Source organism: Passer domesticus, chromosome 1 (assembly GCF_036417665.1).
Source record: "Passer domesticus isolate bPasDom1 chromosome 1, bPasDom1.hap1, whole genome shotgun sequence".
NCBI classification, from domain to species: domain Eukaryota; kingdom Metazoa; phylum Chordata; class Aves; order Passeriformes; family Passeridae; genus Passer; species Passer domesticus.
In genome coordinates, this window is record NC_087474.1 from 26752286 (window position 1) to 27306451 (window position 554166).

The 554166-nt window shown below is 37.5% G+C and overlaps 2 protein-coding genes and 5 long non-coding RNA genes across 24 annotated transcripts; 5 read left to right on the forward strand and 2 right to left on the reverse strand.

The window, feature by feature from the left end:
• Positions 1–8840: 8840 nt before the first annotated feature.
• LOC135295301 (uncharacterized) lies at positions 8841–17795 on the reverse strand. The gene is made up of 3 exons (XR_010357351.1): positions 16701–17795; positions 13985–14075; positions 8841–12525 (listed from the first exon to the last, which is right to left on the reverse strand). It is a non-coding gene; the product is annotated as an uncharacterized LOC135295301 (long non-coding RNA).
• A 119-nt stretch (positions 17796–17914) lies between these two features.
• SCIN (scinderin) lies at positions 17915–63346 on the forward strand. Of its 9 annotated transcripts, none has more exons than XM_064411280.1 (17): positions 18153–18238; positions 20530–20573; positions 21790–21944; positions 23433–23594; positions 34939–35088; positions 50432–50524; positions 51694–51826; positions 53518–53606; positions 53807–54022; positions 55111–55232; positions 55416–55506; positions 57906–58076; positions 58567–58744; positions 59198–59319; positions 60704–60781; positions 62085–62145; positions 63104–63346. In XM_064411280.1, exons 3-17 carry the CDS (start codon positions 21843–21845, stop codon positions 63235–63237), a joined length of 1902 nt encoding a protein of 633 aa, XP_064267350.1. In that variant the 5' UTR covers positions 18153–18238; positions 20530–20573; positions 21790–21842; the 3' UTR covers positions 63238–63346. The 9 variants fall into 9 exon arrangements, with proteins under 9 accessions (XP_064267345.1, XP_064267349.1, XP_064267350.1 ...); XM_064411271.1 differs by lacking the exon at positions 18153–18238 and adding an exon at positions 20031–20185; XM_064411275.1 differs by lacking the exons at positions 18153–18238; positions 20530–20573 and adding an exon at positions 17915–18128.
• A 16894-nt stretch (positions 63347–80240) lies between these two features.
• Positions 80241–83100, forward strand: ARL4A (ADP ribosylation factor like GTPase 4A). The gene is made up of 2 exons (XM_064411295.1): positions 80241–80375; positions 80572–83100. The coding sequence occupies exon 2, from the start codon at positions 80638–80640 to the stop codon at positions 81238–81240; it is 603 nt and encodes a 200-aa protein (XP_064267365.1). The 5' UTR covers positions 80241–80375; positions 80572–80637; the 3' UTR covers positions 81241–83100.
• Positions 83101–91238: 8138 nt separating this feature from the next.
• On the forward strand, positions 91239–389416 carry LOC135295330 (uncharacterized). 10 transcript variants are annotated; one of them, XR_010357399.1, is made up of 10 exons: positions 91239–91507; positions 183234–183342; positions 255012–255138; positions 330764–330989; positions 336991–337110; positions 365764–365898; positions 374759–375133; positions 376238–376380; positions 386246–386426; positions 389224–389416. It is a non-coding gene; the product is annotated as an uncharacterized LOC135295330 (long non-coding RNA). The 10 variants fall into 10 exon arrangements; XR_010357427.1 differs by lacking the exon at positions 389224–389416 and adding an exon at positions 246109–246180 and having other exon boundaries at positions 386246–388283; XR_010357409.1 differs by lacking the exon at positions 389224–389416 and adding an exon at positions 350897–351130 and having other exon boundaries at positions 386246–388283.
• Positions 389417–400766: 11350 nt separating this feature from the next.
• Positions 400767–404644, forward strand: LOC135295388 (uncharacterized). Its single transcript, XR_010357463.1, has 4 exons — positions 400767–400887; positions 401816–402075; positions 402618–402721; positions 404587–404644. It is a non-coding gene; the product is annotated as an uncharacterized LOC135295388 (long non-coding RNA).
• A 16892-nt stretch (positions 404645–421536) lies between these two features.
• Positions 421537–425331, forward strand: LOC135295377 (uncharacterized). The gene is made up of 3 exons (XR_010357452.1): positions 421537–421666; positions 422089–422161; positions 424661–425331. It is a non-coding gene; the product is annotated as an uncharacterized LOC135295377 (long non-coding RNA).
• Positions 425332–500969: 75638 nt separating this feature from the next.
• On the reverse strand, positions 500970–515748 carry LOC135287334 (uncharacterized). Its single transcript, XR_010351058.1, has 3 exons — positions 515581–515748; positions 514032–514186; positions 500970–501034 (listed from the first exon to the last, which is right to left on the reverse strand). It is a non-coding gene; the product is annotated as an uncharacterized LOC135287334 (long non-coding RNA).
• Between the last annotated feature and the right edge of the window lie 38418 nt (positions 515749–554166).

Consider the following 554166-nt stretch of genomic DNA (forward strand, 5'->3'; position numbering starts at 1 on the left):
TTTATGCCTCAACATTTGTTATATATGATGTGCAAACTTTTTTAGGTGCTGTACTGACACAATAGGAAGCCCAGTCCTCGAGCGAGTCCTCGGGCGACTTCGTGTGACAAACAATGAGGGGAGAGAAACTTCCACGATCTGGCCTCAAGGGCCTCCCCCTTGGAGATGGGATAGATCACTGGCTTCCCAGGAGAAAGCGCCAGGTAAACTGGACTTTTATGAGGAGCCTTAATATATAAAAGCAGTTCCCAGCACCACACTCCTGGGGCTGCCATTTTCTGATTTTCTTGGACGAAGCAGGGGCTCGCCTGGAGCATCAGCTCTACCCCCTCCTCGCCTTTTTCTCCCTGCGGTGCTGCCTCTTCCCTGGCCGTGTGTCCTGTCCTGTGGGCACCGTTCCTATCCTGCTTCCCCGCTCCCCCGAGGTGGCTCGTCGCCGCCACAAGCCCGGCTCTTTCCCCGACGGGGCGGTGGCGGCCTGGGCCCAGCCGAACCGCCGCGGTGCTCCCGGCGCTGCCCGGAGCCAGCCCTCGGCCCCCGGCCCGTTTCGGCCAATGCCCCGGGCAGGCTGCTCGCCGCCGCTCGGGAATCGCGCCCAGCTGCCCACCGGAGCCCAGCAGGCTCATGGCTGCTCGCAGTGCACTCGATCCATCTGCCCGACCTGTGGGCGCCCCGAGGGGCAGCGGTAAACGCTGTCCTTGTCTTCTCCCTCCATCTCTCGTTTCCCTCTCTGCACCCTGTTCTATACCCCTCCAGTAGGAAGACATGTCTTTCTTTATCAGTAAGTTTCGTTCCACCTCATGTCATCCTATTCTACTTTATTGGTTTCACTCTGATTCTTTTTTCTTCTTTTTTTTTTTTTTTTTTTAATGGCATTTCATTTCTTCAATTTCTTCTCCTGTTTCTTCATTTCACTTGGTTTCCTGATTTTGAGATTTCAATGAGTATCATTTTGGCAAGTTTCAGTACTTGGAACTGGACCTGATGTCATCCCAGTCCATTTCCTCATGTTCATTCCATTTGCAAATTTGCTTTCCTTTTTTTTTTAAATGCATTTGATTTTATTGTATGTCCTTTCCACAAAGCTGTTACACTTTGTTCTGTGATTTCAAGATTTTATTTCCTTTGAAGAAATGAAGAGTTTCAATCTTGTGATTTCAATGAGGATTCATTTGGCAAGGTTTGTTCCATCTCACTGCACTCCATGTTATCCCAATCCATTTCAATGGATTATCCCAACTTCATTTCCAAATTTACTTTTCTTTTTTAATTGCATTTGATTTTATTGTATCTCCATTCCAGAGTGTTTGTTACACTTTGTTGTCTGATTTCAAGATTTTATTTTCTTTCATTTAATAAAAGGGAATGAAACCTTGCAGTTTTGATGGTATGAATTTGACAAATTTTGGTCCATTTCCCTGCACTTCAATGTGCAACTTCCCATTGCATTGTTTTTACTTTTTATCAAAAAAATTTTAATGGCATTTCATTTCTTCAATTTCTTTTGTCTCTTCACTTCACTTGGGTTCCTGATTTCAAGATTTCAGCAAATTTCAGTCCTTTTCACTCCACCTCATTTCATCCCACTCAATTTGGTTGTACTGATTCCTTTTCCATATTTTTTTCCCAATTGCATTTGATTTTATCATATGTCCTTTCCAGACTGTTTGTTTGATTTGCTGCACTTATTTCAAGATTTTATTTCCTTTCAAGAATGGAAATTCTCCACAGACAGAACCCTACCCCTAACCCTAAAGTGGCATCCTTCGTGGTGATGCCCAGGTGTGGTTAGGGCTGGTGTATTTTCACCTTAACTAAAAGCAACATGTAAAGTTTATTTTACAGCTAACTTCAATGGTCTTGGTTCTAGGCATGGTGGCTTTTCTGATGTTAAAATGCATTTTCCTTTCCAAATGCAGTGTGAAGTTAATTTATCACATTCTGTGGCAGGTTACACAGAGATCCTTCAATCTGAAGTTGAAACCACAGCATTTGACATAGCATAGGTGAGTCTTTCACAACGTTCACGTTTATTGTGTTAGAGAATTTAGGAACACTACTTCAACAGCAGGGAGCAGGAGTAAGAGCACAGCACCCTCAATCCTGTCTTAAGTGGCCTTAGGTGAACCTTGAAGACCAAAGTGTAGCTTTTCCCCTAAGTTGCAATATCAGAGTAATTCCACTTCCAAGTTGTAAATAACAGACTCATTTCACAGAAAATACACTAGTTCACTCATGCAAAGACACTTTGATTCAAGGACACCTGATACAAGCAGCATTACTAGCTGAAAACTGCTTGTTAATGTTGATTTTTCTGATAAGACTGCAATTTCAGCCTTGTGATGGGGGTTATTCCTAGGCAACTGATTCAAGTCCAATGTCTGCTGTACTCATTGTAGATACAATAGTCCATATCTGCATTCCTACTGTGGTGGATGGTCCAGAATGGGGTGCCTGCCCTCTAGTGTTTCTATAGCTTCACCTCCTGTAAGGACAGCTTCTTTGAAAATAATTAACTACACATAAAGTAAAGTACACACACATACATACCATGTGGCATAAAACACTACTTTCTTTGTAGACAAAGGCAAAGGCAAGACTTTGTTCACAGCAAGGCCATGGGCAGAATATTTTTTGCTTATAATGTTTGTTATATGTGTCTGAGTGCTCCTTTTTTGGATCCTAGCTGATTAACCATAAGCATAGCTTTTGAAATCCTATAATCCAGACAATTTTTCCTATAGCTTGTAAATACTGTTTGCTTAATATTTTCAGATCCTGAATTTGAACCACTGCACTCTGACAGGAGATTTCTTACATACAAGCCTTATGAAAACAAGGATCCACAGCTGCTACTGCCAAGTAGTCCCTGGCCACCTCAATCTGCTTCATTACTGGTTAGTGAAATTAAAAGACAACTTTTTGCTTTTCTCTGCATCAAAATATTTTGAAAAAAACAATAATAATAACAAAATAATAGTTACATTAATTTCAGAATATTTTGGATCACCCAGTCTTGAGAGGATATCTGGCATATCCTAAGGAAATGTCACTGTACTAGAGATCTAGACCATTCATTTAGTCGAGCTTTTCAAGAGTGTGATTCTTTTTCTAGCTCTTGATGAGAGCTTTGATGGAGTTGGAAAGATAGTCTGTATTAGAATATTTTCTTATTTCAGCCTTTAGCAGAAAATTACATAGTATTGCAAGTGGTAATTCATTTTTAGGAATCAAGATGTCCATATTAGACTCCTCAAAGACACTGACTATTTCAGAATAAGCAGATGCTGGATGGATGTTTTTATGGTTTATATATGGACATGAAACTCTTAAATGTAGAGATCTCCAAACCAGAATACCTTGGCTTATAAAACAGCTCCAGATTGCATCACTGAAGATTAACAAATAGAGAATTGAGGGGAAAATAACATATATTTATAAAACTGTAAATACCAGCATGGAGCAGAAACACACTTTGTCTGGTATATTAATGAGTATTTTACCTCTTTCCCTTAGGCCCCAATTTCTGAAATAGGAAGGAAATCAATATTATTATGTCTTTCTACTTAACAAATTCCCTCTAATTCCCCTCACTATTGCTAAAAATTACTTACCAACACATCTAAATCACTAATTATTTTCCCTAACCAGCCCCTCAGTTATCTGGAGATAAAAGAAAGGGCACAGTCCATCAAGCTCCTGGTAACTGAGTGCCATTATGAGTTTGCTTTGGAAACTGCCTGTCCTCTGCACCCAGGAGCTGGGGATCAGCAGACTGTGCCAAAATAAACCCACATACATTCCCTCTTCCTTCAATAGACACATCTGCTTTGCTCTTGACTCTGATTACTGGGAATGGACTGCTGAAAGCTCCACGCAGTCAAGTAGTTTCAATTCCTTTTCTAAGCAGTGTGTGTGGCTGTTGTGTGCAACAGCGGGAAGCACCTTTTAGTCATAGTCTGCATTGCTGAGGGCTTTGGAGGTGTATCCAGAGCCATGCTTGGACACAAATCTCTAGACTTAAACTGTGTGTAAGTTGCATAGTAAATGCACCCCAGGAAGTGATTTAGCGTAGAAAATTGCATATTGGATCATTTTGCCTTTTCCAAAGACAGTGAGCTGCATACCACTGTGGGTAGGCTAGGGACACTAGTAAGAATCCTTTATGTGAGGATCTTCTGGCCCGGTGTGCACTGTTGTGGAGGCTGGCATTTCTCTAGGATTTCACAGATGCAGCACTTGAAAATAAAAGTTGTTCAAGATATTGACAATTAAAACATGCATATTTTTTGTTCAAGAGAGCTTTCAATGCAATGAATCTTCAGACGTTGTTTGGAAATTTGTAGTTCCCCAAATTTCAGTTTCGAAAGGATAAAGTCACCAGTCTGCTTGTAAATTACTCATTTCCTGAATGCCACACAAACCCAGCCTAGTAAAAGGTGATTTCTCTGTGCATGGCAAATGAAAGGCTTGGGACAAATTAAAATTCAGAGGTTGTTAGGATCTGGAACTCATGTTGGAGCTTGGTAGACATAATCATAAGATAATAGTACTGTATCTGTACTAATCATGGATTAGGCTAAAGTTTTAGCTGGACCTCCCCACAGTGATAGGAGTGATGGTATAATCCAATGACACATGGAAGGCCTTCAAAGGAATGATTTTGACTTGGTTTCTTGACAGATGGAGAAAAGGCGGCACAGAGCAGGTAAATTAATTGCCTCAAAAGCTAGAGGGAAGAGTCAATTTCAGACAAACTCCTGCAAGTAAATTTGATCTCTTATAACACACATGAAGGCATTTCTAGTGCTCCTGAGGAAAAGAGGAATGAATGTGTCTTTAACCTCTGTGCGTGGCACCTCATCTTTAAAAATGTGGGTGTCTTCATTATGACCAACAAGATGGAGGTAGCCCCTTGCACTAGTCTGCCCACTAGACTAGCTCACATGGAAATGCCCACTATAGTGAGGCATGGAAATGTTATAGACACTCATTTCCTGGCTTAGGCAACTTCACTCTTTCACTTAGAAAAGTCAGGAAAAAAACACAGAGCTGAGACCCTGGGGTACAAAGATTGCTAGGGAAACAAAGATACCTACAGTAAATCTGTGCATGGATACTCTTTACTCCCAAATACAGAATAAGAAATACCCTAAGAATATGAACATAGATATGAACATAGAGTTTTTTGAAAATGCTGGCTTGTTTTGTTTATCTGCTTTGTTTATGCTAAATACCTTTGCCATCTATATATAAGTAAGATAAACCAAAATTATTCCTGTTAAGAACACTGTGGAGAAGTATAAAGTTTTCTTTCCTTGCAAGAAAGCAGCTTTAAGAGTATTACTGCTACTGGCAGGACAGATTCCTTGCTTCTGAATTCCCACAGGGGTGTGACACTCAGCTGTAGCTGTTGTGAAAGGCAGCTGCAGTGCTGTTATCCAGCTGTGCAGACCGAAGCCCCCGTTACACACCCAGGCTTACCAATACAGTAGTGCAGTGGCTGGATCTGAAAATGCTGATGATGCTGCTTTAGAATGTGGAGATTGAGAGGCTCTCCAGAGAGCAGTTCTGCTTGCACTGCAGTGTTGGCTTGGTGCATGGCAGCAGCATCCAACAGAGCCCAGCAGGAGAGCAGTGTCACTGGCATTCTGCTGTGTCTCTGCACCATTGCCCATTGCATCTTTTATACGTACATGTGGAAGAAGTGCAGCACCCGAGCAGAGCGCTCTGACAGCTCTTCATGTTGGCCTCAGATTAGCAGCAACTTGTGCCCCTGTTACACACTCAAACTCAGAGTCCAAAGGGGCCTGAGACTGCCCTGCAGAGATGTTTGCTATTCAGGATGATCTCCATCTCCTCTGACACACTTTGCAAAATTCTTAAACTTCAGAGGAAGCGGAGTGTGGTTTTTGTATAAAGGGCTGGCTAAAGTGATGTTCTCATGCCTCAGCAGTTAGAGATACAGGCAAAATCTCTTCATTCTTTTTACTTTTGCATGCTCATTGTGGGGGTGAAAATGCACTGTAAGTGCTGCTGATAGCTATATCAGACTTTGGGCACACAGCCAACTTCAGTGTGAACACCTCTTAGCCCAGTATATGAGTAATGCACAGTAGCCATTACCAAAAATGTCACTGATCTAAAATCTGCTCCGGTCAGTATTTTTCCATTACCTTCAGTGTACTTTGAAACAGGCTTAATGGAGGTGAATTATTTTGTTTTAGGCAGCACTATGAGATTGTTCCTTTAGAAACTGCTTTCTGAAAACCTCTATAGATCATATAGAAGCAGAGAGAATGTGGATACTTTCTGAAATCCTGAAAGGAAGAAGCAGATTTACAGGTTAACTGTAAATACTGTGATTTCATAAATGACCAGAAGGACCAAGTGTTACACAAAAGTATGTTCAGATCTGTCACCCACACATACTGATTCTATAAAGACAAAACAGAAGATTCTGTAAGTTAATACTAGTATTTTGCATATGTATAGAACTTATCCTATATATCTTTATTATAAAACAAACTTTTTAATAAAACAGATTTCAAGGTCTCTGCTCAGGACATCCTCTGCCATTCCCCATATACTTCAAATTCAATGTTATTTCTAAAACTGTTGTACTTTGGGCTAGATTTAGCCATGTCTGCTGTGATTTCTGGAACTCGTGAATGATTACCATCCAGGTTAAAATTAGTGTTTGAATTACACACAGGACTTTAAGAAAAGACTGTATGTGGCACTTAGGGCCATGGTCTATTTTCCAAGGTGGTGTTAGGTTGTAGGTTGGACTTGATGATCTCAAAGTTCTTTTCTGCCCTAGTTGATTCTGTGTTCCTGTGACTCCTAATTCTAATCTAAGATCTGTCAATACGTCTGTAACTTTGATTACATTCTTTGCCATGAATTTATGCCCAAGTTCAACTAAAATACACTTTTCTATATCCTTCCTCCATGACAAGCCCATGCGTTTGAAAATGTTAGCACATGCATCCAGAGTAATCAGGTGGTCATCAAATTTTAAGTACTGTTGAAAGTGATTATATCTTTGTCACACTGAGCCTTTGAAATACCAAATTTAATGCCTTTAATGTGGAACAAAATCATAAAAAGACATGAAATAATGGACTGAACAATATACTAAAAATCTTACATTTAAAGAATTATTTATTAAAATCTTTCTGAGACCTGATTTACAAAAGATAGTAAAGATAGCAGGTTGGTTTGTAATAAAATAAATCTTGTATTGACTGCAATTAAAACTAATGTACTGGAAAAAACTGAAAAAATAATTTTCTGCTAGATACTTCTCTGCTCCATTGAGTATTGCTTTAAGCAATTATACCTTATCATGTTGTGCTTATAGCAGTGGGGTAATTTTATTACCTTAATAACACAACTGCAGTTAGCTAACACTGCACTATTTAGTTCATATAAGGAAGAAAGATATTAATTTGTTTCAAATAAGGGTCTGTCTTTAATAAGGCACTGACTGCATCCCAAAAGACACATAGAGCCCTGTGCAATGCTAAATAAAGGAGTGAAGACAAATGAAAAATATTATGGAATTCCTCCTTTCACTTAGATGAGAATAATGCCCTCTTTTCATTTGACACCAACTGCTGTAACAGCTCAGGAAGTGCTGGGACTGTTCCGGGTGAATTTTGTGCACACCATTGTGAAGGTGCACCAACAAGCAGGGATGAGACTGGGAAAAGAAGAGGGAGCTGTAGAGTCATGAGGAGAGGGCTTTGGAAGAGGCAGTGGGAGGTGCATAGCTGCAAAGGCAGCTGTGGCTGCAGGCTGCCTGTACATGGTTCTTTTTATAAAGAGTCAGTTTAGTTTTAGTACCCTGGGGTTTCCTCAAGTTACAAACCAACAGACAGTGTGTGAAACACAGAAACTCTATTCTGTAACTGCTTAAAACATAAAGCTTTATAACATTGGAGTGCTACTTTTCCTCCACAGAGGCCTTTTCTTAGCTGAAAAAAAAAAATCAAGGAAGTCTCTGTCACGCAGGTTGTACTAAAATTATGCTTTGGAAAATAAACTTATCTGTAATAATGTGTTCTTCAACTGACTCTCCCTGTCATTTTTTACTTTGTAAAGAGAAACAGGTTATTTTCACTTGTTTCTTACTTGGTTATTTGGAGAAAATGGTTGTCAAGCAGTGATGGTTATTTCTTCAATGTTCACTTCAAAAGATGGATAGGAAAACAGCAATCGCCTGACAAGCCAGTGGAATGTCAAAACATGGGAGTCATAAAAAGCTGTGTTCCTGTGTGTTTTTCCTGAGAGTATAATTGTTCTTGTTGATGGTTATGTACTTTTGAAAGTAAATAACAAAATGTTACTAGTGAAAATAACTAAAAACAGAGAAAGTCAAAGGATAACAAAGGGACTTTTCTGTTCCCAACAGAGGAAATTTTCTGACCTTGTGGAAAAGGCAAGGAAGGAAGGGGGATATAATGGCCTGTACTGGAACAAATGTTAAAGTATGCACCTGTCCTTCTGATTACGTCCCTCTGATTATGCCTTTAAAAGCTGGCTGGCATGGCCTATGCAAAATGTGAACCTTAACATGCAGGAGCTCTGTAAGTGCGTCATGTTGGCTGCCTTGGATTGACCAAGTAAAATACTTCTCTCAAATCCAGGAAGGACAAAGCTTAAGTGCCTTCCATATCTGCAATTTCAAGCACACTGTCCATGCATAGTTTTCTGTTGCAATGTCATTGAACAAAAAAGTGCCCAAAGTGTATTAACTTATTTATTAACTTTATTGTGATGGGGTTTGGGGGGGATTTTGTTTGTTTTGGTTTCTTTTTTTCCTAGCATCACACAGTATATCACAGTTTCACAACATAGTAGGTCTTGTAAGACTGGGTATCACCCATTCTTCTGTGGTACTGTTTAGGATTTTATTTTTAGAAATAGAAATTTGAGAAATGTAGTCTCAGAAGTCATATAGGAAGGGGGAATGGTTGGGATACAGATAACATTTATGTTTGGCTTCTAGCAGGTCTAGTCAAGAAGGCTTGGAAGCATGGGACAGGAAAATGTCAGCGACCTCAGGGCATTGCACAGAGGGGGTGGGATGGGATTTAAATCAGCAGGATAAATTGAAGACCTAGGAAAAAGACCTAAACTACTGATCTGGAAGAAAAGCTAAAGGCTGCTTGGTATCTGTTCAACAGTTTTATTCTGGAAGTAGTGAATGCTGCAGATGTGTTTGGGAGCACAGGTGTATACAGTATTTGTTATAACCTGCCCCAGCAGGGGAAGATAAGCCAGGTACTTGGCAATAGATCCCTTGGGGTGTATTAGAGAGAAATGACACTGAATGACCAATATTTATAAATATATATATATTTGTAGGGTTTATTTTAGAAAAATTTGGTGGCAATGGAAAGCACTATGTAGACATTTTGAGTATTATAGATAATAATAAAAAAGCATAAAAATAACCCTTAAGAACATGTATAAGAAAAGAAAGAAAGGATAAGAGTAGAAAGATACATAGTTACCATCTGTGGATCCAGCAGCAAGACTTGGTTGCAATTTTGATGAGTGATGGTGGCAGTCCTGATCCATTGGGGATGGGAAAAGCCCACAAAACACAAAACTGAATGGGTTAACATACCCTCAGGTTTGGTGGGAATGCCCAGGTACCTCCTCTTGGGGTGAGGAGTTTTACACTGTATGATGTAACACTGTGGACCATGGGGCACTTTGGGGGTCTTGGATGATTTATTACCCTTTCTAAGACATTACAGGTGCCTTGGCCTCTTCCTTTAGCTGGCTCAAACCCCAGCTTGTAGCCCCCGTGGTGGAGCTGCACCCCCTCTGTCCGCGGGTGTTACTTTGCCCCAGGTCAGCAGAGCATTCTGTGGCTTTTGCAAATGGCCAATTGTTTTGAGTCATAACCATTAACATTCCAGTCTCTCACGTATTATTAACATGAAGGAAATAAGGGAATGACAAATATCAAAGACATTAGGTTTGAAGTCTCTTTTTAGTGAGAAAATTAAATTTAGTCTGGGAGTTCTGTGTAATGCTAGCTGGGATTGAGAGTGTGTAAATAAACTGCACATTTCACTGTTTCAAATCACTTATGCATTTTACCCTGTTTTATTTTATTTGGTATCTGTCTTTTGTCAGTGGACAATCAAATAGGAAGAGGAATCAGGAGAACAGGGGCTGAAAAGATAATGCACTGTGTCCCTGAGGACATGCCTTCTTTAGGATAATAGGCTCCTTAAAACAAGGCACTAAGAAAGTGTATTGATTCCTATAAGATTAACTTTTGCATTGGCACTAAGGCTGAGGGACATGTATGATTTACTAATCAGACTTCAGTTCATAGGAAATGTGTGTTCTTCAGACTTTCTCTCTTTTCCTGATGAGTGGCAAAAAAAGCCTAACAATATATTCCGCCATGCCTTTTCTTGTCACTTAGACTTACGAAAACAACTTCAAAATAAATGTTGTGTTGGTAAGTCAACACAATGTCAAGGCATCTCCATGCTTTCTTGGTATAGTGCTAATCAGAAAACAAAGAGGTTGGGTCCTTTTCCAGTAAGTATGTCTCAGACTCTTGAAACAGGAATTTGATTTAAAATAGATGTTTCTGTAGACGTCTTGAGCAATATCAAGGTCCCATCTTGAACATGGGCTACCATGAGATAATTAGTTTAGAAGCTGTCTTGAGAAGGATTGCAAATGTCATCAGCTTTTGGGGAAATTCGTATACTTTCAATACCTCAGAGAAAAGGAAGAAGTTAATTTTATAAACCTGGTGCCCCTGATGTGGAAACAGATGTTTGGATGCCTTTGTTCTTCAGAGAACTTTGCTTTCAGATCTGTTAGATTCAATGGGCTGATCCCCATAAATGTCGGTGATCTGAGAAACAACTCGTTTAATTGGGGAAGGCTGATCAGGGAAGCTTTCCTGCCCTGTTGAAACTGAAGCAGGGTTAGCTAATGAATAGTGCTGAGACTATTAGCTGTAAAATGCTGTGACAGGACTTTTGTTAGTGATTTTGGTGTTGTGTTGGCAACCTGGCTAATACATAAATGCTGACACACAGTAACAAAGTTCATAATTCTCAAATGTGTTATTCTTGGAGTGTTTAAAACCACTTTCATTAATGAAAGTATAACAGTACACTTGTGCTTAAAAAAATAAATGTGAGACATAACCACTTTCCTATATGAACTTGGTAAGAACTGGATGTTTTGAACAGTCCAGAAAATGTTTATTTTTTTCAAGCTGGTGTACTAAATCCAAGAAACCTTCAAGCAGACTTTTTTCACCAAGTCAGAAAAGAGAAATTCTTCCTCTTTTCCTCTTCTTTTCTGCTTCAGATATTCTAGTGACTTAGGTAAGTGCTCATGGTCAGTGAATTAAAAACTGATGCAAACTTTTAGAAGTTGTTTCAAATTTTATGTGAATGTTAATGAATGTTTAAAAAAAAATCGTTTCAATACATGGTTTCCAAATCCAGGACAAGTTTATGTGTGAGATTTGATGAAAATGAGGAGCTACTCTGTATTTAAAAATAGCCATACCACTGCAGTGAACTGTGTTATTCTGAAAAGTTTTAAAAACTCAAAAAAGCTTAAATAATCTTACAATCTCTAATGGAATAGAGAATCTGGCCTATTCCATAGATGTCTATCACTGAAATCAGCTACAATGAATGACCTTATTCCTTCTGTGAGAATTCAGAGGCACTGCTTGCTAAACAGGGGTAGAGGATGCACGTGCTGCACTCTGCCTTTCACACCCAGCACCTTTAAATGCATAAAGGCATTGACATAGTCTTCAAGACTATGCAAGAGAAAAAGCTATCTCAGAATAACTTTATTTCAAAACACACCTGCAACTAGAAACTTATAAAAATATATCCTTTCCTGAGGATCTTAGTTTAACATTGCACAATGCTTGTTTCTTTCTACATTAATTTCAGTAAACTTCTCAGACAAGTTAGTATCAAGGAAATAATGAGGAAAACACTATTCTACTATTTAAGAATGCAATGAAATACATTAAACTGAAATCTTCCCTCAGTTTAGATAACTACCATCAGTTTTGCTTATTACCACTTTTCTATAGATTTGATTGTTACCCCTTCCCTCTTTGTAAGTAGTCTTCTAGAAGAGCCACTGGTTTATACAGATGGAGAAGATTGTTTTCCCTGAGTTCTCTGCACTCTCCATACTGCCATATCCAATATTTCAGGCACTCCTATTTCAGGCAACAGATTTAAAGACCTCTTGTTGGAGAGTTTGACTTTAGTGGATGTTGCATATTTAATAAATGGGTCGAGAAGATGACTGTGCTCTCTTCAAATTGCTTTTGAATTCTTGTTTCTGAGTAAAACTCTCTTCCTCTTCTCTCTTCCTCAATTTTACTTAGATGCTTTTAACTTTAATTACTGCACTGATGGTAAATGAAAGTGTGCCTGCTTCCTTGTCCCTCTTTTCCAAGTGTTCAAAAATAACTTAAGCCATCCAAACCTGTAGCTGCAATATAGAAGTAAGAAGCTTCCATTATCACTTCTTAACATACAAAATATCATTAGGAAATCATAGTCAGACCAAGTTTACAGTATATTCAAATTGAAAATGGATAATCACACTCTTTGACATTTACAGAATATCAGTCTGTGCAGACAAATTCTGTAACTACCTTCTAGTAGCCCTTTTTAGACTATGTGTTTGAACTTTTGTAAATAATTAAATACATAAATATAGAAATCAGGGTCTGATTCCCATCTATCCTTTGCAATATTTTTCTCACAAAGCAGTGTGCACCTGAGTCCCAACAATACTGTGGAATTTATAAAAGCGTGTGAAAGAGGGTTTGTAGCAATAATCAAAGGTATCACCTGATATAAAATAGTCTTGTTTTAATTAGTCTTTGTGACTAATACCTTCTGGTCAGTGTTTCTGACTATTTCTCAAGAAAGAATGGCCTTTTCATTTTTCTAGTTAAATAAACATACACAGATTCACTAAAATTCAAACTTTTTGAAAAGGGCTGGTTATTTTTCCCATGAAAGTTGAGACCACTCTATTTAAACATAAGAGAGCAGACTTAAGGATCATTGGCATGGTCTTGGTGAAAGTTACTGAGCCACATAGAGAACAGCATGATTTACTCCTTTGGTAGCCCAAATGAGCACGTAATGTGGACATGATGATTAATCATTGATGGGAATCATGGCAACATTCCTCTATAGAGATAGTCAAAATAAGTAAAATTATGAGCCTGAGAATATATTTTTCTAAATCTTATCTAATCTCATGATCATCACATGAAATGTCATGTCACAGGAACATATAGGAGACCTTCTGTCTTTTGGAAGATAGGTGATTTTTGAAGGAGTGCTTCAATTCCCTCTCTCTGACTTCTTGAAATATAATATCTAATGCTATAATACTGTCTTGAGATGAACATAAGATCAGAATTTATTGGTTAAACATTTATGCTGCTCACTGAATATTTCAAGGGAAGAGCACAAGGAAAATTCAGGGAGCTGTAACATACTTCATAATTAACACTTCACTTCTCACTATCCCCATGACAAAAAAGTTTGCTTAGATTCTCTGACTGAAGCCAACACTCAGATCACTTTCTCTACATGCCCTACTTAGTCCCATCGCTGAAGGGTGAATTTGGAGGGTCAGAATTTCTCACCTGCTGGGCACATGGTGTCCTTGCCTGCTCAGGTGAGATGGGTGGGTGCCACTGAAGAGCCCCTCATGGCCTGTCCATGACAGGCCACTTCTTTAGTGACAGCACTCACTAAGCAGGAGCCAAGTGGTGCACACAGTGATCCTGCCCTCTCTATGCCTTAAACACCTGCTTCAAAGCTACACACTAAGGCCCTCTATTTGCTCTGGACTTGAAGGCTTAAAACTAGATTCCTGTCTTGAAGATAAAGGAGGACTTCATTCCTTTATGCCAGGTTTTTCATACCTCTCATCTGGCAGCCTCGTAACTCAAACTTTGCCAATAAGGAGGAAATTTAGGTTTCAGTCTTTCTTCAACATGTTCTCTCCAGGTGAAGCTGAGTTACCACACAGGATGGAAGGATGATGAGAGAATGGAGAGAATTAGCAAGTGGTAATGTAATTCTACAGCTTGTTTTGATAACATAGCATTTAAAGGTGTACAGTCAAATTCTCCTTCAGCTCTTATATTATCAGTAATCATTATTTTTTAGATGAATATTGGAATAAAAATTAAGCTCAGATTTTTGAACTGACTTACTGTATTAAGGGTAAATCTGAAATAACTATTGATTTGTAATTCAGAACCAGAACAGATGAGAAGAGAGGTTGACTTCTGTGACTGTTTGGACAAGAGTGTGCTTTTGACACATACTCCACGTACAGCAAACTTTGTCATGTGAAACTAGAGGCAAAACCAAACGTCTGTAATCCCCTTGTTTAGGTAGGGTTGTAGAGGTCAGCAGGGCATTTGCCAATTGTGGTGAAGAAGAAATAAGTTTTGTTGAAGGAAACACATGAAACATTTCAAAATATTCTCTCCACTTTCATTCCTTTTCATTCCTTCCATTGTTAGCTCCTGGAACTGTAAGTCAGGCTTTGTAGAAGGATTTAAACCTTAGACTTTATATAAACTGAAAGTTATTCCTGCTGGGAAAGATGCTGGGGCTTAACTTCCGGGAGCCCTTTTAGGTTCCTTGTGTATGTCCCCTAGAAAAACCACCTTGTGTTTTTTTGAACCTTTCCCCTGACTGGGATAAAAAGCAAAACTCAGGACATTGCATTCTGGTATTCTGGTGTATGCATACATGCTCTGCATATAGGCAGTATATGACAACAAGGGAAAAAGATCCCTTACTCCCTTACTTAGGAAATTAGTGAGCAAAATTAAATGGCAAAGTTTTTCATAAATCCTTAAATTCTCTGAGTCATACCAAAGGTTTAAATTCAATATATTTGAATCTGCTTTTTCAAGGACTAGATGAGAAGCACGGACATCTTCTAACACTCCTGTGAGATCTATCAGGACTTGGGAAAAAGACAGGCATTTAAAGATGGCCATACCTCAAACAGTGCAGTTGAGCAGGCAGAAAGCTGCATCTTTACCCCATAACTGTGTTCCTGGGCTGTGCCAGCAGCCAACTGCTGCATCCGGCCATCCCCCCGAGGAAAAAGTGTGACACAAAATTATTTCTCTTTGCTACTACAAAGGTAAAACAGTACAAGGCCTTTGCCATCCTTCTGAGAAAGCCATAGTTTATCAGCAAGATATGATCTTTAGTCAATTAGAAAAAAGTTCTTTGAAATCTTAAGGTAGCCTAAAATTCCATTATAGTGGAATTTTTTTCTAATGAGTGTAGTAATTACTGTTTGACCAAGGACTTCTGAGTCACAAAAACAATGTTATTTTTTGTCCTCTCCACTTCAATTACTATGTCAAAGGGCATGCAAAAGCACATAAAAAGTAATTATAAATATTCTTTCTGAATGTGCAACTTTTAAGAAACTCCAGAATTTCTCTAAAATTTCACTTTTGATTAACCATGTTAGAAAGTTCTTGATTACTTAAAAATTTATGAAAATCTATCATGTTAACAATGTTAGTTCTTACTTTTGCTACCAAAAAAGGATGGATCACAACAGGAGACAGTACAACTTTCATTAGAAGTGAGATTGCAAAAGCAAGATTTGCAAACAGTCAAAAATTAACACTGGAGAGTACAAACAAGTATCCTGGCACTTAGGATACGAACTTCAATCCAAGTTTTTCTTTGCCAGCAGCCAGTAAGTGATTACATAATCCTACTAAGACAAACTCAGGCATGAGAAAACTCTGCTGTCAGAACTAACATCCTTTCTGTCCTAATTGTGCCACAGACACTGAGACAAAGCAATTAAACTGTTCTTGTGTCTTTAACCTTTGTCCATTGATGTGTGATACTGGGAATGGTCAATGCTAAACAAACAGCATGCATCTCATGCCAGCAAGAGGCATTCTACTTAGAGCACTAGTAGATTTAAAATTTAAAGCTGTAATAAGGAGTAGATTTAAAATTTAAAGCTGTATTAAGGATATATAAATTTAACCAACCTATTCTGTACAATCTGTGCATGAACAATTTTATCTTGGCAAGACAAGTAGAACAGTAGAACAAGGAGACATGAAACTGTGTAACACAGGGCTGGTTTGAGCTCCTGTGTGGGCAAAACAGCACAATTGCAAAGCGAGTTCACCTGGACAACTTCAGAAGAAACAGTAAACCCATGCAATTATAGAGTATGTGGTAAGTTCTGCCCTCACTGACTGAAGCAAACTAATGCACAACAATGCAAAAAGGCATGCAATTAGAAAAAAACTGCTTAGTGTAATTAAGTGAGTAAAAGTGAACAGAAGAACAACTGGCATAAATGTGAGGACAAATTTGAGAAATGACTTTTGAATATTTCAAAACATTTCTGATACCATATTGAAACTAGAACTGCTGGAATTTTTGGCTGTGCTTCCTTCTTTTTTTTTTTTTTTTTTTTTCTTCACATGATGAACATCTTGAGAAAGGTATTTCATTTGGTAATTACACTGTTATCAAGCAGGCTTATTGCAGCCCTAGCAGAATGAGGGATAAAATGCTTGGCTGTGAACTTGTGAAGGTGAGCTTAGACAAAACAGAGCGCACAGACTTTACCTTTTTAAAGAGTGAGGATAAAGCTGAGGGTGCCTGTGCACCTCTGTCTGGCAAACTGATGACAGGGTGCCCACCAAAATGGGAGATGATAGTGGGTACACACAATGCAAGGTCCTCTTTCGCCTCAAAACAGTATGAAGAGAAGATGGGAAGACAGTTACACAAGTTTCTTAGTTGTGGTGTTCTTCTTTTAACTTTTTTCTTTTCCCCCAGCAAAGATGCTGTCCGACTGCTTTGCTGCATTTAGCACTGCCTCTCCCACTTGCTGAGGGAGCCTGATCTGCCTGTGGGTGGATACTTGCACTCTGCTTGTATTAACTTGATATAGCAAGCCAGTGGGGAAACTAGGAGCTGCGAAACTCATCCGGGTGGATAAGATGATGAAGCTAAACAAAACCCTTTCTGAAAAGTATATTTTGATGTACTGACAGCTTGCACTGCATCTGTTTGTATTGTACCCAGGCAGATCTGCCTATCAATATTAGACGGAAAACAGTGATTTGCTCTAATTTTCATATTGCAATGAAAACTGCAATTGCCATGTTGATGTATCAACGATTTATAAAGGAGACAGACAAGTAGGAAGTGGGTTTAAAACCTTTTGGGCTGCTGCACAGTTTTGGAAAAACACCAGCAAAACTCTTCAAATTTTCTGAGAAAGGGAAATTTATATAAATTCAGGGCTTCATCTGGAATCCGCCCCCCCACGCCCCGCCGGCCCCCGAAAGATTTCTATCAGTAGTGAACAAAAGAAATGAGATTACTGGATGAATGAGAGCCGTGCTCTGCCATTCCAGCCGGGGATGAAAAAGCGCTCTGCCGCAAGTGCAAGCTATGGAAACTCTGTATTCTGGTATGAGCAGTTCATACAAGGCAGATGCGATAATTACAGAAGCAAACAGCACAATGCTACAACATCCGCAGACACTGGATTAGCCCACTTGTACTTTTCTTTCTTGTCTTTTTTAGGGTTTTCTCCTATTATTTTAGAATAGAGAAACGTTTGCAGTGAGGATGGCTGATTTTCTTTCTACGGCGCTCGGCAACAGACGCCAAAGGGATTCCGGGTGAGTTTGTTTTACAGGGGTGTTAAAAACTAGTAACTTCAGGACAGCTGGGCCGGCCGCGGGCGGTGCTGGAAGGGGTGGGACAGGCGCGCCCGCCCGCGCCGCCCCGCCCGGCGCTATAAACGGGCGGTGCGGAGCCTCCGCCGCTTCTCCGCTCCCGCCATGGCTCCCGAGCGGTTCCCGCCGGCCTTCGCCGAGGCCGGGCAGCAGAGCGGGCTGCAGGTGTGGCGTGTCGAGCGGCTGGAGCTGGTGCCGGTGCCCCCGAGCCGCCACGGCGACTTCTTCGTTGGGGACGCGTACCTGGTGCTGCGCACGGAGCGCCGCGGGGACAACGTCGCCTACCGCCTGCACTACTGGCTCGGTAGGAGCGAGGGCAGCCCGCAGGGCACAGCCGGCTGCTGAAGGGCCCCCCGGGCTCCAGGGCATCCCGCCGGGGCAGGGCTTTCCCCGCCCTTCTCAGCGAGGCTGCGGGTGCGAGGCTTCTAAGAGGGGTGCTGGAGGTGGAGGCAGAAGTGGGGCTGCCACCGAGGATCGCGGTGGTGCCAAGCGTCAGCTCCTCCGATGCTGAGGGACTTAGTGGGGTGTGGCAGAAAGGTGAAAGCTGGCTCACTTTGTGGTGGTGGTTTGGGAAGGTACTGAAGTGTTAAAGGCAAATCTTGGCTGCACCCGACAGAGGTTCTGGAGTGAAATCCTGCTTTCACTCACATTAGTAGTTTTCTTGCCTTTATTTCTCCGTGGATTAGAGTGTCTTCTTGGCCATCTCCCGGCGATGTTGTTGCCCTGGTTAGTGTCTGGGTGTGCCTTTTCCAGCTAGATTAATTTTGCTTTGGTACAGAGATCACATGCAAAGACACCAGGTTTTCTTTAAAACCTCGTTATATCAGTCTGACAGCCTACTGGCATTGGAACTGGACTGATGTCTTCCACCTTGACTAGACCGCTTTCGGCTGAAGTTGTGTTTTACGTGACTCATCTCCTGGAGGTTTCATGTGACTTCCCCATCTAGTGACAGATCCTGCCACAGTGATTGCTGTTTAGCTGTCTAAAACTTACCACTTTTTTCTTGTTTCACCAGCAAGTTTGTGTTTGTAGGCAATCATCTCAATGAATGCACATAAAGATGGGTGTATTAATGTTAACGTGCTTGAGTTGCTGCAGTTCTCATTGTACTTTTGCATGCATTGAAAAATAATTGCAGATAAAGCTTGGATTGTTTCTGCATAAATGTTTGAGTGTTGAATTTTGCATGTCTTCGGAGTTTTCCAGCTGGCAAGCATGTTAGTGTCTGTGTCTGGTAAGAGTATAATCATAGATGGCAGTGTGAATGAATTTTTGGCAGAGACTTTTCTGTCTGCAGTGCTGCTAATTAGTAGCAGGGTTTGGCTTTGTAGACCTTTGTTAATGAAGCTGGAACTACTCATGTCTTAGTGAAGGTGTAGTAGACACATCACAGGGAGTGATGTAAGGGCTGTTTGCAGCTCTTGGGAAGGGAAGGTGGAACAGTGACTGACAGCTGAAGCAATTAAAACCTCATTGCTGGTGGCTAAAGAGCGTTAGCTGTACACGTTGATGCACGTGTTGTGCTGATGTGGTGCTGTCTAGGTAGTCTAAATGGCTTCAGGTGGTCTGGGCACCCACTGTTGTTGTGCAGCTGGTGAGGTGGCAGCAGGGAGGCTCAGTGCTGGCAAATCCCTTCCTGCTTGCCAGATATTTCAGTAGCAGGGTGGAATGATCTCGAACACTGCTGCACACTTAATACAACAGGAGACCAGGACTTCAAATAAGGTGTATTGGGAGGGCCAGTCACACTCAGGGCAAAAACTGTAGAATAATGTTGGTATTTTTAACTGATTCACACTGCTGTTATGTACACCAAATTTTTCCCTTGTAAGCAAAGACTTTATAATCTGTGGGGAGGACGATCACAATAGGGTGTTTCTGAAGACTTCCCAAAAGTGTTTCTGGACAGCTGCAGCAGTCACTATCACTCAGACTTCAGGATGTAAAGAAAGAATCCTTGTGATGGGGGAAACAGTACAGGTTTTGGTCTTAGGTACTTACGAGGGCCTTGTCATTTGGTGATGCACTCCTACTCCTGCTTGTCATCTGTGGTATGTTATTGTGGCAGCCACATATGGTGGCTGTAAGTGTGCACAGATTCTGACCCGCGAAAAAGACCCCCAACACCAAATTTTCCTGTTATATAGTGACAAAGGTCCTCCTAATGCCTTGCTTAGGCATGCCCAAGGGGTTAAAACAAGCTCTAGACCATGGGAGGATGGTCTGTGACCTCACTGTGCTGACAGTCTTCAGCTGTGACTGGCATCAGTGGGATAAAGTGACCCCACAGTTGTTCTGCCATGCTGAAGCTTCCTATGGGAAAGCCACTGTTTTACCAAGTAACTTACATGCACTGAGGTGCTGTGGAGGTTGCATAATTTCTGAGCAAGCTAACCTGGGTGTATCAACATTGTTGGCATGGCCAGGCAATCCATGTTGATCTGTTTTGCTGCAGCTGTATCCACTTTTAACATTGTTCAGACATCCTGACTCAGTTGTCTCTACTGGCACTTGAGGGATGCCTTAGTAGCTGTACTAATCCTAAGTGATCTGTGTGGACTTGAAACTGTCCTTAATGGAAACAGCATGCACTGTGCCAGTATGAAAATACTTGTGCAAATGAGATTGGCTATAGCCCACTTTGTATCTTTAATAAAATCATGCATGGTGGTTTTTAACTATTTTTTAACCCTTGTCCCCAGAGATGAAGTCATAAGATCTGTCCATGTGACCCAGGATCTGTTTGGTAAAAGCTTGCTCTTTTTTCTTTTTATGTTCTGGCTTATTTATAGCTGTTTGTGCCTTAGACTGTAAGGCAAATCTGGTTTTCATACAAGCTTGAGTAACTTATGCTTGGACTGATGCTCACTTGTTTTTTTTTAATGGGATTTTGCTGAGTATTTTATTGCATAACAGCTATGAGACCAAGTCTGATAGTAGTTCTTATCTCTGACTCTCTTCAAAAGCCATTTTCTTTAACCTTGACCTTGTAATGTAGTTGCAAGTAGTAATTTAGAAAGATCTAGTCTTAATGGATATGATTACCCCTATTTAGAAAAAGAGCAAAAACCACCCCTAAAACCTCCAAAACATTACCACTGCCATTTAAGGTGGTACCCACTTCTCAGAAAGCATCTTGGAACATAGCAAGTTCTGTCATGGAGTGATTGGGACCCAAATGGGAGGCCTCACCTTTCCTTTTTCTACTACAGTTACTGAGAAGCCTGTTTTTATAGACTTGATTCTATTTGTGCTTTTCTTGAAACAATTTAAACTGCTGAAAATGTTCATCCAAAATGTTTAGGCACCCATTAAAATCTTTGGTTTAGTATACAGCCTGTTTTCTTCATGTACAGGCACCAGCACACTAGGTCAAAAGGCTATTTTGCCGCAGATTTGGGAATAGGCTACTTTGTATAAGCTACAAAACAAAGTGTGACCTCATGAAGCAAATATCTGAGCCCCAAAGCTGCTTTTCTTTCTCCCAGCTGTACCAGGCATAATATCTTGCTTGCATTATAGTGTCAAGGGGACTGCTTTTGAATTATTCTGGCTTTATGGCGTGATGAGTTGTTCTTAGAATAAATATATGTTTTACCATGCAGACAGTCATTTCACATGACCTTTCTTTGAACTTCAGCTAAAAGTCCAAAAATCATTACAGCTGACACTTGCCATGCTAAACTCAGTTAAATTCTTTTGTTTGAAGATTCTAAGAGAAGATCTTCACTATTTTTAACTTCTTTTTTTCCTTATGAATGCAGTTCTACAAGTAGTCAAGAAATGGTCTGGAAGGTGATGTTATCTGGTGGTGAACCAGATTGTGATTCAGTGCTTTGTTTCCACATAAACATGAGTTATACAACCTGCTGAAGGCAGTGTCCCGTTGTTACAGAAATAATTTCTCCAACAGAATTCAAAATTATATTAATGGTTTTTTGACATATTTCCCCTTATTTCAGGGAAAGAATGCACCCAGGATGAAAGCACAGCTGCAGCTATCTTTGCTGTTCAAATGGATGACTATCTAGGAGGAAAGCCTGTGCAGAGTAGAGAAATTCAAGGATATGAGTCTACTGAGTTTGTGGGTTACTTCAAAGGAGGAATTAAATACAAGGTAAAGAATCCAAATATCAAAATACATTCTGAAATTGTATGTAACATTTTTCCCTACATAAAGATGTTTTGCTTTGTAAATTGAGGTTTTTAAAAATAGTTTATTAATGCTTTGTGGGTTTAGATCTGAACCACCCATCTTAAACTATAGGAGTCCAGTGTTTGTACAGAAAGCAGCAGCTTGTTTGCTGGTACCTCTTCTGATATGTGAAAACCTTTCCAATTTTTTTTCCCAAAAATAAAGCTGTCCTGAAATTTCATACTTGTGTGTCTAAGGGAGCTCACAGTAGGGACTCTGTGTCTGGGAGATGTTAAATCTCACAGAAAAAAATTCTGACCAAGTATTTTTGTTCAAATGCAGTTTGCTCAAGTGGTTAGAAATATTAATAGAATGGAAAATACCAAAGCTTCATAGAACTTCATTTGAATCTAAAAATGATGCTTTTGCAGTCTTACTGCAGTTTTTTTCTGAAGTAGATAAAACAATGTCCCAAATTTTTTTGAAAAATTTTAGCTTTTGGAAAGGTATAGTGTCAAGGTCATTGTGTCACTTCCAGAAGCTGAATATAGCTGAAAAATAACTTTTTTCCCCCCATCAACATCTTTAGTTTTTTTTAAGACTAAAGTAATATATCTCCTGAGAATATCTCCGTGGTAGAAGCTGGGGAGGCGTGGCTCATTCATCCTTTTCCCCCCATTATGAAGGTTTGTAGCTTCTCTCTCTCTACATAATCAAGCTTTTAACTCTGCGTAAGTAAGTTTGGCAGTGATGCACTGTAACTTTCACATTTTATTTTTTTTTTGTAATTTCAAGAGCCACTCTCTGTTCCAACATAAGGTCTGAATCTCCCAGAGGAGTGGAGAATGCTGCCTCACAGAGGCAGACATCCAAGCCAGTTTACAGGATTATGCTTATTTTTACATTCACAGATTGTAAATCAACAGTTTGCTCTCACTTCCCCTAGTTTGCTACTCCTTGCCAGGTTGACTCCTAAGTTGCAAATACTCCTTTCATAAAATTGCAGAGCTGCTGTGGAATTATCTCTCCATCTACATGTAACCAGGGACTAAACCCACCTGGACCTCTGAGATTCAAGTTTGAAAAACTTCAAAAGGAGCTGCATATTTCTCTGCTTTTCCTCAGTCCTTGACTGTTGTCCTAACAATGGGGTTCAGTATTATCTCATCCTCTGAAGAAGGTTGGAGAGTGCTGTAAATTCTGTGCTTTCACTTTTGCTGTTTATCTGAAAACCCTTTGAAGGATGGTGCCATCTGCTCCCTTGGCTAAAGATTCACACCTGAGAGTTCAGCAGCAGTGATGTCTGTCTGGTCTGTGGTCAGCACTCTTAAAAAGTACTTTGGCTTGCTTCTCACTACATAAACTAATTTTTTCCACAGCTCCTCAGCTGTAGAAAAAAAAAAAAAAGTAACTTTGCAGAAATTAAGCTGAAATAAAGCTGACTGTTTTGTTTTGTTTTGTTTTATTCAGGCAGGTGGTGTTGCCTCTGGATTTAATCATGTTGTTACTAATGATCTGAGTGCCCAGAGGCTGCTGCATATCAAGGGCAGGAGAGTTGTAAGAGCCACAGAAGTCCCCCTGGCTTGGACCAGCTTCAACAAAGGAGATTGTTTCATTATTGACCTCGGAAATGTAAGTATTTTCTAGAGCAAAACACTGAAAAGCAAGAGCTGCATCCCTTCCAAGGTTTGAGTCATCCCCTAAAATGCCAAACTGATTTTGTCACTCATATGAACCAACAGAAAGAATCTGCTTTAGCAAATTGGTTTTAGTGTCACACCACTTGAAAGGTTTCAACCTGTCCTAAATGTTTCCTGAAGTGTGCACAGATTCTGTCAAAAACCAGTTCTCTTTCCCAGAGAGGAAAGGAATTGGGGTTTTTCACTACTGGTGTTCGAACAGCTTAAACAGTTCATTCTAAGTCCAGTCTGACTTTGGTACTCTCTACCAGATGAATGGCATCAGTCCTAGTTCAGAGCAGAACACAGATTCAACCATTCTCTTCACAGCATTTCTTCATAGTCATCAAAGTTTGATAATTACAGTAGACCCTAAAGAAATAGCTGCAAAAGTGATTATAAAACTACTTGAATATTTCAAGAGATCACTTGAGAAACAATCCTGTGCTCAAGGCTTTCTGCTGAAAACAAGTACAGACATCACAGAAGAATATCAACACATATGAGAAGATAATTCTGCTTGTTTCAAATGGCTTAAAGTGTACTGCTGTCACCTCAGAATACATGCTAAGACTTTCTGAAACTAAGAGTAGCAGCTGGGATGTAGTCCGCACTAATTAGATTCTAATTACCAGTTTGAAATTATGCTCACATGTATAAAATGGAAAGCATGTGAAAGGAAACAGTTTATCTGCATTTAATCTTAACTGTAGTATTTCACAGGGAAGTGGTCAGCTGCTTCAAGATCTCAAAGTTCCCCTGACCTATTGAAAAATGGGTTCTTCTGAATTAATGGTATGCATTTTCTCTGAAATAAGAAAATTCATGGTTTCTTTTTCTCTGAAAGTATCCCCTAATGTGACAGTTGAAGATAATCAATATAGCTACTTGATACCAATCTATCTTTGATTTTTATTATGCTTCACAGCCTTCAGATGGAACACCAAATAGTGTTTTTGGAATATTATCATATTCCTCTTATGTCAGTGTGGTTTAGTCATGTGGAACAGCCTTGTGATCACTATCCAAAGTAATCTCTCACTTTGTAAAGAAGACCCAAGTCATCTATTCCCTCCCAGAGTGAGCCCATGGGAGATGGAAGATTTGGAACTAAGCATTGCTAGATAATGCTGCTTTTGCAGTAAGGCTGTAATGGGGCTTGAGTTTTCTGGAGTTAACCTCCCATGGACATGCTGTGGAACTGGGTGTACTCCATGAATTCAACTTGTTCTGACCCTTATTGTGCTGCAGTTACCCAGATGACCTTGAGTAATTACTCAGGCCACACTGCAGACATGTCAATGGTACTGATGAAATGCACTATGGATGTGTTGCAGTGTTACATGTATGGCTTGGGGCACATCCCTTTTGGTGAGAGGAGAGTGCTCTCACTGAGCAATTCAAATGTAATATGGCTTGAGTCTTCACCTGATACTGAATGTACATTGGGAGCCCTTTTTATATGTAACATCACTGGTTTCTGGTTCACTGTTTGACAAGACAGAGGTCAAGCAGCAATGCAACACTGTGCCTTTGCAGGGGGATTAGATGTGAGCAATACCTAGGTCCCTTTTTTTTGCCATTCTCTGGGAAATGTCAGTCAAGTTACATGTCTTAATACAGTTCTTGTCATGTCAGTTGTGAAAGAGGGATTTTTCTGGGTGTACTGACAAATTTAGGAAGACTGTTTTAGCATCTAGATATTCATAGTCACAGGATATTGCATAAACCAGACCATGCTTGTGGGAAACGAAAATGGGTGACATAGTTCAGGATGATGATATACAAGTCTAGTGAAGTACCTCTAAATAAAGGAATGTGATAGCAAATACAATGCCACAGGAGAAACCTTGCTCAAGTTTTATGAGAACTATATTTCAAGCTGAAATAATTGTACTTCAGATTGAAGTTTTCCATGATTAAAGGCCCATTGAAAATAGGGGAGGCTTTGTGAGTCTTTACAGGAGCTCTTAATTGAATTTAATGTTTCTTTGAAAAAAGGAAAGTATTTTTAATGAAGTAGATTTCTTTACTTAACAATTGAAATAAAATTAATCTTAAATAGGGTTGCTTTTGAGTCTTGGTATTTATTGCAGACCACTGCAGATTCATTGTGTAAGAATAATGGGCATTAATTGCATAAAATAGTGAGGTTATGGTCAGTGCTTTTAATGTCAGGTTATTGTAGTGTGTCAAATAAGATGAATTTCCTAGATTTACGTTCCCTAGTCTCTTAGCTAACCAGAAGGATAGTCTCTATGGCACTGAAAAATTGCTTGTGCTGTCCATTTCCTGTTATATTTTATCAAGCTGCTTATCTAATATAATAAAAAATCATTTCAGTTTTCCTGTTACTCTCAATTACTGCAGTATTTTAAACTCATGGTTTGAACAGATAAGGGAAAATTATGAAAGATAATAATGAATAGGAATAAAATCATTACCACTGGGATTTCCTTTACAGGAAGAAGCAAAAAGTGTGTGTGGGCATTTCAAGCTAGGTTCACATATTTACAGTTCAAGGTCTGATGTTTATTGCATACCTAGATCATAGAACAGTTTTGGTTGGAAGGGACCTTTAAAGGTCATCTAGATCAACTCCCCCTGCAATGAGCAGGGACATCTTCAACAAGCTGAGGTTGCTCTGAGCCCTCTTCAGCCTGACCTTGAATGAAGGTTATTCCATCTTGATCCAGCCTTCCAAGTTACTGGAGTCAAACCTTGGCCAGAAATAAGATCAAAAAATAGTGTTGTAACTGCCTGCCTCCTGCCAGTCTCCCTCTTTGTTAAAAGTGGTTGGGACTCATGGGGTCCTGTTCCATGTGCACAGCCCACACAGCGCCTTGGCTCATCTGTTACTAGACCACATTTACAGCACTTCAAATACCCTGCCAATGTCTCATCTTGCCTCCCTTGAACTCTCTTGGCTGGAAGAGAAAATAGCTGTAGAAGGCAGAGAAAACACTGTATGTGCTATGAGAGGAATGGTTATCTGTGGGAAATGTGTGAAGATCTTTCAGTCAAGCAGTCTTTAACACCATGAGCTGTGACTGTACTGATCTTACTTAGAGGGAGTGATCCAGGTGAGTGCTGGGATCCCAGACCCTGGTTTAAATTGGGGTGTCTTTTCTACATGGGATTTCCATGACACCTCTTTGGTGAACCTGGGAATCTCTCTGTAAAGGAGCCTTTGGGCAGGCAAGACAAGTGCAGGGCATTTGCTGAGAGGGCCTGGAGTGGAGCACACCTTCCTGTGTCAGGTGCTGCTTAGTGCAACTTGTCCAGGCATAGCTCTGCTCAAGGCCTCCCAGGAGCTGCTATTTTCTGCCACACAATCACAGAATATGCTAAGTTGGAAAGGACCTGCAAGGATCATAAACTCAAACTCTTAGTCCCACACAGGACAGCCCCAGGAGTCAAACTATATGCCTGAGAGCATTGTCCAAATTCCTCTTGAACTCTCTCAGGCTTGGTGCTGCTGCATCCATGTTCCCTGAGGAGCCCATTCCAATGCCCAACCACCATCTGGATGAAGAACCTTTTTCAAATATCCAACCTAAACTCCTCTGATACAACTCCCTCAGGTCCTGTCACTGGACCCCAGAGAGAAGAGATGAGTGTCTGCCCTGCCTCTTCCCCTCAGGAGGCTATTGTAGACTGCAGTCAGGTCTTCCCTCCATCTCCTCTTCTCCAGGCTGAACTGACCAAGTGACCTCAGCTGATCCTCACACAGCTTCTCCTCAAGGCCCTTCCAATCCTGTCCTCAGCTATTGCTGGTATCCCACCTGAGAGGTACCAGGATGGGTTTGACAGTTCTTGGTGGCCTCAGGCTGCCTGGCCTGGCTCTGTGCTGCCCTTCACCTGCGGCTGCCGCTCTCCCTGTTTCACCCCACCCCCCAGCCACCTCCCCTCACACACAGTCCTTTTTCTTCCTTCATCACCAAGACAATTCTCAAAACAGCAAGGAGCAGGCAGGCATGGAAAATGATCACAGAAGGCAAGGAGAAAAATAGATCACTGTGCCATTTAGTTAATAACACACATAGAGTTTCTGAGGCTATTTTTTTGTATTTATTTAAATGCATATGTAAACATACTGTATATATGTATATTTTTGATAAGATGTGCTAAAGGCTTTCATATCTTTTGTCAATTTTCCTGGTTTAAAGTGGGAAGGAAGCTTGTTAGTATTGTGAAATTAACATTGCGTATATTGATGTATGCTGGTTATTTATGAAACTGGAGTGTTGAGATGTGTCAGTAACTGGGGTGGTTATCAAACATGGAGCAGAAATAATGTAACAATAAAACAAAGCAACATTAATTGATCAGCTGATTTTTATTGAATGGTTCCCAACACAGTTTGGGAAGCTGTGCTGTATGAAAGCTGTCTGAAGTTGTATCCTTAGTGACCAGCAAAATATTATATTTGAAATAGAAGAGCCCACAGTATTCTTAGAAACAGCTTGTGCTATCTAGCAATCTATGTATGTATTTCTCAAGGGCTTCATGAATCCAAATGAAAATTATGAAGTTAGAGCTCATGAGACTGAACGGAGTTGTTGTCGTCATGTATCTGGTCAGTATGTTGCTAATAGAACACATGATAAGCATGTCAGAAGGAGACTTGCAACAAAGACACTAGAAGAAATACAGCAGGCAAAAAGGCTGGCTTTTTATGACAGCTACTTTTCATAACAACTGATAACTAGGTGTAGATTAAATTATGCTAACAAAAAAGAAAAGTAACTTCTGCTTTTTAAAGAGCAAGATAACAGATACTTGCTTTATGGTTATAACCACGGGGTATGATTCAGCATCACACTGCAACCTTAAGCACAGTTGTCTTGGTGGTTTCTGTAATCTTCTTCCCTCACTACTTCTTTTAGGTCACTTTGCTTCTCTTCCATTAGATAAAGCAGTTCACAACAGGCATATTAATTGCTTTAATAAGCAAAGTCACTGTTAAGGTATAAACAGGGCTGGGAGAACAGGTTCTTGTGTTTTGCCATTCATCACTGTACATTTTTAGTTGCTTTCCCTGACTCTAAAAACTGACTCATGCAGGTTTTCCATTCACGTTTCCTCCCACAACTAACCTCTTCTCTGGTTTCCCCCAGCTGAGAGTTAAACTATTGCTCATGCTGCAGCAGGGAGCTGCCAAACAAGTAGCTGAGCTTGAAGAACTAAAGTGATTAGGTTCTTTATTAACTTATTAATAGCATTAAAATATTGTTCTGTCTATAAAATGTGTATCTTGGTTAGTAAGCATCTTAATTTTTCTGTAATTTTGTGAACTAGTTAGCCAGCAGTGTAAATACCAGCATTCTAGAAATTGGTATAGTCTCAAAGTCATCAGATGGAGGAGAAAAAAAAAAAGTCCTTTTGCCCCCTGCTTCAGTTAAAGTATTCAGAGTATGGATTTTTATTCATACTCTATGGACTGGAAAGTTTCCCCTCACCACCACTTGTACACAGAAAAATCACTGCACCAGAGATCATTGTTTAAGCTTCAGGTGGACTGGACACACAGGTATCCACAAGGATTCAGTTAAGTTAGTTTTCTTCCTGATGTTGTAGGAAATCCAAATGTTTTGCTGCTTGAGCTGCTGTTGTTTAGAATTAAGATTATCCTGGTATTGACCCCTTAATCCACTGTGGTATAGCAAAAACTGTTCCTACTGCATACTAGCAAAACAGGTGTGAGAGGAAAAATGAATGTACCAAGTGCATGACTCTGCTATATCTGACTTATTTTTAGTCTGAAAAGTTGTTCCATTTGAGTCAAATGGGAGACACCAAAGACTGGTTATAAAGACACTATTGTAATTTTAATTTTTTTTTTAGCTCATGGTGGCCTCAGAGGTGTTCTGGCTGAATGAATTTGGAGGTTGTTTTGAATTATCAAAACTCCACAACTTTCAATGGTTCACTGTATTGCAGTTTCAACAAATTTAGATTTTATGGATATGTGAAATGAGAGGGTTTTTTTTTCCTTGCCTGTGTCAAGAATTCAACAGTCAAGAAAGGAAAAAAAGTAAATAATTTAAGGAGAAAAATGCATTCAGCAGCCTATATTAATCTGGTTTAATTGCTTTAGGGATGTCTGTTTTATTTCCAAAACCTTTGTGTTTGAAATACAAATACCAATGTAATGTTTTACAAATATTTAGAATTAAAGGCATTAGAAGTATTTCTGTTGTTTGCAGTTCATACTTTTTTCCCCAATTTATTTCTACTTTCTATTGGCATTTCTTCTTTGAACATATTAAGTTTAATTACAGAACTGGACTTTTAACAAGCTAAAAGGAGCTCATGCCTTATCAGAGCAGCTGTTCACTAATGACTGTGGAGAGTCTCAGCTGAGTGCCTGCCCATTATTTTGATAGTAGCATGATAAGATGTGTGTAAAGCTTTGCCAATATTCATGTGTGTTCTATCTGCCTCTAGCATTGCTGGGGTATTTTTTTTACTTCCTTCAGGAGGTGATTACTTGGGAGTGCTGGCTCTTTTGGGGTTTCCTACAGCACAGTTCTTCTCCTGCTGACCCACCTGTCCTGACAAGCCTCATCAGCCTTTCTTCTTATGTGGGTAAAGGTCGACAGGTTTAAAGTGTATCAGGGTTCCAAACAAAGAAGAGATGCATGCCAGCTTGTGATGCTTGGCTTAAGTTCTTTTCTTAATGAAAGTTTAAAGTTTATTTCAGTATTTTAAGGTTATTGAGACTTTAACATTTCACTGTCATTTTCTACTTAAATGAAGTTTCACCACAAATTATTTCTAATTAGAGTTTTGAAACCTATTTAATTTCTTTATTTTTTTTAATATCTCTTCATATAAGAGAATGCAAATCAGCAATTACAGTAGAGGCCTGGAAATTAGTAGATATTTCAACAGACATACAGGTTTGAAACACTTGCATATTTAGGGCATGTTTGACTAGAGAAAAACAACTTTATGGATTTAAGCTTCTTGGCTTTTCCTGTCATTGTCTTGGCCGAGATCCACAGAAATGACCACAAAAGATCCAGAAAAGAGAGTATATTTTCATGTGCCTCCAGACTAAGGAGGCTGCCAGTTTAATACAGAGGTGGCTATGTGTTGGAGGGGAAAAAAATTGGTTTTTATGTCACTTCTGAAATAAGTGATTTTTTTGTTTGTTTTTCCTTCTCTTGCTCTGCATGCCATTTGGGGCTAGAGCAGGAAACAGGAGGTGTTTCACAGTCCCCCTCCATACAGGGAAAAGTGCCAAGGTGCTCTTGCTCAGGGTTACACATGAGCCATGCATAGTCATCCTGACGCACAGCCTCTGTGTGGAAGCTAAATGTTGGGTCATTTTTAATGTGCTGTAGAAATCTCATGTGACTTGCACAAGGTTACTCTGCAGGCCAGAAGCTATTTGAAGTAAGAGCAGTGAATTCTGACTCTCTGTGGGTGGAAGACCAAACTGTTTCCCCAAAATGTGCAGTTGAGGGGAGAGCTCATTCTGACCACGGTGTGCATGGCACAGACCCAGCTTGCCTTCCCAGCCTCACTCAGGAGCTCTAGGGTGGTCACTGTTATTTGATATAACATTTTTCATTATAAGGTTATATTCATTACAATGCTGCTCATGATATTATATTTATTCAATATTACTCAATATATTATATTCATTAAAATGTTAGTTTCATTACAACATTATTCATGATAATGTTTTCTCGCCCTCAGCTGTTAATTGTATAACTATAACTATATAACTATATTGATTTCAATAATTAATACAGGGTATCTCTCTCAGAATTCTGTTTAAGAGGTTTTAAAAAGTAAATACGACTAGTGCAAACTTCTGAAAATAAACTGGGCTTGGCACAGGAATTACTGATGAATGAAGCCCTTTTAGTTTGAGGGGAGTGAACACTTGAAGTCTTGTTTTCATTTTAATGGAAACATCTTTTGTCAACTTGCCAATTCCAAATAAAGTTAGCAAAACAAACCTAAAAATAGTGAAGGTGTAGTACAGCTAGGAAATTCTGAAAGTAGTGAGTGAGCTAAAGCTAAGTATCTTATTTTGCCCCTAGCTGAGCACTTTATATATCTAAAAAATAAATACATGAATAACAAAATATGACCCAAAAGCTCAATGAGTTGTTGGATATGGTTAGATAACTAACTGACTGTATTTCAGATAAATCCAGATCTAAATATTAGCCTTCTCAAGAAGTAGCTTTAACTTCTAAAACTCTTCTTCTGGTTTTAAATTTTTGAAAAACTGAATCTGCCTAAAGGTTGAAAATGGGTAGGTTATATCAGGAAGGCAAACTTGTAGATATTAATCTTCTTTTCTGTGAGGCCTCAAAATTAGATACATTGAAAATGAGATTATTTGAGTTCAGAAGACTAAATTAATTAAATACAAGCTCCTGAAAGCTCCTAGCACTGAATGCTTGTGATATTTTAGTGATCATAGCAAATACATTACCATATAATATATTTTGGGACATTTTCATGGCCTGTGGCTGCTTATGTCCTTCTATTTGATTATATAGTACATTAAGTTTAGCTTTCAGGCTAAGAATAATAAAGAATAAGTGTGTCTGTTCTCTAGTGTTAAAAAGAAGCAGATTCTCATTTCTCTAGCTTTGAAAATGAGTATTTTTCCCATAACTGTGTAAAATGGAGCTTATAAATCTCCAGATCAAGAATGTTTTCAGACACTGCTTGTTGATTCAGGTGGTGGTTTATGTAGTAGAAGAAAACCTGGAACATTATTTTTAAGGAAAATAATGAAACATGCAAATTTAAAAATCTGAAATCCATTACTGTAGATTTCTAAAGGTCCTTCTCCTTCCCCAAGCTCATTTGAAGCCTAGAGCCTGTGGACTGTAGGAGAGTCATTTTAGTCACTTGCTGGCTGAAGGCAGACAGGGAGAATAAGCTGTGAATGTGGAGTAACTTGGGTGCAGTGGGGCCTTTAGGAGATGCTAAGAAAAGAAAATGTGAATTTATTGTCCAAGAAGTAAAGGTCTTTGTAATTTGCAGTGGCAGTTCAAGTCTCACAATATCCTTTGTGGTCAGTACAGCAAAAATACTGATTTTGTAGATGCAACTACTTGTTTGAGGTTCTATCACCAGTTACCAAAAAACCAAGAGAAGGTCAATCGGTACAATTGAAGCTGTGCTTCCAACCTTTCTGAATGAGCAATCTCCAGCAGTTGCCACACCAACACTGAGATAAGGCAATAGCTGCCTTGCCTCTTTCCCTGTTTCCTAAGGGAAATAAAGAATTCCCGTTTAGTGCTGCAGTATCTCTAGTGACTCCTGTTTTCTCACATAATTGCAAATCGGCTTGAATAGTTGGATGTAGGCCAAGATGAGAATGATGCTAAGGAGTCTGTGTAGTGGAAAGTCTCCATGAATTTGGTAGAAAAGAGCTGAAGCAGTGCCTGGCAATAACAAATATGTTAAAAATCTGCTCAGATTGGAACGCTTCACATTAAGTTCTTTAGAAAGATCTTTCCCTAAGTATGAACAGACATTTTGTTTTCCTGGGGAAATGTAGAAAGTCGGATTTAAGATAAGGTTCAGACCTGACACTAGCTATGTCTCCAGATTCTGGATACTTGGTAAACTGACAGTATTTAAACCAGAACTTAGAAGCAGTTTTTTAATTTAACCCTACAGTCAAGTTGCTAAAAGCAAGCTGAAAACCTCACAGCTTTCATTGCATAACGTCTGCGAGTTGAAAGGGATAGAGTTCTGTGACTCTGTGGTGTAATCCTTAAAACTTTGAAGAGATGCTTTTGAAGGGGGGGAAGGGAGGTTGGAAGAGAGCAGTGAGATCACTGAGATCTCACTGTGGGGGGTTTAATGTCCAAACTGGTGAAAAGTAACTGTTGGAAGTTACTAGCTCTGTTTTGTATGCAGATGCTATGAATGTTGTTTTCTAAATATTTGCATCTGCTAGTACAGAGAAGCTGTGCTTCATCCCTCACTTGTTGCAAACCACCCTTTCAAGTACTGTTAAAGACCAACAGTGGTCAGCAGAAATAACTTGATTTTTTTTTTTTTTTATGGAACAGATTTTCATCTTAAATCTGTTTTATACAGTTGTATATACAACATAAAACTAAGCCCAAGTAATTTATTCAGTAAGAGCTCTGATTAAAATTTGCATTGCAGATGAACACAAACCCGTTGAACCTTATTAAAACTGAAAAGGACTGTGTACCTTTATTGCTGTACTATTTGAACTATTTGACAGAATCATGTGAAGAATCAAATTACCTTCTTCCAGGAGAAGGTGGGGGAAGCAACCAGCCAAAATCAGTAATTTCCTTGGACTGGTTCCTTCCAGCCCAGCCTCTAGCATCCCTGCAGCTTATGTTATGCCTTTCATTAGTACTTTTCATCAAGACCAAAATCTAAATTCTTTATTCTGAAATGCTTCAAGTTCTGGATGAATAATGGGGATTGCCAAAACTCGGGGTTCTTGGTCTGTGTGGCTGAATCAGGTGACCTGTCTTAGGCTGGTTCTGGTGTCTCCCTTTCCTGAGAGGTGCCCTGGGAACATGCTGCTTTCTGCAAAAGGTCAGCAGATAAAAACTGGATTGGAAGTAACACATACAATCTGGATCTTCCTGGAGATTTTGAAATGAATTTGTTTCTTGACACAGGTGAGTATCAGCACTGCTGAAGTACCACAGAAGAGGAGCTGACATGTATAAAAATTGTAGTAGCAAATTTAGGAGTTCCTGGTTCTTTAATTAGCTAAAGCTCTATATTGGGATAAAACTCAGTCAAACCAAAATTCTGACTATTCTGAGCTCTAGTGATCTTCTAGTTAAGTGGAAGCTAAATTATATTATATAAATATCTTGCATATTACAGCATCACAGAATGAAATAAGTTGGAAAAAAACTCTGAGATCACTGAGTTCAGCCCTTGACTGAACACCACCTTGTCAACAAGACCACAGCACTAAATGCCCCATCCTGTCTTTTCTTAAACACCTCCAGGGGTGTGACTCCACCACCTCCCTGGGCAGCCCACTCCAATGTTTACTCACCTTTTCCAAGAAGAAATTTCTTCTAATATCCAACCTAAATCTCTCCTGGTGCAGTTCAAGACTAGGGCATAGATACTGCAAATATCTATGTGATTGAGCAACTCTCTTCTAGAAAGTACTTCTGAAAGATGTAGATTCACTAATGTTCTGGTGGTTTAGATCTAGTAGGATAATTATTAACGAAATTAATTGTATAATTTTGCTGTGTTGAATCCTATTGCTAAAGTGTGTGTCCTTTTCATTATTTCAGGAGATCTATCAGTGGTGTGGCTCATCATGCAACAAGTATGAGAGGCTGAAGGCTACACAGGTTGCTGTTGGCATTCGGGACAACGAACGAAACGGAAGGTCCAAGTTAATTACTGTGGAAGAAGGCAGTGAGCCAGACCGGCTCATAGAGGTATTGTGACGTGCAAACCTGTTGCTGACATAGCTGTAAATAAAAAGTTTTTGCACCTCAGGAGCTAAATCAGATTGGGCTGGTGCTAGGAGTGATGCTAGATAAAGGGTGTAGTAGGCCAGTTTATACCTTTTCCTTCCTTCCTTATCCAGGCAGTGTTAAGTTAATTGGGCAATACAGTCTGAGATAATTGATCATCTGAGAATACTTTTACAAGAACAAATGTTTGCTTTACCGAGTTAGCTGTACAGTGACTGAATTAACACCATGGCTCACACCAGAGCACACCATCAGCTCTGTGTGAGGAAGAAGCATCCATCTGGGACAGCACCAAACAAGGAAAGATACAGAATTACTGTGTGTAGAAAGTAAAAGAATGTGGCAAATTGCTTATTGATTTGACTGGGGGCCAAGCACGCTGCTTTGCATACTTCTGCTTCTATTTCAAGATCATAGGACCCTGGCCTCTAGTAACCTCAGTGAGCCCCTTCCTCATATGTTTAGAAAGTTTAACAATTTACTTAAAATCCCCAGATTTCAAATATCATAACTGAGCTGATCAAAGTAGAGTCAAAGAAAAATTCCCAATTTATGCATTTTTCAGATCTCGAAAAATTAACACTCATGTTGTTACAGGTGGCCCATTAATAAAAGCATTGGCACTTGGCATTTGTGTCCTAAATTAATCTTCTTCCATTCATTCTCTAAAGAGAAGGAAGAGGGAAGCAGGGCCACCAAGCCGTCATTCAATAAAATGGAATATGTACAGCTAGGATATTGTCTTGTACTCCATATTAGGTTCAGGAAGTAAAGCTAATGGTGCATGCAGGAGTGCAGTTATTCTTTGTGCTGCTTTCATTCAGTGTGGTCATATGCAGCATGACTGGTTACTGCCTGAGAGCAAAACAGGTGCTGAGCCACCAGCCCGTGGCCGTGCTGGCTGTGGGGACCCCTTTGGGTGGACTGTCCTTATCCTTGCAAAGACCTTTTCTGCTGTGGGTGTGAGTACAGATGTGGCTGTGTTCAGAAGTAGGGGAGGTGGCACACAGTGTACTGGTGATTTTTGAAGAGGGAAAAAGCCAAGCAAACAATCCTTTGACTGTTTCTTTACTTCCTTGTACAGACTTTCCACACTGGCTCTGATGTGGCACATATTTTACATGTATAACTCTTTTGAAAAGAGCACAGATTGACAAGTGGAGAGCAACCTCCTGCTCCTGATTTGAATCACAGCATGGGTTGCATCCTGTTGCAGCTGTGTCTGGATAGCACTGGGACCCTGCCCCTGGCCACGGCTGCTGCTGCCAAGCCCATCCTGGGGTTACCTCTGGAGGCTTTGAATAGAGCTTCTGGTACACTCATGAGTGACTTGGGAGCATTGATCAGAGCAGCTCCCTTTGCTCCTTTCGTGGTGCAGGTGCAGATAAGTTGGACTTCTGTGCTACCCCGGTGAGGACACGGGCCAGCTGCAAGCTGCCTCCCTGCCATCCCACTCCATAGGCTCAGAGGGGAAGGGATATGCTGCCCTTGCCCCTGCATCTCTTTGCCAGACTTCCATTTGTGTGCAACTGTTGTTTTGTAGCAACCTTGACACATGGTTAAGAGCAGGAAAACACCAAGATGGCATTTTGATCCTGAACTGCGTTGTTATTGTATCAGGGAATAAATTTTTTCTTCACTTGCACAGCAGTGTATGAAGAAGTTTCTGCTTTTCTTTTAGGATTCTGACTATGGAGGAAACAGAAATGGGTAGTTCAAGGCAATTAGATTAACTGCTTTTATTGCTGCCACTGTGATGAGCCCAGTTTGAGTGTGTCTGCAGTCAGGGTTTGTTTTCTCTTCTGCATTGTGCTAGCCTTGTTTTACAAGTGCTGGTTCCATAACACGGTCTGCAGCTCAGCTGTGGCTGTCCCAGTCCACTCTGAAATGTGCTGCTAAGAAGTCAGGAGGGTAGTTAACCTCACAAACATGTAAAATTTATTAATCCTTACTCCTGCTCGAATTGTTTCCAGTTCCTGGTACTCTTTGTTTGTATTTCTCCTTCCTTCCACAAAATTGTCTCTTAACTTGCTGTTATACTCTCCCAGGCTAACTCCTGTTGAGCTAACATTGTGTTTGTTTCTTCTCTCTACATCAGGAAGGGTGGATTTTTGGCATCTCCAGCTTTCTTAGAAAAAGCTTGATTTATTTTCTAGGGAAAAGAATTACATACTTTAAATATTCATTTTGTCATCCCGTACGCCACTCAGATCAGAAAGAGATTTCCTAAAATTATCTCCTCTGACAAATGTCAGGAATGATTCCCCTTCCTGTGAGCTAGAAATCTGCTTCCATATCAGTGGCCAAACTTGCTTGTGGAGTGCCAGTGGAAGCTTCAGGCAGGGGCTGGCATACCCACCATGAGTACCAGCAGAAAGAGCCAATACTGATTTAATTCCTGCTCCATTAGCACAGAACTGTGATTCCCTACAGAAAAGCAGGACTTCTGTGCCTGCATCCCACCACAAAGGCAAGACACAGGCTGGCTAAACTAACCCTGCCACACTTCTGTCCTGCTGCAGGATTAGCAGAGGCAGCAGTGCTGTGATGAGGAGGTGTTTCCCAGCCAGTCCACTGTCCTGCTGGGGGCTGTGGGTGAGGTGAACTTGTCTGATAAGGGCTGTTACTGCTCCCAGGTACCATTTTTAGCAGTGGGAACAGGCAGCAGTGCTTGAATTTGCCCATGGGAGAGAGCTGTCTGGAGCTGCTGTAGGACTGGATGAATTGCTGTGGCAGACCAGCAAGACACAACTCGCTTGCCCTGGGAAAGGAGCATTACTAGAAGCTGGGTATGTGAGCAGCTTTGACATCAGCAAGCCCTTTTTCATCTGCCACCACAGGCCACACAGTGACCATCCTGTGCTTGCACTCTGGAAACACAGTGTGATACTCACTCTGGAAAGCTCAGACTTGCAGCAGGTGTGCAGAAGTTCTCACAAGATGCTTCAGGGATCACTAGAACTCTGACTGTGAAGACAAAGCAGAAGCTTTCTGTGCATGCACATCAAAGATATTTATGTATCTGGCTTCATCTCCGTGTTTAGAAGGTGAAGCCAGATACATAATTCTGGCTTTAGGTGCCACATTTGGTGAGGTAAATTTAGGTGAGGTAGTGACTGCCAGGTTTAGAGAAGCAGTGTTGTATAGGGCTGCTACCTTGGAAAATTAAGAGAAACAGACCACCTTGGACAAATTGCTGCTGTTGCTGTGATTGGTCACCAGTGTAAACTGAACATTAAAAAAATCACCAGGTGTCAACTCTGTGCTGATTTTCACATGTCAACAGCTGAATAGTTATCCATTCTGCTGAATCTCACACTTGAATGTTGGAATTGTGTTACAGAAATTTTTTTACCTTCATGGCACCAATCCAAAATCAGATCTTAGCAATGCTTGACACAGTGTGGTAGCTGCTGCCTGTGCTATCACTGATATTTATCCTTCTCACAGCTTGCAGTGGTAAGCAGAGGTCTCACAGCACTACTTTTAGTTGCCCAAAAGATTGCTGAGGACTGAGAGCAGCTAAAGTAATTAGAAGCCATGCTCAGGACAGGCAATTTTCTGCTCTAATTTTGAAGAGATAACAAAATTGGAGAAGCTGTATTTTAAAAAGTTTCCCATAATGTTGTTATTTAATATTGTGGAGTAATGGCAAACTAGAAAAACAAGTAATCAGAAATTAGTGTATTTGTGAAGGTTTCTAGTCTGCCAGCAACCTGAACGTGCTTGTAGTAATACAGGAAGCATAGAAGCATTCAGTTCTGAGTCACTCAAGGAAAAGACACCAAATCCTCCATTTGTTGTGCAGCAATCCCTTGATCTGGCATCATAATTGTAGAGATGAAGTAGAGGGGAGGAGAAAGTCTTAGTGTATTTGTTTTCCTCTATTTGTGTAATTTGAAACATTAGACACCCTAAAATATGTTTATGTTGATAGTACTTTCTCTCTACATAGACTCACCTCCCTGTAGTACATTTCAAGTATGTTGAGCAGCTGTGTCAGTCTGCAGGGTATGAGAGCCAATGAAAAAGTAGGATAGACTGAGTTCTACCTAAACTAAATGTTAAGCCTGCATCTGCCCCCTCTACTTAATATGTCATGTTCAGTTAACACTTTTCAAGATGCTTCTGTTTTCTCTGAGCCTGTCTGATTCATAGAATTTATTGTTCCCTTACACAACTCCCTCAAAACTGCAACTCTTGATATTATATGATTGCTGTGGGTTTTACTGCTGAGACTTTTTGTTGTGGTTTTGTAAAGGTTTTTGATTTTCATGACTGAAAACAATGAAACCAGAGAAAAACAGCTGAAGTTCAAAACCACAAAAAAAATGAATCATCTTGTTAGTATGCATCTTTGGAATCACTCCTCTGCCTTCAAACATAAAGCTCTGCCACTTTTATTTACTCAGCATTTGCAGTAGTCATGTGCCTGTTATTGTCAGCTTTCTAGAGCCCTTACCAACAGGTGGGTGCAAACCTCTCTTAAAATAGTTGTGTAAAGATTCAGATGGTGTAAATACCGAGCAACAGGGAGACCTGTTCCTCCTTGCTGGCAAAGCAGCCTTTCTCCTCCCTGCTCTTTCTTCAAAGCCCCTAAGCAATGGTTAATCATGAGAATTGCTGAGTGCCATTGTATTCAGCGACGATTGTTTTTGCCTATGGTGTGAATAAATACTATGGGTGAATGGTCTGATCATATTACAGCCAGTCACACCTTCCTACCTTTGTAGCTGGAAAGGGACTGGCAGCACTGTGCAGTGCTAACTCAGCCCTGTGAACAGAATCCCAAGTGCACAGACAATAGAGAGATTGCATTGCAAATGCAAGTTACAGAGGCTCTAGACTCTAAAGACCCAAATAATGCAAACATGTTGAAAACATGAAGCTCCAGTAGTCCTTAAATTAATTGGATATATGTCTGCCCATATGGATAGAAGAGCAGGATCACTTCTTCCTTTCTTATTAAACTCAAGCCCTTAAAAATTATTTTTTACAAACCAAAGATAATTTCCAAGGACAGCATGGAGCACAGTGAGGTAGCTGGGGAAAATTGAGGCTTGCCTTGACAGGTTAAGTGGGTGTGAGAGTGCAAGGACATGTTGCTCTGAAGGAGCTGTGCAGGTTCCTGCAGTCCCTGGCCCTGTCACATGGATCCTTACGTAAGGCTGGAAGAGCAGCACGTGCCCCACTGGCGAGGGTACTGGTTTGGTACCTGCTTCTTTCCCAGAGCCAGCAAGAGCAGGATCTGTCATCACAGCTCTGAAAAGGCAAAAAACTGCTCTTGCTACTCTCAACATTTGTGTTCCTTCTTGTTCCCTTGCTTTTGGTGGTATTATGAGCTCAAGTCATGCTAAGGGCAGTTTTGTTTGTTTTGAATACAGAGGAGTGAAGGAACAGTGGAATGGGTGATGCGAGAGGAGGAAGAGGGGTAACTTTTTAGAATAATACTCTATTCTAAGTTTCTGTGTACTACAAATTCCCGGCATTTGTTAGGGATTAAACAATTGTTTAATCATGTAGCTTGTACGCAGTTTTACTCAAAGGCTACATGTTCATCAGCTCTGAACTGCATGTAACTGTCAGGCCCAGCCTGATCTGTTCACAACCAAAAAAATGTCCAAGATGAAAAGTAATGAAGTCCTATCTATGGCTTTGGAAATATGTAAAGCAAAGTAATGTCTTCTATTATCTAAATTGAGACAACTGGAGAAAAATAGACATTATTCCAAGGAATTTAGTGAAATAAATACTAGAAATGAATTTCAGTCCCAGGGTAGAGGCAGTATTGAACAGTCACGTACAAAGGAAAATTAATGCATTGAGAGAGGGATGAGAACAATGGAAGTTGTACCAGATCCCAGTGCAAAGACTTAGTAACCCAGGCACACAGAGCAGTCAACTACATTTTAATGAGAATACAAAGACTTAAGAAAGCTGATGCACAGAAAATAGCAGAACTACTAGCTGTAGTTTCTATTAGTAGTTGTATTGGCTACTCAAATGAACAGACAGCTTTCTCAGGCTGCTTTGAAACTATGGGTCAAATTTACCCCTCAAGAACACAAATATGCTGCTTCACTGGAGTGATTTTGGGTATAGGTAGGTGCCAGCAAGAATTTGGGTCCTGTCATTTTGATCAGTTTGTTGGATACAACTCAAAATAGTCCAGGAGAATAAACCTGCAGGGATAAAAATCTTACACATGACTGTGCACCTTTCATAGCAACACCTGTTCAGTCTGAGGAGTGGCAGTTCACCGATTCCAGTGTTTAATTAAGCTTTATGATGGCTGTGAAAATGGGTACAAAGTGCAAACGCCTTGCCCTTCAGAGTGCCAGTTTCAAACTGTCAAAACCAGGAGTTCTTTACAGTGTTGGAGCCTATCTCCTTCATTAAGGACAATCCCTTTTCTTGATGCAAATTTACATTTAAATGACTAAATTACACAAATCATACTCAGACAAAAACTTGCATGGCCTGGGTTCCAGTACATCTTAGCTGCTTGGCACTAGCTGAGCATTTGGCCCAGCGTTTTTCCCAGACCCGTGTAGAAGATCAAGAGGAGTTTGGCCAGAGAATGGCAGAAGCTGGTAAGGAGGAATCTTCCTAAAGGTTGGGGGTTTCCCATAATATTCTTCAAGCTGCAGTTTTCAGTCTTGGCTGCCTGAAGCCAGGTACTTAAATGACAGGGAACTGAATAGGAGCTGCAGGTGGCAAACACATCTGTAAGCCAGGCTTCTAATTAGGTCTCTAAATATGGATTTCAATGCCTGCATTAGAAATTTAATTTCAGAAAAGAAAATGTTCAGGTGTATCATACTGCATGGCATGAGCTAAATTCTTTATGAACAACTCTACTGGCAGGTGGTTGAAAACCTAATTTCTTATGCTGGGAAAGTTGCTTCTAAACTAGGTATTCTAGGGAATTTCTAAGATCTTAATGATTTTCTGGAAGTGCTTATGATCAAATGTGTCTCATTTGCATTCTTCTGGGTGAGAAAACTACTCATCTTTGTTATGTTTCCTTCTTTAGCAGATGTAGCACTCGCAGGGCTACCACATAAGTCAATTGTAATCTTATAATTACATGTTAGAATATGAATAGAGTTTGAAATGCTTTTTTTCCTTTCTGTGCTATACTACCAAGAAATCTATTGGTGAAAAAGTACTATAATTTTCACTTATTAAATGAGCATAATTAAGAGAAGGTCAAAGACAAGAGATGTCAGCACTTATCCCCACGTGGGATTGTTAGCTCTTATTTCAAGGTACTTTCTTGCAACAGGGGAATTTCATGGAGAAGACCTGAAAGGGTAGATTTTCTTTGCTGTATAAAAAGTTCTGAAATAGTTTCTTCCTGGAAATCTTGTATCTCCCTAACAGAAATGCACCTGGAAGGGGTTTTTTTTCCTGTTTTGTTTTTTTTCTGTAGGTTTGTCTTCTCCCAGCCCCATGGAGAGCAACTGGGTTCTGTGTGCAAGGTTACCTTTGAATTTTCCTTAGTGAAAGTTCTGTAGTGCAGGAAGAACTCAGGGAGGAAAAACTTTGTACATTGTTTTGTTGGTTTTTTTTTAAAAGAACTCCACATGTGCACAGATTGCTGCTCCCTGTCCAGACCATGTAAAACTAGAATAAGAGTCCTCTCATGTTTGGGCCAGAATGAAGCACAGCTGTATGGAAGAAAGCATCCCATGTGTTGGGGGATCAGTTCAGTATTTTCACCACCACAGTGTGTGATGCTGAAGAAATCTGTAAATATAATTATTGCAGGTACTTCAAAGCAGGCTGTTAGGGCCAGGTTTTCTGCGTACACAGCTGCCTGTGACTTTGTACTGTCTGGCTTTACCTTTAAAAATAAAAGGTAGGTAAATTAAAATGGATTTAAATACTGCAGTAATGAGTGCTGCAGCTTCTCACTCTGAAGAACTATAAATCATAGCTGAACATTTTGGCTCCTTTACACAGAATTTTAGGACATGTAGGAACTTAAATACATAAATCTCTTAGTGGAGGGCACCTAAACTAGCAGGAGGAAATTATTTTCAAAGAGCTAAGCAGGATATATCTCCTAGACAACCAGGTGAAAGGAACATTCTTCCTCCCTGTGGTAATAAATATTTAATTTATTTCAAGCATCAGCAGGAGTCATTAGAGAATATCTGTCAAAATACTCTCTGAATTGCTTTCTTAGAGTCCAATCTGTGCTCTGTCTTGGACCAAAGAGTTTGGTGTCCTACCAGAGAGGATCCCCTGGCATATCTGGTCTGTTTGCTGTATGGCACTGGAAATGCTGAGCTTGTGAATACAGCCAGCAGTGCACTCCAAAAATATTCCAATGCCCTGAGTAGCTTTTTCCACCTTCCCCGCTCATGGTCTAAGTGCTGAAACACCTTGCTGCAGCTCCTCTGTCACCCTGATGCTGCTGTGTGTCACAGCTGCCTGCTGCTCTTCCAGCTGCTGTGCATCCCCTGGGAACACTGATTTCCTAGCAGCCAATCGTGGGCTGCTGCCTCCAGCTCAAGCCTCATGGAGTGTTTGCCACACTCCTCTTTTCACTCCCATATCGGTGTGGTCCAGCCACAGCCTTGGGAGCAGCTGCAAAACTGGAGGCACTTAAAGAATGAAAAGCTGAGAGTGTTGTGGATTTTGTCAGATAAATATCCTTTATGGCTGAGGCTCCCTGTTGGCATTAGTTACTGATTTATTTCATTATTATCCAACACATAAGCATGCACTGTCACGTAGCACATAAGATATTTTATCCACAAGGCCTTCAAACAGAGATCTGCCAAGCTGCAAAGGCTTCAGTGTGTACCTCAATTTATGTTCCAATAAAGCAGAAAAAATGGGAAACTCAAGTACACGTGTGAGTGTCTGCAGGCTTTGGGTCCCGTATTTAATACTACTTCTGGTGTCAGAGGATGATGTCAACAAAGGAGTGAGATTAAAAACTTAGGTAGAAAGAATTAGTATAAATGCAAAAAGATGTGGAGGTGATTGTCTAGTTCATTTTTAATTATGCTGCAGGTAGGCAGGTGCTGAACAGCTCAATTCCCTGTGTTCTTTCAGCAGCAGTAATGATTAGAAAATGACTGCTGCATTTCATCGTTACTGCCTTTCACCCTCCTGGTTTCTTAGGCACAGGATCACTGTTCATCTTGGAGACATCCTAAAAGCCAGATATTTGAAGATAATGTAGGCTGGGGGTTTCCTCATTTCATGTACACCCAGTCTTCAAGTAAATAACTAGCTTAGATACTGCCAGCTGTGCAGTCCCAGCAGGACAGAAAGCAGCCTGTTTTACCTTGCAGCCAAACTATCAAAAAAAATAAAATTTGTACTGTCAAGACTGATCCAGACACCTTTTTGTGAACATGTTATCCACGGCCAGTTTCATAGAACAGACAATGTTAGAATATTCTTATCATGTGAGTAAAGGCTTTCTATTCAAATTATCCCAGACAGATATGCAAAGTTGCAAATATTTTATTAAAAGCTGCCAAAGCCTAATGCCCTATTTTTAAGCAGTTAATCACAGAGCTTTGAAAAAAATTATAATTTGCATTTGAAATTCCTGAGACAACAAAAACTGGCTAAAAATGTAGGCCATAATTTGTGCATCAAAAGTGCCATGAGCAGCTGATGTGTTTTGCTGTTTTATAGCAATCTGAAGTCCCACAGAACAGATTTAGACCTTAATGCCAGAAAGTCCTTTTGATAAATTACATGGTAAATGCCAGAAACTAACAGCATGCCAGAATTATATATTAACATAAACCATCCTTTTGCCCATTTCTCAGTGCATTATGGCTATTTCTATCTTATTTTCAATCTGTGTTCAGGAGGGTGGGAGGTTGCCTGCTCAAGGTGAGCATGTAATGAAATCTGTTGTTGCTGGAATTGCTAGTGAGCGGCTGTTTCAGGCAGAAACCCGGTGAGCAGTTCAGTGAAGGGATAAGTTTTTCCTGTTGGGAGTGTAATTTTTTGTGAGACAATGCATATTTGTTCAAATTGATGGAAAGAGTTCCAGGTTACAATAACCAGTAAAATAAGCCTGTTTGGTTATTCATTATCTGACAAATGTCAGAAGTCATTTTTGTCTGGTCCAGAATGTCCTCAGCAGTGGTTGTGCTCCATCAGAGGAACCAGTAACCCCAAACAATTAGAAGTTAAACTGTGGCTATTTACTGCAGCAGAGAGGCCCTAAAGCCACCTTTGCCTGAGGATCCTCTGTGCTGGTACCCAGGGTCAGCCAGGTGGTTACCAGCCTGCATCATGTTCATCCCTTCCTTTCTCTGATGGATTTTTTTCCTGCTTAATACATGTTTGAGAGAATACTTACTTCAGAGAGATGTTCCTTGTAATATTCTTCTCTGCTTTGAAGGTTAATAAAAATCTAAACCTTTATCTACCAATGAGCTCATACTGTGGCTGTTTTTCAGACCTGTAGTCCTGCACAGTGGCTTTATTCCCTGCCACAACCTACACGTGTACCTTGAATTTGTGGACCAGGATATACTTGCTTGTGTCAAAGCATACAGGAAAGTAAATTATGAGCTACTACCCTGACTCTTTTCCAAAAGAAGTAATAAAATGACATTTAGGCAGCTTTAAGCTGTGTAAATTTCCTGCTTTTCTTTCTACTTAGCTTATAAAGATGGTAGTTTGAGAGGTGGGAGTTTGAGTGGTTTTGAGATTTGATCTTCAGGATCACAGCCATGACAAACAGTTCAGTTTCAGACCCAGAAACCTAACCCAAAGTGTGTATATGAAGAAGAAAATCAAACACAATGCTAGTGTACACAAGTTAAACTGTATAAAACTGGTTTTCTTTCTTAATTGACCTTCACTTGACATGCTGTTCAGGTATTGTTTTCCTAGGTGGATTTTCAGCCTCACTGAACTCCTTAAACTTCTTGCTCCCATTAAATCAATATAAGCTATTTTATGATGCAGAGCTGGCTTCTCCAGTTATGAAGAAAATATTTGCCAAATTTCTTTTAATTGACTTCATTTTAAATTATTTACCTTGTCACATTCCTTCTGATGTAAAACTTCTTGTCTGTATTTCTTCTTTTTTTAAGGGTGGAGTTTCATTTCTGAGTAAAAGCATTGGCTCATATTGCACTTATCTGAGGGGGTGCAGATATTTACAGAGAAGAGCTTGTGCACATGCAAATATGAAGCAGGTTTTGCAGGCAGGATAAGCTACATTGCATTTACCACAAGTGAACTTGGGCAATTGTAGAGGAACTGATGTTCTCTTGGTTTGCATAATGGTAGTCTTGTAATGACCTAAGAGTGTCAACATAGAAGTCTAACAGAACTTAAAAACCCCAACATTTTAAGATTAATGCAGATTAACTTCCTGTTATATGCCTTCAGACAAGATCTAAAGGTATGGAGTTAATGAATACTTCTGCTAAAACAATGCTAAACCCAAAGAATGAAGACGGTGGGGCATGGATATGCTTTCAGGGCCCCTGATTACTCTTTCTATTGCTGTTACTGTAGTAATGAATAATGATAATATGATAAACATAATAATGATGATGATTTAAAAAGCGGTTTCAGGGCCTGTGTGTGCAGCTGTACATTTATGAGATCTAAGGTGGGAAGTTTGCCAGGGTGGTTGGGCATCTGGGGAGCAGTGTGGCTAGGTTGTCTTGTGTGTATCCAAGAGAGCATTGCTATTTCCAGGTGGATTTTTGGCTCTGAGTTCTTGGCATGTTTGTGAGTCAGGGTCTCGCACCTCAGAGCACGCAGGAGAGCCAGCCTGGGGCTGTCAGCACACTGTGTTGTTTGTGCATCAGAATTGTTTTGGAGGTTTTTTGTTTTTGGAGTTTTTTTCCCTTTACTGTAGATGCCTGATTAAGCAGAGCACTAGTGAGTACAAACTTCTGAGAGTTTTGTTAACAGAATTCTTTCACTCTCTTATTGGTTACTGAAAGTGAAGTGTCAGCATACGGTGTTGATTCAGAGGAGCAGGCTGTCTGTGCAGAAAGGATTATATGAGCATAGTCCTGTGTAAATCACTGCCATAGGATTTGTGTGAAACTGAGAGTATATGTATATGAGTATCAGAAGATCCAGTGTCCTTCAAATGGTCTGTTGGTATAAATCATTTCATTGGGGTACCTTACTGCAAAGCTTTGGGAGCCTGCGACTGCAGTCTCAGCTAGAGTGATCTGTTTTCTTTTTGATCTATCACATGGGAATTACCTGTAAAAAGGGAGGTGCCCCAGAGAGCTATAACTGAGCCAGCAGATGCTTATGGAATGATACAAGCCAATTTCAGCATAGCAGTTAGCTGTTGTTTCAATACTGTTGTAATCTTACTCATAAAACTATTAATTTTCATAACATGCAGACATACACATGTGGAGCCATAGCATGGGAGTCTGCCTTAGGAGAAGTAAAGACAACTTCTCTGGAAGGCATTTCTTTGGGAAAGAACATTATTTCAGCATTTTTTCATGCTTTGTGTTTAAGTATGGAGTTTTTCCTTCCATGATTTGTCTAATCCTCCAAGACAAGACAAACTGACAACAAATAAATGCATGTTGGAAGCTGCATAAACTGTTCCTAGCAATAGAGATGTGGACTGACTATATATATTTCATACAATACCACTTAATGTAGTGAGTATATATCTATATGTATGTATGCTACATGTCTTCACAGTTGGTGTCTTCACAGGCCTTAGGCCATTTAACCTTGTTACCATCTTCTGATTTTAATACCAACATGTGCAGGTACCACTAGTGATTCAGCTCAAGGCATTTTCTGACAGCTGTGTTGGCTGCACAGCCCTCCTCACAAGTCCTAGCTTTTCTTCCCTGGTGTGAGGAGAAGCACGTTGTGTCTTTCTTAATGCTGATCACCACAATGCCAGGATCTACAAGCAACTGTGGCTTAAAATGCAGGAGAAGGGGACACTCTCAAGGCCCTTCTCCATTTGTTTTTGTGCTCTTCTGAGCAAAAGAATCACAGAAATTAATAATTTGTATTTTCTGTTTGCCTGTGCTGAAGCACAGGGCTTGAGAAGCTAGGCAGAGAAGCTCTCTTTGGCCAGAGAAGCTGCTGTGCAAGCTGCTGTGCAATGAGTTGAGGGGTTTCCCTGGAACAAGAATGTCTCCTATCTCTAACTGCACCTGCACAAAGGGGGCTCTAACCCCTCTCCCCGTGTCAGTACCCATGAACTGAGATTTTCTACGACCAGCTTTGTGAGTTTGACAATAATTCTCTATCTACTTCAGAAAAACATTTCTGCATTTGGTTTTACGACAGCAACTGGTTAGGCCAGCAATCTAACCTGTGCTGGGCCCCAATTTAAAACCCAATTTTTAAATTATAGGGGCTGCTTACTTTAATTGCCACCAGAATGCAGCACCCAGACCTAGCTGTAAATAGAGAGGCTGCTTCTGTCAAGATGCTTTCACAAACACCAACAGGCACTATTTGCTTTGAAACATTCAGTATGACACTTGCATAGTTAAAAGAAAAAAAGGGATTTTGTATCAACATGCATGACTTACAAAGATGCTGCAAAATAATTGTGCTGCCACAGGTATTCTATAGGCACAGCAAGGGAAAACACTGACTTTAACTGTGTCAGAAGCCAACATTTTTGTGGGGTTTTTTGGGTCTTTTCTTAGTTTGTTTTGGAGGTTTTTTGTTTTTTGGGGTTTTGAGGTTTGTTTTTTTTCTTTTACTGTAAATGCCTAATTAAGCAGAGCACTAGTGAGTACAAACTTCTGAGAGTTTTGTTAACAGAATTCTTTTACTCTCTTATTGGTTACTGAAAGTCAAATGTTACAGAACCCTCAGACTTGTTCTGTGTTGTTCAGGTAAAGATGTATGCCTGTTATTTGGCATTTTGTGACCCTGGCATTACAAAGACAGGTAGGAAGGGAAACATTTTTAGAAACCTGGTGCCAGTAAAGTGCATATGCCCACTGTTGTAGCTGTTCACCAGGTGGCACTCTGTTGTGGACATGGAGCCCAGCTTGGCCTATAGAGCAGTAAATCTGCAGCCATGTAGTGTAAATTCAGGAAATGCTGACTGACAGCTACTGAAGAGCTATGGACAACATCTTTCTTAAACAGGACATTGCTTTCTTGTATTCAGCAAATCACAGATAAAATTTTCTAGCTTAAACTGCAACAATCACACTTGAAAAAGCTATTTTTTTAGTTTATTGTATTTTACTTTACTATTTTACTGACTTTACCAAGTAAGAAAACTCCACAGATGGCAGATTTCTATTAAATATTTATTCTATATTGTTTTTCTTTCCAAATTGTTTGCAGCTGTATGCTTTGTTCTGCTTCCCTGTTATCAAATATTTACAAGGCTTTTTCCTGTGACTCCACATTATATTGCACAGCATTTTATACAGCTAATGCACAAGTTCACAGGAAGGCTGGTACTGCCCTTGTACTTTGTGGTAATATTTAGTCTCTCAGACATATCAATTACTACCTTCACTCTGGGACATAATTTCATAGGAATTCATAGTATTCTGCATGTAACCTTTGGATCCGTCCACATATATGAGTCATTAGGGAAAGATCATCAAGAAAGGGTAACTAGGACTTAATAATGACTACCTGACTTAACATATTCTTGATGAACCTCTGTAAATTTCTTGTAGTGATAGTTGTTATAATATTGCCCGTGGTGTAAAACTATTACAGTAGTTTAAATTGATATTCTAGTAGTAGAGCAAGAAAATGTTTTTCTCACACCGTAAATTATTTTCAAGACCCTAGCTAAATTTTCCCCTTAAAATGGGATTAAGAATCTGTAATTTTGAAGATTAATGAACTCATCATATGATATTTTATATTGCTAATTGAATTACTCTATAATTTCAGCTAATATATTTCATTCTGTCAGTTTTAATTTTAGTATTGTTAAACATTTTAAGAGTAATGCCATTCCAAAAATTACAATATGTGCTTGACAACAGTTCAGAAGTTACTGGGAAGAAAAAATGAAGACAGGTAAACACACACATAGAATAGGATCACATACACCTTTCTATGTGTATTTTGTAGTGTATAGACAACCAGCAAATTGACCTGAGGAAAAGACATAATGTAGGTATAAAGTTACTGGAGATTTTAAAAAATTATCTGTATGTTTGTGTTAGTTATGAGTTTGGCTTTAGATTGTCTCATATATAAAGATGATGATCCCAATTATTCAGTTTCTGCGACAATACATTAATGTACAGATGTTTATGCTGCAGCACCTACTCTCTCTCTGCATTGACTTCGTAATTCTCTCATACAGGTTTTAGGGAACAAGCCAGAGCTTCCTGAGTGTGATGATGATGATGATGAGCTGGCTGATGTCACAAACAGGAGAAGTGCTAAACTATATATGGTAAGTTGTTTATTTATTTACTTATAATTAGGTATGCTCAACAGTAGTCATGCTTTTATTCATTCCTTCCTCATAGATAGAGTTCTGTCTTCATTTACAAAACTGCTCTTATTTTAGTTTATTTCCAGCCAATGAACAAGTTTCTCAAAGGATGTCAATCAAGACAGTCTGGGTAACTTGAGGGAAAAAAATGGATTACATTTCTGTATGCTCAGGAAACAAGTTGAGCGTGGCCTATGAACCACGCAGAAGGCCTGCATATATGATCAGGACCATTGAAGTAAAACATAACTAAAGAAGGGAAAGTGAATTTTGAATCCTAAAAACTCTCTGAAATTTCTGTGGATATCTGATAAATTAGTGTAAGTACACAGGTCCTACTAACAGAGCTCTGTAAGCTGGATTTAAATGTGTTGCAGTATAACAGTGAGTGTCAAAGGCAAGAAACAGGTCTATGTTGAGCCTTCAAAATAGGTATAATGATTGATTTTTATTTGTTGTGTACAGTGGTAATTTCCTCTTTGTACTTCCATAATATAAAATGCAAGATACAATTATGTGTTTAAAATTAATGTTTAATTATGAAAGGACTGATAGAAAAGTAATTACAATAGTAATAATCTATTTTCAGTAGTAATAACTGGTCTTTTCAGCTATACAGGAGTGATTTTTAAAAAGTTTTAAAGAACTACATGAACTTATAGTGGTGGTAGAGGTTACAAAGCAGATTCTGGAACAGGTCATACATTAGAGTTTCCAGTTAAAGAACAGCAGGTTATAAATGTAGGCAATTCACTTGTTAGTGTCAGTGTAGGACTATTTTATTGTGGTTCCAAATGCTGTTGTTCAGCATGTAGCTGTACCTTTGGCTTCAGTGTGAGTTGCGTGGCAGCAGGGACCATACTAGTGGAAGAGAAATGGATTTATTTTAAGAAGTTGTGAGACAAGGATCCAACAAACTCCCTAAAATTAACACTACGTCTCCCTCTATTGGATGTAAAATGAACTGAAACAAAAAATAATCATTGGCCTACTTCCCAGCAGTACACAAATTTCATATAGCCAGTTATATAGGAATGGCAGCTCATTTTTATATAATTTCAGAAGCAGAAATTAATTTGTCAGTAAAAGCCAGAGTTGATCTAAATTTGAAATTACTGTTTTCTTAGGTGTCGGATGCAAGTGGATCCATGAAGGTGTCCTTGGTAGCAGAGGAAAACCCCTTCTCTATGGCTATGCTTTTGTCTGAGGAGTGCTTCATTTTGGACAATGGTGCTGCCAGGAAGATCTTTGTGTGGAAAGGTAAGAGGTCACTTGTCCTGCACATGCAGAAGCTACGCAGAGATCCCTAAGGAGTTGACACAACACCCTTGGGAAACTAGCAAGAATTTAATACTGGCTGGACACTGTACCCTGCACACAGCTCTTCCCTGGTATGGGCTGTGGACAAGGATTGCTCACTTGTGCAAGGACCTCAAGACTGAGTCTTGTCTAAGGACCCTATTTTTGAGATATCTGTAAGCTTGGGTGATGAAATGCTTATCTAAATGGCAAGTGCAAAGCAAAAGCACAAATAATTCTATGAGTTCTGTATACTGTCATCAAATCCCTATCTCCTGGGACAAAGTCTGGACACTGAACATTCCATTTGGGTAGGTATCTCCACAGAGGTGTGAAATTGAAAGGTCCATGTCCAGGGCATAAATTAAAAGCGTGAGCTTGCAAATACTTTAGATATCTATTTTTTTCCTTGCAAATATTTCCCTGAGGTATCATCAGTTGGCAATTGCTTTGTCTGAATGTTTCCCTGGAGAATACTACTACTGTGGAATTAGGTCCTGACACCTTGTAGCTGGATTGCTGTAGTGCTGACCTTAAATACAGTGCCAGTGCTGAGTATCTCTTTTTTTTTTTTTTTTAGTTTTTCCTTTCTTTTTTTTTTATTTTTTCTTTTTGGTCTGAGGCAGCTTATTAGTTATTCTTTGGCATTTTTATTTTGTTTTACCACATGCAAGACCGAATAATTGCTTGATAGGTTTGTCAAGTCTCTTTAAGTCAGTCCAGGAAGCATTGTAAGCATTTTGTTTGAAAACATTAGGGGAACATTGTGCTCAGATGGCCTATGTCTGTCTATCCCCCTGATTTCCAGTTGTCATTCTATATGACAGCTCCTGAAGAACCAAGCCAACAGGGTCAGGCATAAAATAAATAAAATGTGATTTAGGTATCCTCACTTTGCTGCTGCTGGTAAAAATAATGCGTGGAAAACCCCCATTAGACTGTGAGTCTCACCTTTGCACGGGAGACTGCAGCTATGATCTCTGCTGGAAACCTTCAGGCCGCTAAGGTGAGAAGTGTGAATTACTTCGGAAATGGTCCCATTCAAAGTCGGATACAAATGAATACCTTATCAGAGCACTTGATTAGACTGTGAGGTGTTTGGAATGCAGTCACTGCAGCCTGCTGGGACACAGTTCCTGTGGACGTGTCAATCCCATAGTGTCAATCTAACGCTGAGCAAGGCTGAACAAGGAGCAGTGCATAGGGAAATGGATGAATTGCAAAGCCCAACCAGACAAAACAGGAAGTTTTTTTACTCTTTTGCACTGACTAAAAAAGTGGAGGCAGTTCAGCTTTATTGACCATATTGCAGCCTAGCAAAGGAAGAGTCAGAGAAAAGACCCAGTGAGCCAAGCCGGTGTTATTAACCAGGTTTTATTTTTGTGGAAACACTAAGTAAAACAAAATGCCCCTTTTTCTCTCTTTCTATTTTTTCCCTTTAAATTAACTGTTTCCGAACCTACCAAAGTAATGCTTTGGCCATTCAGCTTCAGGAGAATCTTCTTGCTCATGCTATGTCCAGCATTTGTATTTATTCAAGACTGAGGGAAGAGCAATGTCAAAGAGAACCTGGCTTGAGGACTACTTGTTTTTGAAGGTTCTGTGAGCTTATTGCCCTTTCCAATGTACTGTTATCCTTCTGTTTTAATCAGGCAAAAATGCTAACCCTCAAGAGAGAAGAGCTGCCATGAAGAATGCTGAACAATTCATACAGCAGATGAATTATCCTGCCAACACACAGGTGCGATCTATTTATGGAGGTGGTACCAGGAGAGTTTGAGCTCTGTTAAAAAACATTGTTTTTAAGTCAGTAGAAAAAATACTATTAAGGGCTTGTAAAACATAAGGGCAATATTTTACATATAATATAGAAAAGTTTCTGTTTGGGTAACTGTGTCAGTTCTGTTTTCCTTCTGTTTCACATGTCTTCCTTCATTTCAGATTCAAGTCCTTCCTGAAGGAGGTGAAACACCAATGTTCAAACAGTTTTTCAAAGACTGGAAGGATAAAGATCAAAGCGATGGCTTTGGCAAAGTCTATGTCACAGAGAGAGTGGCTAAAATTGAGCAGATTGAATTTGATGCTACCAAATTACATGAGTCTCCACAAATGGCTGCCCAGCATAACATGATAGATGATGGTTCAGGGAAAGTAGAGGTAATTTTCATGTTGTAATAAATTTTTTCTTATTTAACTAATGTATTCTTCTACTTGTAATGGGCTAAACTGCTGCTCTGTGTTTTAATTTTTACACTGTTGTTTAGATTAGCACTATATTAGTGGAAGTGTTACTTGTAGCATCCCAAAGATACTTTGAAGTGGGAGATGAATGTCAGCTGTATGATGGGTTGTGTTCACTGGTGCTTATGAAAGTCATCAAGAGAAATCAAACACCAGAAATATTACCCCTTTACACAATACCTTGTAAATATTAACTTTAAATAGATTCTTAGTCTAAAGAAAAAACTTCAAGCTCATATCATCTTGAAATCTGGAATGGGAAGACTTGCACTTGGAATCAGAAATCCATTCCATGTCTTTATGTAGGTATCCAATCTGGTTTCTAGAGGAACCTTTGTCCCTATTGTGTCTCTCAGGTAGCCTGGACTTGGAGAGAAAAAGAAGACTGCACAGTCTTTCTAGATCTTTCCATATCCCACTTCAGGACTGTCTTTGGACTACACAGGGCTGGCATGGCATTGCATCAACATGGCCTGTTGAATGCAAATTGCATGTTGGGCTTCTGGAAGAAAAAGAAGGGATGAATACCTACAGTTTCATCAGGGTATTTTCTAGGTTTCTGACCTCACACTTGGAACGGTTGAGCAGCCAATTGTTAGCTGAACTGGGCTGTAGTGAATGAAATAGCAAGAAATCTGCTTAACACCACATTATCTGACTGCAGTGTGCCTCTCCAAAATGATATGTTAGTTTAATGATGGATCATGATGTTGTGCCATGTCATATTGTCACCTTTAGGTGTTAAGAAAGTTCAGCATGGTGTTGTGATCATGTGTGAAAAAAGCATCAAGACAAAGAGAAATGTATTGCAGCCCCTTTTTGATGGTCCTCATTAATTCAGTGAGCGCAGAGTGTATTTGCCTACTTCATGAATAATCCTCCCTGTTTCTATTCAATAACACTTGGGAACAGAAAGGACACTCAAGGGATAAGATAGCAAAACACTTTGTGAAGAGTCTCAGGATGAAGTTCAGCAACCTCCAGTGATTTCCCTGTTTCCCCAGATCTGGCGTGTGGAAAGCAGTGGCCGAGTTCCTGTGGGACCTGAGACATACGGACAGTTCTATGGGGGTGACTGTTACATTATCCTCTACACTTACCCTAGAGGGAAGATCATCTACACATGGTATGTTTGGTTGCCTTTGCACAAACCTGCAGGGTGTGGATATTATTTTATGTTGACTTTATGTTCTTTTGAGTAGAACATATGTAAATATAAGATTGTTCACTGTGAGTTTGTCATACAGCACAAGCTCTGGGTTACTTTGAAGCTAAATTTAACCATTGTCTTTCTCCTTGTCTTCCTCAGGCAAGGAGCCCATGCTACAAAAGATGAACTGACTGCTTCTGCATTTCTGACTGTTCAGCTGGATCGGTCATTAAATGATCAGGCTGTGCAGGTTAGTCTCTTTTGGATAAAATCCAACAGAGCATGTGATACATGCAAATTTTCATGAGAATTGAAAGGAGGAGCTAGCATTTAAAGACTGGAAATGGCAATTTCTCAGGTCTGTATCAAGCCAAGCACCATGGGACCCTTTAAAGTTGCCAGAGATTGCCCATTTGAATTGTCCTTTCTGTATGCAGTTGTCCAAAAGAACATGGATATGCCAGAACCTAAAATTGCCTTTTTGTTTCCTTTGATTTCCACTGTTTTAAAATTAGGTTTCAGTCCTGCTAAGACTTACAAACCCTGTGCATAGCCAGTGGAGACTGAATGATAAGACTGTCCCAGGCCAACTCACTCCAAACAGGTCAATAGTGTGGCAGGTCAATAGCCATGTGGGAGCTCCCTTGTCTCCTTTTGATTGTGGAGGAAGTTGTGATATTTAGCCCAGACAAGACTCCTGACTTTTAGAGGGCCAAAACTGGGAGAACTGAAAGCCACATGAAAGACAGAAGAGGAAAGCCTGCTGGAATTGTGCAACAGGGTCTGGCTATTCCTTGCCTCGTATGAGAAACATACTTTTCTCATCCCATAGTGCTTATAGCTCCATGAAAGCAGGATACACATCCTCACATGCAGAAATGAGGTGTGCAAAGCAACTAAACTGGCAACTGGGTGTGAGTAGATAAGCTAGTCCTTAGCTTAATTGGGTGTGTTCTCCTTATATCACTATTGAGAAGGGGCAGGTAGGTGAAGACCTGAGAGTGAGCTGTAAGATGACAAGGGACAAGCAGAGATTTTCTGTGCAGCAGAAGATAATTCTGTGATTCGTATTTCTTAATTAAAAAGCAAAAGGCTTCCCCCACCCACCAAGATAGAGTTAATTCAGTCGGCAGCCCATACTTTTAGCCACTGATCAGTTATGATTTCTGATTGAAATTATACTAAGGAAGGATTAGAACATGTTTAGATAATTACTGCCTGAAATATTCCTAACAAGTGCTCTATATTTGGACTGTGTCCAGCCCAATGTGGTCCTGCCTCATACCTAAGGCTACTGTTAATCTTAAAGTAATAACAATATTACTACTATTGTTAACAATATTACTGTTGCAATCGGGGTGCTTAAAAAGTGTTTTTATTAAAGCTGAAGGAGTTCCATTTCACTGCAGTAGGCATGATACTTAAAAGTACTTTCATCCTGTAATGAGTTTAGGAATATATATCTGTACATATCCATATGTGTATATATATATGCACATATGTGTGCATTTTTATGCAAACAGATAGAATATATTACCTGTGCCTAACATGCCTATCAGCATTATTTGAAAGCTTTAAGTGTGCTGTTTTATGTGGTCACTAGATGGCACAACAGTACAAGTGACTATTAAAAGGTTGGGCTTGCAAGAATATGTTTCACTGTGCTGTTTGGGTCATTTGGGGTTTTTTGAGTTTATTTGGGGTTTCTTTTGGGACTCTTTTTGTGGTTTGGGGTTTTTATTTTCCCATTTGTAAAATCCTGCTGCACTTTGTCCCTTACAAGTGTATAATGTCCTAGGTTATCCTTAGACAACGGCAGCATCTATCTACCTGTGAAATAAGTAAAAGCACCTGCTTCTGCCCACCTGCAGCTACCCCTGGGCACCCCAGCTCTCAGCTGCCCCAGGCCTCACTGAGGTCTCTCCACTTCTCCTCTGCTGGCTACACAGCATGTCTCATTCCCTCTTCTCTCTTTCTTTCTGGGAATGAAAGGCAAGGACTTGCAGTCCTCTACCTTGGCCAATGGTACTGTTATAAAAGAAAATTAAATGATTGCATACAAATAACTTTTATCATACATTAACTTTAAAATAGTCATTCTTTGTAGTGCAATGTGGTTTCTTTAGATGGCAGTAGCATCTTTTACATCTGTAATGGAAGTTCATTTTCATCATCCATGTTATGCTCTGGATGAGAAATTCATGCTATTCTTTTTCTTCCTCTTGCAGATAAAATACATATAGAAATAATGAATAAAATGAACAACCATTCTATTCTGCTTAAATACAGGGCACTTAAACTTCCAAGACAGTTTTTCAGGAGAACTAAGTCATTCTATAAAACAGTATGAAATGACAGTTCTTTTGAAAATGAGTGATTTTTATAGCAGCCATTTTAATCAGCTAAATATTGTGTTGGAAGTTTGAATCTTGTCTTCGTGTCACCATGATTGACAAAAAAAAATCTCACAAATGCTCTAACTCTGTATGTCTGAAAGTATATTTTTAGATCTTTTCAACTTGCCGTTTTTTGTTTTTGCTAACACACTTAGCATTGTTGGCTAAGATCCCCATAGCTATTTGGCAAAGACCAAAAATAACCACTTGTGTCCTTTTGTTTATTTTATTGCATTTCCTTACGTATGTACAGATCCGAGTCAGTCAAGGCAAAGAGCCTGCACATTTACTGAGCTTGTTCAAAAACAAGCCACTTATAGTCTACAAGGATGGGACATGCAAGAAGGAAGGTCAGAAACCTGCTCCACCGACACGACTCTTCCAAATCCGCAGGAACCTGGCATCCATTACTAGGATTGCAGAGGTAAGGTCACCTGCTAAGTAAAGTAGCCATTCCCAGTGGGAAATGAGAGAGCTGCCGTGAGCTTCCCTGAGTAATCTTGTTGAGTAGTCATATCTGGTAGGAACACAGAACTCCAAATCCAACCCACTCTACTTGATGAACCCATCCAGTAAACCAAAGAGAATATGCTGTAGCTGGCTGGAATCAGTCTGCATCGTTCAGAGGAGCTGTAAGAATACACACAGTGAACAGTCAGCTGACAAAGAACAGACGAGAAGTCAGCAATTCCTATGAGATGGTCTTTCCTACTGCAAAGAGTCCTAAGTTTTGCCCTGCAAGTCAGCTCCCTGTCTAAAATCCTTCTCTAATTTGTATCAATATAAAACTAGGGAAGAACTGAAGACCAAAAGCATAGCAAATTAACATGTCTACACATTTTATATAAATATGCAAAATAGTAATTACATTATCTGAAGATTTGAAGAATAAAACAATTTCTTTTTTTATCTAGGTTGATGTTGATGCAGTGTCATTAAACTCTAATGATGTCTTTGTTCTGAAACTGCCAAACAACTCTGGCTACATGTGGGTAGGAAAAGGAGCAAGTAAAGAAGAGGAACAAGGAGCTCAGTACATTGCCAATGTTCTCAAATGCCAAACTGCTAAGATTAATGAAGGCCAGGAGCCAGGTTTGTATGAGGCCACATGGCTACTTATAGACAACTGAGAATACACAGCACTGCACAGAGACAGTTGGTTTAGATATCAGGAAAAAAAATCTTTACTGTGAGGGTGGTGAGGCACTGGAACAGGTTGCTCAGAGAAGTGGTGGATGCCTCATTCCTGGAAGTTTTTAAGGACAGTTTGGATAGAGCTCTGTGCAACCTGATGTACTGAAAGGTGTCCCTGCCCATGGCAGGGGCATTAGAACTAGATGATTTTTAAGGTCCCTTCCAACTCTATGATTCTTCCTAGGTATGCAATTGATATTGATATTTTGACAAACTGCAGGAAGTACTGTAAGAAAAGTCATTCATCTTTGAGACAGTAAAGAGATTGGGGATTTCTGAAACACTATCTAACAAGCTAAAACATCAAATGTTAAATCAGCTGGTGGATAAATTATGTATTATGTATTTTAGAGGAATTCTGGAAAGCACTTGGAGGTAAAAAAAAATACCAGACTTCATCACAACTCTTGACAAAGGCTGAAGATCATCCCCCTCGCCTGTATGGTTGTTCTAATAAGACAGGCAGATTTATTGTGAGTATATTATGGATACTTTCTGTTTAATTATATAGTTTCTGGTATATTTTGCCTTGGAAATCAGTGGTCATTAAATGAATTTGGGGATCTGGCTTAGTTAGCCAGAGTTTGATGTTTTAAGCTAACCAAATACGATGGATGAAAAGAATTACTACTGCAGAAGTTTGCATCCAGAACCTGCTACAGCCTGGAAATAGAGGCTTGCAGATGCAAAATTTGCCCAGTCAAAAGCAATTTAATTCTTGCAAGCATCACCAGATTGCTATCAGTTTGCTGAGAAAGAGCAGGTCAGTACCTTGCCCCTTACGTGTTTGACAGTGGTGGCGAGGAAAATAAACGCTGCTTGCCAAAAATCCCTAGCTGTCTGAAATTTTCCACAGAGATTTAAGATGTGTAATTATGCCTTTAAGGTAGGGAGGTAGGAAGACCTGCTTCCGTGGCAGAAATGCCCAGAGCTATGTACTGGGTATTAAGTCTGTGATTCAGGCTTAATTACTTACTGTATTCTGGAGGGCAATACTGTGTCACCAGTTGGCAAGGACACACTCATTTTTAGGTAAGGGACATAGCTGGCAGTCTCCTTAAGGCATAGCCCAGTCATTTGGAGAGGGATAAAACAAATAGGATCCTTTAATAAGGACTTCAAAATCTTATGAGAATAGAAAAGTGTATTCTTCTAACAAGCTTCTGAAATACTTCTGGGAAATACAGTAATAGGAACCAAACTCTTTGCAGTAGTCTCCTGGGAGCTATGGATTTACTTTTTTATTTTGAATTCCCTCCAAATTCTGTGAAATCTCCTCTTTCCTGTAGCCTTTCACTAGTAACTGAATCACCACCATTAGAGGTCCCAAAGAGGCAGGTGAGACTCAGTGGCTTAGTCAACTGTAATGTCCCATTGTCAAGTGACTGGGAAGCTTGGTTGGGTGTGTATTTCATCTCTGAGCTCACCCACTGCAAACCAAAGCAGTTTCTTTTCCTAATTCATGAATGTAAGCTATATGAATGTATCAGATTGGTTGGCTCAAGGTTCAAATTTCCCTGTCTCCTTCTTCTGGCAGACCTCAGTCCCAGCTCAACAATCATCAACAATTATAATGTAGATAGATCTTTGCCTCTCCTGAGGATATCTTACCAATTCTGAAAGTCCAAGAGCTGATTTTATAGGACATGCCATTATGTGATTTGTTTTGTTTGCCAGAAACACCTTTAATGCATTCATCAAATCAGTTTAGGGTTTGATCCTTTAGGAGCCAAAAGAAGCGTTCATCAACCTCTGTTCTTAACCTTATAAAAATGTGTTTGGTCTTTGCAAAATTGTATGCCTTGATGAATCATTAAAAACAAAAAAAACACCCTCAAAATGTGTTATCCTTTCTAGATTGAAGAGGTCCCAGGAGAATTCACTCAGGATGATTTGGCTGAAGATGATGTCATGTTGCTGGATGTTTGGGAGCAGGTGAGCTGTGTATCACTGCTTTTTGTGATAGCAAGGATAATTTATTCTTAATCACTTGGTTCATAAGTTGGGAGGAACAATTATCTTGACAGATGTTTTGTTTTCTTTAAATTATACCAAAAGGAGCTATACTTCTTGAGCTATATGATGTGCTGGTGTTCACACATACCATTGAATTGCCAAGCATGTGAGACCATGGCAGGCACTTCTTATTTAAACCAATGGAGGCTGCAAGAATATATGCCCCAGCAGTGTCCTGAAAAGGTTCTCAATAGTGTTTTCACTATTTCACTATTTCACTTAATCACAAAAATTTTTTAATTTTTTAAAAAATTATTTCATTAAATGTATTTAGAATCCACTAAATCCTTGTAGCAGGAGCCACCTACAAAAAGTCCTAGTAGAAAAAGGGACCAGCACTGGATAGACCCTTACAAAAATTTCTTCATACTAGAAAGTGAATGGAGAGTGACAGAAATAATCTCCATCATTACCCAGTTCACTGAAAACTGAAAATGTGGAGAGCTTTGAGAATGACAGGAAAACTCACTGCAGATTTAGAGAAGACATCTGTTTCTCACAGTATATTATCTCTACCCTTCCTCTCCTCTTGGAGGGAAAGAGAAGGCCCACACCTATTTGTCTTCTTCAGCCTAACCCTTAAGGAACAAAGGCTGAGTTTTTTGGAAATAAGAAGGAATGTCCATGGTTCATGTGAAAAGGAGTGATGGGGGTGGTGGGGAAGAGCTGGATGGAAAGTAGTTGGGACATAGCGACTCAGATAAGAAGTCTTGGGACATGTAGCTGGTTTCCAAGCAAATCCTGGAGAGAAAAAAAAAAGGGTGTGAGGGATTGCAGATCAAGCAAATCAAGGCTCTGGTTGCTGGGTTTTTCAGTTGGTTATCTAGCAGTCACCCAGGGTAGCACATGCCACAGGGCACAAATGTTGATGTGCACACAGAGCTCAAACCAAGGACAGTATTACTACCTGCATCCAAAGAGAAATTTCCTTGTAAAAGTGTAAAAGATACCTATGGAAAAGGTAATTAGAGATCCTTTAATCAGAATGAATAAAGGTCTAGCCTTCCAGTGTCATAGAGAGCAGTGAGATTTCAGAGGGCATAATTACACTTTCTCACAAGGGAGAAAAAACCATAAGTGTGGTTTGTGAGAGTTCTGTATCTCTGCAGTCTTTTCATAGCATATATTCTTTCTCCTAGAGGAATCAACTGTTTTGTACTTTACCAGCTGTACACAACATCCTTTTAATGCCAGGGGAGTTATGTCTTTCCTTTGTTTGCAGGTTTTCATCTGGATTGGGAAGGATGCTAATGAAACTGAGCGACAGGAATCCGTTAAATCGGGTAAATCAAATCAATTTGGCAGATTTCTGAGTGAAGTAGCATCAATATTACTTAACAAAGAGGAAAGTATGATGGAGAAGAAATCTAGTTATGTTTACAGTGTCTCAAAGTGTTGCTGAGCTTACTAGGATTTCATACAGAAGATGACTATTTTCACCTTTAAATGTGTTTTAAAACTCTGTAAGTTTATGAAAGATAAAATTAATCAAGATAGCATTATTGGGCTGCAGAGCTTTTTAAATAACATGTAGGAGAGCCGTGTGAAAAGTAAATGCACGAAAAGAGAAGGAATTAAAAAGGAGGTCCCTACTGACCTGCACCCTCAATAATGTATCTAGAGAAAAGTTTGCCAGCAAGTCCTTACAGTGCCACCCTTCACTCAGTTAAATTTGCAGGGGGAACTTCCAATTACAGAACAAACTGAACAAATCAAGACAATTTATGTGCATGTACCTCCTTGAAAAATCATGTGTCATCCCTGGTGTGACTTAATATAGCTGAGCTATTCTGACAAACTTCTAAAGTTCATGCTGAAAACCCTTGCATGTGTTTCCCTGGAGCAGCTGGGGTTACCTGGCTGTGCTTCCATATGTATTGATGTCATGTTGAGATGTCAAGGGAAACTACATTCACTGGCTTTTACATGGACAAATTGGGAACGAAGCTTGTGCATCCTCACATCACCAGCAAATGCTTTCTCCTGTTTAAGAGCCCAAACCCAGTTGTATGGCAACAAACTGCTCAGAAAAGCAATCCTTCTGTCTTAACTTAATGGAAAATTCCTTCACTGCTGGCTGGGAAAAATCAGCCTTTACCTGATCATCTCATTGCCTTTGAAATAATTAATTGAATACTGTATTATAGCAGCTCTGTGTTCTTTCACTGTGGCTTTTAATATATTTTTTATACCAAATGAATTAACTAATCATTCCATGTTTTGTTTCCTCTCTGTTTTCAGCCAAACGCTATATTGAAACAGATCCTTCTGGCAGAGATAAGGGAACCCCCATTGTAATTGTGAAGCAAGGGCATGAACCCCCCACATTCACAGGCTGGTTCCTGGCTTGGGACTCAAACAAATGGAAGAACTGATCTCTCCAAGGAGACTCCAGCTTCAAGCCAAAGAATGACCAGAGCCCAGCTACTTTCTAGTATTTTTAAGCATAAGCTTATGCAACAACATGATGCATCTGTTGTTACACTTTCCTGAGCTTTGATGTATTTCTGTGAAAAACCTAGGAATTCTTAGCACTGGAAAGGATAATTGATAATTGTAAACTGGCCAAATGGGGTGAGGGGGACTCTTCTAGTAGTAAACACAGAAAGTACTACTATTCTTTAGTCTTAAAAGAAAGAAATACATTTTCTTTAATCTACTGATTCCTTTAGAGAGAAACTGTGGGTCAGATTATTTTAATGTGCTAAAATGGACCAATTCCGTCTTCACTTAAAAATCCAAACTAATGCCACAGAAATTCCTTTAGATTAAGGTCAAGATAATAGTGTGCAGACTTTGGCCTGATAGAGGAGTAAAGCTATCCATTTCAAGGAAAGGACTGCACCTGATTTAGTTACTGGCCCACATATGACTACACTCATTGAAAATTTCAGATAATGTCTGATCCACAGTGGGAGCTGTAGCTCACAGGGGGCAAACAATGGATGGATATTTGGAGAAAGCTGTGCTTAACATGTTTGTTTACCCTGTTAATACTTATATGTGTGGAGCTTTACACTGAATACTGTCAGAATATGAAACTGACAGAGGTTTTTTTGAGGGACTGTCTAGCGTATTGTAATGCATTCCTTTAGATTTATCTCTGAACCAGCTCCAGCTCCACCAGGTCTTTTTAACTAAAGCTCTTAAACACGGTGTAGTGCACTAGTGCTTTGAAGTGGAAGCAGAAGTAACAGCTTTGAAAACACATACTCTGCCTTAACCAGATTGCTTTTAAGCCATACTTCACCTCAGCTGCCTTACTCAGCAGTGCTCAGTTCTTCTTCAGCATGCAGACTGTTACCTTGTCAGGTGCAGGATGCCTTTCTAATTTTATCTGCAGGTGTTAGACAAATATCAAGCATGTCAAAAGCAAGGAAACCCCTGGTTTCGGTAGCATTTCTGAGAATTTGCAATGTGAGTATGCACCATAGAATGTGGCCTTCTCTTTTCTCTCAGGCACACTTACTTGAGCTTTTTTTTATTCTGGTGAATTTAAAAGTACATTTTCAAAGTGGCTTTTATTTGTAACTTAGCCAGAAGAAAATCTATTTAAGGGCAGTGGGAAAACTTCTTCAGATCTTTAGCACTGCTTTGACATCTTTTCCAGTAATGCTTGTTTTAAACAATAGTTTGTACAGCTGTAAATCATACTTTACAGCTTTTTGTGGCCTTTTAATGACAGCATTTCAGCAGTTTTATTATTCTTCTAAGTTAGGTTGGAAAGTGAAATTTTAGACATTTTTGTATTTTTTTAACATGCTTGGGATTTTAAATCAGGGTAATGCAAAAGAGCGAATTTAGTCTGAGCTCATAATATCAATGACAAAAGAATCCGAAGCTAAGAGATTAATTATAGGAGTTAGCTTTAAACATTTGTTTAAATGTGTGCTAATATAGCTGGGCTGTATCTGAATGTGATTTCATTTAAAATAAAGTTACAAAAACCAGTATTCTATATGCCAAGCTGATTTTCCTCTCTCTGACATATTGTAGGGAAGTGCTTCCACTGGCATATAGCAAGATTTCCTGAAAATCTAAGTAGGGACTGCACTTCCTTTTAAATGGACAGTGCAGTCCACTTGTCCACAGTACTTGTTTTGACTTTGGTGCCATTTTACCCAATGGAAGCCTAACTCTTCTCACCAACTTGACAATTACAAACCTAAGTGAAAATTGAAGAACTGGGTGCTTATTAGGTTGTTATTTTCATCTTTAAGAAAAAACGCCATTGTTGTTAATCAAACTCTCTGGTTTTATAACTTTTTGCTTGCGAAAATAAGAGTTATTTCTGAGTACAGAAATAACTACTTAATAAAATAGGAGGAAATAGGTTTATGTTTGTTTTTAAAGGATACATCTTGCTTCTTATTTGTGAGAGTAGATAAGATGTCCTTCTCCTGCTGGAAGGAGCACAAAGACCTTTTCAATGCCTCAGCCACTGAGCACCCTGTAATTATCTGATTGTCTTCTTCAACACATACATATGATTCTTCTCATTTTTAAAAAATAACAGTTATGGTAGCTTCTGAACCAAGGATTAGACAAGATTTGTCCTTCTTGTACATAAACATCTTCTAGGACACTGAGGGCTCTGAACTGGCACAGTCTGCCAGCATATTCTCCAGCACTGTGAAAGCCTCTTTTCAGTTCCCTCACACAAGACAGAGGAGCTTTTGTGGTCTCCTGGCCTGGGCTTTTGAGTTTGTAATACATTGTTCTGGCATGTTGATTGCTGATGTTGAGAAGAGCATTGAGAGCTCATAAGGGAACAGTGTTCTCCACTGGGTTTTAAGCACAACAGCTGCTAGCAACATTGTTCTTGGGTTTGCTTGCCAGTGAGGAAGTTTATTTTTCATAATATATGTGCAGTAGACACAAAGATGTATTTCTTTCCCTCAAGAAGAAGAAGAGAATGAGGGAGGACAGACAGGATGGATTATGAGTGCTTGGAGATCTTAAAGATTAAAGCTGTTTTCAAGACACTATTTAAGCACCTAACTTTATGAATACATGTATCAAACCTATCTGCTTTACTTTCATAATAGAAAAAATTTTGCAGATCTCTATACAGTCAAGTTCAGTCAAGAATAAACTATGTCTTGCAGTATTATCACACAGTAATATGTTCACTCTACTTGCAATGGCAAAATTAAGACCCTGATTTAGGAGTTTCATTATGCTACTACCAAACAAAAAGCATTTATTTTCTATTGGTTGTAAACACAGCATCATTTTTCACCTTTATTTCATTGCAACAGAAAGGTGTTAGGAATCCTTAGAACTATCAGGACATTATAGTACTATGTAGTATTTATATTACATAAAATAGTATAATCTTAGAGTGTAACTACAGATGATGCACAGGACAGGAGTCAGCTTCTGGAATCATTGTTCTAAATACCCATTTTGACCATAGCACATAGTGCTATATAGAATTAGATCTGCTGTAAATTATTATGTTAAATGCAGCTAAATTCAATTGAATGGTTTGATTTCTTGCCAGTGCAGACTCACAAAGGCTTCAACTGGAGCAAGAAAATGCTGGTGATGGGAGTAGTAGACAGTAGGATTATGGTACTCTCTCACAGGAAAACTGAGGAATCCTACAGAAAATGTTTTGCTCACTAGATTGTAGCAGGAGATGCTCTCAGACATCTTTCAACATCTTCATAGGCTACAGGAACACTTCTTGTTATTAATCTTGTAATTTTCTTGTAATCTTCATTTTTACTGAATGTAAAAGAATTTAAAAGAAAAAAAATTAGCCCAAACAAGGCTATTCTTTTCTGTGGACTGAAATTCTTCTTCAGAGTTGACTTCTCTATAGGAAAGCTTCAGAAAAAACCTTCAAACTTTGCTTTAGGATACAACTGCTTCAGCAGCATTTCATGAAGTTCTGCCTTTATGGCTTAATTGAGCCAAATGCAAGTATATGCCAAATGCCAAAAAATTATTATCTAATAAAACCAGAACTAGATAATACTTTGCTGTGATGACTCTACAAATCCTTGCATTTTGTTTTTTAAAGACAATAATCTTGTCTTTAGATAAAGAAACAGTACAGTTTTCCCTTCTTACAGCTAGGAGTTCAGATGCTAAAATCAAAGGAGCTTCTGAAAACACAATCAGATCTTTAATCTACTACCTGTCATTAATGTCTAGTTACATCCTCTCTTGACTGGCCTAAAGTTACTTTGACCTTCTCTGCCTGTTAGCCCATTACCTTATGCTGAAACTCAATATACTACACTCACTTCAATTAAAGCTTCCAAGGCGCAAGGAGGAGAAGGCCTGACCAATGGGAACTGGGAGGCCCACCATGGCATAAAATTAACAGATTATTTTTTTAGCCCTTCTCCCTCTGCTTGTCATTTTCCTCTTGACATTAAAGCATATTTGCATTTTAGGAGAAAAAAAATGTTCCCACAGAAGAGAATATGTAACCTGATTTTGTTTTTAATAATAGCAGACAGAGTTATTCCAGGGGAACAAGCAGAAGGTGAAACAGTCTGTATCAGGCTTCTTCTTAAACACATCCACACTTCCACGCTGTGAGCATTCTCTCCTCAAAGGGTTGTTAAGGGTGTGCTGAGAATCACAACACTGTGCATTTTACCACCACATTTAATCAGCCAGCAGTGAAATTTGGGTCTCCATGCACATGAAATAAAAGCATCAAGTGAAAACATTGATTTTTATTGTTTGTCAGACTGCAGATCATTGCCTCAAAAATCAGCTGCATGGAGGCAAGCAGGGGAGACTGGAACAATCTGAACAGTATCCCACTGAAAGGCCTAGAGGCACACACAGCAACAATGCTTTGATTACTTTTAAAAAGCCTCTTAATGGTGCTAGAAGGGCACAGCTCTCCTTGCTGCTCTTCAACAGATATCACAGAGGTGACTCAGGGTGATTTCCCAGCATTTGGCAATACTAACATCAAGGCTGGATGCAATCAGGTGATTTTAGTATCACTTGCCCAACAGTTCACCATCCTTTGTGTTGTGTGATACCCTTGCTACAGAACAAGCAGCTACAGAAACAACTGTGATTACAAACAGATTGTTGATTGGAAGATTACAGGTTTCCCTCAAGGCTTAGATTTTCACAGAGGTGTTTCAGAAAGGTCACAGGTTTCCTGTAGTGGGTCTTGTAGCACATCAATCAGAGTCCTCATGCAACCAGCTGAGTGGGCTGCACATATCTCTAATGGCACCAAAGATGGCTGGCCTTCCCAACACTAACCAGCTACTCTCCTACTATACTTGGGTAAGAAGTGGCAGTGAATGTCCTACTACCAAGAGCAGGCAAGAAGCCCACTATGACAGTCCCCTACTCTCTTTCTGGATAGGCCCAGGCAGCCTTCTGCTGCCAGACTCTGTCCCATCCTAGCATCTGCAGATGCACTTCAGTATCCAAATAATCCCACGTGTGAATTCCCGAAGCTCAAAGTGATCTTTTTCTAAGATTGTATGAGAAAAGGTGATGAAGACTTGTCTGATATTCAAAGCAGCAAACAGGGATTCTGGTACCTGTATTTCGTGTTGTCTCTATGAAGTGAATCACTGAATTCACTGTCCTATTCTCTACCTATTAAATGAGGATTTCCTCAATCCTTTCCCTGTTTATTTAAGCTGCTCTGTCTCTTACCATGTGTTTGCACAATGTTTGACCTAGTCAAGTCACTTCTCAACACTGTCATCTTGTAGGCACTGCTCATAATCCAGACAGCTGCCTGGGTTATTGGTGCCAGGCTGCAGAGACTTGCTCAGAGCAGGATTAGACGAGGTGAGTGTGATGCCTCAGAGACCTGCTGAAGAATGGGTGCAGTTCCACCAGCTGTGGCATTGGGGCAGCAGAGGAAGGGCAGAGGCCAGCTCAACTGAGAAGTAAAACTTTTATGGTAAAACACAATATAAGCTAAAATAGATCGCTCAGCCTCGCCTGTTCAGCCTTGACACTCCATTAAAGCTGTAATTATGGGTGTATCTGCATCAGGTCCATAAAAATTCCTCTCTGGATTGGGAGCAACTGCTCTGGGCATTGTAAGTATGAAGTGAAGACAAGGCTCTGCTGTGTTTACAAAGAAATAGCAAAATCCTCAGGTGCTTCTTACTTCAACTTGGAGAATGAAAAGATTTGCTTTTAAAAGGGATGGCGTCATGTCTGATCTCCCATGTCCTGAAACTTTTCTGCTGCTATTGTTAAAGGCATGAGGCCTCTCTGCAGTACAGCTCATTTTGTTTCTAGCAAGTGGTGTTTTGCGGTTGACTTAAGGACTGTGAGTGTTGATAATGTACTGGATCTTTCTTTCATTATTACTGAATTATACTGAGTAAGAGACATCCACTGACATGGCTTCAGTCCAGAGACTGAGCATGAGGAGTCCTGTCCACAGTCAAGGGCGTGAACTGAGAGAAACAAAAAGTGCTCACTGACTACAGATGGACGGATGAAGATTACGACATTTCTTGTTCATTTTGAAGCTTTGGTTTTGCATTTAAATGTTGTCTCCATTCATCAACAATTGTGTGATGGCTGCTGCTATTGGTTTTACACAATTTTATCACTCTGGCCCAGTGAAAGCTTGGAGTTAGGGCCTCTGTGGTGATGATGGCTATTGTTTTATCTCAACTCTGACTTATCATGGGTCTGAAAAACACAGAAACACATATGTGCTTTATGTGCCAGACTGCTGTGCCTTCAATCAATCCTCAGCAAGGACTCAAAGATTAATGATTTGCAGGGAGTTCAGTGATGCTAACTGTATCTCCAGGTGTGCTGAGATGAAAGACTCTGCAGATATTGGTGTTCCTAAGCAGAAGGGCAGGGCTCTTTAAGTGACCCAGGCAGAATCTCTCAGATTTAGTAACAGGCTTTCACAGAATTACCTATGGCTTCAGAGGCCTTCCATCAGTAAACCAGGAGAAAGGGATACAACCATTTGTCCTCTTTAAATCTTTCTCATGCTTCCTTTGAAGATTCAGTTTGGGGTTGCATCTACTCATGTGCTGAATATATCATATATTTATCTGAATTACAAAATCTTCAAAGCATGAAGACTTCCTTAAATAGATTTTTTCTATTTACGATAATGTCCATGTTTATTTTTTCTTTACATAAGGAGGTATTACTTGATTTTTCTTTTCCAGCAGCAGAGAGGCCTTGAATAAAATAATTCAATTAGAAAAAAAAAAAAAATTATTATGTTCATAGTATCCCACTGCTGCTTCTGCTCCCTAGAAGTCCTGCTTGGACTCTTAATCTTCTATGATCAGTCTTGGTAGAGATGAAGAAGAAGGCTCCAAAGAGATGAAAACTGCAGAGCTTGCCCTTGCAGCACTTCAACTTCTGCCTCTCAGTATTGCCTCCATTCACTGGAGTTCAGTTAAAATCTCAGCTAAACAATCTGTTCCTCCACAGGTTTGTTTATTTGCCTTCCTTACTTTGTTTAAAGCCTGCTAAGTAGTGTGGTGGGGCCATGAGAGCCCGAGAACGGGAAACCTATATTCTGATAAAATGCTGTGATGTCAACAAAAGGCTTAAAAAAATATGCATTTAAAAATTAGTATTTTGGCAGGGTTTCATGCAAGTTTACAATTCTAGTGGCAGAAGCTGTGCCGGATTCTCTGAAAAGCTTCTCTTGTTCAATATTATGGAATTGGAATGTAAGATGTGGTTTGAATCGTATTCCCTGGGAGAGGAAAGCAGAAACGATTTTGCAGGGACTGGCTTTATAAGGTTTTCAAAGTGAGTTGACTGTTGTTTCCCTCCAAGAACTGGAACCTAGGATGTGAAAGAAAGCTTTCTGCCTTAACACCCCCGGGTTTAGCTTTCAAATCAATTTTCAAATGACTTCGCTTTTAACATTCAACAAGCAGTAGGCCTAATCTTGCATTCACTGAAGTAATTTTGAGATTTACTGTTAACTTAAAAAGAAGACATGGTGAGCTGATAAGATTTTAAAAATCTAGACTACAGCTGAACAAGGAGATGAATTTACTCCTCCCCACCCACACAGTGTTTGTCTTCCCTGAAACCATTCTTTCATCGTCCTCTCTTTGGTTTGTTTCTTCTTCCCTTTTTCATCTAATCATAAATACAAACCTGGGAGCTCCCTAGGATAAGGGTTGGTTTTCCTTTTGCTATAGTACATTGTAATAGGCTTAGATTTCACATTGAAACTTTTAAGTATTGTAACTGAGAAAAGTTTGGGGGTTTTTTTTTGGTTTTTTTTTGTTGTTTTTTTTTTTTTTTTAATTTGGCTTAAGCTTTAGAAACTGCAACAAATACTCAGTACTTAAGTATAAGGTGCCCATCATTTCTCATTGGAAGAGACTGAAACCTTCATGCTACAATTCAGGGCTAGCTGGTGAAACTATCCATGGCCCTGGGGGGAAAGAGCTCCTTTGGAGGCACTGAAACTGCAGTTCTTATCACTGGCAGCCAAACAACTCTGTTTGGGCTTGAGAAAAATCCAATCTAGAATGCTTAGCTCTCATTCATGTTCGGCTGACTGAAGTTTATTTTTCATACCAGAAATCAAAGCAAAGGAGTATTTGCTGTTTCCATCCTTGCCTGGAAAGCTGATTTTAACACTCTCTTGCTTCAAAACAAAATTTAATATATTGGTCAAAATCCAAACATGCACAGGAACTGGATGCAGTTGCCACACAGCTGGCAAAGCTGTAGGACCTGCTGTATCAGGGTTTGCATGTACGCTTGGGAGTGCTGCTGTGTTGGAATAGGGGCAAACACAGGTAAGTGTTAGCTCAAAACTCCTAGTGCCTGGGAAGTCTCCAAATGAAAAGCCACTCAGAACTCTGACCTTCTTTGCAAGCAAAGAATTGGGTCATATAGAATTCTGAGTGCAAAATTATGTTTTATTTTGCTGGGCCATATTAAGTATTTCACTGTGCACTTCAGATGCCTGTTGACTAAAAAGACAGGTTAAAGATCCAGCCAGTGACACAGTTTTTGAAAACTCACAAATGCCTCACAACTACAGAGCTAAAATGAAGTGCCTGGGATAGACTTCTGGTAGGAAGGGAAGCACGCACAGTAGAGAATGAGACCAGTGGACTGCACAGATGCTCAGCAGGCTTTACCAAGTCTTCTGTGATTTAAAAAAGACCAAGTTAATTTATCTGTTAAAGTATGTATTTGTTGTTTCTCTTCAGGAACATTGTTAATCAAATCATTACCTCATTAAAGATATTACAACCTACATTTGAGCTCAGTTATCTGACTAAAATTAATAATAAATAGTTTCTTTCTTTAAAAAATAAAAATAAACGCCTCCCCTCTATCTAGGGAGCCAGCAGGTCTCTCTTTTCACTCATACAAGAAAGATGCTTTCAGAAAGCCAGAGAGTAGTTATATTCTATGCTATTTGTTCTGTATGTGACCAGGAGTTATAAGCAGCACTCATAAGCTCCTATTATTAGGAGCATTGATAAATTACCAAACGGTGGTTGGAGAACATCAAACAGATTGTTTGTGGTCTATTTCATTGTCTCAGTGGACACTTCTCTTAGCTGTTGCTTCTGAGCACCAGGCTCAAGGAGCTGTGACATTATCACTGTACTACCTACATTATTATACACTAAAGCAGATACTTTCAATTTTTCACAACCCTCCTGGGAGCTTAGGCATATCTCCCATAAAATTTTATTTCCATACAATGCAATCTCTGTGAAATCTGTTTCTATTGCTGCTGTGCCTTTTTAGGAGAGATGAGCAACTGAATTTCCTCTTCAAGGTGTGCACTTAACTTGATTTACACAAAGTTATTACAGATCAACAGCCTGCTCGTTCTCACAGTGCACCCTGTATATTGGATGGGCATCACCTCTCAGCTGTTGCCAAAGACAGTGGGAACACATGCAAGAGGAGGCTGTGCACACCACACAGGCACAGGCTCCCTGCTCCCCCCAGCCACAGGAACAGGCCAGTCCCTGCTAATCAGTGCAGCTTCAGTGCTTTGTCTTTTGTGACTGTCTTTGAAATGCTCTCATGGCAGGTTTCAGTGCACAATATTTGTCATTTAAGCATTTCATTAACTATATGCTAACTCTGACTGTGAACTGAGTGCTGTGTGCTTCTTCCTGTCCTGGTACTTCCTTTTGGATATATGCAGCACCTGAAGAACAAAGCATAGCTTTTGAATAAGTAACTGTTGCAAGCACATGGATTGTTAGGAAAGAACTGCCTTAAATGAATGTTTCATCCCATAAACACTTAGTCAGAAGCTTCAGTCAGAACTTGTAACTTTTTTTTCACTACAGTAAATCAGAGATACATATTTATCAAAGAAAACACTTCTTTGTTCTGATGTCCAAGGTCTGTTTTTTCCTATCTATTACAATTCTAGCAAGTGCCAGCAGCTTTATACATGTTAAATAGTTATACAATATTTATCGTTATTTAGAGAAAATATTTAACAGCAGTTTTTTCTTTCCTTCATTGTAACTCTGTGCTAGCAATATTTCTAACAGCAGTAGTTATGCTACCAACATTTCCATTATTATTCCGGAGCTGGGAAAATAACTTCACATATTAAATCCGTCTATACAGAGGCAAAATAAAATATGGTGCTCTTATATTTGTAATTGTAGTACTTTTAATCTGCTTGCAAACTGCTCCCATCATATTAAAGCATTAGATTTAAAAACTCTGCAACCCTTTTCAAAGTAAGCAATGTGAGAAGATTGCAGCTGATACTGAAATCTCAGCTTGATAGAATTTTAAACTGTTTAGAATTATTCTGGCATAGAAAAAAAAAAACCCCCAAACACCCCCCCCCCAAAAAAAAAAAACCCAACCAAAAAAACCCCCCCCCCAAAAAAAAAAACAACCAAAAAAAACCCCAAAACCAACCAAACAAACCAAAAACCAAACCAAAGGAAAAAACCAAAACCAATCCTAAAGTGCCCATAGCTTTTCTGGGGGAAAAACATTGGGGAATAAAAAAGATATTGGAAGCCATTCTCTTAACTGGCAAGATTTTCAATGTAGCATTGAGTTGGCACTACATTCTCAGCAGAAGAGTGTGATGACTCAAGTCACTAGTTCCAGAGGGGGAAAAACACTATAAAAGCAAAAGTGCTGTCACAAACTGGGGTAGGAGGTGGGGAACCAGTTGCTGAGGTGAATGTAAGTCTTTGATCAGTATACAACCATTGAAGAAAACATGCAAGCCAAGGCTTGCTCATGTGTAGTATCACACATTGAACACTGGAATTGCTCATGATGAAGCCTTACCTCATGTAATGAAGGATTAAAGTAGGAGGTATTCTGTGCATTTATTAAATAAATATATTTGCTGGATGTTTTTTAGCACCAGCTTCTTAGTGAAGTGGGGGTGGAAACCAGGGATTCCTATTAAAAAAAAAAAAAAGTTTTTTCATATTCTTTAAACTGCCCCATAACAAGTCTTATGTCCAGGTTTGGATTTTGGGACTATAAACTTTGTATCATGTGAAGAAGGGATCTTGTTAAACCCTTATTAATTAATCACACTCTGCTATTAAATGAGCACTCAGTGTAGCTGACAGTTTTGTCATTCAAGTCCTTAACACAAAGATGCTGTTGGGGACAACCCTTCTGCTGTCCCACCCTATCACAGAAGGTGCATTTCTCCTCCAGCCACACGGACACAAAGTGGTCAGGCTGTTCCCTGTGTTCCACAAACATGGAGTCACCACCATTACAGCCATCCCATCACAGGATGAAACAACCAAAATTCACGGAGCTTGGAAGGAGGAGGTTAAACCTTCAGTTACCCTGAGCCAACACTTGCTCAGTGTGACTAAGAACATTTATGAGCTAGTACAGCTTACTTTCAGCTAACACACCTGAATAGAATTGAAGATGCAACAAACTCTGACTGTCAGTATCAGAAGAAGCTTTTTGTTTTTTAGCCTCCTATGTGGCATTATGTTTATTTATGAAAATGAAAGTAGCAAAATATAGATGTTAGACTTCATGTGAAGGTATGTATGAAATGACAGCAAGTTTAATTAACTGGTCTAACACAGCGACTCCATCTCCTACTGCTCTAAGCTTATTTATTGTGAGGAAAGAAATTAGATTTTCTACCACCAACTACTTTTTAATAATCAAAGCAAAGTAGTTCTTTCAGCATGTAAGTTATCATAAAAGAATTCAGCAGACGTAGGAAAGATGATAAAAGGCTTTGTGCAAAATATTTTGTACATCAATTTAAGAGATGGTCTTAAGAGCAAAAACTCATGTGTTGCAATTTGTCAGCTATTTCATTCTTACTGCTCATATTCAAGGGGGTTCTCAAAATTCATGGTGAAACTGCTGTAATATTTTATGTACCATGTAACAACTCCAAGCAATAATTTCAGACTGTGCAACAATTCAAAGCAGTACTTTTTTACCTCTGAGATCTAGAGTACAGTTGAAGAGAAGTAACTTCAATTTCTGAATGTACAACTGAGCTACAGTTGGTTGCTGTAATAATAAACATTATTGCTATTACACAAACACTAATACATATTACCCCAGCCTAGGTCTGCCATGCCATTGTACTGAAATGCACCTGATTTTCTCTTTCATACACATTGAGACATCTGTCTGATTTCCACACAGAGCAGCAATAACTGGTGGTGTGAGGTTGCTAACACATCTCTCTCATGAAGATGGGGGGTTGGGATCCCACTGCTGTAGGCCCATAGCTGTAGTTGACAGTGCCCAGTCTTTGCAATAATTCCATTCTTCTTAGGACTTCATTCATTTGTGTCTGACAACTAATTCAGCCCTGTGATGCAGCTGGCTCCTTCCTATCCCTTCTTCAGCATTTGCTCATATCTGCTTCTGTCTTTTACTGTTCTTTAGTTCTGGTCTGCATCTGCAGACCCTGAATATCCCTGCATATCCCTCTGCATCTGCAGTACATGGCATCAGGATCGTTGGTCTGATGTTTCATTTTTCATTTGATTTGAATCAAATTTGCTACACACAATATGTGGTGCTATTGAAAAATAACTCTAAGGTGATTAGCTATTGAACTATTATAGGATAACAAATGCCATTAGGCTGTTCTTCAGAATGAAAATATTTAATGGAAACAAAAGGAATATTGTGCATATCTGGCCATGGAAATTCAAGCCCACTATCTTTGCTTTGGAAGGAATTTCTCATCTGCTGCATCACTAGATGTGGTTGTGTAACAATAGTCATACCTACCTGAGTGGAATTTAACTTTAAAATGACCAGCACTAATGAAATCTCTGATTTAATGTCCTGCTACAGTAAACCTCTCATGAACTGCTAGATTTAATTTCCATGAATTGCTATTTCCATATGAAAGACGATTTTTTGTGAAGAATACACGCAACCTTGCAAGTAGATGTTTGATGATTCTTTACATTTTTATTATCTGGGCACTGTGAAACAGCTCCTGCAGGGAAGGAGGTGAGATGTATTAAAAGGTAACCTAAGTCTCTGCTGGGTAATAATATTAAAATTTCCAAGAATCTTATCTTCCCACTGTAAGCCAATTCTTTCTTGGCAACACTTCAACCAATTTCATGGTCCATATCCCTAATAGGGACTATCTAAGTTTCTCAGAAGCAGGTAATAATTGCAGCATTGGAAGCCTGGCCCCCTCAAACCTGCCCTGAACCAAAATTATCCCCAGGCCATTAAGGAATTAAAAAAACCAAACCAAACCAAACAAACACTATTTTATCATAGTAAAGAAGCTGCATGTTATGCAGGTACTGCTTCTTTTTCTTGAAACACAATGATTTGTCCCTGGCCCTGCCCTCTTTTATGTGGAAAATATCTATAGCACATATGAAAGAAACCTATGTAGAAAATAATATATTACTGTTTACACTGATACACTGTGTAAACAGGAAAGGGGAGAAGATTTTTACCCACAGAAGCTGAAGTTGCAGTTGTTTTCATGAGCTAAGGAATGCTGAGCCAGAAAGAACTCAGATCTGTAGAGATTAGATTGGAAATGAGAAAAGTATTAGTATCAGTATGTCAAATTACCCCAACACAGAAATTAGGCACTTCCTTATTTTGCATTAAAAATTCTTGCAGCTTGAGCCTTTCACCATTGTTTCCTCTTACATGGATCTTGCAGTTACTTTCAGCTGTCATGTAAGAACAGCCCACTCCCCCCATTTAGCTACATACTTGAAAAGTGGGAAAGGTGCTCTTTCTGTACACCTCCTTCATGCAAGACTTCTACAGGATAATCAGAGCCTTGCTTTACCCTTACCTTCAATTATCAGAGGTTGAATGTGTCAACTCTTCTACACTCCCACTAATTTAGATACCATTACTCCATAACACCTGCCCAGTCTGCTCGTTTGACTTCCAAAGCAGCATGAAGTGTATGGGAGGAGCTGATCCACTTGGATTGTTATTTAATAGCTGTTTTGCAGAAGTGCCTACAGGCATTAATTAAGATCAAGGTGCAAGGAAGACTTACAGTGAAAAATAGTCTCAGCCCCAGAGAGATCATAATTCACTTCATAGCAAGTTACAACAGGTAAATGTGATAAATTAACTGTAGGGAGTGTCCAAGCATTTTCTGGAGAGCACAGTATTTCCATGTATATATTTACAAATACAGGTATGCTCATGTTGTTGAAGATATTAATTTCTGTCTAATCTTAAAATTACCTCCCTGATGTCACAAATCACAGGAATCTCTTTTTACAAGATTTATGAGGTTCCTTCTCCACCTACTGTGTTGGATACCCTACACCTCAGAAAAACACACCAGTTCTTTATCCCTCTCTTTCCAATAAAATATTATGTATTGACTGCTTTTCAGCAGAACAAGAGATAAAAACAGGACTTATACATCTTATATTTAAAAATCTAAATACCTTCCATGAGGGTAGGAGCTAGCCAATATCCATCCTCATGGAATTAATTGTAAAATGCACTATTAGGAAGCTGTGTTAAAGTTTGAATAGATCTTGGTAACAATCAGGCATGAAGGTTTAGGAGATTGTAATATTTAATAGGCTTATTTTTCCATTAAAAATAGGGGATAGTTAATTTTGTAGGTGGAGATAAAGGTCAATTTGATTTATTTCAGCTTGTCAAGCTTTATGAATAAATCTATTATGTGCAGTAATATTCCTTAACAAGCTATTTCTAGCTGGTTTCCTCCCAATTTTGAATTACTGAAGACCATCCATTAAATAATTAAGGCCCACTTTTCCTGTCACTATAGATGCTTTCCTATTGCATTGTATGCTATGAAGTTCTTTATTTTGTGCAAAAGTACTGTAAAATACTGCCAAATCAGAAACCTTACCAGCTGGCCTTAGGGGTAGTAACTTACCCCTCCTTTCCATAGATGTAAAATCACCTTCCTATACAAACAGGCCACTTCCTCCAAAAAGAATCAGCTGCAAGATCAGGATGTAAATAATGAACAAAGATAAAAGCAGTGAAATATTCATCTCAGATGTAAGCAAACTAGAATTTTGCTATTTTTAGTACGACTAGAATGGGTATCTTAACACTTTAATAACATGAAACTGCCTACAGCACACGATGGACTTTTTGTATTGCTATTATATGTTCCTTTACTATTGAATTACTTCTCTTTTACATAAAATTATCTGTGATTTAAAATATGGACTGCAATGCTTTCAAAGGGAAAAAAAGAAGTATAATTGTCTGAACATTCTTGTAAATTAATCCTTTTCAGCAGCCACATCAAGAAATAATATAGTCCTCTAGACAAAAAGGCAAGACTAATACTGAAAATGACAGTTCTCTTTTACCGAAGCCCAGCTGGTCAAAGATTTGGGTGGTTGCCCAGAGAAGCTGTGGATACCCCATCCCTGGAAGTGCTCAAGGCCAGGTTGGATGGAGCTCTGAGCCACCTGGTCAAATGAAATGTGTCCCTGCCCGCAGCAGTGGGGCTGTAACGAGATGATCTTCAAAGCCCCTTCCCGCCCAAACCACTCTATGATTCTGTGATTGTGACACTGAGGACAGAAAAACATACACTTGGACCGATAGACTAGAGTGGCACAACAGCTTTAGCTAACAGTTATGCTTTTATTGTAAAGATTGATTTATTAAATTTTTATCAAAGGACTATAGGTGAAGACTTTTGTAGCTTGCTCTGCTCTGATCCTCCTGTGAGCTGTTTTACACTGCCGGGTACATGCCACACAGGCAGCAGTAACCATGGGCATTGCCACAGCTGGGCAAAATGCAGGGCAAAGCTCCTCATGAACAGAGCAGTGGGAAGGAACAGACCCACGGCAGGGCAGCAGGAAGAGCTGAGGCAAATACTGCTCCTCCAGGCCTCCTCAACACCTGTATGCTCTGGACACAGTAAATGTAGCCAATGCGTTATCAGACACTCGGAATTAGTTCTGGGAAACATTGCACTGCTCAAATCAGCCTGAGTTATGAAAATGCAGGATTACTTCACATATCTCTGTGCTGTGGGAAACCTTTCTTGCAACCTAGCCAGGCACCATTGCGTGTTTCCCTCAGCCCCGACCGCTGCTGCCATCCCTGCGCGCCAGGCGTCCATCAGAACCGCGACACACATTGCGTTATTCGCGGCCCCTCCCGGTCAGTTTCCCCGGTGTCGCGGGGAGAGCTCAAAGGCAGATACAGCACGTACGATGGGAGCACAGAGCCAGGTCGGCGCACTTTTATTTACGAAGCACGGCCGAGCCCGCCCGTGCCGAGGGCTCTCCGGGGCCCTCAGCGCAGCGCCCCAGGTGCGCGAGGCACCGCCCGGCGCCGGCAGGGGGCGCGCCAGAGTGACAGTTCCCACACCCAATGGGCGTGAGGGGGCGGGGCACCGCAGAGCCAGCCCAATGAGCGCGCGCTCTCCAGAGAAGGGGCGGGGCGCCGGGCCGCCGGAGGGGCGCTGCCGCCCGCCGCGGGGCGGAGGGGCTGCCGTAGGCGGAGGGCGCGGCCGCGCCGGCCTGCCCCGAGCTGCCTGAGGCAGCGGCTCCGCCCCCCGAGGGGGGAGGAGAAGGAGCGGGGGCCGTTCAAGGCAGGGCGTGGGCGGGGAGCGGCCCCTTCCTCCGGCCGCGCTCGGCCCCAAGCGGTCGGCTGCGGACGGTGCGATACTCGGGTTCTCCGGGAGCGGCCGGCGCCGCCGGCCAATGGGCGAGGCGGAGCGCGGCTCTTTCCCCGCCCCCCGCGCGCGGCGAGGCCAATGGGAGAGCGCGGGGAGGGGCGCGCGGGGCTAGGCGCGCGCTGGGAGGCGCCCCACCGCCAGATGCAGGGAGAGGCGCGCGGGCGGCGGCGCTAGCGGCGGGAGCGGAACGGAGCGGGAGCAGCAGCAGCAGCAGCGACTGCGGGAGCCGGAGCCATAGCCGTAGCGGCAGCAGCGACTGCGGGAGCAGCAGCGGGAGCCATAGCAGTAGCAGAAGCGACTGCGGGAGCAGCAGCGGGAGCCGCAGCAGCAGCGGGCGCGTGGACATGGGGTCGCGGGCAGCCCGCCCCTCCCCGCGCTGAGGCAGCAGCGGTAGGCTCGGGGCGCGGCGAGGGGCGGCGGGGGCGCAGGTGCCGGGCGAGCCGCAGTGCCGGGAGCGGCCGCAGCCGCCGGGCGGGGCGCGGGACGTGTGGCGTTCCGCGTCGCGCTGCCCGCGGCCGCCCCCGCAGTCGGGGCGGCGGCGCCGGGGCCGCGGAGCGGGCCGTAACGCCGCTCGTGTCGTTGGCAGGATCCGAGCGCCGCCGCGGGAGCCGCCTCTGCTCGTGGCAGCCTGCTGTCACCTTCCCTTCTGGCAATGGGGAATGGACTCTCGGACCAGACGCCGATCCTCTCCAGCCTGCCGTCCTTCCAGAGCTTTCACATCGTCATCCTGGGGCTGGACTGCGCCGGGAAGACGACGGTGCTCTACAGACTGCAGTTCAATGAGTTCGTCAACACTGTCCCCACTAAAGGATTTAATACGGAGAAAATCAAAGTGACTCTGGGCAACTCGAAGACGGTCACTTTCCACTTCTGGGATGTGGGCGGCCAGGAGAAGCTGAGGCCGCTGTGGAAGTCGTACACAAGGTGCACCGATGGCATCGTGTTTGTGGTGGACTCCGTCGACGTTGAGAGGATGGAGGAGGCCAAAACAGAACTTCATAAGATTACTAGGATATCTGAGAATCAAGGAGTGCCTGTCCTTATCATTGCTAACAAGCAGGACCTGAGGAACTCTCTCTCCCTTTCTGAAATAGAGAAAATGTTAGCGATGAGTGAGCTGAGTTCTTCAACACCGTGGCATTTGCAGCCTACCTGTGCAATCATTGGAGATGGACTTAAAGAGGGACTGGAGAAACTACATGATATGATAATTAAGCGAAGGAAAATGTTGAGGCAGCAGAAAAAGAAGAGATGAGTTCTTTTTTGACCTTTCTATTTTAGAGTAGTTACATGGTCAAAATTTGACGTAAGACAGCTTCCAAAGCCAGGCCTGCCTGTTTGGATGCCGTTAAGCTTAGTTACATTGAACAATCAGTTGCACAACCTTGCTGTGTGCAGGGAGGCTGTGCAGTTGGGGAATTTTATTTTTTTTTAACTAGTCTCTTCTGATTTTTTTTGGCTCTGTATTATTTCAGAAGCCCTAATAGATGATGTAATGCTATCAGGAAATGGATGGGTGGGTATATGTGACATGGATGTCTAAATAGCCAAATAAAACGAGGGTTTTCTGCTTAGTGTTGTACTCATATGTTTGAGGGTGCCCTCTGCAAGCAATTTGCATTGAAGGTGTTCTGTGTTTTTAAACTTCTAATGCTCGTAAGTGGAGTGCTTAGGTGAACATTATACAGCTTTAAAAACATGTATGAAGCTAGTAACCCATAATTTTGTTGAGGCTGTTTTTTTACCTTGTTTGAGGTTTTTTATGAAAGCTTGGCTACATGTGTAGGTTTTTTTAATTTGGCACTTTTTGAAATCGAATCACATTCAGTTCAAACACTTGAAATTTTAAGTGCTGTGGATTCTTCAACTGGTAAAAGAAAGACTTTGACAAGTAAAAACTGTAAACAACACGATGGAGCATGAAAAAGTGGTTTCTCAACATATAGCATGTTCTTTGGTATATAAGGTTTTTATTTTTTAGAAGTAGCCATTCAGCATTATACAGTGCTAATCAGGTTTAAACTGTTACTCAAAGTTAGTAATTTATTTCTGAATGGTGAGTTTTATGTCCTCCTAGTATCAAAAGCCAATGAATTGCAGTAAAGGAGCTATAAAGAACAACTGTGGCTGCTGTGGTTCTAACCAGTGCAGCATTCTTTGCCCTATTGGTGACTTTCCTGGCAATAGAACATACATATAATGAGGTAAAGATGGAGTTAAAATTAGCAGAGCACATCTTGTATCTCCCCAAAATACCCCATTTTATTAAAGCAGTATTGCTATGTCACTTTCAACGTATGCTTTTTTTGTTGTGACTCTTACAGTATTTTGTGGTTAGGAATGTAATAATGCTTTGTACACTCAAACATTAGACACTACCAGGGGCGGGGCGGGGGGGGGGAGGGAAAGGGGGAAGAAGATTTTCAAGATGGGCCTGTGTTCTGCTTTAATTATGCTTTAAGCTGTTCTTGTTTACAGAGTGTGCAAACAGTGTTAACTGGGCAGGATAGTGCTTGACAGAAAAGGGAGGGTAGTTTTTCTTACTGGTACAGAGCTTCAAGTGACTCTTTAGATACTTGGTTAGCAATCAAAAGGGCTAAAGCAGAGCCTGGATTTTTAAGACTAACTTTAGTGGTGCTGTAGAAATTCATCAGAATGTTAGATTACCTTTAAACTTTTGTTGGAAATACCAGACTTAAAAAAAAAAAAAGTAGAAACTAGCAAAATGAATTTCCTCCTCTCAACCAGCAAAGTAACACATTTTTTTTACCTGCTGCCATGTATCAGGAGGATGACAGCTACAAACCGAATGTCAGTCGATGTAATTTAGGTATGTTGAAAAAAAAAAATCAAGCTTTTTAACCAGCAGCTGTTCGACCAGGAGATAACCAAAAATGCACTTTAGTGTCTTTGATAACTGAAAGTGACAGCTGTTTGTTTTTTTTATGACATCTTGGTCCTTTTTGAATAAACTGAAGTAGCTTCCAGTGGAGCTTTTGTATGTTGGTTATATATGTACCTGCACTGGTGACATTGTAAGTCACTTACTCAAGTAATGTCTATATTTATAGAAATGTGGATGACTTCTTAAACCTCAATAAACAATTGAAAACAAGCCTGCAGAGACAAGGTGTCTGACTTCTTGTGCTGCAGTGGTAGGTACATTCTTACCAACCTCTGTGCACACAGTTCTGCTGTTACTCAAATCAGTATTTCTGTTGAAAAACCAAAGTCTTAAAATGTGGCGGGGCTTATAAATGTCACAGTGTTAGAAACTGGAGGTATCTCATTGAAAACTTTGCATCAATGGAAGAAATACCTGCTGCCATGACTCTTTTCCAAAGTGATGGCTCTTGCATAATTTGCAACATTTTGTATATAGCTGAGTGTATTTTGTGTTACATGCAACACTTAATAGGCAATGTTGGGCATATATCACATGTACTCTCAGGTGGCACTTGATTTAATGTCTTCAGCCTTGTGTATCTGAAGCTGTCTGAGGGATTCATCTGCAGTTAAGCCTTGAGTGAATTTTCTTCTTGGATGTTACAGCAACGAGTAGAATGTGTTGATATGGTAAGCTTCTAATTAGTTTCAGTACCCAAGCATAGACAAGAAAAGCTTTGTTTAGCCTGCAAATGAAAATGGCAAAGTTTGAAACAGAATACCCAAATACCAGAATACTCTCTCAAAACTCTGATATTTTCATTTTTGTTTATGTAACTGATGGCACATCAAAATGTAGGTTACTCAATCCTGAGGAAGAAGATATATTAGTGATGCTGAGTCCTATGAATTTGGTGTATAACTGATATAATCTGACTAATACTTTCCTTCCTATTGGATGTACTCCTAGGCTAAGGAAGGTGAGATTGCAGGCTGGCTGTTTGTACACAAACTGATACCAAATACTAATTGCTCCATTTTCAGTACTCATTAGGCTTCTATTGGGAATAGTTGAAAAGGCACACTGCTTGAAAAAAAAAACAAAACTGTGTTTTGTTTTGCATATTAAACATGCTAGTGTTTTATCTGGTGGCAGTCTCCCTCAACTTTTCTATGCATAAAAACAGCAGAATGATTTTAATTACAAAGACTTGACAGGTCTGTACTCTAGCACTCTGGAGGGAAAAGTGAGAGAAGGTGGAGAGTACTGTTTCTAAAATGTCATGGTTCTTACTGCGTTAATACTGACTTGGAAGTAGAAGACTCTAGGGGATGATTTTTAAATTCAAGCTATGTCTTTATTAGAACTGTTTCACTGGAATTTTACAGTGACAGCCCCGAGAGTACAGTATACAAATGTAGCTTTACCTTTGAAACTGTTTTGTATTACTATGACAGTCTTCCAACTATGAACAAAACAACGATTGCAGGAGAGCATTCAGGATCTGAGCTGATTGAGTTCCTGCTGGCACGGTCCTGCCAGGCGTGGATCACGTTTTTCCATATAATGAATTGTCAGTTCTGGCCTAAATACTGGTATGTAAGAAAATCTTCAGAGTAGCTGAATCAGCAGATGTCATTTTGTTACAATGCTGGAGTTACAAATCCTAAATCGAAAATACTTTTTGCTCAAACGTCTACACATGAACTCTGTGTTCTTCTAGATTTCAGGTGACTATCTTAACCTGCTTCTCTAAGGAGGTAAGGAATTGCGTCTGAATTGGTGCTATTGAGCAAACTATAAGGTCTTGTCACCTTATCACTTGTTTTAGCTTAGGAAGTTTGCATAGCATTGCCTTAGCTATTTACACACAATCACAGTTAACCAGCCTTCAGGATCTGGTTTCTGTTTTCTAGCTGCATAGCTGTGTATTAGCATCAGACTGTTTCAACTAGGAAAAATACTGCAGGATGATGAGGTTCAGGTTCTCAGATCACTTTTAAGTTGTATTGTACTGAATGTGCATTTATATTTGGAAAAAAAAGTTAAACATTTTGGTTTTCAGATTTTCATGTTTTAGTGAGACATGATTGATCCTTTGTGTGGCAAGCAATACCCACAGCCAGCCCATGCTTCCCAGCCTGGCTTGGGTGCTTCTGTAGCCTTTGACACAGCACTCTGGGCCCGCAGGAGTTCATTACCCAGGACTTTGTGGTCACAGAGCAGCAAGGGGCTGGGAGCAGTCAGGTCGGGGCTAGCTAAGCCCTTCTGGACCTCAGCAGGTCTGAGTGAAGCAGTTTTGTCTCCTTGGGGGGATGTTATCTGTATCTTGGATCGTTTGTTTACTAACAGCAGAGTGTTAATTAGTGTCTGACTGAAACTTGTTGAGAGGTGAGTGCCATTCTTGACATGGAGGAAGGATTTAGATGCTACAAATTGATGCTACAAAGGACTTGGTAAGGCAGAGTGTGTAAAACATAGTCGACCTGCATCCACCATATATAGGGCACTAGTCCTAACATGCAGTTGTGAGTCAGCTGTCAGATTGCAGTGCATGAAGGGTGGCAAATGTGTGCTCATAATGCTGCCTAACTTCTGAGAGAGAAATCTAGGCATGAATCAGTGCTTTTAGGATCAGTGTTTTCACTTTACTGGTAGGTGACTCATCTTTTGAGAGGGTCACAGTTTACAGCCTGCTCTGATAGATTTGTGTCCCCAAGCCAAAACAACCCTTGTTGCTGCTGGGAGGGATGTGTAGGGTGCTGTTTGTTTAGTCTGAGGGTTGAGGAGAGCTTTTTTTTTTTTTTTTTTTTTAATCCTGACTGACATAGGTATGTGAAGGCCTGCCCCTCATGCTGCTCTGCAGGCTGTGATTATTTTTAGGAGCAGTATGAGACTACAGAGCTGTGTGAATAAACTGAAGGGAAATACACAGCCTGGCTTCACAGCAGGCTGGTGCTGGGGCTTGTCATGTGGGCTCCCACAGCCATCCTGTCTGTCTGAGAACAAAATAAAGGGCCAATACATAGCTGGTGCCTTGCCCTTCTTTAAACCATTAGTCAGTCTTCCTAAACCATCTGCAAAGAAGAAAAATTGCAGTTTTGTAGCTAGCTGACCACAGGCACATGAAGGGCTTAGGTTTCCTCCCTGCCAGTGTCCTGTTCCGTGGTGCTGGCTGGGAGCGAGCCCAGGGCCTCTGGTTGAGTGGGTGATGCTGCCTGCCTGCTCCCCATGGGACTGAGTAGTCACACACTGATTTTACTCAAAAGGCAAACCCAAAATCTAAGGCAAGAAAGTAGGCAGGGAGGCTAGACAGTATTTCCAGGCTAAATACCTGCTTGCAAAAAGCTCAGGAAAGTAAGAGAGAATAATCCCTGAGCTTTGAAGATTATGGTTTCTTAGTTCCAGCTATATTTACACAGCTGCTCCACTAGAATTAAGAGCTAAAGATGACAGAATAGTTAGAAAGAAGAAGGTCAAGTACAGTTGTTGGCTGTGGGGTGTGTGGAGGGAGAGAGGATTTGAAACTTGTGTTTTCCTAGCTTTTCAAGACACATTGAGCCCTAGGGAAATAGATATGATTTTAGACTGCTTAATTGGTTCAAAACCTTTATTATTTTATACACTGTAGCTTTCCTATTGCTGAAATGAAACAATACCTCATTTAAGAAAGTCACCTAATCACTGCATTAATCTCAATTGACAAAAGAGAAAGTTAGCAGGGCTATTGAGCCTTGTTAAATGTGCTGAGGGCTCCTGGCTGGCTCACAAGCTGCTGTATTTCAAGGTTCTTTCTAAAAATACCAGAATGGTAGAATTTAGGTCAGACAAAGTAAAGGTGTAAAGCCTGATACCTCAGACCCTACACGTAGTCCAGAGGTACCACCAACCCTGTGACCAGTTCTCTTACCAGTTTATGAATGATAATTTAGGATGATTTCCTTTGGAGTGTAGCATTTTCATCCCTTTCCTGTTTCAGTGTCATTTGCCTTATAAGCTTTAACAGGTTTTTTTGATATTAGAACATCAATGAATTGGGTGTCAAAAGCATGAGTTTGTGAATGGAGAGGATCAGGAAAGAGTGTTCACCTGTGCTTTAGTGTCTTGGTTAGGTAAAACCAGTCTTTTTGTAAAGTAGGCTTAATGGGATGAAGATGACCTTAAAGAGGGAAATTTTCTAAAAATATCCTCTTGTTTCTAACATGACCTGAACTATGCTGATCTTAGCATTATTGTATGCAGTTGAAGCATGGGCTGCTGTTCTCTTGACACCAGTTGCATGATGACCTCTAAGATGCCTTCAACAGTTTGCAGACACTAGGTGTAAAATCTCCACAGTATTTCTGAATATGTATGTCTATGATGTATGTTTTCAGTTGTCTTGAGGTGTTTCTGTGGGTCGGTTTAGTTTCTAATAGAACCTTGGTTCTTTGGGAAGCATATCCATATCTCTGCAAGCACAGTTTATGCCTATTTGGTTCCTGTTATACAGTTTATATGCAGTAAAATGGCAATCTATGGATTATTAGTAGTACTGTTTCCCTTGAACTCCAGCCAATGAATTTCTATTTAAATCATATATATATATATTCCATTGTTCTTGATTATGCTGTATAAGAGCTGAATTTTGCTAACCTTAGAAGTACTAGCCTCCCTGATTTTAATTAGCTTAGAAAATTGACTTGTACATTTAAAGTCACTGTAATTTAGCTGTAATCAGTCATGTTACACAGGAGACAAATGGGATTCATGGACTGCGCCCACACTGATGCTTTCTGACAGCTCTCCTATTGCCACATCAATACACATCCCTCAGTGCTTGCTATGGTAGCACTGGTACCAGCAAACTGTGTTTCTACATGGTTCAGCAATTGTGTTTCTGCCACTCTGTCATAGAACTGGCTCGTATACAGAGTTTGCTTATGTCCTGCTATTGCTGTAATCATGAGAGGAGGCAGAAAAAATTCTGTACAAAGACTCAGGTGTGCATTGCAACTTTAAAACAAATACATCAAAGAATACTGGAAGTTTAAGACTGATGATTAGTACATCCAGCCCAGCCACTATTTGTTGGTAATTTTATCTCTGAAGTTTCTTCATCTATGTGTAAAACAAGAATCTCACAGTTGCTCTTACATTTAAATTAATGCTTAAAACTGCTGTGAGATATTAGGATATTTAGAAATACAGTAAAAAGGAAAGTAATAAACTGTGACACTAATTCAGATTTTTCAATTGACTTGCAACATATTTGTGTTCAATAGTTATGCATCAGGAAATCATACTGTTTCAAAAGTAATGCATTTTAGAGTTTAAAAATACAAGTTTAACATACTGTATTATCAATGACTGCCTGCACTTCAGCTTCACAGAAAACAAAAATATTACCATAGTTGAAAATAATAACATACTTCATATACATCAATGAATAAATATTCATAAACTGTATCAGTTTGTGATTACCTGATTTTAATTTCAGTTTGACCATCGCTATTAAGCAAAAGTGATCAAAATTATTTGGTTCTATGTCTAAATTAAATTGGGATGAACATATGGTCTTCCAAATCAGGCATATGAGTGTTTTCAAGTAACAGTGATTTGCAAGGATCTTGAGTTAAAATAACATATTGTTTTAAAATAAGCTTTTATTTGGAATAATTACCAAAATGAGTGGCAATGCCTTTGAAAAAGTAGCTTTATTTTATGTAGTGCACTGAGAGAAGTATGATAGTGTGATTTCAGACCTCAGGGTTCAGAGGGTCTCCTCTCAGCCTTTCTTGGCTGTAATGAATCAGTCTGCACAGGATGTGGCTGCTAACAGATGATAATGCAAAGTGAAGGGCTGGGCCATGAAAAGCCCCAGGGTGGCTCAGCGTGGTGCTGAGTTCTCACGAAGAGCTGATTGCTTTCCAAAAATAAGAACAGGAACTAGGGCAGATAATCCATGTAAAATGCACTTTCCACCCTTACCCCTTCACAACAATTTATTATTTTCAGTATCACAGAGCTTTACATGTTGATTGCATACATAATCCATCCAGTCACCCACATCTACCTACACACACTTCTGCTGTATTCTTGCAAACCCTGTTTGTGAGAATTTCTCTGGGATCCTGTTTTGTGGGTGTAACTTGAGAATATATAAATATATTCACGTTTTCCCATCCTGTAAACCCAAATGTGACTGCAAACATGACAGCAGAAATATGATTCTTGGAAATAATTTCCTGTGTTTTAAATCTTTCATTTTATTAGGCTAAGGTAATCTGGACTGTTCACATTGCATGGGAACTGTGCTCTTGGTGGTGGCATTACCACTGTTCAGAGTTCAGGTGGTGTCAGCACTTTTTTTATAAATACAAATCCTTATTTCAGAAGCTTAATAAGCCTCGAAATTTCATACGTGTCTGAAACTTGGCACAGAGTATTCATTTTGCCTTTTACCACATTAAATAAAACAATAATATATATATTAGAGGGGAATGTAAATAAACAAAAAAGAAGTTTGTGTTTTGCTGCTTCTTCTATCTCAAAGTTAATTTTGTTTATGAAATGAAATAGTTTGAACTTGCAGCTCCAAATGGAAACCTTTGAAATTTTTTTTCTTAAGTCACAATAGTAAGCATTTGCAAATCAGGCCTACACACATCATAGAAACTTGCAGAGCTCACTCACAGCGCGTCAAATTCTCTCATCAGTGTCAGTAGAGCTATTTCTGTGCAGTAACAGTTGTAAAACTGAACATGTACAGAGAAGAGAAAGATGAACAAGCTTTTCCTTTGTTTTTTTAATTAATAATTTCAAGTCCTCTCCTTAACAAAGTACATTTTCTTAACAGTGGTGATGTTGAAGTAAATCAAATGCAGGTTTTTCTCCACCTTGTAGAAAAAAAAAACCCATGCTTGTAAAATTTCCAGGCTGTTTTCTAAACAATAATAATAAAAAAATTGGAGCAGGTTCTAGTCTCAATAGAAGTATTGAATCTTTTGATGTTTGCTCACTCCTTCTAGATAACCCTGAAATTATCCTGAGGGTTACTAAGGCCACAGCTTGCCTCGGTATAGTATCTTGCATAGATGTCTATTTTTTCTTAAAGGCAGAACTAGTACAGAGATCCTGTATTAATGATAGCTTTAGTCTGACCTAAATCACTTCTGGCTCTTTCCTTATGGATTCACTTAAGCCTCTGCACAGGGGGTGAAGGATCTGACTGTTTGAATCTGCAATACTTCATTCTTCCTTTGCATCCATTTCATCTGCACATACATGCCTGCACAAAGCACTCTTCCTCACCAAGGAGCATTGATCTGCTCAGAAGACTAGACATACTCTTCAGTCTTTCTTTGCCCAGCCAATTTTATATACAAAACCTCTAGAGTTGAAAAAAAATCTTTTTTTTTCTCCTTCCATTCAAATCCCACTTTCAGTGGGATGGCCATAATTACCTACTTTGTGTTGGAAAATCCTTACTCACTTCAAGCACTTAAGGTCAATTTTAGAGTATTCTTCCACTCAACCTGACTTCTTTCTCTTATTTACCTGTGGGAAGCTTAGCACATCTATAATATCTTTGCAGAAGAAATGCTGTGTGTTTTAAGTATAACACAGGCACAGCAATCAGAATTCAACATACTTAATAGTAGAGCTATGAAAATGAAGCATTCTTTTCCAATTTAGGCATCTCTAGGTCTTTTTACAATTAATGGAAAGAAACATATTTATCTAGGGTGTGATTCTTATTAGTTTAGGAGCACCAAGGGAGGTCAAATAAATCACCCTGTGCTGTAGCGTGTTTTTCTCTCTGCTCTAGAGAAAGCATAAACTGATTAACTCAAATATAGACACCTGCCTTTTACACCAACTGTCTATATTTATATCTGAAATGATAGCCCCAAATCTGTGCCAGCTCCTCTGCTGGGAAATGCAGGTGTCTGCCATTTGAAATCTGTGTCAATCTGTGGCAGCTGAGAGCCCCATGCAGTGCTTTGCCTTAGCAAACCCACGCCGGTGCTTCTAGGTGTTGGTCAATGGCAGCACTCTTGGTAGAAGGAAAAGACAAGAACCAGGATATTAAATAACATCTATTTTACAAAGTGCAGTGAAACGTTTTATTTACCATGAACACTACATTTCACAGTCCAGATATTCTTGTTAGAGAGATTGTAAACCAAATTACTTCCTCTTACAGTGTCTCAGTAAAGCTACTTATACATGCAAAGGTTGATTTTCCATCAAATTCAGTGGGTGGGAGATAAGGCTGTATAATTGTGCAGCAAAACTGTTGTCTAGAAAATCATCTAGAAAAACTTTTAAGTATTAAACTTTCTTTTTTCTTTTTTTTTTTTAAATGCAAGTAGATTCCCACCTACTCATTGATACTGTAATCGAGTCTAGCAGCACCTCCACCTGCTTCTGCACGTGTTGGGAGTTGGAATTGCTCTGGTGTGACCACACAAAGGCTACTGGCAATCAGCATGAAATCATTAAAAGGTGAGAGGGAGCTGCTGAAAGTTGGTTTGTTAGCTGGTCTTTAGGGCTGATCCGAGCATAGAAACAGTGTGTGAGTGGAGAGCTCCATAAGCAGAGGACATTATAACCTGCTGTGGTCCCTCCAGGTTTCCTTCTGTCTAATAAGGTACGAGCAACTGAAAACCTTTCTGATGAGAAACCCCTAACTTTGGAGGGGGTATGAAAAGGGGCTTCTTTGTCCCAGTGTTGTGAAAGTTTTATATTTTCTAATGTATCCACAATGGTCAAACTTCTTGTTGCCTAAAAGGTTCAAAATCCACTACAGTTAATACTTTGAAGTTACATATAACTCATTTCTTTAGGAAACTCAACTGAAATGCTGGAAGCTGGGGTAGAGGGAGAAGGTTACCTTGAAAGTAGAGATTTTAGAGTATGGTATTTTGAGCTTTGGGTTTTAGCAAATGACTAAATGGAACATATTGTGTATTCCTGCAGGCTTGGGGAAAGCGTGAGACTTTGTTTTGTTGAAGTGATTGCTTGATCTTAAAAGAAAGGCGTTGTGCAGGCTTATGGGGATTTCTACATCCCCTAAATCATCCTATCATCATGTGAAAGCACAGTGAGGGTGTACCTCCTGGGGGCTTATCTCTGATGTGAGACCAGGTGCTACGACATCCTATCAGTTATCTTGAGTGAGAAAATAACTGTACATAGTCTCCAAAGCAGATATTATCTCCTTCCCTAAACATCCTGTTCGCTCTGTGTATTGTGTGGATTAAACTGGGTTGTGAAGACATCGAAACTGGAACTGAGACTCCTGCTGGAAACCTGCATTGTTCCTGTTAGCTCTCTCTCTCTCTTCCACTGCAGATGTGCTTAGAAAACCTTTATCTATTGCTTCTCAGGCCTGGGGCAGTGAATTAATAATGCATAGCAAATTCAGCACTAGTAAGTGGTTGCGCCGGCATTCAAAGAGTTTTCAGTTCTGAAGAAGCAGAGAGTGGTGCAGGGGTTACACCTCTGCAGAGAACTAGAGGACCACAAAACTGCACTTGGATGTTTTGGGTAGAGTGGTTAGGAGTTTTTTTGTTCTTAAGATTGGAACCCAGCAAGCATTTGTCTCATTTCTAATATGGACATTTTTGGGACGTTGTTTTTTTGGGTTTTTTTAGCATGTTTTAATTGTTACAAAATGAAAAGTAGAGATGTGGGAGCAAAGGCTTAAGCCAGTCCAAAAAATACAGTCTGCAAAAAGATGTGACAATGTTTGGGAGCTATTGTTAAAACAAAACAAAGATAACCTTCCACCTCCTACCCCTAAAATAAAATAAAAAAACCCAAACAACACAAAAAAACCCAAAAAAACCCCACCCCAAAACAAATAAAAACCAAAAAAAGAAAAACCACACCAAAAAACGCCCGAAAAACCCTTCTGCTAACAAGTTATTCTAAGCTGTGTTTGGTAATAGTAATATTTTGTAGAGTGAAGGGTGTGGGTTTTGCTGGGGCATTTTTGGTGAGGGTTTTTTTTTTTTTTTGGTTTGTGGGTTTGGTTTTTTTTGTGTGTGTGGTTGTTTTTTTGGTAGGGGTTTGTCTGTTAGTTGTTTAAAGTGAACTACAGTTGTACTCTTTGAAGCCGTTTAGTTCAGCAGTAAAGCTCCATGGATGCAGTCTGGAACAGGGCTGGTGGTGAGGTTGGTGGCAAGCACAGGAGAGCTGCTTTTTTCCAGCATGCTCAGCTGATAGAGGTGTTAGGTTACTTTTGTTGCAAAGCCAGAGCTTGTTGCTGGCAGCCAGAAACCCTCCTTTTAACAAACTCTGGCATGGCTTCAGTTCTGTGAGTCTGCCTTAACCAGCTCCATGGTGGGACTCCCCCAAACAGAGAGTTCTGAACAATTAAAAGCTCTTTCAGTGCCAGCAGCGGGTCACCTGTGAGTGAGGACACAATTTTGTAATCCCCCTTTCTTCTCAGACTTCTGTCCCCTGCAGTGATGGAGTTGTACTCTAATGCATTTCCATCCACGCACTGGACTGTGACTCTGGAAAGCTCAATTTAAATCCTTATGAAGATCAAATAATCCCATATCCAAGCAGAATTTTCTCCCACTTTCTTGCCTTTTAAAGCTCAAAGAGAACACTGTGAGTATTGCAGTGACCTTGCTAACTCTTCCATAAGGAATGGAAAACCAGGGTAGGATCTCTTAAGAAATAATTTGATGGGGAGTTTAGTAATTAATTTGTTGTTATTGTGTTTAAAAGAGCCTTTTGCTGCACTTCTTTGGTCAGCTGTCAGGGTATCTAGAGCTTGGAACTGTCAGGGTGGGTATCTCTGGCCTGCAGAGCAATGCTCCCCTCTGACTGAGCACCAGAGGCTTCATCTGACCAGTGACCTCCAAAATGTGCCATGCTGCTCACAGTCTCACAGATTTGGATATTATGACTGGATCCTGGGGAAAGGGATTAGAGCCATCCTGGTATGAACTATTGCTAGGGTGGTATCTCTGCTGGTGATTTGAGCTCGTTATGACTTTTCTGGGCACCGTGGTGCTCTCTTTCTGTTTGTGCTGGTTTGGTGAAATGGTCTATTTTTTGCTGAAGTTAATATGGAAAAAAGCAGTGACTATTCTTTGTTATTCCTTTTTGTATACTCTCACTGGTGACTCTTTGGCTGGTAGGTGTTTGGACAGGCTTTGGTTACAAACAGATGTATGCTTTCCTCCAGGGAAAATGGGGATAGCAGGGATTCTCAAGAAGTCCCTCTGGGTGGTGGGGCTGGCGGTGCTGCCCTTTCCCGGGGTATATCCCAGGTGACACCAGGCTGTCCTGCCTTTCCCCAGCACGGCCCAGGTCTCCTGGCAGTGCTGTGCATGCCTGGAGCGCAGCCCTGCAGCGCTGCCACGTGCGGCCGCAGCCCGTGCAGGAAGCCCTGAGCTCCAGAGTCCTCTGCTGCCGTGGAACAGCCACGCCTCGGGAGCGCTGGGAGAGCCCAGCCCGTGGACTCTGAGTCTGAGGTGTTCCAGGTGCTACAAGGAGCTGGGATGAGGTGTTTGGTGTGAATCTTCTGCCCAGCTCCTCGGTAGGCAGGGCTGAGACCAGATCCATGTGGACCTTACTCTGTTGTATGGGGCGTATTTGCAAATGGCAATAAATTATTCTCAGTTTGGAAGGTGTTCAGATAGAGATATCTGGCAGGGGCAAGCCAGCCTTCCCTTCCTCTTCCTTCCCCCTTTGCCCTTCTGATAATCGATGGGGAGCAAAGAGCTTCCTTTGGAAACGCCGCGCTTAGCCTTGCCCTGCACAGTGGGTCCTATTGCAGCTTCTGGCTGAAATATTTACAGATCTTATCTGCAAGCTCGGCATTCTGTGTAAGAGCAGGAGATGGATCTGTTCTTACTCACTGCTTATCCGAGGCATGTGGAGAGGTCCGGTCTGGGCAGTGTGTACTTGACACCTTTTCCTAGTGCTTCAGCACATCACAGAGCCATTTCTGTGGTTTGTTGTGTGTGCGTGGTTTTTTGTGGCAAGCTACTTCAGTGTCTCTCCTTACAAACTGTCTGTGGCTTCCAAGTATTAAGAGTCTCTAAATTTCTTCCCTGTGATAAAGTGAAAGGGATATAATCCAATGGAGTGCTGCTTCTCCCAGGGAATATTGTCTGGATAAAGGCCTTCCTGTAACCAAAGTTTGCTGTCTTTTAAGGGTGTTATTTCCAGTATTAGCATTTCCTTATCAGTGGCTTTAATGTTCTTTAAAAGTAACTTCAGAGGTTTATTCCATTTTTAAATTATGGTGTATTTATTTCTTAAACTCAGTATTAAGGCTAGATTTTATTTTGTAAATGGAATCTCTGACTTGTGAATATGCATAGGATGAAGCAGAGGAGTTTAAAAGTTTTTCAGAAATGTAAACAACTAGATTCTTTGGCTCTTTAGTATGAAGCATTCAATAAAAATGTTGATTTGCATGCTGTAGCTCCGCTGGCACAGTTACCTGCGCAGCTGTGTTGTGGCCCTCACAGTGAGCTGATCTGGCTTCAGTGAAATTCCTGGGTTATCTTCCAGTTTCTCAATTCAGACTGCAGCTGGCTAGACTCCATGCCAGCACAACTGGAGGGAGGGAGTCATGTGGAGAAGATAGGGCTGAAAAGTGGGAGTACCTTAATCTACTGCTGTTGCTGCTGAAGAATTCTGGGTCATGAAGTCAGGGCCTTGATGTTGGCAAAGCAGTAACAATGTGCACAAAACATAATTCTATGAAATGGTACTTTGTTTGTAAGAGCTGAAAAAAAATGTTACCCACTTGAAAGCCTTCCTAGACAGGTATGGTTGGTCTCACTGGCTGTCATCACGGAAGTAATGAGCTGGAATTGTTTTAAGCAGAAGTAAGACGTGAACCTTAGTTCTTAACAGTGTCTGCTTTAATCTAAAAAAGTTTTTTATTAATATTGTTTTGATATTTTTTTCTGTTATATCACCGTACAGTGTACTGGTGGCATTGTTTTCAGTCTCAAAACAAAGATCCTAAGTTTCAGAAAACTGCAAATGTACAATAGCTATACTTATTTATGGTGATTTTCTCTCTGATTCATTGATCAGATTATGAGCTTGTTTCTGCAAAACAGGAGGAATTTTATAGGCTAATATGTTATAAGCCACTTTTCAGCTTCTAAATAATTGTCTGGAAAGCAAAAAGGGTAAAATCAGAGGTTGAAAGTTCTTATTTTAAAATTTCTGAGGTACCAGGAAGTTTGTGAGGCCAATTACCATATGTGATGACTGTCAAATAGTTGGAAAATATTTTTTGTGGTACTTAAAGAATGTTTTGGGTTTTAGTGGGGAGGTTTAATTGTGCGGTTTTGTTCATTTTTTGGGTTTGTTTTTTTGGGGATTTTTTTTCTCTAACCTTCAAGAACAGAAGGATTGAGAACCTGATCCTCTTCTGAAGGCTGGCAAGTGAAGCCTGGAGACATTGTGGTGGTTCAGGACAAGGAACTGTCTGTCCTGAGGGCCATTCTGTGGTACCACAGCCTGACTGTTTCTTGACGTGCATAGAGAAGACAGACCTTGATCTTAATTGTACCTATGCTTGTTTCTTTCCCTCTTCTTGTTCTCCCACCAACTCTGTTAGCATAACATTTCTAAGGTATCATATTTTTTCCTTTCTTAACTAATTGCTAGGTACCTTATCTTAAAGCTTTTTGTCTTCATTTATTGTATGGTTGTTCAACATACACAATACCTGACTTCAGTATTAAGTAATATTGCAGCGTAAATTCTGATGTGAAATTAATTTTCTTCAAGTTTCACATTCAGTTTCTGAAGTGATGTTTGTAGAATCTAGTAGATATTGTCTACTGACAGCCTCAACTCAGTTCTTGGCTTGAGAATTTTAGACGTGTATGAAACCTTATGGTAATAACGAAGCAAAATGTCATTTTTATTTCCAGTTTCCTTAAGTTTTTGAATTTAATGTTTGAAGTGAGGCATTATTTGTTTGTCTCAGATGGTGTTTATTTTCCTTTCAGATGGAGGTGAGCTGTAGCTTCTTTTTAGAATGATATAAATAACTCTTTAAAAGATGCAGTAATAACAGTGTTGGCTACTGTTCCTCTGCCAAATTCTTTGATTAGTAATTAGATTACCTAGTAATCCAGGAGAGGAGGGTAAAATTGATCTCCCCTGGTACCAGAGCTTTGCTATTCTCTTCCTTTCCCAGCTGGAGGGGCATCCCATGAGGCCAGAGGCAGCAGGGGCTGCTCCTGGGGCTGGAAAAGAGCCTGGTACTGCAAGGCTGCTGCATCTGGGCAGGTCAAACAGCTGTCTGTGAGGTGCCACCTCCAGGTGGTTTGGGTGCTCTCACTCCAGCATGAGGAGGTGCTCTGGCAGACAGCATCTGTCTGTCCTGCTGGTCACATCTGACCCATGGGAACTGGTGACTCACTGTTGAGGCCTCTCTATCTCTGGTGACTCTGTAAACTGGAGCTTACGCAGGGGAGCTCCCTCTTTTGCGGTAAACCATCGGCTCACTTCCTGTGCGTGGATTTATTAGGGTTTCAAGATGTGTGGGTGTGTACTTAAGGAAGTTTCAGCTTCTTCATTCCCTTCTAAATTAACAGCTTGTTGTTACAGCACTAGGAGCTGGGGCTGTCCCCATTGGATGCTGTATGTTCCTTAGCCTCCCCTGGCTGGGGGAATTGTCTGCCACCCACAGCATCCCTCTATCCCCTGCCCAGTCAGCTTGGGGCTCACCCACTTGCCTTCTGTGGTGCTGCCTGTATCAGGCCAGACACCTGGGCTAATATAGTGTCTTATAGGGCTGATACAGAAAACCAGTAGTAATGTATTCATTGTTTTGTAAATACAAACAATCACAACTCATATTTGGTCCCTCATAGACTTTCACCCATTCTTGCCTTTTCTAAATTCATTTAGACAAAAAACAAGGTGATGTTCTGCTGTATTATCTAAAGTGATAACCGTCTGATCTGAGGAATGTGATTTGCCTTTAAATCTGGCTGACTTCATTGTGATTTCTGTGTGTTTGGATAGCAGAATGACAAAAGATCTTGAAATTTCTGAAAACAAGCCTGCTGAGATATATTATAATAAAAAAAGGAACTGGTATGATTCTTCTTACCTTAATTGTGTATTTTGTGATGTACAGGTAAATAGCTGTTATGTTCTGCTTAGTCTGTTTTGTGTGAGGTAATAGTATTTTCTATCACACTTCAGAAATCAGGAATTTATCCTCAATGGAATTGACTAATAGATGCCATAATCCTGTTATATGAGTAGCATGTCTTAAGCACTTGAACAGGAGGCTTGACTATTTTTATCTATAAACCATCTCTATTAAGAATTGAACTTATGGCAGTACAACACCATCTATTAATTATTTGGTATAAATAGATGTTCAGATATACTTTGTAAGGCATGATCATTTCTTATGTTCAGCCTCCTGAAGCAGAATTTATTAATGGCAAACCATATATATGTATATTACACATGGCATTTCCAGGGACATTCTAGTTGTCAACAATTAAATTCAGGTTTATTATGATTAGCTACCCTTGGTGCCTAGTCAGAACACTTCTGGGCATTAAAAAGATGCAGTGCCTGCTTTAAGGTTTACAACCTACTGGGCTAGACTTGAAATTAGTAGGAGGGCATTGAGGCAAAACAGGGATAGCTGGAGGAAAGAACAAAGGCTGTGCTTGCGTGGTTGTGTGGCTTACGTCACTTTGTTAAGCAAACAGGGTGGTTCTGCTAAGCCCTCTGACTTTGTAGTTGTGAGGATACGTGCCTCTTGTACCATGCCAAACCATCCCACTGATAGAGGAGTTAAACTGCTCTCCATCTACCTGTCATCTTGCCAAAAACAATGCGTAGATCGTGATGTGGGGATAAGATCAAATGTAAGGGATCCGTAGTGCCTTTGGGAATATCTCCCTCACTCCTTCTCGTGGGAGACTTGCCTGCTTGCTGTCCCCAGCTGCAGTCTTATCTTTGCACTATTCCTATTTCATACACCTGTTCCTTTTGTAATCTTTTCTGCAGCAATCATTCTCTGATGGGGGTAATGGGTATTAAAAAGGAAGATCCAACAAGGATGTAGTTATATCTCTTACATGCTGGACTTTGTGCTTCCGTCTTTGAAATTTCAGCTGGCAAAGCATTGATGCAGAATGACACTTTGGCGTTGTTTTTACGTGTGCTGGTGTTATAGATGTGATCACAACAGACAAAAATGCTTGTGCTGGTATAATTTTGCTGGGGAGGTAAGAGAAGTTAAAGCATTATACCACAATAAAAAAACCTTTACTCATAACATGAAGTTGCAGATAAGGAAGGATCTTCCAGTTTTACTAGTCTGTCTTGGATATGTCTGTGATCTTAGTGGGTCTTTCTCATCCTACTTAATCTGAATCTGATCATATAAACTAATGGGGATAATCAGTTTGAAAAGATTAATTTCAAAGGGAAGATTGTCACTTATGCTTGAAACTAGATCTTTATCTGGAAGTCTCTTTCCTTCCAAGGCTTGTGAAGGCATATGGGGCCAGTGCTGGTGCATTTGTTAGCACTGCTATAGCCACTTGCACGTATGGAGAAGCCTTTGCCAGAGCCTAAAAAGTCATCTCTTTCCTTCCAACATCTTTAGACTATCGTCTACCATGGTGACTATGAAGATTTGTTCTCTTCATGTGTTACTGTCTGGATGTCACTGCTCTGCCTCCACCACATGCCTTCCTGGCTGTGTACAGTGGACTTGGGGCTTGCCTGCTATTGTTATCCCCCTCTGGATTGTGTTTGGGGTGACTCTGGCACACCTGGGAGGAAATGCTGGCCGCTTTGCCCCCATACAGTATGCTTTCTGGCACATGCCAGGGTACAGCAGAGGCCAAGTCCTTTCATCAGTATCACAGGATTAGGTCAGGCAGTTATAATAGCCCAGGTCTGCTCTACACAGGCCAAGCACTGCATGTTTTAAAGGCAAGTGGAGCCTGTAAGGAGCCTGAACAAAACTAAATAATGAAGCTGGATTTGTAGGAAAATTGTGGGTTTTGCACTCTTCCTTGGTCAGTGTACTTGAAATAGTTAATTCTGGTTAGTTTGCTCCAGACAGACAGGCAATAGTATATAGCCTTTGTTGCTGAAATCAAATTGAATTCTGAGGAAATCTGTCTTTTCTTTATATCTGAAAGTGCAGTAGGCTCTGGACTCCTTGTATCAGGAGCCTTGGATCCTATTTGCTCTGTCTGATGCAAATGACTATGAATGCTGTCCAGCACTGTGTGCAGGGGCAGATCTAGGTTGGGGAAATGATTCTGGAGTAGCTTAGCTCGCTAAACCTGGCAGCTGAATTATGTTAATCAGCATTCCTTGCTTAATGAAAACCAAAATGACTTATTGAAATATCAGTCACACTTCTTGATGCCACCTCAGCTGATGTGACCACTTTTTGGATGTGATCCGAGATCTCTGCTTCAGCACTTGCCTGACAGTCATCCATCTCTTATTTTTCCTTTAGCTGTGAGGAGGTGCAAGTATGTATGACTGTTACTACAGTAACACTGTGATTGAATGTTCTAGTAGGAATGTGTTTATCTTAAAACCTATATTTATCTTTTTGTGAACAGTCTCAATTTAGCTAAGACCGTTTCAAAGTGAAAGTTTAAATTTATTGCACTGGAAGATGCTTTCTTGTGACAAACTTAGAAATATATTATGAACAAATTGTGTGTGCAGAGCGGGTGTTGTCTAAAAATTGTTCTTTTTAAAAGTGAGCTAGATGCCTGAAATAGCTACCTACAGCAAGCAATAAAAATTGTTTAACTGATTTTCCCAACCAGAGCAATATGATAACAGATGGAACTAAACTGAAGAAGCCAAAACTGAACTTCTGGGGCCAATTTAATGTAAGTGGCCAAAAATATGTATTTTGCTCACTTGCACATGCTTGCACCAAGCCTTGAATTAGAAATGGAGACAAGGAGAAAAACAGTGAGCAGAAAAGGTTGGGAGCCTTTCCATCACTTTCAGCAAATGTTGACTCAGATTCTTATTCTATGCCCTCTTAGCAAAAAGACTCTCTTGTGTAATCTAAGGAGAACCACATCCTATCTCCTTCCTTCCATCTGTATTAAGTCTGTGGGCCTGCTACAGCATGAGCAGAAATAAGCAATGCACTGAAGCCTGTGGGCTATCTCCTTGTTAAGTAAATACTGCCTATCACAGATGGAGCTTTAGGCTATTAACCAAACTTGTTGAGTACTGGGAATAATAATGAGCAACCATGGTTGGCACTGATGGAGACAGGACTCTCAGGCTCATGATGGCTAGGATTACTTTTCTTTGGGAGGCGTTTTTGACTGAAATCTCTTGTCCTGAGTTGGCCATTGACTCTATTTGGTTTCACATTTGGAGCCAGACTGTTTGCCTTTTTTGAGAGAGAAGTTCAGGTGCAGAGTGTGGGAATATGATTTTATTGCAATTCATATAATCACTGGTGTCTTTGTTCTTAGAATTGAGACAGCAAGTATATTAGAACTTGAAACAGGACCAGTGCTGTCCCAGTTAGTTGATGTAACTGGTCGAATTTGTATGAACATTGTACTTAAGACCTACCTAGGGACCTGCACATCATTATGCAAAGGGCTATGCAAGCACACACCAAAACATCAATACCCAGCCTTGTAATTTCAATAAGATGACTAGGAATTAGAGGAATACGGGATGATAGAAAATGGGAAGAAGAGAGCAGTGAGCAGATGCTGGTGTGATATAGGGACTCGTGTAAGACACCCATCCTTCAGAAGTGGGATGGAACTACACCATACTGGTAATGAAACAAAGTGTGGGAGCTACTCTACCTTCTGAGGTTTCCTACTGCTGACATCTAAATGAGACCCTCCTAATGGGAATAAAGTGATTTGAATATTATATTGGTTTTTTGGAGTTGTTTTGTTGGGGTTTTTTGCCACAAAATTAAAATGCCTTAGACAGCAATGCTGAAGCCTCTTTACTCTTAGATTTTGTCTTGGAGACTGAAGTGGGTAAGGCGGTTCCAGAGGATGTACAGGAAGAAAATGGGAGATTTTACTCCCTTCTGTTGATGTTCACTTCCATGCTAATGCTTTTGACTCAGGAAAGAAGTGTTAGTAGTCTGTGAGAATTCATGCAGGTGTAGTGTTTGCAGTCCCTCCCCTGGGAAATGATTTATCAGCAGCCTAAAGCAATAACTAAAACAGCCACCTGCCTTATGCCATTGCAGTTGGCAGTAATGTTATTGTGTGAAGGTTGCCATATGTGTAGAGAGGCCATGGTCTCTTTCTGCCCTGATCAGGCAAGACTGTGCTGAAAGCAGAAAGTCTCTTCCATGCTACTCGAAACTTCAAGTTAATGATTTGTTTGACTGACTGGCTTGCCTGTAAGTGCATTGTCAGGTGATCTTATTGGAATGACAGCCAGGAGAGCTCTTTCGTCTCTACTATGACTGTTTGTTTAGGCGTGTAGGTATTTCCTGCAAAGAGCAGGAGCAACTAGAGCCTGGCTGTGCAATCATCTGTAGTGCAGGAAAGCTAAAAGTTCAAGCTGTTCTGCAGTTTGCATAGTTTACTCTTTTGAACTTGGCAGTATAATCTCTTCTGCATGTTTGTGGATTCTGCTTAAAATCTCCAACACACTGGAGTTTATCTCAAAAAGTAAATCAGAAGTAGGGAGAACAGAGTGCCTCTGAAAGTCTTACTTCAAGTTGTTTCTTCCCTTCTTTAGGTGAAAGAAACTTCATATGAGGTTGTATCATCATCTTCATATGAGGGGTATCTTCATCTTTGGACAAAAAAAGCCAGGATCTTGGCATTCATGATCCTGGAATCAAACTCTTGCAGGATGCATGGTCCAGATCCCAAAAGCACAGACAGTCTGAAGTTGGGTACAGCTGCTCAGAGCCATGCCCAGTCAAGCTGTGAATATCTCTAAAATACAAAACCAATAAAACACCAGAAGTTCCACCTTAACATGAGAAAGACCTACTTTACATTGAGGATGGCAGAGAACTGGAAAAGGCTGCCCAGCAAAGTTAAGAGTCTCCTCTTCTGGAGATATTCATAACTCACCTGGATGTGTTCCCTTGCTCTAGATGACCCTACCTTGGCAGGGGGTTTGGACAAAATGATCTCCAGAGATCCTTTCTAATCCCAACTATTCTGTAATCTCAAAGGATTGAGATAATACAAAGGGCAGCCTGGGCTAGTGTTTGGTCATCTTTGCTTTGATCCCTCCCCATGAGACTCAAGGGCTTCTGATGTCTGACTCTTTCAGCCCAATTAATGGTCCTGCAGTTCTCTACTTTCCTTATATGCCAGCCATTCATCCCAGTCTGACCTGGCTGGTGTAGATACTGAGGGAGACTGTTGGGAAAGCTTTGGGAGAGCCAAGCTAAAGGATATCTATTGCTCCTTGTTCAAAGTCACCTTTTTCCTCATAGAAAGAGATCATATCAGTTAAGCACTATTTCCTTTTGGTAACTCCCTGTTGCCAGTTCTCCATGATCTTCTCATTTTTTTCTGTGCTTAGAAATGGCTTTGAAGACTTGCTTCACATCTTTCCAGGGACTGTGATTAAATCTGTGATTTCCCAATATAATCCTTCTTGAAGAGGAAACCTTTTGTATTTCTAAAGTAATTGGGCCCTCCTGAAATTGCCATGGCCTTTAAAGGCAATTGGGAATGGCATCTCAGTGGTGCTGGCCAGCAATCTCACTGGCCTCAATTGTGACATGAGCCCATTGGACTAGGCAGATATTCAGGCTGCTCTCCCAGGCACTTGCATTGGGCAGAGGAACCAGAAAGGCCAGAGATCAAGCCTCACCAGTAAAGGCCTTTTCTGCTTCTGTTAACACCAAGTTCCCCAGCCCACTGAGCAACAGAACCACGTTGTCTATAAAATTGTTTGCTATGACTCTCTACCATGAGAAGACCTTGTTGTTTCCTCTTACACTTCATTAATTTTGGCTCTGAGGCAGCTTCAGCTTCTCTAGGACCCTCCCTGTACACTGGCATTGTTCATGTTTCCTCCAACCTTCTGCTTTTGGTATGCTTTTGTGGCATCTCACTGACTCATTCACGGATGAGTTTAGTTTTTTTCAAAGCTAACAAACTAAAATACCTGCTTGGGACTTTGTTTCAGTAAAAGAAATATTTTTAAGATTAAAACTCAGAAATAGTACCCTGACAGCATATATGAATACCCAGGGCTGAGATAACTTGCAGTGCTTGAGACGGAAGTATTGTGTGGGATTTGCGGGTATGTAAAGGGACTGCTAAAGGTAGTCTTATTTTTGATGAGAACTTATGAATATTCACTTGCTTTCTTTTCAGTGTGAGTAGCTATTTCCTATTTTCCTATTGCAGCCTGTTGTGCATTGAATTGTTGGGGGTGGATTCTACACCCACTCTTCAGGTATTGCCAACTCTTACAAGCATTCTGATTAAAGGAATTGCCAGGCTACATTATCTGAATTCTTTTGGCCTTATTCGTGCTAGCCTGGAGGAGGAGGGAAGAAAAAGCCCAATTTTAAGGGCTTCAAAAGCCACGGCACAGGGCAGGATGAAGGCTGGGTGTTACAGCCCAGCTCCCCATGACTGGTTACAAGTCCGGGAAGCAATGACTGCACTGCTGGTGATTCTCTCAGCACTCAGGAGGAGGGGTTTAGCCTGTGCACTCCTTAACCCACGAACTTGGTTTTGGTCTCTGAACAGCCTGCTGAAACACTTCTGGCTGCAGAATCTCCTGCGAGTAGAGCATGAAAGAAAAAAATAAAATTTCTCTGAGCTAGAATGAATATCAAACTCAGTTGTGTGTTACTTGACAGATAGCTCTGTTGGAGATGAATGGCTGAATGAGAGCTTGGAGCTGTAATGAGGCTTTTAGTGCTTGAGCATGTTTCATTGCACTGAGTTTAGCTTTATTTAGCCTGGGAAAACAGAAAACACTGTGACGTCCATTTTATAAATCTATTACTAAAACTGACTTTTTTACAGCTTCTGCTGCCTTCAAGGCTGCTAGAAATCCCCAGGATGAAGCCAGAAAGAACATAATCTGTTGAACTGTGGTGCTGAAGCAGATTTGCAAACATCAATAGTGAATAAAATATTCTGCTTAAAAACATAAATCTCTACAATCGTTGAAATAGCTGACTATGATAAAAAGGCAATGAATTTTTCATGAAGTACAGCAATAGCACCAGATGGCTACTGGGCTTGTGGGAGAATCTTTCCATTTCACATTAATTCTGAAAAACAGTGAACTAAAAACAGCATGCAGTAATGAACTGGTCACACACAATGTTAGTTTGGAGCTAAAATAAGTGGAGGGAGTCAGATTTGTTTTAAACTGGCTTATTGTCCTGGACTGGTACTTGAGATTTGGTTTCATGAGTTCTTGTCTACACAGGTCTCCCTGCAGTGTGTAGGTGGGTGGTGTTTGGTTGAAATTGCTTTATGCTCACACAGTTGTCTTCTGTCCTTTTTTAAATCTTGTCAAATCCTTCTATAATTAACCTGCTTTCAAAGAGATGTTACTTCAACGCGGAATGGATGAAACCACTGAAAAAGTTCACGTGGCCTTTACCCATATCATATGAGCTTTGGTGGTAGTGTCTGCAGTGTCGGGCTTTGTTATTTGAAAGTCATGTTAGTTTCGTGTTGTACTTTCCAATGCTGAAGCAACATTTTTACTAAACATTGGTGTGTGCCTGTTACTTACATTTATGGCAGTTTCTAGCCAGGAGTGTATTATGACCAGCATCTGCTGCCCTTAGTCATGCCTGCTGACCTGCTTTGTCATCTCTAGTAGGAAAACAAACTAGAAGTCTTTCAGTAAGAGTACAAATTGCTGTTGATGTAATGCTTAGTGAAGGAGTAATTTGGGGCTCAATACTGTGAGCCATCAAAACCAAAGAAAAAATGCTTGATTAAGGATTGCTTAAACAGAAAATTTATTGTCCAGAGCTTTTTATTTTCCTTCTTTTCAATTTCTTTTTTCTTCAAACCTAGGTCATATTCTACACCTCCATTTGGAAATCTAAATTAAATTTAGCCACCAACTGTGACTTTTGATTATTCTTTTTCCTATCTTTTTATTTTCAATGTGGCATCTCAGCCAGTTTAACAAAAGCTAAAGATGGTTTTTATCTATTGTACTCCTGACCACTGTACTTCTGAGTTGTGGGAAATGGATTTGAATATGTGGTGGCATATGTACAAGCAATGACTGCCTTAAGCTGTTCCAGAGTAAGATTTAATGAACACTAATCTTTATAAAGTTTGTTGGTTTTTGGGTTTTTTTTTTTTTTTTGGTGTTTTTTTTTTTTTTTTTTTTTTTTTTTTTTTTTTGTTATGTGACTTTATTTTATTGATTTTTGTCAAGTGCCCTTCAAGTTTACACCCCCAGTAGGAGAGCCTTTTTATGGAGAATTTATCTGCATGTACTTTGCCCTCACCAACCTGCCAACACATGGGTGTGCCCAGTCTTGGAAGTGAAGCTCAGAGTTCTTGTTCAGCTATGTGGTGGCTCATGTCCACATGGTGCAGTACAAGTCATGTTAGCTCTGGGGAGAAACTGTGTAGCTGCATTTACCTGATGCTACTCCTCAACTAATGTGCCGTGGCTTCCTGCAAAGTTAACCAGTGAGGTTGGCTGACACAGCTTTCTAACCAGGGGTACTCTAAATAATCAGGATATTTAATGTATATTTCAATCAGGATATTTAATGTACATTTCAAAAGCTACACACACTGATGAGTGAGTACACACATACCAAGGCAAGGTATATCTTATGTTCGTGTGTATAAAATGGATTAAGAGCATTGAGTCTAAATGTTGAGTTGTATCATTGCTTTAGATTAGCCCCCAAATGATGTTAGTCAGAGGTACACAGTACTGTGCTTGTGTAGCAGATTAGCATGGGTGGCTTGGCTGGTAGAAGTGAGGAGGGGAGAGAGGGTACCTGATATCCAAGTCTGGATCCACAGTGTGTGCCTGGGATTGGGTTGGGAAGCATGAGGCTTGCACAGCCCCTCTGGGGCAGGCAAGGCAGTGCACCAGAGAGCAGGTGCTGTGTCCCAACAGCAGCAGTTTAGGGGCAAATTCCTGAACTGTGTTTCATTATGGGCTGTTTCTGGCAACAGATTTCTGGTTTGGCTGGTGGTGTTTTTCTTGCCTTCTCTAGAGTATTGTACTGCAGTATTATATAATCATTTTTACAGGCCTTAGGCATGCTGCATGCTGCAGAGCTGGCCAGTTTGGATCTCTGGGGAGAGAGAGAGAGCTTGTCAAAGCTGGGACTATGGCAAGAAGTGCTGGAGCTGCAGGGAGAGTACTGTGTGTCCCTTTCCTTTCAGGAAGCCTGCATAGTTTACATGGTGAAGTTGCTGTTATCTGAGCTGCAACTCCTTGTTTCTGAGTTCATGAGTCTTACCTAAAAGCAACTGACCTGTAACTCCTGGGTTTTCTTTTGTTTAATTTAAACCACCTCGGATATGACCCTGAAACAAAATGAAACAGGAAGATTTAGGAGCAGCAGACTTGACAAAGCCTATTTAAAAAAAAAAAAAAAATAAAAAAGGAGGGCGGGCGGTGGAGGGAGGAGAACTGAAACTGTGCCAGGCATTTATGGAGGGGTGAATGGACTAGAACAAGAGTGGTTTGAAGTAGAGGAAGCTGGGCATTATGCAGAAGCAGACTTACAAACAGGTAACGTTACTACAGTGTAAATATGTGCAATGTGCTATCCAACCCAGCTCTGCAAGATTCTTGTATGAACACAAGGTTCAGAGCATTACCATTCAGTGGTGTGCACCAAGGAAATAAAAGAAGCACCCTGCCAGTGTTAGTCACTGAGGCAATATCTACGTGTGTATGTTGACGATTGCATACACAAGCTCTATTTCAGATGTGTTTAAGTCTGTGTTGTAACTCTCTTGAAATGTACTCTGAAGATTTTATTGTCGTATTTAACCGTGTAAAATTAGTAACAATGCAATTGTTCACTGCCAAAGCCATTCCACCTTAAACAAAACAAACCATTATCTTTCTCTGTCTACATTCTCTGGGTATAAACACAGGACTGCTTTCGCTGGCCGGAGAACAGCTCTGCCTATTTATAGCATTGCAAAAATCTTTACAGATTCTTGTTACCTATTAACAGGCCGTTCTTTTTTGATATGGGATAAAATAAAGTGTCACAATGATCTCAAGTGGACAGATAGGGAAAGGCTAGAGAATCCTGAGAGATGCAGCATTTCTTGTCCTTGGTGCTTTTTGGCAGTTGCTCCCAAATCACACTGCTGATCTACAAGATACTCATGAACAATTCTCTTGTCTTGTGAAAATACTCTCTGAAAAGCTTCATGGTTCAGAGAAGAGGAAGATAAACACCTCTAGGGCTCTCACTGCTCCCTGGTATCTTGTTTTACTGATGAATGCTGATTAGCCGGACCTGAGAAGTGGTGTTCTCAGTAAAACAAATGCAGGCAGCAGGAAATGTGTGGTTATGCTGTTCTCATTTAATGTTTCCGTATTGTTTTGGATTTATTTTCTTATTTTCAAAGTCATGTCTCTGTGTCTGCTTGCATAACATATGTAAAAAATACTGCACTTTAGTGTAAAGAAAACATAGCTGAATATCTGAAAACGTGTCCAAAAGTGAAATGAGACTTTCTGAAACAGCATGGGCGAACTTCACATTTCAACTTCATATTCCTGACCTCTGGCATCTGTTTAAAGCATACCGAAGGAATGAACTCGTGGTGTTGGTGGCTCAGAGGTAATTTTCAAATAATGGTGTGTATACCTGCGTATGCAAATACACACGCGTGTGTCTGGGGGATGTGCGGTGTCACTGCAGCCCCTCCCCTGCAGCTGCTCAGGGCCCGGGGCAGGGCGGCTCCCGCTGCTGGCTGGGTTTCTATTGCCCTGCCGAGTGTGCGGCTCCTTTCGCTCCTCCTGAATTGTGCAAGACGAGCGTCAGCATGAGGTCAAAGAAAGAGTCAAGTGCATTGATGCTATATAATGTTTTTTTCTTCCAAGTGTTGGTTTTTTTTTTTTTTCCTTCCTCCTCCCTGACCTTGTCTATTTTTTTTTTTTTTTTTTCATGCTGGCAGTGCCCCTTTCCTCCTCTGCTCTGGCAGCACGGAGCAGGGCAAGCGTGGCCTTGGCGGGGTTTGGAATGGCAGCGCGTTTCCTTTCCCACCGCGCCGCGCTGAGTCAGAGCGGCCGCACGGCCGGGCCGGGGCCGCGCCCGCTGCCGGATAAACAGAGCCCGGTCTGCTCACGGCCTCTGTGCCGCGGCCAGTCCGCGGCTTGCCTTCAAAGCTGCTCCATTGTCGCTCTTCCTTTGATGTGCAAAGCGCGAGTGCCTGTTTCTGCTGCGAAGAGCTCGGGAGATAACAATGCTATCGGAGCTTGAGATGAATATCCATGTGATGCTGTTAATATTCAGATAGCACCGGCCTTCAAGAGATAATGGAAGACTTTCGGACTTTCAGCCAAGCTCTTCTGCTTGTAACAAGTAGCCTGGACTTGCGTACTGAGAAAAAGGGATATATATGAAATCTCTGACCTTGATTTAGTGTGGTCCTTAAGACAACCAGAACCAACCCAAACTCAGCTGCATCTAGGCTTCTGTATGTAATTAGGCAGGTAATGAGAGGAAGTTCCACATCAAACAGATGCATATCACTGCCCACAGCTAAGCAAAGCATGCTCAGGGCTGGTTCCTTGCTCCTCTACATGAGCAGGGAACCTGAGGGAAAACGTGGTGGGCTAGAAAAGCCACGGAAGTGTAAACAGCAATACTGTTGATTTTCTTACAGGGAGGAGGTTATTGTCAAGCTTTTTTCATCAGTAGAATTAGGGTGAGGTGTGTGGGCACAATGTCAGATGGGAGTAGGACCAGTGCATTAAAATTTTAGGATAAACTACCTGGCCTTCTGCTCTTTGGGTGAATGCAGCCCTTGAGAAGGGCATCTTTTAGGTCAGTGGAAAGATCAGAGGATATATTCAGAGCTTGCTCTTCATGCAAAGAAAATGAAGCTCCAGCACAGTCTGCTGTCTTTGCAAACCACCCATGACTCTGGTGGCAATCTTCAGACAGGGCATTTTTGGTTTTGATTTTTTTTTTTTTTTTACCTAGCTAAGCTTCCTTGTTGTCTATTAATATTACTTTTCCATTCTGTGTAAAATTTGAGAGATGAGCAAACATATTTTTCTAGATGTTGAATAGGTACATTGCCTAGATTATTTCTGCAACTGCAGAGCTAACTGAAGCAACAAGCATATCCAAGCTCTGTATTAGATGATCTAGTACTGGTGCCTTTGTTGTTCTCTTGTCCTTTGGTTCACAGAGCAAGGGCGTGAACTGGGAACCTGAAGTACCCTTTGCTGTGCAGACATCAGGTAGTGCTGGGACACTTCAGTCTCTGAAACACCTAATATAAAACATATCATTGTGTTGTGTGTGCAGAATACTTTGGTTAGAATTCGGAAAGTAAGGCATTAGGATTGTGCAGTCTCTAACAGCCATTATCATTAATAATGTATTAAAAAGCAGGTTTATAGCCCTGAGGCTATTATCTCAATGCATAATCAGAAATGTCAAGGTGACTCAGGATGATGTGATGGACCATGGCATCTCTGAACTGCTCTGAAACGTGTAGTTCCAAATAGCACACGTGGCAAAATGCACAAGGTGCTCAGACAAAAAGGCTTTGTTGCCCTCAGAATCACAAACACTCTTCTCCTTGGCAGGGATACGTAGCAGCAGTGATCTGTTTTGTCTTTGCCTTCCGAAAATGTGGGCTTTTTTTATGGTCTGTACCTAGTTTGGGATATGAAAGATTCTGTCAGCAAATAATAATCTAATTCCCCCCTTTATTGGGATAGAATTACTTTTTGCACATGTTCATAGTGGGGGAAGTTAAGTATGGCTCAAAAATATTTGGGCCAACAGGGACCTATTTTCCACATTGTTGCAGTCTAGCTGAAAGTTGATACAATTAACAATGTCTGTCTGTGTCAGGTTTTGGCTGTGTCACCAAACCTCTCTCAGATAACATTATTCTTTTGAGGACAGCAGCCTCTTTTCACACAGTGAGTTAACCAGCATGGAGTTCTTGTTTGTAAATTGCATTAGAGCAGCTTTGAGCTCTTTCCTGATGTCAGTGCAAATCATGGTTGAGCACTGATACCAAAATCTCACATCCATTTTTTGAGCAGTGGTGGTGTTGGTGTTTTTGTGTTTTTTTTTTTTTTTTTAATTGGATATTTTGGTGACACAATTCAGTGTAACAAAAAACCAACCAAACAAACAAAAAAAAAAAAACCAAAAAAAAAATTGATGATGTGAAGCGATTTGTAGGAGAAATTAATTGGAATTATCCAGACTACAACAGAATGTTATCTAAAAAGGATAGTTCATGTAAGTGTCTTAATTTTGAGTATATAGTTGCAAATTCTTAGGAAATAGCATTCCTACTAGGGACCAGGTGCTTGCACTACTCCTCCCACCCTGTGACCTGATGCTTTCATTTTATTTTTATACAGAGACTTTTAACAATAGCCTTTTATTATGTTTGGTGGACTTTTTTTTCTTTATAATGGGCTCAGCTTCCTGAGGAGCAGAACATCTACCTCCCTTGATAATTACCCAGGAGTTTCTCTCAGAAAGCTCTAGAAAGCTTTTTTTTCTTACAGCATGTTGTTTATTCAATAAATTTGATCTGCCTTTTGCATTCTAAGTGGGGCAGTCCATTTGAGCACCCGTTGACTTTCTAAATCGAAATGGCCTTGCTGGTATAACAGTGCAGGTGCATATTTGTTGAGTCTGGAACAAAACTGAGAAGGACCCTTGCCACTTCCAAATTTTTATGCTAGAGGACTAACACCTAAGCTGTTCTTGGGCTCTGGTGTGGCTGAGGTTGTGCAATGGGAAATTTGTCTTTACCCATTACGTGTTACAGCACAAAGTGACTTTGGGTACTGTTAATGTGAGTCACAGCTCTGTGCTGAACATCTGGCTTTTACTGAGTTAGTAGTCAAGCTCTCATTAATTTCTAATTTCTACAGAGTCAGGCTTGTGAATCTCTTTTTCCCTTCCTCCTCCATCATCTGACACAAAGGCACATATGAGCACATACCTGCCTATACTTTCTGGTTTAAAGCCAGGTGACCAAGGTAGCTGAGGTAGGGCCATGCCTGAGGCTACGAAGTCATGGTGAAAGGCTTTCTCTGCTAGGCTGGGTTTGGTGCTGTCCTAACATGCTCATGCAGATGCTTCTTCTCCAGCATGGCACATGAACTGAAAAAACTCTCATTCACTTGGCAGAAGCCTGCAGTATGCAATGCAAACAGATCCCTGTCTGCCATCCAAGTGAGTTGTACACCAAGTCTGCATTCCTCACTTCTTCTCAGTTCTTCTCTATAAAATGATAGTAATTCTTTTGTCTTTTTTAAGATAGTTTGGATGAAAGGTGTTTAATTGATGTAAAATGTAGCTGTTAGGGATGTACCTCATAATTTCCAGCTACTCATGCTGCTGACATACAACCCAATTCTTTTCCTCTCAGGGATTACTCCCTGAGAGTAAGTGAGGAAGAATGAGTTTTGACTGCTCTTCAAGCAGTCATATCCCAAGTTCATGATACTGCTGCTGTTTTACCACCCTAATGAATGGCCTTGATTTTACTAATACTTTTCCTAAACCTGACAAGAAAAGTAACTTTTGCTTCTGACAGTTGATTCTGAATATGTTTGATTGACTACCAGTACAACTGAGCCTTTGTCTTTAGTTAGGAGGTTTTTTTAGCAAGGAGCAGAGCTGCTTGTATCTGAAACAATCAGGTTTCTTTTTCTGCTGGCTTTGTCTCATTGAGGTTTTGCTCACTGGGTGTGGGGATAGCAACTTGGTCTAGGGGCCATTGATCCATCAGTAATGTCTCACTGTAACCAAATTGTCTCGGATGTTCCTTTTGAAAGTGCCATTGTCTTCTTTTCTGGCCAGGAAAGTTTGCTGCAAGTGCAATAAGTAAAATCCTATCAAACAGTGTGTTTAGAGCAGTTCTAAGTGTCTATAAGGTTTAATTAGCTGGTTTAGTCCACAGCACAGATAGCTCTAGGACTTATTTCCCATGCATTCCTTTCTCAAAAAGGCATGGATGGTAAAGTCACGGGAGTGGTAAGGAGATGTTACTTCTTCCGAAAAAAACCCCAAATCAACACCACTACCACCCCCTCACAAAAAAAAAAAAAAAAAAAAAAGCAAGCCCAAACAAAAGAACTTCATATATAGCTCTTTCTAGCTCTTTTTTATTTTCTCTCATGGGCCTGTTCTGCCCTTGTGAGAGACCTGTTTGGATTGCAAAGCAGCAGTTTGCTCTTGGCAGGTCCTACAAGAGCTTGATGAGAGAGAAGAATCATTATCTAGTATCTGCCAGCAGCTCTGGGAAGAAAGAAATAGAATTTGGGTCTCCCTGAAGGTGTCTGAATTAAGAGAAATGGAGCCTTCAGGTGCTTATTATGTATAATCATATAACCAAGGGTTAATTAGGAAAGCCCCTGTGGTATTTCAGATGTTTGAGGGATCTCCTAAGGCTGAAAAAAACAGGATTTGGGATGGAGACCGAAGACTTAAGAGGTAGTCCCGTGGGACTTTTGCAATCCCATGTGACTCTCACTTTCACTGGCTCAGCTTGCTCTTTTCTAAGCTGTGACGCAGGTGTTAAAGCAAGAATAGGGAAGTATTAATGCCTGATAAGCAGCATTTTGCAAAGTCGCTAAGTAATTGAATTTGAAGCAGATTACCCTATTCACAGTCTGAGTACTAGCACAAATACAGCCTTGTATAAACAGTCACGGTATTAACTAATTTAGTACGTGTTTGTCAGAGGGTGTGTATTGTTTTCTCACCAATGCCAAACTGCAAGCTAGCTCTAGAAGCATAGGATGTATTAAAAAAAACAGCTGGGGCTATGGGAATCAGCGAGGTAAAACCTTTAGGTACCAACCATTCACCACGAGGAGTCCATATGTACTGTAGTGTATCCTCTGCATCTGGTACCCATCAGGTTTGGAGCATTGACTTGATAAACCTAGAAATCCTGATTACATCCTTGAAAGCAGCTGTGTAAGAAAAGAATAGTCTGTATAAAAGCAAATAGTCCCTTTTGTAGGAATATACTTCAGACAGCTGTGGAGCTCCTACAGAAATAAGGCTCTGTTGCAGCTTTTTTTTTTTGCCTCATCAGATAATCTTGACAGAAAATCCTCAATTCATTTGTCTAATGATATAAGATAATTCAAACACCATAAGGCACTCCAGTGATTTCTGCTTTGTCTCTAGCACCTCTAGGAGGGTGCAGGTCTCATGTGTTTAAATACACAACCTTAGGCCTTGGACATGCCAACAAAAACATAAAGCCTAAGGGAATTAATTTCCTCTTTTAGTCCAGTACTGTAAAAAACTGTGGAATAAAAATTTTTCAATTTCCTAAAATACAAGTCTATCTAGCGTCTTATCTGCTTGAGCAGCTGAAAAGTCTCTTCACAAATGGGCTGTGAAGGTGGAAAATGCTTTGTTTGGTTGTTTTCTCAATGCCAGATACTTTTCAGCATCTCCATCTAAGAGTTTCTAACTGTCTAGGATGTGATATTAGGCTTTGTGGGGCTTTATTTTTTTAATAACTTTGATCTCATAATTTGTTTCCTAAGTTTTAATCAGTAACGAGTTAGTCCTGTGTCACTCAATTCTCAGTTGAGATCTGTGTGTTAATACAAATCACCATCAAGCTGCAGCACGTATTCCCTTGCAGAAGTGCATTATGCAAGACTGCAGCAGTAAGCTGTGCTCAGGAAAGCCTGTCTGAGAGCACGTAGCTGGAAGCACGGGGCCACAGACCACGGGGCTGCACAGACCATAGCAGGGCTCCAGCATCACAGCAAATCTAGGCAGATGTTCTTTAGCAACGGGTTTGATGTGTGGTGTTTATGACAAGTAAACTCGTTTAAACTCGTGTTCAAAATCAGTTGAACTTAGGTCCTACAATTAAACACTCCCTCACTGTACTCTGCTTAGTCTCCTTACTGTCTTCACAGTAGGAACTATTTCTAAAATTATTGATGTGAGCCGGTGATTTTCCCTGACTTTAACAGAGGTTGGACTGGTTATCTACTCTTATTTTATGCTGAGATTTTTAAAACAATTTTAACCTGACAGAGTCTGTGCAGTATCTTCAGAACTACACCAATTACAAACAACAAAGGATCTTACTGTTATCTCTTAATGTTGAATAAAATAAAAAACCACACAACTTGCAATGATAGCAAGATGTGTCCCTGGAAGGTGTAGGCCCAGAAATTATGTAATTCTCTCTGTTTTGGCTCTTTGGTCAAAAATATACCCTGCTTTTGAACCCAGCCCTGCTAGCTATTATTCAGGGAAGTTGTAAAGACAGATACTCAAACCTGTCACTGCTGGGGGGAGATGCGGAGCGTGAAGGTAGGGAGGAAAGACTGTGAGTTCAAGCTTGACAAAGTCTTGTGTCTTTGAAAGCTGAAAATGTAAAGATTTACTCTGTGGATTAGCAGCTGTCATTTTTTCATTAAAACCAGTATTAAGAGACAGCTAATTGCATTCAATGCAGCACTCAATTTTCTATGAGCAGGATTTAGTTTGAGCAGGGTGGCTCCTAGTCAGTGTAGCTCTGCTGTTCTGCAGCTGTTATGATGTTTACTAGGTTAGTTATCCTCACAAGGATGAAGCTGCAGCTAATTATACTGTTACAAATTGAACATTAGCTTCTTGTAGACTGAACTAATCCTTATCATACTATTCTATACTTTGAGTGAGCCAAGCAACAACAAGAGTGTGCTATCCATCTTTGATTTTTTTTCATCATTCCAGTAAGTGGATAAGAAGGATAGGTCAAACTTGGTATTTGTCTATTGTCATAGTGTACTCTTCAATAGCACTGGGTTGTAGGTGTTCAGTGATGCTCTGGCTAAATAAGAGGTTAGAGTATTGCAAAAGAAATTTTCTATAGAGGTATGGATAACATAAAAGTGACCTCAATTTTGTCGGAGTGAAGAGTAAAGGCAAGGATAGAACCCAAGAAATTGTTGGCTCTATCCCCACGAAGTGGGCAGTGGGTGTTTCTGAGGGAAGGGATCCGTGCTTCCCTTCCAAAGACTGCGCTGTACAGCCCAGTGCCACAGCCTGGGGATGGCAGTCAGGCGGAGCATTCCAGATGCAGGCTCTTGCCATAAAGCCTTTTTGTTTTGTTAATGGCTTGCAGGCAGGGAGGGGGCTTCAGGCTTCTACACCGGTGCACAAGTACCCCATCGTGTCTATTGCCCTGGGGCAGCACTTCTCTCTCTGGGAGAGGTACCTTCAGAAGCTGTTTAATGCTGCTGAATAACGATCAGGTATTTTCTTCTTTCTTCCTATTTTCTTTTTTTCTTCTGAAATGACCTCCTCTGTGGCCTTCAGCCTTTCCACCCCACACACAATCTGTTATTTTCTGTGTTTGTAACTTTTTCCAAGGTCTCTTTCTGGTTTCGGTGAGGACTTATTAGGATATATCTTTTTGTTTCTCTCCTACGTATTTTTGAGATGGACAGTAGCCAATGTCAGATACCACTGGGAAAATATAAAGACTCTTCTAATAATTCTTGTAGCTCTAGAAGGAAAAAAAAAAGCTTTAATGCAAACCTCTGCTCATGAGTTCATTTTTCACTTTCCCCTGTTGCCCTATTTGCTTTCCTAAGGGCACTGCTTCCCACCTAAGGCAGGTGTGAGGCAGATGTTCCTTATGACTGAAGATGCTCTATTTGGGGCAAGCGTGTGTCAGCCAAAGTCCCCACCTGCTTTCAGAGTGTGTTCTTCAGTGTCAAATTCAAAGGATGGCTTGAAGGTCAGAGGGGATTTTGTGGCTCTTTGGTTTTGGTTACATGTCAGCATCCTTGTTATTGTTACCAGAAAAGTCAAATTGAGGGAAGTACAGGTAGCTGAATTCTTGACAGATGATATAGTTTGAATGTGTTTATATACGTGTAGAGTGAGGCAGTTTCATGAGAAGTGCAAAATGAGTCTATGAGGCAAGATAGACTTAGTTGTTAATATTGGATTAATTAGCACTTGGTTGTTAATATTGGGCTGGTGCTGGTTCTTTCCCTCATAGTGGTTAGTATGGAGCTATTTGTATGTTGTAGGTCAGTATGGAGTGATCATTCAGGGATCTTTCAGTTCCTGCTGAGCAGTGCCTACACTGAGCCAAAGCTGCTCCTGCTTCCCATCCCAGCACTGAGCAGCTGAGGGTGCACAAGGATTTGGGAGGGGGCATGGCCAGGACAGCTGACCCCAAATGACCACAGGAGTATCCCACACCGTATGGCATCATGCTTGGCAATAAAACTGGGGGGAAGGAAGGTCGATTGGGGAGCTGCTGCCGGGGGACCGGCTGGGTATTGGTGTGTTGGTACTGAGTGATTGTTTTAATTTGCATCTCTTTTAATTCTTGGGCTTTATTTGTCTCTTTGTTGTTTTCATTTTATTATAATTAGTTGTTTTTATTTAATTTCAGTTATTAATCTGTTCTTATGCAAACCCATGAGTTTTCTCACTTTTATCCTTCTAGTTCTCTTTCCTCCATCCCACTGAAGGTATTGAATGACCAGCTGTGGGGTGCTTAGTTGCCAGCTGTGGTTAAACCACGGCATAGCTATACCTGATATTTTTCTTTTATACTGGAAACCTTTTATTTAACCGCTCTAGATTTTCCTAGAGTTTGGCTTTTCTTTCCTTTTATTTTTCTTTTTTTTTCCCTTTTTTTCTTTTTTTGATTTCTTCCCTTTCTAGTTTTTTTTTGTGGCATGGAGACTGTTCCCTTTTTTTTTTTCCCATGAGTGTAAATGACAGTGCTTGCACACTCTGAAAGATCAAATTTAGGGGATATTTTGATGAGCAAAATGAACAAACACACCAATTCAGTGGGCATATAAAATTGTATTGTAGCAAATTTTTTAGCCTCCATTCTAAGTCTGTGTCAAATGGATTGTAACACAGAAACATATCAATTTCCAAACTCTGTTTTTTTTTATTTTGTAGGATCTTGGCATGCATTATCTCACATATGCAAAGATGCTACCAGGTGTCTGAATATATATTACATTTTGGTTAATTTTCTATGGAAAGCCAAGCTCTCTAAAGAGAATTTATTATTAGAGCAGAATGGAATTAGAAACTGAAACATAGCAGTGCTACATCGAGGACAAATTTACACCAAGGGCAGCTCCAAAATGATTTGCATAGCTTCAGCTGTTTTCTGCTACCTGGAAACCTCAGGAGGCTGAATATATTCTTACATACTTACAATTTATAAGGGCTATAGGTATCTCTAATTCACAGTTTTCTCTTCATAGAACTATGTTTTCTGTTCCTGAGTCTGGCCTCCTGCTATATTTGTGTAGATAAGTAAGGGGTTTTTTTTCTGCAATATCTTCGGGCGTGCCTGAAAAATGTTTTCTTTTGATAAAGAATTCATGGTTGTTTTTTTTTTTTTTTCAGAGCCATAGAAACATGTTTTTAATTTAATACTGGTACGAAGCTGGTTTATTTTTTAAAAAGTTACCAAAAAAACCTCTTTTTTCTTTCGTAGCACCTGAAGATGGTGATTTGCTAATTCACCCGAGTAGGACCATAAGGTCAGGATGACAGTACTGCAAGTTTGGAGGCCAGTGTGCTCCCTTTGAGAGGCCACTGCTGATAGTGCCACTCCAGCAGGGTTTTGCTGAAAGCCTTTCCCTGTATTCCAGCCAAGCATGGTGCTGGTGGAATTGAGGTTGTCAGAAGTGCTGGTGTGACTGAAGAGCTCTGTGTACAGCACTTTTGGACAGTGCAGTTGTGTGAACTTGCTGATGGAGCTCCAGGAGCTCGTGCCCTTCCTGCCCTGTGCTGGAGCTGCCTGATGGCACACTACCCCTTCTAGCCATCCCTGCTGGCAGGAGAGAGCTCACTTGCATAATCCTCCTGTCCCTTTCTTACACAGGGAAACAGAAGAGGGGAGGAATACACAGATGAAAATCCTGGAAGGAGCACCTGAGCAGGGCTGTGTTGCAGCACTGGGATTCAGCTTCTGTGTCTCATCTCTCTCCCCTGGCCCTTAAAACTGCTCCAGTTGGTGGTCTGGCCCCACACAACAGTAATCATTGACGTGAGAGTCCTTTTGTCACTGGTTTTGATCTGCTTCTGGCTGCACAGAGCCAGGCTGCAAGTCTCAAAGTATGAGGCTCCTTCTTTGGGATAGTTTCTGAGCAACTTTCCAGGGAAAGATCATTTATTCTCTAAGATATTTTCTCTGGCTTATAGAAAAGGCCTTGGTCTGCTGCTGCTGCTTTCCTAAGAACGATTTGAAAACCTTTGGTATTTGAAAGCTGAGCTGTTATGATCAGACAGATAAATCACATGGCTAGCTGGGCAGGAGTGTTCAGTGTTAGATAATACTCCAAAAAAACACTTCACTTCCTTTCACTGTCCCTTTCAGCAGGGCTGTTCATGTAGTCTGGGACTTCATTTTTGGATAAGGTAACTATAGGAAGTCCTATACATATTGGGATTACTGCATCAAAATTTGCCTTTTTTAAATGATCTTCAGTGTTTGCTTTTAATTTACTCAATGTCCACATTGGCAAACTTACTCTGCCAACTATTTATAAAATATACATGCAAACAAACAAACCCCTGAGGCTTAAGTTTTTGCAGACTTCATTGAAGTGTGTTTACTTTTTATTTGCCTTTTATTGGTTTATTCCCTTTTATTAAGGTGCTGAGGCAGTAGCTTGGAGCATTTTTATTTTATTTTCCCCCCTGTTTTCTGCTCTGCATCTCAGAAATGCAGGAAAGAATATATAGGAACTGTGGCAGAAGACATAATTGTTCTTTTCCTTGTGACCAGAAAAACTGAGTTATGAATTTCATGGAAGTGTGTAGTCTGAGCTGCACTGTGCTTTCCCCCATTCCAAACATTGATATGGGATCCATGGACTCTGTACCTGGCCGGACTCTCCAGAGTGCTACTGGGAGATACTTGAATAAGAATTAATGCATCAACACCTCAGGCACTTTGTTTCATGAGAAAAATATAAAGACAGGTGTAATGAGAAGACAATTGCAAACAAATAACCTCACTTCTTAGTCTTGAAGCTTGAATATTTCTGTATGCATTAGCAAAATAAATTACAAAGCAAATGTGCTCAGGCACTGCATCTGGAGGGACTTAATTTTGCAGCTAATTTTTTACTTGTTTTCATGTCAGTTGACCTGTCAGAAGATCTACTTATCTCCTGTATGAAGCATTGTCGTTCTTGCTAGATGCTGTTCTCTGCTAACAGGAATAATTTTTCCTAAGTCAAAGAATAAGATCCTGTAAAGCCAGTGAACGAACAGCCTAGCACAAGGCAAATACCATCTACCCAGCAAACAAATGTGCCTTTTCAATTGTGTGTGATTGGCTTAGGTTAAACTTTTCCCTGGTGGTTCATGAGCAGAACATTTCAGCATTGAAGATGAAGGGACAGGACCATTTAAAGGACAGGGTCCTAAGGAAAACCAGCTCTTGTGTGCTGGGCAGGAAGCAGATGCTTGTCCTGCTGAGTCATTGGCTGTTTGGATTTTGTCCTTAAAGCTTCAACTTCCCGAGTCAGGGAACGTGTAATTAGCACAACGTTTGTCTTTTGTCTTGTAATTGCACTGTTGGAAACCCAAGAGGGTTGCACCGTTTCAGTGAACCTCCCTAACCGGAATGATGCAGTAAAACTGAAATACACTGTCACAGGGTTGGTGGTTTATTTATTTTTTTTTTTCCCTCACTACAGGGAGGGAGCTGGGGCTTAAAGGAAAGTATAGTATGTTCCTGAACTTGCTGCAGAATTACCAGAGATGGCATGCTGGGGGTAAACAGCCCTGCACAAAGTGCAGCAGGGTGTGCTGGGTGGCCTCCTGCTCAGCCTCATGGCAGCACTCTGCTGCAACTGATGCAGAAGCCCACAGCTTGTACCCCATATTGGAAATGCAACCGAGCTTCATTTCTGAAATGGGGTTTAAGTCTTGTCCTTGGCTCTGTTAAAGCATTTTCTTTTAAATGAGCAGGAGCAACAGTGTGGCCATATTAGCTTGTTCAGGCATCTGGGTCACTGCTAGGAGTGTCAAGCATGAGGGAACATGAAGCTTAAGTCTCCCAGAAGACCTACATGTGAAATTGAGTTTAGTGTGCATAGCAAAACTCTTCAACTCATCCTGTGTGAAACTGATGATTAATTCAAAACGTAGTATCTGGCAGCAGTTCAGACTTAGCAGTTCATCCAACTGTTATTCTGTTTTCTGTTTTGGGGTGTTTTTAATGCTTTTTTGTTTGATTTTTTTGGCCTTTATTTGTATTTATTTCTGGCACAGTAAAGGAACGTGAATTCTTTCTTTTGTTTTTGCTATGAAGCCTTGCAAGCCTCTTTGCCCAAAGCGGGTTTGCTGATTTCAAGTGAAGCAGCATAATTTAAGCGATAATCTCTTATTTTCTTCCAGAGAGGTGTAGATGTAAATAAATTAGTCCTGAATTCCTGTTGGCAACCCTCTCTTCAAGTTCAGGCATGCTCCTGGCACTCATGCCTGCATGCCAAAGAGTTCTTGGCTAATACCTGTCAACAGAAACCCTCATTCCATGCAGGCATCATGAGTTACCAGTTCCTAGACTTGCTCAGATGGAAAGGATAGTCTTTCACCTCTTTTCCCTATTAATTACAGGGCCAGGTATTGAATTATCCAGAGCCCTGTTAGGAGAGGTAGCCGCTCCCCTAGGAATGGAATGCTGTTTGCCCATCATTCTGAAAGCATCCATTGCCACCTTAGGCTTATGGTTAAAAATAAAAACCTTATACATCCGGTGTGTTGACAACAGATATATGCTAGAGACAGGTGTGCAGAAACAAAGCAGTTCTTTCCTATTTCCAAAGGATAAGTGTTAATACCTCTCCCTCTGTATTTCACTGACCTGCAAAATTTTTGAGGATACTCATTAGAAACCAATGCTAAAACTTGCCTATATTGAAGGGGACTTGCAGTTAAGGTGTTGCATGTCCCACTTCACATGGGACCTGGATGATTTGAGAGTGTACTTGACATCCTTCATTCCCCTGCTATAAATTTCTTGATCAATTAATTATTCATGACATTTGTTTTAGCATTCTTTCTATCAGGTCATTGTCCTCTCCACTTTTTAAGGCCAGGACAGATTGATGGCATTTGGATCAGAGTAGAGTTGTTCCTGTCAGAGTAATGGCTTCCCTGATGTTTACTGAACTGAAAACAAACCACAGAGTGGATCTTCTGCCTAGCAGGGCCATGTTTACAGTAGGGTAGATGCCTAGTTGGGCACACAAGATGTTTTACCACACAAACCTATAAAACAAATGTTTTAGTATTGTGGTGAGTTTAGATGATTTGACTGAAATATGAAAAATCTCCAATGTTACTAAATTTCTGAAACCACAAAGACTGGAAGGTAGGAATCTTTGGAAGTAGGTGGATTTTTTTATATGTTTGGTTTTCTTTCTCATTGCAGAGAAGATTCTAAAAAATATTAATTACTCCAGAACTTTATAAATTACTAGAAACCAAGAAAAACTAGTTAAATCATAAAACTTTACCTCTGTAATAAATTTAAAGCTCATATTTAATATAGAGATGTGGGTTGCTGTGATTTTTGTATTGAACGTGTTTGGTATGCTTTGTGCCAGTGGTAGGAAAGATATGTGATTGAAATGAAGATGTAGGAGGACATGGAAGGCGGGAGAAGGAAGGACTTTTTGGAAGGCTGACTCCTAACACAGGATAAGGAGCTGGCACAGAGCTGAAACTCCAAAAGAAATGCACACAGCTGTGAGTGACAGGGCAGGAGGTCAGTGCAAAGGGAAAACAGCAGGAAAAGGCATGAAATCAACAGGTAACACTTGTTATTCAGGAAAGTTCTGGGAAGTCTGCCTGCAGCCACCATGCAAAAAGGGAAAGCAAATGTGATTGGTGACCCTGATTTATGCAGCAAGGAATGTGCAAGTTTTGCTGAATAATTTCAGGCATGTTACATCTGAAGTCCTGTTGGAAGAATAACTTGAAAGGACTGGTTTGTATGAGACAGAAAATGAATTTTGAAAATGAAGAAGTGATTTGGAATGCTATGCACATACAAAGAGGTCTGCAGGATACTGCTCTACACAGGCCAAAGGGTCTGTGTAACTTCAAAGTATATAAAAGAGACAGAAGAGGAATTACTTAGATTCCTTTTTATGCTTACAAATAATGAGCTTAGAATAGAGCTGTTTATCTTCACTGTGGGCCTGAACACTTCCCTCCCAAATACAGTTAGTCAAGATAATATAAACTATTTCTGTTGCTCCTTCCTTGCTGCTTGCAGGACAAACAGTATTATTGTTTTTTAATAAACTGTAGGTTTGTGATTAGCTTCATGAAAGAAAGCTAAAACTACTTAATTTTTTGTGTGGATGGTCCTTCTTCCACTAAGCTTTCATATCTGTGTCAGAGAAGCTGCTCCAGTCCCTGGCCAGCTGCAGTTTCTGTTGGGCCAATGCTAGTGTACAATAGAGCAAAACTGAAATTTACTGATTCTTTTTTCATTATTTGTTTTGCTGAACTTGCTAAAGAGACACACCTTATTTAAGACAAACTACTTGAGGGTTTCACAAGGTTTCTCCACAAAGTTTGCAAAAAGCAGCTGAAATTTATAGTCCGAGTGTGCACTGAAGCTCTTTGTTGATTAATGAGGAGGAGCATGTGGTAGAAAATTACTTCAAATCACAGCAGAAATTTCTGTTCCCTTCTTCAGCAAAAACATTGAAAGTAGCCATAGTTTGCTGACTGCTTTAAAAGATAACCTGATAGCAGAGGTAGGCATATTGTGTTCCTTGAAGAAAAAGGAAGAACACAAACTTGCTTTGTTCTTTAGATAAGACAGTTCCTATTCTGTCTTTTCAACAAAGACTAGAGCTGTGTGCTGGGGGAATGCCAGGGACCAATTAATCTGTGCCTGTGCTAGTGTGAGGTCAAGTGTACTCAGCCCTCCTTAAAACATGTTCTGCTAGTGTCTGCTCTTGAAAACCTTCAGGAATTATTTTCCAGTCTCCCTAGCTAGTCTTAACTTTGTGTTTCAACCCTTCTCAGTGCCTTCAGAATTCACTCTAGTATTTAATTTTGTTGGAAATTAAGCTAACATTGCTGTTTTCCTGTTCCTAGTGGCTATGAAAAAGAATTGCTTTCTGTCTTATTTTATTGAGAAACTGATATTTTATCTGCCTCCAGCGTGATTATTTTTTTTTCCCAAATCAAATATGGCAGTTTTTTATGATGGTTTTTTTAATGGTGGTTTTTACTGCTTTTGTTTGCCTCTGAATTTTCTGTGTGAAGTTTTGTTGCAGAAGAAATGGGATCTTCCAGACCAGGTCAACTTTGCTGAGGTTTTATTGGAGCTGTAAACTGAAGATATACACTTGTAGTTACAGTATACTTACAGCTTCCGATTTTGGGTTTCCTTTCTTGATATCCAAATGCTATTTCATTTCAGTCTGTCCTTTCCAGAGCTCTCTTGCATGCTCTCACTTGGTTTTCCTATACCCCTCCCAATGGTGAATTTTACTGTAGTGTTCCTCTGATTTAACATGAACTGCTGCTCAGTCAAGAAGGCAGAGGGAGAGCCTGCTAAATGCTAAAGGGAAACTAAATTCCTTAGCAGACTCTTGACTCCTGCATAAGCATAAACAAAAAAAGTACACCAGACTTTCCTGTGGATTCGGGAGGGGCTCAGAGGTGTGAACACCAGTCAGACCATTATGATCGTCTTTAAAATTTCACCCTGCATTTCCTACAGGCATCTTGGTTCTCATAGCTGAGATAGGGCAGGAATATTTAACTTAATGCCAGATGTCTCTTTCCAAAGGCTTCAAATTATTGATGATAACATATTACCCATATAGATTTCTTGATTAAATATGACTGTGGAAAAACAGTTTAAATGTTATTTCATCAGTCCCTGCCTTTGTTCAGCTACTTTGCATTCTCTTTCAATCCAATGTCCTGTGCTCCTTATTAGCATTTGGAAGCAAACATTTGCTTTTTCCCACCACAGGTATTTATTAAATCAGCCAAAAAGCCAGGAAATCCCCCACCATATCTGTGGTCAAGGTTTATAATAAAGGCCTAACAGTTGCAAATTATAGACCTCAAGACATTGCAAGGTATGTCTGTCATAAGGGAAGAAAATTGATTGAAATAATGTTCTTTTAAGTATCTCTCTCTTCAAAACAGGATCCCTTGCTTGTTTATTCTTGTGTCCCTGTAGCTGTGAGCAGTGGCTGTAGCAAGAGAACATTTTAAGTTTTGGTTGTACTCCTAAGTGTTGAAGCAGAAGAAAATATTTCACTTGTGCTGTGTGAGTGAAACAGCCAGTTTCTCTCCCAAGGAGAGTAAGCACAAAGCTGAACAGAAATTAGTCATTGTTTATTGCATTTGCATTCAGCAGGAGTGCTGTGCAAGGAGGGCCTGTGTTGCTGAATCACTGACTGTGGTTTGCCTACAATAGTGAGAGGTGATGGGTATGAATAATGCTAAGGTCTAAATGTGTGCAATTCTTATGTTGTCTTTATTCTCATGGATATGTGGACCTTGCCATGTCAACAGCAATTCCTCTCTTCCCTGCTTCATCCCCATTAGTCATTTCTAAGGCTATTTGCATGTCAATCCCTATGGACACCTCTGGCAACACTGGGGCTGACCTGCTAAAAGTAGGTCTCCTAGGCTTTCAATCATCTTGCCGCACATAATAGCTACATAATCCTGCCTGCCTGCAAGAAAATGACTGTACTCTGAAGGAGAGGGCAGATCAAGGTTCTTACTCTGACTGCTCAGATAATCCATGCTGGTGGTGAGCAAGAGCTCACACAGAAGCTATGAAGATCAACTTACTGATGTGCTGATACCATCCACCAAATTGCTCAGGGTATTGCACTCATTAAGTTAAGACAGGGTCCATATTCCTCTATCTATTCCCCCGGGGTCTCCTCCGAATTTCCCTGGTTTTGAACTTGTATCTCTGCTGACACAACTGCTTAGAAAGTCCATTCTTCCCCTGAAGGTGGTTGTGTTATTAGGTCTTGGTCACTAGATAACATCACCTGACAGCTGAGCCAAAGTTTGGCACCAGAAACCTTGTGTGAGGCTCGGTTGGTACCACAGCATATTGCAGGGGGGAAGATGCAGGTTTTCAGAAGGGTAACATCAGAAAATGTCATGCTAAATGCTGTTGGCGATTTGGAGCTCTTATTTCTGCAGAAGTGGAGCTTCACCCACAGTCTGCTGTAACTATTTCACCACAGAAAGCAAGGAGAAAGCAGAATTGTGGCATTTGTAAAACTGTTTTCACTTAGAGGAGGGTGCTGTGAGTGCAGCTGTTGCTGGCAACAAGAACAGCTTGGAATTAGGTTAGGCAAAGTGGCATTCACACAAGGAGTGTGTGGGGGGAAAGACTTGTGAAAAGCAATTGCAGGAAATGCTGTTTGGAAAAGTGTCTCCAGATTCATTAATGCGAAACGTAATTAATACTCTGTCTGTGCTGAGGCACTTGTGGTTACATAGTAAATAGAGGCTTAATGGGACAATATGTAGTGTTATATCAGCAGGATAATTCCATATCATGGAGCAAAGAAGGAATCTATGAGCTGGTAGTTTTATATATTGCCCTTATCAAACTTTCTAGACATTGCATGGCGCAACACGGTGTGTAGAGTAAGAAGTCAGGAACAGTATTTTTTTTCACTTTTAATTATAGGGTTAATGGGTTCTTAATAGGAAGTTTTAGTGAATGCAATGCACTCCTGGTCATTTTCCAGTTGAGCAGTGGAAGTAAAAAAAAACTTACCTTTCAAAGTGTTCACTTGGTATTGTCTGAAGGACCATGAGAGGATGCTCCAGAACATTGTTGTCTGGGTGCAAAGGATAATAGGATGAATAGATAAAGAGAGGGGGTAAAATGTTCAATTTACTTTTTCTAGAAGCATTTATTCTTAGTTTCCTCTTGGAGGAGTCTTTACGATTACAGAACTGTGGGGAGAAAAAAGGCAAATACATAAACTTTGAGGCTGTGGAACTGCTACCACTGCACCTTCTGATACTATGTTTTTCCATGTTCTGGATGTTGACTGCTTTCTTCTGACTATTTCCCTTTTCTGATAGGATTTCTATAGTTTCTTTTTTTCATGACACAATTTTTGTCAGATCTGTCTGTGGATATAATTGGGGATTTGTTTTTTCTCTTCTCCTAGCTCACCTATTTAAAAAAAAATTGAGGGAATTTTAAACTTTATTAGGACCCAAACTGACTTTTCTAGAGTTCTTATGCTGGTTCTAGAGCAGCATTTTGCTTTTGTGATTTGGGAGATGTTTGATAAATTGCTTATTCATGTCAGCTTTGGCTCTGAAAGTAAGAGCTTGACTGACGTCTTTCAGCATGGAAAACCTTGTAATTTTCTTGTAAGAGAATATTCTTTTCCTGAAACAACTTCCTCAGTATTGTTGACTGGGTTTCCTGTGTTGTTTTTTTTTTTAATCATCTCTGGGGTATGAGGCTAGCTGTTCTATTCTTCTAAAAGTAGGACTTCTGAAAAATAAAGTGAAATAGTTGGAGTATATTAAATTAGTGATAAAGTTTTTGATTTTTAAGCTCTCTTTTTTCCCTAAAATAAATTACAACACACATATCTGTGGGTTTTTTCCTATGGTTTAAATAAATAATGTGGACTGTTGATTTTTCATTTTGCCTGCTCTGGGCACAGCTTGGGAAAATAGAGACTATTGTCTTAACAGTGCTTCAACTTTCACATGCAAATATTCTCATTTACTTCAGCGATAGTAACAACCTCTGAAAGTTATTGTTCTGTTTAAGTCTTTGCAGAAGCATGGTTATTGTTTCTGTTCTTTGAATCCTCAGAGGGTGCAAGTTCCACATCTTCCTTGAACAAACTCTTCTAAAGCTGTTCTGTTCTTGCAGGTAGATGTCAAATTTTGTGTTGTTTGCAGTGATGCAAGTCCCTCTTGCTGTTCATGTCAGAAATAACAAACAGACTGCAATAACCACTGTGTATCAAGAACACCACAGTTTTTCAAGTTCACAATTCTCTTTCATGTTTCCTGCTCTCAGCCCCACAGTCTTCTTGAAAATTAAGGAATTGAGTGTCTGTCAGGCTACATGTGCTGTATTCTACTTGGGACAGGAAGGTGTACTGGGTGTTAAATTGTGTCAATTATCATTCCTTTCCCTGAAAAGGAAACTTCATGTCTCAAATTCATGTGTGTATTTTGTTTGTGTGCTTAGAAACAATTTTTTTTAGCCAACAGGGAGCAGTGAATTTTATAACTGATACTTCTAGAAGTAATAATAAATATGGTTTGCTATAATAAATATAATATATAATGAATATATAATAAAATAAATATAATATATAATATGATAAGTAATAGAATGAACTTACAATGCATTTCAACAATCAAGACTCAGTTGCTAGAATATCTTATTTAAATTCTTCTCAGGACTTATATTTATGGAGAAAAATAATGGGAGAGTAGATAAATTCTCTATAAATTTTTTAAACAAGAGAACAATTTCTATACTGTAAAATTTGTGGTAAAAAGGGGGAAAAAAGCCCCAAACACCAAACTAGATGAAGAGAGAATAAGCAATGAATAGTAGAACCTGATATTCTTTAACACTCAGCAAATCATCTTCCTTCTGGTCATCTTTAAAGAAGAAAATATTGTTCTAAAAATGCTGGAAATGTACCTTACTATTGTTGGTCTTGTTAAAGGATGATATTGAGAGAGAACAAGTGAAAGAAGGGGTTTTCTATTTTGAGCATGTTCTACTACTTACTACATAATGCCGATCTTGAAGACAATGCCTAGATAGTATAAAAAGACAATTGGAAATCATGAGGAACTTTTATGCTTTCTGCTTTGAGAATGTTCTTTCCTGAACTTTAATAACAAAATAAGGTAAAACCCAATTTTTTTTTAAACTGAGGAAAAAGGTTATTTATAATATAAAAAAAAAATCTGGTTCAGTCATACAAACCAAAGGATCTAAATTGAGTATTGAGTATTTTGTGGGCTGTAGGTAGTACCTGGCATCTTTTTTACAGAGGATTTTAATTCTTCAGGTCGTATGATATAAGTGGTGCATCCATTTTACAGTCCAAGGCCAAATGAATGTTCTTGCAAATGTGGTATAAATATGCAGGTGTTTTTTATGACCTAACTTACCAAAATCTACCTCAATTACTGAATAAAGTTAATTCTACTCAGAACCTTTCAGGCTTTGTATTTCTCTGGTGAATAACCAGTTTTCTTTCCACTGTTTTGTGCATGCCCCTCTTGGGAGTCTGTGCTTTTTCCCACAAGAGATGGGTCTGACTGTTGCAAGCGACTCAGGAGACAGTGCAGTGCAGGATTTCTTCTGGGAGAAAGCACAGCCTTCTTTCGTGATTGGAGGAAGCTGTGATGATGGATAAATGTATTAATATGTATACTTTATCCTAGACTGAAGAGAGAGAACAGTGTTAACAACCAGGCTGTGCTTTCTGAAAGTCCAATAAAAAAACTTCTCAACCTTTAAAACAAATTGAAAAATTGAAGGTTGTGTGTCAGAACTCTTGGAATGCTTTAGTTCCTTGGGAAAATCTACCTTTGCCAGTAAATGTTTCAATTCATTACGAATGATCTGACTGTTTCTCTTTGAGAACTAGTTGGTGTTTTTTCTCTTTCTTATTGAGTCTCTTAAGTTCTCCTTAATTTTTACTGAATATTATGTCATTTAAAGTAATTTACAGAAATATTTAAACCATATTTCTCTTTCTCAATGAAATGTCATTTACATAGACCCTCCTTGAATAAGTGTCACAAAATACATTTTTTTTCTCATTACCTATATCTTTGAGCACTCTTTGATATTTTCAACCTTTTCTTTACAAGCATAAAGTCATAATAAAGTCATAAAGCTAAAACTAATTATTTTCAAATAAAATTAAATGAAAGCTAACGTGTTCTTGTAGATCTTTGAAAACAAAATTTTACTCCCCAGCAAACTCAAGTTATAGGTTTTGCAATAAAATGTCAGCAAAAAGATATTTAAGGGTGATTTCAAGGAGTCATCATGAATTGACATCCAAACTATGAGTTACCCTAAAGAATTCCTCCAATAGATTCCTGAAATAAATGTGCTGTAATACAGTAGATAAACCTAAGTTATTTTAAGATAATGCTTGTTCTATCAATATGGGCACACATTAATGACCTAGTCCTACATTTTAAATTAGCGGTAGCATTTTTTTCTACATTTCATTTTTTCCCCCTAAATATTGCTGGCAGTGGTCGTTCAGTACCTCTTCCAAACCTCTGGTGCCTTGTGTATCTAACAGAATAGTAGATTTTGAATGTCCCCTGAAGGACTCTTTCCTCTCAGTATTGCTTTGGAACTGTGATGAAGTTGGACTCATTTTGAAGAGCAACCTCTGGAAGGGAATTGCATAACATACATCCTATGGTTAGCATATATTTCCTGTGATAAATAGTCTGAGAAGGTGGTGAATTGTAGTCAAAAGCTTGATGCCACAGGACCATGCTATGCTGGTTATGGGTGGGGTAATTTTCTTCTCAGTGCCTAGGACAGGGCTATGTGTTGTGCTGAACCCAGGGTTGGTAATCTAGAGATGGTTTTGTTATTGCTGAGCAGAGCTTACACAGGACCAAGGCCACCTCTGCTTTTCCTGCTGCCAATCTAGCAAGAATGCTGGAGACAGCCAGAACAGGTGACCCCAACTGCCCAAAGGGATATTCTGGGCCATATGACATCATGCTCAGTGAGGGGAAGAAGCAAGGGAGGGATGTTTGAAATGATGGCATTTGTATTCCCAAGTACACGTTGCATATGATGAGACCTTGCTCTCCTGGAGATGGCTGAACACCTGCCTGCCCATGGAAAGCAGCGGATTAATTCCTTGTTTTGCCTTGCTTGTGTGTATGGCTTTTGATTTCCCTATCTTTAGCTCAACCCATAATTTCTTCATCTTTTACCTTCCCAATTTTCTGCCCAATTCTCTTTTTGGGAATATGAGTGGGGTTTGTGGGGTTCAGTGGCTGAATGGGGTTAAACCATGACATATTTTTAAGAAAAAGTAATAACTGATCCAGTCCTCAGAAGGAGAATAAGTAGAAGTGTCTATTATTGCTGTTGAAAATTTTAAAGGCTAAGATTCTAATAATTCAAAGAAAAAACAGCTGCTGTTTCTCTTGAATATCCTCTGGCATCTAAAGCCTGACTCTAGCTTTGCATGTCTTTTCCTAAGCATGCTGAAGGACAATAATGTTTTGAAATATAACAATAATCTTGCCCTGACTTTAAGAATAACTGTTATTCAACTTCAGCTACTGAGGTTATGTGCCTTTGTTATCCACTTAATATAGTATCATTTAATCTGTCTCCTGATGCAGAAAAATCAAAGGTCGGGCTAAGTCTCTCTCTTCCTTGGTGTTCAATTATCTAGTTGATATGGACTCATTATTAAGTTGTTTTACGGAAAAAAGGTGGGGAGCAAATGCAATACAATGAAATCTATTATCCTAAAGATGTAGAGTATGTCTGTGCATTTCCTCTCTCCCCTTGTAGTGCAATGTGGAAGTATGCCTGGAAACCACAGTTGTGGGAAACAACAAAAAACCCCAACAACTTAGGGTAATAGAAACTGGTTCTCCTCTGTCAAAGGAACAAAAGCAAGGGAAAGTCTGCTAAAGCAAATATCTTGGATTGTGGCAGCAGAACTTGAAAGACTGGACCTGCCTAATGACAGTCTGCAAGTCCTTGCTGAATGAATTCCTACAAAGCCCTAATGAAGACAAACAGTCTGTTTAGGCATGCTGGAAGGCTCCCATTCAGCCAGCAGCTGGCATGAATGTTGTCAGTCAGAAGACACAAGCAGATGACAAATAACTGAATATGTGGAAAAAATAAGATGACAATGAGCTGATTTCTCATTAACACTTCTTTTCTTCTTCTTTAGATATTATAAACACATTATTCAGGGTTGGCTATAGTGGCCTCCTAAATGCCAATAAGTCACACTGAAGCAGTGTGCAGATGGGAGGCTGCTGCTGGATGGGAGGACAGTCCCTCTCCTCTGGAGCTGCTGCGCACTTTGTATCCCAACGTATTCACAACTCCCTGTGCTCCCAAAATAATTTCTGTGGAGTACAAGAAAAGAAAGTCCTACGTAAGCAGGGTTGCTGTGAAGTACTCACCAGCTTTTCTTGCTCTGATTACAAAAGAAGCACAATTTTAACGAAAATTAGGGGTAGGTTTACTATCAAGAGTAGAGCTGGCAGAGTACTTTAAAGAGCATTATCAAAGTAGAACAGCCTTCTGTATTTTTTTCTTCAGTCTTCACAGACTTCTGCATGTCCTTTTTCTTAGAATAATGGAAACCATCAAATAACTGAGACTTAAAAGCAATTAAAATTGTTGAGGAATTTCCTGGAGAGGCTTTCTGCTCTATACCAGCAGTATAAATGGCCCTGGCCTGCAGTGCTTTGGATTCAGCCTGGCATCCAGTGAGACAAACAGGACTATTTGGCACAAGGGTTAATTACACAGAAACAGGAGATTTGATGTTTGGTTCCAGTATCTTGGCTTTCTTCTAACCCCATATCTGTCACACTTGCCTTGCACAGTCAGAGTTCCTTTTACTTGGTCCTTGATATATATTCAGATATATATCAGATATAACAAATAGATATCAGATATACCAAACAGATAAATCCCCCACTGATGTGTTGAGCTTCATATGGGTTTCCTAACTTCTTCAATTAAGGCAAGAGATTGTATTGGGCTGCACTTGCCCATGATATCCATATGTGATGTGTGACTTCATTGAAAGTTTAAATCCTAAAGCAGAACACAAGAATTTCTGCTTCCTTTACTCAAGTGGTCATTCCAGCTGAATGCGGTATTTCTTCAATATTTACAGATCAAATATTTATTTTGTATTGTATTCTTTTTGTTTGGTTCTTTTGCTCCTCCTTTATCCCCCAAATTACTGGATAACTGCTCTCAAAATGTTTTCCTCACTGTATTCTAGGTTCTCCAGTTTAACAGGACTAAGATGTGTGTATGTATTTCTGTTCACACACATAGACACCTACATGGTCAAAATGTTGCTTGTGCTTCCCTGCAGAGAGGATCACAGTGGTCAGCTCATAGATCCAGTCCTTCCATGTGCTTCAAGTCTACCACAACTGACTCAAATTATTAGTTATCCAGGATTCAGAGTACTCTCTTTTCTCGCTCTCTGTGTAGTCCTCCGTAGTCTGAAGACCCTACAGACATTTGAAAATCCCACTTGGTGCTTATTTACTCTTTTAGAATCATGTTGAAAATATAGCCCTTGGCCATTTTATATCTATGAAGGATGATAATACTTTCTTTAATGAAGGAATTTTTCATAGCTGGGGGAACATGGTTTTCCCCAGTAATACCCAGCATGAGGTTAAAAACCAACAAACCAACCAAAAGATCATTTCACTGGGCCTCCCTTTAGTGCTCTCTGCTGTGCTTGAGTGTTGAGTCTCTTTCCCTGTGTGGGAGGAGGCACCTGCCTTGGCTGCACAGTCATGCTGTGGAGGTGTTTCTATTTTTCCAGCTTTGAGAAGTTCAAATTTTACAGTGCACTAGAGATGATGTAACTTTAGACTGCTGTCAGTAGGCTCCTTTCGTGTGTCTCCTTCCCCCTCTCCATGGAGGTTTTCTGAGTACTGAGCCAGCTGTGCTCGGGCTTGAGGGTTCAGGCTTCAAAAGGGTGCTTTTCTTCTGCCCCTCTCTGCACTCATTGCTGCTTATAATATTCCCACATACCTGCACAGAGACTATCAACAGGAGAGAGGGACTCAGGCACAGTTATTTGCAGTACCTCATCAGCAGGTTCCTCTGCCAGTCTCTGCTTCCATTTGAAGGTGTGCTGGTGCAGCCAGACCTGGTCTTTGAAACTTCCCTTTCTCCTTCTCAGGTTGAATTTTTGATGTGTTGTGGTCTTATGAATATCCCGAATGACCAGTGATAAATAAAGCAAAAACCCCCCAAAAGTCCTTAGACCTGTGTTTTCCTCCTAAAAAGCCCAGTGTTCCTGACAGATGCTAACTGATGCTCTATTATGTGCTGGATTATGTGGGGATTTAAATCTCTGCCTCTTTTAGCAGTATCTGTATCCATGAATGCACATTGAATCTGCCCCTTTTCCCTCTGTGTCAAAATACATGGTGACAGTTCATGGAAATAACATCTGCCAACAAGAAGTGCACCAGGCAGTGAAACAAGGGCTGCACTGCAGGCACTGAACTGGGCCTGGTTCAGCCTTTTACAGGATGGCATATTTTTTTTTTGCACAGTGAATGCATAACATATCTTCATAATAAGAAATAGCTGTTGCAGTGTTACCTTTTTTAAAGGTTTTCAGGGTTGGTTCTGTGTAATTTGTAACAAATCAGATACAGGCCTTCACTATCTGTGTTGTTAAAACACCTGCCTTTGCCTTCACAACTTCTTATTCATCATAAAAACAGTTTAATTATTGTGCAATATTTTTGTACCTTGAAATCCAAGACACATTTGCACTGTAAAAAATAAGCTTAAAGTAATATCCCATCCTCAGATAATTTGTAACCCATTCTGCAAAGCCTGTAGTTAATTTTATTTCTCTGTATGTGATGTTTCTCATTGATTTTAGTGCTGCACTCTGAATAGCAATTACATGGTTAAATAAGTATACTGAAATTACATTAATCAAGAAAATAAGCAAATAACAGAAATAATGACCAAAGAGGGATTACTATAGAGGAGGAGGCATATAGGGATAAGTCACTGCCTTATCTTTGCTTCCTATTTCTGCCAGCAACTGCCTTTGTGCCCACCTTTTAAGCAAAATAAATGTAAAATTGACTTTTTTTTTCTTTTGGTTGGTTGGGTTTTTATCTGATTGCAAATTCTTCAGCTGGAGTATCTTAATGTTAATATGTATGCCAGGGAGTACATCCTGAGGTCCTAATTTGGTTACATACTCAAAATAGTACAGTAATAGTATTTAATGATGATTATGATGGGAAGATATAAGTTTAGTACTACACATAGCAGATAAATTTTGGGAATGCTGTTGCTTTTGTGATATGGGTGACGTTGATGGCGTTCCATCATTCTGGCTATCCATAGGCACTTTTTTTTTCTCATTTGGTTTAGAGGCATGCTTTTTGTGATAATTTTTTTTTTTTCCCAAACAAAAAATGGTTGTGCAGTCCTAGAGAATTACACTAAGGGGAAATTAGCTGAGGCTGGTCTCATCTAAAATGCGCCTACAGCAAGATGAATTCTATGGGCTGTGCCAATGTGTGGTTGGGACTATCAGGAATTTCCCAGGTTAGACTTATAACTTGCAAGCAGTTTGAGTGATAATCCTGTAAATTTAAATATCTCTAGGGTACAAGCACTGGAATAGTGTAAAATTATTGCTATGAGTGTGAGGACAAAAAGCATATATGAAACAAAGAAAAATTCTGTTAAGTGGCTGATTTTGGTGGTAAAAGAATACACAAACAGGCATGTAAGCCTTTTTTTGGAAATAAAACAGAAGCAGCAAACTTGAAATTTTAAGATATAAACTCACTATAGCCTGTCAACCTGTTGACAGGTTGCCATGATAGTGCCATGAGGAATTGGAAAAAAAAAAATCTCCTATTGCGAGAAGTCTGTCTGTCTGAGTGCATGTGGTGTGATAAAGGGTTCTCTTTTCTCTGTGTGGTCCCATTTGATTACAATGCTAGGAGAGCCTGGCTGCATTCCATATATAATTAATTGCAGCTTTGGTTTTAGATTGCAGCGGGGCCAGGCTGCCTCTGCCCCTTGCGCTTGTTCACATCTTTAGATATCTTTCCACCGTGCCAGCTGGTGGATGAATGGAGCCTTTCACAGCAAGCCTAATAGGCATGAATGGTTGAGTCATTGTCCTTGCTGGCTCTCTAGTTAATCTAGTGACAAACAAGGTTTGGAGCTGCTGCAGTTGACATTCTCTTTATTGCCTGCGTTTTAGACGTAAACACTGTGTGTAAAGGGATTTCATCTTTTTGCCAACTTGATTCTGTTTCTTGCTGGTTTTGCAAGGAACGTATCCTTTATGAAGAGGTAGCTGTAAAAACCAGTATGTGTTAGGTTCATTTGTTTACTCCTGGTTTCCAGAAAAGCAGACAGTTGAATGCCTCAGGTTGTGTGTTTAGGTTCCAAGTTCTATAATTATTTTTTATTCCTTCGGAGGTTCAGTTTTTTCTGCATTGTATGTGAAGTGAAGTTACACCAAGTAACTTAACTTGCTTCAGTTCTTGCCTGGTTGTAGGATGTGTTTCTGAACTAGTATTTATTTTTGCAGTATACAAGTTTAAATAAAAATTTAAAAATAGGTTTATTTTTTTACAAGTAAGTGTTATGGTTGTGAAAAAATATTAATTTTAGCACACTTTTTGATAGATTCAAAAAAGCAGAAAATGTTATCTGACTAGGAAACTCTACAACAATAAAAATGTCTCCTTTCTGTGAGTATTTTCAGTTGATTTGAAACCCCCCTCTTTTTTTTTTTTTCTGAAATGCTTCTGATACTCCTTTTATTAAATACTATAAGTTAAACTAACTTTAGCTAGTATGTAGTATAAAGACTTGTCAGAAAGGCAAATAAATTCCATGAAGTGTCTGAAGACCCTGTATGTTTTCATAAATTGTTTTGCTTGACCATGATATCTAAAAAATTGGGGACTTTTGTAAATCAAGAAGGAAAGGAAATCTTTGTCAATTTCTCATTTCTCTGTTTTCAAGTTCTGTCAAAATCAAAGAAGGAAAAGTGAGTCAAAAGGGCAAAACCAACATCCAGCAAAACTATTCACTGAGGGTCTTCTCGTTGATGGAGCCAGGGAACAAAAATGCAGTTCTGGCAGTTGCTTTTCTTCTATAGTGAATTGTGTGTAGTACAAAACCAACCAAACAGAGAAAAAAAAAAAACCCCAAACAAAGAGCACAACTCAATGACCTTTTCCTAGCAGTCCTACAGGAGAAAACAATTTTAAAATGAGGAGTGTTGTCACTGTAGTGATGCCCGTGTAACCTGGGTGTGATGCAGGGAGTGGCTTGTCAGTGTCAGGGGCCTTTAATGTGCCTGGGCTTGTCAGTACCACCACCAGCATCGCTGGGGGGTCATTTTATGCTCTGCTCTCCTGAAGCCCGGAGGGTGGGCAGTATCCTGAGCAGCAGCACAGGGGTGTTTGGGCTGCCAGGGAGAAGCAGGATGTGCTCCAGAGCCTCTCGGACAGAGGAGCCATGCTCTGTGTTTGTGCTTTACAAGATTACCTACAATTGCAGTTCTTGTACGCTTGCTTCTTTGTTTTAACAATGCACTTCCAAATTTCTGTAATCCCCCTGGGCCTCTACCTATCTCTGCAGTGATAAATGAGCAATATGGTGTGTCACAGTCCATAACAGGCCCAGTCTTGATTTAGCCAAACTCATTGCAAGTTGAAGGGTTTGTCTGGAGCAGGTGCTGTCAGAACTGTACTGTAGAGGAACCAGGAGCAAAACTCTCATTAATGCTGAAGGAGAAGTTTGCCTAATTTCCTGCTAACCATGCTGAAAACCTTCCCCAGGAGACACAGTTTAATAGTCATAACTTAATTTCATTTGCATTACTCCTCTTTGCTCAATTAAAAATGTATAACAAAAAGCAGAAGGCACAGAGGAAAGAAGTGTTAAACTGTTTAGTATTTGGGGCTTTCTATGACATTTTACCATTGCACTAAGAGCAGGAAGAAAACAGCCCATGTTGACTTATCTGAACATTAATTTGAACATTAATCCCCCCTCCAAAAGATATATTTGAATTGTGGTGTTCCAGAGTAAAATGGGGGATGGGGTGCAAGGGGGCATGGAGAAGGATTCATTCCTTTCATTATTCTGTGGGGAGCTTTCTCAAGAGCTGCACACGTGGTGCAGCCTGTGTCCTTCAATCTTGCTGTGCACCACTGATATTAGGCTGTCTGTTCCAGGAGTTTGCGTGACTAAAGGTCACAGGCTAAACATTATTTCATTCCGTGTTGGGAAAGTACAATTTGAAACCTGACTAAAAGAAAAATCAGAAGTCCAAAGCTGAATTATACTCATAGCTATTGCTAAAATCTCAGTGCATGAGCGAAGCAATTTATTTAAAATTCTGCCTTTTCTGCAATAAATAGATACTTGAGCAGGCATTACATTCTACACAGGGGTTTCCTGCACAGGGTTCAGTGCAGATTTGTTACCATTAAGGAATACCTTGGAAGGATTAGGATAAGACTCTTAGCAGACTAAGTCTCTAGAGGACATTCTTGATGACATGTGACTGGCTTCTGACTTTTGACCTTCCCCTTTAAAGTGTTGGCATCAGGATAATTATCACAAGGCTCTATAGAATGTCAAAAATTTAAAATATTTCCTCTAATTAAGATTTTGTTAACATAAAAATGAAATATGGCATCTGTAGAAGTCTGTATTAGTGGTGATACTTCATGATGACATAAAAATAGTGCTTTTCAAACCTTGTATCTCGATAAAAAGAATAACCTTAACTTAATTGAAAGATTATTAAGCAAAAAAGATTACAATGAAAGCAAAAAGGAACAGAGTTCTCGATCTGACTATTCCCGGTCCTCTTCTGATTTCCCTATCTTACCCATCACCCATTGATTCACACTAAGCAGGGGATCTAAAAGATGGTTGCCTTCTGTTCATGCTGCAAGACATCCCTTTTTCTTCCCTGTCAGCACTGATGCATCTCCGCTAGTGCAAGCACAATCCACTCTGAGGCACTTTACTCTCACCTTGTGGAGATGAGCCAAAAATGTTTACATGAGGCTTAGAATTAAAGTCTAGCAGGCACCTGACACGCTCCCACTTGTTTGACTCAAAGGTGTTCCCGAGGTAGCAGCAGCTGGCATCTTTTCAGGAGGGAAAAAAAAAATATACTGGTCACACCCCAACCACCCTTAGAAATAGACTTTCAGAAGCAAATACAGAGCAATTCTGCATTTACTATTCCTGTGCTGTTTTAAACAGAGCTAGTAAGTTTTTTGCAGGACTTTGATATTTTTCTTCTTTTATCTTTTTCCTTTTTTCCCCACTGAAAACAATCACATTTTTTCTGCCTAAAGAGAAGATTTTTGTTAAATCCCCTTGCAAATGGTCCCTGATCTCTGTTTATATTTCCAAATCTTCCTTCCCAGCAGAGTGCGTTTGAGGGAGGAGCAGAATCACTATGGCAGCAGGCTGCTTCCCAGACGAGTCAGAGAAACCTGCCAAGTTTCTTGGGCTCATTGTGAGTGGTGCTGAGATTCGCTTTTGTGCTTGTCACGTAATCAGTTGAAAATAGCAGTATTTGAATGAGGATTTCACACTCCCTTATTCTGTCCCTGGCAGGGCCACTTGTGTTTCCTCGTCCGTGTCAGCCTCATGCTTGTTCCTGGGAGGATGGAAAGGAAACAGTGGGGCAAAAGCCTCCTTCATTTGCTTCTGAAGCCAAAGGTCTCATCATGCCTCTTGTACTGGAGCACTGGTACACATCGAAACAGCAGCCCCCTGAGAGTGTTCAGATGGGGTTTTCTGGAACTGTGTCTCATTAGTTTCTCATTGGAAGGTCAGAAGGGCTCAGGGAAATCAGTAGCAGCAGATCAGTTCTGTCGACACTGCAAGACCCAGCTGTTTTTTTAAATTGTGTCAATGGTCAGCACTCCCAGCAGAGCAGCTGTTGCTGTTCAGCCAGCCAGTCTTCTTGGGAGCAGAGAAACTCTCAGGCATAGATGCTACTCTTGGAGGTTGTGTTATTTGGATCAGGAAAAAACTTCCATAGCTTAGACATGATCTGCTTGCTTCAATCTGTCAGATTTATTTCCAAGCTCTCTTTTAGGGTCATTCTTTCAAATTGCAGCTGAGAGATGCTGGGATGCCACACCTGGTCTTGGATTATGCAGTCTTGCAGGGTTGTGGGATGTGATAGTACTTTTGAAACACCTACCCCTCAGTACTGTGTATCCACGAGGAGTACCCTTGTGTCTGATTTTTGTGGCATCCTCACAAGCATTCAGCTCTGCAGTGTGGACAAGTCCTTAGCCTCCAGCTGTGTCAGCTGTTTCTTGTGGTGATGACACCAAGTCAAGAGAATGACGTAGGACCTTTTCTCGTGACTGTGTGTGCTTTGTTTTTGGGATATCCACTGGAGAATATAGGTGTTGCTTCATGCCTGTACACCAGATTTTGGTGTGTGCCTGTGTTTTAATTACTTGAAGTACATTACAGCCTACTCTGATTCCCTATGAAATGGCTGAGTTTGGAGCCAATGCTACCTCCATTATATGCTTTAAAATTACTCTCCAGAGGTATCCAGTTCTTTCTGCTTATTGTAGGGGAAGCATAAGTTCATGGAGTCACCCTGGCCTGTATACCTTTGCAGTACTGAAGTAAGTCATCTGAATTCACCTCATAGTCTTTGAAGTGCATAATTTAGAGGCTTTTGTTGCATTGCTTATTTGTTGCTTGCCATTCTTCTCCCTTTTGCAGCGATAGCAACAAAGCAACCCTTATTTCAGTGCAATTCCATCAGTTGTGTATAGAAATAGAACAAATACTTGGGAAATCAGAACAGATCCCAGAAGGGCCTTGTGGCAATTTCTATTCCAACGTCAAAAGGTACCATTTACATAATGCAATATCTCCACTGAAAGGAATAAACTGTAATTTAATGCAAGACCTTTTGTCTTTTATATCTTGCATTTAAATAATAGATGCATAAAATTAAAATAACAATATTTAAAAGAAGGATGTTTAACCAAACACTTCACTTTAATGAAGCTGTGAAGTTTGAAGACTGTTTCTGATACACAGCATCAAACATTTTCACTCTTATTTTAGCAAGCAGTAAGAGAAAAGGAAGGTTCATATTAGCTGATCTAATCCAACTTTATAATATAATTCCGGCTGCTGCCCCTGCGCAGCTTCAATTTATGTAGTACTGGGCTCCCCCTGGTCTCCTTTCCTTCTTCCCTCTAAAACTGTAGACAGCTCAGAAAGGGTCACTATCTGTTAAAACAAAGCATGGACAGGAAAGGTAAACATCTGTTTGTACTTTTCTTGCCTTAGACTCATACCCCTGCTTTGTAAGAACCTCTCTAGGATCTCCAGTTATTATAAGGAAACAGTACTTTTTTCCATTAAAAAGTGCTTTCCCTATTGATTTTATTTTTTTACCATTATTAGATAGTCCCGTAGAAGTGTAGAGGGGGTCTCATTTTGTTCTAACCAAAGGCTTTAGCCTCACTGCAAAAGCTTCCCTGCACAGGAGTTTTACAGCCAGTAAGCTCCTATAGGTTTCTTTATACCTATATATGGGTTTTTCAAGGAGTTATTCTGCTTTTATTGGCTGTGGGGTTGTTGGGGCTTTTCTTCTAAAGCTTTAGAGACAACTACCTTTATTACCTTCCACCCTTGTCCCCCTCATTCTCAATTCCCTCCTAACCCTTCCTAACTGGGAGAGTGTTTTCTTTATAAGCAAAGAGCTGCCCAGAAACGCAGCCCTGCATCTTTTACACACTACAACTGTCACATGTACCTCCCTGAACAGCCAGATTAAGGAAGCCAGTTTCCAAAATGTTAAATGCTAGCAAAGATCACCCAGCACATGCTTGATGTGCCATCTGTTACAAACAGGAATGAGGCTTCAATGGAGGAAGAAAGAAACAGGATTTATTCTTACTCTGGGCCCTGTATATCTTGCCATAACATGATTTTTCAAACCACTTCAGGTTTCCTTTACAGATTTGAATTTCAACATTTACTTAATACAAGCAAACAGACTTTGCAGCTGCTTCTGTACCATCTCAGGCACTGGTCATCTCTACTGCCCTTCCAGCTGGAAGTGTGATGTGAAGAAGTTCCTAAGTGCTCTTAGAATAGATAAAGATAAGACTCTAGTAGGAAGAAGCAAAAGGCTCATTGTATCCTGGGCTTCAGTTATACCTTTGCAATTCTGAACTGGTCCTCTTGTTATTGCCTTTTGGTCTTATTGTTTTTAATCAGATGATGGAGGACAGACCCATTAGTGCCACCACTAATTCTATTTACAATGCCTTATATGCCCCAATTGCAATAAATTTCAGACTACACTGTGCTTTGGTATCAAAGCATATTGTGTAGATGCTCTGAAGAAGGCAAAACACTCTTGCAATGAATCTAAGTCTGTTCTTCACAGAGAGCTATTTCTTTGGCCCTTGCAGTTGCTATCCAGTGGGTAGCTGTAGCCTGGCTTCCTATTTTCAGTTTCCCCCCTCTTTTTTATTTTTCACTGAGTATGTTCTTAACAAAAGGGAACTTGACTGTCTTTTACATGGGAAGCAGAAGTTCAGATTCTGGGTGCTGTTTTACACTCCCTAGAACTAGAGATTTTGGTTTTTTACCTGCCCATCCTGCAGGTGTTGAGATGAGGATTTTCAACAGGTTCCCCCTTTCTCTGACAGAATATTTTATGTTCTTCTAAGAGAAACATTCTTCTAGAGTGTGAGCATTTCACAAGAAATGCTCTTTCAGTAAAGGACTTTTCTATCTTCCTGTGCCCCCCTGCTCTCTGAGCCTGAAGTGTGGTGCCTAGAAAAACAGGGTTCTGTAAAATAGGAAGTGTGAAACCATGTGTAACTGCATGCATGTTTTTGACAAATCTGAGGAAAAATACTTAAAACCACAGAAAGATTGACCGATCTTTGCATGGCCTCACTGAAGCCTGATAGTACAGGACCCCTTTGCACATCAGCAGTAACTCAGGAAATTCTGCTAAGGGTTTTGAGAGAGGCTAGACAAAGTTTTTCAAAGTTCTTAATCTGAAATCAAGTTTTTTGATTGGGGGTGTGTTATATTTTTTACCTTTCTTCTGTTGTTGTTTTGGTTTGGTTTTCTTTTTTTGTTCAGGTCAGCTAGTTAGGATGTATGCCAGAAACCAAGAGGCTACTGGAGCATGGTAGCTGTGTTTGACTGTTGTTTATGACTCTGGTAGTAGCGAGCTTTCAGACTACTTCTACTGTCAGGAATACCATATATCTGACTGGAATATAAGTATTTGTGAATACAACACAACTGCTTGCTTTTTCCATATTTATATAAAAGAGATTTGTAGTTCTTCATGGTGAAGCTGCCTTTCTTTTGATGCAGTATTTTACTATGCTGCAGTTTGAGGGACCTTCAGACATGCTCTTACAAAAGCATTATCCTATATTACAGCAGGTTTGCCACAGTTAGTGGATATTCAAGATGCAGATGAGAGCAGAAGCCAGGTTGTGCCATGTGCTGCACCTTAGTGTCAGAGTAAGGGAAATTAGCATGCTTTCCTGTCTGGTTACGGTAAGGCTCGTTCGTCATTAGGAGTTTTGCCAGGGGAAATCCATACGTCTGCCACTTTGAAGAGATCTGAGCTACATTAGAAACTCTTCAGTTGCAAGAAGCTGTTGAATCTTATTGATGCAGACACAGGGAGAAAAGATTTTGGTAGCATAACCAAATGTACTTCTGTACTTAGAAATGTGCAGCACTGCAGTTAAAGGCACCTGAAGAATTCCTGGAGTCTGCAACGTTTCAGAGGTTTCTGTAAGAAACAAATTACAGAGCCGCTCCAAATAAGGAGGAACTGGAAGATTGTTTTTCCTGTATTTAGAACAGAGTCAAAACACTCTGCAAAAGTGAAGATTTTTTCATACCTCTTCTGAATGCATAGTTCTCTTGTTTCTTTCTAGTATGCAACATTAACAGACAGATTACAAAACAATAAACCACTTTAAAAAAAAAAAAGTTTCTTTTAGATGTGGATCATCTATCCTGGAAGAGTTTACTGCAGAACTGGAGAATAAGTCTTATAGGATAAGAATTCAGCAAGGGAAAAGGATATTTCATCAGGATGCTAGAGTAGATTGAATGAATTGCTCATTTACATTGCGGGCAAAAGACTCAAATGCAAGAGGTGCTGGGTCAGCAAAAGGAAAAAAGAATGATGGGAAGGAAAATTTTATCAGTTTGATGCTTTTCTGTATGATTGCTGCTCCCAAGTGGATTAAAAGAGTCCTATGAGAAGAAGAGAAGGTGGGCAGGAGGGAATTTCCAATAAGAGATATCCCCAATCTTTTTTATAAACAAGATTAATAACCAAGCAGTTCTGATCTGGCTGGACAGAAAACCCCACTTTGGCATTTCACCTTAATTATCTCATTAGATGTTCTTCATAGAATCAAATAATTCACTTCAAAATGTAGAAGAAATTATTTCATCATTTCCTTATTTCATAATTTCCTTGAAACATCAAACTGCTACTGGAAAGGACTGGTGAAAACAAATTGCATTTGAAACTCTCACAGGGATTATACATGGCAGCCAAAATACTGTCACTGTTTCGATATTAAAATACTACCAAGGTTTTGTCCCTGGTACTGCATGTTTATGTCCCTGGTGTTGATGTGGCTTGTGTGACAATACAGAATAATGAAAATCCTGAAGAAGGTGTCACATTTTTACATAACACTTGAAACTCCTGTAGGGAGCAATTATTGTTGTGTTTATATTTGGTTTTGATAAAAACGACAGCCATATCCAGACAGATGTGTTGAGTGAGCCACAAAACAGCAGGTTCTGATATAGCACTTCTGACAGGGAGTGTTTTCTGAGTGCCCAAGGTGAATGTGCATGGTGTTGCTACTTTATAAGTCAAGCAGCACAACAGTATCCAGTCCCTCCTAGAGCTGGAAAATTTCTTCAATAAGGAACGTGAATTATTTAAAATCATATATTACAGGAGGAAAAACCACTCAACTATTGCTAAGTCAAATAGTTCCACAAGACAAAGGGTCTGGCTGTTATGTCGTGGCTTCTTAAGGTTTGTGTCTCTTAATGAATTTTATGATTAAAGTGGTTTGGGTTTGAAGAAATATTTTTCTTGTTTTGAGGTTCATCTTCCTCCTATAAGGGTTATTATAAGGTTTTCTTTTTTGTTCTCTGAAATGTGTGGAACTTTTCACCTTCTGGTACATTTGGTAGAAACTGGTCAACATGTCCTGGAATGTGAACATACATGAAAAATCAGACAGCTTGGAAAGATGCAAATGTTCCAGGCCAGTAACAAGAATAGGAACATTTGCATTACATTTCATTCTGCCAGGCTTGAAAAAAAAGCCATTGTCAAGATTGACTGGTAGCTTTAGCCCTCATTGAAACAGCTGAGCCTCTTTGTCTGAACCAATTACTATGGTTTTAGTGGGATTGGGCAAAAAGGCAGCTCAATTCAAACTGCTTTATTGGCATGACTAGTGTCTCAAGCTTTGCCAAAAGGCATGGTGCCACTAGGGATTTGAGAGATTCAACGTGTCACAATGATTTTGGTCTTAAAATAAGTGCTATTTGATACTTGATTCTACAGTGATTAAAACTGGAGAAGTTTTAGATCTCTGCTTCTGATCTTAGGGGTTTGGAGAAATGGTCTTGGTAAAGATTAAAAAACAATTAAAAACAATAAAACAATAAGGCTCTTTCTGGTGTCTAGAGAGAGTCTAGAAAACAGAATTGGATTGAGGACACAAGGCACAAATCCCCTAAAGGTCTTTTCTAAAACTGAAAGAAAGATCAAATCCTTCCAAATAGTCTGTTAATTTGCAAGTAATTGTTTTAATGGTTAAATGCTCAGTTAGCTGCGATATTTGGGCCCAACTTAGAATAACAGGACAAAGAGTTAAATCCTTGTTACTTTCAATCCAATATTAAGGCAACATTAAACAATACCCCCAGAATATATATGTCAATTATAACCAGGCTGGTTTGTACTTCAGAGAGTCTAGTGGTGTGTAGTGGAAAATGTTAAGCTGATAAAGAGTAAAGAGCTGCACTATTTTAGGCTCTCTTATCCAGTTAGCTGACTAAAACTGTTTTATAGCTAGAACAGAGCATCTGGGCTGATACACATAGCATTCATCAGAGACTCTAAATCTGTGAAAGAGAGCAGGGAAACAACAAGCTTGGAATAGATTCTGTCAAGCCCACAACATCTGAACAATTTGTAGTTAGAAAACCCCGCTGCTGCTCAGAAATCACAAGTATCTGCCAGTCCTTTGAGAATTTTTTTCTCTGTGAGCATGTGCTGTTTTTCTGAAGTTCCTATGTGTCTTCTTGAAAAAAAGTGGGAGATGGAACATACTGTACTGAGCAGCAAGCCAGCATTCAAAGAAGAAAAACAATTCAGACTGGGATGCTTTTGCTATCTCCCAATTTTACTAGAGTTTACATACAAAAAGGATGATAATTTAGGTTGTTTTCTTTGTTTCCTTTAAAGTTTTAATGTTAATACCAGGTGACTGTCTAGTGCCCTGTTGGTCCTATCTAAAACCTCCAAAGAGGTCATGGGGTTTATAAAGGATTGTCAGCCTGGGGCAGGTCATTTACTAACTGTAGTAGTGATGTAGGCCTTAATCTTGTCTGTGGTTTTTAACCTGAGATATCTTCCAGTCCCTGTAAAAAGGCTCAGTAGTGTGACAACATGTGTATTGGTTTCCAGATTCTTAATAAAGTGAAAATCCAGAAATTTATCACTTCAATATCCTTTCCTGCAAAGAGCCCTTGCGAAGAACTTATATTTTTTGGTCTTAACAGAAAGTGTGACTGCACTGATGTTCACTAGAGTGAAGTGAGGAATCCTGAAACTAATTCTGCATTTGTCAAGTTAAAACAGACCTAATTTTAACTAAGAATACTACATTTATTAACCCCACAAGTACAACATAACAAAATATAATATTTTTCCTTTTAAACATTTAATTATGTTTTGAACTGCTCAGTTACATTCATAAGGGAATTGTAATGAAAGTAATACAAATTTTGCTTTGGGTTGGCTGTGCAGTTTTGGGTCCTTGCTGTTTTATTGGTTTTATTTTCAGATTCCAAATACTTTTGCAACTGAACTTGGATATAGCACTCTTGAAGCAGTAAAACATGGATTTTCAGAGACAGAAAGTGAAAGACATTGAAATAAAAAGGTGCTATAAGTGATAATACAGTGGTCTGATGGCACTGTTGACATTTCTGCTTTTGGTCTTGAAAGAAGCAGGACTATGTGGAGGGAGAACATGGTGTTGGATAGAAAGTGCAAAAGTCACCTTCACTGGTTCTTTTCAACTTACCTTCTTTATAGATTTTTCACTGCAGACATTTGTTCTGACCTTTGCTTTCTAAGTACTCCAGGGTACCAAACTTATGGGAAATCCCTTGATTTAAGAAAATATTATTGTTCCACTCTTCAGCCTCTTCCCACTGCCTGACTGCAGGGGTGAGGTGGGGAGAGGCTGCAGAGTTTCAGTTTTGCATGACCCTGAGGTCATGGGCAGCCTTGGTGGCCTTGACCAGATGGTAACTATCAACTGGTCGAGCATCTCCACTGCTGTGGGCTGAGGCTATGTGTCATGGTTCAACCCCAGTCAGCCACCAAACCCCACAGGGACACTCACTCACTCACTCCTGCCAAAAAACAACTGGGGAGAGAATTGGAAGGGTGAAAAATGGAGCACTCATGAGTTGAGATAAAGATACTTTAATAGGGAAATGAAAATCCGCACACACAAGAAAGCAAAGGAAGGAATTAATTCACTGCTTCCCATGGGGAAGCAGGTGTCAGCCATCTCCGGGAGAGCAGGGCCTCATCACACATAATGGTTACTTGGGAAGACAAATGCCATCACTTCAAACATCCCCCTTTGCTTCTTCTTCCTCTTACTTTATATGCTGAGCATGATGTCCTGTGGTGTGGAAAATCCCTTTGGTCACTTTGGGTCAGCTCTCCCAGCTGTATCTCCTCCCAGCCTCTCATGCACCCACAGTTCCCCTGCCAGCATGGCAGTTGGAAAAGCAGAAAAGGCCTTGACTCAGCAATAACAAAACCATCTGTCATTACCAGCCCTGTGCTCAGCACAAATCCAAAACATAGCCCCATAACAGACACTGCAAAGGAAACCAGCCCTGCCTCAGCCCAACCAGCACATTGGGGATGATATAGCTCCCAAAGCAGCCTGGCTCTAGGAGGTGCCTGAGACCCTGTACTCTCCAGGAAGCCTTTCCAGCTGAGGACTGCTCCTGCTCCTCTGGAGATTTGCCATCTCTGTTTCCCCATCTCTCTGCAGGCAGAGCTGATCTCTGAGTGGTTCCTCATGCATGTGTAAATATAGACGTATTGGGTTTCCCCCACTCAACAGAACTGCATGTGCTGTGTAGGTTAGGCAGCAAAATGCTGGTAAAAAGTGACTGCTTTATTCCAAATATACACCGTGTAGCGCTGTGAGTTCACAGGTTGACCTTTGTTTGTAAGAACATGACCAACCGTGACATCAGGCTGTGGACGGTCATTTTCCTCTCTGTGGAAAAGGGTGATAAAAGTCTGTCACTTCAGATGCTGAGCCTGCAGAGGTGATATGACAGTAGTAGTAAATAGGTTTTTTTTGGATATTTTGGCAGTGGTGGTTCTATCTCAGCCTAGTGAGCTGGCTGTATCTGGGAGTATTGCTGAGTTTGCCATTTTTTCTTGTATCAAATAATCTTTGACACTTTTCCTGGTGTGGGCTGGTGCCAAGTGACCCATCCAGGCTCTGCTTCCCCTCCAGTTCCAACACTGAGGTTGCTGTCAGATGGGTGCCCTGCTGCACTCCCACTTTTACCAGTTGTGGCAGGACAACTCCTGGGACAGTGTCTGGCATGTGAGAACATGGGCTGTAAGGCTGTAAGGAGCAATGCTTCCCTGATTGCCTCAGCAGCATCCTTGCATGGCATCATGGTGGCCCTGAACCGTCAGGCTGTCAGTGAGTGTAGGATGGCTTTTCAGCCTGGTATGGGAGGAGAAAGGCATTGCAACAGAACTTCTGTGTCTTGAGATCTCAGCCTGAGACAGGGGCTTTCCTCTCTCCAGTTGTCTGCGTGTGTTCTCTGGGCCTGGCAAGATAATTAGCTCTTTGCTGGGCAATTTTTTTTCTGAACTAAGTGCTGTGATAAGGAGTTATAGTCAATGCCCTTCATTACAGTGAGATGCGGGGGGCTGCTAAGGGGATTGCAAGGTTGTTTTAGCCAGGTGTAGCTGGGAGGTGTCCATCTGCACTGCCAGCACCTCAGTGCCAGTGAGAGAGGGAGGTTGGGGTGCCCATGGCACTGCAGGCAAATGGACCTGGTTGGGAGGAGCAGGCTCTCCTGGGAACAAAATCAGGAACCATGCAAAACTGAAAGAGGCTCCTTGTCTGTATGCTTACCCTGGGGAGTTTGCTTTTAAAGCTGGCATGCAGTGAGCCATTCTATTTTCCCCAGCCTGTTGCAGTAGATGCTGCCAACCTCATTTAAGAGTACCTCCTGATTTTGGCCTGCTGCAGAGTGGGAGGGAGGACTGGCTCCCACTGTGTCTGATCTGGTTAGTTATTAATCCTGAATCTTGCCTGAACCCTGCGTGTTACAGAAATAGCGTAGGTTTTGAGATCACTTATCAAAACTGCTTTTTGTTATTTTTTAATGCAGAACTAAGTGTTCCAAGTAAAGCAACAGCAGGTGCATGGAGAGATAGAGGTAGAAGTTTTAGAGGAGAGGGAAACTATGGAATTGAGTTATGAATTCAAGAGCTTGTTCTTATGGTTGAAACAGAGACAGGTTAGGGACCTGTTCTTGCCTAACAGGGGATTTTGCTATTTGCCTATAATCCTGTTTGGATTTTGCACCTGCCCTATTGTGAACTTCTGAAAGGTCATTCTTTGCTCATCTTTTACAAACTCAGTCTTGTTCTGTGTTGGAGGAGGGAAGATTTTCTGCTTTCTGTAGCTCTCTAGGAGCTTTTCTTAAACAGCAATCTCCAACCACAGGTTGTTGTCTGAGGTGGGATAGAAGGGTAAATTTGGGAACTGTGGTTGAAGGTGAACTTCAAACTGGACTAGAGAGGCTTGGAGGATCTCTTCTATTAGGATTTCAAGCTGAGACCATGCTATGGCCATTATCATGATTATCAGATGCAAAACACAATGGCAGTGTGTGACAATTTGTCTTTTCTTGCATTGAATAGGAACTTCTTGACTAAGAATGAAACAAAGTTTCCTTTCAGATAAGACTGAACTATCTAATAGTTTCTTGGTCAAGGGTTGTATTTAGATTTTTTTCTTGTTTTCTGCTCTACCATCACATGCATTGCAGCATGCTATCCAGAATAACTCACTGTGGGAGGAAATTAACTTGTCTTTGCTATATGATTTCTATTGAATTTGAAGAAAGGGGAATGAAGCTGCTTGTGACTCGGCTATTAAATTTTCTTTTTTTGCTGGTTGTGCCCTTTTGTTATGGGCTAATTGCACCTGGCATCAACACAGGGTAGTAAGGGTTGTAGAAAGCTGAATTTTGTTAATTGGAAATAACCAAAGCTATTTTACTGAAGCAGTCTTTGCCAGCCAAACTCCAAGATATACATGACTTTGTCTAGTTTTGCTCTTGAATAGTCAAGACCTTGGAGTCAATGTAATTCATTGTGCTCCATGTAAATGAGGCTGTACTAAATGACTAAGGGGAGTTAACCATGCAGGTCTGAGATGGGAGTCTGGGGGAAAATGATAGTGTCTGACTGATAAAGGCTCCCCACCAGGGAAGTCCCTGGCTTTCATTTCTGTAAAGATATGGGCATAAATGTATTATTACGCTAGTAAGAAGCCAGAGGAAGGAATTCTTCTCCCTGCCCTTTTTTCAGGGCACTTGGGTCTTTATCCTTTAGCCAAGAGCAATTTTTGCAACAATCTGTCTTCTTGAGGAATTAAATCAGTGCCAAAGAGAGGGGAGGCAGAACTGTTAATTGCAGACAAATCAGCTGGGGTAAAAATGCAATTAGAAGAGACATTGTGGGAATTGCTAATCCCAGGGACTGTTTCTTTATACTAAGATTTTTCTATATTCCGATTCTTGTGTTCAGACATGCCAAACTACCCACTTGGCAAAGCCTGGAGCAAAAATTATCAGCAATTTATGGTGAAGAGAAGTAAACCTCTCAGGCATCTTATGTCAAATTTCAACTGAAAATGCACTTGTTTAAGGTTGTGCAGACCTACCTATACCTTTATTTTAAAGATACACACTTTCAAGCAGTTGAAAATAACTATTCTATGAAAATGACTATAAAAATAAGCTTTCAGGTAAGAATAGTTTATGGCTGAAAGATAGATCACTCAATGGGATTAATTACTTGTTGACCTAAAACAAAATATGGTGCCTCAAAGGGTAAGGTCTGTTATTAGAATAGGTGTTTTGTATGTACTATTATTTTATGAAGAATTGATTCAAAAAGGTTCCTGTGCAGCTCCATTCAAATCAGGTTTTGTGCAGTAACAATTTCAGCTCAGATCTGGACCTGCACATCTCATCATCACAGCCATCTTTTAGTATTCATCTAATACAGAATTTAAAAATAAAACTCCGAAACATTAAAATTCATAGAGGGAGAACTCTGAAATGAAATGCATATAAAGAAACATCTCTTAGCATATGCAAACAGTAACTCATGCAGCTGAAGTAGTGAAGCTCCTACACATCTTAGATCCTTCCCCTTCCTTTCCAGCATACAAAAAGAGGGTTTTTACTGATTTTTTTTCCAGTTTTTTGTTGTTGTTGTTGTGTTTGCTTGTTTGTTTGGTTGGATTTTGTCTTTTTGGGGGTAGAATTGAGGATTTTTGTTATGGAGAAAATAATGAAAGAAATTTGCCTGTACAAAGACTACTTTCCAAGTTCTTGGGACTCTGGCTCCCTCAAATATAGATAACTTACAATTCAGGATGGGATATACAAAATTTTGATGTTGAGTTCAGTATCTATGTGACTAGAGTTCTAGATCTGATCTGAAGAGATACCAAAATGTTCATAGGCTGTTCATACTTTACAAAAGTTTCCTCTGATAGAAAGGGTAAATGCCATGGCATTTACAATCTATCTGTTGCCTCCAGGCATACTGTTTAGGATTGTTAAAAAACAAATCAACAAAGAAACTTGGGAAGGTAAGTGTATTTGAGAGTTGATCCATGACTGAAGGTGAAAACAAAAATGTAAGTTGGATGAAATGTACTTAACATCATGTTATGTGGAACAGATTCACTGAAGAGGAATGTCAGTTCTGATCTCCAGTCCTTGCCTGATTCTTGGTAAAAACTTAATGGGACACTGACAAAATATGTCCATCTCATTTTGTATGAAATGCCGGAATGTAATGAAGAGATTTGTGAAGAGGTTGAGATACTCTAAATAAAAAGAACAAAAACACTGTTTGGGAATGAAAATTACTGCTATCCTGAACTCTACAAGAAAGATTGTTTTTCAGGGGTTTGTTTTTGGTGGTTTTTTTGGTTGTTTTGTCTTGTTCTTCTTGTTTGCTTTAAAATATATAATAGGTGACATGGTGTTTCTAACTCGGATTGTGACATTTGAACTCCATCTAGTCACCATGTGTTTTCTCACACTGTAGTCAGAAGAGGCCTGCAGCTTCTCCATGTATACCTGAGCTCGGCAAACTAGGTAACAAATATAGATTTTGCAACATAAAGCATCTTTGGCTCCAGAAGGCTTTTTATCTGTTTCCACATAAAAACTGCAATTGCTGAAGCATTGCTGCTGCTCGTTGGTGTGATTTCCTGCCAAAATCCAGAGGTCCATTGACTCACCAAGAGAAGTTTAAGCTAGTCCTCTCCATTTTCTTGAGGCAGAAATAGAGTTGCACAGATGCCTGCTGAGATTGCTTGCTGACACAGAGTTTGGATTGAAAGCAGGGAGAGTGGCTTGCCATTTCTCACAGTAGCATTGTCTTAAAGCATCAGAACGACAGTGCCCTGAGCTGGTTTCAAGTTGAGTCAGACAAGCCTGTGCAGGGTGTAGTTACAACTTTGCTGTTTGTGTGTGCAAACCCAAAATGTTAAGGGTGTCAGGGCATGGCAAGAAAAAAATTCACACTCAAGTAGTATTAATGATGCTGGGTTCTGGTCTGTGCTGCTTCTACAATCAAGTTGAAAAGAAGCAATCCACTTCTCTGCTGCTATAGCAACTGAGATTTAAATGTGTCTTCTCCTGAATGCAATCTGAAGCATCATGTATCATGTGCCTAGGATTGATCTATGGGAGACAAAGGGCGCCACAGAGGACTTCGAAGAATGTGCTGTGGCAGTTTAAGAAGTTGCTACCTGCAGCTGTATCTTCTGCTCTTCTGTAAGAGTTTCTGATATCCACATTGGAGCTGGAAAAGGCAAAATGTAACCACACTAAAACTACCTCAAATCATAATCTGGAATATCAGTTTAGATTCATCATGGCTCTATCTCATGTTTGCAGGGAGGTTGGGCTCCTGATGCCCAGCAGGGTCTGTCATGTCCCCATAAAAAAAGGTTGGTAAGGAGAGCTGGACAGGACTCTTAGTTGGTTCTGAAGTGTCACACTTTACACTGAACATCTACAAACTCTGGCAGCTGAGGTGTGGATTCTCATCCTCTGTGGCTGCCCCTGTTACAAGGCACAACCTTTGTAGAGGGAAGTGTGGCACAATGGGAGATGCTCCCAGGAGCTGCCCCAGCTGCACCTTCCTAAGGAAGGAAGCCGGAGATGTGCTCTGTCAGACCATGTGGCAGCATGCCTGTGGTGCAGGCACACATTCCTGTCTGCCAGTGCTGCTTTGGGAAGGTAAACATGCTGCAGAGGTGTAGAATAAATAGGGTTTGCAAGAGCCATATAATTTCACTGTGACAGCAAGAGCCAGACAGAGTTTTTTTGTGGCATCTCCAGATGTCTCAGAAGGCCACAAATACCAGGGCTATGCAGCAGGCAGTTGTCTTGAGCCACCAGTGCTGAACTACTTAAAACTCACTAATGTAATGCTGAGGAGAAGAAAACTACATGTCTACTAATACCTCTAAGAGGTATTAAGGTACAGTTCTGGTATCCTACAATGTTAATTCTGCTGAACTTCTTCAATTTGGAGCTGTTGTTTTCCTTCAAGGCCTTGGGTGAGGCTTTACCTCCTGAGTAATCCACTCAGCTGTCCTGAGTAGCATGGTTCACACCAGAGCAGCATGGGTTGGTGCTGTCTGGCAAAATACACTTACAAAACTGGAATATGTGTTTGAGACACATATTAACCATTACAGAAAAATCTTTGGTTTGCATGCATTTTAATGAAAGTTTCTGTGGCCAAGACTAAGAAAACTAGTGACACTGGTTTTGTACCTCTCTGTCTCAATGGTCTGGTTCTTTTGTTTAGTACTTAATTTTGCATCAAAACCTGACTAAATTTATTTCATGATTAAAAAAAAGGAGCAATCAAAATTTTATCCCTAGAAAACCTGTTTGAACTGAAGGTTTGAGAGAAGTCTTAGGTGATATTCTCAACCCTATGGTCTTGTATCTGCCAGTGGAAATAAGGCTCAAGAGTAAGTTTTGCAGTAAAACGAAAACATTCAATCATTAATTTGTTTCAGAGGGAACTAAAAAAGGCTGTTCTTCTGAAGGGAGACCATTTTGACAGAAAATAACTTTCCCCAACATGCATAAATATTTAAGGCTTCTAGCATAAAATATTAACAATGGGAGGAAAAAAGATACTATCTCAGTTTTGGGGTTTTTTCCCCACAAATAAGAGAAAAAAAAGTTTGAATAATTCAAGTAATTCTATGGAAACAATTGCAATGTTAACATCATGCCTGATAATTATTGTATGTTTCCTTATGTATCATATTTAGAAGTAAGAACTGTAAGCTCATTCTGCCTTGTTGGAAACACTTATGATCAAGGATTGCTGAACAGCCTTGCAAGGGTCAGTGCATGATGGATTGCTAGATTTGAGAGTTCTTATGTTTGGCACTGTTTTAAGTCTTAATTTCTTGCCATTAAACTTTCTTATCCGATGGCTGGATGATGATGATTGTGTCTTGTGGCTGGGAATAATGAGTAGGGCCTTAAGGGGGCTCCAGTCACCTCACCCTTCCCCCTCTGATTATCCAAGAGAAAAAGGCACTTCTGCCTTGTCTGGAATTGAAATTTAGGAAACAAATGGCTTAGTTTTTTTAGCCAGTGACTGCAAAAAACATATAAAACTTAAATACATTTTTTAGGAACAAAGAAATATTGAGCAGGAGTCTCTTTTCTTCTGCATCCATGTCTAATGACCATTTGCACAATTAACCTGCTCCTCTTGTTAGAAAAACACTCTCCTAAGAAGTATGTATGTGGGTCTTAGCTCCTCTGATTGTCTGTTGGCATGCAAGTATCTAACCTCAAAGTTCCCTAAGTAAAGCAGGGAGTCATTGAAAGTTTGGGGTTGTAAGGGACCTTAAAGATCATGTAGTTCCAGCTCTCCTGCCATGGGCAGGGACACCTTTCACTAGAACAGATTCCAATGCCCCATCCAAGCTCATATCTATAAGCTGATTTTCAAAATTCTTTATTTTTATTTATTTATTTTTGAGGGAAACTCGAATCTGTCAAAAAGAAATAAACACACTCTTAGTTTACCTACTGGGCCAGGTGCTTTGGGAGTTTATGTAGAGGAGTTGTAGACCTTAGTGCATGTGCAGTGGGAGCCTGGTGCTCTGTAGCTCAGCCCAGAGTGGTTCTGCACCTGGTGAGGTCATGCAGAGGCTGGGTTAAGGTCTGGTTTTAAGCTCAGGATTTTTTCCACCAAAATTCTTTTTTTGAAGCAATATTTATTCAGATTAAGGCAACACCTGTGTATCTAGCCTAATTTAAACAAATATAAATTTAGTATTCTGTAAGTAATTATCACATTTTTCAGTTCAAAATTCAGGCTGGTGTTTTTTAAACTTTTATTCTTATTCTGTTAATATGTTTTACCTGACTCTTTTAAATGAGCAAAATTCCAATTTTCCTAGTTCTCTTGATTAATGCAAGTAGAATTGTAAATTTTCCAAATTTAGAAATGCTGCTCTTTTGCTGACAAACTAATTTTAAAGACCCTTCAACAGAAGGTGGAGATTTTAAAAAATAATATTCAGGTTATTAAACTACATTTATTTTTTGCCTCAAGTACTTCCATACAGCTATTCCCTAAATGCCAGAGACTACAGCTAGCTGGAGGGAAATCAGATACAGTTTAAAATCCCTTCATGAATTTTGTCACATCAGTGACAAGAATAACCTGATAAGTAGTGGCAGTTTGTTTGTTCAAAAGAATTCCAGCATGAGGCCTTCTAGATAAACACAACACAAGGAGCACTTACAGACTGAGTAGTTGACCATAAAGATCCTCTAATACAAACCCCAAACTTCAAGGGTATGTGTTCTGAGGTACATCCCTTTAATTAGCAAACCCAGGCTGACCTTCTTCCTGACTCCTCACCTGCCATCTGTCAGATGTTTTGTCATCAAGTTATCCCCTCCCCACACTGTTGAGATACTGAAGAAAACAATAAGCAACTGCTGATGGTAGAGGAATTATAAGCCCTGTCTTTAATATTTGCATTAATGGAGACAATTGCCTTCCTAATTGCATGGAGGGAGAGCCAAGGACTGTGTTGTTAGAAAGTACTTCACTGAATTATTATGAAGTGCTTAAAGACAGACCTCTTCTAAGGTGATCACAAAATCATAGAATAGTCTGGGTAGGAAGGGACCTTAAAGATCATTCAGTCCCACCCCGCCCCAGCCATGAACAAGGACACCTTTCACTAGACCAGGTTGCTGAGAGCCCCATCCAGCCTGGTCTTGAACACTTCCATGGACAGGGCAGCCACAACTTCCTGGCAGTGAAGAATTAGGGTTTTTTTTTGTATTTTCAGGATCAATGGTAACTCTGTTTTGCTGGAACAGCTTGGGATTATTTTAATGCAACTGGGAACAAACCAGTGGTGTAATATCCAGGGACTACAATGAAGATTACTGCCTTGTCCCCCTCCTCCCTGCCCCTTGGAAGATCAGAATCCATAAGAGAAAGGAAACCTGTCTGGTATTTCATTGCATGGAAGCTTGGTGGAAAGCACTGTCATATAAGTAAGATTACTTTAGAAAGAACAAGAAAGGCCAATTACTCCTAAAATATTTTATTCGTGTTGTACAGTTGTAAAAATGATGATTCAGAGATTTGAACAGCAATCTGGTTGTTTTGTATTGAAAAATAAACCCTCCAAGACTGTTAAATTTTCCAAAATCACCTGAAAGTTGTGAAATGTTTTTGTGGGCAATTGGCAGTGGATCAATGAACATTCCCTAGTGTATATCATGGCCTCATTGGTGGTTTGCCAGTGGGTTGAGGTTAGAAATGGTGTAGTAAGGGGTGGGAGAGGAGCAGAGGGGTGACTGTGCTTCAGCTGGGTTAGAGATGTCATAACTAATATTACCCTGGTGTTGTATGCAAAATTGCTGTAGGCCAGCAATATTTGAGTCTCAGCTAAAGTAAATTGTATGGCAAAGCTGAAAATGGCAGTGCAATGTAGACTTTAGGTTGAGTGTTTGACTCATTGCTCTCTCTCCTCTAATTTGGCCCTTCTGGGCTGTTTGTTTCCTATAGAAATGACATGTGCTGGGCTTATACAGATGGCTGCTACCTCTGTTACAGGCAATTTATTGCTTCATAGTGTCACCAGATGAACAATTTGCCTAACTTATGGAAAATACAGTGGTTATTTTTCAAAATAATGTTTAATATTAACCAAGAAGAGGAACTCAGCATGCACCATAAGAGGAAATATCCCCTGTGCATCCAGTGCTGAATAAATAATGCCTGATTCTTAATGCTACATTGATGTTAAGAAGTTTTTCCTACCAATTTTTGTGACAATAGGACAAATTTAAAAAGAAAAAAATTGTCATCTGCTATTGTATCTTCTAGTCTCCCATGGTGCACTCAATCTGGTCCTTAATTTTGAGCCCTCTGGACAATTTGAGCATTGACGATGTTTATTTCAAAAGGCTTTTCAGGTGCAACAGAATGATTTTGAGTAAATGTGACTCTTAGAGTGAAGGGAGTCTAGTTCTGCTCTGCATGAAAACAGGCAAAACCATGATGCTTTGACAAATATTTCTCTTGGCTATGAAAGTGAGGAGATGGGGAAAATACTTGGCTAGTCTAGGTAGTGCCTGCATTATGGATCTTGCATGTACTTGTGTATCAAAATGGCACTAGAAACACTGAAGCAGAACTAATTTTAACTGAAAGAGGTAACCTTATTTCCAGTGTAATTTCTACTCTGTCTTTCTACCTGTCATGAAAACAGGACACCATACAAAATGGTTTTGTTGGATGAGAATGTGTGTCTCTAAATATTTTAGAAACTTATTTCCTGGAAATGTCTTGTAAGTGAGCATCTATTTAATATTTGCTAGGGTGACTACATTGCAGGTGTACTCATAAGCAAAAAGACTGCACTCCTTTCTGACATAATGGGGAAGATAACCTTGGCGTTAAGCCAGTTCATTTGCTGTAACTAAAAGGTTGTCCTTATTTCTTCCCTTTTTTTTTTTTAATACCAGTCTCCTGCACCCAGTCTTCTTCTGCATTGTCCTTGTTTTGCGAGTCACCAGAATGGCTGGTGATTAAATTCACTAACCCAACAAAAAGCGATTAAAAAAACTATGCATATTTAGGTTTGCTTTTTTAATTTTTTTTTTGACTGGACTAGTGAATTGAAGTAGTCTGTTGTAAGGATATGTGTATTTATATCAGTGCAGGGAACACAAAGCTGGGAGTGAATGGAAGGAGATATGGAGGAAGGACACCCATCTTTCTGCAGCTTTGAGATGTTAGACTTGTTCAGTCCAGTATTGTGTAATAGCCACATGATGCCCTAGGACAAAAATAACTGACTAATGCTTAGTTTCATCTTTAGACAGAAAACAATGAGAGGCTTATAGAAGGATCACCTATTATCTCTTGTTTCATGGGTTTAATTTCTTTTCTGTCTATATTTCAGCCTCTGCCTTATAAATAGCATCTGGTAGCTACTGAAGAAAGCATTAGCAAATATATTCCACGTAAATTAAATTTGTTCTATGAGTAATTATAGTGATCAGATTAGTTTTCAGTAGAATTTGTTATTTAATAAAGCTCTGTCAATAAAACTGGATGTGAAAATTATGGTCAGTACAACCTCAGCATGCAAGTATTTGCACAAACCTCTACGTGTACAAGTGCTTGGACTAAAATTGTTCAAGTCCCATTCCTGAAAGCAACCCCACTGGTAAATAGAGAAAACTGCTTCTCTCTTGTGGTCATTTAGTAGCTAACATAACAAATATTATTGGTGTTGAATATTCAGTGAACAATCTACTGGCTGAAACATGTTTGTCATTATTAAAAGACTGGCTAAAGGAAAAAGATAGAAACAGCAGAAGGTTTGTAAATAAGTCTGAACTCTTCAGAGATTCCTCACTTGGATAAGTCAGTGCTGCTTCAAGTGTTTGAAGGGAGTTAAACCAGTTTGCATCAACTGGATGTCTTCCATTTCCACTGGGGACTAGTATTTGTTCAGCTGTACTTCTAATAATTGTACAACTCATTAACGTTTTCCAAAATTATTTATTCAAGTGGTATTTGGCTAGTTTTATAGACAGCAAATTAATGTGAGCGATTAGAAGTGTGTTCACAGAATTAATAAAATATGGGGAAAAAGAAAATAATTTCCACAGGTTTGGATTTAAGCCTTGTTCAACAATTTTAGGTAGCCTGCTTTTTGCCTAACTGCACAGACTACCTTGGTTTTCAAGTTATGGCTGTTTGAACACAGTCTTTGGGGTTTCACAGTCAGTTGGCACAATCTTTTTTCCCCTCACTCTGAAAAGGCTTGTCTGAGATTGCTCACAGGCCATTTAGCTGTGCCCAGTCCCCATTGCAAAAGTAAAAGCAGGGTAAAGCTTTGGCCAGATATTGGTTATGAAAGAATTTAGATTGACATGGAGCTTTGTTAGCTGACGTGTTTGAGGCGAGATGCTATTAACTTGTGGAGGGTGGGGAGGGAGTTCCCTTCAGTGTGGTTTCACCTGAAGCCTACAGAGAAGTAATAAATACTAGTTAGTCCTATCTTAATCTCTAACAGTTTCTGTCTTTCCATCAACTGCTTCATAACACGATGTGATTATTTCAGTAGGGTGTCAGAGGGTTGGTCTCTGATGGGTGTTCACCTATCGAAGTGGAAGACATTACTCCTTCCCCCAGTGGGTTTAGCAGTGGGGAAAGGACAGTGTGTGTGTGGCTTCTGCAGTGTTGCTGGTCACTGCCTGGCTGGTGGTTGTGCCCTGCCAGCAAAGGCAGCCTTGTGTAAACATGACAAGTAGTGAGCAGAGATTCAAGCACATGTCCTGTTTTGCCTACTCCCCTCAGCAAAGGGTATCCTCTGGAGAATGTCAAAGTCCACTCTACATCTTCTAGTTATTGTTTCAGATTACAATTATCAATTAAAGGCTCCAAGAAGCATTTAGTAACTCTGAGGATCCCAAATTCAACACAAAATAAAAAGGAAACAACTTGAATTACAATCTCATCAAGTACTGATAAATTGGACAGCCCTTAGGCAAACACTTGCTACTTTTCCTTCTTGGAACACTGTTTTTGTCCTTCATTGGCTGTGCTCTTGCAAGGTCTGAGGTGGAGAGGATATTAGACATAGGTCATGTGTGGTTAAATTTTTATGTTATTTAAATTTTTATGTTATTTGATTTTTACATGTTTTTCCCAGTTAATCATCTGCCTTATGTAAAGAAGACAGATCAAGAAAGCTTCAAATACTGAATTAAGTCCAGTATTGAATTATTTTTATTTTCTTAATGTGTAGTGTCAATTTTATGGGCAATTGAGAAGGTTAGCTTGTAGCTCACTTATGTTTGCCACAAGAAGATACTGCGAGTGTAGTGCACTTGTTTTTTAACAGCATTTCTATATAAAATGCAAGCACCTGCTCTTTGAGCCATTGAGCAAAACAAGTTTGTGACCTGAGATTTGAGAGATTTAAGTTCTGGGTAAGACCTGAAGTAAGTATAATGCTGTTGATGGGGGTATTTAAACGTACTTGGCCCTTTGAGGCAGTTAAAGTGAGCACTGCTGAGACAGGAAGGCATCTTAATTTGGTGCTTCCTCATGCTCCGATTCCTTCAGCTGCTCATTAGCAGAGCAGCTTTATTTGCAATCCTGGCTGGTTTCTCATACCATGCTGGTGTGCTTACTGTGTGTGTACCTCTGGCTATCAGTACTCCAGTGCTACTGGAGGCAAGCTAATCTCTCCCTACCAATAATAACTCTGCTGATGAGATTGCCTTCTAGTTGAAATAGTAGCCCTTGGGGTTCTGCTGGAGAAATTGTACAATATACTTCATTGGATTCTCTTAATTAGCATGGCTTTAAAAGAAGGGGAGAAAAAAACCTCAAAACCCAAACTGTTCAGTAATAAAAATGAGTGATGTGGAGCTGTGAGGCTGGGGCTGATAAAGATATGATTGGTGTGTTTGCTCTGCAATTTCTCTGGTATAAACAGCTTTTAGTTGGAATGACAGAGTTCAGGAGCTTTGCATAAGCCCAGACCTTTGGAGGTTAAGGGAATGCATTAAACCCTCTGGTAAGATAGTTGTGTGCATGAAGATAGGCACATGTAGAAAAAATCCAGCCAACCCTACCATCCTCCCCCTTGGAGCATATCCACAGATAAGAACCTTACTCTTCTCAAAATACTAATAAGAATCTTACTTTTCTCAAAAATGAGGATTAATTTCCAGCCTGAAGGATGGGTACTAGTCTAAGTTGTCTGTTTTTCAGAATGGAAATAATGCTGTACACTTGCTTTCTGTGCTTGTTTTGTTAGAGCATTTGATGAAGTAGAAAGGCTTATCAGAAATATTTACTAGTGATTCAGTACAAATTTTAAAAAATAATCCAAGAAATTAATCTGTCTCTACTAAGGCTGGGCATGGGAGGAAACATATTTAAACTTTGCACTCAGATGATGAATTTTCCAGAAACAGTAACTTCCTAAAATTCTCTTTACTCATTATGTTGTCCTGCTACTTTCCTTTAACTAATCTTGCCTAATCTCTGATGAGTAGCTACTGCTTGTGGATGTAAACAGAGAAAAGAACTAGCTGTTATTTTCTTATAAGTTTTTTAGTGAAATTACTGACATCTGTGAAATATAAATTAGTTTCCATTCACAGAAAGAATTCTTTGCTACTCTGTTTTGGAATAATTATCTAAATGTGTGTAAAATTTTGTCCTCATCTAATGAAACAGCTATGTTAGGCTGGTTACTTCAGGAATGAGCATCGAGCATCGTTCTCCCCCTTTCTTTTCTTCTTCCGCTTATTCCTTTCTTGGTATTAGAGGAAGAATTGATAAAGATCAGGAACTAAAAGACCTGTAAGTTAGAGTTGGTTTCGATGAGTTTAGGCCTAGATTACCTAAACCCATGGTGCTGCTGGTCTGGAAGTGTTAGGATGAGTCTGGCTCCTTCTGCACTATGGAGTGTGATTCACCCCAGAGCAGTATTCAGCTCAGTAAGCAGAGAGCGTGTGCAGTCTGCTCAGTGACCCTGGGAGACCAAAATAAACATGCCAGCCAAGGTGTCCTTTCTTAGAGGGGTGAGTTCATCTTCATTTAACAGTTTTGTGAGAAAAAAAACAATGTCTTGGCAGTGACTGTTGTTGGGTTTTTTTGGTGACATTTTTTCTGCAGCTGGATTCAGGTTGCAGGAGTCTTGCTAGTGCACAAAGTTGGGTGTTTTGGACTTTGATTGATTTTAGGAGTGATTTAAACTATCTGTGGGCACTTGGTAAGATAAACTCTCCAGTCCCTGTTAGAGGTCATCTTGGAGGTAGCAATATATTTTCATCCAATGGTGTTTGCTTAGTCCCAAGTTAGTATTTCTCTTAAAGGAGGGAAGGAAGGAAAGAAAAAAATAAGCTATTTAAATATTTTAAATCACAAAAATTGCTTTTCTTGAAGTGTTTGATCCATGAATATTCACTTATGAGGCACTGATTATTTGCTAAAAACATACATCTCTTCTTTGAAAGTAATAATATAATTTTTTGAAAACTCCTGAATATCCAAAAAGTATTCCCATTCTTCATGTCTTTATAAACATATTTTTAACAGGGAAAATTGTTACCAAACCCAGTATGAGTTTGCAAATATGGCTCATTGCATGGCAGCCTGAATGCTGGCAGGAGGAAAGGAGTGAGCAAGGCATGAACCTGTTTTTGGAATCAACCCCCAGCTGTCTCATTTGAAACAGTTATGAAATTAGAGATATAGTTTTAGGATAGCACTCAGGAGGCAGAACCACAGGCTATTGTTGAAAGAGGCGGTCCTGGTTCCCTGCTCATTCCTGGGATGCTGTGTGCTCAGCTGCTTCCCTTGTTCCAGCACTAGAATTAACTGTGGAGCTGTTCAGGCATCTCACCCAGCAAAGACACACAACACTGGCAAGGAAAGGAATGTTCCTTTGCTTTGATTTCCTAAACTAGTGTGTTAAGGGTGCAGGGAGATCAGAGAGTATGAACATGCAGCTTGGGACACATGGATTAGTTATGGGCAGTGGAAAACTACAACAGATTTAGCTGTAGACTAAAATGCGACAGAGCGGATTTGAGTAAAATCTGTGGATTTGAATCAGAGCAAAGAATTCAATTTGGGTGTCCCAATTGCTGTTAAAGAACACAGCTACTGTACTATTGGGTCATTTAAAGAATGTGCTGGTATGCATGTGGCTGAAAACTAGGGGAAAAAATTGTTTTGACTGTGGTAGATTTTTGACAGAGATTGAATCTCAGTTATATAAAACTTAAGTGGTTATGATGTTTTATTATTTATATTCCTCCTTCTCAATACATGACTTCTTTTTATGGACTTAAATTTAAGCACACTGTAGGACTCAAAAGATGCTCACATTATTTCAGTATACATGCTAGTTTCAGGTTGATTCGTACTTCTATGATTTTCCTAAATATCCCTTTAGCTACTACAGTTGAAATGGAAAAAGATGTTAGATTTGAGGATTAAATCCTCCCATTCACAGAGGAGCTGAAAAATTTGTCTATTCTTTATTGCTACTAAACATGACTTAAATTAGGCACTTCATATTAGTGTTCTGCTGGAGTCCCTTTGTGCAGGTTTTTTGCTTTGGCTTATTTTGTATGGCAAAATTTTTTGCTGGACATTTGGTCTTCAGCATGTAGTGTAAGATTTTCTCTTTAGTCATTATTAGCACCTTTTTACACTCTGTCTATATTAAATGTACAAACAGATGGACAGTTTTGTCTGTTTTAATTGTATTTAATTTAGCCTAAGTTTGGTTGGTGGCCAAGTACTCATCACCTGTGGATCAGACTTGGCAGCCCTTTTGTCTCTCAGCCAGATATTTTGCTCACAGGATTATTTCCTTTTGAAAGGCCACACCAAAGTAAAGCTGAAAAGCAAATAAAACACACTACTGGATTTCAAATAACAAGAACTGCTGAACATGTAATTTCTCTTGTTTTGGTCCTTTCAGGATCGTTATTCAGTGCTTTTATTGGCATAGCTGCCAAAGAATAGGACATAAACAATTAGCTGGAAATTATCTTTTTTTCGTCTTTCCCGTTCCCTGCATGCAGGAAGTTTAACACAGTACATCCCGTTCTCTTAGGATGGACCTCTGCTTATTTTTAATTTCTTAAACAATTTCTGAAATACTTAAGGAATTGCTTAAACAATAATGATTAATATGTCACAGACTAGTAAGAATTGTATGAGACGTAAAGATTGGCTTGTACTATTGACAGTACAGCCACCCTGGCTGGGATCCAACTCCACTGTTCCTTACAAGTCTACTTTTGATGGAGTGACATCTATCTCTTGTTTGCAATCACTGAAGCTGAGTGAGAGGTCTCATATTTTCCAGCACAATTGTCCTGGAGGGTGTTTTTTCTCTTCCTGCCCACTGCAGGGCAGTTGCCAGTGTGTCTGGAAGAAATGATTAAGAAATAGGGAGAGCCTAATGGAGCATTCACTCATCTAAATCACAGCTAATGGACTGATGTGAGCACTCCGTGTCATCAGAAGATCACTCCATGCTAGACTGACTCTCAAAGGTCCTGTCACTTTTGTCCTGGATCAATCAGCCTGGGTGATACAGTGTAATTGATTGAAACAAGGAAGAGGATCTGGGCTGAACAATGAAGGAAATTAGCTACTGATATTACAGCATAAGCGTGATAGCTGCATGATATGCAGCAAGACAGGGACAAAGGGTGTATTCCAAAAAGCCTTGGCTATTCAAAGCAAATTACTTTTTTAGGTGCCTATCATTAATTTTATTATCTGAAACAGGTCTTACAAAAGAACAAGTTAAATGACTAAGGATATTCTATTTTTTTTCTTTAATAAATATAGTTTATAGCCTACAATATTAAAAGTGTAAGAAGTCTCTCAGAATGTGACTCATGTCTACTACAGTGGTGATATTAAGCCCATAAAATAGTTTTTATTTATTTGTTTTGGGAAATTCTTTGTCTATTTAAGCCATAACTCTGGAAAGGAAGTTGTCACATGTAGCTGTTCTAGCCAACATTTCCCTTTGTATTCAACAAAGCTTCTGTCCTAGAGCCCATTTTTTATGGCAGTTAAGTGTGCATCTACTTCTGTAACAGGTTTGCCTGTTTCACTCCTTTTTCAAGGAGACCTGGAAAAATCATTATTCACATCATTTTGCTAGTCTAATTCCTTCTACCTGTCACTTTTACTTTGTCCCAGTAATGACACTATTTTCTTATTACACTCTTGTGTCACAAGACACCTTCCTGGAATCTCCCTTTCCCTGGCCTGACAGGGGGGCTGCCTCCAGCTCCTGCCCCTCCTTTCTTTGCCTGGCTCTGACAAAAGGTAAATAAAGCTTTTTAAACATCTTTAAATGGGCTACCTAGCCCACTGTTTTCCCAAAATCATACCAAGGGCAGCTAGAAGGGTTGGCTTGAGGCCCAATCTTTTCCTTAAACAGGGATTATTGCCACCACTTGTTCTGATTTTGGAAACTGTCCCCTGAGTACTCTAGTAACCTGTCCCAGTGCTGCATGTCCCTGTTAGATTTGTTCATTGTAGTCCCTTTTGGTGGGGAGTTTTGTGTGTGTGCCTGTCACAGTGCTCAGTTTGTGTCTCTGGTCCATGTTAGCTTGCTTACCACTGCTCACAAGTTTGGCTGCGTTGTCCTCTGTAGCTGTCCTTCAGCCCATAGTAGAAGCTCAGTATGGGTCATTAGGACAGCCTCTTCATGAGGCATGCAATGGTGCAGCTAACCTCCTTCATTTGATTTCTCTGTTTCAGCTGAGACCTGGTCTTGCCTCTACTTCAAGGTACTGTCTTTGTGGTACAAACAACACTTTACAAATTTTCGGTTTATGTAGCTTACTTGCAGGCCAGCAATGACCTTGGACCATTCAAGACTTGTCTTTGCTATAGAAAACAAAGATTTCTGGAGATGGGAATATTAGGGATATTTAATGGCAAAACTGCTGACAATGATGGTTTCTTCAGGTGAAAGAACCTGGGGCAGATAAAACTATTTTGTCAAGATGACTGTTGTGGATGCATTTTCTTGCTCAAAAATAGAAGCCTTGAAGAGGCAAGATTAGCTACCACACAGAGCAATCTTAGCCAGGCTGCAGATTTCTGGTATTAGCTGCATTCATACCAAAATTCTTGGAGTTGTACAACAAAATCACTGGTAAAGAGGTTCTGTGGTCTCAAGATTTAAAAACCCTTCCTTTCACTGACTTGTACATTTTCTCTTACTAACAAAGGGCCACTTTTTGCCAGGTTGTTATGTGTTCTGTTGTAGCTCTTCCCCCAGTGGGGTCAATGAGTTAGATCATCTGGGAAAGTGGTAAGGTACTTCTGCTGCTGGCCCAAGTCCCTGCTGTTACAAAAGCATCAATACATGGCAACTGTCATAAAAGTCCATTGTAACTGTAAAAGCTTCTCTGATTAGACAGTCTTTTATCCATTTACCCTGGAAGATGGAATTAGGCACAATGGAAGAGAAAGCCTGAAATGGGTCAGTTATTTACAGTGCATTTAGCCTTCTTTTGTGTCTGAAGAGATTTTTATTTAGTTTTTGTGCAATTAAAGTAAAAGAGGAAGAAGCCAGGGGGGAAAAGCTCAAAATTTTTAGTAACTGCTTTTAGTGACATAAATAGTATTGAAGCAAGGCTACTAGATATTTAAGTCTTGCTGATAAAACCACAATTTTGAAAACAGATTTCTAAGCTGTTTAATAGTCTACTCTTTCCTCAGATTCCCATTTTCACACTTCCTTATTGACATAAGGATATGGCTGGGGTCAGTAGCAATTTGGGAAAGAAAGCAGAACAAATTTCCTGATTGCCATGTGACAGTACATCTGCCATTTCAGTTTAAGCCAGCATCTGAAGCTACTCCATTTGTACACATTTGGCCAGATTCAGATCTAACTGGCATGATTTTTAGCCTCCTAAAACTTCTCTGTAAAGCAGGGTAACTCTGGTGTAGTCAGCTGTGTAAGAGAAGAGTAAGGCCTTTTTTTACCAGGTCAACCATTTTGTATGATGTTTGCAGAGTCTTAGCAGTTCATCTTAGTCTTGTAGTTATTTTTTATTTGTTACAATCAGTCTACTTGAACTTTTTCTCTGTGGTGTCCTGGTTTACTCAGACTTTGGGCTGGGTATAGAAGACAGGATGGAATCACTTGTGATCTGTATCTACAGGCAACTACTATAATCTACATCTTGAAGGTGGTCTTTATATGGTAAAAGCAAAATTCCAATGTAAGAAGGCCTTAGTGCAAGTGATTACAAGCTGTAGGTGGAGTGTCCATATTTAGTGAAAGAAATGCTGTATTATAATGCTCTAATAAACAAGTATCATTTCAACAAGTAGTTGGGGTGTATAATCCCTGCCAATCTGCTATTTGCCTGTGATCCAGGAAGTCTGTTCTGTGACTGGATGTTTTTGGGAAGGGAAGGGGTGGAGGTAGCAGTGCTGTCTGGTCATAGGGAACTGCATGCTGTAACATTGTTCACCTGAGCATAAGCACAACAGGAAATCAAGGCTAAGAACCTGGCTTTCTATATTGCAACTTCAGTATATCCAGTTGAGGAGATAAGATATAGCCTGGACATGGTGGAGATAAACTCTGTTCTGTCTGAATAACCATTGTGGAATAATTTACTTAATCCCAAATAATTTGGTTCAATAGGTTGATTGATATAATAAATAAGAAAGTATAAGTACTCTGAAATACTTGAGAATAAACAGAGTTATAATACCACAAAATATCCCAAAGGGATTAACACTGGCATTTCTCTGGGAGAATTTGGCTCTTAAAGAGCTATTGGTCAGGTCAGTGACATTGCTTGTGCTGATAGCATGACCATGTCCAGTATAGCATGACCATTATTACAGCCAAATCTTTTTTGGCACAACTGTCTGGATCCTAAACACCAAATGATAAAATATGGCAAAAGCTGATAATGCAAATGTTTCTAAAGGCACACAACAGAACATGAAAGAAACTATCATGTCAGAAGATGGTAAATTACAGGTTGGTGCTCTGCTGTCTTTCATTGTGAGATCATTTCATTTTACTCTTGATTTAGGCAAGGCTTTTTTTTTCTCTTCAGTGTATATTTATACTTCTGCAGCTAGGATAGACCCATGTAAATACCTGGGAGTTTTGCTAGGGTTCTGTGGAGATTCAGCTCAGTGTCATGTGTTGCAAGAGTGGGAGAGACTGCCGAAACGGATTGTTATCACTGATCTCCATGTTATCTCCTCACCATGTATTTTGTACCTGTTTTGGTATTCAGAGAAAGTAATTTTGTAGGCTTTTAGGATAAGCAACAATAGCTAATGAGACTTTATATTAATTCAGAAGTTCATCTTCCAGGTTACTCTGTGTGCTATTGGCACTATTACATTTTCTGTATTCTATTTGGTGTTGTATACAGACATAATCATAACCTTACTTGTTTTTTTTAGGGGATAGGAAAGTCATGTGGCCATCTTCATTATAAGTGATGCTACATATGAAAAAAATCTTGAGGCAGTTGTCAAGGGTGAAGCTGTCTTATTTGTGTATTTTATTTTTTGTTGTTGTTATTTTTAGTTTTAGATTTCTTACATGCTTCCTAGTGTCTGAACCTTTATTAGTTCAAATTATGTATCTTTGCAGTCAGGAAAGCAAGTGTGTATCTCTTAGAAACAAAAACTTAAACTTTCATATAATCTAATTTTGGGAACTGGCACCCTAGTCAAAAAGTGCAACTGAAATTTTCAATATTTGATGTTGCCATCTTTTTGTAATTAGTTTCAGTTTTTATTCTTGAGGTATTTTCATTTAAACACAAACACATTCAAATTGTTTACATGGAGTTCTGTTTAATATTGAATGTAATTTTTAGTTTATTTTTGAAAATTAAGCAATGTTCAGAGTGCTATATTCAAAAATTCACTTTAAGGTTTTTCTTTGCCTTTCATTTTTCAAACTTCTCATCCAGATTACACTAATAGTTAGCCCCAAACAGTATTCCAAATGATTATAGCAGATAAAATCAAAAAGGACGTCCTGGGCATGTCATGATCTTTGAAATATATATGTTTTGGTGATGATTATCTTGCTCGAGCCATGAGCTGAGTGTCTGCAGAAAATATCTTAATGACATGGAAAACTTCTTCCTGGAGGAGGAGAAGAGTAGCTATATCTATGCTCATGAAGGGAGTAATTTGGGTAATTTCCTGAAACAGAGATCAGCAATTAGCATCAATAGCTGTGGGCTTTTTCACTGACTGCTCCAAAGCTAGTCCCATAAGGAATCAGGAGCTGTATCAGTAGCAAATATTCAGCTGGATGTTCTCTCCTCAAACACAGGGTCCTGGGCCTGGTTGTGTCAGGGATAAACTGCTGCATTTGGACCTAAATTATGCAATCATATTTTTATTGTCACCTCTTCCCATTTCCTGATATTTGGATTAAATTTATCTGAAAGTGTTTTGAATACTTCAGTTACCTTGGATTTCTCGCCAAAATATTAGAAATCACTATGTTTTATATGTATGCCTTTTACAAATTATAAATAAGCAAATCTCATGTGAAATTCTGTCCAGACACAGGTAATGGCTATTTCAAGAAGCTAGCTGAGCTATAAGGGAGGATTGAACCTCCAAGAAATCATTATACTGATTCTAGTCATTATGAACACTTTCATCCTGATTATGCATCATTTGAAGTAATACCATAAAACTAATGTACCTTCACTTCTTCCATGAAAAATATAATGGAGAATATACTACTTAGATGTTCTTACTTTTTTTCCCAGCTATTTCCCATTACATGGTGTTCTTTCTGTTCCTCTCCCTGATTGCCAGCTCTCTTGGTCTCACTAGTTTGCTTCCCTGAAAATTTCCAGATCCGTTTTTGATCTGCCTTAACTCAGTTAAAGAGTAGCAAAATGTTCACTTGCTTGTTGTGTTTTTTGTTTGCTTGTTGTTGTTGTTTTTTTTTTTTTTGTTTGTTTGTTTTGTTTTGTTTTTTCATTGTTCTGATTTTTTCCCATGGAATTCAACCTGGCTCTCACAGGTTGTTTGGTGAGCTGATAGAAAGGTAGGGGAAGAGATGAGCAAGGTGGGAAAAGGTTAGAGGATCTGTACCTTTCGGTGGTCTGAGCTGTTACACTGCACAGTGTGACCTCATACTTCTGCATTTCATCATCCCTTATGGGGGGAACATATTTACAGCAGCAAAAGCATCAATAAATGGCATAATGTTGATGTTAATGGGCATGTTTTGCTTCCTTTGTTTTAACATGCCTCCCTTTCTGTATTTGATGAATAAAGGGACTATTTTATTTTTCTGTGAATTTTCCTGTATGTTACAATGTCTTTCTTCAAAGTCAACCATAACTCTAATATATTTATTCTCATTAATGTCTCCAAAAACATCTCTGCAGAGAAAACCCTGTGGATCTTTCTCAGCTTCTGCTCAAAAAAAACAGTGTTATGTATAAGGTTCACTTTCAGACGAGGCTGGATTTTTTCCCCCTGCATTCATTTCACCATTAATATGTATCCATACACAGTGGTTAACCCTTGACTTCATAATTTCAATTAAAACAGTGTAGAAACAAAACAAATATATCATTGTTAATTGTTCTTTGGGAAGTCCTTTGGGATGCTATATTTGGAAGAAAGTCAAGCCCATAAACAAACTTGTCCATTGACAGGAGAAGATTAACTGTCTTTATCCTTTTCTGTTTTCTGTTAGTGAAATAATTTGAAGGGAATCTCAAATATATGATCTGTTGTTGTTCAGATAAGCAACCAAAAATTTGGCTTGATAACCTTCATCTTAAGTGAACTAACCAAAGTTTTGTTTTGAAAATGGAGTACAAATCTCACAGGAGCTGGTGTCCTGCTGAGGTTTCTGGTATACTATCAGGAATATGAAAATAAAAGGAAAGGCTTATCCAAAAATGCTGATCTCCCAGAAAGTTTCTGTTGAGTCCTGCATACTGTTCTTGGTTTTGAACAGGCAAAATTTTGCCAATCATTCTGCCCAACAAGACCATTCTGGCCCATAAGCTCCATGCTGATTCTAACGGGTAGATTCCCCAGCCAAATCCCCTTTTCAAGAGGGATGATAAAATGTTTATTGCCTAAAGGTAACTTGCTGACTGTTTCTGACCATAGCATATCCTGAAATAGTGGTGACTTACTGAAATTCCAGTGCTGAGTAAAGAGGGATAAATATGCCTGTTGTGGAATATGTAGTTTACACCACATTGTTTTTTGCCAGCAAAAGTGAGGTTCTGTAGAGCTATTTATAAGCTAAATAAAAGTAATCTTGTAACCTTAACAGCTCATTTTCTTGCTCATAAGTAGCAAAAGCATTTATTTTTAAGAGTTATAGGTGCCTAACAGCTACTTTTTAAAAAATCTTTTTTAAGCAAGAAACTCTTTAAAAGTATTTTGAAATATCTGTGACACTAGTAAGGTTATTTTCTTGTGAAGAGGTACCAGAAACTTTATTTGAATAATTTCAGAAAAATAAAAACAAATTCAGAAGATGAGAGGGTATTTTTATTTATTTACTTTTCAAAATAGATCTAAAAGTGGTGAAACACCAATTTAAGAAATCGCATTAGATGGAGACTTCCTTTTCTAAGGCCACAGCTTATGTCTGGGAGATGCAAATCTAGAGCACCTGATGTCCTCCAAAAGAACCAGCCTTCCTTGGCTCCAAATTCACTCAAAATCATCAGGCACTTGAGAGTGCTTCCAAGATGCTGCTTTGTCTACTCTCATTACAAGATGTCAGGCACTGGTAAATCAGGTCCCTCCCTGTTTATGCCGTAGTGCTCATGAAAGTGTGTGTATTTAACAGTGTTTTCATTACCTGCACTGTGTATTATGCCAAGCCATCATTCAGCAGGCAATAATCTAGGAACCATTGTGCCACTGACCTAATTTATAAGGGGGAAGACCTGGTGCTATTTGTCCAGAGAACAAGTGTTTGCCAAGCAAATTGGTACAGATTGAGTGAGCTGAACTTTAGATGGCACCATTAATTTTGGTACACATTACTCGTCAAACTAATATAGTAAAATTGCTTTCCCTTTCAGCATGGAGTACCATGGCCATTATTCCTATGCTGAATTTTAGAGTCTTTATTCTTCATAGCTATATGAAAGTTATTAAAAAAACCCCAAACTTTTTATCATACTGCTGCTAAAGGAGCGGTCAAAATAAATTTGGATGCCTTTCTCAGCCTATTTTCTCAGAAAGAAATCCAGTTCATGGATTTTGCAACATGAAAGAGAATTCAGGAAATGGACATTACTGGGAGATCTGCTTCTGTAGTGCTGTTCTGATTTATATAATAATTGTGAATATATCTGTACTCCTGCTTAGCTCTGTCTTCATGCTGCAAATGGATCTATGTGATAATGGTGTGGTGTTTGTTTTTTTTTAATTTTTTTTTTAATTTTCCCTATTCAAAATGCTTCAAAGGACCAAGGCAGGAAGTGGTTTTTGATTCTATAAAGCACTTTGTGATTACACTTTTCCTGTTTCACCACCCAGGATGAGATTGGCAGTTTTTAAGTGTCTTCATGAGAAACCAGGTTAAGGGAAAGAGACCCTGAATACTGTTAACAGCATATTTACTTCTGAGAGAGTTTGGTCTCCTGAGAAAACTTTTAGTTCCAGTGAGTGAATTTGGCAATTTTAACAAAAAATGCTATATCAGCTTAACTTTTCATTGCAGGCTAATGATGTTGATAAATGAACTTTGTGAACCAAATACTTTTTTTGTTGCAATTCTGAGTTTTACTTTACAATTAAGAACCAAAACAGCACAAAGCAGCTGACTTTAGGAGAATATTATCTCAGTAAGTACAGATGTAAAGATGCAAGCTAATTGCTTCCAGTGCTCTGTCTATAATCATCTAGTGCTGTAGAAAGACTTGCAGAAATAAAAATGGAAAGGGGATTCACATGAAATACTAATGTAATTTCAGCTTGCTTGCAGTAAAACTTGTTACTGAAACCTAGTGTCTATTGAAATAGTGCTAGTACTGACCTAACTTGTCAGCCATATATTAAATATTTAATATATAATAATGATTAAGTATTCAATAGTCCATAATAATATATAACAATGTAGTATTACTATTACTGGTGAGCATGAAGCTTTAATTAAGAAATGGATGTCTCTAGCTAGTATTAAATTTATATGTTAAGTTTTCTCCCAAAGAATATATCATTAAATAGAACCAGAAGAGGACATCTGTTCTCTCTAGATGTTATTTCAGAGAGAGTTCTGCCATTTTTACCTGTCTTTGTATTGATCTTTCTCAGTACATGCAGACTGCTTTATGTTTTGTATGTGGAAAGACTGGTGATACTTTATCTTGTTATGTATGAGAATCAATAAATGCAGAGCTGAACATATTCAACTAGGAAGTAAATTAAATACTGTTAGGTGTTGTTTGTTATTTGTTTTTTGCTGTTTTGTTGGTGCTTTTTTCCTCACTAAATAATTGGTGTTAATGACACCCACCATTGAAGACAAATTGTTTAGTAGTTTGGTTCCTAAGGGCCTTCTCTATAAACAGAACTGTTAATTCACAGGACTAACTGTTCCCTTATGGAGGAAAAGTATTGAAGACTTTGTGCTTGGAATTTTATTATTTCTCATTCTTGGTTTTGCTCTTGGCTGTGATTACTGTAGAGCTTACCAGATAACCCCAACTGTTAAGGGTACTTCAAAGGAGATGGGAATGCTCCACATATAATGAGCAGAAAAGCTGTGGATATGAAATTCCTGGAAATGTTCAAGGCCAGGTTGGATGGGGCTCTGAGCAATGGAAAGGGTCCCTGCCCATTGCAGGGGCTTTGGACCTAGGTGAACTTTAAGGACCCTTCCCATGCAAACCTTTCTGTGATTCTATGATGCATTTGAACTCTCAGTTAAAATCAGGAGTTCGTGTTTTTTTGGATCAATTCTGTTAAGCAAAACAATTATCTTCTCTGTTTCTCTGACATGTTAGTGGGTACTTCATTTCAGCAAGGTACTTGTGCTGTACAAGTAGGGAAATATGATACTCATAAGTTTTTCTGTTGCAACAACAAATATATTTTTTTAAATACATGCAATATTTAAATGGCACTGCCTAGAACCTTAATCATAAAGCAATTATGCCTTGGCTTTTAAGTGCTTTGCCATGCTGTATTTGAGTATATGAGCTTCTGCATCTGCCATCTCCTGAGGTCTCAGTAGGACACAATGGGTTGGTGGTCCCTATTTTCCCGACTATGCAGATGCCGATAAAAATTGCTACATGTCTAGATTAAGAGGTGTGTATGCACATACTGTCAAACAGGATTATTTGTAGTTGATACCTTTTGATTGAAGAGCTGCTGTCTGCTTTTCAGAGTAGGTGTCCAGGTGGTGATCAGAAAGAATATTGTAAAGCGTATAACCATTGAGTTAGCAAATGGCAACTTCTCCTTTTTCAGGAAACATAATAATGGTTGTGGATTTATGGAGGAGGAATTTCAATCCAAAAGTCCCAAAACAGCACAGACTGTCAAGATGTTAAGTGTGTGTGCACGTTTGTGTGTTTCTCACAAGTTTCTTTGTGTTGCAATGCAGAAAATGTAGTGTTGTGCAGTGGAACTGAAAGCATTTTGTTGTTTGTTTTAAGACAGTTTTGTTGCATGGTCTTGGACCAAACTGATAAGACCAATATTTGAAGTTGCAACATTTTAGATTATTTTGAAAAAGAATTCAGGTAAACTAAACAGAAAATATACGGTTCTGTGAAACTATCTCATTTCTTTTGCTAATGAGACTTGTGCACTCAGAAAAATCCACTGCTATGTTTGGGGCCTCCAGGTTTTTCTTTGGCAAAGCCCTTTGTAGCAGCACAACCTAAAATCAATCTCAACACAGCAAGGAAAGTTTACAAGATTGCTCTTAAGTACTGGCTCTGTACATCTTTGAGACATATCAAAATAACCATATTAACCTTGGGTTACTTGCTTGTTGTCATTGCTGGGCAAGGCCTGTTTAAGAGAAAATATTTTGTGTTTTTCTTTGGTTTCAATTGTTTCATCAGTGTATCTCCTATCCTTGCTGCCTCCGTTAGCACCCAGGCTGTGAAGTGATTACTACTGTAGGTGAGGAGATTAAAATCTTACTTGTTAGGTTTCAAGTGCACCCTCACACTTCTGAAATATTTTTAATTAAAGCCTCTGAAAACTGTATTTACTCTTTAAATTCAACACTTAGCAGTTGTAGTGAGAAGCAGGCCTCTTCACAAGAGAGCAGCTGAACTACCTGATAGAAGACAGGGCTTTGAAGAGATTACATATGCCCTAAGAGGTCAACAGCTAATTTGCTTCTGATAGAGCTTTCTAAAGCAGTACAAGCCACTTAGCTGCATTCATTTTAACAGCTCTAATGTGACTAAATCTCCTGTACTGCTGTGGGGATAATCAGACAACCGTTGCAACATCCAATGTCCTTGTCATGGCACGTTCAGTGGCAAAGACATTCACTTCAGACATAAAGTGTGCTGTGAATCAGTTCTTGTATCAAGATTATTAGCTCCCGAAGGTATAAAAGAATGGCTCAGAGATGTACTGGCAGATCATGTTAGACTCTGCTTGAAGTTTCTGTATTTAAGCTACCAGCATATGAATGATATTACCTACACACTTCATGTAAATAGGTAAAATTTCTGTCATTTGCAGTGGACCCAGAGAAACTTTCTGTTTTCTAAGCTGACATAAATTGTATAAGTACAGAATAATTTATAGGGATCCTACCTGCTGGTTCCAAGGCTGTAAACTAGCTGTTAATTTGGACTATATTGATATCCTTGCCATAGAGAAATCCTGGAGCTCGTGTAAAAGAGACAGTCACCTCCACACTCCAGTATTACCTTGTCTGGAGAGCAGCGTTCGCGTTCCAGAGATGGTGCACTGGCAGTGAGGAGAGGCAGCGGGAACAGAACCAGACATCAGCACCCCTCTACCTCCTGCACTCCTTTATGTGCGGGGCAAAGAGTTTTAGAGGCATGAGATGTGATTTCTGGTGCTTCAGGAGGTGGTGCCCCTGTGGAGTGTTTTTTGGTACGTTGTGGAGAAATGCGTCTGCCGCCTCTGTGTGCAAACGGCATGACCTGATAGGTGAATCAGTAACAGCATGGCATGTGTTGGACTGTTGCCTGGTAGTTCTGTGATAGCATGGAAAAACTACATGTAAATTGGAATAAATAGACAGCTGGTGCAGTTTTTCATGTCTGAGGGAAATCTTTATTGTTGACCAGCATGTATTGCATCTGTCATTTTATTTTTTGACTGTAAAGGATAAAAGAGTGCTGCAGTGTGTCTGTAGCTACTCTAGTGTTTTATCTATAACAAACCAAAGGACTTTGTGGCATTTCAGTGTATTTGTGGCATTTTGTGTATTAAATGCGCAAAATAATCTGTTTCTGAAAATTAATTTCCACTTTTTATTGCTATAGTGGTCCATGTTTTACTGTCTTCATAATACATACCAAATTCCCTTATAAATCTGGATTTTTTAAACATTGCTGTAGTTTTAGGGGAAGAAAAAAATGTTTCTGCTAGCTTCCTTAAAATATGTTAGGCACAAATGGAAAAAACAAACAGTCCTCTGAATGGTCATCTGATCTCACTTGTGTAGGGAGAGGAACAATTTCCTAATGTAAAATGTACACCATCAGAATTGGCTGTCAGTGACAGAAGTGAACCATAATATATACTTTCTATGTGCAGCATTCAGAGCAGCTTCTTTTGGCAGTTGCTACCTCATAACCATTCAGTTTCATACACTTTTTGGCATATCATTAAAAATCTATCATTGTTAGTAATCTGTCATCAAAGAAAACAATGGATAAGCTTTGCTGATCCTGTGGTTTCTCCTGCAGAGCAAGATCATGTAACAAAACAACCCAAAGAAAAAACTGTATTGTGCAGCATAAATATTAATTCCAAACAGACTATTGGAGAAAAATTATCAGTCAGAAATAAAGCTGGTAGTTGTGCAGTCTGAATTCTGAATTGTTCTTGTTTTGAAGTGTCAGGACTGCATCATTTAGGAAATTCTTTTTATCTGTTTGAATAATATGTTCATTCTTGGTTCTCTCATTTGAACCAAAGGTATTCTAAGTACAAGCAGTGGTCTGTGTTTTGTTGGGATGAAGATTCTTTGGAATACACCATTTAAAATCTGTGATTTGGGATGTTATTCTGCAGATTTCTTTTGTTCTGTGGCAGAGTAAATGACTGACTTTGCAATAATTTATTGCATTTTCTGACATATAGCCCCTGAAAACATTTTCTGCCCTAAATCTTTTGTCCAGTATGAAGGCAAAAGAAAAGTTCAATATAAAAATTCATGTGTGTAAGCTGCTAAAGATACAAACGGAGTAAATGGGGTATTACATTATAAATTAGCAGCAGGTATGCATCTATCAAAAATTTATAGAAAGGACCTGCTTTATACAGCAGGTAATGCCAGGAATACAAACCACCTCCTTGAAAAAACGTTGCAGGGCTTTCCTGCAGAAAAGATGATGATTAGTCACTATTTTTGTTAGTGTATTCAATCTGTTAGAGTTGATTAGTGGTAAATACTCTGTGCTAGAAATCAGAAACTTGTTAGTATCTATTTTAACAGCATTTATGCTGGGCTTTTCCCTTGCTCTGCTATAAGACATTTAAATACCAAAACAAGAACCAAGGGGCAAGGATAGGGCAACAAGTTATAGGTAATATAATAAAGACTATTATTTCTGTGAAGGGAAGAAGGGCATCTCCTATGAAACTCTGATACTGCAGAGCTTCCAGGAATTAAAATGGGCAATCTGCTGTACTTAGTTTCATTTGTGGCAGAGCAGTGGGATATAAAGTATTTAGAAACCTAATGCATCTCATACTGGCCATTGGACAGACTAATTATATGATGGTAAGTAATAACTCAGCTGATCTTTTCCATCAGAGATCTCAGGGTAAGAAATGTGTCATTTTGCTTTCCAAAGCAACCCTTGTGGAAGTCCAAATATTTGTCAGATTCAACAAGAATCCCACTCATAGTTCCTTACTGTGAGTACCACTTGGTAACCCATTAGAAGGCCATTCCTCTTTGGTGAGGCACTAAATTGAAAAAAAAATAGGTAAATCATGCCCAGGCTTCTGGGAACGGGCAAGCTGAGATTTTCAAATATCAGAAGAATGTGAAGAGGTCTTGCTACATAGAAGTGGTGTGGGAATCATAAATCTAGAGGCAAACTAAAAGAAATGGTAGGCTCATTGAGTGTGATTCTTCCTGTATCTGGTGTTCTCAGTGCGTTCCCATTGAGGGTCAGCACAGCCAGCTCACACTTCCACAGCAGGTGTGCACCTATGACCTGTATTGGCTGCACCCAGCTCTGAAATGTGCTGTATTTGGGGCTTGTATTTCAACTGCACATGTAAGACCTAAATATACCTTTGGACAAGGAACCAAGGGTCTCAGTGTGAATTTGGCTGCCCAAATGTGGGAATTATGATTATCCTGAATTGCATCCATGTAATGTAATTACCTGGCTTGATTGTCACTTTTGATATTTAAAAGTGAATGAAAGCTGCCACAAAAGGAAAGTGAAATGTCTTTAATGTGTTTTAGTTTATGGATTTATCTTAAGAATATAACAACCTAAATTGGCATTTTTAAATCAAAAAATAAATTAATAAATGGCTATCACTTAAAAAGAGACACAAAACAAGAAAGAACACAGATATTTAGCACTTTAATCAAGGGCATGGCTTAACTGTGCACATCAGTTGGATGTTACATTAGCTCTATTTCCTTTTACTCCTATGTCTGCTATTTTTTTTCCTGAAAAAATATATGAAATAGAAAGCTACTTCTTCCTCAATAACACTTCTCTACCTCTTTAAGAGATAATTTAGGATAGACTATATGCTCCAATGCTCCAAATTGAAATTAATACATTTCAGTTGAAGGAAATAACTAGGAGAGAAACGTAGAGCTGGGGATAGGAAGAAAATACAGTAAACAACTTTAGAGCATTCAATGTGCAAATAAAATTTGGCAAGGATGGTGAGAAGAGGAAAGGAGGAAAGGAGACACGAGAATATTAATGAAAGTTGAAAAGAGCAATTTAGAACAATTTGAGACATAAAAATGACCAGACAAGCCAGAAAAATAGTAAGGAAGCAAGAGAAACATAAAGGCAGTATGCCCCAAAGGTGAGATTTTCAAAGGAAAGATGTGCAATTAAGCAGAGTAATAGATGTTGGGCTCTTAGTTTGCTCAGTTTCTTGACATCTCTCATCTTTGTCATCGTGGTTATTTCATCATAGGAGAAAGAGTTTGTTAGAAAGTCTCTGGTTAAAATTGTACTGATTTTGAAACATGTTAAGTTGTCAAAATTTTTTTTTGTTGTTGAAGGGGATACAATCTGACAAAATATTATTTGGAATTGGAGTAAGAAGAGGAAAAGAAAGTGTACCCATAGCCAAATGGTGAGAGCATGCCCTGCTAGCATGTCAGGACCTGACCTGCAGACTGAGAATTTAAAATTGTCTGCCACAAACCGAGTGTGTTTCTTAACTGCTGAGCTGCTGGTTTTTTATTGTTGTTTGTTTGTTTGTTTGTTTTTCCCTGGCAATTGCCTTTTTGCTTGGTTTTGTTTTGTGCCATTTTGCCTTTTGCTCAGAACATTTGAAAAGTTTGGATTCCCCACTGAATTCCCAGATTTGTGTTAACTTTTTTCTTTTTTGCATGAATGTATTTGGGTTTTCTTGTGTGAGAAAAAATGACTACTCCCATTATTTCATCAGTTGTATATAAGGTGTCATCTGGTTATTTTTATAAGTGTGTATTCTTCACCACAATTTAACTCTAGAGGTGTTTTGTTTACGTGGTCTGTTTGAAAGCCATGAGGTACTTCACAAACTGGGCTAGTGTGAAGCACCTTTGGCATTGGTAGCTGTGTCTGGAAAACTGTGTTTTCTTTCTGCTTTAAAGATAGCCTCCTGTTTTTAAGTACGTCTTATTTAAATGTAATTTGTTATATTAGACCTGTTCTAGTTTTTGCCTCCCCTTAGATATTGAACTCTCCCTGTTTCTCATTATCACTCCTTTTCCAGTCCAAAGTGTGCATTTCAATTGTTTGGATTTTTTTTTTCCTACAGCTCACTTATTTTTCTGTAGCCAACACCCTTTCTGTAGGCCTTCATTTTGAATTTAGCAAACACTCTAGATTAATTCACTGCATTCCACAGGTGCCTGCAGGACAGGAGACTGTGGAAATGAATGCTCCTCATTATCCCTTTTGTGTGTCTGCCAACCACTGTCTTTGGTCACAAGCTTTTGGTCTCAGCCTTCTTTTTGTTGTTTGAAAGGACAAGTTATGTGTATTTGTGTGTATGTCTATATAGGTGGATACACACATGTAAACACATAAATATGTATACACGTATATTTGGGAATTTAAATCTCTTCCCCAGTAATTCTCAGTTAATAGTCTGCTTAGTTAGTAGTTTGCAGTATTTACTTTTCTGGAGAGTAAATTGAATGCTTTGAACTTGTTTTGCTCTCACTGGAGTTACTAGAAGGGACACACAAATTTGGCTGGCCATCAAAGCAACCCTTCTAATTACTGTCATGTGTCACCACCTGTGAGGCAGTACCTTGAAGCAGAGTGGGTGTGCCATGCTTTGTTTTAGCTTAAATGCTTTTCATAGGGAAAGCACAGAAAGATGTGAGCATGTAAGAACTCCCGATATGGTACAAATACCTGGGAGTGCATGAAGCTTCCCAGTGTCAGACCCGTTGTTCCCCAAGCAGAACCACTTGTTTATAATGGGAATAATAAGTATTTTTTGGCAGTCTTCCATCTGAGGATCACGTGTAAGAAACAAGTGTCAAACCAAATGCAAGTGTTACTTGAAGCCTCAAATTAGACTTGAATATGCAGTTACAGAAGGTTGTTTTGAAATATCCTTTGTTCCAACAAAGTCTTTTAGTCTCAATAGCTAAAGAGCTGAGGGTCAGGGTTTTGCAGACTCTGGCACTGGTTTTCCGTGCGTTCAAAAGTATTTTGTATTCAACAGCTGGAATGTTGAGGTGCTACGTTGACATTCCATCAATGAAAATTTGCCTTTTTTGGGGTGAAAACCACAACTGTATCGTCTTGAATAATATACAAAATATTGTGTGTTTGATGTTGTTTTTCTAGCTCAGCACAGAGCTTCTGTTGGCTGTGTGTGGGAGGCTGTCAGGTGGAGAAACCCTACCAACCTTTGTCCTTTTGAACTAGGTTGCAGAAGTCTTGCATCAAATCCTAATGCTCTTGAGTTGTGTGGTTGAGTAACAAGGTGACATTGTTGCACGGTGGAGTAGATTTACATGAACTGACATATCCAGCTTCAGGGACATTGTCAGGAATTGGATGTACACTTTTAAAGAAGTGGATTTTTTCTTATTATCATGCAGGAACCATCCAGGCTTACCCTGCTCTAATCACTTGAATAGTTCTAATTTCTTTTATTACTTACCTTCTTAGAGTCTCCAACTTACTTTTCCCCTGGTTTTAGTATCCCACAGAAAGAAATCGTTTTGTAAGGATTAATCCTATTGAAATTGAGGTAGGGGCAGGAAAAGAGTTGAGAAAGATGAAAGGCTGATAGACACAAAAGAAAAAGAGAAGTGTATCAGAGGTTCTGAACCATTTCAAGTCTCACCATGCTTAAATAAGGCCAGCTGCAGTGCAGTTTATGAAGACTCTCACTGAAACTTATAATTAGAGGTTACACAAGGGCAGGTAACATTTCAGAAACAGGTAAGACATCTGACCCAACATGCCTGCTTAGTGAAATGGAGCAGCCTTAGGCTCTCCTGAGATCATTGCTGAGCAACTCCCCAGATTTCGATTAAAGGCCTACCCTTCACCTCTCTGCAGGTCTCTCTTTTAGAAAAGGAATATTTTCTCACTCTTCAAACTTCTGATTTTCTAAAGGTTCCCAAGCTTCTCACATTATTTAAAATGTTTTAAGCACTGGCAAAAAAAAACCACCTTCTCCACCTTGGGGAAAGAAATCCATTCTGCATTTGACCTCTACTTGTTGTTGTGCTTATTAGTATTCTAGTTCTCACACCATGTTCTCTCAGTGACAGCACTTACCCCCATCTCAGCTGATCAAATTTAGCTGCATGTTTTCCCTTTACTCTTTTTGACAGCTGCTGTAGAGGCTTTACAATTGGGGGCATTGAACTCACCTGCCACCATATTGCTTTCCTTTATTATTTTAGATTTGTTTTAAATCAGATACTAGAATACTTGATGGGCCTGAGATATGAGAGTGCTGTGTATAAATCTGAATTTAGCATCATGATCCAGTGTTGTTGTGGGGTAAACTAAATGGCCATCTGCCCAAGATGATATGGCACATCTTCTGCAGAAAAAAAAAAAAATCTTGATTTAACTTAAACTGATTGAAACAGATGAAAATGTATTTTTCACTCACTTTTGATCTTTTTATTCTTTCAGTCTTTTTGGATAGCTGGTGACCCGTTGGACCAACTGCTTTGCCTTCTCTCACCACCTTTTCTTTTCCACGTGAGTGAAACTCTGAATTCCTTCAGCATGGGGAAGAGAGGTAGGCAGTCTCATCCGGGGATGACATTTTGGGAGCAGGCTGCTCCACTCCTCTCCAAAGGGAAAGTTCCTAGAACTCTCTCTTCCAGAGCTTTCTATGTGCCTCAGAGCTCAGACTTACACTGCTACCCAGAACATGTATCTATGTTTAATTCTGTGGCATGTTTGTTTTTCTGAAAAAAAAACCAAAATCAAAAAACTCCATGACAATTCTATATTGACCTGATTTGATTAACTTAAGATAAATGCTACCATTAAACTTAATGAGTTCTGTGTTAAAATTAGGTTTACTGTAGTTACCTTCATTATTCCTACACAATAATATTTCAATTTTCTGGTCGTCTGCCTTTTCCTTCCTTCACAAAGCTGCAGTAGTCAATTATTTTCTTTTGTTTATGTTTTGTTTGTTTTGTTTTCTTTTGTTTTGCTAGGTTTGTGACCCAGGAAATAACAGATATGAATTTATACAGTTCCCCTTTCCAGAGCTGCCAGCCAGGGCTGTATAATTATTACTATGGGGGCAGGCTGAGGTTGTGTCTGCCCTTCAGTAACAGTGCAGCATTTCTCTGTGCATATTTAAATTGACTCATTTTCTGGGAAATCTCTTATTTCCCTACCTTCTGATGGTCCCAATATAAAATGAATCTTATGCAGTTTGTGAGATAGACCCAGAAATATGCATCTGAATAATCTAGCTGCTTTTTAATATGTAAATGCTACATTATTAAAATTATTAAAGTAATTTTATAGGATTTATTAAAAATTATTAACGCAATTTTATAGGAAAAATATATGGGTAGCAATAAGGACTGGGAATTTGGAAGTGCTTAAATGAAAATGGATGCAGAATGTCAGAATTAGCACAGGAGGTAATTTGTTTCTTGCTGTATTTTCTGGATTCATTCTGGATTGAATTGACACTTTGTAATTTTTAAACCACTATTTGATGAGTTTCTTTGAAAATACAGCAGTGGATTTTAGAGAAGTTCTACCTATTTTGTCAAAACATATTGATGTTTGATACATTGCTATGACATTGGACTAAAATTTTATTTGATTTCTCCTTCATGATTTTCATATTATATTTCACATTGAGACAGATTCTGCAGCCTGTGAAAGGTGATATTTTCCTAGTAGATGGGTTCACAGAAGTGGCCATCTCTAGATGAGTTTCTTATTTCTCTCACCCAGGATAAATTGAGTCCTGTTCTTCTTTTATGCTTGTTATAAAATTCTAGAACATTAACTCATCTTAAATCTATATTAACTCAAAGAAAATTGGGAAAAAGCTGGGAAAATTTTGCCACAGGTTTGCTAAATGTTGTGATTCAACTCTCAGGATAAAATTGCTTTCAAATGTCAAGGCTGATCCACATAGCATAGTGTTAATATTTGGAACACTCTGCCATAAGCAATAATAGAGCTAAATATTTCTAAGCATCATAACTAAGTAGTTGTGGACTCTTTATAAAAAACCAAATGTTGTATCCTCATCATAAAAATATGTGCCCATGCTCTGCTCAGTGTAGGAATAACCATATACCATAGTCATCCTTGCACTCTGTTCATTCTCTGCTAGGAATTTTTACTCTAGTATAGTCAGGAATTTTGTGATTTGGCTGGAATTTCTAGCTACATGTCAGGGCTACAGCCACACAGAAATCCCAATACACCAACTGAATGTATTCAGGGAGGTTTCATTATGTTCTTTGAATGAACTTGTAATTCTGCTTTGTTTCATGGCTTTGTACTTCTGCTTGGTGTCAGATCTGCTCTGTGTGCAAGAGCTTCCATGTGTCTTAGAGAACTCAGACTTGCAGTGTTACTCAGACCATGTATCCATGTTTAATTTTGTGACATATAAGAGAAAAAACATTATAATTCTATATTGACCTGAGCTGCCTAACTTTGAGAGAAATAGAAATTCAGCTTATAAGATAAAGATATACTGAAGATTGAATTCAGTCTTCCAATGATTGAAGTGTTATGTGAAATGCTGGTGTATTTTGCCATTGCTCTTTGAAACAGATATCTTGTTCCAGGATGCTGTATATTGCTGTGACTGATTCAACAAAGTTACTGTGGAATGAGTATATAATTATTCACACCCCTACTAAGAGTCTAAGAGTGGGATGAGTCTTTGACAGCCTGTTTCTTTTTTTTAATCATGTGACAATACCTAATTATTTCTCATGTAATCTCCCTGTAGTCTAAATTTAGGAATTATTTCTCAAGCCAGCTGTTCTCACTAAAATTGAGAGCTAGAGCTGATACAGTGGCTTAGTGAACAAGAGTGAAGAATTCCCAAATGCTAAATTTTGTAGTGTTTGAAAATAAAATTTAATTCCCAAGGTGTTCAGCCTTGCTCAGAAATAAGAGTAGTAAAACATCTGTAGATGGCAAAACTCAAAATCTAAGGTAAAATAATTTATCGAAGCAAGACAATCAGAGTTAATTTTTGGAAAGTTGTCTCTAGAAGAAAATTGCTTAGATTGAAAAGAAACAGTATTTTTATTTTTTATTATGGAAACAATAATCACTGAAGCTGATTATTCTTTAAAGATAATGTAGACCTTGTCATTGAAATTTTTCAGAGCACTGATGAAATTTGTTTTTATGCCTACATGGCTTTATGTTGTTTACTTTTCCTGGCAACAATAGAATATGAACATATGTGGTGTATAGTACATACACAATTGAGTTTATTTGTAAAAGACTCAGTACAACATTTAATATGTTAAATGGATATGTAAGCAGTGACAGCTTTATTGTCCAGAGACCCTGTAGCATGCACGGCTATAATAGAAAATCTTAATCAAGAATTTTTTACTTGGTTGGCTACTATCAGTTAACTATCATGTCAGATTTGAGCAAGGGAGGAGCCCCAGCTGCTCAGGAAGTGTTGTACACGAGTTCCAACTCCTTGTGACAGTTTTGTGACTAATGGAGCAGGAGACCATGCTCAGGTTTTCAAACCACAGGTGTGCTGCTGGGAGCAGAAACTGGAATGGTGAGACTCCTGCAGAGACAGTCTTGTGTAATGAGCTTGCAAATGGCCATACTTCAGCTAAGTGGGTTGCTTTGTTTTTTAAAACACTTTGCACTCTCTGAATAAGGGACATAGGATTAGTGGAACAGACTTCACACCATATTCTGAAGAAAGGCAAAATCAACATCTGTGGAAGCTTAGGAAGAGTCTTACCCCTCCACAGAAATATGCAACAAAGAGAGAGGGGCAGAGTACCAAAAACCTCTTTCCTAGAAATATGCACTGTTGTGAGGTGCATTTATTTTATTTATGTATTTATTTTTAATTAGACCAGTTCTACAGAGGTCTAAACACCTAGGTAGGCTGTTCTGATGCCCGGTATTTTCAGGCTTGGATTTGTTTACTAAGCAGAGAAATTGAAAGTAAAAGAAAAGTATTTGTAGGGCTATTTTCAACAACAAAAGAGTTGTACTTAAAAATAAGGAACCTGTCCTTAATACCTTAGCAAAGGTAAAGAATGTGAAGAATACATTCTTGAGTTTTCTTCTCTTCTACATCTGTTTCATAGTCCTATTTCCCTTTCAACCACAAAACCCATACAAAAGAAACCCTAAACTATGCATTATTACATAGTTTTAACTGACTGTTCAGCATCTGGTACCTCATAATGATGTTCTTTTGCCTGCTGACAATAACACTGCAACAAGGAAAAGCTCTGTCACTGCAAGTAATTTTTAATCCTGCAGTGTTAATGAAGAGATGTTGAGATAATTGTAATCTATACAGCTGAATTACCTGATATATTGAGTTCACCTCTCTTGTCAATGCAGCTTACCACTGCAATTGATATTAGAGATGTGGACTGTACAGACAAGGGCATGAAGGATACTGATATATATTGGAAAGAACTTGGGCTAGTAACTGCAGATAATCTGCAGGAAAACAAAGAATCATCAGGAGTGGGCGTGCTTGCGGTCATGATCCAATTCTTATGTACTCATGATATATCCTATAATAATAGCATACAAAGCTGTAAGACATGCTAATCCCTTTTTAGGCTATATGGAGTCATGCTGCTTTGCGTTGAGAGTGGATCTAGCATTAAACATGGTTGGCCTGCTCTACCACATTCCATCAAAGCAGTAGTTAATGATGTGTGTTCTCCTGTTTGTTTGTGGTTTGTGTGTTTTTACTTTGTTTGTTGGTTTGTTTCTAGCTGTATGCAGCCAGTCTGGAGTTACTAGTTGAAATGTTGATATATATTGAGGAAAAAGAATTTAATTTAATTTTCTTTTAAAGTCATACCACTAAATGAAAGCTGTCTGCTAGATCAATACTGCACTTCAAACACAAGTTTAAAATTGTCCTGCATGGATTTTATCTCTGAGTTTTAGATGACTACACAGGAGGTATCTGCAGTTGAACAGACCCTGATTTCCCTTAGCATCCATGTGATATGTCAATAGGCCCATGCTCAGATGCAGGCTCAGGGCAGGCACTGGTGCACAGCAGGACACAGCTGTGAGCTGCACCTTAGCAACAGCCTGAACACATTCCTGTACCCTGCACGTCCTTCTAAGGAGGAGGGGCAGCAATGCCCTTGCCTGGCAGCACTGCCAGATGCCTGTAAAAAGGCAGAGGGGGTTCCCTGGTGTTGCCTTTGTACTGCAAGGACATTGTGCACTGCGCTGCTGGCAGCTTGTACCTTAACTTTGTGTCCGGGCAGAGTCACTGTAGACAAAATGCTGGGTGCTGACCATTAAATATACAGTATAAATATTAACTTTGAGTCTAGCTTGCAAAATTCCCCTTCCTGTATCTTGTCTGACTAAATGTGAAATCTGTCAGTGAAATCCAGGAGATCATAAATTATGCTTCCTGATCACAGCAGTGAAAGGTCACTGACTTCATCACCCTTCCAGCATCAACTTTTATTTTGGCAGTTGTGAAGGGTCTATTGTTCATTATTATGTCTTTACTCTGCTGAACAGAATCCTTGTGTTGTAGCACCAAATAGTCTGCAAGCTGTCTATCACCAAGTGGCCATGACATAATGAAGATCTGTTTTATTTTCTTTCCTGCTTCAATTTGTAGAATAAGTAAGTTTCTGTCTGTGAAGCACAAAATACCGAAAAAACAACCTTCCTTAACTGCTGTTAGAATACTGTGGAATGTGTTCCCTTATTTTACCTACATAATTTTGGCTGGAAAAAAATAGGATTTTTAAAAAATTGAATATTCACTCTTTCTCTGATATGTTTCTAGAAGTTTATAGTGAGGTCTTGGAAACACAGAATAAATGCAATTATAGATTTGGATTTTCTTTTTTTTTAGATTTTTTTAAAATTTGTTTGGGGTTTTTTGGGGTTTTTTTTCCCCTTCTATTACTATGTGAAGTTTATAAGCTTGTGAAAGGGGATTTTCCCTCCCCCCTGATTTCCTTAATCTCTGCAGTGCAAGAATTCAAGCTCCTTCCTCTCCTCTCTTGCTTTAAAAGATTTTGTTACTATGGTGAGGACACCATGTAACATTAGAACTTCAGACTAAATATAGTTATTTTCATAATTCATTTTAAATATTTCACCAATAATTTGCTAGAGTAGTTCATATTATAGGACTTAAAATCTGTTTGGCCCAAATATATTCACATATACATGTGTACCAAACATCCTTGGAGCTCAGGAAGGTAAACGAATCCTGGCTTGAAACCAGAATCCATTTCTGAATCTAGAACTACTCAGGTCTAAAATAGCATCTTTTCACATTCCAGAAATGATATGGTAAATGTAAGGAGGGGAGAGATGTTTCTAGGCTTTCACAATTTATTAATTTTAGTCACTTTTTCTTTCTTTTCATAATGGGTTTATACGCATAACCAGCATGACTTACTGGAGCAGATTATATTTAAAACAAAAGCTTGAAGTGGAAAATAGTGGTATTAAATATTGAAAAACCCTAGTAAATTTTAAAGCAAAAGTGGTACTTTATCAGAAGACACTGCTGAATTGTAAATCATCACAGCCTAAGAACAAGCTTTTGTTGAAGGTGTCAGTCATGCAGCTCCAAATAAAACTGGGAATAGACTTTTCATTTTTCTGGGTTGCTGATTTCAGTTATATTAGAAGTTCAGTTACATTACTCCTGATTAATTGTGCTGGGATTGTTTTCTGGTATGCATTTAAAAACACTTGCAATATTATACACAGAATATTTGGATGGATAATCCCTTAAGGTGAAACTGTATTCTTAAATGAACTAGCAAATAAGCTTTGCAGTCAATGACACTAAAGATCTTACTGCATTAAATGTAGTATCTCGAATAATTCAACTTTTCTCCTGGTATGGATAATCAGCATACTGTGAGTTCAGAAATGTTCTTTCCAGCAGAATGGTCAAGAGTAGGCTCAGAAAGGCTCAACTGATGTATTTGTACTCTTTGTCAAGTACATTAAGAGCATCTGAAGGATCTGTGTCTTGGAGGGTATATAATATCACTTAGGAAAGGCTGAGGGAATAATTCATGATTGTGTTACTGCTTTTTGTGCAGAGGCTGTCTGAGAAATTATCCTGTCAAAAGTCTGCAATTGCCTGGCAGTGAATCAGACCTTCAGTTTCTGGACTTCAGTTTCTGGTGCAAAAGGGGCAAAATTATGCAGGGCATAATTTTGTGTCAGTGCTGGGTGAGATGGGAACATCAAACCTCAGAGAGATGCTGAGGGCGTGAGAGCTACCTGTGAGATGGTTACGAGGGAGAGATGTCCAAGCTGGGACAGGCAGGGGCTGACAGCAGGCTGTGCACCTGGACAGACTGGTGGGGAAAATCCTGGTCTGTTTTACTGGATTAGGATTTTTAGGTGGATGCTCTATTGAATAACTTGGCACCTCCACTTATCAGCCAAAAACTGGGGTGCACACAATTAACAACTGTATGTGAGAAGTTGCCTTCATGACCTCTTTCTCATCACACATGGGCAAGATGAAGAGGATAGAACCTGAGTTAGAGAGTGTCATTTAGTCACCCCAGCCATCAGACTGGGGTGACTAAATGACTATCCCATGTCTGTTTTCCTTCCCCGGGCAGAGCACACCTCCTGCCTTCAGTGTCAAATGAATCAAAAATCCCACACACATCTCAGCTTTCAGGGCTCCCTGGTCTGGTTCATACCCAGGCAAAAAGAACTTGAATGAAACCACACTGCTTGTGCTGTGTGACCTTAAACTTAAATAGATCTGATGGAAAGGTGACACTGGAAAGGACCAGGCTGCTTATCCTCCCCTGTGACTGATGACCTGCTATCTATTGACCCAGAGATCTTGCTGATTTTTTTTTTTTTTTAATTTTTGCAGGCCGAACAAGCTCAATGCATAACCAAAGACAGCTCTTTTTTTTCTTGGTTTTTTTTGGGGTTTTTTTCTCCCCTCCAGCAAGGTTAATTGCTTAAATAATTTACTTTGAATATTCAGGGTCCCGTAATTTAATGGAAGGGGCAGGAGGGCATATCCCATCAGAGCAGGAAAAAGAATTCTGTCAGAACTTGTGCTTTGGCTGTGACCCGGGCACTCCACACCCTTCCCCTGTGTGCTCTGTTGTGGGTGCATTTGGTAAATGCTGAGAAAATACATAGGTATACATACATAGATATGATAAAGATTAATTTTACGAATTTCCTCATTAATCAGGAAAACTTATGATAAAGCTATGATGAACAACTGTGGTGCTAAAAGGCAAAAATTTCTTGCATTCAGCATGCTCCAGTACTCCCCTTTGTTAGCAATCTTGTTTGCAGACTTCCAATTTAGATGAAGTTTAGGTAGGCTGTTTTTCATTGTTCATTGGATTTGATGCAATATTTGAGATATATCTGAAATATGAAACTATTTTCTGCTTTGTCTTGCTCATGGGGACTTCTGAAGTAAAACTTTTCTAGTTTGCCTGTGTTTAAACCTGGGATATGTTGGTGGGCTAATGAAAGCCACTCAGAATAACAGAGCCCAGAAACAAGCACAGACTGTATTTTTGGACAGTAGGCACAGTAGTGCTGTTCAGTGAGGTAATCCAAGGAAAAAAGAAGTAAGAATGACCTGCTTTTTAAAGTGCAGAATGTTTCTGTTTTTTTTGTCAATATTACTTGTTCTACACCTGTGATTCTTGGTAGTGTAGGAAGATGAAATAGTTTAAGTTTGCTAAAACCTCCTTAATTTTGATGATGCTTTTACCAAAAAAACCCTTAATCTTCTTGGCCTTAAAAAGCACCTCAAAACTCTAGTTCTGCTAATATTTTTATAACAGTCTTGTGAACATGAATCTTAGTGTGCTAAGAAAAAGAAATTGTAGCTGTTTTGCAGGATCTAAACTCTTCTCTTTACTCAATATTGTAAATGTAGTGTAAATTATTTGTAAATGTACTGCACTATTCCCATTTCACTCTTGTCCTAGCTCACTGCTTTTTTCCATGACTGTATTGTACTTAATGATAATACAAATATACCTAAAATCAAAGTTTAAATTAGTTTTTCCTTTTTCTGTAAAATGTGAACCTGGCATCAAACCTGGGATGCTGTGACTCATTATTCTGTGGCATGCAAAAATGACTTCATAAGTGTTCTAGTGCAAGTGATCTTATGCTTTCATTTGGTCAAACCCACCAGGACTGAACCAAGAATAACAACAGAAATTGGAATGTGCTAGCAAGGCATATCAAAACAGCACTTTGTGTAAATGTGTTTCTCCATATGAGGTGCTGGCAGTATTTTTATGTTTGTAGGCATACATCTGAGACAATGAAATTATAATAGAATGGTAAAAGTTCCAGGCTTTGATCCTAATTTAACTGAAGCAAATGCAAATCTTACAAAGGGTTATAACATTTAGGCCCATCAGCTTGAGGTAATTAGAAACTGTTAAATTTGATCTCTCATAGAAAGCTACCTTTATTTCCCAAGCTTATTGATCTCACAGCATATAATAAAAGTTTTCCTTAACCAACTTAATGTAAATTATGAGCATTGCCCTGACTTTTTTGCAGTTATGTTGGGTACAGTTTGCTGTTTCAGGAGCAAACTGAGCTGAGTCAGAGCTGCATCTCTATTCTGAAGGGGATGTGTTGCTTCACCTCGTCTCTGTCTTTTCCTCCAGGCTGGCCCCTATGCCCAACTCCCTGATGGCTCTGGACCTTACGTTGTGGAGCTGTTTAACTCAGCAGCTCCATAGGAAACCACCCAGTTGTTTTTGCTGGGTTACTGTTCTGCCAGATTAGCAAATTGATTTAATTCACAAAAGGGACACATGAAACATCAGAGCAGATGTGAAGGAAGAAGAGGAAGTGTGCAGGCAGGAGTGGGGAAAGCTTTGGAGGTGGGAAGCTTTCCTCTTAAGGCTGCAAACTGAAATTGCCTGAGCTGGCAAGTGCAATCTCACTCCTTGGCTGGCACTTGCAGGTGACACTTAGCCCAGCCACTGTTCGCCGATCAGGGCAAATCCTTTAGAGCTGCACATTTTGAAGTGGTTTTTACTGAAATGTATCTTGGGTGGCAGGAGGTGATGACTGAAGGGCAGCTCAGGGAGAAGCTTGTACTATGCTCTTGGTGCAATCCCCACAGGGCCAGAGCTCCTTTCTGGGCACTTTGGCTGGCTAGTGACTGAAAACGCTGCTGCCTGCAGAACTGCGAGGTGGAACTTCACAGCTGTGTTTGCTGTTGGGCAGCAGCTCCTGCCTGAAGAGCTTGCAGTTCTTGATATCAGCTTTCATACCCATGGAATTTTTAGAGATTTTTTTTCTCTTTTTAATATTAACTAAAGGAAAGCTGTGCTCTTTTGAAGTTTTTGTGTATGGAGAACAAAAAAAATAAGCAGCAGATTCTTTGCAGTGCTGTCAGAAATGGAATCATCCTGTAGTTAAAGAACTTCTGTAGCCTACTTGGATCCCAGAACCCAATAATTTTTGCTTTTTATAATTTTGTTTAAGTCCTTGCCTGCATTAAGCAGTAGAACATCTCATTTCCCATTCTTTCATGTACGGGCCATAAGTGAGCAGAATGTTGTTTAATTCAATGTTAGAAGATGTATGATGATGTGATTTTTGGCCAAATAATTCTCCAATGGGACTATAAATCTGCCTAGGGCCTAGAGATCTAACATAAAGAGATATTATTAAGATGTTATTTTTATTCCCATTTTCACAATTTTTGTTCAGAAAATTCCCAACCATGTGCAGCACTAACTTCCTTGTTTTCACATTATCATGAAATATAGATCTAAGGAGGAACACTCTGAAGCCATGCTTACTTTTTCTTTGCAAAGGAGACAAGATATCTCTGAAAAATGGATACTGTTTTCACATACAACTGAGTAAACAGATTCTTAATATAATACTGAGTACAGAAAATCCCTACACCTTTGCTGTTTTGGTTGAAATGCCTTCCTGTTTTCAGGGTGACAATTACTGCAGCATTTTTAGCCAGATAATTTACATATTTGTTGGGATGTCCACATTGTTACAATGGGATGAGCACATGATTAAGGTAAAGTCTGAAAGTAACTTTATTGCAGCTCTACTCTGTTTTCCTTTTTTATTAGTTAATCTGTCCATGAAGTTAAGTTGATTTTTTTTTTTATTATTATTCTCATGTTTTCAATCAGAAATTTTCAACCAGAAAAACCTACCCACTGTCTGGTTTTCATTACATTTTAACGCAAACCTTGAAACAAATGAAAAATTTCTAAACTTAGACTATTTCAGATAAAATACCACAAACATCAGACTTTTCTATAAAAACCCCTTTCTGCTGAGTAAAACTGCTCAAAAGCAGTTGAGACATCTTTAGTTGCCCCCATTCTTTGTGACTTCAATTTCTAACCTATAAGTCAGAGTAATAGATCTCAAAGGTCTTCCTGTGTGAGATGTGCCTACTGGAGTTGTGTGACCTGAGGCCACAGACAGGAGATAGAGTTCTTCTTTTCAGACTGGAGAAATTAGATTAAAAAAAAAAATAAGTATGGAGCTATCTACAATTTCTTGTGCAGAACAACAAGTGGCACTAGAGACTGCAACTGGTCACATGGAAGTCCATAAGATGGTTGAGAAAAACCAGAAGATAAAATGACCATGTATATGGCCTTTAAGATGCAAAATTTTGGCAGCTTGAGGAGATGTTTTTTTCCAGTGCAGAACCTCTTGACTGCAGCCTCAAATAAAAATGTAGATGGGATTAATCCAAACCCAGATGAGAGTTCTAGAAGGAACTAAAGATTAGAATGAGGTGTTTCACCCCAAGAATGTGAAATGCAACCTAGCCTTTGGTGGCGAGACAGAGCCCATAGTAATTAGGCACCAAGACTTGAATCTTAGAAAAAAGTTTTGTCTTGAGGTATTTCTTTGGTATTGGGTTTTTTTTGGGTGGTGGAGTGTTTTATTTTGTGGGTTGGTGGGGTTTTTTTGGTGGTGCTTTTTAAAAAAAAATTTAGTCCTGAAATTGTTTTACCTGGCAAAATGATTGTTTGGTACAGGAGAACGTAAAAGGAATTTCAAAAATCCAGCTGCCCATGAGCCATCCCAGTAAGCTGCTTGGAAATTGTCCTCACAGAGAATGTTTTGAGGTGTAACAGACTTGTATTAGGTTTTGAAGTGTTTGAAGATCTTGGGGCAGATAAGGAGTAACAACATTTAAGTCTTGTCATTCCTTCATCTCACTGTTTATTTTTGAAATCAGAATTAGTCTTGATAAAAAGTCTTGTTTAGCTTCAAAGCACAGGTATGTCTCCTCCTCACTATAAACATTTTGACTCTGGGAATGACTGTAAGAACTTTTCTGTCGGAAGCAAGAAAATTTGCCTTAACAACTCAATTAATAATTATGATTTTCCCCATTTGTGACATTTAAGTGCATCTATCTATAAGATAAAATGTTTTATAAGGTAACCAAAATAGTTGTCTAAATAACCACTTACAAAAAAAAATGAAACAGTTTGGAGAAGAGCTGGGATTCTCCCTGTTCCTCTTCCCAGGCTTTACTGGCTATCCGTGTAACAGGATTGGGAATGTGACTGTGCAAAAGTGGCTTGGAGAGATTAGAAATATATTTTTTTTTCTGTCACGTGAGGTGTCCTTAATTTATTTAGTGTCCTTAATACATGCTCTTTGTGTGCTGACATATGTGTACTTTTCATACCCATTTAAAGATTAATGGCTTCTACTGGAGAGGAAAGTGAATATGCAAGGACAGATATTTTCATTAATTATCTGCATTTCTGTTTCTGACTCAATAGCCTTATAAAAAAGCTTTGCATTTAATGTTTAATTTATATTGCTACATATTTCCTGTGAAAATGACAGCATAGAAAAGAATACATTTTTAATAGAAAAGCTAATTTTACAGTCATTTCAGAAACACATCTAATGACTGGAAAGACAAAGACTTGGCTTTTAAATGCTCTGTGGTATGTCCAATTTAGAAATTTTTAACTGTAGGAGGGCAGAGGAATTGGAAAAATGCACACACAGCGTTGATACACTCACCTTAAGTTTTGACAACACTGTTCAAGGTTTATGTGCTCAACCTGAGCAACACTGGAACATTAAATCTTCCCCATAGCTGACAACCCTATTCACCAACATTTGTGGGAGGATAAAGAAATCATGAGTAATATGTATGAAGTGCAGATATGAAATTCAAATCTCAAATATTTGAATTTGAGGACAAAAATGGACAGTGCTAGTAAGGCGGCCTGGCCAGTAAGTGTGAGAGAAATTTGGGGGTAAATAGTATCTCATCAGTGGTTCTGGTCTAAAAATAATAAACTCCCTAGACTCAACCTGATGGCATACATTATATATGAGACACCATTACTGATCTGAGTATTAGCCAGGGAAGTGAAAAGTCAAAGCATGATCAGATACTAAATAAAAACTCCTTAAAAGTGTCTTGACAAGATAAAAATACAACAAAACCAAGCCAAATAATTTTTTTCCCTTTCTCCTTTACCAGTGTTTTCATTCACTGGCTAAGATGTATCCTGTAATGGCTGTTGCAGAACTGAGAGTGTGGCAGAACAACGGGTATAAAAGTGCAACTGGTAAAGAGAATGAAGTGGGAGAACTCTAATAAACTTCTTCACCTCTGACTCGTTAATTAGGTAGCTGAGAGGTTTAGCATCATTCTTATGAAATGAACTCACAGTCCTCATATCAGTATTACACCACTGCTATTTTGTGCATATTGTATTTTTTAGGAGTCTGCTTATGCATTATGGTGCTTTGTCCCAGAACCAGGAAAACAGGGAAGAGTCAAACACCAGTGGTTAACATCTGTCCTCATTTCATTTCTGAACAGAGATCTACAACTATTGCTGCTGTGTCAGCTCCTGCCTTCAGATGTTTCTGTATTGAATTCATTGTGGACAACAGAAGTGATACAGTCAAGGGGAAGTAATGACTTCTTTTGCATGTAAAAATCCAGGTGGAAAAACCATTAAATCAAATACTGCTTTCACATGAGCCTGGTATGTTTATGCCAGACCATCTAGGTCTGGCAGGTGTCCATGTTGTCTTAATGGCACAGGGATGGCAGAGCTGCCTGGCAGACAAAGAGATTATTCACACTGCTCCATCACTTTATTATAACAATGCCATCACTGCTCCAGGCTCATGACCAGAATTGCTGTTCCACTACTTCCTTCTCTACTTTTGGGTAAGCATTGTGCCTTCCAGGACAAATCTTAGAAAGTCATCTCTCCACTGTAACCAGAAAGATCTTTGCAGGCCCTTTGCCTCTGGGCCTCTCCTTCCCACAGACCTGTTGGAGCAGGAGACCTGTGCATTGGTCAGGAGGGCATCTCACTGTGTGGGAAACAAAGAATATCTTTGCAGCAGTTCTGAAGATGAAGGTGTGAGTTTGAGAGTTCAAATTACCTTTTGGATAGTGGCCCCTGGCACTGTCTTGTCTTGTATTGGCAAGTATGTGTGTACACCAGGGGGAGAAAGGAAAAAAAGAACAGTATAAAACACAAGGAGCAAAAGGGGACTGATGGGGCAGTGTGGTGTGGGGATGCTCCAGCTGTGCAGGCAGATGTGTTTCCAGAGAGGTAATTCTGTACTGGGTGTGAATCCTCTGAGGAATTCAGTAGGTCTGTGCTTGCCTGTGAGTCTCTGTCATTCTTTCTACCTTGAATAAAGCAATGAGAGGGTGAGGTTTTAGACCAAAAACAGCCTAAAAGCAAATTTTGGACATCACTGTTCATAAGTTCCTCTTTCCTGATTCTTCCATTTGCCTGTGGAAACAGGATTTCATACATTTACTTTTGAAGAGATCTACTTATTTGCAAAGAGATTTTTCCACCAGGTTGCCTTGTAGGCGGGACAGCACTGAAAAGATTAGTTCGTTGGGTCAAAAGGGAAAGTTATACTTCTTGATGAAGTTTGTCTTGGAGTCTTTCCTCACAGAAAAGCATATAAAATGAATTGGCTGTGCCAGCTGGGGATAGGCAGTTTTCTTTTTTTCTTCAAGTGGTCTCTTAGAAAGTATCAGCACATGTTTCCAAAATGCTGCATCTCTAAGGGTAATAGATCTTTTATGAGAAGAGCTCTCAGACTGAATGTCAGTATTACAGGAAAACATTTCAACACTCTTTTTACATGAAAAGTGATTAGATGTTCTTTATTCCTTCAAGTGCATGTGTTTGCCTGCTGTATTTTACTTCTACCCTATATACATAACTCTTCTCTGGATGGTGGTACAGGCTTGTAAAATAGATCTTTCAAGGGCTCTGAAAGGCTATTCAAAAAGAATGTTGTAGCATGTGCTGTCTTGCTAGTAGTGGAGCCTGAATAGGGTCTATAAATAACTAAATGCTGTGATGTTTCAGTAATGACTATTTTGTTCACATGGCATCTGGATTTTGGATATTATTCAACCCTTATTCACTCTTGTGATGTAGAATTTTATTCTCACATGGTTGAAGATGTAGCAATAAAAAGGCAACATTTTGGTTTCTACTCTGAGAGAGAAATACTGCATACAGGATTAAACTGTTAAACTTTGTTGTGGGTTTTGTGCATTAACTTCAGTTTAGTGATTTGGAACAATCTGGGTCTTACTGAAAAAAAATCCTTTGAAGAAACTGGCAGCAGTTTTTTAGTCCTCTTGAACTATTTTGGGGAATGGGAGCTATTTACTGAAAAATACAACCAGGTGGATGAGCAGTAATATATTTTTAATGGGATAACCATTTGTTTTTGCTTTGTGTACACGTCTCAAATGTCTTAAGTTGATTGACTGCTTTGTAATTCTTTGTACTAGAGTAAACTTGTACAGACTTGCTGGCATGGCTGTGTACTATTGTTGGTGCACGTGTGCTTGTGTTAAAGCATTGAATCCCAGTAACAAGCTATTTGAACCTTGCATAATAGTGACCAAACTTTGTAGTAGAGAACCTTCTAAGCTGAAGATGAGTTGAGACCTAATATTGGCAGATCTTCAAAAAGTGTAGCATTGGTTTTTGCCCATAAAATTCGGAACAATGTTCAAAATAAGGTAACAGGAATGTGTGCAGTACATTAAAATATTTATTGTGAGATTTTTAGTGCAGATATAAATGTTTAACACCAAGAGTACGCTTATGGTGTATTCCATGTTTTTGTTATATTTTGCATACAAGTTAATAGATGGTGGCAAATGAAAAGGAAGAAAAGCATCACATTCTTTGTAGGTATGACCCAGAGTTTGAATTATCCCTCCTTTGGTCTGTAGAACTGAATGTTGCCCAAATTATTTTGCATGAGAAATGCCCGCATTGAAAAGACATTTTTTCAGATGGAGGAACTGCAATACGTGCATATGAGAGTCACTCTGAAAAGTGAAAAGCAGGATTTTCTGCTCATCTTTCAATCTCTCAGAAATGAGTGACAGAGATGCATTCAGCTGTAGTAAGACTTCAGGGAAAACTAAAAAAATTTAACACATTTAGTAAGCATCTTATTTCCAAATTGCCCCTGCAGATTTAATCTGGTACTGCAAATTCATAATTAATAGTCCCTATAACAAAATTATCTTTACTGTGCTGTATCAGAGCCCTTACAGTATGCTGCAGAGTGTGTGCTGATAAGCAGGTGCTTTTTAAAGATTGTGGAAACTCTGAATGAAGTCTGTAATTTCAGATTGTAAAAATCTGTGTGCTCCATGACAGAGTCTGCACTGCTAATTTATGTTGTGTTATTAAACTTTATCCATCAAACATAAGCACGTTATCTTTCTCCAAAAATATGCTTTTTAATATTAAGTAGATTAAGAAATTAATTCTGAGGAAAGTGCTGTTGCATGCATGTACCTGCACTATGAACTCTGTGAAATGGAGTCACCAGCCACAGGCTGTTCATGACCACTGAGTGCAGCCTCAGGGTGCCTGGTGTCACCAGTGCTTCCAAATACCTGCAGGTTCTGGGCATTCATCAGAAGAACAGATAAATGTCCTTCAGTGGAGCCCCATGATGTGTTGTGCTTTACTGAGTGCCATGGACCCAGCAGGGATATGCAGCATTAACATTCATGACCATGAACCAAAAGGTGCAGTTGACAAGAGTTGCATTTGTCTACATGTGGTTTCATGAAGTAAACAGCAATTAGTAGAAATTTCACTGATCTGAAGGAAAATGAAACACTTCAGTGTAAGCAATGGCAGTATCTGCACTGCCTTGGAGGGGTTCACACCTGCATGTGTACTTCTCTATTTTTATACAGATTTTTTTTTAAAAAGTCTCTTACAATGGCTATTCTAGTTTGAAAAATCAATGTTATGCTGAAGCTATAGTCTGGACTGTGAGGAGCTCCCAAATCATCCTGGTAAAGATCTGTACCTTTTTACCAAGGCTGTGTTTATAATGTGATCAGGTGCTTTTTAATCTAGATCTGGGTGTTGCATTGGTTTTCAACTTGCACTGTTGAACTATATTTTGAAAGAATGTTTTGATATATCAAGCTTCAAAACTAATTTATTGTCATCCACTTAGCTCAAGCTGAGTTTTCTATTTTGTGGTGGTACAGTGTGTAGCAAATTTATTGCCAGAGGCAGTTTGAGACTATCCATAACTTTGTCATTGGGAGACAGCTGGGTTTTCTCTGTGTGTTAGCAGGACTGTGCAAGTTTTGACAGTATTGAGTCTCTCTTACTCACTCTTGCTTGTACCTTCAGGCAAGTAGATTCTCCTCATGGATTAGAATGTTTTAATATGAAATCAAAGTAATTATGAAATGTATTTCTTGTAGAAAGTAGTGGATAGGAGAAACACATGCACAGCACCTATAAAGTTAAGGATGGGATAGATGCTTGTAATACCTATTAATTTATGTGAATCTATAGCTGCCATCCTATCTCCAGTCCACCTCCACTTACTTTTGAAGATTTGTTCTACTGCTTAACTATGCTTTTTCATAAAAACAGAGTCAGATTAAACGGATTCTATTTTTTGTAATAATCTCATTTAATTAAGCAGGAGGATAGTTGAGAAAAGGCCAACATTTTTATAAATCTGATACTTGTCTCTCTCTTGGGAACTGATGCTTAGTAATGTTCTGGAGACTGATACACCCAAATTTTCAGATAGGCTCAGCTGCATAGAATGAGCTGTTGTGACAGATGGGTAGTGCTGGAGAGCTAAGATTTTTGCCATGTGCTTACATAGGGCAGGAAGGTTTGGGCAATGATCTTCTGTGATGATTCTTTTATGCTTCTGAGTGCCTGCTTTGGATTTGTTCTTTGAAACTCAAGCAGGTCGCTCTGAGATGCTTAGGAAGATCTGCTCAAGAAACCTCTGTTTTCTGCCTCTTTCAAGCTGTTTGAGTAGCAACAATGAGCAGGATTAGAGCAGGCATTAGGTCCTGAAGCTGCTTGAGTCTACAGGAGTGGGAGCAGACTGAGTAAATGTTCAAATTATGTGATACCTCACTTGACCTAATGTACAGAGAACAGCTGAAATACTAGGAGAGCATGTCCATCACCTCACTACTCCCATATGAAATGTGTAACAGAGGTATCCTCTGGGAGGGTGGAAGCAAATGTGTATGTGGATGATTACCTGGAGTCTTGAATGAATCCTGTGCTTCATTGTCAGCTTGCACATGGCAGCACAGAGGCTTCCCAAAGTGGAACAGGCATTGCACACACAATACTGTAAAGCTGAAAGAGGGGCAGACTTCTGAAATTAGCTCCGCTCATGCTGTGCTTTTTGCATGTAGAAAAGCCTTCTGCTAATTCTGGCATCCAATTTAGAAAACATTGCCCTACTTTTCTGTAACCTGGAGCTTAAAATTCTTTCAAACTGTCAGGCTTTCTGCGTGGAATGGGAGGGAAAGCAGCAACAGTAGTCAGAGAACCTCTGTGTTTTGGAAACAAACTGGGCACCTTCAGCAGTATTCAGGGAAGTTTGCATGCCCACAGACAAGATTGAGAAATAGAAGTGATGCCACTGATTCTGTAGAGAAAGGAAAAAGAGAAAGGGATATATGATGTATGATTCCAGAGGGTGCCTTTGAAAGCATGGGATTCCAAGTCTTATTCTATGGTTAGACTTTTGTTGGATTTCATTTTTTTGCATCTATCTCTTTTTTGGTGTTTTTTCTCACTTTTCTTTCCAGACCCATACAATCCAATCTCCAAGGATTAATATCCAAGCTAACCAATGCACATTGCCATATGCTACTGTTTGTTTTAAACTTTGAAGAAAATTACACTGTTGTCTTTTACAATGTTTTATCTACAAAGGCCAGTATTCCTATTTCCAGTTATTTGTCTTCTCCATGCATAGAAGATGGAAGGATATATTGGAAATGCTTTAACAGATTAATCACTACATAGTGTTGATTTACTTGGTCAACAAGATCAGTTAGCAATGTCCACAAAAAGAAAGAAGCAGCTTTCAGCTTGTCAAGTGGGAGACAAAGAAAGAAATGTGCAGTTTTAGACAGCTGAAGGCAAGTAAGTGGATATAATGGAAGATCCTGGAAGATCTTGAGGGATTCTGACATGGCCACTGAGAGCTCTCAAGAATGAGGATGCCAGGAAAAGAATGTTGGCTTTTTTTTCTGGGATGCTGATATTTCTTGTGTTAGTTAAAGGATGGGGAAATTCTGAGTACTTTTATCAAACATATACATTTTTGCTACCACTGTTACAAGTTCATGGGAATCAGTGGTCTGAGAGTGGAGTAGGAATTTGGTCCTTAAGAAACAATGAGCAAAAGTTGTTTGAAAGATTTGGAAGTGATGTCAGGGAATTGCATTGCTCCTGAAATTTCTTACAGCAATTGCAAGGTCCCTTCTTAAAAAATTAAGAAAGTAAGATAGTGCCACAAAAATGAATACTGGATTCTGCTCAGCTGAAGGACATGCTCTGAGCCCAGAGCTCTGTGTGAGGAAACCCCAATGCATCAAATTTCTGAACAACCTGCCAAAATTACCTGGGTGTTCTGTCTAGAGGTTTTTATTTTGATGCAAGGTGAATGTTTTGGCAAACAAGTGAGTAGAGCAAATGAACAAAAAGGACTGGCAGATAATATTATCCAAGTCCATGTCCCAGTCCTGAAATTTCAGGGATATGTACAGATGCTCAGGAGCTTTGTGGATTTTGAATGGGATTCATTTTAAAAAAACACAAGAAACACATCCTGGCTTTAGGTGGCCAGATGTTTCATCTTGCCAGTGGACAGAAACAGCCTTCTCTAGCATTGAAAAGAGAGTGATGGGCTCTACTGGGCAGTAATCTTTAACAGGGATATATCCAGAGATATATTGGCTTCCACTGATAATAGAGGGAGATAATGTGAGTAGCACAGAATAGATAACAAACTTTTACACCATAAACACTAGGCAAGAGGAACACAGCCCTTTGATTCATTGGTGCTCTTTTTTCATTTCTCTAAGGATGCTGCTGACACTGTAGACCAGAAGTAAATTGTGCTATTAAAATAATTTTCTCAAATGTGTTCAGGGAATGTGACATCCATATCTCTCATAAATTTCATGTTCTCCACAAGATAGCAGTGGTGCTACTTCTTAGAAGGATTCCATGGAACAAATTTTTTGTTTGGGGTATTTCTTTTAATAGACTTCATTAGAACTGTCTCTGTTTTTCTGCTGTATATTGGTCATGGGAAATACTAAAATGAAAGTACCAGACTGAGTAGAATAAAAATCAGAAGGCTTTTGTAGTTTTCTGAGAGAAATGCATTTTGGCACAGGAAAATGGGAAAACCAAGAAGCTTGGATTTACTTCACTCATCACTCAAGCTTCAAAGACTTAGAAGGAAGAAAAAAATCTGCATGACTGGCTGCCTGACAGAGAACTAAGATATTAAAGGTTAATATAATAAAAGTGCTTTGTATAGCACCTTAGTACAACTGCATGGCAGAAAGTCTACAAATGGTTTAGATGTTTTCCTAGACTTTTGTATTCATCTGCATATATTGTGCAATATTTATTCTAGCAGGCATTATGTGTTTATTTTTCTCCCTTGAAATTCAGTGTATGCATTTAGAAACACTTAAAAGTAGCTCAAATTAAAGTAATTCTTTGAGACAACAAGGCTAGTTTTCTTAAAAGTTTATGATTTTTCTTCTGGAGAAGAAAGCTGAAGAGCAGCTCTCTTGACTTCACAATATCCTATAGGGTTTTATCAGCAAAGTTAGGGAAGTTTAGACTCACTTTGATATCCATCCTTGTCATTCTTCAGTTGCCCAAAAGAAGTTTATTATTAAGTCAATTTCTCTCAGTGCTCCTGAGTCATGGGGCTGTATTTTACATCATCTATCCCCAAACTTTAAAATGTATGAGGGGAAATAAACATACAGTTTTTATTCAGTAAAAAACTTCATTTGTTTGATTTAACTGGATTGTAAAGAATAGCTGAACATTCAGCATTGATTAAACCTGCTGGTTCATAAATAATTTTTATACAGACTTTCCTGCTATTTCTTAAGAATCAGAAGAGGGACATTTACTTGCAGTACCTGAAGTGACTTTTAAAAAGGTGACAAATAAAAAGTACATAAGCACCTTGCAAGAGGCTGTAAGTGCTCCATTTATTTTTTTGTCTTTCACAGGTGCTACTAAAACAAATCACCAATGTCCAAGTGGTAATTATGGTTAGACTTCTTTGTTCTCAGTTAAAAGTGATTTGTCATTAAGCAGAATCAAAGGCTTCCATTTAGTTCAAGAACAAACAAAATATACTTGTATAATAAGCTGTACTCCCTCATATTTTATGTTGTCTTTAATCATGTTGTGAAATCTAGATTTATAAAGGTGCACATAATAGAGAATTGGAGTTTTAGCATCCTTTGTTCTTAAATTTCAATTATATTCTATTGTTTCCTTTCAATTCACTAGAAGTAATTAAGTCTACCATGCTGGTGGTCAATCCCCAGACACAGCTAGTGCTGACACTCACTTCAGAAATACATTTTACAACAGACTTTGGAGTAGCTAGAAAGAAACAAAAATTGTCAGTGAATCATTACAGCAGAAAAACCTTGGTATAGGAGCAGGCAGAGCTAAATTATGCTTACACAGGTGTACACCTTGATAATGCTGTTTGCTTTGGTTGAATGAGCCTACGGTTTCATTGGTGGAAAAAAAGAGAAAAGGTTAACCTAATGGGGCAAATTCACAGTGACTAAATTTGTTCTAGATGCATTCCAAAGAAACTGGTGAACACTGTTAAGAAATGCAATTTGCCACCTTGAAGTCAATGCCTGTTTCATGGTATTTTAGAAACTGAATAATTGATAATTTTTTTGCATAAACACGTGCATGCCCAACTAAAATAAGTTGAGTCCCATGGCCTTTGTACTATGTTTTTTGAATTAAAATCTTTGACACTCTGTCTCAGTGCTATTAGAAAATAATACTTGAAAGTTATTGTTTAGATTCTCATATTTCAGAAACTGTTGTGTTTCAGCTTCAGAGGAACCAATAATTTACATGGGCACTTATTTAGCTTTTGTACATATTCATGCAACAGTTTAACAGGATCATTGCTTTCTATAATTGTGGACCCTTAAGAAAACTGTGGACAGAACATATTTTTCCCCAGATATCTCATAGAAGTTGGATTTACTGTGAATTCTCCCAACAATCAATATTTGGGAAAAACACAAAATGTAAATTTGTAAGAGTCATCACATGAGTAGTAGTACCGAGATGTACAAAATGTACAGCTCACAGTTGGGAAGGTGTTATTTCTAGGAAATTTATCCAAAGAAGGAACATGTCGTGTTGTTTGAAATGTAAAGTTCATAAGGAAATAACCTCAGCCTCAGTACTGTGTTACTGGCAGAAACACCACCCTGCCTTTCCCCCTCACCAGCCTATGCATGTGACTACCTCAGGAGTGTGTTTTTGAAAAAATGCATGACTATTCCTGAATTGCACAAAACTTTCAAAGGGATGGTTAGGTAGCAAATAAATATAAAGCAAACAAACAAATATTCCTCAAAAGTGTCACAGCCAGTAAATGTTCCCAAGGCAACCAAGTCAGTGTGCTTCTGCTTACTGGTAATGTGGTAGGTGTTTGCAAAATGTATGAACTTCTCTGTTTTCTCCATCTGATCAGAAACAGTATTAAAATATCTCAAACCAAATCTAACTTGAAGTCTTGTGAAAGTGCTATTATAGTGATGTGAAAATTCAGGAAAAAACCCTCTGTTTATGCAGTATATTCTTTGCTATTTTGACATTTTTTGGAACCGACCTGCAGTAAAATACTCTTTTGCTGGAGCTTTAAAGTGACACTGTTTTAACGTGTTTTCATTTTGTTGGGATCATAGATGAGTCATTCAATTTCTCCTCACATTTAGAATTGAACCTCATAGTGTTTTGTGATATGCCCTTCATTAATCTCATGGGGTGAATCTGATTTAAATATAGCATATAATGGTATAATGTCACAGTATTATGCCATTATTTTTCAACTAAAATTCTGAGGAAATAAGAAAATGGCTAACAAAATTCAGACAATAGTTTGTCTGCTGAAAGAGATGGTTCTACTCTTTCCTCTTCCTGGTTGCTTATTTTGTCCTTCCTCATGCCAGTGCAGCAATCTCCAGTGGCTCTGCAGTGATCCCCACTGGGGAGCCATACCTGAAATGGTTACAGCTACAACATGTTTTCCAAGAAGTGATGCTTTGTGTCCCTGGGACAGCTCAGTGTATGTGGGGTGATGACAGCCAGTGTCTGGGCATGGACGGAGGGCAGCACCTGCCCTCACAGAAGGGCAGAACTCACCCCAGACTGAACTGCTCTGTAGACTGGGGTGCCAGAAAAACCCTGGAGATTTGTTTGAGTCTGTTCTACAGGAGTTTGGAGTGAGGTATTGAAGAATGCTTGAAAAACTGTAGTGTGCTGTAGAACCCTGCTATACTGGAATGTCTTAGCAAAGCTTGGCTTGCTCTCTTTTTTTAGCAATGAACAGCCCTAGTAAATGAGAACTGTGTTATGTACGTGCAGGATTTTACTCCACATGAAAGAAAATCTCTTTATGTATTTAGTTTTTTGTTCTACTGCCCCCTTAAGACATTTCCTCCCTGGGACATGAAGCCTTGTGCTTCTGTATGGACTTCCCTTTCATACTACTGGATTAATCTCTTCTCCCTTCTACCTTTGAAAAATATTACTCTTAGATTGACCATCTGGCTGAAGTACAGCTATGATTACTAGGTAGACTGGCTATCATTTGCCCTGACAGCCATGTTTCCCACCTAAGATAATGGTGGCCAGGCCCCCATCTCCATGGTCTTGGGAGCTGCACCAATATGTACAAGCTGAAGTGAAGTCTATCAAGATTTGTGCAAAGGTGCTTGAGTATTGAAAAAAAAAATTCTTTTCACAATAGTTTAATGCTTAGGATTTTTCTAGAAAATTAGTGATCTTTTTACTAGTTTTTCTTTGGAAAGAATGTTGTGTGTCAAGAATTTAATTTTATACTGTCATGAAATTAATTGATGCCATTAACAGTTACATTTTAGATCCAAATAAATTAATTATGTAAAGATCAAAATGATCAAAGAAACCAATCCAGACCCCATCCATAATTTAAATATTCTCTGGAGTTGTATAATCACCTAACTTTAACTAGTTTTTTAACTAGATTCTTTTCCTAGGACATTTCAAGCAGACTTTTCTGGGAAGCTCAGCATACTCCCCTGGAGAAGTAAACATTCACTACTTCTATCAATATATCATTATTTACATTACTTTCATATTTACAAGTCTGTTTTTTGATGACTACAGGGTAATGACTGTATTTGCAAATCAAAGCTATGTTTAAATTTTTAACATCCACACCTATGCATGGGGACTGGAAAATACCATTCAAGAAAAGAAGTAATAAAATATTCTTCAGAATTTTCAGCATCATTAGATGCTTCACCATTTTTTTAGCCAGCAGTTTTTAAAATATAGTACATACCCAACACTGATCCCAATTCAACTTTTGTTTTTCCTTGTTAATGAATAGTGATTAGCTCAGGATTTTCAGTAGTTTCCGAAAGCCAAACAATTATTTTCCCCTGTCAGAGTTGGGAGAATAGGAATTTTTTACTGCTAGGGGATTTTCTTCCTGCAGTATATGATGGTGGTAGTGGGGGTTGACCAGGATGCTGTTGTACTGTGCCCAGGTTTGTGTTTTCTTACATAACAAATTATAATGTTATTTTAATTTTAGTCAAACAGTTGTAACCATGGATAGAAACAACATCAAAGTTATTCTACATTGACTATTTTATACATTTTGTGTATAAAATTGATTATTTTGTACATTTTTAATAAGCTGTGGAATGGACTGACTTAAATTCAATGTGTCTTTAATGAAAGAATTTAATTATGGATAACAGTTTGTTCAACTTGCAATGCAATTCAGTTCTTTAGGATAGGAAAAATGGCAAACTCATCAGTTTCTTTAAATATCTCTGCAGTTTCCAGTATTTCACAGGGTATAGGATTCTGTGCCTGCACTGAGCTTAGACTTCGAGTAATTTAAATAGTAAATGGGATGTTAGCACTACTGTTTCTCATTAATTCTATGTACTTTTATAAAGAGCATGAATATCTATCCTCGATCTGGTCATGAATTCATTCTCTGAGGAAATGGTGGTGTTAAATGTACAAAATTCATGCTTCTGTTGAAGAAATTACACATTTTCTAGTGACCTAAATGAAATGAAGTCTGTACTGTCCTGCTGATTTTTCTCTTGCTTAGTCTTTCACACAACCTTACAGCTACAAGGTAGGAAAGTAGTCTAAAGAGAAAAACTGTGCCCCAGCAGTGAGAGCTGCCCATTGGAAGGGCTGTCATTTGCAGCACTGTAAGTAAAGCTGTGAGAATAGCACAGAGTTTGGAAGCACAGCTGTGAAATAAGTATGACTGGAATTCAGCAAACTTCTTGCTAAAGGCTGCTTCAGCTGCTTGTTGGTTCCCAAAGCTGAAACACAAAATGAAGCACACGCCTAGGATATAAATATATGAATAGCATAACTTGTTTTGTTTGCCTTGTGGAAAAAGCTGAGAGCCTATAAACATCTTATCCCATTTGTGCAGGGTGGAACAGTGGCAACTGTACAGCAGCACTTCTAGTCTGTACACAGATAAATGTGTAATGTGTTCTTTAATGTGTTCTGAGCACACAGTACTTGTCTGATTTCTCATGGAAATTGCTGTCTGACCTTGCCTGCTGCTGCAAGCACAGGACAGTGCAATGTGGGTAATGAGCTGTTTGTGTAGGACAGGTTCTGCATCGAGCTCTGATCAGTGCAGTTCTATGTGGCCCCAGCAAAAGCACCTGGGAACTTGCTGTGCTTGCATAGAACTGAATGCTCTTTGCATGGTGAGTGCTGTGCTGTGAGGACCTATGTGTTTAAAGGTACTTTGGCTCTGTTTGTCTTTATTGGGCAGAGACTGCAGTTAATAAATAACAGTTCAAAAGAGGCCATACTCTCCACAGACCGTAGGTGCAAAGAATAGTCACATATATGGTTATATATACACAATTTCTCAAGATTACAGCGCATTCCAAACCTTGGCCTTAACATAGTGTTTGATGTTCTTGCTTATACAGTAGCAGTCCTAGGAACATTTTTTTTTTTCCTTTTTAAAGGCAATATTTCCTTTCAAACTGAGGAGCAGTGAACTTTGCAAATTGCATCTGCACTGCACTGCAATTTGCTTACTAAATTTATTAACTGGATGGGGTAGGAGTTATGCTGTTTGCTACTGCAGAAAATCAAGAAGTAACCCCTACAGAAATATTTCCATGAAGGATCATCCAGAGGTTAGGTTTTAATCTGCATAAAAACAAGGGCTGTAATTGCTTTATGCTGTTACAAAGTGTGCAGTTGCTCAGAAGGGACTCCTAGAACCATCTGGATGCAATCTTGTGCCATGTGCTCTAGCAGGATGGTGACCCACTGTGATTCCTTCCAACTTGACCCATTCTGTGATTCCTTGGCTGATCAGAAGCACCTACTGGTTCAGGTGCTCAGGTCCCAGGGGACATACTGCAATTCTGTTCTTACAATCTCTTTACAAGAGACCAAAACCCAGCCTTTCTGCATCTCTGTGTGCATTTGTAAGTGCCCAGCTCTATGAATGTTTAAAGAGGGGAGAGAACATATCACCATGCTTATGGTACAGCCACCTTTGAGTGTATTGTTCAATAAGATCATCATAGAATTGTGTCGGCTTTTTTAGGCATTGAGCTGTCATCTGTCCTTACTAAAACCTTTTATCTAGCTTCAAAATAAACTTGCTCTTGGTTAGGACTGCCCTTGCAGAATGTGCTCTCTGGCATGTGGGTCCTGCCTCTGTCCTAACAGAACACAGTAAACTGACTTTTGTGGGATTGGGCTAGAAACCTACTTATTAGGGCATCACAGCAAATTCTGCTGTGTTACTATCCAAGAGTTCATAATAGATACAGACCACACTCTACACCTGATTCAAGTAACTGATCAGGGGGATTGGTGGTGCAGAATGGCAGGGAGCAGAAACCAGATATCCTACTTCCAGGCTGCCCTTGTTGAAGGTGGCATCTATCCTCAGATACCTCTCAGCTGATGTTAGGTCACTCTTTAAGTTACAGGATCACTGACACATCTTCAAAATGTAGCTTCTGTATATTGAAAATCATGCCTTTGGAAAGAAACTGATTATGAATCACAGACTACTTCGGAAAACCTATGTTATACTAATGCTATGGATGGCCACCGTTACCTACAAGTAGAGAAGAGTGAAGGCTTTACTCTATCAGTCATAACAACTATTAGTTATTGCAGGAATTCTGTCACCTATGTTCTTAACTTGTTTATATGCCAAAGACCTGCCTTTTAGATAACATGATAAATACTTGTATGGCTACCAACTAGAACTTGCTTGATTTTGCTATGTTTTTTTAAAATTATTATTTCTAGAGGATAGGGAAGAAAGAATGACCTTCAAAAGTCAATGTCTTTGTCCAGGACACAGCGGGAACAAGCAAAGTCAAGAAACAGGTGAAATGCCAAGAGTAGAAATGTTTTCTCTTACTGGCTAGAGCAGGGTTAGAGTTTTAGGTTTGTCTCATACATATTGCTGCTGTCAGAGACCAGTAATTATTGTACTCTTGCTTTGAGCAATTCCTGTGGGTTTTTTCTGTATAAGGGCTGCAGTTTTTCTCAGCATTCAGAAGCAGAATAAAGAGACAAAAGGCATGCAAACGTTATTGTTAAATACCCTGTTCATTGAGGCTTTGCCCAGAAACCATGCATCAATGACAAAAATGCCTTCTTACTGCTATTCCTTTAGTGTTTTGTATTTGAGGCCTCTAATCAATGCATTTTTCCTGACGTGAAGTCACCTGAGATCAGTATTATGCTAAGCTCTGCACCAGCCGTCGATATCATGGCAAACAAAAACTGTGCCCAGTAAGGCTGTTTGTGTCTCTAGAGATGAATTAGCTGCTACTTCATGACCAAATGGAATTTATACACCAAATCATTAATTATATGAGTTAAAGTATGCTAGAGAAAACCACATCTCAAAACACTGAAGGTTGCTTAAAAAAAACATAGAAAACTGATTATGTTCCTGTTAAAGACTCTAAGTGGGATTGCCTATGGGTTCTATAAAAAGACTTCTTTTGGTTCAGCCTATATCTCTCTTAGATTGGTTAATGTGCAATTATTCTTCTATAAAGGATCTCAGTTTTTCTACTACATCTTTAGTCAAATTTTTAGGTTAGGCAATAAATTTAGGTCATCCATTAAAGTGTTCTTGTTGTTAATTTGTTAGGATTTGAGGGGGTGTGTGTGTTTGAGGGGGAGAGACAACAGACTAGACAGCTGAAATTATTTTTTTCCTCCTACAGAAACTTTTAAATTCAGAAAATATGGAATTTATCTATTCAGCAGGTTTCAGGGAAGGTATACTCAATATATTTATTTGAAGAAGGCAGGTAATTTTTCCAGCTTGTCTTTGATTTCCTTATGAAGTTGACAAAGTTCTTGTTATTTTCCTCTCCTTGTACTCCATGCACTTAACAATCCCTACAAATCTCAAAATTCAGATTCATTCTGGGCTCAAGTAAGCAATTTATAATCTGTATGGAGAATCATTTATTTGTTTTAAGGTTTGAAGCTTTTTAAGGAAAAATAAAAAGGCAAAAGGCAAGCAGAAATTTGCCAGTAACTCATTCTACAATGTTTCTTGTTGAAAATTATTTCTTTTCTTGCAATTCTTCATTCACTGAAGATAAGAAATGTGCATTAGAAAATAAAGAAAACAGGCTTGGGGATTTTTGACCCAGGCTAATCAAGACTGTGGTACAGGACTTCTTGGTGTCCAAAATCATGGTGGGAAGAGATTTGGGGGAATTTTGCCTGTGAGGGCCTTGCAGCAGCAGCTGCTGTGGGCCCATCTGCTATGGTTTGGAGTCTGCTGGCCAGAGGAGCATTCTTTCCAGAGCAAAAGGGGGATGTTACTCGACTCTGCACTTCAAGAAAGATGGGGTATTTCCTAAATTAGCTAGCCATTGCCTGTGTGTTTGTTTATATTTTGGGTTGCTTGTATGGCTGCAGAATAGCTTGGATGGCAAAGATGACAGGTCTTGCATATTTAGCATATTACTTTATAGTTAACTGTACCCAAGCTGTCTGCTGCCACAGCGACCTACAAAGTCAGAAAAAAATGAAGTGAAGGCTTGGATACCACATGTGTTTTGCAGCCAATGACTGTGTGCAGTTCAATGAGGGAAGAACTACTCCTGGTCAATTTATTTGGCTTAATTGCTTCTTGTCTGTGTTCAGAGTGGACAAAATCAGAAAGTACAAAGAACGATTATAATAATTTTATATTATTATATAAATAATATAATTTAATATAATATAATAAAAATGTTCCAGTGGTAACAGTGGAAAACTCATTCACATATTTACTCCTAGTGAGCTAAACACTGTACTGGCAAAGAGAGGAAAAGAAAGTACCTGCCTCAAATAGATATGCTACAGAGGGTGGAAAATTGAAGGTGATGAGACAGAAGGAAGAGACTGATCTGATTGCAAAACTGTTCATAGCCAGTGTGACAAAAATTTGTCTTCAGAAATTGTGTGAAATCATAAAAGAAAAGGTTCCTTTGTAATCCTCTTGCAAAATTTCACCTTGTCCTATGCATTTTTGAGTATTTTACTGAAGCTAGAAAAACTTCAGCCTTACTAAGTTCATAAGGTCAAAGAAAGATATGTTAAAAATTCACGCTGTGTGTGGGTGATCTCAAGTCAGTTTTGAGTGTTGATTTCATATGCTTTGAAAATGAGGTTGTTGAGTTCTCAGATATAATGTAGGTCCTTCAGAGTTTTGGAAAAGCAGGTTTCTAGGAAAATAGACAAATTCTGTAAGACAGCCACAAGAGACACTTAATTAAAGTTTTGTGCACCAGCTTCAAGTGCATGCTCAGTCTGCCTGTGCTTTGAGCGATGCTGTTTGTTTGGTTTTCTTTTTTTTTTTTTCTTTTTGATTTTCAGCTATCTTGTTTAATAAAAGGAGTTTAAAGCTTATTTATTTTTTGCTTCCATGAATGTTTGCTAGGCTTAACCTAAGTAATTTTAAACTTATAAATTTGTTTGGGTAATAAGTAGTACTTAACCTGTTGGAACTGCATGGAAAATTCCTACTGAGGTTGAAATTATCTCAGTAATTTTGAAAAATGGAAAAATATTTGGTTTTGAATTGCTATCTTAGTAGTTGTATTTTAGTTATTAGTGTGTAACTATTAAAATTACAGTGTGAGTTTCAGTAAATTTAATTAATAGATATCATCTCACTTGGCAGTTCTGTATTCTGAAAAATATTCTTAGGCCCACAAGTTCTCCACAGCTCTAGTTTTCCTGAATCAATCATAATAAACATAACTCAATGTGATATATATCCTTTTTCTCAAAGTAGCCTTTGATGTAACATCAAAATTAGAACACAGTAAGAGAAAATTTCATGCAGATTATTGTCACATATTTATACAACATGGTTCCAATCAGCTCTGTATAGCTTACTATGAAAATTTCACAGCATTAAATGCAGCAACAATAGTACAGTTTTAAATTAAATATTAGTGAACAATAGATTGTCTGGTGTTTAAGTTGAAAAGTTTATTGAATCTGATGTTGATTATGATATCCCATAGAGCTTGTGCACCCATAAATAGGGGAAGAGACATATATTTTTATACACATACCAAGAGGCTTCCAAATATATATATGTATATATATGTATTTTCCAATATAATTTCCAATATAATTTCCATTATTTTAAAGTGGAAAAAGATTAGATAGTAAAGAGCAGTTTATGGGTATTCTGCAGACTCTGTAAGAAATGACTGCCCTATCACAGGAGAGTGGCACTTCTTTTAAACTGGTCAAGTTTTTCCATTTACAAAAAATGAAGCAGATGATGTTCTATAGTTTTGGTGGGCAATATGCCATCTTTGGGCCTGTAAGTATATATTTTAGGCACAGGTTCTTCTGTTCTTGTATAGTATAGGATGTACTTAATATTCTTGTTCTGAGTGCAGAATGACGGAATTGTTTAGAAAAGATACTGAAAAGTAACCAGAGATCCAAGCAAAATCCTAACCAAATCTTCACTGACAGGAAAAATGGAGCATTTTGCTAATTTTAAAGCGCACACAGAAAAAGATGAGATGTGTCAATGTGTTTGATATGTTCTTATTAGTTCACATGTGTGTATGCCGAGAAAAACAGACATTTCATGGACTGGGTGTCCATATGGGAAACTTGTCCTTATCAGCACTTGATTAAGCTTTTAATGGTTTACATTATACTTAATGTATCTATTAAATTCTACTTTTTAAGCAGGTGATTGTGTTTGCATTATATGAGATATGTCCATATAAAGATGTTCCAAACAAACTGTAATTTATCCTTCTAACATTTCTTGAATAAGAGAGCTTAGTGAAGGGTCAGAATCACATTTATAAAATAGGTATATTCAATGTCAATACTATAAACAAATTTTCTGAAAAAAACCCAAACAAACAAACACTCCCCTACAAAAACCCAACAACCTAAGCCCAAACCTCTCTGGATTTGTAATTCCTACTTCATCGTGGGAAGAGGAGGGCTATTTCAAAGGAACCTGGAAGTATGGAAGACCTGTATTGTCAGGAGCAGGACAATTTCAGGTCAGTCTTGGATATTGCTGTAGTAGGTGAGTTGGACTTTAGAAGGCAGTGGAGATTTTGCTCCTGGCAAAAGGAACATTTAAAATGTAGTCAAAATGCCAATCTGGAAAACAAGCGTCTGAAATTTCTACACGTGGCTTTACATATTGACTACTCTTCATACTGTCTCTGTGTCAAAGAGTACCCAGTGAGTTCCAGCCGTGCCTTCATCTCCTTTGCTGTCTTTTTCTTCTGTGTGTTTAAGTTCAGAAATGGTGTCAAAGGTTCAGTTACCAGACTGGACTGAAGTTCCCTGCTTGTCACATAACTATGTGATCTGATCCTAAATGATATCTGTGTAGGCACAGACTCAGGAGAATAACACAGATATGAAAGGCTAGAAGAGTGGATTTGAATGTCAGCAGGCAATTGTCTGTGTGACCAAGAGCATTTGCAGCATATGATGCCCTCTGGCCTGGAGCCTAGACAGTGATACCTTTTAGGCATGGGGGAAAAGTTACTTTTGTTTTCATTCTATGAAAAAGCCTGATAGAGCAGTCAGGCAGACTGTGGAATGGATTTTGGATGGCAGCACTGCAACATTTCCACATTTGGAAATGTTATAATTGTAAAAATGGCCAAGGTGTTGGAAAAAGTTCATCCTTAACTTCATCATGATAGTGTCTCTGTAACTTTCTGAAGTGCTTGAAAGGAACTTTATGTCAAATAAGCTGGTCTTTCTCTTGTGTTCTTTGACTACCTTCCCTGGAGCACATGGCTAAGTCTCTTTCTTGGCATTCATGACAGCTAACTCCTTGAATATTTGGGGCATTTTGTGAGTATCCACTGGCTGTGCAATTGAATTGTGAGGAATTGCTGCTAGAAATAGTATTTTTTTAGTACTGTACTGGCTATTTTTCTGAAACTAAATCAATTGTCACAGAGCTGTGTGTTGATTTGATCTGATGTTAGACAGCCTTTGGGAACAATAAAAGCCAAGTCCTACCTCTAGGCTGAGGAGGTATCCTGAAAACAGACCTCCCTGGAACTGTTAGCTGCAACTAGTCAGACTTAACATCAGTGTGTGTGGGGATGAAGGAAAGCAATGAAATGTTTACCTAGAAAACAAGCTCCAGGCTTAATATTTGAAACCAGGGTGGCTGGTTGGTGTGTACAGGTGTAGCACTTCGTTCTGGTGTGTGTCTGGCTGCTGAGTGTTGCTGCAACACACATAAAAGCATTTAAAACATGAGAGCAATGCAGACAGATGAGTGCACTGGGTTTACAAATGTTACATCACACCCAGAAACTACTTTCCTTTGTGCACTGCCTGTGGGACAATCCAAAGGAGAAGTAAATGTATGTGCCTGAGCTGACCTACCTCACATACTGCCTGCAAGTTAGTTGTGCTGGGAAAAGAGCAATATATATTAAATCTCTGTATTGCAGTCTATATGATGGTGGATAATATAATTTTTTTATAGTGGAAACAAAATTAAGAAGTGCGTGAATGTACAGATAATCAGAGAAATTATTTGCAGCAGAAATTATTTTTAGCATCAAAGCAAAAATATGGTCTATAACCCTTTCTAATAATATCTCAATGTATATTTTATAAATAATAGCAGCGTTTCCTACTAACCCTTGCACAATTCTGTGTTGTTGTAGTGCATAAAATTCCCAGTGAACAAAATAAATATACAGCTTTCTGTAGTTGGTAGACCCATAAACATTTTCCTTTTTTTAGTTTACAAGAGGAAGGAGTGATAGGAAACAGATTTGTGGTGCTTTAGTTTAGTCTAATCATTAATTATGGTGAAAAAGAAAGAGAAAAATATCTCAAGGTATTGCCTTGAAATTCCTTCCTTTTTGAACTGGCATTGAAACTATTTGTTCACTTCAGCTTTATCAAAATTAAGGATTTAATTTCATATGCAGTCACTATGACAAATCCCATTCTTTCAGGCATTCCCACAGTCCTACATTGAGCCTGGACACCCTCATGCTCTCTGGTGTGCACACAGCAGCAGGATCTCTCCAACTGAGCATCTGATAGAGCCATTGGCATCTACTTACACCATAAATCCTTCTGCAGGACAGGCAGAGCTGTGTGCCTGGTAGCTGCTTGCTCAGGAAGGAATAAGCTGCTTTGATGACAAGGGCTGTGCAATGCGTTGCTTTGCAGCTATAGGGAGGAGATCTGTGTTCTGAATGTGCTTCCAGAGAGTGGGCAGAGGGACAGCTTATTTAACTTGAAAGCTACTTAAATACAAAATGACATTATACAGGTTATTCTGCAGATCTGCCATACAGAATTTTCAGGTCTCGCTCAGTCAATGAAAAATTAAAAACCCATCAAATTCTCATTATTTAATTTGGCACAGTACACTGTGCCAGCAAGCTTCTGGTATTATTGTGAACCAAAGTTTCATTTAGGGCCATTAAAATGTGTATATTTCTTCAGAAATAGCTTTCCAAGAATTCTGTCAAAACTGAGATAGATGGTAGTAATTCAGGAGTGAAAACTATTAAAATAAGTTAAAAGTAGCCGTTAAGATCACAGTTACAGGAAATTAAACTTCAGACAGCATAAGCATGAGCAGCTTAAATACAAAGCCATTTTTCAAGGGCCTAGTGAACCTTACTGACATCAGGCAGAAAGCATCAAAGCATCAGTATAATCATCAGTGCTCATACTCTAAGTTATGAGCCATCAAAGCAGACTCATTCAGGACTACCAAAGCATAAAGTTTCTGGTAAAGATAATCTGCAAGGTTGTCTTGGCTGGAGTAGGTGTGGTCTTTGTAAACCTTCAGTTTCCAAACCATGTGCAGTGAAGAAAAAGCTGCCGATTTAAGCTGTTACCTCTCCTGGGCTGAATGTTTCTACTGGCTTAAATTCTTCTTTCCATGGCCAGGCAATGTTGCCTTCCAAGGGGTGGGATGGGTAGCACAGGGTTAACTGAATTCTCCTTAAACCCTCCCAGGAAGATTTGTCAGAACTTGTCTGTCCAGACACCCAAGGCTTGTCAGGGAAAGGAGTTAAATAATAATTTGCTCTGTAAGCAAACGTAAATTTACCTACACTTAGGAAAAAAAAAAGAAAAAAAGGACAAGTTTTGACGTGGTTTCAATCTCTGCAGTATAGTTTAGATGTATCTAATTTTTCTTTACAACCTTTGTTTGTAAAGCTGATTTAGCATAACATACCTTAGGTACTTTGATGCTAGGACAATCACCCATGAAAACCTGGAATTTTTTCAAAATAGATTGATATGGCTCTGTACCAAATTCTTGTCACTATCATATGACCTCTGGGCTCTAATTCTCTAGAGTTCTTTAGAGTTGCCAGGCTATGTTCCTAGAACTGTGATCCAGGTGCTTGCTAAGTGGTTAACATAACATGATGCAAACACAGATGTTTCCCTTTCTTTTGGGAAGAATAACACTTAATTGCAGCTGGAGAGCCAGAAATACTGTCCATTATCAGTAACTCCCAGAGAGGTAGAAAGATTAAAAGAGTAGAACTTGTTACTAAATAATTTTGGCTAAATAATAAATAAATAAATAAATTAGAAGGGTTGAATCTAGCAATACAATTAATTTTGCACAGATATGTTTAAACATATTTTATGTTTGATTTTTTTTCAAACACTGGCCTAGTAAAAATAAGAGGTTTTATTTCTGAGATTGAAACATTGGTCCAAAAATAAGATCTCACAAACATTGCCAAATCTACTTTGATGTACTGAGGCTGGAAATCTCACTGTGAACTCTTTTGTTTGTCTTCAGTCAGCCATGGAAGCATGACTTCTCAAACTTTATTTTTCTCCACACTGGGGCAGGTGTGTCTATCGTCTGTACTACACTGAATAGTGTTATTCTCCTAAGAACCTCAGTGAATTCTCAATGGAGTTTGCAGTCAAACATAAGATTTTCATAATAGGCTTTTTTTCTATTGACTTTTTGACCTGGTAGCTGAGAGCATAGAATGAGTTTTTATTTGCATAGTGATTTCAGAGAAAACAATGCAGATGCAGCCAAAGTTGTTGAGGCAGGTCTCTTCTTGCTTCTCTCTGTGGTATAGGACTATTTTTTTTAATTTAAAACATATTTCTATAACATAGTTTTCTTTTTAAACCTTTAATTAAATGTTAAAGAAGCTGTATTTTTACTCCAGTTTGCCTAATGCTGTGAGTCATCCCTTGAGAAGGTGCTTTAGCTGTGCTGTGAGAGATGCTTGCTGAGGTCTGTCCCAGGCAGGCTGCACACTGCAGTTTACCTCAGCATGTCTTTTCAGTCACTGTGTTTTAAAGCCAGGCTGGGTGTGGACCTTACTCTCCCAGCATAGCTCTTCCAGGGCTCTTTTGTGATGTCCAACTCGTGGTAGTCTGCTGAATGAAGTCTGGGCTCTTCCTTCTGCTTTGACATAAAATAAGATGCTCAGTGAACATTTATTTAAAGGATGAGAAAGCTACCCCTTTAAACAGCTGTTTAAAATTTTTCAGGTTGGTTAGTCATTGTTAATAGCTGAGCAACCAGGCCTAATCTACAAGTTGAATCCAAATTTAAATTTGGCTTTGTCTATGCTCTGAGTGTGGGCCTGCTGCAGAGCTGCTTTCCAGACTAAACTATTCCAGGAGTTTATGAACATTCAAGCTTATTCAATTTTTTATAAGTGTAACAATTTTTTTTTTCAAGTGTAAAAAAATATAAGCATTTGAAAACTTGTTTCTTCTTAGCTGACCTGTTCTGCATTTTTAATAGTCTGTCATAGGACTTTCCTTTCCCATAGTTCTTAGTTAATAAAAATGTCTGCTAGCTAACAGTGACACTGCAGAACTGCAGTGCTTTCCATGAGCAAAAGCTGCTGGTAGCCACTGTACTTTCATTCTACTGGAATTTGTTCCCTGTGAGGTTTAGTGCTGTGTGAATAGACACCCTTTTGTAGAGCTGCCCTTCTTCTTAGGACTCCTGTTTTCTTTTTCTCAGATCTCTTTACAGAGGCTCTTCTACAAGCTCACCTTAAGCAACTACACTTAACAACTTATGTTTAAGCTCAAACTGTTTAAATATTAGGTAGTGGGTAACCTTTGTTCTCTGAAGCCAAAGGCAGCTCCTGCAGCAGCTCTGCACAGGCGGGGGTGGCAGCTCTTTTCCCCGTGGTCTCCCACTGTCACACTGTGCCCTGCTGCAAGAGCCTGCAGCTACAGCTGCCGCAGCTCATTTCCTTGCACGCTGCCCTTGAGAAGCAGCAGCAGGATAATGCTCAGATCTCTGCTGCTGCTGTTCACACATGAGCTTAAACTACTCACAGAGGTCAATTTGTGTGAGAACTATGAAACAGAGTGGCTGAACTGTGGGCAGATAATTTTGCCTTTAGCAGTCTCAGGAGGAGAGATGAGACAGTCATGGGTACAGTGATATCTCCAGTCACTGCAGCTTTGTGCTTCAGTGGATGCATCCCAGATTCTTGGAATTAAACCAGAGGGGGGAAAAAAACTTGCACTACTGTAAATTTTTAGGAATTTTGATTTGTGATCTAAATACAAAATATTAATTTGTAGGTTCTTATCTATAAGAGAACACTCCAGAAAACAGATTGTGTTGTGTATAGCCATTGCTATACTATAGCAATTGCTTTCTGCACTACAGACTTGATTAATCCTATCTATAGTAAGAAATAAATGATGGTGTTAGCATCTGTGCATTTCCACAAATAGATGTAAATCATAAGGTTTGCTGCAGATAATTAACATCCTATGAAATGTGAATTAAGCCATATCAGGCTTGAGTTGTCTTTTCCTCAAATGACTCTTCCTTCCAAAAGCATCTGGTACTGGATTCAAAAGAGAGGTCATCACTGAATTTTCCTTGATAAGGAAGGATTTTATCCCCAATATTTCAATACTGTAGCTCTTGAGTCTGGGTGTGGATCAGCTTCATGCTGGAGCAAGACTGTCATTGTTTTTTTGTCCCCTTTTGTGCTTTCCACAAAGACAATTCAGACATGGGCAAAAGACATTTTTGTCATGCCCTAGATGTTCCCTACTCTATAACATGAAATCAGAGAGTAAGTTGCAGAATATGTCTTTGGGATAAACAACCCTTTTGTATCCATCTTCCTATTCTTCCTTTTTTCACGAGATTTTGAAGTGCAAAAGTTGGCATAAGTTTTAGATCAATTGTTCTAGTAGTCAGTGCTAGCATCTGCATGTTGTTATCACTTGACAGTAGAAAAGTACAAGCATTTCAGCCTCTCATTTTTCAGCAAATCTTAACAAGAGAGATTTGATTCTGCAGACTGAAGACAGAGAATCCTACACAGCATGTCCTGCCGGGGGTTTACTTTAAGCTTGAAGTACTCAGCAGACGAGACAGATTCAGGCTAGATATTCACTGAAGCACAAAAGCAAAACTCACAGTCACCCATAGGGGTAAACCAAAGGAAATGGTATTTTTCCATGAATAAGACAAATGGAGGAGCAGATCTCCCTAATGCTTCTGCAGTGGCTTTAAATCCAAAAGAGCTACAAGACAAAGGCTTGTACTCTTTCTGGAAAGTGTTCCACAGCAGGGCAGCAGAGAGTGAGGCTCAGGAGTCACAGAACAGGCAGCAAGATATGAGTCCTGCTTGCAGCATCACTGAACAATTGCTCTTGTTGAACTAAGAAATCAGAGCTTCTATCCCATATCTTCAAATGGATTTGGCCAGTTGCTTTTGAAATCCTAGCTTTAAGAAGAGCTCTGTAGGTGATCATATTTACAACAGATGAAACAAAATTCTCACACTGTTACACAGCATGTTTAATTGATCTAGAAGTTGATTTTAGCCCAGAACAAACTTTTCTATCTCCAACTCACTTCCAAATTGACTGCCACGTTCCTATTCAGAAAACCATAACTCTAGCAGAATTAAAGTCAGACTTCAGCAGTCAGGAAATCATAGATCCTCTGCACACAGAGTGACAACATTTCTGCTGGGAACCCTGCAACACTTACATGCACTTACACTCTCTCTAGAAGCTCATGGAGAAAGCAAGAGCTAACATGTTAAAATTATATTTTTATCATTATTATTCAGAGTCCAACAAATAAATAATTAGAAGATAATAAATTATTTTAGAAATTGCAAATGTGGGAACACTAACAATCCCCGTGTGACAGAAACATTATAAAAGATACTAGTTTTTGCTTTCCATCATACAGCTCACCTTTCTCTCTGGCTTAGTAACTGTGACTTCAGAAAATGCATGTTCAGAGGAAGTGGTGCTACAGTATAAAGCTGCCTCTATTGCTATTGCACTGTGCATATACAAAAGAACTTTATTAGATGAAGCCAAAATTTTCTGGTGGATTGATTCTGAATTGTTATATTCTGCAATTTTGAAAGTCAACTTGTGTGTTAATGTCTATGTGGTTTTGAAGCAGGATTAAGATGCTCAATGGATAATTCTTGTATGATCACATTTCCCTCTTCAAAACAGGAAACCCAGAGGCACTTTCAGTGTCCTTGTAGACTGCACACAGTACAAAGACAAAAGAAGAGGCGTATTGTACGACCACTTTGGAACTCCCTCTCCCCTTTCTTATTCTCTTCCTTTTTCAGAGTAGCATTACTTAAACTATTTAATTTCAGAGGACAGATAAATCATGAAGTTGAATCAAATATAGATGATGTAAAACTTGTTCAAGGTTATGGACCAGGCCTTCACAGTGCTTCCTTTGTATTTCTCTTGAATTGGTGATTGTCTTCCTGTTTCAATACCATTCTCTTTCCTTCTATTCAGGAGTTTTCTATTACCCTCCAAACTATTGTATGACTGCACAAGTAACACAAAGTCCTTTGTATAGTAGAAATCAGGCACGAAATAAACACACCTTAATCCTGCACTATCAAAACCTTCCTTCTTTCTGCACGTAAATACAGTTCCTATTTAAAAAAAAAAGTCAGAAATCTATGAACCCGATGTTTCAGTGTTATCCAGCTGGCAAACTCTTAAAAGTGCTAGGAGATTTCTTCCATGAAGTCCACTGCCTCTGTGACACAGCTCTGCTGCTGCAAACAATTGCCCAGTAATGTGACTGTTCCAGCTTCCTACACTGACAGTCACAGTACTGACTTTAGCCTCTGTAGGAAAGGAAATGATATACAGACATATGAAGTGGGGAGTCTGGGCCTCTTAATGACACCAAGCTTTGGAATTTTATTCTTTCCATGTGTTTACTCAGCCCTTTCCTATTCTTGTATCCTGCATAATAAAATCATTTATTCAAGTGCTGGTTTATGCCTTTTGGTTCTGCACATTTATGTGAGAGGACAGAGGAGGAAAGAGCTTTTTCCTTTGTGCAGGCTGCAGTCCTTCCAGCTTCTCCTTCCTGATGTCAGCAATTCACAAGGAAAGGCAGGGGTCCCAGTGGCTATCAGCAACTGTTGAACACATGAAGAAGGAACTGTAATTTTCACCATTCTGATTTCTATCACTTGGGTTAGTGAGGAGCAATATGATCCTACCACAGAGAACTGCTTGAAAAAATAGCCTCTTTTTTTATAAAAGTTTTTTAGCAATTTCTCTTGTCCGTTGTCTTGGAACATTCCCCCAACTCCTCACATCATTTTCCCACAGATTTATGAACCACTTGTCCATGCCTCCACATACTAATGAGTCAGTGAGGAATTAGAATTTGTTTTTGTATAACTTGTCTCGTGTTTTGTGATCACCAAAATTGTTGGAGTATGCAGTGTGATTGCCTTAAGGATTCCTGAGGCTGATTTTCTCACTGCTTACACGATTTGAGTTCAGGGATTTTTCAGTGGATTTTTTCCACTACAGCTGCCAGAATTGTCCTGTGATCCTGAAATAATTTGGTCAATTGAGCATCTGTTAGGCAGCCTCTGTCTTGCCAAGGGTCTTCTGCTCTTTGCTGTGAAGTATTTGGAGTAAAGGAGAAAGATGGGAAGCAACCATCACGTATGTAGCACTAGCAGAAAGTTATCAACAAGTTACTCAACCCTGGTCCTCCTGCCAGGAGTCTCTGAAGGGGAACATGGGCTTTTATTTAATCACAGTGGTCAAATGTCGACTTTGCAAAAGTCTTTTGTCTGTCTTGAATTTATTGATGATTTCACTCTTGTAAACAGGATATGGTACTCAGATACTTTGTTGGCAGTTCTAAAATGCAACAACCCAAGCAACCATAAACAAGTGGCACTTAGTTTATTTGGTTTGCATGTGCTCTCAAAGATTTGCATATGTTCTATAAATATCAGTGTTGTTTTGTAAAAGAAAAACTGTCTTTGGGTGAAATGCCAGGAATTTTATTTAGAAGAGTTTAGCAGAGGCGCTGCTATAGATTACAGTGGTGGAAAATTGTGAACTGGTGACATGGGTGGCAGGGAATTCAAGAAAAATTTATTACTCTAAGAGAAAAGAGTAAATAGAAATATCTCATTTTAAAAAGGAACTAAAAAGACTTACCAAAACAGATTTTTAAATGGGTTTGGATGGGTTGTAACGTGTGTGTGTGTGTATATATATATAAAATCTTGAGGTATAAAATGTGTTCTGTGGAAAGAAGTTCTGATAGCTGAATGCCTGATCAGAGCCATGTTTTGCTTTTGCTTTGATCCTCAATGCAGGGGAAAATGTGTTACTTATTCCTGGTATCCATCCAAGCCAGTCCAGAACATTATAGCATTTATCTGGAAATAAATTTATCTGTAAAATCACCTCTTAATTAACTTTTGCACCAGCATACACATTCCTTTCTCTTCTTTGGGGGTGAATTAACACAGGTCAGGCTGGGATTTTCAAAGGAGCTTTGGTGAATTAGTTATCCAAATCCTATAAAAATTAATTCCAAACAATATTTAGTTATTGTGCAGTTTGAACTCACTGTTAAGTAAAACACAGTAATGCAATTTTATTTTAGGTACAGCTCATGCTGATGATTTAAAATTATTTGGACAATGAGTTCGGGCAGCAAGAGGCTCTAATTATTTTCTGTAGTTCCCTTTATATGTTTTTCATTAAGATCTCTGTCAGCTCTGGTTAAGTGTATTTTCTTGCTTTATTTCTAAAATTAAAAATAGTATCTTATCCAGAACACTCCACATGAACAATAAATTGAATCAGCAGAAAGAAAAATGTACATTATAATTTTACATTGATACAATAATCTGACTCAGAAATACAATTAGGAATGATAACTAATTCATAGGGGAAAGGCTAGCTCTTCATTAATGGTTTTTAACAAATGAACTATCAGGAGTTCTGTTTGTCACTGGCACACAATGCAGAATTTAGGATACTTCATTGATGTATGTGTTAGGTAGGAATTCCTTTGGAATAGAATGATGAGGGACATGATGGGAGTGATGTGGTGGAGACATCAGAAGGAATGCATAGTTAGAGGACAGATTGGTGTTTGTTAGAAGGGAGCAGGAAATTTTATGAAATTAGTGTACATCAAACATTAGAGAGCTAGTCATAAAAAAGGTTTTTCAGTGCCTAGAGACTATGTAAAATTAGGCCTTGTGGGCTTAGAAAAGCAGTAGAAGGTGATCATGAAAACCATGATTTAAAAGTTTATGGAAAAACTGTGTATTGAAAGTTGAGTTTTGTCTTTTATGGTCTTTTCCCCCCTCTCTTTATCTAGTCATATTTAGTTTCTGGAGAGCACTCTTGTCTCCGAATCAGAGAATGAGGGAAAAAACCTCCAAAGTCCTTTTGTTGAGGTTTATTTTGGTTTAGGGTTTTTCTTGTTGCTTTTTTTACTATTTTCTTTCTATGGACTCTCACAATAGAAGTAACCAAGAACAAAGTTATATATTCCCAAGATTCAATGCTTTTTCTTATTAAAAATATGGTAGGAAATATGTTTGTAACACTGACACCAGCTCCAGTATTCTCTTAGTGAACTGAGACATGGAAAACATGGAAATAACTCACATATATCCAGGTACTGTATCCTGAAGTCTGGATTTCCCAGTTGGGTTTGAAACAGTCTGGGAAAATGGATTTGTTTAAAAGGAAGACTTGGGAGCTTTGTTTTGACTCAACACATATATTCAGACAAAAGTTCCAGACCTTTGAAATTTTGCCAGGCACACTTTAAAGCCAGGAAAATGATGGCTTATTGTGTGTACAATTTATTGTTATTGTTATTTATGATTGGCTTAAATCTGATAGTGTATTCAGTGCTGTGCAAGATGTAGATATCATGCTATCTAGCCTGAAGAGTTCATAATGTAAACATCTCCAGGGATTGATGAGCTTTCAATTAAGGAACAAAATATAACTAATGTTGTCCATGGCAAAAGAGTTCATTTGAATTTCCACATGCAAAAAGATAGCGTCAACATTCTAACTCTGTTTAGTTACAAATATCAGATTGGAGAAGTGAATGGATGAATAGTATTTGGCTTTTAATAAAATCCTTCATTCTGCATAACCTTATCCTCTCTTTCTTGGTTTCACATCACGGCTCCACCACCCACTTAAAAAAACCAAAACCAAACCAAAACAAAAAAGAAAAAAGGGTGAGAAAGTTTACAACATCACATCCCTTGTTAAAACAGCGCATCTTCCTGCACAAGGGAAAAAAATGATGCAGCAGAAACTATGAACTGTTTTCACAATTTATTACAGAAATTTTAAATAGTGAACAATGAAAATTGTAAGTTGTATTTAATTCACATTCAGTGAAACCTTATTTACTCCTAAGGCTTCAGATTTCAAAAAACATACATCCGTATAATCATATCAGCAACTGTATTCAGAAACTTTTTCCATCTCTAGCACAGTGGCAGGGAATAGATCCAGGACTTGCAAAAATTACATATCCCAGTGCTTCTGTGAGGGATGTTTTCTTTTGTAATGTATTGCTGCTGGGGAAGAAGGGAGTAGAATTTTTATCCAAAAGATGAAACCATCAGATCAGATAAGAATCACAAAAAAAATCTTTCATCATCAGATCTCAAAAGTATGCATGAAGAACAAATACCTTTCCTTTTTTTCTCCCTGGGCTTGCTTGATATATTTAATGTGCTCTGCTTGAAAACCAGAATGTAAAATCTGGGACAAAACACCACACACAATGTAAGAAAGTGATGTAAAAGGATGCTGTGAGCCCCAATATTTATGGTTACAAATACAAAGGATTCTTCCATCATGTGAATAGCAAATAAACTCCAGGCTTTATTCCAAGCAAATACCTCTTAGCACAGAAAAGACTAAAGCAGATCACACCTTAATTCTTGGGCAGCTAGGGAGGACTTTGCTCTGACTTTTACCTGCTTCATAAAGCATTTAAGATCAAAGTGGAATTGTCTTACCTTAAAAAGAAATTACCCTTGAAATTCCCCTTTCCTGAAATATTGTTAGATGCAGAACTTCAAGCAGAGTATTTTGCCATGAACATGGAATACTGTCAGAGAGATGAGAAAAATTTTGTTTATTTGTTTTCACTGGACAGGATTTAACTTTTCTGGTTTTTTTAAATCATGGAGATCAGTCTCTTGATGCTTCTTTTTGAAAACAGAAACTTTACAGTCCCTGATAAGCATTGGCTTGTCTATGCTAAAACAGCTGTTGCAGTAGGTGATTTGGCCATGGTCAGTAACTGAAGATCTCCTAAGTGGATGGAGGCAGGCATCATGACCAGTGTAATTTTCTTTTAATTATGGGAAAAACAATGAACATAAGGCTGCAGTTAGGGCTCTTGGTTTGTTTCCAGATCTGGGTAGCCCTGTAGGAAGGTATTTTCCCTGTAGGAAGTACTCAGTGCTTTTAATTCTCATTTGTTGGGACCAGTGGGTACCCAGCCTCTGTAAATGCTAGGCCTTGACATTTGGTGAACCTCAGTTTCCTCAGCTATATAATTTAGACCCTGATGTGTGTGTGCCTCACAGAAAGAGTAATTAATTAATGTTTGCAAAACATGCAGAGAGCCCTGTTTAAAACATACTTTGAATATGCAACCAAACTATTGTTCATGTTAGTGTGCATTCTTCCTAGATTCCAGCTTTCTAACCAAGAAAGATCCGGATTTTTTAAATTTTGCCAGGCACACTTGAGAAGGAGAGAAGAGTTATGGCACTTTTCAGAGTACACAAACTCGAAGGAAAAACATAAAAAGCAGCCCTGGTGGTATTAGACCCATGTGACAGCTGACTGTAGAAAGTTTCACTAATGGAGCACTTTGAGACTCATATTTTCAGCACTGCAAACTATTCATTGGAAGCAGCAGCCTTACTGCATTTAAACAAATCTGTATCTTTCCATAGCTGAAGGATGCCAGAAGCTGAAGAGGAAAACAACAACAAGACAAAGGCACAAACCGTCAGAAAAGGGAGAAAAAAAAAAAAGATCAACAAAGAATCCTAAGCTTCATAGCTAATGGAAGGAGTGCTTGAGATGGCAAAGTGCTTAGCTGCAAGCCCAGGGGCATAGTAACATTGCAGGATAGAGACTTTCCATGCTTGAGTTATAACATGTGGATCTTAGCTAATATATTGATAGCAAAGTGCTCTGGGCCTAATTCACTCTCAGCAGTACAATTTGAGCTGAACAGTGCCCTGAGGACAGAGAGGTGGAAGGGGCAATAGGCCAGCACATTTCTGAAATGTTATGAAAATAGGGGAGTGTTGCTCATATTGGGAACTGCTCTCAAGAGACGACACAAATATAAAAAAAATGAGATGTAAAGCTCTCCTGCTCTCCTAGAGCAAGTTATTAGAAACTGCAAATCATAGATGGCTCTTTTGGGGGTCTTTGTCCTACAGATTGAAATGCCTTTACAATGCAAGTGTTAAAAGAAATTCAGAAATCTTTTTCTGCTTGTATAAGGCCTGATCTTCAGCGAATCTATAGATTAGGACTGGATTTAGCAGGTTTTGGATCAAAATCCTCGTGCCAGGAAGAATTGCATGGGAGAAATCTTGTAAGATAGCGTACTTCAACAGAGAAGTCGGCTGTAGAAAAACGTGTGAGCATTTAATTTGTTTCTGGTAAATATCCAAGTGCTTCTTCTGTTGTCATTCATTCTCACACGGAGTTTCTTTCTCCCTTGTACATTGTGCAGATTTGTTAGTTAGGTGCTACTTGCTTTAACTCTGTTATATATTGCATTTTAAAACAGAAAAAAAAAACCTATTAATCTGTAATATTCAGTAAAATTTAAGGAAACTTTACAATGACTGATATTTAGATTTTGCAGAATATATAGATTCGTTATTTGTTCCTGCTCTCTTATCAGCTCTTGAAACTTAGAAAAATATTTTATTTTGCTATTTAATGATCTGCTGAAGTGCCTGAGAAATGATCTGCCTTTTTCCACTTACCTCCTACTCATGATGTATGAATGAAAAAATAGCTTTCTTCCTCATATGTTGCAAAAACCACAATCTTATGATTTACAAGAACCAAAAGAACAAGAAGAAAGAGTAAAAACTCTGAAGAGAGCATGTGAAAATGAGTCAAATGTGTCACGTTTGTGATCACTTCACAGCACACTGAATAATAACTCACACCACCTGTTTTTTCTTTTTAAAGCAGTGAAACAACACTGAACTAGCCCTTGCACAAGATGGAGTCTGGCCTCATATGCAGAGTATTTCCAGTTCTGCCTTTCATTCCTGTGTGAGAACAGCCCTTTCTCCAAAGTTGAAGAGGTCCTGAAGGAATAGTGGGGGTGGTCCAGGGTCACTACCTGGTGAACCTCACCTGCCTTGAGAGGCCCAGGAAAATGAATGTTGTTAATTTGTTCCTAGGGATCTTTTAGTGATGACTTGAGGAGAGTTAGCACAGGATCAAGATTATGGAAGTAGATAATTGTCAGCTTTTAGCCTAGCAGTATATGAATACAGCAGTACAGCAAGGTCTGGTTTAGAACTAGTAACTCAAATACTGGAAAAGGTTCATATTTTCAAAAGTGTTGGTAAGAAATCCTTATATGTTGAGAACAATTTTCCACTTTTGCACACAACATCAATGCTGGTTGTTTTTGTAAAGGATGAAATTGTCATCAGGCTGCACTTGGTACTGCAGTAAGGCTCAGTGAGTTTGTCTTAGAGAAGAGTTCAGACATGAGAGTTTCATGGCCCTAAAGTATTAGAAACAATCAAACAGAGCCCCACCACACTGTATGTTTAAGTTATACTGAAACAACTATTGTTATACTAAAAGATATCATGGCCATCATTGGTTCAATCCAATTTAGAAAATGGTCTTTTTTGTGGTACATTAGTTTAAAAAATTTTTTATATCTGATTGGCTGCTCTAACTCGGTAAAATGTATTTATGTCAACCTCATTAAGAACTTCTTCAACTGTTGTTAGGAAAATGAAGTTAAAATCAGAAACAGTATGTCCCAGAAATGGAATTTACCCTTTCACTTGCAGTATTCCTCTGGGGGTTTTATATATAGTTTTATTTGTTATAAATAAAAACCAGACTCACTGGCAAATTTTTATGACAAAATTCCAAGAAATTCACCTCTTAAAACTTGATAGAAAAGAAAACTTGTTATATACATTTCTGTATAAAAGATATTATTTCTTTTCCCGTTTGCCTGTTAATCTGGAACAGAAGAACAGGAGATTATTACAATACATAGTAAAGTGGAGAGGACATTCATAGAGATTTCTGGCCAATGATAAGAGCAAATTCTCAGAGGAGATCCCATTAGAACCATCATGGGAAAGAAAAAATTTTGTAACCATTTACTTTTTGTTTGTATATTAATTTAAAATTTTGATTCTGAAAAACCTTCTCTAATCTTAATTTCCTAGGAAACCTATCTATTGAGATGTTTTATCACTGCTTTCTATTTTGTCATCATTCATGACAGTGCAAAGTGGGTTAAAATGCTATTAGCATTGTGGTAGCATGAACAAAATCAAAAGATGAGTTTTACATAAGGGCATAGCAATGAAAAAATACACTTCAGGGGAAAAGTTTTATGTTGATGATTATACAGACGCACTGGAAACACAATTCAGAGAAAACTAGCAAGAGAACTGTTTCAAGCTGAAAACTCAGGGTAAGTCAGGGGAAGCAGATGCAGGGGTCTTATAAGCATTTTTCTTTCCCAACTTTGTGGAAGGTTCTGATTTCCAGCCGCCTCTGTAGCTTTCTGAGTGGCAGCAAACTACACACTGTAGCCTTTGGCTTCTGCTGTGTGCACCCAGCTGCACACAGTCCTTGCTGTGAGTCTCCTATCTGGCCTGCCTGGTAGCCTTGAGCAGATAAGAATTGAAGAAGTGCCTGACCCCTGGCCCACAGAAATTAATCTCATCTTGTTGCTCCTTTAGAGAAGAGAGGCACAATAAGTGGACAAAAGGTAAAGCAACCAAATAAAAACCTCAAAATAAGAAAATCCTATTACAGTCATCACTAAAGTTCACAGCCCTGGCTAATTTAATCCTCCTAGCAAAAGAAATTAAAAGAGAGAATTCAGTTGTGATGTATTTAGTTCCTAAAACATAAAAATTATTATTGAGTTAGTTCCCTCAAATTTGAAAGCCCTGTATCCTTCATCTTCTACCAAACTAGAAAAAGTGGCATTCAACATGGTTTCTCATCATTCAGATAAATTTTATCCCTTCATTGCAAGGTACTGGCCTATCTCATGAAGACTATAGCAGTCTTTTCTTTTTTACTATCCTTGTTCTAAGGCAAAAACAGGGAAATTTACTGTGATAGCCTTTTTGTGGCAGATGGTAAGAAATTCTGGGAATCAGACTCTGAAGGTGGAGAAATCCAGTTCTAGGTGCAGGATAGCCTCAGTTGAAAAGTTGATGCCAGCTTCTACGTTATAGGAGTTGGATGGTTTTGACTGCGTTAAAAAACAGAAAAGAAATTACATTCATCACAAAAATTACATATTCTCTGTTTCAACTCTTAAACTTTCAGTTTTAGATTTAGTCATGTAAACAAGTAATGCATGTTCTTAGTAGCCAGAGCAGAGGAAATATTTAAAATAAGGCTGAATGAAAACTACCAAAGTAAGGAAAAAAATGCCAGTTAAGACTGGAGTCATACTTTGAGTGTAATAGAGAGATGAACAAAAAAATGGTGTCAAACTAGAGTTGCCCATTTGATTTAAACAGAGGAAAGCAATGTGTTGTACTGTACTGTGAATCTATGTTTTTTGCTTCTTACAGGACAAGACAGTTGTTATTCCTCTTATCCTGTTATCTGAACAGAAGTCTCTACACTGACACAGTCATAACAAGTGACGTGGGAGTGCAGAGTGTATCTGCAACACTATCAGGACAGGATGCTTTCTGTTAGGAGATCTCTTAACTTATTATGTGAAGTGCAGAAAACTATCAGAATTAACTGTTGAGGCTTTTTCCCTGTTCTGTATTCTATTCACTCTCATTTTGCCAAGTCAAACTTTGCCTTGCTTTTAGCTTTTCATAATGCTGATTGAAAGATTTTTGCAAGGAGAATTACTAATACCAACAAGGTTGGCTGAAGTCCTAATGTAATGCTTTTACTGAAGTCAGTCAGCAGGCTATTCCCTTTATCAGATATTAAATGTCAGCCTAGGAGACAAGTAGCCCCCACTGAAATCAATATCTGCTAGTGTAGCAGTCATTAGTGGTTATTCATTAAAACAGCAGGCTGCTTCTCCCACTGAATTAAAGACAAAATTCTTGCACCAAGTTGATCTCTCTATACTCTCTGTTAAGGCAGGTTCATTGAGAATCAAGTCTTTTTACAAAATGTTGCTTTCACAGGCTGGCTGGTTATAAAGGTTCATAATAGGTGTATGAATGTGTAACATGATGAATGTGTCAAAATCTGACAAAGGGCTTAACATTCCCACATATTAATAATAAATATTTGGATTGAAAACAAGTGGAAAATGACCATAAAATTCAACATTGACAAAAATAACAATAACTTATATCCCAGTGATTTTTAAAAAAATGAAACTTTGTATTCTCAAGGTTCTGATGATATGTATCAGCCATAACCAGGACACTCATGTATTATTTTAATGGAGTGAGTGTTATTCCAGTGTACATTCCAACTGGCAGTTTTATATACTTATATAAACTTATATACCTTTATATATACTTATATACCTTTATATACTTATATACCTTTATATATAAGGTATTATTATTATTAACAATAATAAGTGTAAGGTGAAAAGGTAATGATTCCTGTTTTCCTTAGCTCATATTCCCCCAGGAAGCTGAAAGGGTGAGAGGTTAAATAGAAAGTATCTGATATTTGTGGTTGAAGTAACAGGGACACCCCCACGCCATGTTTGCCTATATTTGTCATCAAACGATTCCAGTTCTCCTGGTTCAAATGAGAAATAATTTATTTAAGGATGCTGATGAGAATTTGAGTGGAGGTGGCAGCTCATTCAAAGGAACGTATAATTCAACCTTTATCTAAAAAGCAACAAGTAACAGGCAGCAGAAACACTGTTAGAAAAAGAGTTTTGCAGTTATGGGTTTTTTAATGAGGACCATAAAATCAGAAGGATCTTTTCATTTGTGAACTGGATTGGACAGGAAGGGTTTAGTTTTCTGTTCTAGAGAGGAGCTTGGTTCAAGTACTTCAAATCATGGACATATGAGGCCTGTAGGACACAGCACCACTTTCTGTCTGACTTTTTATTTAGTTGAAAAGGGAATTAGTATTTTTCAAGTACAAGATGTGTAAGCTATCATGAAGCTGGGTAAATAGCTTGTGTTAAGCATATAGAAAAACTATTAGAAAGGTTAGAAAAAGGAAATAACAGCAGAGATTAGATAGATTGATTAGATAGATTGGACAGCTAGATTAGATAGATTAGATAAATAGATAGATATGGCCTACTTTTGGTAAACTGATTAACAGAGGATTAGAGACTAAAATGGCCTCCCTTGCACCTGGCTTGTGGGTGATGTTCTGCAGGAGTGATTACAGATTTGGTTGTCTTTGATATTCTGTCCTTGGGGTCCCTTCATTTGTATAATAATCCCTAAAAACTGTATAAATTTTAATATTTAATGTTGAAGTGTAAAAATCCTATATCACTATTGTGTACAGACCTTGAATAAATCCCATGACATATGGTGTCTCAATAAAAGTAGCATAATCTTTCTGAAAATCTTCCTAATGTATGTAGGAGTCATGGATATTAAACAGTATAAAAATTTAAGCAAATTATATGTAAAAGCCTGAATATAGATTTGTAGAATAGTTTAGTTTGAAAAAGATATAAAGATTAGCTAGTTCAGAACCCCCTGCCATGTGCAGGGACACCTTCCACTAGACCAGGTTTCTCAAAGCCCCATTCAACATGGCCTTGAACACTACCAAGAATGGGACATCCACAGCTTCTCTGGACTATCTGTTCCACTGTTTTACCACTTCTCCAGTAAGGAATTTCTTCCTCATATCCATTCTAAATCTGTTCTCTTTCACTTTTATACCAATATATGATTTTATATTGGTCGGAAAAATTTTTCTTAATGGTCAATTTCCACCTCTTACCCTTCAGGTCTAAGAAATGTTCCTCACTACTAATTAAACACTCAAAAGGCTTATGAGAAGCACCCATGTATAGAAAGACTGAAGTGAAGCTAACAGCAGAATGCTGTATCAGATAGCAAATTTGAGACAAAGTCATTTAAGTCATTGTGTTCATGAGAGGAAGCACTTATTGAACTCATAACTTGGGTTTCTTGAGTTCAATAAAGTTGTGAGTAGGAACCTTTGGGTTCAGGCTTCTTTGCTGGCTGAAATTAGAAACAAAACTCATAAACAAAATTATGACAAATAATTTTTCCTGTTTCTCTCCCACATATCTTAGGTTAAAGTGAGAGTAACTGTGGTATAACTAATGAGAATTTTATGAGATTATTATGACTGAATGCTTTAAATGACAATTAGAAGTCATTGAATGAATGCATGCTATTCAATAGCTAACCTGGCTATGCAATTTGTAGTCTGAGATACTAAAGAGCAAGACCTATCTGCCTGTCACACTGGTCTCATTAGAGAGAGATCAATACCTCTTTTCCCTGATTGTAAGAAGGAGAGAGTAAAAGAACATCCACACAACAGAGAAATTATGCTTAATAGTTGGAAATATTTAAAGAGATAGTTAGGATGAATTCTTCCTTTACTGAGTCAATTCAGCAAAAAATTCGCTAATGAGTCTGATTCTGAATATTCAAATATATGTAGGGGTAGACTGGTTACTAGAATTGCCAAATCAGGATTCCTTACCCCACGACACTATGAGAAATCTGGACACAGATATCACCTCCCTCTTGAACACTTAGTTTCATTAAGAACATGCTGTATTCTGCTAACAGACAACGCTTTTTGTCAAAGGCCATCAAAGAGATATTAAGACCTAACAATTTTTTTGACCAGTAGAAATGTTTCCAATATTGTTATTGGAGACAATTATATATAGGAACTGTCATTGTACAGTAAGCAGGCAAAGTAAGAGTGATAATTTTATACAGATTGATTTCTAGAGGAGATATTCTCATATTTTTTTGTTCCTACAGGAAGAAATCCTTATGGTTTGCCCCTATTATTCATCATCTAACTTCTGTTAAGTCTAGCTGCATTTTCAAGAGCATCATCAAATCATGACCTATTTTTCTACAAAGTCCAAAGTAATTCAATGGTAGGATATTGTGTCATGACAGAAATTTAAGAGGTTGTCCATTTGGAGAGGATTGTGGTTACTCTTCAGAGTACCAAATCCACCTACTAGTCACATGAAATGAGAAAGATTCATAACAAAGCAGAAGTCAAAAAAGTACAAAAGGAATCTTTATTCTTTCGGCATTACCTACACCCAGCTCAATTTTTCTTTGCAGGATAGACACCACTCAGGAAAAAAAGAAGTGACACATTTTATTCATTAGTGGGGGCCAAATTTACCTGATGCTTGGCAAATCTTAATCAAACAAAGAATTGCCAACAGCCATTAAAGTTACAATGAAGAAGAACACGATATTCTTATTGCTGAAATATTTTGGTTTTTTATTAAGGAGTTAGGAAAGAGAGCTATAAAATAATTCAAAATAATAACAAGAAAACCCCTATACCAAATATTGCCCAGTATGTGACAAGAATGAAATAAGAAAGGAAGGCAAAGCAGTAATGGCATACAAGCAGAACTGCACTGGCAAGAATCTGACCCCAGAACTGGTGCTGACATGCACACCCAGAAAGCTGGTGGTGGTGCACATCTCTTGCTCACTGCAGTATTTCTCCATGTGTCTGCTGAAATAAGTTGATTGTTCACAATTATGGAAACAGAAGGTATAAAACTCTTCATCTTGTTGGTTAGGGAAAATGCAGGAAATGCCACGTTGTTTATCTTTTAGACAATTCTATGAACAAAGCCTTAGTTGCCTAAATCTTTTCATATTACAACAGCTGACCCCACAATTGGCAAATTATTTAAATGCAGGCCAGACAAAGTGTGGGGAACACCTTAATTCTGCTGTTTTTCTCAGTAAAACCTGTGTGCATTGCAAAAAACAATGCCACTGTTGCTGTGCTAACTGCTCAACATCACTTATTACTTCCTTGACCATATACTGATGTATATATTAGGTATTCCAGTGATCCCAAGGAGAGTAAAACAGTAAAACAATTAGCTGGCTTTTGAAACCAATGCATTGTATTGTGTATGTGTGCACATATGTTGATATGAACTTATATATATATATATATGTGCACATTTAGAATTTTCAAAAAACGTTTTACAATTTCCATGTTGGAAACCCAACTATACAAAAATAAGAACTGGGAGGTGAATATTCAACTAGATAGATTCCCCCACCCATCCCAGTTGACTCTGATTCACTGAGAGATTTAGACAGCAAGAATTAGGACCAATTTCAGTCTTGAATGATTCACATCACTTCTGGATTTGGTCCCAAGCATATAAAAATAGAAAATTATAATAAGATTAGATTGCTGCACTTCCCTGTTTATTAGCCATTATTTCTCATTGTATTGTTTGCTTCATTTGATTGTTTTGTTTTTGCTTCCTGACAAGGCTGTTGAAGGCTGCCTACAGAGAAACCACTTAGTCAAATTGCTCCTTTGTGTAGGGAAGACAGAGTTTTAGAAATGAAGCTTGGAAAACTAAACATCAGATTCTACCTTCTTTTTTGTGTAGAGAACCTTAAGTGACTTTGTTGCCAGTTCTGTCAACAGCTGGGAATGAATTCAGTACCCCTGTGCAAATCTGAGTTTGGGAATAAATAGAAGATGATGGCTTTAACTCAGGATTGTGTTATTATCAGTGTTATTTGGGCACAAAATTGGCTTACTTAAGATTCAATACAAAATCATATGCCTTATTCTGTTATAAATAGAAGGTTTGAGTGAGAAGTGGAAAATGCAGAAGGCAGAAGAGGAAGCAGCTGTGGTGGCTGAGAGAGGACCAACATGAGCTTCAGAGAAATGACAGTAATGCCATCCCCACATTGCTTTCTTAGAGTGCTTCAACAAATACACTCTTCCAAAATGACAGACAAGCAATCTTACTCTTACCTTGATGGAAAACCATTATTTTCTCCTATTGATGCTCTGTAAAAGCCTGAAACTAGAGTCCCAAGGTGTCTTCAACGTCTAAACAAGTTCAGAAAGTTTTTCTGAGATGCTCTCCTGAGTACACAAATAGCATTTTAGGTTACCAAGTGCTTGGTTAAGTGCCAGTCTTTGAGACCAAGAGGTTACGGAAAGCTTTGCTTTACAGTCAGCAGGGAGGAGTTGGCAACTTAAAGGCAAAAATGTTCACCCATTATTGAAAGAGCATTATGACAAACCATGGTGTTTCTCTAGGGTTCTGTGTGGTCCATTATTTTTTCTTGTTATGAAGTTGAGTAGCAACTAGTGGAAACATGCTTTCTTTTTCTCAACTCTATCAAATCTACCTTCAGAAACTTGGCATCTCCATTCCCTTTATTCCAGAGATAGCATTGGATTATCTCTGGACCTGAATTTCTGGCATAGAAATAACACAAGTGAAAAATCTATATCTGGAAAAACAGGTAGCTGACTTCTGAAAGTTGAAGCATTTTTGGCCCAGAGAAATATTATGAAAAAGAAATTCTTGTCTCCCTATGCTAAAGGGCACCTTCTGCTTGGTTAATATCCAATGTTTTACCAGAAAATACTGTTATATGGCTAAGGACAGGCTTCATACTGTACTTTTGACCACAATTTATATATCATTCATCTGGTTTAATTACAGGATATGGATAATTTTTGTCTCACTGACTCTGACAGCCTGAGCTCTATACGTTAGCAGGTTTATATAAAAATTTTATTTCTTTTATCTGTACATTACTTAAATGCAAACTCATTCTTCTAACTGATATCAGAAAGGCTGCTTACCTTTGTGTGTTCCTCTCCTTGTTATCAGGTGTAGTTTGAATGAACACAAAAAGAATTTCAGACATCTAGGTAACCATGTAGTAATAATTGCATGAAGGAAGAAATTTTCTTAATAAGGTAATCCTAAATTCATCAAACAGTTACATAAAACTACAGAAAATGTATTTATGGCTCAAGATTATATAAATTTCTCTCTCTTCAGCACCTTCTTTAAATGCCTTTTTCTGTCAATGGTTACAAGCTAAATTATTATTTTTCCCGAGGTAGTTTTTCAATATGAAAAGGACAATGAGTTATGTGGTAACTCAAATTTGAGAAGAGAAGTGAGTGCTTTTGTAGTGCAAGAAAATATGTACTGAGTGTCACTGATCTACAGTAGTTTTAAAAATCAGAACCAATTTCTTGTTTGGATGTTTACTCATTGCTCTGTGGAATCAGATGAGTTTTGTTTATAGTTTGGAGTAGTGTCTTAAACAGAGAGGACCAGGCAAGCAAACAATTAATAGCAGAGAGTAACAGAAATGGGGATTGTCCTTAAATGCCACTAGAGATGGTTTTTGTGCCCTGCAACATGTGAGTTGCTGTGCCTGTAACAGATCACCCCTGATGGAGATCAGTGGCTCTGTGCCACTTTGTTTCAGATGAGAATCTGCTATTTGGCAGAAGGAATACAATCTTTGTTTTCAGTCCATTTTATCCTTCCTAAGATGTGCTTATTGTTTTAAACTGCCAGGACTTTCTTAGAATCTTATGAAGTGATGCTACATCTGTCTCAGCAATGAATATTAGAGGTTAGTTACGTACAACATACAATTATTTTAGTAGCTAGGCTTGAATGTAATATGCTTTGATATCATTGAATCCTTCCAAGTTGTTTGGTTCTATCGAAATGTAAACAGAACTTTCTGACCTGCCTTCTGTTTGTATCATGCTACATTTTAAGTGCTGCTATCATAGCTCATCCTAATTGTGAGTACTAATATTGTCTGTGTTTTAAATTAGCTGGCTGAGATAATCTGTGTATATTCAATTGTTGATGGAAATTGGAGTACTCCTACTCCAGAAAGGTGGATTTTTTCATTTTTAGCACATAGAAAACTGTTTTTTGCTCATTGCTACACTCTCTACACTCAAATTCTTGTTTATAGGCACAGTAGAAACATTTCCATTTATAGACAAGAATTTATTTTTATAATCAGTGAAAATTTAACCATCTAATTCAAGAAATTCTATGCGTAGTTCTAATACAAAAAGAAAGTGATAACAACAACACAGGTAAAATTTTTACATGTACAATTCCTACTTCCTACTCCATTTCTTGTGTTAGCCTCATTTCTACTGATGGTCTGGCTGCTGAGCTTGATGGTTTCCTGCTGATGTTGTTGGTGAGGCATTACAGTCAACAGTCAGCATCTTGACATGGCATGAGGAGTATGTTTGTGCAGCTAGTTTCTTCTTGCTTGTTCTAGGATTGATCAGGAGTGATTTTTATACATTTTCTGACATACTTTTATGCCTCTCATTTTTCCTCATTGGTCAGTAGTTTTCCATTACACCTAAATTTACAATATATGGTGATTTTCCTTATGTTAGACTCTTGTTTTTTGTTACTCCCTAAAATGAGTTCTGTCCAGCTTCATGTCTACATGTCTTTAGCTGTGGATAAGTTTTTTATAGTCAAGGGACCTCCAATGCCAGCCTGTGCCCTCTCCTTCAGCTTGTGGCCCTCTTCACTGCATCTCGTCTTCAACACTCAGGGCCTGTTTTTCTCTGCACTATGTGATCATGCTAGAGTTGTAAATACTCCATTTTCCATAGGATAACTGCTTGTTATTGATTTGTAAATGAAAGGATATAAAGTTGCACTGTACAAAGATAAACAAAAGTAAAATAAATCAGCCGTAGACTTGTGGTCAATACAAGAAATTGCTGTCACATCTAAACTAGGTAAAACAAAACCAGAGACAGGTCAAGAGAAGTTCAGGCAGAGCGAGCCTGACAAGCCTGAGTCCTGAAGCCTTGTAATTCTGCATGGAGCATATGGTCTGTTAGCAATGGCAATACAGTATTACATGGTTACCTAGTTACATAATCTTTTATTTATTTCCCTTTTTGTAGCATCTTGCCTGAGACAGCAAAGGGAGAGCTGAACATTCATATAATGATATTATGAGGAATTGGGTCATTATTCTCAGTAATTCAGTTGCTGAGTAACCACAAAGCATTGGTGAGCATTTGGAGCTCATCACTGGCACAGTCTGTCTCTGATTGCACTGCATGTTAGCATTACTTCTTTCAGGTGCACTAATATGGTAAGGCAGCACTGATTTTTCTAATAACACATCTTCCCCCACTCTTGTGAGTCCCAAATGTCCTTACCAGAATTAGTAAGAGTGATAAAATTAAAAAATAATGACATAAATGGGCTTACAATAGTGAGAAAGCCTGTGTTTTCTCAAGGATTTCTCGGTGTAGCACAGATTGACACCAGACTTCTGCCTGCACTCAGACAGTAAACTGCATGGGAGCACTGTGACATCCATATGATGTGCTTCTTCCTCTGATGGACATGGTGGGCTTGAGGGTAAATGGACAAATCTTTCTGTTTGAAAATAATTCAGAAATAATTTTTGTTGTAAGAGGCATTAAGACACAGTATATGACAAATGCGTGAAAGTAGGTGAAGGATGAAAATCTTTGGTGACTATAATTGAACCACTTTTGGCAGAATCTAAAGGCAGTTAATTCTAACCAGAGAATGTTATGAGAAATGTACTGCCCAGGCAGCTGCATTCATGTCTGAAGCAGAAACTGATTTTTGCTGTCACTTTACCTCATTTAACAGTGAGTGCATCTATTTCAAACTTGCTGAAAGGAATAATTTCCAACTTATTGTAGACAAATCCTGTCTACTTCAACCTAGTTGTGTTAGGTTCTGTTAAGAATATAGCTACATCTTCACAGAGGTGGCTGCAAAGTGTGTCTGCACTCTCTTCTTGCTACAATAATGCCATTGCTGGTGTCTGAGCCAATAAGGAAATGTTAATTTGTATAGGTTATGTCTGCAGGAATTGTGCAGTACTGTAGAGAATTGTGGGAAGACATTTCAATCCCATTTCTTGTATTACAAAGATTATTGGCTTCAATTTGGACTCTGTAAGAAAGAGATGTTTCTACATGAGTAAGGACAGGAAAGAGTAAATTTAGGACATTTTTTGAATGAGAAAAAAACATATTTGGATCCATAGAAACACAGAAATGTTGGAAAGGACTTCTAAAGATACGCAGTCCAAACACCCTGCTATGCACAGGGACATCTTTCAACCATATTAGCTTTGTTGACTTGAATCTTCCAAGCCTCCAAGAACAGATGTTTCACAAGATGTATAGACACCATTCCCCAGGATTTCATCCTTCCAGTGAAAATCTTTCCTTGTGTCCAATCTGAATTTCCCATGCTGTGGTTTGCAAACATTCTTTCTTGTTACACTGTTTGGCACCACCCAGAACTGAAACCCAGTTTGGTTTCAGGCTGTTGGAAGTACTCATCTGCTTTCCAGCTACATCATAGTCAGATTGCCCTCAACTGGCTGTCTTCCACCTCCACAAACTCTTGAACAGGCGATTTTGGCACCTTTTTGATCTCTTCAAGTCTTTCTACACCACTTCTGACTTGGAGATTCAAAACTCTAGAAAGTCCACAGCTCACAGAGCCATGGGTCATGTCAGACTATTAGATATACTACTATGAGATCCAAATTCATTGTTAACATTGGCTGGAATGAGATGACACCGTGGTGCCTGTGGTACATCAAGCTTCAGCTGCCTACTTTTCCAGTTTCTGCAACCTAGGTAAACATTCTTCTACTCATCAAGACCTGAAATAAAACTGATGTTTTTTTTCCAATGTGGCTTCATCTCTGCATGAGCTAAATTCTTTGAAATGAAAAGTTCATGCACTTTTCTTGTCCTAGTGGATAGGTCAGAGCAGTCCCAGTAAATCCATCTCTCATATTTTCTTTATGCTTTGAATTGTTTTCTGGATTATGTGTTTGGCTTGATATTTATGGCTTGTAGGACATCTGAAAGCAATATTTATTTCTTGTTGTTCTAGAGAGGAGAAAAGATGTCTTTAAATGTATCAAGAACTGTTATATAGACCTTTTAGTTGCCGTACAGGATTCCAAATTACCTGTAATAACTCAGGAAGCAGGCCTGCCTCTTTTGGAGTATAGCTGGATGAAGAGTCTGTTTTAATGAGCAGCAGTTGTACAAAATCAAAACAAGATGTTCTGGTAATAAAGTATTGGATGGGGAATAGTAAGGAATACATTGTAGTGCTGCTATACCAATAAATTAACAATCTGATCTCAGCAATGAAATTGTGATTCTTACTTGGTCTCAGAAAAGATATTGAGGGACTACGGAGAGGTCAGATAGAGGTGACAAGAAGTGGTACAGGGAGAAACCCTTTAACCCAAAGGCAGTTTGAAATCTGGCTATGTTTACTTAGCTGCAAATAAAAGTGAACTCAATAGTTGAAGAATTTTGTAATTCAGATTGTCTCTTTTATCTTTTCTTAGGACACAGAGCAAAAGTAACTGTTGCACTGGCAGTGTTGACTCCTTAAATCAATGGATTTAGCAGTTCAAGAAGGAACTGAGCAAGACTATTGAAATAAGTAGTAATAACAAAAATATGAATGAAAGTCTTTGTAAGTGAGGATTTGATCCCGCTCCAGGAACGGGCGACTAGAACAAGGAAAAAATATCCCTATCCCCATTCCTCAGTTTTTGAGATGATCTAAGGCCAGATCCAGAGCTCCTTGATCCTTGGTATGAAAGTTGAAGAAATTCTTATAGTGACACTTGTAATGTCTCAAAAATCTGTTTAGTTAATACTCTCAATGTTTAGTGCAAAAATCTATTTTCTCATCCCAACCTTGCTATGAGATAGAACAAAGCACTTGAAGAAATTATGCTTGTTTTCTCAGGTTTTGGTAGTGCAGATTTTAAAAGTTATTTCAAAATCTGGATTTTTAAACAAGAATTTTTAAGCTTAATTTTTAAAACTTCAGTTGCATTATAATATTTTTATTTTGGGTGATTTGCCTAGAATATGGTCATATCTTTTTCCTAAATGATTATGTTTATAGGATCCAAAAATATGTATGAGTAATTTAAATTATTATGCCTCTTGCTTCCTTAAATCTGGTTGTTCTGTACTACAGCTTGTTACTACAGCTTGTTGCCTCTGCTACTAATTAGAAACTGCAAATCAAAGCCTAATTAAGCACTTTAGCTATGAAAACTGTGCAATACCAAAGAGTAGGTGGATTAATATGTTTAATATTTGACACAGCCTGTAGAATGAAAAATAGAACAGTGAAAGTATGTTCAAGGAGTTCAGTAAAAATTAGGTTCAGATGGTACAAGCTGAAAGTCTTTGTTATGCTATTTAGGCAATGCTCTGTTTTTTGTCTACCTTCTCTACAGCCTCTTTTTTAGACACACAGAATTTCACATTTGGCTATGTAATTTTAGAGACAGATAGTGTCTCTTTTTTTTTTCATTTTTGCTCCAGCTACCAGACCTGTAAGTGTGTGACACACTGAAGCTTCACCAATGTAGTTTCAGATGGTTAAAATTTAAGTTAGTCCATCCATGGGGTTGCACTCAGTGCAATCTTGATGTATGTTGATTTAACCTGAGATGAAAATTACCTAAAAAATGCCAGTGAAGGGTGAATTAAATTAGAGAAGGCAAAGATATCACATTTCTGGTCTTGTGGAGTTGAAATCACACCTTTAATTAAACTAGGACAGGTTTGACTAGAGAGGATAAAGAGGAAGCCTTTAGCTTCAGATGTAGTATGTACCATCATGCAATCTGTTACAAAGAGCTAATGTGTTGAACTCAGTGGCTCCATGAAGAATCTGTGGAAATTTCACTATCAGCTTGTGAAAATACCACATATAGGCATTAAGACTTTCTTTGAGGCTTAATTACTAAACTGTTTTTCAGTCAAATGTCTGTACACAAATAATTTCTCAGGTAATAGGGAATAACCAGGAAAAAATGGTTCCTGATAGTGAATCATCTTTCTGAATTTGAAGAAATTGCTGAAGTTGTTTCTATCTTTCAATTAACTAGCCTACTCTAAAGCCTACAATTTGCAGGATTTAGAACTGCTAACAGCAGCTGAATGCTACACAGCCTTTCCACAAATATTCAAAATGTTGAATGGTTTTACTTGCTTCATGATTTTTTTGGTAGTGAATCCCATGGACTAGTAATTTTAGATACTCTAAAATGTGAGAACCAAATTTAAAATTTTTATTACTTGTGCATGCCAGCAATATTATTCCAAGTTTCCCAGCTTTGGCATGATTTATTGTGCTGTCAGCAAATTCAGCTCAGACTGTTTCAATTACAAATATGACGTTCTCCAATTAGCTATTTATGAAATGCCTTCCTATTTCTACAAAGTAACCCTACAAAAAGAAGGAAAGATATTGTTACTGCTTTGTGAATTAAAGGGAAGTAAAACTTTAAAAGAATTCCTTTATAGTGCCTGGAAAAATTTTGACCAATTTTGACCTGTGTTAAGCTGTGCATTTCTCCTTCCCCTGTGCATCCAAAATAATGTTGAGCTGAGCATTTGAATACTTTTCTAAATATGACACATAGACTTATGCTCATCAAATTGAGTCTTCCAATACCTAGTGGACAGTTATAGAAGAGATAAAATTAGACTCTTCTCAGAGGTCTGTGATGGAGGGACAAGAAACACTACTATAGAACTGGACATAAAGAAAGGTCTTCTCACTGTGGATGATCAAGCAGTATAATAGGCTGTGGGATCTCTAGCCCTGGACATCTTCAAAACTTGTCTGGGCAAAGCCTTAAGTGAATACGAAGTTAGATTAAGTTTCTCAGAAATTATATTAAGTTTTTTTGAACAGGAGGTTGCACTACACTACCTCCAGAGGACTTTGCAATTTAAAATTTTTATGATTCTAGGGTTTTTCTACATGTAGAATTCTGCATTCTTTTCTCCATGGTAACAAAACGTAAGTTGATAGGATCCAAGGTGGCTTCAGTTATCCTCCTGTGGGGCTTCGAACTTTTCCTGTGTGGGGCTTTAAAGAAGGAGACATATATATCCTCTCACATCTGTGTACAAAGAAAAGCATGAATCTCTCTTTAAAGGGATCTTTTGAATAGATACTTTTATTTCTGAAAATGATTTTAAGCTGTGGATCACAGGCAGATAAGGGTGCTCCTGTTTCTCTTTCACATTTCCTACATAGTATTTTTTTGGCATCTTGAGTTCTGCTTAGACAGAAAATTTCTCTGGATTTCTACAGTGAGCTAATGACTGTCCTTGGCACTGGATTCAGACTAAAGTTAGGACATGAGGCTCTGCATTATGGAGGAAATAATTATTAGCTCTAGATTCAAGCCATTATGCCATGTAATACTGGTAGAGAGGGTCAAAAGTGCACAGCAGTATTTTTCCCCTCTAGTTTATTTTCTAGATAGTATGTGTCTTTGTTTTTAATATATTTTTCTGACATGGTTTAAGGCCAGTTTCATATTTTAGAATTCGTGATCCAGAGTCCTATTCACACGTAAGTCTTCTGCAAATTACTTTTGATACAATTAAAATCTACTGTTTACTGGTTTTGGTTGCTTTAGATCCAAATGAAGACTGATCATATTCTCCTTGCATCAGTGACTGGATTAGCTGTTTGATCTACTAATTCAAAGGTAGTAGTTTCTGAAAATACTTTGTTATGACTGAATTTGATGCATTATTTTTTTGACTAGAGTCTATTTCAAGCTTAGTTTGTATCTTAAGCTTCATTACTACAAGAAAATATATCTGTTACGTACCTCAATCATGACTATATTATATAAGTGTGAAATGAACTTTTTCGTGTGGTTTACTGATGTGAGAGGGTCGGATAGGAAATTCTCACAGCTGGCAGACAAAGAATTACTGTAGTTGCAAAGTGGTTGGGAACACGAATGTTGATTATTTCAATGAAAGAATTTAATTAGGCCTCCTAAGGAACAGGATATTACTGACATCACTGATTGCCAAAATGAGCAAAGTAATACAGCACTTACCATTGCAATATCACTCTCTTAATGATGCCATTATTAGAATTTGGCTGGCATCCTGAAATGTGTACAATAGCTTGGCAATAGTGTAATGATTGGGAAATCACAGATGTAAGGCAACGATGTGAAAGCCAAAGGTTTACTGAAAAGAAGTCCAGATGAAGCATTTTTAGTGCCTCTCAATGGCAAGGATCTGTAATGGACTGATTCTTTCTCATTACTGCAATATATAGGATAATTTTAAAAAGGAAAAAATCACAGTGTTTTCTTAGTTTCACTTGCCCACAGGCAAGCTTTCACTCCTTTTTAGTTTTACCACTTCCCTTATTAGGAAAGTTCTTCTACCCTATAGTATACCTATAGACAAGATTTAGCAGGTTCTCTGAGAAATTTAGTTTAGTTTCTGCACTGATATTCCATTAAAAATACCAAGGGATTTCACAGGATCCTGTTATAGGTCTCCTTGTGGATATACTGTTTTCAAATGTGGTGAATTCAGTATATCCACTGACCTGGATCAGTATCTGTGCTGCTCTAAATTTCTGCACTCATGTGATATCTCTAGAAAAGCCAGATTAGAGAAGACTCCTTTCTCACTCTAATACACACCATTCTCCTCCAACACAGGTGACAGACTAGTACTGAAGAGACATAGGGGCTATAGCCAAAAAATCTGTCACCATTTGTAACTCTGGCAGATATTTTTCAGTTTCTCCCTATAGTCCAATTGTATTCCTTCTGTAGCATTTTAAAACTGCAATAAAATCTGGCTCATATAATGTGAACTAAGTAGTGCTAACTTTTAAATTCAGTCTGAATTTCAATAGACAAATGTAATCCTAAGCACTTTTATTCTCAATTTGTATAAAAATACTTGTGGGGAGGATACTGAGGATAAAGCAGATATTTAAATGAATGGCATACAATGGAAGAATGAGGAGGGGATTGCCAATCTATATTTGGAATTTATAAATTCTCTCTTCATAAGTCTTTTCTGTCTCCTCTGCAGTAGAGATGTGGTTTGGTATGCTGGTATTTGAAACAACTGCTTTTAACAGAACCATTTATAGGGCAGACTGAATTTGGGATATTGTATTAAGAAAAAAAAATACTTGAAATGATATTCATGTGCAGCTAATATTAGCTCTAGTAACTAGGAAATGAGAAATGTTTTGAAAAACTTCTTATGTTATAAATATCCCAAAATACTTTGGATTGAATTTTACATTGAATAGATCCCAGTGATTCTTAACATTTAATTTCTATCTACTAATAAATTGCAGTGAATTTGGCCCCAGCCCCTTATTGCTGAATGTACAATAATAGCAGCTAACAAAGCTCTTTCAGCATTATGTGCAGCTTTTTTCAACTCCAAATCCTTTCACACATTTTCAAATTCTGAGATTACCCAGATTGTGATTCCATTCTTTGCTCTGTTTGAGCCTGCAGACTCTATTTTAGAGATGGAGCAGAGCTGTTCCCTACATTCATTTCCCTTATGTAGCATTTCCATTTGTGGGCAGTCAACAAGGCCTTTGCTCCCCCTCTACCCCATTCTGAAGCTGAAATGAGTCACCTACCATACAATTTCGATTAATCTCTTCACAATATTATGATGTACCTATAGGAAGTTCCTTGCAAAGCAGTGAAGGAACTGCTATATTCAAAGCTTACTTTCTGACTATTTATAAACGATTTGTAAACAATTATCCATCTGTTAGCACTGTACACTCAGAGCAAAATTTGTCTAATAATAAGTAATTTCCTAAACCTCTTGTAAAGAAACTATTTTTGCTGTCAAAACAAGGTACAATGTTCATGCTGAAATGGATGTACAAATATATGACAGCATTTGGGCCATGGTCTCCTTAACCTCTGATCCTGCCTCGAATAATGACTAGAAATCTTCATGACTCTATTTCTTTTTCCATTGGAAGAAGTGGATAGGAATTGTACATTTTCTTAGATCTGAGAGCAGCTGATATGTTGTGTCCCAGGGGAAAAGCAGATGTCCATAAGACTGTCACTAGCCCGATTGTTTGCTGCACTGCATTGACACTGGCTGTTCTGATGTTTGTATCCCCTCAGGTGGGGCTTGTGTAGACTTCTCGTTGTCTGACACCTGATGGAGAGGTCTAAGCAATAGTACTGCTCTCACCTATCTAATAAGTGTATTCCTGGAAACCATTTTTGATAAGGAACAGGCTCTGAAAACCTTGAAGTCTTGTTTAGCGGTTGGGTGACAGTGATTTGCCACAAACAAGTCCAGTCATCTTTGGGGTAGGATAAACCCTGAGGTTTTTGCTAAGACATAATTGAGTTACTGATTAAATTATAGTACCAACATCTGAAAATACAAAAAGGAAGTGAAAAGGTGTCTTGAGCCTAATAATGTAAATAAAGTCTCTAGTAATGCCATGGATATTTTTTTCCCCTTGAGAATAAACATACGGCCTTGAATAATGATTTACCTATTGTTTTAATTTAGTAACCAGCAAAATACCTTGAGTGATCTATACAATCAATAGTTAAATGCTTCCTCGTAACAAAACCCCTTGCCACAACAGGGTTGATTTTTTGTGATTGCAGTTATTGCTGCTTATACCCTGAACTGTAACCATATTTTTGGTGTTGTTATCTAGGAAAGCCATGGTACTATCCACTTCTCAAGGGTGTAAAAGATGTGTAGCTGCACTACTAAGAATAATTTTCAGTCCTCTAATCTTTAATGATTATATCAAATACCTTTGTTGACTCCTCAGTGCAAATTTTTCCTAATTATTTATGGCACTACAGTAGCCAACAGGCCAAAATCTTGATGCTGACATTAGGAACATCCCTTCCTGCCATGTATAAGTCCTGATTAGGTCTTCAGGTAATTAATTTTGAACTCTTATTGTCTGGATTCTGAGGTCCGAATCTGCTTCTAGATGGTTCTTTACTGAAGAGAAATGTACAGTAATGCTTATGTTATTGATGTGAAGGATTGTGAGGTAAAGTGCTATTTTTTTTTCCAAATGAATATAGCTATTTATGTTCTAGCTGCAGCAAGATGGATTTTTGGAGGATGAATGACTTTCCTTCAGATGTGACAAAGCTAAAAATAAATAAATCTTTATCACATTTTCTTTCCTCAGAGAAATATCTCAATGACTGAATGGGGAAAAGAAAATATGATGTGACTATCATTTGATGTATCAAAGAACTGCTGGTTTAAAGCAGTTTCTCTGGAGAAATCTTGTTATATGGCAAGTTTATGACTAGATTTTTATTGAATGAGATTCCGAATCCAGAATGAGTGAGCAGTATTACATTCATTTCAAGGAAGGTACAAGTCCATATCACTCGTGGCTCTGTCTTCTGAGGAGATAGAACTTGGTGATGCCACAGATGCCTGGCCTGGAGGGAGGAAATCCACTAACGGACCTTTGATCAGAAGTTATCAAATATAAATAACAGATTAGAATATTTTTTTTCTGTAAGGAAGATGATAGCTTTCACTTTTGTTATTATGGAATAAATTCTTCTAAGCACTGCTGCTGTTTGGGCATTATCTAATAGTGCAAACATGACATAATAAGTAATCAGATATACCCCTTATTAGTTTTTTGCTAGTGGTAAATTATATTCAGTAATATTAACAACTTGATTTTTCTTTTGCCTCAATTTACATAGCAGGTCTAGAATTACCTTCTAAGAAGTTTTTAAAATTTTATATTCTTTAGTAGAAGTATCTGAGAAAGATTTCAGATGTGTAGGCTTGTACATACATTATAATTTGAGTTTTAAAAATATTTATACTTCACTTGTCTCAGTTGAATATACATTTTATAAGTTTGCTTAATAACACTGAGGATAATCTGTATACTCCTTGCCATGAAAATTATTTTGTTGAACTAGGAGAAGATTGAACATATTCTGTCAAGACCTAATAAATATCTTTATTTACATCAGCAGGGTGTAACTTTTCCTTCCTGAGGGCCAATTATGTAATTTCAAAAAGGTCAAGGGGCTAGAAATCAATATTCAAACTGTTTTTCCAGGCTCAATTAGATTAAGTAAATTTTTGATGAATTTTCTCCCCCAGGCTGCCTAAATGCCTGTCACTGTAACAAACAGTGCCCTTGCAGGACCACTATCCCCAGGGGAAGTTGTTGAGGTCCTGCAGACAGAAAGCAAACTCCCCACTGTTGAAGGAATTAGTCAATAGAACATCCTGAGAAACAGCCCTCAGGGATGAAGGAACACATCAGAACTTGTAGGTCTTTAAGGATGCTTTCCACAGATTGCAAGAGCTCTCGATCTCCAGGAATAAGAAATCAGGAATGGAGGGCAGGACTGACATGTTGGACAAACTAAAGGGCAAGAAAAAAAATGCACAGGCAGTGGAATGAGGGACAGGTATCCTGTGAAGAGTGTAGGGACACTGCCTGGTTATGTAGAAGGGATCAGGAAGGCCAACGCACAGATGGAGCTGAATTTGGCAAGGAATACAAAAGACATTAATAAGGTTTTTTACAGATATGTCAGCCCAGAGGACTAACCCTCTCCTGGGCTGTATTGAAAGCCGTGTGGCCAGCAGGTTGAGGGAGGTGATTTTTCCCCTCTACTACATTTTGATGTGACTTCACTAGGAGTAGTGTTCCAGCTCTGGGGTCTGCAGCACAGGAAAGACATGGATGTGTTAGAGTGGATCCAGCAGAGAACCACAGTAATTCTCAGTGGGCTGGAATAGGTCTGCTATGAAGAAAGGCTGGGAGAGTTGGGGTTGTGCAGCTTGGGGAACAGAAGGTTCTGGGGTGACCTTATTCAAGCCTTTCAGTATTTAAACAGGTTTGAACAAGCTTTAGCAAGGTCTGCAGTAGGGCAAGGGGTAGTGGTTTTAAGCTAATGAGGCAGATTTAGACTGGATATAAGGAAGACTTCTTTATGCTGAGGGTGATGAGACACTGGAACAGGTTGTCCTAAAGGGTGGTGGATGCTCCATGCCCGGAAACATTTAAGGTCAGACTGTACAATGCAACCCTTCTCACTACTGGAGGTAGGGGTAGGTGACTGTAACACTTCCAGCTCAAGAATTTATTGTATTCTATAATCCTATGTTGAGTTTTTTTAGCTAGTACCTGCATTATTAATCAGAAGTTGGTGTAACTGGCAATGAATAAATTAAGCAAAAAATCCTCTAGTTAAGACTCTCTTGCCCATGACAGGTGCTTGGACTAAGTGCATATACCAGCTGTCCTAAGTCTGAAAGATCTACCTAAATCTGATTCAGTAATCAAATGGATTTGTGGCTTCTTGCTGATGATAATTGTGTACCAGAAGGAAAAATCAGCAGATGGAATATTTTGCAGATGCACAAATAATTTTTTTTTGGGGGAAAGGGATTTCAATCTGAGTCACAGTAATGCTGTGCTGATTTTATGCTTTTTGTAAAGGAAATAGAAAGCAAATAAGCAATAGAAAATAATTTAAAAATTAGAAATGGACATGGCTGTAATTTGTAACCTAGGCAAATTGTCTTTCCCTGAAACCATCTGGTCAAAATTAAGCCAGACACCTACCAAGAATGTGATAGGTCAGTAGCAAGCAAAAAAGCCATGACCATGGAGTAATGTAAGTGGCATGGAGTATGATCACTCTACACAGTGGATGAGCCTGTCTTTACTGGAAAGCGTGTGTTATCTTTTCTCCTATGAGAAATTCATACCAGATGAAATCAATGGTGATATGTGTCTGTTTACATGCATGCTCACTTGCCATCCTAATTAATATTTTCCAATAAACTAATTTTGGCTTTCCAAATTTTAGATAATGAAATTGGAAGATATGAAGTCTTCCTGTAAAATATTGTTTTGTCTTCATGTACAATGATCTGGGACAAAGGAGAAATGATAAAACACATTTGATTTATTTAAGTCATTCTACCAAAGAGCAGTTAATGAGTTAATGTTACAAATATCCATCTTGACAAACAAAATTGTAACCTTTTCTAGTGAATATGCTTTCTGGCTCCCTGGGAAATGATGCCATAGAGATATTATTTTTAACTTTTCTTTTTCTTTTTCCTGTTTCATAGGACTATGACAGCACTTTATGAATATAAAAGATCCAGAGTTTATGCTTTACTGAGCAGAAATCTCTTCCTGTCTATACCTCTGCTTCTACTTTTGATGTGTTTTTCCATCCTGTGAAAACTCCTGCAGAATTCTTATACCAGTTCAATAGAATTTGATAACCAAGAGTAATTTATTAATTTAATATCCATCACAATCCATTAAGAATTCTATTGTGAATGTTATTTGTCTTTGTGTATCCATTGGACACGTAGGCATGGAATTCAGAGTACAAACAGTTATGTCTATGTGCAAAGTGTATACAAGTGACTTTTCTATGTTTCACTTCAGGGGAACAGGAGTCAAGTTCCAATTCAATCACAAAAAAACTTAAAGATTAATAATAAACAGTGATAGATGGGTGCAAGAGACCACTGAGGTTATAGTGTGGTTATAACACAACCAAGATCTTGGAAAATAATGAAATACAAAGAACCTTACTTGTGTACAGTAGAAAATGTGACTACATATTAGAAGATGAATAGCAGCTGAGGGTAGGAACATGGTTCATAAAGTCCTTTACATAAAAAATGGAGAAGACTACAAGTCTGGCTCTCTATTGTCTCTATTGTCAGTAAGAGGAATGTTTTATCCTGAGGTCTCAGACAATGCATTGAATAAAAAATAGTCTGGAAATCTTTAGTTAGCCTGCATAGGGAAACATTCTGTTTCTGTTTGTTTCTAATTGTTTGCACACTGGTGCTTAATTTGTGAGACTAGATGGTGGTTTTTTTTTTTTTTTTTTGGTTTTTTTTGGTTTTTTTTTTTTTTTTTTTTTTGTTTTGTTTTTTTTTTCCCCACCATGTTAAGTTGGTACTCTTATCTTACCCAGTACTTCTGAAGGATGAATTTTCTACTTCCTTGAAATTAAGTCCTGGAACCTGCCAGCAGGAAGATGAGAGCTTGTATAGTGCTGGAGTTATTTGGCCATTCAGAGCCAAGGTCTCTGGGGTAATTGTGCATGACATTTCAGATCTGAGATCTGTCTGCATGAGTAAGAGCTCAGTGCATCTGAGATCTGTCAGAATTCTTATTTTGGTTGCTCTGCTGAAACTTAATCTCTAAAATCCCTCATCAATTATTGGGATTATATGTGATTTCTCATGCAAGTTAATAACAATGGCGGATTGACTGTTAAAAACAATCATGCAGTGTTATCATAACTCTTGATCAATCATAAGAAAGGTTTATTCATCTAAGATAATTCATAATAGTTCAAGAGAAAAAGGAGGTCTACATTTGAAAAGAAATAATGATAATATAAGTAATTATTTTACTGATTCACTCTTGAAGAATAAGTGACATTTTATATAAGATTGTATATAATTTTGTCTACTTGCTTTCCTTGGACATTCACAATTAGTTTTTGACATATATCACTTAAAAACCTCAGGGGATTTGAAGGATATGTGGACTTAAAAAACTCAGGGGATTTGAAGGATATGTGAACTTAAATGTGAAATACAGTGTTACTCAACTAAACCTTTTACTTAGAGGATGTACTCTGGGAAAAAAACTCTGTTCTGGAAGATTGTGGGTCTAGAGGGAACTGGGCTTGCCTGCACTGGAAGTCCCTTCCCTGTCTCTTCCATTGCCAGTAAGAGCAGTGTTCAGGTGCTTCTGTCATGGGATAATTTAATCTATGTTCAACATTGAGAAAAAAGATACTCATACTCTGAATCTGGAGCCCGTATTGCCACTGTGCAGGTCCAGATTTCTGGACTTTGTAAGATGTTACAGCAAAAAGGGTGGTCAGCCGCGGAGCAGGTTGACTGCAACAATTTATCTCTGAAAGATTTTAGCACTAGAAATCTATATGCTGTGAAATTCCTTGTTTGTGCTTTTTTCTTGATCACAAGAATCCACACCAAATATGCAGAAGAGTTTTGCCAGAAAGATGAGAAAAATATTTGTTTCAAGTCAGCTTTCTTTCAGCTGTTTCTCTCAGCTACTTAAAAATGTGAAATTTAAAAGACCAGAATTAAGTACACAGGCTGATGTTTCCCAAATAGTGCTTGGTAGTTTCCTGATGTTGAGAGAGCATTGGTCTGCTTGGATGGTTCCTGGATGTCACAACCAGCCTCAACTTCTCTGAGGCTTCTCTGTTCACATTTGCTGCCCCTTTTGGGCTTCTATGGCAAAGTATGAAATGACACTGGGTTAAAAGCTACAAGAACTCTTTCTTATTAGTTTTACAAGATAGAAAGATGAGAACAGTTCTTATTCAGAATAATGAAATGAACACCATGATCCCAAATCTTTTTGGGATTTTTACCTTCTCACTGCTCATACTCCCATTTGATCTGTTTCTTTAATGTCGTCTTAATTTATTTAATAACTTTAACCTCCTGATTTCAGGGACTGAATTTGTCCACAGTTTGGAAAGCTTCCAGAAAATAATGACTACGGGAACTATCAAGTGGTATTGCAATGCAAGAAATGATTGATCACACTAAGATCAGATTACTCTCTTCCACCAGATCAAGTAAGTTTTTCATGACCCTTTATATTAAGCTTCAATGAAGTGTAGAATATTTTAGTCAATAGATAACATCTTGTTATTCAAAGCCATTGGAAATTATACACAATGCTGCAAATATTGATCAAAGAGTGCCGTTCTGCTAATTCCTTTCCTTGTAGCAAAGTTAAATATTTGCAGATTATCCATTAGTATTGTGAAGAGGTTTTTAGTCCTGAAAATGGTACTCAGCCTTTCTGCTTTATACTGGTTTCACAAGTATTTTTCCTCCTTTGCAAGTTCTTTTGCAAGTGGTTTTCCTCTTTTTTTTTTCAAACATGCGTGGCATAAAGATGCTATATTTGCAGTGACCATTTTTAATGTTTGATTACATTAGCATGTTGTGAATGTATATATTGATTGTAATGTAGTAATTCAGAATTAAAGAGGAAAATTCCTCAAAAATAAAATTCATCAGTGCCTCATCTCAAAGTGGCTGTCTTATAGCAGAACAAAAAGAGGCTAACGTTGTGCTCTTTTTTGAGAAGTCAGATTATGAAGAGGACATATTAATTTCAAATTGATTTACCCAAGTATTAATGGCATTAGATGAAAAATATCTGCACACAAAAAAATGGAGTTATTTCCTCCTTATTGCTTCCTTATTCTCATAAAGAATTCTCTTACATCCTTGTAGCAGAAGACACAATGAATCCTTTAGGCTTTCCATCTCCTGTACTTGTTCACTGACCTCATATAAATGCAATTGTTTATACTTAATTTTTATAATAACGTATTGAATGCAGTCTTGGTGTTGTCAGATGTGAAATGAAATAAGTTCCAGGAAACCTTGTTTCCAGTGGTGAGGTGACAAACGAAAGAGAAAATAAAAACGGGCTGTGCAATTGAAACAGAGTGCGCTCATGGAACAGTGCATCACCAGCTGCAATGTGACAGGATTAATTGCTATATGAGCAGGGAGGGATTTTACACAAAAGCATTATGGGACATGTATTCAATATTTAAAATAATATGAAGATTGTTCCATGCAACGATGCTTATGTAATCTATCAAGAGCTAGAAGAAAAATTTAAATACTTCTGTTTGTCCTCTTACATTTCAGTCTGATGCTGCATTATGCCTGATTCTATTACCTACATTTTCTTCCTTTAAACATGATTATGTGTTTAGAGTGAAAGGTTGGAAAAGAAAGTAAAACAGAATTCACACATACTTCATTGATAAATCTCTAAAGATCTTAGTGCTTTAGAAGAAACTGTGTTATTTATATGTACAGGAAAGTGCTGTAAAAAAGTGCCTTAAGTTGAAATTTTATGTGATTTTGCTGGCTTTCCTATGCCATTAGTATTTTGCAATTCATGGAATGTGGATTTTAATGGTTAGAGTTCCTGTTGCTCTTTTGGGAAGATTTGGAGTCATGTTTTATTCAAAGTTCAGGTTTCATCTGAGCACAAACAAAAATATCAAACTTTTCAGGGTTTTAAACTGTATGGTTCCAAATATCAGCATGGGCATTAGAAGATACAGAGCAGTTTAAAAAGAAAGCCACATGGAGAGGACAAGAAGAAATGAGTACAAAATGCATTGGAAAGGATATCATCCTAACATAAGATATTTTCACAAGAAATTTTTCATAGTAAGAACAGTCATACACTGGAACAACCTCCTCAGGGAGGTAGTAGAGTTCCCTCTCTGGGTATTTTCAAGGTGCATTTGGACAGGATGCTAGATTCTGATTTAAACTCTATTTCTCAGGAAAGGTTGGGCAGAGTTATGTTTTGAGGTTCCTTCTATCCTGGGATATAACCTAATCTTTTTCTAGATGGAAGCTATATGAAAAATTGGTCATTACTGAGGACAAACCCGGGAGAATTCTGTGGCTGATGGTCTCCCAGGATGGTAAATAAAGACTGTATATGTCTCTCTCTCTTGTTTTATGACAGAGGAAGTTGTTAATGTTCAGTGACAAATGCAGCAATGCTCTCTTCTTTTTCCCTATTAGTCCTTCTCCATATGTTCAGAAATTTGGTTTTAGTTAGCAGTATTCAGGGGAATATTTTAGGAATAACAGTTATTTTAACTTCTTTTAGTTCTTGTATAAGGGAAAAATACTCCAGGTTATCCCCAAATACCAAAATATTTTCCTCTGAAATATGAAGAAACCAAAGCATGATGAAGTGAGATAAGATAGCTAGTAGCTTTAGCACTTGGCATCCCACTCAGTTTAACTATCTGGCCTTCAAAAGACTCCTGTAAAATCAATATGAAACTGAAATCTCTACATTTTTCCCACCAAACTTCAAGGACAGTTGCAATGTAGCAATGTGTGAACCATCCAAAATGCTTGTCTAAAGCCAGACAGAAACAGAACTCTCAGTTCTTCAGGTTTCTAAACCTGGGCCTTAATTCTGAGACTGGAACAAATATTTGTAATCCTCTCCATCTCTACTGACTGGCATTAAAAATAAAGGTATGAATTCTGGTATGTGAGAACAGAGTTTAGCTTAAGTGATTGGATCTCGTGCTTTTCAGATAATTTTGGTTTAAAATCTATTGCACTGAATTTTTTTTGGGTGTTTTTATTTGTGGCAGATTGCTGAGATTGCTGTATCTGTTTATAAGATTTATTGCTTTCTATGGAATTTTTGAGCTGATTTTTCATCATCTCAATGTAAATAAATTGCACTGCCAAAAGTGGGAATTGGTCTCCCAGGGTTTACCTAGAAGTCATGACCAGAGGTATACTCAGGTGAGTTGATTGAATTGTTGAGATTAATGATGCCACAATCTCCAGGCAGGATAGGAAGTTCACATTTTAGGATGTACAGTGCCTTGTATCCTTCATAAAGTCTTATGGGTGTTCATCAGCCAAGGAGAGCATCAGTGAGGAAAAAGAGCTGTCTCTTGTCTGTATACAATGATGCATTTTGCTATGAGAATGTTCAACAAAGGATTTGAATATTGAAATGTTTCTTCAATTTTTCTTAATGTTTCATACTGTGGCATGAGGAAGTGCATTTTTTTGTACTGTATGGGCCAATGTGGCCTGACAGTGGTGGTTTTGTGTCAATGAGTGATTGCAATGCTTACTGGGTCATTAATGGTAACATTTTTTATTAGAGAGGTGAGTTACAGAGAGTGAGCTGCAGACTGGGAGGTTTCACTGAGACATACTAACTTACATGAAGAAAGGAGCATTTACCTAAGTGCAAAGCTTTGAGGAAAATTGAATCACATAAACAGACACTCTTTAAAGCAAACTTTCTACTCTGTATTATGGCAGTGATTGGAGGTGATGGTCTAATTTAGTGTTCTTCAGAATTTGCTGTCTTTTCTAGCAGTTATGAGCAAGGAAGATATGAATGAAATACTATGATTGGCTTGATGATAAGGGAAATTCTCTGGAATCTCTGTCATATATTGGGAAAATAAATGTGATGCTTGAGAGCACACCACTGAAAACTCATGGAAGAGAGAGGATAAGCCTGAGTGGCAGCAGTTGGCATTGTAACTGGTTCTGCCCCTTCACCACCACCAAGAGACAAAAAACAAGTAGAAGTACTATGGTATTAAGCCTAAGAGTTACATCTTGATTCTTTGCTGCCAAGAGCACTTGAGCACAGCTATACATTAAACATTCATTCTGTTCATGACTTTTATGCCCCTCTATACACTGGCTCTATCTATACTGGACAAGAGTAGCTGCTTCACTTTTCAGGACAGCCTACTGCAGAGCTCACATGATCTGACTTTAAATACAGTTAATTCAGTGTTCCTTTAAAAAAATAGTGACAACAAGTAAAACTCCAGAACTGTCTTTGGATTTCAGTGAGCTGTATGCACCTTGAAAAAAAATCTTCCAACTAGTTGCACGGGTGAAATTTACTTTCCTTTTTAAGACCCTAAGGTCTTACCCTGAAGATCTCTGTTGCTCATTCTCTGCCCCTTCTACACCCTAGAACAACTAGATAACAATGAGGGTACAGAGACCTGTAATACAGACAAAGGATGCACAGCACTGACTGGTTAGAATATATGCATCAAAATATTTCCCGGTGTGAATGTGTAATTAGCTTTTAGCATGGAGCATGGCACTGAGCAGAATTTATTTTTAATTAGTCTAATTCATCTCTCATACCATTATAAGCTTCATTCTTCTACACCTTTGTGAATAGGAGAATGCTTCTTTCAGATGTAGGTTCTCTGTTTAACATTTGCTGAGATGAGTATCTGTGGCTATGAAGCATATGGAATTGGAAGTGAAGTAGGAAAGAAGCATTCTCTATGTGCTTTAATGATAATGAAAAAAAAATTTTTTTTGGAGGGACTACATTCTGGAGAACATCAGGTGCCAGATTGATTTGCTGTTACTGCATGCTCTTGCATTTTCCCAATACTGCTGCTTGGGTTCTTGTGATCAGCTCTGCAATACTCTTATGAGCATGAAGAAATAAGAATAAAACTGTTTAGTTTGTAAACTGGAGAAGGACAAATGATACTCTCATACTACTTCAGCCACATAGTTTCCCTTTTATTCTGCCACAATTATCATGTTTTGATGTGATTATTTTACACTGTGGAGTCAGCTTCAGGGAAGAAACCACTTTCCATTGTACTTCTCCATGCAGACAAAACTTTATCATGAAACTTTATGACTACAAAGTCAAAGGAGCTGTTAGGGAACTGGTTTTTGATTTGGTATTAGTCTCATATTCTTCTTTCATATAGACTTCAGCCCTCATTAGGCCCTTTATTTTTTTTTCCCAATTGAGGTTGTTTTTATCTCATTTCCCCAACAAATCAATCAATCATAGCTCATCTCTATGAACACAGAATATCCATGGAAGAAAATGTTCATCTCTCCTTAGCTGTTTCTTATTATCCAGTTCTCTAACAGATGCTAAACAGAAACTAACAGGCTTTGAAAGACATTTCTCATATTTTGTTTTTCAGTGCTGAAGAATAAAAACTTGTGCAGGGATTTGGAATCAATATTCACTCTGGTCAAAGAGTGCAGTTGCCTTGCAATGATTATTTGCCTTGTAGAAATATTTATATTTCCTGCTGTGTTAATAACTGTTATTAGTATTGTCCGGAAGAAAAGTAGCAGCTACCACAAAGTCACCTGTTAGCCAGTCAGATTATTATAGGGAGTGAAAGGCAGCCAAATCATCTTAATAGGATTTGTAGCTGTTCCAGAAAACAAAAAATTTCAGAAACAAAAATAGACCACTTAGACTCCTGCTTGTTTTCCCTGTTAACGCTGCTGCCTGTTGTGCACAAATATCTGTACTAGCATGAGATCATGGTCAGGGCTGCTAAAGGTAGCAGCATGATGATGAAAAAACACGGGACAAAACAAAAAGCCCCTGAGGTTTACTTGTTTATATGGAAAATGGACTACTACTCTTTATATAAAAAGAAGTCCCAAATCAAACATCAAAAAGGTAGGCCCATTCCCTTGTATTAGTCACTACATTTCCTGAGGATCACTCCTTGTTTGGGTGTTCTGCATGTGTGAATTGTGACCTGTGGCTGCTATGCTTATGCATCTCCTTCCATTCCAATAGTTCTACTTTCCCTTCTCTTCTTCTGATAGCTGCATACCAGAGAATGCCACCATGGCAGAGTCCCAATGGGCACTGCTGCCTCTGACAGTTCAGTCGTTGGAAGTAGGATAAGACACCTTTCCTCCATGGAAAAGGAGGATCATGCATCATCTTAGCCCATTTAAACTGAAATTCTTGTTCCAAATGCCTCCCCAACAACTGTCTTAGTTCAAACACAAATTCTCCTGTTTCATCCAGTAATCAGATGGGCGTGTTGAGCATAGTCTAATATTGCAAGTTATAATGCAATATGTGATAACACAGTATACTTCACTTGAGATTGGAGATTTTCAGCAATAAACATTATTTACTTTGTGCAACAAACACAAAATCCTTGGCCTGAGTTGTATGTGGTGACTGAGATTTATTCACCACCTGTAATACTGTGGGTAGTGCCTATTGCCATTATAAACCAGCATTTATAATGACCATTATTACCAATAAATACTGGATTGGAACTCTTACAGAAGGTACAAAACAAGTAACGAATATCCAGGGGATTATTACCTTGGCTACCCATGCAAACATTTTCTGTTTGAAGTAGAAACACAATATTTTAGTTGTATGGCTTAAAAGCAAAAGACAAGAGGACAGGGAGTTATCAGCCTGGTGTTTCAGGAATCTTGATTTTGAAACTACTTACAGACACAGAAAAACTTGAAATTTATGGACTCCAGAGAAATATGGTTCTAGCCCAGCGTTTTTGTTCTCAGTTCCCAAATTTAAGCTAAAAGTAGAAATAAACACCTGCAGTCTATTTCTTAGTATTAATATCTTTGCAAATGCAGCAGTCTTGCTACGTCATGGCAAGATGTGTCATTTTAGAGCAAAAAATGTTTATAGGGACTACCTGTTATTTTCAATTAACTTATTTGCAAATGTGCTATTCGAAGGCTGTGTGCTTTTCTCATTATACACTCTCCCTACTTTAGATTATGTGCTCTCTGTGATGTAGAATTTATCTAGGTACTTTCCAAAGCAATACGTACACATGTATCACCACTTCTAGTAATAATCCAGTGATCATGTACTGAGACGTTTCTTCTGTCTGTAATTCATACTGCAGAGATGTGGCACAATTAGTAGTTGGGTTTGAATCATTCTGAACATTGTCTCAGTTAGGATATGGGATTTAAGTTCTTGGATGTCTGTGCAGTATTTTGTTATTTATGGAGAAATGGGAATGGCAAACATTTCTTTGCTCAAGTGCAAAACTAGAGTAACTACCAAAGTTTCAATAGGTAGAAATTTTTTTAGATGTTACATGGCTTAAGAATTTTTTTTCATAAGAGAAGAAAACCCACAAAATGTCAATGTTTCTTTAGTTAGGAAAGAAAAATGTAAATATGTAAAAATACTTTTAAGGATAAAAGATAAAAACATTTTACGGGTAACATTGAAAATAACTAAAATAACTGAAAAAACTTTAAGTGAAAATGGTGAGAAAAAGTGTTCACAAAAATATGTCAGCAACTGCAATACTGAACTTCAGCTTCTTTATCTAATTTTCGTTTGTCACACAAAGCAGACTTTGGAGACTAAGTCAGGTATCTCTAGAAATGGTCACATATCACAGAATTCAGAAAGAGTTGACAGCCTCCAAAAGAAAAGGTATTTCTTCCCTTTCAAACTGAGAAGGAAAATTTAAAGTAGAAAACTTTTTTCAAAAACCATGTTTTTTGTAAATTAGTCCAGTACTGGCAAATATCCTCATCTGTATTCTTGATTCCCTGCTCATTCTCAGTCCTGAATTTTCATCCTTTATCAAGGATTGAGAAAAAAGTTGAACAGTAGAAACTTGTCATAGAATATGTTGAGTTGGAAGAGACCCACCAGAATCATTAAATCCAACTGCTGGCCTGGCACAGGACACCCCAAGAGTAATGCCATGTGCCTGAGAATGTTGTCCAAAAGCCTCTTGAACTCAGACAGGCTTGGTGCTGTGACCACTTCTCTGGGGAGCCTGTACCAGTGCCCAACCACCCTCTGGGTGAAAACTTTTTCCTAATAGCCAACCTAAACCTCTCCTGACTCAGCTTCATGCCATTTCCTTGAATGCTGTCACTGGTCATGAGAGTGAAGTGATCAGTGTCTGCCCTTCTACTTCCCCTCATGAAATTGCAAAAGCAGTGAGGTCTCCTGTCATTCTCCTCTTCTCCAGGCTGAACAGACGAAGTGACCTCAGGCATTCCTCATATGGCTTCTCCTCAAGGCTCTTCACCATCCTTATTGCTTTCCTTTGGACACTCTCTAATAGTTTAATAATTTCTTTATATTGTGACACCCAAAACTGCCCCCAGCACTTGATATGAGGCTGTCCCAGCTCAGAGAAGAGCAGGACAATCTCCTCCCTTGCCCAGCTGGCCATGCTGTGCCTGATGTCCCCAGGGACATTCTTGGCCCTCCTGGCTGCCAGGGCACTGCTGACTTGACTTGCTGTCAACCAGGACCCCCAGGTCCTTTTTCATGACACTGCTTTCCAGTATCTCATTGCCCAGTCTACCTGTACATCCTGGGTTGCCCTGTCCCAGGTGCAGAATCCAAAATTTCCCCTTGTTAAATCCAAAATTTCCCCTTTGTACAGTGGGCAATTGCCCATCTTTCTGATTTGTCAAGATCTCCCTGCAGGACCTTCCTGCCTTCCAGGAAGTCAACAACTCCTCCCAATTCACCAAACCGTGTGGAATCAGGAACAGTGAAATATTTTACAAGTTACCTCGTGCACTTCTGAGGTTAAAAATACAAATAACAGGAGAAACAGCTGCCAACATATAAATTAGTTCCTCTAACAGTGATTTCAACCAGTCAAAGAAAATATAGTCAAAACTGTGGTTGGTGGATTTTCATAACTGCATACATGAAAGACCTAAGTGGCAATAACCATTATTAAATTGCTTTGTAATATGATTTTTTAAAATTTCCAACTGAAGTTTCTACAATTGCTAATTGAAGGAAATTAAGTAGGTGTGACTATTAGGAACAAAATCCATTTTTAAACTGATCATAAAAGAGAAATAATGATTTTTCTTGTTAAGCTTTGCTGGCTTGTCTCTTATTAACCTTTCCTTGTTGTTCCTAGAGGCTATTCTCATATTTCATATTTTCTCAAGAAAAACTGCATATACTTTGGTAACAAAATCTGATGAGAGCCATAGTTGAGAATATAAAATTGGATTGGAAAAGAAGATTGATTTGTGACTTTGGTGATTTTTGGCACACTTCCTACTAGCAAATAGAATGAAACCATGGGATCCTCCTGTATAAATGGAGCAGAAATTATTTGCAATGTGTAATAGTCCTGTTGATTTGAAAATATTATTTTTTTTCAGTATGCTTCCTTGATTTTGAAATGGGAAAACTCAGAAAAACTGAAGACAGGCCTAGAGAAAGGAGCCATGCAAGGTGTCACCATGACCAAATTATCTTTCAGATGCCTGACACAATAGATTGAAATATCCTTCCTTAGAGTGGATCCTATGTAATTTTCCTGAGCTTGTTTAAAATTATGCAAGTGAGGGTAATTACTGAGACTGGTGTGTCTTTGTTCATATTCTCGTTGTGAGAGATCATTCATGTAAATTTGTAAGTGTTCATATGGATCAGGAACCATAGCAATTGTTTTTTATGCAGAGAGGCAAACTTGGTAGATACTTAAAAGGAAGTTATTGCTGAAAGCAAGGGAGGACTCAAAAGAAACAAGAAACCAGTAAAGAAAAATGTCAGAGAGAAGCCTTAAGAGAAAGCTGGTAAATATGACAGTGTGAGAAGTGATCTAATTTGTATCTGAGATTTGCATGGAAGAGCTTTCGCAGTTGTGTTAACTTTCTTCATGATATTTAGGCCGAGAAAAGTTTCATGACTCTGTATGGGATCACCCGGGGAGCTAGAAATACTTGTACAAACCACAAAGATAGTATTTTTCTTAGTACTATGTTTAGAGGAAAGCTCAGTGCCTGGTTTGAACTGCATACATAGGATTTGGATAGGTGAACTTATGTGAGTTGTTTGCGTTTTAAAGTGAAATTCTACATTTCTTTAAGGAAAGAAAAAGCAGTTTATAAGCTACTTAAACACTTGTCTTAGTAGAGTGCAAGGTAAGAGAGAAGGCTGAAGATTTGTCTTTTGCTTTATTAGAATGCAGATATTTCTCTTTCCAGGGAATTAATTTAAGAATGTACGAAATCATACTTTTAGCCTGAGAAAATGAAATTGAGAGAGTAGGTTTCTGCATATACAAATCCTTCTCATAACTCTATCCAAGAGAAAGGTCTTCACCTTAGGGGACTCAAAAATGTAAAGTTGATGTTCGCCAGAAATGTATAAGCTTTTTGAAAAGTATCCTGAAAAAATGCAAGGACAAAATAGTGCTTAAGAAGGTATTGTATGAAAAACTCTGTAGAATCTCTGACAATATCTTTTAAAATACTTCAGAGATATGAGATGCTTATACTGTTTCAGAAAAAAACCCCATTACTTCAGGAAAGAAGTAATGGTAGGATTATGTTTCCTACCTGCTCAGGGGTGAGAAGTCTGAGCTGTTTCAGCAACAGCCAGAAGGTCAACTTCTATGAAGAGGAGGAAAATCATAGTTCTCACTGCAGTTTATTGCCAGAACTTTAGCAATAAGCTCCCTTTAGCACATCAAAACCAGCAACATTGTTACTGTTTTGTGGGAATTTCCTTGGCCTTGTATGTAAATAAAACATATGAAATGTAGTACTTTTTGTAGATATGTTGGTAAGCAATAGACCAAATACATGCTTTGCACTATCAAGCTGAAAAACAATAAGGTCCAGTCTGATTGAAATAAAAACAGGTTAATGAAGACTTTCAAGTACTTCTAAATCTAATGGCCAATACAGTAATTTATTATTTAAAAATATATATTTGGTGAAGTATCTGTCTGCTAAAAATGCATTGTCAATAGTATATGTTTATTCTCCTATTCATCATGCTCTATTTTTTCATAGAAACATTTTCCTTGTACAGTTGCAAGTCATAAAATAGAGAAAGAAAAAAAAAATCAGTGCTCCTGAACAAGATTATTTCTACCATTTTAGGGAGAGAGAGAAAAAAATCATTCTTATCTTTCAAAAACCAGCTAAACTTATCCAGAACAAATATTTTGGTGGCTCTTGTATGTGGGCAAGTGCAAAGTCCTCCTGGTTTGAAAAACATATAATCTAGGACTATTTTATTTCAGTCTATGTTTAGGAACTTCTTCCCATTTCTCACTCCCCAGCCATGTTTTGCAATTTGCCTGTTTTCCAGGATATTCACTTCAGTTTGGAGTCATCAGTGGAAAATAATGGCTTTTTTCCTTCGTACATACAATTTGCTCAACAGAATGATTCTGAACTCCTGGCAGTAAGATCAAAGAGATCTTTCACAATGCACCTCTCTTGCTTAGCATGTAACAAGCTCACAGCAACTTCTGAAGGTTAACTGTTAGGTCTCCCTAATACAAGTACAAGCATGGAGAAAAAGGGCCCTGACAGTGAGATTTTTTTAAAAATTATTTTTCTCTCTTAATTTCAATTGTGAAAAGTAGCTTCTTACAAAGTTGACAAAATTTGTTATTTGACCAGAAAGAGGGGATGGCTAAAAAAAAAGGTTTGCATTGAGATCTTTTTTTCTTCCCCTCTTTGCCCCCTTTTACTTTGCTGGAACAACACAAAATAGTTTCTGTTTTGTTAAATCTAGCCCTGAAGTAATTTGAATTCTCATACCTATATCTTATTACTGATCTCATTAAACTAATATAATTAGGAAGGCCTGTGTTGTATGTAATCTGAATGTTGATGCTATGGAAAAGGACTCTATTAAAAAAACCTTAGAGCTTATAAAGTTGAGAAAAGCTCATGTAGTATCTTAGTATGTCGTTTAGCTATTAAATTCCATGAATTCTGACTTTTTATTGTACTGTACTTGGAAAGCTTTTGCACCTGTATGAAGTGAATGCCAAATGTTGTCATCATGAGCTTGTTTTTAACAGTGCATTTCTTTGTCTTATTTTGCACTGTGGCATAGCCTAGTACAGCATAAATCTATGTAACTTTTCAGTTTTGTTCTTCTAAGCTCCCAGAACTCACAAAGGAGAAAATGCAAAAACACCTGTGTTTAGCAACATTTTTGTGATAATGATAGTTATTTGCTGACAAGAAAATCTCCATTGTCACTTCCTACTTGAAAACTACAGGGCAAGTCTGAACTGCATGGAAGAGCTCATACAGTAGTATAAATGTTCAAGGAAGCCCAGAATTCTCATGATTCACAATTTTTGCCTAGCTCCCAAAGTTCTACCCACCAGATGTTTAGTTTGTCTAAACTAGCTCTGTACTGTTGAATTTTAAATGATTTTTACTGGTTAAATTCTGATCCAGGACATGCAAGAAGTTAAAAAAAACCCCAAAATATTTCAAATAGGTTGAAAGTTTCATTGTATGCAATGGAGCAAGTTACATGCAAAACTATGATCAAGATCTAAAGACTTCAATCTGTATTGATACCTATTCAAAAGCTCTAGGATGAATACCCTTATTGAATGGAAAAAAAAATCACAAAGGATGAGCTGCTGAGCAGGAGGAATCCAAAGGTCTGTTGAAGACTAACTGTGAGAGTTTGGGTCTCTGCTTCAGCATGAGTACTGATTTTCTGCTGGATTAACTGGGGACTGCAAGGCTGCCTCAAGAATCCTAATAATAATTTGGGAGCTTTTTGGAGAGGCTTGAATTACTCTGACACTCTGTTACCTATTTATTTATTATGGTTAAGAAATTTTTCTCTATCATTAGCTCTTTTTTTATTGTTAGTCTTGGGCAAAGGATCTAACCTAATTACTGTTTGCACATGCTGACTCAGAGACTTTGATAAAATAAATTACTGTGATGGAATTGGCCTAAAGCTCTTCTTCTTACTAGTATGCCAAATGATCTTACAGAAGCAGAAGTTACAGCTACCTAAGCATTTTTTGTGATAGCCCGCTTATCCTATTATAGATCTAACTCCTCACACATGCTATTGCAATTTGGAGCAGGGCTTCAGTGAAAATCAAAGCATGACCACTGACTTCAGTTAAACTACACTGACTTAGATCTAATAAATGCCAGGTACAGTATTGACAACTTTTAGACATTTAATTCAAGACATTCCATGGTTCTGTTATATAAATATATATATATATATATATATGTTTATACAGTTGATGTAAAGAATTTTGTAACTTGTTCATGAACGTCCATTATTTCCATTCATTCTTTCTCCTTCTTGAATACGTAAGGAAATGAAAGGCAGCTGGTATTGCAGAATCCTCATAGTACTGTCCAGTTATGACCTCTAGACCTCAGAGCTTTCACAGTAAAGCAAACAAAATGGATATGTTGAACAGAACCTTTAAATCCAACAGAGGCAGGAATGCTTTTAAAAAAAGCATTTAATCTTGGCAAAAGAGATTAGAGAAGGGAAGCAGCTGCAACTGCAAAGTCTGCATTGATTCATCGGGCATACCCTAATAACAGGGAGAAAAGTGTGCAGCTCAGCATGCCAGTGTTCAGAATCTTGTATCCTTCTAACAGTGACATCTTTGGGAGGCTTGTGTTTTAAACTCCCTGAGAAGGGTGCACTAAACTTACCACAAAAATATGGGTAATACTGTAGTAGAATAGCAAGCAGCTATGCATTCCATCTTTTTTTCTGATAATTCCCCATCTTTTCTTCAGATGTGTTTGATCTATGTGATTGCTTTCAGCAACAATCTATAGAATCATGATACATCATTACTTTATTCTTAATTTTTCCTATGTGGTGGGTGTAGTCTGAAGTGTATTGACATTCTTAGCAAGGAACCTCAGTCATAAAAAGGAGGGCAGGGGTGAAGGGAGGAAGGATAACTCCTTTTCAAGCTCTGTCTCCCCTGGCAATGTGGATGCAACTGGCTTTGCAGACACAGCTGCTAAAGGCAGTACAAATAAGCTGCTGAGTCTTTCAGAGTAAGAGTAACAGACAAATAATATTTGTCTGGAATAATAATGTTTTTTCTCTTTTTTGATTTTTTTTTTAACAGTACAGATCCACCTACAAATGGTGAAAATGTTTACCTATTTTTTTGGTATGATAGTAAATTTCAAGGCTGAAAATTCAGAGAAATCATAGCAGAAGATATCTTTTGACAGGGAAGTTGTCACCAATAAGAACTGAAGAAAAATAATCAACTATTTTATAATGAGCATAACTGGAGTAAAACCACAAAGACCTAGAGTCAAAGTGGAAAGAACTAGCTAGACTTTGCTGAGACTGATCCAAGTATTTCTGTGGTATTAATTTGAGCCAATTCATTGAAAGTAGAAAATTCCATATCTTGCCCACAAATGTCAATTGTCATAGGCCAAGACACCATCATTGTTTTAGTATTGGATTTAATTTCAAGATATTAGGTCATAATAAGAGGTAACTAAGGGGATTTTCTGTGTTTTAGAGGGAAAAATAAGAAAGCTATTTAATTTTTATATAGTTGCAATGCATAGGGATTTTGATTTTCCCTAAGAAACTTTGGTCTCTCCAAAAGCCTCTATCATCTACTTAAAACTTTATTTCAATTTGAATTTACTTCAGATGTCTTCCCTTCATTGATAAAGTAGGTTGACAGAGAGTGTGAATAGAGAAATGTTGGCTGACTGGGAAATGAGTTCAAATAGTGGCCAGAGGGTGTGCTGCTTGTCTCCTGTTTTATGGATAAACCGTCTCACTGGATGAGTAATTTAGTTGCACGGTGGATCTTTGAGTGATAAGGCTGTTTACCTTCCTCATTCATTTTGATGTTTTCAATCCTGCATCACACAACTCCACAGATCACAGATTAGTACCTTAAATCACTGCTGTGTAATTCACTGCTATTTCCTGACACCCAAACTAGCTTCATAAATACACTTTGGGACAAACAAGGAGTGTCTGGGTATATCATGGGGCTAGGAATGCAGTACTTTGGAAGGGTAGCAAAATAAAGCACCTTGAAGTACTGCTTTTCGAAATAAGATTAAGATTCCTGACTGCTCAAAATAATTTGGCAGATCCATTATTTTTTCTAAAGATACTTTAATGGGACCATAAATAGTAGCAATTTAATTTATTGAAGTATGTTTTTTTTCTATAAGTTAATGGTACAGTGGGAGCAGGCACAATTAGAAGTAGTCTGTATGTATTATTATATTTACTTGTCCATGAAAAACTAATTTAGGTTTACCAAAATCAGTGACAGGAATTGAACCCAACACTGAAATTCTTTCAGCATTCCATGACAGGTATTCCAATGCCTTTGCTTTACAGAGTAATTGTTGGTAATGACTTGAAGTAAATAGTTAAATATAGAAGATCCATTACTACTACACGCAAGGTTAAACATTGCAATGAGAAGATAGATAAAACAATGCTAAGTTTCCAACTGATCTCTTGATCAGTTTCAGACTGTTCTTTTGATCCCTCTGTTAGTAGAAGATAGGTATGAGTTAGAGTGATAGATTTGTATTTTTCTATTTCCTTGAAGGTGTTTTAGGATTCTTTAATATCTGTTTTGTAAATGTGCCTGAGAAATTGATATAGAGGATATTATAGCAATCATTTTTGTTCTCTTAAGTTGTACTGCCTTTGAAGTCTTCCAAGCTGTTAAAAATGTGCATCTTGTTAAATGTAAAGCAAATTACACCAGCAGAGAGATTCTGCTGAGAAAATGAAGCATTTTGTTTGTTTTAACTTCTGTGAAAAAGAAGCTAAAACTGAGAAAAAAGAGTACTGCAGCCTAATTTTGGTATTTGGCTTTCTGAAAGAAAGACAAAGCAAAACTATATCAACCAGTTCTTCCAGAAGTCCTGGGGTTCTAAATAGTGTCTCGCCCACCTAGTCAGAACAACCCACAATAGTCTTTAACACAGGAATTCAGCACAGAATATGACTGGTTATTTATGATAACTTACAGTTGTTAATGTTGCAGTAAAGAAGTACATAAAGACTTTCTGTCATAGGCTCTTGGCAAAAATAATTCACCAATTGCAAATGGCTACCAAAACCCTGGGGTATTTTTCCAATTTCAGGGTTGTTTATGTTTTGATTAATTTCTAATTGGTATTAGTCTAAACTTCAAGTCTAGATTTATTTTTCCATATGTCTCTGTGAGAAAATACCATTCAATAATCGGTAATTTACAGAGGAACACTGTGTAGCCTGCATTAAGTGCCATCTTTTGAGAGTGAGGATGGCATAAACTGATCTCTGTGGGGTAAATCTGTAAATCTAGGCACAGTGGTAAACAGCTGTCATTGCCTGTGTTAGGTACAGCTTGTCTTATCTTATATTGACAGAAATCTTGTGTCCACTCTTGTGGATACTCTGAGTTGCTTACATGATATCATAGATAAAGTTTAGAAAGAAGTGGAGGAACACTGCTAGTTTAAATACATATAGCTGAGTCAGGAATTTATTTCTGTCTGTAGGATTTTTGGGAGAATATTTCCCATCCATGTAATATAGACATCTCTAGCTCAAACACCTAACAGAACCACAAGTACTAATTTAATCTACTCCTTACTAACCCTAATAAAACTAAAGTCCATCAATTTTTACATACATAAATGTTAGAAATTTAGTGAAAGTTAGTCACATAGGCTACCTCTTTTGCTGTAGAAGAAAGAAACCTGCATGAGGAGGGCTATCCACCTAAAGATGGTCTACATTGTCATTTTGAGTCAGTGGTAGAAGCATCTAAAGAGAGATCAATATTGTTCTGAAGTAGGCTGGGCTCCTTAACTCTTGTTTTTCTAAACACCCAGTCTGGGTGTGCTGTCTCTTCCTTTTCTTCCCCCCCACCCTGTGCTTTCTGTGGAAACAGATCACAGACACAGGCCTGATCCTGATAAAGGCTTGGGGCACAGACAGGAGGTACACCCACTCATGTGTGTTAGGTATTGCCAGTCTCCCTTGTGTGTAATACCGTGGTTTAGACTAGATGCCTGATCTTTAAATCTTTGAAGCTTTGTAAGAAGAATATGATTCCAAACAGCAATTTCGTGGCATCTTCTCCTTTAGGCTGTGGTTGGATTCTGGAGCTAGGTTGTACGTTTTTTTTCTCTTTGCCTTCCTGTTTGAAGATCTGAGGCTGGCATTTAGATCTCAGTATAAACAAAGCTGATTCAGAACTTTTGATAGTCGACTCCACCTTTGGGCTTCTGAAACTGGAAAGCTTCATCTCTGATTCAGCTATCTGATACATTCTATAATCATTTCATCCACTTGCTTATGGTCCTTATTTCTTAAGATTATGCAATGTAAATGTTATGATGTTTATCTCTTGTGTACTTTGTTTTTAAATACTTAGGTGTCTGGTGGGTTGATTAAGAATGTTCCAAAAAAACACTCCTCAACTGGACCTTTACCCCCTTCGGAAACAGCGGCTATGAGGGTCCTCCCAAGCCATGGCTTGTAAATTGGAATTGTAGAAATAATAGATCACACCTTTACCTGACCTGATTTTTCTGTTTATTCTATCTGCCAGTCCATGTCTTTCATGTTCCAGATATAATTACTTCAATTTTTAAATTCATGAAAGGATATACCTTTTCTTTCATCCCCTGTATTCTGAAGAATAACCATTCACCCATTTTCTTCTCCAACCAAGATCTCTTTTTTAACTTTCTTCCTCCACAGTTCCCAACATTTTTGTGTTCCTAGTTTACACCATAATTGGCACCTTTTTCATGCTTCATTACACTGGATTGCCTTTCTATTTCCATGCTAATTTTCTGAAATATTCTGACTCTTGGTGTGCAGGCACCCTACTTTGAGAATGTGTAGGCCTACAGTTTTACTTGTTTTACCTGCCAAAAATCATAGAATATGATTTGTGCTTTGAAGGACCCATAAGGATAATGAAGTTGTAAAGGTACGTGTCTAGATGACAAAAGCAAGCTTTGATATTGAAAGAATAAATCCAAAATTAATATGAAATCCTAAATATGAATATCACAATTAACAACAATATCTCCATGGAATGAATATATATGTATGCACACATAAGTCAAAAGTAAGTTTGTGTGGAAAGTAGATACTTCATATGGTTGAATGTGTTAATGAATTTGTGCCTTGCAACATAAAAGTATGACTTGTACTATATTTTGTTTTCATCCTATGTGGTAAATAGTGAGAAAATTTTTCCTCTGTTCGTAGGAAAGGGAAATTTTTTCCTCCCTTTGCCTCATAATTTAACTTCAGTAGTGGAATGCATCTGGGCATTAAGAGATTCTCTTGCACAATCAGATGAAACTAGAGACAAACCCCAAAAATTTCAGTAACTCTACAAATTGGCTACTATATAAATATATATATAAATTCTATGTGTGGAAAACCATATGAATACAATAACTTTTTGCAGGTAGCAGAACTTCCCATGCTTATTGCTAGGGCTGGTCTAAAGTTGCTTATTAAGGACAACTCAGAACTTGTGATTATGTATAGCACCTTGTGGATTTCAGAGTAAATTCCCTAAGCTAGCTCTCCCTTCTTACTATATCATGCATATTTATGTGAAAGCAAAGGAAGTCAATCCATTTTCAGCAGATGGGAATGGTTACTTTTAAACAATCAGCTTCTAAAATCAGTAGCTGTTTCATTGGTTTTATTTATAACCCATAAAAGGAAAGAAGGATAAAGAAGAAGCCTTACACAAATATAATCTGAATTCACCCCTCTCTCCTAAAAGAAATTTAAAAAATCAGTTTCGGAACAGCTCTTAAAGGAGAATTCTCCTTGTTTCTCTTTCACTAGATTGTAAGATTAGGTATTTTTTACATTAAAAAGTGAATTAAAAAGTCACATCAAATGCTACAAAGTCCTGCTCAGTAGCATTTGCATTATTCAACACAGTAGGAGAGATCCACACATAGCACCTAGAGATAGATTAAGACATTTTTATTTACTAGTTATGTAGGAAGTCTTGTGGGTGTGAAGAAGACCAGATTTATAGCACAAGAAAAATAGTTCTGAACAGGTGAATTATTCTGGGTATGCATAAAATCTTATTCAGAATCCCAACCATCTTGTATGCTAAATTCCTGTAGGAAGAATTCAAAGTATGTCTGAGAGTGGTGAAAGTGTAAAGGTATACGTTTAAATATAAATACCATCTGTCTCTCTCTCTCTCCTGAACCATCCATACATCCATTCATTCACATGAACACTTGCATGTATGTATTTCCAAATAAGCTGACGGCCAAGCATTGAACTTCAGTGTGCATTTGTGTGAAATCAGTCATCATGTGCATTTGTATAGTACAAGGAATTTCTGTGTATGGAAGGGCCAAGGTCTGTTTTCCAAAGGAACATTTCTGTAGTGTTGAACAGTTGTGAATGTATCCTGGGGTCACAAAATGCCTCTTTTTCCTCCAGAGATCAGCCTTGTTGCTAGGTAGGCAGCTGATAAATTGCACTTTATTTACTCCATGCTGCCTCCAACAGCTCTCCAGTGTACACCCTGTGGAACAGAGGATTTGGTGGAAAGGGGAGTCATGCTGAGCTAGTGGCCGGCTTTTGATCCATTTTCTGCTGAATGTAGCTGACATTCTCGATAATAAGATCCAAGGACAATTAATAATCTCATTAAAAGTGAAAATCAGCAGCAGGTATGAAATAGTTCAACAGGCAGGCTAAAATTTTCAAGTGCAGTTACTTTGAGAGTCCAGTAAATGAAAAAGACTAAACATACAGGAATTTCAGAAAGATGATGACAACCTTTGTTCTTACTATGGTTATGTTACTATTGTTATGTATTGGGTTATGTCTTATGTGATAATATTATGGAATATAAGACATTAAAATGTCTGTCAATAAGACTTCTGTCTCAATGCAGGGTCTTCATTCGAAAAGTATTTGTGAAAAATACAAATATACTAGAATGTTACACCACTGGTTTTAATATTCATATACAATAAATACTTAGCTGTGTTAATATTCCATAAATTTCTGTTTATAGGACCTAGAAGTTGCATCGTTTTCATAACTTTATGCCCCATACAAATCTTGTCTTGATGTTTTTTAAAAGTACATATTTTTTTACCATCATAACAATACTAAGTTAAACTACTTCAAATCCCTTTTGTTTTACATGTCTTAAAAGTGAAGTTTGTGGCAATTACAGCATATTGTTCCACAGAAAAACAATACTAAGAAAATAATGGAAATAGTCCTTTGTCTTGCCGTGAAATTTAATACCTAAAGGTATAAATCGCATTATCTGTATGACTAGCTGGCTCAGTTCTGATTAGCATCTAATTGCAGTCCAGATCCCTAATGACATGGACTCTTTTTCACCCTGTATCAATAGGAAGAGTAAGACACGCTTCTCCTGACGGTGTACCTAGATGGAGTTTAATTCTGTGAGGAAGAATAGACAGTGGAGTTCATTTTCTGCATTTTGCTGCTGATCTTGAGCTATGCTGAGTGGTTTACTATGCTCAGATCTCTACAAAGGATCAAAGCTTCCCATTCTGTTACTCTGTAGAGGAAGAAAAAGAAAAACTTTTTTTGTAATGTTCTCTTTCCTTTCTCCATATAATTCTATATCCCTGTCTATGTAAACACAGATTTGAAGTTTTTCACAGAGTAAAAACATAACCTCTGAGTCCTAAACCACAGCTTTGTGCATGTCTGAGATTCACCCATAGTGTTGCTTCCTTTGCAGTACTTTGCTAAATGAAATCTGATGATTCTGCACACTGGACACACACAGGAGTCATGGGGAATTATAAGAGGCCAGGCACTCTCTGAGTAGATTCTGTTACACACACTTGCAGTGTGTTAGAGAATTTTAAAGTTAAAAATGGTTTGTGAAGTTCTAAAAGAGTGAGTGCACAGTCTGAATCAAACAATACTGCCTTAGTTTTTTCGCTAGATATTTCACACAAATCTAGTGAATAACTGTGCTGTTATATTATTCCTTAGGAGAAAATCAGACCTTGAGTTATCTGGTTGGCTAGCTGAGATTTAGTTCTCAATCAATATCTACCTAGGCAATACTGAACATATTTTATTTAGATAGTAACCTTCAGAAACCCTTTAGACTTTAAAGGTATGAAGCCCACAGATAAAAGCAACCCTCCTGATTATATTTAAATTAATGTCCCCTAAAGTTCATTTTTTTAAATGTCGTCATTTCTGTAGGCATGAAATTGATACAATTTACAGAGTGGGGTTAGAGTCAGCACTCTCTATAATTTCTCTCAAATCATAAGTCAGATGTTTGGAATTCAGCACAGAATAATTGCACTGTGTGAGCTTATGAACAACTGTCACCAGCTATTTGTATTTGTTTTAATGAACAAAAGCAAAAGTATCCTTCAAATCACGAATTTCAATTAAGGAGATTCAACCTATAGAAAGGAAAGTATTTGTGTGGATGATTTTCCTAAATTCCTGTGATAGGAAACTATAAAAGAAACATACCTTGCTAAAATCTTTGAATGAGGGAACAGGGGTCTCATACACCATCTGACATTCTCAATGTTAAAATAAACTTCTGCCAGAAGGTAGAAATTGTAATATTATACCAGCATTTTTTGAAAAATAATAATTTTTCAAAAACTGTAAATTCTTAAAAACTGAAGCATTTTTCATTTCACTGCAAAACCATGGAATAACAAAAGTCTTGTTGGCATGGAAAATTTGCAGAACTACAAGAGGAGAAAAAAAAGTGACTGTTTAAACAAGAAAGAAAAACAAACAGACGTTTAGGCTGGAATTTAAAAAATGGGAGTTTTGACAAGAATAATGTCTGTAACAAAACACACAAATTTGAAGTTTAAATTGTGATAATGATGAAATCTTTGTGGAGTTTTTATATCCTTAATAAGCAATTTTAGTGTCAAATTAGCACCCTTGCTCAATCACTGTTTTCCATTCAAAGAATATCAAATTCACCTATTTTATCCTGTTTCTCCTTATCCATCTAATTTGTTTTATGGTTATTATGTCTTGAAAGCAATTAAACAACAAAAAGTAAAATTCTGTCTTTCTGTTGGAAAGAGCAATTACAACGCTGAGTGTATGAAAGAATGCAGGAGAACCTGGCTCACCCTTGAAATGAAATAGTTTAAATGTTACTGTTAATATATTAACTCATTGTATAAACAGCTATATGAAATAAAGTGCTCGCTGAAGTATTCTGATAAAAATCTCAAGTATCATTTACTCCAAAAAGGGACTAAAGGTCTGCCAGCATTTTGTTATATTTTCATATAGCATAGCAAGTGCTAAGGTTTTTTCTGCTTCAGAAATGTTACTTTATATTCCTGTGACTGGATAAAAGACAAAATTTCTTTCAGCTGACTTGCTTCTTGTGACTGTAGCTATTTCCGGGATATTTTTAACCTAAATATTATACAAACTGTTGCTTTGTTCCCCAATGAAAAGATTGTGGTCAGCATTTATTTCTCACGCCAGTGGGAAACCCATACTTTCTCAGTGGATTATCATAAATGCACTCTAAACTACTCTAATGCTTAATCCAAAGAGTACCTGGATATTTTCCATCATTATAAACAGCACAGATGCCCATATTTAGAGCAGTGCAGTTCCCACATTTAAAGCATTTTTGGCGTTTTCTACTGCAAGAAGCTCTTTTATTCAATTAAAGCATAGACTGGCTTGAGGTTTAAAGTGTGCTTTGCAACTTTTCTGTTTCAGAAAAAAAAATTAAATGTGGTTAACTTTGGTTTGCTAACAGAATTTTGGCCAGTTTTCTTTTAAAATACTGATTTGTTGAGAAATTATGCTGCTTTGCTTTGAAGCAAGGAAATTAATTTCACTTTGCTTAGTCTGCTAGAATTTTCATTACACAGATCACAAAATGCATTATATTCTCTGAAAAATCAAGGTACAGACACATTACAGTTGGAATCCTGAATTATCCTAAGTGCTAGTGCTTTTGCACACAGTTGCCAATAAGAATATTTGTTGTTATTGTTATTAATTTCATGGGTATAATATCCCTTTATCTTCCCTGTGATATAATCCCATTTTAACAATGGAAAATCCTCACTGAAGTTAGTAGCTCTGACTTCATGAGAGTGTTTGAATAGAGGGCTATAAACCAACCTTCCAAAACCAAGTACACAAAATATTGGATAGCTGCCCAGATAAATACAGTTCACCAATACAACAAAGAAGTTGAGCCCCTGAAATAATTTATGGTCATGTAAATAAAACATTTTATTTGAATACAGATCAAGTTTTCTTTATTACCCAGTTTACTAATGTTTAATTGTCTGATATTTCAAAAGAAATTGCTTGTATTAAAACTTGGTGTTACATCTTATTAAATTTATGTGTAATATATATTATAATTAATATTACAGAATTACATTTGCATAATAAATAGCATTTAATGTTTCTTTATTCCCATGGTAAATGCTGTTGCATGTATAAAGTATGCTTATGTGTCTCAACACCATATGAAAATAGCCAGTGTTTTGTAGTAGCTAGTTGTTTGTAAGGTAGCGTACAAATTTCCTTTCCATTTTGTGATTTTTTTTTTTAATAGTAGTAGTAGTAGTTATGCTAGAATTTTAGGTAATTTAGCTTATCTCAGTGGGGTTTTAGCAAACCCCACAAAAATGTACTTTTAGCAAACACATGCTTTGAAAGCTTGCATTTCTGAATTTGGGAATAAGAAGGAGCTCATTCTGTCATTCTGTCTACAATTTCTGTAGGAAATGAGTAGTTGATAGACCAGGACTTCAGCTCACCTAGCTCTGTTGACAGCTACATTGCTATAGTAATTAGCCCAGCTGAGGATCCAGCCCTTCTGAATGGATGGAAGGAAAGAAATAAAGCTGGATCTAAGCTTTTTAGCAAAGAAAATACTGACAGTATGTTCAAGTATATTGTCATCAGAGAGTAAATAGTTTTGTTTCACTTCAGAATATTCTATATGGTTTAATCTAATTTATTTATACCAAACCATTTCCTGCAGCCCTTTGCAATTACCATTTAACAAGGCATTATGCTATTATTGTTTCTATATTTTCCCATATATTTTACTCAATCTTCTTTCTTTTATCCCTTCTTATCTGCTTAGAGCATCTCATCTTTTGCTGTGTGCTGACCCTTTAAACAACATCCACATGAAGTGATTGGTCATTTTCTGTGTGGTCTTATTGAAGTCACTGAATTGAATGGAAAAGATAGTTACTTTAATAGGACATTGCCTCAGCCAGTCAGGAGACTAAGGATGTGCGACTCATAGAGTCATGGAATGGTTTGGGTTGGAAGGCACCTTAATGATCATCTAGTTCAAAATCCCCTGCCATTGCAAGGACACCTTCAGCTAGACCAGGTTTCTCAAAGTCCCATCCAACCTGGCCTTGAACACTTGCAGGGACATGACATCCACAACTTTTCTGGGCAGCCTGTTTCTGTGCCTCACTATAATCTCAGTAAATAATTTCATACTAATATCACAATCTCCTAATGCACCAAAATCCCTCTTCTTTTAATTAAAAACCTTTTCCCCTCGTCTATTGCAATATTCCTGTGTAAAACATCCTTCTTTTCTCTCTTGTAAGTGCCCTTTAAATACTGAAAGGCCTCAAAAGGTCTCCTGGGAGCCTTCTATTCTGAGGTTGAAGAACTCCAATTCTCTCAGCCAGTCCCCATTGCAGAAGTGCTCCATTCCTCTCTTCATCTCTGTGGCACTTCTCTAGACTCACTCCAACAGTGCCACATCTTTTTTATATTGGGCACCCCACAGGTGGATGCAGCACTCCAGGTGAGCTCTCACAAGGGCAGAATCATCTCTGTTGACCTGCTGACCATGCTGCTCTTGGTGCAGTCCAAGATGAGGTTGGCATTCTGTGCCTTGAGCACATGCTATTGGCTCATGTCCACCTTTTTGTCCATCAGAACTCCTTCTCCCCGGGGCTGTTCTCATTCAGCTCTTCTCCTAGTCTGTTCTCATGTTTGAGATTGCCCTGACCCAGTCCAGTGTAGGACTTTGCACTTGGCGTTATTGAACCTCATGAGTGGTTATGTTTCCCTTTTCCCTGAAAAGTCACTGGGAACCTCCCCTGACTGCTATGAATTTTCATATATGATGCAGAGTGACCTGCCAACAATCAGCCAGTTCCTTTAGGACCCTAGGATGCCTGTACACTTGTGCCCATTCAATTTCATGGGGTGGTCTTGAATCTGTTCTTTTCTTACAGTGGGATGTATTCACTCCACTCCAACCTAGAGTTTTGGGGATGAGAGAAACCAGATGTGGAGGTGTGCTTGAATATTTCTGGGGCTTTGGAAAACAGCAGAAGTCCAAAAGGAATTGGACTAGCTGGATGTTCAATCTCATTATTTATTGAGATGCACCAGCATTTTGCTTTCGCAAAACTGCTTTGCAAAGAAATAGCATTGCATTAACAGACTTTCAAGAGACTAGCTGGGCTGTTCTTCAAGGTGTGTTAACAAATAGTAAGAGAATAATCAACAGCTGAAGTTTTTAATTCATTCATCATCTACAGACATACATGTCTATGATAAAACATTTCAAGGATACTAGGCCTAAAGTAAAACCTGGAGATAAATTTTTACATTATATGTATCCTTTTTTTCTTCTCTGCTCTGATATGGATTTGAGGAAACTGTAAGAGAAGAATTTGGTTTAGGATCGGTGTGGTTAGAACTGATCTTTGGGCCCTCTTTTTGAGCAATGTAATGGTAGAAGATTTCTTGCTTGCTTCAGATTACAGTTCACTTGATAAAATTTGTGTGTGCTTTGTTTGCCAGTTTTTGTATCTCCAATATCAAATCACACTAATGAATCACAGTTTTATTTCAAGATAATAAAACACACAAATCAAGGCTTTTGCTATTATATATTTTTTAAATTAAACTAGCCACAAATAAATGTATTTGGTTTTGACACCAAAAGTACTGACGAGACTTTTTCTGCTCCCAGGATCTCTGAGTTTGGTTGCTGCTGTGTTATTTCTAGAAGTATCATAATAGTTATGTGCTTTTCTTACAGGAAAAATCATGTTTGGAGCACTTGTTAATCATTCTGGTTGAGGGCATCCCAGATACTTTACGCTCACTTGATTTGTATGCCTCTTATCCCACTCTGGTAGAGCCTCATGACTGTGGAGACAGGCAGGCCAACATCTTCCTCTAGCCAAAGACAGAATTTTCAGGAGAGCTAATGTATCCACTCCAGCCACAACTATATTTAAAGAGACATTTTGTTTTACAGAACTCGCATCCCTTGGGTCAGGCACTCAGGTGCATGGGAGACTAGTGAGTGAGGAGGCTGAAAAGCTAGTCTGTAGAAAAGGCTGTGGAAAGGTAGTTCCCCATTTCTTTCAGCAGCTTGGAAAGCACTTGTTTACTTGCTTGGAACATGACAGAAAACTCAATCTCTGCAATCTGACTTGAGCTCTCTCAGTTTTTCCTCTCTGATAATGACAAAGAGCTGCATGGACTAGAGCTGAGTAGTAACATTACTGACTAAAGAGTAGTGAGAGCTTGACTGCATGTTTTGCTTCAGGTATTCCATTTTGGCTGTTGCTGGAATAAAGGTTTCCATGTACAGTAGAAGTGATCATAGTACTAACCATCTAAATTCTTTGGCCAATATAAGGATACTTACAAACAGGCATATTAGGTGAGTTGTCTTTGGGTTTGAATGCTGAATAGTACCAGCACACACCATGGTATTTGACAGATAATGCTTAGCACTGTCTAGGTCTTGTTGACCATGTGTACTTGATACAGAAGAAATTGAGAGTTTTTGGTGCTAAGGGAGGCCAGAAAAAAAAAGTTGGAGAAGGTACAGATGGGGAAAAATAGAATGGAGAAATGCAAAACATGCAAAATATTTTGGTTTTGTGGAAGTATAATTTGTTCTCTTGAATGAACATACAATTTTACACAGGTGTGTGCGTGTATATTTGGTTTGCCTCAATTGATTTAAAGACAGAATTGGACTGTGGACCTGGAATCTTAGTCCAGTAATCTGCCTAGCATTCAGTAGGCTGCCCAGATTATTTAGGCAGCAACGAAGTTTTGCTCAAGGGTTACATTTGTCTGAAAGTAAAGAGCAAAAGAATTGTGATACAAAACCTCACCTATATTCATTAGAATTGTGGTCTCTGAATTCCACTCAGAATCTCAGGAGCTGATGTTCCTTTGTCTCTTCACTGAACAATTATTTTCATTTGGACTCCTCTTTGATTAATTTTTTAAAATAGAATCACAACCAAATAAGAGCATCCATGTAACTGATATCACTTCTGATTTTATTTGACTTTTGATAAGTATTCTTCTTCATTGCAAAACTTTCTCCCTTTACCAGAAAACACTAAGCCCAAAAAAACTGCAAAATGTTTCCTATCATATGATTAAGGTTCAATCTGCCTCTTGACATTTTTCTTACAAAACAAAAACTTAAAGTTATTTTTTTCTTTAGACTCTTAAGTAACTGTTCTTGAACCTATTCCAGATCTGAAGGGCTATTCTTAGGAATGTGTTCAATATTTACTTGAGTAAGATCTTAACCTTGGCTCTTTTTAAAAATACTTTGTCAATCTTCATTCCAAAGAAAATAAGTCACTGTCATATACACAAAGGCTCGTTATATAAACCACTTTGGCCAGGTGAGCCAAATGATCTTTTGGAGAGAAAAGAGAGTCTGAAATATTTCTTTGATGTTTGTTTTCATACTGAAAAAGAAGGTCACAGAAAGCGGGGGCAAGGTCAGTTTCTGTTGTTTGGTATAAATTTTCAAACTTGGTTTTCAGCACAAGGCAGAACTTGAAAAGGAATAAATGACCTGAATTCAGAGGAAAACATATGTGTGTACTGCCCAGGTGTTTCAGGTGGCCTTGTGACTGTAGACCTGACTGATGACTTAAGATCACAAACTACTTAAAGATAAACATTTATTATTCAGGCTGAGAAACATATTTTTGCTGAAAGAAACAGCACTGTTAAGTCTAGTATAAATTAGTAATCTTTTCCTTTCAGTGTTTCTCAGCATTCTGAGTGTACTAAAATACAGGAGTGGAGAAATGGGTCTTCTGTGCAGTATAGTACAAGACAAAAATTTTTGCATACACATAGTGAGAAACTGTGTCCCAAAGAGAGTCAGACTAAACAAAGGACTTCTACGTAAGGAACTGTGAACTGTGAAGTAGAGCAATTCTATGTCACTCTGAGAATCACAGAGTGCTAAGTGCTTCACTTTTTCAATTGTAAAACCATGACAGAAATGGACTTATCATCCACTTGAATCCCAGTACAGTAAAATGACATTTGAACAAAATTTCCTAGGTTATGTAAAAACCCACACAGTGCAAATTATTTTAGCATCTAGAAACCCTCATCTAATATAGTACAGTATGTACTATATAATCTCCATTATCCATGAGCTGCTCAAACGAGTTACAGATTGTAAGAGCAGAAAAAGCCATGCTGGCTCCAGGAAGAGACAGGTTAAGTTTGGGCAGCATTTAGATGTAGTCCTTCATAGAAAGGGCTACATTTTTCCAGGACCAGAAATCCACTTTATGTGGTATTGCACAGCATTAAAGCTGAATCTTAGCAAGTCCTATGGGGTTTAAGTTAGCAGCTTAAAAGTTTCTGAACTAGAAATGCTGTGCAGGGTATGGGAGCACCCCTTTGTCACTCTGTTTAAAGAGTGTTTGGATTTAGCATGGACTTATCTGTATGCTCTAGTTGTCACTGCATTACCTTTTACTATCCTGACTGTCAGGAAATTAGTTTGGATTAAAACTAAACATAGATATTTCGGGCTCCACCCAAGCTGAGATCTACTTCAGACCAAGAAAATGTTGCAAGGATGTGCTGATGTTTTCTTTATAATACTTTTCTAAAATGTAGATATGAGAAGTGAATTACAGGATTCTGAGAATAGAAATCGGGTTATGTTTGTAACTGCTCAGCATAGAATAAGAAAAACTCTAAGGCACAAATCCTTATCCCTTATATACAATAGGTATTTACTGACATTGGCTTTAATGGTTTGCACAACCCAGAGATATGATGAATTCTAGAACCGATAACAGAAAGAGCAGCCTTTTAATGAAAGATTTCAGGTGCACAGATAGGCCCTGCACAGCACTGAATTGTCACAATTTTAAAGTTTAATTATTGTATCGAGCAGGTACATACAATAGGAGACTGGTTGCCCTGGTAATCCACCCTTGGGCCTGCCCCTTGGAGACCCTCCAAGGGTTCTTGCCCTACATCTTGTTTTGTCTCCCAGGTGCTGGTGCAAAACAGGATGTCCTTGTTATGAATGCTTTTCCTTGAAAATAAGACCAAACAGAATATGTGAAAAAGGGAACTACTGTTCTAAAGTGAGAAGGTGCTAGAAAACATACAGCTATGTATATTAAAAATCTACAAAGCTAAAAATACATAAAAAACTACAAATCTTTAGGCATCAGTATTACCTATAGGATAAAGAACTGAGCAGCAAAAAAGTTGGTAGAGGTAAGCTATTGCAGAAACTACCTGCACATCTGCTTTGAGGTACTTTCAGGCATAAATTCATTTTTTTTGTCCAGGAGTAAATTACATTGAATTGCTTTGGAGAGAAGAATAGGACAATTTAAAATTTGCCTGAGTGTTTCCATCTGTATAAAAATTCCCTATTTTCTCTAGCTGTTTTTCAGTTTCTCACAGGGTAAGAGCATCTGCCCTACAAGCATATGTTAAGACATTTTGGGTTCTTTCATCATTAAACCATAAAAATATCCTCACGTTTCCATCTGGAAAATAATTCACATTCCTTTTTCTATTTAAAGCTGAATTAGAAATCATTATAGGAAGAGAATTTGGGCGGATGCTACTGCAAAAATCCAAAAACCAAATCAATGATAGTGTAATTATTCATAAGTATAGTTCATTATTTGGCCAGCTGCATACACAAGACATCACTGCCATTAAAAGCTGTGAAAAAAATACTTGATTTCCTCAACACTTGTAGCTCAAACTATTTTTGATAAATCAGTGAGATTTGCATCTCTTGTGTCTTACATTTGTGATCTTAAAAAGAAACTGCAATTTTATCAGCACTGTAAAGTCATACCTACATACTGCATTAGAAATGGGTTTATTTAGCTTTATGATAGAAAAACAAATGTATTAATAATTATGGGGAAAAGTACTGTGTATTATAATTGCACCTGTTCTTGCATAATAGGAAATCGAGTCTGAGCCATGCTTTCCTGGAATTGTTGTCTGACTGATACAGTTGTTCACTAAATCTGATACCCTTGCACTGCCTTTCAAGAGATGTTCTATTTATTCTAGTTTATTTATTTATTTATTTATTTTTGAAATGCCTGGCATGTTGCTCTTTACATTAGTATCCTAGCTATGTTTCCTGAGTGGCTTCTGAGGATGCCTTTCAGACCTGGACAGTAGCATCCAGTATCTCCAAATTAGCATTGCTTATGAAGTTGACATAACAGTCAAATGCATGTGATTGTGGGCCAAGTTAGAGGTAAAGAATAAAGTGTTCTGCAAATTATAGGAGCTGCTTGAGAAGCTTTTTTTGGTTCTTTTCCCTCCTTAGACTATTTTGCTTACTTTAATCTTAAGGTTTTCAAATCAGCCTTATAATTTCCACCATCTGCAAGAATTGTACCTCTGCTGAATTGCCCTTCTTTCCCTCAGCTGGAGGGCTTCAGTTGCAAAAGCTTTCAGGAAATAGTAGAAAACTTTATGATTTATGTTTCACCAGTCAAATAAAAGAAATTGGAATTCACTTGTAACCCATTTCTAAGCTCAGATTCTTTAATGCATTAACCTACAAATGGGAGAATTGCTTATGCCCAGGCAGATCCAAAAAAAGCCATTAAAAAGAACAGCCATTTAAATAAGCAGAGGGGTTGCTTCTGCATAAGTGGAAAGGAAAAAAACCTACACTTTCAAGTATTTAAACAAATCTAATAAACTTTCAACAACTCTAAAAGATAGCTTAAATGCATCCAATGAGAAAAAAAAACCTGGAAAATTAAAATTTCTGACCTATGGAAAATTCTTAGTACTTGGATCCTTTTATTGATTTTCACTCCAAATGAAAACAAAAGCTCACGTTTGTAAAATGTCTTGTTGCAAGCATTTTGATGTGTAATTGTTGGTTATTCTGACCTGAAAATCTGGATCAAAAGAAAGAATGATTTAGCTGGAAAATTGAGTATTTTTAGTTGTGATAAAAAATAAAAAGAAAATATTTTTTCTTTATAGATTTTTTCTTATGGATTTTAAATTTTTCTTCCCTCTCCATAGAATCCCCTAGATTCCATAGAAGGCTATGATTTTATATTGTTAGCAAGAAAATATGAACAAATATAATAAAACCAAACAAAAATGTGTGAAAGAGGAGAACTGAGTACAGTGAATGTTAAAAAGGCAAAATATATTTTTAAATGTTATTTCTTGAAAGGATCGAGGTTGAAATTTAATAGTCAGATGAAATAAATTATTGAGATCTGAGACTCAGACCTTGCTAAGCTAATTAAATTATTGTGCAACTGAATTGAATATTTTTGTCATATCTGGAAGGGCGGATGGATGGCTATGAGAATACAGCTTTGGTTGCTGTTCCAAAAGAAATCCCTTTCAAGCACAAGGTCTAAGAATTTTTAAGAACATGTGAAAGCCTTAGGAAGGGAGAGGGAAGCTCAGGAGAAATATTATCTGTGCTGTAGATGTTATGAAAGAGTCTACAAGAGAAAACTAACTTGCTAGCATGGCTCTGCAAAGAAGAGGTATTGATCAGGTAAGACCTGGGCAAACATTTTTGAAAGCTCAGAACAGCAGCAGCCTGTACAGTGCCATAGGCATACCCTGGGATGCTACAGGGCCTTTGATGAGTACTGTAAAATCCTGGCTCGAATGTTCATTGTGTTTTGGGAGGCCACAGGAGTGGGGTTTATATTTACACAGGTCTTCATTCTGTGGTACTTTATGGAAAGTTTTGATGTCCTTTATTGGCACAACTTATATCATACCTACCCTTCCTTTAAAATACACATTATGTCAAATTTTAATAAAGGAGACATAGAAGCATGGATGAAGAGATATATCCATGCCCTATTGCAGACCCAGTTTTAGGCTAAGGTGATGTAAATGTGTCTGGCATACTAACTTCAGTGATTTAAGCAAATTTTCCACCTAGTAGAAATGATCTCCTTGTCATATGGAACAATCTCCTGTCTGCTTCTCAGTGCCTTTCACATGCTTTGATGAGAACAGATTGCTTTGTCATATCTGCAATACATCCTAGAGTTTATTCCTTGCCATTGAATAGCTGAGGAGATCAGAAACTGGTTAACTCACTATGTAGAGTGTTATTAGTGCAGTATAACCTCATGTCAAGATGAATTATTTTTACAAAAAAACTTTCATTTTTAAAATCAGCTATGATAAGACCATTTTTGTTATCTCTCAACATAAATCAGTGCATTTATGTACACTGCATATCTTTCCCAGATCCTCAGTGAAAGTAAGTTCTGTTTGGGAATTTAAAATTAATCTTCACTATTTTTCAGAGCTTTCAGATTTAAGAAACAACAATATGCTTTGACATTTCTTATCACTAACATCTATAGATAGGCAAATCCACAGCAGACTGGGAAGTGTTCTGTGGAAGAATATGACTTAATGTGAATGAAAATGCCTGTCTTCTTAACAGTCTGGTTTGATTAAAAGTTTTTTCATTAAATGGATTAAAAATTAGAAATCATTGTAAAAGCTTTGGGATTAAAAATTGCATTCAGCTATTACTTCCCAAGTAGATTACTTGGGAAATTGTGTAATTATTAGATTTTTGGGGAACAGAAAAAAAGCAAAGCCATTTTTAAAAGTATATTCAGATTAGATTGAAGCTAGAAGATATACTGGCCATAAGTGCTGCTTGACATGTGGCTAAAATATATCATTCTGGGAGAAACTTTTTTATGAGCAAGGTTGCAAAAAATCGTAATTTCCCAACACAAAACCAAGCAGGCTTCACTGATGTTATGTCATTGGACTGCATCCCAGTAGAGTTGAATTCTGTTCTCAGCTTGTATGCTGGCCTACTGGGTGAGTTAAGGGAATCTCCCTGACTTCAATCAGTATGACCATTAGTGATCCCATCTCTTTTGAAACAGATTTTGGGTTCTACTGATGAACAGTGTTATTGTCACTTATCCTTATTTAATATTATATTAATTTAATTCAAGTCAGGTGCTTTCTTCTGAGTGAAAGCTGTTTGCTTTAGCAAGATTCAGTTGTATTCTTCATGAGTTTTTCTGAATTTCTGTACCCCTCACTGTAACATAGTCTAATATTTAGCTTTCTGCACATTCATAGATTTTGGGCAGAAACAGTAAATGTTAAATAATTGATTTGTTCTCTTATAGCTGTCTCTAAGAATGTGTATGGAGTAGGTAATGTTAAACACTGCAGCAACTTATTTAGCATGTAAAGACACGTCTGCTATGAAACCGAACAAGGTGCTTGCTTAATGGACTTGAACACAGTGCCATCTTTTTTTTCCTATGGTTCAACGGAAACCAAGATCCTTTCTGTGTGGTCTTTTCATCTGCTGGTGCTCCAATACAGGCAGCAATTCTGGAGAGAAATGGCATTCCAGATATGATTGTTAATAATCAGCATGGAATTTGCTACCATATGCTGGCAAAGACACACTTGTGCAATTTGGTTGTGGCAAGGTTTTCTGTTGGAACCAGGGATTGGTTTTCTTTATCATATTTTGTGATTTCTATTGTAGTTTTATCATAAATCAAACTTCTGAGGGGAGAGCACTGAAATAATAATGATTGTAGTAGTAATAGCAGCAGGGGCATGAGTATGTGTGTACTATCTATTAAGTGTTTGCCAAACATAATATCTAGTATCACTTTAAGCAGAGCCTGTTACATTATCATATTTGTATATATTACTCAGATGAAGCCAGACTTTCTCTGATGGCCACACATGGACATTTTTCAAAAGCCAGACTCAGAGAAGATATATTACATATCTCAGAAAACAGCAGCTCTGATGTTAGCATACCAGGCAGTGATGGCCACAGCTACTCAAGGACAATATCACTGTTAGGACATCACAGGTGGGCAGTGTGTGCAGCACCTTCTGACCATGCCCAATAAGGTTTGTCTCAGCAAACTGTCTGACTAATGTGCCTCCTTATATTGCTGTTATTTGGACTGCTCAATGGAACCTAACACCGCTGCTTATGTGACATAAATGTATGAGGTAACTGCACAGAAGTGCTCATGCCATAATTCAGAAAGCTCATATCCAAGTTGTGTTTGACTAACACAAATTGCCTAATCTGTATCTGACTCACGTCAACAATATCATACTTTTGATCCTTAGAGATGGCTTTTTTTGCTTCTTGCGAAGAATTTAGAACACTAAATTGCTGTTGTAGACAAAGATAATAATTCTCTTCCTACCAGGAATAATGTTCGTAACAGTGCAACATATTAAATGAAAAAATAGGTAAAAGTGTAGAATCATAGAATGGTTTGGATTGGAAGGAATCTAAAAGATGAAGTGTAGATAAACTCTATATTGCCTAAATTTTGAGTGTTTAAACTCTGCCTAGTTTTGATTGTTTTTGTTCCACTGGGGCTGTATGATCAACGAGACAGATGTCTGGAAAGGTGTGAATGAGGAGTGCTATCTGAGCTTCATGCACAAGGCGAAATTCAAGAATTTTCTAAGCTGCTGCTAGGGAAACCATAATCCCATCTAGAGAACATCTCTCTAAAGAATGTATTTTAGATAAGTGGTATATCTTAAGGGTATTGCCTTTAAATACCAGGGAATTTTGCAGTATGCACCTTTGACATTTGTCTGTGATTTCCTGAGAACTGTCTCCTGCTGGTCTGGTGAGCAGTGGGTCAGAAGTAGCATCCAGGAAAGGCTGGAACTACTGTAGATTCTCAGCAAATTCAATCTTCCAGAACACATTAGACTGTACGCTGGTCTCTGGACTTCAAGCTCAGTCAAAGGCTGTCACTTTGTGGGGGAAGCTGAAACTTTGTTAGAAAGAAACCTGTCCTGGGATTTGGCCCTTTTGCAACCATGAAGATATGTTGAAATCTCTACACAATCATCCAAGTCCCCAAATTATACCTGGAAAAGATTTTGGTTGTGGAAAGGTTAAACTATCAGAGAAACAGAAATCCAAACAGATTTTGATTCCATCCACTTTCCAGACCAAACCTGGCATCTCTCCTCACAACACAAGAACAAACTAAATCTTGTTAAAATCTAAGTCTACTTTGGATGTAACCAGAGGGAAGAGGATTGTTAGAATGATGGCTCAGCTCAGGAGAAATCTTCATGAATTTGTTTTTTTCAAATATAAGCACAAACAGTACCTCAGAAATATTTGTTTGACTTTGTGAAAACAGCAAAGGATTTGCTACAACCTTAGGCAAGGAATTTCATCTTGGGTTACATAATACCTAGGAGTGCCCAAATGAATAATACCCCAAATAACTATTGCAGCAATTTCTGCATCTTTGAAGTAGCATGACTTAGCTCCATGTTGGATGCAGGCGATTAAACTGGTGAGAAATTGCTGATAGTAGAAATACATCTAACAACTGATTTGATTTCTACAAATTGCATCATATTTTTCTGAATGAGACACAAAAAACCACAGGAACTTTTACACCAGTATTTCACATAAAAGTCTTTGAAAACAGTTTATTGCAGTCAGAGGGTTTTATTTTGTTGTGTTTTCTTTCTTTTTTTAAATTTTATTTTGCTTTTGGCCATACTCTGCCTTTCTCCTTTCCCTAACCAATCTTTAATATGACACTGTAGCTAGCAAAGTACAGTGTTCTGAGTGTTCTGGTTTCACACAGAGTATGTGCTGAAATTTCAAATTATCTTGTTAGAAATGTACCTTTAAAGATAATATCAAATAGTTCTAGGATTGAGAAGAAATTGTATCCAAAGAGAAATTCAAATAAGAATAGCTCCTTTTACATGTCCTGAATTTGTGTAATACATTTTATATTCCAAAATAGATGGGGCCAGATCTCTGGATAGCACCCCTATTATACCAGTACTGTTGGATTCTCATTAAGAGCCATAATTTCAGGCTCAGGGAGATCAGAAGGATTTGAACAACACATGGCAAAAGAACCCTAGAATACTCATAATGCTGCCATTAAACTTTGTATCACAATATACCTCCAATTCTTTCATGGCCTGCATTTCTGTGGTTTCTCTGCATGTTTAATTTTTGATCTATGGATTTTAAAATCTCACTTGTAATTTGGAAAAAAAAGAGAAATTTTTTTTGATGATCGGTTTTGTCATGCTGATTTTATTCTCATAATCAAAAAGAAAAATGTGAGACTATAGGTATAAAATGTAATGATGATTTTTTTTAATAGCAAAGGCTTCAGCTGTGCCCAATAACAGGAATGATATCATAAGGCAGTATCTGTTGCAGAATCTGGAGTTTCAGCAACACATCACATGCAGAGAGTGCTTATATTAGCATTCAAGGCAGAATCTAAGTTCTTTGCTGTTTAGTTATTATCAAAGAGTTAATTTTTCTAACATCTCAAAATAATTTCTAACATCCCAGGAAAGGATAATTTTAGAGGAGTTAAAGACTGTGCTAATTTGAATTGTATGGGGTGTGTTTTTCTTTGATTGGGGTTTTTGCATGTACAGATTGCATGCAAGACTCGGGATAATTCTGGAGGAAGAAAATAGGCAGTTGACAGACAAAAGGAAAAAAAGTGGAATTTTAGAATCACATTCCTGAAGCAGTTAAAGAGGACTAACTCTTGAAAGAGCGTGTGCATTTGAAGATCAAGATAAATAAGGGAGGAGAGCCAGTGAAGAACTAATTTGCATTAACCTAAATTAGAAGACTCTGGAGATAAATTTTAAAGGATTCTATGAGAAAAACCTGAAAGATCTAAGAAGAGAATGATGTTATCATACTGTAATATTATTATAATAGCTGCATAAGAATTGTAGCACTTATACATTAAAAACAAAATTGCATTCATCTTTACATTCTAATATATGTGATAAAGAAAACAAATTCCAAAGTACTATCAAGTATCCTATTAAAAAAAAAAATAACCTCCTTGTTAGTCTTAGTCCTAGTTAGCCCAGAATGGGATTATTGGAGAAAATTCATTATTTCTTAGCAAGCAGGCTCTGAAAAACAATCTACTAGATTTTTCATTGCAGTGCGTTTTCCTTCTGCAAAGAAAAGCAAAATGGAAAAAAATGCTATTCTTCTGTAGGAGGTCTCTGGGAAGTAAATAATTCTCCTTAGATTACATGTGAATGTCAAAGCTTTATTGCAGAATAATTCAGACTTTTCCTTTCAACATTACTTGAATAAGGTCTCTGTATCAATCACTTGAATTCAAACTTGCTCTCTGGCTTTTCTATATTCAGAGTAAGTGGCACTGTAAAAATAACAAGGAATTTCCAAGATTCTTTTTACTTTGGCTGTGACAACAGCTAATATGTACAGATGATTCAGAACTCTCAAGAACTATAGATTTTTCTTGCATTGTTGACTAAAAATTATTTGAGAGCATTAGTATTTAAAGGTTGGCCAGATGTTTGCTCTTCTCGTGCAGCTCCATCACTCCTGTGACTCAAAAATAGCAGACAAAATAAATGTGCTGAGGAAGAAGGTGGAGGAAAATCATGTTCAAACGCCAGACAGAAAAGGAGGATTAGTTAGAGCATGCAAAAGCATCCACATTCCTGTCTGCTTGGCACAAGCAAAGGCTAGGAGAAGCCTGATGGTTCAATGTAGTGTCATAGAGCTGTCAGTCAGAGCTGTGGATAGATGAAAAAGTGGAGGGGTATGTGAGGTAAGGGAGATCATCTGGGGTGGGAGGACAGTTTGAGTGTTGCAATGAACTTTGCTACCAGATGGTGGCTGGGAAATCTGATGTCAAACATGTGAGTTATGCCTGAGAGGATTCGGGGGAAGCGCACTTCTGATAATGCCTGACTTTTGTCCTGGTCGGTGCTGTAATCAGATGTCTGTAAAAGAAGACAAGATGAGGACTTTTGACATTTTCACATTTTATAGATGATTACAGTTTATTTCAAAAGGTGAAAGAGAACATAGGAACTGAACATGTTGGTGTAGTCTTTGCACAATTGACTGGAGCAGATGGCAGAAGTTCTGTGCCACAGAGATAGCAGGAAAAAAGAAAGAACTGGTAGCTCCTGTGAAACAGTAGACATGTTATGTTCCTTGCATCTGGTCCTATGCCCATTACATTACATTGTGAATATTTTTGCCAAAAATTGATTCCACTTTGAATTATCATTTAAATATAGTGGTTACAGTAATTGCCTGAAAAGCTGTCTCACATTAAAAATACAATTTCTGTTCAAGTCCAGAGAAAAATTTACCTGAGATCAACTCAGCAGCAATGAGGAAGAGAGTTGATGTTAGGAGCTATTGAACTCCTGGCCTAAGTAAAGCAGTGTGGAAAAAGAAGTTTCACTTAATGTAGTCACTTACTCTAGGCTAGGATTTTCCTAGATTTTGTCAGAAAATTTCAATAGTCTCAGATTTGCCTAGTGCAGGATGGAAGAAGTTCTTTAGTAATGTCCTGCCTTTCTATAATTTTTATAATCAAGCTATGTTTGTGATTAAAATGGATGTGACAAAGGGACATGAGAAACCTACCCCTATTCAAAAGATGGGAGTCAATCTCCGTCTCTAGCTCCTGTAGAAAGAAGTACCTTGCAGTGATATGCATCCAACTGTCTTATTTCATAAATTTCCAGATATCTATGTAGATTTAGATAATCTTAGGTAAACATCAATTTATTTATGTTCTTACTCAAGCCTCTCATTGAAATTTGTTCCTTTTCTTTTGTAACTGTACATTGACAGCTATATTAAAAAATAAAAATAAGTTCTGAAAATTTACTTGCTCTTTTCCCATTCTTCAAAAAGGCAGTACAGTTGTGATGTGACTCACAAGTTACCTGCTGCAAAATCATTTATGTCCTGATCTCTGCATTATAGTGTAGGAAAAAAAAACAGGTGATCATCCTAAGTGGATCTGACACCAAATGCTCCTGTTGCAGATAAAAATTTCCACCAGTTAAACTCCTATGTTCCCATCTTTTATTCTACCCCTCACTTCCTAATGTCAATGACTATAACATTTTTAGAGTACCCTGGGAAGAGTGGCTCCATTTTGAGAAGTTAAGAGTGTAAAAAAATGTGCCTGAGGAAAAAATGTTTATAAAAAGCCTTGGAAGGGTTTGTGAAACTATCAGGGATCACTGTTGTTTGTTATCATGTACAAATGGTAATATTTACATCACTTAAACTGTATGCAACCCTTTAACGTAAGGTTGAATACTGCTTTAATATAAGCAGTATTCACAAGGTGTATGTGAGAAAAGAAAGAAATTCTGAATGCAAAAACACCAGCCCTTTGCCTTAGATATCTGTGTATCATTTCATATTTTTTAAAAGATATTTAATCTTGAATTTATATAACTGATTTGGAAATAAGGGTTCTATAGCTTATTAAAAATGAAAGCAAACTGCAGCATTAAATTTCTCACCCTACTACTGCATGTACTATAATGCAATATAAAACACCTCCCTCCATTCCCTCTCTAGAATTTATTTGTGCGACAATGGGAGTAAAATGCATCTTGACAAGTTCATGAGGTTTCGTGTTTTATAAATGTTGAAATAAAGCTTTTCCATGTTGTTTCTGAAGGAACATATTTTATATGTGTAGCATGATGATACAGAACTCTTGTTTTGCACTGGTTGCAACCTGAAATGTACCTTTCTAATTATAATGACCTTTCCTGAATTTAGGTTGGTTTTGCCTCTGCACAAGTTTTAAAAAAAAGAAAAAGTGAGTTACAAGATCTAAAAGTTTTACTTAACCAGAAAAGGCAAACTCTCAGCACATATTCAGCAGGCACATTCAGTAATCCTGTCCAGCAGTATCACACTTGCAAAGGATGGTTGGCCATTGGTTCAGCTGGGTATGACAGTTGTAAACACATTTCACAGAAGCCACTTAGAGACAACTTCTTCACTCTGATGATGTTAAAAAAGCGGACTGAGCAAAACTTGCAATTTATTCTAAACTCTGAACTTCATCAACTTGTGAGATAATTCTGTAACATTTTTCCTCTCTTCTGTGCATCTCTATCACTTTTGAGTTTTTTCTAATGTTAAAGAACTGAAGTTGTTTTAGAATATAGTGTATATTATATAGATATATTAAGTGTTATGTAATATAGATATATTAGGTACTGAGCTTACTGTATTATGACAGCATCTCTGCATCTTCTCAGTGGCTTTTGTAACTTTATTCCAGGTGTATCACCAGTGAATAGGAAAGGCTGTCCCGTGGCTGCAAGCCTAGATTTATAGCCAAAAGATGAATTGATTACCAGCCTCTGACACCTTTGTCAGATGTGCTACAGCAAAAAATTCTTTTAAGGACAATGATTAGCAGGAACACACAGGATTTTCTGCTCAGTTCATTTCTTCACTTTGAAATCATGAGTTAAGAGGTTTCTCTCTTTAAACACCAGAGGAATAGCTGTATATAGTGTCAATGTCCCTTTAATGGCTGTCCTTATTTACAATCCGTGAGGCAGAAACAGAGACTTGATCATTTTCAATTGCACGGAGGAATTGATATGGGGAGAGAAGTGAGTTGTCCTACTTACACAGTGTTAGACTTGAACTATTTAAAATATTTATATCTCATCTTCCTCCAAGTCCCACAGTGGAAATAAAAAGCAAATTCACTCAAATTGTTCAGCATGCTGGAATAATCAATTCTCTGAGACATTAGAAGTAAAGGACTTCACTTTTGTATTGTGCAATTTTAGTGTGAATATATATATATATATATATATATATATATATATATATATATATATATAAACATGCATATATCAGTAAAGGTTCCTTGCTGCCTTTGCCTTTGGATTTTAGGTAACACAGGAGCATTATAGAAATTTAGTAAAAAGTCATGCTGGCGCATTTCCTGAAGGAATGAAGTAATTAAATCTCCTCATTTTTGAATGAGATGTAGGTTCTCTTTACTACTTTTTGACCTAAGATTTGAAGTGAGACTTGCTCCTCTGACATTATAATGATAAGAAACAAATGTAAATCTTGGGGAGTATGTGAATTTCATAAAAAATATTGGTTCTTTAAAAGGAAAATTAGAAGTCTTTTTGTCTTCATGCATCATGGAATGAATATAGGGAGAGAGACAAAGGCTGGAAAGGCAAGAGAGAGACCTGATTGCTCTCTGAAATGGTTTTAAAGCTTGTACAAAACCAATGTATAGCAGAATCACACAGGGCATTATAACCAAGTGCTTTAGGATTATATTTCCATAAATCCCATAGGATGATTTTCTTGATTTAGAGATCCATACCAAGCTTGAGAATAAATGCCTGCTCTATCTAACCTGCACAGCCTGAGTTGACTTTGGAGCTTTGTTACCAAGCCACTCCATGGTATTTGAAATGTCATGGCAGTCAAGTGAAGTCCCAGGAGTCTGGAAAAAGGGAAAATTTGTACTCATCTTTCAAAAGGGTAGAATGGAGGACCCTAGGAGCTACTGACCAGTCAGCCTCACCTCTGTGCCTGGGAAGACCATGCAACAGATCCTCTTGGAATCTCTGCTGGGACACATGGAGGATAGGGAGGTGATTTGAGACAGCTAGCATCACTTTCTCTAACATATATTGCCAGGAAAATCAAATAGCTTTTTAAATATGCAAACAAGTGAAAAGCTTTTTCTCTTAAATGCAGAACTAGAGAGCTGAAACAAACTTCTGCACTGTAAATTGACTTCCACACAAAGGAAGATGACTGATGCTTATCAGACCTTTCCAATGATCTTTCTGAGATTATGAGCTATCGTTTATATTCAAGCTTAAATTGATTTGTTGTTCAGTATACAATGTTCTAATAGAGGACTCCATGATACACAACTGTGTGGGAGTAATTTTTTCTTTGGATGACTGCAGATGTAGGTTGAGGTCTGCCTGCATGTTATTTACGTGCAATTTTCCTGTTAAAATATGCTGTTTTCTGCTGCTTTTTTACCAAAACGCATACTTTGGATGAAATTTTTCTATATATGGCATTTGCTACATGAAGAATTTACCTTGAAATACTTCATTTTTTATGGCTGTCCTTTGACATGAAGAAGAGCAAAGGGAATGAGGGAACACATTTGGGTTCTCCCTATTAAAAAAAGAAAAAAGTACAAAAGTCTGATAATAACTTAGTATCTTACTCAAGGTTTTCCAGAGTCAGGAGCTTTAGTTTTTTCTGTCCTTGTCCTAAAAGCTGAAGTACGGTCACTTACAATTTATTTGCAGCCATATCCTGTCCTCTGAATCTGAAGGCTACATCCAGAGTGCAGATCACAGTATATAAAGTATATAAGTATATAAAATAACATGTGTGGGTAAAATACTATATTCAAATAGTATTTCTCATTGCTGTGAATGGTCTCTTGCTAGGTACCACATCAAATATCATTTGCCTGTGCTAGACATTTCCCCCCTCATATCCAGGCACTGAGGAGAAAGCTTCAGTTAACCCTACTCCTACTGTTCTTTCTTCCATGTGCTTGAATATTTTTAAAGAATTTTTATTTTTCTGGGTGCTGCTGTGAATTGCACATAATTCACTCTAAAAACAGTGCCAATTTATAAGATGCCATGAAGGCAAAGGAGCTCTTGATGCTGAGTAACTGTAGAAATCATGATATGTTTAATTGTAAGAAAATTTACAGTTTTTTAAAGTTGTAGGAAAGTGGACTACACAAAAATGTACAAAATTACATACATAAAAACATAGCATATCTGCGCACACTAACACAGAGATGCACTAGCACCTGTAAAATATTTAGATGGACTGAAGAAATACAAAAAAGGCTGACAAAGAGAAAATCAAACCCAGGTAACTCAGCCACAAATATTATTGAAATATTTTTCCTCTAGGTTTGGTAAGAAAAGCACCAATAACTCTTACAGGGCCATTAACTTTTAATTTCTTCCTCCTTTAGTCAAGGATTTTATCCTTTTTATTTTTTCATTATTATTATTTAAAATTGTCGGTGTAGCTGGACAAAAATATAGAAGTAAAAACTATTACAAATATCATATCCTTGAAGAGGTTAATATGAAACACTAGCAGGGTTATTCATCTTGAGTGATATTTTACACAAATGAAGAGTGCCAGAGATAAGATATCAATTATTTTTTTTAGCTACTAAAGTATTATAATATATGTTATTATAATCCCCAGAGAAGATGTATACAGATGTGAACAGTCTTGTTTTGTTTTATCTAGACTTGAAACTGAGATGGACAAAGTTAAGCTTTGATCTGGCAGTGTTACTGCAAAACTGCTCCTGAGCTAATACAGTGCAAAAAAAGCAGTATATGTTAGTTTATGTTTGGTGATAGGTTAACATGGGTAACATAGAGGGAGCTGGCATAGGAAAGAATGAACACTTGTACCCTGAACTGATGCATGGTCCTGGAATTCCACCATTATTTCTGCTATGAGATGTCTAAATGTTGCAAGTTATGATGTCTAATACACATAATATGTAAAAATGTATGCTATATATTTTTTATAGTCTTTGCCACTTCTTCCATATCGGATAATCCTGGCTAGAAAAAAATGAACCAGTGGTATTTGTAGCAGGTGAGGAGGAAGAGAATCCATGCTGTCTAACTTTAGGCCTCTAGTTTGCTTGTCTGACAGAGGAATTTAAAATATGTGGAGAATCCAAGATGCTTTCCAGGGCACCAAGGGAAAAGGTTCATAGTATAAGTACTCTCCATAAGATTTTTACCCTGTTCTTTGAGTCTATATGAAGCTTTTGTGCAGTGATTGGTGTTGGATTCTTCATAGCACTCTCTGGTCATTTGCAACCAGCTCAGGGTTTGTCAGAATTTCTCAGCCATATCTTTATCAAATATAGAAATTTGATGCTTTAGAAGTGTGTTTCAGGAAATAAGTAGATACAATACTCATATTAATGTGTTCTCAAAGAATTTTGTTGCTTTCCCTCCGAGTCCAGGGTTTGAGATTACTTTGTTCATTCACACAGAGTAGTGCAGTAATACATGAAGGTCATTTGGGAGTCATCCAGCTGCCATTCAACATGTGAGAGGCTATCAGAAGATATCCCTGGATTTACTGCAAGTGTATACAGAACAGGACACTCTTAAATACCATGTGGAAGATTATCTCTTCCTTCCTAGTTTTTGGGTGTTTTTTTTTTTGTTTGTTTGTTTTTTTTTTTGTTTTTTTTTTTTTTTGGTTGTTGTTGTTGTTTTGTGTTTTTTATTTTTTTATTAATTTTATTTACATTTTACAAGAGATTGTAGATTTGATGCAGCACCAGAGAAGCAGTAGCAATTTTTGTGCTTGGTTTATTGAACTTAGTCGATTTTCCATAGTCATGTGTTTGTATTTCAAATACTATTGAGTGCCTACACTTGCATTCTGACCTGCTATTTTTAGTAGCACATTGACTCTACAATTCATTTATTTGCCTTTTGCACGTAAGGAAACAAATTTGCAGTGTAATCAGACACTGAAAGCTTATTCCAAATGTGCCTCGATACTTTGAGCTAATCTATTCTAAATGATGCTTTTTGAACTCTATTGTGCGTTTCATTTTGATATAGTTTTGATATGACTTTTCCTTTCTTTTAACACATCAGTTTTCTTTCTGTGGTGCATTAGATACTATCATACCAGAGGTCTGTAAAAATTTACTGAGGAATAGTATTTTATTGGTATAAAATAGTATTTTATTCGTTTATATTTGCTATATAGGTGTCCAGAGGTCTACTGAGACATTTTATTGCAAACTTAAACAGAAAAAGCCTAAAACCTCACTTATAATTTGAACATCAAGAAAATACTACTTAAACTACTTCCTTACACTTAACTAGTGTGTCTGTATCTTTTTTCTTAGTTTTTTATTTTTGTAAATTATTTCTGTTTTTAAGTCAGAGAGAGGAAAATTAATTTCAAAAAATAGAGGTAAAAATATCTGAGCTTTTGATTTAGTCAACAGAGGGAAATAGGCAGTGCAGGGTACAATTTTTATCATAATGTCTAAGAGAGGATAGGTGAGAAAATAGGTCCAGGAAACATTTTCTTTTCTTAGACTGGAAAATAAGTTTCTCTTTGAGTTCATTTTAGTTTTGATTATTTCATTAAAATTTCTATAAATATTAGTTGAAATGTATTTCAGGGCAAAAAATTTAAAAATATTTATCTAGAAACTATTTAGTTAACAATTCAATTAATCCAAGAAAATTTCATAAACTTTTTTGTTTAGCCTCTGACTTCAGTTTTTTATTTGGATAAGCAACTTGTCCTCCACTAATGTGCTCTTGCTGCTTCTGTGAAATTCAGTTCAGAAAGCGAAGGCCAGTGCAGAATAGTTATAAAGATCTTTACACTGGGATGCCATATGTTGTCATATGACATTGAGCTGCTGTGCATGTGTACAATCCTTTTCCTTCAAGCCTGACCTGAATCTGTTCTGGGGAGTGCATGACAATATTATAGTCCAAAATCTGGCATATTTTTTAGAAACCACAGCCAAACATGCTGCCATTCAGCTTCTATCTAAGCCAAGAACCACAGCCAGATTTTCATGTCTCATTCAACATTTGCCTTTAGTAGCATGATTCCTGTTACTGGAAATAGCTACACTATGTACTTCAGCAGACCGTGATAGCTCTGTCTTGTTTTGTGTGAGGGAAATTATTGGACACACTTATAAACATTAGGTATGCTTGACAGAAACTTAATATTTTTGTAATATCAATGGGGTTTTTCTTTCATTGCCATAGATTATCGCTTTGTTGACCTTCTATCCTATCATTAAATTCTATAAGGTCATATATCATTTTATATTGAGTATTTTTCTAGGCTGCTTTTTCTTCTTTGTTTGCTATTTTTTTGCACTGAATAAGTACAGACCACTGTATAAATAGCACTAGTGATTAGATAGCATTCCAGTAACAATTGTACTAGATTAAAATCCAAATGTTCTGAGCAGTGGCATAAATTTCTATTTATAGAAAACAGATGAGAATCTATAAGAGTGAAGGGTAAACCATTTTACTCTGTAAAATAAATGAAAAGTTGTACTTGATATGCTAAGTCCTTACTTTTCCTGGTATGAGAAGAATGTCCTCATGATTTGTCAAATACATATGGGCTGATTTGGAAAAAGGCCATCTGCCCTGTGGTATAATACAAATAGAGATGGCTATTGCACTCAACAATACAAAAGACTAAAAGAATTTGGTCCCCCTGAGAATTACTTGGAAATATGATTGTAAGAAAATTGGATTGCTTTGCTGATATTCATCACTGAAGAGAAAATATGGTGAAAAGATTATCAGAAGTGAGACCAAGAAAAGATAACTATAGAATGGAAAAATGGAAAATAAAGAATATGGTTTTGTTTAGTTAGGTTTTCTTTCTTTGTAAAGATGTCACTGTACTTGTTTATGGAGTGGTTTAGACCCACTATGTGTAACCATGAAAAGTCATACCTTGAGAGGGTGCCACTCTGAATGAGGGTGAATGGCTCTCCCATTACCACTCTGTTACACTCAATTATTTCTTGAAGCCTGTGGTACAATGCTTACTTTCTTATGTAACTCCTGGGATATGCTTATCCTGTTTCTCTCACTTCCTTTCTTTCTGTCTTTCTGTGAAATGTATATGGCTGTGACCATATTCTCTCTCCAAAGTGTGTAGAACTGTAACTTTGCTCACATTTGAAGATTTTGGTTGCTCTGAAAAGGGTTAAAAAGATTAATGGAATAAAAAGATCTGTCAAGTGTGTGTATTGGGATGGTGTCTGAAGCTCATTGCTCTTCCTATGCCACCCCATTTCTTCAGACCAGTTGAGAGGCAGCTCATATTAAAATAATATTTCCATTTTTCCTGGGGCTCCTTCTGCAGAGGAGGGAAAACCACTTGGATACTTTGCCTGTATCATCTTGTGCTCAGAGTAAGACAGCTTTTTAAACTTTACCCCTGTGCATGGTAGTCTCTGTGTGGTAGTCTCCAGCCACAAGCTCAGTATAGGTAGTGGAGATGATTCAGTCAGGGTCAGATCCTTCTCTCATCTCCCTCCACAGCTTTTTCCTGGGTGAGTCATCTTGGTCCTCGCTGTCTGAGTGAAGTCATCTTTGTCATGAATGAATGGTTAGGCTGCTTGGAGAATTACCACCAGAAGTACTGGCCAAAAGCAGGTTTTAATATGAATTTGTGAAAATGCAACTTTAACAGAGGCTAGGTTCACTCTATATTTATTACATTGATGAAGCATATATATATAGGGAAATCAGAATCAGTTTTGAATAGTTACACAGAGACCAGGGTTGCAAAAAAATGAAGATAAAAAGGGTACAAAAGGGTTCAAGAAGGTTTAGCAGACCTTAATAATTGACGAATTTATTATTCTTATAAAGATTCAGTAGTATTTACTACAATTTTGATACTGATTTAATTATAATTTTATAACAACATTTATATCGTCATCAATTTATATACATACACCCATGCAAAAGAGATGTATTTGTCTTTATCTATATCCATGTATATCAAAATTTCCCTCATGTTCATGGAAATACATCAAATCTCTTAGGTTTTCTCAGCAGGTGTGGGTTACACCTTGAGGACTATGTATATCAACCTTGGCTTCGTCATCAGCCAAAGTCTGTTGAAAACTTGACAGTTCATGAGTTCCAAGACGCTTCCCACTTAGTGAGAGGTGCTTGTGCAGCCTGCTGTGGTCCAGGAGAGCTCCAAGGGGCCTTCCTTAGGACACTCTTTAGAAGGTTGCAGGATAATTGGCTTTACACATCTGCAAAATTTTCATCCTGGAAATATCTCATTGTGTTAGCTCCTGGAGTTTCCAAAGTGTTTGGCAATCATTTCAAAAACCCTAGCAATAAAAGTACTGTTCCACTTTGGCACTCCCAGTGCAGTTGGGAGTGTTCCAAGGCTCTCAGGGGGACTGACTGTTTTTTCACCATCTTGACCAGGAGGCTGATGTTCCTGCTAAAGTCATTGGTGTTCCCACTGAATCGTACAAGAGCGCCTGGTATGGTCAGGGATGCTTCACCAGCCAGTTGGTAAAGGGACTTTTCAGCACTCTCGTTCAGTCAAAGCTTGCCAGGAGTTCCTAAGGTCATAGAGCAGACCCAAGAAGGAGGATGCAAAAACACATTCTTGAATAAAAGAGTGTGTGGGACATTTTAAAATATCACAGTGCCATGCTTTCTGCATTGGTGGGGAGCTGGCATGAGAGCGTGCAGGTGCTACCCCTGGTGGCATAATACCCAGGGACTATGCAGAGAACTATGTCTTAGAAATGCCATCTGGGCATTTGGAAAACTGTAGTTGAGAATCATACACATGCCAAAGGCTGTTCAAAACATTTAATCCCATGAGCAATGACCTATTATCATCTTGAGCACGTGCCCATGTTGTGTTCAATTTACTAGTACAGATCTAGCTTCTGCTTGGCAAATGTTAGTCTTATAATTTTTTCTGAGGTTAATTTTCTGTAATGTTAGTCAAGGTTTACCTGGGAGAAAACTGCTACTCTTTTTCCTGATTTCTTGACATTATGCTTTTAAAAATAGTATAGGAAAATGCTACTGGAAGTAACTGGATTGCTCAAGGGGCTTGCTGTGGCAAGTTACACTGGATTCTTTACTGATGTCCTTAACATAGAGGGTAGCAATGGGACAGACCGGTACAGAATTTTTCCTTTTTTAGTATCTAGATGCTAGGGAAAAACAAGTATGGATGAAAATAGATTTGGTTAGAAAAATAATGGTGGTCCTTATCTGCTCTGCAATTTTCATAGCATTAAATAGTTACTGTCCATCTACAGAACTCAGGCTGTCAGGGTACAACACCAAGACTTCTTCTTAAGAAGGTTGAAACGAAGATGCTTTAATTGCAGATAAATTCATATCCACACAGTCTGTCAGACTGAGAACAAGATAACTTCCAAGAAACTTTTCTATTTAATGATGGTTTTCTGTTGTATTTTTCTTGTAAATATAAAATGATGATGCAATTTTTGCCTCTTGCATTGCCGTTTTTGATTGTCTGGATTGCTACCATCTCCTTTTCTTAAAGAAGCTTGTAGAAATAAATAAATAATCATGAAGTTCTGTACTCCATTCTGAAGATCTTTCAGTTGGTCAGCCTCTATTCTTCAATGGTTGTATAAGTTTTGCATGTCCATCTGTTAGATCTTAGAGAAAAACCAATTAAAGCAATTCCAAAGTATTTTACATTTTCATTTTAGAAATCGGGTTCATGCTCCTTCAAGATTTGGAGGAATAAGACATGAATGAAAACATACCAGAAGGGAGATCAAAGCATACCAAAGGGTGAATAACTGGAGTGCCTGGAAGGCATTGTCTCAGAAAAAAAAAAGGTATATTGCTGTGACCACAAACAGCTGAGGTGCCTAAAAGTATGCTAAGCTCTGTGAGCTATTTAGCTTCCTATTAAGTGAATTTATGACAGGTCAAAACAAGACAAATTGCTTCCGATTGACAGAAGCACAGCACTGCAGCTATACTTGTGACAATGTTGGTGTGGCTACAAGCACATCTAACTATTTCAGATAATGTGTTTCAATAGGTTATGTTTTAGAAAGTATAAGCTTGGTCTGTATTTTCACTCTGATCAGCTTCTGGCTTTAAGAGATTCTGATTTCACTCTGCTGAATATTGGGGAGGTCATTAAAAAATGTGGACTGTGTGGATGTAGCAGTGAATTTTTAATATAACCTTGTTAATATCAAACCTGAGAGAGAAGAGTGTTATCAAGTCCAAAATGCTTCCAGCCACAGAATGTGGAAGGGAGAGGCAGGCCTGGGGAGTATGTAGCTACCACCTGTCTCTATAAACAGGCTGCTGGCAAGGTCACCTTGGTCATGAACTGGACTGTTCAGCCATCCTGGTGATAGAGTTAGGTAATATTATTATGTATGAATAGGTTACATTTTTAGCAAAGTAGAGAGTTATTCAGAATTTGCAATGGGTCTGAATTTTGGCTACAAAGATAATAAAATATTGGCAATTGGTTTATTTTGTAGTTAACATGTGTGTCAAATTTATGGAAAACTTTTTAGTCTGTTACTTTTTTTTAATATGGTGCATTTAAATTTGACAGTCTGTTTCTCTGAAGGGACTAATTTTATTTTGGTTTGGTTTTAGGCTATCAGAAATTTGATACTGTGCCATACTGAATTAAAAATATTCAAAAGTTTATCAGTGGCTTGGTTTAATTTAGAAATAATAAGACAAAAGATGGATAGTAGATTAAACAGATTATAGTTCTTTATCCATTCAATTATTGAATGTCTTTCTCGTATATGCCAAATGAATTCACAGAATCACAGAAACACTAACAGCTTTCGAAGAGACTTTTAAGATCATCAAGTCCAACCCATGCCCTAACACCTCAACTAAACCACTGAGTGCTACATCCAGTCTTTTTTTAAACACATCCAAGGATGGTGACTCCACCACCTCCCCAAATGGATGATTCCAGCACTTTTTTACCCTTTCCATAAAAAACTTGCCCATTACTGGCTTGATACATAACTTACATTAAGTTCTTTTGCAATATTTAGTTCAGGCTGTGAACTCAGGGCCTGAGCATCAGCTGTAGGACAAAGGTGTTCAGTGAAGCCTGCTGAAAGCAACAAGCTCAGCCTCAGGCTCCAGAAATAAGAAACTGTGGATTGTGTGGGTGACAGTACTGCCACTCCACAAATGTATGTGAGCTCTCAAATATTCTTGGTCTATGTTGTGCTTTGCATTAGTTTGTTTTACAGGAAAAATTTGAGGTAGTGACTGTATATTGCTAGGATTTGACCTACTGAAGGAAATGTCTTTTCACATTACTTATGGAAAAATACAGTGGATACAAACAGGAGTCACAGAGAGATAACCATTATGTAGGAATATAAAATGTAAAGCACTCTCTGAGTGTATGGGAAGCTAAGGTTTAAGTTTGTCATCTTTATCCTCTATGAGTGATCTGGAAATTAAGCTGATATTTTACGGTCATGGTCTCACTTCTTCTCTGGCTTTACACAGGATTTTCTCCTTAACCAAAATGACATGAGCAGTCCTGTGAAAACCCAGAGGATTTCCAGAACACTCACAAAGAGGCTTTTCTGTCAGCTTGCATACACAGCTGGTGCCCTCATTCACTCATTATGTGCCTTTTATTGTTAAAACCAGTAATAAGCTATCAGAATTTGTGTCAAGTGTCATACCATCAGAGACTTTTATCTATTAGTAGGGTTGATGAACTATAATCCTGTAAATTACACCACCTGATATCAGGCATTTTCATTACCACGGACTTCAGTTTTACAGGGGGTGCCATGATGTGCTGTCCCTGCTGTGATGTGGTTGACTGAAACCCATATGGTGTGATATACTCGGGTTCTGGGATGCTTATGGACATAAGCACTACACTTCAGATTTACCCTGTTTTCCTCAACCCTATGTGAGGCCCTGATCTGTTGCATGCCACAGTACATATTCTGAAGCAAAAGTTTGCTGAACCATTTTAATTTCCTTAGCATAAACAGCACACAGCTGTACACAGTCCTACAGCTGTTCTATCCCATTAAAGCAAAGGCATTCCTGTGTACCACACTGTCATGTTTCATGACAAAATTATTTCAAAAATACTTAGAGATAATTTTATTTTTCTGCTAGTGATGTATGTGTGCCAGCAAAAGGTCAGAGAGAGGATGGAGAACTATTCTTTATATCGTGGTAAAATATTTTTCAATAATTCTTAAAATTTTTTCAAAAGCCTCTAAGTAATATCCTGATCCTTTGCATGACCTCACAAAGGACTGTAAAAGATGGTCTGGCTGACCTATACATATAATACTGTTATACTTTCAAATGGTATCACGTAAAAGAGCAAATAATTACTGAACATTGGTATCTGGCACTATTTCTGTGTTTCTAATAAAGCATTCCCTACACAATGATGTGTCCATTTTGGTGGAGGAGGTCATTCCATCGTGTCAGTAGCATGAAACAATGTGCAAACTCTGAAACTCAAAATATGTGGCATATGCTGTGGGATTTGGCATGCAGGCATATGGGGATGTTTAAAGTATTAAACCCTGTTGGAGTACTGCTGGAGGATTACTGAGAGAGAAAGAGCTCACACTTGGTCTTTCCTCTTCTGTACTGACTACTGGGAACTGTTTTTAGCATAGGCAGGCTCAGTTGTGCCTGGGCTTTGTCCTGAGGGAAAGCTTGTTGAGACAGGCCAGTGCAATGCAGGAAAGCAGGCTAAGAACTCTTGATGTGAGAGGGCCCTGATGATTCAACTTTCTCTCTAACCTTTCCTTTTATGTAGTGTTTTGAATGCATTACAAGCAACCAGCTTTCTTCTATAGTGAAAATGTAGTGATCTGTCTACATAAAGCCTCATATTTTAGCTGCATACTTGATATTCTATCTGCTCAGCTGGTGTGCTCCAGCATCATAACATGCCATGCAGAAATATTTGAGGAAACCCCTGTGTGTCACAGAACTGAGTGTAAGCAAATATTTTTTTTTACTAGTAAGAGCAAGTGTTGTTTATTTGGCTATCTTTGGCCAGCACTGCACAGGGCCACAAAGCTCTTCAAAATGCCCAATGAAAAAAAAAAAAAGTGTCTTTTCCCCACTGCTGTGCTTACCTCACAGAAGTTGCTCCATTGTTTCTTTGCAAGGTTTGGTTTTTTCCCCCCATGGATCTCTCCTCAGCTGCTGTGTCCATGCCATCCTGCCAGGGGCTGTTTTTAATTAGCAAGTATAAGTCCCACACTGTCTTTGACTGATAGATTAAACACTGACCTTTTGATGTGTGACTAGGCCAAAGAGTCTTAACTGCAAAAAGTGCATTGTGACATTTTAAAGAGTAAATGTCAAACATGGAACTAATGGAACATACACAGTTCAGAAGACAGAAGATTTAAGGCCTTATATCAGTTTATCAAGAAGTGGAACTTCAGTGGTACCTATGAGGTACCCAGCCTATTTGAAGTCCTACAAAGTAGAAGAACTGGAAAATGGATCTAGCACTAGCAGACTAGTAATGAATCTAGTATTATCCAGTGACAATACTAAAGCTTTTATACTAGAAGCCAAATTTAATGTTCTCATACTGTGTACTTGTCACAGAAAATTTTGCATGTACAAACAGTCAAAATATTTTCCAGCTGTATTAAAACACAATGATTTAGGAAAACAGGAATACAGCACTGCCCAATTGTGCTATAGTTTACAAATGCCATTTTATAATTTAAGCTAGGACACTGTGGCTATCCCTTAAGGAACATATGGTGTATTAAGCAAAACCAATTAAAAATTCTCAGCTAGATTTACAGAATCTCTTTCTTTGCTCTTGTCGTATAGCCATTAGCATTTCTATTTTCTGGGCATAATTTTAAAGGCATTATATATTCTTGAAATAAAATTCAGCAACATGCTGATATTTGTGCAATAATTTGAAAGGCAAACACTTTGCCAGTATAGCTTCATATTTATGCAATGGATAGGAAAATCAGGCAATTAAATTAGCTATCAGTAGTATAAAGAAGCATTATGTGTAGAGTTCTCTGGTTTGTTGGGGTTTTTTTTTGGTTAAAAAGCCTAATCTTTTGTACTTTTCAAATTGGCATGCACATAATTCTCTTCAAAACCATAGCATTTTTCTTTTTCTGTCTACTGAATTATACCTCTCAGCCAGTTGGACCCAGGAGTTTAAGATACTCTATGATTTCTCAACCTTTTAACATATTTAGATAATTAAAAAATTTCCAGTGTCCATTTATTCCATCTAAGTGATATGTGGTGGCATCTCACCATTCTGAATTATAATATTTAATATTAAACTTCTGTTCTTTGGTTTTATACAAGTTTCTAGTCCAAATCATACCACTAGTTATGAAATGTTAGTTCTTTGAGGCTTATGCAAATACAGGAAAATTTCCTAACTATTTTTGTATTTCCTCACAAGTTTGGTTGATGACTTTCTATCAAGCCTCATGGTTTTACTGCAGTTTAACAATCAAAACTGCTCTTAATCAATTATTTAAAAAGCATATTATATTAAGAAGGAAAATCAACCATATGTAATAAGTTTCTACTGACCTACTTTGTGTGGGCCAATCTAAGAATAAATTAAAAATTTAAATAGTAGTATTACTTACTTGTCATTACTAGTGAAAAATTTTTTTTCTTACATGTCTTTGAACATCAAGATGCACATAAAACTTTAAGAGGTTAAAAGTGGCATGATTTCTCATCATTTGGAGATTGAGCTAGGAGCTATCAACAAGCCTTTAAAACTTTGCATTTCCTTTTTTTCTCCCAGTTCAACTTTGTATTGATTAAAAAAGATGGTTTTATATGAGAAAATCACCAATAACAGTGAACTTAAGAGAAACAAGTGAAAGCAAGATTTAATTTTCAACCAATTGACAAGGATTTGGCCTATGTCCTATGCAAGTTGTGACACAGGGCTTTCAGTTGTAGGTTTGGGATTGTGTCACAATTGGAGATGATACCTATATGTTGATTCAGATACATAAATTCAGATAATTAATTAAATAAATGTAAGGATTGAAAGTGGTTGACCTACAATGATGTCCAGTGTAGTGCCGTGTGTGGCAGGAAGAAGAAAACCCCCTCTAGAAAACGTGAAAATGTTTCATGAGACCCGCTGAGTAAATGGAAACAAGCTCAGACAAATTTCCTGTAAGAGTTGTAGTAAAGCTTGGATCTGTAGCTTTTCTCATCTCCATGCAGTTGTTCTTTAGACAGTGTTTGGATAAACAGAACCTGAGGTTAGAATTGCATTGTTGCTATTTTTCTGAAGTGGAAATGTACGGTTTTAAAAGCCTCTCTATTCTTTTATTTATTATATATGCTCTTTCAATTTCATGCAGGGATAATCTGCTCTTTTAAAACTCTGGAACTGAAAAGTACTCACCTCTTTCTCACCTGAGAAATACCCTTGCTGACTAAATGGAAACTGCATTGTGTGGTTCATGAGAGTCTGTCTTTATAAAGAAAGAAAATAATTTTTGATAAAGGCTTTGTGTTCTTAAAAAAAAAAGTCTTGGGGTTTATACAAAGCTTGTTGTACACCTAAGATGATCAGCAGTAAAGTGGGTGGCTAATAAGCATTAACTAACAAGTTTTTTATCATTTCCATTCTTTTCCCCCATTCCTCTGCTTTTTTAAGCCCCAACCAGCAAGTGTGCCACTCTGAATCTGGTATAGCTTCTGATACAGCCACTGAACTCAAAGACCTTTTAGACTGTTGACAGTATGCTCTTAGATGGAAACCTGTGCAGGAAGGTTAGGAGTTTAATTGTAGGTTTATGGGTAAAGAAATGACCTGGACACTCTGAAAATACACTGAGATATATCAATATAAAATTAATGTTAAGTGAACTTGAGTCATGTTCACACATAGATGCAACAGGCAAAAAAAAACTTATTCAAATCAATTTAAAGAAGCACAGGAAGTCCTTGTATGTTCTGTTCATATTCAGGACTGAAAGTGATCTTTCTCTTTACCCCTTATAAAAGTCAATTTAAGACCCACTTTCTAAAAGATGTTTTCTCTTCACAAGTAAGTCTAGGTAGAACATTGACAAATTTTATTACTTTAATTTTCTTTTAATAGGACTCTGTGTGTTTTTCAAATTAACATATTAAATCTGAAGGAAACCAGGTTCCTTGGGCAGTATCAGAAGTTAGGGGCTTGTTTCTCTAGGCTAATAGTTAAAAAACCCTTTCAAAGTTCAGTATCATTAAAGAAAAATGGCTATCAAGCTACATATAACACACATAAAACACCAGAGTATTGATTTCTCAGGCTTTAATTCTAGGTGAGCCAGGAAAGCAATTTATTTTTATATGGTTTTTTCGCAAGAAAATGCTTTATCAATGGAGTTTTGCTAAGATTGTAAGAATAAATCTATTTTATGAGGAAACTAAAGTAATAGGATTAGAACTTGGGCCACATAATCCCATATGATTTTTTTTTTCTTTAAAAGCCTGTTTGTTTTAACTAGTTCTAATTGAATGACTTTAGGGTGCTCAAAAGCCTCCATGAGGCCAATGTGTTAAGTGGGATGCATTTCCCGGGTAACAAATTTAATGATCTGCTTTGAAAGAGAGGCTAAGAGATAATCAATAGTCCCTTAAGGATGTGTTCAAGCTCAATGGATTTAACCAAGCAGATTATCCTAGTATTTATAGTTGCTCTTCACCAGACGGTTAAAAAAGGTATGTTTTTAATGGAAGAAAACAAAGAACTCGCCTAATCTTATTTATGAAGTTACTCATGATAGCAGTTTTGAATGTATCTTTTAACATTTTTGTTGTGAATTTCATTGTGTGGTTTTAAATAATTGAGGGAGTAACTTAATCTTTTTGGGAATGGAGCGGCATGCCCTGACCCTGACCTTACATGTGGTGAGGCTGGTGTCAGCAGGAAAAAAAGCCTTGTCACTTGTTCCTCTTGATAATAGTGGTAGGCACTGCTTAATGATTCCATGTATTTTTTTTCCACTGTGCACTCTCTCAAAAATCAAGTGATGTTTTCTAGGGGGTTTCAACCATTTTTTCTTTGAAAGGCAGTTTTCTAGCAGACACTGAACTCTGTAGAGTGTCTCGGCATATTTGCTTCTACAAAAGAAGAAAATGCGTCTGTCCTCAGACACATTCAGCAGTTCTAATATTATATCTATCACTGGTTTATTTTTCTTTCCAATTAAATTTTTTGTCTTGACTGCTGCCCATCCACTGAAGTAAGCAATGTCTTTGAATGTGCTGTCAGAAAATTTCTATAAACATACCAGTAAGAAGACACCAAGAATACTCTTTATTTGGTATGATACATACCAAATGTTGAGTATGCTGAAATTTGCTGAAAAACCATATTGCTGAAAATTAAGTACAGAATATATGGTAATATTCTAGAGAGAGGATAAGGAAGCATCATAATTCAGCAACAGTCATTTGTGTCCCAGTGATTGCACTGCAACCCTACCCTGTGACAATCCACAGGTAAAATACCTGTCAAGATATTAATGCAAAGGCATTTCCAACCCCCACAACCCTCATATCATACCACATTGTCTTCAGGAACAATGTGCTTTTTCTATAACAAGCTCAGTACTAATTAATTTTCATTCACTGGGTTGCCCCATCAATGTCAGAATGCCAGATGGGACTGCTGGCTTGTGAGCCATGGAAAAATCCTCTAGGGTGGTTTCACTAGGACTGAAAAATATGTCAGCAGACATGACTGGACTTAACTATTTTCTTGTCCTGTGTTTTCCCCATACTCCCTGTTCCCTTTATATAGTCTTAGGTTGGAGAACCAGCATTGCTGCATCTGATGCTGGGAAAGAAAAAGAGAAAAACCCAACTCATGTTGCTAAAAAAAGTATTTACCATGGGCTCACTAGTGCAGTAGGACAGGTTTCATTTTCTAGTAAGTATTTTCAACTTGGCCATGTTAGAACAAGAGTGCAGAAAGTGTAAGAGAAGCAAACCTGTGATGATGTGTAAGCTTGTAAACATCTGATCTAGCTCAACAATTTGGCCAAAGAGCACTTAATGAATACTTTGTATTGATCCAAATAAGGGTTTTAAGGTTTGCTAGGAATTACACAGATGAGGTTTGTTGCCATATGGCTTACCTTCTGTGTCAGTGACAAAGGGAAAGGTTTATTGTACAGCTGAATGCTATCACCCTTTTTCCCCCTTAAAATTTGTAAAACTCAAGACATACTCTGACAGCTGTTATGACCTGCCACTGAAGTGGTGTAACTAAGATTTCTGTCATCTCTTGGGACAGATTAGAGTAAAATGCTACTGTATGACACGTGTGTGTGCACGTGTGTGTGTGTGTGTGTGTGTGTATTACACACAGTCCTCAGTGGAAGGCCCCAGATGTGAGTCTGGGGGTGTTTCAGGGGTCTTTGATGGTTCATGACTATCAGAGACATGACAGCTGTTTCTCACACCTGTGCAGTTGTGCCAGTTGTACCTTATCAGAAGGGATGAACACTGCCAAGATTACAGTGTGAATGTTGCAATATCTCCCCTGGTGGGGAAAGGAATAGTTTAACACCTGGGTCTTATCAGGAAAGAGGACATTTCTATATAAAAACATTATCTCACCTGAAGAATCTGCTTCTTATCAGCCTTTTCACTTATATGGCTCACAACCCAGATTGTTGCTAAACAAAGGTCGCTTTGTTGTGGTCATTCTTTGGTGGGTGCTCCCCCTCTCTTGCCCCTGGGCTGCTCTTCTGCAGGTAGCAGATGTGCACACACCACACCCAATGGCATGAGAAGCTGTATTGGCTACTCTACATATCCAGACAACATGAAGTCTGGTCCCTATAGGCCACTTCTAAACTTACAGCATGATTCTTTAGTGACCTTGAGCTTCCTTTAGAAGCACTAATTCAGTTGCTGCTTGGCAATGGCTGTGGGCCTAGGTTTAAAATGAAATCACTAAAACTACTGTATTTTTCACAGTAACAGGAAATATACCAGTTTTGACAGTCCAAGAAGAATGGTATGGGAATTATGTAGAGACCACTTTTCTCTGAGATATCTGTTGGTTACAGCAGCGCCATCCTTGAATAATATGTATAGTCTGCTTGCAAAACATTTCTCTGCAGACAGAGAACTCAGGTTGTGGTTGACATACCAGCACATCTTGCTCTCTTGATTCTCAGCTGCTAAAGGCACTAAATAGTGGATGCTATTTTACTGGGGGAAGAAGTAGATGTAGGCTTGATATGTCTTTATGAATCCTGAAAACAGAGATGTTGACTAGCCATGCTGAAGACACCCAAGATGGCCTGTTTTATTTGGGAATGGGGAGTTAAGGTTTAGAAGATTGTGCACCAGGGAAATGAGCTAAACACTTCACTAGTTGTGGATTTCATGGCTCCAATTTGTCCTGTTTCTGCTTGCCATATTGTTTCATTCTAAGGATGGTCCTCAGTGAAATGTTTTTCCTTTTAGAAATATTTTTCTGTTCTGTACAAAACATATTAACAATTTCAGGAAACTATTTCAGGAGAGAGTATTTCAGAGCAGACCATGAATTCAAAAACAAAGGTCTAGGCTGGAGTAAACACTTTAGTCCAAACTATTGCTCAAACTCGATTATGGTGAAACTATGGAAGGTGCCACAGTTTCATAGACATGACAACTTTCATCAACGGAAATCAGTCTATTTGATACATCAGTTTTGGGACCGGACTGTAGGTTGCTCTGATTTGTTCTTTCATTTTGGAGACATTGGAGGCATTTCACATTGGAGACAAAGTGAACCCATCACTTGGGAAATGTGATTTTAAAATTACGACATGATCAAATAAATTTTAGACTACTTATAATATTTGAAATTCCTATTACATTTAATAAATATGACCCATTTTTTCTAAATATCTTTTATTTATTTTAATAAACAGTCATTAATTTTGATAAAAATTCTAAGTTCCTCTTGTTAAAAAAATGTTCACTCATGTTGTCTTGCAAATGCCATTCTGAATAATTTTATTTTATGGAGATCATAATCTATATTTCTTACCCACAAAATTACCGTGTGTCTTTTGAAGTAGTGTCCTTATTTTATATTCTAGGAATACTTTGCTGTAGATAAGAGTCATTATAGAAAGATTTATGTGAGTGCAACTCCCTCAAAAATTAGACAAGCTCCATACTATCTCTTTTACTTGACAAAGTCTGGATGCCTGGTTTTCAGCAAGACAAAGACCCACCATTTTTCCTGTCTGATTTCTGAGGTACAGAGCTGAAGTCCCAGAATCCTGAAGCTGCAAATGACACAGTAAATCAAGTATTCGAGTAATATTAAAGTCTCTGCATGACTGTGTCTCATTCATAGTGTTACCTTTTCAGACTTGTTTCTTGAGTAGGGAACACATATTGCCAACAATATGTGCAATCTAATGGGGGTCTTTAAGTGTAGAGATCCTGGTTCTCTAATGATTTCTCTACAGGCAGATGACCATGTAGAGTGCCAGTGACATAGCTAAGGCTGTCTGTGCAGGAAATCCATCTGTGTGGGACTGTGCCAGGAATGTGACCACACAATTGTGTAAAATCACTCGTAGAACTCCCACTGATGTTCATGTCAGATTTAGGGCAATGAGCGGTATGGTCCCCAAATGCAAAACTTTGAAGTTAAGTTGAAACAGTTGCAGTTTATTCCTTGTCACTGACTTTACATTTTATTCATTGAAAAAGAACTTAAGTGCAATCTTACTATGGTACTTGCAACCAGTACTATAAAAAATGGTGTTTATTCTGTTACTACTACTTTTTCACATAAGTTCTAAATTTTGATTTCTGTTCTCTGCCAAGAGCTTTATCCCTTGGGAAATACTAGTCAAATATAAATGATCTACCAGAGTTATCATCTTTCTTAACAGAAGTGCAGTTTGTACTTATGAATAGTGTATCAGAGAGCTGGGACAATGCCTTTATTTAATTATTAGAGTGATTAAAATCTGACTGACATTCTTGATTGATTTTCTACTCCTCTGCACATATAAAAGCAGAGTGAAAAATCAGGTCTTGATATTCATCAGTATCTATGATATTCAGCATTAATACTTGCAAGAATTACTTTGATATCAGCTTAATAGGCTTTCCAGACACACCTATAGACCATCATATATTTAATGCTTCTTCTTCATTGTCAGAAGCTTTGAAGACTGTGTATCACTTTTAACAACATATCAGCAGTTTTGGAAAAGGCGAAGTAACTGATTCCGTTTATTGGTTCTCATTCCACAAAGCTTTCTGAGCATCCACTGTGAAGTATATATGCAATATAAAGAGTTGATTATAGGATATGGATCTTCTGTGGAGAACAATCTCTTATTGAATGTCACAGTTTTGTACCATGAGGTTAGAGCCTCTTACCTAAAAATTTTACTACTTACTGCTGTTCATTTCAGGCATTTGATCCTCTCTATTATTGTCCAGTGACATAAAAGCATTTCCAAAATATCAATATTGACCCACCTGAGGGAACTGGATGCCATCCAGAGAGACCTGAACAAGCTTGAGAAGAGGGCCCATGGAAACCTCATGGGATTCAACAACTCCCAGTATCAATACAGGCTGGAGAATGAAGGGATTGAGAGCAGCCCTTCTGAGAAGGACCTGGGGGTCCTGGTGATCAGAGCCAGGATATGACCCAGCCATGTGAACTCATGGCCCAAAGAACAAACATATCCTGGGCTGCATCCAAAGCAGTGTGGCCAGGGGGGGATTCTGCCCCTGTGCTCCAGTCTAGTGAGACCCCACCCACAGTCCTGCATCCAGCTCTGGGGTCCCAGCACAGGAAGGACAGGGACCTGTTGCAATGGGTCCAGGAGAGGGCCACAAAAATTATCAGAGGACTGGAACATATCTCCTATGGAGAAAGGCTGAAAGAGTTGGGGTTGTTCAGCCTGTAGAAGAGAAGACTCTGGGGTGACCATATTGCAGCCTTTCAGTAGTTAAATGGGTCCTATAAGAAAGATAGTGACAAGCATTTTAGCAGGGCCTATTGCAATAGGAGAGGGGGTAATGGCTTTAAACTAAACACGGCAGATTCAAACACTGATCACGTTTTCCATAGAGGTGGTGAATGCCTCATTCCTGGAAACATTCAAGGTCATGTTGGATGGGGCTCTAAGCAGCCTGATGGAGTTGAAGATGTCCCTGCTCATTGCTGGGAGGTTGAACTAGATGACCTTTCAGGATCCCTTCCAACACATGTGATCCTATAATTCTAGGATAATCTTAATGTCAAATAAATACATAGTTTACATGTCCTCACTGTGCAATTTAGATTAGGTGCAGGATTGGAACTTCTGTCCCTTCAAGGAATCTGTGATTGGAACATCATTCCCTTGAAGGAATCTTTTCACATTTTATTTTAAATGTGCTTAGGGTTAGTTTTACTTTCACAAGTTTAATTATTCAAACAAGTGTTTGGTTCATTTTTTACTGTGCATCATCTTTGTGTCTGAGAAAGAAAAAAAATAAACAACAACTAAAAAAATCTGGCCTGCATAAACTTTATACAGTTCTGTGGTTGTACTGTCAGACTGCAATATATAAAAATTTGACTATGTTACATAGCAAGATATCAGTACTTTCCACTTTCCCATCCAAAAACCACCAATTCCATATATAGAGAGAAAGGTGACAATCTCAGTGGAGCAGTTGTGTGGCCATGTGCAGAGACCTGTGTGATTGCTTGTTGTAACCCTGGGCTGCGTCCTGCTGCTCAGATGACTTACAGAGAAAGCTCATGTTCATGTCAACAAACAAGTCTTTGTAGGTGGTCGTGTCACCCTCCAATGGTCAGGTCTCCAGAGCAGCTTAAATGCTGCATTGAATTAAGTGTTAAAACAACTCAAAATTTTTTACCAGTTCTTCGGTATCATTTCCCTGTGAGTTTGCATGGACTGTCTAATGTTCACGGCTGCTGTCTGCAGCTTGTCAAGTTGCACAGGGAGTGACAGAGCAGCAGTGGCAGAAGATATGGAATAGTCTCTGAAGGAGAATGTTGCTAACAGTATTTGCAGATCCTTGAAGTATCTGCCTAAAGTGACAGCATATCAGTGTGTGTGACTGAAGACATACAGAGTAGGGGCCAAAGTAGCAGCAAGGAACTGTGCCCTACCAGCTGAAATATCAGTGCTAGTGTTGCATCCCATCTTGTCTCTCTGGGGTATATGTGATGACAGACAGGGAGACAGAAAGGACTGGTTTATTGATGGGGAAATAGGAGTCAGGATTCTGTGGCATAAACCTCCTAATCTGTGCGGTTTGAGAGGGGGTGGACTAGCTACCTCCGAGTCCCAAAGTTCCCCCATCCAGTTGCCCTCATATCATGCTGGTTCATTATGGTGGCTGATGAATACTACAAGCATATAGTCAGCACTCCTGCAATACAAGTATGTGAATGACCACCTTTTTCACCTTTCTTGTACTCTCTGTGTGCCTTTGTTTGGGAAACCTCCACAAAGAAACTGGTATAGATAATATATATAAAATTTTCATTGTAGTGCCCTCCTACAGCCATAATCTTGCTGCTAACTGAGGTTTGTAGGAAAGACTTTACATCAGTAATCTTTTTCTCCTGTGTAGAGAAATGCTGACATCAGTGGCCTTCTAGATTCGGGATAATTTCTGAAAATAGTAGCTTGATTCTTAATGACTTTGAACAAGGGCAACCCAGCTGTGCCTGTTTGTCTACCCAGAAGGAAGAGCCACTGAACTCAGCATTGTCAAGATCAGGCCTTAGATAATTGGTCTGAAGGTTTGTGTCTCATTTTGATATTGTTATACCTTTCCTGCTGACTTCCTTGACCTTGTTACTCTTTTGGTTTTGGTTTTGTTTTGTTTTTTTCTTTGTAAAATCACCAACTGTACAGTTTTACTTATTCGGTTATAAAGCATAAAGGGGACTAATGGCAGAATGGTCAAGGTTTTTATTCTGTAAAAAAAAGAACGAGCATCTGGAAAGTAGGAAAGTGCTCCTCAGGGTGTATGCATTTATGCAGCTGGGGAGCACTGCTGGCTCTCACATCACTCCAGCTGTCATAGATGTATGATCTACTAATGAAAAAAGCAAATGCTCCCTCCTCCACTGTTGCCCTCTGGAACAAGAAAAGGATATTTGAGAAGGTACATTAAAATGGCTACTGTACCTTTAAAGCTTTTCTCATGCTGAAAGCTAATGAGTGTTTGCAATTTCAGAGCACTTTTGGAGTGCCTAACCAGTGAAACTCTTAATTCCACATTTAGAAGCAAAGCCTGCCCAAGCAATTTAATTCTTTCTACAGCTTTCTTGAAACTGTTGCAATCTATGTGACAGGGGGTGGGTATCAGGAAAAAGTGTTGGGAATTTTGATGTTGCAGCTCAGCCTGTTTCATAGTCTTTGCTTGTAGCTTATTGCAGAGACAATTCTCCAAAGTCTAAGATTTCTTTATTTTAATTTTTTATTTAATTGAGCTTTTTTCATCTTTTGCACAGGAGGAAACACATTTTCTAAACACATTTTGAGAATGCTGTGGCCTTAAGTATCTTTAAATGTTAAAGGAACGTGCTGGGCGCTGGGGCGACTTGGTGATACTGAGTACATGAGATAAACCTGATGGGCAAATTGTATCTAAATGGGCAATCTTCACATGACTCCTGGAGTGGCCACTATCACTGCCGCAATGGTTTTGGCTAAGATAGAATTAATTTTCTTTGCAGTACTTAGTATGGGGCTATGCCTTGAATTCCTGGGGATGGCTGAATACTCACATGCCCGTGAAAGTGGTGAATTAATTTCTTTTTATGCTTTGTTTGTGCACGTAGTTTTTGTTTCATGTGTTAAACTCTCTTGACCTCAACAAAAAAGTTTTCTCACTTTTACCCCTCTGATTGTCTCCGCCATCCCACTGGGGAGCAGTGAGCAAGCCCACTGGGGCTTGGTGGCTGACAAGAGTTAAACCACAATAACAGCTTTGTGGTATGTTTTCAGGACATCAAAGAGGGCCAGCTACTAAGAAGCATTGCAGCAAAGACTCTGAAACCACTGAATGTAGAAATGGTCAGCGGTGCTTCAGTGGGTTGCCTTTGCTGCACTATGACATAACGCTCGGGAAATCTTGACAAGAAAATTATTGTCAAATACGTATGTTCTTCAAACTAAGCTGGGAATTTTCAGCACTAAAACTGTTTCATTTCCACTGTGTCAATCATCTGCAATGTAATTCAGCTGTGCTGTAAGAACAGTCTTTAGACTTGCTTGCTTAAGCTTCAGCTGCCTCAGCAAAGTAGCTGCAAGCCACAGAATGCAGGAGTCAGACACACTTGAGAAGCAGTCAGTACTTGGGGAGAGAGGAGGAGCACAAAATGAGGTTATACCAGCTGCACTGTGGGAATGAGCAAAGCATATAGAAAAGAAAAATATGTCGGTAGTTTAGTGCCCATCACAGGCAGTGACAAAAAGGTGTTTTCTAGAAATAAATGTAGGACACAGACAAAGAGGTAAGGGGGTTTTGTTTTCCAAGCTGAATACTTCTAATAAGCTTGGTTATTCCTCATTCTGATGCCATTTCATATCTTTGATAAGGGTCATTGCCCTCTGTGGACCTTTTTGAGATGGAGACCAGACCTGCATTTTCTGAGATGCTCTTATAGCACAAATTTTGTACAGTGGCACAATGTTTTGTTTCATTATCTATTCATTTTCTAATACTGTATATTGTTTGGTTTGCTTTTGGGTCCATTTTTGATCATTTGGCTGCCTAACCTGAGGTTGAAGAAGCTGTGTTATGGTGGTGACTTTAATACACCACTGTTAGTCTTCGATGATGCTAATTTCTCTGCTCTTGTAGTATTTTAAAAATTTTTATTAATAGAGGAAACTGGGCAAAGAAACAGGTGGGATAAGTTCATATCCTGATGGTTTTCTTGTTTTTTGGATAGTCTGATCTATTTCTTTCATCCTTTTTACTATGGTTTAAGCTTAACTAATTGTATGATAGTGTTGGTCCCCAAAACATACAGGATCTTTCAGGTTCTTTGTTGCTTGCACTTGCTCCTTCATAGAAGCCGGGGAAAGGGTGATGACTTTTCTATCTATCTTTAAAGATGCAGAGAAGGAATAAAATAATGCAAAGACATATTTCTATGAAAAGAAAAATCTATGTGAGGATTTGAGTTGTGAGATTAAAAACAACTCTTAACAACTAACAAAATAATTTCCTAGCACTACAAATTGCAAATGAAGTTTGGTAGCATTCTCTGTTTGCTAAATGGAAAGTATGATACCAGCTTATTGAAGTAACCTCAGTATTGCAAGTCTTTAGTTAGCCTTTAAATAGAACAAACTGAGTCAGACTCAAACAATTATGCTTGGAACAAGGAGATTTGATTACTCAACTAGAGGCCTCTAGCTTTTAACTCAATACAGTAATTTTGAATCTGCACTTGCAGTGATCTTTATAAATATTGCTTTATAGTTTAGTCTTCTAAAACTCTTGTCAGGAAACAATTATAAAAGGCCAGCTTCAGGTTTGGTGTAATTAAATGAAGTGAGTGAAGCTACACCAATGATGCATTTGGCTCAAGATTGCATTGTAGTCTAAATGAGCATATTAAGTGTGCAGCTTTTAATTATCTAACAAGAATAAAATTGTGTGTGGACATTTTTAGAAACTATTAAGGACTTATGACTCCATTAGAAACCCAGAAAGCATCCACTGACGTAGGGTAAACATTCCAGTTGGCACAAATTTCCCCTCCACTATTCCCCACACTGTACAATATGGATGTTATGACAGACAGGGGAGGTGCAAGTTTTTATTTTGTAATTGTATTAAAGTTCTTCTCTTTTGCCACCAGTTTCCTTTATGTCCCCATACATATTCTTTCAATACTGCAGCACTGCAGACTTTGAAATCTGGAACAAGATCAGATGGAGTGCTAGATGAGTGCTTCCAAAGGAGAGAGAATGGCCTCACTGTCATATCACACATTAGCTACAGACATAATGAGTTTAGAACTTGCCTAGGAAATTGGAAGAAAAAGAAAACCATTGAGCTCTACATTTCTGCAATTCATAGATGAGATGTTTATCCATTTATTTTGCTAGGAGAAGGAGAAAAGGCATAGTTTGGTGGTATGTTCATAGTTTACCTACTAGAGGACACACAGTGGTTATGATCATTTTTATAATAAGAACATATGAAACCTACATGAAAATCCACAGGTGTGTTTACCTGTCACAATGTAGAATCTTCTGACTTTCAGTAATCACTCCCTACTAGACTGGATGGGTGTGCCAGGGTGACTTCACAAAAAGATTTAAGAATGTATTCAGCCAGGAAGGTGTCAGCCCATCTGCAAAGCTTGCTGGTGACTCCCTCATCAGGATGATGAATTTTCATCCTCTTTTGAGGTGTCTTTTACCTCAGGCTATTCAGGATAGCTGAAAGACAAATGATGTGCTTCCAAGAGCAAAAAAAAGTATCATGGGCAGACTTATCCACAGCTCCTAAGTTCCTCTGTGAAGCTGTGCCAAAATGCAAATGCAGCTGTATGAACTAGAGACCAAGGACACGGAAAGTAGGCTGTAATGAGCAAAGTAACCAGTAGACTGAGTACATCACAGGAGCTATCCATGACTGACCAAGAACAAGAAACCATTGAGTTTTAGTAGACTTTTTAGGGTTTCTGAACTCGAGGAGAATATTTGATGTGGGTTATGTTTTCATCCTGTGCAAGTCTTTAAGTTGATAACTTACTGTTTCTTGGGGAAAATGTAATCGTATCCAGTGAGGAATAAAAATTGAAAGCACATAATGTGTGGGAAAGATTATTTGCATGAAAGACTAACAAAAACTGTTATAAATGAGAAAGACATCTTGATAAGAATTTCTTGAATTAAGGAGTTAAATTTTCTCTCATAACTCTTAATTTTAGGATATTCATTGGTTTTGGAAATATGGCATGCAAAATATTGTAACTTTTCTTCTGAGAATGCTTGAAAATATTTTTATTATACTTTACCAGCTGGCCTTAGATATACATATTAACAGGCCATCAGTTTAAAAATGGATCTAAGTCTTAGCATGAGCATATCTGATTAATCCAATTTTATGTTAAAGCACAAAAATAAATTTAAATTTTTCTTTGGCTGTATGGGAAAAATTCAAGGAAGTACAAATGTACTATACACAATTAAATAGTTATAAGTAGACTTGGATGTTCTGCTAGCCATATCAGAAATCAGTATAAGCTAACATGGCAACAGGGAAATTTTGGAAGATAGCTTGTTAGAAAAAGTAGGAAGGAAGGAAACATGTAGACTCACAGTAGCATATACATACAAACTCTGTAGAAAAGTTATGAAAAATACAGTTATTGTCCTGATCTTGATTGTTCATTTATATACTTAAATTGATCAGGCTTTTTAGAAGAAATTTATTGTGACAGTGTTTTTCTTAACTTCTCTGGTTCTTAAAACACAGAAAAATTGTGTTAAAAATGTAGTGAAAAGACATTGTAACTGCCCACAAGTTGAATTTTGCCTGTGTGAATACATGCCTGAATATTGAAGTCCAAATTCTGTTTATTGATCTTATTATTCTAAGCATCAGTAAATAATAAAGATACAATTTTTCCAATATATGCTAGTATCAATGGCCTTGTCTACTTGATGACAATAGAAATTGACAGTAACTCTAATTTTTTTTTCTACAATGTTTCAGCAAACTATCTATGAAAGACAATAAAATACTGCTACTCACATTTACATGTGCAGAATTATTATGACACTATTTATTCTTGTTATGCCACGTATCTCAAAAAACCCCAAAACCCTAAACAAAACAAAACACCAAAAAAAAGGGTGTGGAACCACCTTGAGCTGCCACTTAGCTCCTATGATGCTGCACATACTTCCAGACACCTGTGGTCATGCTCATGAGCACATGCAGCTGTTCCTCTGACACAGCTCTTTAATCAGATGCCAGAGTCTCATCCCCAAGAGGTCTGAAAGGCTGCATGAATTTACAGAGAAGCCTCTTTTTTTTCCAGTTTTGCCACTAATTCCTTTAAAGAAGCAGATAAAAATATCAGTGTGAACAACCTTTTAGCCTTAAAAAGGAACCCCTTGAAATTGTGTGAGCTATAACTGGGTGTCTTTGAAGGACTTTTGACTGAGACTTCTACAAGACTTCAACACTGTTTTCCTGAGCTCCTGGATTTAATAAGGATTATGTAAGACTTCTCTCAACCTGTTCAGACATTGGCAGTTTGTGCAGCATGTGTAGGAACAGTTGCAGCTGCCTAGGGAATTTCAGTCCAAGCAAAGAAGCACACAGGTATTTTAATTGCTTGCACTCATGAGTTGGAACAATTTGCACTGCAAAACTTGGCCAAGTTACCATTTTCTGCCTTGCCATCAGCTGCACAGCTCACTGAGTTTCTTCTGAACTCCCACAATTTGCAGCAAGACATCCTAAGGTAAACCATATCTGATGTTATATATGTCCTGGAAGCACATGCTTTATTTCAAGAACTTGAATCCTACAATTGTGCAGCAAAGCAGTCGAGTGCATGTTCATCTCCTTGAAGTGAGTGGGAGCTGAGAACAGAATTATAATAAAATGTTTACCTGAGGGCCTTGCTAAGCAAGATTCAAGGGGGTTCTTTTTGCATAGTCTTTTTCGGTGAGGCCTACAGGCTGCTGTATTGCATTTAAATAACTCTGTTTTGTTGATAAATCTGTGTAATTATTCTCAGCTCTAAGTTTTCATAATTCCAAAATGTGTTGGTTTAGAAAGCAAAAAGCAATAGTTAGCATTAGATTCATAATAAGAAGAATATAAAAGGGGCAAAATTAAATAAATTAGAATTGCTTGAATAAGGAGGAAATAATCCTTGGATTGATATTGTCAGGTCTACTTAATTTGTACATGAAAACCTTCTAGAAATTTCATATAGCACTTTCAGCCTCTTGAAATTAGGTCATCTTAACTTTTTATTTACTAATAAAATAATTATCTGCATGTTATTTTAAGGTATAGATATGGGGTTTTTTGTGTTGTCTTGTCTTCTATGCTCATTGATAGAATAGCAGGCACAGAAAAGAGTTTGGAGACAACACTAAGACTTCTATGCGACTAATGTTTTTAAATACCAGACACTGAAATATAAAATACTACAATGTGTTTGTAAAGACTACAATGACAAAATGTTGGTCTCACAATAATTTTGAAGTCATAATTAAGGTAGATTCTACATTAATGACTTAACTTGTGGTAACTACTGACTTGCTGCAGGAGCCTGCTACAGATACACTTGGATGTCCTCTTGAAGATTCTATGTTCTGTGCGTGACTGATGACATCTAGAGTATCTGTAAACATACAAACACAATGAATTGAATTAATAATGTGGTTGATAATTTAGTTTCCTTAATTACATTAAGTTCCAGTTCTTAAAAAAGGTTCCTCAATTTACAACAATTTGCTAAATAAAATAATTTAGATGAAATTCCTTATGTCCTTTTTTTGGTGAGATCTGTCAGAAAAAAATGGCATATTTTGATAAACTTTTAATGCATATACAGATAGATGTGTAATAGAAAGACAGGCTTAAGGCTCAAATATAGTTATTAAAGACTATCTTGTGTAAAATTTAAGCCAGGACATAAAAAGTATTTCTCTAAGAGGAACATTGAAAAGAGTGCTTATTTAGTGTTTGATACAGAGCTCCTCCAAGATCTATTGGATGAATTAACCAAAGTAGGTTTCTTGGCCACCATCTCTGATGCTCATTCCACTTCAAGCTGAACTTAATAGAGGTGGAATGCATCTTTGCTTATAGTTCTTGCAATTAATGTTCAATTACACATTTTTACTCTTAAATATTTGGTTGAAAATGGCTTCCTTGGCAGTTATGACCTCAGTGGAAACCCATTTTTGGCAGCTTAAGCTTCAGACATTTAACATTTTGGAGCATTACTTCTGCAGGTGTATTCCAAAAAGATGACCTGAAGTCCAAACTGTGCCAGTTGATGAAATGGCTCCTTCTAAGTGGAAAGGGGTGTTTTAAAAACATGGCTACCATACTCAAGTTGACTTGTGGTTCCCAAAGACAATTATTTTCTGTAAGGTAAATGAACACTGTTTTCATCTTGGTGATTAATGAAGTACAGAGAAAACAATACCTTAGTATTATTGGTGATAAAAGAATAGAATCCAGCTATTAGTGTCTGGCTAGACTTTGAACCAGCAGCAAGAGAAAATAATGACATTGTAAAGTATGGCTACTACTACTGTAAAACTTTAACTTAATTCAAATAGAAATTATGTTAATTTAATGCAATTTCTTATGAAATATTGATCTTTATAGGCTCAGTTTTCATTTAGAGATTTGCACTCTGGTGGTTTTCAGCTAGCACCTAGCTGCACTTCTAATTATGGGATTTAACCCACATAAAAAGATGCAACTGTGCCAGAGCTTCACACTCTACTCAATCGCTGCAGATGTTAGCATTTTTGAGACATAAATGAATATGAGTGTTTGAGTTTCTTTATTCTGTTTATACAATGCAAACTTTAAACCACAGTACCAACTCTGGGATACCAGGCCACTGAAAGGAAGTCTGAGGTTCTGAAAGGAAGACATGGGTCAACAGTGACCATTAGAATTGAGCAGGTTTGCTGTTTCAGCAGTTAGACTGTGGTATCCACCAGGTTAGTCTTAATCATCCTATCAATTTTCAAAGAGACACCAAATACATTATTTTATTTGCCAACTTTTCAACAGAATGTCATTCTGCACTCTAAAAATCTCCACAACAGATGCTGTCATGCTGTGAGAACCAGAAAGTGAATTTTCCCTGTTTAATATGCCCTCTTACTCTTAAAGTTTGATGAGCAACTTAATTCCTTTGAATTGTGATGCCATTTCTGGTGCAAGCTGGAGATTGCTTTTAGCAAATGGCCGCTTAACTCTGAATTCAGAAGAAACCATGTGTGTAACCATTGCTGAGAACTTACATATCTATCAACACTTGTTTAATCCTACATCTATCTCCACATGCTGGCCTGACCTTGTTTTCACAATCTTGAATTTATTATCCTCATGTAAATCTCCATTTATATCCTTGCACATTGAAAATTTGATCCTGTTTTATCACTTAGAAATTGGAAAAGGATTAGCAGGAGAGAAAAATCAGTGCAGGAAGCTCACAGCACAATTTTATGTCTTTCCCATCTCATAGTATAAAAGAAAAATCTTATAGAAACTTTCCAATGTTTTGCCTCAGTAGTAAAAGAATTGTGATAGACATTCAGCAAAAATAATCAATGCTGGTGTACCAAAGGAAATGTCAACATCCCCCTTGTAATGAAAACAAGAACTGACTTTTAGGAGATGGAAGAAATTACAGCTTGAGCAATTTAGCCCTCTGTTGTCTTTATGTAAATGGTAGCAATGCCAAGAATTTCTGGAAGGTTCTGCAGAAAGTGCTTGCAAGGAAGATTGCTTCAGCCAATGCATCCATAGGAAACAAGTACAGTGTTATTGGATGAGAAAGATGGGAAAGAGATTACAAAAGGCAGAAGTCACAACCTTTTTTTTTCCTTAAATAGTTGGTAGAGATTTAACTCTTCTCAGCAAGATAGAATTTTCAACACGCATATATATAACTAGTGGCTCTAGTCTACACATTACTTTTCTCCATCTGCCAGCATCTTCAGATAATGCATGGTAAGAGGAATAAAAATCTTGTAAAATATATAATGTAGGGTAAATGGCCTTCTGAATTCTATGAACTTTTTTTATTCATGAAAGGAAAGCTGTATACCAATCATTACACTAATACAGAATATACTAGGTGTTCCTGGTAGTTGCTGTATTTTACTTGAACTTTTAGGTTTATTACATAATTTTTTTTTCCCTTGCATTAGTTACAAGGTAGAAAGTGTTAAAACAGCACTGCTACTCTGTTTCCCAGGTGACAATTCTTCAAGTTGGCTGGGAGAAGACAGTAATTTCTCTGTAGCAAAAATTAGCAAAGCTGAAAGTAGTGTGGTAAATGTTACCTTTAAAAGTTGCCATTAAAATGGAACATGATTAGAATCCTTGGAAAATGCTGTCTTCAACATAGAAAGTGAGTTATCTGAAATAATGTAAATGAAATATTCCATCCTGTAGTGAGCAGGACAAAACAGACATATAAATTATCATCAAAATCATCATTAGGAAAGAACAAATGCATCAAGAATCCAAAAGCACACTAGTACTGGAAAAGAGGGGAAATGTAGGTGTCTAAAGTTGATGTTACTAAGGGTTTAAGTTTGTAAAATTATTTTTAAAACAATAGGGCAAAGAAAAAAATACATAACAAATGTGGAAATTATGGTTGACATGGTCATAAATTCTTGGCCATAAAAACTGGCCTGGATGATTTTATGCAATTATAAAGTAAATGTATTGAACAGTTAGACAATTAAATAAGACATTAATGATTTACATTACTGCAAGTATGCCAAAGAGCTTACTAATTCAGAGTACAGCAAAGCTATTTATATGGATTTATTAGAGATATATGAGGGGATCAAGTGCTTCGTAACTATAGTGCCAAAAAAATTTGTTCCACGGATAGATGCTACAGTACTTTTAAAATTTAAATGCTGAAAGCAGAAAACTGTAGAGTAAAATGTGTTGTGGGCTATTGTTATTGATATTTCACCAGAATTCCTTTTTCTATGTTTTTTTTTTCAGAGGGGAAGGTGCATTTTTCACTCTTTTCCTTTTCTCCATTATACTTTTATGATATCTCAGTGTTGTAGTCTACTGTAAACAGTGTTTTTAATAAACCATAATCTTACCTCATAACACAAGCAGCCAAAACCAGAGCCTTACTGATGTCTGAGAGCTTACACAATGCCACTCCACACAGAGATCTGTGTACCAAAAGCAGAACAATGACATTAGCACTGTAGCATGTGCTTCACTAATAAAGGTATTAGCTCTGCCTCTCATCATGCAAAATGAATTTAAGTGTAGGGCAGTCCTAGTAAATCAATGCAGATCCTCATTCTGGAAGCAACTCAATTGCAGCTATTTCATTTTCTCCTGTAAAGTGAGGAGATGGCCGGAACTTAAAGATGGCAAATAATATGTTTAAATGTGCTGAAAGTAGTGGAAGAGATAGGAGGAGGGAGAATGCCTGGGACAGAGAAGCAACCTAACACCACACATTAGCTTATGGGATGATCATGTGGCTGCTGCCAGCTTTATCATTCTTAGAATGCAATTCTTATATCCTTCCTGGTTGCACTTGCCCAACTGTAAGATTAAATTAATGACATATACATAAAGCATTTGGTTTGACTTATCTTGGGTTTTCTCTGGTTGAAATGATTCTGAGGTATGTTGAAAGTCTCTTTTTCCCAACCCAGCTGTTGAAGAAAGAGTCAAGAAGTCTTCGGCTCACATTCTCAAGATTGTTTATTATATTTTATCTAAAACATTTTTTTTCTGGGCTGCCAAGGTCTGTTCAGCAGGTCAGCTCAAGGCACTCTCTCAGCCTCTCGGGCTGGTGCCAGCTTTTATACTAAAAACTACATATACTATGTTTACAATAATGTTCCAATACCTATCACCTATGTTAGGCAGTGACTTTCTACTCTAAACCAATCTGTGAATGCCAACATCATCCTGTGGATGCCAGGGGGAAGAAAGAAGAAGGACAGGCCATGCCCCAATCCCTCCATCTTGGAACCTCTGACCTCCCTGTAGAGAATTCCAAACCCCCCTGTACAAGGTTCAAAACCCCCCTGTACAGTGCTCCAAAATTTTTCCCTTCACCCTGTGATTACTACTACTATGCTATCTAAATTTTTGTGACTTTTAATTCTTCATACAAAGGTGGTAACTTGTTCCATGGGTCAAACTCAAAGCCAAAGGGGTCTTTGGCTACATGCCAGGGTCTCTGACCCCCCTGCCAGGGCTTCAAAACCCCCTGGCTGGTGCTCAGATCATTCAGGACCATCAGGGGGACATCCTGGGTTCTGACAGATTTACTAATACTTCACAAATATATTCATCTTGTCAGATCATGTGTTTTTGATATTGATATTTTGATATTTTGTTTATTTAAACTTTTCCTAACTTCAAAGAAATTTAAAGGAAGAAAATAATTCCAACTTCTTTACACATTTGGGGCTTTTTCCCTAACAGAAGATAGAAGGAACCATGTTCATAAAACATAAGTGTGATAGCAGTAAAAGGCAAGTCAGGGTTTGGTCTCCAAAACACAGCAATGCATTCACTAAGAAATGGTGCCCTAAAAGTATTCATGTCCCCTGTGCAAGCCTCGAATGAATGCAAAAACACAACCAAAAATGTCAGGAATGCAGAAGACAGTTACAGAGAGATGATGTCTTAAGCAATAATGTTATGCTAACTGCTTAGCCATCAAATGTTTGGTAGCAGTCATGAAATGTGAAAAATGGGGTGACTAGGATGAGAAGATTATTCTTTTGCACAGGTTTTGGAACACTTCTTCTGTGAAGGAAGGAGAAGTCCTTTGATCTGATAATTTAAAACAAAAGCTTGCTGAATGCAACAACAGATTGGAGCCACACTTCTTTTTCTCAGACAAGAGGGAATGAAGAATTTCGATTTTTTTTTCAGATTACTCTCCAACTATTTCCTTTCCCTCTTAAACTTACAGAAAATGTTTCACTATATTTTCTTCTTTCTCACTAAACTTCATAGTGAATAAAAATGAAGAATTTTAAAATCAGAGTGGATAAAATGGACAGCCACATAGGCCAGTGAATAATATATCACACATTTTTTCTGTAGAAGTATTTGGGGAGGTTGGGTTTTGGGTTTTGTTGTGGCTGATTTTTTGTTTTTAGAGGTTTTTTTAGTTATTTAAAATCTTCATTGAATGCTAATGGTGGAAATTGGTTTGGTTTGTTGTCTGGCATTTCTGGATTCTGACAGTTTGCATGACGATAGAGATTGGTACAATGGACCTCTATCTGAAAGGTATTGACTGATTGATATGCATATATGTATCCATAAATGCTTTTGTATTTCTGATTTATCTGACAAAAGATACAAAAGATTGAACAAAACTCATAAATCTCCCAGAAAACTACTAGACTGCATGTTTAATATTGAGATCTTTTTATTCTGCCCTTAATCAGGTACAGGGGAATAACCTCAGTATATTCATCATATGTACTCCACCAAGTATACACACAATATTGTTTCAACTGTTTGGATTCTGTACAACATATGGACAAAAAAACGATGAACACCAAAATGAATATGGAATGAATTCAAGTGGTTGAACCAATAAACAAGGCTACTGCAGCATGCAATCAAGTTTATTATGTACATGAACAATAAACCTGGCAAATGGAGTGCTGAGTAAGTAAAGTATTAGGAACCATTTGGCATTGCTTTGTATTTTGTGTTTATGTGTGTGAAACGTGTTTCATTATTTGAAATTCCTTCTAGAGTGACCTGCTGTGCTGTCCAACTGGATAAGTGATTTATGTTAGTATATCAAACAGAGTAATGACATTTAGAGAGGAAGAAGGAACTCTGTGGCAGTGCTACTTTACTCCCTCCTGGAGCCTCACAAAATGTCATTTGTGTCATGCTGAGTGCTGTTTATTTTAGAATAAGAGACATTTACAGGTTTTACTCCTAAAGTGCTCTGAGACAGCCTAATAAAAAGGCACAAACAAAAAATAATAGAAGAATTGCATGATTTTAATGCAGAATAACTGATTTCCAGCAGTGGCGAACCCAGCCTGTTTGTACTTCATAAGAGTAAAGGAGAATGTCTCAGACCACAATGCTTTTCTATAGTTTAACATGTGGTTTCACCATAAATTAAAGCAGAACCCTTTTTACAACCCATATTGTAACCCTTACTTTAAGGGCTGCATCAGGTGCATGATGTAGCTGCTCTCCATGCATTGGTTCAAGCAACTGTGTGTAGTAGGATTGAGAAGTACCTCTTCATCAGGAAAAAAAAAACGGTTTCATTTTCTGTAGGATCAATGGGTGTATTCAGCCTCTTAGGTGGCTGCAGAATCACAGAATGGTTTGGGTTGGAAGGGACCTTAAAGACTATCCAAGCCACCCGCCATGGTCAGGGACTCCTTCCACTAGACCAGATTGCTCAACGTCTCAAATCAGACTGGCCTAGAACATTTCTAGGGATGGGAAATCCACAACTTCTCCGGTCAGTGTCTGTTCCTGTGCCTCACCACCCTCACAGTAAAGAATTTCTTCCTAACATCTAATCTAAATCTACCCTCTTTCAGTTTAAAGCTATTTCCTTTATCCTATCACTGCATGCTCTTGTGAAATATCCCTCTCCAAGGTCTCTTTTATGCTCCCTTGAAGTACTGGAAGGCTGCTATAAGGTCTCACTAGAGCCTTCTCATCTCCAGAATACTTTTCTCTGCCCAGTAGTTCATACCCTTATTTACAACTTCCTAACCACTATTGTATCTTTCAGGGGAAGGAGGGGTATTTTCTTTGTTTGCTTTGGTCTGGATTTGTTTTGGTATTCCTTTACTTGATACATTTTCACATTTTCAGTAGGAAATATTTTCTTTTTATATTGTTGCTCCATAGTGATTTCAACTGGGAAGGGATTAAACTGGGAGAGGCAACAGACTTGGTTTACATCTAGAAAATAATGCAGTCACAACACTATTTATACAGTCAATAAGCCCCTGAATCTCATGAGGCATATTTTTTTTCTCTCCTTTACAAGCCATATAGAAAGTATCAGAAGACTTCCTCTGTTTTTAACTTCTATACAGAACTGAGTAAATAATGAAAACACTGGGGAAGAGTCCATGGCCTTTCAGGATGTTTCATAGAAAAAATTTAATAGAGAATGAAATTTATTATCCTACATTAGTTCACAACTTATTTTAGGTGTAGAATTTTCTTTTAATATCTTACTGAGATTTACTTTTTTTTATTAGTATGAATTCCACTGAAATCTACCTGATTACTTTATTTCAAACTGAAATTTGTTTGCTGCACCTCTGTCTTTTCTTTTCTCTTTGTGTCTCTGTTAATTACTGGTTCTTGGTTGTGAAGTGCTGCTTCACATGATGTGGAGGTGAAAGCGTTAATTCAAAGCATCATAATAAGTATAACAATTTGCAGCAGTGCTTGAAGTAAATATGATATGCACAGTGTTGAACTGCAAAGAGCTTACATGATCATTGTAACAGTCTGAATGTGAACAGGGAGAAGGGATAACTTAAAATGCTTGTGTGAAAATGCTACATACTTTTGAAGATCCATGCATGACCCTGACTCCATGTCTCCTGCCTTCCATCCATTCTCATCTCTGTGGTCAGCTTGAAGTGTGGTTTCACTGATCCATGCTGTTGTAATCCTAATTTGAACAAATATGCTTACATTAAAGAGGCTTAATTTTTCACTGTTTATACTAAAAGAAGTACCACCTCCACCTCCAGATCATTTTTTCCTCCCTCAGTATTCACTGGCTTTCGCCCTTTGACAGCATTACCGTTGTGAGCAATGTGGGTGAAGTGACAGAACTGCATTTCCAATTTACAAACCTGAGTTGTAATTCCCTGCAGACCTGTAATGAATTTCCACATCGATAGTGTCTTTTAACTGATATGTCTTGTGATTTATTAATGAAAGCCTAATCATATGTCTATTGCAAAGTATGTATGTCAGAGTTTTAATAGGGTTTGAAAATACTTTGCTGTTGGTTTCCTACTGGAAGAATATTGCCAGTGCCAGAGGGATGACCATCACCCAGATTTTTGCACTGTATTTGACAGAGATAATAGGAAGATTTCAGGGAGAGGAGCATTCATTGTTATTTTAATTTCATTGGAGAATAATGGATTTCCTTAAAAAATAGGTAGAAAATAAGTGTCTGCTTCTCTACACAATATCTATTCCTATTTATCAAGGACTCAGGGTTAGTATATGTAAATGGTGGTGTGAGAAAAATGGCTCTAAGAACACATTTCATTTCTTTAAAAGCATACTTTGCTTTGATTACTTCAAATGGAAATTGTACTGAAGATGGCAAGGAAAAAGATGACTATGTCACTTTCTACATGCTGTCACAAGAGATTTTGAAATAGTTACAATATTTGAATTACTAGACTTTAGTCATATTATGTATGTCTAATTTGGGCACAAACCAAGCATGCAGTTTTTTCATGTGGGTTATTAAACGTCCCCCTGCTCTCAAAAAATAGACTGCTCTGTGGTTTCTCAAATACAAAATCAAACCACTCTGAAGACAGGCGGGTAATGTAAATGTCAGGACAACAAGATGCTGTGATTTGGAAGATTTGTCAATGGTTACTCGCTATTGTGGGAAGTGACTTCCAGCTGCAGTGGCCATCATAACATCCAAAACATTGGAAAAAATTAGTACTAATGAGCATAAAATGCCTCTCATACCTGTATTATATTCAGTGAGCATGAAAATCTGTCCTTGTAAAATCCATCATGTGATTTCTGACAAACCTGAACACTGAAACACTTCATAACAAGTGACAGAAGATAAGCTCCTGTATCAACATGTATCATGCAAGTAAATTAGGATTTTGTTCTCAGTCATACTGTGTAGTAACCCGCCTCTTCTATTAACCCTATAATATCTTAATGTTTACACTTCTCTCTTGGCATTCACAGTGTCCAGAGATGCACATTTGAAATTCTGCCTGTTAGTGTTATTTCTGCTAATCAGGGGATCAATTTTCATCTTCTTCATAATTCTCAATTTCAGAAACAGCAATTCAGATAAGTATGTCCATATTTCCTTCATTGCTTGCACAAGAAGGATCAGTCAGTGCACATAAATAAACCTGAATAGGAGTTGCATGTGTGAGTTAACTATTATGCACAATATATGCTGTGCAAATACATGTGTTCATGATATCCCAGTGCTGAATTATGCATTTTGCCTAATTTAAAAGGCTGAAGTCTCCTGCACAACCCACTGAGAAATTTTCTCTATTTAATGTACTTCTTGGGAACAAAGACCATTGAGAAAAATATACTGTCTACCCACAGATTTTTCTCACTTAAATTTTTCATAATTTGTGTTAACTCTTGCAGGGCTTTTCTTTTTTTCTTGAACAAACAGTATATTGGCAGTATATAAATGAAACCACATTTATTGTTTGCGAATATTTCTAACATCAGAGAACAAAATATTGTTTCAGCAAATTGTAATCTTTTATTTCTACTGACTGAGAGTGAATATGGGTCCAAATGTATTGCTGACATTTTGAGAATCAGAAGATGTCTGTAATATAGCTGTAGTCCTTAAATGAAAGGAAGAACATTGTGCCTGTGATGGCTTTCAATGGCAAGCAGTTGCCTAACAGGACTTTTTTTTTTAATGTGACAGTTCCCAAATAACTTCAGATTCAGCCTCCAATAGACTAGCATTGATTTTTGCTGTGATCGATTTTTGAATGCAAATCACAAGTCAGAAAGAAATATGGATATGTACATTTTACAGAAATGCAAGAATTCAACAGTCAGCAGAGACAGAAAGGTTTGCAATATGAGAGCTGGTTGCCTGCATTTTACGCTAATCTGGCCTCCATCCTGTGCTTAAGCAGTGGTATTGATTGGTGACCAGTGATCAGTGGTATTGCCTGGCTATTCAATTGTTCTGAGCACAACAGTTGTGCTCAGAACAGCCATGTGTTTCCTAGCAAAATGAAGACCAACTGCACAGATTTAACAGTGGAGCTCATGTACCCCTAACCAATCTTCTCATGCCCCAAAAGATTTTGTGTATGAAGCATTGGCTAACTGGCAGCACATAACCTGGTTCCCCCAGTGGCAAGGTTAGTAACGCAATGAGTGAAATGGTGCAGCTGATCCAATGAGTAAAGCCCTGCCTGTGCTGGAATAGCTGGTCTGATGTGGGAGCAGTCTGTCTCTTATGAAAGACTTTTAGATCCCTCTTCCAAAGAGATACCTAGAGGCACTGCAATGAAGGATTCTTCTAGATCAACAGATTTTTTTCTCTTTCCCCTTCTAATTCTGAACTTATGGAAGAGATTTTGTCTACATATAATTGGGATATCTCTAGGACAACAGTATACCTGAGAATAGCTTGCATTTTTAATGTAGCTCTGTAAACATGGCATAGACTGTGAAAAAGTGTACAATCCAGTTGGAAATCATGACTGTGCTTTCAGTATTATTCAGTCATATCCATACACAGGAATTTTTAAGTGGTGGGCTAACATTCTATTTAAGAATCTGCTTTTTTTGCTTCATTGTTAGTAAATCTTGCCAAAAAGAATAAAAAAAAAAATGCAAGACTGTTCAAACAACTATTTCTCTCATCAATTTTTCAATTAGTAAAATATCTTGTCACTTTTGTCCCTTAATACTCTAAACACTCTCAAATTCCTCAAACTTTATAATGACTTCTATCAATGTCTGTGGTCTCTCTTTTCTAAAATAATTCATCTTAAACCCACTAATATAAAGTCTTATATTATCTGTGATTTTTATGTACTTTCTTTATAAATAACATGAGGAAATTAGAATAATTGCATGGAGGATACAGTATCATCTTCTGGTGCACTGCAAAACTTAATGCAACTGAGTTTGAATTTTACTTTTCCTCAATGAAGATAATAAGACCTTTTCTTGCTCCTTTAAAATATATGCCATGTAAAGATTTGTGCTGTCAGTTCTTTTGGGGAATATGGCACCTTTTTTGGCTTCAACTATCTTACATGTTGAACAGCAAAGATTTTGGCTGAAATTTGCTGTTCGCTTAGCTGAGCAAATGCCAAGTCACTGTTTTAAAAGTATTAGAAGAGGACACCAATAGTGTAACTGCCTTGGGTGTGGGGTGAAGCACATGAGAAAACACAGATGAGTGGAATTGCTGTAGGAAAAATGAGAAGGGGAGAGGTTTGTTCAATGAAGAAGTGTGTCTGCTGCAGACTGGAAATACATTGTGCTGGGAAGAAAAGTTCTTCAGGAAACTAAGCAGGGTTGTGGGCCTTAATATGGATTTAAGCCATATCAATGAGTTTTCAATGCTATATTGCATTAAATTAAAAGCAATTTGACATTTCTTTATGTCACATTTATTAAAACATTAGGCACTTCCTCCATAACATAGCATAGCTTCATAAAAAGAAAAGGAAATGTCTTGAAAATGTTAAGGTAGTCTGGTTTAGTCTGGAAAAAAGTAATTTTCAGTGTGAAATGTATGATGAAACCTGAATAAATTAATGAAATATTTTAGTATTGTGAAGATAAGTTTTTATTTAAAGAATTATTGGTTCATTCTTTTTTACCTCACATGATACACCCAGGATATTCTGCTAATGCTGCTTCAAAACAACTTTTTTTTTAGTGCCACGACTTACCTTCAGGAAGAGAAAATATTATTAAGGAAATGTATGAAGAAAACACAGAAATGAATCTTGGAATACACAGCTTTGACTCCCCTTGTTTTGGAGTACCTGCCTGAAAAGTGAGTTTAAATATTACTTTTCCTCAATGGAGAGTATGTCTATTTATAAATACCTTTAAAATGTAATACATCATCAAAATTGCAGCTTCATGCCAATTATTTTTTTCTTCCCCATTTCTGGTCTTAGAGACTGATAACACAAGAAATGGTATGAAAATAATTTTTGTACCTCTGTCTAGTTAAGAAAAAAAAATTGTTTCAATGAATTACCCCTGCTCTTGACATTAATGTTGAAATAACCAGCTTGAGCAGCTGGATCTTGGCCTTATTTGATTTATTGTAGTCAACCTAGAAATGAAATCACTAGTTAAATTTCTTAAAGGTGTCACCCATGATTTCTAAAAAGATGCTATACTCAGATTAAAAGGACAGACATGGGATTTTATTCAAGTATATATTTTCATTTTCCAGCTGAAATCCACAAGTTTATTCACTATGTTCATTCAAATGATACTTCGTTTCAGGTTGCAGTGGTATGATTTCTCTGCATGTACTATTAGCTACACATTCACATCACTTTGCATTGTATTAACTAGAGGTTTTTTCTGAAGAATTGGTAACATATATCCTGTGATTATGGAATTGAAACATGGAAATAGGTGTCAAAGTGGTACAACTGCTAAGCTGGAGAAGTTCACCTGATATGGAACTGAGGTGTCTCTAAATTATACAAATCACATACAAGAGTGGGTAAAATGGAACTATCATTTAATGAATAGGTGCTTCAAATCCATGTAAATAAATAAATAAATGTCCCTTTTTATCCAACTCTGTTACTCCCTTAGGAGCTTTCACATCAGATCCCATCCCTCTTGGCCAAAGAGTGCATGTGAATAGTGGTTACGCACATAAGGCTTTTTTTCTCTCGTCATTAAAGATGTTGCATTCTTTGGGGTTTGGAATACATAGATAAAGGATCAAAGACATCAGGAGGTGATCCTTTATTGCCCAGATGTTTTGTAGGTTTTATATTTCTTAGAATTGAATTAGAATTAGAACAATCACAAAGATGGTCATGTATGTAAGAAACAACCTGTGAGCATAAGGAAACTTGGAAGAGATAGAATTAGAAGCAAACGATAATAGGTTTTAAAAATTAATAATTTGTTTCCTGTGAAAAGGAAAGAATAGTGATAAAGGAACCTTACATTCACCTGATCATATTTTTTGATAGAAATTTAAGAAATTAAATTTCTTAATTTAAGAAAATTAATTTTTCTTAATTAATTTAAGAAATAAAAGTAGCATTACTGGGAGAGAGTTTAGGTAGGAGAATATATCTTCAATTGAAACTGCAGATTCATTGTAAATGGAATTATTCAAGAGAGGGTAACATAAGGACAAAGAGAGCAAATTTTGTTAGAGAAATCATCCTGATGTCAGTTTCTGTGGGAAAACTTTCAAAATGCAGAAAGGAAGGAAACAGGAATTGTAGGTTAGAGGTCGGCCATTGAGAGGGCAGATAACACCTTAAAAGGGAGTAAAAAGTGGAAGGAAGCATCAGGAGTGTCTCATCAGTCACCATGCAATGGAGAGATATGATAGAAAATCAGATATGCCCTGAAGCACTGAATGGAAGGATTGAGTACAAGGGAGGGGATTCTCAGCAAACCTGAGGGAGGAGCAGGGAGGAGGACAAGTAAGGTTTGCTGAGGATCATGTAAATCAGGGTCCTAGTTGCTAACAGCAAACTGCTGACATCAGCATGTCCAGACCCATGTTTCTTCAGCCTTGTGCTGAGGTCACAAGCTGCCCCACATTTTTTCTTTCTGAGACCTCATGAGCCAACAATGCCTTTGGTTTTCTAAGCCAGTGAATACAGTTGGCACTGACAAAATAACAACTTTGTTCTTCTGGGAGGCAAATTTCAGCTATGTCTGGTTTTGAGGAAAACTACTCAGCAGGCTTACATAATTCAAGTCTTAAATCAGAGAATAAATTAATTGGGAGGCTATGGTAGGGATGTAGGCAAATTACCTGGGGTCTGTCTGCTATAGGCTTAACAAGGTGAAGAAAGGATTGTTATATATTTCTAGTAGGATGCTTAGTTTTTGCTCTGCTATTGAGCCTTGTACTTACCCCTAATAAAGGATAACCAGAAAACAGACCTCATTAGTGAAATTTGGATCTTTTCCACTCCCAGGCCGTGCCTTTACTATTTATTTTGAGTATTGTAACAGATTGAGCCCTTTAGGAGGAATTTTATATCCTGCTTCTTTTACTGTAAGCAATATTACAAGGAGTTCTTTTATAATAAATGAATCTTAAAGGTGTAGGTACTGAGTTTTTTAAGACTGATAAAATTATGCCCACAGTTATACTACAAACCTCATTTTAGAAGGACTTCTAAATTTCCTACAATAATATAGTCATTTGAGGGAAAAAAAAAGGCTGGGGTACCAGAGAGTGCTTGTATTCATTAAATTTTTGTATTTGAGCTACCTGAAAGACCCTTTTGCTCTAAAGGTGCCTGCTTAATTAGATAATTACACAGTAAACTTTAATGGTTTCTCTAATTTCATCGAGGATTAATGTGCTGGGAGTTGAAGCTATTCTTTGAATACTGGAGACAATTTCTACAATCTAGCATAGTGACAAATGAGCAGGCCATAAGGGAGATATTTGCAGTCCTGTTGCATGTTCTCTGTCTCTCAAGTGAGTATATTTGTTCCCTTTTCTTTGTTGAAATGGTGTTTCTTATGACAGACTGTCAGTCCAATACCATTTGTTCCAGACTGGCCTTTCTGGGACACTGCACAGCCAAACACAGAGATCTTTTGGGAGAAGAGCAGTAGGATACCTCATCCTATTCTCTGTAAGCACACAGCAGCTTGTGTTGTACTGTCCTGAGGTGTGTGCTCCCCCTGTGCTCCAGAGTACAGAGCAGCTGGAGCTGTGTGCAAGGCTGACCTCCTTTCCCTACTGCTCTCAAGCAACATTGTTTGACTAGACGGTGAATTATATAGTAGCCACTGATGCACTGAGCATGAATAATTCAAGATAGATTGAATTTTAAACTACTGAGAGCACTCTTGGAAGATAGATGAGCAGAGGTGGGGTGCAAGTCAAACCCTTGGCACCACAGTACCAAACCTGAGGCAATGGGAATTCCAAGCATTTAATTGCTTTTGCAGTGCCGAGTGTGATGTATGTATTTAGCATATGGGCAAGAGCAAGCAGGGGAAAGTAGATACAGGCAGTATGGAAAAAGGCACATATGGTACATAGAGCAATCCATGCCTCAGCTCAGGGAGGCAGAATACCTCCTGTCTCAGGGCAGATGTTTAGTGTGTCCCCTCAGTGATGCTTCTCCCAACCCATTTCAGAAACTGCACAGTGTTTCAAGGCTAAAGGGGATGGCAAACAATCACTTGGCACTGTTCATTTGCCAGATAAAACATTTTCCATGTTTTCCTCCAAGTGGAGGCCAAAAAATATATTTTTTTTTTCTCAAAAAAAATCAGAAGTTTTGGTAACTATTACCAAATAATGACTCTCAATTAAAGGGGTACAACATAAATTTTTAAAATTAGGAATATTATTACCTTCTGGTATTCCTGTTTACTAAATAATATTGTTTAGTGCAGTTTATTTATCTTGAGAGTCTGTGTAAGAGTGTACAGTATGCCAGAGACTAGTAGCATTTGTTCCCTTCAACATATTCATTAACAACTATCAAAATAAATAAATGTAATAATAAAATCCAAATGTCTCCCAAAGAACATAACAGATTCAAAAGCTGAATCCATGCATGCACTTGTCAAAAACTTGGAGGCTAGGAGACTTTTAAGCACTCTGATACTCAGTATCTCCCCTATTATTGGAAGTACTGACTTTGGATTTTACTTGCTTGTCTTTTCTCCAGAAAGATAAAATGCAAACAAAGCCTCCAACACTAACACAGGAGGCTATAGAGTTTTTTGTGTTGGTTTTTTTTTTATGTGAGTTTTTTTTAGAAATTGTTGGGTTTTTGTTGATTTGTTGTTGTTGGGGTTTTTTTTAAATTATTATTATTTTTGGGGGAATTTTTTTGTAGCCTGCTAGAATTCTAAAATATTTTAGTATTTTTAAACAGCTAACTCAGCCTGGACATTTTTCCATCTACTAGTCTTGAACTTCAGAGCCATCTGCCTTAGAAGCAGTGATTCTATTTGCCGTAATATGCTTTATGGTCAGATTTTTAAAGGACTTATTAGCCACACTTATAAGATTATGTACATACGTACATTAATGTCAAATCAATAACTGCAGTTTTCTGTGTAACTTCTTCAAATACAATACTTTTTCGTGGTTGCAAAAAGGAGGTGCATATTTTTACAAGATATCTAATATGTTTTTATTTAAATAATAAAACCTTAAATCAGTTCATATATTCCCACATGTATGTATTTTTAGCACACAATTATAAAATTCCCTTTACTATTAGATAGTACTTAAGTTATTTTTATATATTACAATACTTTGCAATCCTGACCTTTCAAATCTTTAGATTTTAAAGAGGCAGTAGACATAAGGTCTGTATTATTTAAACACTGTAGCCTTTGAGGCATCCATAATACAACGGTGTTACATTCTTTGAGATCAAAAGGCCAGCAGTTCTGGAGTAAGCACATCCCTCGTGGATTAATTATAATGAAATTACTCATTTGGAACACTATGCCAGAGCTTTACACTATCCAAGATGCAGTAAAAATTTCATGTGAATGTTCTTTACACTGGAAGAAATGCTGCAGTGGCAAAAGATGTTTTATTTATAGCAATCCTGTGTATAGAGGAGAGGGAAGAGCTACTGCACATTTTGAGAGCCAATATTTTTACTGTAGCATGTACTTTTCCTTCAGCTACATTACAGCTTTGATGTTTAAAATAGATGAACATCATAGAAAGAATAAAAATGCACTTAGCTATTGTCTTCATAGCCCTCAACTTTGAAATCTGGAAATACCTCTATTAGAGACATTTTTACTTTAAACAGAATACCTGAAAATAAAAATGTCTGGGCTTTCTGAAGCATACTTCAGAGAACAATGGCATTCTTGAGGATCCATAAATCATTCCCAATCTGTTGGGGATTGCATCAGACCCAAGTGTACTTATGAACAGGACTGGTAGGTCTGCAGGCTGACATGGAGGCTTCTCGTCTTTATGGCTTGGGTCTGTGCTCCTAATATCCAATCCGGGAGTAGTCCAGCTTAGCTTGTTTTCTAAGAAGTTGTTTATGCAACTCAGCAAAAGTTCAAGACAAAAAGCAGAGCTTGTTCAAACTAATGTACTACTTTATTAGTATAGCCCATGGATGGAACTGCTTCAAATAGCTAAGGGGAGCATGGAACTTGAACTGAACAGACAAAAACTAGCATGCTGGAAATAAGATTTAAAGAAGTATCAGAACAAACCACTCCATTTTCCCATATTTTAAACTCTCTTCTGCCACAATTTTATTTTTGATTTGGAAAGGTTAATTCCTCTGCAATCTCTTGGACCATACAGCTCCTTGGCCTTTTATCCCACTCAGCTGTGGATGACTACCATCAGGCTGGAATCACAACCAGGTGATAAACCTTGCCAGTTAAAGAAGAAAAAATTGAAGAACAGCTGATATATGAGAGCTATGCCATGCTTGACATGATGGTGTCTTTATTCTCACACTGTTTCTTGATATTTTTTTTTCATGATGGGAGGGTGCATGGTTTCTCTCTTTAACCATAGGGTCTAGGCTAACCAATCAAAACAGCATCATGTGACAGGGAGCAGTGCCAAGTGAGGGTCAAAGCAACCTTCACATTAGTGCATATTTGTTATTTATGAACATGGCTGTGCTGTTCTGGCCCTCCAACAGTGAGTTCACAGTGGAAGCCAGAGGCCACATGCCACACCAAGTCACTGACACTAGAGAATACCTTCATAATGTTTGAATCTTCTTTTCTATTTAGCAAATTTTCTTATGTTTTTTCTTATTTTCCTGAAAGAAAATAAATGACTTTACAACAAGTATGCTAGTTTATCCCAAACTCTCTGAAATGGTAGTAACTGTTTAAAGTCTCACATGGGACTTCTTTCTTAGAAGAACCCTACAAATCTAAACATTAAGATTACTAAAACAAAAAGAAAGATAAAAAAAAGTTTAACAGTAAATTGATTTTTAAAAAATGTCTGTAGACAAAACCTCTGTTAGTACAAATGCACTTTCTCTCTGTATTATTTGGATCTATTTATTCTATCGAGGCTAACACACATGAGATAGATCAGATTTCAGGTCCAGGGATCTAGTAGAGCCATTGAACCCTTGACTGACAAGTGAATCATTTTGTTAACATAAACCATTACATTAAAGTGGCAAAACACTTTTGATTCCCAAACATCTATAGATTTTATCCTTATCAATGGACTCCATGTAAGAAAATTGGCTTTTCTGAGAGCTAAGAGCAAGAGATGATTGGAGTGAGACTGTACTAAAGACTCCATCTACTGAGACTGGTGTTTCTAGTGATGAACTTAAAGGGTATCATAAAGCAGATGTTCACAGTTGGAAAGACTGAGGTGACAAATGTGAGGTGGCAACACGATATTCTAAAGGTGACCCTGCTGCTTGAATGGTTGTGCCAGAATCTCTGTTTCATTTAAAAGAATTTAGAACCTGATGGAGAGAGTGGTTGTACAAGATAGGTTCAGATTTCTTAGACTACTCATTTCAAAAATCAGCATGAACCTTGACAATAAAAATTTGGAGGTTCCAGCTGAATTGTGGGTAGACCATTAGACTGAATCTTTTTTTTAATGTTGGAAATGAAAAATAAATTTCACTTTGATCAGGTTTGAATCTCTCTTTGTATTGAATGATAATGGGGCACCTTAGGTAAACTAAAAGTAGTCCTGGAACTATGGATGACCTTCCAGAACTACAAGCACAGTGAATATGAGAAGAAAATATAATACATATTACAAAAATTTCAGAAGAGCTGAATTTCTATATAATTACAGTGTAAAACCAAGACAGGCCTATATTCTTTGTAACCTCAACTATGTCTATCCCACTGTTCTTAGCAATGCTTTTACCGATTTCTATCACTTTAAATCACTTCTCTCACACCAGTCACTTGTCACTTAACCATAAGCAATGCAGTGTTTTCCTTCAGTTTCCTTATACTTGTGAGTATGAACTTTACTATATAAGGTATGCTTTATGTAACATCAACTTCAGCAGTTTTGACAGAAATCCCAGCAGATTAACTGAGTTATGTAGGAATAAAAATTCCATATAATCATGTAGGATTACTTGAGATGAACAGATTTGACTTGTTTTGAAGTCCAAATGAACACTCTCAACTGTGATTATACTTTCATCATCTTCCTCTTGGAAGTACCAACTATTCTACAGTTTTAGTCAAGATTTCTGTGTAGCTTCTAAGACAGTGTTAATGCTTCAGTAAACCATCTTATTATCATTTTACTTCAAAGGAGGGCAAAAAAATAATTCCAAACTCTGGATCTTCTGATAGACTAACAACCTCCTGCTGTACAGCAGTACTGTCAAATCTATTATTAAAGCCTCTTTGGAAAATTGATCAATCGGAAACAGAATTTTGTTGCAGAAGTTCATCTCAGTATATCATGATCCCTGTGACATAGTCATAAATGGGTTATACCAGCAGAAGTTCCTGGCTGGCTTGTTAAAAGTCAAAATATCACCTGTTTTCTTGGTAATAAAACTAAGAAACCAACCCAGAACTGTTCTCCTTACTATTCTCTATAACATGCTTAGGAATCATTCAAATAATTTTACAGGTATGATGGTTAAAAATATTAAGGTACAACTAAAATTAGAAGAAAAATTTTTTGTACACAGTGCTCCTGAGAGCAAAAACATTATCCATTTGCTTTATTTAAAGTGGTCTTAAGCTTGCTTTAAAGCCAAGACACCTTATTTTTTTCCAGTGCTATCCACTGTTCCTCCTCATGAAACAGGACACATCAGCCTAGGAGTTGCTATTCAGGATGAAAACTTTATTTCAATAAGTAGATCCTGAGAGTTATGCAAAGAGGATTTTAAACCATTTTTTTATGGAGAACAGTGTAGAAACATCTCAGAAAGTACCAGTGTTGGCACATTCATGCTGCAGTATGAGAAAGAGGGACTTCTTAATATCCAGAAGTAGTAGACTCATTGCCACAAAAGTTTGACTAAGCCTCTCCTGCTATGCTCCTATCTTAAAAGGAGCTTAAAGTTCTTTAGAGTCTGATCCATCATATGGAATGTCTGAGAATTTAACCCTATTCCAGCTGAAACCAGTACAGCACTTGTAAGAATAATTTTTATCTTAAAATTAATTTATGTCAATGAATCGTAAGCACAAGATGTTCCTATTCCAATTAGTTGTCCCAAAACTTATTTAATGTGTCTTAGTACTGTTGGTAAATTTGGTAAATTTGTGATATTTTGGAGGAAGAGGATGAAGGAGAAAACAGGCCTGGGAAAGCTAGTGGGAGCTCCGGATTGAGGGTGGCTTCAGGGTTTCAAAGAAGATAAATTTTAATCTGTCCCTCAATTATTGGAATAATTTCTTTTCAGAATTCATTATTCCTCTTTATTTTCCTTAAATCTATCTCCTTTTTCACATAGCAATATTTGTTGTCACCTCTTCCAATTAATGTGCAAGAACAACCTGCCAATTCTCTTTCATTTATTTCCTAATTTGCTGTAAAGACAGAAAGAAATGCTGTATGTAATTTCATTAGAGAGAGGGGACAAGTTAAAAAAAACAGAAGAGAGAACACTGGCATATTTGCTTGCTAACAGGTTAAGTAGAAGTCTAGTTATGTGGCAGATTGTAGGAGAATTAAAGTCAGCTTTTGTACGCATAAGCAAAAGCTGACACGCCCTCCTGTCTTCTCTGTACTGCTGGATTGATGTTTGGGCATAAATGATCACAGTTTAGGAAGTGACTGATGAGTGAGACTCATAATTTAATGGATGTTGCTTCTGTTTGAGTGAAAGAAAAGCTGTACCTCAGGACAGCTTGATTCAGCTGCTGCTGGTTTTGGCTAACGAGCTGTGGGGTGAAGGAGAATGAGCAGTCATAGCTGGCTTGGGGTGGGTGCAAACATTTGTTTTACCACTTTTCTCATTTTTGTACAGTAAGTGAAATAAATACAGTGGCAAATAACATGTTTTTTTCTAGAATAATTACATGCCTACTACAGGTTATATTGTATAGACAATGTTATCATGGTATCCCCTTCATAAGCAGAACTGTGGCATTAGTACAGTACAGCTAGAATAAGAATTTTTGCAAAAGACCTGCATGTAAGAAATCTGCTTTATGCTGCTAAGTAGCTCCTCTAACATACTGGCATCCCAGCCTCTAACCAGTGTATTTAGCTGTCATACTCAAACATGGAGTTTTTTATCTCTATTCAGGGCTTTGCGAAGGAGTAGAATTGCAGTAGAGCCATACTGACACCAGGAGGTTATCAGCATTACTGGTCAAAGGTGGATGAACACAGAAGTGTTAAAACATCTCAGAAAAGCTTTTTTAAAGTTCACTCAGTAAACAAAAATGGGCATAAACCCCCCCCTCCCCCCACCCCAAAATGTACACTTTCATTGCAGATTTCTTTTTAAATGTTTTATTTTCTGGATATATATCCTCTTGTTCTTGAGGATTTCAAGCCTTTCAGCTAACCCTGCATACCACACAATCCTGAGAATGAGTACTTTCTTTTGATAGTCATAATAAAGTGCAAAAGTATTAGCAGAAAAATCTTTGCAGGAAAAAATTTGAGGATCCATTAAACAGAGGAAAGGTGCATAGCTGAAATTCCAAATAATAAAATATCACAGAGAGGTGATTCTCCTCACTTCCAGTGTTTTTCTTTCTCCTATTTATTAAGATGCACTGCAACTGGCTAACTTTTAGCAAATCTGTTGAGCCATTGTTTCAGCTGCTCTCTCTTGCAAAAGCAGGAGAGATCAGTTTGAAACTATTATGAAATTTGAGCTCTGTATCACTACAAACCAGTTTTGGAAAATAAGATGACAGAGCACATGCCTCTGTGATGCACACTATCCAAAGTCAGAAAGAGCTATCCCTGTAGAAAATACATGGCATTTGTAGGGGCAACTAGACAAGTCTTTGGACCCCTCGAAGACTGAGGTAGCAAAAGTCAATCAGGAAAATGAGAATAGAAAATGAAGTGTACACATTTGTGAGATGGACAGAAATCTTTGGAAGTGAGGGAAAATTTTACACCTCCCCTTAAAATTAGGCTTGAACACAATCACTTATCAGGAAATCATTCTGGATTTCTTTGTTTAGAATCATAAGTGTTAGGCTATGATGTTTTCTTTAATATCAAGTCAGTCTGACTGTGTCATGATCAGTGATAATCTGGGAAGTGCTTCTTAGTGCTTTAGCAGCAGGGAAGATGAAAATAAGAATTTCAGGTCATGAAGCTTTATCTCAACTAACCAAATTAGCAAGATAAATAAAAAAATATGTATTAGTATTACAGCTTGTTCTTGGTGAGTAGAGGTTACCAGACCTAGTGGTAAGGCCAAATATTGGTGTGATGCACCAAATCTGACTTTGGGTTGATTAATGTGTGATACAGGGCTTAGAGTACTTTGTTCATAGTGACTTGTGTCTTTGAATACTGTTTCATAAAAATATGATACTTTGTTTGGTGTTGCTCACTGCAAAACATTTTTAGGCATTACGACCCATTCTTTTGGACAGGTAAATTGAAATGGTTCTGTCACCTGGAGTTAAATTAGGCAATACAAGTGAATGTCAAGTAGCTTTGTTGGTTTCTGTAGGGATTAAATATGAGCTGTTAGTACCTGTCAAAGATGTGAAAGATAGAGAAGGGCCAGACAATATACAAACTCTGATTTCACTGAAATGTGGTACGTTTTTGGAGGGGTTACCTGCACTGAAGTGCAGCCTGTGCAATTATTTCGTCACAGCATAATTTCGGAGCATTTGTGCTTCATAACAATTTAACTCAGGGATTTAATTCCAAGCCTGAACTCTTCCACTGCATTGCCACTAGGTGGGGAGGTCGGATAACAGTTTGGAAAGATCTGTGCCTTTTCCTGCGTGGGGAGTTACAGGATCCATGTCCAGGGAAGGAATTCTGTGGGCTTGGGGCTGGTTCTCCCAAAAATCTAAGCCCACTCTACACAGGAACCCAGTGTGAACCTGCTGCTTGAGTGGGCTTAAGCTGTGCAAAACTACACCAGCTGCAAGTTAGTTCTGCCCTTTTCCCTGATGAGTTGTGAGATTTTAAACTCCGTGCATGAAATTAATCACAACTTAGATTCTGGTAAAAAAAAAAAAAAAATGAAAAGGAGATTTGAAGTAAGATTACTTTTCTCTTCCAGTGAAATCTCTCTTACATTTAAAATCTCTACCTTATGATTCCTCTCCACAGTTTCTCTCATTAAAAACTTACCAATAAACAAGTAGAAGAGTGGGGTAATTGGGGTAATTCTACACACAAAACTAAATATTATCTGCCTTATCTAAATGTCTGATCTTTATAATTTTTAGACACAACCAAACTTTCAATTATTCCCTTCATCTCCACTCCCTCCATCCACCTTTACTCTTTTATCAAAAAGACATTTAGACACCACATTTCCATTTCACATTCACAATAATGATCCCCCATACTTAATGAAACAAATATTAATTTTCATTTTAAATTATAACTATAATGAGTATCTACACTTAGATACTTAACTACACTTAGAACAAAATTTGGGAAAACATAACACTGTTTAATAGGAAAAATTTTGGAAATTCAAGTTTGTTTTTTCAAGTGAGCTGGAATGTCATAAATGTGTTGGCTAATAGCCAGAAATGTGTTCTGCTAATAGCAGAAATATTTGTATGAACCGGCAAACAGCGGCACAAAACATAAAATGATTGGTTTTTTCTGCCTAAAGGATTAATCTCATACAAACATAAGAACTTTGCAAGGAAAACAACAATAAAGCAAAATATCTGTATTTTGAGAACACATTGTTTTTAAATAATTCCTATTAGGTTACAGTTTGCTGTAGTTATTTGTCAAAATCACAGGACAAAATCCTAATTGCAAACTTTAATTTCCTCTCCTGTCTTACTTAATTCATGCCATTATATATATGTGTAGTGCCTTTTCCCATCTCATGTGAAAAAGGTACAACTTGTTTTCAAAGTGAAACTGCAGTTCTCTGTCAGAGAACAGCAGAGTGGCATCTAATGTACAAAGTGCTGTGAGAGTCGTGGGAAGAGGTGTGTGAATCTGTTCTGGGTGCTTTTGTTTACTTGCTCAGCTTGTGTTTTATAGATGTAAAAAGTGAATCAAACAGAAAAAACACCAACACATTGTTGGGTTTTGGAGTTTCTAATTGGTCAAAAAAATCATCATCAATGAACAGGGATTTTTCAGGGATTTTTATTTATTTAAAACACAGTCATTTTCAAATTCATTAAATAATATACTCTCTAACTAGATATAAAACTGACTGAAAAGAACCAACTTTCTTGGCAGAGAAAGAGGCAAAACCAAATTCAAAACATGTAAACTATTGGGAGAGAAAGCAAAAGCATGAGCTGGGAAAAGCACTATGTGTTAGGGTCTGGTTGACAAGGTGGTTATTGGTCAAAAGTTGGACTTGATGCTGTTGGAGGTCTTTTTCAACCTAAATGATTCTGTGATTCTGTGATCTCTAGTAAGAAGGAAATGAACTGTGGTCAAGCTCATATTATATAAATACACAGTGTTGATTTTATTTTTAATTTTTCTTTTTAATTTTTGAAGTTGTTTTCTATCAAAAACACAGAGGCAGAAATACATTTCACTGCTGCTGCTGTTAGCTTCAAAAAGAAACGCAGCAGAGTGTTTCTGGTCTTACTGCTGTGGGAGACAGCTGTGAGGGCTGTCAAACTTTGTTATATGGGAAGATGTGTAGCCCTGACTAAAATTCAACCAAAGTGATTTTTTTATTTCAGATAAGATTTGGATAAAAATCAGGTAAAATACCACAGCCTTTCCATGTGTCAGACATCTGTTCTCAAAAACAACCTTCCCATCTAATGCTGCTTCCCAAATTTATCTGAGCATAACTAAGTGAAATGATCTTAAATCTGAGTGACACTTTTGTGTTATGGTGAACAAACATTCATATATCTTACAGATGACTACTTGATTGCTTTGGAATCTGTACATTTTATAAGTGTAAAGAAATTTTTCTCAAGTGCTAAATTCCATTGTGTATAACTTTCAGGAAAACTTCATATCATTGATGGCAGATTGGAAATGGAATTCTTGACTTGCATTTCTGTGCTGAAAACAAATGAGCAAACTAAATACTCCCCACAATTCTGAACCGATATTGATAAATTATTCTAAAATGTGGAGAACTTAGAGAATGTAATTGTAAGTTTTGAAGTTTCGGAAGGGAGGGGTGAAATGTTGCATCTACTGTAGTTCTTCAGTCTATTTTTTTCTTGTCTTATATGACTTAAACATTGTGTTATATAGATTTCTTAGGTCCAAATGAAAGAAACATTCTTTTTCCTGTTTTCCTTTGAGTCAACTGAGCTATATAGTCAGGATGTAGATTTTCAGCATTACTATAGTAGCATACTGGAGATCATATCCTTGCTCCCAAGAACATTTGCAGCCACTGGGTGGAGAACTTGTCTAATAAAATATCTCATTATGACAGAGTGAAAATCAATCCAACTTTACTTTGCTTGCTGAGCAAATTTGTCTAATACAGGTCATATATTAGGCTCTTCTTTTTCAGTGGTCAACGTGGTTCAATTTCCAGCTAGGACATAATTTGCACAATAACCTGAAGTTGAAATTAATACTCAGAAACAAGCTGTACTGGGCTTAAGAAAAATCCATTAAGCTGTCTGCATTAGAGGAAGAAGCTGACCAATGGAGTTAAAGCACATTTGTTATACTGTAAGAAAAAAGTTTCAGACAAATATCACAGGAACCAGGATGACACTCCAATAAGGTAACTTTAGGTTTAATCTCAACTGCAAATAAGAATATTATTACAATGATTTATTTGTAGTACTATCTTGTCTAAAGGAGTCAGATGAGATCAGGGCCCCACTGTGCTAAACAGTCTCCTCTCATCTCTAGCAGAAGACTGTACCTTCCAATGGAGTTTGTGTTTAAGTAGATAAAAGTAAGCATTATTTGTTCCAAAGAACAAAGCAGAGTGGTCCAAAATTACAGAGCTGTAAGGGACAAAGCTAAGGACAGGATCCAGGTTTCTGAGCTTTGGTCCTGTCTTCTTTAGAGAATCATAGAGTGGTTTGGATTGGAAGTGACCCTAAACATCACCTAGTTCCCCATCCCCTGCTGTGAGCAGGGTCAAGTTTGACTAGACCAGGTTGTTCAAAGTCCCATCCTTTCTGGCCTGGAACAGTTCCAGAGATGGGGCATTCACAACTTCTCCGAGCAACCTGTTTCAGTGCCTCGCCACCCTCTAAGTGATGAGTTTCTTACTATTATCAAATGTAAGCCACTTTCTCTTGTACATTCCCCCTTGTACTACATGGCCTTGTATCCTTCTTGTTCCCAGCCTCCATGACACTATGACTTTACAGTGTAATTTTGTTAAATAAAATTTCTAAACACAGCATGCAGTATTTTAATATCTGATACAATACAGAGGTTTTGTGAAACAGAGAGATCTGTGGGGTTCTGGTGGATCCTGTTAAGAACTAGATAGCTTGAAAATTATTACTTTTAAAACAGGCGAAGTGAAGCTCTCTGAATATTAGTTAAAATCATCTCCTGTATATTTCTATCTACATTTCAAAAATCTTTGTCACCAAAAATCCCATATCACTGAATAGACAAAATTATTAATAGTATTCAGATATTGCTAATGATATACTTTGATTTAGAAAAATAGAAATTATTCTGGGATAGATTGCATCAGCTTTACTCACATTTAACAGTAACTTCTGTTGCAAGTCATCTCACTGGTAAACACAAGCAAAGTACCATAGAAAAAAAATATGAACCTGATAATAGTAGTGGCAAAAAAACTTTGAATGGAATTTGAAGAGCAGCGAATTTCATCATTCATTATGGATAATGTGAACTGGCTTCATGTGGGTGCCTAAGAAATATCTCTTGACGTCCTTGTATATGTGTATGCTCCAAAAACAGCACTACCCAATTAACCATTTACATGCTACCCTTGCTGGACAAAGTTCCTGTTCCTAATGATTATTCAAACAACGAGTTTGTGTAAGTAACAAATAGACTGAATATTCAAACTATTTTGTGTCTGAATAAACCAACAAAAAATCCTAATTGGATCAGATCAAATAAAGGCGTCTCTGTTTTCGCTCATTCAAACCAGAAACTAAATTATTTCATGTTGTGCTAACCATGGTATTTGTATTAGGATAACCAAAGAGAAAAACATAGTTACAGATATGATGTATTACTGATGGAAATAATGTTGCCCTTTTACTTAACAATCCAGGGAGATTAAAGTAATTTTCCCAGAAGCTTGAAACCAAAATTCTTTTTTTTTTTTTTTCCTGAGAGGAGTATCCTCTGTGCTGTGCTGTATTCACCCATTTAATATGGTGTTCTCTAGTATGAATGATGTTAAATTTCCCAAACAGGTATTTAAATACTCTTTGTTCCTCATATAAAATATATGTATTTAATATCCAGTGGCCAGAATACTGATCTGAGCCTCAGGAGAGCTGTTGTCCTTTCATTGCCCTGTGAATTAGAATAGCTCAGAAAAACTCCTGATATGGCAAATGCAGGTCTGTCTTCCACCAAGTGGATTTAAATTTGGAGCTTCCCCAAGAAACTGGGGTCTGATGAAAACTGTTAGTAGATGAGGGCTGTCTTGGAGAAGCAAGATAGAAATAAGTCTCTTCCCACTGTCATCCCACTATATTCCCTAGGAGTTTAAGTTATGCAATTATAGAAAGGTTCTGTCTGCTAAAAATGCAGAAAAAGTGGTCATAAACTTTCATTACAGAATTAAAGAGAATAGGTCTGGATTCAGCCATAGCTGTGTGGCTGAGACTCATGAGTTTAAATATTCTACCACATCCGTTTAACCTCACTAACAGAACAAAAGTTGATATTCCCATGTTTTCCTTGCTGAACTTAAGTTAGCATATCCTGCCTTTCATGCACAAGGACCTTTATTTTAATTTTCCTGGCTTACACAAGTAAGGTGTAAGTGGGTGTAGGGAGGGAGGATGCAGGGAGAACATTCACTAATGATCCCCCAAAATAAATTTTGGCAGAATTTATTATTTTCTGTGGAAAACTATGAGGAAGAATATCAAGCTTAGTGTTCCAAGCTGAGCAGTAAGAAGGCTGCCCATATTTGCAAGTACTCACACCTGACTTAGGTACTGAACAAAACTAATGACAAGAGGCCCCTTTTAAATCTGTATATTGTTATTAGCTCCACTGTGGAAGGGGTTTTTTTCAGCTTGTATATTGGACTGTGCAGAAGAAAGAAATGTAATCAACTCCTGGCTTTGTGTTCATGTTCAAACACATTCCCCCTTTCCCTCCCCGATATATAGTTGTCACAGTGTAAACATTCTGCTAAATATTTCCTCCACCTGCTTCAAACAATTAAGGAATCATCTCTTAACAGGAAAAATAAATGTACCAAATGTCACAATGCCTCAGGGGGATTGAAAATGATAAAACAAATGTTGTAACATTCTATTTTTGGTCCAAAGGTAAACAAAAGAAATGATGTGTGCACATGTGTATACACACAGATTCATTCTATTGGTCATGTAATCCATCACTGAGGCTGTTGGTTAAGGAATAAATTACAGTTCCAACATATTTTCCAAACATTTAAACCTTTCTCATAAAATTATTTTGGGCTGAAAAATATCTCCTGCTCATTCTCAAGCCAGGTCTCGGAAGTGAATTTTCTTGGAAGGGTTCATAAAAAAATATGTTCAGTGGTTTTATTTTCACATAATAATGTTGAAATACATTAGTTGACATTTTCCAGATGCACTTTTGTGCTCAGGAGCTCAAAAGAACCCCTTATTCAGGAGATGGAATAAGTGACAAAAAAGAGACGAGAAATTTTTACCTTTAACCCTTTTCATTGTTATATGAGAAAAACAATTTTGTTCTAATAGAAATATTCTAAGCATAAATCTGCTAGTTCTTATTGTCTCTTTTTGTTAGGGCTAAATTCTGCAAGAAATTGTAGATCAGTTCTTTCTAGTAAAGAATATACTTTCTTCCCCAGGAAATTAGGTCTAGACTAACTAGGCCTTTCAGTGGTGCAATGCATAGGAGGTGGTTCAAAGAGGAAAGGAAAGAAATGCCTCTCTGTTTTCCCTTCAGAGCTTCCAGGAAGTGATCTTTTCAATTAGAAATGAAACAGGAGATTTGCAGAGAGCTCAGGCTCTGGATTGTGTTTTTGGATGTCTAAGGAATTCAGATTGCTATTTAGAGATTTAGAAAACTCCTGGAGGCCAAAAAAGAGAGGGCTAGCTCTCAGCAACCCTCAGAACCTTATGCACAAAGGATATTTTTTGCTATTTTTTCTCCTAATCAACATGCTCATTTATTAAACTCGTATATTGCTTTGTGGTATTACTCTCTTAGCTGTTTAGAGGGGAGCCTGTGTATGTTCTCACTGCTTCTTTGGTGCCTACTTTTGTGTCCAGGCTTCACACTATCATCTAGCCCTGGGATAGAAAGAAATAATCCATAACAATCTCTGTGTGGATATCCCAAGCTAGTCTCAGCATTAAATAACTGACAAATCATTTGACTTGGAGGCTTCAGTTAATTTCTAGATCCATTGTGATTTTGTCAGGCAGCTTAGGATACACTTGAATTAGATTTGCAAGGGTTAATGCAAGCACTTAAAATATCTTTTGGAGTATTGACCTGCACCAACCTCCATAATGCTGTGGCTACACTGCTGCTCATGGTCCTAATGTGATAGAAAGAGCTAGCTCAGGGAATTCTATGCTCCAGTGCAGTCTGCGCCCTAGACACGTACTGCCTGCTTCTAAAATAAGTGTAAGAGGAATAGCAGGGATTTTGTGAGGACAAATACATGAATGATTATAAGAGCCACAGTTATGCTGAGCCATAAGCCTGCCTAGACAGTACAGGAGATGCAGTCCTGCAGAATAAGAGTGTACAATATTGTTGATGCAGTGGCCTTCCTTTTTGGTGCTGCTCCTGGCTAATAGCATTTAAGCTGCTGACATTTGAATCAATAACTAGTTATCCCTTTTCAGAAAGGAGATCATTCGATAATGGAAATGACAATGAAAGCAAAGGTGGACTCATCTGGCAAAACGAAAGCATTGTTTTCAGTGGCCTCAGCAGAGTCCTCAGTTTCTGCTTTCAAAGTTTCTGCTCCTGTTCTTCAAAAGACAGTTAGCCTTTTCCTGGGTGTTCTGCTTAAACACTGACAGGACTTTTCAGATGTTAGACTTGATTATTTTATCTGCTCAGAGGACTTTATCAATCTGTCTTATTTTCATGAAGAAGATAAATTAAAACTTGATAACATGTAGATTTCTCTACCAAAGAGCATGTCCCTGATGCCATATGGTGGACTCCAACACTTAATGATTTTGAATCTTAAGAACGAGATCAAAAAAGTGAAAAATAACTACTGGATTTAAAAGTATCCAGTCAAAAGTTCATGCACCCCCAGCTTTGTCTAGTAACTACCCACTGAAATCAATGAAAGTCTCCCTCTGGCTACATGGAACTTGTACAAAGTCCATATGAATCACATACTCATTTCCGTATTTGCAGTTTGAGTTAAACCTAGGGCCATAGTAATTTCCAAAAGGGCAGGACGAAACTGTTGACAATTGAAAAAAAATTGCAAAGATTGGTGCAAGTGAAGGCCTATTTCTATTGAAACCATTTAGAAAGGGGAGCAGAACAATGTAGTGAAATAAATGGAGATTTCTTTTTGAACTTAACAACAGTATCACTTTGCAGCAAGAATTAAAAGTACTTTTTCTGGAGATTGTTGGCACAGCATCACATTTTGAATACAGAGTGCTAGAGAGGATGGAAAAACTTAAGTGTCTTGATATTTTAGGATGTATTACTACATACACTTCAGCCTCTTCCTCACAGGTTTGGCTCATTTTTCTGAAGCTTTAAATAGCTAAAAAACGGCTTTCCTATGTTGCCCTGATATTCTATTATATTCTGTTCTTTCTTTCTGGCACATATGATATAGTGTAATGACATCACATCCATTAAATCTGTCTCTCTTGCTTTCAGATACTTGTTTAAGGTTAACTGAGGCACATGGGTTCTATTTCTTGTGTTTGATGCTATTGAAACTGCAGAGCTCTAATTCATAATACCTTTAAAACAATGAAAGAATAACCAGTAAATGGGTCACTGAAGTTGATACAGGGCTTCAGCACTAACAATACCATATATTTTATAAGATCAAAACACTTTTCATTTCCTGAACTCTTCATATTGCCAGGGAATATAATCCATACCTTATTTTCTTTTTTATAAGGGCTGATAATTTTATAATAGGTATATTAAATTTTATATTAATACCCTCTTAACTACCTGAGAAGTGACACCTACAGTACTTCTGATCATCAGTCTTTTGTTAAGCAGTTGTTGAACTGGGATGAACATTACATATATGTATATGTAATATGTATATATACATACATATATGTACATACATAGAATGATAATCCCAGAAACACAAAAATATAAGACCGATGAAGTCTAACATTGTCATAAAATTAATTGCTTTTTTCTCATATCTCTATATATGGAGCAACCAAAATTTGAAAATTGCAACATTGTCTCTCTAACAGGTCCACAGAGAATAAATCAGCTCTTGAATAATATATTTTTAAATATGCTATTATATATATAAGACCTAATTTGAAAAAGGCAGATGAAGATTGTATAATTTATGAGCTTCAGACAGGTAAATGTACTGTGTAAACAGTGAGATTGAGGTGGTTCCTTTCCAAGCTGTTGTCTTGGAATCTTTTGTGCTCGCCTATTAGACATGATACTCCCCCAGCCCAAAGCTTTTCTCTTGCATATAAGGAAAAAAAAAGCAATAAATTTTGACATCTGGAGATGCAATGCAGAGTTGCCTTTTTGTTTTGTTTCACTTTAGGGTAGGAGTAGGGCAAGAAAATGAGGTATTTTTAAATATTTGATTAATTTTTTCTTCTTTTTTTCCCTGCAGAAATTAGCAAGAAAGTAGGTTTCTTCCAAAATTTTACACAATTACAGGGTTTTTTTCCAATTAATTTTCATTATAATGGCAGAATCATAAATTTAAAATTATTTTCTTCTTGAAAATAGACCTAATATATTTTTGTTTAATAAAAGTCCTTCAATATCCAGCCTTTTTTCTTCATGCTTTAACCCTGGTTTTAATTTTCTGCTTTTCCCCTCCATTTTGCTGGTTAAATAAAATTAATAGCCTGCACAGTGGGAATGAAATTGAAATTAAAAATACTATCTATTTTAAAACCATTTAAAATCCTTCAAAACCATAGAAAAAAACATAATTTAATGAAAAATATACAAGATATTGTTGTGGGTTTTTGTTCCCAGACAACTTTTTTCTTCAGAAATGGGCATGAATCATGGTAAGTTTTTTAATAGTAGTAATCAGAAGGCTTTGCAACTGAAACCAGTCAAATTATGGCTTCTAAATGTAGACTTTTTTTTTTGTTAAATGTTTAGTATAGCCATTCGGGGAAACATAATGTTGTTTGCTGCTAACTAGCACAGATTGAAAGTATTTTTCAGTCTCGATGTTGAGTTGTCTGAGAACCTCTGTTTATATTGCATCCTATTTATGCAAGAAAATGAACTTCATTTTGAAGCTAGTATCTTTGAAATAGAGGATAATTTGCCCTGCATGGATTCTGTCTGCAATATCAGCTAAGTTTGCAGAGAAAACTAGTGGTAAAAACAGAAATGTTCAAACAATTCCACACAACCATATCTTTATTCTATACTGGTAGAACTCTACGGATTAGAGTTGTAACAATTTATTTAAACGTTAAACTGTGTAAGTCCTAATAGCTCTTATATGTTACTTTTATATGTTAAATTCCTAAATCAAGTGACCAACAGGGTTTTTTCAGAAATGTCGTTTGTGACTCCTTGCTGGTTTTTAATTTCTGCTAAAAGTTATGACACAAGAATCCCATTCAAGAAGTTGGTCCTAAAATACTATTACAAAAATCTTTGGTAAACTTCCTGAGAGATTGAACTCCTCTCAGTCCTAGTGAATGAGATTTGCTTTGTGATTCTTTTAACAAACCCTAGGTTGAAGACAAGCTTATGAAGGCCTTGGCTGATCTAGTGTGACTTTGTATTTATCTGAACAGTGTTTTTGTCGAGGAGCACAAACTCCACTAGCCTGGGAATGACTATGCACTATAGAAGAGCAGACTTCCATACTTTGGAGTACAGTGCACGGGTATCAACATCAGGTGCATATCTGCCCATCTTTACTGACAATGTCATATAAATTTGCTGAATGATTTAAAGGTAGAATTTCTGAATGGAAAAGTGGAATCTAGAAGAAGTTCTTGTACTTCAGAGGTGCACAGCAACATCACTATTTTCACTGTTTTACAGAAAGGATTTCCTGTTTTCACAGAACATTCTGTCCCATAACACTAGCATATTGCACAATGGAGACTGCTCTTTCTTGCATTTTTACAGATTTGCAGTGGATTTAAGTACAGCAGTGTATTAAAGAGAGATAGGATACAGGCTTAGGCAATATTCAGAAAGTTTAACTATTAGCATTCTCCTTGGCACAGCTTTCAATTAGATCATCTAATACTTTCCCAGACCATTGTCGAGAATGGTTTGGGAGATGGTTGGACTGAAGACGATCTAGTAAACAGTTTGTATAATAGGTGTGGAAGAGGAAAGAGTTTAGCTGTATTATGTTCTTAACCAGTAGTTTCTGTACCTTAAGTAATTTGTTGAGCTTATGAATGAATAAGGCTTTAAACCTGAGTCTTCTAAATCTTTGAAAAATATCCTATCTGTGGGCCATTCTTTCTTTTGCTTATGATTGCTCCATACAGGAGGTTTTCTGTGTTTTTATAGTTCTAAATCTTCTGTCATTTACTTTTCAAATTAACCAAGTCTCTGAATAACCATATCTTAGTCAATGTGGGTGTGGGATTTTGTCTGAACAGCATTAAACAGGATTCAGTGAAGAGCCTGTGAAGTCCTTGGGACATGCTTTTTTTTCCTTATTTTTGTGCTTTCAATTTATTGGGTAGATTTTCTAACAATTTCAGCTCATCCCCGAGAATACAGGTGCTCTCTAAGCCTGAAAATACATTCCTCACTATTCACTCTTGCTCTTGAGTATTTCCAATGCAAGCAGATTGAAATGTGCTTCTGATATTCTGAGTGTCCTGGCTTCCTAACATTTTTTTAAAGGGTCATTCACTTTACTGAGAGTTTTCAACTGAATGAAAAATTCACTGTATTTGATTTTTGCATTCTCACATGCTAAAAGCAGAGTGAAGGGCTAAATTATCTTCTTTGAACTTAAAAATTACCATGTCAAGATTGAATTACAGACACGATGAAGAGATGCATCTCATCCAAATGAAGCATGTATGTGCTAGTTAAACTAGTATGCCAACAAGAAACAAAGAAGATTTCCAAAAATCCTTGGCATCTAAGTCTTGATGATTAACAAGACATGGTTATCTCCTGTCTAGTGCTATAATGACATAGTATTTTTAAGTTTATATCCTTCCCCCTTAATGGGGGCAGGTGGATGAACTCATTTAGAAATCTAGTTCACTACATACTGGAAGGAGAATGGGAGATCAGATGTTTTTAAATGTAGGTGTATTTGCTAGAACCCTGGAATAGCACAAATCTCTTTAATTTGTGTATATTTCAAACCTCTGTTTTGCAGAAAGATTGTGGTGCTCTCAGAAGGCCTGGTACTACATCCAAAACTACAGGTGAAAAACCATTATTCCAATTAGCTATCATCAGTGGTCTCATTTGTCACCAATTATTTAACTTCATAAATCTTTGAGGATTTTGCAAGTAAAGCTCATGCAGCTTTGAGACTGGTTTTTTTTTTTGGTTTTTTTTTTTTTTTTTTAAACCTGATTATTCACAGCTTGCTAATTTGTAATTGGACTTTTACAACTCAAAAACCTCCAGATTTCAGAAAAACTAATTTATCTTTTCTTGATTTAATTGTGGTATTCGCACTCAAAACTGTGGAGTGAGATTGCTTCTAGTGGGTTGTATGCAGTGTTCTGGAACTAATAAAATATATTATTGATTGCTTAATGAAAAGCACCATGTTCATACAAATTTACTGTGGCTGAGGGTAGATACAACAGCTACTTCTTATTCTGTTTGGAGGATCACCTGCCATTTTACTTGGTTGTATTTCTGCATATCAAGTGTGCTTTTAAATTAAGTTATGGTTGCCTACAGGGCACTATATTGGGTGGCTCCATTAAGGTGCCCTTATACTTTTCCTTCCATGCAGTGCTACCCGTTGCTTTTAATTTAGCTTAAGATCATCAAAATTAATTATGATAGAGTGTATTAAAAGTTGAAATAGCAAATCAAGGAGTTTTATTAAGTGCCCTTTAGAGTTCCTTGTGTTTTTAGTGGTTTTAGCTTTTTATTTGCTCATCACAGTCTGATTCATCATGATTACTATGAAAAAGGTCAGTAAAGCAGAACAAAAATGTCTGACAATCATTGTAATAACTACAACTCTAATTTCCTAGCTGGGTTGATATCCCTACTAGTAAAAATAAATGTATAACTGGTCTAGTAGTGACTGCTTGTAGTTGCCCTTCCCCTGTTGAAATATTGTGCACTTGGCAGCAAACAGTGGCTATATCTTTGGTGTATGAAAATGCTGCTGGTCCTCCTACATCATCCTAATGACAAAAGTTCTAGGGTCAGTGGCAAATACCAGCAACTATCTCTGCACTGTGGTAAGTTTTCTGGTGGGGAATGGTCTCCCCCACCATCTGCCAGACATGACACAGCACATCTGCTGCACTGAGTGCTCAGGGCAGGATTTATTGTAGTTTTTTGATGCACAGTTACTGTGGACAGGTGAACACCTATGCAGTTGTCCCCTGGGCGAGTTTGTTTCCATACTGTGTTGGCTGCTGTCCTAGGACATAGAACTTGTGAGGTTCCTCTAGACACCAGGTCTTCCGAAGATCCTAATTTGCTTGGTGCCCAAGTGAATCATTAATTCTGTCATTCTAGTTCACATCTAATAAACCTTTGGTTTCCTGTGAAAGCAGAGCAACTTTCTTCACACAAATACTTGAGGTTGTTCAGTCCTCTGCATCTGCTGCATCTCTATTAGTGTTCTACCACCTGGATGCACAAGCTGGAATGACTCAGGGTGGGATGCATTAGCAATTGGAGAATAAGGCCTGGCATTCATTGGTGACATTACATATACAAAGCTCCCCACATAAGATATTGTAATATCCATGGTGAATTCCAGACCTAATGACATAATTAACAATATGATCTCAGGCAGATAAGCCATCTACAAAAGTCAACCTGGAAAAGATCCTGCATGTGGTTCAGCAAACTATCATGTATTCATTTTTCTCATGTTATAAAGTCAGAGATTTTTAAGTGAAAAGACATTATAGCCATCTATAATCATCTTTAGCCTTAACAAATCCTATTACATTATCCCAGGTAATACATTCAAAACATGTACAGTATTCATTGATATGTAGATGGACATACTCTTTTTAACCACAGCCTACTTTCTGAGGTTTGATAGTTTAACAACTAACAGAATAACCCAATATCTGTACTCTCCACTCCGCTGAAATAAAATACTTAACAATCTCAGCCAAACATAGCAGTACTCAAACGTGTACTAAATAGACTGGGGTCAAATCAGCATCTCATTTCTAGACATACCTACTGCCAGTGTAGGTTATCTATACCAGGCTATCTATGAGTTGTACTCCTCAGGGGAAATCACCACTCCATATAAGACCCCATATACACTAGCTCCAAAACCATTAATTCCCTCTCAACTCATAGCACAACTTGCTCCTTTGTATCTTTGGCTCACATATCAAAGCCAATATACTACAAATCAAATAATGTCATCTATTAATTTATTAAATCAACCACAATTCTTTTGAGGTAAAAGAGGGCAACAAAAATAATTTCATGTGAATGATACAATTATATTATTTGTAATTATAATATCTTTTTTTTGCAAAACTTAGTTCTCCTCAGTGTTTCAAATCCTCCCTTTTTTCTAGTCAAATTTTATTTGGATTCACTTTTGATGATGTTATAGCTTTTCCTGTCAGATGAAACTTCTACTAATTATCAGAAATATTATTTTACATATAATGAGCATGTTGCCTCTAGGTCATTTGTCAAATCAACCTGTGTTTTTTCTGTCTTTCACACAGTGAGGTATATTTTGAAGATTGCATCATTACATCTTTCCAGAACCCTTTCCAATTCCTTTGAATACTTTTAGAATTACAGATATTAATTCTGGACACAGAATCCCAGTAATGGTGCCATTAATGCTTCCTCACCATTTTTATCATGTTCCCTTGCTTGCAGATCAATTAAGGATCATGTTAGCTCGCTGAGGGAAATCAGATTCAACTGCTCATCTACCATTATAATCATTTGTTATCAATCTGGAGACAGAATCATTGCTCTTTGCAATAGCTTTTCTCATTTTACAAATAGTCCTTGTTTCTAGATAGAAGTCCTTGCACTTGGCGGCAATAAAACCTATGTTTAGATCTGAACTGACCTCTGCAAGCAGTCCAAGTCACCCTGTACAACTGACCTGTTCTCTCTATTATTTACTATTCCACCAATAGGTCATATCCAGTTCCCTGATTAATTGAAAGTAAAAGGAAATAGATTTTTTTCTGTATAAATTAGTTTAATGCATGAGGCCATGACCCAAAGCCCATTAGACTCACTGAAAGAATTTCTATTGAATTTGGGTAGCTTTAGGTTCTGAGTCAGTTGTAGTTTTGCTGTTTTAGAAATTATTCTGATTCCAGGCTAGAGTAGAATATATTATAGGCTTTCCTGACAGCTACATAATTGATTTTTCTTAGTTTGGTCTTTATTAGTTTTTTTTGGTGTTTTTTTTTTTAAGTTTTTTTTTTAGGTTTTTTTAGTTTTTTTAGTTTTAATTATTTTAGTTTAGTTTAGTTAATTTCCCAGCAAATAAAAACCGAACAATCCAGGCAGGATAGAACCAAAATCTGGCTCCAGAGCCAACACTGGAATTAAAAATAATTTTCAGTAGCTTAAGAAGCTAAAAGTCTATGCATCCAATTTCTAGAATTATCCATATGTATGGTCTTAATACATGCTGTATTTTCTTAAAGCATGAATATATTTGTTCAGTTATTTTTCCTCAATGACACTAGAGTTGCTCAATTTTATAATCCAAAATCAAAATTCAAGCAGGTTGTCAATGTTCTGGGAAACTAAAAATTTCATATTTTCATTCAAATATGGGACATGCTATCTAAAACACTGAATAATCTTCTTTCATATTTTATAATCTCTAAGCATTGAATAGTGCAAGTTGTCCGTGTTTCAAGTATCTCTAGAAATAGAATCAATAATCTGTAATAGGTGGAAAATTTTTTGATAAAGAAAAAATAAAGATTTTCATTCAGCTTGTTTTCTGAACCTCAGTTTCTGATAGGAAGTGGGAGGTATTTTATTTGAATATTTATGTTGCCTATATGAGTTACAAACTAATATTTTTAATCACTGTTCCTTAATGTTTTTCTAGGTAACATCTAGTGTAGCAAGTTCCTGATCTCAGTTTAGATTGAAGCACCAATATAATAATTAATAATAATTAAAGTAAAAGTAAGCTGTTACAGAAACATGAATGGGTTACTTTCAGTTGAACATTCTTCAGCACTGGCTTGAAGCCAACTTCAGCAGTCAACTGCAGAAAGATTTATTGGTCAGATGACTTTCATATGTACAACACAAATTAAAATCCCAGTCTTGGAAATTTGTTTAACAATAAAACCCCAGTCCATGTAAACTGTTGTGGAGGAAACCATGAATCTGTGTGGACTTAAGAACTATAGCAACCTGCTTCAGGCCACAAGATATCCCCCCATTTTAACGCTACAATCATAAGTTGGCTGCTCAAAAAGCCTTTACATGTCCTGTTATTGATATTAAACACAGTGCCTAAAATTTTCTCCCTCCCAGGGGCTAGAGACAGAAATTTTCTTGCTAGTTGTTGCCTATGTGCTTTGGCACATAAGGCTGTATCTTTCAATATCAAAGTAGTTGAGTAAGCTAATTATACTGATCCTAAAAGATTCAATGCCTGTAGGCTTTCTTCGGTGCATTGTGTATTTATATCAGAAGTGAAGCTTGTCTTGTCTGCTTGCTGTGCTGTGCATGGGTTCTTAACCTCGTGCTAAGATCCCAGCTATTGATTTGGGTTGGCTCTCTCTGTAGGTGCCTGGCATGGTGCCTTATTCTCACAAAGCAATACATACCTACTTCTGAAAATTGGGACTTTTGCTGGTACTTTTAGATGGCCACCAGAAGCACTGCTTTACTGGTTCACTGGGAGTATTGCCTTAACTTAAAGATCCAAAATCTGGAAATTGCTGATGACATGCAGTAACTTGAGCAAAGGCAGTAGATATACTGCCCTTTGCTGAAAACTGGGTGGGAAACATTCTGACATGCAGCTGATAGCTTGCTGCTAGTGGATTTTACTGAAACTTCCTATGTTCTTTTCCTCAAATGGTTTTAAACTTTTTTTCAGAAAAATTCACATATCAAGGGACAGCTAAGTTTTGCACAGGTCTTATGTAATAAATGAGCTGTTTTTCTATTGCACTGATAATTTACAGTCAGCAGATAAACCTTTTTTACATTCCCCATGTCTGTAATGAAGACATGAGTGGAGAGAGGAGGAGAGAGAGAGAGAGAAACACTTTGCTTATTTTTCTGCATTTTTTGATAATGTTCATATGTATGAAAGGGGAAGTCAGAACTCCAATGACATCATGTTCAAAAGCATCCCTGGGCAGTTTCAACAGGTGAAACATCATGGCAGAAATAACCAGTCAGGCAGTAAAACTGAGGAAGGAAAACCAGGCAGATTGTCAGAAATGTGTTCCTGGCTGACTGACAGAGACCCTTTCCAACAAGCATACAAACACGTGCATAGCTACTTGTGTGAGCAGCATTGCTGAAATTAAGGGAAGGAAAGATTTAAAAAGGAAGGATATTAACCACAAGCATTTTTTAGGCTTTCAGCCTTTGGTCTATGGAATAGTTTGGCTTTTACTGCTCAGCTTTACAAAACACTTCAAAAAGTATTGATGTAGCAGAGGGAGGAATATGAGTAATCGAGCAATATAGAGTCTTACAGCTCACATTTCTATGACTCATAGTATTCAGGCTATGAAAAGTAGGACAAGATTTAATGCAAGGAATAATGCAAACATTTGTGTCAGTTTATTTTTTTCATCAATAATTTTAAATGACAAAAGATTTCCCTGTTCTCTTCTATATTTATTTAAGAAGGAAAAGTAATTCACAGCTCCACCTTCACTGCTCTGCTCAGCGAAGACCAAGGACAAATGGCAGGAAAACCTGGAGTGCTTTGCTGCAGGTCGGGAGTAGCCACTAGGAGGGGCTGACTGCCTTGAAGAGAAGGTAGGGATTGATTTACTAACAATTCCAATAAAAAACGCTAATAAAATGAGTTCGGTACTAAAAGTAGTGCTAAGCTAAGATAAAGTTGAAGTATTTATATATTATTTACAATGGTTACATAATAACTTGCAGGATAAATGCTTTGTTTGATACTAATGTACTTCCAGGCAGCAAAAATATTCACAGGCCTGATATCAAAACAAAACTCAGAACACTGTTCTCTCCTAAAAGATAAGATTTGATTCATGTTAATTCTTAGAAAGAAATGTCCTGTATTTTATGCACCATTGTAGGACACAGATAACATAGCTGATTGAATAATGAAAAAGAAAAGGTCTCTGTTCTGTATGTGGTTCAAAGTCAGTGTGTGTAAAGCCAGGTGGCCTTGTTCATAAGCATGGCTCTTGGACAAAACAGCATCTGTTTTTCCATAACAACCTCTTTTGCTGCATTATAATCTCTTTATATATTTAATACCATAAATAAAACACTGGCATAGAAGACAACTATAAATAAAACACTGGCATCAAGGGAATAGGACTAGAGGGATCTCTCAGCTTGTTCCTTAATATTGGTGCCACAGTTAAAAGAAAAGTTTCTTCAGTGCCATACTAGAAGGGATGAGGAAGAAACTGCTGCATGTCCTTGAGCCCCCAGACTGGCAAACACTGACAGTAGTGCTGGGAAAATTACAGATGGGATTGTTCAGAGATATTCCTTTCAGCTGAGGCTTCTTTTTTCTCCTCCTTCACATAGAACTTACTGCTCATGAAAGATGCCAGAGAGATGATGCTTACCTCCTATTAAAAGATATTTTGGAAAAGGTTTCATATTTCAATCAGAGATCAAGCACCATGACAAACATATGAGGTGTTGCTTTTCTACCCTAATTCACAAGACAGTTTGTGGAAACTTGTGTTTGGCCTACAATTATAATCACTGATATTTCTTCTGACAAGGAAAATTCAGGGCAATTGTGTTCTTGTCTAAGAAAGGAAGGAGAAAATTTGATCTAGAAAGGTAAATATGAAATAGAAACTTTTTAAAATTTACTGAGAGTCCTGAAATCAAAAATATTGCAGCTGCCAAACTGTAGCCCAATACATTTGGTGAAACAAGGTTTAGTTTTGAGATCTGGAAAAATAAGAAAGAAAAGAAACAGAATCCTTAGTTCTCTAAAGGCAAATATCATTGAGGATGGCTATGATCTGTATGAAAAATGGGCTAAGAATATTCTTCTTTGAGTGAGGATGGAAAAGATCAGGGTGAAAAAGGACAACATGAGCTGACCATCTGTATTCAACAAAAATATATTTTATTTTTGCCATATTCAAAAGTACTCTGCTGTGAGTAGGAATCTTTTTCACACTGATGTAATTAGTATCAGCACAAGAAACCTGTCTCCTGTTTCTCTATAAGCAAGGAAAATAAACCCCAACAGTAATGACAGTGTAAGAGAATGGTTTCAAAGCAGTCCTTTGCTCTGTGAGAAGGCAAGTTGAATACTGTTTTTAAACAGGAAAGATCTCTGAGACTCCACTGAGTTCATACAGAAGGTGGTCCTCTGCCTGTCACAGGTTGCTCTGTGACTTCAGTGCTGCCTTCATGGTAGGGTGAGGAAGGCTGGAAACTACTGCCTTTCACACAGGCTAGTTCTTGATTTGCAGGGAAGAAACAACTCCTGCTATCAGACAATTCAATATGCCAGTGTAGCAAGGGTCTAAGCTTCGTAAAAAGACCAGTACCTGCATTCAGAACTTTGTGGGAGCTTCTTTGAGGCAGTATGTTACCTTTGAGGAGAGAAATAGCACCCTAAATCCTTATGGGAACTGATAGCTTCTGCTTCATTGTCAGCTCAGCTTTGAGGCTGCCTCCCACAAAAGTGTCTTGCTGTGCCCAGACCTTGCCAAACTCAGATGGGGTCAACCTAGGGCAATATTTTTCCACACTGAACATTTAGATATACAGTCTCACTCTTTATATCAAATTAGAATGTCAGAGGAGATATGTGTAGGAATATGTGGGATCTAGTTGCCACCACTTTGCTGGATCTTCTAAATGTGAAGGTTATTAATCATGACCTTCTCATGCCTACTGAGGTTCAGAATCCACACAGTGTAGCTGTCTCTTGCAGATGCATTTCTTTTGCTGCAAGGGATTCCCAGTCCTGATGAGTTAGAATTGCAGCAGGAGGTGGCAGCTATGCAGAACTGCTTGTGGGTGGCAAAGAGTCTTAAAACACTTTATAATACTGACTCCTAATTAGTTTGCTCTGATATTCCCAATTCCTTCACCACTGGTGATGTTGGGAAGCTCAAAGAAAAAGAATGGTATATATTTTATACTATCCTATATCAACTATTTCACCTGCAAACTCCAGCTATCTGAAAGAATCCTTTATACAGACCGGAAAATCAAAGGCAGAAGTCAAGTATCCAGACTAAACATTTTTGAGAGGAGAAAAGAAGACTGTCAAGTCCTACATAGTGGGGCCATATAGTCATGTTAAGTTTATTAAACAAAGAGATGCATTATGAGCAAGAGTGATTGCCGTCTTACTACTAAAACAATTCTTTCATTGTGAGGTCTGAGATGTGTCAGTGGTATAACTTGATGCCTGAGAATATATTTACCACCGAGCCCACTAGATTGCCACCTACTCTGTCATCTGGCCTCGTGCAGAAATAGAGATTTAAGATACTTAAACCTAGGTTTGCAGTGCCATTTTATTTCTCTCTCATGTTAGAACTTGCCATTATAGTGGGCAAGTATTAGAAGTCCTAGATTGTCTAAAGTGTTATTTAGCCTCCTTATTTAGTGGAGGCTAACCCCTATCAGAAATGCAGTAAAGTGCTTTCTTGGATTAACTGATATATTGTTGGTAAGCAAATATCAAAGATTTCAGCTGTGATGGCTGAAATATTTGCCATCTCTGGCTGCCCCCACAGGCAGTCTGGTACATCAGAAAACAGCTGGGACACCTCAATTACTAATGGCCAAAGTCACTTGGATAATAGGATATTAGCAGCTTGTGTTAAGAAGCAAGGCTTTCAAGAAGCTGTTGGGAGATGGGTGTGCATTGCTCTTCACTGGAATGCAGCCTTGTTAGCTTCCTCTAGGACTTCTGTACCTGGATGGTGTCCTGTTAAAAAGATTATTTCTCAACTCAGTCAAAATTTTCCTTGCACAGAGAGCATCTGTTTAATATTATTCTGAATGAACTGTAATTTGAATTTGACAGAATATTAGAGTACAAAAAGTCTCCATCAAAAAGAGAAAGTTTTTTTTGGTCTAAGTTCACAGGGATTCTTAATATGGATCCACTTGCGCTTGACAGCAAAGATCCTTCATACTAATACAAAAACCTGAATAAAATTAGAGATTAGTAGCTGTAACAAAAACATGACAACTCTTCATTCTTGAGTGAGACTTAGTGTTTAAAATGCAGTTGACCTAATTTTGCTTAGAAAATCTCTTGTTCTCTTTATCTAGGTTTTCATGCAGAACTTTTTTTCAAAATAAGTCTTTCCCATCCTGGTGTAGGAACCTTCCATTCATCTTCCTGTTCCTTTCTGGGAGGAAAGGACATGCTCATTCTGTTAAACTCTTTCACTTTTATTCTGCTATGGCTGGGATAAAATCAGGGAATAAACTGCGCTAAAGTCCACTGTCCAGTCTATCGTTAGTAACTTCAGTCAAATGCATGGTTTTCACTGTGATAAAAGCTTGATTTCACACCTGTTCATACTTCTGTGGACAAAAAAATGTTAGTAGATATCCACAATTTAAAGAAGTTTTGACTTATGAACTTTTATAAAGTAAAAGTAAATATAACCTTTCCTGTGTGAAATTTTCATATTACAGTTACTGAATCCTAAGTTCTTTGTGGCCTTACATTGTTAAAGATCCTACTGATTTCAGTGCAAGCTGAAGTACTGCTTCAGAAGTGCTAGCAATCGGAATCCTAGACACTGTTTAGTTCTTCAACTTTAGGATTTTAAAATCCATTATTTAATATAAATACACCAGGCAAGCACATAAAGCTGACAGTTTGATAGACTGGGAAGTGCCAGCCTTTTCAGAAAATGATCCCTGGTGTTGCAGCCACGATTATACATGAGAAGAGATCTTTTAAGAAGCTGGGTAAACTTGATGCATCCAAAATCATTAAACACCTGTTCCATTAATGACATGGAATTTGTCCTGTGTACACTTGCAGCAGATTCCATCTGACAGTTCATCTGAGAAAATTGGGCCTAATAAGGAGGGCAGAGGTCCTCAGCTAATGAGCAAGTGGAGGTTCTGATCTATTAGGTTAGATAGAAACTACCGTGTCTTTGAGACTTAAAATATGACCAGGGCTTCGGCCTTGTTTTGAAACATTTATGAATCAGTGCCTTAATCCTGCAGGACTATCCATCTGAAATCAGTGGAACTATTCACAGCAGTAAAAGATGCACTATTGGGCCACAGCCCTGTGTTCCCCATGACATCATTAAGTCCTTCACCACCTCTCAGCCTCACTTCCTCAGCATGCTGGCTCATCATCTGGGGAGAATGAGTTAGTCTTGCTTAGCCCTTGCTTATTTTGAGAGAAATGTGCTAAGTGAAGGTTGATTCTTTACAGTGGGAATTCTTGACTAACAGAAAAGCCACCTTTATTTTTTTAACAAAAAGTTCTGTTCTAGGCAGAGATAGAGCTCAACATTCTTCACATGCTCAGGTGCTGTTTTTTGCCAGAAAAGTCAATATTATTGAGTTGATAAATTCCATTTCCAGAAAATAATGAGAATGCCTGTGAAGATGATGATGATGATGATGATTATTATTAGTAGTAGTAGTATTGGAAAGCAGGTACTTTCAGAGAAAAAAACCTCCAGAAAATAAGTATATTTTGCAGACTTCAGTAACCATGTAAAAAAATTAAATAGTGAATTAAAACTGCAGAAAATGTTGACTGTGTGAAATAGCTGCAAACATAATTTGGGCCCTGTGCTGCAGTGATGTCATCCTGGAGCTGCATTGTTCACCTATTTTGTTCTCTGTGTTGTGACTCATTTCATAGTATATATTGACCCTGAGAAAATCTTGCTAAAATCTCACAGGCACTTATCTCCACTAAATCTCTCAGAAACACAGCCACCAAACCAATAAGTATTTATGTTTTGTATTTATGTGAGTGCCAGAATTTTGTGCTAGCAGTTTTTTGAATGAGACTTGGTGATTTATTCTTATCATCTGGTACTCTCTTAGAGAGGTGGTTGATGTCATTAAACTTTAAAGTTATCGGTATTTCAGGGGGAGGAATGTAAAGACAATGCAAGTGGAGCGAGGCTGTGACTGACAGAGTGGTGGTAGGCACACAGTAAAGAAAGAGTCCAAAAGTACAAGCTGAACTGAACACATAGACAGTGTGATCAGAAAGGCCTTTACAGACATCTCTTTCTTGAGTCAGGCCAGGAGGACTGACGGGAAGGATGCCATTTGATGGGTTACATCTAACTGCTTCCCCATCACTAAACATACTTGGACCTCCACTGGCTGCACTGTTACACTGAGCGCTTCAGTTAGGGGAGATCATGAGATATTACAGATATCACAGGTAGCAGATGTTCCCATATGAAATGGTGGTATTATGTTCTGTAATTATTTTAAAGCCCAGATGTAAACAAATGAGGCATTTTTTCCCCCTTGTGGATTCTCATGCATTTTTGTGTTGTATATATAGCCCTGCACAAAAAGTAACCACCCAGCTGCATTATCTTCCGTTGCCAGCATCGTTCTTCAAGGCACTTGTTTGGGCGGACATTCTTAGCCTTCAGTCTAAGAACTTAGCTGGTGCAAGAAAGATCTGGCTGGAAGATGTGGACATAGGTTCCTCAAGAGTACAGTTTCTATCTCCAGACAGCATTTTATCTGTTCGTGTTGCTATAAAAGGTAAACCACAAACAGTATACAATGTTTTGTCAGTGTAACCATCTAATTAGGGTGTTTGCTACATAAAAAATGTTACAGATCCAAACTGAAAATTTTGGCTGTCATCCTAGCTCAACATAACTATTTACTGCTGGCCTGACTTGTTACCATTAATATATACTGTGATGATTTTATGTATTACAGGTAAGCAACATGGCAATAATTCCTGTATTCCTTGGATGGCTTATAATGGAGAATAGCCCACATTACAAATGCATGCTCAGGGCAAATAAAAATAGCTAATGTGCTGATAAAAGATTTAATTTTCTATTGCACAGCTTGAACTCTTTCCTGTTCAATATGTGACAAAAGAAATCCTGTTTTGTGGATCCTTTTAACTCCAAGAAGTGCAAATTCTGTTTTCAGTTAATTTATTAAGCAACTCTGATCTTACAGTGCAAGAGAGTATTATTCCAGATTGTGCTATTATAGCTGACTCTATAAAAAGTGCCACATATTTTTCATCTTGTCATCTTTACCAAAGTGTACAAATTTTTGTTCAATCCTAGATCATATGGACTCTCTTTTCTGAACCTGCTGACTGACATCAATGGCAGCTTTGCTAAGGCAAAGTAAATGTCATGAAATGTTTTGTTCTACCGCAGACACGGGCAAATAATTGGCATCTGTTTTCTGTTGTCTAGCTGCCATTCTGTTTTCTAAAACAGAAACTTCCATTTCTCATCTAATTCCTTGATGAATTCAGTCTCAGGGGGCTGAAAAAATTGCAAGGAAAAAACGTGAAGTATTTTGTTAAAGGAAACCTAAATAGTTTCATAGTGATTTCCATGTAATAATTATCCAGACTGGTTGGAATTTCTTAAAATAAACTCTCAAATAAAACTCTAGAATGTTGATCTTGACAACTGGAAAATTCTTCAGCTGCATAATATTTCTGTGTTTGTCTGAATGTTTTTGATAGATTCTATTGCAATTCAGTCACTTTTTTCATCAACAGCATTACTGTTTTACCAAAATACAGCATAATTTCTGTGTACACAGTAGGATATTTTTCAGTTGTATCCAACTATTGGTTAACAAGATATAAAATACTTATCAAAAACATATTTAATTCCTTATTACTAATACTTTAAAGCAGATAAAATATCTCTTTGACTTCAGGAATTCTTTTGGCTAAGCATATGACATTAATACTCATTAATGTGATTTCAAGTATATTGCCAGGGTGGTAATAAAATTAACACCTTCTAATTTTTATATGGAAACTAGGCCAAAGTGCATTTGATTTTGTGACTACTTAGCAATTTGCCTGATACTTAAAATATCAACATAAATGCTGAATAAAAATATTTTTAATGAAGACAAGTTGCGTCTTATGTTGTGAACTGATATTGTTCAGCTACATAAGAAAAACATGTGATAAAGGACTAAGAGTCAGCAGGATAAGAGATCAGCTTTTGTTTTTACACTGAAATGTTTCCATGGTTTGTCATAAGTTACCAAATAACACTCAGAAAGTTAATTCCAGATTTTATATTTACTGTTTGCCACTAAGGTGAAGTCTCAATAGTCATTGAATTTTATAGGCAATATTTACTTAGAATAATGCAAAAATCAGATACAACTTCTGTATTATTTCAGAGCAGACCAGCATACTTATATTAACAAGGAAATCTCCTCTCAGCACACTTCTTTTCAGTAAAAGTACAATTCTAGAATTTGTAAGCCCCAGTTTTACCAAAATAATTTATAAATTTAATCATTGCTGTGAAAATAAGACATGGTTTTAGATGTCACTCTTTGATTGTTTATAAGCAATATAAATTCAATATATAAAAATTTTGAAGACAAAAATGTGTATATGTACACAGATATTTGCTTCCATCATCCCAAATCTGCAAGGTTGTTTATATGGGATAAGCTCAATTTTTTTGTACTGTCCTTTCATGTATAGTACATGTGAGACATTTCTCTCTCAATCCTATCCCATGGCCTAAGTGAATTACTGGGGTTTCTTACTGTCTAGTGCCTAGCAGATTTAGAACCCAAATCGCTGCAGAACTTTATCAGATACTTTACCACAAAACTGAGGTCTAGGAAAAAAGCAGTTATCCTGTTAGTCAGAGAGCTATGCAGCTACTACGAAAATGTGGAGAAGTTTGTGTTTAGAGCCTTTATTAACTGCACCATTGATGAGACAAAAAGGCAATAATTTCATTTACAGCACTGTGAGTCTGTATCACTGAAATAATGAAGTCTCGCTGAATTAATTTTCAGTCTCTCCCAAACCTCATTATTATGATTTTGGTCAAGAATGACTGTCTGAAAGTTTATTTCAACTGTATAGTTGAAAGCATTCTCATATTCCTCCTTCTTCATCAACCCTAGTCATTGTACTTAGTTTTGCTGTATGCTTACCTTTCTCATCCTATTTTACTTCCTTCTTTGTTGAAAATCCATTAGAAAATTATTATGCACTGTGCCAAACAAATTCTTGATGAAATACTCTTAATTGTAAATTCAACTCTTCTAATATCATGGACTACAGATTTTCAAACTGATTTGATATTTTGAGAAATGTTCATGTGTTTTACTATTCTGGTTGAACATAAGGATAGAGAAGGAAACAAAAACAAATTTGTTCTGAAGGAAGTGCTTCCTGTTGTTTTAATAGAAACTATTTAATATATTATGACTTGCTGTTTCTATATGACATATGACACCTGAAGAAGAGTTGGTCTTTATTATTTTTCAACTCTACAAACTGATTACTGAAAAAAAGTTCTATGACCCTTTAACATTCATGGCTGCAGCACCACTGCCACTGTGATAGTGATATCCTACTGTGATTTACAGCAAACAGTTTTTGAACTCTTACCAAAGCATAAACATATTGGTACCATTCTCTGTATCATGGAAACAGGTACAACCAAGCATTGTCCAAGATGTAGACAATGTCCCATATAAGAAGGATGAGGATCTGATGAAGTGAGTCCAGAGGAGGCCTGTGAAGATGGTGAGAGGACTGAAGCCCCCCTCCTATGAAGACAGACTGAGAAAGTTGGAGTGTTCAGTCTGGTAAAGAGAACAGCGTGACACTTTCCAGTGCCTAGAGTGGGTCTATGAGAAAGCTGGAGAGGTATTTATTACACGTACTTATAGGACAAGGTGTAATGGCTTTAAAGTGAAGAAGGGCAGCTTTAGATTAGACATGAGGAATAAATTCTTCACTATGAGGATGCTGAAGTACCAGGTTGCCCAGAGAAGCGGTGGATGGCCACGCCTGGAAGAGTTCAAGGTAGGGCTACATGGGATTTTGAGCAACCTGGTCTAGTGGAATATGTTGTTGCCCATGGCAAGAAGGTTGGAATTCATGATCTTTAAGGTGCATTCTAACCTGAGCCACTCTATGATTCTATGAACATTAAAAAGTTTAGCCTGTAGTAGGATTGTACTCTGTGTGAATGCTCTGGCCAATTGAAGTTTGCACATTCACATTTTCCTGTGAAGTGCAGATCATGAAAGGACACCGTTGCGCACTGCGTTGTCATTGTGCTGCGACACAGTAATTATTAAGCTGCAGTATACATTAAAAGAGGTACAGTGGCATAGCATAATTCAGTCAAGAGGCAGAAGGTTTTCTTGTTTCTACTGATTTCATGCAGTAGAACTGGTTCTAATGAATTTTGGAGTGTTGTCACCTACCTTTTTTTTTTTTGGTAAAAAATTTTAGGGAAGTTATTTTCATAATACAGAACCTAAAACTTCTTGAACTTAGTTTGTTGTAATGCTATTAAGATGTACATTGCAGTTCTAGCATTTTTCCTCACTGAAAATGTAGTGCTACAGCATCTCAGAAATTAATACCCCTAAAAATTCCTTTTTTGAATGAACTCAGTGAAACTATTATATACCATGGTCTATGCACCGTACTTTATAGCATGATCTTAGAAGGTGTCTCTCCTCTGAGGACGGAGACATCTAAATCTCTTGTAAGGCTTATGGCTATATTTATTCCTCAGCAGTGGGTTTATATGTGGTTCATATGAAATACTAAAATCATCAGGATCAAGAACTAGAATTTTCACAAGAAGTGTGCAGTTATGAGGAAATGTAGTGCAGTTATGAGGAAATGTACCTTTAACACTGAAATAGTTCAAGACAAAGCATTTTTGGTGATTTTGAGAAATCCAGAAACAAAAAAATCTGCAATTTCACTCCCCAAAATTGAAGTAATCTGTTTTATTTTTGGGGTTTCTCGGGTTCATTTTACTTGGTTTTACTTATCATTATTTTATTATTTGACATGTTACTATTTCCTTATTTCCTTCTACCAACTGATATGACTGATTTCTGCCTGCAGGTAAATTGCTTCCTTTTCTGATGTCTTTTTTTTTTGTAGATCAGAGTTCCAATATGTCCATGCTCTTGAAAGGGAAGCACCTAATACACAGCTCATTTATCAAGGCAAAAGTGCTTAACTATGACCCTAAGCACATGCTGAAGCTTGTTAGTTTAACTGAAGCTACACAAACATGATAAAAGGTAACTGACCTTTATTCTGTGCTCTTGGTATCTGTTTGATGATGGTCTCACTTTGTCCAGAGGTTTAACAAGTGTTTACTTTTTAACTAACTCTCTGATTACATGATCCTCTTTTCCCCAACTCTCTTCCTTCATCATATGATACAGCTTTTTCTTAAGTCTCTGACATTTCAAGTGAGGGTCACTGTATTTATGCAGTGCCAAGAACTGGGAACAGTCTTATGTGCTGAGTGTGCTCTTCTGCATTGTTCTGCAAATTAGTCAACATGAAACCAAATAGTGATAATGTGTTGTTATGATTAAGGTTAATAAGCTACTTATCTCCATAGACTACAGTTCCAGACACATTACTTAAATGGAATGCTTTTTTTGAACTAGTTGATAAAAGATCCAAATTTCCCCCTGTTGTGATAAAAGATGTTCTAAGCCTTTAGAGAGATAGGGAAGCATTACACAACAGGAACAGTTTACTCTGTTCAATACCTTACAGATTTATCTTACGGTGACAATAGCACACTACAGCTCCATAAAACATTGTCTGGTAACAAAAAGTTGTTCTATGTCCCAGAGCCCCTTGAAAAAAACACTTAAGAAACCAGTTCTTACATTTTGGTGAGTGCAAAAAATATAACAAATTATTGTGTTCAGTTAACCTTGTCTTCTAAGCTTAATCAACACACAAGGCCACTGGTTTTATGTAATCTGGTCTTCACTAGCATGAATAATCCTTCAATAAAACCACTGAAGATAGGACAGTTTAAAAATTAAAAAAACTTCCCAAACCCAGCTAACAAACCTAACCATAATTTTGGCTGAGTCTTTCTCATATCTGCTAGCCCGACAAAACTTTCTAACCTTCAAAATTAACAAAATTTTTAATACACAAACTTAAAAAAACCCCACTGTAACTTGTATGTCCATAGCATACATAAAATTTGACCAGACATAAATTTGGATTTTTCAATGATTTTTTTTTTGCTCATTTGCAGTTTTACAACTCATTTCAGATCATTTGCATATTTGGAAATATTAAACAGAATAACTTTTTCTTCTCTAGTTCTTGAGAGGGATACTTTCCCTTGAATACCTCAGTCAAATCTAGACTTCTCTTAATGAAAATGGTTTCTGCTGCATTTTTCAGTTGTCCCAGGGGAAAAAAAAAATAATCCAAAAACCAACACGTAAAAACAGCACAATAATTTGTAAAGCTTTCTCTGAGTTTTTAGCCAAGTGTTCTGACAGCTACCAACTGGGTCATTACTGACAAGCTTGTATTTTCATGCTTTATCACATCAGCTGGCACTCACATACCCCAAAGAAGAGTAGATGAACATTGAGCTAAGAAAGGGCACTTGTTCTGCCAAAAAAGCAAGGTGCATGGTGCAAAAGTGCTTTGACAATCAATTATTAAGAATCCAGAGATGCCAACTCATATACACGTATGTAAGTCAATAACCTTTGAGCAGTTAATCCCCAGGGATCATAGCAGACAGTGCCAGAAGGGATCAAGGTCAGTAATAATGAAGTCAAAGTGGTGGTGAAGTCCAAATACAGTCTAGTCCATCCCTAAGAAAGGAAAGCTTGCAGTGACTTTATTAAACTCTGTAGCGATGCACCTGATAAAAGACAAGATAAATTTCCAAGTTAATTTCTTGCCTTAGTTTAGAGAAGTCCATCCTACTTCAGTTCACATTCTTTTTACAAAGCAGACACGTGAATTACTAAGCTCTCAAGTTCCAACCATTTATTTTTCAAATATCCCTTGCTTGTCTTCTTTATCCTTAACCAGCACCCTAAGACTTACATATGAAGTCATTCAAAAACCCAGGAAAGAAATGGAAGTCTGAAATACCTGTCAAACTGGGATTTCTAAGCATAGAGGAAAATCGAAGTTGCATACTTGTATCACAGGGTGTCTGTGTGAGAGAGAATTAGAAAGATAATTAGTCATCCTGTGCATTATTAAAGATGGGGTGAAAATTGTCTTTACTTTGAGTTACATTGGAAACAAGATATTTTACCATTTGTAGTGGAATGCAAAGTTAAAATTCAAGAGCTGGTGCTGCAAATATTCAATTGTTCATGTTCAAGATAGGCACTTCCAAAAATAATATCATATAATATGTATCTCAGCATGTTTCTCCTATTGAGGCAATTTATTAAACTTATATATAGTTACTTATATAGGATAATTAGCCCAAAAATCCACTCTCATCACTGAAATTATCACTATTACAGTTAAGATAAAAAGATATCCTTTCTAGAACATCAGTCCAAAATTCATTGGTGAAAATTAGGGCTGCAAAATTCACATACTGACAAGAATTCTGGAAAGTCTATACAAGCTGCATTTTCATTTACAATACTTCAAAAAAATGTAGTCCATTATAATGTTATGAGCTAGATTAGGTGTAAAATCAGGTCTTAAAATCTATCAGATACAAGCAAGCAATCTATTTCATTAAGATAATTCTCTCTTTCATTTCCTCTAAAAACAAAGAATTTCAAATAACAAAAATAACAAATCTGAAAACATTAAAGTGTTGGGTGTTTTTTTTTTTTTTGTTTGTTTGTTTTTTGTAATTCAGAAAATACAAAGAAAACTACATAGTTTAAAAGGAGCCAAGAAGTGTGATATCACTGCAAGAAGATTAAAGAAGACACTTGGTGTTGTATGACCTATACAGCTGAAGTGTTGAAATGTTTAAGCACGTCAGTCAAGTTATGTGTGTTCTGTGCATGTGCAGTACAACATGAGACAGCAAATACAAATGTATGAAGTCTGAACCAGAGTTTGCTATAAATTACTATGGGATGGGAGAAAAATTTGGAGATGAATCATTACATGTTTATTATGTTTTTATGGTTTTTTTTTCTGTCAGGTAGGCAGCATTAGTTGCTAACACAGTTGAGAGAGTGGACTACATGGCTCCCTTGGAGTTCCTGATTGACTCCAGCCTCTTAGGTCTTCTCTTGTCACAGGCCTTAGACAGTACAAATGGGATTTGGAGGCACTGAAGAACCACTTTTGTTTGCATTGGCAGATTTTGAGTGTAGCTGTGGTGGGAATAGAATGGCCTCCTCCCTTGACAGCCCTCTTTCTCTGAGGAGTGGAAAGAGAAAGGAAAAAGACAAGCCTACTGCTTGGGCACACTGGGGATATAAACTTCTCCTGAAGTATTTCAGAGTTGCTCCCTGGAACAAAAGGGGAGCAGGGAAAGGATGTCTCTTGGGAGTCATAATTCATGTTCCAGTCTGCTTATTGAATGGGGCAGCTCCTTGAAAGATTCATAGATTTTAAGGTCATTTATGATTGTCTTGCCTGGCTTGTGTGACACAAGCCATAGAATTTAATCCCTTCAGTGTTGCTTTCCAACCCATTAGGATTATATATTACTCCAAGTATATATATACTTAATGATTCTCCAGTAATAAAAGAAATAAAAATTTAATGGCCATAAACACAGCAACTTTTCTAGGGCTACTAAAGACCAGATAGTGTAGTGTCAAGTTTTAAATCATTTGAGAAGAAAAATATATACCTAAAAATACTTTGAATGCTCCTGGTAGGCTTTCTTTGTGTAAATTGAAGGCAGTGAAGGGAAACAAAGCAGCCTGTCCAATTATCTCTCTATTTGGGGAAGAGTATCCATTTCCCCATCTGTGCTGGCAGTGCCCTTTGCTGAGTTACTGCCACAGATGTAAGCAAAGGGGCACAGAGAAGGAGTAGAAGTATCAGTATTATCATTGTAGAAGATGAATGTAGTGGCACTTCTAATTTATTTAGTATTCAGGATTTCAACTTTAATTAGGATTCTTTTGTCACATCATTCATCAAACGCACTTGAAAGAGATGGAAATTAGCACAAAAGTTTCTGTTGCCTCAGGCATGCTTTTAGTACTTCTACTCGTTTTGGTTTATTGTTGTTCCGATCAGTGAAATAGTTTAGTTGTTATAGTTCACTTAGCTGTAACTGGGTTTCAAAAGAGATAGAATGAATACATACTCTTAAAAAGTGCTGGTTTGTGAAGCCCTTGTAGCTACTAACGCCTCTTATTTAAAAAAAAAAAATCTCTTTCCCTCTCTTTTTTATTTCGGACTTCTGAGTTGTTAATGTAACACTGTATACCAGGTTTTACCCTAAGAAGTCATTTGTGATACATTTGTTGCTGCTAGAATGCTAGTAAGTCACAGGCTTACTCATAAATTGCACGTGTTTAGATGAAATAACTTGCTGAAATTATTTCAGTTGGGATGAAGCTCAGCATAGCTACAAAAATACAGTCTGCATGGGGAAAGTTTGTATTACTTATTACTCCAGTTCCATGCCTGCCATTGTAAAATTTACACTATTCTAGCATAACAGGAACTGCATTGATATATGGGTGCTCCTTACACCCAGAGCTTCCAGCTCTGGTAGCAGAGGTCCAGTCAGACACTTGAATGAAAAGAATGTGAACCCGTATTAAAGTCTGAGACCAGGCAATATCAGCAAGGTTGTTGCTGTCAGCACAAGAATCCTTAGCCTATATCCAAAAATCACACTTAGTTGAAAATCAAAATGTTTATTAAGCAAGTATTTCTGGGAGCTCTGTGATTACTGAAGCCTTGTTTATGCTGCTTGTGAAGATGAACTGCAGAGTCTAAGCAAGCGCAAATTCTGACTGGAGGTTTTCCTATAGTTTTGGATTCTGATAAATTCCTTCCACTTTCACTGGTGTCCAGTGATGTGTAATTTTGTGTAGCTTTTCCAAAAGTAGCACCTCTCTCTCTCTCTCCTGGTTGCTGAAGTTAAAAAAAAAAATCAATAGCAAAGTTCAATGAACTTTGCCCTTTTTATGCTGTCTTCTCAATGTATACCTGAAAGTTAAATGGATAAAGGAGCAGAAACTTTTTCAGATATCCATCACTACATAATATTTAATGGGAAATGTTGCTAATACACAACTGATAATATTTTGGGTGTACTTAAAACTGGCATTCTTATTAGCAAGCCTTTTAAATAGGTCTGGAATATCTTTCCAGGTTTTCATCAACATTACAGGGCCTAGAACTTATATTTCAATAGGGCAGACATTCTATTAGAAAACATTTTATGCTGCATGTTGGATGTATACTGAAGGGTTATAACAATCACAAGCCTAAAATACAGCTAGTGCTTTGAAACTAAAAATAGGTTTCTGCTCCACAAAACGTTTAGCAAATTTTTAAAGGAGCTGTAAAGTGAAAATCAAGAAACATTTGAGAAAACAAGAATTACCGGTAAGGTCATCCACATCCTGGCTGAATCACGTAAACATTTCATCTAGCATAAGTGGGAGCGAGACCAAACTCCTTATAGGTTTTTGAACACTACCAAAGAAGCCAGACACTTTGTACACCATCATTCAAGTACAAGAAACTAAGGAGTTTCAGTAGCATTTCTTTGCCCTCACTGACTTCTGCACTATATAAACCCTGAAGTATATAATAGAGCATTTATAAGAACTCAAAATACACATTTTAATTATAATGCTGCTAAAAATAATGGTCTACATGTTTGAGAAAATTTAGCTAGTTACAGATTGTTTTAAATAACTGGTATGCTGAAACACAAGTATTTTGGTGAAAAAATCATGGTGATTGGTTTAGTCTTAAGGAAAAATCTTGACAACAGGAACTGGTGGCTAAAAATCTCCATTATAATAGGACATCACAAATGCACATTTTGTGGGTGCCTAAAGCCAGTTTTGAGTATAAATAAACTGTAGCTCTGAGAATATTATCTATGCCTTGTACTTCAGAGCTGTCAGTCAGTATTTTTGATCATTAGCCATCTGTGATTATCTTAATTTTTGCCAGCAGGAGAAGGAACTCTTTTCCACCAGGGAGCTCTGTTATTACAATATAATTTATATGTAAAGAGCTCATTTCATTAGAGGGAAAAAACACCAACTTTTTCCATAGGTTTGGTGGGCTTTTTTTAGTTTAAAATAAACTTTTAGCATTAATTATTTTGCTTTCTTTTTTATTGTCTTTTAAAATTTAATATCCTTGGCATTGTCTGTGTAAAAGCAATTAGTATCATATTAGTGGACTAACAATAATTCTGTCTTTATTTTAGTTTTTGTTTTACATCCATTACGAAAGATTATAAAACTTAGCCAATCACAGACCTGAAGCATTTAACTAGAAAAATTACTACTTTTCACTTTCACTCAAAATTATTCTACTTGAGAACCTAACTATGTTTTTATCACATACCAGTCAAAATCCTTAAAGGGTCATTTTAGATTTCCCTCCCATGTGTCTGTTCACAGAATGATTTTATAGTGACCTTGGTTTGAGAATAACTTGCTGAAAAGAAAATGCAACACCTTCCTTATTTACTACAATGAAACTGCCCATTGTTGTAGTATAAAACCCTATTTTTATTGGTGTTGTTAATTCTGATATTATAATCTGTCTAAATTGGTTCATAAGGACACTAATATAAAATAAGACCCCTTATAAACTTCACTTGAAGTGAAAAAATTCTGACATTTTGCAAAGTATCCCAGTTTGTCAGTGGTGCTAACAACTGGTTGTCACTATTTCCACCTGAGGTCTTCATTGTCTTAAAATTGGAAAGTATTCAGGTGAACTTCAAAATAAAATCAGTCAGTATGATTGTCTACACATGATACCTGTATTTAATATCCTCAAAAGACAATGAAGGCCTGTGTGTACCAAGAGGACACTATAGTTTCATAAGTGTACACACAAACCTTCTGCTCATGCACCCTAACTGTAGTACAGAAAATGTCTGTAGTTTTAGTTTTTCTCTCACAAATCTGCAAGAAGCCACTTCCAATAGCAATGAAAATTGACTACTGAAATGGAATTGCCTTTTTTCGATATAACTAAACTTTGAGGCTTCTACTACATTACATTCTCAAACTTACACTATGTATTTGACTCCTGAATTTGAATCAATTCCATGATCTAACATATAAGGTCAGATGAATAGTCTCTGTCAGTTATACACAAACTTCAGCATTACCAGAGCATTGCTGGTCTACCTTATCTGATCATATGGATTTATGATGTAGAGACATGCTGTAGATAACAGCTCTTCCAGGATCTTTAATCAGTAGGATGAGGTGCATTTTAGTAAACAGCGTGAGAATTAGTTATAAAAGTTCTCTAATTTAAAGACAAATACTCACATTTTGAGTATTTTTTTTTTTCTCTACGGTTACATTAAGAAGCAAACTGCAAGGAGGAAAAAGATATATGTAAAAAAAGAAGAAAATATTGATACAAAATTTAATTATTGGTACTAACAATTAGAGATGGACTCAGGGTTCAAATCTTGCCTTCCCAGCTACCTTGGGTTTGCACATTCATATCACCTCATTCTTGCCCCAACTGATTCTTCACAAGCAGATCTCACAGCAGTGAAAAGTGGAGCAGCTGGGACATTCACTCAGAAGTGCAGGGAAGATCTAACACAAAACATTAATATAGATACACACCTTCACTGAAATTGACTGGTGAGTATGTTGGCAGAAGGATAGGAATAGTTTATGTAGAGTTATGTCACAAATATATGATAGCACAAAAAGCGACAGTTAGAAGTTTTAATTAAAATAACATTTCGTAAGCATCTCTGAACATATGATAGGTTTTGGATGAAACACCTTTTGAAAATTGTAACAGCTTGGGAATTGTATAGGTAACAGAGTAACAGAGGAATTGAACAGTACAAGGTTTTATACATTTTTTAAGCAAAACTGCCTTCCTAAACTGTCCTGGTTCTGTTAAACAACATGGGGCAAGCTAAAAGTAATTCACTTTTTACATCTTTATTGCCAAACTTGATTTGATTTGATTGAATCTATATTTATCCTCATGTGGCTCCTGGAGCACTCATGAACTTTCATAATTCCAGTCTATCAGGACAAATCTGCAAGTAAAAAAACTCACTTTTATCAGCAGGCATTCAATGAATGGCAGGTGGCAAATAAAGCACTTAGAGAATTGTTTTAATTGCATCTCTCTCTCATACCCCACAACTTGAGAAAGTTTTAGAAAGCTGGAGAGGAGCAGGATGGGTTTGTTTGTTGCTTTGATTTTGTTCCAACACTGCTTGCTTTCAGAAAAAAACTCACTGATAGAATTTCACTGCCTTTCATGTATGGGTGATATTTAAACTGGCCCAACAAAGGGCATATTGCAGTGCAGCAGAGAAATACCTCACAACAAATATGAAAGCAAATAGTTGAATTTGCTGCACCAACTCAAGTATATAAAGAAGCTTTTAACCTAAGTCAGTTGACAAGGAGTGAGAACAAAATTATTTTCTCCTGGAAATTAAATAGAATTTCAAGTTAAGAGGTTTAGCTGTAGCTATGTTTTCTGCAATTATTTTATTTCATAGAATAAGTTAATACAGTGCTACAAGAAAATTATTAACTGGAAAGGCCAATGTTCAGCTCAATATGCTTTTTTCTTCACACTTTTCTTACATGTTCCTTGTTTTGTTCTTAGATGCTCCTTGGTTTTTTGTGACAAAGAGAGCACAGAAGAGAACACATACCCTGTGTTAATGAGTATTTGAGGTTGGGCTGGAGATTCAAGATCAGAGCAAACATTCTTCAGTGGATGAAGCTGCTGAAGTTTCCTACCATAATCTTTATGACTGCAGCAATATTGAAAGACACCTAATTTCAAAACAACCATGCTTAGTATCTTTATTTTCAAGAATTTTGATTAAGATGTCTAGATTTAGCCTGTGAAATACCAACTTTTTTTTTTTAATGGGAACATGTCAAGGAATGTTTTGGTGTACATTTATAGCAAGGAGCTTTAGTCTGTAACAATTTTGTACTGAGGAAGTATCTTTGTAGAGCCATAAAGAAAGACTGTAGTCTGGAGATACAGCAGATAAAGGATGAAGTAGTGCACCATCCTTGTTTAATCTACTTTGAAAATTGAGGGGAGTGGTACTTGGTTGTTCTTAAGAATACCATGCAAAGCCTTAGGCAGTGACATTAATTGTGATGGAGGAAAATTAAAGGAAAATATATAGATCAAAGAGCAACTAAAAAAAAAGTGACTCTAGAACTTGAGTTCTTTCACTTCAGAAATTCACATGGAGACAGTGAGACTGAGGCCTGTTTCATTTTTTGTTTTAATTGTCCAGTACTGAAGAGCATGAATTTCTGCAATGTGCAGTTGGTGTTAGAGGGCATTTGAAAGAACTTAAAGAGCATTCACTTTCTACAAGGTGTGCTACCCGATTACAAACAACAAAAAATATTGATCTGAGAATAATTTTCTAAAATCAGGGATGAACTGTCATTTCAGGCCAACACTTCAGGGCAACTTGGAGATATTCCATTAAGAGAGAAGAAGAATAGAGCATGGATTCCATGAAGAATAGAGCATTGGCTCTATTCTCTGTTTTCTTCCCTCTGCCCCCACCCAGCTTTACAACATTCTCCAAGTTTCTTGCTCTATAGAGAATGTTGGTATACTGTGTCTTCTGTGGGGAGAAGCACTACATTTGAGTTTTCTGAAGGGGTGTCAATATTTTATGCATTTGTTTAAGATCTAGCCATTAAATTTCCTCACCTTTATAATTTAAAATTAGATTAAAGCCCTTAGAAACATTCTTTTGCTACACCTTGACTTGCCCATCCTATGCTCATTTGCTTCATATGCCTGAGTTAACTGTTAGGTACTTGGGAAAGACCTGGGATTTTAAACCTCGCCAAAAAAATCACAAGAGTCAATTTCCTTGAGAAAGTCTGACAGTGTCCTTTTCCTCAGGTTCTGAGAAGTGAAAAATGAATGAAGAGATGAGGACTAGTATGTTTTCCTTTTCATTTTCATTTACAGGTCTAATCCCCTGAAGATGGAGGTGGGTTTCTCCTGTGGTTCAAGTGCTAACCTTGGATTCACAAGAGAAGAGCTCAATGTCCTGCTGTGTTACAGACTTCTGGAGCAAGCAGTATGATATTTCATTTCACCATCTCTGACAAAGACATTGTTTCATCTATATTCTAGGGATTTTGGTCAGGTAAATGAATGCAAATATTACTGTTCTTAAGAAGATTACATTTAAGCTATACTTATGTAAGAATTTATATAAATGCCTCTATATTTAATAATTTTAACAAAAACTGTAGCCTTTATTCAAGTCTGAGTTTACAGTTTTCACTATATTAGGAGTTTTCCTTGACTATGTATGAAAAAAAATATTACCCTGGAACTTAGCAAGATACATTTTTTCCTATGTTATGGTAAATGAGGAAGTTCAGTTCCAAGGCCAGTAGCAAGCAAATGTATTATTTAAAACGGAAAGAAAATACAGCCTGCTGGGCATTCATTTGCTTAGAGGAGTTCTTTGTATTTACAGTTCTAGAAAAAATATTTCCTTGTAAAACATCCAGTAAATACTTTAAAGCATACAACATTCCTGCTTACTGAAGGGAGGCAACAGAGAGATTACTCAAAGGGGAACTGAAACCAGAAATAATAACATATAATGGGGAAAATTTCTGCCACTGTAGTTCAAGAGAAAATAGTCACCTTCAAAAGATAATTCAGAACTTTGGGGGGCTGAAATCACCTTCAAGGGACACTCTGGGACATTCAGTTTCTCAATTTGGCAATCTCAATTAGGTATGTAAAGTTAAACCATTATGATTTTGCCCATTTCTCTCCCACCTCTGTTTTATTTTACTATTGTTTGAAAAGATTATCCAGTGTGATATAACAGCATTAGCTGTGACTCTCTTTTATCTCCAAAATCCTCATGCTATCCTCCTCCAAATTTGTTGCTAACAGTCCCACTAATGAGTCACTGTGAAATCATTTCACAGACATACTCTGAAATGCTCAGTGTACTCAAGAGCAGGAGAATTATATGCATTTTATGGCACTGTAGGAAGTTTTAAAAGGATTTGAATTATTTCTTACTTCTGTCTTTTTCTTACCTTAATGAGAAAAAGTAAGAAAAAACCAAACAAAACAACCACACTCCCACATTCTCCCTTTCAATTTCTCCTCAGCAAGACTACAATTCTCCAGAGCTGATTTTCCTAATAGAGTCCTCCCTGACTATGTTGGACAAATGTCATGTCCCCTGGCTCTCTCCATCTTGTAATGAAAATAGACCTATTGCCAGCTACACCTTGCTGATTGCTTCCTACCTGCTGCTAAGGATAATTTGTGCAGTGTAAATGAAGGCTTCAGTAGCTGCTGTAGGGGAAAAAAGCTACAAAAAGGGGCTGCTATTCAGCACTCACATAAAATAGCCAATAAAGAAAAAGTTCTGATTAGCTGTAAATGTGTAACGTGTATAAAGTACATGATAGATCTTCAAGTTTTCACAGTATTAATTATATCAGACATCATACAGAAATGTTTTGCCCTGGAAAATGAATCACATGTATTTGCATATTTTCATTTGCCTGATCCTATATCAAGAATATTTGTGTATTTGTTTTCTTCATTGTTCTGTCATATATTTCCTCCTGGATGGCTTCCTATTGTTTGAAAGTAAGCATAAAAAGGAATTCACCAATATTTCCCTTCAGAATATTGTGACCATTTGGAATGCAGATGTTCATGTTTCCTATTTTCCCCCAAATAATCTTTCAGATAACCTCTTACCTCTGAAGGAATCAAAGAGACAGAAGCATTACATGTGCATCACAGAAAATGATGAGTTGGAGTAGGAGAGTGAAATAGTGGCAGCTCCAGAGAGCAACACTGCTGTGTATGACCTCAGATCCACCTGGTTTGGCCCATCTCTGCTGTGCAATAGGTTGTGCTGCCTTCTGTTTGTCCCATGCTATGAGAACAATGTGATGCCTATGTGGATGCAAGAGCCTTTATCATATATTTTTGCCCATTCATGTGTGTAAATAAAGGCAAGCATACTATTTCTAGCCATTGAATGACTGTTTCATTTTACCTCCATTTACTTAACACTGCCTGGGATTTAATTGAAAGGTGCAGGGTGCAGAAGGGGAAACAGTCACTAAGAAACTAACTACCACTAAGGAAATACATTGTCTTCCTACTGAAAACCAGATGACAATTCCTAGATTAGACATTCAGTGCATTTCCTAGGCCAAGAATTCAGGTATGTTTTGATAATTACATAACCTTTTACCTGCAAAGACTCATATAACTTTCATTTCTGTCTTCTGCAAAGAGAGAAGAAAAGGACTGCATCAATAATAAGTGTATTTTATATTCCCTATCACTGTATTTCTTTCTTAGTCTTATAAATTGGGATTATCTCCACACACATTTTCCTTTTGTCTGTGCAGAGTAATACTTGAGGCATCTGCTAGCACTAGTTTAAAATACTTTCTGCTTCCTGACAGCTAGTATTTCATCTTGATCCTCTCTAATTATCTTTCCAAATTTGTCTCTTTTCACAGTATTTACCAGCCTCCTCAACAAATTGTTTAGACATTGTAAATGCTGGTCCTGCTTCCAAGTGATACTGCTCTTTAACGTGCCTAGATTCCCTCTCCTTCAGTTACTTTAGCTCTTTTCACCTATAAAACTATAATGGTCTAATATTTTTTCTGATGTGCAAAATAGATCCCTTTACATATACCACAGGCCAAACTATAAATCTTTTTCTCACAGCAGCAACTCGCCAAAATGAAAACAAATCCACAAGGCAGTCTGAAGTGCCCTAAACCTTCACACCCACAATTGCAATCTTTTAGGGAGAGAAATTAAGCAAATCTTTCTTTTACTGAGCTCCCAGAGAATTTGTAAGGTCCTGGAAGATTTGAAAGGCCCTAGTCTCTTTTTTTTTTTGGGAATTGATCAACTTTCTTGCTTTTCAGGCTTCAGCCTACTAATCCAACAATGCTGGAAGACCTGTGAGACAGTGAGACTCTCAGCTCCATCCTTCATTGGTACTCCAGCCGGGCAAGCGTGTTTGTGGGCTTTTCTGGTTAACTCCTGACTTCTCAACACAGCAGAATCCAACAAGGGTTAGAGAAAGTTTTTTAAAATCAAAATAAGGGAACGTTTTACATTAACACATTTTTACATTTGTTATTCAGTGTTTGATTAGTTCTGAAAAGGGAATAAAGAACAGTTTACTTTGTTTCATGTTTCTTCCAACGAGCAGTGCCTGGGAAGAACATCACTTCTAAAGCAGAGCTGTAAGCAGCATTGCTCCTGTCTTGAATAGCAGAGCGGTTTATCTTTGTTTTTGGGGTTCTTCTGGAGTTTCCATAGTCCAGAAGGCTCAGGTTGTCATTTCAGTGCACTGGATATCATTTCTATGCAGCTGTAATCAGAGTTCTGAGAAGCTCTGGGACCCAGCAGAGTGGGATTTTGCTTCCATTCCCAGCCATTTTTCCTAATGAAAAGATTTTTGTTTATCTGCTGGTGGTAGAATGAAAGATTCAAACCAGTAGTTGTTTTTGTTTTGGATTTACAGCAGTTTTATCCATCTCTCAAAGATTAAGATAGGAAAAAGTAGATATAATAGTGATAATGATAATAGTGATAATAATAATAATAATAATAATAATAATAATAATAATAAATAATAACAATAACAATAACAAATAATAATAATGAAACAAAACCAGTGAGTTTTGCATGTATTGAGAGGAAAAGGACTGCAGCTGTCACTGCTGTTAAGAATATTTTATATATTGTCTATTGTCTGATTTCTCCTTCTGGGGTTATGAGTGTTGACAAGTTAACATCAGGGCAAAGGTACATTGGGCTGTCAAGTTTCTATTTTCTGCTTCTTGCTCTTCCACAAAGTGGTACAGAGATTGATTGATTTGATTTTAAAGAGTTCAGTTACATCACAGTGACACAGTCTTCAATATGAATTAAAAGAATAAAACTGTTTGTTTAACTTGTTTTTGTGTTGACAGGATCTTTGCACTCCAGGCAATCACTTTGTTTTCCTTACAGCTTTGTTCTTTAGCCATCCAAATGTGGAATGTCACTCAACCTTGTCATATTTTTTTTCTTCATGTTCCTTATTAGTCCCTACCATTCTTTTCAGGAATCTAACAAATGTGGATACCCTTTGTCAGTCAGTTGCTCTGGTTTTTTGCCATTTTAAGCTTCCTCTCCCAACACTGTGATAACAGAGTTTCTTAGTGGACATGAGCTTTACTTCATAAGATACCAGTTAAGCCTTTGAGTGATCATCTAATTAAATTTCTGTAGACATCCCAAATGAAAATTACATATTTGAACCCACAGTTCACAGTCACCCACAGTTTAATTTTAACACAGCTCTAAATTTGTTGAGGGAATAAGCAATTGATAATACAATTAGGGGTCTTGCTGAGCTTCAGCTCTTTCTGAAAATGAGATCTAAATGTTTTCAGAATAAAATTTAGGTAATCATCCAAAATTCTGAGCATCTTTCATGCACTGAACTGTCCCACTGAACCTTTCCAGTCTCATCTCTTGCACATACATTTTTAATCTCTGTTTTGCTATATCTTCTATACTCACTTTAGTATGGCACTCAAATAAATATGGGCATCGGCTGTAATTTTAATATATATGGCAAGGTGAGATGAAATATCCAAAGGAACACAGAAATAAAAGGATATAATCTGGAGCTGAAGATGTCCTAAATCAAAGGTTTTCAGGTAAATTGTGAATGATTCAGGAAGGCTGATGATGTGATGACCTAGATTAAATTTCTGAAAATGGTCAGGAAAAATTTGTATGAAAAAATTACTGGATTACTTAGAAACAGCAAAATTAAGCAAGTATTGATGTTTTGGTTTGTTTAGTATTTTTTTCTCTTGAATTGAAAGGCTGCTCATATGTAAAAGAAACTGCATTATGAAGTCATTAGAATAAAAATGTGTAAAATCTATTGTATGCATATATAGGTCCTTATTCATGCAATTATTTAACTGTAGTTAAATCTCAGCGATGTAGGTTAGTTTTAGCAATTACTTAAGGATCAAGGTAGTGTAGACTGGTTAGTGGTAGAAATGCAGTTAATTGTTGCCTTTTATCAAGAACGGGACCTTGCAAGTCTAGGCTTTTTCAAAACTACATAGCTGGAAAGACATTTTCATCCTAGCAAAGCTCTACTGTTTGCAGCTGCATTTTTGCTGATTCTCTGAAGTCAGAGTTAATTGATAGACAATTTGGCCTGTAGACTTTAAATAACATACTGAAAATCTCTGTTTTGGGGAGAGGCGGGTTTAAAGTTAATTATTCCCCCAAATGACTTTTTCCAACTGAGTACTAGTGCTGGCAAAAAATATTGCCATTGAGTAAGGCTTTATTTCCGTTGGGTTTTTTGGGTTGGTTTTTTTTTTTTTTGTTATGTTTTTTTGTTTGTTTTGGTTTTTTTGTTGTTGTTGTTTGGTTTTTTGTTTTTGTCTAGTGTCTAAGACATTGGAAGTTAACGTCCTTTTTCTGGGATGGGATACACTTCTTGTCCATAAGGAAATAAAAGCCATTAGCTCATCCTTTTTATTTTGGCTACCTGAGCTTCTCCAGTTCACTTTTCAAAGACAGATTAGAAATCTGGGTTAAGTAGGCAAAATTCCTGAATAGGAATAGCTAATTGTGGGATTCTGGTTTTGGTTCCAGACTTTTTAGGCTCTTCAGCATTTCTGATCTGTAGTTTTATTATTTGAGTGTAAACAGCTTTTTCATTCTTCATGTCTGTGACTTTCTTTTCTCTGCTTTAAACGAGACTCCCTCTGAGCTGGAAGGCAGGTTTCATTGAACACCTGAGACTCTGCACTCTGGCCTTCCAGTTAACTAAGTGATCTTCTAATGTTTATTTCTCATAGTGTCAGCATTTATCTCTGATAGCTTGCAGTTTTTCTCATTTAGTTTTTCTGACTTTTAAAATAATAATTCAATAATATTATGAACCAGATTAGAATCTATTTTCTATCTTTGTCTATTATGGCAAATTATTTCCATATTTCTCAGTAACAGCTGCTTCTAGCTTCAAAGCAAGATTACATTTCTATGGCAAATACCACAGTTTCAAGGGATGTTTTTGCCTTTGTTTTTTCCCCCTTTTTTTCCACTAAGCTTAAACTGGAAATCCACATCAGTTTTTAGATATGCCCTGTATATAAACCTCTGGAGATTTTTTCCTAGTTTGTCTGAGGTTTCCTCTTTTTCCCCTCAGCTCTCTGATCAGAAGGATATAAATTCTGCAGCATGCTTTCTCTGGGTTGCCAAACCCTAGATTCTTTTGATTTTTGCCATTTATGTGCCCTCTGAAGTTGTATTTGTGTTTCATTTAGTTGAAAATTAAGAGGAAATTTACAAATAGATATTCATGTGGCTGTCTTAAATGAAAGGCGGTGGTTAAGACCATACATTTTAAGATGCTTTAATAGAAGTTAAATATTAATTATCTAGTCTCTTCTTTTGTCTGATGAAGACATAGCCCTAAATTTAAAACATGCACCTATTGAAATATGTATGGACCTATTTCAATATGCTTAGTGTTGTAGCATAAAGTGGGAACAATTAATTAAATAATTCACATGTCAGATGTTTAGAGATAACAGCTATCCATCATTCTTATCTGCCGTAATTTTGTTCAAATTATCAATGACAAGGCATAAATATTAACTCTTGCAGGAGAGGTATAATATTATTTTCTAATTATATTCTTTTGTCTTTATATGTGTTATAGATATAAATGTACACATATACAAAATAGTTATAAGCATACATATTACATATAGTTTCATGATTTCTATTGATTGCACTAAATTACAACTTTTGAATGTGAGGTTTTGTTATAAAATAACTAGCTGATTGCATTTACAGCTATTCAAAGGGGGTAAAACCCACTCAATAACATTGTTTCCAAAGTCAACACTATTGTTTTCATATTCCATAACTTCTATTTTCTTTTGTCCACCCACTTCTGAAAATATGAAGAATGTCTGATACTTTTCTGCAGCAGTTTTGGTTTCAGTATATATTAAATTGAGAATTGAGAACATATTCTAAATTGAGAATATGTTCTGAATTCTATGCTTCATATTTGAACATCCTCAAATTTGCAGACAATACAGGTAATATAAGGCCTGACCTGTGACTTTTCATTTATCAGGAAGCCCAAGTTCTCCAAATTGGGGCAGTGTTTGGCAAAAAATGGAACATTTTGCTTTTCTTGTTTGCATTAATTTGCATTGCAACATATTTGCAATTTGTAATTAATTTTGTAGTCTATTTTTTCCTGGAGTACTTCTCAGTTTATTATTATTATCATTATTTAATATAGCCTGTGGAACACTGAACACTGATTAAGTGTTGTATGCTTTCTGTTATCTCTGAAGCATAACCGATGAAGTATTGTGAATTTGGCACTGTGTAATGTAGCATTTTGCTTGCTGTGCAGCACTAACAAACAACACATCAGTAGTCATGCCTGTCTCTCATTTAAATGCAACCTCAGAGTCACACTGCATGTTGCAAATATCTGGGAGCTGTGTGATTAGTTAACATCTTTTGCATAACCTTAAAACTATAGCAAGTTCTCAGGAGATAATTAGCATTCTGGATACCTTCAGTGAAATGAACTCTGCCTTAGCAATGGTGGGTACTATGTGTTTTACTACTCCAAGGAATGGTGGCATCAAAATGCTTTTAAAAATAAGTTAAGTGTCTTCTGCATTAAAAAATAAAGTAAAATGAAAGAGTGAGGTAAATAACTTCTAATTTATTTATTTATAGCTATCAGGATTGCTGTTGCTCCCTATCTTTTATGTTCTTTCCTTTTTTGGCAGCTCTTCTGGTGTAAATAAAGGGTGTTCAGCAGGAACCAACCTGCCTTACTGAAATCTGCTCACCTCTGTCCCAGAGTTCATGTCTCATATGCTAGGTGTGAGTAAACAGACAAAATACATCACAATTGAATAATCAGGAGGATGTGATATGATATTTTTTCTTAGCAAAAGCTTGAGACTTCAATTCTTTGTATAGATTTATGGAAAGCGATGTTTTCCAAACATTCTCCAAATGTTTTTTGTCTCTTGAAATAATTCCCCAGCCATATCCATGTGCAACATTTTAAAGCTTTTGATCCTGCTTTGAAAAGGCTATTCTAAGCCTTCAGTGTTTACAATATTCTCTTTTAGCACTGGAAGTATCTGTATAATAACCTCAAAATTAAAATGTTTTGGAAGCTTCTAAATATAAGTCATAACTGCAGCTGTCAGGAAACAGGATTTTGACAAAATTGAACTTGTTAAAGGAAAGTATCAATTTTGATTAAATTTGCTTGAAAGGTGTTTTCTAATTTGAAACAAAACATTTCAATAGGCTAACAGCTTTCTCTACATTTATTGGAATATAACATTGCTGTTTGTTTCAAAATTATTTTTCATTTTGAGATCGACTTGTAACTATGATGTAATTTATACTCAAGAACTGAAGTATTTTTTAAACATTTTGACCTTATTTCTATGGAAATTTAAATGCATTCCCCCCCCACAAAAAAAAAGAGTTTTTTAAGAACCTTCAAATTTTACTTTGATTCTGTGTAGTGAAATATTTTTCTGAAAGACAATTTTTAAATGAAATTTTAGATTTAATAAATTTTCTTCATACTTTTTCTGAAATATAAACAGTTGGTCTAGCTACACTAATTATGTAAAGCTGTAAGCCTGCACATATCTTTAACTATATTGATCAAATTGAGAAGCTCCCACCAGTCTGGTGGATTTTTATGCACTTATCTTTTCCAGGGATTGTATTGCCTATCTGATTCAATCTTTAGCTTTATTGGCCACCATTGCTCAAAAGGAGCTTTGTTAGGTTTCTGAAGGTCTAGTGAGGAAAAAATGAAGACATATAGACAGGTCTAAAAAGCATTGAAAATTCAAGATATACCATCAGAGGAACTGAAAATATGGACTGTAAGTGAAGGAGGGAAGGCACATGTGATCAATTTCTTACCTGGAGAGACATAATCTGGTGAATAGCCTACTTTTCCAAACAAGTAAACAGAAAGGAATTATTTAATATCCAGATGCTTGACTGAGGATCCTACAGGCATTCGAAGGATCTTTCTGTTGTAGCAAGGAGTACAGCTTTTCACAATTTCGCCCCTTCTATAAATAACTATAAAGCAAGTGCAAAGCCAAATTTGCATGCCCATGGAAGAATCCTTGGTTGGTAAGTCAGGTTCCTTCCACAGGGTACAGCAGGAGTGAGACACCCCAGAAACTGAAATAGGGTGTAGGGTGTGTGAGGCTGCCTGCAGCTGAGGAATTAATGAAGGGACAGGACAAATCACCAAAGTATACAGAGCTTCATGATTTCTTCTGAGGCTCAAAATTCCCTCATATAAAGCATATTTTAAGGTAACTGATATGTGCTCACTTATGCCTGTAAAAATGCAACAAGAGGGAAGAGCTGCATTGCCCCATGTATGTGTACTTCTCAAGTGGAGAGTTAATGAAATTGTGAACAGAGGACCTGTCTGAGACTTCCAAGTTCACCTTACCCAGGTCCTAGGTTGGTATTCTCAACAGGATCTTCTTCAGAGCACTTTCAAATATTACTCAAATATTACTCATTAGAGCTCAAATGTTTTTCAGAAAACAATTGAAGATTTTCTGAGCATGAAAGAAATAGAAGATGAGTTTTAACTCTGGAGCTGAATACCAGCTTATAAAGTGGGAGACCTGCTGTCAAGCCTTTTCCCTCAAAACTGTTTCTGTGTTTTGTAGGAGTGAGATAATATCATTAATGAGAACTGCATTCCACAAGTCTTTCTTTGTCATTGCCATTCCCTTTCTGCATTTCTGTAGCCTACATAAATTATATATTCATTTGTTTAAAAAAACAACCAGAACAACCCTACATAAATCCCATTTTTGATATTTAAATATCTACTGGGCCTGAACCTGAGAGTATCAGCTATTAAAATTTCCTGATTCCTGTCAAAATCACTGGGCTGGTCACCTCTACTTCTCAGAAATGCAAATTTACTTTTTCTACCTTATGTCCTTATGTTTAAAATAGGAATAAAATTGCACCCTTTCCCTGTTTTTAGCTGAAGTTTGTTAACTGTGGTAATTGAAGGTACCTAAAATAATTTTACTCATATTTTTCACAGATGTCAGTGAGCAAGTACTAAGTGCAAAAATAATTCTCTACTTTCTAAGCTGGAACTGACTTGCTAAACTGAAGGACACACGTTCTAGTCCATTACCCACTACCTCCATAGTCCTCCATATTTTACATTTTTGTCAATAAAAAATAATGTACAGTCAGAGTGTGAAATTTTCTTCTGTATGAAAGGCCAACAAAAGGCCCATGCCTCACCAGCTTTCCAGAAGAGAGTGACACCTCAACAGACCAGTCAGTGTTAATGGCCAAAAAATGAGACATTCAGAGCCTATGTGTCAAATATGTAGGGCAAAATTCTTGACCCTGACTGTCTGTCTTGCCTGGCTGAAGAGGGCACACAGGGCAGAAAGCTGCTTTTGGCTGAGGCAGGAGAAGATGAATCCTGATTGAAGAGATGGCAGAGTTGATAAAGAGGTTTTCTATCCAGCCTGGAGGACCTTCCATTAAGATATTAAGATGTGATTTTCTTTTCTTTTTTTCTTTTTTTACCTTCAAAGTATCCTCCTCTGTGCAGCATACTTTCACATTCTCTATAATAGAATTTAAAACATTGACTGTCTTGATTATAAAATAGATTCCAAAGTTTCATCACATAAACTGCACACACAAGCCTGGTTTGGGCTCCCATAGAGTGCTCCACAATATATGGTTAGTCAGAAATTATTTTTCTCAAACAATTACCTAATTTTTAAGTGAGATCACAAAATAGAACAGATTTCCAGCTCTCCTCTTCATTCCTTAAGGTCAGATTTGTGACCCTTTTTGGTGAAAGTGAAGCAGAAAAAGTCTTCCACTGAAAATGTAGCACTTATGTTGGACAATTCTGTCTGAAACTGGACAAGTAAAGCTCATTCATATAATTTCTTCTGTCCTTATTCTTAAGGATCAAAAGAAAGAAATGAATCAGTAAAAGCAGCTTGGTACAGGTGTTTTATCTTAATACTTTAGTGTCCTAAAGTATGCTTAGGCAGCTGTCACATTTTATATTTTAGTTTCCTTCTTGGTTGGACTGGATTTTTGAATGAAAATTGAATTAACTGATGGTTGTTTCATGGCTTTGCCTGTGTGAGATGCAATTTCAGTAGACTTTTCTGAGATTTAAAAATATTTAGCCCTTCTTCATCTTAAGTTTATTAAATTCTGTAGTAGATATTAGGCAAAATTTGTATATGAGTGAGTCACTTATGTTAAGAGGGGGAAAAAAAAAGGTGAGTACTGCATTCCCAGATTAGCAATACTACCATGCTTTAACCTGGATCTTGAGGGAGTTTCTTTGGAACAGTTATGACTGCAACAGGGTGTCCTGTCTTGCAGCAAAAATAGTAATGTCCCGTGTAGGTTAACCTGGTCACCAACTGCTCTTCCTGAATGCCACTTCTGCTGTTGCAATGGAGATGTTGTTTTGGCCACTTGGGGAGAAGATGATTCACTGCAAAATGCCATTTGTGGCTAATGATCACCCGCGGTGTTACAGGGTTTTCACAAAGGTAAAGCAAAGAGAAAAAAGCCACGGCCCAATTAAGACCTCCCTGGTTTTTGATCTTAAATCGGTAGTTCTAGTTTTTGAGTTTTGTTAAATGATCTGACTGCACAAAAAAGTCACAATTGGTTCAACTAGCTGAAGGAGTTTTTTAATAGAATGTCATGAGTTTATAAACTGATCTTTCCCTTGCAAATTTCAGCTGTTTGAGAACTGGGCCCTAAGTCATCTATTCACAATGATCTTGTTTTTTGCAAAATAATGATCTAAATGATTTATTATTCAGTTCTTAGACTGCTGTTTTATTTCTGTTGATCTTTGTTTTTCTGCTTAATTTCTATAAATTACTGTACAGTTTCCCATAAGGTATAATTAAGCAGAATTGCTAAAGTTTTAATTATTGTGTATTATAGATGTTGAAAGAAACATTAGCACTTAGCTTTTAAAAATGTGATAGTATATTTATAAGAGAGCATTTATAAACACATTTACATATAGTTAAGATGAAAAAGGTATTTGAATTGTAGTCATTAGCATTTCTTCAAACATATGGCATACCAGCAGAAGCCATGGGCCATGCCTTCATTAACTGAACACTGTTTCATCAGTATCTCAGCTTCCTGCTGTGCCACCCTGTAGCGTACCCTTCTGTCCCCGAGGTTTCAGTGACAAGGGACAATATGTCCCCAAGGTGAAAATCTGGGAAATAACGCAGATTAGCCCTTAGAGGAGTTCTTATGATTATTTAATCATACTTAGGAAATAAGTACACTGTACTACAAAAGAAAAGCACTAAAAATCCTACCAGCCTACTATTTTCCATGTTGCTGCATATGATGGTCTCTTCAGTGCACTATCAGCATAGCTACAGTGGAACTTAACAGCTTTATACTGCTTTATTACAGCCCTTCTCAAATTTGTTCCTATAATGGGTAAAGCTTACATTGGTACTAATAGGTACCATAGGTCAATTAGCATTCATTGTCCATAATGTTTAGGTGATGGATCAAAATTTGACTTCTCTTCACCGTGGTACATACAGCCATTTAATTTTATTTCCTAATAAAAAATGGGAAAGGAATAAAAATTCTCATATAAATGTCATGGTCATATTTTATTTGTGCATTTCTTAAGTATATAAATATAGGTTAATATGACAAGCAGAGACATTTGTCTTAAGTCATTAAATTCTCTCATACACTACCTCTGATATGATAGTCTTTGCTAAAAAAAGTATATATTTTGGAAAACTCTTAGCCGAATTAAAAAAATATATATTTTGTTTGACAAGATGACACTTTTGAAAGGTTAAATTTTGGGGCTGAGGGTGGGTTGGTCTTTGTGGTTTTTTTTCATTGCCTTGCAGTCTCTCTTTCCTTTCTCATTGTGACACAGAGTAGTAAAAAGCATTGAAGTGGAAAATAATTGTCAAAAATATTTTCTCAGTTTCTTATGGACATTGATCTGCTTTCTTGCATTTGTATCTCTGTTCTGCAAGGAGAGTTGGAGCTTTATGGAAGTAGCCCTCTGTTTTTGGAACACAGTCAGTAAAATCTTTTCTTGGATTAGGAGGCAACAGAGAGCAACTGGAGTCAACATATTTAAATCCTAATTATTAAGTCACCTATTGAAAGAATCATATTATAATATCAAAACATATATTATGCTACAATATATTCTATTATTCTGCCTTTAGAAAGTGTACTCTTCAACATGCATTTAGGAGAGGAATTAAAAATCTCTTATGGTTTAACCCAGTGCAGATAGAGAAAGTGTAGATTTAAAAAGCAAGCTTTGATTAATATAATTACAAGCATCTGATACGATTTAAATATTTTTATATAATTTCTCACATAATTTTTGTCAGGCCTAGATGTCACTTTGACAAGTTTAGAAACATTTTGGTAGATGGTCAAAGTGTTTAAATTAGCATCATTTTTACCTTTATTGTTTTTATATAGGAGGAATCTGAAAATCTGTCACCACGGTTTCCACCATTAATCAATGGTGCAATAGAAAGCTCTCATTAACTTTAACCCTCCGACCCTGACATTATTCTACTCATCACAGCAATCATTAGCAAAATGAAAAACAATCAACCAGCGTATCTACATTCTACTAATATTAATGCTTTCACTCTATTACACATGAATGTCAAATGTGACAAAAATCACTGAACTTCAAATATATACATAACAGATTTTGATATATATAAATCACCAGTTTTTGTTATTCGCACTCAACAGCAAAATCAAAGTTACAGTGCCAAGGGGGCCCATACCATTTGCAATCTGTAGCATTTCCAATGTATTTTCAACAATATTGTAAATATTTATGGAGTTTTATAAAGACTCTATGATTCCTTCTGCTTGTGATGCATCAACAAGACACAGTAGGATATCATAGGCAGATATTTACTTCTGGGAATTCCCTTTTGGACTCTTTTTGGTTGAAAACGACTTCATGACATACAGTACCGCAAATCCCCAGAAATGTACCATGCTATTATTGCCAGCTGAGTTCTTCCAAGTAAAGATGACATCAACCATCTGTCTTGCTATACTAATCCTAGGAAAGAGAGCCAACTGAAGAGAAAATAAATACCTTTTCTATCTATTAACCAAATATTTATATTAAAAAATGAAACTCTGAAATTCTTACTAGCAAAGTTAATTTTTGTAAGCGAATTACCTTTTCTGAGTAAACAACATACCTAAAATGTCTTCATCTTTTTATCTACCTAAAATAAGTTATGTCACGAGCATATGTTTGAAATGCTGGTCTTTTGCTACAGATTGGTCGACAAGAAAATATGATTCCAAGTAGTGATTTTCCTCCAGACCTCCTAGATGAACTCTGCCAGGTACCATGTAGCTGCGTCAATGTTCCGGACTGCTCTGCTGAGGTAAATGGAAGTTTCCCAGAATCTAACAGTGCAGGAATTACACTCCCCATCACAAACAATGTTGCCAATCAATAAGGAAAGTGTCTAAATTAATGGCAACATCATAATAAAATGTTTAAAAAGCCCAAACTCTGTCAGGTATCTGCTTCCCCACAGTGCAGGGAACATGTCAGTGAGGAAGTCTTTTGGATAAGCTGAAAAACTGTTTTACACTGGGACTTATCCTATGCATTTATGTCTTATTTCTTTGTCACTTAACAGCATATACTTGAATTTTAAACTAAGGTGATGTTCAAAAGCTCATATCAGAATAAAATTAAGGCTAAAAAAATAAACCTCAGGAAATTAAAAAAAAATTAACAGCCAGCTAGACCATTCCCTGATAAGAATGTAGTATGGTGCTGCTGTAAAAAGTATCCAAAAGCAGGTGTCATTATTTAGTGCTATTGTCATTAATATTTTTTCACACTGTAAATGTTCCTTTTGCTTTTTGAGAAGAAGCAAGACAGAACTGAGCATTCACACATAGCACTACAAACACAAATAAATATCTCCCATCTTTCCACTCTCTTGCATTCATTTTTGTCTTATCTGCCATTTAACATTGTGAGCATTCCTTTTAAGACAATAATGCATTTTGGGATGTGAATTCATACAAAATGGAAAATGAAAACAATAGAAGTTTCAGAATTAAAGGTGTGTTTATTGGGCTGTAAACCTTTAGACTTCATTGTTTAGAATAATGTGATAGATGGAATTAATTTTTCAAAGATAGTATATAATACAGAAAAAATAATTAATATACAAAGATTTTCTTACAAGTTCTGCTGCCTGAGCTTCCCAACTAGTTGTGTCTTCTAATGGTTCCAGGTGGTTTTTGTAGAGTGTCTGACTATTTTCAGACAGTGGATCTCTTGTCTCTTTGCAGGTTAAGAAATTACTTAACAGTAACAGCATGACTGTGTTTTGATTTTTTCTCTAAAATATTGAAACAGAAAAACAAGAGAAAGAAAGGAGTTGCTTTCTTATGAATATTTCATCAAGATCTTAAGGTCATAAAAGGAACATCTGATCTTGGGAAACAAGGGATGATTAGAAAAAACTGAGTAATTGAATGCATAGATTACATATATCCCTTGACATGCAAAAAGGCAAAACATTATTTCATGTCTTCTGCAGAAAAAAAGGGTGAGTTACAATTCTGCATGGTACTTATAGCAAATGAAATTACATAACTTTTGGACTCGTTAGTTCAACTAATCAATTTTTTGGGGGATGAACTTCAACCTGGATTACCACCATTCTACCTCCAATGACAATCCCACTGAAAAACAAGAAGTGATTTTTAAAATAACGTTTTTGTGACTTCAACTTATATACTGAGTCAAGAAACCAATATGTTTTTAGTTTAGTCTCAATATGAATATATCTGTCTGCTTTACAACCTGGTAAAAGCTGAAATTAAAAAAAAATAAGTTTATTATCTTGCACTATAAGTCTTAGCAATAAGCCATTTCTGAACCCAGAAGACTTTTAAGAAACTTTCCTGCAATGTATTGTTTCTTTATTCAGTAGAAAAACTGGGGGGAAAAGCTGAACTTTTATAAAAAATAAATCATAAGAAATAAGATTAGTCATTCTTTGATTTCCAAATAAAATTTATTCCATATTTTAAGTAAAACTTTTCCAGTGAAAAGAAATTTTATTTCCTTTACATTTTTTTGTTTTAGGTATCTCTATTTACTAATGAGAAACAGGCAAGAAAAAGGAGATTCCATCATTCCCTTTAGGTTAAATTAGAAACAAGGACCAGAGTCTTGGAATCTAAGGAGAGGTAAAAGAAAGAATTGTTGTTTCTGAAATAAAATAATAACAAAATTTAAAAAATACATAGTTATTTTTCTCAATTAAATTTACAGATATTTGCATTATTGTTTTAAAACTTGCCAAAAAAGAGACAAGTCATTAGTTTCAGACTGATTCTTCTCCATTTTTGGGTGCTATGATCATTAGATTCTGGTTTCCATTTGAACAGCTGAATATTCAACTATTTCAGTAAAATGCAAAGTCTACCTTGTGAGGAGGGCAGCAACAGTCCAAGAAAACTATTGGCATATGAAATTTTTACCATAATGAAAATTATTGTTTTTAAGATGAAAGAAAAATGCTGTTTCTGGTTTCTTTTTTACAGTTCTCCGGAAAGTAATTAAAACTAAGAATAAGGGGGTAAGAAGAATGTATAAGTGATTTTTTTTAGAAAGAGAGTGGAAAAATTGGGTAGATGCAGAATGAGGGAAGTGCAGGTTAAAATCAACTGCTAAGTAGAAGGAAAGATATACCATCACCTTAGTGTGATTTTGGTTATTTATTCATTAGGAGGCACTCATATACTAAAAGAAACTCACTAGACTGATAAATAGCAATGTGCAAATATATGCTGCTACATAAATTTAGGAGGAAAAAAGGCATTACTGGAACCTGAATTTCTTTATTGAATAATTTACTTTGTCATCATAAATGTAATTCTATATTGCCTTGCAGTATAACTTCTGGAGAGATGTGTTGGTAAAGCCAAGTCCCAAGAGGGATGGCTGAAGAATGATCAAAAGCTTGGATAATTTTTTTTTTTTTTTTTTTTTTTTTTACTTAGGTTGTTTTTATCATTTTGTTTTGGTTCCTGGAATTTCTTATTAATTTTGCAAGTCCTGTTATGGACTGGTTTTTTGAACTTCCTTCCTGCTTATTTAATTTAATGGATGAATAAAACTTTTCCACAGAAATTACAATAGCAGGAAAAGTTTGTAAGAGCATATGCAGCAGACTTTGACAACATCCATTCCTGTAATAGGTCTTTGATAAATTCTGACAGTTGTGAGTCTTCTAATGCAGAAGCCATTTGATATTCTCATTCTGTATTGAGATTATTACATATCAGAAATAATCAGTGACTACCGAATCTCTATTTGATGGCATCCAAGTGCACTCCTGTGCACTTGTGAACTAACGCACAAAAAAATTCACTGGAGAAAAACATCTGGGGGTAAAATAAGACTTTGTGTTTGGTGAGTTTCCAGGACTCTGCTTGCTGTGTTGTTAATCTATTCATAAAATGTTGCAAATTTTGTTTGCTAATTTTTCTAAATTATAAGATTTTAATGCTGATTGTACTCTACCTGGACCAGTTTAAGGAAAAATAATAAAAATGCTCTCAGTTCCTACACTCCAGAGAAAAAGTCTAAGAATACAAAACTGTATTTATTGATACCTGATCAGATAACTAATCTGGTTTCAGCAAAATGGGTTGACAGTAATACAGTGATGGCAAATGCACCATGATGCAAAGATAACCTTAAAGGATATCCTCAAAAGGGAAGGTTAAAAAAGATGTAGTGCAAAGTTTTCCCACAATTGGCCTGGTATAAATTGGTCATAATTGAGGCAGAATAAAGCACATAATATGAACCAGTTTTGAAATATTTGTTCTCAGACTGGCAGAAATAAAGATGGTTGGCTCACAAAACTAAGATTTGAGATTAAAAGTATTTTCTTACCATAATCTGCATGCCAGTTCCTTTGCTATCATGGATACTTTACTAAGTTCACATAGTCTCTTGTATGCCAATGTGAATATGTTATTTTATAGTAAAATATTGGTGTACACATCTAAAACAACAACAACAAATTATCTCTGAGTTTCAGAAAGAATGACAATTTTTACTTCAGCTAGAAATGACAGTCCACTACAATTCACCACCATCCAAGTGCAAAACATTCTACAAGAGATTGATTGTACAAGTGACATCTGAGAAACTGTGAAAGATTATAACATTTTTTGGGTGAGTGGAGAGTTGCATCATGATTACTTTTCCCACAATGCCAGTTAGAGGGGGTTTTATGTGTTTTAGTGATTTCCAGACATCTATCATGTATGAAATTGATCCAATACCTCAAATGTATGGGCTGTTCTAATCAAAACTGTGAGCAGGGTTATCCTAATCAAAAAGACAGAGAAGATTTGATTTCTTTCTCAGTTAAAAGGAGTACTTTCCTTGATTGTTAAACAGTGTTGTACTAAATATGAGAGGAGACATTTTTCAAAGTGTTTCACCTAAACTTGGATTCACTGGTTTCCTGTAGCTAAAATCATATTAGATGCAATAATATTGCACAGTTAGCTGCAAAATATGTTTTAATTTTCCCAAAAGAAAGAAAACTTGATGAGGATTTCTTTTGATAAATGCAGCATATTTGCATATTGTAAAATAAAATATGCTTCTTTGCATGGAATCATATAACAGCATCTATTAAAAATTGTATTTCTTGGGAACAAAGGAAAAAAATTTCTGAACATATCTGTATATTTTAATAGACAAAGATGTTCTATTTTCTTTCAGCATCTGAGGAAGCTACCTTTATGAAGGTTATAGTCCTGTAAAAATTTTTAAAAAATCAAAACCTTTTTATCTATTGCATATATAAACAAAAGGATTTAAATATATATATATGGCAACTTGAATATAGGGAATTGTATAAGAGAGTTTGCAATTGAGAATGGTAGAACCAGTGCAATAACCATTGCAGGTAACATTTCAAAAGTGCTTCCATTCTAACCCTGAGCTTTCACTCTTAACATTCTGAAGTCTTTAACTTAGAGATGTTTTTAGATGTAATCTCCCTACATCCTTGCTGTTTACTTTCTGTTTAACACTTTGTTTTAATTTTGCTATTATATACATTTAGTGTTTACTATTATATACATTTAGTAGATATATGTAGTGTAGCTAGATTTTATTTGGGACAGTTTGAGGGCAAAAAATCAGTCTTTAGAAATATAAAGTAATCATGTAGCATTGTTTGTCTAAGCATGAAAAACTGATAGTGACAGAAATTGAAATGTATTATGTTATTGCAAAGAGAAGTACCTTGGAGTGGTCTGATGAGAACTGATGTTGATTTGACAGAGTTCTCAGCTATTCAAAGCTGCTTTCCCCATCTGAACGGTGTGTTTTTTTACAAGAGTGTTCAGCTTTGTTCATATTTTCTTTGCAATGGAAATTTAATTGCTGCTATTTTGGTTGTAATAACACTGGGTTAGCACTGAGCATTTTGGAAAGAACTTCACTGTTAGAGTAGGTTATAGAGATGCATGCTATGGGTTATCTGGAGTTATCAGCAGGCAGTGCCTTTTGCTGTTAATGATGTGCCTTTCCTGTATGTCTGTGCCAGGATTTGGTGATTCAGTGGAACATATATTTGGAGAAGTGGATTTCTGCTCCAAGAAGCAGGTGAACCCTTTCAGGGCTGACTTATCATAGGCAAGATTGCTTCAGAGAGAGAGCAAATAGTTGTTTATATTTGAAATCTGTTCCCAAAGAGTTCTACAGAGTAAGAATTAGCAGGCCAGGGGCATTGCTATAGAGGTTGTAATTAGGACCAGCCCTCCTGTATGAGTGTGGAACACAGTAGGAATATCTACCATAGAGGGAAAATAGAACTTTAATATAGGAATAAGCATTTTAGAAAAAGGATGAGTCTGGTGCTGTTTTATATTGTTCTGGTCTGATAGTAGCATACACTAAGTAGCTGATGAGCCTCCTAATGCTTCTCCCTTCCATGGTACTGGGCCTATCAAACCTTGTTAACAATCTGAGTGCATCTTCAGTTAAACCTTATAAAACTATTTGAGGATTTGTAGTCTACTCACAGCTAGTTTCATTTCCAGAGAGCAAAAGGAATAGCAATTAAAAACCATATTCCTTTAATTTGCTCATGTAAAAGCAGTTTTAAATAAAAGCTAACAGAATTGAGAACTGCTGTATGAAAACTTGAAAGGCATTTTGTTTGGAACATTTGCTATATCCTGTTTCTGAAGAAAATCAATTCTATGTATATGTTGTGAAAGTTAACAGATTATCAACAGAACATCAGTTCAAAGCAAAGAATGGCATCAATTATTTTAATAAACAAAAGTTTAGGGATTTATTCTGTATAACTTTCTCTTTAAAGCCGTGTCATGCACCATTTGAAATTGTGTTGCAGTTTTAAGATTTAAATACAAACTGCAATGGTATCTCAAATATGGCTTTTATTTCTCTGTTCCATTTTCATTGTATCTGACCAGATGATTCAAGTGATTATATGTCTGACACAGACAAGTAATAGTGACAAATGGGTGATCCTATCTCTCTTTGACTCTAAAGGATTGTCAAGACGTTAGTTGATAGATTGAAGCTGAATTTAAAGAAAAAAATTAAATATCCAGTCCTGTGTAATTTATAAATCAGGACATTTGGTATTAATCTGCCTTCTGCAAAATGAACCAACTTAGGGGAAAATGTCCACATTAAACAGGGAGATACTCTATAGAAGCCACATTTACAGTTACAGCCAACTTGGGTTCAAGTCTAAATGTTAAAGTATTCTTTATCCAACTAAAAAGGGGGCTTTTAAATAAATTCAGGAACACTTTCCTGCAATAATCTCCACATGTACTTTTTATAAATGTAAACACTAGCTGTTGCTATGCCCTGATATTATTTTAACCTGAACTGTATTTACTATACCTAAGGATAATTCACATGTAGCAAAGAGCCCTAATATTTGTATTTTAGAATAAATATTATGAATATCTCTCTCAGGGGAAAAAAATGTTTAGATAACCTGCCTTTCACACGGAAAAGCTGCCTGCTGAACCTTCAAGCCAGCAGTTCTTCCCTGTCTTTCTAACTGAGAGACAGTACTACATATGAAAATTCAGTGCCTCCTGGCTGTACTTAAGAAACCCTATTTCTTTGTGAAAGAGGGAGAACGTATGGGAGCTGTAAATAAATAATGATTGCCAAAGATCAGAAGAATTTTTACACAAGACCAAAGAAATTTAAGCTCATTCTTTGATACAAACCATTAATAATTCAACACAGTGATAATTTTGGTACTGCTAGAATTCTTAACAATTGAAGTGATCTCCAGGTTGTTAGCAGATCAGTAAGAATTATGTTATTAGTAGCTGACTTCTGCTGAAGTCATATGATTCAATGTTTAATTTAAGCTTTGGGTATGGCTTTCTAAGAGGCCCTGGAAATCTCAGTGAAAGCAGCACAATACTAATTTGATAACAATACACAGTTCTTTAACAAGTATTTCATGGCCACTTGTCAAAAGCAATCACTGAACTCCTCTTCTTCAAGTAATTCAGGAGTTTGATTTAAAAGATACCTTAACGAAATAGCATGCTAGACATCAGAGAGAAAAATCAGCAAATCTTCTGTCTCTTATCCCTTCCAATAGGAATATCTAGAATAATTATATGCTCACTGAGGAAGGTTTAATCCTATTATAAACATATAAAATTCAGTCCTATGTTAGTGAGGACTTGTCCTCAGAATCCTACTCTAAAGAAATAAAGAGTATGAAACATGGACACTGACTTCTTTAAAGATTATTTCACTTGTATGTCCTGCCAAGACTCAGGCATTATGAGCTGGACCTCTAAGAGAATCCTTCTGCTTCTGTCATTCCTACACCTCACATATTTGCAGGGCAGTATCCCAGGCCCCAGGCTCTAGGACCACATCAGCAGAGAGAGCGGAGCTGACCCCTTGCCCATCAAGTAGAAAGGAGCACGTGGAGTTTTACAAAACCAGGTGTGCTTCCTAGTGAAGTGCAGAGCCAGGAAAGATCCTTCATCTTACCCTCTGCTTCTTGCAGTGTTTTAAATCTTTTCCTCTCTGATGGGGCTTGCCTTACCCATCAGATAAAGTAAACCTCAACACCCTTCTTAGGCACATATCTTGCCACAGGTGTGACCTTTTCTGCAGACCAGAGAAGGGGTGCCTCACACATCGTATGTCAGGAACACTGACAATACCAAGCATATGAGATGGATAAAAAATTGGAAATGGCTGGGCTTTCACATAGGAGCAAAACAGCAATACTCAGGTAAATTAGTGATACAGGAAACCTTTCTAATGTATAATAATTTCCTGTTAACAATCCAATCTGGCTTATTGTAGATAATGTTCTTGTACTGGGTCTTTTCCTCAGCTAATGTAAAATGTATAACTGCATTGAAGCCAGTGGAGTACTTGATTTCTCTTAACTGAATACCTGTCCGCACAGAGGAGAGCACTTAAGTTCCAAAATACTTTCCTTTCTTTTTCTTTAATTTACTGTTAATAATAATCTCAAATTTTTTAACAAATAATGTGTAGGCAAAAAAGGAGAGGAAAGGAGAGGAAAGGAGAGGAAAGGAGAGGAAAGGAAAGGAAAGGAAAGGAAAGGAAAGGAAAGGAAAGGAAAGGAAAGGAAAGGAAAGGAAAGGAAAGGAAAGGAAAGGAAAGGAAAGGAAAGGAAAGGAAAGGAAAGGAAAGGAAAGGAAAGGAAAGGAAAGGAAAGGAAAGGAATAGAAAAAAATAGAAGAGAAGAAAAGAAAAATAAATAAATAAACAAACCCAGTGTAAAGCAAGCTGGCAAAACAGTGAACTTCCAGATGTGATTTAGTTTATCTTCAGACAGGGTCTGTTAAAATATTTCTGTTCTGGCACATGCATTCATCTTCTGAACAGGGTGGAAATTCAACAGAATGAGCACCTGATCATCCATTACTAATAAGCCAGATATGCCCTCTTATTTAATTTGCTCTTTCATAATTTCATGCAGTACATATTGCTTAACACTGTACCAGTCAATGTAATGGAGAAAGCTCGTCTTCATCCTTTTCACTTTCCTTACTTGTAAATGGATTTAGAAAAAGGAATGTAGTCTATTATTCAGAGATGGTTTTTAAGATGGTTCACAACAGGTTAATGAATGATGTCTAATACTCATACTAGACCAATCATATTAATAACAGAGAAGAGCACATGAGGTCATAGTGCTAATTGCATAGGAGGTCCAGCCAGAAGGCATTTTTATCTTAGAATTCAAGACACACCAAGTTTGACTAATCACCCACAGTGTGTTTGCAATTAAAATAACACTGTATTAACCCTGCCAATGTGAGGTATCAATATTTTATGTGTGGCTTGACAGTTCTAAGCTGAACATTTGTAGTGCTTGATATTGCACTCGTATAGAAAGCACACAGCTCTTGCTCCGCTCTCAGCTGCAGACAAGGATGCTACACAAGGGAAAATTCAGACGTGTTTTGTTCCTGAAATTTAATTTTCTTCTCTTATTTTTAAGAATAGCTCTAGTATCATCAAAAAGGAGTAGTTTTTTTACCTTGAGTTTCTTTATACACCACAAGAAAAAATCTGGGGTGTTTTAGACGTTAAACACAATCTTACAGAAATCAATGGAAAATACTTCTGATTTTTTTAGCTCCATCCTGAATTGAAAGAAACAAAGAAGAATGTTTCATTTTACTATGACCCTGGCTGATGCACAAAGTTCAAAGTAGGCACAAGGACTGCAGCACTAACAATAGGTCCATGTATGAAACAGATCACCTGGTTTATTTTGGCATTGGGATCAGGGCATGTGGATTCTGATAGTAATGTGAACTTCTTATTTACACAAGTAAAAAAAAATTCAATCAACTTCACTTGCAGGTTGAAAATTATTTTCCATTTCTGATTGTCAAAGAAGAAAACATTGGTTCTTCCTCCTTAGCCCACAGCTCCAAGACCTCCTTAACATCGTCCAATTTTCCTGTAGGTCTGGTTTTCACTGGGCATCATTGTATGAAACTCACTCAAGCTGAATCACTGACCACTTAAAAAGAGTAAAGAAACCCTGTTCCTCTCCCCCAAATTCTGGTGCGTGCTGTGGGTACTCAGATTCCCAGATCACATGCCCAGAAGCATTGCGTAACTTTTTACATTTTCTTTAAAAGTAGCATTTTTCTGAAAGCCAGGTGTTTTTTGAGGCTTTTAAAATTCTACTAAACTTTTTATAAAACAAAGTAAAAACTGTAAACCTCTTGAAAATGTCTGTTCACAATGAACAGGCACTAGCTTCTTTGTTGTATCTCAGGTGTTTCATGATATGTTTTCGTGCAATGGATTTCTTTTTTATATTATTCGTGTTAGTACTCTGAACACTTTCAAATGTTTGTCAATTGATGGTCTCTACATAATAGGTACAATCCATATCTGGGTCAGACCTTCCAGTTCAGGTACAATAGTGTAGCTCCCTGGAGCTAAGATTTTTTTCATGTAATAGATTTGTAAAGAACTGATATGATGCCAAGTAGACTTAAATGCTTTTTCCTCAGCTTTTGCAAACAGCTCTGCTTCTGCTTGGATGTTCTGCAGACAAATTTATATGAAGTTATTTCAGGTTTTAAAGACCATATTAAGAGAGGCCTATGAGATATAAACCTAGTAAAAGATTTTCTTTTTAGGCCCTTATATTTTTGTACTTCTTGTACTTCTTCAGAAACGTCTTCTGAAGATTCTTGTATTTATAGTTATGATCAAGGTTTTCAAGCTACAGACAAAACAGCAGTGAAACAAAGAGAACAAACAAAATTCTTACGCATCAGTAGTTACTAAGTCCTGCTGAACAATAAAAAGGATTCCAATTAAAATCTGTCAGAAAACAGTTATTTAATTTTGCACACAAAGTCATTTGATAATCACTTGGATTTTTAGTGGCCTAAATCCAAACTCCTTTAAAATAAAAAATGGACTATGAATCTTTTGTTTTTAAAGAACTGTATGTATTTTTGGTTTTTATTTCAGACTTCTAGAGCTAACCAAAGGGTCTTGTTCCTCTGACTTCAGGGAAACTTTGCAAAGCTATAAATTCAATCTGTATGCCTCCCCAGTAGATTTCAGACACAGTGAAAGGTCAGCCACTCCTCAATAACTGAAAAAAATAGGCTGGTCTGGTTGGATACCAAGACCCCAAGGTCCTGAGTGAAGTTCTGTAAGGACAGTGAACATCTCTGTTTGTGTCATCTTTAGAAACCCAAGTTGGATCATGGCTCAGCATTGGGATCTGATTCTCTGTAAGATTGTCTTTAGGTGCTTTAGCAAACTAAGATCTTGAAATTATTGCATGGCCAGAAAGGTGTTAAAATATTTTCACATAGGAAATCATAAATATATTCACATAGGAATTCATAAATCACACAATGTACATGGTTATGTGTAACTACCTTTCATACCCAAACAGGACTGGCAGGTTCAAAAACTGTCTATCTGAGGATAAGCACTGTACAAATACATTTTCTTACTGAGGAGAGACAGCAAGCTAAGAGTATTTTTAACCTCAAGCCTTCCCTTGTCCATCAGTGCTAAAGAGCTGAAGTATGAACATCAGATGTTGCTCTGCACCCTGACAGAAGCTTGCATCCTTAAGTTTCTCCCCACAAAAGCTGTGGTCATACTGTGCTAGAATGTCACAACAGCAACAAAGGATATATTAGTGTACTAAGGAATATGACCATTTCAGGAAAAAGTAAAGAATCAAAAACCTAATGCAATTCATACAGGTGAAGTTCATGTTGCATTGTGAGGGCTGGGGATGGTTCTTCTCCTTGCAAGACAGGAATATTATTTTATGAACTTTGGCACGGTTTTGCTCACTTTTTTTTAAATAAGACTTTTGTTGAGCTGCAAAAGCCAAATGTAAATCCAAAGTTTCTTACTGCAAAGAGTAGTAGTTCAAAGAGTCATTGGAGAATCTGCAAGATATACAACTGGTATAATTTTAATTTCTGTTTCTAGGCAGAGGTTGTTTTCACTCCCAGTCAGATTAGATTGTCCATTTGTGCTTTAACATCTTTTATTTTTCCAATGAACAGTCACTAAAGTTTTCTATTCCTGAGAGGAAAGAGACTGCACCACCAAATGAAGAATGTAAACCTACAAAATTGAATGTGAAGATTCAAGGGCTATTATACTATAGCACTGTGCAAGGTCTAAAGCCAGTAAGTGAAGAACTGCAGGAAAATTTGTTCTTTTTCTGTGTCTGTATGTACATGTGTACCTGTGTATGGCAGCACCCTCAGCCTGCTGCTGATGGTGAGAGTCTTTACAAAGAAATCCAGAGGAGGCATAGCAGACAGCAAACTGGCAGGTACCAGGTAGAAGGAAGAATAGGCTAGGTAGAAGGCATTGGATATCTGCATATGCAGTCACAATGATAGTGGACTCAAAACCTTTATGATGATAGTGGACTCAAAGCCTTTCAGAACAGTAAGAAATGTTTCAGGATATTTCTCGTGGTCTTAAATGCATTGAAATAGATAGATGATAGATAGATAGATAGATAGATAGATAGATAGATAGATAGATAGATAATATTTTTTCTAAAATATACTACTCAGGGCATGGAATGAATTCAATTTTCCTCTTTGTTGTTTTTGTTTGGTTTTTTTTGTTTTTTGCTTTGTTTTATCTTTGTTTTACTTTAATTTTGTTAATATTGCAAAAAGAGTCCAGTAAGCAGTGAGTAAGTAAGGAGAGGTGTTGGTAACATCTCATCTATCAACATATACTTATCTACTCAGTCTCTTTAACCACAGTGGTGCACCAAAAGAGAACATACACCAGCCTTGACCTAAAACATTCACCGTGTGGCTGCTGATGAGTTGATGGCTCTCCAAAGTGCCTGATGAATTAGGCATAAGGGCTGCATGATAAGCAGGGTTCATTAGCATGAGCTCAATCTCTCTCCATCCAGATCATGCATCCCCACACTGCAGGGTGACTAAGGGCAGAGGGAGGGAGGCCAGCCAAAACCTTGCTAAGTTGGTGGAGGCACAGAGCAGAGCTGTGTTCTCACTGTGACCTTTGCAGGACGGTAGACCGTGGAACACTGCAGACTGTTCAAGCCCTTTGTTGTTAGCTCTGCATGGAATTGAGTAGTATAAATATAGAGAGTCTCACAGAAGTTGTTTATCATTAAAAGTTCACTTGTTTTCCTTCAAAGTATTTTTTAAATGTTATCTAAACTTCTGTGGTCTGGAAACAAATCCATATGTGAGTGTGGGTATTTTGTGGTTTCTTCTGGCCAAGAAATACCACAGTACAAGAACAGGATCTGGGCTTGGTTCCCCCCCGCAAATATTGGTATATGCACAGTGGGTGCTGCTGAACCTCACCTTCAGCACTGTAATCTCCAGCAATGTCCCTTCTGGAAGTGAATTATGAAAACTGTATTCCCAGAGATCTTTATTATACTAATTTATTAAGGAGCATCAGATTGGGTTGATTCTGCTCCAGTGCTGTAATCCAATGTCTGCCTTTCTGGAAAGAGAACAGATATCACTGGGGATCAGTTCCACCATGATAAACTAGAAACAAGCTTTTTTTAACTTTCTTCCTACTTCTTTCTGAAAATATAAGTTGCTTATAAGAACTACATTGCAATTTTGTTAGCAGTGAATACACTATATTTATACACTGTAATGGTTTTAACATTAAAATTTAATTCCTAGTCATTATTAATAAAAATTTCCTAGGCTGTCTAGTAAGTTATAAGAAAGTTATCTTTAACTGAGCTGCATCTAAGATAAGTCAAATGGAGTTTTAGGTTTAAAATTAGGAAGAAGAGAGGCCCTTGAAACAGCAGTCACTTTAAACATACACACTTTCTTCAGGGAAGGAAGACTTGTGGCCATTTATTTTATTAATAAAATTACATAAAATTTGGTTGCTTTTTTAGAATCATAGAATTATAGATTCATAGAATGTTAAGGCACCTTAAAGGTCATCTGGTCCCAATGTCCACCTGCCATGGGCAGGGACACTTCCCACTAGACCAGGCTGGCCATGGCTTATCCAGCCTGGCTTTGAGCACTGCCAGGGCTGGAGCATTCATAACCTCTCTGGGCAACCTTTTCTAGTGCCTCAGGACCCTCTCATAAAGAATTTCTTCCTAATAGCTAAATTATTCTTATAAATGTCTGTTAAATATTCCTAAATACCTAAATTTTCACTCTTTCAGTTTGTACGCATTACTCCTTGTCCTATCACTACAGTTCCTGGAGAAGAGTCCTCTTCTGGCTTCCCCTTCAGATACTGGGAGGTTGCTATGAGGTCTCTGTGCAACCTTCTGATCTCCAGGCTGAACAGTCCTAATTTTCTCAGTCTGTCACTGAACTGTCTGAACTGTGGTTCACTGTTTGAAATACTGTATTTTATGCAAATATCCTTAGGCTGAATTTTTGTGGAAAAAGAGGTTGTTCTTTTGGTCTGGTGAACATGCAGTTCTGAGTGAAAAGTGTGAGGGAGCAAAAATGTTGTTTGGAGTTAAAAAACCACTATTTAAAAATATTTATTTGGCTTGGTTTTTTGTTTTGTTTTGGTTTTTTTTCTTTTTTCTTTTTTTTTTTCCTTTAAAATATGCCTTTAAAATTATTATTAAAAGAAAAAAAAATGGGACAGTTTGAACTGAAAATTACTATGCTTGTTTTGAAAATAATGAGGACATATTTTTCAACTATATTTATATTCTTATGAGAGAGATGTCTTGTAAGATAGTACATCTGAGTATTGTCATGCCTTGCAGAACAGGGTAAAAAATCAAAAGAAAAAAATTTTGACAACTGTGGGGTGGGGTTTTTTTGTTTTTCTCCTTTGGTTTGGGTCTAAATGATTTGGAAAACACATTTGCTTTGAATTTTAGCAAATGCCATATGTCAATGTTGAGAACATGGATTTCTAAGGATTAAATTCCAAGTATTTATGTGGTTGTGTCTGTATTGTCTTAAAATAGCTAGAAAGCTTCAAGTATATTTAATACATACTATGTTTGCTTAGTATCTAATTTGTGTATCTAACATATACTTAGTAGTACCTCTGAAGAGGGAACTAGGCATACCAATTTTGATCTCTAAATGGAAGCTGTCACTACAATTTGCACCTTCTGTTTGCTCTCTTCAGCTTTACCATTAATTTAATGTTACAATGCCCATGCCTTCCTCCACATACTCATTCTTTTCTTTACCTCAGACAAAGGGGAAAATAATCCTACAAAAAAGGTAAAAACTTTGTGCTTTTCTTCATTCCAGTTCAAGAAAAATGCAATAAAATATATGGTCGTGAGGTGGTGGGAATTCAGGAATAGCCTTTTTGGCAGAAGAACAATCTTGAATTGTCTTACATGGGTTACAAAACTGCACTTAGCTATCTGTGGTTGAATTCTGCCTATCTCTTTTTAGAGGTTTTGGGAATCTTCCCAAGATTTTAGCATAATATACTGTCTCAGGTGTTGACTTTGCCTGGAGTTCAACATCTAACTGTCTGTTGTGCTCTTAAAAATAGTTCCTTTTTATTTTAGCATAAACTTAAAACAAACTCAGTAGAAAACTCCAGGATCCGGGATGCTCTTTGTCAAGATGACACAGTTTATGTGTACTTTATGAGACTCCTGTTTCCAAGAGCAATTAGGATGTTCTGACTTATATCAACCTGTGTTTGCATTTGGATATTTTCATTCACTGATTTATTTTGGGATTGTACACTGCATTGCAAAACATAATTTGCCTTACTCCACCTAATTAAAATTCATTTGATGAATATACAGTCTCAGCAACCAAGGTTTTTTAAAGTTGTCTTTTGGATTTTGACCCCATAGGAAGTATTTATGTAATCTAATGTAGTTGTTCTGAATAACATCCTTGTTAGAAACCTAATGTAGGCTAAATTTAGGTGTTTACACTAAACAGAGAGACAGAGGCATTTCCAGTATATTATTCACAGAAGTTAGATGAATTAAAACACTTTGCAAAAGATTTCCTCACCATTTAGCATAACTATTCACTTTGAATGCTCTTATTTCAAGGTAAATTTGGGGAAAAAAAAGCATAGCAAAAATCTTATTATGCTCAGAGGGATAGCAGTGTATGCCTATCTTATGTTTCTCTGCCTGTGGTTTTATCTAGGGAAGATATTGTATTTAGCAGGTTTTCACACATGTATTGCTGTGCCTCTGGAATTCAGTCCCCTGGGTAAAATTATGATGGAGCTGAAATGCCTTGCTCTTGTAATACTCTGGCACTGCCTATGGCTTAACGCAGGAGTAGTTTTAGGATTCAAATTCTGGCTAAACCACTGGTGAGGAAAATCAGGCTGTTGGTAACACTGGTACTGAAAGAGCAATCATTCCCAAAAGATTTTTTTTCTCCTGTCCTTGAGCAGCAACAGTGGATTTTATGAACACATGGGACAGTTCTGTGAGTTTTAAATTATATCCTGGTCTCTCTCCCAGCCATATAAAAAATATGAGATTTCTGTGGAAGGAGGAGAATGGCCTCTACATTGAATTCTGGACCGAAGGCAAAGCAACATTATTTTCAGATCCATTTTACTTCAAAGAGTCTGTAAGTCATTGTGCCAACCTGTGATTTTTATAAAAGTTTAAGGTACTTCAGAGAAAGGACATTAAGAGCTACTTGAATGGTTATTGATGTTTCAATGAAATGCTAAAATCTGTATTCATAATTTTACTGCTAAAATGCATAGTGATTGCCCAGATTTCATTGCCCAGAGATTTCTGCACTCGTCTCCAACAGACAGACTTGTAACGTGGTAAAGGTGAGTCTACATGGCAGAACAACATGTTGAGCTCACTTGTAAGATAAAAATGTCATATTGTTCCTAGTAAGAGGAAGTACTTTTTGGTTTTTTATGGTAAAAGTTTTTAGGGTCCAATAGTCCAAATATTTGTCACAGAGCTGAGACAAAGGAAGGAGGATTTCTTCCTTCTCTTTATTTGCATGGAGATAAGACTGTGAACCAAATATTTGGGAGAGTATATTTTTAGATAGTTCTCCCTTAAACTCTTCTGTTGGAATAGTCCTACAAAGTATTCAAATATTCCTGGATTCAGGCCTTTAATTCAGGTTTACACTTCCAAAGGACTTCTCAGACTGCCAACATAAAGTTACTTTATGTTTTCTTTCTTTTTTTTTGAGTTGAAACAAATTACCTGGTTCACTAAAAATTATGCTGTTTTTAGGTCCAGTCATCAAAATGAAAGTTCAGCTGTTCATGTAGTCCCAGTCATCCTGAATAAAAAAATTCTGTCACAACATAATGAAATTAAAACAATAGAATTCATATGCTGTCTCATTATAAGTACATAAAATACAGGAGTCCTAAACTCTTGCAGAAATAAGTAGAAGTGCCACTGCAAATTCTTTTTTATGTGTGAAGATTTTACAATAATTTGTAGCTAAAAAATCAGAAAGAGAATAGGAAACTCTGATCACAGAAGAGAACTCAAATAGCATATTAAATCTTGGAAAGAATGTTACTTTTTTATTGTGTCTAATACTAGTCTGAGAGGAAAAGCAGGATACTTTTATTAAAATAAAATAAAGTAGCATTCATCCATAATTCAGAGCTTAATGCCATGATTTCAAAATGCCACAAAGACTATCTTGAGTATTATTTTAAGCTGTCTTCTTAAGCATGGTGTTAGTAGCAACATTTCTGTCTAACTCCATAGTCTTAACAAGAGCAGCAGCCTGCTACAATATCTGATAACTTCCTGAACTCTCAAAACACCACCCTCAGCAGGCACTTCTTCCCAACACAACTCACAAGGTACTCTTATCACAGCATTCTTCCCTGGTATTTTGTTTTTCTGCCCTTAATAAAACATAAAGTAGGGTAATAGTCTACTTCAATTGTTCGGTAAAAAAACCCTTTTGTATCTCTCACTACCATAATGAAACAGTATCCTGGTGAACAGCTGTTGTTGAAGAGATACAGTTGGGAAATTTCTTAAGAATGTTTTTCTCAGAATACACTTGTTCCTTGAAATGGAAACATTTTTTCCAAGATGCTATGTACCTGTTTTAATAAGGCAAGGATTTCTGATCAGCAATAGAAGAACTGACCCACTATTCATCTAGGGTATTTAAATCCATGAGCTGAGCCTGGGGACAGATGAGCATTTGATGTGCCTTTATTTCATGAGGTATTGTAGAACCATTTCAATTGTATTCATAATTCAGAGTTAAATGGATTACTCAGGGAGGTCTTTTGCATATCTACATGTAGAGTGGAGCATAGCTCTGCCAGCCTAGAAAGCAGCATGGACTAAGCAGAATTTCAAAGCAGTGTGGCTGTGTCAGCCTGCTCCTGGACCAACATGGTTCACCTGTGCTGGGGACTGCACTGTGGCACCAGCACTGCTGCTCCTTCCTGCCTACACTGCTTTGGGGTCGTGCTGTGCACCACATCAGCCAGGTCAGCTATAGCTGAGCATCTCCCAGCTTCCTTGGGACAGAGTCCACCTGCAGACTATGTGTTGCTGTTGATTCCCTTCCCTTCCCTTCCCTTCCCTTCCCTTCCCTTCCCTTCCCTTCCCTTCCCTTCCCTTCCCTTCCCTTCCCTTCCCTTCCCTTCCCTTCCCTTCCCTTCCCTTCCCCTGAATTCTTACTGTTGTTTTTGGTTTTGTTTTTTTTTTTGGTTTGCTGCATTTTGTTTGTTGTTGCTTGTCTCCTGGCTTAGAGCAAGAAAACTTAAAGAATCCTGTAAAACTTCCCTTGGAAGAGAAAACAGTCTCCCAGGCACTTCTGAATGTTGCAGTACCTGGAAGAGTAGGGAGAAAGTAGGAAATTGCTAAGGTGTTTGCAGTGTATATATATAGCATGGGTCTGTTAATCACAGCTAGAAGTTTGACTCAAAGCATGGTTTAAGCATGAGAATTGCTGAGTGAAATCCTTAAAGCAGCATATCCTTCTCTTCTCCAGGTTGCAAGCAGATGGTCTCTGTAAACATGACTGATATTTCATCTTCAGTACACAGTGGTTAGTAGGGACAGAAATTACAAGTGATCACAGGTAATAACTGGTGTATTCATCTGTAGTCCACAGAACTGAAAAACGAACAAGGGGTTAAGACAAAAACTTCTAAGATCTAAGACTGAGGCTAGTGCTTTGCTTTTGAGCCTAATCCTCCTTTTACTAGAATACTGTTCAGGAATATCCTGCTTTGAAGATATATGTGATGCTTAAATCCAGTCATAAGGTAAAAATGTATAAAGCGCAATAATAGAACTGATACACAAAACATGCTTCCAGCATCCCAAGAATTAAAGAAACTTTACCAAGTCCAATTCTTTCCAACATTTCTGGCAGAGGGACAGTATCTGTTTCTAGGCTTTTAAGTTTTAAGGAGGAGTTAAAGCAGATATTTGTTAATTTTGGTCAACTTTGACCTGAGTGTTCGTTTAAAAATACATTAGGTTAGATTCTCTGTCAGACAAAGCACATACAAGTGAAGTGACTCTCTTAAGGATGTGCAGTATATTTGTGACACAGCCAGGAACTGGAACGTCCTGATTTTCAGAACTAATCTGTAAGCAATAAATAAGCTCTTAATATCGAAGTTTTAAGCCAAGGCTTCATCTTCTTGTCAGAGGTGACACGATATATTGTTAAATTTTCCCTAACTTGACTGCTGGTTGTCTCCTCTTTAAGGAGGGCCCCAGCAGTGTTATTTTCAGCTCCCAGCTGGTTTAAAACCTAAGAAGAATTGGCAGGATTATTTTTTTCCCACTTGTCATGTCCTTCTACATAGGAGTAGAATAATATTCTACTTACAGGGATGAGCTTTTAGCTCAGTGTTATTCTGTCACCATTACCTGTCTATTTCTTTTGCTAGAAAGCCAAGTCCCCAAAACACCCCTGACTTGCTGGTGAACCATTTTTTCTTTTGTAAAGCCAAACCTTCTTAGGCCTAGTGAAACTCCTTCACATAGACATTCATCAAGTTCAGTTTCCCCCTCTGTATCAAAACCATACTTTCTTTTCTGAACCTTTAAGTGTGTCTTTCAAAGATTCAATCTCCTTAAAATGAAACAGGGCAGGGGAAGGGGGCAGGGTACTCACCCCACTGCTGACAAAACAACTAACTTGTTTTCTCTGGCTTTTAACTACAAGTTGAGACCTTAGCTTCTTTTTTATCTCACTGGATGCTTTGGCATGAAGCATCCAAAATCTAGATTGCTGGACTTATTCATGGCATTTCAAAGAGAGCATCATTTGGGCCATACATTAGCAAGCAGGCAAGTAATTAATAATAACACACATGGAAGCAAATGAATGTTTTGCTTGTTGAAAGAGAATGAGAAAGTCAGACAAAGGCCTGGGCTCTATGTCCTTGCCCTCCACAGCAGCAGAAGAAATAATGTTATGAATAGCATTTAACTTGAATTTGTAGCAAACTGCTGCTTTTATCATAAACAATTGCCAGATGGTATACATTATCTTCCTTTTTTCTCCTTTCACAAAAGCAGCATTAATTGCAGAGCAGCCCAGGGCTCCACTCAGCTCATCAGTGTGATAACACTTCATGACCCTGATTAGCCGTCAGTCTACTCAATTAAAAAGATCATTTAGACATTCACCCAATCATTTGCCTATCGAGCCACCTGGGCCTCAACCAGGGGCTCCATTTTTAACATTCTCCTGCCCTCTCTCATCTCGCCTAGCTTTTTTACATATCTCCAAAAGACGTAATTGAATTAAATAAAGCGTCTCAGGGGCAGCTGCAACATCTGCTGTTTGTGGTATGTCAAGCCTTCAGCATTAAAAACAGTTACATATGCTCCAAATTAGCAGGTCGCAGAGATGAAACAGTCGATGATAGTGTTTTTGTGCCAGCGTGAGAAGCAGCTCACAGCTGTGTGCAATTTACAATTAAAGGCTTTATCAGAGCTCAATTGTACTAGTGAATCAAGTGGTGAGAGGTCAGTTAGTGAATTAGACCAATTAGAGCTTGTACAGTTCAATTATCTGTCTTATTACCTACTGATAAACAGCCTTGTCATATCTTTACTCAGATGATGAAGCCTGGAAGTGTTTTATGAGGTGATACTGTACTTTTGTGTGTGTGTGTAATGGAACTCAGTAGCTCAGCAAAGTTGGTCTGATGCAACAAGCATGCAGTCTTAAACTGCTGAGGGGAAAAAAAACCCTAACACCTGCAGTTAGAACCTTAAAGCAAAATTAAGTTAGAACAAGAATTAAGATTATAGATGTTGGCTGTGGTTTAGTATGTATTTTTCTGCTTGGCAAAATCTAAATTCATGAAGTTAACAGTGGGAAATGTTATGCTTTTGATTTCTGGGGTTGTTTTTTTTTAATTACTCTCTTTCCCTTTCTCACTCCCACTCTGAAAGAGGGATGAGAGGCAATGGAGAGAATCTGATAAAGCCAGGCTCTGATTTTTATACTGTAAAACAGTGCAGTAATAATGGACAAAGACAGAAACTGCTACTTCTTAATTTCAGGATTTACATGGTTCTGGAAGGATCACCTGTAAGCCTGGACAGAGCTGACTCAAGATGGGTGAACTGAACAAAGGTGAGCCAGTGAAACCTTTTCAGAAGTCTTATGCATACATGTATCAGTTTATACCTGACTGTTCTTGCCATGTTATCCTACTCTATGAACAAGACATGAGCTGCACCAGCTACAGTAATGCCACCTGGGCCTAAGAATAAGGAATCTGCTGTCTGGGGCCTTCCATGTATTTTAGGAACAGGTGGGAGGGTAGGGAAAGGGGGGGCACAGTAGAGGGATAGGTAGGGGGGTATTAAGATTAAAGTTTTATGGCAATTTGACAGTGTTGCATGTCAAATTCTGCCTTTCTAAGGCAATGGTAACTAAGGACCAAAAGCATCAGAAACCTTTCCTTGAAAGGGAGTATCTGTGCTTTGCTCTTGAAAATAAAGTAGTCAAGTAAAGCTCCTACCTTTCTTTTAATCAGACATTGGTAACATATTGATGCCATTTTTTTTAGAGAGAAAATGCTAGAGATTAAATCATATGTTCAAATCCCTTCTCTGCAGAAGATAATCAATGATGTATTAGGCCACAGGAATGGAGTGAAAATATATCTGCTTCTGTAACCCAGTAGTCAGGAAATTTGGCTTAAAGAAGCATTGAGCCCATTGCCAAGGTATATTTTAGTCTTTTGCATCATCTTGTCATTGGATAAAAGGCACAAAAGTTATCTCCCATAAATCAGTGTTGGGCATCACTACTGCTTTCATTATTCACAGTAGCACAGTGAAGGAAGGAGGAATGGTGAACACCTACAAGGTGAATAGGCTGGCTCATAGGCTGTCAGAGGGTGGAATATCTGGCACACACAGGGTTAAATCTCTGTGAGCAAAGGAGTTTGTTTTACTTCAAGGTCTGTAACCAGACTGTGTTCTAAGTAACTCTTTAAGTTGTGTGGAACTGCACTGTTTAGGAACTTTCAGATCCAAGTGTAAACTGAGATTAAATGCTAGCCCTTTATTAAGGGGAGATTTGAAGGGGGTGGGGGATGTGCTTTTATTCCACCCTAACATTTTCTTGGTAAAAACATACATCTTTGGAATGGACTTTTGATTGTGTTTAATGCATGGCTTCTATGTGTTCAGGCATACAGATTTTGCAAAATTAGGAGGGCAAGTTTCAAACAGATATCTTGAGATGTCTTACTAAATGTCATGATTGAAATAAATTAAGAAGGTTGTGATGCTGGCAATGAGGGGTCTCCAACTGCTTTCTGCTGGTGCATAATGTTGACTAATTTTCTACAGGTTTTGGACTTGCATTTAAAGAAATTCTAATCAGAATCAAAATGGCCCTCTGACACAGCAGATTTAACATTTTAGTGTTTTTCTTAAATGTGTTGGTCTCTTTGCCAAGCTTCAAAGGTTTAAAAAAGCATTGAGAGAAATAGAAGTTTTTGAACTTGTGGATGAGAAAAGGAAAGAAGTACACTTTTTGAGTGTAAATGAACACATTTTTCCACACTCTTACCCTTCTAAGGAGTAGAGGGTATTTAGTTCATTCCTCAAGTGGAGGAGAGAAACGTGGCCTAAGTATTCTCAAAACTGCTGAGAATTGAATATACAGTGAACACTTGGTCAGGACCCTGATCTCTCCTGTAGTGCACATGCTGCTGGCAGTTATTGAAAATCTTCATCCTCTGCTCTGTTGCTTTCTTCCAACTTCTGAGTGACTTCTGACTTCTGATTTGCCCTTGATAAGGCCAAAATGAAATTCAATCCCTAGATATCAGGATTTTCTATTTTTAAGTACTAAATTGAACCTATTCAGTAAATACTGAAATAATGACTTACAGGTGATTTTTTGGTGTTTTTTTTTCTTCCTTTCATTGTATTACAGCTGATAAATTACTTCAGTCCCACTTTTAGAAGACATAGTAATTTCTGTAGCTTTCTAAATGTGATTTTGAATTTTAAGTGTCTGTAGCTTTCCAACAGAGGTTAAGTCCCTGGGTAAATAGCTCACTGTTAATCATAAATGTGACATTATGTACATAATTCAGTCAATCTAAAATAGGGAATAAGTAGAGAAGTTGTTTACAAGCTAAAGTATTGCAATAACAAGACCATATTATGTTGACAGACTGATTTCTTGAAAATTCTATTCTAAGTACAAAATCAGTTTATGGAGAATACTAGATCTAAAAGGAGAGACACTCAGTTATCAGTGAATGATAATTACTCTATATCATCTGTTTGCTGAGGAAACAGGAGCAGTTAGGGCATTGCATCTCCTTCTGCACTTATTAACCTTGCAACTTGCAAGCCAAGCTCTTCACAACACAAGGTACTGAAGCTAATCATGGGCTTGAAAACCTTACTAGATGAGGCACTGTCAGGATAATAATCTTTTGACATTTAGTTTTCTGCTTTATTACTAGTTTCAGCTCAAATATTTAAAAACAAATTCATTTTGGCCACTGTTTATTTTTTCGCCTCCATTTAATTTTTTACTTTCTACTTTTTTAAATTACATAATAGATTAACATGGCTCACTTCAGTGTCTTCCTCATTGTAGGAGGCTCTCCTTGTCCCAGGCCTGTGAGCCTTGGCCATTTGTCTGCTTATCTGAAAGAACCAGCGAGAAAGAACCTGAAAGAACCATTTCTTCCTGGCTGATCAGTTTAGGTAGCATCTGCTATTGCAGCATGACCCTTTTGCCTGTCCTGTAACATAGCCACAGGATTTAGATTAGTTACAAGGAAAAATTTTTTTTGCAATGAGGGAGGCAAAATACTGGAACATATTTCCCAGGTGTTAGATGTCCCATGCCTGGAAACATCCAAGGTCAGGTTGGACAGGACTCTCAGAAACTTGATGTAGAAGAAGATGTCCCTGCTAATTCCAAACCATTCTATGATTAAAACTGATCTGAATTACTTGAGTTGCAGCTGACTTGTCTTGCTGTCTGGGCATCTCCCACCTGTGCACTGCTCCTTCTCAAGAGTGAATTAAAGAAACCAGTTTGGGTCAATAGGATATTTGAGAACTACTGTAAAGGGATGAATATAAAGGTTTAAATCATAAGTGCTTGAAGAACTGGAGCACATATTGCCCAGTGGCAATCATCTCATAAGAACAAATCACCCACCCAAGGTGTTCTGTTTAGATTCTTGCAGCAGTCATCTTGGTTTTTACATATACTGTGTCTTTTAAAAATCCTTGTTCACTGCTTTCCTAAACAGCTCTGCCACAGAGATAATTTGAAAATCATGTAATAAAAATATCAATAAAATAAGACATTGAAGTAATATGGTTCTTATGCATGTGTTTCTCTGAAATGATAAACTGTGACTCAGCAATTTGGATTTCAAGTCCACTTTTACCCATTATACTTTGGCAAAAGTATATATTTGTTAAACCACAATCATACTTTTTTTTCCCTCTTCCTCACAGATTCTCTAGATATTCTTTTTTCTGACATGAAACTTTTATAGTAAAAAATAGTTTTTTATAGTAAATTTGAGTTGCCTGAGGTAGTGTGAGGGCAAAGTCTTTGTCTCCATTCCCTAAAAGCCCTATGAAGATGAACAGCTTTTTTTTCCAGAAAGTCAGAGTGATTCCTTTCATTGGTTGTCCACTCTACAGTATTTTCCTGCCTTATCTTAGCTGTTAATATAAAAGCAGAGAAATTACCACAATTTATAATTCAGTTCAACTAACATTTTCACTGTTTGATTTAAGACACAGGCCTCAATATCTGCTGTTTTGCTGTCAAAAGAGCACTTCAGCTGTCCTTACACAAGACACAGGGTGATCAGACAGAAGCAAGAACCACAGTTTTTCCAAAGTCTTTATTCCCAGCAGTGGTTTTCTTGGTAAGCACTTGGAAATAGTTGGCTGGTGGTTGGTGCCAGAGGTCTGATAAAAGTAGTAAGCTTTTTCATTAAATGTACCAGAAGCAGTATTTATAAACTGCATAATTTTTACCATAAAACAAGTAGATGCTTCTCTTGAATTGGGAGAAGCTTTACTTCTTGGTTACCTCTGTTCCTCTACTTATTCCTTTAAAAAATACAGAGCACATCAGCTGCCTGCACTACATCAGTCCCACCAAAGCAATATGCATTAGCTGAAATAGTTTTGCAAAGGTGTGTAAATAGGGGAGTTGCTTAAAAATCTCACAGCTTTATTGTGTATCTGATTTGCAAACATCTAACTTTCAGCCTTTAAACGTCTCTCTTTTTTGCTGCTCATTATGTAAGAGGTGAATCAGAAGGTTTATTAGCGTTTATTAGTTTATTAGAGTAAGTTGCAGGACCCACAGTAAATCAATAGGTTAAATCCTCTAACTACTTAATAGATAACTCAGAGAATCATTTACCTATACCTTTGTAAAGTTTATCTGAATATACTAAATATAGCATGTTTTTCCTGTCAGTCTTTTACTCCAACGTGGCACCCTGTGCAGCCATTAAAAATCAAAGAAAAATGCAAAAGGTAGAATGAATCAAAATAGATTTTAGATCTTATGTTGTACTTTTTAGATCTAATACTTCTCTTGGAATGCTTCAATTTATATAATTCTGTAAAAATCAATTCAGCACTCTACTGCATTTACTCTCACAGTGAAAACCTTCAAATTGTAGAGATTTTTTCACTCTAGTTATTTGGTTGAGAAGGAAATATCTAACTTTCTGTGTTAATTTAGATAAATATGGGGTTTGGATTTCTTTTTTCTTTTATAGCCACAACACCAGCACCTCATATTGCTCATGAAAGTTTAATTCTTGATCCATTATTATTTTTACTCTGTGTTAATAATGTATTAGATGTGCTTATTGCCTATCTGTGGATGTATAGATGGGTACACTTTGGTTAGACCAGTCAGAAGTGTTGCTGAGATCACCCTCACTCCAAACGGATTCTAATGCTTATTGGTTTCATGTTTTAAGAAAAATGAGTCAGTGCATGAAGGAATTTTATTCAAGATGTACTTATTAGATATGTTGCCTCAGTGAAGGTTATAGTTTCAGTATTGATCAAACCACTCTCCCCTGGTGTACAGATGATTAATTCCCTATTAACTCCTAAGAGAAGACTAACCTAAAGTGTACATTTTAATGAGTGGTACTGCTTCCTCCAAAGTGCACACAACCCCCCTTATTAAAAGGAACTCCTCAAATGTCTTTTGTGTGCATACTACCTGCTTACCTTGGTGCATTATTTCTATTCACATAATACTTTTTCCTGATTTTTTCAAATAATTCTGTGTTCTTCTTGCTGTAAATTATATCAGACATGTGCTTTTTGCATTTTACATATCTCTTCTTATAGTAGGGTGTTTAGAGCTGGTTTCAAAAGCCAAAGTTTTTAAAAATTGGGATCTGGAAAATTTTGCTGAGATTAGAAGTTTCTGTCTTTCTGACAGCTATTAATTAGCTGTCGATGGGACCAACATGTACATAAATATAACGAGTTCTTTCACTGACCAAGTCTAATTTGTGAACCTGTGTTTGTGGATTCCTAAAGCAGAGTATATTGACTGATGGCTATTCTGAGACTCTCTCAGTTGCGTCTGTTATTATGTGTATGAGGCCTAGAGGATAACCTGTTCTGCAGCCAAGTGATTTCATGTTTTGTGTAACAATTGAAAGACCAGTAGTGGCCTGAGTACCATCACCAGAAAACTTTGTTATGCAGATCTGTCAGAAGACGGAGAGGCTCTTGATTCTAAGTGGTCTCAATGGTCTAAGTGATTTAGTCTTGATGAGTGGAAATGTTGGGATTTCAGGCTGTTTGCAAATGCTTTATGTATGTATGGGAAAGTTCAGAATGGCTTCCTCCTTCTGCAGCATAGGAAAAATAAACCCCAAAGAACCATCAACTATGAAGACCAATACTTTCAGCTGCAGGCACATTTCCCAATTGCTCCCCAGTTTGTCACACATCAGCTGATGCCTGTGAAACTGTTTCTGCAAGATGTGTGTTTAGAAGAAAATTTGATTGTGAGTAAAACAAACACAATACTCAACTTGATTAGTGCTATGATTAAAATAGTGCCAGTCCCTCTAATATTTAATTTTTGATTGCTTCTCTAAAAAATGCCTAAACTTGATATAATTTCTGTGGTAGTGGACATGATCCAGTCTTCACAAATTATTGTTTTCTATGAACCTTACAAGCACACAGTTTCATATTTTCTTGCAGAACATGAATGAAGCTGTGGGTTAGTGTGAACCTATTACTCATCACTGTGACATCTCATGAGATGCCAACACATCAAACATTAGGCTAATTACTAAGTCAAGACTCTTTCTGTGGGCATTTCTGTAAGGGTTCCAGCTAGTCTCACAAACTTGGATTATTTGATTCATGCATCCTGCAGGAGGAATTAAATAAGCTCAAATTGAGATAGATTCACAATGACATTACTGAAAAGTAGACAAGAGAAGTATTTTTCTTTAAATTGTATGTTTTAAATTTTTCAGTATCCCCGTTTTTCTGACAAGCTGCTTACCATATATTACTGTTTTAAAATGTTGGAGCTGAATAGTATAGGAAGTTTTAGGTAAAATGGAAATTTAGTTCTTCAGTTAGTAATAATCCTAACTTGTGTGTGGAGTATTTTTTGTTGTGATGTAAAATTAAGAAGGTACTACCTCTAATGAGAAACATTTTAAACAGTGCCAGTTTCTTTTATTCAGAACTATTTTAATATAAGTAAGAAGTTTAGAACTAGTTTCATAATCCATGACAAATAAATTGGGGCATACAGTGATAATGTTTACTGGTTTTGAACAGTATCTATGTCCTGGCCATTGTTTTCTGCTTTTATCCAAATATTTTCTACAAATAAAAATAGTTCGGATTGTTTCAAAACATTTAAAATGAACTTAAGACATTCAGATTTTCTTGATTTGACAACATTATTTTTGGTGTTCTGAACATAACCTTTAAAAGTAGGCTTCTAGAGAAAATATTGAAATTATGAATTTCAGGTAAACTTCCTGAAATCTTCCATGATGGGTTTTTTAAGCATTTTAAGTTGACAGTCATATTTAACATATTGTGAACATAATAGATGACAAATCAATATTAAAGGACAAGATAACTTGACAAAGATGATACATTAGATTTTTTGCAATAGATTTTCATATATATTTCACTATTCATTAATTTATTTGTCGTTTTAATGGTAGGAAAAACCCCAAAACACCTTCAAAGTCTGCTTCTGCATAACTTAAATACTTCATTACTCCTGAAATGTATATATAGTTTTTGAACAGAAAACACAAATATATATATATATATACACACATACATGTATAAAATTTCCATCATTAGACTATTCATGGCAGTAACGTGTTCACTGCCTTACTTGTAAAACAGCTTAAAGAATCATGTATTTTGAACAGATCTCATCTGTAAGTCCATCTTACTCCCTGTCTAACACTTGCAATAGAAGGCCTTGAGCCTGATCACTAACTGTGGTTTCCTGCCCTAACATCCTCAATTAACAGATGAAGGACAACAGAGGGTGCATCCCCACCTATCTCCCTCAGTATCTGCTTTTGGATATGGCTGTCCATTGTTTTGTTTTATCTCTTCTTGAACATGTTTTTTCCTCCAACTCTGTCTTCGGCAGGAAGTTACACAATCAGTGCCCTTTGCATAAAGAAGAATTTCCTTGTTTTAATCCAAGTTGAAATGAATTTCAGCAGATAACCTTATGTCTAGACAGTTATTCTGTCTCTCTTTCAAGACAGCTGCACCATGGCCTTAGTAATTTTATATTTGTTCTTCTCTTGCTTTTTCTGACTCTGCTATGTCCTGCAGATATGGAGAGTGCTGCATGCACTTGATAGTGGCAGCATTACATTTTATCTTCATCCTCAGCTATATTCTTGATGATGCCCAGCATTTTATTGTTGGTTTTTCTTTTTGACATCTGTTGGATTTTGAGCTGATGCTTATGGACAACTGTCCATGATGGTTCTGAAATCTCTCACTTCTGACTGGAACATCTCCAATAAAATTTTTTCATGTATCCAAAACAGAGCAGAGGGCTTAAAGAAGTTAAAATATAGAACTATTTTGTAAGGAAAATCTACTGATTACAAGGCAGATTTCAACAGTATATTTGAAATGGCATTAGAAAGAAAGCTGCACCCTCTGTAAGTAGCAGCTCCATCTATGAAAGGGTACTATTTAGATAGATAATATACCAGAGTATCTATATGTATAAGGCTTTTCTCTAAGGAGCTTGTAAAAAATTATTTGGCATTTTATCCTATCAAATTTTCAGTATACTAATACAGAAGCCTTCTATTTGCCTTTTGTGCAGGATGAATGGCACTTGCTGTAGCTGCATGACATCATAATACAGCATTTGGTCAATGATTGGTGTTTTTAAACTGCAGGATCAGTTCAATGCAAATATCACAGAATAATTGCTTAACCTATCTTCCCCTTCTTCTGAGCTGTTCAGTGTTAAGTATAAAATGAGCCAGGGTTATGATTTCTGCCAAATCAATAAAACCAAAGGATTTGTGACCAAAGCCTTAATTGTCTTACCAAGAGCATGTATGCCTCTCAAACTAATGAATCATCAAGTATTATTGGCTTCTTTATCCTTAAACCTTTTGAATAATGCAGATTTTTAAATAGAAGGGTAAATGTTATGTGTGTTAACAGTTTTACAAATTAGCTGTGATTTTGTAGTTTGGACTATGACACTCATTATGGGGCTTGTGTCCTGCCATTTCCATTTGTCTGTGGCTAATGTGTCCAGATCAACTGATTCTGCACTTTTGTTGGGTTGTTTGGTTTTTTGTGTCTTCACTGTGTACAATCCAAGAAGTTAAGTCAGAATTACTAATTACATCCATCAAATAGATGAGATCTTTCTTAATACTGATTCCAGACACTTGACCAGTGATGAGTTTATTCAGATGTAGTGTAAAACCTATGAGCTGGGGTAAGCATTTGTGTGTCTGAGATTCTTGTAAGAGCACCTGTGTTGTGAGGAAGTTGATTCTCAAAAAAACTATGGCCTTCATGCTCAGAAAACTGTATTCATATACGGAAATGGAAGTAATACTTCTGCTTACTGGTGAGCTGTAGAAGAGGAAAAAGGAGGAAAAAGAGGTAAAGATAATTTACAACAAAAAAAACAGTGCAAATATTCTTTCCAAAATTGACAGTGGGTGTGATGCTGTGTGTCTTCTACATGACGTTTTTATTTGCAACTTTCATTTTTCTAGCTTAATTAAAAAATTTGACCATACCTATTTTCTTTAACAAAGTGCTTACTGTTATTTAATAGTACTTTCTATATTAGAGTAAAATAATGAATTTATATGCTTTGATAAGTTAAAGGCTAGACAAGGGTCCCAATGTGTACCCTTGCCTTAAAGAACCCTTCTCTTCTGAAAATTGCTCAGATCAAAAGTGTTGGCTTTATGATTATGAATGCTAGTTCTTACATAATACCAAAATGTGTGCTAAAGTCTGCAGGAAAGTATTTGAAACTATGAGCAGCACCTCTACAGCACATACTCAGCCCTGGTTAGGCTACACCTTGAGTACTGCATCCATTTCTGGACTCCTCAATTTAGGAAGGATGTTGAGATGCTCAAATATGTCCAGAGAAGGGCAGCAAGGCTGCTGAAGGGTCTGAAGGAAATGCAGAGTATTCACAAGAAGCATGGCATAAAGGATATTGGGACAACAAACCCCTGCATGTGAAAAATGCCCAGGTGAAGATCATTGTACTAGTGTTAGCTGACTAAGGGCAGTGAAATTTAAGAAAGTTTAGGTGATTTTAAGAAAGACATGATGCACCAGATTTATAAACAATATAAACATTATGTAGGAGGAAATCACTGTTTCTAGTATGACAACATGGAATTTTTAATTGATTTTCTTCCTAATCCATATGTCTCTTGTGAAAATGTACATGTGAAAAGATACTGATTTATTTGTGCAAACAAATAATTTTCAGCTAGGTGGTAGCTTTGTTAAATCTACCTAAAGTTTATTGATGCAAGATTTACATCTTTTTTTTCTTTGGTATTGGTGGAACTGTTCTGATTAAGAAGGTAGAAAGTAAGGTCATCTTCTGGTGTTTACTGACATGCAAAATGTCATTAATTTTACTGAGGGGCTTTGCACAAGGAAGTATGGTTCCTCCATTTATGTGCAAGTTTAAACAGTAGCAATAATCCCAACTGAAATTCCAAATGCAATTACACTATACATAGTCTGAAGCACTAATGATGCCTAGTTCATATTTTATCAACAGTTGATATTCAAAGCTCATGAAGTCTCATCCTGCCATAAACTGTTCATGTTTAATCCTTTTCAGACACATTCACTCCCAGGTAGATGATACATAATCAAGCAGATTCCTTACCAGATCATTAGTTCACAGTAAAATATCATCTAACAACTCGCAGTGGTACAATCCACAGATGGCAAAGGTCATTAATTATTTGTCCAGCTCTGCAGGACAACTGACAATGTAAGAGACAATCTAAGCTGGCACTGGAAATATATATAGGAAAGTTTCTCTAAAAGTGCAGGCTAGCTTCCTATTATTTATTGAAGAATATTGCAGAGAGCAAGCCTGCAAAATTGCAAGGTATTTGAAGAACTAAGAAATTGATGAAGAACTTTGTTAAAATACCATTGCTAGAGTAAGGAAAGACATAACCTCCTAATCATAAATAAACCATGAAGGTCGTGGTCAACACACAGATGACAGAATGCGACTGAAGGGCCACTTCATTCAACTCAGCCTCAGGCACTGGAGAAAAATTGTACTTAAGTGTACTGATATGTCAGAAGGCAATAAAGAACCAGAAATACCATCAACTTCAGGATGACAGTCACAGAAACCTGAACTCTAAGAGCATTGATCTTATGTGTAAAGGCAAGCAGAAAATGATTGCAGTTGACAGAAACTGTGGATTTGAAAGACAGATCTTAATCCTAAATCACAAATAATGAAGCTAATAGTGTTTGTGAGAAATGTACTGTACATACATATTGCATCGCTGAGTACATAACACCAGCATGAAAGTTCAAAAATAAACCAAGAATAACCTGACAGCAGAGTTTAATAAAAGATATGATATGAGTTATATGCTTTCAAAGAGAAATGTGAAATATTTAAAACAGAATAGCTTGAACTATTAAATGGTAATCATTGTTGTACCTCTGGAAGTGCCATTGCCAAGTTCACTAAAACAATCTCCTAAAAGGTTTTTTTTCAGAAATATTGCACTGCTTGTGTATTAATCTCAGAACAACCACCAAAGGAGGAAAAAAAAAAGCTGTCTCCCACTGTAGCAGTGAGCCTAAATTTTCACTCCCTGATAACCATTATATTTACAGCAGGACAGTATGTCCTGATATGCCTAAAGCAAACATCTTTGCAATTCCTGCATGCAGTAACCAGAGTATTTATCTCCCAGTTAATTTTTCTTATATTTCCTGCAGTGAGACACATACAATCTTTGACTTGACAGCACAAATAAAGTGAGCGTTTAGGAAAATTTAGAAGCCAGTAAACACAGTTCAGATTTATTTTTAATGAGTGTATTGAACTATAACATAATAATTTTCAGACAATGATGATTAATTGGGCTTTAGGATCTATCTCTTCCTTGCTACATTTTAATGAATCTAAATAGATAAAAATAATATTTTAATTATATGCAGTTCATGAAGTCACAATCTCGACATCATAATTTTATGGCTCAAAAAAATGTAGTGGTTCTGTACATATGGAGAAAAGTGAAAAGTACAAGCTTTAACTGCTACATATTTTGTCTACATTATATATGCAAAAATACTACTTTTTTGTGGGTTTTGTGCTTGTGGTCTTTGCAATATTTAAAAACTTTTCTTTGGTAGCTGAATTCTAATTTCCTATCTATTGATATTTTAAGTATATATAGTAGCAAAATCTATAAACCAAGCTGAGAAAGAGCTGACTTTCACTACTAGAGATTTGAAAGAATTGCTGAATATTGTGTTTCACAATTTAACAAAACAGGGGTAATTGTGGTGGGGATTTTTGTCTTAATGCTGTAAATAATTGAGTTTAAAAAAAAAACTCAATAAATCTTGAATGAAAAGTGGTAGTAGAAGAAAAATACAAAGGAACAGTGAAAAATATATGCTTGGCATAAAATGTGGTGTCTTCTACAAGACCAGCAGAATTAAGCTGTGACTTCAACATTATACTTCAGCAGGTATTTCTTGTAACAAATTAAAATACTGCTTGGTATGGCCTGTGCAGAATGATTGCAGAGATACTGTCAAGCCTTGTACTGAAAGCTAATCAACAGAGTTCAGTCAGCAATCACTGGATGGAGAGAAAGCTGGAAGTCTTGCAATTATGCAATTGTCTTATTTATTGAAAGAACTACTGTCCTACACAGAAACTCAAAATTGATAGTGCATTTGCAGTGGACAGACAGCTAGTTCCTCATTTTATAAATGGTGCCTTTGCATATTTCTGTTTTCCCTGGTAGGTTTTTATTACGTTCACACTGTCTTGGTATGCAAGTCTAATTTCATAGAGAAAAAATCTTGGATATATGAATTAATTGTTGCTGAAAAGAGAGGGAAAAGACAGTATAAAATAATTTTCAGTCAAGTTGGTGATGCTAAACAAGAAGTCACTGACCTATGAAGCTTCACTCAAGTTGCCTTAGCTATCAGTACTGAAAAAATGTGAACATTAGAAAATATATTCCTGTCTTTGTGTTAGCCTTAACAAAATCTCATCCTTGTCTGGCATTAAAGGAAACACTTTAATTCTGAGCATCTAAAAATTCTACATGTTGAGATACGTATTATTGATGATATGACAGCAAGAAAGACAACTGAAAATAAAACCTGTTCATTTCCCACTGCCATTTTTTTTTCCAGAATAGACTCTCTAAACTGAGTTTTGTTTAACTCTGCTGTTTAAACATGGTCTGTTTGCTGAAAGTCACTAGAGGACTAATAATTGCCTTGTATGCTTTAGTGGAGCATTTGACTGCAGAACCAGAATACTCCCTATTGCCCTTACCAAAGTAAATGTTTTGGAACTGTATCAGGATCTAGCAGAGCCAGGAGAAATCCATGTGCTGATAAGTCTTTCCTGGTTTTCAGCTCTCATTAAACTTTGCAGGATTTTAATGAAATTAATTTGTTTTCTGAAGTTCTGCACTAGCTGAAATATTCTGCAAATCAAGACTTCAGTGGCTGCTCTGACAGGAGTGCACAAGAGCCCATTGAAAATCAGTGCCAGCAGCCCAGTGACCCTTTAGCTTAGCTTAGGCTCATCATGAAGGATCTTTAGAAGTGACCATGCTAAACCCTAACCAGAAATTAATGAACAAAACTAAATAGCTCACCTAATTCAATATTTAATGCAAAAATAACAAAGTAACCCCTTCTCCTTCCACACCTCCCAAAATCTCATCACCCAAATCTCACCCTTCCCATCCTAATTGCTCTCTTTTCTCATCTTAATTATTTGAGAACTCATTCCAGAATTAAAATATTTTTGTCTGTTGATTCAAAAGGAACCAGGTTTCGTCTGCTTTGATTTGAGTTAAAATAGCAGCTCTCTGATTTTTTTTCTTCTCCACAGTCAGAACATGAAGATCTAAGGTATTCCATAGCCATATGAGCATATTTTGACTTCTTTCAACTTATTTATGTCAGAACATCTGAACAAACAAAACTAAATAGAATTTGACCATATATTTAAAACCAAGAATTTTTTAAAGGATTTTGCAAGGAAATTACATGACTGTGAGACTGAACTGCAAAGAAAATAATTGCTCAAGTGATTTAACTGTATGAGAAAAGAAATAATTTATCAGAAAGTGTGCAAAATGTATATAACACTGTTTTATTGCAAACTTTAAGAAAATCACTCAAAGTGTTCTCCCTAAAAGCCCCCTAGAAAATACTTCCCAGCTTCAGCATTATCTCAGTATTCCCATTACCAAAACTGAAATTGATCTCCTTTCAAAGGTTGTGTTATTCCTTGCCTTAGTTCTTTCTTGATAAGACAGGACTTGGGTTTGCCAACAGAGGGCAATAGTCAAGCTAGGAAAGACTGCATCCATCATTTTTGCAACTTCTAATGAGTCAGAAGGACACATAGAATCCTCATCTGCTTTTATGGATATTGCTGTGTAATTGCAGTGTAATTATGGCACACAACAGCTTCAGAAAATTATCTTTGAAGAAAACAGCTGGTTCTCTTTAACAAACAGAGATGAAATCCTGTCAATTAAAAAAAAAATCCAAAGGAAAAATACTAAAAATATATGCCAATAATAAACAGGCAACAACAACGACAAAAAAAAAGAAATAACATAAAAAATTGAAATGGATAAATCTGAGAAACTGCTATGAAAAATATGACTGAAGTATAAAACATAAGAAAATTACAATGATGTGAATGTTCCTTCATTACATGGTTTTATATTACAAAGCAAAGAGGCTCATTGAAAAGGTTTCCATTTTCCTTCTTCCACTCATGAGTAGTATGTAAGATCCTAGTCCTGACAGCCCTTCTGTATGCTTTCCTCTTGACAGAAGAAATCCCCTTGGTTTCAGTGGAATTTCACAGCCTGATAAGGCCAGCCACAGCCCCGTGCTGCAGCTCCAGAGCACAGAGCTCGCCAAGCCTTGCTCTGCCAAGGAAAAGTAGGGACAGCTTCCTTTGCAGGGGTGATGATGGGGGTCACTGCACTGCACCCGGGATCAGGCTTGGCTTGGCTGAGAAGATATGCCCAGAGCTGGGGATCGCCACTGCAGCCCTCAGGAAGAGCATAGCAGCCAGGAGAAGCAGTGAGCTTGGGGAGAGGAGCTGCAAGGAGCAAGTTTTAGCAGCCAGTTGGGGAACGAGACCAAACCGCCCCAACCGCAGGCCTGGATGTGCGCCAGCTGACACTAGCAAAGGAAATGGATGTGGATTTGGTGCACTTGTGTAGTGTGGGAACAATAAAATAGAGAAAGGGAATGTTGCAAAACACTTTTTACTAAGTGCAGCAAGTGTTTTCCTGGAGTTTTGAAATCTATATTGATGTAAATACAACTATCATGTCATTAAACTTATCTAAAGAATTAGTCCAAAATAACAGTTAAACAATACATGCAGAAAAATATGTTTTGTGGCAACTGTCTGTAAGCCCTAGAGATATAGGACTTTCAGTACTGAACTTCCTTATTTCCTGATGTTAAAATGGGTGAACTGAGGGACTGGGATTATCTCCCAGTGATTAATTCGCATGTGTGCTGTATGGCTTTTCTCTAGGCAGAAGGCAGACAGACAAGAAGAAAAAATATACATCAGTACTAGTAGTAGTATTTGTGTGCCAGGAAGAAATTCACCATTAGTGAAGCAGGTTACACTACCAGACTCAAAATAGTTATTGAGTGGGGAAAATTAACTCTATTAAGCTTGAAAGCATGTGGCCAAGGTCATGCAGAAGAACCTTATTTGGCACATAGTATGATCTGTGAAATATTGAAAAATAATTACATTTTATTTATCATAGTCTTATTTTATCAATTCCTAATTTGCAGATATTTATAAATGTTACAAACCCTTGAAATACACAAGAAGTCTATAACCTATGTCAGTATTGCATTATGTAAGCATCTTTTGTAAGTTTGCACTTACAATAGAGTTATTAAAGTGTAATTATATATATCCAGTTAATTTAACAGCATAACTAAGAATGAATTAAAATAGCACATGTTATATGAAAATAATTAGCAATTCAGGAAGAATTGTTTAATTTTCTCAATGGTGTGTGTCTTTCTAGCTTCTTAGATTCCATTTCCTTATTTGTTTAAATTTGGTAGAAACAATGATCAGGCTGGAAAAAACCTCCAGTCAGAGACAAGAGTTCACTCTTGCATATGTGTATTGTTCTCTGTATCTGATGCAGTGCAAGACTTGCCCAAATATTTGTGAAGGCTGGTCTCTAACAGTTGATCCACTTTGTGGGAAGCCTTATTACTCCATGGAACGGAAGCTTTAAATTAGTTCACGAGTTTTGAACAACAGAGTGTTCAAACTGGAATGGAGCATTGGAAGCACAGACAGCTGGAAGCACAGAGGCAGTGCACTGAGCAGAGGCTGGTTCAGAAAAATGCAAACTTCCCAGTAGTCTAATCAATAAACTGAAAAGTACCTTCTGCATTGTCATCTCTGACACAGGCTGAGGAACAAATAACTTTAAACCATACCTCAGAGAAGCAGGTGTTTTATGTTGCTTTTTATCCTGTCTGATAATACAAGGTTAGGAAAAGAGTCATCAGTATGGATATTTCTTGCCAAGCAGACAAAAAAGATGAATCAGAAAGATGGCTTTATGAAAAGACAGTTGGAATGTGTTATTGTAATTGGAAGAAATATTGGCAAACAGTGAAACTGAACAAAATATTGAAGGTACATGAACCTGTGTTTTAAAATGCTCAAACCACAGTTCCATTTTATGCAAATAAATAAAATACAATCTGTAATCATTTTTGTGTAGACAATCAAGCAAGTTTTTTTCCATGAATTCTGCTGATTACTGAAAGGAATTGTTAAATATTAAAATTAAATATGGATATTAATTTCTAGAAAAGACAGCGCTGTTTTTGAATCGTAGTCTTTAATTAATAATAGCAGAATTTTACCACGTAGATATTTACATTTTTCTTTAATGTGATTATGAAAAATTAATTTTTACATGGTATCAACAGTTGGCAGAGAGTTTTATTATTTTCAAAAAAGACATTGCTCTGGGAGTTAATAATTTAAGGATGGACATGAAGTTAGACACTGGGAGGAGGAACAAGGAATTTATGGGTACACCAAGGACAAAGAGTTTGTTTATCCACAGGAATTGTATAGGCTGTGGTTAAGTGAATTATACCATCACAACATTGTAGTGCTGACACAGAGAATAATTGGTTCACATAAACTTCAATGCTGTTTGTTCCTTGGTTGGCTTTCTAGAAAAAGCTCAGAATTGGAAACATTCAGAATGAATGCAGCTGTGCATGCCAGATTATATTCCATAGACACCACCTCTAAGTGCAAAGGAACTTCAAAGAAAAGAAGAAAGAATTTTCAGATGGCAAATTTTTGCTTTGAAGATTTGGTTGTGATACTTCTTTAAAGATGAATATGACTAGAAAGATGTACCTGGCTGGGTAATAATGATTTGTCATATTGGTGATAGAAGTATCTACATTTACATCCAACCACAGGAATAGGAAATGTCCTTAAAAGTGATATGTAAATTCACAGATGCTTAAAATTTCTGAACAGACCTTTAATAAAATAAATACTAGGAACTAGACCTTGTGAATCCCAAATCTATTAATGAATCTAGAGTAGAAACCTCTAAATTTTAGGTGTTTTGATGCAGATACTCAGCTTACTGCATGTGTTACAAACAAAGTTCTGTGCTTTAGGGGGGTACTTTTTGTCTCTTGGGTGAGTACATGGGAAAAGGACCATGTGTTTCTTGGATGTGGGAGCTTTCACAATGGCCAATGTGTTTTAATTCCTAGTTTTTACCCTCTTGTTTTGCTACAAACAAGTTGTTACTTGGTTGCTTTTTATGGGAGCATACAATTTTGCGGCCATCTTTTGTGAAATGCTATTCATCTCTGTGTTTCCAATTATGACATTAAGTGTAATAAAAATATACCTGTTGGAAGAACATAACTTGTGTGGGCAGAGTTTTGGAGGGCTGGATACCTCAAGGCCATGTCTTAGATTTATCTTTTGTTATGTGAGAACGTAGAGTTGAGTACAATTCAGTTTCAAGCGATGATGACAATGTCAAGATTTTCAGTCTTCTTTTTGGTAGTTTGTTGGTTTTTACTAGCTTCTTGTTTCATTTCTGCTTAGCTGAAGTGAGCTGTCAGTTTTTAAAAATGTTTTCTTCATTCTTGTTTATTTTGAGGTCAGATAGAAAAAGGACTGCACAACTGAGAAAAGGAAACAAAATGTGCACTTCTCAGTAGTTTAGACATATATGAGTAGTTGACATAAATTTCATAAAGGTCAGACTATCAAGAGTTTCACACCCCCAGAAGTACTTTAATCTGTAGCTCAAAACAGATATATTTAAGGTAAGACATATCTGTAATCACATAAGACTTGTATTTCAATAATTTTGTTTTGGGGAGGTTATTCAATAGATATTAATGACTATATTAATTACTGTTATCCTCTGAAAAAGTATACAGAGCTTAATTCCCTGTTTGCTAATCAAGTTTTGTAATTCACCTTAAGCCTCATTGCAAATTTATATTATATTTAGATGACATAAGAAAAAGAACTATTCCATGTTCCTTCCATTTACTTGTTCTGGTAAGATTTCTTTCTATGAGACTTCTTCCAATAATGTTTTTCTTGACACTTCTGAGTCCAGATACTCTAATAGCACAAACTTTCAGGTTAAAAAAATTAAATTAATTACAGAATGTGTCACTCTCTTTGTACTAATTCTTCTGCTGGAGGTTACTTCTTAGCTGCTAAGAGGGACAGAGTTGTTTTCGTTTTGTACTAAACCCTCATGCAGATTTACCTAATTCTCAAATATAGGTAAAAAGCAGCTCCATAAATATAGCTTATATTCTCACAGAAAGTCACAGACTCAACTGATTGTTCATTTTGATTGTCCTTGCTAATTTTTGAAGTCAGGTTGGAATGACTCCATTTCCCACCAAAATTTTGTGTTCCAAAGGGCTTCAAACCAGAGCTATGGAGTGTCCTGCAAAGAAGCCCACACAAGCATGTTCTACAGCCACCTAAAAAAATCATTGTCCCAACTCAAAAGCTGCAAGCTATTTAAAACCCTACCAGTGAATCTGCTATTTTTTTTTTTTTGTCCTTTGTTGGGAAAGGGAACATGCTACATATGTCAGTGTTTCCAGTGTGTTTCCTGCCACCAAGGCCTCTATCTTCCATCTAGTCATTTCTAAGTCCCCAGAGTTGGCCATGAGCCTATTTCTGAGAGAGCTTCTTCACCAACATATGGCTGTGCTCAGAATGATTGCTCTGGCCTTCAGTCTGCTCATTTAAACCTAATGAGGTCCACAGAGGTGACTGTATGACTCACACAATGAAGTCATTTTTCCAATTAACATTCTGACAAATGCCTTATAAGTAGAGCCGCTTCAATAGGTTTCCACAGGTGGGGGAGAGATCGGGTATCACAAAATACTCAGTTACTTTCTTCTGATCTGAGAAATTCCATTCACTCTAGACTATGACTGTTCACACAACAGATGGATATTTCATGTCTGTGGAGTGTGACCCATTCCTAAATCAAACTCTCTATCTGCAAGCCAAAGTGCTTGTGCAAGACACAAAATTAACCTTAGTCTTGAGTAGGCACTCATAATATTCATACTAAAAAGCCTTCCTTTTATTAGGAAGTCTTTTATTCATTATTGTGGGATATAATGTTTGGAAATGTAAGCAGCTGACACCTAATGGAAGACTTTTAAGTAACCAATTGAAAAGCCATTCTTCCTGTCGGCCTATGCTCTTCCATTTTAGTATTTGTGAATGTTTACTCAAACAGCTTTTGTTGCATGATTATGAGAGGAAGAAGGGAATCAAAAATTATCTAAAGAGTATTAATTTTTAAAATTTTTACTTGCTAAACATTATTTGTTCTTTCCACATTTAAAAAAATATGAATCTTTTCAGAGAGCAAAAGCAAACCCACATGATTTAGCAAGCAGTTATGCTCTACAAATTGTGAATTGTCAAAGTAAATTGTCAGCAGATCTCCCCATGTACCAAAATTTGGTACATATACTTTTTACAGATACAATGAAAACAAGAAATAAATTAATAGGGACTCAAAATCTTGACCAGACAAATTGGAACAGAAAAAAGTAATGCAGTGCTATAGATATTGTAGGCTTCAGCTATCACTAATTGAAAATTTTATACTTTTAAGTATAAAATTTTATACTGTAAGTATAAAAGTATAAATACTTTTTTGATAAAATAATAAAATTATTAACAGTTTATTTTTCCAAATTCAACTCTGTGGATATATACAACACTACTACCAAGTAAAACTACAATAAATTGTGCAGAAGCTTTTCAAGAGTGAAAAATAAACTACTAGAATTATTCCAAGAAACAACAAAGAATTAAACCTGTGGCTTCCTTCCTTTTCAGATTGTTTGGTGCAACCTTTCAATAATTTTATGGTGCATTTTAAAGTGGTGGTGTTATTGTTATTGTTGTTGTTATTATTATTATTATTATTATTATTATTATTATTATTATTATTATTATATTCAGTAGTATATTAATTATCTTTTTATAATCTATAACTTGCATTTGAGACTTTGTTATCATGGAAGCAGGTAGTGAACCAATTTAAACCTATGAAAAGAGAGAGTGTAACCACACTTCTTCAAAGAAAATCCCTTGTTTGAGATATCTCTTTCATATTTCTATGAATATATAATCTCAAACTATGTGGGAGTATGAGTATTAGAAGTAACATGAAGTGTAAATTTACTTTTATACTGTGTGTATACCCAAGCAGGGAAGCTGTCTCAGTAGTAATATTCCTACCACAATGTACTGATATAGTTGAGTCAAGATTTGCAAAGTGTGGTAGGAATGGTCTACTACTGGACCAGCTTCTGCAGCTGGGAAAAAAAAAATTGTAGGCTTTTAAATACATATGAACTCTAGCAGATTTGGAGTAGGTGAAGAAAACTCCAAAGATAAAATCACTTACTTCATTTGTTGCTTTCAAAATATAAATATGACTCATTACAAAGCTCTATAGCAATATTCAAATGAATTTGAAACTAGCTAGAATGAGGCAGTGTTGGCTAGACAGAGAACTGTACTAAGGGGCTACAGTGACCAAACAAAGGATTTCTTCATGCTCTTGCAAACTTACCAAGTCATTTTTCGATAACGTGGATAAGGGATCCTGTAAGCCAGTGAACAGTGAGCCATGGAGTCACTCAGACGGATTTCTGGTTATACTAACTGCCGTTGGAAACAGGAGTCTTACCCATTGTGTGATCCTTTTCACCTTCCTTTGGGTGTTCTACAGAATAAATGTCTACAGTAGGGTTGTTTCAGGTTCCCATCATGGAAGTGAGATAGAAGAAACAGGGGCACAGTTCATGTGAGCCACCTTTGACAGCAACTTACTCCGACAGCAGATGACTTGTCTACTAAAACAAGAGACAAGGGAAGTCCTCTCTGTTTAATCCCGTGATCTTTAGATTTATAAGTAATGTGTTGCCATCAATATGTTTTTCTAGTTTCATTTTGCTTTCGTGTAACAGGAAACATTTTTCCTTTTAGTTACCATTTGCAGTCAAATTATTTCCTATTGGTCTCAGTTAGCATAGCCTGTTGTGACCACTGCTCCGTAAGAATATGATACTGTAATCTTCAGAATTCCATTAGTGAATCCTGCAGAGTGACTTAAAGTTAATCTGTCAGCATAATATCTCAGTATGTTTTTCTTCTGGTAAGAAGCAAAAACAACTTTCCCCCCAAAAAATCCCATGCCTTTAAGAGGTCAAGTAGTCTGATGGAAAAATCAGGTTGGAAAGGGGGGTTATAGTAGAAATAGTGCAAGATACCAGCCTTCTATGATTCCTGAGGAGACAATATATTTGATGATCTCATCATGAAGGTTACTAAATAAATGAAAGTAAATGGCTGGTTGATTCCCTTTAATTCAACATGTGGTGTAGACACTTCCTTCCTATTCCCTCACTACAGTACATTGGATCACATTAGGCTTGACAATAAGGATTGACTTAGTGGTTTTCAGTTCTGTATAGTGATTTTGATTATTTTTCAAAATGATTTACTGATTGCTCTAATGTACTTTCTAATTCCTCATTTTGTTGGTGGTGCTTTTGTTAACTTTTTTTTTTAAGCCATTACTAGAGCTTTATTGACATACATTAGATGTTAATTTCCAAATTTACCAATTTGTTATTCCTATGTTGGTTTTGTTATCAGATCACTGGCCTTTTGGGTCTTTATTTTCCTTTTCATTTTCTCCCTTTTTTTTGCTATTTCAGTCTCTCTGTTGGGTGGAGTGGGGTGTGAGCATAGTTATAAAAGACAATAACTGGCTAGCAAAGTTACTATTGCATTAAGGCAGGTAAAAACTTTCGGGTGTGTTTGATGTGAAAGAGGAATGTAGCACAAATGCAAATATTCCCCAGTGTAAAATAAAGCAAATGAAAGGAAATGAACTTAAAGTACTGATTCAATGGTTCATGATCAATGCTAGTAAGGATGTTGGAATGGATGGTTTAGTATTTCTGAAGATGGTTGCACAATATTAATCTACTATCTTGAGTTATTTAATATGTCCTTGATAGATGCTAAGGCATTGGTAAGGCTTTGCATACATCCTGGAATTACTGTCATTTAAAGAATTATCAGTTTTTATTGCCTCTCTTACCAGTCAGTACAAGTTAACTTATTAGACTGTAAGAGACAGAGAATGATGGAGACTGCAAATTCTTTTTTTTTCAAATTTCTCATAGTCATCCTTTCATGTGACTTTCATCCTCATTGCTTAACAGCTCTGATCTTTCTGCAGCTTATTAATGGCAGAACTTCTTCTTTTAAAAATTGGTTGACCCAAGTAAGTCTTACAAATGTCTTCAGATATTTTCATGTATCCAGTTTAATTAATATGTTACTTACAGACTTTAACAGAAATAATTAGATATGGGCTCTTTTCACCATTACATATTTTAATGGCAAAATCAATCAATTTCTGGTTTATATTATTAATATTGATTTACTTTCATTTTCCAAAAATACCCATCTGATAGCATAGTGCAGTGGAGCTGTACTTTATCAGGTTTAAAGTCATCTTTTCAAAGCAATTTTGATCTTAGTCAGGACTGTTTTCAACCAAAGTGGATTGATAATCAATAGAGAGAGAAAATATTGCTGTGCTTTTGGGACAGAAGAATTGGAATTTCAATCTATTTTTTAAGTTGCTAAAGGAAGAAACTTCTTCCTAACTTATTTTTTACATGTGTTGTAAAAATGGGAGAGTAGCCAGATCCCTTAGGTTACTTGATTTAATTTAAGCAGACTGTCTCTTTTTTCAATGCATACTCACTTCTGAAGCACCCACCATTTTAAGACACCTCTGCTCCTCCTACTTATGTACTCCACTGCCTTCCTTCTTCTGGAGCTGAAGAAACTCTTTTTGAAGACAGATGTTATTTGTTTTGTGTGAAGGCTACAAAAAATGAGACTTCGAAATCATACAGGGCATCAAACCTGTCCCTGAACATTCAGTGATGTGTAACAAACTCATTCTGTTGACACTGGCAATTGCTGACTTTAACGACATGATAGCTAGAGATGTGTGAAATGTTCACAATGAAGCCAAACACCTCTGAAGTTTCATACTTTAAGAAAAGTCCTTCATATGAAAACTGAGGTAAGCCTACTCTTGAATTCAAAAGCATTTTGACATTGAATAAGACTCAGAACTTCATTCTAATTCAAAACTAATTCAGGCATTTGTTATTCTATTTATAGGCTTTTGTAAAAAATGAGTGAGTACTTTCCTCAAAGAAAGCTAGTACCAATCAAAAGCATGTGAATATTCCTGCAAGTTTTCAATGATCCATCACAAAAATTTTCATGGATCTCATAATGTAAGATTATCTATTAACTCTATTATTATGCTAAAATAATAAGCACGTTCATTTAAATTCTTCCATTTATTTTAACTTCAAAACATTCTGGTGCAGTCATCCAGCCAACGGCCCACACAACATTTCTGGCCTCGAGGCTGACTCAATCCAGGCAGATTTATCTTTTGAAAAGCTGGTATCACTATTCTGAGACAGGAAAAAAAAGCTTCTGACTGAGAGTAAGGCTTGCCAGACATGACTCAGTCCCCAAACCCAGAATCCTGTGCTATGCAGTGTTTAAAATGTCATTTCACATTAATAAGTTATTTGAAAAAATAAAAGAAAAAAAGAAAAAGAAAAAAAAGAGAGAGGGAGAGAAGGAAACTGGCACCATGCCTATACTCCTACTGAGCCAATTTTGCACTTGCCCAATTGCAAGCATAAGTGGAACCTGCATTTGGATGCATTTTTGTGAATGACTATGTTACAAAGCCAGTGAAGCTCAAGAAACAATAAAGTATTGCCTGTTTTACAGTCATATATGGTTATGGTGCATCTGCTGAAGTATGGCCAGCAAACCAAGTGTGATATGGAATGTGTGAATGTGATTTGCTTTGACCTTGGTATGTGAGGGTATCACCAAGCATATATTTTTAAGTCAGACGTGTAACTTGCCATTGGACCAGAGCGAGCATGCACTAGGATGTGTGATTTGTGTATTTGTAACAGAGGGAGGGGAACTAGGCATGGAATCTTTGATGTAGTAAATATCCTCAATTACAGAGTCTGGAGGGAAAGGAGAGGGTGAGAAGGTCAGATTGTGACTAAGGAGGTAAAAGGAACAAAGACTGTTTCTTCCTTTGTACTCACCTAACAGTAACCTGTGAACCATTTCCATCTTAGCACTATTTTGACCTGTTTAAAGGTCATGCATAAGAGAGCAAAAAGGAGAAAGCTTTCTTTGTCAGCTCCTGTAAAGATGCACAAGGGACAGGGACAGTCTTGCCTGATCTAATCAAAATTCTGAATTTTCAAGCACATTTCAGAAGAGTAATTAGAGCTGATAATGTTAAAAAAAAGTTTGTGTCTCTCCTTGTGTCAACAAGTGTTCTTTATTTGACTATTTGAAAATATTTGACTGAATATTTGAAAAAAAATATATTTAGGTGGAACTTAATCTTTAAATAAAAAGAGTTAATTGTCATTTTCTCTCCTTTTCATCTATTGATAGTCATATCTCTTGCAACTTATCAAAAATTTTCAAAATAGGACTAGTTAATGAAAAACCAAATCATTGAGATTTTTACTCCATCACACTGTAAAGATCTTATCAAAAAATTGGCAAAATGTATCAGACATGACAGTGTGTGATTTCAAGTATGTGAACAGACAAGCCCAACGTAGAAAAGCCTATGACTCAGCTGTAAGACATTTTGTTGCATGAGAGCCTCCATGTGCCATTTAAAATGTATAAGTGTCATCATAAACCTCCCACTCTCCTAAGAATAGAGCTATCACTGGACCCTGTTATCTCACAACCCCAAGGTACAGTATGATAATGATACTGCTTAACTTCAGTGTACAGAGACAGAAAACACTGGAGATGCCGCAAGCGTCTCAACTATAAAGAAAATCAAATTAAAATATTAATTTACTGATTAATATAACATTAGATGACCCATTTCTCCAGCTTGTTAAACAACAAAGACTTGCAAAACTAAATAAGGGCCTAAGAGATAAGTGTTTTAAGAATTCCCATAGAGATGTTTAGCTCCTTTTTAAACATCATTAAAGATGTACTTTGCATATAACAGGCAGTTTTATTTTTTTGCTGCACTGACAACTCCTGCTTGTTTTTATTACTATACACTTTCAGGAAATGTTACAAAGTGAGGGGTTTGGTCACAGAGTTTGAACAATCAGCTCATACTGTAGAATAAAAGAACATCAGTAGTTCCTCCCAAGGCAGACTTGGGAGGAAAGAGAATAAAATCATGCAGGTAAACCAAAGGGTCACAGGGTTTAAAGTTTGATATGTAAGCACGTGAAAAAAAAAAAACAAAACCACCATTTTTACCCTCTGTGCCCAGAAAAGGCAAAGGTGAAAAGTTTCTTTGCTGATCTTTTCAATTTAAAATGACTGCTGTTTGGGAAAATGGAAATTGAAATACATGATTTTTAGACAGGAAATGACAACCTAATTTAAAGTAACTTACTTCTTACTTTAGAATTTGACTAAAAATACCATAGTCAAATTCTATAGCAATTTTCTCCCCTTTGGAGCATGGTAATGTCCCATGACATGAGAATATTGCTGTAATTTTTGTGCTATATTTTACTGAAAAATGTAATGAGAAATATTTAGCAAGATTTTTAAAAATTACCTTTCTGTGTAAGCCAAACCCTCACAGTATTAGAATTGTCATGGCACTCCTATGAGAAAATGTATTACTTGCTAGGGGAAGAAACTACGAATCTTCTGTTTCCATGGATAAATGTCTTTGCCTTAGTGATCCAGAAGATATGTGACTGTGAGCACGGATATTCACCTTGTATGTCAATCCCATAAGTATTTTAAAATTAGCTCAAAGGGAAGAGAGAACTACCAGGCTGGTCAGAAAAAAAACAAAACCAAACTACTTCTGTAACAGGTACTTAATATTCTCCTTGCAAAATTTTTGCCTTTCTGGCCTTGGCCCCATCATGCATGTGATTATGTGGGTTGGAAATAAGGCAGCCTGGGCTTCCTAAAATAGAGGGGGTTGCGTGCATGAGTCTGTTCCCTGTATGTGCAGTGTTCCAAGTTCTTATCCCTCTCCTTTTTGCTCTTGTCCCCAGTCACTGCCTCCAGGGTACCAGCTTTCCTTATCCCTGCTCCCATGGCAACAAGTCTCTGTTCCAGGAGTAGTGGCTCTGTCTCTTCCTCTCTTCCCTCTGCAGCTACGTTCTGTAACTTAGAAGTAGCTTGATTTTCTGTCACTACTTTTCTTTCCTTTATTTATCAGGCCATACGTGCTTGTTCCAAAACTTCTACTGTGAATATACCAATTCTGTATGTGACACTACTTTAACCAAAGTGAATCCAGGCCTGTTTTCTTTCTCCTCCCAACCTACTCTGAACTATTCTTTTCTATGCTTAGCTGTCTAAAAGAGGAAAGAATTACTATCATTTTAAACATTGTCCTCCCACTTATCCATGGCAGGAGCAGCATAAATTGAATTGAAACAGCAAATATTTTAAATGTGAATTAGATAAAGAACGGTTAGAGTTGTACGTGCTTTAAAAACCAACCACCATTTTTGTAGGCAGTTTTTGCACAGAAAAGAAGATGTGAATTTTTGAAACAATCTGCTTGCATCAAATGAGAAAAAGATTTTAGAATAACCATTTCTGTTGATTTTTGGTTGGCTCCTTAATATGCTTTATAACACAAAATATTCATGTTGGACCATGATTCTATCATTCAAACAACTCAGTAGCAGCTAACAGTTCCAAAATAAATATGCAGCCTTTTGAAATGTTGAAAGTACATGGGCCTAAAATGAAAATTTTTAAGAAATTTAAATCAAAGAAGAAAAAAGGGGGAGAGAGGATGATAGTTTAACATTGGAAAAGGAGTAAATTTCCATTGTGGGAGTTATAAATCTCAGGGACATTGTAACAGAATCAATTTGATAGAGAACAGTAAATTTGTCATTTGCTGACCTGTGACTATTTGGAATGAAACAATAGTGATGCTACACAATATATCAGTGTGCATTACAATGAGTAGCAAGTTCTCCACTTTTATTTTATAAATTGATTTTTGTTTACTATAAATCACTTGATTTCTTTTTAAGAGCTAAAGGTTTGGGGCCTGAAATTCTCCTTAAATCTTAGTGGGAAACACAGGATATTTAGCAATTGTCAGACTGCATTCCCATGTTGTGTTGGTATTGAAGAGCTTCTTTCTGCTAAAATACAAATGATTGTATGTTTTTTTAGGGGGAAGTGCTGTTTTTGCATCTGTGTGAGTTGGGGTCCAGCTGTCTGGAAAGCAGCTCTGCAGAGAAGGACTCCAGGGTTCTGGTGCACAGCAAGTTGAAAAAGCCAAGTGTGCACAGCCAAAGGTAAAGTCCATACTGGGCTGCAAGAACATGGCTAGCAGGTCAGGGGAAGTGTTTATTCCCACTTTTCTCTGTAGTGCCACAGTGTCGGGCTCCCCTCTGTAAGAGAGGTACTGACAAATTGGAGCAAAACCAGAGAAGACAGCTGGGATGACAGGAGCTGGAGCACACAACACCCTGAAGGAATGTACTTATTTAAACCTCCAAAAAGAAAGCTAAAAGGTGATTCATTTTCTGTCTTTAAGTACATAACGGGTGATTTACAGGAGAAACGTAGGTGTCTCTTCTCCAAGATTCAGAATGAAATGACAAAGGACAATGATAAAAAGTTGCATCATGAGACCTTACAAAGGGACTTAAGAGAAAGAGTCTTCACAAAGAGAATGGTGAACAGACTGTCAAGAAAGGCTGTGGACTTTCAACAAAATTTTCAAATTTGACTGGACTATGCCCTATTTAATCTGTCTAGCTTCTGAGTAAGTCTTGATTTGGGCAGATGGTTGAACAAGATGACCTGCAGATCTCCCATCCAACAAAGATTATGATTCATGAGTCTATGAATACCGGTTCCCTAGGAAGATGAATCTGCACTGTACTTTCAAGATTCCCAGAATAGGAAATACTAAATAAAAATAGAGTAAAGTTTGCACATTAAAACAGACTAGGACAGAACTGTTTGATTCCAGCTCTTTGAGTAAGCCACTTAAATGATTGTAGGCTTGGGAAACAGTAGAGCATCTGTGAGCTTCAATTCTCCTCCAGTGAAATAGAATGCATAATATTTCTTCACATTTTTTCTAAGAGTGATTCACCCTTATGCACCAAAGGTTTTTTAACAGACTGAACCAAATCAGTTACTGAGCAGAGATGCTATGGTACCACAGCCATTGTGCATCTGGTCAATGTATGTATTCATTCACAAGAATCATCATCAAATACATGAGGGAAAAAAAGAGCAAGTAAATTATTCCAGAGTCCTTCTTCCTGAATATGGAAAGAAACCTGCTTCAGATATGTCTGTCATCCAAACAAGTATGTTTGGATATTTTAATTATGATGTCATATACACTCTGATAAAGGATATATGCATAGGGAACGTCCTTTTCTCTCTCAATCTTTTGAGAATTCCTGAATTGATGCGCCAGCATCTGGCCTACTCTAACATAAAATATTGTCTCCAGGTCCTTGCTTCCTGGTTCTGCTTGCTCTACTTCTTGGCTTTGTACTGAGATATTGTAGGTGGTATGTCAGTACTGTGTAAATGTTTTGTGGTTAAAAACCAAAGAAGTGATTTGTGTTTATAAGCTTTAAATTGCCTTCCTGACAAAATATGCACAAGCTGAAAGCTTCTGCTCATGTAAAATTGTGATGGATTGCATTTTATTGGAACTTATGAATAGCTCTTTGATTTGAAACAATGAACCCTTTAAATGCCTTTAGAAATCATAGTGAGATAAAGGTATTGTTCTCCCTCCATCACCACTGTCAGAGTGACAAAAAAGGCCTGTTTTTCAAGACAGACACACACACTCCCATATAGCCATAATCACACATTCAAATTTATAGAAGATGACAAATATAAAGTTGAATTTCATAAGCTGGAATTGGATGGATGCCTGATTTTCAGATATAAACTCTTTTGTAAGCACTCAGAATACATGTCTATATCAGAATAGAGACGATATATATATACACACATATATATGTGTGTACAAAATATAGATATTGGACTTAAAACATTATATGTCCAAAGACATACAAAATCTATGAAAAATACTTTTTTTCCTATAGCTGATTTAGTTAGTATCCTAGAAGAAAAAAAAAAACCCCAGAGATTAATATATTTTCTCAGAATTCTGGTGTGTGAGAATTTATTTATACAGATGCACCTTCAGTTTTCTCTTTGTGTTTATTTATACCCAAAAAAGTAATTTTCATCTTTCAAACATTTCTTTGCTTTGTTTTAGCACTCCCAAGTTAAAGTGAATATAAAGCCAAGGGAATATATAGTTAAGGGTATGTCACTTTTCTTCAGATTCTGTCAAAATAGAAAACTCTGTGTTTCATACGTATGTATACTTAACAGGAAAATGGGAAAATAAGAGAGTTAAAACTGCTTGTGAAAGCTTGGGGTTTTTTCTGGCTAAGAAGCTTTTAGTGGAAGTAGTTAAATGATGAATATGATTACTCAAAACTGCTGCTTAAAACAGAAAATAAAGTTGAGCATACTTGTGAAGACTGTTTCAGAAATTTAAAAAATAGTAGTGCATAATTTATCAGTGTTAATAGCCTTAGGTGCATTTCTGAGGCAATTCACCTAAACAGTCCACAATTTATCACATCACAATACATAAAATGTACTTTTAATTAATAAATAGACATTCTGTTGCCTTTACAGCTGCAAAAAAATCAATCCTTCCTTACCTTCTGCCTATAGTTTGGGTTCCTTTAATGGGTTTTAATGGGTTTTATTCTGTGCTCCCTTAGCAAAGATTATTCATTTGCTTCCTGGAAGACTTTCTGTATTTTGTGGCATAATCTCAGTGTCTGTAGGGTATCTGCCTGATACCTTAAAGCATCATTCATTACTCCTGAAATGACACTCTAGCCTACCTTGGAAGTAATGAAGTTACTGTAATGTACTGTACTTGTTAACTGGCTGTCTTTGAAGTCCTTAAGTTTAAACTGTTTATTGGGAAAATAAGGTGTTTCCAGTATTTCTGAATGGTTAATGAAGTACTTCACTTGCATAGTCTCACGACAGTTGGCAAAAGAGATCTTTATCTCTTATAGAGAATTAAGTCAGAGTTTCAAATAGAATGTAAAAATTTGTTTATAATCTTGCCTTATTATTATAATTTTACAACTATTAAACTTCAGGAAAAGAGAAGTAAAAAGCACAAAAGGATTCCAACAATGTCACAACATGGAAAAAAATTAGGACCAAACTCAGTAACTAAATATTTATAAAACCACTGAAATTCATGATTTGTCTACATATAATGTTTTCTCAAGTTTATGTAAGCTGCAAAACAAAATAATAATTAAATTGTGTGTATTTATTGAAATATTTCCCAAACAACTCTCTCATGAGCCATGATATCTGATTGGTTCCTTGGGATAGTTTTTCATAGTCAGCACTGCTTAGAGGAATCTCAAGACAGTCTTATAGTGTTTTCCAGGAAAGGAAAATGACTCTTTTATATTCATATAAAGGAAAATTACTCCTGATTCCTTATACTGCTCTAATAATGTTAAGTATGTAATAGTTGTAGCTGAACATCTGTCATGAAGGTTTTCCCCTTGTTATAGGACTGAGTTCTGCCTATACAGGAATGAATTAGACTTCACTTTATCAGAGAATACAAAACACCTGAATAATCTGTCCTCAAGGCTGCACGTATGCATACAGCTATTCAGACATAGGTGAATTCTCTTTAGAAAAAAACCAAGAATTCAGAAAGTAAGTTTAAAAATAATTATTCTGGATTTTTAAATCAATGTAATTGTTTCAAAATGTGGGAGTCAACATAAGTCCTCATGAAAACATAAAGCAGATACGAATTTTTTTGGAAAAACTATGTTATGATCATTAGACAACGTAACATAAGACAAATTACAGATGCCTGGTACAATACTGCAATTAACAGAAGAGGGATGAATACACAGAAATATATAGAGGCAGAATGTCATCAAACAAAATGTAACCTGAAATACTAATACAAATCCATACATATATATATGTATATATATAATATATAAATACAAAATCCAGCTTCAAAATTTTTTTTCTGCCTCTTTTCTAAATAATTTCCATACTTAAAAGTGCAGAAACATATCTCAGGTATTAAGATTCTAATTCTTTTTCTTACTTAGCAGAGCAGTTCTTTCACTCTGTATTGGAGCAAGGTGTCTGGCTCTTTACTATTTCTACACACTCAAATCTCTACTTCTTTTATGGAGCTCACCCACTGAACCAAAACCACAAAACAAATTGACATTGACATTGGCACCAGCTGTGATCCATATTCAAAAATTTGTTCCAAGAACATACAAATTTTAGAATTTAACTCACCCGTCCCAACCGAAGCTGTTGCTATGGCAAGCCCTATGTGTTATCTTACAAAGGCAGCCACACCTCAGATAAAGAGCCCCCTGTGTCACTGGTAGCCTGTGTGGATAGAAGCCTGACTCAGATGGAAATCTTCCAGTTTCCACTTTTCCCTCTTTCTCTATTATTCTTAGATTTTTGACGCAAAATTTTCAAAAGTAAAGGGATTTTTGACCAAGTTATTACAAAGTAGTAGCTTAAATACCCTGATTTTAACTACAAATAGCAATATATCACAAATAAGAAAGATGGAAGCAAGTTTTTTTAAAATATAATCATCAAAGAAGTGTTTTGTGTTTGGGATTTTCTCTTTTGCTTCCTGCAACTTCCAAGTAATACTAATGAATAAATATGTAAAAGGTTGTGAGTCCAGGAGAGTAAGATGGTAGTAATCACAAGAAAACAGTCAAATATCACTCTTTTTATGATTGCAAAAATTGAGTAGTTCCATTGTCAACTGCTGTGAACTTTCATCTTTCAAAGTTTATTTCATTTCTGAGCATGACTAATTTTGAACCTACTCAGGTAAAATTAGCTGTTGCTAAAGCTCTGATTGCAAAGAATGCTGAATCTAAATTTTTCTTATGTTAAAATCTGCATGTCCCAGACAGGATGTTTTGCAATAATCAAATTATTTCGTGACTTTATTATCCATCTACATAAATGCGTAAATACTTAAACCTTAAGGATCTGTGATGAAATAGAATAGTATTTGGTGATATAACTTCCCACACCTTTGACTTGATTTTTGTTATAGACAAAAAGCTTCACAGGTAGCTGTAGCTAATATTCTTCATTTTGAAAAATGTGTTTTGTATTTATATCATCAGAGATAGCTCACAGGATACCATCAAGGTGTTGATGCAAAACCTATTGTGTGACTTCTTCTTATACGTTTTTCTTAATGAGCCATATCCACTTTGAAGACTAAATTAGGTTATCATCAGACTAACATGATCTACAAAACATTGTAAAAAGGTTAAACTCTCTTAGATGGGGTTCCTGGATATTTATATGGAATTACAAATGCTCCTGTTAGAAGATTATCCTGGTACCCATAGATTAAGGCCACTGCATGAACACTCTTTTACAAATCAATATTAATTAAAAATTATTATGATCAGAGAACTAAACAAAGGGCCTATGCTACTAAAGAAAGGGTATGCCCCAGTGACAGATCACTGTTAAAACCTCTCATGCCATTGGGTGATATTTGCCATATGTCCAATGATTGATAGTAAGATTTAATGAGTTCTTACAAGCAATTAAATAATCAAGGGTTCCTGCTGTTACATGGCATAGCTTGATAGAACAGTGACAAATGAGAGAATATCTGCAACCTAATCAAAGGGACATATTTCCTTGGGAACAAAATAATATTATCCACCAGTGCAATCAAAGGACAAAAGAACACAGAGAGGACGCAACAGAATGAGATAAATTTTGTGCTCTTTTCATTATTCTGGCCATACAGTTTCCATTTATTGGATCCTATTAAATCAGAAAGACAATTAGGATACTTAAATATGTTTCATTTGTCATAAACTGTTAGCTAGTGGGTACATATCCATATCCAGTCACCTTAGGTCTCCTTTCCCCATGAAACACTATCCTAGGTTATGGTTTCTGTATTTTTATTTGTTATTTATTTCTATTGTGATTACTAAAATCCTGGTTTAGTTCAGATTTTGTTTTTTACTTTAACTAAAGGGATACAGTTAAAGACTGCACTACACCAAATCTGTCAAACATTTTTGATTAATGAATTGTTCTAAACATTATATATTATCTATATGAACATTAGCTCCACTTTGGATGTGGAATGACATAATTTTAGTATTTCTTTTTATTTCTTTTATATTTTGAATATATTTTAAAATTTCTTTTCACTAGAAGCTCCAAGCGTTCCTTTTATTTATGTCAATATAAAAATATTCCAAGACTAGACACTACTTTATAGCTAAAATTTTCATTAGAAAATGTAAGCAACAGACTATAGTTATTCTCTATTATATATTTCAGCTAGCTAGCTGGTGAGTTGGATAAAAGATATTGAATTGCACCAGACAACCAAGAGAACAATGTGCCCCTACTAAACATGTTCCAATATTTAACATGTAATCCATCTTTAGACTGTACAACACATGACCTTTCTAAAAACATACCAAGCTCTTTCCTGTTTTTTAATGTGTTGGTGGCAAGTGGGAAGGGAGATGAACTCCTCTGGAGCAGACTGACCACAGGCCAGGTTGTCCCAATTCCATCAGACTTTCCCAGAGCCCATTTCTCAGACTAGAATGTAAGAAGAAGCAAACTGTTGGGGATGATGCATGCACAGTGCACAGCAAAACCTCCAATGGCTTTGGTAGCTATTATACAGAATATTCATGGAATCTCAGTCATGGAATCATTCACAGACAAAGAATGGTTTGGGTTGAAAGAGACTTTCAAAGGTCATCTAGTCCAAGACCCCCTAATGATCAGGGACATAATTTCATCCTTGTCTCCCACTTCTAATGAAATGTGCAAAATTGTCTTACTCACAAGGTGTTGTTTCTCTCTTTTTCCCAGCTTTTTCCTAATGTGGGATAAGCAGAAGTTGTAAAACCTTGGCATTTCCAAAAACCCAGAATACCTTTTTTTTCTAGCCAGTTGTTTAACAGTGAAGTATCACTAATTCTCCTTTTTCCACAATCCTGTACATTTGTTTTGTTTTTCCATACACAAAGTGAATTTTTTCCAGAGTATGTATCTTGTTTCAGACATTAGTTATATTGCTTAATGCACTAATGGAAGATGCTCAGATACTACACCAAAAAGTCAGTACAAAGAATATATCAAATAACTATGGAACCAAATTAAGGAAATTAACAAGCAAAATGCTTCGTAATTTTTCAATGATTTGAGTATAAATAGCTATAAATTCTCTTTTGTATATCTTCTAAGCTAATAACAATTTTAAATAAAATCTATTATAAAGCCACAGCTGATAAAAACATAATTCTTTGCTGGATTTCAGCAGTGGGTGATTCTGCTGAAATCAGCAGTGACACATCATGAGATAAAGATGCTTAAACTAAGCCGTATTTTTAGATTAAGAAGATCCATTTGATTTCTGTAAGTCTTAAAAATCACATTGTCCATCTCAAATTTTTGTCTTTAACTTTTGGTCGATTCCAAATATGTCAGTTCAAGAATTGTTTGGATTAGTGGCTGAGGTGAACTTGAGGAATCCTGCTGCTGCAGAACCACTTGTGCACAATGACTTTAATGAACCAGTCAAGTGATGCATCAGTCTGGTTTAACATGGGGGTCTGTCAGATCACTGATCCACTGCATCACATCAAGTCTGAACTTAGGTCTGAGTTTAATGTGATCTAGTGAAGATAAACTAAATGAGTTCTACATGTAGTGAGTGGCAAGAGTCAACAACTCCTACTGAAATAACAGCTTGGTTGTTGCAGATAGCAAACAACCTCTCAAGAGTCCTGGTGCGATACCAAGTTTTTGGCAGCATTAGATTCCTAAGGACCACTCTCAATCAATATATTCACAAAAAGTACACACCTCATTATATTCTGTACAGATTGCAAAGCTAGCTATAATGTAAAAACAGGCAGACAGTCTGTCTCAATATTATTACAGGAAGGCTTGGTTAAATTAATAGCTTCTCATTGATTAAAAAATCTTGCATTTTACATGTTCTTAAGTTGGTTCCCACCATTACCTTTCAATAACAGAATACGAGTCTTTGGAGAAATGTGGTTATATTGAACTACTGTATTGAAATATGAAGGTAGGCAAAATAAGCTGTTTACCTTAACCTATTGTTGTTTCCTGTCATAAAGTTATCTGCATCTTAAAGATAAAGATAACCCCATCAATGCACCCTAAATTTTTGTTCTTTGTTAATTTTTATACTATTCCTAGACTATTACAAATGTTATTAGTTTGGAACAGTCATTGAGCATGACTCCACCAAATCATTCCAGTAACTACTGAAAGTGAGAAATATTTATCTCCATGTAGCAGTTGCTGTTGTACACAACTCTCAGCTTTTGATTCTTTGCAATTACTATACTAAATCCAGCTAAAAATAAAAACACTAGTTCTGATCCACTAAAATGCTTTTGAAATCATCCTAAGAACTCATGTTATGATTCTTGATAGCACAGAGTACTTTGCTAGGCTGAGTTTCTCATACCAGTCATATTACGTACACTCCATCAAAAAGTGTTTTGAGAGCTTCTGCATAAACCTATTCAAATGTATTTTACTGACATGCAGTGTTGGAAGACTTTTCGCAATGCCATAAGGTCATCTAAGCTGAATTGAAGTACCACAAACCCAAAATATTTTTTAAATGTAAAGAAGTATTGTGAACAATTGGGCTTGTTCTTTTGTACTTCTGCAAACTTGATCTGCTCCACTACCAGTCTTACAGGTCAGACGTTCTTTTGCTAGTCAAACAGGAAAGGACAGATCAGATGACATATTTAGACCTGAGTTTTAACTAAGACCTGAGTTTCAAGAATAATGTTGCTTGTCTTAGTGCAATGTATATGTTTTCCTCTTTGTCAACAGAAACACTAAACCAAGCAGCATGTTCTTGGATGCACAGCAAACAAATGGCAGCTGCCACATGTGCAGCGTGACTAAGATATTGGGGTGTGGAAGGGAACAGACAAGGAGATTGACTTTATGGGGGCAGGACAGCTGTGTGATTTCCCTGTCTGTCAGACTTTGGGTTGCCACTTACAGTAGTGCTTTCAAACACTCATTTTGTACACTTCATGGTTTACACCACTTTAGGGACTGATGATTGAATCAACTAAAGTGGCTGCCTTGAGGTTTCCTACAAGCTAGTAAACTAATGCAGAAGCACTGCTAGCTGCTCTTTGGATTCCTTCTCTTCACAGTTCATGTAACTAGTCTTTGAAAGTATTAACTTCAGCATCATCTAGAGATAGTCTGTGCTTTTGCCAGTTGACTTTTCACTATAAAATGTCTAGCAGATTACTTTCTCTTTAGAAAAACATGAGTCCATATGCTGAGTTAACTTTGTTACCTTCCAACTCAGTTTCTCATAGAATCATGTTATTTTGTAAAAGTCTCTATGGAAGCATTTTCTCCTCATATTGAGCCACTGTCCTGATTTTCTCTGTTGACCACAGTGGTGTGTGTGCAATGTGTCAGGGAGGCTTTTCCTTCCCATGAGGTTGAGTCCCTTCCAAGTTACAGGGGTCATGCTGCATGTTTACTTCCAGGTATTCATCTCGTTGGCTGTGTTCATGCTGACTCTTTTTTTTTTTTTACCTCTGTTTTCAAATCATCAGAGTCTTGTAATGCAATGAAAAAATGTTGCTTGGTTCTCTATGAATTCTGTGGAAGTACCAAAGGGACAGAGTAAGCATCTATATTTGGAATAAACACAAACTATTATTAGACAGAGATTTTGGAAGTAGTTGTAATTTATCTGCTATCAGGAGCAATAGAAAACCATATGGATGATAAGAAACATAACCAGGGCAAGGTCCTTCCTGTGTCTGTTGACAGCTAATATGCACCAGGAGGGCAATGCCATATGTTTGCATGTACATTACCACGGGGGGCACTGACATATGTTCACACGTATGTCACCCCTCTGGCCTGCTGTCATAAGGCTGTTTCCAAAGGGGACTGCTCCCTTGAAAAACAGAAACAAAACCCATAAGTGTTTTGTCAGCAGACTAGGACTGTTCTAGGACTATCACTGCTGTTTGATGAGCAATCAGAACAGGTGCATCAAAGCAACAAAGGCTTCTGCAACCCTCTCCTATATCTCTTCAAAGTATTTGAATGGCAAAGGAAGAAAATATAGACACCTTGCTAGAGCTAGAACAGTCACACCTGCTGGAAAAGTCATACTTGCTGAAATACTAGACCTGCTGCAAGCCCTGAAGGATGGTGAGCACTTGCTTCTCCCAAAATATTTAATGGACTGTTCTTCTTTTCACTTCCTTTCAGGCTGGACACATCCTCATATCCTGTCAAAAGCATTCTTGGGAGGATAAAAGAAAGAGTTTGAGAGTAGAGGGGTGACAAAGCGAGAGAATAAAAAGGTGCTGTTCATGATAATGTCTCCTAAAGTTTTGGGGGTTTGGAGATAAACAGTACAATTAGATTATCCCGACCATTCCCCTGGCAGTGCAATATTATTCCTTGCAATGTAATTTCTAGTGTTTTGTTCATTCCATTTAGTACTAATCCAAGCAGATAGCCTTTCTGTTCTATCTCTTGGGAGACCATTTATGCCTCAATCCACTTATTCCACTATTAGGTAGATTTTCTGAAATTTGCAGTGTATTTTTCTCTTTTTTAATTTCCTTCCTCTCTTTAATTATCTCTTTTGGTGCAAATATGGCTCATCTTTATATATTTGCATTCCCTCAGAGGTCATCAAGTCTGGCACACAGAGCAGGAATGCAAACCTCAGTATGAAATCTGCTTTTAGGAAAGGGTAACCTGCAGGATATTTTGTTTGGTCTCAAATGACATGTGACTAAGAGTATTTTGGACTTTGTGGATATGCATTTGTTAACTAACTATGTCTTATTTGGTCTAGTTGTATTCCAGTATGCTAGTAACTTGATTTGAATGCTAGTAACTATACCAAGGGCTCACTGTGAAAGTTTTAGTAGGAGTGTAAAAAGCTTCTTCCTTGTTTTGTGAGAGCGATCCCTTACAGGAGAAAAATATTCTGGACTGTGTGCTGTTTAAAGCCAAGTCTCATATTTCAGTATCTGATTGACTTTCTTTTCCTGTCTATAATTCAAAATTAATGAAACTATGCTTGTCTGGATGTTCAGTAGTCTTTCGTGTGAAAGGACTGTGATTTTGGCTTGCCTTCTTGCTTTTCAAGACATTTATCTACCTTTTCCCTATGTTATTGTTCTGAAAGGAGAATTACAGCAATTTCACCTCCTTCAGTGCCTGGAAGCCTCTCTGATATTTCGGCAGGTAAGTTTATAGCTCCAGAAAACCTCTCAGAAAAATTTACCAGGAAGATATGAAAGAATAGATAGCTGAGGCCAATCCAGGACATGATCAGAGAGTGGCCTCTGGGAAAACTAAAGCAATCTGGGTCCAAGTCATGGGGAGGAATGAAAAGAGAGTGTGCTGGATGGAGACAGTCTTCCTGTGCCTGGGAGGAACTGGGTCTGCTCAGGATGGAAATTTCTGGATTAGAGCATGTGGCAGGACGGAGTCACAGCACAGAGACAGGGTTCGCAGCTCAAGAAGAGGGTTGGAAACCACTGAGAAGATCAATGATGAAACAGCTCTGGCTTCAGAGATGGCACAAACAATAAATTTCTGGGGATCAGAAGATACTGTGCACTTTGTGGCAAATTCAAAAGGCCACCAAGTTTATGGAAAAAAAGCTACAAAGGACTTAATTCGGGTACAAAGTAATCAAGAAGAGACTTCGGCAGAGATTTCTTTATTAAGCTTTTGCTATTTCTGCCTTTCCTAGAAATCCCAAATATTCAACTACTTTAAAACAAAAAAAAAAAAAAAGAGAAAGAAAGAAAAAGAAACAACCCCAAAGAGTACTCTTCTTTACATTAACAGAAAATATAGATATTTGAAGTTGATATTTGATGGTTTTTGTTCTTCTCTAGATATCTCACCATATGAGAAAGGTCCTCAGCTCCAACTCAAAGAGTTCTAACTCAGGAACTAATACCATTTCTTGATGAGGCCACACGAGGTAAGGAAATAAAATTTGAATCCAATAATTATTTTGAATATTTTTTAAAATTTATATGCCTTTTTTCTCTTTTTGTTCAGTGTTACAGAAGAGTTGAAATGGGTTCTTCACTTTATTTAATTACCATGTTGTTATGATGATATTACATACCCTAACAAAGTAATATGGATTCTTCACTCTTTCTGGAGAGGACAAACAATACAAATTTGGTCTCCAAAATTTGATCTTCTCATCAGCTTAAATGAAACAGCATTTTCCTTTACTTTTTTTCGCTCGCCTACATTTAGCTTTAGGCCATCAATACTAGACTTAATTCAAAATATCAGCAAGGTTCCTGACTGGGCCATAGAGTGAAAATTTCTCACACAAAGTTAGTAATATTTTCAAATGCAAATAAATTCGACAAAGCTGTAATTGCCTTCCTTATGGATAATCTACAAGAGGAAGGCTGAACTTGAATACATTATTCAAAGTAATCTGCTTTATCAAATAAAATAGGTTGGAAGTAGAGATCAGTAATTGGTAAAAGTAGATGCTGGCTAAGGATATGAACCCTAAGGAAGGAAGAGAAACATACCCTTTTTCAAGGGAATGATTGTGAAGGAGTGCAAATTGCGCAGGAGTAAACAGCTGGAGCAATGAAATCTTTCAGTGTTGCGGCCAAAGACAGTAATATAGAGAAACATAAAAAATAGTTCGATTTATTGACTTTATTTCAAGATTTCTTTAAAATTCATATGAGAAGAAGCCTAAGAAATCATTGAAGAAGATTGTAGTCATATTAGGAGTCATGCAAGATAATCATAATGGTAGTGTACATCTCCACACTACTATTTTGAGATATAAACTACGATATATATAACTTGAGATTTATTATTAAGATAACTTTGTTAGTTTACCTAAGATCTTTTTACTAATGGAATATCATTCCTTCTTTTATGCTGAATATAGAATTGGTTATGACTGTGATAATCAAGATATTCTATGAGTTCTTTCTTATCCATATGACAGACTTTGATTTTTCTTTGAGTGCATGTATATGCATTTCTAACAAATGGTAAAAGCATTTATTTTGTGAATATATGCTATCAGCAGAGAATTGTAAAATATTATTTAATAACCCAGTCAAATATGATTTCTGTTTCTGCAGTACTTGTGCTTCCTATTTTTGTTTTAGTGGATTTGAACCCCCACAGACAGAAGACAAAAATATTATGTCACCTCACTCAAGTTCTGTTATTTGCATTGAATTCTGATTTTATCTTTAATTTTTACAATTTGTTTAATCTCTTTCCTATTTTTGAAAGTTTGGTGAGAAGTAGACATTTTTCCTCCTGTATATGCCTATATAGAAAGCAAGTATTCATTTTTATCACCATGTCTCAAAAATTTTGTTTCATCTGGGGCTTGGCCAGAACTCTACAAACATCTCTCTTTTGCAAACAGGTTCTAGGGCACTTGGATGGGCTCAAATTTCCACAGTATTTTACTACCTCTGCTCTATGTCGATGTTTTACTCTGGCTTCTAGTGTCACAGCAGCAATAATCCTGTGAGCCTTGTGCTCGTTCCTGACAAATGGGCTGTCTCTTATTCACTTGACAAAAGAAATGAACTGTGTTTTGCTGTACTTCATTTCAGACACACAAATGTCTCATGTGAGTCTATCTCCATGGAGATTGTGATTCAACATAGCATCTGGAAATGCATTTTGAAACCTTATTCTTCCTTTCCTACGAGACAATGGGCTATCCAGAATCTTGTATGTTTTCTTCACACCATTCATCTGATCTCAAACTCCTTGTAACAAAGCTGGTGTCTTGAAAAAACTTCTCTATATGATAAATTTTAAATACATTCTTATTCTTCCCAATATCTTCATCATCATCTAAATAAGCAGGCATACTCACAACCCTAGGATATACCAATGTTCTCTGCTGTTGTTCATGATTTTGTATTTACTTAGTTTTTGAAAGAGTTCTCTAGTAAGGAGTGGTAACTAATTGTCTGTCTTATGGAGGGTACGATTTCCTTGTTTGTCTTGCTGTTCCTTGGTTAGGTTGCATCAAGGGAGAATGAATCGGTTTTAATGATGGAAGTGGCAATTAGTGCAGCTGAGCTACAGTTTCAGTTTTTTGACAGAGCTCCTGAACTTAGTAAATTATGGATCAGTAGAGGGGGAAGGAAGGTCTCAAAACCTGCCTGAGCAGCACATGAACTGGTAGCACACTACATTGCATCTCCATTCAATAAATGTCCATTTCAGTCTGGTTTTGCGGTCAAGTGTGAAGAAGAAACATCATCTGTAATTAATAACAGTTTTTTAAAAATCCATATGAATACATGCCAGCACAAGGAATGAAACAGGGAGGAAAAAAGGATTGGAAATGAGAATAACAAGTGCTTCAGAATAATGGAGAATTCCCAGACAACCAGTCTGTGGGGTGAGCAGGAGCCTCCACCACTAAGCTTTGTGGGACACATCTGAGCAAACGGCCTTTTTAGAACCATGTTGGATTCCATAGAGATAAAAGATATATCATCACACAGGTTATTCCAGTGTGTCAGGTAAGGTGTAAGTTGCTTCCTCCATGTATCTGTGCATTTTCTCCACCAAGACTGTGAGTATTTGAATATTTGTGCTTGAAAAAAAATACAAAAACCTGTTCTTCAATGTGTTCATAGGGACAAGATTTATATTCCACCTGTACCCAAAGTATAACAAACACTCTCTAAATATTACTTATTTATTAGTACTGAGTACTTAATAATAAAACCAGATAAATTTGCATGGCCACTTATTTAGACATGGATTTTTCTGGAAGAGGGTCAGTAAAATACGCCTTCGCAGAGGCTCAACAGGAACCCGAAAAAAATAATATATGAGTCAAAAGGATATAGCTGTGACTAGCTTTATGGATCTATGTGTCCTTTTCCCTGTGTCTTTTTTGCCTGCTTCTCGTTTCTAAGTTTACTGTACTAGCAAATTACACAAAGGCAGGATATAAGCTCAACTTGGGTACTGTATTTATCATATGAATTAATAATCAGCATGCAGCATGCTCACTGGCACAATATTGGCATGGTATGGTTTGCAGAGTGAGTTCCCATCTGAGGAGTCTGCCCTCAGCATACAGGCTGAACACAGCCTCCCTGCTCCAGAGAGCAAGGAGCAAAGCTGGCCTCAGTCATGGCTTTCTCCCAGTGTTCATATTCATACTACTACAGAGGTAACCTTTATAGCCTCCATTCCTGAGATATCTCATGGATTTAAACTCTTCACCCTCTCTGAAGTCCTCTGGGGGAGGGGGAAAATGTGTTATCCCCACTCCAACAGCGAGGAGGGAAGCACAGAACTCCTGAGTGGTAGCAAAAGAAATCTCTTCACAGTGGTGAAGCTTCAAAACCTGGGAACTTTTATATGATTTTCTGACTCTGTCATTGATGTGGGCTAGTAAATCAGAATTTGACATCACAAAGACAAGTTTGATTTGGAGGCCTAGTAAGAAATGAAAATCAGGCTTAGCGCTTTCATGTACTCAAGATTAAGATTCATACTTCTGAATCCAGTGCAGACAATGATCTTTATACTGACATATAATGTTGAAAACCCAGATTCAAATCATCTAGAATAATTTTGAAAACCAAAAATTCAATTTCTGCTCTCCCAAGTGACAAGTGGACCTCTCAGATGCCACAAGATTGGTGGTAAGGGAGATGTTGCTAATCAAACAGTTTCCATTATCCAAGCTTTTATTCAAACATACAATTTGTACTAAAAAATTATCAGTTTCTGATTAAAAAAAATTACTCTAAGTATCTTGGTCATTGTCTTTGCTGCATTATAACAGCAACACTCATTTCACTTTTATGATTTTCTGTTGAATTCAATGGTGTTCTAAATCAACTCACCCTTTATGTATATCCAAGTAAGCCAGCAGAGCGAGCACCTGGCGGGGCTTCAAAAGTGGGATTTTTTTTTCAGACTCAAGGTTTCTAAAAGAAGTCAGCTGTTTTGCATGTAAATTTTGATAAACTGCTATCCAAAAGTCATCCCAAGAAGTTGCAGTTATCTTGCTTTTATTTGCTTGTTCAGTTTTTTATGATACACACATATTTGACTGCCACAGCATAGTGTGAATATCACTCTCTTCACAATGAGGACATGGTCTCAGTGTACTGGGTCTAGGGATTTTTTGCATGACTTCACTAGTAACACATTATTTCAGGTCACATTTTATCAGCTAGCTCAACAAGAATGCCAGTGACTTTCACCTTGTTCCAGCTCCCTGTAAACATAGTAATTGCCAAAATTATATTGTCTTTTATTTACTTAACAAGCAGTACTTTTCAAAATAAATAGTCTGCCATGAGCAAACACAAATGCTAACAGTAGTCATAAGTCTTCCATGCCTTCAAACACAGCTTCTAGCATTTTAAATGCAGACTGAGAAAAAACTGGTGTGAGGAAGAGGTGTCTCAGCCCATTGTCTTGAACTTTCCCCACAAATATCCTGTTGCCATCATTCCGGGTATAGCTCCACCCATGGGTGGCAGCAATAAGTAATCGCAAAGCACTAATACTGTTATCAACCTGCCTAACCTTGTCAAAGTGTACCAGACAGTTTAGTTTGCAGTGGCACATTTTTCTTGCATTGCTCTGATCCTTTTCTACCAGGGATGAATGGCCACAAGAGGTTTCTAGGAGTAGGCAGAAAATATCTAGGGTTTACTGTCAAGTGGACATTTGTATTTTTAACATCGTTTCTCTGGAAACATGTGTCATCACCTTTCTCTTTTACTCTGCTTAGGTCTTGGTCTTGCACACACATTAGCACTTCATACTGCCCAACACCTGACTAAATGCTTTCAGTTCATGCCTCCTCTGTAAGTTAAGTTAGTGGGAACTTTCTGGATGATTTCAAAAGGTGTATGCTTGATGACTATCTAACCTAATATATCCTTTGTGGTAGGATTTTCAGTACTACTTTGCAGTTTTCTGTACAGGTATGAGACAATGGAAGATCTTTTATTTTAAAGCAATCTTTTTTTAATTAGGAAACATGTCATCTTACTTTACTACAAAATTAAGTATAGTTATTTTTTTAAGTACCATTCTAATTTTAGAAGGTGATAATTTAGTATATTAGACTGTCATTATCTGGGAAATAGGCAGAATCCTCTCTGACAGAGTTCTAAACAATTATACCTTCAAACCCTTAAAAGTTATGATATGCAGTTTTCCCATTTCCCTCTACCCATTGAGCATATATTAGTCATTCATAGTATAAACTATTGAAATTATTCAGCCAGTTCACAGTGTTGTTTTTAAAATGAAAAATGCTATGATCTTTTAATGTCTGCAGTGTTATAATATGTACTAAATTAGCAGAACCCTGATGCTCTGATAATTTACACCACAATGTGCTATTTAAAACTGGAAGCCCAGCAGGAGATTTTATTTTTATTAATTTAGTATAATTTTAAACATTACAAAAATAGCTGTCTCACAGCCTCCCTGCTGAGCCCTAGATTGTTGCCACAGCCTGTGCAATACTTTATCAGGAGAGTAACATCACTATAAATACTGCATAGTTGATTCTGGCTTCAGCACAGCATACAAAAGGATGTGGAAGACTGAAGAAGAGACAAAGAAAAAACAGGGCTTGCTCTCTTTTACATTTTGTCTGCCTTTTTTTTTTTTTTTTTGCCTGCTTGCTTCTAAAACTTTTTTTCTTACAGGTTTTTCTCTGAGGGTAGTTGTGAATTTGTATTCAAAGCCAAAATGCTGAAGCTCCACATTGTAGTTAACTTCAGATGTATCACACAATGCTGCTGTAGGAAAATGAGTTTTACTCTACCTCCTTTGTCTATTGCCCTGCTATTCTTGTGAACTAGACATTAGTGGAATTTTACTGTTCAAGTCTAACATGTATTATTAAGAGCAACCTCCTATGAATTGCAGCTTTCCAGTTTTATGTACACAACTGGCTAACATCTGCTCACCTTTGTGTGTATTTAGTGAACTTACATCTGCCTGATAAAAAAAAGGCAACTGTCAGTTACCATATCCAACCTCTTAGCAGCAGTAGGGATGTCAGATACAGTAGACATAACATCTTTTGACCCTTTTATGATGCTTGTCACTTCTTTGAATGAGCTGAGTTGACCAAAAACTCTTGCCAGAAGTGCCACCTTCCTCTGCCCCTTTCACAACAGAGGATACTTGGCAATGAAGCAATATTTGCTGTGCAAAAGATGTGGTTTCAGCACCACTGTGCACTGTTCATGGTGGAAAACTGGGATGGACTACTGAAGGGGAGAAAGGACTATGACTGAAACTTATTTTAAAAAGATTGAGCTTCTAATTTCAAATTCATTGTGAAACTCTTCAGTGCCTATATAATTTATATTTATTTACTGATCAATATTACATTTTATATTGCAGAAAAGTATAGGTGTTTTTTTTTTTTTTTTTACTGGCTGGCTGTATCTTCTACCTGGTTTCCAGGTAATATTCTTAAAGTAAAATGTGAAAACTGAACAAAACTCAATTCCAAATGTTTAGGATTTACCAAGTGACTCTAGTAAGACAAAGCATATTTCACCGGCAGGCAACTGATTTCTTTGTAAAGCTCCCATCATTTTCACAAAAATTTTGTGACTTGACAGATCCACAGTAGAAATGTGATTAGTGCATATGTCCCCCATTTGAACAAGAGGATCTTCTATTCAAAACATTTGGTGCTTGGATGTTAAATACCATATAGATTTTGATTGAATGACATGTAGGCAATTTAGCTGTGTCTCAGACAGGAGCTACATGTTCACCTTTCTGGGGCATAGAAGGCAAGCAAACTTCTTCCTTGATGAGCCACCAATTAACCCTAATTAAATCCATAGTATTTTTATTTGAATAATATTATTGACTAAAACTCCCTCTCGGCTAATTAACAGGCATTTGGCCACTCACCTGTGTGGACTGAGGGCTGCTAAGGTAAACATTTTCATCACTGGAATATTTGTTGTTAAAAATTCTTTCTCTGTCCCTTTTGCTGTGATGTTTACACCTGTGTACACACATACAGGAAATAATAATTCATTTGCAACTCTCTTCTTTTTCTTCCACAACTGCCAGGAGAATGTGAGTGAGGTAAGTCATTCCAAGGATATTGGAAGAAATGAGGCATGAAATAAAAGCCTTCCTGCACTATCTGCTGATCCTCAGGAATGTAAGGCAACCTGCTGTATTAAAGAGAAGCATCCAGGCTATTAAGTAAGGCACTAGGACAGTGAGGAGTGAGTCCTGTGTGAGATACTCTCCTGAGCTGATGACATCAATCTCCTCAGAACTATTGCTCCAAGTTCATGATTATGAGATCTGCAAGATGTCTCACATGTTATTCTTGTTCTTGGCAATGTCAGGGGACTTAAAAACAAGATTTTACATTATTCACTTCTTCTTCTTTTTTTTTTTTTTTTTTTTTTTTTACATTTTATGAACTGGGTGTACCCACTGACAGTGTTACAAATAATGTAGTATTGAGCAGCTTTCTGCTGTTAATATTATTAGTCATACTAATTACCTTAATCAAGTGAATCAATCCAAGCAGTGTTCCAGCTGTTTCACAGACAAAATCTGAAGGACTCTGAATGACCTATACTGAGCAGTGTTGTGTAGAAAAAAGTGGGATTTTGCTACTGGATTTAATAGTGGGATTTAATACTGGAATTTTCTTGTCACCTGGTGAAAAATTCTTGTCTGAATTAGTTATGCTGTTCACTCAGTAGGCTTGCATGACAAGGTGACTCAGAAAAGTACTGCCACAGATTGGTAGTGGAGGAGATTTTGGGTTAGGAGGATTTGGAGGTCTTGCTCTGAGGACATTGCAACAGCCCTATAGAATGATAACTATCCTGAAAGGAATATTGAGATATAGGTATCATTGTCTTTCATTAAACTGCAATAGGAAAGATGACACTGCAATAGTGATTGGACCAGCATGATTAAATTCAGGTTTAATATTGTCTTCATGTTGAACCAGAAATCTTTATCCTATTAGTCCAAGTAGCACAAGTTCTATATATTTCAGCAATAAGATTTAACTTTGCACAGTTGTTCCAAAGTGCATGGAAAATATGTATTTTTGTAGTCTCTTTCTTTTCATACCTTGTTCATAATACTGCTACAGAAGCCAAAACACGAGAAGATTTCTTATATTTCTCTCCAAGAACAAACCTACTGAAAAATAGATGGTTTTGGTGTGGAGAGCCATGTATATCGATATGAAAAAAAGCTTGTGTTGTAAAATGGGGATTTTTACAGCAGAATATGGTATAACTTCTGCTAAGAATACTACACATGTATATACAGGTTTTGAATTCTACATTTTTTTAAAACTTGAAATTAAATGTGTTGTCTGTGACAAACATTAGATTGCACCTCTCCAAGATGGGTTAACAATTCTCTATATTTTCATGAAGAGTGTACATTTAAAATAACTTTAAAAACTCATGCTGTTGTTTGCCATAAATGATATTTTTAGTAATCTATACATAAATTACATATTAGATTAAAGGTACATATGTTTTAATCTATTCACATTTGCTTGAGCCGCATCTTGCCTAAGACCATAGGCATTGCAAAAAAATATTCTAGATCTACTAAAAACTGCTTGAACCTTTTTCATTGTTCCTTAGTAAGGCACATACAGCTTTTTATTAAATTATTTTCTAAATGTTATTTTGTAAAGAAATTTAATAAAATTTACTACTCTGCAATCCATTGAGCACTTCCTAATTTAATTTTCATATTCTGCATTTCCTGGGATTTACAATTAAAATCGTGATGAGCCAGACATTCAAAATCTTACATGTGTGAGATTTTATTATTTTTTAAGATGAAAAATATCAACAGGATTTTGGTTTTATAAAATATTTTCAAACAAAAAAGTGCAAGTAAGTGAGGCCTTTTATAGATAGATTATGAAGTTTTTACTAAGTTTGACAAACTTTTTTCTCTTCTTCTTACTTTTTTACACACTCAAGCGGTTGGCAAAGTAGACTGCTTATGCCAATGCCAGATACAGTTAATAGAAAATAATAACTCTGATGTTTTATACTCTCCGACATTGATCAAATAAAATTAAAAAATCCTATTCTCCAGAACAGACACTGTCATTAAAATTCTTGCAGATTTATTTACATAAAACTCAGCATGTTTGTTACCAAGAATGAGCCATTGTGCTCAAGAGTTAGCTCATTTTACTACCATTTTATTATGCAAAGTTCTTGGAGATCCCTACAGATCAATATCTTTATTTTTTTATAATAATACCTTATTTTAATTTTGCATTTAGGATGCATCTTGAACCTTACAGAATATTGTCAAGTTTGTATTCATTTCTTTCCCCATTTTCTAAAAGACTATGTGGTACACCACTAGCCCAGAAAAAGAGGCACTCCAAACAAACCTTAGGGGTTCTGGGTCACCTGGACCTTCTTATGATCCTGCTAGGTGGAATAATTTATCATATCCTGAGCTTGGTAAGGATATTTTAACAAGTCTTTAAACTGAGTCCTTATGCAAAAGCAGCAAATGTAGCAATGTTTGCATTTACTCCGTCATTCAGCCAAAATCTTTCACTCACAACTCCAAGCAACAACTTGCGATTTATGTTCAAGCTTTCACCATTTTCATGTACATAGAGCTCTTCTCAAAGTTTTGTAGTACTTTAAATTGAGGTTATTTTGTATGGTTGGATAGTAGCTTCTCTTTAGGCTTATGTTGGAACAATAATATACCTAGTTTATAGGAGGACACATTGAAGGATTGAGAACCTTCCATAACTTCCACCTTACAGGAAAAAAAAAAAAAAAAAAAAAAAAAAAAAAAAAAAAAAAAAAAAAAACCCTGCAAATCCAGATTTTGTAGATGTCACTAAAAGAGCATGACAAATAATTGGCTTGAAAAACCAAACAAGCACACAGGGCAGTGCAGTGCCAGAAGAGTTGTAGACTTAAAAGGCTTTGTAGTTTGGCTGCAGTTCTGAAATAACATTTGTTACCAAAAAAACAGGTCTATCAATTTTCGCAGCTGTAGGTCTGCCTAGGCTCCTCTCAGTACTGGAAATCAGTACCCTGTCACTGGATTTCTGTCATCAGTGAGCTGTTTCTCAGGCATTTAATTGGGAAGGAGCAAAATACAAGTCCCACCCATCTGATGACTGGGACAAGGGAAATCTTGGTGTAACAGGGTACAGCTGGTCCTCTTGGATGCCGAGCCCTGCTCATGGTAGACTGGGTTGGAATGCATAATGGGAAATGGTGTCAGAATGAATAACACACACATACACATAATGTGGTCTCCACTGTGGTGTTTCTAGACTTTCCAGCAGTATTACAAGGACTGTTATAAGACATAAGTTTGCTGAATTAAAAAATGTAATTCAGATCTCAAGCAATAATGCTATATATGAATTAGGGCCTAAGAAAACAAGGTATAATTTCAGGTGCAATTCTTATCGATATTACTGACAGCAGACTGTTCTGCTTTTACTGTATTTTATTTTTAAGAATTATCTTTGAGTGGCTCCTAAACTTTGCCTAGAACATAAAGAGCTGATTTCAACAGAAAGGGTTTGCAAGGAAGAAATTATACCATACTTTTGCTAGATTTCATCACTGAGTAGCCTTTTGATCTTTTCCAACAGACACATTTATAGCACCTATTGACAAGATGCCAATCAATTATGGAGAACAAATGAGCCAGGGAAACAAGTGCTTTGTATTACAAGCAAAAGAACATTTTTGTCCATTGCTAATCACTGTCTCAGCCACAGTAGTTTAAAAGGTGGATACAGGACAGACGCTTCTAATATGCTCCAAGTTTTTGAGGACTTTGCATAGAACTCAAAAAAACCCCCATGAATAACAACAACTCTTAGAGAAATTATGATCTTTATTATCTCTCTCAGCTTTCCATAAGCCTGCTTATACACATTCTCAAGGAGTTATACTTATGTGCAATTAAAATGAAATACTAATTGCTATTTAAAAAAAAAAGACTGTGTTTGCAGAATATAACTCAGTTCTAATGAATTTTGCAATACATTTATTCAGTGGAGAAAAGACTTATTTTAGCCAGCAAAATCAATTTTCTGATCTCCAAATGGACATTTTATCCTCTTCTCTTCTGATCTTCTGGTGGCGTCATGAATTTCACAGACAGCTTTGTTAATCAGCAGAGTGCTTCAGAAGAGAATTTCCTCAGCTAAATGTAGTTACTATTTCTCTTTAAACATCCATGTTTTTAAGTTCCTGAATTACAATTTTGTACCTAACTTTCCTACAGTATCATTGTACTTACAACGTGCAAGAGGCTAAGGTAGGGTTAATTAGTTCAGAGAATACCACAAGTGGTTCAGACTACAATTTACATGAACTTTATTGGGGTTTTTTTAAAAAAGTTATACATATGTTAATCATTTTGTACCTCAGTATTCCATGCCTTTGCTGTCCCTATCCCCAAGTTTGGTTTTTTTTCTGAAGTTTCAAATTGGGTTATGGCAGATTGAGACATCTAAATTATATTCCAGGTGTCAGTGGTCTTCAAAATAGGAACTATTCTGAAATATTTGTTTCCATTTGATGCCAGCCTTTACTTTTTGGGGTTAGTTTTATTTTTGTTTGTTAGTTTGTTTTATTTCTCTGTTTTACTGTTGAGTGCTGGTATTTGTTCTGGTCTGCTTGATATAAGCATTGATATTAAACTATTCTAAGAAAAATTGTTCAATTTAAAAGAAGGGGAAAATATTCCAGCTTGAGAACATCATGATAAAATTATTACACATGCTCACATAAAATGAAGGTTTATGTTATTCTGTCTCTGATAAGTTCAGTACTTCTGTAACTGTCACAGAGGGTAAGACAGAAATCTTGTTAATTGTCTAGACAACAAAAGTAATCTCACATATTCTGGAAGCCTTCTGTGATATCTGTGTCACACAGCACATCTTATGTGACATGGATTAAGGTGCACAATGACTCTTTAGCTAAACTAGAAACGTGTTCTGAGTTAAAGTCTTAACAACCAATGATGAAAACATGCCATCACTTCAGAAGATTGTTACATCTTCTACTACTTTGTATTTCCTTAGTTTTCCCTATTGTGAATGAAATTCAAGGAATTACGTTTTATCTGAAAAAAATTATTTTTAAACACTTTATATCCAGCTTTATCTGTTTATATATTAAACAATATTCTTGTTCTGTTGTAACATTACTAAGCTTATTTCTACTAATGCACCACAACTATGTGCTAAAAAGCATAAACTGTGTATTGAAATCTATGCATTATGTAGATAACAGCAATGTTTATTTTACAGGGGTTTTGGTGTTCTTTTTTTCTTCTGTGAGACTGGAATAAAGAATGAACACTTTGGTTTACAATCTAATTTGGGGGAAATGAGAAGTGATGAAATGTCATGAAAAGAAAACAAACCTCTGAAATAAAGCAGAACTATTACACAACACAAATAAAATAACTCCTCTGTAACTCGTAAACAACACTAATGTCCATTCCTATTATTCACTTATTTGTAAATAACTGACATTATGGCTGTACTTAAAGCATGTCACTATTGCAGCAGTGTGGGCACCTGTTGCTCCTTACCCTGTAATTCCTCCACTATGCAGCCTTGTAAAAGAGATCTTGACTCTTTTGTCTGCCTCAAATCAGCAAAATTTCCACAACATGGGAGAGGAGTTTGCTGAGCAGAAACCTCCAGAACCACCCAATTCACACTGCAAGTAAGGGTGTAAGTGTCAAAAGAGAAAGGGCGGGAGCTGGCTTCTGTCCCCTGCCCTGTGATCTTTTCCTGAAGCACAACCAGTACCTTTCCAGGCAGTGGGATAGAAAGGGCAGCCAGGCTTTAAGTGTGCTCCAAGGAAAATGCAAATATTGCCTCTGTGGGGAAAACCTGGTTGAAGCTGACACTTCTCCAGGCAGATTGCTCAGCCCAGTCAAGAGTCAACTGAAGAATGAGAAAAAAACTCCCTGACAAAATCTCTCTGCATCCTATCAAGTAAGACACAAATCTGTAATACTTACAAACTGCAATGACACCATTATAAAACAATGGCATCAAACAGCAACATCCAAGGCTTAATGAACACAGTTTACAATGTCTATTGCAATTACACACTATTGCAATTACAGATGACCTGTAGAGAAAAAAGGGAAAACAGGTTTCTTTTTATGCATTTAGGTTGTAGGTAAATAGTGGTTAACTCTGTTCTGTTTCCACGGTATCATTATCACAAATCATAAATCTCAATAACACATAGGTGATGGAAACATTTACTGTGCCTTCAAAGTGTTTTTTGCATTTGAAACTCCCATAAATACATTTCCAGTATCTCTCTCAATTTTCTTTGATATCTAAAAGTGTACACATGATTTAATTCATAGAAGAAAATTTCAAAGTTCTGTCCTTTTCAAATCAGTATTAATACTTTTATTTACTTCAATAAAGTATTTCTTTTACCCTCAGAAATAGAATCATTCTACATTTCCCCAAATCAGCTGGTGGAAACAATTTTTAAGGTTGCTTCTTCTCCTCCTTTAGCTGTTTTAGGAATGGTTTCATAATAACTATACTTTCATAGCCACAAGAAAACATAAGTTTCATAGTCATTAAAGACAATGCATTTGTCTTTAATAAACAACTCATAAATAATAAAGAACTCCTTTTCTGCTCACTGGAAATTGTGGGTCTGTCCTATAGCTATACAAAACTTTTACAAAACTTAGACTTGTTGTGTTTTGGGGTGAGATTTTTTGCGTGTGTTTTGCTTTATAAAAACCATGAAAAATAGAAATCTATGTATCCAATGAGTGGTAAGTGCTTGTGTCTCTTGGGAGTTTGTATTTATTTTTTATTTATTGAGTAAATAAATTAAAAATTTTCTATTAAAAATTTTATTGGTGGAAAACAGAAAATATGGACACTTTCTGTTTTTCATTACTAGATTTTACAATTGCCTTTTGAGAAGTGTATGTAATACAATACTTACCTTCACTTTGTGATATTTATTTGTGGAGTATAATTTTATAGGATATTTTCTTATAAAACAAATTCCTGTCAATAAGGCTTTTGCTTAAAAATAGTAATAACAAACCCTTGTGTATCAGTCAAATTGATTTTTCTGATGAGAACCTTGGAAAAAGTTGTTATTATTTTTAATCCATCATACGGACACTATATGAGAATAAATCAATGCTGCAGTTTTAGTTTATTGTATATCTCTTTTTCATGGCCCTTCATTTTGTTCATTCCTCACCAAAGAACAACCAGTCGATCAAAATTTATTAGCTAGTGTTGACCTATTTGGATCTAGTTAGAAACTGTGGTCTCCTACCTTGGCCATTTAGTGAAATTTTCTATGTAGCTGACCAGAAATACTATTATGTTTGAGAATTTGCATCTACTTTAGTGTTCCCCTAAGTTTAAGGGCTTAAGAATAAGTTTTAAACTTCCTGTATTGCTATTAAGGGAGAATGAAGGTCCTGTTTAATTTATTAAAGATGATGGACTTGCATTATTATTAGAGTAGTAGTATTTTATATAAAGCCAAAGGAGGATGTTCAATATAAGGCAACTTTTCCCAGAATTTAAATTGGTGGTAACAGATAATGGACAGTAAAAACGTGGTGTTAGTCACCACTTAACATCATGAGCTATGTCTGAAGTAGGTGAACACCTCTGAGTGCTAAATGATCCTTGGAGTAGGTGATGGAAGAAACACATCCTTGGATTGGACCCTACAGCTACAAAGATACAGCAACATTCTACATTTAGTTTAAAATAATAACAGTCCTACAAATAGTTGATTAACAAATCATATTATTTCACTCTGTCTTACAAACCAAAAGCAGGAAACACTGAAAAATATCTTGCCTTTCCATCAAAGAATTGAATAATCCTTGTATTTTCCTTTACTCATACTGAGTGACTAAGGATAATAATCTCTCCACTCCTCTGATGGGCAGAGATGTCCTATCTTATTTTCTCAATACAAACGTTTTTGAAATTGGATAGTATTTACTGAAATTGCTCTTATTTTAAAAATAAATTGTCTAATCTGATGTATTATTTATTAAATAACTTATTCAGTGACAGTGCTGCTTTTCTTTTCTGGATGATAAAAAAAGGCAGGAAAAAATAGGTTAATATGCAAGTCCTGAAGTCCTGAAAAATATTTCTGGAAGTAATCACAACTTTGGATGTTATTAACACACAAACAGGAGAATTCCTCATTCATAATGACCTTTAATTCATATAATGGATACTCCAAGTCAAGACTGAGTTTTATTCCCAAAACTATGAACTGAAATTAAGAAAGAATAGGAAAAAATACAAGTACAATCATTTTTACTCTAAAATATCGCCTCCAAATAACAAGGGGCTCATTGATTACTTCTTTAAAAATTGCTTTGGGCAAAATAACTTGCAGTTTTGTCTGCCTTACATCTCTACAAAATTCCAGTTGAATGTCTCAGTTCTCAATATTGCATCTTTCTTTTAATATTAAGGATTTCAATTAGTGTTCATCAATATTTGTAATAAAGGAACCTGGGAGAATCTTCTGTTGAACAGTCTCACACCTCAAACTTCTACTTTTTTCCTTTTTTCCCAGTAACCACATGTAGAGCTCCTGCTTGAAACATAACAGCTGCTAAATCTGATACCATTGTTGTCACTACCTACAAAAAAGTCTCTAAAATAAACTTTGTTCCACAACAGATCTAAATAAAGTTCATCTATGTGCAAATGAATCAAATCACTATATGAACCTTGATTTTGTTAATGTTATTCAAAAGAAAAATACCTTTCCCTTCAGGTACATAAATGCACATATTGTAGATGTATAATGCTGCATAGTGTAATATGAAGCATAAAAGAAAGACACACACAGGTGTAATATTGGAGGAGTATGGGCCTCTCAGGAAGGAGCAGTAAGGGGGCTCAAGCAATGCCCCCCCGCTCCTCTCGGAGGTTCCCACAGAGGAGTTCAGCTCCTAGCAGGGCTCAGGTCAAAGCTTTGCACCAGCACAGCAAGGCCCACTCTGTCAGTCTGAAATCTTGTGGTTCCTGTGGTTTGTGCAATGCCTACAGAGAGCATCTGTATAATCTTATCCAGAAAAAATCACAATTCATGAGCTTGAACTGTCAATCACAACGGGAACTGAGTTCCAAAATGTTTCGCTTTTTGTTTGGTTTAAGTTATTCAGTTGTTGTCCCTAATTGTTTCTCATACTCTCTAGTATGAGGCTTCACAGGAAGTTTGACAATATATTTGTTTACTTGAGACTTCAGCGTTTTGCCTTTGCCCAGAAGCACAAACCAAAGTCAGAAGTTTAACAATTTTACCCTTATCCTGGGTTGCTATCTTAACCAAATGAACCTTTTGAACTTGAAGACAAGAAAACTTAAGGAGAGGAGGAAAGATAAGCAAAAGTAAGCAGGTTGCCTAAAAATTGTGTTTCTTATTTCTTAAAGCCAGCAGGACTAATCTTTTACACACAATGAAGCCTCAGTTCCCAGTACATTGATACTTTATAAAGACAAGTTTCAGTGTTGGTGGTTGAAACACCATATTCAGCTCTCCCTTGACCCACCTGCAGTGGTGAATAAAGTTACAGAGAGAGGAACTGCAGCCTATTTTTCAGCTTGTTATTTGCTGGTGAATATCCTAAAACACTTGTAAAGCTGTTGATTCTTTGGTGTTTTTTCAGGCTATTATAAGTCTTTTTGCTAACAGTATGACTCTTACTCTTTCTGTAGACCTCAAAACTTCTGGCCTCAGACACATTGTGTGGCAGCAAGGTCCAAGGTAGCTGCACTAAGAATATAACAACCTTTCCTAATTATTTCTAAAAGTGTTGCAACTGAATTCTATCCACTCTTTGCAGTATAAAAGACAGTTAATACCACGATCAGAACTTCAATCCAAATACAATGTGTTATTTTATATCGTTCTCCTGTGACTGTCCTGGGGTGTGTGTGTATATATATGTATGTATAAATATCTTTTTAAGCAAATTGCATCAATAACCCCCTAAATGATGTGAAAATTGAAGGTTTTTTACAAAAATTTTGGACTTGGTATGTGCAAATGTATATGACTTTTTGAAGAAAACAAAATATAGGTAGCATGGTAGCCTAACTGCAAAATCCATCAGCACTAAATTTATGGTTTTATGCCTATGACAAGACATGAAATAGAGGGAAAGAATATTTCTCTGCTATCCCCCTACTTGCCAGCTAATTTTAAGAAATAGTTATTTAAGGTTCATAAACCAAATGAAAACAACTTTGGAAAATAAAGAAAAATGTGTTTGTGTGTTTTGTTTTATGTGTATGGTGGAATTGCTGAAACTTTTTAAAATATCTTGAAATAATCATAGGAGAATGTATCAGAGTTCTTCTGGCAATGGCTCAGAAATGTAAAACTATTGTCATCTTGACATTCACCACTGATAAACATACTATGCACACTAATCAAAATGGGTATAAAAGTGTGCCATGTGACAGGATAGCCTTTGCCAAATGGGCTGACCTGTAATGAAAAAGTCAATCCTCTTCCTCTTTTTTTTTAACTGAAAAAAATATAGCAGCAATAATATGGGTAAAAGCCTCAATAAAATCTGTCAGAATTGATTTTTAGTGACACATAATGTCTGGCAATTTAAAGCTTTATTTTGCCAACTGTTTAATCTGTACTACAAGTTAAAGTGTTCCATATGCATAACTTCCCATTTCAGTGATGATCCTGTTTAAAGATTTGTTCCAGCAGCATTTATTTAATGACCTTTATGAAGACTTTTCTCATTCTTCTGTGAGTTATATTTAAACTAGGGAATAATAAAACTAAAGTGCACAATGGGTAAAAAAATCACCATTACCCACGACTTTTTTGTTCAAAAATGTAATTACTTCTTAGGCAACATTAATGAGGAAGCTTGGGAATATAGGCATTCCAATCTTAGAAAAAATAATAAACTGATGGTCATAATTTGCATCCTTTTAATGCCCTATTGTACATTTTTTGTCACGTAATACCTGTGAAGAAAACTCACATGCACTGCAATATCCACTGCTATAGCTCCCTTATTCTATTGATTTAAATATCTCTTTGCTTCTCCCTACTCAACAGGAAGTATGAAGTCATTGCTATAGCTGAAGCACATCTTGATAGAGCACTATTCAAACCAGATATACACCATACTTTATATGATATTTTGAATTATTTATCTGTCATGGGAAATAACAGGAGAGGAAGGAGTTAGCTGGGTGTTTGAAAGGAATGTGGCAAAAGAATTAATGTGCAGGTCCAGCTGCACAAAATCAGGTGTCGAGTTCTGGTACAAACAGTCAGAGGCAGTGATGGTGTAAAGCTCTTGGCAACACCAGGAGAGAAAAGAGGGTCATAAATCCAGTGAAAGGCTATCACATCCTGTAAACCAGGTACAGGTGAAACAGAGTACTAATTTCCAGTGGACCATGGAATATGGCTGCCTGAAACATATGTTTAAAGCTGACACGTACACACAACCCTGCCATTCAGAAACTTTCATATATCTGTATAAAGTACTGAGGAAAAGGTTAATCAAGAGTGCTGTATGGCTTAAGGAAATTCACAGAGTGGCTGGCTGATTTGATTCATGTGTTCCAGTGACAAAATTCTTTCCTGGAGATCCGTAATGTCTGGGCTCTTAATTATCTGGTCTTCTGCGCATGTATGTGTGTATTTAAAAAATGGCCAATAAAATTTCAGCCAAGAAACACACTATTCATTCCTTTCAGGTTTATTTTAAACCTATTGCACTTAGTTTTCAGTTAAATCAATTTTTCATGAATATCTACCCTAGCAGATTACACCTCAAACCAGTTCAGATCTCCAGAGAATTAAAAAGAAAAAAAGAAAATAGAAAGAAAAAGATTTCTCAACAAGTAACACCCCAGGAAAAAGAAACAGGGTTTTTAATTGCTTTGTGCACTCCGTAATTGAAGGCAGGCACCTTCTTGAGGCACTCACTGCCAGGAGGAGTGTGACTCCACTTGGCCCTGCCTAATTAATCCTGTGATACAAACCTTCTGGCTTCAATTTTCACATTTCTGTCTCTTTTTAGAGGTGATAATAAAACTAAAAATTTATGTTGGTTACTGTATGACTATAACGGTGCCAGTAGAACACAAATAAACCCATATGGATGAAGGAGACCTTGTCTTCCCATCCCTGGCTTCTCTGTTTTGTGCTGTGCACAGGACACACTTTGTGCTAACAAGAAAAGGTAGAGAACGATTCAGTAGCAGGAAGGAAGTACAGGTCAACTGATTCTTGTGATAGTCTGCCCTGCTCAGATGACTCACTGAAGCATATGTCTTATTTGTTTATTGACAAGATCTCAAAATAGAAGTACACACTCTGGAAGCTCGGTTGAGCTGGCTACAAATCACAAAACTGCACAACAGCTCTTAATGAGAGACAAATTGTGCAGCTTAGCCTTTAAAAAGCAGTCAAGGCTGTTTGTGCAGATGCCTTCAATCTTAATAGCTTGCATACTGTGACCTGTGCACACTCCCTTACCAGTGCCTAATGAGAGTAATAGACCATCTTTATTTTCCATAGAATGTAAGGATACCACTATTATTATTATTATTATTATTATTATTATTATTATTATTATTAGCATTATGAGGCAAGGATTTAATTCTTGGACACTAAGAAATTGTATTAGCAAACACACAGATACATATGTAGCAGTTATGAAATATAGTAAGACAAATTCTCTTTTAACTAAATTGTGTCTATTTTCATTGCATTATATAGAAGGTGGACTTAGACCTTACTGTATTAAAGTGGGAAGGGTTTACCTTGCCAAGTGAACTAGAGAAATATTCCTCTAATAGAGCTCCAGCTTTCATTTAGAAGTACATTGCAGGTTTCATTCTCTTTATCCTACTGCCAGGTCCCAGGACCTAAAAATGCAGTTCTATACATTCAAATTCCTTTATGCAGTTTAGCACAGTAAGATCGTACCATGGATTTGATAATTTTCATTAAGAGATATGCTGGAAGAAAAAGGGACAAAAAAGAAGAATTATTTTAATTTTGTTGTTTTTCTCATTTCCTTATCTTCTAAAATTTAATATGTCTCTAGGGATATTGTTTTAAAATAGGTAATATATTTTAGGGTAACAAAATGCCTCCGTTTTATGGTGGTGTGCAAGCTGTCTTCCACATAGAAGTTGGGAGAGTTGGTGTGATTGGAAAATTAGGATAATTTTGCTGCCAAACTCTAGCAAATTGCTACTGAGCATCTACAAACCTTTTTTACTGGCTTCACACTTCAATGCATTGTGACAAAATTTTTTTTTTGGTAGCAAAAAACTCAGCCCTTTGCAACTCCTCAGAAATTTTCAGTGCCTTTTCCAAGATGGGTTAATGTTACATTTTTATCTGAATGTTTTGAACAATTCACCCTTTTTCCTGTGAACTCCGATTTTGAAAAAGGCATTACCATTACAGCTGAAATTTTTACCCATAAACAGAACACCAAGAACAGAAAGCTCAGTTGAAACACTTGGAACAAATGCTGAAAGAAACATATAGCACCAAGCACAAAGCACATGTGGCATGGGTCAGTGTTGAATACAAGGCTATACAAGGCCTCTCTAAGTGGGAGAGGTATCAGAAACCTAAAAAGAGACAATTTCCCCACAATCAGTGCTCTCACTGGGCAGGTCTTCCTAGGGAACAACTGCTGCTCTACCAGTATGTTTTGGACAAGGAATACAGTTCATTTTTTAAAATGTTTAAGGACCAGAAATGCATAGATAAATGATAGCTAAATAGCTAGCTCGAATTTTTTTTGGGGCAGGATGCTGGGGAGAATTTTGTATCAGCAAAAATATATACAAAAAGAGATTAAAAAATTCATATCAAATAAATATAGGATATTATAGAGGAAAGAACCTGTATTTATTGATTATATAATGTATCTTCTACTTTAAGAGACTCTGGATTATTTAATATATTTTTTAATAATATAAATATAAAGTGTTCTATCAAATCCTCAAGGAATTTTTTACATAATCAATTATTGATCTGCATTGTAGCAGACAGACCAGGTCACCTGTCTTGAGCTTCCTTTTGTAGTAGAAGTGTTTCCTTTCAATTGCTAATAGCTTATGTAAAAATGTGTGTGTCATCTGACTGCCTTGGACTCTTTAAGGCAAGCTTTGTTTCTAGAACACAACAGCAAGTGCAGGATGTAGGGGAGTTTGCCCTTTGTTCAGTTTTGGAGACAGCAGGATTAGGCCGCTTTTTATGAATGGATGCTTAGACTCCAAGAATGCCTTTCACAGCCTTCTCAAGAATAATGTAAATATTTTGTAGTATTTTGTAATTTACCACAAATAATTGCACAGGGAATTGGGTTAAACCTGGTTCACTGTAGTGTTTAGTCTCCAACAATTTGTCTAAATTGTTCTTTTGCTGGAAAACTTGGAGATTTCTTTTTAAACCAAAAATTAAATCTCCATCTCCCATGAGGAATTGTTCCACTTCTAAAAAATTTATATCTGTTTCATTTTTAAATATTTTTCAACCAATTCCATTTTCATGCTCTCTAGTTGCACAGGCATGTAGGATTTTATCTGGCCCTGTCCAGTAGCAAATTTGTTACCATGAGTCTGTGGGATAAATTTTCAGTCTTCACAAAGTATATCAGGTGAGTCCTCTCCTAGCTCTCAGTAAGGTCTGCTGTGGGTATACCCCAAATCATCACACCAGGAGTTAAAGCAGGCAAGAAGTGGCTTTGCAGACACTACAGGGAAGCCTAGAAGCTCAAAAGAAGCAGTGAAATGGGTCAATTAATCTAGGAAGGGAATCAGAACCTCCTGAAAAAAAGTCTTATTGGTAGAAGTGCTGTCAGCTAAAGACTAACAATGTCTGCAGTTATGTTGATATAAATATGTGAGAGGAAGAGGCAAAAGAATGATAGAGTGCCTTTAGCATAGTCTTTTTGTCCAGGATTTTGAAGCCATCCTCTCTGACTTGGGTTATGTGATAGATTTGAAATATTTCTACTACCACGTTTTAAATGGCTGGACTTTATGTAAATTTGTATTTCAGAGCTTATGTCCTGAAATTCCTGTAATTCCAATTCCACTCCTGTTTAGAAGCCTCACAAAATCCTTCCTTTTATGTCATTTAATAATGTGCCTATCCAGAGCCAGAGGGGGAAGAAATGGATCATTGTAAAGAAAAAATAAGAAATGTAAAATAGTGCCTTGCCTACAATAAATATTTTCCATGAAGACATTTAATTTTAACATGCTTTTTCTTTTTAGTAATCTAATTTAAACACCTGTTTTAGAGACTATGATATACATTTAATTAAATGTCTGACAAAACCGTCATTGTAAACAGTTAAGAAAGCTATATTATTTCATATTCATAAAATGAAATCAGAGAAACTTTTAAAAAAAACTACACTCAGACTTAAAATTCTGAAGATATAGTAACTCATAGCAAAATGTATTACAAAATAACATAGGATAAAATATAATGAATCTGGGAGATCAGAGCAGAGGTTAAACTTTAATGTAATCTCATTACAATAAAATATGAAATCACACTGATTATCTCAGTCTTGTTGATGTTGCTATGCAGTGACACAAATGTGGTAAATATGATTACAACAAAACCATTCATGGTTTTTGTTCTCTCCCAGGATTGAAAAAAACAAAAGGACTCTCACTTTGCTCCCTCTCTACTCCCAAAAATGCTGGCAAAGTTGATACAGTTCTGGGCAGGTTGAACATATGTAGATTATAAAGTATTGCAGGGATCCATAAATGTGTTACGAATTATGGTCCAAATTGTGACCCAGTTTGCATGGCTATGCAGGATAGGAGGGAGAAGAAAGAAATAAAACTCTCCTTTATTGCTAATACCCAGGGGAGCTGTAAGAGGTGAATAAAAAGAATAACCACAATAGGGAATCTTGCACTGTATGACCTAGTTGCACCAGCATGTAAGAACTCAGGCACTAAAAAAGAAAGCCAGGAGACTCATTGTCTCTTTGAGCCACAATTTGCCTCTTCATTTACTTAAAGACAATACAAAAATATGCTTGGCTTTGTTCAGGGCTAAAGAGTAAAGACCCAGCAGTAATTATTTCTGCGAAAGGCTGTTGATTTTGATGTGTAGTATTGGTGTTTCTTTGAACAACTAAGTTAATAGGATTGTGTTATCCTTCATAATTAAGTATGATTCTTTTGGTTATGCCATGCCTTCAACAATTAAGCCAAATACATATAACTCATTCCCTTTCATGCAGCAGAGAGAGACTGGATCCATTTCCTGCCATGTCTTTTATTGCAAACAGTTCAAGATTCAGCAGCCTTAGCTTTGCAGATGAACAAATTACTTCCATCACCATGAAATGTGATGAAGATACCTCAAGCTAAAATGCAGACTTGTGAGCACACTATGTATCAGATTATGTATAGAACAAATTATAGAAGCAATTAACAACACAACAACAAATACTAGTTTTAGTATACTTCATAAAGGAAGAAGAGCATTCTTGAGATATGTAATACAGTCCTTTCTTTAAAGCAGAGCACTTAGCTAAAATTTGGTGCCTCAGAGTGGTAAAAGGTGATAAAGCAATTTTACCCAATCCTTAATCACAGTGGTAATCTGACCCAGGTCATTTAGATCATTAAGTTCTTAATCTTATTACTTTACTTTTCCTCATGTCCATGTTCTCTGTTCTCTGTTCTTCTGACAATATTTTTCTTTTCTCAGGGAGGGAAACAGCAGTCTCTGTATGTATGCAGAGCCTTAATTGTAGATACCAAATCAAAAATAACTGCCTCCACTATTGAAGTTCTTAAGTGATGTTAGGAGGACTTACTTTCTTTTTTGGACTGTGGAAGGTTTCTTTGGGTTTGTCTGGAATCTACCTTTGTTTCAGCTGTACTTTAAGGAGCATAGCTGTCTCTTACAAGTGTATAGAAGTTACTTGTGGTGAAACCCACCAATTTTCATTATGTTCAATACACCAATTAACAATATACAGAATGTTTTAAAAATCATTAATTCCAAAATCATCAGTTGTTAGTACTTTTGCATCATCATCCACCCACTGTTTTATTTTTTCATATAATCAATAATGTCATCATGTGTTAGCATTAATGCCTTTCATCTCAACTCCCACTAATGACAGCTGTTAAATCTCCTCTGGATTCAGTGGGATTTGACATGCCTCAGTGTTGGTGGAAACAGTACCCCACCATGCATGCAGCCTGATGCTCTAGAAGGCTCTCTGATATGATATTCTTGTGTTGTGATTATTGCAAAGGTTGCGCAAATCCTGTTGGGACTTCTAAATGAACTGTAAGGCACACTATAAAAAAAATAATGTAGTGACTTTCATAAAATCACAATATTCCTTAGGCAAAACACTAAGTCCTTTAAAGCAGAAAATATCTGATCTGCATCTAAACTTTAGCTGTGTTTCTGAGTTTCTGGTTAGAAAGCATATTAATGCCCTGCAACTTGCACTGTGCTCACTTTAAAATTTATATTAAGTAGATTGTTACATTATGGTAATGTACTAAATTACCTAAAGCAAAGTAATACAATGATTAACTGACCATAAACATTGGTTTATGGTCAGTTTATAAAGTATTACAAAGATTAACATTATGCATTTTCATATCAGAAGAAAATTGCAGGATGAAATATCTCTGGATGGACTTGATGCTATTAAGAATAATAAAACAGTGGTATAACTCACAACAGTCTCAAGTTACAGGTTGCAACTAAACTTTGGTTTAAATCATCTTTGAAAACAGCAGAGATAGCCATCATTTTAAAAAATGCCCAAAGCTTTCCAAGCATAGAATAATGGTTTCCAGTATATGTTTTCTAATATATAATGTATTACCTTTTTTTGACTCTTTGTTATTCAGCATATCATGTCAGATTCTGATCTGGCATAGCTGCTCTGATATCAGAAGCATTTTACCACCTTAGCCAAGACAAATAGGCATCTCTTTTTGTCGGATTGTAATATTTGTCCTAAAAAGCTAGAAAAAATGTTCAGTGTTTCTTGAGCTAAATTGATTAAATCAAGCATAGGTAAAAGCGCTGTTCACCTGTTGTTCCAGGGTTTCATCTGGTCTGTCTGTGAGTTTAACCCTAGCAGCCCTGTGGGCTGTGGCAGACAGCACCCTGTGAGCCAGCCAAGCTCCCTGCAGTGAGGAAGGCTCAGCTGCAGGAACCAGAGCACGGTCAGCAGCCCCAGGGAGGTGTTTATCCCCCCGTGCTCAGTCCTCATGCAGGTTTGTCCATAGTCCAGTTTTTGGGCTGACTGATGCAAATGAGATACTTAGAAGCTGCAGAGTCCAGAGGAGGGAAACCATGACTTGGAGGGGGCTGGAGTGCTTGACATGCACATAAAAGCTGAGGAAACTGGGTCTGAAGGCTGAGACAGTATCTGCTTGCCTCGAGGGGAGTCACAGAAAATGCAAACAGATGCTTCATATGGGTGCAGAGTGAAAGGAAAGAAGTAGCAGTCACAATTTATAGAAAGAAAATTACAATAGGAATTAAGGACAAAATGCACAAAGGGAACTGAAAAGCCCTGGAACAGGTTTTCAGGAACTGTGGGAAACTGTCCTTGGAGATTTTTCAAAACTTGGTTGGACAGGTCCCTGGGTGACATGATCCAGTTTGAGATTAACCCTGATCCAAGCAGAAGGCTGGACCAGATGGCCTCCAAAATCTCCCTATAACCTAAATTTTTAGATGATCCTATGATTCTCCTTCTGTGTCCCTTCAGCCTTAAAAAATGCCCTTGGCTACTACTGCATTAAGATTTTGATATTCTTAACGTTAAAACCTTACTTCAGTATAATAAAACTTAACTTGTAAAGAACATTTTGAAATTCAGAAAACTTTGGTTAAAGTCTGCTTTCTTCATTTTCAGGAACTTCAGGAATCTGATAGCTCAAACAAACTCGGAACACTTTTTCAGATTTTTCTGTGCAATTATGAGGTCTAGAAATATGCTTAATTTTTAAATAAGAGATAAGAACTACTGGATCAGGAACTCTCATAAAAGAATCAGTTATCACAATGCATTATTTGCTAGAATTAGTAAATGAAATTTCTTATATTCTTATATCTATGTGGATCAGTTCTGTGATGTAATCCACAGTTGTGTGAAGCAACATGATAGAGAGGATGTTAAAAATTAAAATAGGGCAGGGCATTATGAAAGGCAGGACTGCCTCTCATAATGATACATTTAGGTGGTTTCAATCTTTTCTGAAATTTTAGCCTAAAATAATTTAGGGAAATTTGCTTCTGAAAGGGCTTATTTTTCTCCATTAATACTTATACAAATACACTTAAGGTTATACAGATGCCTAAGGGCTACAGTGCCAAAATTGGTTGTAAAGAACCAAAGGACACTTAAAATACTGGAAAATTTATCATAGACTGAAATCTTGAGAGAGAACCAATGTTTTTATTTACTCCACACAAATTATTAACATGATAGCTGGCATATTGAAAACGCTGCACTTATTTTTACAGTTGATTCCTAAACATCAAACTCTTATACTATATTTATTTACACATTTCAAAATAGCATATGTGTTATTTATTCATTATGAAATAACATATGAACAGCATCACCTGGTAACAGCTGTAAAAAAAAAATCCAATATACAGCCTTCACTAGTTTTGTCTGGCAGCATTCCTCTCTCCTTCCACTCATACTGGTACTTTCAGGAAGGAATGCAAGATATCCTCAGCCACTGGGGCATTTCCTTATTCTTACCCAAATTTTCCTGTCCAAAAATGGTTTGCCCAGAGGCATTTCAAAATGCTCATTCACCAGTGCAAGCAATAGTGCTCTCTGGCTCTTCTCAAGAAGTCACTACTTTCTAGACCATTTCCATCAAACACTCTTTCTTGATATGCAATCATTAAAACAAGTAGAAGAGGAATGTTTGTGATCTAATTTGGCTCATTTAGTATTTCATATTGGATGACTAAATTATCTGGTAAAATTATGCCTAAAATACTTAAGGCAAGGCTGCACGCAGTGCAAGTACAGAAACAAGACAGCAGTAAATAGAGACCAGAATTCACAGAGAATATAAGATAAGAACACTGGGTTTAAGGTGTTAGAACAATGAAATTGATTACAGAAAGCTGTCAGCAGCACAGCAGACATCTGTGGGCACAAGCACCAAAAGTGGCAAAGAAGTGCCATTAAAAATGGGGATTTGGAAATCTGTGTCCCAATTTAAAGTTGGCACAAGAGAAACTAAGAAGGAATATGACAAGGACGGCTCTGTTTGAGAGAGGATAAAAAAGGCATCAAGAAGAGGCTTCCATTCGTGCCTCTGTCCTAATACATGAGAGTAGATCTTGCCAATGGTGAGTGCAAAGTATGAGAAGATGCAGGAGGAGCTATTGGCTTTCAGGTGAGACGTTATAAAATCTTGTTACTCTGCTGACTATTTCCCAGCAATTCAGACTATACTTCTTTGTTATCATCAGGAAAAATTTACCCCACTTCCAACTGCCTCATCTATAGGCATGAGTGGGTGTCTGAAGGGTTGCACTCATCACATTTCCTTTCAGCTGAGTGGGACAGATTCCCACGGCACTCAAAAAAAAGTTAGGCACAGATATCACACTACACCACAGAAATAAATCCAGGAATAGCAAAATTTTCTGACTCTGGAAGGGATTCAAACTGCAATTATTCTAACAGTTGATAAGATGTATATCTGAGGCCCCTGAGTACAGTAGAGTCACTGTGAAGTTCTAAATTTCAGCCTCTTGGATATGTCCTATGCCTTACCTAAAAGACTTAAATATATCCAGAAAGGGATTTTATTGAAAAAGATAATGTCATCACAAGTTTTGAGAACTATTGAGTTTTAAATTGTTCTTTAAAGGAATAAAGATGGAACCAAGATTTTTACCCGAAGAAAATAATAGTTTATGAATGTCTCACCTACAGAGCATGGCAATGTGTCTCCTCTTGCTATGCTGCCATGAGCATGGACTTGTGATTTCTCTCTGCAGTTTTAACACAGTTCATAGTTTATTAGTTTAGTTTAGTTTAGTTTAGAAAATAGATTTTTATTTTTTTTTTTTTAGTTGCAGCCTGCAACATTAAGTATTGGAGAGCCCTGATAAAACTGAAAAAAGAAGTGTTCTAAGCGTTCTTTCTGGCTTACACTTCAGCAGTGTCATGTCTCTAGCCTTGAAAATTGATAGCAGAAGGACGATGCATGCACAGAGGTTCATTCCCTAGGGTACACCAGAGAAGCTTATGAGTTAGCCCCCACAAGACTTACTATTTTTGATACTAAAAGTATATGCTTTGGTGACAGGTAATTACTTCTGCCAGCGTTGCTGTACTGAAATCTAATTTGTTGCTGTAGGGAATATTGTCGCCAAAAAAAGTGGGATCATAAGAGGTAAATACTTTATGCTTTGTTCAGTGGCATTTCATGTTGACTTGTAAGGTCTGAGTTTCATGTGTTTTCTCACTGATTAAGAAAAAAACTTTTCTCTAGCTTACTTTTCAAAAGCAATTTAAAAACAGATACTTTGTGGCCATTTTTTTGTTGGTATGAAGGATGGATACAAAGATGACAGAGCCAAACTCTTCTGTCAGAATGAACAAGGAGAAATGACCACGGAGTGCCATCTCAGAGATCTGACTGTTCTTGTGCTATTTAAACTATTGGCACAAGAACACTGGCTTTCACAACCTGTTTTTCAAAGGAGCAGGTTATAATCTATACGTAGAAAAATATTGCCTTATTCCCTGTGAATGAACTAAATTCTTCTTAAATTAAAAGGGGATCTGAGTAATGATGTTTTAATCACTGAAACGAAGAAATGACAATACTGAGTGCCTAAACTTACTTGCATTTTTTATAGGTATTGCCTGTGTTTTAGATAAATACATGCTATTTTATATTTTATGTGCTTCACTAGGCAAAATTTCAGTAGTAGAGTATGGAAAAATCATCCATGGTATAAGCAGATACCACTAGACTAAGACACTGGGGAGCCTGCATGAGTTTTGTCTGAAAGGTTTTCATGACATAACATTTACATTTGCAGAGAAATCTGTGGAAATACAGTTTCCTGAAGTCTTCCTAGTAACACCAGGTCAATGACTAATTTTAAATATTTTTTTTTTCAGGATCACTTCAGCTGTAGTTTTGCCTAGCCAAATCTCACACTCTAGTCTCCTCTCTTTTCCTTAAAAAAAGGACTTTGACCAGGGCTGAGATCTAGACTACTGTACTAAAATTTAATTAATTTAAAAGTCACAGGGAGACCACAGGCACATGCACAGTGTCAAGGTGACTGCATATCTCATCTTTCCTTAGCACCATATCCTTGGAAATTGATTTGATCCCATGGCTAAAAAATACATTTATTTTTTGATCTCCAAAAGCAATTTCTGTACTGAATGTTCTAGATATCTAAATACACAGACTCTCTCTTATTTGTCTTGAGTAAGGGGAGGCAGGGCATATAATAAGAAGTGTGAAAGTCAGCTGAGTCCAATGGATATACCAATACATGGCTGGCATTTTAAAAAAGTGTTAACATTGTTCTTTCTCCACACAATCAGTGCAAAAGAGGAATGGTGACACACAGGGGTAGCCATGACTCCCATTACCTTCTCTCATAGCCTCTTCTCCACACATACATATCTCCTGGGTCATTTTGTTCTTTCTCTGCGCTCAAAATCCCTCACTGCTGCATGCTGCACTGTGTTATCAAGGTCTGGAATTGTCTCGTGTTGGTCAGGGCAGTGTGGGATTCCATGATTTTCATACCTTTCTAATAAATATCCATGACTTGCAGCATTCTGGAGTCCTACGTGACAGCCAGTGGACCGGGTGCATGGAGTGAGCCTAATTGCATAAAATGGAACAAATGTAATTAAGAGCTGTAAAGTTGAGCTGGGCACTGTTTGGGAGGGTAATAGAGAGGAGGAGCTCAGCCTGACAAAGGAGCCCACTGGCCTGGCTGACTCCAGCTGAAGGACTGCACATGATTGCACACAGTGGAACAAATTTCATTACAAGCCTCCACTAAAAGCTTAGTGGAATGGGTCAAGTTCACAAGAATAATTTGGTTACTACAAAACATATCCATGACAATTGACACTTTTTATATAATCATAGTATTTCTGTCCTTCAAATTCCTAGCCCTGCTATGACAATTGTCCAGGTTCACTCAAGTGCTTACTGTGTTAGACCAAAGACTAATTAGATAGACTAATGACTGACACTATTCCTACAGTTTCAACATTTAAAAATTGCTTTCTGTGGACCAAAAGAAAGAGTAGAGGAGAAAAAACCTTTATTTTTAATGAACTGAAGGAATTTGTGGTGGATTTGAAAGGCAAATCTGCAATCAAACATTCTCCATTGGTTTTGAGATTAAAATAGTGTAAGACTAAACTCAAATGTTATAAATATATATATGTGAGTGTATGTATGTATGTCTATATCTCTCTACATAAAGCCATGCTTCTTTGCTAATTATTATATTTTTCTGATGATTTCTATTGTAATATGAAAGGTTACACCAAGCAATGTTAAATTCTTTTGATTCAGATTCCAATATTACCTTTTCTTCTCTTAATAAATATTCTTTTGACATATAAGTGCAATTGCCCTCTGAGTTTCCTCTTTCAGTGATTGCCTTATCAAGAACATACCCTGGTTTATGGAACATGAAGGATCTCAGAAAAGCTTATCTTGCAAATCAGTGGGTTCAACACTACTGGTAGTTATTTTAAAAATAATAATAGATAAAAGAGATACAAGCCAAACCCCCAAATATTATAGTAATGCAGGCTATTTCTTTTGCATTTACAAACCTTCTTCCAAGCTTTGCTCTGATATAGATTACATATCAAGCATATTGTCTTGGTAGTATTAAAGGATGACAGGCGGGGAATATTTTCTCTAAAAATGACATATTAAACAAAATGAGCATATTCCTCAGAAATTATTTACATAATCATTTCTCTTAACACTTAAATTTTCTTAAGAATGCTAATACGCACATTTTACACAACTTTTTAATAAAATAAAATAAAAGACAAAGAAATATATCTGTGCAAAAGCATGTATGCACAAACTTGGTGAAAAGCAGTTCCAGAGAGTGGGATTTTTAAATTTACCTAAATTATCTAGTGTGCAATACACTAATACTTCTGGGAGGCATGGAAATTTAATTACCCCCTCTACAGAATAAGAGCTGAGGTACTAACCTCAGGTTGGCAAGTGGTTACTATCATGACTAATCATATTAAAATCAATGACAGTAGTTGGGCATGAAACTGCTCGCCAAGCTGAATAAAAGATTTCACATTCTGACTTTAAGAGACAAAGTGGTTTGCCCAAGGTCTATAGTCTGGGACTCAAAAACCACTTAAGCTTGTCCTTAATTTGTAGCACATGTTTAAGTGTTTTTCTGCAGCAGAAATAAATAGAGAATTATTGATAGAATTTAAATCTAGGTCTCTCAAGTACTAGGTCATTTCCTTAATCATAAGACCACCTTGACTATATGTGATAAATGTTAACAGGAATTAAGTATGTCCTATGTCTCCATATTTGCTCATTTTTCTTTTGTTTTAGAAATCTGACTGCAAGATCATAAATCCTAAAATGCATCTTATTTTTTATGGGAAGATATCTTGTCTGAAGTATGAAAAGATAGCAGACACCAGGTAGGACATGCAAATCCCCAAAAATGAGAAGATTAAAAGATTGCTCTTACCCCAGCAGCATAATTCATACAGCATAATTCATAGTCAGGCTATCTTTGTTAATACTGTGTCATGGTGGGTTCCTACAGGAAGCTGGAAATACAGCAGGTATCATCAATTTCTTGAAATACATTTGCTATGCATATCTGGAATTCAGTATATTTTTTGTAGTTCCAGTAGAAACATTTTTTAGAGTTACTCTCCTACAGGCAAAACAGTCTTTGAGAATGGAAGATGTAGAGAAAAACAGTCAATGGAAGATGTAGAGAAAAACAGTCAAGAACAGTTTCATACAACATGTACAGCTTATTTGTAAATGTGAATCAAGAATGGGCTATCTCTTCTTCTACAAACACCTGGCTCAATATTGATTGACCTACACTTTCACTCAGTGTACAGCAATCTGTAAACATAGCCGAAAACTCATTTCCGCAAAAGTATAACTGGTATGGGATAAGGCATTCAGAGAAAGGTGAAGAAGGATATATGCCATACCACTAAAAATAAATGAAAAAAAGATAGTTCACTGATGTGAACATCAAATCTCCCCATCTTCTGGTCAGCTTCTGTCTTAAGGATTCTTAGGGATGTATAAGGTTTGATCTATTACCATTTCATTATTTGTTTTCTTATAATGCTGTGTTTTCTGAAGCTTATGCTGAAAGAGTTACAGATTTATAAAGACAGGTTTACTTGCTATTCAAGGTAAATTGAACTTTGATCAAGATATCTGGGAGAACATAAAACACAGTAGAGGTTGTTCCCAGGGAATTGCTTGCTACTCTTTGAAGATGTATTGGAGAGAAAAAAAAAGACTAAAAAGCAGCTACTGTAATATAAATATTATATTGCAAGCGTCTGGCTTGGGAAATCTACTATACTGTACATACAGGCCAGAGTCCCTCCTGCTGAACTGACGTGCCAGCAAAGCAACCCTTGGAGCCCTGGCATAACTGCCACATTTCACACAGCAAAGAAAAATTGATCTGTGATATACAATAATATTAGAATAAAAATAAAAATACTTCATGTACTTTATTTTCCAAGTCATTTAACTCCCTCTCATTGCTTCATATGTGTACCAGAGACTGCACTTAAGCCTGAGATTTTATAGTAGGAATTATGGGTGGGACACCGGAAAGCTTTGGTCATTAAGAACCCCCAGGAGCTCCACGCAGACTATAATGGGTCTTTTGCACATACTTGAAGCAAGAGGTACCTAACAAACGCTGCTGCTGCCACCTTGTATTCACAAAACTGTGAATGGAATGTTTCTATGAAGAGCAAAGGAAGAAAGGAAAAACTCATGTTGGAGTAGCTCAGCTCTACACTGTCCTCCATTAGTATGTAGGAATTTATCTTTGTGGCATAGAGAGTAGCTGGTCAGTGACCAACCATGCAGGATTGTTCTGTAAATAGAAGTGTTTCAGAAAACTACAGTTCACTCCTGGACCACTGTTTATTGCTGCATCTGCTACATCAAATGTAGTGAGGAACCAGGCTCATGGGAACCTATTTATTGAAAAAAGACAGGGATGGCTCCCACAGAGAGTGAAATTGTTTGCTGTTACATGTCCTTTTTTACTTTACTCATTTAAGGCACTGCTTCAATAATAGACTCCATCCATCTATGCTTTTCTAGTAGAATTTGTGAATGACATCATCACTCAGTCTGTACACCGCATGTAAAACCTTCCTTATGGTGTAGTCTTCTATAAACAAAAAATTATCATAACACTTCTAAAAAACCTAGAGATTCATGCCCAGAAAACATTCTTTCATCCATCCTTTAGGGACAGAGACACTTGGATAATGTATATGCCTTGCGTACATTTCTCTCCCTAAATGCAGCAGCTGGAATGAAACCGTCTTTGTAGATAAAGTTGATGTTTTAATTTTTTTACCCTGAAGGATAGCATATAATGTATCTTTTCAAATTTCATTAACTATGGCTCAGGTTGCTATAGGCTAAGCTCCCAGCTACGAATTAAAGTAAAGCAAAGAAATTCTACAGAGGAACATTTCAGCTAAATGCCAACCTTGGTGTTTTGTGGCAATGCTAAGCTTGGATGGGACTGTAGTAATTATGTTTCTGTCCTGCTCTTCTAATAGCAAATTCACCAGGAAAATTTACTTTCTTCCCCCTGTTCTCAAACACATGTCCCTAGGTAGATACAATGCTGGGGTATCTTAACTGAAAATGTAAAAGAGCAGAATTAATAGATTTAAGAAAAATAAGGTGACAGAATGAAAAGCTAAAGCAGAATATATAGGATGGGAGAAGAATAATTCCAAACAACAGAATTAGAATAGTCTCTAGAACAATTGCTGCTTTGGTGACTTAACATAGCTCCAATACCAGAAAGCATATTGACTGTATTAAGGCAAGAGACAGTCTCTGTTACCAAGAGTCTTTCCTACTCCAGACTTGAATATTGATGCTTCTGTTGAATTGACTTCTGAGCATTCTCCTTGAATGCTATACTAGTCACAGCCTTGGTTGCAGCACTTCTCAATATTAAGTAGTTAACACTGTCTTCTGACAAAGTTTTATTAGATGCTAGCATAAGCTTTCAAATTACTGGGAAGATGATATTCAATATTGCCAAATCAGAAAGTCTTAGTACATATGTTTAGGATGTCATCTGATAACTATTGTGCTTGCTCTTTAGGTCAATAGATTATACAATAAGGAGCTTTACTAATATACATATGGCGCTTAGAAAAATGAAGACTATGGTTTCCATCTAGTCTCCTAAAAACTAATTTTAGGTATGTCAGACTGATTTCATAGGCTGAAATGTGTCAGTCTTTAGGCAAGTCTTCAAACCATCAATAGTCCTCACACAGTTTGCCAAAGTAGAACTGAATAATTTTTATTTGCAGCCTAGTTGCAAAATTGTCAAAAATGTAAACTAGATATTCTGACATCAGTGCTTGTAGAATGTAGAAACACAGAGAAAAGTTTATTTTCTCTCTTTCTGGTTCTTCCTCAAAACTGGGAGAAGGGGAAATCTCCCATCTTGAAACACAAAAGAGTTTCCAGAACAGACTGGCAATATGAAGAAATTAGCTCTTAAAAACAGAGAACTGATCTTTAGGCAGTATCATGCTATATAATCTCTCTTCATTGATTATGTTAAAAAATCAGATGTATGGTACAGCAAGTATAACTCTGCTTTTTCTTTGTCAAGACATTACACTATGTGATACATGGCAAGTGAAAAAGAAACTATGCAGCTCATACTCATCCAGTCTGGCTCAATTACATATTCAATACAAGATTTATGCAGAGAACTTATCTTTCCTATGATGTAAATAAAATTAATTATTTTTCTCTGGTTCTTTGGATTTGAAGCATTTATTTCTCTAATGCTTCAAGACATCTCTGTGCTGACAGGAGAATTAAACTGGAAGATACCACCAGTGATCAAAATAAACATATATTTAAAACATAAAAATGGAAATATTTAATGTTAAAATATATCTAGAAGCAAACTTACTGTAATGTACATAAAGCTATTCCCACTTCAAACATTTCAAATATGATGTTTAATGGTGATCTACCTCGATCAAGATACAAGGTACCATTTGTTACTCTTTTATCCATCCCAGAGTCAATTTAAACTGTATATCCTTGATGACTTGCTATGGCAAGGATTTTTTTGGGGTGTGTGGAACTCCCAGTTATGGTTCATACTGTCACACTCTTGTTCAAAGGGCTCAGTGTCTCATATGAGCTTGTCCATGAGAATGCCCAGTGCTAGTCCTGTCAGTCCACAGCAAAGGGAAGGTGAGATATCTGAAATTAAATCTATTCTCCTGCTCCTGCCCTACAGAGGTGTTCTGTTCATCCCTTCAGTTCATTTCAAAGTCCTTTGCCTCTGCTGTAAGTATTCACTGGAAGTGCTGGAATGGCCACGCGTGGCTGCTGAAGGGTACCCAGCTACCCAGTGATTTATTACAAGGCTTTCAAAAAGCATGTTAAAATTCACTTGCTGGATGTTCAGCTTCTTTTCTTGTTGAAAAGCAGAAGCTGTAATCATAAATTATAGTACCTTAATCTATTAGTGGTCTTACTAACAGTTGCATAGAACACTTAATAATAAAATAACATTTTAAGCTATAAATACTAAATCAAGATGGAAACAGATTGTCTTATACCTCAATATAAATTGCAGGTACAATACAACCTAAAATTCAAGCTGAGATTTAAGATGATTCCCAGATACTTAAATTCCAAGGCATAATTTAATATGGGTTTAGCTAAAGTACTAATGTTTAATTGCTCCTTACAAAAGCTCTTTCAACAGAAGACTTAATTATGCCTAAACCAGGTCAGAATGATATTAAAATCATGCTGCAGAGCACTATAAATTTAACATATCACTGATGTAGTTCGGTAAAGAATGGCACCATCTTCATGGGGAACCATTTATTTATATTTTATTTCAATTTTGTACAAACTTGATAGCTTCAAGGAAATAAGCTCTCAGAAAGAGCAGCTGATATACTGTAAGCCTGAGAATTTGTTTAATCAATGCTTTTGTTTGTAATTAGATAACATGAAAATGAGCAAACTTGAATATCTGTTATACAGATAGACCTTTTAACAAAATTTTGCAACATTCAGTTATATTTTGGTATGTTCAAGCTGAGTGAAGACAGCAATCAGAACTCAGCAATAAGCAGGGTCTGAGTGGATCTCAGGAGATCACAGCCTGCATCCCACTCCCTTGGACAGAAGGCACTTGTACCTTCAACATTCACAGAGATTGGCAATTAACCCACTACCACCACATCCCCAGGAAACATGTGTGGATTTATCATTCTTACTGGACACTTGGTAAACCTGTTTAAACTAAGTATTTCTTGTGGAAATTTAAACCTATTTCTCATCCAATCCTCCCTAAGGATAAATTATTTTCTTCCCTAAGGATGAACTCCTTTCTTCCCTGAATCAATGTGAAAATTTTTGCCATGGTCTGCTTCTCCCCAGACTTTTCTAGACCAAAGAACTCCATTTTTTCATCCTTTTATTTTTTAACTTCTAATCAGCTTGTTTGGACTTGTTTGGACTCCCTATCAATTTGAATCCTACTGCACCTGGCTAAAGCTGAATTTCTGTCAGTTCCAGTCCCAAATGGTGGACAACTCACTTCATGTGGTCTGCATACCAGGGACAACTCAACAACTCAACTCAACAAAGAACTGGTGTGTTCTTTTCCTTCTTCAAAAGAAGGATATTGTTGACCAGTGCTGAGTGTGTGTTCCCAGATATTTTTCAGAAAAGTTACTGAACAAGTTCCTCATCCTCTGTTTGCACAGTTGATTATTTTTGCCCAAGGGCAATATTTTGCAGTTGGTTTTAATTAATTAATTAATTAATTTCTTATGTTTTCCTTTTCCAAGCTGCTTATCCATTTGCCAAGGTTGCTTTGGTTTGTAACCCTGTACCCCAGTAAACTCACTGCTACACATCGAGGTGCCAGGAGCAAAGGTCAACTGTATGCTCTGGTCCTTTATCCAGGCTATTAATGAAAACACTGAATGCATTCATAACTAAAACAGACCTTTGGGAACCAAATCTTTGCATACCTTTACAAAATCTGACAACTATTTTCTCAGTGTATTTATCACTCAGTTTTACAACTGTTCTCTAGTAATGAAATAAATTATGATGTCTTGTCTAAATAATATACAAGACTGTGTCAAAAAATGTTACAAAAGTTAACTACTGCTACACTCTATTTGTGTAGCCAATCACCAAAAAGAGGAATATAGGAATTATAAAAACAGCAATTAAAATTAAATATCCTATGAGATATCAAAATTCATTTATTTATTGTAACTCTCTCTTTTCTTCTCCTTCCCATTCCTGGCTACTTTACAAGGCAATTTCACCTCTTTTTTTAAAAAATACATTTCTACTCCCTTGCAGCAATGCAATATTTTTCTACAGACAGGACAACAGAACAGGAAGAGGCCTAAGGTGAGAGTACTTTTCTTTGGTCCATGGAGCAACTTTCACAGAATGACCAAACTGAGTGTCTAGAGAAATACATGAGTGGCCCATGCATGAGATTCCAAGTGTCACTAAGGCAGTTCTGTAATGTTATCCTACGTACAGCCATTCTGGGTGCTATAGGATTAGAGGACCTTGCTGTTCTACACAGGAGAACACCAAGGGTCCAAAAGAAAACAAATTTATTTAGATATCAACACGATATCCAGAACTGGCTCCCGATGGCCTTCTGTCATAAACTATAGCTTTCTTAGGCTTTCTGGTCATAAAACGAAGACCTTTTTTTACACCCTGAATCCCACGTTGTCTTGAAAGTGGGTAACTGGGACAGGTTATGTAACCAGAGGCTATCCCACGTTCATGCACACAGCCTGCTCCACGTGTTCCAGGGGATGGATGGAGGCACACACCACCCAGCCAAGTGACAGGATGGGGACTGAATGTACAGCTTGCAAACACTTCCAGATATAAAACATCTTTCATTCCCTTCCTCCTGTCATGGAAAAGAGATTATTCTGAGTATGGAATAAAACAAAGAAGGCATGAGAATCCACCTGCCCCAGAAAGGAACAAAATTCAAGCAAGCTAATAGAATACCCATATGAAGTTCCACCTTCAGACAGTGGCTTGACTTACCTCAGCTGGAGCCAAAGCCATCCTTTTAAACTGTCTTCCAGTTCTTAACCCAAGCATCAGGGTGCTTCCCCAGGTAACAAAAATCTACTTGTATTAGCAATTATCATGGTACTGTACTTATCTGGAATTGATGCCATATGCAAATCATTCCATTACTAACCCTTTGAAACCAAGGTAAGAACCTGAAATCTCACTAAGCAAAGGATTCAAAGGAAAAAAGTCATCAGTTCAGAGTAGATTTATGCCTAAGAAGGAGTTTTGGGCCCCAGAAAGAAGAGCCCTACACGAGACCTCTCAGGTATGGAAGACTGAAAAAACTAAACCAGAAACAAACAAACAAACAAAAAACCCCAAACAAACTGCCCAAATAAACAAACCACCACCACCACCAACATAACCCACCAAAACAAACAAACAGAAAGGAGATTTTGAAATTACTATTTAGTTCCATGCAGAGTAATTCTACAGTATAACAGAAAAACCTTGGGATGGTTTTATTTCTCAACCTGAGGGGTTGTTTCATAATTTTCCAATTTCTTAAAAATATTAAGAAAATATCAAATCAAAAGGATTTTTCCCCTAGACATGTATCATTTGGAGGAATATTATGCAGTGGACAGTGGCTTCTGACCTGAATCCAGCAGAGAATCAGCAAGTCCATAGTGATGAACCTGGACACATCCAGTCTGAAAACAAGATCAAAGTTAGGGTTGGAGAGTTAGTTTCTTAATTAAGGCAATTTGAGTAAAAATAACGAAGGCAGAAGTACATTTCTGCAAAAGCAATTTGGCAGAAGGGCTAGCCCTCTTCTTTGTAGTACTTCAGATGAAAAAGGAAGACGCTATTAGTTGCTTTCTTTGTTAAGTGTTTGAATTGAAACCTTGGTGCCACTCGTTTACTATTTGCCAGTAGCGCTGAGTGAGTAATTTTCTGCCTGCAATTTCTTCTACTAAATTAGTCTCTTTTTCTTCCCATGCAATATCCATCAGCAGATCATGATTTTCTCATTTGAACGTACTCAATAAATATGTCTGAATTTTACCCTGCAAACAGATTGCAAATATTTGAAATGCAAGCTGCATCATTTATTTAGGATTGGTAAATCAGGTCACACTGTTTGTTCTCTCCGGTGAAGTAGTGTGAGGAACACTACTTCCTGTGTGTTCCTGCTTAAAATCTGACTTTCATAAATGCTCATGGGAAACAAAATTTGCATTATTGCTTTTTATACGTTTTTCTGCTTAAAGTAAATCTCAATTGATTGTTCTTTCATCAAGAGGCAAATTTGAATGGACTCTGTGTGATTATGAGTAAAGAGAATTCATTTAAGAACTTTAATGATTTCTTGTGGACATTTTTTGGTATTATTCATGCCATGTTTGTTTATTTACAGAAGACTAATTTGATAACAAAGGCCTTCAGTCTTTAAAACATCCTTACAAAAGACAGAAAAATAGCAAAAATAACAAAAAAGATTTAAAAAACATTTCCAGTATTCAAAGAGGGGACTGCTGAATCAAACAGCAAATTTGTCAAAAGCAGAAAAACAGGAAAATCCCATCACTCCATTTTGCACCATTAATCAAAAAACAGAATTTAACAAGCCAGGAATAAGCTCCAATCTACAGTTTTTGTTTTCTTTCCACAGAGCAACAGGATTCTGGTTAAGGAGGTTCCTTGTGGACCATAATTGCTATGCTGTTTGCAAATGTTAGTGTAATTTGGACGTGTAAAATTATTGTCATGTGATGGTTCCATGGATATAGTCCACTGTTAAATGGAGAACAAGAAAAAAGAATAAAAGAATATTCCAAGATGTCGTCATTTATTTTTGCAGGGGTTTAGTTATTATAAATATAAGCATGCATTTTCTAAGTATTTTGATAATTTGGAGAAACCGATTTTCTGTGAGAGAACTGAGGAGGAAAGGAGTGATTATACACAGATAGCGAATGGCATCATGGAAAAGCTCATAAGTAAGTAAAATAAGCACAAACACACACAGGGCAGCTGTCCTAGTTCCCAGCTTCTCAGATGTCACTTTCCTACAGGTCTTGTCTCCCCTTTTACTTCTCCTGACCACAGTCAGTTCCTTGCTTTACCTTTAAAGTAGCCATTGCTTAAGCCATCTGACAGATCAACCTAGCCAAGATTTTAAATAAGCGAAGGCAAACTTGACCACTCTCCCTTATAGCCGTGTGGGCAGACAGGCTCTCCAGTGACTGTGCCAGGTACATAAAACCCATAGAGAATATGTACTTTTCAAAATTACAGTCATCAAGAACATTCAATTTGCTCTACCAAAATGCTGACCTGATGTAGACACCCATGATATAATACTGTGCTCTAAGGGTATGCATTTCAGCATCCTTCACACAGAATTCTATGGGCCAAAAAAATACTCAAGTAGAAAACTGTGGTTCTTAATTAGTTCTTAGGCACAAAATCTGTCCTGTCCCTTATTCAGGAGAAATCTGTGACTTGATATCATTCAGGCTCTGTGCAGCTTAAGCCACTAATCCAGGCACAGACTGATTCATGGCTTTTGTTTTTCCTTATTTGTATTTAAAAGCTGCTATTTAGCTGTTGACACATCTTATATTTCAATATTGTCCCATTCTGAAGAACCAAAACTGTCCCAACTCCAGAAGAACCAACACAAATATCAAACAAACCTCACCCCTCCTCAATACCAAAGCAATTGTCTAAATGTAAGTGGTTTAATGAGCAGTATTTCAAGCAGGCGTTCAGAAGAATATATAGGTTAATAACAATAATAATAGTAATAAAAACCATAAAATTTTTGCAAGTTATCTGATTAGCACAGCTTTGTTCCTAAAATAAATTGATAAATAAATAAATCCACGAAATGAAATGTCACATTTCTATCTGCCTATAATATTAAAGAAATTAGTCACAGAACCAGAACTACACAGAAAGTCAGAATGGAAGCATATATTTATATATATAAATATATCCATATCTATAGATATATATCTATATCTATCCATCTATCTATTGATATATATATATCTATCTTAACATTTCTGGCTTTCACATGTTTTTGCATAATGATAGGGCTAATATAACGTAACAAATCCTAAACTGTTTTCACAAGGAGTGGAAAAAAGATGTGTAAAAGTATGCTCTGTCTTGCTTCCTTCTGTTCACAATGTATCTAAATACAACAAATGGTGTTCTTGCTCTTTCTGTCTGTTTCTCAATCTGTTTGGAAAGTAGCCATCATTCTGCAGCCAACCATAATATTTGACACTTCCTGACATCATGAAAGCCACCATCTGTCTATCATTGAAGCCCTGTACTTTTTAAAGACTGCTTGGCTTGATCTTTAATGAAGATTCACTGTGAATGCACAGATCAGTTTAGATAGAAAACTGGAGAAGTCTGACAAAAAGACTGTGCAAAATCATGTTTTAATTAGATTCAGACACAAAACAAAAGAAATAACAAAACCTTCTTGCAGATACCAAAGAAAAAGTTCACTTTCAGTAAGAAAGTCCAAGGTCCAAATTCATCATGGAAAGTTTGGAACAGAAAACTGAATTCAGACAAAAATTTAAAATTATCCAAAAAGCAGTTTTCCTACCTGCACCTAACTATTTTCCAAAGATAAATATAGACACACTTCCAGTGTTAGTAAGAGGCATAAAATAGAGAATATGTTATTCATTGGAAATCATCATGCAATTTCATATGTAGTTATTATTACTATTTTCAACATCCAAAAAAGCAGTTTTTCTATGGTTTTGGCTTGCTATCTAAGTTTGAAAGACCCTTAAATACCAAAAATATAGAAATCTCTGTTTTGTAAATATGTGCAAGAAGCATAGGCTTTTTTTCTTTTTTCTGGGACATATCGTATTAACAGGGAAATTTATTCCCTGCGGTATTTTAAGGCATGTGTTTTTACCATAATTTTGCACAAAACAGTGACTCAAGGTGTAACGCCTCTACTTGTTTTACTTAGAACAGATTTAGATGCAAACCCTTAGAAATCCAAACTTGAAAACTATGACCTTTGAATACCCCATGCTCAGTTTCCTTCACCTAAAAAATTAATTCAAGTGTCTTCACATGGCTACAGAGGCCAAATGCTCCATACAGCCTTCAAATCTGCTATAGCCCCACTGATCTACAGCTCCAGCACAAACCAATTCATGGATGGAGGGCCAAGACCCTGGTCCCCTTTGGCTACCAACTCTCCTCTCCTCCTCCCCCACCAGTCTGCCCTCCCCTTTACTGATTCTGAGAATAGAGATGAAGCATTTCCTGTGCTTTTCTCAGCACAGCACCAGTAAATGTGGCTGGTCCTTCAGCAAACAATTCAGGTCAGGAGAGCACTGTGTACAAGCTGTGTGGAGGCTAAGCACCCTGCAACCACCACCAGTCTCACAGGGTGACAGTGAAAAAGCAACATTCAACAGGCCAGAAAGCTGCTTGAGGTCCCAGAAAGAGCTTCTAGAAAAGAGCTGCAATGCACTTCTCACCACTATTACCTCTGCAAAACATCGCTGCTAGGGTTGAAATTAATGGGCATGAGGGCATGAAAGGAAAATGTCTTTCTTTCTTCAATAGATGGCAATTTTAATAATTATTATTTTCACTTTGTTAATTATCTCAGAGCTAGCCATAATAATTCCCAAAGCAAAAATTGAAATGTGGTCCTAAATTGTTCAGTAAAAACAAATAAGGAGCAACATGGTCTGAGTATGTGTCCAAATCCCATTTTCAGTTCCATGCCTATTTGTTTGTGCACCCTCCCATGCAATGCCACAGTGCCTGGAGGTTGTCCCCACATCCCCTGTCAATATTATTCTTCCTGTATCTCCTGCCCTCCTGTCATACCATCCCAAGCCACAGCTGCAGGATTTGGTCTGCACATGCAGTAGGTTTGCATAGCAATGTTTTGGCAGTGGGGAGGCTACAGGGAGTTTCTTCTGTGACAAGCTGGTAGAAGCTTCCCTCATGTCCAACTAAACCAGCCAGTTCTAAGACAGATCCACTCTTGGCAAAGGCTGAGCCCATCACCAATTGTGGTTGTGCCTGTGGGATAATGTACTCAAGAAGCAGAGGGAAAATAGCTGTTTTCTGTTGCTTGTTTTGAATATATGGCCACCAGGATTCTCTCTTTCCCTCCCTCTCCCTCCTTCTCTTCTTTCCCTATCACCATGACACCTGAACATCTCAGAGTCTTTCATTAATTTACCCAAACAATGCTCTTGTAAGGCTGGGAAGTGCTGTTGCCCTGTCTCATGCTAATATACTGATGGCACAAAGGCAATGAATGTGCCCAGCACAGCAGAGCAGGAATCTGAGCACAGCTTTCCCAATTCCTACGCTAATTTCCTCATCTCTGGTTCCCATTGAGTCTTCCTGTTCACATTTCTTTTATTGTTATATCAACAGCTTCAGGTTTACTGCTTTAAAAAACTATGTGTTACGATTTTAATAATCAGTTTTTTCCATAGATAGTTTTGTGCTTTCACAGCTTCTCCTGATACATATTTTTCGGTTTATAAAAAATTGCATTTTCTAAAAATATTCTCTTGCTTTCCACACAAATATAGAGCATTAGAAGTTGATGTGGTTGATTGAAAGATTTCACTGAAAGCAAAAGTGGAGCTGGTTTAGAGCAGAGTAGGCAGAAGAGTGATCATTTGTTGTAAACTACGTATCTTACAAGATACAGGTACAACTTTACAGTGTGGAGAAGGAATGGCTTTATGTTACCCAGAATGATAGTGATGTGATTGTAGTACCACAACATTCAGTGCTATGGAATTTGCTTCTTCAAGCCCAAAAAAGGCATTCAAGGAATGCCTCAGGCATTTTTTTAAAGGTAAGCCTAAGAACAGGGCCTCATACACTAAATTCATCCAAACCCTGTTCACAGAGAACTTTCTCCTTACTTGTGGCAGACTGTAGAGCAGACACAAAACTCAATCTGGATTTTTACCTTTCCTTTGTGAAACACATAGAGTTGCTGAATAAATGAGGTGTAACAGTGAATCTATCACTGAAACGCAAAAAAAAAAAGAAAAGTAGCAGCAATTTGAACAGTGTCTTCACAGTAGAAAAAGAGGAGTGAAGAATAACCATCTCTAGCTGACATTGCAAAGTGCTTAAAAAACAGACTTTATCCTTGGCACCTTTCTCTCTGTCTTTGAGAATATTGCTGGATTCCAAATCAGCAGCACTGATTCAGGGCTCTGTTTTGGATACTCATGCCAATGTTACCAACATCAAAATGATCCATATCTTGTCTCTTCACTGGGTGACAACCATTCCAAATACCAGTGTCAGATACTTTCAAAGATACCTTCATGCTCTAGCCTAGGTGTATCCAAGTGCAGGGAAAACAGGGAAGGACTGCAATCCAACAAAAAGAGAAAGGTGAAAAGGACCTAGAAACAACAAAGGTAAATGTGACTAAGTAAGAAAGGAAATAAGTGATCCAGCCACATGCATAGGAAGTACTTTCATCTTCTATACATGCCTCATTTCTATTACTCATCAAAACAACATTTATTGGTTTCTAAGTTTTTGTGTACAAACCAAAATGAGCTGTGCTTGTATATACCACTTCCATTTACTATGGATTTAAGACAAATGCATTTAAATATGGGTATTAAATGTTTTTAAAGAGTAAGCTGCCTGAAAAAAAAAAAAGTTGCATATTGGTTAAATAAAGAATAAATTATTTGGAGCAGCTGTTCTGGTTAGAACAGTATTTTTCAATATTTATTAGAAACCTCTAATAACAAAACAAACCTTAGTTTGTTTTGTGTATGCAAACAAATGCAGCCTAATCAGCATAAATTCAAGTCTATTTTGTGCCAAAATTTGTGAGGACTTACAAAGTTGGTCTAGGCCAAGAACATCTAGGAAGAAAAAATACATATTTTTGTTATGGCCTTGATCACCAATTTGTTTTTTAGTTATTCTCCTGTGGACTCCCGCCATAGGGGGTAAAAAACCCAAAACCAACAAAATAAAAGGGAAGCCAAACAAACCCCGCTGCAAATAAGGATTTAAAGTTTGATGTATTCAGCCTTTGAATCCTGACACAAAGAAAAATTATTGTAAGTTAGTAATGGATGCCATTCTTTAATTTTAAAGGAATTTTAAAGAAAATTCAGAATACAGCTCTGCTGAAATCTTGTTGCATGCCACTAATGATAGTGAATCTTCTTGTATAAAGTTCTATATCCTGTCTACTACCAGCTGCAGCACAAAATTTTTCTGCTAGCATATTTTTCAGATGAAATGAATAATTATAGAAAAGAATTGGATGGAAAGTCAGGAGATCTATTTTAAATCCTACAGCGGCCATATATTTCTGCATGACCATGCACTGAATGCTGAAAATCTCCTTCCATTCTCTCAGACAGGGATGCTGATTTCTTTTTCTCCTTCTTTCAATATGTTTCCTTAGAGTATAAAACCCTCACAGCAAACACTCCTGCTCCTGTATCAAACAAATTATTCTATACTTGGTGGGAATGTTATACACAGTTGTAAGATAAATAATCATGTTCCAGTTTCTAACTCAGCATTCATAAACTGGGAAATTGTAGTTAGCTCCTGAGAAGATTAATTTGAATGGATTATAAAAAGGTTAAAATGACAACACAGTGACTTGGGCTAGTCCTCTTAGGTGGAAATGTGTTGTCTTCAATGTCTATCACTGCATTTCTTATTAGATGCTGAAAAGATCTGTACAATGAAAATATACATCTAACACTATCTTAATCTATACTTAAAGTTTCAGCTAGAACTTTTTCCTGAACTAAGAGGGTAAGGAGAGAAAGGAAAGGAGGAGGACATATTGAAAGTTCAATTATTTCATGCTAATGTCTGAGTTCTTTCTGGAGTTTATTTAGTCCTTAACAACTGCTCTTTAGTGCAGTCCTGCCATTCTACTTCACTGTGGTCAGACAATGAATCAATTCTTATGCTCTTTCTGTCCATTGTCTGTTTTTCTTCCTTTCTCTGTGTAATTAAACATATGACTCTTCTATTAGCTCCCTAGAAAGGACTTAAAAGATAATTGACCTGATCCACAAAATGGTAAGGAAATTTTATGTATAACACAGCTATCTTCCCTTTGCCTGAACATTCAGCAGGGTCTGGAGATGCTGCCAGACTGGTGCTTCAAAGGATCAGGCCCATAAAATGCTCAGTAGCTTGTATTTATGCAACAGAAGCTGTATACTGAGCTAGCTAATCTACTGTATTCCCCATGGAGGCATCCCAGCATCAGCTACGTTTGCTATCTCTATTCCTGTTTAAAGGTGTCAGCCTAAATTCAAGCAGCTGTCAGCTACCTAGTGGGCTTGGCTCTTTTCTAGTAGTTAATTGTGCAGACACCATTGATTGAGAGGGTAGGCCAGTTGCACGGGTTCTGATTTGCAGGAAAGCAAAGAGGAAGAAAGAGAGGAAAATAAATCCTTTTATTATATACAAGCCAGACATAACAAATATAACCTCAAAGCTATTTCTAAAATTAGCTAAGCATGCATGCCTAATGTGCAGATTATTTTCCATATCTTGATCATGCTATGGCCAAGATATGCTGCAGAAACAGATCTGAGATGTAAGCAGTTTCTTTTCAATCTTGTTTATGGTTTCAGTTATTTTATTTTATAAAGTTCTGAGAAAACCAAATTAATGAAGTTTGCTGGCCAAAAAGGAATATTAGTATTACCTTTGTAAAACACAAGCCACTTCATCCTGTTAATTCCGTATCAGTAGTGTGTTAATGTCTGATCATGGCAACCATTCCATAAACATCTAAAAAAATCTTTCAAAAGTCAGAAAATGGAAAGAATAGAACACTGAATGAAAAGAAATCTAGGCTTGTTTTGGAAACATTCTAAAGATATTTAAGTTCCCAGAAAGATACAAAATACTTTCATGTTTTTCCCCTGCTAGTGTAGATATGTGAGACATATTCTCCTTTTCTACACCATGAGCAAAGACTTTTACATGGAAATAAGGGATTCCTCAGCATCTTTACTGATGTTGTAACCAGCATAGCTTAATGCACAAGCCATTTAGGGCACCTCCTATGCTTTTGTGTCCTGGCATAGGAGGTTTAATAAATGTAGGTTTAAGGTACTGAAGTCTTAAGGATGTTGTTCAGTTAATATACAAACTTTTCAGCATTTTTTCTAAAAGCTGTACCATAGAAACAAGCTCTTTCTTTTCTTGAATTGCCTACTGTAAAATAAATATGTACAGACGTGTGTGTCTACATGCAAACTAAATCTTAACTTGAAATGCTTAGCCATAAATCTTCACAACATTTCTTGCTTTCATAACAAAAAGTACAACATACACATTTGACAAAAATTCATTGCAAATCAGTGCACACCCATTCAAAATCACTGGCTCTCTGTGGGATGTCACTCTTCTCTCAGCAGTGAATGACTGAGCAGTCAAATACACCTGACATGCTTTGGGGACTTAAATCCAATAGCATTGAAATGGATAAGGCAATGATCTGGATGGTGACTTGAAGAATGGTGGATTTGTTAAATAGATCAAGCTCAGCAACAAGATTCATCTAACTCTTCCTCCCCTCACTTTTACAAGTGCTGACTTCCCTAACTTTTCTTTTCCAGTGACCCTTAACATGGTCAGTTGTGATGCCTCCAGCAGGGCCTTAACCTGTATAATTTTCCACTACTATAACCCATGTGTTTTCCACAGAAGGGTATTTCTGATACAGATTTATCAATATCCAGGTATCAGTATCAGAGCACAGTGTTTGTTTCTAGAAAGATTCAGAAGACTTTCAAGGTCCAAACATTTTAGTAAACTGAAATTTTCTATCCTTAAAAGCTGACTAAACCAAAAGAAAAAGGTGAAACAAGCTTAAAGGATCTGAGAATCCTATTCCTCCCCCACCCCTGTTCTTTTTCATTTCCTTTGGAAATACGATATTTGTTTTGGTACACACAGAATCTTTTTCAAAATCTGACTGATTGCATATTGAGCTTTGTGTGCAACCACTTTGATTTGAAAGAAACTGCATTTTCCAAAATAAAGCAAGGAGCGCTGAGAAGGGAGAGACACAGCTGTATGAAGCTCCATGTCCCAGCAGTGGGTGTGTCAGGTCCCCCCCACTCCTCCAGATGCTTGTTGCTTAGTTTCTGTGTTTTCAGCACAACTTTGGGGGAGTTTCTAGCTTATGGTTTCTGACTCTGCCTAGCAACATTTAAAAGATTTTTTTTCTGTCTGGAATTTTGTCTGTGAATCATTTCAAAACCATATTTCTGGTGATACATGCTATCAGGCAGAATTAGCAAAATTTTGCCTGACACAGGCAAACAATATTTGAGCTAGTTTGCGGCATCAGGAAGAACACCCACAAAGAAAGTGCCACTTTTTGTATTGTCTAAACTCTCCTTTTCAGCCTATAGGCAATTGGCACCTAGGCCTCTTGAGAATGGCATCCCACCTTTGTGGTGGGCACAGTGCCACCCTCGCAGATGGTCATGAGTGTTGGCATGCTGAGAATCAGTATGTGCATCACGTTTGAGTACAATAGGTCAGCCTCCCATCCAAGTATGTGGGAATGAGAATGTCTGTGCTGGGCTCCTGTGCCAATGGTTAAAGGAATATACCATCATTAAGCTAGCTGAAGGAGAAGATTCATTTTTTTAAAATTAAGTCATGTTCTTAATAACCATTTGGGATCAGCATTTCTGCTGCAGTTCTATGGTTCCTGGATCACTGAAAGAAGGCAGAATGCACGTATTCATACATGCACACAGATAGCCCAGCCAGGGAGACACCTTCTTGTTTCAACAAAGACGTATTTTTGCCCTATTTGGTACCCCTGCTGAATGGCTCATCTAGGTACAAAAGCCAGATCCATAGAAACTAGCATATAATTTGAGCTCAATAGGTCCCTAAGAGCACTAGAGTATTTGGCATGAAATTTGCAATGGAGCCCTTGAAGGGCCTCTCCCATCCTGGAACCAATGGAGTCTAATTTTGATTCAGTAATGAAAAAAACCACCTTGCTGACACAACAGAATGGACTTGTTCAAGCTCCTTTTTTCAATCATCTTTAGAGAGGTACTGGTAACAGTAGGCATGTTTTCTTTACTATCTTCTACCAAAATTGTAAAAATTCTTCACAAGTAGTATGGAGGCTCAGGGCATTTAGACTGAATTGTCTTATAACAACCTCTTTTAGTGTAAAATGTGGTAGGAAATAAGACTGCCATTGTCTGTCAATGGCTTCTCTAGTGCAGGGCATAAACTAAGAGCAAGCCAGGAGCATCTGTTTCTCTAGAGAGATGATGACCACTCAGACTTATTGATGTTCTTTGGCCTTATGCATTTGGAACTACATCACAAGATGCACTGCAATTAATCAAACTTTTTCCTTATGTCGCTGAATATTCTGTTTGTGCTTCCAAATTTCACTCTTATTGGAAATGTAGATAGTTTAGTCCACACTGAGTAGATATGTTTGTTGTCATCAATTTTAAGCAGACGTATTGAAGAGACTTTTTTTTTTCTGGAGAGTGAACAAAACCACCAATACATTTTTATCAAATGTATAACAATTGTATGATATTTTAAAATTAGCTTTACAATGGCATCAGGACAAATAATTATGAAACTTTTTCACTACCCTACTCGTTCTTGAGAGAGACTGACTATAAGTGAGCAATTGATGTGGAAGAGCCAGAGTTAAATTTCAGACTTTACCTCACTTGAAATTGAGTTATTAAAAATAATCATTAACATCATCAGCTGAAATCAAATAAAGGACTCAAGTCCACTTCCAATATCTGAACTCCTTGAATCTGTTCCCTGGAGGAAGCTCTGTTAATGAAAATTATCAAAATATTTTAGATTCAGAAGAAGTACATTCTTGATTAAAGCCAACAATAATCAGGTTTTATAAGAGTATGCCAATTACAGCTTACTTAGGTAAGTCAATCCTTGTCCTTGTATCATCTAAAAACTGACAAATTTTCATGGCACCATTCTGAAAGCTACACATGAGGGTTCAGAAGATTACTTAAGTTTTTCTCATCTTAATTTTGAAAATTTCCCCTATATCCTCTAGTTACCAATAATAGATAGATAAGGCTCAGAATCACAGAATCATCAAGGCTTGGAAGAGATCTTAAAGGTCACCTAGTCTAACCTTCACCCCACTACTGTTATAGTCACCCCTAAACAATATGTCTAAGTGCCCCATCCAGACACTTCTTGATGTCTTCCAGACATAGTGACTCCAGCACCTCTCTGGGCAGATTATTCCAATGTCCAACCATGCTTTCAGAGAATATTTTTTCTAAAATCTAATGTTTACTTCCCCTCATCCTTTCACTTGAGACATGGCAGAAGAGACCAACCCCTACTTGGCTACAACCTTCTTTCACAGAGTTTTAGAGAACAATAAGGTCACCCCATAGCCTCATTATCTCCAGACTAAATAACCCCAGATCCCTCAGCCCCTCTTCACACAAGAATTTTTCTAGATCCTCCACCAGTTCCATTGCCTTTTTCTGGACACACTGCAGCACTTCTCCGTCCTTTCTGAAGTGAGGCACCCAAAACTGATCACAGAACTTGAGATGCAGCCTCACAAGTGCTGAGTACAGAGGCACAGTCACTTCCCTAGTCCTGCTGGTCACACTATTCTTGATACAGGCCAAGATGCCATTGGCATTCTTGGCCACCTGGACACACTGCTGGCTCGTGTCCAGCTGGCTACCTACATCTGCTATCATCCTACTGTGTCTGCTTGGAGCAATAGGACCACAGTTCCTTTGTGGCATCCCATATTTCTAATTAGAAGGAAAAAAAGAAAGCATAGACACTAATCACCATTAACACCTACACTTATCTCTGTGGTCTAACAACTTGATTCACAGCAAAGAAGTTTCTGACTACATTCTGCCTGCATTCAATGACAGGGAACTAATTATATTAAAAAACTGAAGAAACAAATACATAAAGAAATAATTACTGTTCCAACTACAACTATTGTTTATAAGAATATTACATATATAAATGTACATATAATTTATGACCATATATAGTGATGTAATTTGATACAGTAAAATAGTAGTGTATTGTATACCACCGCATAATAATTAGAATGTTAATCCATTCTAGGCAGTCATCTAAAACTAACAAAATCACTAATTTAAAAAATCAACAAATTTTTCAAACAACAATACTGAAACATCAAATCATTCCTTGAGAAGCTGAGAAGATAATTCTTTTTCGTGAGTTAATTATGTAATGGGCAGATTAACAAAATGAAAACTAAAAAGCTTTTACTATATCATTTACTTAAGTCTTTGTATTTCAGGCTTTATATAAGTGAAGAGCTCCATCTGGAACTTAGTTTTAGTAGTGCTAATCAAGCAATAATTTTTTCACTATAGAAAAATAAAAAGTAAAAGTAGAGTTAAAAGTACCACTACATTGTATCATATAAATGATTTGTTGCCAGTCTTTCAAAAAATGACTGAATATTAATTAACTTTTAAATAAATAAAATTATCATTTCAATTATGTTTTTAAAAGTATCTGCACTGGTTCAATACACAGCTTGATATGTTTTCTTCTCTTTTCTTTAATATCTTCCCATGGCCTTGCAATAATTGTTTTGTTACTTACAACAAGCCAATAGAGAAGGAGATGACCAGTTCTACTGTGTCGTCTTGGGACAGTAAGTGACACACATCTCTGTGCCCTCCTGTGTCTTGAGAAAGAAAAGGAGAGGAGGATAAATTCATATGGCTGGACCTTCCTGTTACAAGTTAGGGCAGAGCCTGGAAAAATGGGAGAAGTTATGACAGTCTCTCTTTAGTGTCCTCAACAAGACTGTGGAGGAAAACATCTTGCTGAAGTGAAAAGAGCAACAGTAATATATTAAATACCCGTTTATAAAACACTTTGAAAACCACTAGAAATGCAGACCTCATACCTAGAAGGCCATTGTGCAACAGAACTTATTTTACAGAATAACAAGAAACCTGAAGCTTCTGAGTTAGGAAGGATTCTCAAATATGACCATGACCCTGGTATATTCTCCATAAATAGAAAGACATATTCTTCCTTGAATCAGTTTTCTGTTCATGATTTTATTTTACTATTTTGCAAAGAACCCCTGGATTGAATGAATCTGGCCTTTTCTGCTGTCATTGGTGACTAAAAGAAAGATACTAAAACCATTTTTAAGCTGAGCATGTAAAACTAGAAATTTTAGCAATGATAAAAGGGTTTTCTTTATTTCACAGACAAAATTGTTATTACTGCTTGATGTATTAAACTAAGTTATACCATATCTCTTTTGCATCTGTTTAAGAAACATATAAATCAACTGTCTATGTTAAGCAGCATGACAGTCAACATGTTTAATTTTCTGTGAGAATTACCCACCCTCCATCCTTCCCCAGAACTGGACATCCTTTCTGCTAGGCAATCCTCCAAAGATTTCAAACAGTTAGGAGAGTGACAGAATAGTAGAATGCATTGTCAGAAAACATAGCCAATTTCATTAATAAATTACTAAGTTAATTAGTATGTTTGTGTCCCTGGCTAATTTCTTCTTTTTTTTTTTTTTTCTTCTCATTAAAGGTAATATCATACAACCTTCAGTTAAGCACATGACATTGTCATACTAGGTTGTGTAGTATGTGACCCCAGGGCTATCACATTATGCATGAACAGGCACCCATGAATGACAGTGTCTCAGAGAAAGAAAAAAAGATATTTAGATGCATCCCCACCAACTGCTGCCTATAACGTGATAACTGACATGATGCTTGTGCTGGCTTTTGGCTGCAGTAGAGTTAATTTTCTACATTTCAGGATTTATGATCCTGATATGAAAGAGTCAGCATTTTTTGTTTGTCATGCTTTTCTTACATTTTTTCTGCTTCTGAAAGTTCTAATTCTCTTTCAAAGTGTTTTTTGGAAGAGTAGCATCAAAAAAAGAGATTGTGAAATTTGAAATTTTTAATCAGAAATATTTTTACAAAAAATAGTCATTCATGATACATCTTATCTGCCCTGTATGACAGCTAAATCTGTGGAGGATTCCACAATTAAGCACATTGTGCTGCAAACACATCTGGCTGATATAGAGATATCTTTATGTAGTTTAAGGCAATCTGGCTCAAACAGCAGGTAAACTAGAGAAAGTAAGTTCATCTAAACCTACCATAGGCTACACCTCTCCCACCAGCATGACAAAATGTTGTTCCAGAGCTTCGTTTTCTAGACTCCACCTGAAAAGTGGAGGCATTCTCAGGCTAAACAAGCGATGCTCAAAGCCACAATGATAAATAAAATACAGGAATCTCACTGGTTAAGAAGATGTTCCACTCATCTCAGGAGAGTAAGCCAGAGCACACATGCACACCCTACAATAAAAAAAAGGTAGATTTAGATGGGATATCAGGAAGAAATTCTTTTCATTAGGGCAATGAGGTACTAGAATAAGTTGTCCAGAGCAGTTGTTGACACCCCTTCCCTGAAAATGTTCAAGGCCAGGCTAGATGGGGCTCTAAGCAACCTGCTCCAGTGGAAGGTATCCTCACCCATGGCAGTGGGGCTGGAACTAGATGATCTTTAAGGTCCTTCCAACCCAAACTGTTCCACCATTCTATGATGCCCAGCTCCCTCTGTCATTTCTGAAGAAAGGCAGATGTGTTTACAAGGTTTGGTTTACAAGGTGCCTGGTTTACAAGGCAGGGAGTTATGCAAACTCAGAGGAAACCAAGACCTAAGTGTAAATCTATGGCTCAAAATTTTATTTCTGAAGCTTTCAAGGACAAGAGACCACAGCCAACTGAGTTACAGCAGCCCTCATAATTACAGAATTGCTCATCTGGCTAATACAAAATTACTGAAAACCCTGTTTCTTTGTCATAGCACAGCCTATCTTTTTGCTAACAGTCATGCCTGTAAGTCAGTGAAATTGTCTTTCAAATCCCTTGACAACCTTTGAGAGGTTCAGGTGTAAATCTTCATCTCGAGAAGGAAGACTCCATGCAGCACAGAAGACACCTCAGCAGCTGTGCTACCTGGCTGGGGGCAGGCAGCCTTTCAGAAGCTGCAGTCTGGCTCTGCAAGGCAGCAGTGGTCCTGGGTGGTCTCTAATGGTGCCTATCTGAGCAGAAGTCAAGGGCCTTTCTCACAGTCTGGTCTTATTTTTCTCTTTGTTTGTTTTCCACCTAGACCACTGAATGTAACAAGGCATAAATAGTCCAGGGAACACAGATCAAAACTCAGATCTCACATACACCGTGCCAACATCCTTAATCAATAAGATAAAGATTTGCTGTCCCACTTATCTGTTTTCTTTCTGGCCATCAGAGTTAGGCAGTGATGGAAAGTAGACTCTCTGACTCCCTCTCTTGAATTTAGGTATCTATGTTTTATCAGACAAAGTAGCCTTGTCTGTACAAATGTCATTAACTGTCCCCATTCACTGGGAGCTAGGATTTCTGTATGTGCCAGTGATGCATACTAGCATCCCTGAAAACTATCTGGCTTCTGGGGACTTCTAAAAAACCTGCCTGGTTTCCAGTGCAGGCAAAAGCAAATCTAACTTCCAAGGGCGAGATCATTTATATGGAAAGAGTGAGGAATGAAAATTCACTGGGAATTTGTAGTCAATCCTCCTGCTTCTGTGAAAGTATTGTGGAATTTATTCAAGTGACCAAGCCTGTTTTGTTTTAAATGTATATACTTCATCTAATGGAAAACATTCTTTATTCAGCACTTTTTCATTATTTTTTCTGTCTTCCTCAAAAATACATTAACATCATTGTAAAGACTGGAATACAAAGCTGTGAGGGTAGTACACTGAACAATCTTCAGTATTGTGGACCTGGTATAGATCTCATCTGATAAGTATGTATTAGGAGTAACACTTCAGAAGTCCAAGAAGTCAAACTGACCTAAAACTGGTGCAAGGCCTTTGGTTGGAGATTTCTTACATATGAAATTACAACTGTGGTCCTCTGCCTGGTTGACAAAACTGCTGTGCATTAAGGAGAAGTCAAAAATTTATGAAGTCAGTGGTTGCCATATAAAGAGTTCAGTCATCATGGTGAGAGCAACCTGACATTGTCTATACAACATTGTCTAAAGTTAAAATTTCCCTGTATGTTAATGTCCTCTTCCTGAGCCCTTTGAAAAGAGTCATAATTTATCAGATCCAAGATAATTAATAAATCAAAGTGAAGATGGCAAGTATGACCCAGGGCATGAGCCTCTTGCAACTATTCCCACTATTGTTCATGCCAGGCACCTCTAACCCCTCAGCTGGAGTCCCAAGAGCTGAGCTAGATACCTAACCTCTCAGAGCCATTTACATGAAAAATTAGGCACCACCAAGACATATCCTTAACAAAATCATATAGTGAAGGGAAGCTTCCTAAGGAGCTGGGAATCTCCTATGTCTAGCTAATAGGAAGTGTCAATCATGTCTGTAATCCCTTCTCTCTCCTCTGGAATTTTGATTTTCTGATCTGAGCTGTGAGCAGACAGATTCTCCTTTCGCACTTGGGACCCTCAGTCCCAAATGCTCTCCTGAAGGAAGCTTTACCAATTGCTCTTTTGTGCAGAACTCATTGTTTTATTTCAAAAATAAATCCAAAGAGGGAGCCACATGTAATAGCTCAGTGGTTAGAAGAACTCCACAAGGAGAGTGAAGGGGGACCCTGCTCTCTTCAGCCTGAGGGGGCATCAAATTAGCAGCTCCAGGAGCTGCTCCAGCCACAGAGCCCAAGGGGTGCCTCCTTCCTCCTGCTCCCCTGAGCAGCATGCGGCTGGTGGAAAAGCCATCACAGCTTCTGGGGCCAGCACTGAGCAGACAGGTCTGACTGCAGCTAGGAAGTGGTGACTGGCCATGATTTGTATTGCCAATTTTTTTTGCCTTCCTCACAAGGAGAATTTATACTACTACACCATTGTCCTGCTGTCCTACTCTCCAGCAAGAACCCCTGTAAATTTCCTATTTCCTACAGCAATAGTCAAACCTGATTCACCCACTAGCATTGTGGAGAAAAATGCAAAAAAAGGTAGCAATCTCTCAAGATTCCTCATATAATTCTTCTTATGTGCTGTATATTAGCTCCTGCAAAGACTGGTCTAAGTGCATTTCATCATATTCTCTAAATTCATTTGTTATGCATTATGTCACATCAAAGGTCACAGTAACTTTTTTCCTACTCAAGAACAGTAGATTCTAATATCAAATATTTTTTTCAAAGAAAAAGCAGATAATTAGTGGATAGGATAAGCAGAAGTTTTATCTCTAGAGAATTCACTCCTCACAGATCTCTAATTAAAGCAGAAGAAATTGCATGATGTGCATATGCTGTTAAGTGTTAGCACAAGCAAACTTTGAAGAGGGCTGGTACAAAGTGATATAGGATATTTTACTTGCTTGTTTCTTAACACTTCATGCAGACAAGACCTCTACTTTTGCTTCAGCTGCTAATCAGCTTGTCTGGTTACAGGATTTTTTTTTTTTCATTATTGGAAATTATTTGCATTGCCCTGGTACTTAGGAGACTTATTTACAAGATGAAATTATGCTGCTCCTGCCAAAAAAGCAGACTCTGCTTCAGCAAGTTTGCAATTTAAGGATAGGTCTATACTGTATAGGAGACTACTGCTCATGATAAAGTCATTTAATTTAAAGATATTTCAGATATTTTCTTTCTATTCTGCAGCTAGCTCCATAAATATTATGGAGATGGTATGATAAGAGGCATCAGACACAGACATATGGGGAAATACACGGGAAAAATGAGGCAATATTGGTCACTGAGATTGATAGGGGTCAAAGCACATTCACATCATAATTGCTGTCAGCTGTTCACTAAAATTGATGGTCCCAAAGAAGAGGGTTTTAAGGAGGGAATGAGAAGAGGGTGATAAAGCAGCTGTGTATATAGTAACAGAAAGCTTTTCCTCAGGATGAAGAGCAGCGGGAGAAGTTCAGCGGTGACTGAAGATAAAACCAGTGAATAGTGAAGACTCAGGTGTGGATAGGAGGGATACTGATGGTGGAGACAGGGTCTGGAGAAACCTAATGGAGAAAGTAACAAATTTCATAACAAATGTGGAAAGAGACGCAGAAAAAGGAAAAAATGGATCCTTTAAAGGATTGAAGAATGAAGGTAAAGAAATAATTTCAACAGCATTTTACATGAGATCAGACTCTTGGACTAAGACATCCTACAGTACTACAGTAAAACTTGGACTAAGACATCCTACAGTACTACATTGTTGGTAGTTATTAAATATCCACAAAATTTAGATTCATAGTGGCCTTAAAGTTATATTAAGCCAGTGGCTGAAGCTACATCTACAGACAGAAGAGTGAGATTGGCAGCTCAAGAAGATAATTCATCTTCTAGTCTGAGAGCTCATGTGAATCTCCTTTTGACTAATAGACACAATTAAAATCTTTCTAAACACATTTTCAAATGACTATTGAGTCACTTTTTTTATTCCATTTTTTTATGCACCATCTCTGTTACATCCAGGCTTCCTGTCTCTTCCTGTTCTCTAAAGGTTATGAAGTTAATTTATCAAAGTGGTTTTAAACATGAAGTGGTAATGAATATTTACACACGCTATGTCTGTCTTTGATGAGATAAAATGTGAGGATTTATTAAACAATTTTCCAATTAAAGGCAGTCTACAAAGAACAAAAGATACATCATTGGGCAGAATAAAGCAGCACAAGTAGAGCTGTTAAAAGCTTATGAATTTAGCGAGTATTGACCTGTAATAATATACTACTTCTTAAAAATCCAGTACTGTTTTCTCAGACACTGTTAACTTTTGGTACGCATTGCCCTTTCTAGGATTCTCGGTAGGTTTGTACCCCATGATGAAAATTCCTTAGGAGGCTTTCATCCTAACATCTCTTGTAACCTGTGGATAGTTTTTCACATAAAAAGTACTTTCTTGCAGATCTGTAAGGTATAGCATGCCACAGGAGGAGAAGTAGAAAAATGGTATTTTACCTGTGTTTGGGAAGAAGGGTGTTTTCTTTTGGTGGTGATTGTCATCATGTACAGAGATGTCAAAGGCTGAATAAACAGTTTAACTTCCAAACAACTTGTTTCACTGGCTGCACAAATCTAGGGGAAAAGTGCTGTTAACTTCTACATTATATCTGGTTTATACTGAGCAAAATTCTCATATACACAGAAATATATAGGACTCTTCAGTCAGTATTCCTGAAAACCAGTGGGCAAATTCACAGAACCACTGCCAAGTTGAAGAACTTTCTCAGTATTTTTCCTTTTGTTATTCCATGGGTCCTGAATTTAAAGGGTCTGTCATTTCTCTACATAACTACATTATATTCAGTTCAGCTGCTGGTAAGAATAGAAGAAAAGAGGGTCTCTCTTTGAACTCCAAATCACACTCATGTTCAAACACGTTCAAGAAAATGTTTATGTTACACAATTATCAGATCAGATTTACCTTGATCTAAAACATTTTTGTAACCTTTATCAAATTATGAAAATATAATTTTGTCCTTGTCTTCTTTCAAATCCAGTAATTCTTATTACAAAGAGGGCTGTAAGTGCTAGTTCAAATTCCCAAACCTTTGAAATAATTCCAACAAATGCAGTGAAAATTATTTGTTTTTTAAACATCACTAACACACTTACACAAGGGTAGATAGATATTTTTATATATTAATGTTAGGAGGGAGGGGCAAAACCCCAAATTTGCTATTCAAATAAAATAATCAATACATATAATCCGACTAGATTCAGCTTCAGCTATAGGCACGTAAAACATCAAGACATGTTACCTCACACAGGAGAGCTCTTGCTGATGGGTAATCTACCAGCCACGTGTGAAGGCACAAGAAGAGACACGGCTGAGGGGTTACTAGGCATTGACAACATATTGCACATTGCTGCTCTAACTCAACCCCCAGTAAAGCAGTATTATGGTTTTTATACTTCAGTGACAATCTCAAGACACGCTGTGTTTTCTCAGAAGATGGTACAGCATGTCAAAAGGGAAGATCAACTGTGTTAAAACGGAGCAAGAATTTTTTCAGCAAAATGAACATCCTCCACTTAGAATTTTTCTAAAATCAGCTGTTAGGTTTTTTCCTTTTTTCTTTCACCTGCCTCATTTCAGTCAAAAAAAAAGGAAAATCTCAGTGCCAGATTCACACATACTGTCTGCAGCTAATGCAAATGAAACTAGTTATTAGCTTTGGATAAAGGAAATATATCTTGACAAATAAGGTTTTTTTGTCAACTTTTATAAAACCTTTGACATATATTCACAACTGAGCTTCAATCTAGATATACTGTTCTCTTTAAGCATATGTGGTAGAGCACAGAATGAGGTTAAATTTTTAAGGGGTAATTTGTAGTAGAATGAACAATTGATGTGATTTTACCTTCCAATATTTTTGAGGGTGATATCGGACTTTTGACTTAATATGGCCAAAAGGAGCAAACTTGTTTCTACTGCTCTTGTCAGCGAGACGCCAGTTGTCAGCTTATGTTTGAATTAAAGTAGTTATTAGTGCATAGATCCTAAAATGAATTGCTGCATTCTGAAATCTCTTATTGAGCAGGATTGATCCTTGCCGTAGGTTAAATCAAACAAAACATATATCTACCTGTGATGCAGTAACATTTTGACATTTCAGACAGAACATGTCCAGTCAGGTAAAATCTCAGCTGGGGCTTAGAGCCTGGTCCATGATGGTAGAGATTGCTGGCATCTTGCGTCAGGCAGCCCTCTGAAATCTGTTACAGGATAGCTTTTCATCTATGGGATAATTGCAGGTTGCATCTATCGTTGCAAGTTTTTACAGTAAATCTAAGAGGCACATGGACCTCAAAATATTTCAGTTCCACTTTCTTTAATAAATTGCCTTTAATTCATTAATATACTTCAGAATTAATAAATGTAAACATTATTTATATTATTAATGATAATTAATAAATTAAGTCATAAACATGTATAATAGTAAAAATATTATTAATGCAGAACATCGTTACTGAAAAGTACTTTGTCGTTTTTCATAAATATTAAACAAATAGGAATCATAACATATTTTAGAAAAAATATTGGCAGGTAAATTCAAGAGGGGATTGCCTGCAACTTTACTCACTTCTGGCATTTTGGAAATTGTCTCTTCTAATTATGTCACAATTTTTCAGGTTCTCCATGGAGATCTTAGTTGGCAGCAGAAAGATAAATATGTACTAGATAATATTATTCTAAATTAAAACTGCTGTCATTATAATTGAAGGAAATGTGAACACAGGCAAATTCAGCTCCCTGAAATTCAGAGCCATCACCTATTCAAGTCAGTGGGTCAGCATTAATTTTAATTTAAGCTTCTACTGCAGTATATAATGAAATTTTAAAAATCAACACAGAAAAAAGATTATATGGTTAAAGTTTTAAATCCAAAGAGATATATGCATCAGTCCGATCTCACACCATCCCTGCTGCCCCTCCCTACTCTGCCCATTCTCTTCCCAAAGAATGTATTCACTGCTGCCTTCAGTGCCATTACCCTGGCAACTGGATTGTCTTTGCACATAGTCCCACCCCAGACACATCTGCACCAGAGTTCAGATCAGTCCAGAGCAATTGCTGACATGATACAGCCCCAGGAGTTCCTGAACAGAAGTTGGCATCCCATAGCACCTTGAGGGAACCTAAGAATAAACTCTTTTCTACCTTTTGCACTTACAGATTCACACAAACCTTCTACCCTCACTTAGAGAGAAAAATGTAATAACCAGGTCAGTTAACCTTAAATTGATTGTTTGTGAGACTAGCTCTTGGAAAACATTACTTCTTCTAGTCATCACTACATTGTTAAGAAATCCAGCCCATATTCAAAAAGAGTACAAGGAGGCTCAATCCAGCTGAATGGCATGAATGTTGGTTGGTGAACTTATATGCACAAATGCATGACTGGGGAACTTGGGGGGTGGTGTAGATGTTCATTTCTTCACACACAAAAGGATCCTTTGCCATAAGAAGAACAGGAATATGGTTCAAATCACCTTGATACAGCAATCTAATTCTGACACAGACCTCCAGTAGGAGCATGGACAAATTCATGAACCAGACTCTGCCTCAGTAGCCTGTTTTTAGACAGAAAAACAGAGGTTGTTTTTCTTTGCTTCTGAAGGAGTAAATTTTTCAAAGTTATGCTATAGCTGTAGGAAAGCCAAAGGACATCCCATATTTACTTTTCAGAGCGAAATAAATTAGCCAGGATGAAACTTGCAGATAGAATAACAGAATTGTTTAGGCTGGAAAAGACCTCTGAGGTCATGGAATCTACCAACCCAGCACTGCCACATCCACCAGCAAGCCATGTCCTCAAGTGCCACATCTACACATCTTCTAAATACCTCCAGGGTTGGTGACACAGCCACTTCCCTGTATGCTGGAAAACCAATTCAGTGTTGCAGCTGAAGTGATCCTAATTCCTTCTTTAGGGGTAACTCAGTATTGTCTAGAGAGTGCTTTCTATTCACAAACATTGCTGCACAGGCTGCAGAAGCAGCAAACCTATCCTGCTAAGAGCTTATCTCTGGCTGGCTGTTTGCTTGTTTCCATATACAACATCCATGTGTTTACATTGCTTCAGAGATGACCAACCCCCAGGCAGCAACAGTGCAGCCAAATCCATTGAGTTCCATGGAAATATTGCTGTTTAGGTCAGCAAACACAGGGTCAGACTCCCTTACATTCAAATGAACAATTAACAAGCAAAGAAAAAATTGACACGTGCTCCTGAAGGCTTGGAGAAGAACGAGGAAGCATCCCTTACAGCTCAATTATTAAAGGTTAAAAGCTTAGGACATCTGATTATAGGACTTCTAAGCCTCATTGATCTAGGACATGCACATTAAGCAATGAGAAATATTTTAATTTATTGTCCCTATTAGCCATGAAGTATAAGGCTGAGCCAGCTGGGCACTGAGCACTGTCCAGGCTGAAAATCAGAAGTTATCTCTAATTTAACTGGACTTGGGGTCTTTTTTTGTCCTGCTTTTTACTTGTACATGCTGTGTTTACTCCTATCTGCCAAAAGTCCTAGCTCCTCTGCAGACTAGCAGCTTGATCTCAACATTAACCATTCCAAACTCAGAAAATGCAAAATCAATTTTGCAACCAACATTTGCCAAGACGTAGAATGTTTGTGTCAGCTTTTTCAGTTACCTTTTTCCCCCACATTGCCCTGTTTGCAACAGTGAGTAGCTCAGCATTGTTTTAAGGTAAGAGGGGTTTTCCACTTTGTGTTAGTACAATATCTTTGATGCAGATATCTTCAAACGTTTTACAACCATGCAGTAACCTTACTGCATATCATGGGGAGTTGTATATTTGTCTATCTGTATAACTAAATTATGTCAAATCCATATAGCACACACACACATATGCACATATGTAAAATAATACAAGTATTAGAACACATTTTGCATTATATGATTATATAATGCTTTATGTGGTTTCCAGCTAGACATATGTATTCCCTCAAGGAAATTATGGAATAAGATATTTAGGTGGTTGTAAAATATGTGAACCTTTCTGAGTCAACGATCCTGGATATATAAAATCATTGTATATACAATCATCATTGTCTCTGCTCATGTCTGGATGAGCTATAGCACACAGCAAATTCTCAAGATCATTCAACAAATCATGAGCACAATTGGGAATAGGCAACCCTACTCATGAGATACAATTTATTTTCAAATTGCTGTGTATTTTCAAAGTGCTGTGTATTGAGAGATAGAAGACATTAGAAAAAGTACTGATGTACCAGTGCTAAGCAAAACAGTGTTTCTTCCCTGACTTCCTCATTTTTTGGCAGAAGCAATTTTATTTTTGAACATTTATATTCTTCTTGTAATATAGTGCTTCAAAACAAGAGTGTCAGAAAGTTAAAGTGCAGGAAGATCAATGAAGCTTTTTAAATGGTTTCTAAAAATGTGATAAATCTTTCTTCTAGTTTCTTCTATAATAAGCCCAATGTTTAGCAAAGTAGTTAAAACAATTTTGGACTCCTGTAAATCTGACTTAAGCTGTTCTAGCATTAATATGGAGAGGAACTTTGAAGAATTAGAGGCACTTTTGTTAGCAACTTTGACTGCAGCTGATTCACTCTCAACCAATAAGCATGTTCTAAGGCACTCAGGTATTTCTCTTTTGTCTGATTAAACCACAGGTAAGAAAACATATAGTTAAAATAGTTCTAACCTATGATTCATAATCAATCTTTAGTAGAGTAGCACAGAGATTTCTAAAACTAAGTCAGGGATACACGATGCTTTCTCAACAGAATGCTAGTGCACAATAAAAGAAAAAAGTACTACCACATGTTGGTGGTTAGGGAATTACCAATCCTCTGCATTACTTGCTCCTCACAATGTTAGGACCATAATTTTCCAGCAGTCTTTTGGCTGCTGCATGCACAGATGTTCCTAAATGCAGTTAAATTAACACTACTTGCAGTCCATGTCACATGGTCTCCATAACATCAAATCACTTAAGCAGTATGAATTGGTTCACATATTTTATGACTGAGCCATATTAATGAGTATTAAGCATATTTTAACAAAATGAAAGAAAACCACCCCAACATGTTAGATTTAATAGGTAACTTGGAAAACTAAATGCTTTTTTTCCTCTTTGAAAATAAGAGTCATCTGGTTTTTTGTTACTGTGTGAATATGAATATTCTGATGAAACTGGTGTAGCTGTTGCTTTCTGTTGCTCTCTGTTACTCAGTGTTTTCAGAGCTTGGGAACAGATGGTGCACCACCTGACTCTGCACACTCTAATGTAAGATTCATTGTGCTTCACAGGAAATCAAAGATCAAGCAACATTGCAGAAGGTGAAGCAGCACCTCAGCAACCAGCAACACAGTATGATATAGTCAAGTGGTAGAGCAAGAAAGCAGAATGAAAGAAGGAGAGAGGTAAAGAGAGACATAATAGAAGAAAGAATTCTTTTATTTTCTGCCTTTTTTTCCATTATTTTCTTCTTTCTTTTCAATCTCTGATCTATTCTTTGGAAAAGGATCATGTGATTTCAAATGAGCAACTTAATACTTAGGCTGTCAAAAGTTCAAACCTGCCAAGCAAGATATGAATGCTTAGAAGCAAGAGAGTTGTTTGATTTGGTTGTTGGCTTCCATTTCACTGCCACAAATGCCTGTTTGCAAAATTAACAGCTTTAGAAATATTTAAAAGTTCATTCCAAATTTCTTATGGCTGTAAAGAATTACAGGTGTTAGTTACCTGCCTCTCTTCACTTGCTACCCATCCTTCTCTCCTTTTGCCCTGACTTTCCAGGCCTGGACATAAGCCTGGGCCACTCCTTTAGGGAAATCCAGAGTTCAGAGACAAATTGTTACATGCCTAGGCTATGTGATACCAAAATTTATACACATATTCAGAAACTAAAAACACTGCCTAAACCAGATGGCATTTTCAGGTACCCAGGACAGCACCATGTAGAACACACAGTGCCTTACACTTCACTCATATCTGAAAGGATCATCCCCTACTTTCCCTTACTCAAATACAGAAATTTGCATAACCCTTAAATAATAATCCTTAAATATCTATCCCATCCCAGCATCTAGGCCTGACCTTGATCTGAGTAAAGTCAATAGGAAAACTGCTTTATGATCAATTTGAAGCTCACCAGAACAAGACTTGCACTAAAATATAATGGGGCTGTCTGTTTGCAATATGTAAATAGTGAAACAAAATGCATGGCTGAAATTTTTACCACAGTGAACAAATTAAGGAAAGTCAAGGATCACCTAAAAAGAAGGACCAGGGGAGGGTGCACAGCAAAAAAAACCCCATTCACTCAGTCCTCAGACCTATTTGAGTGTCCACGTTGCATCTGGGTATCTAATGCTCAATGAATTAAAAATGAGGTGGCCCTTGAGGATCGGATCAAAAAGATCAGCGAAATTATCACAGCCATTGAGAAATAAAAAAACTATGTTATTATTACAGCTCTGATGCTATAAAGAAGATCAGATCTAGGCATAAATATCCAGCAGCAGACTAGAACATGACTGCACTGCCTCTTTGGCTTATGCTCAGTCTCAAGAAAGACAGACTGGTACCTGTCACTTAGAAAGTTTAGAGCCTGTCTTGTTAGTTTTCACTTTTAACCCATCCTGTAAGAGAGTCCTGAATCTTGTGAAGTCCCTGCTCCTCATCCTTGGTACAACCAAGGAAGGAGGTAAATATTAATTTTGTTTATGGAGGCTTAAGATAGATCTACCTAAGACTTACAGTGTCTGGATACTGGTAAGAAGAAGTGCAAAACCAAAATAAAAAAGCTGATTGTCCCACAGGGAGAAAATGAAACTCAGTACATTGCAGTACCAGTTGAACAGATGTTACACCAGTCTTAAAGACATGAAACATCACAGAAGACAAGGAGCTGCAAACAGCACGTCATTCACTGCATCAGTGCTACACGGTGCTGCATAGACAGATGCTAAGACCAAATTTGACACTCCTCCTATGGCATTCACTTTTGAAACCACCTGATTGCCTCTCCACATATGCTTTCCAGTGACATGTGCCAGCTTTACTGCATATTGTTCTTTTACATTTCTAAAAGACCCTATATTTTTAGGAATGATGCATAAAGTGATGTTTTTGCTCCAGCTAGAGTAGTGCAACAGAGAACTGAGCACAGCTGATGTGCTGCCAGTTTCAGTTCACTGCAGTGAGGCTGTATCTGAGGATTACAGTGGAGAGATTAGTTTAGTTATCCTACCTATTTTCTTTATATGAACAAGGTGGTACCTAGTCCCCTTGGTCAGGCACACAGTGAACAACAGCTTTGATGTTTAAGCCTCAGGATTTATAAAGTATATAGTACAGGGGGGGTGCAAACATAGTTGTGCTATCGTTATTCTAATCATAATAAGAAATTTCATTGGTTTCATAGGTTTAAAATGCCCCCCTTACCCTTAAGCATAATAATAACAGTAGAAGTTACAATTTTAGTTATCAGGTTTTTTGCTGAAATCTTGATATACAAGACAGCTTAAAGCAAATCCTTATTTGCAGATGGATTATTGTTCTTTGACATATAGAAACTGAAACAATATTTTTGTGCAAACATAGCAGGCTTGATACTCTGCATGTAGAATCAATTTGATATTATGAGTATACATTACCACATTACCTTACTGTAAGCTTTATTTTTTCCCTTTTTTTTTTTTTTTTTTTTTTTTTTTTTTTTTTTTTTTTTTTTTTTTTTACTTCAGGCAATTATAGTGTAAGCTTTGCAAGTAATCCTTCACAAATCACTGCCCATGTAGGTCTCTACATTGAAAAGTGATGTGGTTGGAATAATGATATTTTTATAAAGAAATAACAGGCAGGAAAAAAAAAGGAATATATATGGCATTAGGGAAGAGATACCTAAATTTCTCTTGGTAAAATCCAAAGCAGCTGAAATACAAAATTCAACAATCTCTTCAATCTAATCAATTTCATATTCTTACAATATTTGCTCATATTAGTAACATAATTTGTTACTTCAGAAGTCACTGCAGTCACTTGGTTTGACTCTTGTAGCTGAGCATGACACAGAATGAGAAAAGATACTTTAGCTTCAATTTGTCCATTATATCTGAAGAAAAATACTTAAACTCTTACAACAAAAACCTAAGGATATTAACCAAAGATAGTAAGTTTGAATAGAAAAGATCTAGCTATCAATATGATTACCATTGTTATTTATACTCTGTTCTTCCCTACTCTGCAATTGCAATTGACTATTTTTAAAATTCAGTAAAGATACCTTAATATTTTTCTTACTTAGATGACAGAGGCACTTTGTGGACTGAGAGATGAATCAGCTCTTCACCGATGAGGGGAATAAACTGCACTTCATATTTTTCCATAGATTTTTTCAGTTCTTCACCTTATGTCATTTGTGACTGTTAAGTCATACTCAAACACAAACTACAGTAATCCCGACCACTCCTCATCTCTCCTCTGGCCACACAGTTTCAATCCCTCCTTGTCACCCTTGCTGGCATTTCTGTGATTTGGCACTGAGCTAGTTCATGGAGCTGACTCAGCAGAAGAGTATTTTCTTTTTAAAGGCTTGGGAAGAGAGGCAGAGCTGTGACTTTGGCTGGTTGTGTACCACTGTAAAATAATGCTCTAAGGGCTGGGGCAAACACATGCTCACACCAAAGCTCTTGAGTACACTTGTGAGTTTTTAGTGATGCATTGTACATGTTGGTGTACAGCTGCTCCTTCAGTAACAGATACAAAGGGGAATGGGTGGAGCACATCTAGAAACTCAAAAGTGTTCATTCTTGGAGATATTCAAAAGGTGTCTGGACACAGTACTGGGCAACTGGCTCCAGGGGTCCCACTTGAGTGGGGGGTTTGAGCCAAATGACCTCCATAGCTCTGTTCCAACCTCAGACATTCTGATTATGTAAAAATTATCCAGACTGATGGTGATCTGGTTTTTTCCAAATGTGGTGCTCATAGCATCTTGCTTCATTCCAGCTGTACATCTGAGGTCTATAGGTATTCTGTTGGGATGTTTTATGAATCATTACACACTCTTTAACTAGCATCATTGAAAACCTAGGTAGACAGTATCCTAAAGACTGAATCATGAGTCTTGAATCAACTTCCTCAAAATCCAGAATTTAGACAATTACTGTGTAAGCCTGAACTGTTCATAACCATGCTCAGCGTTCAGAGGAAATTAATTTACTTTTTCCCCTTTTACCATGAATGTGTAATTACCACTGAAAAGAAATTTGCACATATCAGCTTTGACATGAATACAGAAAGGACTGGGCTTTTCAGGAAGAAGCTGGGAAGTTGTCACAAGCAAGACTACATATTAAGCCCATACTGGTCCTTCTGCATCATAGTAACACATAGTAACTCTGAAGTACAGGGTTAATAGACTCCACTTTTAAAAATCCAAAAGGTACATTGACAATAAGGTAAAAGCCATAAATATAATTAAAGTGGCTCTTTCTTGCCACAGGTATGTAGCAAATATTTAATCTAACCTTGGTGCTGAAGAACTGACTTTGCTTATACAGTTCTTTCTTAAGGTACCTCTGTACTCTGTACAATCAAAATAATGAAGAATTTAGAATGAGAGGATTCCAGAAGTTTTATTGAGATATAGCATCTTGTTCTCTTAATCTAAAAATATTACTTCCTCACTTGAATAACACAGGTAAAAGTAAGCATGAGTGGATCAAAATCAGATCAGTATTTCCCAGAGTCTTCAAAAAATTATATATTTTTTAATAGAAAAGTGAAAATTCTTCTCAAAATGGTTTCTCTGGGAACAAAAAAGCTCCCCCAAAGACCAAACAAGCTAACAAATTGGAGTCATGTCTCTCTGCTTATTAGATAATTTGCAGAACAATAGCTTGATCAACCACAACAATACAATGCCTCCTTTCTCAGTCAATTATTACCTTTTTGTTCCTAATGTCATTAAAAATACTGGAAACTCCTGAATTTTCATATTCCTTTACCTATAAGAACTTCCACTTGCACTCCTCCCTTCTACTATTTTATCCTTTACATCCTGTCAGCTATTGACTGCTTTTTTGTCCACTTTCCTTGGCCTACCCACCTGTCCTGCATGGCTTCCAGAGATTTCCTATCTTCTTTCATACATAACTCATCATCCACACCCTATTTGTCTTTCTCAGTCAAATATTATCTCACTCCAAATATTTGTCTTTCACTCTATCAAGACCAAATAGACTTTCTGTTATCCTGGCCAAACCCAGACAACAACAGTAACCACACACCACTATTCTCATTCAAAGGCTGGGTTGAGCCTGTCGGTCTCCACCCCTGCTACATGTCACTGTCCAGGTTGCTTCTCCTGTCCATCCCATATCTGTTCCTGTCAGGTTTCATCAGGTCCTTGTAGCCATCATTTCTTCCTTCCCAAAACATCCACCAAACAGTGGGCACACTTCTTCAGGATTGGTTTTATTAGTCCCCCAAAGGACTGGGTGAGCAGCATTCTCTGACTCCTTGGGGAAAGTTGGGATCCTGAGCACTCCTGGTAATGCTGGAATTGTGTTGATCTTCATACTAAAATGCAAATCAGTGGAACCACGTTGCTAGATACTGGCATATCCATCATTCAAGGATCACACAGTCTCTATTGCTTGAACCAGGACTAGGACCAGCAGAGTTTTAGAAGACTCTTCTGTGCATCATATTTATTTATTTCATGCATTTTGCAAATGGTACTGTTTCTCCTCTACATTTTCCCTCCCAGGAAGATTTCTTCCTAGTAATTGAATACAAAGGCTGACAGCCAGCAAAGGGCAGACCAATGTTTCAGGAGCCTCTGGAATATACCTAATGTACTGCATATGAATGTACACGGACAGGCCTCACAATCAGAAGATGGGAAACATAAAGGACTTACTAGTTTCCCTGACTCAATATTTGTCTACAGACAGCTTAAAAGTCCTGTCTTTGTGAAGGTGAGCAGTGTGAGGCTCTGAATTTTTATCCAAATGGAATTAATAGCAATCACAATACCAAAAAGAGGTAAATAAATTATATATACCTCACCTCTTTGAGAAATGGGAACTTCTTCAGGGTACATCCAGATGTTAGACTCTGGTTTCAGTTTCTTCTCTTTCTGCCACATTAACAGCTTTTGCAATTTTATATTACTCAAGAACATAATTGTCCCACAAGGAACTTCTGCTTCATAATCTCCGACATGGCAGTGCTACAAGCCTGACTTGCATTCAGATTTCAGACAGACTGTTGAACTATGGAGAATGGATATTGTAACACAAGCTTATAGGTCATGGTGACTTCTTGCTGATGTTGCTGTTATTTAGAAGTTATTTCATGCTGTCCTTGAAAGTTAAAAGCAGATCATACTAACAAAGTAATTTTCCTGGAATCTTTAGGGCTGTGAAAATCGTGATTTGGGCCTTGACTTTTCTTATGTTGTCACTTTGTTCTCAGAGACGGAGCTTGACAACTTTGCTTCTTGGAGAATACTGAAGTAAAACAGCTGAACGTCAGAAACAGCTCATGATGAGCTTGTCATTTGAGTTCAACAGCAGGGGCCCCACACTTGGTAACCATTACCACTGCCTAATCTACTGCATGTTTTCTTAGTCAGTAGAGATTAGAGCAATGGTACTTCAGACATCTATTGGGAATAGAGCTAAAATAGAATCATGAAAATTATGTGTAAAAATAAGAATGTATAATATAAACAATGTTACTTTGCTGAATGTTGGCCTAATAAAAATGCTGCTTGTTGCTATGATGGAGTCCTACCTTTGGGAATTGACTGCAAACTCTAACAAGAAAACAAAGAGACTATGGGCTTTTGAGGCTTCTATAAATTTAGAAACTCATTGAGAACACTTGTCCACACAGGGGGAAGTTTTCTAAGTTACGTGCTTGGGATTAGGCTGCATGATTGCCAGCAATGTTAATGGGAGTTATTCCTGCCTCTGAAAATATCAGTCGAACTCTGTAATAAAGTAATTTCCTCCACTATTTGTTTAAGAGCTTTGTGCCAAATTTCTGACCTCAGTTACTTATTTGAAATCCAAGGTTGTTTTTTGGATTGTGTTGTAATGAATCAGTGCCTGCAGGCAAGAGAAGCAATTGCTCAATAAAATTCAGAGACTACAAGTACATCTAGGACTAATATTGTCTGCTTCTAATGCATATTTTTGTACCACTATACTCCACGAATAAACCACCAGTAGGGGACATTAAATGCATTATAAATAGAAAGCCTGTGAAATAACTTAATAGACTAAGGAAAGGAGTATCAGCTGAGAGAACTGCCAGAAGAATGAATCCAAAGATTAATCAAGGTTAGTTTCTGTTCCTTCTCCTTGGGGCAGGCAGAGCCCTTCGGTGCAATGTACAAATGCCGAAATGTTCAGTGCAATGTACAGGAGACTAAAATGACAAATGTTAGCTTTGCATTCGAGAGAGTCCATTATCTCTTGAGACATTGTGGCTTACCACTGCATTGCAGTGAACTAAGCACTGGCCCACCACAGCAATCCAAATGGGCTGTGGGAGGCTGTTTTGCTGGTTTAGAAAATGTTCACTAAGATGCAATAGCTCTGACAGACCAGGAATAAAAGTTTTTGAAACCTAGGTATGACTGGGGACATTCTGTATGGCAATAGCCATACATCAATATTTATCATTATTTCAAATTGGGGTGACAACTTAGAACTACTCACACAGTATAGTGTAAAAAAAAATCATGGTACTAAAGGGGAAGCAATTTGATTCTGGCAGTTTCAGTATCAAACAATTTCATTGTACCAATTAGAAGTGAAGCTGGAAGACATTTTTCCTTCTATGAAACAGTGGATCTGGTTTGAATATGTCTTACAGAGCCATGTGATACTGTGCCACTCTTTCTGGATTTCCAAAGATGCTGTGATAAGTGGAATTCTCCTTTCCAGTGTAGACAAGACAATGCTCTAAACAACCCAGACCATGTAAAATTGAGTTACTTTAACAATTTTTCACAGAAAGCCAAGTCAGAAACTACTGTTTAATATTAAACTTATCTAAAAAGAAATTAATTCTACTGAAGTTAACAAAATAAATCATTATGAGATTATAAGTTATCACACCGTATTGATAGAAGTAATTTTATTTCTTTTTCTGCATTTTTTTGTGTGTGAAATCTTCATTTTTGAACAGAATAAAAACGTTAATTGAAAATAGTATGATTAGGTCTAGTTTAAATGCTAGAAGCCCTTTGGGTTTACAAAGTGCTGGGCATCTTGGCTTTGCTGTAGTAAAGCAGAGTAAAGTATATGCAATTTTAAACACAAGAACAATCCAGCATTTTTACTGCACCTGCATAATTAGCAAGTCAGTTTCTAGCTGACTCCCATTAGTGGAAACTCATTCAGTGGGCCACCACACACCTTGGTCTGATAATTTACACCAAAAGACTCTGTTGAAGTCAGAGATACTTTGTTATTCCCTGTATATCAGTATTTGCTTACAAAGAAAAAATGGACTATGCCTTCATCCTATCCCAACATTTAGTCAGAAGTATGTTGACTAAGGCAAATACTTAAGGAAGAGAGCGGTTTACACCTTGTCAAGAATTCACACCACACCACACCACATCTAGAATGTAAAGAAATTTTACAACCTTCTTCAGCTTGGCTTTGGGGTAAACTACACTAGCATAGGTGTCCTTTTTTGTCAGAAGCAATAAAGCAGATTGTTGCTGCTGCAGTTTGGCAGATGCTGACAAAGGTCCTCAGGTGTTCTTGCTAAAGAACAGAAAAAAAACAAACTTGAAAAACACACTGTCTTAGTCACCACAACCAAAAAGCCCAGGTAAGAGCAACACAGCTCTGGAAGGGAAGGGAATGGATTTACAGTCAGTGCAGCACTTCCACTACTGCCATTAGGTCCATTGTAGTAGTGGATTACCACTATTTTTATAGTGCTTCTTTACTTATGTTAATCTTTTGCAGCAGAGATATATTAAAAAAATTCATTTTTCCCAGAAAAGTGATTTTCAGTCTTTCACTGTGTGCTTTACATCTCTCTACTCTAACCTAGAAGATCAGATGGAGAAAAGCAGTGTGACTCAGACAAGGAGGCATCGATCCTATGCCAAATACAAGAAGTGGTTAAAGGTGTGGTGTGGATTATAGACCGAATAGGAGAGATCACTCTGGTGTTTACACTCTCTGGGAATGGCAACAAGATCCTGTATTTATTATCCTGTTCAGCAAAATGTCAATTTGAGAAAATTAGGGAATTGGCAAGAATTAGAGTTTAGTAGCAAGTTAGCAATACTAAATTTGTCTGCTGGGAAATTTGTCTTCTGTCAGTTTCCCAGCTAAAAACTGTGAAAATGCAAGTTGACTAGATTGAGTGAAGAACCACCAAAATTTCCAAAAGAGAGTTTTGCCTTATATCTGCTGATGAAAGCCTAGATCTTTGGTCTTCAGTCTTTTTACAGTATGTTATTTATGGTGTTCTCTCATGTCAGTCCTTTTATCTCATCAGGTTTCACATGAATAATTCACTGAAACTCTGGCTATATGATTTGATTGCTCTTCTAGAATGTATGTTAAATTTAGTTATGCTGCACTTTTCTTAGTGAAGCCTTATTACTGAAACTCACAGTTTAGCAGGATACAATCCCCTCCTCCCACCTTCCAACTGTGGGTTTTGTTGTGGGTTATTTCTTTTTTTTTTAACAGAATGTCAACAACACAGTGCTAGACAGATCCTCCATTTATACTCTGAGGCTGTATTTTCATCTAGGTTTTCACTTCTCAGAAAGGTCTTGAGTGTCTTGAACTATGTTCTATTCAAGTGTATTTCTTGTAGGATGCCAGCTGCTTTCCTGGCACTAGCCATGAATGTCACTGCTAAATTATGCTCTCTAACACTGTCTCTGACATCTTGAATGCAATGTTTCTAACCCTGACCCCCCTTCTGAATTGAAAGACATGTTGAGGATTATTCCTGTTCTGGCCCATTCTTTCTCACTTCCACTTGTATTGTGTTAGATAACTGAACTAATTGCTGTGACTCAAAAATGTCACAACTTTGCATGTAGTGGCTTGCTATCTTCCTCCCAGAAAATTGCCAGCATGAATAATGTGTCAGCAAGGTTTTAAAATAAAGATGATTTAAAAATATTCTTTTTAACTGTGCAACAAGACGATTATTTGGATGAGATAATTTCTATTGTCTGCCTAATTAAAATTGTATATTGACACATAACCCCTGTGTATCTCTTACTGAAGGACTGAACTTACCAGGACTGAAAAATCTGAAAATCATGGTCTGAAATGAGAGTGGTCAACAAATCCTTTTTTGTGTAGATACTGATTTAGTCAGGAGTCCTCACCTCTGCTTGACTGTTCTGCATCCCCAAATTCTGTACAGACATAGCCCTGAACTTCCCTTTCTGACATGTGGGGACCATGGCATTTTACAGCACTTTCAATGGGAGTGATGGGGAAGAGCACAGAATATGACACAGTAAGGAAGTGAGCAGTTCATATTAATTGCATACATGTTTCAATATTTTATGAAGCTTGAGTATGGAGGTCTAGACTATGAAAAAACACATAATGCTCATATCAGGAATACCACCTGCATCTAACTTTCTTTGAAATTGTTTAGTACAACTTTTGTTTATAATTCCAGTTAGAAATCAAGAACATCTACAACCCCAAGCATCAATGCCCTTCAATATCTAATTTCACAGTTTTCTTAACACATATCTCTTGTTATTTATTATAGTCAGTGTCATCCCAACACCTTTGTCTGTTCTTGCTACATTTTAAATGGTTTAGCTGGCAAGCCATCAATCATAAATCATGAGACATATTTTAACTTCAACTAAGATCAGTTTAGAAAGAAAGCAAGTCTTCTATGGCCTAAGTGTGTACATTACTCACATCTATAAGTGATAAATGCCTGTTCTGGAAAACTTTTTTTTTTTAGAGTTTTGGTATATATCTATAGAAAGAAACAAAATTTTCCATTTCTTTATGGCCTGGAGCAACAATATTATTGATAAAACCAAGGTTTTTAATGCGAGGAAGCCTCTGCAGACAAGTTTCAGTGTTCAGAAATACATCCATTAAACACAAACTTTCTTGCTCCAGTTATATTTCAGTCACTAGCTAAATGGAGGAATGATATAATCTTAGGAATAACTGCATTTCCTCCTCTGGAGACATAAAGAAGCTGGAATCATTGTTTTTATTTACTCAGTGCATTTTAATGTTTCCCTTCCTGTAAGATATCTTATACAGACTAGTTCTTCAGTTGTGCTCTGACTAACTTCTGACACAATACAAAAACAAAGATATTTTTAAAATATGAACCCATATGTGAATTGGCCATGTGTTTTTGTGTTTTTCTCTACTTTCTCTTCTTGTTGTTAAAGAACAATATGACAACAATAACAAACTCACAATAGAAAATTATGAAAAAAACTAAAAACATTCAGTTTTATAGTACAAAACAAACAAGTATTTGGAAAAGATACCAGTCTTCCTAAAATGCAATTTTAATTCAAAAGAAAACAGATAATTTTGTATATTCTGTCAGGTCTATTACTAGCCACATTAACCAGGTGATGCTCATTTCATTTTACAGGTAATTTATTGCAACTGCAACACGAACTCCAAGGCAGTTCACAAAAAATAATTTACCTTAAGTAAACACCATTTGCCACTAATGATGGGGCAAGACAAACTTGCAGAGCATTTATGAACAGTAACATCTCTCTCTTTCAGTACACATTTGGAAACCAATCTCTGTTGTTTGCAGATGAATTAAGCATGGCTTGAAAAATCATTAAAGCCATCTGCTTTGATGAGAAAAAAAACCTGCTGTGATCATTTTATTGCACTGAGAGAGGCTAGGGACCATTTTACGATATTTTTTAGCATCATTTACCCTAAATTTGACATCCTGTCTAAAAAATGATAAGTATTATCATGTCATGCTTATTTAGAACTATGTGTACAGACAAAGCAGCTTATACAGGTAACTCAAGGTACTTGTTTTGCTGGTCTCCAACAGATGGATAAGCCTGTTTTTCAACCATTAAAATCTGTAGTTACAACAAACTAAATGTTTATGGGTTCTGTAAAAAGCTTAATCTCCCTCCTAAATGATAGAAGCTAATAAGCATAAAAATATCATCAGTGTTTCAGTTACAAATTAGTTCCCATGGTCCATTTAAACATAACCCCTCCTTTTTTTTTCATTTTTCCCTCAAGAGTGTTCTGTAGTTATTCAAAGTATAATAAACCAGTAGGATAATATTGCTGGCTCCAAATACATACTTTTGAGACCAAATCCATCTCATTTAGCTAGAAATAACTTCTAATAACTTTCAGAATCTCAAAATTTCCCTTTTACAATACTATTTTAACTCCTATAATTTGATCAGATTTTCCTTTCAAGTAGCTTTAGCAGTATTCTAGTGACTGGATTCCACCATGACTGACTCTCCTGAAATACTGTACAAGATGTACAAATGCAGCATTCCTCTACCAATAACAACACTTTCCTACTCCCTATTTAGCTTTTGTACAAATAAATGTACTGCACATATGGAAGTTGTTAGTAAAACTTGTGGCAATAAAGCCTCCTAACATTAAATGAGTCATATTATGGCACTTTTTTCAGTTCCACAGAAGGGTTGTGAATGGATCACCTAGAAATGTCACTTATTGCATCAACATCCTAAACAGGATGGGCCACATGTGACCTGAGCTAGGAACCAAGGGAGAGGAACCAAGGAGCCATGTGAGGCAGTAGCCGCTGCCTAGAGCCACAGAAAGTAATCATAGGTACTAACTGTACTCCCTTTTCCTGTAACTACTGTACTCATCCAAATCTTTTGGCACATAACAGACTCTCCAGTTCTGGGACCAGCCTGGAATAAACAGGCTCTGGGTATTCCTGTCTGTGCATTCATCACAGTTACAAATCCTTAGAGAAGCAGATAATCAACACAGCACAAAGCAGCGATGGGACTGATGGGTTTCAGTGTCTGATGGTCATAACTCCCTTGATCCAGTCTAGAACCTCATTTGTTTTCATTACCAGATCACATCCTCCTGCAATAGGCAAGAACTTCTGTGTACAAGCTGCTTGAAGGCCAGGTTGTTCAGGAGGAGCTTAATAATATGGAGTCCTCATTCAGATGCATCTGCCTCTTTTTAATTTATGACTCTCCAGTTCTCTTCTCTCCATTCTAAGTCTTTTCTTGATATTCCTCCTAAACTCTATTCTTTCTCCAACAACCCTAATTATTCATATGGCTCTAGTCACAGAATGATCCTTTCCTTGTTTTCTTTACTTTCCCTCCACTTAATTTCCTTTTCATTTTGCGTCTCACTTCATAATGCCTAGAAAAGTACACACATTTCTCTGTTCACCCCTTCCTTGCCAGTGCTCTACCTTTCCCTTGTGGTTATATATGTACATGTGCCCTGCGAATGTCAGCAACCACACTCCAAAAATCAGTCAACAGCTTAATAAAACTTACTGAGTTTTCAGTACTTCCCGAATGCTTAGATGCTCTTCTCTCAACCTCCTGTTTCCATTATTGAAAAAGCCTAGTCTTTGTAGCAGGTTTCATGAACAATTGTTTATACTTAACAATAATATTTGGGGATAATAAATCAATGCAATTACTCCCAATTTGAGGATGGAGAACTTGAGCACAAAAAAATTAAGAGGGTGACCATCCTTGTAAAGGAGGTCAGGTAAAGATCTGAATGAACAGACAAGTCTCTGGACACATAGCTCTGACGTTTGTTCATTTTCTCTAGTGTATATGAAAAATATTTGACAACAAATTTTAAGCATACTTTCCACTGATAAACATTAAAGAAAAGTCACCCACCTGAAATATTCCATATCAAGATGAAAACATATAATCTAGAAACTAATTCTGCTGTTAGGTGTGAAAAGAAAGAAATAGCCAGGAATTTCTTTGACTATGTAGAGGATCATGTGAAATGTTTGATGACTACATAATAAAATATTTGACACCTATGTCATACACACAACAGTAGCTGTTAAAGTCTATGCAGTATCAACTATACAATCACAAGTCATTACCTTTCTCTCACTATCTATTCCATGCTAATTCTAAGAATAAAGCATCATATTTGCATAAGAATATTATCTCAGTTACTCAACATTGTTTTTAAAGGCAGACTTAGAAGTTAAACAGTGATATTTTTAAAACAGTACAATGAATATTGTATGAAACAGTCACATAGCAGAGAGCTGAGTGAGATAACGCATCTACAGTATTTTTCTCTCTCTAATAAATGATGTTTACAAGCATCTGTGATCAAGCTTCTATACTCCTTGAATGACAGTATTGTGCAGTTGATCCCTGAACATCTTAAGCTGCCTTTTAAGATCCATTCTCTTAATTAGGTAAAGTGCCTTGGATCTCATTGCTTTTATCCCCAGATTTTCTCACATAGCACTTGTCTTTTAAAACTTCTTGGGCTGTGTTACAGACACACACACACACACAGAAAAAAAAAAAAAAAAAAAAAAAAAACAAAAAATAAAAACAAAACAAAACAACAACAACAAAAACAAACAAACAAACAAACAATCCAACAGTCTTTCAAAATTAGCTCTGAGGCAGAAGAGCTCAGAAACCTCTGCTGGGTTTGCATGGGAAAAACCTTGTCATTTCAAGACTTTTACTGTTCATCTAGTCTCTTTCTAATTGATCATTCCAATCCCCCCAAAAGAGCTGCTGAAGAAAAGACGAAAGCTACACTATAACAGAAGACCTAACATCTTATATTAGGAATTAAGATTCACGGTTTGGAAGGAGATAGCAGCTGTTCCCTGTGTACAAGATGTAAAATGTATCACATACAACATACAGCATAGAATGAATTTTACATCCATGTTAGTTAGTCTTATCATTTCCTTCATCTTCAAACAATTAGTTAATATATTTTCTTTTTTATTCTGTTATACTGAAGAATATAAATATTCTGAATCTAAGCTTACAGTCACAGCCAACTTTTCCCAGCTGGTTAAGAGTTTAAGGAGCACTGCCAATACTTGCTGATTCACAAAGTCATGTTAGTCATTCTCTCTTTGTCTGTCTTCAACATTTTCTCTACTCTTTTCCCTATTTTTCTGGTCAGTATTGTACAAAAGATGCAATCTTTTCTTTGCTTGTATATTTGTTCCACAAAAAATAGTGTTGATGGTTCTGATAATAACCACAGTATGATTTATCTTGATATATTCCATATTTGTGTTTCATTATAATTAAGACACATTTTTTTCTTTCCACTCTCACATCTTCAATGTTCTAGAAAAATGAGCTACTAAAAGAAGGTTTTCTTCACTTATTTTGAATAGAAACTATCTTTATTTCCTAAGAACCATCCAACATTTTCCATAATCTAATTTCTTTGCTCTTAATTTTTCCCAACACTCAAGCATTTGAGCTTCTTTATCCAAATATGCAGGTAGAGTTGTGAAAAATTGCAGCTACACACTAGAAAAAATTAGAAGCTACAACTCAAGGTTCCACAGTGAAGCTCAGTATTTGCTAAGTACATTACATCACTGCTATTTTTAGTGCAGCAGCAGTAAAAAAGAGATTCCAGACCCCACTTCACAAAACACTGAATATATAGTAAAGAAAAGCTTTTATCCAGAAATCTTATCAATTCTGATCAACCTACTATAGGTGTTGGTAGAAATAGTCTTATTAATTTTACTTACCTCCATGTTGATTTGGGCTTAATCTGTAATTTGCATTATAATGGTTGCAGCTCACATACAATCTCCTGAAAATTCAGAAGGCTTTTGTAAACACTAAAACAAAACAAAACCAAAGCAGCAGAGAATATTTTCTCTGACTTCGGGCAACTAATTTAAGCATGTGCACTGTCAGTGCTGCTTCTAAAAGCCAAATCAGAAAGCAAAGATTGTCGGAACCCAGGACATCTCTCTGGATGCGCTGGATGTCTCAAAGCCCTGGCAGGGGCTTGGAGACCCTGGCAGGAAGCCAAAGACACCCAGAAATTCGACCTTAATTCATAGAGCAAATTGCCAACTTTATATAAAGAATTATGGGCCACAAAAGTTTAAGTAGCATAGTAGTAGCAATCACAGGGTGAAGGGAAAAATTTTTGAAGCACTGTACAGGGGGGTTTTGTATGTTGTACAGGGGGGTTTGAAATTCTGTACATGGGGGTCAGGGGTTCTAAGATGGAGGGATTTGGGCATGCCCTGTCCTTCTTCTTTCTTCTCCTTGGCATCCATGTTCAGGATGATGTTGGCATGTGTGGATTGGTTCATAGTGAAGGTGCACTTACCAACAAGGGCGAAAAGTATTGGAAATAGAAAGTAAATATCTAATACGTAGTTTTCACTATAAAAGAGACAACCGCCCTGTGGGCGGGAGAGAGTGCCCTTGGCTGTCTTGCTGATCAGACCTCGGCTGGACAGACAGAAAAACTTTGTAGATAAGGAACAATAAATGCAACTGAAGACCAAAAGCAAGAGTCCGGACTCCTTCTTCAAAAGCACGGCCTGCCCAGAACCACCTTTTCCCGTGCTGGGGCAGAGACGAGTAACAGCCGTCCCTGGCAAAAGACAGCACTACCTGTTGGGTTTCTGGCAAAACCTCAGTTTCTCTTCAATATCCATAGTAAGAGACATGAAGAAAGAAGGTGAGAATTATACCTGTGGGAGGGATGGAAGAAGAGGATGTGACAACTGGAGTGGCATCTGGGATACAGGGCTCAGTTCTTCATGGCATGTTTCATGAGGACATTCAGAGAATTCAAAGAATGGTTTAGGTTGAAAAAGACCTCTAACATTGTAAAGCTCAGCTACTAACCCCACACTGCCAAGTCCACCACTAACCATGTCCCCAAGTGCCACATGCACTTCTGTTTTTAAGCACCTGCAGCAGCCAAGAAATTCCAGAAGTTACTACTGGCTCAGCAAGGGGCATCACCTACTGTGGTCAGGAGAAACCACAAATTAACCACTGGAGCATCTACAACCAGCAGTGCCTCAGCTCTGCTAGAGCAGATGTTTCACTGCACCCCAGCAGAGCTGGCATCTGATGGCAGACTGGACGTGGATTTATAAAGGATTTCCTCATCTTATGGAAAAGCTCAATAGATGAGAATAATTTTTTTCTGACACACCTACTAAAAGTTACTATAGTTCTCACATCACTGAAAAGATTTTTTTTTTTTTCAATCTGTGTTCCATTTCTGGTTTCAGTTCTGTTAAATTCTCTGTGAGTTTTCCAAATGGAGAAGTACTATTGTACTGATAGCAGTATCAATGATCTGTGATAAAGCTTTAGTAATATTATAGTCATTTGACCTCACCAACATATATGGCACAAAAAACCTAGGCACAAAAACCATATATTCTTTTCTGTGCTTTTTCTGTTCAAATTTTAAAAAGTTATCAAGCTAGTCATTTCTTTGCAGTGAATTTTTACCTCAGGAAATTATAGAGGCATTAAATTTCTGAGTGAAGTAACAAAAGAAAAAACTCTAGGAACAATTTTCTATTCAATGACTCAAATGATTGCAATTAACAGCTTTCACATTTTCATGAGTTTAAGACAGAATTTGACCTTCTTAACAAAGAATCAGAAACTGAGTACTCTTTCTCTTAATCGGTCTCTGAAGCTGAGCTAATTTAATTCCTGGATGATGCTGATTTCTTTGCTATAGCAGAAATTTGACCTTATAGCTTATAAAAATTGGTTTTTGGTATAAGTGCATTGGAGATGTTTTTATACAGTATTAATTGATGCTTATTGCAAGCTGGATGGCTGATCATTTAAAGCTGTGGTGTCAGGCATGCCTTGCTTGTGGGTCTTGGCGATATGACAGCAAGTACAAAGACTATTAAAATCTCTTTGTGAAAACACACAAAAATCAATCCTCTTCCAGAAGGAGGTGCCCTCCAGCACAATCAATACAAACTGGTACAACAATATCTTATGGTGCTTGTCAGCTGCTTTAAACCTTTTTGCTCAGCAGAGCTCACAAAGTGCCGCTGCGTTTCATCTCTGCTGGATTGTGCCAAATGAAGATGTATTTCTAAATGAGTTGCAGGGGCAAATGCTGCCATCAGTTACCCCTCTGCAGATGGCTTTAAATTCAGGAAGGTTGTAGAAGACTGATCTCAACTTAGATTTCATCCACTAGAGTTAAAGAAGATGAATTTGTTTACTGCCTTGAGACTTTCCTTTCCTCTACTTTAGTTATGTTACTGGTTCTTGATGGAAATTTTTGTTCTACATTTTGATTCTTGCATGCTGGAGAGACCAGAACACAAGAGAAATCTGAGTCACAAAAATATACAGGTTCTTTCACCTTCCTTTTATTATTAATCAATGGTATTAGCTCTAATTACAAGGCGACTGATGGAAACTAACATCTTCAAGATCTGTATGTCTTGATCAGGTGCACATCTACCAACTGCATTGGGGTTGTGCATTTGTCACACCTCTAACACATGGCTGTGAAAATCCTAGGATTCCTGCAATGACTTTCTGGCAAACATTTTCCCCAGATCACTATGAACGCATAACCTGATAAGTGGAACTATTTGGTTCCTACTGCCTATCACCTAGTTCAATCAGTTTCATCTTCTGATACATATCCCTTGAAAATAAGCACCACAAAAACCAGAATGATAAAGAGCTCTGACTTAACATAATGTTGCTAAGTGTTAGACATAGTATACTCTACTAGCCCAGGACAACACACATTTAATACAAAAAGCTTGTGCAGTGAAAAATTCAACAGTATTTTGTGTTCTTGTGCTGTATTTCTTTATGTAATGAGACATCAAACACCACGACTGAAACCAAATCCCATAAAATCTTGTCCAAACAAGCCCAGTCAAATCAAAATCCCTTTTATGGAAATTAACCTTCTGTGAGAAGAACAGGAAACTCAACCAAATAGGCAGCTGCACAACATTGTGAATTAGTACATTAGCCTTTCAGCCTTGGGAGAACAGTTTAAGTTCTGGCATTAGGCACAAAAGCAAACAATTTTTGAGGTCTCATATGAGTCATGCTCATGATGTACTTTTGATAGCTCATGATCAAAGAAAGGTCACTGTGATTTGGGTGGATGGCACAATAGATCTTTAGCCCCACTTATTATTAGCTACTTAGTCAATTTATTAAAAGTAACAATGAAAAACAAAGAGCCATCCTCCTTGATGAATAAAGAATATGGAGATGAAACAGATCCTGGTTTGTGATTCAGGGAATGGTAGTAAAAATGTTAGCTTTTCAGTATTGCTGTGGAGCTGCCATCATGGGTCCTGGTTAGCAGGAGATGCCTGTGCTGACAAAACTCCTGCAGAAATCAGGGATTGGCCCTCATTTTTTGAAGCTGCTGGGGTATATCCATGCTGGCCACATTTTAAACATCACCTCCTAAGAGCAATGGAGCAGGCAATTCCCAAATGTCAGAAGCCAAGCAGGCGAAGCAAGAGCCTGGCTTGGCTGAACAGGGATTTTCTTTTGGAAACAGGGCTAAAAAGGAAGGTGCATGTGCAGTGGAAGCAAGGTCAAGTGACATGGGAAGAATAGAAAGATTCTGCTTTTTACTAGAGGGAGAAAATTTGTGTGGCCAAAGCTCAGCTGGAGTTCAAGCTGGCCAGAGGACAATAAAAAGAGTTTTTTGAAATATATTGATGGCAATAGGCAGTGTAAAAATAACATCATCCCATTAAAGGATGATGGTCACCTCAAAAACAGGAGCAGGACAAGGCAGAGATGTGTAATGTACTCTCTGTGTTTGAAATTGTTCTGTCCAGGTTTCAGCAAGGAAGATGTATTTAATACTGCATAATATCCTTCTATAGTCTTACAGTGGTCTTATTTTAGTGGGCAATGCTAGAATAGTTAATACTCTAAGACAAAATATCACAGATACTTGCCATTTGTAATGTTTTTCTGCCACTCTCAGTATTCGCAGTAAGATATGTTAACCTATCTGAATATGTTGTTATGTCTGCCTTTGTTTCCTGAAAGTGGGATTTTCACAATGAATGAAACACAGAAGAACCTAAGCAAATGGAAATATATGGGATAAAAATAAAAGACAATTTTTCTCATCTGAAAAAGCAGATTGTAGTGCTCTGGTGCTGACAGAGATACAGAACAAAAATAAGTAATAGTCTGTTACTGCTAAAAAGCAGAGGAAGAAAAACGTTTGGATTTGCATGGAGAAGATCGAAAACAACTGGATGCCACAGCCCAGTTCTTTACATTTTTATCTTCATTTGCATTTGTGTTGATTGGCTTGACCTTGCTCAATTCACACCCTCTACACAAGAATAAATGTATAAAGAAGGGGCAGAGGCAGAATGAATTAGTCTTATAGCATACACAAAAAAAACCAATAAGGCATACAAGATTAGCTTCATCCATATGAAAATGAGGTGCAGAAGGGAAATCTTGGGCCCAGCCCTATTGAATTCAATAGACTTCTGAGTTCTTGTTTTAACTAAACTGTGAAAAATTCATAGAACTACTAGAAATGCTGGAGAACTTACCTAGCCATTGAGTGGAGCTCTGCTGCCAGAAAATGTTGACAAAACCCAAGGCTTCTGATTGTGTTTGGCCTTTGAACTCTGTTCCTCCACAGTTTAGTTTCACCTCTGCAGAGAATGTTCATGCATTCAGGACACCATACATCATTTACAGGTATAAAAAGACAGAGGGACCTAAAGTCTGTAGACCTCAAGGCAGACTCAGAGAAAACACCTGAACTGTGTACATTAAAACATTGTGACTATATATTCTTCTCTTTAACTTATTTTGACAGAGCTGATTAAATTTCAGTCCTAAACTCTCTGCTATGAGCTGTAATTATTATACTTAACCTTCAACTCACTAATTATTATTTTTCTTGAAGTCTTGTGAAGTCATTCTGTTTTACAGTTCTCAGTGGAAGGTGAACATTTTTCTATTGTTATGCAGAAACTTGCAAAAAATAAATGGATTGTCTTATGCCAGTAATGGGAATCTGTTAAATGTTATTCCTCTCAGAAATGCTCAGTCCCTTTTTAATTTCTACAGCTATTTTGAAACTGGACACAGGAAAAACAAAAAGTTTTCTATTTTTAAACTTTGAATGTATACCAGTGAAGTCCTCCCTATAGCCTTTTCTTACAGATAACTATATTTCGAGGCCTGAGTATATTTTAAGTCCTCCTTCATCCACTTTCATATCTTTTCTGCCCATTTCACCAAAAAATTGGCCTGTGTGCTTCCTTTCCAGAGCAATTAGACTGGCTACTTTCCTAGACTTTTATTAGAAGATTTTATGTACTGGTAAGAATTTAGTACAGCTTTTTTGTCTTAATTCTGATGGACCAGAATAAATACCCTATGAGTATCACACTAAGTTGTATCTTACAGCTTCAGGATACCAGAATCATTAATGACATTCCTTAATAGAAGCACTTATATATTAATAATGTATACATTAATTACATGGCTATTATATAAAGTGCCTATAGAGTCTATGTACATAAATAGAATCCATGTAGTAAATCACAAAGCTATATGTCAACTGTAATTATCCATTCATTTTTAACTTCCTTTTTCCTGCTCCATTGGGCAATCTCATATTCCAGCAATCTAGAAAAGTTAGTCTTCCTTTCTTTCATTTTCTGATGAGGTTTTCCTTCTTTTCTCACAAAATCTGAAGTTTGGGTAAAATAGAAAAAAACAATTTGTATCTTACAAACATCTGAAATAACTGACAACTTTTGTGGAAAGAAGCAGTTTGAATATTTGTGTGAGCACATAAATATTAGCTAACACATCTGTACTACTTTTCTGAGATGCTCTCTTTTGACCTCACTTTCAAAATTCTTTGTCAGGACTTTCCATTGCAGTCATTAACTTCATAAGCAGAAAATTAAGAAACCTGTGCCACTTTTTAAAAATTTTTAAACACTTGAGGAATAGTTTTCTCTTTCTCCTTCATTTTTTCTTTTTTTTTTTTTTTTTTTTTTTTGTTTTTTTTTTTTTTTGTTTTTTTTAAGCATATGAGGTTCAGGGGGAAAAGATTGCTTGGGATTGTTGCTATAAAATCTTTCTTTATTTGGGCAGGGGGAAAGCTGTAAAATTTACTTCTGTCTCCAGAAACAAACAGCATGGAAGTAACAAGCAGCTTGGGCACAGTAATACAACTCCTTCATATCCATGTCAATAAAAACCCTATACCACATTGCTCTACAATTATTCTATAATTATGACATAGCAACAGCTGTATTCAGTAGAGTGGGTTAGAGGCTTTAGCTTTAAATCTGAATTTTGCCTTTCAACAACAAGAATAAAGCAAAAGAGTACGAATCTTGATAGCTATTGAATTTTAAAGGGGAAGCTTATTTTTCCTTCAAAAGCAGGGTCATGAGAAAAGGAAGCTATCCTGTACCTGTCTAAACATTTAAAAGCTGAGGTGCTGGAAAGGCTTTCTTTTCTTGGTGTCCTTTTTTTGTTATGCATATAGGCTCTAACAAGGGCCTTTTCTTTAACAATAATGTTACTGTCCACTAACTAATTTTTTTCTCTTATCAATATAGAGGTTCCTTTTCTTATGTGATGATGTGTTCTTTAGCACATCTCGTTGAACACTCCAGATTTTTTATAAGAAAAAAAAAAACAGAGACCATTTCATGTAATGCAAAAATTCATTGGCTTGAGTTACTTACATGTCCTAGGTGTGCAGTTGAACAGAAGCTGAACTCATCTGCTGTCCCAGAATCAAAGGTCTCTTAGCAAGCCATGCTAAGCTAAATTTTGTTTCTCATGAATTACAATTTACAGCTTGCAGTTGCCAAGTTGCAGCAAGACTGAAAGTTTTAATCTGCTTTCCTTAAGATTAATGGTTCTAGGATTCTTTCCTTGCTCTTCTTTACTGGATACAGCTACGACAGCCTGTCCTCCTAATGTATGGAGCTACTGTCTGTTCCATTTAGGGCTTGTATGAGAATTCAGCTCACACTTGCAATGGTATTTTAGACTGATACCATTTTGGGACAATGAGTCAGCAGGTCACACTTCTCTGGCTAAATCCTTTTATATAAATTTTCAGAAATACTGACTTCCCGTTATAGTTTATGCACATGGTCACCCCCAAGTAACACAAATCAGCCAAATAAAACTGCCTTTAGTCTTCCAAAAATATTGCTATCTGAAGACATCACATACACAGTATTTCCAGAGTTTTTTTGTATTATTTAAGGTGAGAGATTTGGGTCTCTTGCTGTCTGTGTTTGTCATAAGCATCCCATCAAAATCCAAACCTTATTGTCATGAGAAATCTGGTCTTGGATCCACACCTATTTTCAGAGAGTAAGATGCACTGCTCTCTTGATGAAACTGATACAATGCATGAAGTCACCTAAGGTTTTAAGGCAGAGTCCAAGTCTGATGAAATTACAATACGCACTGCTTAATGTTATCTGTTGAGGCTGGAACTTAGAGCATTATGGAATATGGAATTGATAAATTTAGAGGCAATATGAGAATGGAAAGAAATTTATTAGTGTGTTTTTCTCTCTCTTACTTTTGGGGGTTATTGGGTTTGGTGAAAAGTTAGCTGTTAGTGGTAGTGATATAAAACGAGTCTTACTCACTAATTGGTCAAATTTTATTACTGATTTTTTTTTCATTTCTTCTTTGTTGAAAGACATATAGTTCCCAGCTAAACATAAATGTACCAATATTTCTCTTTTCCCTTTAAAAATAACTCCAACCCCAATGTTAGCAGTTTTTTTAACCGTACACAGGCCTTTGCAATTTAGTGTAAAAAATCCAAACTACTTAAGTGAGTTGTTTTACCGCCTTTTCAGTTCAGTTAGAGGACCCAAACAAAATTCTATACATAGAACTATCTTGTACCAATAGAAATGTGTGCCTTCCTTTCAAATACTCATGTTCAGGTACATCCAAGTCATCTGTAGCCAAAGGTATATTCCTTGGCTGGTCTAGCCTTTCTGGCAAAATCTGCAATATACCTGATTTTTGCTAATATAGAGAATGGCTGGAAGCTTAGTGCAGTCCTTAAGACTTATAAATGGTCACATGGTCTTTGTGACAAGCTGGGCAGGCAGCCTGACCCTACAGAACCCAGATAGCTTTGTGAAGACTAGTGCTGAGCCACCAGGAGCAGGGACTCCAGCACACAGAGTCTGCCAGCACTGGTCAGAAAAGTTAATTGCAAGGATTAAAGGTGTGTATAGAGCTCATTCAGAGAGCTTTATATAAAGCAGAATGACTTAGCTACATCAGTAGAATTCAGAAGACATGTACTTTTGTTTAATTTCATGTTTTATTGTTGGTCTCATGCTATGCCCCGGATCTTGATCATTTGTATAACTTTCTGAATAATGCAACAAGTAAAAAAGTCCTGTGTATATACTATGCTAGACAGGCATACATATTACCAAATACAGGCTATAGTCTCTGTCAACATAAAGCTACATAGCTGATTTCAAGGAAACCAAGCTGAGTTATACCAATCCACAATCTGCCCCATTATCCTGAATGGTATTCTTCTTTTGTGTTTGTGGATTTTGTTGGGGTTTTTTAGTATAGTGGGATGAAAAAGACATTATATTTACAGCCCCAAACACTCTGCATATTCCAGTATCTTGTTTTTAACAACTACCAAACACTGTGCAGATGATTTTACAAAATAACCAACAATCACTCCAAAGTCAGAACTGATATTCCTGTCCTTGAGGATATGCTACCAGGGCCATACACATCCCCAGCGCAGCTCTGAGCCTAACACATTTGGCCCACTGACCACAAAGTGCACTGCCTCCAATTACCTTTTCTCTCTTGCTCTTATCTCAGTGTACTGACTCTGCACTTATCTTAGTCCCTTCCTTTTATCTAAAACACTGCAATCTTCCAAGTCCCTTAATGCAGTTCATGGTTTGACTCCTGTTGTTCTCATCTAATATTATCTTTCTGTGTTTTACTTTCTCTCTTCCTTTTCCTGAAGCACTCCCACAAGCACCAGGGTCTTAAAAAATCACTGCTGTTTACAGAGTTTATTACTTTCCATAATTTCTTATGATTCTCCTGCAGCATGTCATTCAAATAATTATCTTTGTGATTTACTGTATCAGTCATATAACCTCCTTCTTCCTGTACTAATCAGCTCTGGAGTAGCCGCTTGGTAGAGCCAGATTGCCCCTGACAGAGTTTTCCCCATCTCTGTGCTTCCTCACTCAAGGATGCTGGGATCCTGCTCTCTCTCATCTTCTACACACACACAGTTCCTCGTCAGATCTTCCAGGGCAGACTCACCCTGGCTGTCCAGCAATTAGCCTAAACTTCAGATTTCAGCAAATGTCTCAAGCTCTGAGGAGCTGGTGCCTCTGCAAAAAATCTCTCTCTGCCTCTATTTAGGTGGCATAGCCATATGCCACTGCCCATGCAAGATTTTGACTGAAAGATACCATAGAAAGCCCTTTGCAATACATCTAAAACATGCAACACTCTGTACCTGAGCTTCTACAAAGTGCCACTGTACTGATGAGCAGATTTTCACTAAAATACCATGGGAGAGTGAAGAATTGGCTTGAACTATCTTCAGATAGATCAGCTGGGTCCTGTCACAGAAGGGAGGGGAAAAGAAAATGGTGAAATCTCCTCAAGTCTTTCCTTTATAGGGCAGCAGCAAGGAAATACCATAGCCTCCACTGTAAATTACACAGGAAAAATTATATTTTGGACAGCAATTCTCTACCTGGATACTTGGAAAGTAATACATACAGACATTCCTTCTGAAACAAAATGAGTTGTACTCAAAAACTACCAAACCACCTCACCCCCCAAATCTAGGCAGTGGCTGTAATTTCCTCTACACCACACAACTAAAAAGCATTTATATGGGCATATGTGCCCACAGAGCTTTGTAAGAGCAAAGACAAAGACACACAGTTATAGCTTACCAGATCCAAATGTTTGATTGTAACCCTGCCTCAGGGTTACCTTCCTGTAACTCATTTAAAAGCTCATTTAAAATGAACAAAATTTCATGGCACACTGGATATTTTTGAGGTCAGCCCAATGAAACTATATAATAAGGACAATACAGCAGTATTAAAGACATGATACATTGCTAGAGTAAATACTACTATGGCTTTGGAGAGCCTGATGTAAGGATAACTTCTTGGAGTTTATTTACCCTTTCTTTTGGTGATGCATGTTGTGGCATTTTCACAAAAAAAAAAAAGTTATTTGGGAAAATGTCAACAAGATACTTCATAGACATTTTCAGACTATTACATAAGAAGATGGCACAGATATTTCCTTCCTACAGAAATTAAATTGGTGCTCAAGGAGGAAACCAATATTTCAACCTCCTGAAAACTGAAGTTAACTTTACCTACCTACACAATCATGAAAGCTGGGGGGTAAGGGACACCACTTGGCTGATGCATTTTTGGAGTCTCAGAGAGACAGATCTGGGCAATCCTGCAGTTTTAAAATGCTACTGCCCCTAACTTTCCATCTGGCTGCTCTGCCAGAGATTACTGCTCTTGTAGCAGATGAAACAAAAGACAGTGCACTGTAGTCCCCTCTTGTGTAAGGCACAGGGAGGGGAGGGCTCAGTGCTGTATTGCAGATACTCCAGTTCTCAGCCTGGTAGCTTAGCAAAATGCAGTGGACTTTGAACTGGGGTTTCTGATGCAGAGGCACCTGCTCTCAGCTGCTGCCTCCTTTCCAAGCAGATCAGCTTCTGATATAAAACCAAACCAAGACAAACCAACAAAATCAGAAAAATTAAAAAAAAAAAGAAGAAAAAACCAAAACAAAACAAAAAAAAAACCCCAAAAAAACCAACCAAAACCTCAAACACACAACAGAAAAGCCCTCAGATAAGCAGAGAACTGAAAAATTAATTTCCTAGGCTGTTATTACTAGATCCTAGGCTCGTATGTTAGTGGAATATTCCAAAGCAATGATTCTTAGAGTATAAGACATCATATTAATTAAGACTCCCAAAAAATATTTGAAGGAGACTATTTAGAAAAGTCCTCAGAACTATTAATGTGAGCACTGAATAGGTCTGTTTATGGGTGCTATTACCTGTAATACATGAACTGAAGCTAATGCTCTTCAGAGGAGAAAGTAGCCATTAACAACTCAAAGATTTCCTCATAATACCTTTTGTACACATTGATCTGTTTCCTGCTATTAAAAACCAACCAAACAAAAAAAAACCACAAAGAAGGCAAAAATATTTAATAGATGATATTGTCCTGTGAAAATGGATGTGAAGCCCAACCCAGTCAGATGTCAAGGGCAATAAAACTCTAAGCATTAATCCCTGGGGAATAGTCACAAAGATGAAAAGATTCTGAGCAATGGGCTCTTTGCAGGGAATTTCTGGAGAAAAGCATTTATGTATCCCAGTTTCCCCTGGTAACCTCACCAGACCACGGTCAGGACAGCAAGCAGATGTGGTCTGAGAAGCAGATGAAATTTGCTCTTTCAGTGAATGCAACATTAAGATTGTTAATGTAAGAAAGTTAGACTGGTGTAACCTTGGAAAGAAAAGGGCAGACTCTTTGCCGTGGAACTCGCATCCTAAAGAAAAAGAAATTGTCCTAAACTTGTAATGTTAGCTCTCTCAAATGGATTCTGAGGGAATCTGCCAAGTCCTTCACTAACTTCACCTGTGTTCAGCTATCGGTGCAAGTGATCTGTGATGGCACATGAAAGCTGAGCCCCTTCAGCTGTTCCACAGTGCTGGGTCTTTCCAGCGATGCCTCCCAACTTCACAGCAGCTCTACCCTGTCTGCTCCAATGCTCTGCCCACCACAGAGACAGACGAGCAAACAGATTTATTCTATTACAGCTCCTACTAAAAACAGGTGAAAGCTGCATATTCCCTCCACTTGTGGTACAGCTTGAAAACAAAATTATAATAACCCAAAGCAACCAAATGAAAACCCAGCCCCTTACCCCAGCCCCAAACATCCCACATTCAAATCCAGTAGGGTATTAAAATGCCCTTTGAAAATGTGTAAGTGTTCTTAGTAGGAATCAATCCCAAAATATACACAGACCATCCTCCTCTCTTTTGTC

What these genes read in the sequence shown, in the direction of transcription:
- SCIN (XM_064411275.1), top strand. Translation starts at nt 17,930, where the DNA reads ATGGCTCCCGAGCGGTTCCCGCCGGCCTTCGCCGAGGCCGGGCAGCAG. An exon ending in CCATTACTAGGATTGCAGAG is followed by an intron (nt 58,077 to 58,566) that starts GTAAGGTCACCT and finishes TTTTTTATCTAG; the next exon opens with GTTGATGTTGATGCAGTGTC. An exon ending in TGCTGGATGTTTGGGAGCAG is followed by an intron (nt 60,782 to 62,084) that starts GTGAGCTGTGTA and finishes CTTTGTTTGCAG; the next exon opens with GTTTTCATCTGGATTGGGAA.
- ARL4A (XM_064411295.1), top strand. Translation starts at nt 80,638, where the DNA reads ATGGGGAATGGACTCTCGGACCAGACGCCGATCCTCTCCAGCCTGCCG.